The sequence below is a fragment of the Electrona antarctica genome, assembly GCF_951216825.1.
Source record: "Electrona antarctica genome assembly, chromosome: 9".
Taxonomy (NCBI): Eukaryota; Metazoa; Chordata; class Actinopteri; order Myctophiformes; family Myctophidae; genus Electrona; species Electrona antarctica.
Window position 1 is genome coordinate 38,551,496 of NC_136790.1, and position 487,065 is coordinate 39,038,560.

Here is a 487,065-nt window from a genome sequence, read left to right on the forward strand (position 1 = left end):
CTGTAATACCACCGGCCCGCCACCAGAGGGTGCAGCTGTATCACACACAAAACACACACACACACACACACACACACACACACACACAAAACTTTAAGAAAAAACTTTAAAAAAAACGTAAAGAAAACTTTTTTTTAAAACACACGCACGCACACATACACACACACTAAAAAATAACTTAAAAAAACTTAACTTAAAAATGTAAAAAAAAACACTTAAAAGAGAAAAAACCTTAAAGTACGTAATTTATTCTAATTGTTGTTATTGCAATTTACGAGCTGCGTTCGCTTCCCGCGTACGCGCGTCTTACTTGTTTATAGTTTATAGTAGAGATGGACAGGAAACTGGGGGAGAGAGATGGGGAAAGACCATCAGGAATGGGACCCGAACCCACGGTGCGCTGTCAGGCTACTTGTCTGTTCAAGAGTTATAGAACAAAACATTAAGCAGGCTGGTATAGCACAATGATGATGCCAATTTGAAAACAAATGGCGTAGTCTTGACCTACTGGCATAGTACAAACAAGAAATGTGATGCTGATTGATCCACTCGTTTACCAGATTAGCTACAAGTGTTAATTAATACTGACAAATTCTGACTGTATTAGTCTTTTGAACACACCATTTTTAGTCCTATTTAGTCATCTGAAAAAACCTAGCTTAGTTTTTTTGTCTTAGTCAACTAAATTAAAACTGATAAGCTAAGAACAGTGATATTCACTAAACCAATGCCAGGGTAATACTCCAGGTATGGTGTAAATTCCAACAGCATTATTTACTCAAGGAAGGAGAGGCATGTGACTTAAGGTTAAGAAAGCAGGTTAAGTTGACTAATGGGGATCAAGAATCCTCTCAGGCTCTCACTGACCACAGCTGACCACAGCTGACCACATACACGTACACAGAGTCACAGACTCAACAATTAGTCTCGTGCTGGAGTTAAGCAGTCTTCGTTGTCTCTTACTACTGAACAGATCACGAGTTCAAGCTCTCATTCAAGTGGACATTCATTCACAGCTGGCTGATTGATTGATTGATTGATTGATTGATTGATTGATTGATAACTTTATTAACAGTTTGCAGAATAAGCACAGGAAAGTACATGACACAATGATTGTATCCCTTGCTATGCATCCTATTTCTATGATGCATTAACATAGGCCTACTTATAATGTATTAACATCTGCTCATGTTACCCAAAATGTTGTTCAGAAATGTACTGTACAACTTGATAACTTTTATATTTGACAGGCATAAACAGTAATCAAATAGGTCTCAAGGAAACTAAAGCAAGCACATTTCTAAGCTACAGTATATTTGTTTAATGACTGCCATTACATTCAGTGGATCTCCCAAATAGATAATAGACTATTCACTACAAAATCCAAATCGGTCTTATAGTTCCTCCTCACCCTGGGCCATTTTTAGACTGTCTGCTCTGCTGCACCTAAATCATGGTTGTCCCGGAGACGAAAGGAACTGGTTCATCCTGTTTCCCTGTCCTCAGTGAGTCGGAACTAACCATGTCAACTGATCCAGGGAGAAATGTTTAGAATGTGCTGGCAGTTGCTTCTGTTGCTAACCAGGAAATCATGAGATGTGTGAGAGGCAGTATTCGACCTGTGTGTCATCATGAATTCTTTGCATTGGTGGTGATGGTAGTTTGATTACTGAGTAATGGATCTTCAGATTGAACTCATGCCCATAAATCCTGTTTAGTTCATGAACCATGCCAAGTTGCCAAATCTCTGAGCAACTTCTGCATTCTTATAAATGATATATTCGGAATTAATAATTATATGTATTCCATGGTAGCCACAAATTATATGGCGCCACTGTGCCACAAGTAAACTAGTATCAATTCAGTTCCTTTTACTGACAATGCACTAGATTCAGTGCACTACTAAAGACATAAAAGAATAACCACAGGAATGTATGACTCGAGAAATTGAGAGATTTCAACCTATACTAAAACAAAGAAATGCCATACAAATCTAAAGAAATATACAAAAGTGGCGCAGTCTCAGTCAGTGCGGTGGACATACACCATATAATGGTACAGTAACAGTAGCATAATTTGTTGCACAACATGAACTCTCATGGATTTTTATGCTTTGAGTTAAATGAAGATTTTACAGTCTGTGCCAGTCCCACTCTGATGTCCCACTTCCTCTTGGCCTCCAAGAAGGCAACATGGTTTATTTGACTCTCAGAGTCAAATTTAGATTTTTGAGGGGTGCAAGCCCCTCCTATGTCCAGCTTTGAGGGTTTGTGTAAACACAAACATTGCGTAAACACAAACATTGAAGACAAAGGTGAGGACGCAAATTGTGGTTGGCCAGAATGAGATGATGTATGATGATGTATGATGATAAGACCCACTTCACGCAGGTGTGATATTTTAGTGTGCACACAAAATGCCACTCAAGGTCGAAAGTTCAGTCCAGAGGCCTGTTTGTATTGTCTCGTTCCAGGCAGTCCACTTGTTGCCTAAATTTGGCATGGTATAGGTGAACATTTGGCAATATGTTTATAGGTTTGTTTGGGGGGGCTGAGGCAAGTGAAGAGGGGGAAAAATCACACCTGTGAGTCATGTCTGCGGCACAGAGCTTGATGCTTTCAATGACATGCAAACCATGAACCATAACAGCTGGCATAAACAGATTGTTTTATTTTGTCATCAGTTGTCATCAGATGTCATCAATTTGTCATCTGCACTTGACAGTGTCGGCACTCGCCAGCAAGAAAGTGATGACATCATTATGACATCTCAAATTGGCATGGTTACTAGTAGAAAGTCGCTAGTAACCCTGTCAAGGGGAGATGACAATATTATGTGAGGACAAAGTGATGATATCCATCCCTTTGCCATTTTCTCATGGTTTATATATACTCCAGAAAATGCATATTATACCTTGATATAGTTTTGACATTATCAAGAGCTCGATAATGGGATCCTTTCATTATCAACTCTCCAGCTAGTAAAGAACTACTAAATAATTGATTAAATAATGTTTCTTAAATGCCTTTCTTAAAGATGAATCTGTGTTTGTCAGCCAATGTGCTGTACAAATTCACGTATGCATCACGTCTCTATTATTACCTCAGTATTCAGTAACAAGCAAAGGGGATTAGAAGTTTTGAGCTTTCCTCACAGGCGCACATCTGATTGGTTGTCCTGTCTTCCTCAGCACCACCACACTACTTGTAAACATATGCTGTGTTAATCTGCTCACGTACAATGGCACCATCAACACCGTGAACGCTTGTTGTTGTTGTTTTTTTGGCATGGTTGTCACTAGTGTGGTTTTCTCTTTTTCAATTTCAAAGAACAAACATGGGAAATAACAGTGGAGTTTCTCTGGAGGACCTATGTGCATGTGAGAGTCATCATTGGTACAGAAAGTTTATGACGGAATGCCCATCTGGAATGCTGACATTCTATGAGTTCAAGAAGTTCTTTGGATTGAAAAACTTAACACCAGCTTCAAATGCCTATGTTCAGTGCATGTTTTCAACGTTCGATATGAATAACGTAAGATACTTATTTTTTACATATTTACAAAGTTATTGTATATCTATTTGGAAATAATTAGTTAACCATGGATATTGTTTCAGAAGTTGAAGGCCATATGCTCATCATCTTCACAGAAGGACACATTCTATATAATATGTGCAGCGTTTTACAATTGTATCTTTTGATACCCACAAATAGGTTATGGACAGTAGGCTACAGTTCTACATTACATTACAAAACACTGATACAAATTGACCTCCTTATGTCATTTTTTTCCCGTTCTTTTCTTTTTGCAAAAGACAAAACTGGTCTTCATGGTTAGAGTAGACTAAGACCTACATCTTGAAATTGATTTCCATCATTACTATCATTTGAACAGTATCAGACAGTGTTTTGCTACAGTGTGAGTGGCTGCTGCTTACAGTATGTATTCAGCACAGAGTCTTGTTATCTCTGTAAATCTATCTGGGGAACAACAGCCTATTATGGGCTTATCCCACCCACTCCTTTCTTACACGGCTAACCTAGTCATATGACAGATGATGACCCATATTGCTAGCCATAGCCATTTTTATTACTGAAGATTGAAATAAAAATGAAATTAATGTGATCAGTATTGAAAAGTGAGAGATTGGCTGAATGCTGTTTTAATGATATGCCCATTTCAAAGCTATTTGAATGCATGCATAGCAAGAAGTTAAGTTCTTTTTTTGGTTCTTTTTTTTGTTTCAATTTTATTTTGCTTCATTAAAGACAAGGTTTAAAGACAAACCTCTCTATTTTTTATTTTTTTTGAGATGGGGGAAGACATGCAGTAAAGGCCGTGTCGGGCTCGGGAGTCGAACCCGCGGCACACTGCGACTGGATTACCAGTCGGGTGCCCAGACGGTTACGCCACCGCCTGGGCCGACAAACCTCTCTATTGATGAAATATGTGTTCTTTTTTGTTTTGTAGGATGGATTTATTGATTTCATGGAGTATGTAGCAGCTCTCAGCCTGGTGTTGAAGGGAGAGGTAAAACAGAAGCTACGCTGGTACTTTAAATTGTATGATGTTGATGGGAGTGGATGCATCGACCGTGAGGAGCTCCTTTTAATAATTAAGGTGAGAGTTGGTCTTCTTCTGTCATGTCAAACCTTGACTAATGCACTGGTTCTCAATGTCCGGCCCTGGGACCATGGGTCCAAATGGATATTTGTATTGTTTTCTGTAAGCCAAAGCGTCTTTGAGTAGGCCTCTTCGATGTCTCCCTTTTGACTGATACCTGTCCATTCAAACTCTAGACGGTCCCAAAGTCATTCGCGCAGTTGCGCCTTGGCAGCCGGCCCCACCTGGGCCCTAACTGGGCTGGCCCGAGGCCCCAACTGGCCTTACTAATAACTAAGCACACATTTTACGCCCTACCTGGCCCGAAAACGTCAATTAAGAAGAAATAAGAAAAAAAGGTCCATATGTGGGCACTCCCAGACCTGTTTTTTAGTGCGATCTATCTATCTATCTATCTATCTATCTATCTATCTATCCATCTATCCATCTATCCATCTATCCATCTATCCATCTATCCATCCATCCATCCATCCATCCATCTATCTATCTATCTATCTATCTATCTATCTATCTATCTATCTATCTATCTATCTTATTGTTGTAAATGATATCGCAATCGTATTGAGGCTATACATACATAGTTAATATTTAGCTGACACCTACTGGTTGAAAGAGATAACACAACCAACCTCAGATCATAAGCATTCCTTGGTTTACAATGCTAGTGCTACACTGACAACACTGAATATTGACATGTTTTTAACTCCTTTCTTCCTATGTTAGTCCATTCGTTTCTAATTGACCTCCTTTCTTCCTATGTTAGTCCATTCAACTCCTTTCTTCCTATGTTAGTCCATTCTAACTCCTTTCTTCCTATGTTAGTCCATTCGTGCAATCAATGGAAAGACTGATGAAATGTCAGCCGAGGACTTTTCCAACATGGTGTTTGACAAGATTGACACCAATGGAGATGGTAAGACATATTTATACACTTTCCACAGTATGACTTCGTTCTTATTACAACACCAAAATCCCTTTCTGCTATGAGCATAATGTTTAGTGTTTATAATTCATGTTGTGATCATAATATTGATTGATTAATGTGATTTTAGCTGATCTATCTCAAAGACTAAATAGCTTTGAGACGAAACGTTTCATTGTGGTAAACCTTTTTCAGAATGACTACAATGTTCAGTAAGAATATGCTTGCTTTTCAATAAACAAAACATTGCACTTACCTGAAATGTATAAAATTTGTTATGTACAGTATCCTTAATTGGTATTACTTTCCTAGTTTTCTAGCAAATCAAAAAGTTCAAAGTTATAAATAGTAGACTACACTCTTAAGTTACTCTTTGAGAAATTAATGGAAGTTCACTTGTCACTCTTTTGTCAGAATTTTGTGTCTGAAAGGATACCGGAGAACTCACCAGTTTTACTGACTCACCGCGGTTTAGTGCATTTTAGTTGTACTTCACCTTCATTTAAATTGCATTGAATTGAGAGAGAGAAGTTGTTTAGAGTTTACACTAGATGAAGTGGGAATGCTAAAGTTTAAACACCAAAGTACCGAAACAATGTAATTCATTAGTAAACAATATCCTGAATTGGTAGGCCTACTATCATTGGTATTTCACTCAACCTTTTATCATTGAATAGCTGACCATTTAATTGCACAAATTAATTTGATCACTTTGGAAATTAACTATAACATCTGTGGGTTTGACATACAACACTGATGAAGACAGCATGTTAGCATAACGATGAAGACATTGATGAAGAATTTTTGCTGCGGCGAGTTGGTAAACTGGCGAGTTCTCCGGATACAGTCTGAAATACTATACAGAAATTATCATCAGCAAATGGCTTGTAAATTCTACAAGACACTTTGTTCTTGAAATACTTTTAGACCGCAAGTGTTCTATGAACGGATACAGGGTAGGTGGGCACTAGGCAGGGACACCTGGGAACCATATTTTTGGCAAGACTAGACACCAGAAAAGGTGGGCACTGGGAAAATTGGGCACTAGGAAGACTGGGCACCTGAATTAGGATTTGTGTCCACAAGTGCATGTTTCTTAAAACCCCAAACACAACACAACAACATAAGGTCAAAAGTACAATGTAAGAGTTTATTTGCCAAAATAGTACTGAGGTCAAAAGTACATAATAACAGAGTATCAAAGTACAATATAAGAGTGTAGGCCTATTTGCCAAAATAGTAGTAGGCCTAATGATAAAAAAATAGAACAAACTGAGAAAATGGTAAAATACCAAAAACATTTCAGGATATCAAAACACACATTTAGTATCCAGCATTAATAAAGTATTCAATCACGGCAGTGCACCAGTGCACAGTGCCCACTCTTCTTGGTGCCCACATTTCCGGATGCCCACATTTCCCTAGTGCCCACTCTTCCGGTCACCCACATTTCCCTATAGTTCCCAGTCTTCCTGGTGCCCAGATTTCCCTAGTGTCCGCACTTCTCCACCCCAAAGTACCGACTCTTCCCGGTGCCCACAAGGCCCTAGCTAGTGCCCACTCTTCCAAATTCCCAGTTTTCCATAGTGCCCAAACTGTTTTGGTGCCCACCTTTCCTGTCATTTAACTTTTGTTAATCCAGGTGTGTGTGTGTGTGTGTGTGTGTGTGTGTGTGTGTGTGTGTGTGTGTGTGTGTGTGTGTGTGTGTGTGTGTGTGTGTGTGTGTGTGTGTGTGTGTGTGTGTGTGTGTGTGTGTGTGCGACTGTGCGTGCGTGCGTGCGTGCGTGCGTGCGTGCGTGCGTGCGTGCGTGCGTGCGTGCGTGTTAGGTGAGCTGTCCTATGAAGAGTTCATGGATGGGATTCAAAATGATGAGGAATTGCTCACAACATTAACAGAGAGTATGGATCTCACACACATTGTCGAGAAGATTGAAGCAGAGCGGACAGACCAGTAGTCCAGCTTTATGGTCCCTTAAGTCTGAATGTGCCAAAACGGAAAGAGTGCTGAGCAGCATTTTGGAAAGAGTCTTCACCAGTATAACAGGATATGGATTTAACCTATTTGCCCACAAGAAGTGTCCTTGTTCATATACATTTCATAGCCATCACATCATGTCATCAAACCAACACTGAATTCTTACATATTTCTGCATGCTATCATAGTAGGTCTACATTGTGTTAGCCTGTATAAAACACTTGAGATACATTATAATGGAAAGTGTATCCCTGTGTTGACCTGTAGGCTAATAGTCTTCTGAACATTGTTATTTTGTTGACCAATTTGCCCTTCAACATCTTGTTCATGCTGGCTATAACCACAGGTTTTTGAAATGCCAGTTTGTTTCAGAACTTTCAGTGCCCGTGTGTATGATTCACTGACGTATGATTCACTAAACATTACACTCATTCAGATTCACTGTGTAACCATAGCCTATATGTTAATGATTTGTATGGATTTTCTATCAGAATAAATCAACAACTATTCCATAATGGTTTTATTTGTCATTTTCTAGATTGTATTGACATTGAGTTTTTTCTTCCCTAAAGCAATAATGTATTCTGAATTATATTTATTATTATTATTATTATTATTATTATTATTATTATTATTATTATTATTATTATTATTATTATTATTCTACAGACATTTGTTATATAATGTACAATACTGTTTACATGTCTCCTCTGTCTCCACTGCCTCCAGCATTGTTACATTGTAACAGCCCTCACTGGAATTATATGAGCAAACTGAAATTTACATTTCAGTGTTTGCTTTTACAATTTGCTATATTGAACACAGTAGCCTAGCCTACGTCACAAACACGCACGTGAATTTGAGAGAATTCTAACAGATTAGGAGGCACATAAGGCAAGCAGCACTATAGGCTAGCTAGAGAGTATCCACTATAGAATTCTATCTAGGCCTAAATTGTATCACCTCAGGCCAGGGGCATCAACCCGTCACCCTCCTAAGCGCGCCCTGTGTGCGTGTGTTGTGTGTTGTGTGTGTGTGTGTGTGTGTGTGTGTGTGTGTGTGTGTGTGTGTGTGTGTGTGTGTGTGTGTGTGTGTGTGTGTGTGTGTGTTGTGCCGAAACTAGGGGATCACAGGAAATTGTCATTGTCATTTATAGTATGACTATAATCACCGGGACAACGGCCACGCGTGCTGTCGGCCGCGAGCAGTTTCAGGGTGGGGCATTACTATTATTAGACTCTCATCATCATCATCATCATCATCATATTACATATAGGTATGCCATCAATCTGCCTCATTTTATTTAATTATTATTTAATCCTATTATAAGATACAGCAGCTATGTGTGTCCTGTTATACGCTTTAATACTTTACAATTTGTTCTTTTTCCATTCTCCATTCAAAACTTGGATGCTTGTATGAAAAATAAACCCACCCCACTCGTTAGAGGGAAATAGGCTATAACTTGATATGTGTCAAGACTCAATAAGTTGAACATAACATAGCCTAAACTTTAGGCTATGTTATTGAATTTTATTGAGTTGTTTACTTTAGGCCCTAAAGTAAACAACTCAATAAAATTCTAATAATAACCAGTGTAAATGACAGTGAGCCTTTCTTCCCCCAGTTGGTAGTAGAAATAAAGGTGTGTTGGACAGAAATGCCGGATTTATATTTCGTCATACAGGCCTGAACGGAGTCGCACGCAGACAATAGCAGACCTCTAAGCTCACAACGCGTCGCCGATGAAACGCGCTGTGAGCTTGTAGGTCTGCTATTTACAATGCGCAACACCGTCGTGCGGCGAAGTAGTTGCAATGACGTCGCCGCAATACCTGAGTTTCGGTGAGGAAAGGGGGAGGGGCCAGCAGACTGAGTGGAAAACAGCCGTGTTTCACTGTTTCTCCTTCAGATACACACAGTGACTCACACACTGTGCCGGACACACGTCGGGTGTGTGTGTGTTGTTGTTGTTTGTTGTTTTTGTTTAGTTTCATTTATTTTACCATTGGAAGGAAGACAATTATTTCCCAAACTAAGGAAAGTTTAATTCTCATGATTCCTGTCGGTCAGAACAAGCTTGTAGGCGTAGGACTACAAGGAAAGACAAGTCCCACTTCCTGGTTGACCACAGGTATGTATGTTCTCTCTCTGACATCTATTATGTTCTGTTTTTCTGCGCCTTTTCACTTTGCTACGTTCTTTTGATCATTATGTTATAGATTTTTGATTGGCAACGTTGTAGCTATCTATTTCTATCCGCTATGTGGAACTTATATTTATGCTATTTATAAATGTATGTAGGGCCTATTAAAATAAAATCCTGATTTTGGAGCAGTTTGTAATGACACGGAACACCTGCAACATTGTGCACAGCAGCACAGTAGACTTTACTTTGTTTATAGGCTCTATGACATTTTCAGTGCCCCCTGTTTTAATTTATTTTGGCCTCAATTAATAAAAAACACCCGCACACCTCAATATTATATCTACTGTACTATTACTCCCAACATCGCACTGATCAATACTGGAGTATTTATTAACAGTTTGTAGAATTACAGTACATTTCAAGCACAACTCAATACCAAAACTGTTAACTGTGAGTGGACGAGACGACCCAATAAAGCATTACACTTGTTTACAAGAGGGTCCACTTCGTTCAATTCATCAAAACATTTAGAGACATACACTTCTATTTAGCCAAAGAACAGAACAGGAATTCATCATAAAGGAGGTAAAAAGGGAAAAGAAACATATACAGTGAGGGGGGAAAAGGGGTGTGGGGGGGATTCAGATTTTAAGGGGGCCAGTTTTGAATTGCAGCCGTCAAAGGATTCGCATGTCTTAATGACTGTTGGTAGGGCGTTCCACATTTTGGTGGCATAGGAGCGAAAATAATTGAGTATTTAGACGGGTACATGGGTATCTTCTTGGTGGTGTATCTAATCCGACCAGACCCATTGCAAGATGCTGTACTCTGTCGTCAAACCTAAGCCATTCCAGCTTGTCAAAGTGGGCAGGGGTTCGGGGGGTGAGGCCCAGTAGAAGCCTGACCAGTTTGTTTTGGGAAGTCTGGAGCCTTGTTTTAAGGGCCTTTGAGGTGCTGTGGTACCATGAGGTGCATGCATAGTCGAAGAAACCTTGTACGAGTGCTCCTGTTAGGGTCTTCAAGGTGTTTTTGTTGACCAGTGAGGAGATCCTGTATAGGAATCTTGTTCTTTGGTTGACTTTTTTGATCACATTGGTGGCCATTTTATCACCGGAAAGTTTTTCCTCCAGGATGGAACCTAGGTACTAGGTAGGTAATTTCATCTTTTCGTGTGATAATATTGTCACCCACCCACTCTAACCAAGAAGCCATCTGCCTAGCTGAGATTACTATTTGATCCAAAAAGAATGGATTCAGTTTTTCCCAGGTGTAAAGATAGTTTGTTATCAGCGAGCCAGGTGCAGATTCTACCAAGTTCAGTGCTGAGGGCCTTTTCAACCTGCAGTTTGTTCCTGTCCGAGACTAGCAGTGCTGAGTCATCTGTGAACAGGAACAAGTTGCAGTCACAAGCTGATGTCATGTCGTTTACACATAGGAACAGTAAAGGCCCTAGTATGCTTCCTTGTGGAACGCCACAGCTCACTGGGAGGGGGGGGGGTCACGCTGTCAAAAGCCTTTTGGAGGTCCAGGAGGCGACGATGGAAGGCTCGTCTGAGGACGACCTAGAGAGAGCATGACCATGCCGCAGTATTTGCCAGCATCCACCTCATGTTTGATGTGGTCACTCAAATAGACTCCCGCCTTTACTGCATGTCTTCCCCCCATCTCTCTCTCCCCATTTCCTGTCAGCCTACTGTCTGTCCCTCCATACAAAAATATAAAATATAGGCGAAAGCAAAAAATAAAATAGAAATAGGGCGGTAGTTGCCGGTGTCTAATTTGCTCCCTTTCTTGTGCACGGGGGTTACTTTGGCCAGTTTGAAATCTTGGGGGACCTGACCCTGTTTGATGGAGAGGTTTATTATGTGGGTGATGATTGGAGCTATAGAGCTGGCCGAGTCTGAGGAATTTGGAGGGAATATTGTCATGGCCAGTGGCCTTGTGGTAGCCTGGTTAATAAACCAGACCGAATCAGCCGTTGGCAAAAAAAAGTTGCCTACCAGCGGATTACGGTCTGGCGAGGCTCAGTAGCACGCCTCTTTCCTACAGCAGAGAACAGGTCGGACCAATCGGGACACGGTATGCAATATAGGCGGGCTTTGGTACAGTGACGTTCAATGCTTGAGACCTTTGACTGACAGTAGCTCTGACCAATTGCGTCAAAGAGAAAATGTTCCCCGGGAAATGAAATCCAAGTGGAGCCAGCCCAGACTGATATACCGCGACAGTGTTGTGTGATATTAGTCTGGCTTATTAGCCAGGCTAGCCTTGTGGGGTTGAAGGGCACTCCGTTTTTGAGTGGTGTAAACCACTCCAACAACTGGCTTTGTACCCGTGTACCCGTGTTCGTACCAAAACAATTAGCATGGTTACTATGGTCACTGACATTACGTCAGACCACAGCTGATCAGGCTATATAAGTCCTTGCACCACTCAGTTCACACGGGTGTGATTTATTTTAAGTACCTCCTCAGTTGTTACCGTTGTCAGCTTAAAATCATCTTTACAAACACCTAGGTTTTTGTAGAAGGCTTTGATGTGCTCTACACCAAACGCCCAGAGTGGGAGGGCCACCCTCCCCTTTTTGCAAAAAAAATAAATAATAATGACGTTTAGAAGATTTAGAACACTTTCCTGGGGGGTCTAATGTGTGTAATTTGTGGTTTTAGATATTGTAGATTTTAGCAGTGAGCCCAGTGTCCATGATGGACACTGGGCTCACTTACTTCCTGGACTACAATTCCCATAATGCTTTGTTGCACTGCTCCTCCTTGTGGATAGGGGGAGGGCTGGCTTACTGAGACAACATGTAGTCCTCCTAGATGTAGTCCAGGAAGTTATTGAGCCCCAACATATCTAAAACCACATATTACACACACAAAGACCCCCAGGAAAGTGTTCTAAATCTTCTAAACGTCATTAACATATATTTTTTGCAAAAAGGGTGAAATTTCCCTTTTAATAACCAGCATTGTTGCAATGTTTAAAGAAGATGTTAAGTAGTTGCTTGTCAGTGATATGGGTCAGCTTGTCAGTGATATGGGTGTTCGATTTGATGTTTATGTTTGTAAACCTGGTTTTTAGTTTCTGACCGCAGCCTAGCTGGTTGTTTAGTAGCTCCAGAGCTCCCGAGGATTGTTTTTGTTTTCCTCAGCTTTATCATTGATAAAGTTTATTTTTGGGGATTTGGGCATGGCAGTTACAATGTTTCTGAGCTTGTTTCGTTGGGTTTTTAGGATGCCCAGTTGGGTTTGCCGTTTTTTTTACCGTTGTTCCTCATTCCCCCATACCCTTATTCTTTCTGTTCAGTCTTAAATGTTCATTTGGACCATTTGTCCTCCATTAGTTCTTCCTGCAGCCTCAGACGGTGTGTCAGTTTCTCCATGAGATGTATCTCCTGAATCAACTCCTCCCATTGTCCCTGTGTTGGATTCTCTCTGGCTTTCATTGCAGTCAGTATGTCCGAATTCATGTTGTTTAGTACTGATGTAAATTTGAAGCCAAGCCATGCTTCTTCGACTAGTGGGCTCCCGAGCTCATCAGACCAATCCAAACTCTCCAGTTCTTGGTTAAAGGCCTCACTAGAGTAGGTTTTGAGGTCCCTAGATATGACTGTTTTGTGACAGCCGGTCTTTAGTTTTAGTTTTTTGCGAGTACAGAAAATCATAAAATTATCGCTAAGTCTGCATACAATAACCCCTTTCTTGGAGATTCTGGATTTGTCCGAGGTAAGGATGAGATCAATGGTGGTTTGAGTAGAGTCACACACCCCTGCAAAATGCTTCTTGTTATTATCCATTTAAAAGTTAGGCTATAAATCACCCAAATCCATTTCAGTCCATTTGTTCACCGAGTGTCAATTATCTAATGTAATCCTGGGTGCTACACTTCCTCTGCCAACCTGGGGGGGGGCAGCGGAATGAGCAGTCCAAGCTGCTTATTTTCACCTGACATGGGAGAGTTTCCCCGACCGGACGTAGCGCGTGGAAGGAACACATTATTCCGACCAGTTCCTTTCCCCTCCATCAGGTGCCCCGGCTGGCCAGGGGGAGGTAGTTTAGAGACCAGGATTACTGCATGTTTTTGTGAGGGTACATACCCTAGGGAACACAGGGGAGAACATGCAAATTCAACACAGAAAGGCCCTTTCGCCAACCCCACCTCGGGTATGTGCACTGATGACACGGAGGAGGGAACACGCCCACAGCGTCCCCAGCGGGAATCGAACCCAGGACCTTTTAGCTGTGAGGCGACAGCACTACTGACTGTGCCACCGTGACCCCCTAACAATGCACTATGCTGATGCTTTAAGTACTGTAAAGCTGATGCTTTACAGTACAGCACAATCGGCACATGGTAACTTGTTTTATAGATAATAAAATGTGAGTGCTTGTAAGGACTGTCAATACAGCTTCGAAAAGTTATTCACCCACAATTCATGATTTATAGTCGGTGCAGAAACATGTACGAGTCAGCCTTCTATTTTTGTTTTGATAGCTGATCTATTCTTGACTCATTCCCAACTCAGGTACCTACCAGCCCCTATCCTAATATTATGTGGTCCCCTGCTGGCTCAGAGCATTCCATGCAACCCTCTTCAGTGGAGGTCTGGCCCAAAGAGGAGACAAATAAGGTCTTGCCCAAAGAGGAGAAAAATAAGGTCTGGCCCAAAGAGGAGCCAGTGGAAATGCCCATGAAGATGCAGTCGGGCCAACTACATGGTAACTTGTTCTGATGTACAGTATTCATGGTTGAGTTTAAAACAGCCCAGAGGTATGGAGGCCATTGCAGGGCTGTAGATTTCTGTGGGGGTCATCCCTATGTTCCCAGGATGTTAGTGTTAGAGGTAGGGTTGTAAGCTGGAACATAATAGAACCTGGGGAAGATGTTTGTATACGCTCCCGTTCTGTCTGTGGAGCTGTTTTTCTGAAGCTTTTTTGATAATAGAGCATTAGACCGCAGGGACTTTTTTTCCAATTACCGTATATCCTTTTAGACTAAGTGTATGACTGTACTGTTAACATTTTTTTTTTTTAATTTAATGTATTTTTATTGAGGCTCTGAGATTTCACAACTGTTCAATCACAATTCAATGTATATAGAACCACATTTTTCTTTTTTCAACATAACATAGGAAAACAACAAGAACCACAATACGGACATTACAATGCACAGACAAAAAACAAACAAACACACAAAAAAAGACAAAACGAGTACACCACAGTCTTGACATGATTACATTACAGTCTTTGTTATTCACTACCGTTCAATAAGGTACATTGAAGCACAGTCAAGAAGGGTCCACTGTATCTAAGACTGGTTCCCATACCTTTGTGAACCCTTCCATGTTATCACGGAGGAGATAAGTCAGTTTCTCCAGAGGAACCACAGTCATTACCTCCTTGTACCAATCATCCAGTGTAGGAACGTCTCTATGAATCCAAAGCTTGAGTATAGTCTTCCTCGCTATGTATAAGAGTATTCCAACCAATTTGGCGTTGTGTCTGGTCCTTGCACTGGATACCTTAGCTGCTAGTACACACTGGAGAGGTGACAAGTTCAAATTATATCCAAGCAAGGTGTCCAGCTCATTCTTCACCTCATTCCAAAACACCTGTATCTTAGTACATTTCCAAAGCATATGTGCATATGTACCAACTTCTGTGTCACATTTATTACAGTTAGGAGAGCTGAAACCAAGCTTGCTTCTCAGTAGAGGTGTATAATGGAGTCTGTGTAAAATTTTGAATTGTCTTTCTCTATCATTATTGCAACTCAAAATAGTAAGTGTATTTCCTATAATTGTTGTCCAAGTATTGTCTTCTATCTGACATTCCAAGTCAATCTGCCACTGCCTTCGAATATGATCAGTGGAGTGGTTTGAACTTATATCAAAACATTCATACAGATAGGAAATAAATCTTACTGTTAACATTTCTGACTAATAAAGTATTCAATTACCAAACAAGAACATCTTTGTACAATTGCACCCCCAGCTGAAGGCATGTCAAACACTCCACGCCGTGTGCGACTCAAGCCCTGGCTGGTGGCTCAAGTGGACAGTGGGCTATATCCAGGATTGGTGTGGATGGACCGGGAAACCATGCGCTTCAGGATCCCCTGGAAACATGCTACACGCCACACACCACAGCACGAGGAAGAAAACACCATCTTTAAGGTGATTACTGTAACTATAACAGCCTATATCCATGCAATTGTTATCTCATCTGGAGCAGAAGGAGTTCACTGACAATTGGACACCAACCCGGGGGAGCTGGTGATCGAACCGGGAAACTTCCGATCCCTAAGCAGCCAATCTATCTGAGCCACTGCTGCCCCCTCTCTAGACAATGAAGAACTTGGAGACTTGGGGAAAAATTAAAATACACAACTTAAAATAACTAACATTTGAGTAAATCACAAACCATGCAATGAGGCGAACAGTGGCTATGTTGTGAGACTGTGTACTGTCCATCAAGAACAACATATAATATAATAATTCAATTCACAGTTAGAGGTGTATATAAACAACTTAAATGCAATCGATACAACTAAGGATTAACAATCCCCCCTTTTATTCTTATTTTGGTAATTTAGTTTATTCTATTTTGTTATTTGTTTCCCTCTATTTCTTATTTGTATGAGGTCATTAATTAATCTATGAGTGAGAGAGGCTGGGTAATTGTTGGGGTTTGTTTTGTTGTACGGTACTTGCCGTTTCTTTTTTGTTTTGTTCAGGGTTTTTTTCTGTTCTGTATGTGGTTATGTATGTCTTGTAATTTGTAAAGGAAAAAAAGTATATTAAAAAAGAACAACCTAATGTATATATTTAAACGTGATGTTTATCTTCCCTTTAATCTTCAGGCATGGGCATTGGAGACAGGAAAGTTCCGAGAGGGGATTGATGAAGCCGATCCTGCCAAGTGGAAAGCGCAGCTTCGTTGTGCCCTGAACAAAAGTCGTGAATTCAACCTCATCTATGATGGTACCAAAGAGGTCCCCTTGAATCCACTGAAGATATATGATGTCTGTGACATTCCACAGCCTCTCAGTAACCCAGGTGGAAATCTACTCTCTCATAATATGAAGAAGACCAGATCAGTACTACGGACCGGAGACTTAACATTCTGTACATTCTTGTCTCATTATTCAGGATCCTCAGATCCTGGTTCTTGGACGTATGAAGTTGGTGAGGAAGATGTTCCAGGAACCCCAGAGTCTCTCCCTGCATACCCATCATCCAATGGTCAGTAAAAGGTCTTTATTCGTCCCTCTAAATAAAATGTGAGTGCTTGTAAGGACTGTCAATACAGCTTCGAAAAGTTATTCACCCACAATTCATGATTTATAGTCGGTGCAGAAACATGTACGAGTCAGCCTTCTATTTTTGTTTTGATGATCTATTCTTGACTCATTCCCAACTCAGGTACCAGCCCCTATCCTAATATTATGTGGTCCCCTGCTGGCTCAGAGCATTCCATGCAACCCTCTTCAGTGGAGGTCTGGCCCAAAGAGGAGACAAATAAGGTCTGGCCCAAAGAGGAGCCAATTAAGGTCTGGCCCAAAGAGGAGACAAATAAGGTCTGGCCCAAAGAGGAGCCACTGGAAATGCCCATGGAGATGCAGTCGGACCCACTGGTTGAAATGACCCCCGCTCCTCCCATAATGCAGCCCCCTCCCATGATTGAGGGCATGTTTGCCTCCCCAGAAATGTGGATCAGTTCTCTTCCAAGTAAGTTCTTTTAGTCCGAGTACAGAGAAAGAAAATGTTAGAATGTATTGACTACATGTTAACATAACTCTGGAGATCAATGGATTGTGTGTACAGTATGCTAATCTGACTCTGTCTCACAGTGACTGACTTGGAGGTGCAGCACTATTATCGGGGGAAGGAGGTGTGTCCCATGGTGACAGTCAGTAATCCCCATGGCTGCCGGCTGTTCTACGGTGACCTGGGCCCAATGGTTAACCAGGAGGAACTGTTTGGGCCTGTGAGCCTGGAGCAGCTACGCTTCCCCACTACAGAGAATATAACTAACGAGAAGCAGAGGATCTTCACTAGCCGCCTGCTGGATGTCATGGACAGAGGACTGATCCTGGAGGTCAGTGGCCATGATATCTATGCAATCCGCCTCTGCCAGTGCAAAGTGTATTGGTCTGGCCCCTGTGCACCCAACCCCAATGCACCCAACCTCATAGAGCGTCAGCGAAAGATCAAGCTCTTCGACCTGGAGTCTTTTCTCGGTGGTGAGTGAGCCTCTGTACTGTAACCTATTAATATTTGATTGTGCTCAATTCAGTTGAAAACACACTGAAGTGTACAATTCTAACGGGGTTCATGTGTGACCTGCAGGTCTGATTGCACATCAGCGGGGCCAGACAGCAAGCCCCCCTCAGTTTGACATAAATCTGTGTTTTGGAGAAGAGTGGCCTGACAGCAGGCCAAGGGAGCGGAAACTCATCATGGTTCAGGTGAGACTTTTTTTTTGGGAAAAGTGCAAGGACCACTTGTATAAAGCATATTAGGTAAGATTCCCCAGAAAAAAATATCTCAAGTAATTCTTTGCTTATATTCGGTATAACAATCAGATGTTTCCTTCTTCAATTTCATCATTATCCAAACTACAATAGATGTGCATCTAGTATCCAATCCGGTGTGCTGTCATACTCTGAAGAAGGCTGTGGGGCCACTAAGGATGCTTCTACACTGTGTAGAGTCACAAAGATGCTCTTCCTGGTTTTTAGACAGCTGCAGCGTCGGCCAGAAAACTGGAAACTCTTTGCCCCCGCGTCAAGTTGCAGCTTGGGTGGAGCTTAATTTCCATCCACCAGCTGTCTAAAAACCATGAAGAGACTCCTACCACTCGCGGCAAGAAGCATCTTTGTGAATCTACTGTGTGGATGCAGTCTAAGCGTGGGTTATCCCAATCACAGTTTTGAGCTCAATTCAATGATGAGATGGCCATCTCAAAGGCTTTTTAACATTTAGTTTTTTTCTCCTTTGTTGCCCGTTTTGACTTTTGAGTCCCCAACTAAAGTGCACCTTCATTATATGGTACTTTTTGGACTTCAGGGCACTCCAGACCCTTTCTTTTTTTGTGCTGTCTGCTTCAAATAACTTCATTGACATTGTCAACCAGTAGATAACACTAGTGTCTACATTTCTCAATCGAAGAGGAGGGAGACCACCTCCCAATTGCAGATGTGCTAATGGTTATATTGTACTCTGCCATACAGATTGGTGTTTTATTTAAGTCCAATAAGTCTTGGATTGTAGCTATAGGTGAAATCTTAAGCAGAAAAAGAAAAACATAACCAGCCACAGATTACAATTTTTTGGGGTTTGTTCCAAGCTCATATACTGTGATTGACAGCTCCCATCTTCCTCCTCTGCTCTGTACAGATCATTCCAGTGGTGGCTCGAATGATAAGTGAGATGTTTTCCGGAGATAACACACGATCCTTTGACAGTGGCAGTGTTCGCCTGCAGATTTCCATCCCAGACATCAAGGACAACATAGTGACTCACCTAAAGCAGCTTTACTGCCTGCTGCAAACCCACCAGGGCCACGAGAGTTGGCCTACTTTGCCCCCTGGGTCAAGGCTTAACATTACTCAGGCTTTACAGGCCTAGTGAGGCAGCTCACATGGGTCCTACAGGCCCCCGTACAACACAGCTCACTTGCGCTGGTCACTGGAATTTAACTGACACATTGCTAGCATGAGTGACACTTAACAGTAGCTAGCAAAGAGTGTGTTAATGTATACAGACATGCACAATATAGTATGTCTATTATTTAGCCTTTCACTTGTTTCATGTGTTTGTATAGGAATATGCTACTAGGATTTGTTCCCCGCATCATGTGTGCAGGGACTAGAGAAGGAATACAGGTACCGGTAGGTGTCTTTTGGGGCCAAAGTCCTGCTTGCTAAAGGCAACAGTTAATCAGTTACAGACAACCCTGTGGCCTTATTTATGTAAAACGAGTCAGTGACTTCTGTATTAGCACAGTGCATAATATTTCCCAGTGGGTATTGTTCATGAAAGGTTGCATGCATGAAATGTAAAGGTTTGTGAAGCATATATTGTTTTGCAGGTTGAACTCCACATGAATTGTTTCTTTAGCCATTCATGTATTTTTCTGTCTGCTCATATTTAAAGTTTGACATTCCATTTTTCTGTGTAGTGGACTTATCAAAATTTTACAAAACCGATTATTTTATGGTGCCTCTGGTAACTTGGTGTGCCATTTCCCCCTTTAGCTCTTTGTTTTTCCATTTATACTTAAGATATTTTTGTATGCATTCTCCTACAGTATATGATATTTTAGCCATTTAGTTTGTTCAGGGCCAAAATCTTAAAGAGAATGATATAACTGGATCTGTTATGGAATAGCTGTCACTTCACTTTGGATGCTGAACTGTTTAATGGCCAGTTGAATGTCAACACTTTAACCTATGATCAGTTTTTATTTTATCAAATAAATAAAAAAAATATCAATGAGTATTTGATCAATTCATTCAATTTTAGCTGAAGTTCCAAAAGAAACTAATAAACTTGTAATGAGTTGGTGTGAGTTAATGTGCTGTGTGCTTATGGCCTGAAGCACATCTTCCACTTGATGTTGAAATCAATGATTGTGCCTGCTGAAACGGAATGCTGGATCGTGGACAGGGATTCCGCCTGGGCTATCCTCACAATGCTTGCATATTGCCCAGTGTGTGACTGTGTGTGTGCGTGCGCTTGTGCGTGTATCTATGTATCTATCATGGCTGATGCGGTTCTGTTGTCTTGAAGCAGATCATCTGCTTCAGATGATGTCTGTTTACAGTACCAGGGATTTTCTGAGCGGCTCCTTTATTCATTCAATATTATTGTCCCATTCTGGGCAGTCTACACTGGCATCTAGTGGATGAACCAAATAATACAGATTGTATAATACGTTTTAATACAATTTGCTTTTCAACAACTTTACTAGACTATTGAGATTGTACGAGGCTAGAAAGATTGGTCAACTACAATAATTAAATTATTATGGATATTCAGATAAAATGTTAATGTCATATGTTAGATGTTAACTGGCATCCATAGCCAAAGAAAATGCATAGGCTACCAAATGTATGATTATTCATGCTTTAGTTTTTATATAAACAGCTCAAATGTATGCAGGAAAGCAAATAGCACAGTGGATCTGTTCAAAACAGCTTAAATATCCATGACTATCCATAACTGAAAAGCTTTATGTCATCAAGATGTACGTCACAATGTTAATGATTTTCTTTCCAGACCTACAGTTCTAGGAAACACAGAATGGGGGACTTTTTTTTATTATTTCCACACAACAGCTCTAAGGTATATTAATGACAGTAAAATGTTGAAAATGAGTGGAATTACGCTTTAAATGTAATCTCCCATAATGATGCATTTCAACTATCAGCCTCGGCTACAACAGTTCCAATAAATATGAACCTGTACCATAGCCACATAGAATATGTGTTGTTGCATTGCATTATTATGCCTAGAGACAAGAATTGTATTTGTTTTAGTAAAATGTTGTGTATATAATTGTCACTAGGGGGCGCATGGTGAAGGTTGAAGCTGTTCACACGCAGCAGGGCAGTCCACAGGTTATTTAATTTCATGCCAAATTGCCAATTGAGCACAGGTGTTGCTGAGAGTGCGAAGGAAGCTGTTTTTGCCTGAGCTAGTTCTTTTTTGGGCTGAAGCCTATTTGTTAATATTTTTGTATTTAAATAATATTAGGAGAAACGGACGATACATTGGTGAGAAAATAATTTAGTATTATATAAAGTACTGGGAAATACTGACATTATGATTTATGTTTCCTTTCACTTTAATCTTCAGGCATGGGCAGTGGAGTTCAAAGAGTGGGTTGATGAATATCCTGACAAGTTGAAAGTGCAGCTTTGGCCTGAACACCATGAATTCAATCTCTGACACCAAAGATGTCCTCATGAATGCACTGAAAATGTATGATATCTGTGACATCCAACAGCCTAACCCAGGTGAAAATCCACTCATTATGCGAAGACCAGATCAGAGACTAGAGACTCAAGTTCACATAGTTTTAAATAAACTTTACAGTTTTGGCCTCGGTTGACCTGCTTAAATGGTTTTTGTTTCTCATTATTCAGGGTCCTCGGATGCAGATTCTTGGGCTCCATATGCAGAAGGTGTTCTAGAGCTAGACCCTGCAGTGTTCCCCTCTGTATATCCAAACAATGGTCAGTAGGCTAAGACTTATTTATTCGCCCCGAACCCCAGCATCCATATTCTGGGATTTCTGGATTTCTAGTCAGTGAAGAGACTTGTACGGGTTGTTTTTGTTCTGTGTATAGCTGATCTGTTCTTGACTAATTTCCTAAATCAGGTACCGGCCCTACTCCTGTTATGTGGTCCCCTGCTGACTCTGATCATTCCACACAACCCTCCTCAGTGGAGCTCTGGCCTGAGTCAGTGGAAATGGCCATGGAAATGCAATCTGCTCCACTGGTTCAGATGACCCCCGCTGCTCTCTCTGATCCCACACTGCAGCCCTCTCCCATGCCTGATGTAATGTTACCCTCCCCAGATTTGTGGATCGGTTCACTTCCACGTAAGTTCTTTCAGAATTATGTGCAAAGATTAAAAAAAAACCTGTGAACATAACCTGGGAGATCAATGCATTTTTTATATGCTAATCTGACTGACAGTGACTGACTTGGAGGTGCAGTTCTATTATCGGGGGAAGGACGTGTGTCCCTTGATGATGGTCAATAATCCCCTGGGCTGCCGGCTGTTCTACGGTGAGCTAGGCCCAATGGCTAACCAGGAGGAACTGTTTGGGCCAATGAGCCTGGAGCAGCTACGCTTCCCTAGTGCAGAACATATAACCAACGATAAGCAGAGGCTCTTCACTAGCCGCCTGCTGGAATTTATGGACAGAGGACTGATCCTGGAGGTCAGTGGCGTTGAGATCTTTGCAATCCGCCTCTGCCAGTGCAAAGTGTATTGGTCTGGCCCCTGTGCACCCAACCCCAATGCACCCAACCTCATAGAGCGCCAGCGAAAGATCAAGCTCTTTGACCTGGAGACATTTCTCGGAGGTAAGTGAAGTTCCAGCTGCAGCCTCTGTATTGTAACTAGTGCTCATTACTGATTTAAGTTGGGACATTTGTTAGGGGGTTGTTGATCTGTGTGTGTGTGTGTGTGTGTGGCTTTTAGCTGAAGCATATACATGACGTACAGTTGTAACGGGAACCATGTGTAATGCAGCTATGATCGCCCATCAGCGAGGTGAGACGCCAAGCCCCCCTTCGTTTTGTATCCATCTGTGTTTTGGAGAAGACTGGCCCGACGGCAGGTCAATGGAGCGGAAACTCATCATGGTTCAGGTGCATACAAGTCCAAAGGTTAAGGGCATGCATGAAGCATCTTGGATTAAGATTTCTTTGTTATAATATTGTGCAAATCCTTCAATTAGAAACTATTGCTTATATTCAGTATAACCTTAGAACCGCAGATCTTTCTTAGATCTTGAGCAGGCAGACTAAGGTTTGTGCAACCGGCTACAAATTATTTTTAAATATGTTTCAAGCTCCTATACTGTGATAGAGGGTATGCACATGCATAGTGGCACATCACGTTTAACGTAATTGAATGTTTTAATGCAATCAGATTCTGTTTCTGTAAAAGTAGTTTTTTTGCCACTCTGCAGGCGTTCCTGCATAACCTCTGGGTATGATAATGATGTCACGCGCATACCGTCTATAGACATGTCTCATCGTCTTCCTCTGCTTTACAGGTCATTCCAGTGGTGGCTCGTATGCTCAGTGAGATGTTTTCCGGAGATAATAACACACGATCCTTTGACAGTGGTGGTGTTCGCCTGGAGATTTCCATCCCAAACCTCAAGGACAACGTTGTGTCTTACCTAAAGCAGCTCCACTGCCTGCTGAATTTTCCCCAGACTTGATATATTATGCAGGCCCAGTGTGGCAGCTCGCACGGTTCTTACCGGGCAACAACACACCGCTCACTCGCACAGGTGGCACTAGAAATTAACTTTCTTCTTCATTGCTAATTTGCTAGTATGTTGCTAGTTGGAAAAGAGTGTAGACATGCAGCACATAGGATGCTTGCGTATTACGTCTTTCACTTATTTGACCGTTTTTGTACATACTGTAGGACTATGCCACTAGCATTTGTTCCCGGTGTTCAGTCATAGTTATGCATGTAGTTCTTGTGTCTTCTCTAATTCTGTCTGTTTATCCATTCATACTTATATATTGATTTTTAATGTATTTTTCTATTGATATTTTTGAATGTATGATGCCAGTCCATTAAGTCGTTGACAATGGCATTATTTGTTTTGGAATGGATGTTGTTGCACCTTGGGGGCTGAACTGTTTAAATGGATGTTGTTGCACCTTGGGGGCTGAACTGTTTAAATGGATGTTGTTGCACCTTGGGGGCTGAACTGTTTAAATTGATGTTGTTGCACCTTGGGGGCTGAACTGTTTAAATGGATGTTGCACCTTGGGGGCTGAACTGTTTAATTGCCAGTTGAATGTCTTTTTACCCGATCAGTTTATTTTATCAAATAAAAATGGCAAAAATAGGATTGATCAATTTATTTGAGACAAATACTTCATTTGCACATACAAATACTTCACTTGTACATACGGTACATACTTCATTGGCACATATATAAATACTTCACTTGTACATAATTGGCTCATAGAAATACTTCAGTTGTACATACATACTTCATTCACACATATATAAATACTTAACTTTATTCTGCACAATTAGTACTTTTACTTTTTGTACTTTGTTGTTGCCAATACTTTCTTGTACTACATTGCCATGTTGATACTTTTATTTCATAAAACACATTGAATATTTCTGTGCTCATTTCTAAAGGCCTATTCATACTCATAGCTCATAGTGTGCTTCGCTATGATGATCTCTTTTTGAGAATTGTGAAAATGTGTGCAGTCTTGAATATAGCAGCAAACTAACTTTGGTTCAACACTGTTGTGGTAAATGTTCTCTATAAATAAAGTTAATTGGATGAGAAATGACTGTCCCAGTGAGTTCGGGAGGCAACTATCTTGTAGATCTCTAACTATCTTGTAGATCAAATTAGGTTGACTGTACTGTGATTTATTTTCTCCTCAATTCTCTGTTGAAGCCATTTGACTTGTCAGAATACTGTCAGAGCCAGAACTTGAACCTCTGCCTCTACGAGGCAGTCACTCTACCCATTGAGCTGTGGTTACCCTGTAACAATGTCAACTTTGAGACAAATATGGGCCCTGATAAGAAAGGTCTGTATTTAAAATATATATTATATATATAAATATTGTCAGGCTGGAATATGTTGACAAGTTAAGCTCAAATTCCCTTAGTATATTGCCATTCAAAGTCGTGTTGAATCACTACGGATGCGATACCTTGCTCGGCCAGTGTGTATATGTCTAATTGTCTTTGCCTATGGTAAGTCTGTGGTGCTGTGAGCTACCTCTGGGTATCTGGGTTCATGTTTTTTAAGAAAAATACTCAACCTTTTTACTTTCAAAGACCCTTACTTTGATAGGCATTAGACCACGGATCCCCATACATTTCTTTTAAACATATGTTTATTGATTTTTCTTTACAAAGCAATTGTATATATATATTTTTCCATACACTCACATGGCAGCACAAACACTAAACAAAATCTTCAAAGAAACATCAGGATATGTCCATGAATACAAAGCAAAAAAGAAGGGGAAAAAAATTACATACAGTTAAACAAACAAATAAATGCACAATGATCCCCATACATTTTAAATCTCTGCTGGACGCCTGGACCCATACTTTTTTAACTGTATATGATGATTTCCATTTTATTTGTACGTCTTTAAATGTTCTGATGAATTGAAAATTGAGGACCCTGATGTAAACAAGTCTTAGTGCTTTTTATGGTTTTATCCTCGTGGCAGTTTTTGTGTTGACTTGTGCTTTCGTTTGAAATGTACCCATTCTACAAACTGAATACAAATTTCAATCAATCAAACCCACAGGAAGGTAGGAGCGCACACCAGTAGTGGGGAGGTGCTGACCGCAGGAGATAAAACTATGACTGAGAAAGAAGAGAGGCCGCACAGCTCGTAGTCACGATGCCATCAAATTTGTATTTTCCCAACGTTTCGGCAACAAGTTGCCTTCTTCAGGGAATGAATTATACATTATAATTTGATGACTGGATAATCCAACACTGTATAAGTCTCCTTTTCAGACTCATGAAATGAAGAAATTGACCAAATGTTTTGTAAATTGTGTATATTGTACTTGAATCATTTACATAAATTGCAAGACAGGGTGAAGCATGACTGATATCACATACTACCATGATGGACAGGGATGACCCTGCTGCCCGCCACACGGTACACCTATGTGCGGCTGTCCGTTCGCGGGGCAGGATTAGATAGGAACTACGTGTAATAGCAAAGCTTTATTTATCTGTTATTGCAGTGCAATACTGACACCATTTGGTGGTCTTATACGTGCTGTGTGCTAGCCTCAAAGTGGCCCTATAAAGCTATGCTGTCTCTACTTGGCCGGATATTGATCTAGATTGCGGTTGACCAATCTATCTAGCATTAATACACAGAAGTTAACTGGCATCTCTGTTCCAAGACCAATTCAAAGAAAAGATATACGGCCTGGGCCGTGGCTCAGCGGTCCAGGCACCTTGGCCGGCAGCCCAAGTCTGGCAGTGTGCCGCAGGCTCGACTCCCGATCCCGATGGCCTTTACTGCATGTCACTCGACCATCTCTCTCCCCCATTTCCTGTCAGCCTACTGTCTGTCCCTCTATAAAAATAAATAAAAAATAAATAAAGGTGAAAGCCGCAAAAAAAAATCATCATAAAAAATAAAAATAAATAAAAGATATAGGCCTACCAGATTTGATGTTGACAATTTGTGTTAGGTCAGTTAGGTGGCTAAAGACATTTTCACAATATACAGGTAGAAAGCATGTATTATATTTGTGAGGAAACACAAGTACTGTATCGGTATAGTAGAATTGGAGAAATAGCCAGCCAGTGTTCTGCACCAAAAATAGCAGATATATACATGTGAGCCTGTCGATTATTTTTGGGGTTGGGCCCCTGAAAATGTTCATGTAAGTAATACAAATGTGGGTGGGGGGAATTTAAGCATTTTAGCTTCTTGTGGAAGGAATGGCTCACTGACTCAAGCCTGTACATCTTCACACCTTCACCAGCTGATTTAGTAGATCTCAAGGTCTAATGTGTGTGTTTGTGTGCGTGTGTGCGTGCATGCGTGCGTGCGTGTATGTATGCGTGCGTGCGTGCGTGCAAGGCCGCGTGCGTGTGAAATAAAAAAGGGAGATGTTGTTAATCTTTGCACTTGATGTCTCCAGCAGGAGGAAAAGGCCAATTTATAATTGTCAATTTTTTTTATTAACTTATTGTGTGGAACAGGAGATCATAATGAGTTGGTCAAGGCTAGGGTGATTCCTAGTTCCATCTAGTAACCTTTGATCAGAAGGGATGCCACTAAACACACCCTCCAGTTCCGGCAGCTTCGTCCCCTATAACAGTGTGCTTTGTCAGTGGACTTTGCCCATCTCTATTACGAGGAAGTCTTCAGAGTACTGTCCAGGTGTGGAACATGAGCTGGATTTGTACATAAACAGAGGATAAACATTAGTGAAAGGCAAGCAACATTCACCAACCAGACACAAAAGTAAGTGCCTTAACCTCAATACCTACTTCAATTGTTCTGAAAAATTATACGGATACCAGTACGGATTCGGTGTCAGAGCACGTGATAACTTGTTTAGGTGTTAACAACATTCGAACTCTATCTCTGTAATCTGAATCACCGAATATTTCGAAAGTACCACTTTTTCACTGTTTGTATGATGAGGTTGAATAAAGTACAATACTTATTTTTTGATAAATATATAAAGATAACATTTACATTTGCTATTATGTGTATATGATTTTGTCAAGCCATTTTCATTTGTGTTATGTATACAATTTGTGTTGATTTGAATAACAGTTTAATATATTCTGTTATTAATTTGAGCTTACATTTTTAGAACATCAGTTTTATGACATTGGCTATGTTGCTAGGTGGCAAACAAAGTCTAAGTCAACACACACACACACACACACGCACGCACGCACGCACGCACACACACACACACACACACACACACACACACACACACACACACACACACACACACACACACACACACACACACGCACACACACACACACACACACACACACACACACACTGCAATATTAGAGTTATACAGCTGCCTCCTAATAACAGATAATAATAATCCTTATTGTAGGGACATTTGTCTTCACAGTCAAGGCAATACATGAGGTCCCCACTGTACACAGAAAACCATCCTATCAACGGGACAGGTTGTTTAATGCAGCAATGGCTGAGGGGACAAAACTCGTGCTAAAATGAACCATTTCCAACTTCAAGGTTCTGTATCTTCGCCCAGATCACATAGATTGGAAGTAGCGATACAGGGGATGATCATTGTCATTTGGTATTGTAAGTGCTAAGCATGTTATGGCCTGTTGTGTGTTCATCTAAACTAAGAATTAAGTCTTAAAAAGACAACAAGAGCACACACTGATAGCCAAAGTGCCGATTATTTATTAGGATGCAGAGTAAGAACCACCGTTTCGGCAGATACAACTGCCTTCTTCAGGGTATACGTGAGCTGGCACCACTACTAAGACTGGTGTGCGTTTAGCATCCTCCTGCACAGTGTTGTGTGTTCATATCAGAAAGTGTGGGTGTGGGAAGTCCGATAAGATACAGCTAAAACAAATCATGACATTATTGTATCATATCACTGAAGATACAGGTGTGCCAGCCTGATACTGAAGATGTTCAGGAGTAACAGTCCCTATGGCTTTGAGACCAGCAGCTACACAGGATCCACCCAGTCCAAGTATGCTCTCATACATTCTGTTCCCATACCGTTTATCATTCAGTCACTGATTCATCATGAGGACGACCACTAATGGCTGTATTTTTTATTTGTGGCAGTGTCTACTCCACCCAGGACGACGTGTCATCACAGACATCAGCTTTATCCAGGCCCAGTGCAAAGTCAATTTACAGTACGTGTGAACTACCGGAATCATCATAAATTATTTACATCTGTTTCACAAATATGACAATAGGCCTGATACATCCTTCTCCCAATATACAGTACCATTCCTCTGCACATATCTAAACCATCTCAACCTCTCCTCACTTGCTTTATCTGCAAGTCCCTCTGCGGGACATCCCATTCCTGCGGTCATTCCTGATCTTGTCACTCCTAATGAGAAACTTACTTCAATCTTCAATAGAGGGGATGCACATACCCTAGCCTCTATTCTGCCACCTCCAGCTCCACCTCCTGTCTTTTCATCAGCCATCTCACTACAATACATTACAATCTTATATACCCTCGTTTCACTCTTACTGGTACCCCTTTGTCACATATCATTCCACTCTGCACTGCATGCTCTCTTCCACACTCCCTGTTATTATATGCCTACAATAGCATTACATTTATAAAATATTGTTATGAAATTTGTTCATGTCTACACATAACGCCGCAACATAATGAATCATTATATTATATTTTTATTAAATATTAAAATTAACTATAACTATAACGCGCTGATGTGTGTGTGTGTGTGTGTGTGTGTGTGTGTTGTGTGTGTGTGGTGTGTGTGTGTGTGTGTGTGTGTGTGTGTGTGTGTGTGTGTGTGTGTGTGTGTGTGTGTGTGTGTGTGTGTCCCAACAGTGCAAAGGAAGGATTATGCGGAGTCCATAACCAAGATGATGGACAAATTCCAGTACAGAGTGGAGGTATCACTTTGTAAACACACACCAAGCTGCTCTCCATCTTGTCATTATGACGATAGACTGAAATAAACTGCAGTACTGCCGCTAAAAACTGATTTGATAACAATACGTATCATTCGTCAGCACAATCCTTATGCATGCAAAACGTATATGCTAAATGTTCACTCCTACCACCTCCTCTCCTCTGCAGCACCTGCTCACGTGTGACCTGGACGGGAAGGAGGTCCAGGGTGTAGGTGACTGTGTAGAACGCCTGAAGCTGATGGACAGCATGGGACGTGTGTGGGGGCAGGACATGCTCCTGGAGGTCCGCGGTGGCAGCCTGCTGCTGACAGACATCGAGACCAAGGTCAGTGTTTTATGAGACCTATAAAGATCTGTAAACGGAGCTCCTCCAGTGGATGCGGAAGGGGTTACCGGTATGTCAATATGTGAACATCTATGCTTAATTTAGCTCTCCATCATATCTCCATCAGATCTACAAGCTCACAAGCTTGTAGATCGGTTATTTTTACATCATACGATGGAGTATAAATCGCCACCTTCTTAAAACAATGGCCAAAGTCCTTTTTTTTAATAATTGGTTTCATTTGTAATAAATATCATATAATATTCTATATTTGGTTCTCATTCCCTATTTCCTGTCTTTGTGGGGCTCAGGAGGAGCTAGAGCGCCATTCCCTGAGTAACATCCGGGATCTGCAGGCTGTGATGGACAGCGGTGTCTATAACTCCCTGCTGACTTTGTCAGTGCAAGACCGCCAGAAAAAGACCACCAGCGTCTTCATGTTCCAGTGTGAGGAGCTCAGGGTGAGGACAATAAGCCTATACTGGGATGGAAGTGCGTCAAGGCACATATTGGGATGAGATCAGTGAATGTTATTTTTTTCATTCACAGGCAGACTACCTTAAAAAGGACCTATCAAGGGCACTCGTACGCAAGTGGGACGATTCTAGCCTCAGGTGAAAGCCTTTTAGCTAATTTACTAAGTACAGTACTTGAGAGTAAAGGTGGTTGCACACTGGACACGTTTTTCGGGAAAACCGAGTTAAAACGCGTCTGGTGTGCAGGGACCTTTAATGTACTTACCGTGGTTAATTTACCTCCTCTCCCATCTTGTTAAAACAAGCCATGTGGCTGGACCCGAGCTCACTGAAGATCTACAGCATACTGTCACACCTGTGCTAGACGCTCCTCGTGAGCACACCCCACCACCTGCAGCATGGAAGCCTCCAGATGACCCTGTGGCTCCGTGGAATGCTCCCGACTATGGTGAGCAAAAGAGTTGAACTCATTAACTTCCCTTCCATTTTACACAGCAAAATCCAAAGTGTCTTAGGTCAGTGGTTCTCAAATGTTTTAATTAAAAGGACTAGACCGGTGCCCAGCTGTAGAGCACTGAGTCGGTAACGATGGAAGTTGGAGATCCATGCCCCACCCCGCTATGCAATACCCGTTGTACCCATGTCAGAGTACCCGTTCCACCCATCTGCCTGTGTCCCTTTTTATGCCCATAAATGGAGATTTCTGTATCTGTCTCTCTGTGTCCCTTAATTCCTATGTAGTTCTGTGTCAGGCATGAGTGTTGTGATGTCAGAACAGGCCAGCTCCATAGGACCCTGGGCAAGGGCCCTGTCCAGAGCCCGGGCAGAGGCCTTTTGTGGCGGTTCTGGACAACCATGTCCAGAACCATGTCCAGAACCATGTCCATGTCAACCATGTCGACCAATTCGACACCGGGCACTGTCCTCCCTGTGGGGTTGTGGAATGCGTGTTGAAGTCGGTGGGGCGAACGGTTCTCGAATTACGTGCATTACAGCCGTAATTAAATTTGGTGCTGGGAGTCTGGTGCCAGACTTCCCAGTCCCGGCAGAGTAGTTTGGGAGCGGTGGACTGTGTTAGCCTGGCTAATAAGCCAGACTAATATCACACAACACTGTCGCGGTATATCAGTCTGGGCTGGCTCCACTTGGATTTCATTTCCCGGGGGGCGGGTTCAAACATTTTCTCTTTGACGCAATTGGTCAGAGCTACTGTCAGTCAAAAGTCTCAAGCATTGAACGTCACTGTACCAAAGCCCGCCCATATTGCATACCGTGTCCCGATTGGTCCGACCTGTTCTCGATTGTAGGAAAGAGGCGTGCTACTGAGCCTCGCCAGACCGAAATCCGCTGGTAGGCAACTTTTTTTTGCCAACGGCTGATTCGGTCTGGTTTATTAACCAGGCTAGGACTGTGTGGCCCTGGTCTTTCCCTAATGGGACTGATCGTGGGTAGCTTCTGGGACGTAAGTCGGGACTTGATCACCCCACCTGGGTCACCTGAGTAAGGGGTATGATGTTGGGAGACCCGGTCGCAACCCCGATGACCTTGAGATACATCACTGAGGATACGTCCCAGGTGCATCCATGCAATGTTTTTTTTCATTCTGGGGGTCAAAGGCATTTGTAGAATCAGCCTCAGGTCTTTAATGGGTTAAGTGAACTCAGAAGAGTGTAAAGATGGTTGTTATGTCAACAGCTGATCTTATCACTCCCAAATAAGCATTTAGATGTATTTAAAGTGCCATTTTTGGTTGTATGTGCTGTATGTTTAGAAGACGACGACGACGAAGGCACTGTCACACCTGTGCTAGATACTCCACGTGAGGACACCCCACCTCCTCCCAGAAGGGAGTCCTCACCACCTCCTCCCAGAAGGGAGTCCTCACCACCACCACACTCCTCTATCACAGAAGAAGAACCTCTGCCACCTCCACGCGCATACACAGAGATTGACAGGAATGTGGTCAGTGTTCTTCATAGTTCATACACATCCATTCGCTCAACCTTTCTGTGGTGGAAGAAGTAGCCTACTTTGATTTGTTTTTACTTGAGTAAAAGTAGCAATTCCACAAAGTAGAAATACAAGTAAAAGTGACATGCATTCCATATTCTTACTACTGAAAAGGTTAAAGGCATCAGTACTCAAAGTAAATGTACTCAAACGTTTTCAAAATGTGCCCAAATATTTCGAAAATGGCAGAGCTTGTAGATCAGAAAAGAAAATAGGGCTTAATTGGTTATGTTTTGTAATAATCTAAATCTGCAGTGTAATTAATTGAAAGTACAATATTTGCCTCTGAGATGTAGTGAATTAGCAGTATAAAGTAGCCTATTCAAGAAAATAAAATAAAAGTAACTCAAAGTTGTACTTACAGTTTCTTTCCACCACTGAAACCTGCCGTGTATAACTTGATATGGTATCCTGTGCAAAAACACAAATGTATCTAATTAACTAGTAACTACTATCTAATGAATGTGCATTTCATGTATTATGACTGTAATCATTAAGGTCATCTTGGTATGTCCCTGTTACTTGTGCCAGGAATGAGTGAATATGTATTTGCTCTACAGGATATATTGAATCACATCTTCAGTGACCTTGAAATCTTTATGGGTCAAATAGCTGCAGCACTGGCCAAAAACAAGAAAAAGAAGAAAAAGAAGGGAAAGCGTAAGTTAAACCCCAAATAGAGCTACATTTTTAAGAGCTCTTTTATTTAGGCAGCTTTACGTCGAACAATTGAGAAACAGGAAACTGATGTCAGTTATATTGTCTTGATCTCTCTATAATGATGGCCTATCTTTTAGCTATAAAGGGCATGCCTGCTGTAGAAGACTTTGCGGTCTGTCTCCAGAAGATCAAATGTGGTTTCAACCTTCTGGTAGGCTATGCCTCTTAAACCACACTAGCAACAATATTGTTAGTTAAATCATTCTGTGATGTACGGTGAAGTGTTTTGATATATTTGTTGATGTACTTGTACATCACATACTGTATGAGCTTGTGTTTGTTTTGACAGGGAGAGCTCAATGGAAAGATTCATAATCCCAGCGCCCCTGAATTTGTCCATTGCCTGTTCTCCACGCTGGCCTTTGTAAGTCACTGCAAACACTATTGTCTCTAATGTTGTTACTTGTGCTTTTTTTAACTAATTTTGTTTTATGGGGGGACCCTTGTTGCTGAACAAACAATCTATAGCAATGACGATCAATGAGTGCTATTGGAATATAGAGCGCATGTGGTTTACACCCTTTTTGATAGATTATATTTTGGATATAATATGTTTCTATATTTCTATTATCTACATAGGTAGCATCCCACTGCTCCAAGGACCTGCCCCCTACCATTGTAGCCCCCCTGCTAACTCCTTTGGGTATTCGTCTTATGGGTGAAGAGGCCACTCCAGAGCAGGACCAGCTATGGCAATCTCTAGGAGACCCCTGGAATATCCCCAGGTGGGACAATGCAGTCAATGCAGTGTGCAGTAGTAGGTTTACCTATGATCTATAGATTACTGAGGCACCACACTGTCAAGAGTGATTTAGAAGGCATTTGTAGAATCCGCCTCAGGTCTTTAATGGATTAAGGGACCTGGATAGATATTGTATAAGGGGCAGTGGCCCTAAACAAGTTGAGAAACACTGATCTGGAGGGTTTAAGTGGTTAATAATGAGTTGACAATTGTGTTGGCAGCACCAGATGGCCTGAAGATGATGAAGACATCCCCATCTACACCCTGGCATTCTTTGACGGATGGCAGGCTCCTGAGCTGACTGACGCACCGCAGACCAGCCAGCATGTCAACACACAGGAGAGCCACCACACTGTCCCCAGCCAGGTAAGGCTGCAACTGTAAATTAATTCCTTAGCAATTTTGAGTGGTGTAAACCACTCCAACAACTGGCTTTGTACCTGTGTCTGTTCGTACCAAAAAAAGCGATGTACCCCCGTGTCTGTTCGTACCAAAAAAAATGCTCATTTTTGAGTGGTGTAAACCACTCCTACAACTGGCTTTGTTAGTTTACGTGTCTGTCCGTACCAAAAAAATGAGCATGGTTGCTATGGTCACCCAGTTCACACGGGTGTGATTTCATTACGTCAGACATTACGTCAGACCACAGCTGATCAGTCTATATAAGACCTTACACCACTCAGTTCACACGGGTGTGATTTTTACTGTACCGATTACTCTTTTGATGAATCAAATAATTGAAAACCGTGTTTATGTATACAGTAGGCCTATATACCGGTATATAAAATGAATCGATCAACCACTTAACGAAGTAGTTCACCCAAAATATTACTTGTTTTTTTTATCAATTACACACCCCATGAAGTGTGGAATACATGGATTTATTTTTTTATTTTTTTCCTAGAGTCCCCCCTTTATGGGACATGTGTGAAGTAATGAGAGAGAATACTATCATGCTTGTCCTTGCTTTCTTGTTTCTGATTGATTGAGTGGTGAAAGGATTTCTGGCTAACTTTCAGTTCTTAAACATAAGATAGTCAATACAGACACAGATACTGACACAGATGGGAACACATACTACTGTATAACCAACCATTGTCTTTTTCATTCCTTTATACATTTTCTGGATTGTGTTATATTTATATTTATATATTGTTTTGGTATATTTTGTGGCACAACAATGTCATGCAATAATAGTGAAAATATCAGATCTGCAGAACGCCGCGAGACGAGACGGGTCGTGAGCTTGTAGATTGGCTATATTTAGTACTTTGGAAACATTTCGCCTAAAATTACATTGTTTTATAAAGTTACACCCCCTACCAGGTAGTAAACATTCACATCCGACTCGCACAGCTAATCACCCAGTGCACATCTTGATTTTTCCAAAATGTTAATTTGTGAAAGAACATACAAGATTCCAGAGAATCGTCTTCTCCTATGCAGAGATCAGCCCAGTGGACACCGCCCCCACCATCATCACAGTGAGTATAATCATATAATAATGTAAATTAAATGTGACTGTTAATCTCTAAATCACTGTTTCCCAACAGACCTTATGTCAGGACCCATTTGTGATCGTGGGCGGTGGACCGAGTTGTGTGGGTTGCGATTAAACATCCCCTTTTCTTCTGTTTACTACATTCCAAATATTTTTTAAAGTTTAAACAAACAAAAAAATCACAACTTTTCATCCTTTTTCAAAAGTATTTCACAAATAAAACCAGAAAATTTAATAATTTCCAACAAATTAAAATTAATTCATTAATTCATTTCCATAAACTAGTGAAAATAGCAGATCTACACGCTCACAACATTGTGCAATACAACGTGCTGTAGGCTTGTAGATCTGCTATTTTCACTAGTTTCTCTTTTGGGTCTCAAACCAAAATGTTTGAGAACCACTGCTCTAAATGCTTCACGCTTGTCGTGGATAGCATAGTAGTTTCCCATTGAATGAATGCTTTTACCTTTTTCAGTACAGATGAGCCAAACCCAAATTACATGAGAGTTATATACGACTTCACTGCAAGGAACCCTAGAGAGCTCAGCATCACAAAAGGAGAGATAGTTGAGGTGAGCATGGACAAGCCTTTCTCCTTCACACGGTGGCCATTTCGAGAGAGTGGGGTGGGAAATGGTGGACAGAAACAAAGTACATTTATTTGAGTACTGTACTTAAGTATAGGCTGCTTTAATTCAGTATACATTTTTTGTATACTTAATGCAACTCCACTACATTTCAAAAACAAATTTTGTACTTTTGACTCCACATTTCAAGAAGAGAAAATGTACATAATGACATTTCAAATATACTGTAGTGAAAGCTCACAATGCTGTGGGATTGTATGTGTGCTTAATTGTTCCCCTGCAGCTGCTGGACGTGTCCAAGCAGTGGTGGAAAGTGAGAAACGGCAGAGGACAGGATGGCTTTGTCCCCAATAATGTGCTGGAGTCTCCGGAGAAGCAAGCTGCAAATGAGGTCAGAAATTCAAAAATGCTGTGATGGGTCAAGTTCATCAGTTTACACTCTACAGTACACTACTTGAATTCTAGAATGAACAAGGTTACATAATATACTGTAGTACCATTGGCCTACAGTGTAATATTAATCTGGCCATGCAAGATGAGAGCTGCCCCCTTATCTAATATGATAATGACAGAAATGGAATATTTCTGACTTTTTATAGTATAGCATTACAATCTAATCCATCCATTACAGTTTCAGCCAATTAGTGGTCCACCTGTCCTAACCAAGAAGTCCAAATCTGCAGAAGTGAAGGCATGGCTTGAGTACAAGGGCTTTAGTAAAATGTAAGTGCACTAATGTATCAGAACAATGACTTTGACACACGTGCGCACACCACGCACGCACGCACGCACGCACGCACACACACGCACACGCACACACACACACACACACACACACACACACACACACACACACACACACACACACACACACACACACACACACACACACACACACACACACACACACACACACACCTATATGTTGTGGTACACAGAATTGAGAAACTATATGCAATGCTATGGGTGTCGCTCTGGATTAAGAGCGTCTGCTAAATGCCTAAATTGTAAATTGTAATTGTAAATTGGTGTATTTGTTGTCAGCACGGTGCGTTGTTTAAGCCCACTGAGTGGCTCTATGCTTCTGGGGATGACCAGGGAGGAACTGAAGGCAGTCTGTCCAGAAGAAGGAGGGAGAGTCTTCCTCCAGCTACAGGCAGTCAAATCTGACATGGCTGTAAGTGACACACCACCACACGGCTGAGGATGTAAGAGCAGCCGCACACTCATTGCGCCAATCAAAAACAATCCAACTTCATTTCATTGATAAAAAAAACAATGATTCGACAGCATAAGAGATTTCGCATCAGAGCTCTTTTTACAAACCTCACTGCAACTCTCCGGGTTCCAGGTGAATGTTTTCACCCAGCCTTTTAAATAAAGATCCTGCATTGTCCCCACTCCATTTCTGCTTTGTTGTGTGACAATTAAAGTATGAATCATGATTTGGTCTGCAAGTTAACATTAATAATCACAATCACAGTATTTAAAGTGTATTTAAAGTGTCTCCGATTCCAGTTTCTAATCTAATGCATGTTTTGTATTTGTTTGCTTTGTTTTATAGCTTGCCAGTGAGGGGAGACCATCCCAACCCACAGAACTCTAAAGGATCATTTTACTTTAATTGTCCCACCTTTTAACAAGTGTCTCACTCAACAAAACAAACATGCATTCAACTGAAGATAGTGTCACTAAACACAAAAGATGTCAGAATTGTATTGTGTTCAGAAATGGGTGAGAGCTTAAACATATCTACTCAGATTGTTTAAAAAGGTCTCGAAAATGTGTGATTACTTTATCTGTCAGTGTTGCTTATATATTATATAATTATAATCGATTGATCTATTGTAAGAAATGTAGTCCTAGGGTAGGACCTGATACGTTTTCACAAACCTTCTTCCTACTCCTTTATAATTTAAGAATGTTAAAATAACTTTTGTTCGAAATAAATAAATTAATGTCCCACTGAAGAAATGTATAGCCTATTCTGAAAGTTGGAAGAAAAAATATTTTAATTGGAGAAATATTCCTTTTGGTCAGTGAATAACGTATGGAACTATTGTATGATGCAAGCATTTAATGAATAAACATGCTTTATTTAATTCTTCAGACATTACACATGAACTATCAGAAGCATCTCTGTAAAACATTGGCAACTAATTTCAAGCCATGAATAATGACTGCAGATCACAGGTCACAATAGAACAAAATAGGGGAAAAAAAGAAAAGAACAATATTATGTGTCCCATAATATTATGGAAGAAATACAAGTTGAACACAAATTTATCCATCATGAGCATCAGGATACTTGTAATGATTGTGAAATTAGTACATGAAAATACATCAATGTGTATATTTCAAAGAAATACAACTTTAAAAGGTACACAGTGAACCTCTGAACATATTTGAAATAATGTGTTTTTTGGTGTGGATTAACTGAGTTCTGAACAGCAACTTGGACTCTACAGTGTTAAATTATCAATTTGTAACTCAGAGTGTACAAGTGTAACCAAAAGATGGACCCTTACGGGTCTATTTGACACTACATTTGTACACTCAGAGTTCAATTACCACTGATTTGCTGTATAAATGGCTCTTTCTGTGGTGAATGACTGCATGGTGTGCCGTTATTCATTAGGATATACAACTGCACAACATCAAAGAAAGGTGTATAGGTGAGGTAGGGTGCACGAGGCTGTGCATGCTACACACAAACACAAACTTGTGATGTTGTCCATCAACAGGCAACACTAAACTGAGACTACAAAATGAACAATTCAAAAATATAAGAGATATGAGAGTTCCATATTTAGATTCTTCTATTCCGGTGGTTCTCAACCTTTTCTGGATCAGGGCTTGAAAATCTGAAAACTAATTTTACAAAGTTGCTAATCAAGAAAATACCATGACATTTTGTTTAACGGGGGCCGGGGCCCTGCAGGTTGAGAAGCACTGATCTATCTACAGCTACAGTAACCCAACCTTTGGCTTTGACAACTGATGCAGGCTTAGAGGGTGTTAACTGCTAAGCCAGTGAAATCTAAAAGATTTCCCATAATTCCCTGCAAAATGTTACAAAAATAACCTACAGGGTCTGAGCCAAAGACACGGTCTTCTTTACACATATCAAAACGTAAAAAAAAAGAAAACAACATAATAACAATAAATTAATGTAAGGGCCAGTAAATAACTTTCTAAGAAATGTCACTACATTTGTGTGTTTAGGGTCAATGTCAGACAAAATATGAAGATGTAATGACAGTCTCATTACCTATCCATCAGTTTGATAGGTATAACACTTTACTGAGCATTACAAGGAACATGAAGCAAATAAAAATGGGAAAAATAAAAAATGGGTCTGATTATTTAACACATAAGAATAGTAATAGCAGAACGCCTTTACTTCTGCTTTCATGACAAAATATCAACTCACAATGATATTTGGTTTAAAATCTAAACGTCAATAAATTGTTTGTATAAAATCGCTTATCTCTATAGCCTTACAAAAATACATTTTGTACAGGAAAACCAATGATCACACTTATGGTTAATTTATACTTTGTCGTTAAGCCCATTCAATAAGTGTCGCTTAGATCAGGGGTTCTCAACCCGTGGGTCGCGACCCCTCGGGGGGTCGCCAAATTATTTTAGGGGGTCCCCAAATTATTTTCCAAAAAAAAAAAGATTTTTTAAATTTTTTATTTTCACGATTTTTCAAAAATAGCAGACCTACAAGCTCGTAGCGCGCCACTCGGTGGCGCGCTATGAGCTTGTAGATCTGCTATTTTTCAATAGCTAAATTATAACAATGCTTAAAACACCAAAAGGGGTTCCCGCCCAAAATGGTTTAAGGTTATTGTAGCAGTCAATTTATATTGGGGGTCGGGAGGGGGCGGGGCGGGGCGGGGGTCCCGAGACATTGCCAAAGCATTTCCGGGGGTCCCCGGCCAAAAACGTTGAGAACCCCTGGCTTAGATGACAGTAGACCATTGTCTCTAGAGTTGTATGACCAAGTATAAATCAACCATTACTTCACCACACAACTCTAGTATATCATTTCAACACTGAACAGTTACTGTATACTTTCCTGTATTCTTTCCTGAAGTAAGGGTTCTAATTCATTCGCCCCACAATGCTTTTTCTCAAAATAAACATGTACATGTGTATAAACACAGTATGTTGGACAAAGATACCTTGTTATTAATACAAAGGCTGACATGTCAGGAAGAATTCCGTTTACATTTCCTACAGGACACTGTATGGCAGCCTATACTGCGTTATAATCGTACTATTTCAGACTTGTAATCTCGGCATCAAGTATCACTTTACAGTAGAAACAATATTCAAGAATGCTCACAGTTTGATGGACACTTGGAAAATGTCCATTGACACAGAAAAAGGTTGTGATAACACGGATGAGACATGGAATTGTAGAATACAAGATCCCAAGTAAGTTATGCTTTGGTGATCGCAGCTTTTTGGGTGAGATTCCCACTTCCCTCAGGAACCACACACCGAAGGGACCTTCATGGTTCACTTCCACTGGGAGGACAGAGCACCGTTTACTGCAGGACCAAAGAATGATTACAAGCATCTGTCAGATGCGACGGCTGGCCAGCAGGATTACGTTTACCGCTTCACATTACAGCCCACTGACTGTAAACAGCTTCTCCGTCTCGACTCTTACCCATCAGTTCCATGCAGGCATGCACTACATGATAAAAAGCACTTGAAAGCTAAAAAGAAATATGTTGCTCTTCACCGGAAGGTTTAGGGAGAGACAACTGTACACCAAGCATGCAGCCGGGGCGGCTTGGTGTGACTGTGAACTGTTGTCACAACTCACAGCATATAGGCCTACATGACTGAAGAAAACACATGTACTCGGTTGGTTGGTGGCCGATAAAGACAAGAAACGTTTACATGACAACGGCTTACAGAAGGGCTAACGGTGGCCAAAGCTCAAATCAAAAGGCACTAGAAAGTCTTGGCTTCGTGCATACAGTGCACTGCATGCAAATGGAAGAACAGCGATAAACAACATTTTCACAGGGCTCTTTGTTTGGGGCCCACTCTTCCACAGGGCCAGGGGAGTGGAGGGGTGGGCCCACTCTTCCACAGGGCCAGGGGAGTGGAGGGGTGGGCCTACTCTTCCACAGGGCCAGGGGAGTGGAGGGGTGGGCCCACTCTTCCACAGGGCCAGGGGAGTGGAGGGGTGGGCCCACTCTTCCACAGGGCCAGGGGAGTGGAGGGGTGGGCCCACTCTTCCACAGGGCCAGGGGAGTGGAGGGGTGGGCCCACTCTTCCACAGGGCCAGGGGAGTGGAGGGGTGGGCCCACTCTTCCACAGGGCCAGGGGAGTGGAGGGGTGGGCCCACTCTTCCACAGGGCCAGGGGAGTGGAGGGGTGGGCCTACTCTTCCACAGGGCCAGGGGAGTGTGGGGGTGGGACCAAGGCCCATGCACAACGTGGTGTACAACAGTGGTTCCCAAACATTTCAGGTCGAGACCCAAAAGGGAGATTAGACGTTTGTGATGGACCCAAACCAGTGAAAATAGCAGATCTACAAGCGCACATGCAAGCTTGTACATCTTAATTGTTTTTGAATTTTAAATTTTATGGAATTTCTTAGATTTGTGTGTTTGTTTTAAAATGTATAATAATTATATATTTTTTAATATAAAATTAAAAAAAGAAACTTTTGAAGTATATATATTATTTTTAAATGTAGGAAAAGATAATTGGTTCGTGACCCACAAATGGGTCCCGAGCCAGACCCACTGTTTGGGGAACAGTGTTGTACAAGGTCCATATGGACACACATTCACCCATCTCTATATGTGTGCTCCCATAAGCTGTGGTTAAAGCACAGCCTTCACATCACATTGCCTCTGCTACAGAAATACATCCTCAGACACATACCTATTATGGTAAAAATCTACTCTGCTCAGTTGCATAATAAAACTACTGCCATTTTCTATATTTATAGCAAAGTGTTTTGTTTGCGGCTACAAAATAACTCTCGATTAACGATTGCTTCATGGAATGTTTGCAGTTGACCACAGGAAGTCGGCTCCTCTCCTGCTATAGAGGGCACTACTGTAGGTTCTGCTGGCTTTCCCTCCCTTCTATATAGTTCACAGCAAACGTACTGTAAAACACAGACATGCTGTGTGTCGGCTCATATAGATCTGCTGCTGCTACAACAAACACTGATAGCTGGCATGGCAACATACAAATAAAGACGGTATCTCCTCTTCTCCAGTTAATCAGTCACTGTTCTGCAACTGAGCCTTTTATGACAACTCCACATTAGGAGATGATTCTATGTGAAACTGGATTTGGGGCACATGAAAACCTTTGTGTGGAACCTGCATTTTCAAGGGGCAGATTAAAAAAAATGCCTCTGGTGATAAACCTGCCCCATATTTGCATACTGGTTCCTGATTGGTCCCTCACTACTTTGGAGGGAGTGAAATCCAACTGAGTGGTGCCGGACCAAATCTGCCGAAGGCATTTTTTTGAGTGGTGTAAACCACTCCAACAACTGGCTTTGTTAGTTTACGTGTCCACGTGTTTGTTCGTACCAAAAAAATGAGCATGGTTGCTATGGTCACTCAGTTCACACGGGTGTGATTTCATTACGTCAGACATTACGTCAGACCACAGCTGATCAGGCTATATAATACCTTACACCACTCAGTTCACACGGGTGTGATTTTTCCCCCTTCGTCTGGTTTCCAGGCTAATAACTTGTTGCCATTCTGGAGATGCTGTGTGCACTAAGCTTGGCAAGGCAGCATGAATGTGAACTATAACAAAAGATAATTTCACAATGAGGTTAGTGTAAATCTAGTTTTGCACGTGTTAACGTGTGCATGTCGGTGAACTGGATGTCAGTGCTTTAATAATTTATGTCTTTGCAATACCTGTGGTGGGGGCTGCATATTACATCAGCGTGTGACACTCATTTGTTGATGGGCCAACGTGGCTTTGGTTTGGCTCTATTATAGTTCTGTCCTGTTTTAGCTCTACATGAAATAATAGCCAATCTACAAGCTTGCAACGCAACACGTTGTAAGCTTATAAATCTGCTATTTTCACAGAAGGTTTGCCCCAGAAAAGGGACGCAAGGATTGAAGTAGTTAAGTGAGAGAAAACATCTAATGGTCTCCTTTTGCTCTATTCGCACAAGCAGGCCATGCTGATTGAGACTGAACATGTCACAGTGAGCATTAGAGAGACATACAGGTGAAAGAAATAGAAACTGGGGCTACTTAGTACAAAGAAAAAGGTGTGGTGCCCCTAGAGAAGTAAAAGAGTGAATACCCTTCATTAAAACTAGAAACACACAGGGAGGCAGCTTGAGCACTGAATCCTTGACTCATTGCGACTGTAAGTGTGCAGTGTATAGAGGGGGCAGGGGGTTGATCAGGTACAACAGGAGCAGCTTTATTCTCATGCCTTAATCTCCTCTGGGGTGTCATGCTGGGATGGGTGGGGGTTTCCACGAGATGAGCAGACGACTGCGCGGCCGTGGGCTTTAGCGCGTACTAGCGATCGGGGCCATGGAGAGCGCGTCCTCCTCGTCGATGGTGTCTAGCTCCTCTGTGCGCACGGCGTGCGTGATGAGATTGAGCTCCTCAATCAGCGTCTCGCTGCGGTACGCCACGCGGATTTCGGGGACGTTGGTGCGGCGGATGTCGTTGCTCACGGGGCCCTCCTGGTCGTATTTAGGGCCCAGCCAGTAGCTCTTTGCCTGAAGGTAAAGGAGAAACCGTCGTTGAGGAGGAACCTTACACATGACTCTGGGATGTGTAACACCCCAGAAGAAAAATGGACCTCGTTTTGAAAAGTTGTGATTTCTTTTTAAAATGTTTTTCCCCTCCCAAACGAAGAAAACAAACTGGTATTTACTCGCGACCCATAACAATTGGTCCATGACCCAAACATGGGTCCTGAGTTGACTCACTGTTTGTGAAACAATGTTGTACTAGCTGATTATCAACTGGGAATGATTCCTGTATTGCTGCAGTGGGAGTGTGGGAGGTAGATGGAGAGCAGAACAGCTGCTATGTACCTTGTGTGAGAAGCCACTCATGAGGACACTGTTCCTGGCCAGCTCACACATGTCACAGGAACTCAACTTCCACACCTGTGCTGCAATGCTGTACTCCTCCATCAGAGGCTCCTGTGGCCGGACACACACACACACACACACACACACACACACACACACACACACACACACACACACACACACACACACACACACACACACACACACACACACACACACACACACACACACACACACACACACACACACACACACACACACACACACACACACACACACACACACACACACACACACACACACACACACACACACACACACACACACACACACACACACACACACACACACACACACACACACACACACAGTTCCGTGTAGTTCTTGCTTGTTAGGTTCAGTTGTAGTTTCATATTTGTATGTTTGTCAGGGTTTTGAGTTAGTGTTATCAGTCTTGTCATCCCCGCCTTTTCTTTTGTTCATTCATTCATCATCCTGTAATGTAAGTCTTTAAGTCATTCAGTGCTCACATAGCCATTCTTTGTAATTATTCGTCATGCACTTAAGCCACTTTGTATTTATTTGTTTGAGAGTATTAAAATAAATACTCTTTTATGAGCGGTGTTGTTCTTCCATACATGTTGCGGGCAGGTTGCCCCTAGACTTCAGAACAGTCCGTAACAATAGATAAAGTGCTATTCATCTCTCAAGATGTTGGTTTTGGGGGCAGTATATGGTGAGCATTCAGGGTTCTGATGGTTTGGAGGAAGAAACAGTTGCTTCATGAAGCAGAATTGAGTTAGTACGTGTTCAGGAATTTAAAACAGTCTTTCTCTGCTGTGCTCAGGCCAGGGTAATCATGTCTCTGCTGTGCTCAGGCCAGGGTAATCATGTCTCTGCTGTGCTCAGACCAGGGTAATCATGTCTCTCTGCTGTGCTCAGGCCAGGGTAATCATGTCTCTCTGCTGTGCTCAGACCAGGGTAATCATGTCTCTCTGCTGTGCTCAGACCAGGGTAATCATGTCTCTCTGCTGTGCTCAGGCCAGGGTAATCATGTCTCTCTGCTGTGCTCAGACCAGGGTAATCATGTCTCTCTGCTGTGCTCAGGCCAGGGTAATCATGTCTCTGCTGTGCTCAGACCAGGGTAATCATGTCTCTGCTGTGCTCAGACCAGGGTAATCATGTCTCTCTGCTGTGCTCAGACCAGGGTAATCATGTCTCTGCTGTGCTCAGACCAGGGTAATCATGTCTCTGCTGTGCTCAGGCCAGGGTAATCATGTCTTTAGTTCCAAAGTAAGAAAATACGCTCATTAAATCCTCTTTTTCCAGTCACGTTCCATATGCGATGCAAATGACAAAGCGAGTGTTTGTTTTGGTACAGCCTCGCTGGTGCTACACAGCATATGGTGGGATAAGCTGTCTGTTCACTCTGTGACAGAGTGTGTGTGTGTGTGTGCGTGCGTGCGTGCGTGCGTGCGTTCCTAATAATGTAGCGGTATGTCCTGCGTTGGGGGCAGACCATAGGGGCAGACAAAGCTAAACAGGCGACAACCACAATACACAAATGTATCTGCGCTAGATAGATTTGTTCTGCGCGACACATTCTGGGCTCGTGCACGTCCGCGGCTCCGCGCACACCTTACACTGGGAGCGTTGGTCTGGAGAAGCAGTGCATCGAGTACTGACCTTGGTGAAGTGGAACTGTAGGGGGTCATCGGTGGACAGGGAGATCATCAGACCTCTAGACAGGTACTCTGGCAGTGGGTTACGGTGGTAGCTCAGGAACAGGCTGTTGTTACTCAGAGGGGACATGGCGATGCCAATCTGAGCCAGGTAGTACAGATACTGCAATACAGGGGCCTGCATGAGGGACACACAGAAACAGTTAACCAACTGTTAACCACATTAAGCCTTAGCCTGGCGCAGCCACACTTCACCCGCCCCTATTGCATATGCATATGCCCCGCACGTAGCCCAGCGCAGTGGTATATTAGTATCGCAACGCGAGGCTAATTAAGCCTAGCATCCCTACTCTGGGAAATGTAGGAAACTCATAGATGATGGGTCACGAGCCACTGTTTGAGAACCAGTGCTCTAGTCTAGACACTACTGACCTTTCTGAGCAGCAGGCCATGGGAGATGTTCTCTGACAGCATGAAACCTGACACCAGGTGGTGGACAGGCCCCGCCTCCCCACAGTGAGGCCGCAGTACGAAAGTGTTGAAGCTACGCCTCCTATTAGTGGACAAACACAAGAGAAGTTGTCACAGTCTGGTGGTATATACACCAGCACACAGTCTGGTGGTATATACACCAGAACACAGTCTGGTGGTATATACACCAGCACACAGTCTGGTGGTATATACACCAGCACACAGTCTGGTGGTATATACACCAGCACACAGTCTTGTGGTATATACACCAGAACACAGTCTGGTGGTATATACACCAGCACACAGTCTGGTGGTATATACACCAGCACACAGTCTGGTGGTATATACACCAGCACACAGTCTGGTGGTATATACACCAGCACACAGTCTGGTGTGTGCTGCCTAAACCGACATACATAGAGACATGGACACACACAGAGCCACGCTGCAGCTGTCCGTACCCAAATGGACATACATACATAGGAACAGACACACAGAGCTATTCATTGGAGCGGTTCCTCATTGTACAGTATATAGCAACATATTGTTTTTGTAAATTTTGAATACATATTTGATGTTTTTCAAGGTGTTTTTAGAAGTGGCCTCAGGTCGGGGGTTAAGTCGGTTAAGTCGTTTAGAGGTTCTAAATATTGGTTTCGAAAATATTCTATGTCCATTGCGCAGCCCCACTGAGCTTTGAGAAATCAAATGATTGGGCACTTCCTCTATACCTGCGCAGGTGGTTGAGCACGGTCATGTTGGCGTAGGTGTAGTAGAGGTAGTAGGAGTAGGGAGGGTTGTGTTCCTGCGTCCAGTTGACTGGCAGTGGGCTGTCCAGGTTGAAGATGTGATGCTCGGGCTTGGACTCGTCGTCCACACTGTCAAAGCCCACTACCTAACAACACACACACAACCAGCGGTGTAAACTACGTACATGTATTCAAGTACTGTAACTTTAGCTATGAATTTGAGGATTTACTTTTCTTTCTTCAGTATTTACTTTAACTTTTACTTCCAACCCACTACACCTCATATTTTGATGCCGATACTTTTGTACTTTTACTTGTACTTGTACATTTTGAATTCGGGACTTCTAGGAACAATAGAGTACATTACATTACATAACAAAAACAGAACAGATACAAAAACAGAGGTACAAAACAGTTACAAAAGGTGAAAAGTATACCTATCTAAGGCTAATGAAGTTGTCAGATAAAGTGCAGGATTTATTATGAACGGTCACAAGATTGGTTATCAAGTAAAGTATTCTTTTAGATTGCGCTTGAAAGATGTAAAAGTGCATGTAGCAGGACAATCTCTTATGGCCAACGGGGGATTATTCCACACCAAACAACAACACTGTACTTATGTGTGGTTCGTGGTACATAACAGGTTTTAATGGTATGGTCATGACTGGGGTGTGTGGTCGAACTCACATGCTGCAGCAAGAGGTGAAGCTCTGGGTGGCTTTGGGGGTTGATGGTGGCCTCAAACAGAGGCATGAAGATGTTCTCCAGCATCTCCTGGAAGTTGGCCAGCTGTTTCTTGGTGTGGTACACGTCACTGGAATGGGGGTCAAATTTTGCAATGAGAATTGAGAAACCCACAACCACCCAGTGTGTGCAGAGACATTGAACATTTTACATATTTCAACAGTTAATCAAACTAATTGATATACTGTAACTGATTATAAAAAAAAACATAGATCAATTTTAATAAAATAATCACAATGCATCACGTTGTGAGCTTGTAGATCGCCTATTTTTTCAAAACACATTTTGTATACATTAAAAACAACTTTATTGGGGGGGAAAACCTAGTGAGAAATGGTTAAAAATGCAAGCACACAAGTTCTATGCTCACAAGAGGCGGGGGAATTGGATGAGCCAGCGCACGTTGTCGGAGTAGACACCATGGTTCACGGCCCACTGGCCCAGTTTATCCCACTCGTCACGTGATCGGCCGTATATGGACAGGCGCAACTCGGAGTTCTGGTACTTGCTCTCCTCCAGGTCACACATGACCTCCTAGAAGAGACAGCCAAACAATGGGCGGGGGCCAATGAACAAGACATGTTCATGTCATGACCTCCTAGAAGAGACAGCCAAACAATGGGTGGGAGCCAATGAACAACACATGTTCATGTCATGACCTCCTAGAAGAGACAGCCAAACAATGGGCGGGGGCCAATGAACAAGACATGTTCATGTCATGACCTCCTAGAAGAGACAGCCAAACAATGGGCGGGGGCCAATGAACAAGACATGTTCATATCAATGTGCTTTTCAATCCTTTTCATATCAAGTACCAATTATTTATTCAGCACTTGAGTCACAGACCACCATTTGATGAGATTTAGCCTCTCTGACAAAAGACAGAATATGTTCTGTTGTTGTCGTTGGATACGATTTTGTCCACAATTCCATGCTGTAATGATGTGGTGCCATGATAGAGATAACAGGCGTTGATCAAAGTAACAATTATTATTATTGTATAGACTTATTTAGATTAAGTAATGCAGATGTTTAACAATAATTGAACTCTTGAGAGCGTAAAATGAAACCAAATGGACCCGTAAGGGTCCATTAACTCTCAAAAGTTAAATATGTAATAAGGGTCCATTTGGTTACCAACTCTCCGTCATTTAGCTGGGGACCACCTGGAACCCCATCAAGGATCACTGGTGGTCCCTGGACCACTGGTTGAAAACCACTGTCATAAGAGAAGATCGGTCTTAATTAAACAACAGAAAACATTCAAAATCTTTACCATTTTTCAAAATATTTAAGAAAATGGCAGATCTACAAGCTCAAGCAACGCGTTGTGAGCTTGTGGATCGGCTATCTTCGAAAAGCCCAAGTATAAAGCAGGGTTAAATAGTTTTTTTTAATTTTTATGCTATATTAACAAATCTAGCTGGGGACACCTTAGAAAGCCCTCAATGACCCATGGGGGTTCCCAGACCCCCGTTGAGAACCACTGCTGTATATCACTCAACTGTTACACACCTTGACAATGTGTGCAAAGTATTTCCCCTCAATGTGGTTGTCAGTCTTGATAAAGATCTCTCTGAGGATGGATTCTCCGATGGGGTTGTACTTAGCGTTGAACTTGTCAAAGCGATGGAACGTGTTACGATCCTGAGAAGATGAAGGTAAGAAAAATATATAACTTTTGTTAATGAACGAAACATACATTTTAACCAATCTATATGGTAGAGAAGAAGATGTCAGGGCCTGTTAATGCAATATAACTAACACGGGAAATGTAATTTAAAAAACACAGCCCCTCACGTATTAGGACAATATCAGTCACCAGAACCAATGACAGGTGTTCAATGAATCTAACGTGTTTCAAATAGAGTTTGAAGTTACAATTGTTCTGTAGGAAAGGGGCATGTCTGATAAAATGAATATCATATAACTAAATACTGAATCAAGCAACTTTTCTGGGGGTGCTCTCAAAAGCCAGAGTAGATGTTAAAATGATCTCAAACATATTTGAAAGTGAAATATCCCTTTAAAACACAACATTTCGGCCAAAAAAGACCTGAAGATGTCTTGTTCTGTAACTGGAACGTTGCATCTCAATAACGTTCTCTCTTGTACTGCCCAAGAATGTTGGGGTCTTCAATATAAAAGTCCCAGCTGCACAGACTGAATCAATGTTGGCAATAAATGTACAGTACTTGTACAGTATTTGAATAAATGTTTAGTTACTTTACTGCTACTCATACAGGCACAAGCAGCGAGATGCCGCTTAATGTGGCACTGCCCCTGGTTCCTCACCGCGTGCATGTCCAGGGTGTCTACACTCAGGTCGAAGGCTGTCAGGTTCATGTTCTCGAACACCTCCATGAGGGTCTGTCCGCGGCCGTGCTCTATGTGGACGATCTCCTTGGGGAACTTCTTCATGGCTCTCTTGATGAAGCGGAGCAGGTGCTTCTGGTTCATGCAAGAGGATGCATGGATGTGTGTGTCCACCTGGAGGGCAAGGCAACACTGTGAGCAAGACGCCTTCTGGATCGCTCCCCACACGCAACAGCAAGGCGGTATATGCTATACAATATATGCTATACAATAAAGCACTGGTTCCCAAACAGTGGGTCGGGACTCATTTGTGGGTCACGGCCACATTGTTATGGGCTCCCTCTATTTTTTGTTTGCTACATTTTGTTTTTAATTAATATGAATTCAAAACATTATCAAAACATATTCCCAAAAAAGGGGGGGGAAATCATAGAAATTCCATAAATTAGAAAACAAATGTTTAAGTAGTCCCCGTTTAAAAAGCTTGGGAACCACTGAAATGAAGTAATATTATCTCTGATATCCTCATCTATCAGGGAGAGGAAATGATCACTTTTCCCTTACACAGGCGATCACCTCCACTTCTTTACAACCCCCTTCTTTTTCTTCCACTCATGTCATGTTTATGAGTTGACTGCATAAGGCCCGAATGGAAACAAGACCTTTTTTGGTGCTATCCCTTCTAGACCAAGTGTTTGACTGTACTCTTTTGCCGTTTTACATGTCATGTCTAATAATAAACTATTCAAATATTCTATTCAAATCATCGACTAATACAGGGGTTCTCAACGTTTTTGGCCGGGGACCCCCAGAAATGCTTTGGCAATGTCTCGGGACCCCCGCCCCGCCCCCTCCCGCCCCCCAATATAAATTGACTGCTACAATAACCTTAATAATAGAGACAATACACCATAAATAAATACTGAAACCAGATATAATCATTAGGGAAGGTGTATGCATGTACTATATGTAAACTCTTCATTTCCATTTTTTTTTAAAAATGTTTTATTTGGGGACCCCTGGACTAGTAGATGATGCTAGTGGAGCAAACAATGAACTCCTCTCCAATGAACCAGTCAAGACATTGCGTGATCCTTGCCTTGCGGATATTGTAGAAGTCTCGGTGAGGAACCTTCTTCTGGGCTGCCAGCTCCTTCATCTCATTCAACAAGACGTGCATCTGGAATTTAGAGCTGAGGTACTGTAACCGGCGGTAACAGAAAGATTTCCTGCATGTGAACACCAATGGGCAGAAAAACATGTCATGTTTCATGTCAAATTAATACTGAACTTGTGCCTGGTTGATGGGACTAATAACAGGATTGAGAGGGTGATAAAGTTGTGCTGATTGGTCAGCGGTTGTATCTTCTCTAGGGGTTATACGGCTAACCAATCAGGTCAGATAAAGTGCCACTACAATGCTGAACCTGTGTCTCAATTCGTATTGATAGTTCCCATCGTGTCATTTTTTCCAAGAAAAACTAAGAAAGGGAAGAAGAGAGAGAGAGGGGGGGCTAAGGGCTGATTCATACTCCTATTTTACTGCTGTAGTGCCGAAATGATTTCGGCTCGTCAGAAATTTTCAGTAGCACCGAAGAGCCGACTTTAGGACGGTACCCGCCCCCTCGAACCTCAAATGACGTCACATTGTAGGCTCTACAGAGCCGAACCGACTTTTATTCGGCTCTAAAATAGGAGTATGAATCGCGCCTAAGGAGACCTCACGGTCATGCAACCATGAGCCTAGGAACCAGCTCCCTTGCCCAAGAAGACTAGAGAATCCCTTGCTTGCCAGGGAAAGTTTTCATTGACATCATCTATTCAGTTAAAGTGTAGATGAAATGCTATTCTCTTAATGTCTTTGTGAATAAAAAAGGCTAATGATATGTGATGAACAAAGTATCACCCGGTATTCGTCATTCACCCCTGAATAAGCTTGAGCCACAACAAATACAAATATACAGTGTGTGTGTATAATATATCTCTGTAAACATGCACGCACGCACGCGCACACACACAGATACTCACACTGGTCCGTTGATAATGAGGGCCATCATGACATTCATGTCTGCAATGTACTCCTTCAGGTCAGGATACAGCAGGTCTATTTCCGTGCTCCTGGATATGAGAATCACATGGGGTTAGCTGCTGTTAAAACTGGTACAAAATCCAAAGATTGGACTTGGAAAAACAAGTAGGATTTTCAACAGATAAGACAGCAACGCAAATGAGCACCACTCACTTATCCATGCAGTTATTATTGGTGTAGACATGGATGACTCCGTCCACCATCTTGCAGCTGTAGCCTGTGTCAGCAGGCATCTTCTTGGGGTCCTGATTCTCATAAGGGTGTGTATCCGAAACAGGGGGGTGAACAGGGGCATCTGGGGGAGAAGACACAAACAACAATCAGTGTCACCAAAGCTTAATTCAGTCAGTCATGAGTGGACAACTCATGAATGGATAAAATAGATTTTTATTCTAATACAAAATGAGCAATATGTTTACTTTGGTTTGGCAATGATTTGGATCTGCTTTTAGATTCTCTGAGAAAGCATATTTACATCTCCCTACCAATAGCAATTCCCCAGTAAAGTAGATCCAAGACGACAGGTGTTAGCTGGTGGAGGGCGAGCAGCAGTTTTAACTTAAAGCAACAGCGAGCATCAGCAGCACAGCAATACGCAGCAGCAAAAGGCAAGCAAGGAATGAGCAATGCAACTTCCCCATTTTAATAGGTGTTCTATTATGAAGTGGGTATGTGATTGGTTGAGAATAGAACCAACGAGCTGAGACCGACCGATGATCGGCCAGCAGCAACTTCACTGAGTTCACAAGCGCGACGCTCATTTCTTGAAATCGGCAGATTGAACACATGACCCTATTCTGTGGCGAACATTCTGCAAAAATAGCCAAAATACACATCGTAAAACAATGCGTTGAGAGCTTGTAGATCGGCTATTTTTTGCGAAGAGATTTGGACAGTACAATAATTCAAATTAGATAAGGTGGCAGGTGCCTCAATATGACACTCAGCAGAGGTGTCACGGGCGCCGAGGTTGTTGTTCCAATCACAAGCAGCATACGTGTCCGTTTATGCATGTATCGGGGCACACCTGCATCCACAGGCGTCTCTGGGATCTCCTCGTAGAGGTTCAGGTCCATGGCTCTCTCCCCCAGCTCCTGCAAGGCATGAGCTGCTGTCTTGCAGAAGTTCTGCATGGATCGGCTGATGTACTTCTCCCGTATGAACAGCGCCTTCACCACACACTTGGCAGCGTCCACCAGGTCCGTGAAGGGCACCTACACGGAAAGGAAAGCAAACACGTTTATATATACCGGTATATATATATATACATACATACATACATACATACATACATACATACATACATACATACATACATACATACATACATACATACATACATACATACATAGGCCAGTGCAACAGAGCATGCTTTTGCCTTTTTTTAAACCTTACCCATTTTAACCAAATACATACATACATACACATATATATATATATATATATATATATATATATATATATATATATATATATATATATACACACCCACAGTATATATATGTATATAAATGACATCAATGGTATCAGCTCAAATTACCCAAATTAAGATTTTAACTGTCATTGGGCCGAACGCTGATCGTAAATCAAGTGGAAATAAAGTGACTAAAGGAGGGTGTATTCATTTATCTAAGCAAAAACCAATGTGCAATTCACATCAATAATAAATAAATCCCTGAAATGTGCGGATCACAGGTGTATGTCACTGACGGCTGCCAGCTGTCGTAAAATCACATCTTTTTAACTCTGCAAAGGTGAGTGAGTGAGCAATTGTTCATTAGAAACGGCTTTTATAATGAAAAGGCACCCAACTTTTAGAAAACGTTTTGAGAATCACTGGTCTAATTTATATGTTTAGTATTTTGCCGGGTGGGGTTCCTCACCCCACACTTCTCCTCTCCAGATATTGACACACGTTGATACTCCTTCTCCATCGGCAGCACCCTCTGCGTGAAGCCATCATCCACAGTCCACACGTCCTTCTCATTCATGCACCTCAAGTGCAAAACAATTGAGAGAGAGACAGATGTGGAGAGAAATGGGACAAAATGTCAAAACAAGACAGGTGGCAAGCAAAAAAAGGGAGAATCAAGACAGGAGACTGATTTATGTGTTATTGCGCTTCGGTGTTGCATAGGGAAAGTATCCGATTCACAAGCCCAATATTCATAAGACAAATAATGTGTGAAGGAACCAGATATTTAATATCAAGTATGGTTGAAGACTTCTTGTGCTATTGGTTGACAGCTAGGAGATTGTCAACATACCTGTGACTACCTATGACTGAAGTAATGGTTACCTGAGGCTACCCAGACCCATAGAGAGAGAGTTACGTCACTAGCATAGACTCCCATTGTAAGAATGGAATGCGTAAGTTCTCATTCCATTTCAATGAGGAAGTTCCAATGTTTGGAACTACAGACCATAAAGCGTGACACAACTCTCTCTTCTACGGCCTGTGTCACCTGTGTCTAGTTGTACCATGATTATATCATACTGTGACTATAGAGCATCGCAATCCCGCCCCCTACCAGGGCCCAGGAAATGATTCCCTGTTCATTTTCCTCATAGACATTTCAAAAAGTATTTATTTAAAGACCTTTTAAGCCTCGTACAAAGCCAACTCAAGTTGTGACAAATCATGACAACAAACAACATTTTTCGGGCCGAACAAATAATTAGAAAGAAGAAGAAAACGGCAAAAAAACACTTTTGTCGTTTTTCTTCTTTGTAATTATTTGTTCGGCCCAAAATGTTGTGTTTATGGTCATGATTTGTCACATCTCGAGTTGGCTTTGTCCACGGCGTAAATGTCTTTAAAAAAATACTTTTTGAAAAGCCTATGGAGAAAATGAACAGGGAATCCACTTCTGGGTCTCACCGTCATGAAAGGGGGTGGGACTGCGACGCTCTATAGGGAGGACAACAACTAATCTCTCCAATGGAAGAGGAGCGGAGAGCTACAGAGAGAGAGCAAAAGAGCATGGTTATCCGTTTCCACTACCATGTATCACCAGCAGAGGGCAAATACAGTGCATTTGAATGTAGAGAGAGAAGTGCACTTAAAACTAAGCATTCACAGTTAAACAGAAACTAAACATTGTATACATAATATGCAGACAAGTGTTAACACTCTGAAGTCAGGCAAATAGTTTGCAGGTGTACCTTTGAAAAGCAGAGTAACAGAACATATTTTACAGTAATTGAAGCGCGTCTCACTCACTCCAAGTCCGCAGTGCTGTCGATTTTCATGAAGTCCTGCTTGGCGCGGAGCAAGATCTCTGGCTCAAGCCTGGGGTGATATGCAGTGGCACAGGGCAGCATGGCAAGGCAGGAGGCAGAGTGGGGGTAATGATCCACAGACAAGACAGACAAAATAAAATACACATAGACGCAGGAGCACCCAAAGACAACACCCATGAAGCATGCAGGGTTAGACAGAGGGGTGAAAATAAAAGCGTTAGACACAAACAAGGGAGTCAGGGTGATGGAAGGATGGAGGTTGAGGGTAGGGTGACACAAACAGAAAAATGCCATTAGTTAGTGGAGGCGCGCACGGCTGATTGACAACAACGGGACCGCGCAAAGGTGCCAGATCACCACCCAAAAAGATTGTCTTAGTGCGTGGTGCAGATACCATCACCCTAGCAACTCAAGACAGAACCCCACTTCCTAGACAACAGGCTGGAACAAAAAAAACATGTGCCGACTGCCGGACGGTTAGGTCTGGTTAGCTGCTGGCTGGATTTAGTTTAGCACCGGAACTGACCTGTTGGAAACTGTCGAGTGCACACTCACATAGACATTGTTGTGTAAATGTATGGGGCAGTGGTTCTCAAAACCTTTACTTTCAAGGACCCCTTTAATTCTGAGAGTGTACAAATGGAACTAAATGGACCCATTGGAACCCCCCCAAAGAACCCTTGAGAACCACTGGTATAGGGCAATTTAAGAAGACTAATGTTGAGATGTGTGTGTGTGTGTGTGTGTGTGTGTGTGTGTGTGCGTGCGTGCGTGCGTGCGTGCGTGCGTGCGTGCGTGCGTGCGTGCGTGCGTGCGTGCGTGCGTGCGTGCGTGCGTGCGTGCGTGCGTGCGTGCATGCATGTGTTTGCATTTCTTACTTGATGTCTTGGCTGATCTGCCTCTCCAGACGGTGGCGTCTCTCCTCCAGCTGCTCTATGGGACTGTCCTCAGGGAACTCATAGGGAGCGCTGCGCATCTCACTCTCCGTCATACTGCGACTGAACAGCTCCTGGGTGGAAAAACATTCAGAATACACTATGTCATCCACACAGACTGTGAATATACATACATACATACACAGTACACACACTAACTGTATATAAAGTATATACTTAACCCATTCAAATCGGGAAAGCATCTGTGTCATTTTAGATTTTTGCGTTGGCTATTCAAAAATAGCAGATATAGGAGCCCACATCAGCGCTTTGTGCCGCGCTGGGAGCTTGTACATCTGCTATCTTTTGTCATTCTTGAAGAAGAATTAGAGAAATACACATTTAGAAGGTATTTGTAGAAGGTCTTAAAGGAGGTCTTAAAGGAGTAGTTCTCCTTGTTTTTGTCACATTCCTGGGATAATAATTTGATGACCCGGTGGAGTCTCCTAACGAGTCTCCGGTGATCAAATCATTGGCTCAGGAATGCGACAGAAAATCTCAATGAAGTCAAGGCTTCATGTGGTGTGTAATTGATTGATTGATTGAAGTAATATAATATAATTGGGTGAACTCCTCCTTTAATGGGTTAACCCAGGGGTAACTTGAGAGCTACTTTCAAAGATCTACCCGCCAAAAAAAGAATATTATGCCATTGCTGAAAATAGGTCAATGAAGCTTTGAATGGTTTAGGGTTAAAATACATTTCTGATCCTGTACGATATCATGAATCATCCAGATCAGGGGTGGGCAACTTTGACGATGGAGAGGGCCACTATATTTCCACACTCACTCCAGAGGGCCATATATTAGTCGTAGCAAAAATAGCTGATCTACAAGCTCAAAACGCGTCGCGCTGCGACGCGTTTTGAGCTTGTAGATCGGCTATTTTTGCTATATTCGAATTGAAATCTTGCATTATTTTTTGCTATTTTTTAATTGGAATCCTGAAAATTAACATTTTTATGTAATTTCAAATGCCTTTAATTATACGAGTGTTGAAGCATTGAGCTACTAATTTAGACTGAAGTAATTCAAGCGGGTCATGTTTGCATGTTGTGGAATTGTAAACAGCTGAAACCAATATTATATCAGTATATTCTGACATTAACCTGAGGGCCGCATTAAATGAAGGTGGGGGCCGCATGTGGCCCCCGGGCCGCCAGTTGCCCACCACTGATCCAGATCGTTCAGGTCATCTGGGACAGAATGGTCTGTCCGTGGGGAAGCAGCATTTAGTTTTTATGCACCAGTGCACCACGTTATCTGGAATGCGCCTCTTATTTCTTTTACCAAAGACCTTACTGCTTGCCTCGCTGCCTTTGAGTTACTTTTACTTTTTTCTTTCTCTTCTGCACTGTAACTGTATCTGTTATTTATTTTGTTTTTACTTCTTTTGTTTTATGCATCTTTGTATAATTGTGTTTCCTTTGCTTGATGTTCTGTGTGAAGCACATTGAATTGCCTCATTGTTGCAATGTGCTATGGAAATAAAACTGCCATGCCTTATGGAAACTACAAAATGATGGAGCTTGCACGAAAGAGAAAAAAAAGATTTACACCAGAATACCTGTGATGTGACAATAAAGCTACTATGTTCTCATTAAATGTTCTTGCATGAGACTTGTTGCGTCTCCACTCTCCACCTTTGTGCATTGTGTTTGAAGCAACACTCAAGTCTTACCTCAGCAATCTCCTTGTACTTTTCGTCCATAAATGATCGCACTAGGTCGGCTTCCAAGTATTGTGAGATGGGGGTCCCTGGTAGGGATCTCTGGGGCTTGAGGGGCTTGGGCGCTGTTGCACCACACAGGTCTAGAGACAGAATGAGAAAAAGGGCATATCATTATTTTGACATTACCACACTTGCTAAACTCCTGTATACTAATTTCGGGCTGCTGATTTAGGATAACTATCGATTATCAGGGTGAGACGGAGGCAGATGATTCGCTGTGGCGACCCCTGAAGGGAACAGCTGAAAGGAAAAGGAAGATGTTCATAGATAAAATTAAGAAAGGATTCAAATTGATTGTTTTGTAATTGACTAAACCTATTAGTTAGCTACTTTATCTCTATGTTATACTTGTTATGCTCAATGGTGGTGTGCAAACAAATTGGAAACATAACTGAACCACAACCGATCTTGTAGATCTGCTATTTTTGCTTTATTTACAAAACTTTTAAATAGATAATTACTAATTTATATCCTGTCTGTCTCATACGTCAGCTTGTGATAATGAGTTTTGCCAAGTTCTCCCAACATGCATTGAATAAACACTATATTCTCACTACTCTCACTACTACATTTCTATGTATGTGCAACAACAACATGATTGTAAATGCATCTCACATGATACCAGGTACAGTAGGCACAATATGGACACGATCAGAAATAGATACAGTGTACAGGTAGTCCGGTACCAGACACCTGCTGCCATGGAGACAGGAGTGGTGGATAAGACCCAAATTATATTTCGGTTAAAATGAATGAATTTTATTTATATAGCACCTTTCCAAACATATAGTTACAAAGTGCTTTACAGACAGGTTAGAAACAACAATCAAACAACATCAGAAATAAGTAACAAAGCATAGAGTCACATCAAAACACATCAAGGAAAAAATAAATATATACATATATATATATACAAACATACATACATATACAGTACATACATACACATATACATATATATATATACATACAAACACATGGGCCTACATACATATACACACATACATATAAAACTGAATTAGGAAAAGCACTTGACATACAGGTGTGTTTTTAAAAGCTGTTTAAAAGCGGGCACTGTCTCCCCTTGCCTAAGAGCCACGGTGAGTGCATTCCAGAGCGATGGTGTGCGGGCCGCAAAAGCCCAGTCACCTCGGGTGACAAGGTGAGTTATGGGTGGAACTAGAAGGGCCCTATCTGCAGATCTGAGGCTGCGCACCAGCCTGTGGGGTTTTAGCATGTCCGTGATGTAGCTGGGGGCTAGTCCATGTAGGGCTTTGAAGGTGATCAATAAAATCTTGAAGTCGATTCTGTAGCCAGGATTGGTGTGATATGCTCACGCTTTCGTGTGTTCGTGAGTAGGCGTGCCACAGAGTTCTGCACCATCTCTAAAGGGAGTTATCAGATATTGGGGGCAGTTGGTTCTCCATACCATGTGACAATGGTCTTGATTTAAATAAATGAGGATGATGATGATGACGATGAGTTTTTATTGTAATAAATGGTAAATGGTGCATTTATATAGCGCCTTTATCCAAGGCGCTTTACATAGATTGTGCATTACATTCACCCATTCACACACACATTCATCACACGCAGGCACCATCAGGCACATCAGGTGCAATTAGGGGTTCAGTGTCTTGCTCAAGGACACTTCTGGGGGAGCCCGGGTTCAAACTGGCAACCTTGTGGTTACCATCCAGCCACCGCCGCCTGTAATCACAGTCATGGGTGAGATTAAAAAAAGCTATGTAAAATAGCGAAACAGAGTCAATCTACTGTAAAGCTTGCCACGCATCACATCACGACCATAGACTGGCATGACATGATTTTTCTTTTTATAAAATATTGGCTACTAATACGGACTACAACTAGTAGTCTAAGATTTTAGTTTGCTTTAGTTTTGTAATAATAATAATAATAAGCTTTATTTATATAGCACCTTTCATACAGGGTTGCAGTTCAAAGTGCTTCACAGGCAGGACATACATCAAGTGCTTTACAGTTAGGTCATAGGTTATATCAAACACAATGCAAGACAAGACAAGACAGTGAATGTGCATAAAGTCAGACATCGAGATAAAAATAGGCATGAGAAGGTCAAGCATTTAAGGTATTTGTTAGAGAAAACACACAATAGCTCCCCACACATGCAGCTGACAACCACCCCCCCTTCCCCACCTGCTAGAAACAGATGACTTTCAGTCCACTTCAGAGGAGAGATGTTAAGATCCCACACCTTGCAACAACAAAATAAAACCAAACCTGAGTACAGGACAAGTATGTATTAAAAGAAACAAAGGACTACGGCACGATTTTGTTCACTCGCTCCAGCACCTTGTTTATGGCGTTAAAAGGAAAACAAAATCTATGTCCAATAAGGATACATCATAAATCAAAGTCGCAAGACAGAACTCTAGTTGTGTACACAGAGGGCAATCCACTAATGGATTATACAACGTGTCTCTGGATGGGTGTGCTGTGCTCATCGTCCCATATAATTGTTTCCATTATTAGTACCTGTGTCTGCCCTGTGAAAATTAGTCTTTGCCATCTGCCTCCTTCTTATAAACAAACGCCCTGGCACACCAAGCTCACTTATGACTAACTGCGACTGTGGCAACGGAACAAATCACTTTGCGATGGGACATGTCTTATGTTTGCTACAAACACTCAGATGACCAGTGGTGGGAACTGGAAAGTAACTAAGTACATTTACTTAAGTACTGTACTTAAGTACAGTTTTGAGGTATTTGTACTTTACTTGAGTATTTGCAATATCCAATACTTTTACTTCTACTCCACTACATCTCAGATCCAAATATTGTACTTTTACGCCACTACATTTATTTGACAGCTTTAGTTACTAGTTACTTTGTAGATTTGGATTATTATTACAAAACATACATTACCCACTTCAGCCCTATATACATTTTGGCCATTTGAAAATAGCAGATCTGCAAGCTCTCAATGTGTCGCATTGTGAGCTTGTAGATCTGCTATATTTGATTTTGAATTACGGACCAGGCTTTCATTTTTGAGCCATATGCGAAAATGAAAATGAAAGCCTGGGTACTGAGGCTACAACACAACATGAACAGTGGATTATGTTCCACATGTGTAGTTTGTCAACACTTTTGGCACAAAACAGCGGTAGTAGGATTGCAAAGCATTTAAGCAGCTTTACTTTAACTACCTTGTCATGCTGTTAATTAAAGAACAGAGAGTAAGCAAAGCTTCATTCTAAACCATTTAATTTAAACCTGTTGGCAATACTAGGTAGGCTTTCGGCTCACACCTTCATGTGCTCTTGTGTGTGTTGGGGCCTGATCCTGAAATCCATAGTTTAGGCATTCCATTATAATTTTGAAGATGAAGAATATTTTTTTCTCTCCGAAATTTGGAAACATTTGGAAAATAGGACGTAATTACTGCTGCAGAGTCAGAACACACAGATAAGAATAGGTCTCTGTATTGTAGCGTGGAAGAATTCAATCAATGATCCATCATAGTTAGGCATGAGGCACACAGTGAACGGAGCTTTGATGGGTTTTATTTAATATCATGCATGGAGAGAGGTACAGACAGTACAGCAAAAATAGCAGCTTTCGGGAGTCTTTATATGCCTACAAAGTTGTTGTTGCAAGATATAACCTTGAGATATTTCATTCTCACACAGCAAAAGTATACAGTAGTACTACCTTCACACTCTGGCTCACCCTGGCCAATATGGGGACTAATTCGCACATCTAAGATTCAGTCTTGGTAATAATAGTATTTAATTAAGAGTATTTAATTTCTGTGTATTTCCTAGTGAAACGGGAGCTGTCCCAGCCAATCACAGAGACAGGATGGGATAAACCGCAGCTTCAAACAAGGCATTTCTGTTACTGCATTGAATATTTATTTATCACCTCAAAGAAGAGTTAACACATCTGTACTGTTTAGCTTTAGATAAAGAGATTGCAACATGTGACATCCATGTTTGTATACAGTACATTCAAAATGCAGCACCACCTTCTAGTGTCTAGCTAGTAGTATAATGAATACTTCTATAATAATGGAAGAATGTTTGGCAGGTGCATGTCATTATCTGCTGATGTAATCATGCATGGTGTTATTTATTTACAGGAAGTAATCAAGATTGGACTCTTGATCTAAAAATAGACAAATATTTATATATATTTATATTATATATTTTTGCATAATATTGTTAACCCCATTATTAACAATAAACATATCTGCAGAAACAGATTAGAATGCACGCACACGCACACGCACACACACACGCAACTGTAAACACACGTATATGCATGCATGTGTGAATCCGTACAAAGATAGATACATATACACAAAGTCATCACCAGTATAGTATCCAGACATAATCCCCACGCGTCCCCACAACAGATGCATCCTAATCCGCCCCCTTCCCCCCACCCCCCAGCATATTTCTTTCAATGATATCATCATAGTAGGGAACACCAGTCGCCAGACCACATACACTGTAAACACCACAATAAACACTGTGAGTGACAACTGAAACTTTACCCGTGTAAAATACTCTATATGGAAAGTCAAGCTTTGCATTTGGTTGACTGACTTGGGCTCGGTCAGACCGCAAACTGGACAGGAATACTGCACCGCAAAATCTCAACACTGAGACAGTGTACACAAGTGCAAACAAGACTTCTATCGATGGCGTGTGCCCTGTCCAGAATGATACCAGAGATAGGACCCATCAGATCACACACCATTAATAAAACATGCAGAGCAGAGATACACCACAGTCAGACGATTCATATCAGAAACCTCTTATCTCCGTATTCAAACTGTTTGTGTTCTTTTGTAAATTAACTCCCTACTTCATCATACCACAGCTTCACACAAAAGCAACAAAAGTAGCAGATCCACAAGCTCAAAATGCAGCACAAAGCGACACGTTTACCGCTTAGGACATAATATGAGGTTCCCACCCGACAGAGACATCTAGAAAGGAAACACCTATACCTCATGACCCAGGGTAGGACGTCACGTTACTGACAATGGTGGGGCACCGATGGCCTAGTGGTGGCGCATATCACTCACCTACAGTTTAAGCTCTATTGCAGCATGGCAGCGAGTCTCAGGTTCGATGCCTGAATAACTAATGTAATTCATCAGCTCTCTCCTGTTTCCTGTCACTCTTCCACTGTAGTATATCCAACAAAGGCTTTTCTGCCTTTGTTGGACAACAAAATATCTTGATAATACTCCATGGATCAGAATAGAACAAAGTCTAAAAAGAACTGTCATCATCAGATGGAGATAATGACAAGTCAAACTTAGGATTCTTTCATGAAGAATGATGAAAATTAGCTGTATATGCCTGATGAGTAACCCAGCGCTGTGACAACCAAGGCATGGCGGAGTGTAACCAATAGTAACCAGTGGACAGTATTCTATTCATTTTGTGCAAGTCATTTATGAAAGGGCTCCACATGGGAAACGAAGCCTAATCGCCCATGCCCTTGTTCCCCCCGTCAGCTCTCTCTGCGTGTGCTTGAAACAAGCGCTTTGGTTGTTCATTTTCAACCGCAGTTCCTCGTCACGTGTCTTATCTTGGCACACAGGTTGCATGACTGCAAACTGTAGCTTCTCCGCAAAGATGCCCTCTGGTGTTGTACGTATGTTTGTACTGTATGTAAAGATGCCCTCGGGTGTTGTACGTATGTTTGTACTGTATGTAAAGATGCCCTCTGGTGTTGTACGTATGTTTGTACTGTATGTAAAGATGCCCTCGGGTGTTGTACGTATGTTTGTACTGTATGTAAAGATGCCCTCGGGTGTTGTACGTATGTTTGTACTGTATGTAAAGATGCCCTCTGGTGTTGTACGTATGTTTGTACTGTATAAAGATGCCCTCTGGTGTTGTACGTATGTTTGTTCTGTATGCATTTTATCACAGACGTTCTTTCTTTGTCTCTAGACCAGTCGTTCACAAACAGTGGTCAGTGGGCCAGGACCCGAGAGAGGGAGAGAGAGAGAGAGAGAGAGAGAGAGAGAGAGAGAGAGAGGTTGTAGATAGGCTATTTTCGCTATTTTTGAAATAGGGTTTAAGTGGTATGTATTTTTGTATGTTTGGGTCCCTGGGAGACACCAAATGTATTTTCTTTTGGGTCTCGAGATGAACATTTTGGGAACTACTGGTCTAGACTCTATACACGATAGGCAAATTCTTGACACCGTAGTCAGATTTACCTTCCTCTCCCTTGGATATAACTAATGACAACACATGTATACGTCTGGCCGGGGAAACTCTCCCCCCTGTCAGGTGAAAAGAAGCAGCTTGGACTCCTCATGCATAGAAGGAAGCATGAGGTCAGTCAGTTGCCCCCCCCCCCCCCCGCCCAGGTTGGCAGAGGAAGTGTAGCGCCAAGGATTACATTAGATAATTGACACTGGGTGGAAAAAATGGGTTGCAAAATCGTGGGATAAAAATTATATATAAAAAAACACATGTCCCTTCTCTGTGACGATCACTGTGAGAGCTCAGGTTATGCAGTGGGTCTCAAAGTGTTTTGGCTCAGGTAAACCCCTGTAAATAACGTTATTTATCCACGGCACCCCTGAATTACATTGTTACTTTATATCACCTTACATTTATGTCATATTACAAGTAAGTAAATATGTAAATCTTTCCCACTAAGAAAACACAAGGAAAACCTGATATTAGGACAGATTTTACGTTTAACCACTTGAACCCCAGCATCCATATTCTGGAGGGAATATTTGTGACGCATTGTGAGCTTGTAGATCTGCTATTTTTTGTAATAGTGTGTGCGCGCCGCACGTGCGTACTGTATGTCTGGTGTGACAATGCGATGTCTAACCACTAATCTCTCTGGACTATGGACTCTGTCCATTTGGTTTCCTTTTTGTACATACTATACGCTCTCAGAGTTAAATTACCACTGAGGATTTTAGAGTGTAGAGTAGATTAGGGTCAAATGGGGCAACTATCGATTATTTTATTTATTATTTTATCGATTACGTATTTGATTGATTGAATAATCAAGATGCGTGTGTGTTGCTGTTTATTGTTTTAATTGTTTACATTTGTATCAGCAGTTTGTATCAGCAGTTTTTTTTAACACTTATTAGCATTTTTAAAAGCATGTACTTTTGAATACTTAGTATTACAATATTTCCCTTGTTAGAATTAGATTTTAGAAGTACACCAGTACTTTAACTCAACTACAGATTTGACCATCTTTCACTTGACCAGGAGTAGCACTACACTTCACCCCTCCCTATTGACCAGGAGGAGCTCTACACTTCACCCCTCAATATTGACCAGGAGGAGCTCTACACTTCACCCATCCCTATTGACCAGGAGGAGCTCTACACTTCACCCCTCCCTATTGACCAGGAGCAGCTCTACACTTCACCCCTCTCTATTGACCAGGAGGAGCTCTACACTTCACCCATCCCTATTGACCAGGAGCAGCTCTACACTTCACCCCTCCCTATTGACCAGGAGCAGCTCTACACTTCACCCCTCTCTATTGACCAGGAGCAGCTCTACACTTCACCCCTCCCTATTGACCAGGAGCAGCTCTACACTTCACCCCTCTCTATTGACCAGGAGCAGCTCTACACTTCACCCCTCCCTATTGACCAGGAGGAGCTCTACACTTCACCCCTCCCTATTGACCAGGAGCAGCTCTACACTTCACCCCTCCCTATTGACCAGGAGGAGCACTACACTTCACCCCTCCCTATTGACCAGGAGGAGCACTACACTTCACCCCTCAATATTGACCAGGAGGAGCTCTACACTTCACCCCTCCCTATTGACCAGGAGGAGCTCTACACTTCACCCCTCCCTATTGACCAAGAGGAGCACTACACTTCACCCCTCCCTATTGACCAGGAGGAGCTCTACACTTCACCCCTCCCTATTGATCAGGAGGAGCTCTACACCTCACCCCTCCCTATTGACCAGGAGGAGCTCTACACTTCCCCCCTCTCTATTGACCAGGGGGAGCTCTACACTTCACCCCTCCCTATTGACCAGGAGAACTACACTTCACCCCTCCCTATTGACCAGGAGCTCTACACTTCACCCCTCCCTATTGACTAGGAGCTCTACACTTCACCCCTCCCTATTGACCAGGAGGAGCTCTACACTTCACCCCTCCCTATTGACCAGGAGGAGCTCTACACTTCACCCCTCCCTATTGACCAGGAGTAGCACTACACTTCACCCCTCCCTATTGACCAGGAGCTCTACACTTCACCCCTCCCTATTGACCAGGAGGAGCTCTACACTTCACCCCTCCCTATTGACCAGGAGGAGCTCTACACTTCACCCCTCCCTATTGACCAGGAGTAGCACTACACCTCACCCCTCCCTATTGACCAGGAGGAGCTCTACACTTCACCCCTCCCTATTGACCAGGAGGAGCTCTACACTTCACCCCTCCCTATTGACCAGGAGGAGCTCTACACTTCACCCCTCCCTATTGACCAGGAGGAGCACTACACTTCACCCCTCCCTATTGACCAGGAGGAGCTCTACACTTCACCCCTCCCTATTGACCAGGAGGAGCACTACACTTCACCCCTCTCTATTGACCAGGAGGAGCTCTACACTTCACCCCTCCCTATTGACCAGGAGGAGCACTACACTTCACCCCTCCCTATTGACCAGGAGCTCTACACTTCACCCCTCCCTATTGACCAGGAGGAGCTCTACACTTCACCCCTCCCTATTGACCAGGAGGAGCTCTACACTTCACCCCTCCCTATTGACCAGGAGCGCTACACTTCACCCCTCCCTATTGACCAGGAGCTCTACACTTCACCCCTCCCTATTGACCAGGAGGAGCTCTACACTTCACCCCTCCCTATTGACCAGGAGGAGCTCTACACTTCACCCCTCCCTATTGACCAGGAGGAGCTCTACACTTCACCCCTCCCTATTGACCAGCAGGAGCTCTACACTTCACCCCTCCCTATTGACCAGGAGCTCTACACTTCACTTCACCCCTCCCTATTGACCAGGAGCTCTACACTTCACCCCTCCCTATTGACCAGGAGGAGCTCTACACTTCACCCCTCCCTATTGACCAGGAGCTCTACACTTCACCCCTCCCTATTGACCAGGAGGAGCTCTACACTTCACCCCTCCCTATTGACCAGGAGGAGCTCTACACTTCACCCCTCCCTATTGACCAGCAGGAGCTCTACACTTCACCCCTCCCTATTGACCAGGAGCGCTACACTTCACCCCTCCCTATTGACCAGGAGCTCTACACTTCACCCCTCCCTATTGACCAGGAGGAGCTCTACACTTCACCCCTCCCTATTGACCAGGAGGAGCTCTACACTTCACCCCTCCCTATTGACCAGGAGGAGCTCTACACTTCACCCCTCCCTATTGACCAGCAGGAGCTCTACACTTCACCCCTCCCTATTGACCAGGAGCTCTACACTTCACTTCACCCCTCCCTATTGACCAGGAGCTCTACACTTCACCCCTCCCTATTGACCAGGAGCACTACACTTCACCCCTCCCTATTGACCAGGAGGAGCTCTACACTTCACCCCTCCCTATTGACCAGGAGCTCTACACTTCACCCCTCCCTATTGACCAGGAGCTCTACACTTCACCCCTCCCTATTGACCAGGAGGAGCTCTACACTTCACCCCTCCCTATTGACCAGGAGCACTACACTTCACCCATCCCTATTGACCAGGAGGAGCTCTACACTTCACCCCTCCCTATTGACCAGGAGGAGCTCTACACTTCACCCCTCTCTATTGACCAGAAGGAGCACTACACTTCACCCCTCCCTATTGACCAGGAGGAGCTCTACACTTCACCCCTCCCTATTGACCAGGAGGAGCTCTACACTTCACCCCTCCCTATTGACCAGGAGGAGCACTACACTTCACCCCTCCCTATTGACCAGGAGCTCTACACTTCACCCCTCCCTATTGACCATGCAGGAGGAGCACTACACTTCACCCCTCCCTATTGACCAGGAGCTCTACACTTCACCCCTCCCTATTGACCATGCAGGAGGAGCACTACACTTCACCCCTCCTTATTGACCAGGAGGAGCTCTACACTTCACCCCTCCCTATTGACCATGCAGAAGGAGCACTACACTTCACCCCTCCCTATTGACCAGGAGGAGGGGAGCACTACACTTCACCCCTCCCTATTGACCAGGAGGAGCTCTACACTTCACCCCTCTCTATTGACCATGCAGAAGGAGCACTACACTTCACCCCTCCCTATTGACCAGGAGGAGGGGAGCACTACACTTCACCCCTCCCTATTGACCAGGAGCAGCTCTACACTTCACCCCTCCCTATTGACCAGAAGGAGCACTACACTTCACCCCTCCCTATTGACCAGGAGGAGCTCTACACTTCACCCCTCCCTATTGACCAGGAGGAGCTCTACACTTCACCCCTCTCTATTGACCATGCAGAAGGAGCACTACACTTCACCCCTCCCTATTGACCAGGAGGAGGGGAGCACTACACTTCACCCCTCCCTATTGACCAGGAGCAGCTCTACACTTCACCCCTCCCTATTGACCAGAAGGAGCACTACACTTCACCCCTCCCTATTGACCAGGAGGAGCTCTACACTTCACCCCTCCCTATTGACCAGGAGGAGCTCTACACTTCACCCCTCTCTATTGACCATGCAGAAGGAGCTCTACACTTCACCCCTCTCTATTGACCAGGAGGAGCTCTACACTTCACCCCTCCCTATTGACCAGGAGGAGCTCTACACTTCACCCCTCTCTATTGACCATGCAGAAGGAGCACTACACTTCACCCCTCTCTATTGACCAGGAGGAGCTCTACACTTCACTCCTCTCTATTGACCAGGAGGAGCTCTACACTTCACTCCTCTCTATTGACCATGCAGAAGGAGCTCTACACTTCACTCCTCTCTATTGACCATGCAGAAGGAGCTCTACACTTCACTCCTCTCTATTGACCAGGAGGAGCTCTACACTTCACTCCTCTCTATTGACCAGGAGGAGCTCTACACTTCACTCCTCTCTATTGACCAGGAGGAGCACTACACTTCACCCCTCCCTATTGACCATGCAGAAGGAGCACTACACTTCACCCCTCCCTAATGCACCGAGCGGCAGAAGGGGATGACATACACTTTTCTAAATATTCCCTAGCAACCACATACAGTACAAGACACACAAGCAGACTTCACCCACTTAATCCATTAAGAGACCAAAGGCCCATTCTATAAATGCCCTCGTGCCAGCCAAGGACCCTTTCAAGATTTTCCTTTTTTTTTCGCAGCGTGGCACAAGCTTGTATATCTGCTTTTTTCACAGATGCTTTCCCGATTTTCTGGATTGCAAGTTGCAACTGTACTTCTTTCCTTCTACACCAAATCTACTCGCCAAAAATAGCAGTATCTATACAAGCTCACCACGCGTCCTTTTGGCGAATGTTCCCCCCAGAATACTGATGATGGGGTTCAAGTGGCTAAAACGTGCGCCGTGTAGCCTCCGCGGGGCTGCAGAATGGACGACAAAACAATGGACATGATACACACAGCAGGTTTCTGACTTGACCTGTGCTTCTACGCAGCATCACATTCACTTACACAGACCTCTGGTTAAAGGCACATTTTTACTGCAACGCAGCCTTTAAAACCAGCAATCACAAGCAATCAACAACACACTCGATATATCTCAATACTATTTTATGCAAAGTCACAAACAATATCTAGTCTCATGTCACTATCGTTATAATATTGAGTGATGCTGTGGTGGTTTAAAAAAACAAAAACATGAGCCTTCTCTGCTCTAAGGAGGCTTCAGTTTTTGGCACAGAGGTAAACCAGGTCACCGTCCTGCTACATTCCAACACATTCCAAATGGATGTCACTCAGCAGCATGATGGAGGTCGACCGTTCTATATCAGAACATGGACAGTGAAATCCCAGCTGGGCACTGGGTCAAACTGTGAGGACTGACATCAGTGACAGTGAGTGACAGACATGCATGCGACAGTGAACACTAGGCCTTTACACTACCACTGAAGATGCTACTATCACCCTGACACAGTGACATAAGCTCTGCTGCTGACCCTGAGCCAACCTACTTTGCTCCATTTTGCTTGGCACATCTGTGCACACTACAATGTCAACAGACAGGCCGCCGGCAGGCAAGCCTCCCCACAATTTCTCATTAGTCATTAGTCTAGCGATCAGATTACACTAGTGTCAGTCTACTTTATGTGGATTATGTGGTCGTCACACACTGATATTTTGCACCTACAGTAATCCCATCATGTACATTTGCTGCTATGCTCATGCACCTTTTGTGTCTTATCTCAGGTACCATGAAGATATCTAGATATTTTGTATTGTATTTTGATCTCCTTTTCCTCCCTGGATGCCAATTCTGAACCGTTGTGTGCCCAAAATCTTCCAGAACGGCCTATTATAGTGCCACTATGAGGCATTGTTTATATTACTCCTACAGATTTGATCCATACATCACGCAAATCGGTAGACACTATCTCTATAGTCATGTGACAACATAATATTCCATCCCAATAGGATTGCCTTCCGAAGTTTACAGGAGTTTGCAGGATTGGTCCGTTTTGAACAAAATGCCTCAAATCAAATCGTCTGTTAGTTATTGTCATATAACAGGAAAACAGCTGGTTTAGGCATTTGTATAATCTTTGTATAATCTGCCTGAGGCCTTAATGGGTTAACTTGTCAATTGAAATGATCAACCAAAATGTCATGATCACGACAGCCCTGTGTAGTCTCTCACATCTCCAACACCAAGCTCTGCTTTGAATGGCCAGACAGCAACAGACCTCTTCTCCCCCGCCTGTCCATCGCTCCTGCAGATTCCTTGTAAATCTCCCTGGCCTCAGCTCAACCTCATTTTTACTGCGCTATTGTTCTGAGTGGCGTTTACGTACTGTCAGCAGCAGCAGCAGCTTACTGTGTTTCACTTTGTGCATATAAACTTGCACAATATATTCTTTGGGGGGGATCACAGACACTGTTAAACTTCCAGTTAACATGGTATTCAGAAAACAGGCCCTAGAGTCTATATGACATGGCTCATCATTAACATGTTACAACAAACAATACTCTCCTAGCCTGTTCTCACAGTTCGAGTTACGATCGCGATGGCACTGCGCTGACTCTTGTGGGATGCTGGGACATGCAACTAGGCCTGGGACGGCTGCTGCAGCGTCCCTCCCCCACCGGCACAGTCAGTGGATGAGAGAGTGAAAGAGAGAGAGATAATGTGTGTGTGTGTGTGTGTGTGTGTGTGTATCAGAGGAGGAAAAGGAGAGACAGAGTGCGCTCTCACCCACACACAAGCCGTGGCAGCACCAGGATGCTTGGTCTATCTTTCCTTTCCTCTGCTATGTCGTTTCTCCTGGTGACTGTGTCCTGTCCTCCAGTGTTTTACCCAGACTCCCTCTCTCTGCCTCTGTCTCTCAGCTGCTTCCTGGATTGGGCCGGTTTTCTGAACACAAACAGGCTATAACAGCACAGCCCACAAGCTCCCCTATTTAAATGCCAGTTGGAACATACTACGTGGCAAGGAAAGGGGGGGGGGGCTGGGTTGAACCATTTTATGCTCTATTGTGTAATACAGTGGAGGAGGTTTCTTCCGGAATAGCCACTCCCCCTTCCAACCCCAACTCATGACTGTGATTGATTTCATGAATGTAAATATTCTATAATAACTGTGTTATTGGTTGTGTGTGAGGTCTCTGTGTGTGTGTGTGTGTGTGGGGGGGGGGGGGGGGGGGGAGGGGTCGGGGGGAGAACTTGCATCACTGCGCAAGGAAAGACTGTTTACGGCGTCAGAAAGGGGTCATGCGACCCTCACTAGGGAAGCTTCCTCTCCTCAGCCTGGGATGAACTGAACTCTCAACACTCCCATGGTAGCTGTATAGCAGTGGTTCTCAACCTGTGAGAACCACTGCTATGACACATTGTGAACATGTAGATCTGCTATTTTCAGAGCACAACCTTGTCTTTAGTTCTACTGGATCTCTTCTCCACTAGTAACATTTTAGTCTAGTTTTTATTTGTTGACAAAATTAGTTCTAGTCATCATAGCTTCGTTTTTATTTGGTTTTCGTCAGTGATAAAAGGTAGTCGATGAACATTTTTCGTCATAGTGTTTTGTCAACGAATTCAACACTGCTATACACCTAGCAAGACACATTGAGAGCCAGGGAAAAACACTAGACACAGACACAACAGCACACCTCCCTGTGGGAAAAAACACACACAAAGGGCAGACGCAAACCATACTGAGGTCTGGATTCTGGATAAGTCCTCATTTTGGTGAAACACCAACACATACAAATAACCGAGCTGCCTGTACGCAGACTAACCTAATTACACAGGACTCAAGAGGTTTTCACTCAGAGGAAACTAGGGCTGAAATAAGGATTTATTGTTTCATCTGCCATGCTGCCAAGTCTAAACTCCTAGTCTAGCAGGTCTAACTAGCAACATATAACCAAATTATGCTACTGTGCTGCCTGTCACCCCTATGAGTCAGTGTCTCACTTAATGCAGTCTTGTAGGGAAGAATTAACATCAAAACATACCGAGACCTACATCTGACGGAAGGTCTACCTTTGGCATTGTGCTGTAAAGTAGATCAGTGGTTCTCAACCTGTGGGTCGGGACCCCCAGGGGGCTCCCCACATGATTTAAGTAGATCAGTGGTTCTCAACCTGTGGGTCGGGACCCCCAGGGGGCTCCCCACATGATTTAAGTAGATCAGTGTTTCTCAACCTGTGGGTCGGGACCCCCAGGGGGCTCCCCACATGATTTAAGTAGATCAGTGGTTCTCAACCTGTGGGTCGGGACCCCCAGGGGGCTCCCCACATGATTTAAGTAGATCAGTGGTTCTCAACCTGTGGGTCGGGACCCCCAGGCCAGGGGGCTCCCCACATGATTTAAGTAGATCAGTGTTTCTCAACCTGTGGGTCGGGACCCCCAGGGGGCTCCCCACATGATTTATGTAGATCAGTGTTTCTCAACCTGTGGGTCGGGACCCCCAGGGGGCTCCCCACATGATTTAAGTAGATCAGTGTTTCTCAACCTGTGGGTCGGGACCCCCAGGGGGCTCCCCACATGATTTAAGTAGATCAGTGTTTCTCAACCTGTGGGTCGGGACCCCCAGGGGGCTGCCCACATGATTTAAGTAGATCAGTGTTTCTCAACCTGTGGGTCGGGACCCCCAGGGGGCTCCCCACATGATTTAAGTAGATCAGTGTTTCTCAACCTGTGGGTCGGGACCCCCAGGGGGCTCCCCACATGATTTAAGTAGATCAGTGTTTCTCAACCTGTGGGTCGGGACCCCCAGGCCAGGGGGCTGCCCACATGATTTTGGGGGATTCCCCAGATGATAGTGGTTCTCAACCTGTGGGTCGGGACCCCCAGGGTTCCCCACATGGTTTTGGGGAGTCCCCAGATGACAGTAAAGTGACAATTTAAGGACTTTTAAGACGTCTAAAAAGAAAGAAAAAAATCACACCTGTGTTAAGCGAGGGGCGCTCTCTTATCATCATACATCATCATGACGTAACATGTCGATTTGCTCAGACACATATGACATAAATGATCCATTCATTGTCAAGGGGAATTTAACAAAAATACCGATTTGCTTAGACACATAAAATGTAAATTCTTCATTCATTGTCAATGGGAATTTAGGACGAAAATAGCCGCTTTGCTCTAACATACAACGTAAATTCTCCATTCATTAACAGCCATTAATTAATGGTATTTAATGTTTGTGTTAGGACAGAAATCTACACTATAGCTGAATATAGGAGGGGCCAGCGCCCCTCAAAAAACATTGGCCAAATTGTTAAATAATATAAGAAAGAGACAAAACATTTGAAGCTCACAACGCTTTGGGCTTCTAGATTTGCTATTGTCAAATCTGTGGAACCTTACAGAGTCAAACAAAATCCTACAATCAATCCAAGTGCTTGTCAGGGTCAGTTCAAATAGGATTATTATGGGGGTCCCCAGTTCAAATAGGGTTATTTTGGGGGGTCACGGCCTGAACAAGTACATCACCAACCAACGAATGAGATATTCCCATCTCCCAGTGAGCAATGATTACTCTGAAATGAACACAGATAAAGCTGTGGAATGAGATGAACGCATAAACTGATTTGTGCTGCAAGTAAGAATATGACACAAATAAAACACAGGCATAACAGGCAGATTTTCCTTTTAGACACAAAACATCAACCACACCCAACCTCTCCAGAGACCACTTGACATTAGACAGATGTTCAAATGGAAGAGCAGAAAATGGAACTATTTACAAAATAAACTCAACGGTCCAGGAAGCAGCTAAAATATGGGGTTTGATGACAACCCACAGGCTTCCAGCTGAGCTCTGACAACAACACCAAAGCAATTTCATAATAAACATGATGATTTTGTTTTACGCAAATAACGGAACTGAGGCAATATCATGCAAGGATCAATGACAAACTATGTAGTAATTACTAGTAAAGGCCAAAGGTTTTTAAAAGCTGAATCTTTCGTTTCCAATCTGAGAAGGATGCCATAACTAATTTGTTAACAAATTAGTAAGAGAGTCACAAGTGTGTAATATTATTATTAATATAATTAATTAATTATGCATATTAGTTACAGGTGACACCGATTTGCACCAATCAACAAACAAATCTATTTTGTTTGTTCATATGACTGACTGGATGGGGAGATGATGTCACACTGAGGGACAAAACCCAGAGGAAGTAGTTTCCATTGTGGAGTGCTTCACAATTCTCTACGATCACATCAGCAGCCAACTCTACCTCAGTGAAGCTTGTCTGGAGTAAAAAGGAAGAGGAATGGAGCAAATCCCACCCAACTACGGATGCACAGATTGCACACTGACACTGTTAGGGACAAGCACTTGAGGTGGCACCAGATCTCCAACAGACTGACATATTTGGATGGAGCATTGGACCCAAATGATCGGAGAGACCATAGTGGCCAAAACAAAAGTGGCATTGTGTCAATGAGGAGGAGACTGTGAAGCAGACAGAATAGGGTCGTCAACAACAACAAATAAAACAAAAATACTTTATGCTTTCTATCCGTCAACTTCTAACAACCAAGGAAACAATCAAGAAAAGTGTGGCACAAAGTAACACAATGTGATCTTGTACATCTGCTATTTTTGAATAGCCAACACGAAAATCTAAAAATGACACAGATGCTTTCCTATTTTATTTTTTATTTTTATATAATATTTATTTTATTTGGAAAAAGCAGTACAGTATAGACAGCATTTCTATGTAAACATATGACACAAGTGCAATTCCCAGGATTGTTTTTCACCCCTCTTCCCTCCCTCCCCCCTCCAAGTGACTCCATCTCCAAAGTCTCTGTAAAATCCTTGCTTTCCTCAGAAGGACTACATATGGGATCAAGTCAACACTCAACAGGGGCAAAGGGCAATATCGCTTCAGAGCGTACATTTCAGAAGGAGAGCTTTCCTAAACTTTGTGTGTGACTTATGCTAAGTCTTTGTCCCTGCTTCCTGTCATTCTAAACTGTACTATCCGATAAACGCTGAAAAGCCCCCAAACTATCTTAAAAAAACAAAACATAACATTTTGCAAAACAAAAGAAATCATGAAATCTAGCGAAACATACAGCTGGGGTCGTGGGCAGTTTGATTTTGGCACTGCTGTGCACACAAAAACTGATAAACAACTCTTTTCCCAAAGGACAAATCAACAACATGACACTCCGTGACCCTCCATCATTTTCACTCCCATGCTCCCAGAGACAACAACAGAACTAACCTTATTGTTTGGATCTGCCCAAACAATAATCTCTAAACCATGTGTCAAGTGAATCAAATGAGACAAACATTCAAAACACAGAGAAGAAGGAAGGCATTAGAGCAAACACTGACCCCTGTTCTCACGTGTTCTCAATGTTACAAATCACACCCTGTGTCTCTCTGAGAGTCAGCCATGAACATTCACAAAACAACACTGTATCCTCTAGTATCCCAACAGTAACACACAGTTCAATTACCCACACAGCCACAATTACGAACAACACACATGTGCGTACGTACACCCCTGAAAACAAACCGTTTCCGCCTCCACCACATTTCTGATAATCAGGTTCTGTTTCCAGTCACTGCACCAGTCAACAAGCACTCCATTTAACACTGCTACTTTCACAGTATCTCAATATAGCAAAGAGGATCACCGTGCTACTTGACACTGACAGCATTTAGCATACAGTACTGTACTTAACATTGCTTGACCGCCTGGAGATACTAGAGGTTAAGTATCCTTTCCTTGAAACAGAGGCTGTATCTGGGATCAAAGACGGAGGTGGCAAAACCTGCGGGAACAGTCATACTCTGGTGTCTGCCATGTCTCTGTCCTCGAAACGTTTACAGAGGCAGGCGGGCAGGCACAAGTACAGTCAGACACGCACGTGTGCACACACAGACAAACGTGCACAATTTCAGGGTCAAGGTTGCTTGTTATCGCCCATCATCGCACAAACCAAAAGCACTGTAACAATTCCAGTAGCTCAACCCCAGAAGCATTGGCAAAGTTCTAATCTACATGGAGACAATGAAGCCTGATTTATACTTACAAAAAAGGTCACACCCGTGTGAAGTGAGGGGCACTCTTATCATCGTACAGCATCATGACGTAACATGTCGATTTGCCAGACAATATATGACGTAAATTCTCCTTTCATTGTCAATGGCAAATGTGACACGAGTTAGGTACAAAAAGCTAAAGCTGTATATAGGAGGGGCTAGTGCCACTCAAAAATACTACAAATAAATGATCTACAAACTCACAATGTGAGTTTGGATGGATGTCTTATTTGCCCTTCTAGAAATGTGCAGTTTAGTGAGTTTACCCAGGGAGCTGATGTGCAGCACCCTGCGATATCCAACTCCTTGTGATGTGTGCATGCGTGTGCTGGATTTGTGTCTTTGTGTACATAGACACAAACATGCGTGCCATGCAGGTGTTTGTAGTAGGAAAAAGAAAGTGAACAATGATCATGACAACAGGAAACTACTACTACTACTACTACTACTACTTGGCCTCACTCCCCGAACCCACCTCACCCCTGCCCACTTTGACAGGCTGGAATGGCTTAGGGTTGACGACAGAGTACAGCACCTTGCAATGGGTCTGGTCCACAAGATTCGCTACACCACCAAGATACCCATGTACCTGTCTAAATACTTCCTTAATGTCAACGAAGTCCACACCCACAACACCAGAGGGAGTTCAACAAACCATGTGCAACCCAGATTCGGCACAAACACCCTACCAACAGTCATTAAGACATGAAAATCCCTTGAGTCCTTCAAAACTGCTCTCAAAGGGCACCTACGGACGGCTGCAATTCGAAACTGGCCCCCGTAAAATCTGAATCCCCCCCCACCCCTTTTCCCCCTCATTGTATATGTTTCTTTTCCCTTTTTACCTCCTATGATGATTTCCTTTTGACTATATAGTTGTCTATATTTGTACGTCTCTAAATGTTTTGATGAATTGAACATGGTGGGCCCTATTGTAAACAAGTGTAATGCTTTATGGTGTCATCCACTCACTCTTAACAGTTTTTGTATTGAGTTGTACTTGAAATGTACTGTAATTCTGCATACAGTTAATAAATCAATCAATCAATCAATAAAAAAAAACAGGCCTTTAACCTGAAGGGGCCATATGTTGGCCTCATTGGCCTGTATGTCACAGAAGGATCACGGGGCAAGACACCAGCTGATACCGATTCAATGAAGATTGATGCTCATTATAGCAGTATGCTTTGCTGTAACTCTTAGATGAAATACAAGCCATCATAAACATCCACATAAATATATCTGTCAACCTACAAATCACCCAGTGGGATAGAGAGTGTCCTGTAGGTGGCCTTGTGTGGTTGAGCCTACGGTTACAGTGTGTGTGTGTGTGTGTGTGTGTGTGTGTGTGTGTGTGTGTGTGTGTGTGTGTGTGTGTGTGTGTGTGTGTGTGTGTGTAATTGGCAGCCGTCATATATGGCGGAGACGCTGTTACTTATACCCATAGAGTACTGTGTGACATGCCTGTTGTATCATGAAAACACATACCATGACTTTGCAGATGTAACTTTAATGCACCTATAATATTTGTGTCCTTGTATGCATATCCTTTGTGTGGACATAAATAAATGGTTAAAATGTGTGTGTGTGTGTGTGTGTGTGTGTGTGTGTGTGTGTGTGTGTGTGTGTGTGTGTGTGTGTGTGTGTGTGTGTGTGTGTGTGTGTGTGTGTGTGTGTGTGTGTGTGTGTGTGTGTGTGTGTGTGTGTGTGTGTGTGTGTGTGTGTGTGTGTGTGGGCTCTTGGCAATCTGGTTACCCCCAGCTCCACCTGCCTCAGTGTAATAGCCATAGACTTGGTTTCTGGTTCTCCAGAATCCCTTTTACAGAGCAGACAGGGTTTTTCTGTTACATCGACAGACCCTGGCTATTCTTAGAAGAAGAAAGCCCTGGAATGTTCCATCCAAGCACAGACAGAGCTTGCACTCAGTCATGTCTGACTGCAGAATAGTTGAGGACTCAGGACATGCATTAAAACACACACTCACTGTCATCCCAGAGACTCCCTCTAGTGGTGACAGGGAAAGTCTGAATATCATGATACACTGGTACTGCAAGACTAAAACAACAAACTAGAGCAAACATATTTGACAGTAAATAGTTTCATAACTTATTTTGCTTTTCAAACCTTTTTAAGTCCCAGTGGTTCTCAAAGGTTGTGTCCGGGGACCCCCGGGGTCCTTGGGTTAATGTAGCATCACTATCATTTATCCCCCAGCTGGGATTGTGAGGTGCAGTCTAGACTCTAGTGACGCACAGCCCTTGCACAAATTGTTTTACTTTGACTTGAAAAGGTTTGAGAACCACTGCTGTAACCAACTACGTTAGCAAGTTTCTGACATTTAGGCTTGTTTCAGAAAGCAGCAGAAATGTCGTACATCTATCAGGAGACCACAAGTAAAACTACCTGTAATTTTCATTTCATCTCCTTTGTATTTGTTGACATATATTATTGAGTAAATGTATTATGCTATGTATGTTGAATGAATTGAATACATAGGACCGCAATGGAAACAAGTCCCCAGGACTTTTTGGTGTTAATGTATTCAATCATATCAATCAATCAATCAACCTACCCTACTATCGCAGTGTCCCAGCAGTGAGTGAGGAGCGCTCAGTCAAACTCCAAAGAGGTATAGTAGGTATATGAATGAACTGGAGAACTGTGACAGGTTGCCAGTCGGAGTGGATAACTAACAGCTACACCCACAGCCGCATCGTTGAGGTCCACAGGGAAGATAGGGGAGAGGGGCTCAGTCCAGTCAACAGGCCAAAGTCCACAGTATGACAAACAAACTGTTAATGGAGAATTACCCTATGCTTCCTGCTGACAGCTGTGTTCCTACTGCAGCTGATATGATGCACATGATAACATTTTCAGTGAAGCTATATACCAGAAAATATAATCAGTCCATGCTGGTCGTATACACTACAGTTTCACAGAAAACCTCATAACATACCGACAGATTAGATAATGTCATGCACATGATGTTTTCTGTGAAGCCATACTGCCAGATTAACTAGCAGAGATGTGAAATTGGAACAAGTGCAGTAAAGAAAGCAGAGTAAAAAGAAAAAAGACAAATGTCACATCACATCCCACCAAGTGAATAATGCCGGAGGTGGTGTTCCCTCCTCCCCCACCAAGCACTGACTGTAACACTATATATTACGTCATACTGCTTCTGCCTGCTTTCTGTGATGCAGCAATGGCCTGGTGGAGGGAAACAGCCCGTAGGCGGAGTGAGGGACTCCTGAGAAAAACAGGCGGGATAATCAATGCTTCGGCAGCATATTAAGGGGTGTAAACACTGCTGTGTAACAGAGCTCTTTCAACCACATTGACAACATTTGGTCTAAAGTGAAATTTCTTTCATTCTTACATGCTATATTCCTGCCAGAAGGACCATCAAGGAGCAGTGATGCAGAATGGAGATAAGATAACTATTTATGTAATTATACTGTGGTTACTGGGAGGGGATCAAGGAATTTGCATGTGAATGTGAATCTCACCGCATATACTGTGCCAAGTCGTTTTGCTGTTGTGAATATCTGTGAGAAAAAGCACACAAAAAGGTCGGCCAAATATGGGTTCCTGTGACGGCCTGTGAGTGCAGTGGGCTCAGCCAAGCGGCTAATTGAGGGGTCTTAAATGACTGCGCAAGAGGAGAGACCTCTAAGTTATTTATCACTGCTGCAGAGACGAGTTGCTTTAGTACACAACATACAGTATGTGTGTGGATGCGTTTTGCTGCCTGTGTGCTGCTGCTCATGCAGCCGTCCAAACATTCACATTACTCTACTGAAGCCTAATTTTCAGTGTTACTCGCCACAAACATTTTCTTCTGAAAATCCGGTTGTACAACAATGTACAAATTGATTTTTAGAAGGTTTTAAATTAAATGAGATCCAAAACAACACATTGCCGTGTGGATTAATCCATTGAGACCTGGAACGCATCCATGTCACGTTAGCGTTTAACCACATTAACCCATTTTGGGGCGGGAACCCGTTTTGGTGTTTTAAACATTGTTATAATTTAGCTATTGAAAAATAGCAGATCTACAAGCTCATAGCGCGCCACCGAGTGGCGCGCTATGAACTTGTAGGTCTGCTATTTTTGAAAAATCGTTAAAATGTGCCTCAAATCTTTTCGAAAATTGTCATGATTTAGAAAACTTTTTTTTTTTAATTTCGACGTCAGGCCTGAATGGGTTAACTGCTTGGCTAAGCAGCAACTGTGGGTGCTTTGAACAATGGAGCAAAAACACCAATAACTTCAAAGCTAATCACAGTGGAGCATTGATGTATGCTTATGTAAGCTACAGTCTAAAAGGAAAACTACAATTCTGACACTAATCACAGTATGTATGTTTTTTTTACTTGTATTATTACAAAAACTTGTAAACGTATAATAACTTGTAAACGTATATAGTACTGGCATTCATAAACATTTTACACTTTAATGGTAATTCCCCATGACTAGCATAATTGATACATTTTTTGAGGCCTAGAGCCAACAGGCATTAGTTAGTGGTGGTTGGTGCATTTAAATGGACCATGTGGTCTATATAAGTGGGATAGCATTTCTGTGTGTGTGCGGTGCGTGTGTGCGTGCGTCACTATTGTAAGGGGTGAATCAGAAAGTACCGTATTTAGTAAACTGATCGTTATATAATATCCGACATCTGATAACCACATAATAGCAACAGGAAGGAAGGTTGCCAAGAAGTCAACACCTGCTCCACTAGCAATGTAAATACAACAACATTTGCAACAGTGGATTAAGAATGTGAAAGAGTCCAAAAGGTTACAAACATTGAGGTGGGACGAGGAGTAAAATACATTTCACAATTAGATTCTATTAGGCTTGGGCAATATACCGATATTACCGTTTACCGCGATATTTTAAATCAATACCGGTAATATCGCGGAGTATATAAATAATACAGAATACCGGTAATATCGCGGAGTATATAAATAATACCGAATACCGTCATAATACTAATATCGTAATTTTACCGTCATGTAAATATGAGAGGAGGGGAGGGGAGGGGAGGAGAGGGGAAATTTTGACTGGAGGGGAGGGGAGGGGAAATTTTGACTGGAGAGGAGAGGAGGGGAGGGGAGGGGAGGGGACATTTTGACTGGAGAGGAGAGGAGGGGAGGGGAAATTTTGACTGGAGAGGAGAGGAGAGGAGAGGAGGGGAGGGGAAATTTTGACTGGAGAGGAGAGGAGGGGAGGGGAGGGGAAATTTTGACTGGAGAGGAGAGGAGGGGAGGGGAGGGGACATTTTGACAGGAGAGGAGAGGAGGGGAGGGGAGGGGAGGGGAAATTTTGACTGGAGAGGAGAGGAGGAGAGGAGAGGAGAAATTCAGCCCGCCAGTGTGATATATTAATGTTTTATTAATAAAACCGATAATACCGATTATCGCGGTATTATTCACGTTATCAATACCGATATCAAAAAATCAATATCGCCCCAGCCTAGATTCTATGGGTGATAGTGATAGTGATAGTGATAGTGATAGTGATAGTGATAGTGATGGAATAGTTTCAGAGAAAAGCGGGGTAGGATGAAGTGGGAACCAAAAGAGAGAAAAAAAAGAAAAAAGAAAGAAAACACGTGGTTGCTTATATAGTCCCCTCCACAAAGATAACATGGCTTGACCAAACAGTTGGAGTGGCCATTGTGGAGTTGATGGCATGAGATAAAGGGGTGTCCAAACCCAGTCCACGAGGAGAGGCCACAAGTCAGAGCCTTGATAAACCGTTCTGGCTACAAAAGCAAGGCTGACGCCTGAGTTATAATTAGTTGCGTGCGGGTGTCATACACCCGCTATACTACGAGTAGGCAATCTATAAGGTCACAACATGTGAATCTACTATTCTCGATGCGTGACAGCCACACGCCACACTGCCATCTTCTCAATCCAATATCTCTTGCCTGCTGACAACAAACAGCAAAGGCTGCCCCTAGGGTTCTATACTAACTATCTTCACCGAAGCTTGTAGATCAGCAATTTCCCCAAAATATTCATCCCATCCCAGGATAGAGACACTAAGGCGGTAAAATAACGTATATGTTTTTACGGAAGACAAATAACTTTTAGCTTGAACTTACTGTTTGTTTTAACTGAGAATAATAATAGTTCAGTACATCACTCATTACGAAGCCTGTTGTTCAGTGTTCATATTAGACCACAAACAAATCTCCACAATGCTCAACTGTGTCACCTATCCACTGTTGTGTGTGTGTGTGTGTGTGTGTGTGTGTGTGTGTGAACTGTGAAGAGCTTGAATTCCTGAACATCACTGCACAGGAATCTGTGCATCTGTCTGACTCCAGAACACCACAACTTAATGTTTCTTTGAGATATACCCCCCACCTCACCCCGAACATACACACACAGTATTCCACTCACCGGGGCTGGTGGTGCTCTGCAGGCTTCCCCTCTTGCGTAAGGGGGATTTGGGCTTGGGGTTCCCTTGTCCCTTACTCGTGCAGGGGGATGACATTGTGCCGCCCGTCTTCTCGTTACGACTGGAGCGCAGTGAGTCAGAGCCGCAGAACAGCCGGCTGAGGGAGAGGCCAGCAGCTCCTGTGACGAACGTGCTCTCTCGCAGTCAACCCAGGGTGGCAGAGCAGCAGTGGTGGGGTTCATGCTGGGCCTGTAAAATCCCTCTGCAGATCTAGCTCCTCCTCCCAGCCAGCACCAGGCCAACAGCACTCTGTCAGGCCCCACAGGGGCCAGATGAAAGGCTGCCCAAGGCTTCCCTCTCGCAGACAGGGGGCCATCCTCCTTGGTTGCCCCAGCAACCGTGGGATGAGCTTCCCCATAGCTGATTTGAATGAAAACAGCGGCAGAGATAGGCATTGCAGAGACCGACGTTACGGTATGACAGCCGGGAAGGCCTGACACAAACTGCTGTACAGCACAACAGCTGAGAACCAAGGTGCGTGCAGGGAAACAATGTGTTACACTCATCTAATAGATACTAGAAACTCTAGATGTGGCAAGACTAGAGAAAGAAACCTACCACGGAGCATCTAAATTCAAGTGGACAGTGTTGTTAAAACAAACATTTTTTGTTAACAAGTTAAAGGTCGATATTTTGATACCGTAGTAATCATTGCTATAGTGTTTGTTCAGTTAACGGGTCTACCTGTCTCTCTCTTAATAAACAGAAAATACATTTTCAGGTGTGTCACCAATTTCATCCAATCAGGAGAGAGAACCCATTTATCATTCTGCTCATGTTCTTGTTTAACCACGTCCAATTTAACTTGATTATCCTGCTATTGCTATTTTTCTTTTCAAAATCATTTTTTATTTTCGTTTTATGGGTATCAAGTCACAGGTTCATAGAAAAAAATAAAAATAAAATATCAGATTTTAGTATCAGTGACTGAGGTAAACAAACGTAGCCTACTGTATGAATCACAGAGATCGTGGGCAGACATAATGAAAAGACTGTTATTGTGCAAAACATGCCCCTTCAAGACAAAAGAAAAACATTTTCTCCCCTTCAAGTCCCAATTTAGTAAAGCCAATTCCCAATTCCCCAGCCTCTCTACAAGTACTCCATCGCTGCTAACCCCCACAATCAGTCATCGGGAGGGTGAAGAAAGCCTCGGGTCTCCTCCGATACCCGGGTATTGCTATTTTTATCTCATATCCCGAGCCGAAAATGTATGTCAAAGAGCTGGAGAGATGAGATGACCCCAAAAAATGACATAAATAAAGAGGAAATCAAATAGTAAGTGTGGATCAATAAGCAGAGACCCATCTTAGTTCAGCATTATAAGCCGCAATGTGAACTGAACTTTAAATCTCTTCTGGGCCTGGGCCATGGCTCAGTGGTCCAGGCACCTTGGCTGGTAATCCAGTCTGGCAGTGTGCCGCGGGTTCGACTCCCGATCCCGACGGCCTTTACTGCATGTCTTCCCCCCCATCTCTCTCCCCATTTCCTGTCAGCCTACTGTCTGTCCCTCCATAAAATATATAAAATAAAGGCGAAAGCCACAAAAAAAAAATCTCTTCTGGAAAAATCTCTGGAGAGAATGAACAGGCAACCAAAGCACAGCACATGCATGGGAAGTGAAATCCTTTATGCCTGCCATTATGTACTATAAATAGTCAAAAAACAGATACCCAGGAAAGCCAGAAGCCAGAAGTCTGTGTCCAACTTCCTCTATTATGAAGTATGCTGAGGGCCTATTATTCACATTTATGGTCTATATGGGCTTCCAAAATGGGGTGATCCTATAATTGTTCACTTGATTTTGTTCAGAATTTGACTGCGCTCGCTGCTGCTTTTGAGATATTTATTAAGTATAAAAGTCAGTAAGGCACAGTCTTGCTTAGCTGCCCTACATGAATAAGTGGGAAAACACAAGGGCCAGGGTATGGGGATGTTGTTGATAACTTCATATAGACAGCCTTCAATAATGAATTGCATTTTTATAGTGCTTTTTCAAGTGCTCATTCATTCATACATTGGGAGGTGAAGCGGCGACCAGTCGACGCCAGCAATGCCCAGCATCCTCACTTCCCACATTCACACACCAATGGTGGCAAACTCACACCGACCAACTCATTGGAGGCAATGTAGGGTTCAGTGTCTTGCCCAAGGACATTTCGACATGTGGACAGGAGGAGTCAGAATTCGAACCGCCGACCCAGGGATCATTGGACGACCTGCTCTACCTCCTGAGCCACAGCCACCCCTATTCATATTAGTCCCATGAACTGAAGGATAAACTCAAAGTCTATGCAGAACTGTCCTAGTCTGATTTATTACTGTGAATATTGGTATTCAGATAGTTTTCATTCACAGACTCTACACTGTAGTACAGACTATGTGAGCACATTTTGCCATCTAGTGGTCTGAAAGTTGAACGCATTTGAGGGAAAATAATATTGGCCAGACTGAACACTGTCTACTCTAGAAGCTTCTATTCTGTATGGCAAATTTAAAATGTTTTTTCTTTTATTTTTGAACATCAAAGTCTTATCATATAGTAATACTGTGAGACAGAACTAAAATTACATATTCACCGAAACTACGAACCAACTGACCTAAATCATCATCAAAGCTTTTTTTTTTTTTGTACATCTTGATATAACATAGCCAGCCCCAGTCTTTGGTAGACACAGTATAAATGGTAGAATGTTTTTCCCAAAGTGCAAAAACAAATTGCCAAACTAAAACAGGTAAGAGCTGATCTAGTATTAGTAGAAAAATTAAGAAAAAAAAAAAAGTTATAGATGCTGTACAACAATTGACCCAATTTTTATGAGCAAGCCGACGATGTACCCTGTGTGAAGCAGCAACAACATGCACAGTTAGGAAAAACAGAGGCCTACAGTTGGAGGCCATCGATATTGTCCTTTTCTTTTTGCTGAGGTTTGCGTGATCTGCGCAAAAGGACAGTTAACCCATTTTGGGCGGGAACCCCTTTTGGTGTTTTAAACATTATGTTATAATTTAGCTATTGAAAAATAGCAGATCTACAAGCTCATAGCGCGCCACCGAGTGGCGCGCTACGAGCTTGTAGGTCTGCTATTTTTGAAAAATATTTCAGAAAACTGGAGGATTTAGAAGGATTTTTTTTAAATTTTGAGGTCAGGCCTAAATGGGTCAAATGATAAGGGACAATATCGGTGGCACCCAACTGTACTTTGTATTAACCCCATTAAGACCTGAGGCCGATTCTACAAGGGCCTTCTAAATCAGAGTAGTTGTTGTATTTGGCCGCAGACAGACACCCCATCTGAACATGTTTTGTGGCAAGAACCTCTGGAACAGAAGATCAAAAAAGATAAGATCAAAATGTTCTAAATCCTAAGAGCTATATAATAATAATTATACACACACACACACGCGTGCACGCGTGCACGCACGCGTGCACGCACGCACGCACGCACACACACACACACACACACACGCCCAGTTTTAATGTGTTTAAAAAAACCTTGCCCGCTTCTTTATACCTAAACCATAACACTAAAAAACTAATCATGGACCATTTAAAGACTCTTACCAAGACCGTCTTCTGTGAATCTGTGCCTCTGCTGTCTGGCAAGGCTTTCTGACTGCACACCCTTTTTCTAAAAATGAGACTAACTGTGGACACTGCTGGCTGCTTGGCTAGACTTTTTTTCATTCCCTCAGTGTGAAGCTCAGGGATTCTGCATTTTTGTTTGCAGAAGCCACACCAAAAAGCTCCTTCAAATAGCCTAATGCTAGCCAATGGGAAATGTAACCAGTACATATAAGTCCCATACATCCACAAAACACACACCTTCACTATAGACAAAAACAAATATTATAAAACACTTGACACATTAACTGCCAGGCATGAATTAATTAATTATTCCGCAACAGTGTTTTTCAGTGAAAACCCTTAATTTGAAGACCCATGGGACCAGAGACGTGAACCGGATGTAAACAAACACTGTGTGGAGTGACGGACGATCATATTTTCTTTCACCTGGAAAACACTTTTTATAAACGTGATCATAGTAGTTATGAAGTTATGTGTTGTTATGCATAGTGGCCCGGGCGGCTGGCGTAGCTGTCTGGGCACCTTGGCTGGTAATCCAGTCTGGCAGTGTGCTGCGGGCTCGACTCCCGATCCCGACGGCCTTTACTGCGTGTCACCCCCCCATCTCTCTCCCCATTTCCTGTCAGCCTACTTTCATCTATCCCTCCATCAATAAAAAGTCGAAAGCCAAAAAAATATATATATGCATAGTAGTTCTGCGTAGTTATGGGCCGTTGAATAAAGCTTTTTTGACCAAAAACGCAATCTGGGAAGAGAATCCGAGATAAATGCATTTTTGTAAATCTGTTTACATTGAGACGGATAGAGACTTGGTTCATTTCCGGTTTTATCGGTCTCCTACCAACCATTCATACATTGGCGAAGAGCGCAATCTATCATAATCAATAAAAACACGGACGGTCGGACGTTTGGGGACGCCAATGGCGGTTTAAGTGTTTTAAGAGCCTGTCCATCTGTCAGCAACACAAGTCGAATGGTAACCGGAAGGCTCACCCCAAAACACGCTCACCTTCATTTTTCCCCCGACCACATGCTGGGGCGGTTCTTGTATTCTTGTATTTGTTTTACTGAGGATAAGATAGAAATACGTTTTGGGTTTAGGCATAGTTTTGCTGAGGTTAAGTTTAGGAATAGGATTAGGTTTTGGCACCATTTTACTGAGGTTAAAGTTAGGAATAAGTTTAGGTTTAGGCATAGTTTACTCTAGGTTACGTTTAGAAATACCAAGTAGAGATCGTTCTGAGGCTGCTGGATTTGGGCACAGTTGAATCACTGAAATCTAAGAATTTCAGCTAATAAGGTATGTATGTGTGGTGCGATGGAGGGCTGCAAAAAGCAAGCTATATACAGGGGTTCTCAACCCACTCGGGGGTTAAAATGCTTTTGTTTTTTGCAACAGAATGGCTGGAAAACTGGAAATGACGAGTTTACATATAGTACACATAATGCATGCATAAACTTTCCTTAATGATTATATATCTGGTTTCAGTATTTTATACTATTTATTATAGCTGCTATAATACTGTCACATTTGGATGTTAACTTACCATCTTCTTTGCTGCTTGCCATTGCTGAGGACTATAGCTGAGTCTGTGGGTGGGGGCTTGTGGTAAAGGTAGATACCACTTTACCTGTGATGTCTGCAGAAAAGCATAAAAGTAAATTAAAGGCGATATTAATGATAATCTTTATGTATAAAACTTTTCAAAAACAAGTTTACAAACAGACATATCAAAGATTTAAAACTGCAAACTAGCAAGATGTTTACAATCAAGAAATAAGAACATGTGGAGTCCATTAGGAGTAAAAGGAATATCTGTCCATTCCTCTATAGTTAAAACCAAATATATAAAATTAGTTTTTAAAGACTGGACAGTGGACACTGTAGTGTACACTGAGGTAGCCTGTCTAATTTCTGCAAGTTTATTCGACACAAATATTCCACAATATCATCTGTCTGTAAGTAGAATATTATAGCTAAGCTATGGATGACCAAGATTTTATCGTCTGACTTTTACTTTCGTAGGCTACTATAGGTATATGCAAATGTGAAAATCGACTAAATACATAGGAGTCAAGGCTATACCTATCCTTTAATATCTGCGTTGTTTAACCACGACATTAAAATGTCGTTTTTATCTAGGCTAACTGTGTGATTCCACAGTTCACGGTCATAGAAGATAGCGCTATCTAACCCATGCAGTGTTACCAACCGTTTATATCGCAATAGGCAATACAATATATTGTATAATATTTTAACTAGAAAGAAAACAAGTGGCTAACGTGATGTCACCTTTATTCCAATTAGTTTTGCAACAGGATGTGTTTTGTCTGCTGGGCTCAGGCAGCTCCGGTGTGGTTTTATTTTGGCCAGAAGTTTTCAGTGCATTCACTGTCTGCATGGGCAGACTTGTGTGTGTGTGTGTGTGTATGCCCCCCCGCCCCGTGCGCGCGAAGGAGGGACTCGAAATAATGTGGAAGTGGAAACTTGAAGGGACCGCCCTAATGATGATGCAGGCTGAAAAGAAGACACCACGCACGGACGGACGCAGTAGAGTGAGAGTATGGGTCATAGTCCATCCTTTCTGCCAGTGACTTTTACGAGATGCATTGCATTGTGTGTGACTGCACCTATAGCCTATATACCTAGTAGTGTACATTATGAATATTGTACTAGAGCACAGGGACTTCTCCAGAATCGGTTTAAAATGTTATATCTACAAATTAACAACAATAATTATTGGGCAATAATGGTTATTTTAGCTAGGTGAGCTGTGAGGTGTACTCTGGACCTGGGATGGCCTATATTTATCTTCTACACAGCAGGCAAGCCAGGCATAATGTAGCAGTAGACTATATCCCATGCCTATGACAATGGTGCCACCTAGAGGCATGTTGACCATCTTGACCACAGAAGAAAGCAGCTTTTCTGCCAAAATGTAATTTATTTTAAGTGGGCAACCACTTCATTAAGTAGCTTTGTGTGCCTGCCTGGCTGGCTGGCTGGCTGGTTGGCTACCTGTGTCTGAGCACGAAAATAGCATTTGGTTCGTTTTCAAAACCAAGTGTCACTGTTGTGCAGCCTAACACACACATACATATTAACTGTATATATGATGATTTTGGGTGTATCAGTACAGTACAGTAGAGGGACCCCCACATGGTAACTCTGTCATGGTAACTCTGTCATTTCTCAACCGTTTGGACGCAGGACGGCTCGCCGGAACCGGTCCGGCCAGGCCCCCTGGGCGCGTTCCTGTGGGTCTGGAAGTTCCGGGGACCCCCACACGGAGTTGCACCACTTACTTAAGTTCACACGGGTGTGATTTTTCTTATTATGTAATGAATTATTTTTGGAAGTTATGACTTATGACTCGAGTATACTTTTTTGAGGGGCGCTATGCTCCAATGCATGGCTTTCCGAAATTACATCATGTGGCAGCCTGAGTGGAATAGTATGAGAGTGACGACAGTCACGACACTAACGTTAATTGACTCCCATTGTAACAATGGAATGCGGAAATGCTCATTCTTTTTTTTATAATATTTATTTTATTTGGAAAAAGCAGTACAAAAACATAAGTGTGCAGTTCCCAGGATTTCTTTTTTCACCCCTCTTCCCTCCCTCCCCCCTCCAAGTGACTCCATCTCCAGTGTCTCTGTGTCCTTGCTTTCTTCAGGACTACATATGGCATCAGGTCAACACTTAACAGGGGCAAAGGGCAATATCGCTTCAGAGTGTACATTTCAGAAGGAGAAAAAGAAGAAAGAGTGGGCAGACAAAAAAGTAAGACAGACAAAAGAAAAAGACAAAAAAAAAAACAACAATCAAGAAACGAAAGTATTTACAATATTGCTGAGGGGGACAAAAACAAAACAGCTTTGGACTTCGACCATGAGAGGAGGAAGGGTGTCTTAAACATTTTCTACTAAGATCATAAAGCAGGCTATTAGGGCCAGTGAGATCACACAAAGTCAGCTCTCAGAGGGGCAATGTGTACTATCCAGTTGTTCCAAATTTGGTAGAAATTGTCTAGTCTAGTTCTTAGCATGTATGTTAATTTTTCCATTTTGAAAATATCCAGGACTATTCCGTGCAAATCGTCCATTGTGGGTGTGATTGGGGTTAGCCATCGGAAATGCTCATTCTATCTCAATGGGATAGTTCCAATGTTTGGAACTATAGCCCATAGGCACCCGCTTTGCGGTGAGATCAAAGCATGTCGCCACTCTCTTACTATTCCACTCTGGTGGCAGCCAAGTCTACGTATACTTTAATGTTTGTTTAGGGCATTAAATGACGATGTAAGATGTCATCTGTCATCTGGCTGATATAAATACTGGCTGCCCTCGCTGCGCCCCTCACTTCATCACATCACTTCAATCACAAGCTCATAGCGCGCCACCGAGTGGCACGCTACGAGCTTGTAGGTCTGCTATTTTTGAAAAATCGTGAAAATATTTATTTCAGAAAACTGGAGGATTTAGAAGGACTTTTTTAAAATTTTGAGGTCAGGCCTAAATGGGTCAAATGATAAGGGACAATATCGGTGGCACCCAACTGTATGCATTATTATCCGTATAAGCTGTGCTGTGTGTATCAACTTTTGTGAATGTGTTACCGTATTGTTTTTCCCTGTACTTGTATACTGTGTTTTTTGATACTATGTAGTACTGTTGGAAGAATAGTCCAATAGGGCTGAGATCCAAGTAAACAATGAATCACTCAATTACCTTATGGCAATCATCAGCAGATCATCTCTGGAACAGACTCCCTGGAACAGGCTCCCTCTCGACCTCGGGGTTGCTAGTTCCCTCACAATTTTCAAAACAAAATTAAAGAAACATCTATACAGAGAGGCCTTTTTTAACCCCCAGCACTTGATACCCCCCCCCCCCCCCCCCCGCTAGTGTTGTTGCTTAATTTCGTCTTTAATTACTGTGATGTTTGTGACTTCTTGATTGTTTTATTTTCTGTTGTAACTATAGTTAAGCACTTTGGAACATTGTTCAAAAAGGTGCTATATAAATAAAGTTTATTATTATTATTATTATTATCTGTAACAGATTGCATGTTGCCGGTAGCCTATAACCCTGGTGATATTGAAAAAACAAGTGTGGGCTGCATGCACTACGGCCCCATACAGCCAGAATTGCTGAGAAGTAATGATAAGGGCATCTTTATGTGTCCCTAAAAGAACAAACCCCTCCTACCACCTACTACAACAGCATTGTGAAATGTCATTGGGTATACGTTGCCATGGGGATGGCAGAGCCTGGAGACACTGGGGGTGGGTTGACTGAGGTCCACTGCTGAGGTGTGAGGCCCTGTTGTGTTCAGCTGAAAGACAGTGTTAAACGCTGGCAGAATATAAGGCTGTTTTAAGTTAATTTAATTTTGTGCATATATAAACATTAGGGTCCAAGGTTAATATTATTACATCTTGTGCAGAGTTATATAAGAGTTACAATTATTTTGTTCTGGTTCCTCAGCTATTTCTAATAATACTGTATTATTATAAATAATAATAATACAGTATACAACAATCTATCTACTATATGTACATGGTTATATATATACCACACACACACACACACACACACACACACACACACACACACACACACACACACACATACATATATAGACACACAGAGTATACTGAATATATATAGCCTACTGAATACTCACTATACATATATACAGTAGATGTGTGTCTCTATCGGTCTGTCTGTCTGTCTGTCTGTCTGTCTACCACAGCCCTTGATGTGTTCATTTTCTTTTTTTTAAGATGAATGTCAAACCACTGCCTGTGGTTCTTGAAGTTTAAATGTCACCTTTGGGTCAAAGTGTTTGAACCGCATCTTTCAAAAGGTTTCAAAAGAGAGAGGGTATTACTAGTATGCATATTACATTAAAGAGGAAGAATGCATGCACAGATTATTCATAAAGATCTTTTAAAAAAAATGCATTTTCATAGTTTTTAATGATATATTGGTAAGTCAGCAATCTGGGAAGTGGGAACCCATCAGCCAAAAAAAAGGGAGAAAACATGTTTTCTTTGTCAGTGGTCCTACATGGCAGGGCCATAGGCAATATTATGAATGTGCGTCCAAAATGTATGGTTTACAAACATTAATTTAACCTTTATTTGAACACAAATTTCACTGAAGGTTCAAGCAAAAATATTAAAAAAATGTATTATTTACTTAAATCACAGCATCCTGATAACATCCTCGCCAGAAAGATGTCTTAACTTAGTAGTCATCAAAGTAAGCAGAAATTAGTTATGGTCAGTATATATATATATATATATATATATATATATATATATATACTAAGTTGATTAATAACATTTTACAGTGGCATCCCAACATAATGCATTTTCATTGCAGTTGTCTATTACATATTAAGATATATAGTATTAATTTGGCAAATGGCCAGCATTTTTAGTATCAAGTTTCAAGTTTGACAACATGCAACAGACAACCTAAATAAATACAAATCACTTGTTAACAAATGTCATTCAGTGTTCCTGAATGCTTAAAGTTGAACTTGCAGGTTAAAACCTACAGTACTCTGCCTGCCATAACCTGGAAATGTTCGATAAAAACACTATAACTAAATAAGAAAACATTCTCTCTTTATGAAAGTCACTTTTGGTCTTGTCATTGTTTATATTGAACATAAATACAACATGCAAGTGCCAAGTTGCACTTTAACACATTATTTGAAAGATTTGATTGTCAACCTAATTAAGTACTTTGAGTTAACTATACAGTACTATGACCTGAGTCGTTTGATTTTGAGGCAATCAGTTTCTGCATTTTTCTTAAAGTCAACTTATTACATTTTACAGTGCCATGGTATCTCTATATAAATGTTCCAAGAAATGTCAATGTGAGCAGGCTATTATTAATGTTGATATATTTAACATTACATCATTTAATATGTATTTTATCTTGCAGTTTTCCCCAATAATATCTGCAAATGATTTAAAGGGATTGTTTTCTTGAGCCTCCAGAATAGCTAATTTGTCAATGGCAACCTGTGAGTATTTGGAACGATTTTCTTTAATGAATTAACATTTTCATGAATGTCAGCCTCTACTAAAAGTGTTTAGAAAGAGTAGGCTGATGTAGGCTACTGTACTAAGCATCCATCCATCCATCTTCAACCGCTTATCCGTAGTCAGGTCGCGGGGGCAACAGCTCCACCAGAGAGCTCCAGACTTCCCTCTCCAGAGCAACATTAGTAACTTCAACTCCAACTGCGCCTTGGTCTGCCCCGGGGTCTCCTCCCAGTGGGACGTGCCTCAAAGACCTCGCTAGGGAGACGCCTGAGAGGCATCCTAACCAGATGCCCGAACCACCTAAGCTGGCTCCTTTCCAAGCGGAGAAGCAGCGACTCTACTCTGAGTCTCTCTCGCGTGACTGAACTTCTCACCCCGGCTATCTCTAAGGGACATGCCAGCCACCCGTCGAAGAAAACTCATTTCGGCCGATTGTATTCGCGACCTTATTCTTTCGGTCATGACCCACACTTCATGACCATAGGTGAGAGTAGGAAAAAAGATTGCTCGGTACAGAGAGCTTTGCCTTCTGGCTCAGCTCTCTTTTCGTCACAACAGTGCAGTAAATACCTGCAGTACTAAGTACTAAGACTGCAGTACTAAGCATATGCTTGCTAATTTGAGATTCAAAATATTCAGGAAACATTTCATGTAACATTAATTCCATTCAATTTACTTTATAGAATCAAACATATAGTATATATTTGTGTTACTTGAACTAAACAATTTGAACTAAACAAAAATGTATATTAATCCACTGAGTTATTTGGATACAGTACTGAGATTACATTAAAGACCAAAATAGCAATTCCTTATTGAACAGAAATTCCCTGTTTGATTTGCAAATACATCTCTAAATACATCTCCGACAACTACATGAAAATGTATACCGTTTTAACCACTTAAACCCTATACTTAGTTGACCGGGATCCCCAAGACACTATAGTATTTCCCTCTACACAAAATCTCAAACTATAACAGCAGATGAAAATGGCAAAATATAAAATAATCTGACTTCACCAATTAAATTATAAATATTACTGGAAAACTTTCAACATATTGAGAGAAAGAAACATACAGTACATACTGAATCAACCCCTGAAACATACTGTAGTAAATCTGAATAGGATAAAATTAGCTTAATTTATTATCATTATTTTCTTCTGAAAATAAAGACTTGGAAACCTTAACTCTGTGATTATATGATTGATTATTTGTCTTAATCTGGTCATTCTCAAGAAACTCTGATGTTTCCTCAGCAATTTGTCCAGGTATACGGAAATCAACTGGCACAGCCTGTGAGTTCGGAGGTGGTATAGGGCAACAGGCCTCCCCCTTGGGACTGGAGGTGCTGTGTGAGCCTTGAGGCTCTAGGTTGCAGCCAGTGCCCTGGAGAAACTGGAGGAAATTCTCTTCTATGGACCCTTCGCGGCTGGGCAGCCTGTCCTCCTCCTCGCCCCTTGCTCGTCGAAACAGGCAAGGGAGATGTTTTCCCAACTCCTCGCGGATCTGCCTGTTGAGGCAGCCGTAGAAGAACGGATTGGAGGTGAAGCAGAAGTAGCCGATCCAAGTGACCACCTCCTCCAGGGGCGCCAGCATGGCTGGAGGGCTGGCGGCCAGCGCCGAGTAGAGGTGGAAGGAGAAATACGGCAGCCAGCAACAGAGGAACTGCCCTCCCACTGCAGCCAGAACAGCTGCAGCCTTCCCCCCTCCGAACGGGCGCTGAGGGGTCACGCGTGCTGTCCCTGTGCCTGTCCCAGAGCTGGTTACCATGGTTGAACGGCTGCTGAGTGACTCTGAGCGCTGGCGCCGTGGTGTGTCCATCCAGGTGGGCAGCGGACCGTGGTGCATGGCTGCAACACGCGCCACCTTGAACATGTTGCAGTAGACAACCAGAATGACCAGCAGCGGGCACAGGAAGTACAACAGGGTAAAGAGGACCATGAATGTCATGCGGTTTGACCCTCCCCCTGTCCAGTGCAGCGAGCAGCGCCTGTGACCCTGTGCAGGGGGTGAGGGAACTGCACCTCCTCCGCCTCCCCCCCCTGGTCCACCTCCGCCTCCTCCATCCCCACCACCCTCCAGAAGATGAGTCCTCCCGCCCTGAAGAAACCAAGCCAACAATGGCAGAGCAGACATAGCCAAAGCCTTGACCCATATCCCCACCAGCACTGAAGCCACCAGGCCCATGGTCATCTTCACCTCATAGCGCATGGGGTGTATTATGTAGTAATAACGCTCCACGTTGATCGCAGAGATGGACAGGATGGCGGCGCTGACCAGGCACACGCTGAGGAAGAGGTAACTCCGGCAGAGGGCCTCCCCAAAGAATGCCCGGCTTGAGAGCATGCCAAGGGGCATGAGAAACAGTGCCGCCAGCAAGTCTACCACACACAGGTGGAAGACAAAGGCAAACTTATGGAGCTGCGGGGCCTTGGCGATGACTGCCATGACAGCCACATTGCCCACCACCGCCAACAGGTCCATGAGCAGCATGGCCAGCAAGGCTAAGGACTGCGACATAGCCCAACCCTCGGGCAGAAAGGATGCAGACATGTTAGACGTAGGCTGTGGAGGTGGCTGGGAGGAGTTCCACGTTGGCTCCATTGAAGGGCGGGACGACGCAGGCTAGCGGGGTCAGTCACAGGCCCATCACCCATCCTTCACAGTCAGGGGTCGCGACCAGACACGAGAGGCTAGAAGAACTGAAAACGTCCCTGTAGTCAGAAGGCCGATGGTCAACGCAAGGGTCCAACTTTGTGATCCGAGTCCCGTGTCACAAGGAATTCATCATCATAAGTGAAAGCCTGCCCTAAGACAAAAGGAGAAAGAGATGAAAGGCAAAGTGCAATATGCAGTGTGTTACTGTACCTGTGTGTGTTCATGTGAATCATGTCATAGGCATTCTCAGTGTTACCGCACCTGTGTGTGTTCATGTTATAGGCATTATTCTCAGTGATAAAACAACACAACACCCGACCTGAATATTGAAATGAGGGGAGGGGGTATATAAAGATATAAAACCGCTGCAGAGCCATATATGTATGACGGCATATATATATATATATATATATACATACACATATATATACATATACACACACACCGGAAAATCATATTTGTTTCCAGTTGCTTTTAGCTAAGCCCCTCCCCAAACTGCTATGGTCCAATCACAGCTAAGCATAACATGGGTTAGACAAACCTCTCCGCCAATAGTTTTCCTATATGATAAAACATTGTTTTAAAAAAGAAATGTCATGCACATATTTTCCCAGTGCACACGGCAGGCCTTTGGAAGAGATTTTGAAGGTCTGTTTCCAAAAATGAACCCGTATTTAAGTTCCTGATATTTACATTGGAATGAATGAGCCTGGCTGGAAAGTGTCCAACCCATGGGGATAGGGCGGGCTTAGCTAAAGGTCTAATCAGGTCAAAAGACGTAGCTGGTACTCCATATGTGTACGAGAAGAGTTTACACCAGTGGTTCTCAAACTGAAGGAGTTACAGACCTGTAGATGTAATGGAACCCCTGAAGGAACCCTGAGGTTCTCCCTAAATTGAGAACCACACCACCATAAATAGATTGTTCCTTCATCAGGCACAGCATATAAGGGTGAATAGGGTAGTGGTGGACTCCTTTCATGTACACATCCTGTCAAGTGTATTAATGCAAACTCATCCATGTATTATTAATCCGTCTATACAATTACATACTGTAAAATTGTACATTTTTGTTCTATTCTATCATGTCTGGAATGTCTGGATCTACTATGGCATCTCTGGTTGCACTGTACACTGTAACCTATGTCTGTGTTGAATATGTCTGACTATAGTTAAAAAATCACACCCGTGTGAAGTAAGTGGTGCAACTCCGTGTGGAGGTCCCCGGGGGGTCCCCGGAACTTCCAGACCCGCAGGAATGCACCCAGGGTGCCGGCCCGGTTCCGAAATGGTTGAGAAATGACAGAGTTACCATGTGGGGGTCCCCAGGGGGTCCCTGTACTGTACTGTACTGTACTGTACTGTACTGTACTGTACTGTACTGTACTGTACTGTACTGTACTGTACTGTACTGTACTGTACTGTACTGATACACCTGAAATCATATACAGTTAATATGTATGTGTGTGTTAGGCTGCACAACAGTGACACTTGGTTTTGAAAACCAACGAAATTCAATTTCCGTGCTCAGACACAGGTAGCCAACCAGCCAGCCAGGCAGCGAGCCAGGCACACTCAAAGCTACTTAAGGAAGTGGTTGCACCACTTAAAAACTATACAGAAACATCTAAACCTGGTGCCTGTGGATCCAGTATGCAATGTGTGGACATTGCCTATATGTACTGTATGCATCATAGTTAAGAGCTAGAGAACAGTATGCCAACACGTTTCAGCTAAAAAGGCCTAGCTACTTAAAGTCAGTTTACCCTGATTTTTCAATTTCAATTAACATCAGTCTAGCAGACAACAAATAGACGTGGGTGGTTATACTGGGGATTATATTAAATCGAGGTGATCTGCCTGGTTATTTCAGTAAATGCTTTCCTGCAAAGCTAACCATGGGAAAACATACAGGGTGATGGTCTTTGTGCTATCAGACTAATTCAATTCTAAGTCAAGCTACAGTTTCCCTGATTACTTGCCAATGTTTGCCCTCAATGATGAGAAATCCTTACATTTCTAAGTCACAGATTGGGTTGGGGGGTGGGTCTATCTCTCCTGCACACAGAGTACAATCATAATGTGTAGACCCAAATGGACAAGTAATGGTCTGTTTGGGTACAGTTTTACACTCTTAAGAGTTAAATTAACACTGAGGATCATACTGTGTAGATTGGCCATATCTTACGCCTCCTCATTCATCCATCGATCTATCCAGCTATCATTCATTTACTATACGCACTGTACAAGAGCTAGGCCAGTGCACTACATTATACCATATCACCACGCTGTATATTTCCCCACGAGGTCCATTAAACAAAATCAGCATAATATAGAAGGTATAGAAAGACAGTGACAGAGAAAGATAGAATGTAGACATGACCCAAGAGAAGGAGCAAATTAGAAAGCCAAACTAGAGAAGTCATTGTATCTAGACCAGACTCTCTCCTCAGCTGCTGTCATCTGCTTTGGTCCTTGAGGATCCACAACCTGCTTCACTCCCCCCATCAAGACATCATTCACTGTACCTTGTGAATGGTGCTGAGGTAACAGCCTGCTCCCTTCCCCATTCCTTTGGCTGTCTTCCGCCTTCGTCTTTCCAGGTGACTATAGCTTTGGCAGTGGTACATTTATTGAGAGAGAGATTAAGAGAGAAAATGGTGTCTCCCTAGTATTGCTGATGTAAATGCTTGCACAGACACACACATAAGCTCACTCTCTTCTCCCTTGCACTCTCACACAGTGACTGCAGAGATGGAGCAGGAGGCAGAGAGGAAAAAGGACCATGCCTGTTGACGCTGCGGGGTCCTAGTGTCCTCCCTGGGTTGTCTGATTTTGTGTTGAGAAATTAGAGATCATGTCGCATTGTAACAATTTGATCTGTATGTGGAACTCACACACGGCAACATAACATAGCTCTCCCACTGAAAGCATTAGTTACGGTATAGTAATGGGGAGAGTTAATGGTCTGGACCATTACTGCATCAAAAATAATCAAAAGAATATACTATAAAACATTCGTCAAATCGTCAAATAATCGTCAAATAAAATAAGAAAGAGGCAAAAAATGCGAAAATAGCCTCAAATTGCGAGGCGTTGTGAGCATGTAGATCTGGTATTTTCACAATATTTATCTGTGGAACCGAGTCAGGCAAAATGGCATGCCTCAACTCCTACAATCAATCCAAGTGCTTTGGGGGGGTCCCCAGTTCAAATAGGACTATTTTGGGGGGGTCCCCAGTTCAAATAGGATTGTTTTGGGGGGTCACGGGGGTCCCCAGTTCAAAGAGGATTGTTTTGAGGGTTGAGAACCACTGCTCTATCACAAGGTTTTAGTGAAACAGTGAGACATTGATGAGGCATGGTCATCAGGCTTTACAGCACCTCTCCAGCTCCTCAAACTGGGGCAAATGCAGTCTCCCTGTTGCCACGGTGATCTTTTTCATATACTGTACAGTCCTTCTCATTGCTCGGTCTGTGGAGGACAATGACTTCAAGAATATACATTATGGGTTAAGACTTAAGTCCGTTAAGACCGACAACAAATGGACTTAATGAAGCAGCAAGCATCGAGTGTCTGTAGGTCCTAGCCTAGTGACTGTAGGTCCTAGCCTAGTGACTGTAGGTCCTAGCCTAGTGACTGTAGGTCCTATAGCCTAGTGACTATAGGTCCTAGCCTAGTGACTGTAGGTCCTAGCCTAGTGACTGTAGGTCCTATAGCCTAGTGACTGTAGGTCCTATAGCCTAGTGACTGTAGGTCCTAGCCTAGTGACTGTAGGTCCTAGCCTAGTGACTATAGGTCCTAGCCTAGTGACTGTAGGTCCTAGCCTAGTGACTGTAGGTCCTATAGCCTAGTGACTATAGGTCCTAGCCTAGTGACTGTAGGTCCTAGCCTAGTGACTGTAGGTCCTAGCCTAGTGACTGTAGGTCCTAGCCTAGTGACTGTAGGTCCTATAGCCTAGTGACTGTAGGTCCTAGCCTAGTGACTGTAGGTCCTAGCCTAGTGACTGTAGGTCCTAGCCTAGTGACTGTAGGTCCTAGCCTAGTGACTATAGGTCCTAGCCTAGTGACTGTAGGTCCTAGCCTAGTGACTGTAGGTCCTAGCCTAGTGACTGTAGGTTCTAGCCTAGTGACTGTAGGTCCTATAGCCTAGTGACTGTAGGTCCTAGCCTAGTAACTGTAGGTCCTAGCCTAGTGACTGTAGGTCCTAGCCTAGTGACTGTAGGTCCTAGCCTAGTGACTGTAGGTCCTAGCCTAGTGACTGTAGGTCCAATAGCCTAGTGACTGTAGGTCCTATAGCCTAGTGACTGTAGGTCCTATAGCCTAGTGACTGTAGGTCCTAGCCTAGTGACTGTAGGTCCTAGCCTAGTGACTGTAGGTCCTATAGCCTAGTGACTGTAGGTACTATAGCCTAGTGACTGTCCTAGCCTAGTGACTGTAGGTCCTATAGCCTAGTGACTGTAGGTCCTATAGCCTAGTGACTGTAGGTCCTAGCCTAGTGACTGTAGGTCCTAGCCTAGTGACTAGGTCCTAGCCTAGTGACTGTAGGTCCTATAGCCTAGTGACTGTAGGTCCTAGCCTAGTGACTGTAGGTCCTATAGCCTAGTGACTGTAGGCCCTAGCCTAGTGACTGTAGGTCCTAGCCTAGTGACTGTAGGTCCTAGCCTAGTGACTGTAGGTCCTAGCCTAGTGACTATAGGTCCTAGCCTAGTGACTGTAGGTCCTATAGCCTAGTGACTGTAGGTCCTATAGCCTAGTGACTGTAGGTCCTATAGCCTAGTGACTGTAGGTCCTATAGCCTAGTGACTGTAGGTCCTAGCCTAGTGACTGTAGGTCCTAGCCTAGTGACTGTAGGTCCTAGCCTAGTGACTATAGGTCCTAGCCTAGTGACTGTAGGTCCTAGCCTAGTGACTGTAGGTCCTATAGCCTAGTGACTGTAGGTCCTAGCCTAGTGACTGTAGGTTCTAGCCTAGTGACTGTAGGTCCTACAGCCTAGTGACTGTAGGTCCTACAGCCTAGTGACTGTAGGTCCTAGCCTAGTGACTGTAGGTCCTAGCCTAGTGACTATAGGTCCTAGCCTAGTGACTGTAGGTCCTATAGCCTAGTGACTGTAGGTCCTAGCCTAGTGACTGTAGGTCCTAGCCTAGTGACTGTAGGTCCTAGCCTAGTGACTGTAGGTCCTATAGCCTAGTGACTGTAGGTCCTAGCCTAGTGACTGTAGGTCCTAGCCTAGTGACTGTAGGTCCTATAGCCTAGTGACTGTAGGTCCTAGCCTAGTGACTGTAGGTCCTAGCCTAGTGACTGTAGGTCCTATAGCCTAGTGACTGTAGGTCCTATAGCCTAGTGACTGTAGGTCCTATAGCCTAGTGACTGTAGGTCCTATAGCCTAGTGACTGTAGGTCCTAGCCTAGTGACTGTAGGTTCTAGCCTAGTGACTGTAGGTCCTAGCCTAGTGACTGTAGGTCCTATAGCCTAGTGACTGTAGGTTCTAGCCTAGTGACTGTAGGTCCTAGCCTAGTGACTGTAGGTCCTATAGCCTAGTGACTGTAGGTTCTAGCCTAGTGACTGTAGGTCCTAGCCTAGTGACTGTAGGTCCTATAGCCTAGTGACTGTAGGTTCTAGCCTAGTGACTGTAGGTTCTAGCCTAGTGACTGTAGGTCCTAGCCTAGTGACTGTAGGTCCTAGCCTAGTGACTGTAGGTCCTATAGCCTAGTGACTGTAGGTCCTATAGCCTAGTGACTGTAGGTCCTATAGCCTAGTGACTGTAGGTCCTATAGCCTAGTGACTGTAGGTCCTAGCCTAGTGACTGTAGGTCCTAGCCTAGTGACTGTAGGTCCTAGCCTAGTGACTGTAGGTCCTAGCCTAGTGACTGTAGGTCCTATAGCCTAGTGACTGTAGGTCCTAGCCTAGTGACTGTAGGTCCTAGCCTAGTGACTGTAGGTCCTAGCCTAGTGACTATAGGTCCTAGCCTAGTGACTGTAGGTCCTAGCCTAGTGACTGTAGGTCCTATAGCCTAGTGACTGTAGGTCCTAGCCTAGTGACTGTAGGTCCTATAGCCTAGTGACTATAGGTCCTAGCCTAGTGACTGTAGGTCCTAGCCTAGTGACTGTAGGTCCTATAGCCTAGTGACTGTAGGTCCTAGCCTAGTGACTGTAGGTCCTATAGCCTAGTGACTGTAGGTCCTATAGCCTAGTGACTGTAGGTCCTAGCCTAGTGACTGTAGGTCCTAGCCTAGTGACTGTAGGTCCTAGCCTAGGCAAATGTTCATTTGCATGTATGTATATGGTTCCACATGATTTTTCAAATATCATCTGCATTTTATGGTGTTTTGCAACTCCATTCAGATGTTGCTTTGCTGTATCCCATAATCAGCTGACTGATTGGTGAACGTCATTGATACGTAAATCATGGAGATGCAATCAGTTATACTCAACTGTGTTCTCACTCGTTTTACTCAAATGAGTCTTTTTGTTGGCATTTCCATTTTTACTGATCTAGCCTATTCAACACAGTCCGGCAAGTACAGCAGCATTTTTTTAAAGTGACAATTTACAGTCACATGGACATACATTCTCCACAAATGTACAACCGTATCTGCAGTCTAAAGAATTACACACTCCACTTTAATAACCAGATTAATCAAATCCTCATTTGTGAAGTTCAGTAAACGCATGGTCTGCATTTCTCTTTTTCTATTTTACAATGCAAATTGTACTTTGTTTGCAATCCTGGTTATATAGCCTACCTTTCAATCACAATCTCATGCCTGTTAAACTGCTAGACATTATGTCAAGGATTCAAACACAAAGTACAACAGGACAGTAGTTCTAACAGCACATGCAGCGAGCAAGACAGCCAGCCAGCCAGCCTGCAGCCAGCCAGATTGGCAGACAATAAGCTTTCATGGTAAAGTCTGGCATCACTATAATAGTTGACATATGATATATGGTATATGATAGCATGTCTCACAAATGTGTGTGAATGTGCAGTGTATATGTATTTGTCTGTATGCATGTGTGTATGTGCGTGCGCGCACGCGTGCGTGTGTGCGCGTGTGCTTTGTGCGTTTTGTGTAAGGTGTTGACTCATGCCAAAAATAGCAGATTCTTGTTCGCCCGGCAGAACCAATCACAGCCACTGCAAATACAATGGTTTCCATGGCAACCTTGAAAATAGACTACATTCTCACTCAGAAATAGCAAAGGACACTGCTGTAACCCCAGAAAACCACCACTGCCAATAATAACTACCCACACACGCGCACACACACGCGCACACACACACACACACACACACACACACACACACACACACACACACACACACACACACACACACACACACACACACACACACACACACACACACACACACACACACACACACACACACACACACACACACGCAATTACTGTAACCAAAACACAATAACACCTACACTACACTACAAAACGCACATGCAGTATGGGGGTAAATGAACACAATGACATGATACAGTTAAACTGGAGAGATTAACTACAGTATATAATATAGCATACACACATGCGCGGGCGCATTCACACACACACACACACACACACACACACACACACACACACACACACACACACACACACACACACACACACACACACACACACACACACACACACACACACACACACACACACACACACACACACACACACACACACACACAGAGAGTATGTCAGGGCCCAGACCACTCACGCCACCTCCACTTTGAGCCTTGATTGGGGTTAGGGTCTAGGAGGGTTAAGGTTCAGTTTTGAGCAGGATGTGGTTTTGGGCAGGTTTGGGGCCTCAGTGATTGCTCTCCACAGCCCGTCAAAGGACACGCTACACACCTCATCCCATTGGAATGTGACTGTCCATCCCTTGTGCTTCAGGTGACGCAGAGGGCTAGTGTCCTGGACAAAGCAATGATAGGAAGAATGAGTCACAAGTTCTGTGGAACCTGCTAGTCTCATACATTGGTCACTTTGGCTGATGACCCCATCTCTGCTGAGTACGTGACCCAGGAAATTAGGAATGCTGTCTTGCATTGGCAATTATCTGGGTGGAGATGGAGGCCTGCCTTCCGTTCTGTGGAGAAGAAGCTCATCAACGTAGCGGACTCTCATTTCCCTGTGTTTCACCGAGGTGGAAGTATTTTTGAGGTTTAGGCATAGTTTCTGTGAAGTTAGGGTTATGTTAGGTTTATATGCATTTTTGTAAAGTTAAAGGTTAGGGTTTCCCCACATCCAATATACAGTGACTGTATAGGTGATGGACAAACGACAGCTCAATGATTTAACAAAATCATAAAGTCTGCGCACTGGTTCTGAGCTCGACTAGTTTATGCTGTTCAATGTTTTGATGGTGTTAACCAGGACCCGCTCTATAACTGATCCTAAACAATCTTCATCTGATGCAGAATAAGACCCGCTCCAACTGATTATCACGAGGGCTATTTATTTTCACCGAAGAGACAACCGTGAAAAACGGCAACACAAAATAATATTTTTGAACAACATTAATTATTAACATTATTAAAGTCCTTTTTGACAGTTACGCGCTGTCTTCCTTAAATGTCCATGAATTGCCCGTAGCGATCAAGTACACAACAATATGAATATTTTAACATGGATGGGTGCACATCCTTTAGCCCACTTTTTGAATGCATAATGATATCTTCTAAATCTTGTTTTTACATACCGAGCACCAAAGAAGGTGGTCTTCCTCTCAGAGGTCCCATACTGGTGTTTGCTCATGCTGCTATTGGAGGGTTGTATGTACACTTTTACTGTAAATGAACAATGTAAACAATTAAACATGTATTACACACACACACGCACACACACACACACACACACACACACACACACACACACACACACACACACACACACACACACACACACACACACACACAATGTCTAGTTTACAGTTGATGTCCGTTTTAAAATGGCACTTAAATTAAAGCAGTTAATATGTACTATATCCTAGTATACTTTCAGTCACCCTGTGGAATGCCTGCCTGTCTGCGTGCCTGCAGAATGCCTGCCTAACGACGTCATGAATATGGCAATTAAGTTATGAGCAAAACGTCTGTTATCAAAAGGTGCACACACACATCTGACAAATCTTGTCTGGTGTTGTTTGGTGGATAGTATGATTGAAGTCTATCAGTAACAAGGAAGAAACAGGACATATTGGCAATTTTACAATGTATTAATTTAACAAACAGTCAGAGCCTCTCAGTGGCATGTGGAAGAACCATACACAGCCACAACAGCCTGGCACCTGCTCCTCATGCTGCATGAGGTGTCTGGGGAGTCAAAGTCAGAGATGGTTGTGTTGGTCACTTTACTTTAGCACCAACAACAGCACGACCAAGCGGATTGGTTGAGGTCAGGACTGGTTGGCACTTGGCAGGCCATTCCATTCTCTGTCCTCCCAAATTCTGGACCATGTTATTCCTTCTCATTGACAAAATGGGACGACAGAGACTGCGGCTCCCGGCACAATGCCTGTCCCCGTCCTGCAAGCAGATCCGGTGGCTGTCATGACGACCGTGATGGAGGCAGAGGCCATGGTGACTGCAGCCTCGGAGGAACACATGTCCCAGGTCACGTGATGGAGGCAGAGGCCATGGTGACTGCAGCCTCGGAGGAACACATGTCCCAGGTCCGTGATGGAGGCAGAGGCCATGGTGACTGCAGCCTCGGAGGAACATATGTCCCAGGTCATGGCGACCGTGATGGAGGCAGAGGCCATGGTGACTGCAGCCTCGGAGGAACACATGTCCCAGGTCCGGTGGCTGTCATGACGACCGTGATGGAGGCAGAGGACATGGTGACTGCAGCCTCGGAGGAACACATGTCCCAGGTCATGGCGACCGTGATGGAGGCAGAGGCCATGGTGACTGCAGCCTCGGAGGAACACATGTCCCAGGTAATGACGACCGTGATGGAGGCAGAGGCCATGGTGACTGCAGCCTCGGAGGAACACATGTCCCAGGTCATGACGACCGTGATGGAGGCAGAGGCCATGGTGACTGCAGCCTCGGAGGAACACATGTCCCAGGTCATGGCGACCGTGATGGAGGCAGAGGCCATGGTGACTGCAGCCTCGGAGGAACACATGTCCCAGGTCCGGTGGCTGTCATGACGACCGTGATGGAGGCAGAGGACATGGTGACTGCAGCCTCGGAGGAACACATGTCCCAGGTCATGGCGACCGTGATGGAGGCAGAGGCCATGGTGACTGCAGCCTCGGAGGAACACATGTCCCAGGTAATGACGACCGTGATGGAGGCAGAGGCCATGGTGACTGCAGCCTCGGAGGAACACATGTCCCAGGTCATGGCGACCGTGATGGAGGCAGAGGCCATGGTGACTGCAGCCTCGGAGGAACACATGTCCCAGGTAATGACGACCGTGATGGAGGCAGAGGCCATGGTGACTGCAGCCTCGGAGGAACACATGTCCCAGGTCATGACGACCGTGATGGAGGCAGAGGCCATGGTGACTGCAGCCTCGGAGGAACACATGTCCCAGGTCATGGCGACCGTGATGGAGGCAGAGGCCATGGTGACTGCAGCCTCGGAGGAACACATGTCCCAGGTCCGGTGGCTGTCATGACGACCGTGATGGAGGCAGAGGCCATGGTGACTGCAGCCTCGGAGGAACACATGTCCCAGGTCACGTGGCCATGCATCACATGCCCACGGTTAGCGCCGGTTCCCTCTGGAGAGCTCTGCCGCCGTCAAAGTCCCAGACAGTACCGAGACTGTCAAGGTAGAGCGTCCAGAGCTTCAGAAGACCTACAAGTGGAACACAAAAGAGGAAGCCAAGCAGGCCTTAAGGAGAAGGGCGTGTCATCCAACGCCTGGTGGGAGCAGGCCATGAAGATGATCATCAACGAGCCGCTACGGCGCTACAGTGCCCTGCTTAAACTGAGTGAGAAGACATCAGTCCACCAAATAACACCTCACAAGAGTGTAGTGTAACGACCCTGCAAAAGACCCGGCCGTAAGTTGCTCATCCAAGAGCAAGCTCTCTTGCGTGTGTCTTGTTGCTTGCCTGGTCTACTGAGTTGGAGATGGGGGTTTGACTCCAGCTCAGGGTGCTAAACGTTACAATAGCAACATTACAATAAGCTGTTGGGGCAGAAAAGATTTGGCAAATGTTCCACAGGCAAAACCCACACACTCAGCTGCTGCCTATCCCATAAATGTATGGTCCTTACAAATGGGGCACCATTTAAAAGGGAATTTATTTCCATTTATACGTTATTGCCAAGAAGCATTGCTACAACAGGGATAATCTATCAAATACAAATTTCCAAATCTCATTTACAGGCCCAGTTGGCTTTAAAAGTAGTCTAGTCAATTCAAAGGAGCTTTATTGGCATGCTCATTCTGCTTGTATCAGCCCGATTCAGCCACTCTCAGAGACATGATATCTCTTAACTATTTGCTGCCATGTGTGTCTCTTATTTCCACATGGGAGTGATAATGGCATTGGCATCATTAGACATTTATTGATCCCAGTGGGGAAATTCAGGTGTCAAAGCAGCACCAGCTATAAGAAGAGTACAACTAAAAATAAACATATGAATCAAGTATAACAATCACCAGTAACATGAACAGATGACTTCTGTTAATGGATAATGGATAAATCACAGTGAACATGTCAAACCGGCTTACGACAGTGCCAGTGGGTATGGATAGCTAGCAGTCTTTATCAAAGGCTCTATTACACTGAATGTAATGGACATTCAGTGTAATAGATGGATGATTATATGGATGGATGATAATAATCATTGGTATTTTACCATGTCAGTATAGCTGCCATGAATAAGGACTATTAATGGATTATGTATCTGGGATACCGGTGGCCAACATTGATGATTTGATGTGTCACTAGAATACTCCAAGGTCTGGCCTACTTTAGTTCAAGGACATAATTTGATCATTTAGACTAATTGTTTAGATATAGCATGATTCCATCAGTTCATGTGAAAGCCAAAGAAGAATTGAATATTATTCAGAATAATATTCAATTCTTCTTTGGCTTTCACATGGGAATAATTTATCCCCTTGACAATAACATCAGGTCAGTGTGCATTAACTGCATTTACCTCAAAGTAAGAAAGAGCTAAAGAAAGGAGGCCAGTAATATGAACTTAGATGGCTGGGGATGATTGAACTCCTTTCCCCCACAGCAGAGCCCTGGCCCACACAGCAGAGAATCACTTCAAGTAGTAGGCGAACCGGGATGCGTGGTAGACCCGTACGTACAGCTGTACTCCGAGTTCCGGACCCGTAGAAGTCTGATAATCAGATTAAATAAATGCAGCTGTGCAACAGTGCAGCACCTAACAGCAAACAGCACCTAGAACCCAGAACCGAGCAGTGTGTTCTTCCACATAAATAAAGTAGTTCCTGGCAAAACAGTACACACACTACAGTAAAGTTAAACAAACAGCTTCACTCGGTTTACTGAAGACATTATGTGACTGAAAGAAAAGAGAAACCGTTAACAAACAACCATGATAAAGTTAGCAGCATCTTTCTATAATAAATCAACAACATTATTTTTACGTTTACCTTGTTCATTCGTGGACGGAACAGCTAGTTTAGTTTAGTTTTCCCGCGGAGGTTCTCTGAGGCGGGACCAGGCGGAAGGAGCAGCGTGATCGGAGCGTGATCAGAGCCGGGACCAATCAGAAGACGAGGAGCATAAGCAGCGGGCCAATGGCGTTGCAGGAAGCTCTCGAGAAGCAGGTGTATACCGTGGTCCAGCCAGGTCCAGCACTGCAGACGTTTAGATGCTCTTCAGACACCGTTTGGATCAGTCGCATCACACGAGCTCCGAGAAGGAAACCCGTTAACGGCACAACACAGAGGAAGCTACCGATTGTTTTCATCCTCACGGATTTGTTTATGTCCTTTCACGTTGTTTTTGTCCTTCCATCTTCAAAACGGCTTCTGTAGTTTAAACGTTTCTTGACTTTTTCTTTCTCCTTTGGAAGTTAACTTCGAGACGGTCGAGTTAATCGGAACTCGACCAGTTTGACTGAGGTAAGTTCATTTTTTCTTGGAGGACAAGGAGAGGACACCAATAAACCAGTACTGGTAAACACACACACACACACACACACAGACAGACAGACAGACAGACAGACAGACAGACAGGAGGAATAAGGAGGTGTGACCGAGAGGAGAGGCTTCAGAGTAGAGCCATGCTGTGTCGTGCAGTCCCGTGGTCCGAGGGGGGGAGGACCTCCACCCAGGCCAAGGAACTGGAAAACGCCTCCTTCTCTGTCAACGTGGATGACAGCCTGACCAGCCTGCAGTGGCTGGTCAGGCCACTGGCCTGTGACGTCTCCGTCCCTGGTGCCAACAGCAGAGGGTCCCAGCCAGGAGGAGGGCCAGCCAGGCGGAGGGAGCCTCCGCTGTCCGCCCACCACTGCCAGCCACATCCTGTCATCAGCTGCCGCCAGCCGGTGAGTTCTTCTGGGGTGCCTTTGTCCCCTCTGGCTGTGGGCCCGGCACCCATCCAGACCATGACGGTGGCCTGCAGCCGGACGCAGAAGGGCCTCCCTGGCATCGTGTCCCACGGTGACAATGGAAAAAGGCCGCCGTTCACGTTCCCCATGATGATATGCATGGCCATGCAAGCCAGCAGGAAGAGCAACATTGCGGTCTCCTGCATTTACCAGTGGTTCATGGACAACTTCTCTTACTTCCGCCACCATGACAGTCCTGACTCCTGGAAGAGCTCCATCCGGCACAACCTGTCCACCATTAAGGAGTTCATCAGTGTCTCTCGGCAGGGAGACAACACAGGTAAGGGAGGCTTTTGGACGGTCAACCCTCAGTATGCTGAGGGCATCCTTCTCCATGCTTTCAAAAAGTGGACTTCCACCCGCCAGGATGACCCGACACTGCTGTGCCCATTCGTCCAGATCCCAACCCTGCCGAGCCCACTCCCGGCCAGCTCCCAGCAAACGGATCATCGTCCCTGTAACCCCACAGGTGGCCTGTCTGTGTCGCAGCAGCTGATCAGGGGCTTTGATGACGCCACCAGCGTGGAACAGAAACAGCCAGGCAAGGAGATTGGCAGGCTCAAGAGGAAGAAGCATTCAAACTCTACATCTACCATGGCCAAAGTCCCCCGTCGAACCAGTTCCCTGGTGCTTCAGACAGAGGAACCGAAAGAGTTGGACGACCTCCTTGATTGGGTCTTGAGCAGGGAGCTCCGTCCTATCCAGCAGCATCAGGGTCCAGAGCTCTGCAGTGTTGCTACCTCCGTAGTCTCCTGTGCGGCTCCTTCACCTCCTAGCTGTGCCTTGGGTTGGCTCCCACAGACTCCGTTCATTCACCATAAGCTCGTTGGTTCTGCCTTGAGCAGGGAGCAGAGTCTTGACAGCGGCGAGCCACTGAGCTCCAGCCCCATAGAGGACAACCTGACGGCCAACTTCGACTTGGATGTCCTTACCAGCCCCACAGAGGACGACCTGACGGTCAACTTCGACTGGGACTCGGACCTCCTCGATAAGGCCTTGAGCGGGGAGCTGGGTCTGTACAGCGAAGAGTCGTTGAGCAGCACCAGCCCCATAGAGAAGAACGTGATTGTGACCTTTGACTTTGACTGGGACGCCTTGCTTGGGTCATCTTTGAGTGAGGAGCTGAGTGTGGACAGTGGGGAGCCGCCATGCTGAGCCTCAACCGCTGAAGAGGAGCACCTGACCCGAGTTGGCAATATTAACAAATTTGAATACCCCACTGGGATGTCACTTTGTGTCTTTGTATGGATTGCCATGGAATGCATCGGCTGGTGTTAAACTGTTTTGTAAGCTATAAGCCCCACTGGCATCAAAGCAGCTTGTAGTTTTGTTTGTCATGTTAGTTTTGTTTATTTCTATATCTTGACTGCATGTCTGCTTTCTTTCTTTCTTTTCTCTGTATACTATTTGACAATCTCTGTCATGCTGGTTGCCACATTCATCTGGCTTGAAGACAGAAATAGTTGTTGGTCCACCTGCTAGTGGTCTAATTTACATGTTGGCCAAAAGGGGGCAACCTGAACCTGTACAACTGTACATCAACTGAGGAAGGTTAGTGAAGGTTAGCTGAACATAATTAATTGTATTATTCAGTATTGATCTGGTGTATTGATCTGCCCCACGATTGAAATTAAGTGATTTTAGGCAGAAACAAGCTTTCGGTTACAAGCTTTATTGTCATTCACAATACATAAAATGCATAATTGAACAAAATTCCATTTCACTGGTTTACTATAATCTAAAACTAATCCTAGTTTAAAAAAATCACACTTGTGTGAAGTGAGGGGTGCCCGCTGGCACATTCATTGCATATTTACTGCCATTATTGACATATAAATGTAGTGTGTTATTGTATAGTAATGAAATCAGTCACAAGATGTATTTATATTGGCCACATGACGTCTCACAACGTCAATGTTTGTTTAACTGTTTGCTGCCCTAAACCAAGTCCATGATGAAAGGGGAGCTGCTGCACCATCTAGTCTACGTCCTGATCTCCACCCTGGGACTGTGTGTCCCCAAGCTATTCTACAGCTCACTGGTACGCATGCACACACATGCGCACCTTATGATAAGTATTATCAGAGAATTCTTAGTTTTTGGGGGGTTTTTTTGCGTTTTCAGCTCAGAAAGTGAAAATCGATGTCAAAACTGTTGTTTTAATCAAATTATCTCAATTCAAATATGTATGTGAAATGCTAAAAATGGCCCTCCCCATTTCTCTTTCTCTCTCTCTCTTTCTTAGGGGTTGCTCCATCCTGCTGACCGCTCAATCCGTCATCTCCATGACGGATTGCCCACAGCATGTCAGCACCAGATCCAGGTATTGGCAACCCACCTGAAACTTTTAAATATTTTGTTTACTAAAAGATGGAGGGACAGGGAGACAGAGAGCATAGCCTTTTAACAAAACAAAGTCACTTACAGCAGCTTTAATGTAAACTTAATTTATCATGGAGATAACTAATTATATTTCAAGTCTATTTATACGCTGTTCTTGTTGGTTAACTTTGCCTGTTTCTGACAGCTAATTTCAATAAACATGGTTATGACATGGCGTTGTAGACACTACGTGTAAGTGTAGGTTCTGCCGTAGTAGAAAGGGCTGCGACGGCAAGCAGGTTTATGTATCGAGCACTGATCCATTTCCGGTTGACGGAGCGGACTGCCGTAGCCGTCGTTGCTTAAAGTCCCTATTGAGATTGTGTCAAAGGTCATGTCTCACCTAGACTCAGGATCTAACACAAATGTTGAGCTGATGGTCAAGATTCTATGTATTCCCAGAGCAAGCAGACCGGCTCTATTATTGGATCAATGCACTTGTCCAGGAAACCGGGTCAAATCCAGGGTAGAAGAGGAGGAGAAGTTCCATAGTGCAGCTTTAATATAACTCTAAATAAGGTTATTATAAGTCAGGTGATTGTATGTTTGTTCACTGAACACATGCACACGCACTAGGTGAACCAGTCCTATCAGGATCAGCTGGTGGGTAGTTTGTTGGTGTTATTGTAAATGGTGCATTTATAAAGCGCTTTACATTCACCCATTCATTTATACACCGATAGCGGAGGACACCCCAAAATGTATTACAAAGAAAAAACCTACATTTAAAATATTTCAGAAAATAAACATTAATGGTACATCATTATCAGACCTATGCAAAATTTACCCTTTAACTTCTTGTTTACACAAAATGTTTAAATACCCCACCTAGATTGAATAAATGCCTGCCCAGAGCCAGCTACTTCTCAAACCTTTTCATGTCAAGGAAGCCCTGCAATATCTACAATCAACCACAAGATGTCACAAGTGTGCATTATTTCACACAAATCCCATGTTTTGACTATACAGTTGATTGTCAGATGTGTTCTATTATATTCCATTGAAGGATTATTAATGTGTTAATGATATAAGTATGTTAACTCTATATCATCATAGGCCTGAATTAGAATGTCTGCCATTTGAATAACACACCCTACACACAATTCATTTTGTTATTTAAGATCTTTAGACTGGTGTTATTCCTGCACTCTTTCTAGACTTGACCTGGCTATATTCTTGTTAAATGTTACTAGATAAGAAAAAATATCAAAAGTAACTTATTAGTTACATTTTATGCTATACTGAAACATGCTTAGCTTAAGTCCAGCCTACGTTCTTTTCTTGGTGGAAAAATATGTTTGGATTTTCTACTTAATAGCGCAAGCTCTGGTCCATTAGCAATTTAGCATGAGCTCTACTCATGGAGCATGACTCATGACTAGTATGGAATGCCATTCCTGCCGTATCTAGATATAAATACATAAATAAATAAATGCATTTATAAAGCATGAAATGCTCAAATAAATAAATAATTGTGCAAAGAAATATACAATTAAATATTGAAATGTATTCATTTATGTGACCATTTATGTATTTAATTATTTATTTATATATTTATGTATTTATTTAATTATTTATTTCCTTATTTATTTACGTATTTATTTATTTAATTATTTATTTAAACATTTAATTATTTATTTAAACATTTAATTATTTATTTATGTATTTATTTCCTTATTTATTTACGTATTTATTTATTTAATTATTTATTTAAACATTTAATTATTTATTTAAACATTTAATTATTTATTTATGTATTTATTTCCTTATTTATTTACGTATTTATTTATTTAATTATTTATTTAAACATTTAATTACTTATTTAAACATTTAATTATTTATTTATGTATTTATTTCCTTATTTATTTACGTATTTATTTATTTAATTATTTATTTAAGCATTTAATTATTTATTTAAACATTTAATTATTTATTTAAACATTTAATTATTTAATTATTTAAACATTTATTTAAACATTTATTTAAACATTTATTTCATGCCGTATTTCATTGACGGTATGTTAATGAGGGGTGGTCCTTGCTGATGTCACTTAACAGCCATTGGATAATCGATGTGGGAGCTCACAGTTCGATTATACTTGTCTGTGTTTCCCCGGAAATGGCAACCGGAAATGGTTGAATTTGGCGGAAGTAACCAAGAGTGTCTGACTGCAGAGTCCGCTCAGGGGACCAGGAAGTGCTGCAAGGGGGGGGGCGGGGGGAAGTCCGCTTCAGGGAGCATCTGCCAGAGGAAAGGAAACAGAAAAGCGGAAACGGAAACAGATAAACGGAAACAGAAAAGGGGCGTTCCCTTGTTCCCTTCAGTCCGCCGTCCCGGACGCGCTCCCGGGGGTCTCGTGCCCAGGTGGGGGTCCGCGGGGGTCCGCGGGGTATCTCGGCCGTCCCTGGGCCGTTTCGTACGGGGGGAATCTCGTTCGAACCGGGCCGCCGTCCCGGACGCGCTCCCGGGGGTCTCGTGCCCAGGTGGGGGTCCGCGGGGGTCCGCGGGGGTCCGCGGGGTATCTCGGCCGTCCCTGGGCCGTTTCGTACGGGGGGAATCTCGTTCGAACCGGGCCGCCGTCCCGGACGCGCTCCCGGGGGTCTCGTGCCCAGGTGGGGGTCCGCGGGGGTCCGCGGGGTATCTCGGCCGTCCCTGGGCCGTTTCGTACGGGGGGAATCTCGTTCGAACCGGGCCGCCGCCCCGGACGCGCTCCCGGGGGTCTCGTGCCCAGGTGGGGGTCCGCGGGGGTCCGCGGGGGTCCGCGGGGTATCTCGGCCGTCCCTGGGCCGTTTCGTACGGGGGGAATCTCGTTCAAACCGGGCCGCCGTCCCGGACGCGCTCCCGGTGGTCTCGTGCCCAGGTGGGGGTCCGCGGGGGTCCGCGGGGTATGCATACACACGCACGCGCGCACGCCGCACACACACGCGTGTGTATAGAGGGAGGGCGGGGGGTCTCAAGGTTCGGGGACCCCTGTCTCGTGCCCAGGTGGGGGTCCGCGGGGGTCCGCGGGGTATGCACACACACGCACGCGCGCACGCCGCACACACACGCGTGTGTATAGAGGGAGGGCGGGGGGTCTCAAGGTTCGGGGACCCCTGTCTCGTGCCCAGGTGGGGGTCCGCGGGGGTCCGCGGGGTATCTCGGCCGTCCCTGGGCCGTTTCGTACGGGGTGAATCTCGTTCGAACCGGGCCGCCGTCCCGGACGCGCTCCCGGTGGTCTCGTGCCCAGGTGGGGGTCCGCGGGGGTCCGCGGGGTATGCACACACACGCACGCGCGCACGCCACACACACACGCGTGTGTATAGAGGGAGGGCGGGGGTCTCAAGGTTCGGGGACCCCTGTCTCGTGCCCAGGTGGGGGTCCGCGGGGGTCCGCGGGGTATGCACACACACGCACGCGCGCACGCCGCACACACACGCGTGTGTATAGAGGGAGGGCGGGGGGTCTCAAGGTTCGGGGACCCCCAGGGACCCCCCAGGGACCCCCACATGGTAACTCTCTCATTTCTCTACCATTTTGGACGGGGGTGGGTTCGTTGGAATCGTGTCACCCCCCTGGGGGAGTTTTTGGGGGTCTCAAGGTTCGGGGACCCCTAGGGACCCCCAGGGACCCCCCAGGGACCCCCACATGGTAACTCTCTCATTTCTCTACCATTTTGGACGGGGGTGGGTTCGTTGGAATCGTGTCGCCCCCCTGGGTGCGTTTTTGGGGGTCTCAAGGTTCGGGGACCCCTAGGGACCCCCAGGGACCCCCCAGGGACCCCCACATGGTAACTCTTTCATTTCACAACCGTTTTGGACGGTGGTGGGTTCGTTGGAATCGTGTCACCCCGCTGGGGGCGTTTTTGGGGGTCTCAAGGTTCGGGGACCCCTAGGGACCCCCAGGGACCCCCACATATTTTTAAATATATAAATAAATATGAACACAATTTTGCCTTGACAATTAGTCTAAATTATCTTTGAGAGGATTTGATTTTTAAAATGTTGTTAAACAAAGAAAATGCATCATGATTAAATAACTGACATTCTATGAACTTTAAAATCGTCACCTTATTAAACTAATGGCCTAAGTCATTTTTTGCCGAAAATGAGTTTTTGGCCTAAATCAACTCCTGGTGATGCTGGCCACCTCTGGTAAAATCGCCTAAGCCCTAACGTAAAAGGCCTCCCTGTTACACCCTATTAAAAAAATGGCCTATGTCAAGACTGAGACTTAGGCCATTTTATTTTGCCTAAGTCATAATCAAAACCGCCTTCTTCCACCTCAGGAATATTGCCCGCCTCCGGCCCTCTCTGTCTTTCCCTGCTGCCGAAACCCTCATCCACGCATTCATCACATCCCGGATCGACTACTGCAACAGTATACTCAATGGCACCACCTCCAAAATCCTCAACAAACTACAACACGTACAAAACTCCGCTGCCCGCCTGCTCACCAGTACACGCTCCAGAGACCACATTACACCCGTCCTCCACGACCTACACTGGCTTCCCGTCAAACAAAGAATTCACTACAAAATCCTGCTCACCACCTACAAAGCTCTCAATAACCTGGCTCCCCCCTACCTCTCCGATCTTCTCGAACCATATGTCCCCCTCCGCTCCCTCAGGTCCAGTGAAGCCAACCTCCTGAAGGTCCGCAAGGCCAAGCACCGCACCTGGGGGGACAGGGCCTTCTCTGTTTCGGCCCCCAACCTCTGGAATGAACTCCCCAACCATCTCAGAGCTGCTCCCTCTCTCCTCTCATTCAAAACCTCACTCAAAACCCACCTCTTCAGGATAGCTTTCCCCAGCTGAGGTCTGGATAGGATGTCCCCCCCTTCCCTCGTTTATCCTTTTATCTTTTTAACCCTGTACTGCTATGTTATGTTTTGCTTTGTTTTTTTTGTTTTTTTTCTTATTAAAGTCTGTTCCTAGTGTTCCTATGTAAAGCGCTTTGGGTATTTAGAAAAGCGCTATATAAATTTGAGCTATTATTATTATTATTATTATAATAAAATGTGACTTAGGCCATTTTAACACACCTTTCAAAATGGGACTGAATGGGAGTGAATGGGAGTGAATGGGAGGTACTGTTACTATGGGACTGATACTATGGGAGTGAATGGGAGGTACTGTTACTATGGGACTGATACTATGGGAGTGAATGGGAGTGAATGGGAGGTACTGTACTATGGGACTGATACTATGGGAGTGAATGGGAGGTACTGTACTATGGGACTGATACTATGGGAGTGAATGGGAGGTACTGTTACTATGGGACTGATACTATGGGAGTGAATGGGACTGAATGGGAGTGAAATGAAATGAAATGAAATGAAATCTATATTTACCCAGGGTAAGCTCAAGAACTTGTTTCCAGCCAGGCCCTGCTCATAGAACACATTTCATCGTAGTGGTTGATGCCTTGTTCAAGGGCATTTCAGCGGTGGTAATTTTAACGTGTCGGACGGCTGGTTCGAACTGGGAACCTTCCGGTATCTAGACCGCGCCGCTATCCGTTCGGCCACCGCTGCCACAATGAGAGTGAATGGGAATGAATGGGAGGTACTGTTACTATGGGACTGATAGAATGGGACTGAATGGGAGTGAATGGGAGTGAATGGGAGGTACTATACTATGGGACTGATACTATGGGAGTGAATGGGAGTGAATGGGAGGTACTGTTACTATGGGACTGATACTATGGGAGTGAATGGGAGTGAATGGGAGGTACTGTTACTATGGGACTGATACTATGGGAGTGAATGGGAGTGAATGGGAGGTACTGTTACTATGGGACTGATACTATGGGAGTGAATGGGAGTGAATGGGAGGTACTGTTACTATGGGACTGATACTGGGAGTGAATGGGACTGAATGGGAGGTAGTTACTATGGGACTGATACTATGGGAGTGAATGGGAGTGAATGGGAGGTACTGTTACTATGGGACTGATACTATGGGAGTGAATGGGACTGAATGGGAGTGAATGGGAGGTACTGTTACTATGGGACTGTTACTATGGGAGTGAATGGGAGGTACTGTTACTATGGGACTGATACTATGGGAGTGAATGGGGGGTACTGTTACTATGGGACTGATATAATGGGACTGAATGGGAGTGAATGGTAGGTACTGTACTATGGGACTGATACTATGGGAGTGAATGGGAGTGAATGGGACTGAATGGGAGTGAATGGGAATTCATGGGAGTGAATGAGAGTGAATGGGAATGAATGGGAGGTACTGTTACTATGGGACTGATACTATGGGAGTGAATAGGAGTGAATGGGAGGTACTGTACTATGGGACTGATACTATGGGAGTGAATGGGACTGAATGGGAGTGAATGGGAGGTACTGTTACTATGGGACTGATACTATGGGAGTGAATGGGAGGTACTGTTACTATGGGACTGATACTATGGGAGTGAATGGGAGTGAATGGGAGTGAATGGGAGGTACTGTACTATGGGACTGATACTATGGGAGTGAATGGGAGTGAATGGGAGGTACTGTTACTATGGGACTGTTACTATGGGAGTGAATGGGAGGTACTGTTACTATGGGACTGATACTATGGGAGTGAATGGGGGGTACTGTTACTATGGGACTGATATAATGGGACTGAATGGGAGTGAATGGTAGGTACTGTACTATGGGACTGATACTATGGGAGTGAATGGGAGTGAATGGGACTGAATGGGAGTGAATGGGAATTCATGGGAGTGAATGAGAGTGAATGGGAATGAATGGGAGGTACTGTTACTATGGGACTGATACTATGGGAGTGAATAGGAGTGAATGGGAGGTACTGTACTATGGGACTGATACTATGGGAGTGAATGGGACTGAATGGGAGTGAATGGGAGGTACTGTTACTATGGGACTGATACTATGGGAGTGAATGGGAGGTACTGTTACTATGGGACTGATACTATGGGAGTGAATGGGAGTGAATGGGAGGTACTGTACTATGGGACTGATACTATGGGAGTGAATGGGAGTGAATGGGAGGTACTGTTACTATGGGAGTGAATGGGACTGAATGGGAGTGAATGGGAGGTACTGTTACTATGGGACTGATACTATGGGAGTGAATGGGGGGTACTGTTACTATGGGACTGAATGGGAGGTACTGTTACTATGGGACTGATACTATGGGAGTGAATGGGGGGTACTGTTACTATGGGACTGAATGGGAGTGAATTGGAGGTACTGTTACTATGGGAGTGAATGGGAGTGAACTGGACTGAATGGGAGTGAATGGGAGTGAACTGGACTGAATGGGAGTGAATGGGAGTGAATGGGAGTGAATGGTAGGTACTGTTACTATGGGACTGTCACTCCCATTCATCCCATTCACTCCCATTCAGTCCCATTCACTCCCATATTATCAGTCCCATAGTAACAGTACCTCCCATTCATCCTTTTCACTCCCATTCACTCCCATTCAGTCCCATTCACTCCCATTCAGTCCAGTTCACTCCCATTCACTCCCATTCAGTCCCATTCACTCCCATAGTATCAGTCCCATAGTAACAGTACCTCCCATTCATCCCATTCACTTCCATTCACTCCCATAGTATCAGTTCCATAGTAACAGTACCTCCCATTCACTCCCATAGTATCAGTCCCATAGTAACAGTACCTCCCATTCAGTCCCATTCCCTCCCATTCACTCCCATAGTATCAGTCCCATAGTAACAGTACCTCTCATTCAGTCCCATTCACTCCCATTCAGTCTCATTCACTCCCATTCACTCCCATTCACTCCCCTTCAGTATCAAATGTCTTTGTGCTCTGATATTATTTTAAACACTCTGTGGCTGACCGTAAACTATGGTCTATTAAAAATAATTGGAATAAAAACATTTTGCCTAAGTCACTTACTGCAGTAAGTAATTTGGCCCAAATAAGGTTTATAATTGCCTAAGATAAAATGGCATGTTCAGATATTGGCCTAAGTCATTTTATCCTTACATGTTACATGATTGACATACAACTTTATTTGTCAATAGTCATATTTTTTGGAATTGAAATAATTAAGAAATATAATATATTCTACATTTGGCACAGTTTTTTGTGGTTCCTGAAAACCTTGAAAAAATGACTTAGGCAAATAGTTTAATAAGGTGACGAAATGTTGAATGTCCATCCTCAAAATACCTTGAGAACCAGTTTGACCGGTTTGTCAGATCCATCGAACTCAGTGCACTTGATTTAGGGGGGGGGGGGTAGCCAAAATCCTGGCTGTCCTAGTGCAATTCTTCTAGGACTTGTAGATCGGCTATTTTGTAAACCTTCTAGGGGCTATATCTCCATGGGGAAATGATATTAGAAGCCCATCTTTGGATATGTTATAGAGCTCGTCGAGATGAACAATCTGAGGCGAAATTGAACTGTATAATTAGCCAACTAAGGGGCAATTAAGGCACTTCTGGTTGTCGGATTGAGATATAACCTACATATTCTGATTCAGGTTTAGTGGGGGTAGAAGGAGTTTTGGAGCAAACTGACTAAAATTCGAGAAAATATGATTTTTGTTAAACTTTCAAACAGCAATTTGACCCATTTTTAAGTCTTCTAGACAGTTAAAACTAACACCATTAGATTTCCCTTACTTGACATAGGGGGGGGAAGTGTATTTAGAGGAATCCTTAAAAAATTTGATTTTTAGTGGCCTCCAACGCGTTAAAATCAATTAAAAATCCAAAATGTGTCCGTTTGTTTTGAGCAGGCAAATTTGTTCTTCTTCTCATCCAGCTGAATCCAATGAACTTGGTCCTGAGTCTCTACGACACTTCTAACTATCAATGGTCACGCCCGTGACCTTTGTATGGCGTTGAGGCCCTTTAAGGCTATAATCGACAGGGAATAACCAATTTTTCTAAAACAAAGGGTGTTTATCCATGTCTGAAGCACAGGGAATCCAATGGAATTGGTTTCAAGTCTCTACGACACTTCTAAATATTTTAGATATTTTTTTAGACACGTTTTTTGGACCCCACAAACACAAATATATATATTTTTTTTACAAAAACGACTTAGTCTGACTCACTTTTTCACGCTGGATTTAATGGAATTGGTCCCGTTGAAAAATAATGTTTTGTTATTTTTCTAGCCTCTCTAAGGCCTCTAAGTCAAAAACCATTGGATATTAGGGGCCCATCTTTTAGTATGTTATATAGCTTGTCAGGACGAACAATCTGATATGTGTTTCTCCACACACGGTCATGTGGTTCAGAAAACTAGGGTTGGGACTTTGATGCGCGATAGCTCCTCCCACAAAGGTCGAAAATGGGCGTGCTTTACATCCACGCATAGCTATCCATGAGACGAACGCGCCAATATGTGTCTCCCCGCGCACGGACGTGTGGTTCTCAAAATTAGGGTTAGCATTTTACCATTCAATACACTGTACGGTTTACCATGTCTATATGGCTTGTGGATTACAGGTCAGAGTTGGCGAACTCTTGCTACGGGTGTCGCACGAGAATGGCGGACCTATCGGAGCGTAGATCTTGGAGAGCTGTACGCGCCCATGTGAATTACTTGGCTGACAAACCTATCGTTCCCGAGCTATCGCGCGTTGAAAACTAACCCTAACGCTAGCCAATTAAGAGAACCGTAAGTCTGTGTGCTGGGAAACACATATCAGCGTGTTCAGCTTGTCGTGCTGAGTCCGAAAATGGTCTCACTTTTTCCCAGACGTGTTTCGAGGGCAAGGGACCGATAGGAGGCGTTTACACCCACTTCCTGACATCGTAGAGAGATAAGACCACCACCGTTGGAATCGGGTCGAAATATTGTGACACTTTTACAAAACCTTGGTGCCATTTTTGACCACTTTCCTGGGATCGGACAGTCTCAACATTATGATATCTGGATTCAGCGTCGAAAAGTAAGTCTAGATAAGTACATGCTCATTTTTATACTATGTGTTTCCCCTTCCGTCTGCTATTTCACCACTTTCTAGACGTCGCACAGCAACAGGATGCAGCGTCAAAAAGTGAGTCTACATAGGTACCTTGAGAACCCCAAAGACACCCCCAGGGGGCGACACGATTCCAACGAACCCACCCCCGTCCAAAATGGTAGAGAAATGAAAGAGTTACCATGTGGGGGTCCCTGGGGGGTCCCTGGGGGTCCCTAGGGGTCCCCGAACCTTGAGACCCCCAAAAACTCCCCCAGGGGGGTGACACGATTCCAACGAACCCACCCCCGTCCAAAATGGTAGAGAAATGAGAGAGTTACCATGTGGGGGTCCCTGGGGGGTCCCTGGGGGTCCCTAGGGGTCCCCGAACCTTGAGACCCCCAAAAACTCCCCCAGGGGGGTGACACGATTCCAACGAACCCACCCCCGTCCAAAATGGTAGAGAAATGAGAGAGTTACCATGTGGGGGTCCCTGGGGGGTCCCTGGGGGTCCCTAGGGGTCCCCGAACCTTGAGACCCCCAAAAACTCCCCCAGGGGGGTGACACGATTCCAACGAACCCACCCCCGTCCAAAATGGTAGAGAAATGAGAGAGTTACCATGTGGGGGTCCCTGGGGGGTCCCTGGGGGGGTCCTTGGGGGTCCCTAGGGGTCCCCGAACCTTGAGACCCCCAAAAACTCCCCCAGGGGGGTGACACGATTCCAACGAACCCACCCCCGTACAAAATGGTTGAGAAATGAAAGAGATACCCCGCGGACCCCCGCGGACCCCCACCTGGGCACGAGACCACCGGGAGCGCGTCCGGGACGGCGGCCCGGTTCGAACGAGATTCACCCCGTACGAAACGGCCCAGGGACGGCCGAGATACCCCGCGGACCCCGAGACAGGGGTCCCCGAACCTTGAGACCCCCCGCCCTCCCTCTATACACACGCGTGTGTGTGCGGCGTGCGCGCGTGCGTGTGTGTGCATACCCCGCGGACCCCCGTGGACCCCCGCGGACCCCCACCTGGGCACTCTGGGTTTGATTGCTCAAGCCTGAATGGGCAAGACACGCCCCCTCATTAACATACCGTCAGTGAAATACGGCATGAAATAAATGTTTAAATAAATGTTTAAATAAATGTTTAAATAATTAAATAATTAAATGTTTAAATAAATAATTAAATGCTTAAATAAATAATTAAATAAATAAATACGTAAATAAATAAGGAAATAAATACATAAATAAATAATTAAATGTTTAAATAAGTAATTAAATGTTTAAATAAATAATTAAATAAATAAATACGTAAATAAATAAGGAAATAAATACATAAATAAATAATTAAATGTTTAAATAAATAATTAAATGTTTAAATAAATAATTAAATAAATAAATACGTAAATAAATAAGGAAATAAATACATAAATAAATAATTAAATGTTTAAATAAATAATTAAATAATTAAATAAATAAATACGTAAATAAATAAGGAAATAAATAATTAAATAAATACATAAATATATAAATAAATAATTAAATACATAAATGGTCACATAAATGAATACATTTCAATATTTAATTGTATATTTCTTTGCACAATTATTTATTTATTTGAGCATTTCATGCTTTATAAATGCATTTATTTATTTATGTATTTATATCTAGATACGGCAGGAATGGCATTCCATAGACTAGAGCCAAATTTGGTCTGCATGCTTCACCCACGTTTCCAAAGTTGTGATTATTTTCCATACAGCCAAAGAGGTTTTGGTTTGAGTTTAAAATAGTAATTTGCTAGAAATGTATGCATTTCAGTTGTGATTCATTCTGCACAAAAAAGCATAATAATGTATACATTTTCAGTTGACTTTGCTGAATAATCTGCCAAGCAGGTAACGGAGGAGGAAAAAACATGTTGGTATTTACAACCATATTAAACAGTACACGCAGGTGCAAACACAGAGAGAGAGAGAGCTGTAAACGGAGACAATATATTACGATAAACCTTGCAAATTCATTCCCATTCAAAGGCACTCAAAAGGAACTTCCTGTATTTTTCTCATTCTGTCTACATGCAGTCTTGATTTTTAGTTTAAAGGGAGGGCAAAACGATATGGGACAACTTAAAATGTTTACATAATACTAATTTAATGATTATATGCAGAGGTTTACAAAATGTGCAGCATTCTTTTCAGAGGGCCATACTGACTTCAATAGCGATAAAGTCAGCGAAGGGCGACACATTATGGACAATTAAATTGGAACTTACAAATTATGTAGAAACTGCAATTGTTTAGACATGACAATACTTTACAGGTCCTATAGCTTCACAATACAATAATTTTCAGTTACAAAATGTTTTGTTGACAGCTGTATCACTGGACTCCAGTACTCTGGCTATGAAAAGAATTCAATTCAATTCAAACAATCCATTTCAATACAACTTTTAAATTAGCCTACAAATGTCTAATGTGCACCACTCCATAGGTCACTGATAACACATGTTCACTGTTGCATTATAAACATTTAATATACAATTTTAGTACACATGGATGTAATAAATATGTATTACTATAGAGTTACATTTTGTTTTTCTTTGAGGACTTTGTGGGCTGGCCGCTACACAATCCGCTAGCTGGATTGAGATACTCAAAGGGCCGGTTCCAGCCATCCGGCCGCATTTTGCCCATGTGTGTCCTAGATGTACGACACCAGTCGTCTATGTTTTGTGTTTTTAGCTGTGCCAGTGTTAATGTGGATTAAGTACAGACATGGTAGTGTATAGGGGTGGGTGGCTGGGCAGGGGCCCACCCTGACGTAACTTATCCATTCTGTAAATCTAATAAATCACTGTATTTAGATTTTTAAACTGGTGTTGGCTGGATGTGTTTGGGGACTGCAGGATCGAGTCAATGTTTATGTTACACATGGTGACCCCTAGGCCGGGTTGTAACAGCGTGTTTTTGCTATATTGACAATATTGACACAACTGTGGACATTGATACTCATCAGCATAACTGGCTAATATGACAACATTCAGTGTTTGCATAGCAAGGTTTTTACAGTACAGTTAGTGAATCATTGGTCAGTGAATGAGTGAGTGAATTCACATTATGAGGGCAGTATTATGCGTCTTAAGTACCAGGTCTTATTACTTAACTTAAGACCTGGAGGCGTGATCAATGCTGTTTGGCCACTCAGAATAACCAAATGGCATTGATCACGCCTCCAGGTCTTAAGTTAAGTAATAAGACCTGGTACTTAAGACACGCATATGGTGTACATGTGTCTGGCCAGGCTAAGAGAAAGTAGGAATGAGCTCATCACCCCAAAACCCCATCCCAACATACGATCTCCTCTCGACTTCTAGAACTTTCTCAGAGCTAATTGTCCTAGGGGACTGCTAATCGAGCCTGACAGCATGTTGCGGGTTCCTAGTCCCGATCCTGACGACCTTTGCTGCGTGTCACTCCCCATTTCCTGTCAGTCTACTCACTGCATACTAGTAGTCAAAGGCAGAAAAAGCCCCCAAAATATAATTAATTCCACCTAGTGAGCTTTATGCACTAATGTCATCTTTATACCCACAAATAAACCATTAAGCAATATTCCATCCGGCCTGGCATACTGTATGTTTCTCCAATCTGTGAGTATAGTGACAGTCTCACATTATGGTGAATCTTCCTTCACTGTGATCTATAGGGATCAATTAGTCACACACTCCCATCGAATCATAGTTGACTAATATTGCAAAGTCATTGTTTACAAAGGTTTGTAGGCAGCCCATTTCTGATAATCCGAGTTACAACGACATGCCTCTTGTAACTTGCGTTCCCTAAGGTTAATGAAGGTTAATAATGAGTTTTTGACCAAATGGTAAGGATCCAACCATGATCCTTTTAGGTGGTCAATGTTCAACCAGAAACAAGATCATGTCTGCAAGCTCATTCAGGCCTGAACTCCCATTGAATGTTTAATAGTTGTGGCCCAAATGGTCTTACACATCTACATAAAACAACTTCTAGGGTTTTAACATGATCCCAACTCAATTCAGCCCTCCTCCTGGGCAGGGACATTGAGCAATGAAGTGAGTGAGTGTTTACTGTAGCAGAGTTTAGTCATGTCTAGGTGGAGGAGTGTTGTGCTGCTGTTGGGTGTCTGCCTCTGGCTTCTCAGCGAGGCTCAAGGAGCTTTGGTTATCTCCCGCCACGATGCTGCCATACAAGTAACATCACTGCTTCTCTTTCTACTATTTTGTAGCTGAATTTAAATAGTATTAATAATAATAATAATAATAATGATTTGTAGTTCAGTACTCAGTTTTCAGTCAACCTGTGGTTCTTTTTTAAACTGATGGATCTCAATGCTGCTTGGAATGGGAATCAGCTAGAAACCCTAATAATTAGAAAATCATAATAGTTAATTAACTCAGAGTATCAACATTTTGCTCATTGCAAAAAATAAAAATCCTTACATTATGCAAACATCCCTTTTCATGTTATGCATGATTTAATGACATTATGAGCTGATTATTACTTATGAGCTTTTACATTTTATGAACCATTAATACATTTTGAGCCATTCATTTTCTACCCTTTTCTTCTTATCTTTCTCTCCTGTGTTTGCATGAAGATATTACTGTGTGAGTTGCATGGGCTTGTAGCCTACATTTTGTTTTTGTGTAAATTCACCTTTCTATGTGAATTCCAGGAGACACAGGATGCCACCAGGTTACTTAAGGTAGTTGAAATGAGATTATTTACACACACAACATCCTTCTTTTCCCTGCTAACATTACTTTGAAGTTCTGATTACTTTGTATAACAACCAATTTAGTTGGGATAACCTCATGATTAGAAACTCACTGCTTACACATTTTGCCATCATTATTATTAAACTGGCATAATTTCAGTTTACTCTGAAATAAAAAGTGGTTTGATACAACACCATACTTATTTTAAAGGTAGCCTACTAAATACTAAATTATTCACAATACTTGGCCTTCTCATATTGCATCCCAGTTAACACTATTATGAATGTCTCTTTTTATTGCAGAAAAGAAGTACAAGCAACATAGAGGTAAGAAACTATCCATTTTCTCTGTTAATGAAGAAATGAAAAATAGAATAGTCATTAGACTAGCTAGCCTGACTCTTCCAAATAAGTGAATCCCTGCTGTAGACAGGGAATAACTTTACTAACTAATAACTAATACTGTTTCTTTGACACCAATTAGAGGAAGCTAGCTCCCTAGTGGAGAAAGTGAGAATGAATCGTTAACTAATACTGTTTCTTTGACCAATTATAGGCAGCTAGATCCCTAGTTGAGAAAGTGAGAATGAATCGTGTTTGTGAGAAATACAAAATATATAGTGCCGTTTCATATTCCCAAGTGTCTGTCGACAGATTCTCATATGAAATGACACTTTTGAGCAGTACACCTCTTCATGTTCTTTGTCTCAGATTATTCTTATTTTTCCTCGTCTATTCCTCCGTCTATTCCTCCCATACCTCTCTGTCCGTCTGTCCGTCCGTCTGTCTGTCCGTCCGTCCGTCCGTCCGTCCGCCCGTCCGTCCGCCCATCCCCTCTGTCTGTCTGTCTGTCTGTCTGTCTGTCTGTCTGTCTGTCTGTCTGTCTGTCTGTCTGTCTGTCTGTCTGTCTGTCTGTCTGTCTGTCTGTCTGTCTGTCTGTCTGTCTGTCTGTCTGTCTCTGTCTCTCAGGTGGAGGTGGACAGTGTTACAGTGGACTGTACCGTAGCATCTCGTTTCGCTCACACTGTCATGACCTCCACTGCTCTGAACAAGGCCAGCTCCTCACAGGAAATCTTCTTTGTGGTGGAGCTGCCCAAGACCGCCTTCATCACCAACTTCAGCATGTCAGTGCCATCTCTTTGTCTTCAACGGTGGTTTAGAACAGTGCTTCTCGAAAATAGCAGATCCAAATTCACTTTTTTTTAATCATCATCACATATGTTTATATCTCCGTCGAGCACCTGGTTAGTTTTTCTTGTATATCACAATATCACTTTGGGAGTCCTTGACATGAAAAGGTTTGAGAACTACTGATTTAGAAGGCATTTGTAGAATCGGCCTCAGATCTTAATGGGTTAAAAAACAAACAAACCAAACAAACAAATACTCATGTATTATCACATATGAATGAAACCCCTGTGTGCGTTCTAAATCCAAATCGTTATATGTCCTGATGAAGATCGAATAAGATCGAAACGTTGACAAGCAATGAAACTTCCGAGGAGCCTTTTTCGGCATCACCAGTGTGCAGACTATTCTTTTTTATATTTCTGCCTGTCTTGCACCTGGGCCACGGATGTGCATGCACTACGTTCTTCATGCGTCCTAACTCTTCTCATTTGCTTTTCAGGGAAATTGATAATCAGATGTATGTTGGAGAGCTCAAAGAGAAGAAGAAAGCCAGAAAGCAGTATGAGAAAGCTGTCTCATCAGGACAGACTGCTGGACTGGTCAAGTAAGTCAGAGCAGGTCACTCCATGGGAAAGGGAAGAAATAAATATTGTTGCTGTCGGCCAGAAACCTCATATCTCCATATTCTAACTTTTTGTGTTTCTTTATGTAAATGAACACCCATGGCGTGAAGCGGCACGTTTTGAGCTTGTAGACTTTTGCTATTTTTGAATTTGAATCCTGAAAAGACATGTGTAGGCTATGAGGTTTACACCCAACAGAGACGATATACAGTATTAATAATAATGTGATAGGTTGTGCATATTCCCAATCATTCATTTGTTCATTACTTTTGGTTTGTCTGTGTTCTAGGGCCTCTGGAAGAACAATGGAGAAGTTCTCTGTGTCAGTAAACATTGCTGCCAATAGCAAAGTGAAATTCATTCTGACCTATGAGGAGCTTCTTATCAGGAAACTAGGCCAGTATGAAATTCTGACCCGGGTCAAACCCAAGCAGCCTGTCCGCAACTTTCAGGTGAATGTCCATGCATGCACTATGTTCACATCACACACTGCTTAATGAAAGACTAATCACACTGTGTGTACAGTTGGGTGCCACTGATGTTGTCCCTTATCATTTGACCCATTTAGGCCTGACCTCAAAATTTAAAAAAAATCCTTCTAAATCCTCCAGTTTTCTATTTCTATTTTCACGATTTTTCAAAAATAGCAGACCACAAGCTCGTAGCGCGCCACTCGGTGGCGCGCTATGAGCTTGTAGATCTGCTATTTTTCAATAGCTAAATTATAACACCAAAAGGGGTTCCCGCCCAAAATGGGTTAACTGTCCTTTTGCGCAGATCACGCAAACCTCAGCAAAAAGAAAAGGACAATATCGATGGCCTCCAACTGTATGTTTGTGTCTAACTTTACACAGATTGTGGCAGATATCTATGAGCCACAGGGTATTGCATATGTTGATGCCTATGGAACCTTCTTATCCAATGAGCTACTCCCTCTGGTGGAGAAAACAATCACAGACAAAAAGGTAGTGTTAAAAATGGCACTTCATCTTACATGGAATCTCTGTAAGTATGTACTGTATGTCTTTCTGTATAGTTCACGTATCTTGTGAACCGTTCATCCCACCGACTTCAAATTCAGCACTTGAGAAGAAATACTTTATTCCAGGACCAGTCCCTTGTAAATAAACTGCAGCACACTTGAACCATCCAAATAGCACCTGTATGTGCAACACACCTAGCAGCGCTTCTACCTCTTGTCTTCTATAATAGATGTAAGATGTAAGATGTAAGTACAGATGTATTGTATCCTTCTTACAGGCACACATCTCCTTCTCACCGACACCGGAGCAGCAGAGGAAGTGTCCAGACTGTGATGGAACTCTGATCGATGGAGATTTCATCATCAAGTACGATGTGAATCGAGCCACAAACCTAGGGGACATTCAGGTCAACTGTGTATTTTATCTACTTTAATCATTTTTTACTCTCTAATGTTGCTCTTAGAGCCCTGGTGTATAAAATGTGCTGTATAAATAAAGTTGCCTTGCCTGTCAACAAATACACTGGTTTAACCTTAAAATGTGTCTGCAAACCGTTCACTGAAAAGAAAGTTCTTAATGAACATGAACATTCCTAAAGCAAAGCATGTCCTGAAACTCTAATGCAGCTATTGTTTTTGTTCTACCTTTCCATCAGTGCTTTTGGAATACAGTAGATTATACACTTTTTGTCTTTTTCCCCTCAGATTGTGAATGGATACTTCGTCCACTTCTTTGCACCTCCTGACTTACCCAGAGTTCCAAAGAATGTGGTGTTTGTGATTGACATTAGTTTGTCCATGCGTGGGAATAAAATAAAGCAGGTGAGAACATGTAGAGTGTGTGAGAGAAATAAATCATGCATATATCATATGTCTACAGTATTTGATGTGGGCTATTCTATGTACCGTACATGTTTGACCTCTGATCTTATGACCCTGTGCAGACACGTGAGGCATTGCTGGCCATCCTCCAGGACCTGCATGAGGATGACTACTTTTCTATCATCCTGTTTAGTAATAGGATTTATTTATGGAAAAACTCTCTTATTAAGGCCAGCAAGGGAAATGTGGCCGAAGCCCTGACATTCGCCAGAGGGATAAGAGAAAGTGGATGTAAGCATCAGAATAGGTCATATCTAGGGTGACCAGATCCAAACTGTTCATTTGAGGGACAGAAGTATCGTTTGTGTGGGACAAGTGGGATGGAGCTTTACAACAGAAGGCCAACTATTAGGGGACTAACTATTAGGGCATTTGAACACTGATGCAATTACCTGCCAGTCACAATGTGGGACATGGTCTCAATTTGTGGGACGCCTGAAAAGTCTTGGAAATGAGGGACTATCCCACGCAAAGAGGGACATCTGGTCACCCTAGTCATATCTTGGACGCAGCACTAACAATTCCTATAGTTGGTCGGGACGGCTACTTGTTCAGTGTAGAGTGACACTATAGGAAGGATAGCACATCAACACACCTGTACATGAGTGTTATAGTGATCCTGATGAAACTTCTAATTGTCAGAAGTGAAAATGAGCGGCATTGATGTCACATGAATTGGAGGAGACATCATCACCCTATAGCACCAACTGTAGGAGTAGCAGTGACAAAGGGACTAGAATACACAGGGAATTGGGAATTGACATAACTCAATTTGGAAAAGAAACTATGAGGAATAGTGTTCCTCCACATGTCCTTGTTCACTTCCTTATGTGGATGATGGATAATGTTTGAATGCAAAGAACCAAATTAATTTAATTAATTGAATATCATTGTACGCAGTTGACTGTGTGTGTTCCCATTCCAGGGACCAATATCAATGGTGCAGCACTGGCTGCTGTAAACATGCTGGTGAAAGACAGGCAAGACAACATCCTCCCAGAAAGGAGTTTCGACATGATTATTTTCATGACCGATGGAATGCCAAACGAAGGTGAGCTCAACTCTTGAAATGTATGGCAATTAAAGCACTAATCGTGAAGCTAAAAGTAAAACATTATTTGTGTGATAGGTGCATTTTTTTCTTTTCTTTTTTGAGTGGTGCAACCACTCCAAGGAACAGCAATGTCCGTGTCCGTGTGACACCTATGTGACTCGTGTTAAGTTAACCTATGTTTGTGTGTGACTCATGTGTGACTCATGAGTACCAGTAGGGGCGCTGTCGTGCCAGAAACAGAGAGAGAGAAATAGTGCTGCACTGTTGCCTGCTAATGAGAGCGAGAGAGAGGGGGGTAAGAGGGGGAGTTGCACCACTCAGTTCACACGGGTGTGATTTTTTTTTACATTAATCACTTGAACCATAATAAAAATGTCTGGGTTTTCGAAGCTACTTGAACCATATCATACCTAAACTGTGGGGAAGATGAGCCACAAATAGTCGATCTACAAGATAAGATAAGGGTGTTTAGTGTCACTGTATGGAACATACAACATTTTGTTTAGTGCATCCTACTTAAAACAAATAGCAGCCTCAACAAAGAAGAGGCTATTATTGACTGTTGTGCTTACCTATTTTCAAGTGTGTAGGAGCTACCCTCCTGCAATGTATTCTGGGAAATGTTTGTGGTGGTGTCGGTGAAAGGATGGAAGGCGTTAAATGTACCACTACCATTGTACATATTTGTGTTACTGTTACATACAGTTGGAGGCCATCGATATTGTCCTTTTCTTTTTGCTGAGGTTTGCGTGATCTGCGCAAAAGGACAGTTAACCCATTTTGGGCGGGAACCCCTTTTGGTGTTTTAAACATTGTTATAATTTAGCTATTGAAAAATAGCAGATCTACAAGCTCATAGCGCGCCACCGAGTGGCGCGCTACGAGCTTGTAGGTCTGCTATTTTTGAAAAATCGTGAAAATATTTGTTTCAGAAAACTGGAGGATTTAGAAGGATTTTTTTTAATTTTGAGGTCAGGCCTAAATGGGTCAAATGATAAGGGACAATATCGGTGGCACCCAACTGTATGCACATACAGGAACATGTTAAGAGCAGTGGTGGAAAAGGTACCACATGTCTTTACTTAAGTAAAAGTATCAATAATGCAATGTAGAAATACTCTGTTACAAGTAGAAGTCCCGTATTCAAAATTGACGTGAGCAAAAGCACAAAAGTATCGGCATCAAAATATACTTAAAGTACCAAAAGTAAAAGTACTTATTGTGCAGAATGTCCCGTTTCACAAGTTCAAAATATATAAAGATCTTTTGAAAATAGCTGATCTACAAGGCTGAAATATAGGGCTGAAGTGGTTAGGGTGGCATGTAATAATAATCAAATTCTACAAAGTAGAAGTACTATTAACAGTTTAAGTCCAAATTTTATTCTGACCCCTCCATGAAAAGGCCTCGTTGTCCTGACCCCTTATCCATAATTTATACATTATGGATAATTAGTGTGGACTTAAACTGTTATTCTTCTATAGTACTGTATACAAAATTTGCCTCTGAGATGTAGTGGAGTAGAAGTAAAAATATTGGGGCACCCGCTGGCCTAGTGGTCCAGGCACATGCCACATGGGCAGTATTATGCGTGTCTTAAGTACCAGGTCTTATTACTTAACTTAAGACCTGGAGGCGTGGTCAATGCTGTTTGGCCACTCAGAATAGCCAAATGGCATTGATCACGGCTCCAGGTCTTAAGTTAAGTAATAAGACCTGGTACTTAAGACACGCATAATACTGCCCTAGTAGGCTCTGGCATGACAGCGCGTTGTGTGTTCGAGTCCTTTTCATGACGACCTTTGCTGCGTGTCTCTCCCCTTCTCTCTCCCTCTTTCCTCTCCGTCTTCACTGTGACTATCAATAAAGGCACAAAAAGCCAATAACATAAAGCCAAAAACTAAATATTGAAATTTGAAAATACTCCAGTCCAGTTAAGTACAGTACTTGAGTACTTATTTACTTTCCACCACTGGTTAAGAGCAGAAATGTTTAGTAAATTAATTCAGGGAATGGTTTGCAGTCTTGGACACACCACACATAAGCTCTGTTCAGAGTGGGTTGTTTGTGTATCTGGGACACTGCATATGTTCTGGGAACATACAGTAAGAGTTTGGTAAACAGGAAACCAATAGAGCACCGAAGTCCTGACGTCACTCGCTCATCCCCTGGTTCTGCCTGGTTCACGGAAGTAATTTCACTATGGAGAATACATTTTTAAAATCGTTTTATATGAGCATTGTGGTCCAAAAATAAACAAGCTGTCTCGGGCTCGGCGTTATTGTCAGTGAGGTGTCTCTGTATCGTTTGCGACAGTCAGTCACTTCACTCATATATGATACAGTCTGTTTCTAGCGAAAATGTAACTACCGTAATTCAGTAGCAGTAACAATAGCGTTTTCTCTCAGTCAGTTGATTCTTAATATCCATATGAGTGAAACGGCCCCCTATGGGGATTACAATGCAAATAAAAAGTACATGAACCTGTGGATTTGCGCCCCTCTACCGATATTGACGTCAGACTTCAGTGGTCTATACTATAATGACACCATAGTAAGTTCCACATACATGTCAGTGGCTGAGCATAAGTTTAATGCTCTTAGACAATACAATACCCCTGAGTACACATCACAAAGTACACATTTATTCCTGATAGTGTGCAACGTAACCAATAGAAAAAGTATTTCTCTACTTTATTCTTTCTATTCTGAATTTGTCTTTAAAAGCCTTTTTATGCCTCATGTAAAGCACTTTAAATTGCCTTTGTGTATAAATTGTGCTATACAAATTAATTTGCATTGCCTTGCCTAACCCTTTTATTGTATGTGTGTGCATATATACACGTAGGAGAGACCCACCTTCCAAAGATCCAAGAAAATGTGCGTGAGGCTATTAATGGACAAATATCCCTTTTCTGTCTGGGATTTGGAAATGTGGTGGATTACTCCTTTCTGGATGTGATGGCCCAACAAAACAAGGGACTGGCCCGCAGAATCTATGAGGACTCGGATGCAACTGCCCAACTCCAGGTGCAGTAAGGGAGGGTGTTCTGTGCAGCATCTGTTTACTGGCTGCCAATTTCGTGTTACGATTGTGTTTTTATTCATCAATTTTAAGGCTTGGTTGGGGTCTGGCCGCAAAACAGTGTACATTATTGACTCCCCATGAGTCAAAATGTACTTGTTTGTACTTTTTTATCACTGGAAAAATAATATGTAAATAAAGCTTATTTATTAGTGTGGTTGCCCAAAGGGCTATCAGACTATTGTTATTGCGACACTTTCTTTTTCCTCCGGAATAATCAAATAATCGAATCGAACTTCAGTTGTGATTGGCCGAGCTTTGCATAACGTTTGTAGCAGCTAATTGGCTGTTGTTGGTTACGTAACCAATCTATGTTTTACAATCGTTTATAAAGACTAGCCCTTACCCGTTGTGAAATAATTGCCGCATTGTGGCCGCGGGGGCAGGCCCGGCGCCACGAGGGGTCAACCCGACCTCCTTGACCCCTCAAAAAAACAAAACATTCGGATCAACTGAATGTATGTGTCTGACATATGATGGTCTGCTATTGGGGGGGAGGGGTGCTATTGATGCAGTGGATCAGAGCAAGTGGCAAAGTGGGCTGTGGACTATTGTGGACACGCTGAAGAATGTATTCTCTGAGCACAGACTCGTTCACTTAATGTGGTCTGCAGGTTAATATCAGAATACTGATATGTTATTGATTTCAGCTGTTACAATTCCAAACATGCAAACATGACCCACTTTAATTACTTCAGTCTATATTAGTAGCTTAATGACTAGTACTAGCCTTTTTTTATGTCCAATATTTGCATTTCAGTTCATAATCATAAAGTTAACATAACATATAAATGTATTTGAAATTAAATAAAAAATATTACTTTTCCGGATTCCAATTAAAAAATAGGTGAAAATTATTCAGGATTCCAATTTAAAAAATAGCAAAAAAGCAGATCTACAAGCTCAAAATGCATCGCACTGCAACACGTTTTGAGCTTGTAGATCAGCTACTCTTGACTATATGCATTGTGGCCCTCTGGAGTGAGTTTGAAATATAGTGGCCCTCTCCATCATCAAAGTTGCCCACCCCTGCCCTATCCAATGTTGTTTTGTAGCCTACTGTGATGTTGGCAAATGGCAATAATAGCACAGTAAAGATGATAATAATCTAATATGATGTGTGTAGTTCTTTATAGATCTAGCCTCTTCATTTTTTATCTCAAAGTGCACCAGATTGAAGCATTTTCATCGCAAATTAAAATAAATAATCTGGAGCCCAGGGGGGCATGCCCCCCCCCGACCCCCCCTGGCGGGGCAGTGCTTTCGTTCCAATATTGCATATGATCAGCTGAGTCATAGAACTGACACTGCCTGCTTGCTTTAGCAACATAATAATATTGTGTTGCTTAAAAAAAAGAAAAAAAATGATTTTTATTTTTATTTTTTTTGCCCCCTCAAAAATCTCAATTGACCCCTCAGGCATTTCATCCTGGCGCCGGGCCTGCACGGGGGGTACTGTGCCCTGTTGCCGCGGGGGGTACTGCGTCCTGGCCCCTGGGTGCGTTTTCGCATTTTTAATTCACTAATAAATTCATTATTCATTTATAATTTGTTAAATTGGAAAAAGGGCTTTGTTAAGACCTCCATATTATTATGGTCAATGCCTGTGTGAAAAATGGGAGCGATTGGTGCAGGCAGTGAGGAGCTACGGAAGTGTTCGGGACAGACAGACACACATTCAGACAGACATTGGCTTAATTATAGTATGATTATAGTATGATATGATAAGAGTTCCATTGAAGGGGCAGAAGACCAAACTATTCAAGCATTATAGAAGTTTTCAAATTAGGGAGGGGCCTATGTAAGCGACTGCGGCAACCACACTTTGCAATTTTTCAGAAATTGCGACTTATTATTATATTGTGTTTTTTACAGGGTTTCTATGATGAGGTGGCCAGTACTCTACTCTTAGACGTGGACTTTCGTTACCCTGACAACACGGTGGATTTGCTGACCAACAACCACTTCAATCAGCTGTTCAACGGCTCAGAGATTGTGGTAGCTGGACGACTGAGTGACAATGACATGGATAATAACTTCATGGTGGAAGTGTTCGCCAAGGGGGTGAGACAGAGGAGTGCAAAGCACATATCGTTCATCCATTTACTCCCATGACACCCACCGCACTCTCTTCTCTCTCTCTAGTCTTATGAGGACTTTCAGGTGCAGGGCCAGGCGACCACTGTAGATTGGAACGTTATCTACCCAGAGAAGGCGTACATATTTGGGGACTTCACAGAACGTCTGTGGGCCTACATCACCATCCAACAGCTACTGAAGCAGAGGTCTGTTTGGCTGCTCTGTCAGGACTTTTGAATTTCTTACAGTGTAGGAAGTTCTATGATGAATACTATTGAATAAAACACATTAACCTTCAAATGTGTTTATTTTTTCTTTATTTCTTTCCAGTAAGACTGGTACAGCAGAGGAAAAAGGCAATGCCACAGCTAAGGCTTTGGAAATGTCCCTGAAGTACAATTTTGTCACTCCACTGACCTCCATGGTGGTCACCAAGCCTCAAACTGAGGATGGCGAGAGTGATTCCTTCCTCGCTGACAAACTGACCGAGGGTATGGAAAATGGAATGGGAAGGAAAAAAGTGTGACACTTCATCGTGGTCTTGTCTCCATCATTACACAAGTACTGTACTATTAAAGCTGCTGTATCCATACGTTGTCATCTTCTAATATATTTTCACTATTTATTTTCTACAGAACAACGACAAATGGCAGAGAGACTACTACGTAAAACGTTACATTTCCACCCAACAAAATAAAAAAGATTTCTAATTCCAATGTCTTCATGTTTTGATCTGTATGACATTTTGTGTATAACCATAAACCAGCTATAGGTACATCATCATCTCGACAGGGATCTTCATTGCCACACTATCGACAGGGATCTTCATTGCAACACTATACTACTACTCACTATACTCCTCCCACATATTTTGGTAAATACCCAAGTGCTTTTTAGATCAGCTTCAGATATTGGCAGCTGACTTTGAGTGTCCAATGTTAAATGTGCTCTCACCTTCAATGTCTTTTCAGTGGATGGAGATCCTCATTTCATGATAGAGCTTCCAAAGAGAGATGATGCACTGTGCTTCAATATCAATGACACACCAGGCACCATCTTCAACCTGGTTAGAGACACAACCACAGGTGATTAAAATATGATTCTCTTTTCATTTTTTAAGGGGCGCTAGCCCCTTCTATTAACAGCTTTTATCCCCACACGTCTCAAGATTTGCCATTGTCAATGAACCGGGAATTCCGGTCAAATGTCAGCTAAATCTTGTCCCCGCCCGTCTCAATATTTGCCATTGACAATGAACGGAGAAATGACATCAGAATTCTGCTAAATATGACGTTTAAAACATTAAACGCCATTGACATTGAAGGGAAGATTTACGTCATATGTAAACGAGCAAATCAGCCAACCAATCACAGGCAACAGGCATTCTGATGGCCAGTATGAGATGATTCATGATGATGTATGATAATAAGAGCTGATAATTCTGCTAAATATGACGTAAATTAAACATCAAAACATTAAACACCATTGACATTGAAGGGAAAACTTAAGTCATAAATATGTAAACGAACAAATCGGCTAACCAATCACATGTTGGTGGGAGCCGCTTGGCCAATAAGGGACCACCTTATGTACCTTATGTAGCAATGTCAAATGTCCGCTAACATAAATTGATGTACAATGACAAGAGTGCCCCTCATTTCACACGGGTGTGATTTTTGAGGGGCGCTAGCCCCTCCTATATACAGGTTTAATGTTTTTAGTTCAATGTTTGTTTTAAAAACGCCATTGACAATGAAGGGAAAATGTACGTCATCTTGTCCCTAACACAAACATTAAATGCCATTAATAATAAAGATAATTTATTGTTTGTTTTGTCACTATTTGTCACCATTACATCACCTAATCAACATGAGTTAGACTTTAATATATTAGCGCCCCTCACTTCACACAGGTGTGATTTGTTATTATTCACATTGTCAGAGCCAAAGATACTGTAGTGGACAACTTCTGATTCTTATTCTGACATCCATTTCAGTTTTAGGCTTTTAGGATTTGAATAATTGCTAGATGATTTGAATGGTGTTGTATGTTATTACTTAACTTAGTTGGGGAATGTAAGTTGACTCTTTAATTGTATAGGTATATGTGTAATGCCCGGGATTCGAAATCCGGGTCTCCAGTGTGGAAAGCCAACATCTTAACCACTAAGCCAAAGGGACTTCCCTCTAGCTCACGGGAGATATTCGAGAATTAGACTTTTTGGTCATCAGGGTGAGGTTGTGAGCCACTCTGCTTCGTATGTAATAGTTTTAATCTGTGTTTTGTGAGTGACTGAATCCATTTTTACGTGTAGGAATTTTAGTCAACGGTCAGACTATTGGTGATAAGAAAGTTTCCCCTGGTGGTAAAATCAACACTTACTTTGGACGTTTCGGCATCATTCACAAGACCCTTGGGGTGAGACTGGAGGTGACCACTGAAGACATCTCTGTGTTACAAGATGGAAAACGTGTCAAGTTACTGTGGTCTGATAAAGCTGCCCTCAAAGGACCCAAGTAAGTTACAGCTTTTGAGAGTACCTTCTCACTCATTGACAAGATCATTTATATTTAAAGTTAAGTCTGAAATTGTCCCTGCTGCCCACCCTTCCAGTGTACACCTTTCACTAATGCCTTCTCCCCTGCTGCCTCGTCCCTCTCCCCTTTCTCCTCTCTCTCTCCTCACTACCTTTGTTCTCTCTGCCCTGGCACCTCCTTTCCACCACCAGCATGGATCTTCTGTTGACCAAAAACGGCACCCTGATGGTCATTCTAAAAGATTCAGTGACGTTTGTGGTCCTGCTACACCGGGTCTGGAAAAGCCACCCATACCACCAAGACTACCTGGGCTTCTACACCCTGGACAGCCATCTTCTCTCCCCATCTGTTCATGGACTGCTAGGTACAGAACGGTCAGAACCACACACTAGAGGGCAGCACTAAGACAGACCAGAATCACACATGTATAATGAAACATCTATTCTAGCCGCCCCCCTCCCGAATCACTTTTCGATCCTTATTGATGTTGAAATACGGCAGTATATTAGGCATTTAGGCCTACTATATATTATCACACTAATGGTTAAAACCTATGGAATCAAGTAAACATTCCAAAAATGCTTTCAGATCCTTAAATCTGAGGGTTAGGATTAACCGGACGATGTATTTTCAGTACAGTCTATAATAGAGAATAAATAAACCAGTAGTCCAGAATGATTCCCTTTTAGAAGATAAAATAAATAAATAAATTGCAATGGTGGGCTGTCCTCCAGGTCAGTTTTACCATGGGGTTGAGTTTGAGGTGGGAGATCTGCGTCCAGGAGAGGTCCCTGAAAAACCTGATGCCACCATGTATGTGAAGGGACAGGAGCTCAATGTGACCAGGTACAAATGATAGTCTCATCCTATAGGCTGAATGAATATTTCTAGATCTGATACAGATAAAAGTGTGTGTTTGTCTGTGTTTCAATGTACTGTACTAACTGGCTTTGTTAGTTTACGTGTCTGTCTGTCTGTCTGTTTGTCTGTCTGTCTGTTCGTACCAAAAAATTAGCATGGTTGCTATGGTCACCCAGTTCACACGGGTGTGATTTCATTACGTCAGACATTACGTCAGACCACAGCTGATCAGTCTATATAAGACCTTACACCACTCAGTTCACACGGGTGTGATTTTTTTGTATACAATTGAGTCAAAATGTCTCTCTCATTGGTCCACAGAGGCTGGCAGAAGGACTATAGGAATGATGTGAAGAATGGAGTCAATATTCCCTGCTGGTTCATTCATAGTAATGGAACAGGCCTCATCGATGGAGATGCCTCAGATTACATTGTGTCTGGCCTGTTTAAGATTTACTGATAATAGGTAATAGTGGCAATTACTCACCAGGTTGATATTAGATCTCTACTATCAACTAAATTAGTTTGAAGGAATAAATTTGCTTAGATAGATTTTGAGGGGCGATCTATGTCCAGCTTTTGGTGTGTGTAAAATGTGTCCTAACACAAACATTAAATGCCATTGACAATGAATGGACAATTTTGAGTGTTTGTGTAAAATTGATGACGAAGGTGAGGACGCAAATTGTGATTGGCCGGAATGAGATAATGTATGATGATGTACGATGATAAGAGCACCCCTCACTTCACACGGGTGTGATTTTTCTTTTACCAAATGGGTTCCCAGATTTCTTTGTTGGTAATATGAAAGAGAGCATGACAAAGGCTGGTCTCATTAGCCGACTACTGAACCAATGACCTTCCTGTAACCTGACACTGAAGGCCCAACAAACCCTACAAAGATCTATTGCATCAATCCCTGACCACTAATTACCAAAGCAATTCTACCAATGTTGGGGTGCTAAGGAAATGTACACACTACACTACAGTATGGAAAATAGTAATTTAGCATGTGAGTATTGGGCTGAAATGCAATGCAATTTCTAGTTAGTTTAGGCGCAATCATAAATAACACTCCATTCATTCATTCACACCTTTATTTATGCTCGAGAGAGAGAGAGGCTCATTGAAGTTACGCTCACATTGATTACGAAGGTGAGGACACAAATTGTGATTGGCCGGAATGAGATGATGTATGATAAGAGTGCCCCTCACTTCACACAGGTGTGATTTTAAAATAATAGCTATAACTGTAAACTGTGCCCCTAAAAAAAACCTTGTTATCATTCAATAACAGTCAAACAAGCATGGATTGCCAGGCTTGCTAAAATGCTTTAATCCATTTATTTCTCTGTTTGAACTACCACAGCAACTCCTCTTGAGAGGAAACGACAGATCTCGTTTGTCTGATGGAGCACAGCAGGCCTGGATGGATATTACCCTCACCTTCTGTCTGTCGCTGAGCCAGTGTTGCACCTCATTTATAATTCACCAGAGGACCATAAATCACTTTTAGCACATGGCTCCATCCACCAGACTGCTGCCTAAATATGGAATGCCATTCCTGCCGTATCTAGATATAAATACATAAATAAATAAATGCATTTATAAAGCATGAAATGCTCAAATAAATAAATAATTGTGCAAAGAAATATACAATTAAATATTGAAATGTATTCATTTATGTGACCATTTATGTATTTAATTATTTATTTATATATTTATGTATTTATTTAATTATTTATTTCCTTATTTATTTACGTATTTATTTATTTAATTATTTAATTATTTATTTAAACATTTAATTATTTATTTATGTATTTATTTCCTTATTTATTTACGTATTTATTTATTTAATTATTTATTTAAACATTTAATTATTTATTTAAACATTTAATTATTTATTTATGTATTTATTTCCTTATTTATTTACGTATTTATTTATTTAATTATTTATTTAAACATTTAATTACTTATTTAAACATTTAATTATTTATTTATGTATTTATTTCCTTATTTATTTACGTATTTATTTATTTAATTATTTATTTAAGCATTTAATTATTTATTTAAACATTTAATTATTTAATTATTTAAACATTTATTTAAACATTTATTTAAACATTTATTTCATGCCGTATTTCACTGACGGTATGTTAATGAGGGGGCGTGTCTTGCCCATTCAGGCTTGAGCAATCAAACCCAGAGTGCCCAGGTGGGGGTCCGCGGGGGTCCACGGGGGTCCGCGGGGTATGCACACACACGCACGCGCGCACGCCGCACACACACGCGTGTGTATAGAGGGAGGGCGGGGGGTCTCAAGGTTCGGGGACCCCTGTCTCGGGGTCCGCGGGGTATCTCGGCCGTCCCTGGGCCGTTTCGTACGGGGTGAATCTCGTTCGAACCGGGCCGCCGTCCCGGACGCGCTCCCGGTGGTCTCGTGCCCAGGTGGGGGTCCGCGGGGGTCCGCGGGGTATCTCTTTCATTTCTCAACCATTTTGTACGGGGGTGGGTTCGTTGGAATCGTGTCACCCCCCTGGGGGAGTTTTTGGGGGTCTCAAGGTTCGGGGACCCCTAGGGACCCCCAAGGACCCCCCCAGGGACCCCCCAGGGACCCCCACATGGTAACTCTCTCATTTCTCTACCATTTTGGACGGGGGTGGGTTCGTTGGAATCGTGTCACCCCCCTGGGGGAGTTTTTGGGGGTCTCAAGGTTCGGGGACCCCTAGGGACCCCCAGGGACCCCCCAGGGACCCCCACATGGTAACTCTCTCATTTCTCTACCATTTTGGACGGGGGTGGGTTCGTTGGAATCGTGTCACCCCCCTGGGGGAGTTTTTGGGGGTCTCAAGGTTCGGGGACCCCTAGGGACCCCCAGGGACCCCCCAGGGACCCCCACATGGTAACTCTCTCATTTCTCTACCATTTTGGACGGGGGTGGGTTCGTTGGAATCGTGTCACCCCCCTGGGGGAGTTTTTGGGGGTCTCAAGGTTCGGGGACCCCTAGGGACCCCCAGGGACCCCCCAGGGACCCCCACATGGTAACTCTTTCATTTCTCTACCATTTTGGACGGGGGTGGGTTCGTTGGAATCGTGTCGCCCCCTGGGGGTGTCTTTGGGGTTCTCAAGGTACCTATGTAGACTCACTTTTTGACGCTGCATCCTGTTGCTGTGCGACGTCTAGAAAGTGGTGAAATAGCAGACGGAAGGGGAAACACATAGTATAAAAATGAGCATGTACTTATCTAGACTTACTTTTCGACGCTGAATCCAGATATCATAATGTTGAGACTGTCCGATCCCAGGAAAGTGGTCAAAAATGGCACCAAGGTTTTGTAAAAGTGTCACAATATTTCGACCCGATTCCAACGGTGGTGGTCTTATCTCTCTACGATGTCAGGAAGTGGGTGTAAACGCCTCCTATCGGTCCCTTGCCCTCGAAACACGTCTGGGAAAAAGTGAGACCATTTTCGGACTCAGCACGACAAGCTGAACACGCTGATATGTGTTTCCCAGCACACAGACTTACGGTTCTCTTAATTGGCTAGCGTTAGGGTTAGTTTTCAACGCGCGATAGCTCGGGAACGATAGGTTTGTCAGCCAAGTAATTCACATGGGCGCGTACAGCTCTCCAAGATCTACGCTCCGATAGGTCCGCCATTCTCGTGCGACACCCGTAGCAAGAGTTCGCCAACTCTGACCTGTAATCCACAAGCCATATAGACATGGTAAACCGTACAGTGTATTGAATGGTAAAATGCTAACCCTAATTTTGAGAACCACACGTCCGTGCGCGGGGAGACACATATTGGCGCGTTCGTCTCATGGATAGCTATGCGTGGATGTAAAGCACGCCCATTTTCGACCTTTGTGGGAGGAGCTATCGCGCATCAAAGTCCCAACCCTAGTTTTCTGAACCACATGACCGTGTGTGGAGAAACACATATCAGATTGTTCGTCCTGACAAGCTATATAACATACTAAAAGATGGGCCCCTAATATCCAATGGTTTTTGACTTAGAGGCCTTAGAGAGGCTAGAAAAATAACAAAACATTATTTTTCAACGGGACCAATTCCATTAAATCCAGCGTGAAAAAGTGAGTCAGACTAAGTCGTTTTTGTAAAAAAAATATATATATTTGTGTTTGTGGGGTCCAAAAAACGTGTCTAAAAAAATATCTAAAATATTTAGAAGTGTCGTAGAGACTTGAAACCAATTCCATTGGATTCCCTGTGCTTCAGACATGGATAAACACCCTTTGTTTTAGAAAAATTGGTTATTCCCTGTCGATTATAGCCTTAAAGGGCCTCAACGCCATACAAAGGTCACGGGCGTGACCATTGATAGTTAGAAGTGTCGTAGAGACTCAGGACCAAGTTCATTGGATTCAGCTGGATGAGAAGAAGAACAAATTTGCCTGCTCAAAACAAACGGACACATTTTGGATTTTTAATTGATTTTAACGCGTTGGAGGCCACTAAAAATCAAATTTTTTAAGGATTCCTCTAAATACACTTCCCCCCCCTATGTCAAGTAAGGGAAATCTAATGGTGTTAGTTTTAACTGTCTAGAAGACTTAAAAATGGGTCAAATTGCTGTTTGAAAGTTTAACAAAAATCATATTTTCTCGAATTTTAGTCAGTTTGCTCCAAAACTCCTTCTACCCCCACTAAACCTGAATCAGAATATGTAGGTTATATCTCAATCCGACAACCAGAAGTGCCTTAATTGCCCCTTAGTTGGCTAATTATACAGTTCAATTTCGCCTCAGATTGTTCATCTCGACGAGCTCTATAACATATCCAAAGATGGGCTTCTAATATCATTTCCCCATGGAGATATAGCCCCTAGAAGGTTTACAAAATAGCCGATCTACAAGTCCTAGAAGAATTGCACTAGGACAGCCAGGATTTTGGCTACCCCCCCCCCCCTAAATCAAGTGCACTGAGTTCGATGGATCTGACAAACCGGTCAAACTGGTTCTCAAGGTATTTTGAGGATGGACATTCAACATTTCGTCACCTTATTAAACTATTTGCCTAAGTCATTTTTTCAAGGTTTTCAGGAACCACAAAAAACTGTGCCAAATGTAGAATATATTATATTTCTTAATTATTTCAATTCCAAAAAATATGACTATTGACAAATAAAGTTGTATGTCAATCATGTAACATGTAAGGATAAAATGACTTAGGCCAATATCTGAACATGCCATTTTATCTTAGGCAATTATAAACCTTATTTGGGCCAAATTACTTACTGCAGTAAGTGACTTAGGCAAAATGTTTTTATTCCAATTATTTTTAATAGACCATAGTTTACGGTCAGCCACAGAGTGTTTAAAATAATATCAGAGCACAAAGACATTTGATACTGAAGGGGAGTGAATGGGAGTGAATGGGAGTGAATGAGACTGAATGGGAGTGAATGGGACTGAATGAGAGGTACTGTTACTATGGGACTGATACTATGGGAGTGAATGGGAGGGAATGGGACTGAATGGGAGGTACTGTTACTATGGGACTGATACTATGGGAGTGAATGGGAGGTACTGTTACTATGGAACTGATACTATGGGAGTGAATGGAAGTGAATGGGATGAATGGGAGGTACTGTTACTATGGGACTGATACTATGGGAGTGAATGGGACTGAATGGGAGTGAATGGGAGTGAACTGGACTGAATGGGAGTGAATGGGACTGAATGGGAGTGAATGGGAGTGAAAAGGATGAATGGGAGGTACTGTTACTATGGGACTGATAATATGGGAGTGAATGGGACTGAATGGGAGTGAATGGGATGAATGGGAGTGACAGTCCCATAGTAACAGTACCTACCATTCACTCCCATTCACTCCCATTCACTCCCATTCAGTCCAGTTCACTCCCATTCACTCCCATTCAGTCCAGTTCACTCCCATTCACTCCCATAGTAACAGTACCTCCAATTCACTCCCATTCAGTCCCATAGTAACAGTACCCCCCATTCACTCCCATAGTATCAGTCCCATAGTAACAGTACCTCCCATTCAGTCCCATAGTAACAGTACCCCCCATTCACTCCCATAGTATCAGTCCCATAGTAACAGTACCTCCCATTCACTCCCATTCAGTCCCATTCACTCCCATAGTAACAGTACCTCCCATTCACTCCCATTCACTCCCATAGTATCAGTCCCATAGTACAGTACCTCCCATTCACTCCCATTCACTCCCATAGTATCAGTCCCATAGTAACAGTACCTCCCATTCACTCCCATAGTATCAGTCCCATAGTAACAGTACCTCCCATTCACTCCCATTCAGTCCCATTCACTCCCATAGTATCAGTCCCATAGTACAGTACCTCCCATTCACTCCTATTCACTCCCATAGTATCAGTCCCATAGTAACAGTACCTCCCATTCATTCCCATTCACTCTCATTCACTCCCATGAATTCCCATTCACTCCCATTCAGTCCCATTCACTCCCATTCACTCCCATAGTATCAGTCCCATAGTACAGTACCTACCATTCACTCCCATTCAGTCCCATTATATCAGTCCCATAGTAACAGTACCCCCCATTCACTCCCATAGTATCAGTCCCATAGTAACAGTACCTCCCATTCACTCCCATAGTAACAGTCCCATAGTAACAGTACCTCCCATTCACTCCCATTCACTCCCATAGTATCAGTCCCATAGTACAGTACCTCCCATTCACTCCCATTCACTCCCATTCACTCCCATAGTATCAGTCCCATAGTAACAGTACCTCCCATTCACTCCCATAGTATCAGTCCCATAGTAACAGTACCTCCCATTCACTCCCATTCAGTCCCATTCACTCCCATAGTATCAGTCCCATAGTACAGTACCTCCCATTCACTCCTATTCACTCCCATAGTATCAGTCCCATAGTAACAGTACCTCCCATTCATTCCCATTCACTCTCATTCACTCCCATGAATTCCCATTCACTCCCATTCAGTCCCATTCACTCCCATTCACTCCCATAGTATCAGTCCCATAGTACAGTACCTACCATTCACTCCCATTCAGTCCCATTATATCAGTCCCATAGTAACAGTACCCCCCATTCACTCCCATAGTATCAGTCCCATAGTAACAGTACCTCCCATTCACTCCCATAGTAACAGTCCCATAGTAACAGTACCTCCCATTCACTCCCATTCAGTCCCATTCACTCCCATAGTATCAGTCCCATAGTAACAGTACCTCCCATTCACTCCCATTCACTCCCATAGTATCAGTCCCATAGTAACTACCTCCCATTCAGTCCCATTCACTCCCAGTATCAGTCCCATAGTAACAGTACCTCCCATTCACTCCCATTCACTCCCATAGTATCAGTCCCATAGTAACAGTACCTCCCATTCACTCCCATTCACTCCCATAGTATCAGTCCCATAGTAACAGTACCTCCCATTCACTCCCATTCACTCCCATAGTATCAGTCCCATAGTAACAGTACCTCCCATTCACTCCCATTCACTCCCATAGTATCAGTCCCATAGTATAGTACCTCCCATTCACTCCCATTCACTCCCATTCAGTCCCATTCTATCAGTCCCATAGTAACAGTACCTCCCATTCATTCCCATTCACTCTCATTGTGGCAGCGGTGGCCGAACGGATAGCGGCGCGGTCTAGATACCGGAAGGTTCCCAGTTCGAACCAGCCGTCCGACACGTTAAAATTACCACCGCTGAAATGCCCTTGAACAAGGCATCAACCACTACGATGAAATGTGTTCTATGAGCAGGGCCTGGCTGGAAACAAGTTCTTGAGCTTACCCTGGGTAAATATAGATTTCATTTCATTTCATTTCATTTCACTCCCATTCAGTCCCATTCACTCCCATAGTATCAGTCCCATAGTAACAGTACCTCCCATTCACTCCCATAGTATCAGTCCCATAGTACAGTACCTCCCATTCACTCCCATAGTATCAGTCCCATAGTACAGTACCTCCCATTCACTCCCATTCACTCCCATAGTATCAGTCCCATAGTAACAGTACCTCCCATTCACTCCCATAGTATCAGTCCCATAGTAACAGTACCTCCCATTCACTCCCATTCACTCCCATTCAGTCCCATTTTGAAAGGTGTGTTAAAATGGCCTAAGTCACATTTTATTATAATAATAATAATAATAATAGCTCAAATTTATATAGCGCTTTTCTAAATACCCAAAGCGCTTTACATAGGAACACTAGGAACAGACTTTAATAAGAAAAAAAACAAAAAAAACAAAGCAAAACATAACATAGCAGTACAGGGTTAAAAAGATAAAAGGATAAACGAGGGAAGGGGGGGACATCCTATCCAGACCTCAGCTGGGGAAAGCTATCCTGAAGAGGTGGGTTTTGAGTGAGGTTTTGAATGAGAGGAGAGAGGGAGCAGCTCTGAGATGGTTGGGGAGTTCATTCCAGAGGTTGGGGGCCGAAACAGAGAAGGCCCTGTCCCCCCAGGTGCGGTGCTTGGCCTTGCGGACCTTCAGGAGGTTGGCTTCACTGGACCTGAGGGAGCGGAGGGGGACATATGGTTCGAGAAGATCGGAGAGGTAGGGGGGAGCCAGGTTATTGAGAGCTTTGTAGGTGGTGAGCAGGATTTTGTAGTGAATTCTTTGTTTGACGGGAAGCCAGTGTAGGTCGTGGAGGACGGGTGTAATGTGGTCTCTGGAGCGTGTACTGGTGAGCAGGCGGGCAGCGGAGTTTTGTACGTGTTGTAGTTTGTTGAGGATTTTGGAGGTGGTGCCATTGAGTATACTGTTGCAGTAGTCGATCCGGGATGTGATGAATGCGTGGATGAGGGTTTCGGCAGCAGGGAAAGACAGAGAGGGCCGGAGGCGGGCAATATTCCTGAGGTGGAAGAAGGCGGTTTTGATTATGACTTAGGCAAAATAAAATGGCCTAAGTCTCAGTCTTGACATAGGCCATTTTTTTAATAGGGTGTAACAGGGAGGCCTTTTACGTTAGGGCTTAGGCGATTTTACCAGAGGTGGCCAGCATCACCAGGAGTTGATTTAGGCCAAAAACTCATTTTCGGCAAAAAATGACTTAGGCCATTAGTTTAATAAGGTGACGATTTTAAAGTTCATAGAATGTCAGTTATTTAATCATGATGCATTTTCTTTGTTTAACAACATTTTAAAAATCAAATCCTCTCAAAGATAATTTAGACTAATTGTCAAGGCAAAATTGTGTTCATATTTATTTATATATTTAAAAATATGTGGGGGTCCCTGGGGGTCCCTAGGGGTCCCCGAACCTTGAGACCCCCAAAAACGCCCCCAGCGGGGTGACACGATTCCAACGAACCCACCACCGTCCAAAACGGTTGTGAAATGAAAGAGTTACCATGTGGGGGTCCCTGGGGGGTCCCTGGGGGTCCCTAGGGGTCCCCGAACCTTGAGACCCCCAAAAACGCACCCAGGGGGGCGACACGATTCCAACGAACCCACCCCCGTCCAAAATGGTAGAGAAATGAGAGAGTTACCATGTGGGGGTCCCTGGGGGGTCCCTGGGGGTCCCTAGGGGTCCCCGAACCTTGAGACCCCCAAAAACTCCCCCAGGGGGGTGACACGATTCCAACGAACCCACCCCCGTCCAAAATGGTAGAGAAATGAGAGAGTTACCATGTGGGGGTCCCTGGGGGGTCCCTGGGGGTCCCCGAACCTTGAGACCCCCCGCCCTCCCTCTATACACACGCGTGTGTGTGCGGCGTGCGCGCGTGCGTGTGTGTGCATACCCCGCGGACCCCCGCGGACCCCCACCTGGGCACGAGACAGGGGTCCCCGAACCTTGAGACCCCCGCCCTCCCTCTATACACACGCGTGTGTGTGTGGCGTGCGCGCGTGCGTGTGTGTGCATACCCCGCGGACCCCCGCGGACCCCCACCTGGGCACGAGACCACCGGGAGCGCGTCCGGGACGGCGGCCCGGTTCGAACGAGATTCACCCCGTACGAAACGGCCCAGGGACGGCCGAGATACCCCGCGGACCCCCGCGGACCCCCACCTGGGCACGAGACAGGGGTCCCCGAACCTTGAGACCCCCCGCCCTCCCTCTATACACACGCGTGTGTGTGCGGCGTGCGCGCGTGCGTGTGTGTGCATACCCCGCGGACCCCCGCGGACCCCCACCTGGGCACGAGACAGGGGTCCCCGAACCTTGAGACCCCCCGCCCTCCCTCTATACACACGCGTGTGTGTGCGGCGTGCGCGCGTGCGTGTGTATGCATACCCCGCGGACCCCCGCGGACCCCCACCTGGGCACGAGACCACCGGGAGCGCGTCCGGGACGGCGGCCCGGTTTGAACGAGATTCCCCCCGTACGAAACGGCCCAGGGACGGCCGAGATACCCCGCGGACCCCCGCGGACCCCCGCGGACCCCCACCTGGGCACGAGACCCCCGGGAGCGCGTCCGGGGCGGCGGCCCGGTTCGAACGAGATTCCCCCCGTACGAAACGGCCCAGGGACGGCCGAGATACCCCGCGGACCCCCGCGGACCCCCACCTGGGCACGAGACCCCCGGGAGCGCGTCCGGGACGGCGGCCCGGTTCGAACGAGATTCCCCCCGTACGAAACGGCCCAGGGACGGCCGAGATACCCCGCGGACCCCCGCGGACCCCCGCGGACCCCCACCTGGGCACGAGACCCCCGGGAGCGCGTCCGGGACGGCGGCCCGGTTCGAACGAGATTCCCCCCGTACGAAACGGCCCAGGGACGGCCGAGATACCCCGCGGACCCCCGCGGACCCCCACCTGGGCACGAGACCCCCGGGAGCGCGTCCGGGACGGCGGACTGAAGGGAACAAGGGAACGCCCCTTTTCTGTTTCCGTTTATCTGTTTCCGTTTCCGCTTTTCTGTTTCCTTTCCTCTGGCAGATGCTCCCTGAAGCGGACTTCCCCCCGCCCCCCCCCTTGCAGCACTTCCTGGTCCCCTGAGCGGACTCTGCAGTCAGACACTCTTGGTTACTTCCGCCAAATTCAACCATTTCCGGTTGCCATTTCCGGGGAAACACAGACAAGTATAATCGAACTGTGAGCTCCCACATCGATTATCCAATGGCTGTTAAGTGACATCAGCAAGGACCACCCCTCATTAACATACCGTCAATGAAATACGGCATGAAATAAATGTTTAAATAAATGTTTAAATAAATGTTTAAATAATTAAATAATTAAATGTTTAAATAAATAATTAAATGTTTAAATAAATAATTAAATGCTTAAATAAATAATTAAATAAATAAATACGTAAATAAATAAGGAAATAAATACATAAATAAATAATTAAATGTTTAAATAAGTAATTAAATGTTTAAATAAATAATTAAATAAATAAATACGTAAATAAATAAGGAAATAAATACATAAATAAATAATTAAATGTTTAAATAAATAATTAAATGTTTAAATAAATAATTAAATAAATAAATACGTAAATAAATAAGGAAATAAATACATAAATAAATAATTAAATGTTTAAATAAATAATTAAATGTTTAAATAAATAATTAAATAAATAAATACGTAAATAAATAAGGAAATAAATAATTAAATAAATACATAAATATATAAATAAATAATTAAATACATAAATGGTCACATAAATGAATACATTTCAATATTTAATTGTATATTTCTTTGCACAATTATTTATTTATTTGAGCATTTCATGCTTTATAAATGCATTTATTTATTTATGTATTTATATCTAGATACGGCAGGAATGGCATTCCATACCTAAAACAGACATGCAATTTGATACCTTTCCAAATGAAGGCACCCCCATTATGAGTCAGTTTTATGAACAGGTTGTTGTGATTTCAAACAGAGAATTTCATCCACTGTGGTTGAAATCACAACTATGATAGTCACAGCGGATGATAGTAGGCAATTTGACATTTTAGACTAGAATAAATTTGTCACTTTGATGATTAACCAGTTAAACCCTAAATAATTTGTTGTATGTCAAGTAGCGACAACAGATAATAATAATAATACATTTTATTTATAAGGCGCCTTTCAGGGCACTCAAGGTCACCGTACAACAGGTTAAAACAGTAATTTATGCCGGTGGATCTGCTATATTCACCAAATGTTTGCCTGTTAACACAATAAAGTTCTAAAACGTATTTCCATTGTGGTCCTCTCACAAGCAAAAATACATTACAATACAAAACAAATGACAGTAACATATACAATACATACCCGTATTTTGCCAAATATAAGATGACTGATTATAAGACGACCCCCATTTTTCAAGACTCGTGGAAAAAGAACATTGAATGTCAAATAGTCTAGTCCGGTCTATATTCAGACCAATACGGTACTCGCCATATGATTATGAACCATGGTCAACCTGGCCATAGTAAATTCTTCTGTATTCTACTGGGAGCCAGTTGAGCTCTCTAAACTGGTTCCTACTTATATGGGCTCTAGGGCCCAACCCTACTATGACGAAGATCAATCTATTCTGAGCTGACTGTAGCTTTGTTTTGAGGGATTTGTTTAGGCCCTCGAACCAAGATGAACATGCAAAATCAAAATGGCACAAAATAACAGCCGTAAACGTCATGTGATGTCATGTGAGTACAATGTTTGTTTAAAGGAGTGTGATTTTTATTTACAAAGATCAGACAGAGAGCAGGAAACCTTGATATTTACTTGCGCAAGCAGAGCGTGCAAGTACTGCGATCGGCTGGGTATGTCTGTTTGTCTGTCTGTGTCCTCCAACAGCCAATAAGGGACCACTCTTTGTGACGCAACTAAGGTACGTTTCAAGGTTGGTATAAGGTCAATAACGGGTCTAAAGGATTTAGAATAGCAGATAGCTCTAGGACTCAGAGCAGCAGTCGTACCCAGACAGCAGAGAGCTCTAGGACTCAGAGCAGCAGTTGTACCCAGACAGCAGAGAGCTCTCTAGGACTCAGAGCAGCAGTCGTACCCAGACAGCAGAGAGCTCTAGGACTCAGAGCAGCAGTCGTACCCAGACAGCAGAGAGCTCTAGGACTCAGAGCAGCAGTCGTACCCAGACAGCAGAGAGCTCTAGGACTCAGAGCAGCAGTCGTACCAGCAGTGGTGAGCGCACCGCATGGCACACTCTGCTGCTCTGCTTGCGCATTTGTGGATCAGAGAGAGAGAGAGATAGAGAGTGTGTGTGTGTGTGTCACAGTGTGTTTGTGTGTGTGTGTGTGTGTGTGACGACCCTCTCCTACCCTGCCTAACTGGCTGATTGGCAGGGTGGAGTTGGATCGTCAGTGAGATTGGACCACACCTGAGTCTGGTGTGTCCCACGCCTATATAAGTGTCAATCTGCCTTCACTCCTGAGTCTTTCCTCCTCTCTACTGGTTTGTTTGTTTGTGTTCCTTGGTTTACACCTTACAACATTCCCACTGCACATACACTCGCACACCCATTGCTTACACACTGATGATCATTCATATTTACTGAATTTATCTTATACTTGTGATTTAGTTAGTTAACCTTTAAATAAATATATTTGTATACACTTTTAACTGTGCCTGTGTCCCTTTTGTTGCAATCATGAGTCAGATTGTAACATGGGGGCTCACGTCTAAATTGGTAGGACAAAATGGATTCCTAGAATGTTTGAAAATTGGTTGTTAGCACTTTGGTTTGGTCATCTTTCAGTCCAGGAATTTGGGCCTTGCAGGGGTAGTGTTCTCCAGTGGTGAGTACCAGTACTACCTGTTAAGTGCTAAAATAATGGGAGATACAGATGCAGTTTAGACATATTCAGTGTGTAACTGGTTTGGTTATTGGTTGATATTCTAATTTTGAGAATTAGTTTTTCTAGTTTCATGAAGAGGGAGGGGTGATATTGACACGTGCTTGTCTCCCTGGTGGTGCAAGGAAGTGTGGAGCTTTTCCCTGATAGGTTAAAGAAATGGGGCCTCAGGGGGACTCATTTGTTTATTATTTTTGCTAAACTGTTTGTTGTTTTTGTGTGTCTTCCGTGTGGCCCTGGGGGCACATCCATGGCTTTGAGAGGGTTGCCATTTCATGGTTGCCCAATCTACCCATCGGGCTCAAATGCATAAATACCTCCCGCCAGTAGGACACATGAAGACTAGGGTGAGTTATCTAGGTGGGGGAAAGCTCTGTCTCTGTATTTGAGTCTTTATCCTTGTATCCACCAGGGAGGGAGCATTTTGCAATGGTTGCTACAGTACTTGTATGGGGAGGAAGTGTGTGTGTACTCACTGTGTACCGCCTGTCTCTGCCTAATGCTTTAAAACTCCCTGATGGCTAATTACAGCTATTAAGACCCATCTCACATTCAGTAGAGGTTGCAGCTGCACATTGAAAGCAAAGCAGTGAGGAAGATCATTCTGGTGTTGGTTTACAGTACACACAATATGAAACAGAGGCTCATACCTTTCCTCTGGGCATAAAAGGGATAGACCACTGAGACCAGATACAGAAAGTGTACAATAATTGTATCAATTGAATTTGAAATATATTTCAAAAAAAGGATTATTATTATTTTCATTTTTCACTCCTATAGCCTTAGGACACAATTTGCCTGATAGCCTGCTGCTTGTAGGCTAATAGGTGCTCTGATTTGTTCAAGTGCATATTGTATGCACTTTTCATGGTTCAGTTGTTGAGCGCTATAGCTAGGCTACAATTTGAATGTGTAAGTTACCTAAGAAGAGAGAGAAGAGGAGGAGGGAGTGAGTCGCTATATTTTACAGTATATGGGGGGGGGGGGGAGAGAAGAGGGGGAGGGAGTGAGTCGCTATATTTTGCAGTATATGGGAGAGAGAGAGAGACAGAGAGAGGGGGGGGAGGGAGTCGCTATATTTTACAGTATATGGGAGAGAGAGAGGGAGAGAGAGACACCTGAGCCCAGTGTGGCTCAATCGGCTGTATATCGCTGCTCTGTACCGCAGGCTTTATTTTCCGGTCATTTGGTTCACAGTGCACAGAGAGACGGTCAGAGACCTGTTCTGTTCGATGGGCTAAACAAATTCAATAGATGTTCTGGTTGATCCCATCGATGGCTGCTTTGAAGAAACGCTTTCGCCCCGTGTTTCAAGAAGACAACTAAAAAGGTAAGCAAGCATTACGGCTACAACAATACATAGCCTATAGATTTAGCGATCTATGTACCGGTATGCTAAAATAAATGTTTATGTTGTGGTGAGTAAATTGCCTGAGAAAACAGATGCTGGGATGGGCCAATAACAACAGCATAATATCCTTATAGCTGTAGTCTACGTCTACGATCGTATCATCGTAGTAGCCAGCCAGCCAGCCTACAGAGATTTGTTGTTGTTTCCATGTACATTTTGATAGCGAGAGCAATCAAGATAATTAACTGGTGGTAATTATGGTTGTTTTTTTACTGAAACCTCGACCTAACAACTTTTTGACGGGTGGCTGTCTGGTGGTGCAATGCACCCGTGTGTGCAGCAGTCCGCGAAGAGCGCATCTGTGACGAGTGATGCTGCTGCTGCGGTCATTTTCATGTCATGCATCATCGATAACCGTGAATTCATATTAAATAACATCGTCAATTTTTTTTACCCTGAGTCTAAATTGTCTACTCGCTGACATGTATTATTATGTCCTTGCAGGTCCATGATTGACCCTCGATTGTGAAGACTATCTATCCTGATTTGTGGACATTCTACCCCAGCCTAACCTTGGCATGATGGAGAGGCAGCACGGTGCCATGGGAGTAGTGTCTAGAAGAGCGTTCTTGACAATTTTACCTCTGGCTTTGCTGTTGCCAGCCATGAGTATCAATGGGCAGTTCTTAAGCAGTCCGCTCAACTGCCACAAGACCTGCGTCTGTGCCAGCAACATCGTCAGCTGCTCTAAGATGAACCTGACCACCGTGCCCCTGCATCTCCCGCACTACACCGCATTTCTGGACCTCAGCTACAACACCATCGCCCGGCTTCAAGCTGATTGGACCCCCGTCAAGCTCAGCAGGTTACACAACCTTCTTCTCAGCCACAATGGCCTCAACTTCCTCTCGTCGGAGGCGTTTGTTTATGTGACCAAGCTGCGCTACCTGGACCTGTCTTCCAATGGCCTCCGCATCCTAGAGGAGCTCATCTTTGAGCCTCTGGAACACCTGGAGGTGCTGCTGCTCTATAACAATCACATCTCCCAGATTGACCGCACTGCCTTCACAGGCCTCCACAAAATACAGAAGATCTATCTGAGCCAGAATCAAATCTCCCGCTTCCCGCTGGAGCTGGTGAAGGAGAGAAACCGCCACGGGACACTAGCCCTCCTCGATGTGTCGTCCAACCGGATTAAAAACCTGCCCCTCCAGGAGCTTAATGCACTACCTGCATGGCTGAGGAACGGCTTGTTCTTCCAGAACAACCCTCTGCCATGTAGCTGTGAGCTGTATGAGATGGTGGGACGGTGGAACCTCCAACGGCTCGGCTCGGCTGTTGACTTTCGAGACGACCATACATGTCTATTGCCAGGGCCGCAGAAAGAACGGCTGGTCACGCTGGATCTAAACCGGTTGTATCTGAACTGCAGTGAGGTCAATGTCCTGGATAGAGAGGTCTATCTGGACCAGTTCCTCATCCTGGACTGTGACGTCAGGCAGAAGGGTATGCTGAAGAGTTGGGTTCTGCCTGCTAACGTTCCAGGCAATAATACGGCCAAGGTTCTCAATGACGGAAGCCTCCAGATCGGTCCCCTCAAGGCGGAAGACTCGGGGGTGTACACCTGCTATGCGACCAGCGAATCCCTGAACGAGACCGTGTATGTGACTGTGGCAGTGCATAACTTCACCAAGACGGGTGGACTAGAGAGCATGAAGACGGCCTACACCACCCTGGTGGGGTGTCTGGTCAGTGTTATTCTGATTCTGCTCTACCTTTATCTCACGCCCTGCAATTGCATTTGTTGCCCGGGCCCGGGCCTGAGCAAGGGTGACCCAGGGGACAGCCTTCACTCTTCTACGGTCAGCATCTCTCAAATGCATGACAACCTAGGCCACGAAGACAGTTCAGGGGCTGCCAAGGCCTTTCTCAGCAGGCGCGTTTCCTTCATGGATCCCAAGGACCAGCTGGAGCAGAACGGGAGGTTGAACCCAATAGGAGAGGAAGAAGAGGAATGGCAGGGGGACAGTCGGGAGAGAAGGAAGTCGGATGCCGAGTCTGTTAGCTCGGTTTCCTCTGATACCCCAATGGTTGTGTAAGAGTGAGTCTTCAGGTCAGGACTTTGCTAGTGAGGTGAGATGGCCGCCTCACTGCACTTCATACAGTACCCACGTGTTGAAGGAACTTGTGGGCTGTCGACATTTACCACATTATAATTTAAATAGTGCAATTAGCTTTATTTTTATTTGACATATATAAGAACTAGTAACCAAATGAGAATGTGGGTGGTTGACACGATAATAGCAATTTATTTATTTACTCTTTTATTTTTATAGTGATGTTAATATCTGATCCAACATACAAAAAAGGATGAGCTTTAAAATAACATGTATTTAACTGCTAAAATATTCAAAAATCAACTTAGCTCTACTTGATCTGGCATTGTATAGCAGTATAGGACAGTGATTTTGATCGATAATGAATAACTAGTACAATACTAATAGTACAATACTAAACAAAAGTGGTCAAAATATGGATTCATTGTCGGATTTGACTGTATGGATTTATATCAGTGATAAAGATGAATTAAAAATCATACAAGATAAAAAATATCAATGTTTTACTCCAATGTTTAGAAACATTACCAACGTAATTATAATTATCTGTTGTCTATAGTGTCATTCTATCAAGAGCTGAGTCAATCACATATACATTGATTAAAAACATATCGCCACTGCATTTAGATTTGTTTTAGTGGTAGGGCTAATTAAGAATGTACACAGTGAAATCCTCTTATCCATTTGTATACTCCACAAGTGTACAAATGTTGGTTTTTGCACACCTGCGACTCTTAGAGTTAAATTAACACTGTACAATCCCAAATGCAAAAACAAGTATTGGAGTTTGTGCAATATAGTATAAGACCACTCACTCAAATAAAACGTAATAACATTACAATGGCTATAATTAAGCACTGTCACACACTGAAACTGGTGGGGGAGCTACCCATTTGTTTGTTTTATCATGGATTGTGCAAAAAAAAAGAAGTCCAGTTCACCTGACCAATATATGCAGACTAAACCAATGTCTAAATCACTACTGGCTTCCTGTCAAATACACCCATCTGTTCTCTATACATCCTAGTGTCACAGTCACACAGAGAAAAATACATACGTATATGTATATTCTTGGAATTGTCATTTGCTAGCTAACAGGCTACAGTGACGTGTTGTAGAAATGTTGACTTTAACCTATTCTACACAGTGTCTGTGTTTCCTTTTGTATTATTTTAATTATTTACAGTTAAATTATCTTAATTGTATGCACACATTTGGAGAGATTTATTTTTATTTAATGGCAATTTCAGGTGACAAGGCAAAGTATATATATTTTTTAATATTGTTAAAAGATACTTGCCTGGCTAAAATAATAATGTTTTAATTGTCAACTACCCATTTATTCTCACCATTGAATGTAGCATTATACTGTATGTTATTAAATCCTTTCTTGGACAGTCTATATATTTTTGTGGACATGAACAACTAATTATTCATGTTGATGTAAAAACACAAATCCTGGAACTGTGGCTCTAACAATGAATTAGACTGTAACTGTGAATCCAGATCCAGTGTGATTTTACAAAACCAATGACCATTACTGTTTCTGGTTCCAAACACACTACAAGTTAAAAAAATCATTTGAAAAAAAATTCATTCTTCATTGTAAATTGATCATTTTCACCTGTCTTGATGGCATCCTAGAAGAGAACCATGGTTCTCTAGTTTGTATCTTTGGGAATCGTTCGTGTACACAAATATTTTCATCTGCCTAACATTCTGTTTTAATTTGTAACTAGCTGTGTGAATGTACCAAATAACCAGCCACATTGGTGTTCTATTGCTTTGGACATTATACTTGCAACAGTATTCCTTCTTGCTTTGAGGTACAGGCTAAGAATAATGTCTGTCACTTAATCCATTGAGACCTGGAACGCATCCATGTCACGTTAGCGTTTAACCACATTAACCATTAATATCTGCAGTATAAGAGTCTGTATTATGCAGCTGTGCTTGAATTCTCTGTGGGATCACATGCCATGGGCATAAAGGATGCTTGGAGGCAGACAGGACAGCACGGACCAGCTAAAGCAAATGAAAATTGTTGCCATCTATCTACTGAATACTTATAAATAGTTCCAACAACACTATGCAAACTGACAAATACCGACTGGGCAATACTCTCATAAACACAGACAAAAATAGCAGCCACTAATTCAGCTAAAATGTAAGCCTCAGCTGAAATGTAAACACATTTCCCCCTAGCATTTTTTCTTTTCTTTACTTATCTTGCTAAAATTAGGATCTTGGATGACACTGTATACTGTAGACTGTAACAAATGTATTTTTACCCTACAGTATACATCTAACTACAGTATACATCTAAGCTTCTTATCAAAATCTGTTCAACACTGATTTTACACATGTAAATTATGTATCACAAATTTTAAAGATTGAAATTGATTCTATACAGCTCTTTTAATGATTGAAAGCCCTCCCAGAGATTAATCTCAGATAACAACCTCCAGTAGCCTACTTGACTAATAGCTTCTCCACTTCAGTTGAGTGCAACCAGCCTCCTTTGTAATTACATTAATGTACCTGGAGGCCCGCCACCGCCCTCCTCTTATGACCATATACTTATACACAGGTCAGAAGGCAATCAAATTATATAAACATGTACAGTATGTCATGTAAGTTGACAGCAAAATGGACCAATATTTTAGTTCAATCACATGAATATGAAGATCAATTTAAGAGACCTTTAGGATCTGTGCTAATGTACTGTACATCGATTGGCTCTATTGAAGCACTTATATTTCTGCAGTTTTATGTAATCTCCATTCTCCAGCTAATTAATGCATCTGTTCAAGCATACATTCTGATATGAATGAGTGTAACACATTTCACCTATACATTTGGTACACATAGAAGCAAGGTTGTTATAAATGGTGTCTAGAATAAGTGTCTGCAGTGTGTCACAACAAATTTACATTTGAATTGTTTAATTATGTAGGCCTACAATGACTTAGGCTATTGTATGTTCTCCACTATATACTGTATGGCCTATAAACTGTCCTCTTGTCTATTCTTGTATTCTGACTATATTTCCACTTCCTAAAGTTGCAGAAATACATGACAGAAAAGTGAGTTTTGTCCACTACATTCCATCAAGTAATCATTGGATAAGATGTGTGGTTAACATTTATCATATTGATCTGTGCAGGTATATGTTTGTGTGGGAGAAAGACTAGTGTGTTCGTGATTTGAATGAGTCAAGCTTGGTCTGTGCCAGACGTCCACAGATCAGGCTTCACTTCAGTGCGCAAAGTGGCACGGAACTCCATTGGCTTCTGTTTCTGTATTACTAATGGAATACCCACAGTTACTTGAGGGCGAAACACTCTCTCAGGGAGAGGTACTTACTTCACTTGTCCCGTTCCATTTACTTTCCTTTGGCACTTTGCTGTGCATATCTTGCAATTACTCCAGTGGTTCTCAAACTTTTTCACCCCCAATGAAAATAGCAGACCTACAAGCTCGTAGCGCGCCACTCGGTGGCGCGCTATGAGCTTGTAGATCTGCTATTTTTCATGTTTTTGGCCGCGGGCTCCCCATCTGAAAGTATTTTGTGCCAGAAGAGAAGAGTTGTGTTAAAACGTATAAATTATTCAAACTTGTCCAAGCACTTTCAAGATTCTTTCAAAAATAGCAGAAGTAAAGAATGTGATGCGCTGTGAGTTTGTACTTCTGCTATTTTGGAATAACCAAAGTATGCATATGCTATACAATACTAACTCATTTATCTCTTTTCTATACAGTATATATGGGTATGTTGGGTATATATGTTTTTTTTTTTTTTTTTTTTTATCCCACGATTTTGTAACCCATTTTTTCACCCCTGTGTCAATTATCTAATGTGATCCTGGGCTCTACACACCCTCCGCCAACCAAGTCCCCATATATGGGAGACATGGGGAGAGCAACGGACTTGAACTCGTGCTTCCTTCATGCCTGAGTGTCCAAGTTGCTCCTTTACACCTGACAGGGGGGGAGTTTCCCTGGTTGGACGTAGCGCGTGGAAGGAACACGTTATTCCAACCAGTTCCTTTCCCCTCCATCAGGCGTCCCGGCTGGCCAGGGGGAGGCAGTTTAGAGACCAGGATTACTGCATGTTTTTTGTGAGGGTACCTACCCTAGGGGACACGGGGAGAACATGCAAACTCCACACAGAAAGGCCCTTTCGCCAACCCCGCCTCGGGTATGGGCACTGATGACGCGGAGGAGGAAACACGCCGCCAGCACCCACAGCGTCCCGAGCGGGAATCGAACCCAGGACCTTCTAGCTGTGAGGCGACAGCACTACCAACTGTGCCACCATGCCCCCCCTTGGTATATATGTTTGATCTCAGTAGCTTACTCAAGAGCCCTCTCCTTCATATTTTGTGCTTCCATTTGTATCGGCTCACAATGAATGAGAAGAATTCTAGGTTTAATGCAAAACTTGTTTATTTGAAAGTTGAAACTGAAGAAAACTTCAATTATACTTATGTGGGGTGTGAATAGTCAATAGTTGTATCAGTGGTGTAGTGCATGTATACATGTCTGAGAAAGTGAAAATGTAGTGTATGTATTTGCTAGTGCAGAAACAAGGTCAGAACTCAAATCAAAGGAACCAAAAGCAAACTAGAAAAAGTGCCCCTCGGGGCACAGGTCTCCACCAGGGCAGGTTAAGTTGTTGCCTCCTGGTGGTGCTATAATAAGCCAATGTGAAAAGGGTGCCATTTCTTCTTATGCCTTGGATGGCAATTTGATGATTTGAGGCATTTTGTTCCAAACATGTTTTGCAAAAGTCCATCTGTTGCTGGCGCTATAACAGGCCAATGTGAAAAGGGTGGGATATATTCCTCAGCCTAGTAGGTCTGTGAAAGATTTGACGTAAATTGCACGCTGTGTTCATAATTTGAGGCTTTTTGTTCAAAACGGGCAAATCCTGTAAACTTTGAAAGCCAATGTTAGCCAATCAGGATGGAATATGAAATATCACAGATCTGTGTTGAGCACATGACTATAGAGATACTGTGTAACGATTTGCAGCTAGGATTTTTGGACAAAATATGGAGGAGTAATATCAAAAAATCTTGATCATCTTGGCATCTAGGGAGTGTGTGTGTGCAAAGTTTGGCATCGACCGGGTTAACGGGTTAACGGTGCCGGAGATTAGCTGTACACAGACGGACGGACGGACGGACGGAAACACACACACACACACACACACACACACACACACACACACACACCATGCAGCCTGCTTAAATACTCCTGAGTCAGATTGGAGTCAGGCACACGCCTTGAACAGAGAACACTATTAGAATCACAGCAAACACCACACACAAGTAGGATGGGTCATCTCAAGACTCATCACATATTATAGGCCTACTGTATACAGGCCAGGGTATGTACCAAAGTACCAAACTTGTGCACTTGTTTCTTCCTCTTCTGACATCTGTCCGTCCATCTGATGCAACCCAGAGCCATCTCAATGTAACCTAACCTCACCTGCCCTGCAATTACACAGATGTCTCCCACTAAATGAATGATTGAAGACGAACCAGTAACTCCAGCCGCTGTCTCATGTTACCATGTTTACTCACAGTACATACTCTACCAACCAGGCAGTCCTGTTGTAACACAGACTAATTACACTTTAAAGATAACAAATTAAGATTATATAGAAAATACAGTAGGCGACTGTAGGCCTATGCTATTTTGAATATGTTACCCTTATATAAATCAATAGGTTCAAATAGGGGCAAACATTCGGCAAAAATATATAAGCTCACAAGCATCACAATGCACTGTTGATTTGGTGTAGAGCAGAAAATGACAGGATGACTAGTAGGCTATAAACCCCGGGCCCTGGGGCATTCCAGTCAACTCAGTAAATAAGGTTTATGCTGTTAACACAAACCTATTTTATCCCACAAATACAATTGACCTGTTTTGTTTTTTCTGTTTTTTTGTGCTTGTCAATTTGTGAATTCTATCAACCAGCAACATAAGTTGTAGGCTATCATTGATTAGACCTTGAAGTAGCCTATATAAAATGTAAAGCACCTCCCCCGTGAGCCCGCCTCTTAATCAATCACAGGTTAAATTTTGTCCAAACCAGCCAGTAAATCTTAGATGACATGAATGCAATACAGTGACTGATTGACAGTTCTCGTCCGATGACTCATCCCTTCTTTAACCCCCCAACCACCCCCAGACAACCAAATGAATGGATGTGAATAGGATGTGTGAGTCTTCTGCCATCTAGTGGTCATCAGATTCAAAATTGAAATCCGGAACCAATACTGGATCCTTTACATTAAGTGCAGTATTGTATAAAATAAAGCTATATATTCAGTACCACTGATTGTAGTTTAAGCAACTGAGAGAAGTAAGCGAAGAAAGGTAAGCCAGTCATTTCTTTTTTCTTTTATAAACATGACATTTTGTATGCTTTATTTCAGACAGGAGTCAGGACAGTATATAGGTAACAGGTAACCAAGGGCAGAGAGAGAGGAGAGACCTGCAGGACAAGACGAGGGTCGGAACTAGGAGTATGGTCTCAGTTGGTCTGTATGGTGCACTAGGCCAGTGAGGATCTATAAAGAGTATGGTCTGTATGGTGCACTAGGCCAGTGGTTCTGAAGCTTTTCAGGCTGCGACCCCCCAAAATAATCCTATTTAAACTGGAGAACCCCCATAATAATCATAACTGGGGACCCAGCAAAAGCAAGTTTAAGAATTACATTTGACTCAGTTCTCACAGAATAAATATTGTGGAAAATAGTAGCAATGCATTGTGAGCGTGTAGATCGGCTATTTTCACAATAATTCTTGCCTCTTTTTTATTTGACACTTTGGCCAATGTTTGACAAATTTGTATAGTATAGTTTGTTGACTACCGTTGTTGCAGTAATTATGGTCTTAATGGTATGAAAAAGGTTAGACTTAGACTTATTAGTCCTTAAATTGTCAATTTACTGTCATAAAAAAAGAAAAATAATCATTTAATTTCATCACCCACATCACTAGGCACCCACATATCATTTTGCCCAATGGAAGATTTCCAAAGAATTGCAGCTATTTAAAGATTTAAACAATTCTCTGAATAATTGCTCTGAATCCGAGTCTACTAAAATATCCAAATAAATGTTTTAACTGGCACACTTCTCAAGGGCCCATTCACACAGCCGGAGCAAAGCCCACCCTGTTGTTGCCAACATCAAAGACAGTGTAGAACTGACGCATGAAAACTTCACCAAGGATCCAACTTTCAGTTCCAACTTGACCTTCAAACCCTGTCATGCATTTAGCGCCATACTAAATGAAAGAAAAGACACAGAAGAAACATTTCAAAATTCTTGCTGTGAATATGAACACAATTTGATTATAACAGATCTGCATGTTTGATCTCAATGATTCTGTCCGTGATTCTTGTTCTCTCACTCTCTCTCTCTCTCTCTCTCTCTCTCTCTCTCTCTCTCCACTCTCTAGTAGTCTATATTCTATAGTATGACAATTAGAGTCTAACTGTTTAATAATAATGTAATAATAATTTAATATTAATAGTTAATAATTGCCAGATTATTAATCATGTATACAGTGTGTGTGATATTTATTTATTTTGGTGTCAGCAATGTTGGCATGTTCTTTAAATTGTATCTGAATAACCCCATAAGGGATGGGCTGTGATAGGCAGCCAGACACGAAAATAAAACTCACATACACGCACGCACGCACGCACGCACGCACGCACGCACGCACGCACGCACGCACACACGCACGCACACACACACACACCACATATGTTTGTTTGTTTGTTCATTCATTCATTCGTTCATTCTGTACAAAGTCAAACCTGGAGCACATAGGTGGATGCAGGAATGGGGAAGCTGAAGCCATTTATGATGAAGACGATGTCAGACATGATGTCTCTATTACTGCAACTCACAACGACCTGGTGAACAGAGCCATATGTTGTTTTTGGTTCCACAGTTTATACATTTATAAACTATACTACTATAGCCTACGCATAATCAGTGGCGTAAACTAAGTACTCCAGTACTGTAGGCTACTTAAGTACAATTATGAGGATTTTTAACTTTACTTGAGTATTTGGAACCCCCTTCTGTTTAGTTACTAGTTACTTTGTAGATTTTGGTGATGATTACAGTACAAAACAAGCCACTTCAGCCATATATATTTCGTCCATTTAAAAAAAGCTGATCTACGAGCTCACAATGCGTCACAATGTGACACATTGTGAGCTTGTATCTGCTGTTATGTGTAAAATAACTGGGCATAAATGGGACATTCTGCCCAATGAGAACTTTTTACTTTTGGTACTTAAGTATATTTTGACTCTGATACTTTTGTACTTTGACTCAGGTACATTTTGAATATGGGACTTCTAATAGAGTTTATCTACATAACAGCTACATAACAGTATTGATACTTTTACTTAAGTTTACTTCAGTAAAGTACTTCTTAAATCACTGCCGTCACTAATAAAAACCAAGTTACCTCATTTGTCTCATCTCTGTAGGTGTAGGCTCCCACCCACTTATTGATGTTGGCGATGTCTTTGCCAGGCCCTACAATAAGAGAAGTGCCAGAATCCACTATTCCCTTACATGCCCCTGCGCATGCAATAGTGTTCCCATTGATAGTAATGCTGTAACAAAACAGAGCACACATTAAGAGTGTATGGTAATTACATAATCAGCAACACAACTTAAGTAAGAGCAGATCTCTATTAGTGTGAACACTTTCAATCACATCTCCATATTGGTCCTCTAATGCTAGTTATACAGTACTGTACCATTTCTGTTTACTCAGCTCAGCTGTGGTGAGCTTGAAAACTGTACCTGCCAATGACATAATTGGCAGAGATTTCAAGCTAGAGAGATTTCAGCCTAACCTGACTATGCCAGATTGCGGAAGTATTCAGCCTGTATCTTTCTGGAACATTGGCATGCAAAATAGTTTGTTGCATCAAAGTATTCCTGTGACTAAGTGGCTATAATCTGTACAATATGACACTGGTGTGAGAGTAAAATACAACTTGGTTATCCAAATCAGTAGTCAAGAAAGTTCAGAAAACATTCATTGACAGACATAATCAGGACACACCAGAAGTCAGCTATAGACGAATCCTCGTAGTGGTGCCCTGGGCGCAGCTATATTACTAAGGTTTACAGCCCAACAGAGCACTGCATGGAGCAGTGCCCTGTTGGCCAGGCGTAGCTAACAGGGCATGAACTATATTGCTCAAGAAAACAGAGGTTTTCCGAAGAAAATAAAAATCAATATGCTGGTATTTTGGAATTTGGATTACACTGTGCTGAGAGGAAACCCCCTATTCATATTTAATGTCCTTGCTCATCCCAGTCCAATTACCTGTCTATGGTGATGGTCCAATAGTCAGAACTAATCAAAGGGACCCAGAGAATGGAACCGGTAAAGTATGATGTGTCTTTCCCTCCAAAGATTATCATACTGCCCTCCAATCTGGGGGTGAGAAAGGCCTGTGTTATTAGGAAATGAACATTATATGACATGAGAAATACATCTAATAAATATACAGTTCAATGCGTGAGTTTGTTGATCTGCTATTTTTGAAAACAAAAAAAGAATACATACGTCATGTAGATGGAGAAAATATACTCAGGGATTTTATCCTGATTCCACATGTTGTCGAACACAGTGGTGCCTCCTTCGTCGGAAATGCCAGGAAATGCCAAACCCAAGATTCCATCAAAGGGCACCATCTCCATGACGGCTTCCTCAGTGAGACTGAGGCCAAAGATTTGATCCTCCACGTATAGATCACTGATCTACAAATACCAAATGCATTTCCATTGCTTAGGCAATTCCATAATGTGCAGTAACTAGCAAGTGTAAGAGACAGTGTCTTTGTAACCTGTTTTTCTAGTTTGTGTCACTTTTTGTCAATCATTTGATATTGTCTTAATTGTCTCACCTTTACAGTATCATATGCTGTCACCCCACTTATACCACCGGTATCATATGAGATGTAGAAAGATTTCGTGCCAGTCTGAAAAGTGGCGGATGCTTTGCTGTTGAACTTTGAATGAGAGTCTACTACCAACCAAGACAGACAGACAGACAGACAGACAGGGATGCAGGGAGGGAGGTAGGGATGCAGGGAGGGAGGGAGGGATGCAGGGAGAGAGAGAGAGAGAGAGAGAGAGAGAGATAGAGAATGCAGGGCAGGGGAGAAATTAGCAAGAGGAATGGTAGACTTGGTAAACATAATAACAAATCACTATTTTGAGTTCTCAAAACAAAGAGTCTCAGTCAGTACAACGCGTACTTCATAGTAAATTCTTTGAACATACATGAACATTTGTCATTGTAGGCCTTCTTACCGCAAGCATAGCTGGTGCAGTTTAAGGAGGGAACCCAGAGGTCAGATGAGCCAGTGTCAAAGAGAACCTTGAATAACTGAGGTGGGGTTCCAATGCCAATCACCCCATAATATGTTACCTTAGACCAAAGGCAGATATAAGTCATTGATTTTCAAGTGACCAACATAATTGGTTAGTGACACAGTTGTATACAAAGTACAGTACCGCTACAGTATTTGTCATTGAACGTATTTATTGTTTTGCCCAAGGTATTATAATTGGTGTTACTTGGTGTTACTGGTGTAACTTACATATGGATCTAAGGTCAGGGGCACCGCACTCTGGTCAACCCTGGGGAGAAACTTTGCAGCAGGATTGTATGGATACTTCCTCCTGTACTCTTCAAACTGGCCTCTCTCCTCTAGAAGCTGCCTGGCGGACTTCCCTTTGAACAGAGGAATTCTGTACAGACAGGTCATGAAATTAAGTGTGTACCCTCCTAGACGATAAACCCATCATTCTTCATGGCTATGATCATTGGTTGGCCATTCTAGGCCTGTGGAACATGGAATACCCTGGCGTAGTTAAGGAATCAAATTTTAAACAGATCTTTGCTCATATCTAACACACATCACTATAATTGTGATCATTAACCACTTAAGCCCAATGTTATACTTTGGCTATTTGAAAACAGCCGATCTATAAGCTCTATGATCTATGATCTATAAGCTCACTGTATGTTGTGATACGATGCGTTGCTGGTACATCTACCATTTCTGGTTAATGTTTGATTATTACTTTATTTTTTTCTTCTTGAAAAAAAAGGTTCAAAACATTTTTTATTCATTATAATCTAAATAATAATAATAATAAACTTTATTTATAAAGCACTTTTTAAAACAATGTTACAAAGTGCTTTCCAATACAGGTTAAAATACAGTAGTAGAATAAAACAACAACAATAAGCAATATTAATACAAGTAAACAGGTGAACACAAAATAAAACGATCAATAATTTAAGTAAAAGCCATCGTGAACAAGTGGGTTTTTAGCTGTGATTTAAAAGAGCTCAATAGGGTGATTTGTCTTAGGGCCTCTGGTAGGGCATTCCACAGCTTAGGTGCACGGGCCGAGAAAGCCCGGTCACCCATGGTGACACGCTGGGTAGCCGGAACTACCAGGAGAGCCTTGCTTGCCGATCTAAGGCTACGTGTTGGCCTATGGGGCTCCAGCATATCTTGTATGTAGATGGGGGCCAAGCCATTTAGTGCCTTAAAAGTGGTAATTCAAATTTTAAAATCAATCCTAAAATGAACAGGCAGCCAGTGGAGGGAGGCGAGGACAGGGGTAATGTGGTCACAAATGTGCAAAGTAACTAGGTAAAGCTGTCAAATCATTGAGGTTTGCCTCATAGAGAAGTATAAAGTATCAAGAAATAAAAGTAAAGTAAAATATCTTGAAATTGTACTTTAAGCACACTTGAGTAAATATATTTACTTTAAATGAATGCTTCCAATGTTATTAAGTACTTACTTGAGAAGGCCCTCTGAGGCAGCCAGGCAGATGAGGAACACAACTACACACTTCATCTCTGCAGGTACTCGGCAGAGAGAAAGGGAAGCTGGGAACCTTATATATCGTCAATGTCGGGTGGAAACCTCATACAGTATGTCCAAAACTGTTACATTTCAGGAAATGGAAGTGTCCCAAATGGATCCAATGTAGTTATTATTTAGTCACAAGCTTTTGTTAAAGCTGTTCTTTGGTCTACCCGACAGCAACTATATAGTCATGGGTTGGATAGGAATTCAAAATTAATCTCAACACCTCCGTCACTGGGGCTAACTAACACATACTGTACTGATAAGAAACCACTTAAAAGCGATAACGGCATTAACTTAATGAGTGAAAACAGATAAAGAAAACGCTACCGGAAAATGTAAAGCTAAATGTCAAACAACAAAATGTAGCAAACAAAAAAAACAAAGGGACCCATACAATTCTTAAGTGTTTTTGCAGTACTGTATGACCTTCCCCAGGTGCTGTATCAGCATTCTGTTGACTCTTCTCAAATACAAACTGGCTTATCGCTGCTGTCGGGTAGAAACCGTTCTTTTATTATTATTAAAATAAATAAAATTGCATGTGAAAATAACCCATCTACAAGCTTGCGATGTGTCGTGAGTGTAGATCTAATTCACTACTTGCAAAACTTGTGTATTATGAAAAAAAGGCAAGTTTGGCAACTACGATTAACTACTATAAGGGAGTGTACGTATATGAGCCATAATATAAGGGCTCATTTGGTTACAATTGTGCACAAGGTTCACTGAGGATTTTATTGTGTGGCATTTTTTAAGTTTATTTCCTTGCATTCAACTCACTCTCAAATCAACTCAGCTGGTGACAATATATGAGGTAACATATCATAATATGAGAGCTAAATGTGCGTTTTAAAAGGTAGGTTAAGTGATTAAATATCTCTATATTCTGATAGTGCTCATTACTTGCGCAAGCAGAGCGGGCAAGTCATGTTTTCAGTCAGGTGCTACGATGCGCGTGTTTGGGGCCAGCACATGTTATGACGTCATATTCTGGCCCCAAGCTGACCGTGCAGGTGTGTTTTTGTCATGCTACGAAGCATATGTCTCATGACGTGATGAAGATATGTACCAATGTCCCTTAGAATGCACGTGATATGATGTCATACGGACACACGGAAGCTGACCGTGCAGGTATGTTTTCCGTACGTTTCAGTGTCAAGTACATACGCATCAAACCACCCAGCCGATCACATTATACCACCAACCACTCAGAAAACTACATATACATACATATAGACATGTACACATATATGGACATATGAGCATATGACGTGATGAATATATGTACCAATGCCAGGGTATAGTTGACGGTGACGTAACGATGATTTTACCATACTTAAAAATACTACTTTTTTTCCTTCAGAAGCAAGGTACGTAGCAAATAGGTAAATCTAATAATTCAATATGTGAGACTAAGATTTTAAAGTTTATAGCGGTCTACAGCACTTGCACGCTCTGCTTGCGCACTTGTGTGCAACAAGCAAGTAGGCACTCGACAGAGTGCAGTTCTAGTTGCTATATATATTCAGTATAAGGGCCGATTCATACTCCTATTTTAGAGCCGAATAAAAGTCGGTTCGGCTCTGTAGAGCCTACAATGTGACGTCATTTGAGGTTCGGGGGGGGGGGGGGGGGGGCGGGTACCGTCCTAAAGTCGGCTCTTCGGTCCCGAACCTCAAATGACGTCACATTGTAGGCTCTATAGAGCCGAACCGACTTTTATTCGGCTCTAAAATAGGAGTATGAATCGCCCCTAAGTCTCCATGTCTCTCAGCTCTTTATAAAACAGAAAATACATGTTCAGGTCGGGATACCAATTTTATCCAATCTATCAGGATTGAGAAGTCTGATAAAACTGATTAAATAACTAAAATTGGAAGTGAGGACACAAAAAAATTAGCAGAGAAAATTGGAACTAGAACATTATAAAAATTAAGCACTCTCTCCTGCTTGGCTGAAATTTTGCAACCGACCTGAATATTTATTTTCTGTTTATTGAAGAGCTGTAGAGATGGTGAGACCCCTAGCTGTTATTGAACAAACACTATATAGCAGAAAATAGTGTTTTTTCCCGGAACAGGGCTCTATCCATTAATCCTTTGGTGTCTAGCATTTTGTTTTATAATACCATGGGTGGGTGGGATGGCTGACTTGGAAGTATTTTTAATGGCCTTCCCATGTGCTATAAAGACTCTAGATTGTATATACATTAAAATGTAATAATATCTCATGAGTAGGCCTACTTACTTAGCATTAACCATATACCAGCAAGATAAGGTTATTGCCATACTTAAGAAGAATTATAACGTTAAGGCACCAGTAAATTAGTACTTCCCTTTAATATGGATGAATGAATCACCTTAAAGAGCATGGAAATATATCACATCCAACTTCTATACTTGACATGTCCCACACAACTCTGCCCCCTACAGGAATAATGGTGTAAAGTTCAGAACTCAGATCCTGTCTTGTGATTTCCAAAAAATACACGTTGTGCAATAATGAAACAAAAGTCAACAAGGATCCCACAAAAAATTGAATGCTTTATTAAATATAAATTTGATACAATTTTAAAATATAATACAAATATTAGTGCAAATAAAAAGTTGTACTCACCCAAGGCCTAGTTTCCCCTCATCTGATGCAGCTGTATGTGGAGCTATTCAATGACCATTCATAACTTCAAAGTTCATACTATGTCTATTAGAAGTCCTTCTCTTTCCTCAGACTTTTGTTGGCTTTTTTAAACTGGATGGAATAGAGTACTGTTCTTGTCTTCCCTCCTGAGGTATTATTCATTCACAGCCTCTGAAAAATGGAACATTTTCACAACAACTTTTCATAGTAGATTACACTGAATTTGGTTTTACCATTCTACATCAAACTTTCGAAGGGTTTAGCAAATAAGCAATCCACATAGCATTAAGCATGTTTTATGTCTGGATGCTGATTTATACAAACATGTGTTTTATCTGCAAGATGAGGCTCATTCTAAGCAGTTGTCTCTCATCAGTCAAGACTGTATGGAATTTAACTTTGCTATTCTAAATCTAAACTCAACACAGCCATACTATGGATGATGGAATTGTAAAAGTTCAGGACTTATCTTACATCCTTTAATATCACTTGTTACTGACTTATTGGTCAAAGAATGATATTGAATAAAGGTCTGAAGGGTCTTTTTTTTTCCTCCTAAAAGCTGTGATATGGATCTCTCCAATTGTGATTAACAATGGACAGATCCTAGATTGATTGTTTTTTTAAAGAAAAAAAGAACTTGATACCTGATGACAACCTTCATTAGCAGAACAGAGCCAAAGACGTTATTAAGAGGAGATCTAAGAACAAAGAACCATCTAAGTCCATAATAATTATCTATAATGTATAAATTATAGATAAGGGGTCAGGACAGATAGGACTTTTTGGGGATGGGTTCAGAATAAATTATGGACTTAAATGGTTCTTTGTCTCAACTACAGTATGGCCAATATGTAATTTCTGATTCATTGTATGAGAAGGCAAAAAAAATGAATCCTGCACACCATCTTCACTTAGAGCCAAAAGAAAAGTGTATTAGATACGTTTGTCACTCATATCTTCATCAGGTATATCCATATATATACACCTGTTGAAGGTCAGAGAGACCGAAACGTATAATAAACTCTAATAAACCTTTTCATTAGACAGGGCAGGCCGGATTCCTTTTCCCCCATCTCATGTTGACTGCCCCCTCTGACACATCTGTCCATTGTGCAATAGCACTTTTTGACTGATTTATAATCTAGCAATTTAGAAAGTCTTAATAAGTAATATAACTAGATGTGAAGTCATTTTAGGGCACTATAGAGCTCTGTTTATGAAGCCAAAAATCATATTTTGGCCAGAACACTTTAGAATAGGAAGAATAGATGTTAATGTGGTTAGAGGACTCAAACCTGTTTCATTTACATTTCCAGGAAACCTTGTGTTGGTGTCCAGGTCGTGCCACCAGTGTAGGAGGGTAAGACTTGTTGTACATCAGGCTTGGAGCAGTGATGATCAGGAAAGGGGTGATGCAGAGGGGATACATCCTGTGGATTTGGACTCATGAGTGGGATACACTTGCCTTTGATTTCTTAGCTTTCGAGGAAACTCTAAAGAGCTCATGTCAAGTTATAAGAAAAATTGAGGATCCCTGTACAGGATATAGGCGAAGAATTCTCTTCCATTGCACTTCCTTTCCAGTTAATGGCAATAGGAAAAACAAAGCTTCTGTGGCACTGTCTCAACCTGATCGTATGAAACCAAACTTCCACATGACTCCCAAAAGCAAGGAAGACAAAACGACAGGCAATTACAGAAAAGTGAATCATTCTCATCACTACTCCTTTTTAAAGGTGAAGCAGGTGTTGGGATGTTGATACTTTCTGCACCAGCCAGCTACTGGAGTCAGGTGAGAGAAGGCTGGGTATCTGATGAGTTTGCATCCTGTCAGATGCAGTCGACCACAGCAACGAAGCCTGGTGTGGTCGAAACAAGCCGATCAGCTGCATCGAGGCAACCCAGGCTGATTATGTTGACCTGGAGAGCTCTGTGGTCACCTTCAGCCACACTCCAATAACTCCCAAGCATTGGGTTGGCGGTGACTGCAGTATAAAGCCCCATCTGTCAGGGGGCACAGTGACTGTAGGCTTGCCTTGGCAAAAGCAATTAAATAAAAAGCTTGTAAGAAGCCCAAATTTCAATTTCAACAAAGGGTGTATCAGAAACTCTTCGAAAAGGGGTTTCGAACGAATGACTGGTGATGGACCACCAATGTCAAAATACAGAATTGAGAAGCTGGTTTGGCTTGATCTCTTACTTTCCTCTCCTTTCTGGCAGAGTGGGGATCCATTTTCAAATTGATAAGCCTTTGCATGATAGAGAAAATTCCAAGAATTGAAAAGGTCACAAAAGTTGTCTTCCGAGGCCAATATTTGTTTCCCACGAAAGAGAAAATTTATTAAAACTGAGACAAGTTGCACTTTGTGTTTTCTGACAAGTAGGCCTACTTGTTAGGCACATGAGCACTGATCTGATGGTCTCCATTGTTTTCTCCAGATATCCCGAGTATACAATGTACAGCAAAAATCAAAATCTCCATTTAAAACATGGTAATGAAATCACAGAGGATTAAAACAAATCAAGAACAGTTCTTTCAAGGTAATGCCATTGCAGAAGAGCCCATATACTATGATGCATTCTGGGGGATTTTCTCGGTCCTCCAAAGATAAAGATGCTTTTGACTACTGGCTTCATTGTTCAGTTATGGGGAAGGTCCACAGCATACATAAACATACTGTACATCGGATGTTGTTACACTTACATAAGCATTTTAACTACAGTATGTGAAGTTTGGGGTAGGTAAATATTTATGATGAGTTATGTTAACGTAACGGATCGAGCTGGAGCCTGGATGTGATTTTATATATGTATATATAATTTTTGACATGTATGCATTGCAGAGGGATTGTAAAGGGCCACATTAAGAGTGTTGCGACATTAATATTATTTGGTTCTTAGCTAGTCAACCATGAGTTATGAATTTTCAGTTTGAAATACATGGAAAGAAAGAGATGCAAATACAAAGGGAAATGGCACCAACAACAAAACAGAATGGCCTACAAAGCAAGAAGAAACTAAACCCATTATTTAAGTACTTAGTATCCAGTTACCTAATCAGCATTTTGGCTGCTAAATGTATTTTCGGTTAGTAGTTTGCAGATAATACCACCTAGTTTGGTCATTTCCTGTATTGCTTCTTTTTCACTCTTTCACAAGCAAATACCAAAGTATGGCTTCACCTACGGTCAGAATTTAACATTTATCTTTAAAAAAAAAACACACACACACGATTACTGAGACCATGTAAGCCTTCAATAAAAATAAAAAAATAAAAAACAATATACACAATATGGAACAGCTCAGTCAGTGATGAAATTGATTGAAAAGACACTTCCCAAAATTGACAGTTATCAGTCACTGCTGACTGATAAGATAACAGTGTCAATTTTGGGAAATGTCTTGTCAATTTAGCAACACAAAGGGTTTCTGGAAAAACTAAGAGCTATGGGGAAAAAGTAAGCAAACCACACACTTTGCCCTTTGAGCGTCAAATTAACAAAACAAAAAAGTTACCAACATAAAAAATGTTACACATAAATCCAACCTTTTCACAGACTACAATTTAATGTGTGTTCAAAAATTAGGGAAGCCAAAAGATACATACCATAAACTGGTAGTAGTAATGTTAAGACCTATTATATACCGTGTATGTATGCGGTTGGTGCCACCAATGATGAAAGATAAACAATGTGCCTGTTTTTGTCCTACAATACAAAACAAACCTCAAATGTGGCTCAGAAAGCTGATACGTTATGGGCGTTATTGTAGTATGCTGTAGTATGTCAGTAGCCTGTACCAATTTAAAAGAATAAATAATTCAGGGAATTAAATTAGGCATCAAGCATCAGTGAAGGCAAGACACCATTACCTAAACACAAAGGAATTTGTCAAAAGAATTTAAAAAGTTTGTACAAAGATACCACCAAATTCTTCACAACTTTCACTAGATTCAAGTAATATGGCTGATACAAACACATTGATTTTCTAAATGAAGTCAGGTACTCAAAATAAACTCTGTCAGCAAAGAAATCCACATGTTCAAACCTTTATCTTAAATTGGTAAAGCTTTAGAGAAAATTTGTATAGTTACATCAATGGAAATTAATATTTACATGAGACTGACTGAGATTTTCCAGCAGATATGGTTCTTCAAAAGCCTTCCTAGTATTTGATAATCTGTTGAGAATGATAAACCAAAACTAGGTAACGCAAGAGTTTTAAAAAAATGAAGGCAAGCTATTCTGTTTTGATGTCAATATATCTTTATAGATTTATCTGTGATTTGAAACAATAGCAATGTATGTAAATTAATTAGGCTTTTTTTTTTTTTTTTACAACTGCTATAAGGCAACAAGTATATGATCAGTGATTTATGAAAATGTTGACTACATTTGATTTCTTTAAGTGCAGTACTCTTCAGTTCATGTGTGATTTCATAATCAAATATCAGAGGTTCATGTTTCCTGCATTTATTAAACAACCAAATTATGAACTCAATATAAAATGTATCCATGTGACTTTCCCTTCCCGTACAAATATACCCTGAAAAAAACAAAACAAAACAAATGCAGGCTACTCATGCAGGTTAGCAAACTTAAAATCAGACAATTTTCTTTCATATTATGCTCTATTATTTGACTGACCCTGAAAGCTTAGTCACACCTCCGCAACTCCACCTCCCTGTTTATTCAACTAATGCCTAATTTATGCAGCATCGCGCACCGGAAATAGCAGACCTGCTTGTATGCTGACCATGTTCGGCACACAACACAATATGAATTGGGCTTAATAATCAACCCGTGTGCAAGTGTGAATACAGACATTTCATTGCTAGTACATTTGTCTTCATTTTACGATGCTCCCCTGATTATGACCATCACTAAATAGTCCTCCTCTGATTTGGCAAAGGCTTTAGAGGAGGCATCCAAGAACTGCAGGGAGAAATCACACGGGGGAAAAGCATGAAGGACTCCTGCATGCTCCTTGTCGCGGGTGCCTTTCACAGGGAGACTGATGACACCGGCGGCCTCCTTCTGCTTCAGGTAGGAGACCAGGTTTTTGAGCGGCCTCTCAGTAGAGCTGCCCACACCCTGGGACCCGTCCTCCGCTTTCCCAGGTACGGCGATGAGGATGGAGTAGCCACCGGGCCCGGCGGCTTTAAGGCGACGAGTCACCTCGTCCAACTTGGGCCGGTCCATGCGCAGGCGCTGTGTGATCTTCAACTGGGACACCTTGCTGCCCACGGAGCTGTCCGCCAGCAGACGGGCAGCCATGGCCATGTCTCCCTGCAGCAGGTGCATTGATGTGGGAAAGCTGCTGTTCTTCAGCAGGAGAACCCCCTGCCAGGCCTGGCCCAGTTTCTGTCCCCCAACCTCCTGCTTGAACTGCTGGTTGGACTTGGAGGAAGAGGAGGACGGGTGTTCTGAACGTTCCTCCTTCCTCGCAGGGCTCTTAACAGAGTCACTGGCTTTGCGTTTGGAAGTGGAGCCCAGCTCCACCGGGCTGAGTGTCCTCCGCCTCTTTTCTGGAGGCCCGTTGTCAAGACTGTTCTGGTGCCCTCTGGCAGGGGAATTCCTGCCAGAGCGCAGCAGCCGCTCAGGGTCACTGTAGCGCCCCCCGTCTCGACTGCTCCCTCCGGGGCTGCGGTCCAGTGCGTTAACAGGGCGGCGCCGAGCGTACTCGCTGCTGTCAGGGGAGCGGTCCAATCGCCGGCCATCGTCCAGTCTTCTTTTGCGACCCTGATCTCGGCTTTGTAACTCACGTTGCTGTTCCACTGACCAGGTTTCACGCCTATCCAGATGGTCTAGGGGCTCAAATCCTGCACCCCGCACCCGGTCGTGGACACCCAGGCCAGGCCAGTCTGCAGAAGAATAAGGGTCCCTTTCTCTGTAGCGAAGGTGGCCTGGAGGAGACCTCTCTCTCAGCCGTATAGACTCTGGAGTGAGGCGGCGAGCGAAGGGCTCAGGGACAAGGTCATAGCGTGCTGGAGGGAGAAGTTGCATGTAAGGCGGCTGCTGCGGCGGCTGCTGCTGCTGCTGGTAGCGGTGCTCTACTTCTGCAAAGTCCACTCTGAGCCTTCTGTCAGGACCTCCGAGAGGGAAGCCCCGCATGTTGGTACAGGCAGCCTGGGCTGCGTCCAGGCTCTCATACTGTACGTAGGCCCATGCATCTCCTTTCCTGTAGTCCACAGATCTGATTGTGCCAAACCGATCAAACTCTCTAGCCAGTGCAGCAAGGGGAACCCAGGGTCCCAGCCCACCCACCCACAGTCTTGTCGTGGGGGTGGGCTTGCCATAGCCAATCTTTATTGGATTGCGGCCCACTAGTTTGCCAGACATGGATAATTTTGCACGGTGAGCCATGTCAAGATTTTCAAACTTTAGAAATCCATAGGTACAGTTCTGGCCGTGCGTTGTACGTTTGATATCCACCTCTGTTATGACTCCAAACCTGTCAAACGCCCTCCTCAGATCACTGTCTGTCACATTGATATCGAGATTACCGAGGAACAACGTCCTGTTTGCCCCCCTGTCATCTTCGGGGTAAATGAGGTCTTCCTCACGGTAAACTGCACGTTCAGGGATGAAAGGAGGTCGAGTTCTGGCATCATAGAGAGAAAATTCTCTCTCTCTCTCCAGGTCTCTTAGGTGGGGTGGCGGGGGAGGTGGGGGCAGGCGACCCAGCGCTAGTTGCTGTAACCTGTAGTCTCTGTAGCCCAAACCAGTGGGCGAGAGGGCTCTTTGGGGCTGTAAATGTCTTTGTCCTGCAGCGAACGCGTCTTTGGAACTAGGAGAGCGGCTCCGCCGTTTGTTCATGTAAATGGCCTCAATCCTCAGAGGCCGATCGTACAGAACTAACTTCCCCCGGGCGTGCTTGGCCGCTCTGGCGTCGTCGGGCCTCCTGAAATTCACGAACGCCACTCGCTCGTCGTTGAATCGACTCATCTTCACGCTCACGTCGCCGAACTTCTTAAACTCGTGAAACAGCCCATCCTCGATTTCCTCGTCGTTCAACTGAGTGCCCAGCTCACTTATTTTGAGAGTCTTGTACTCACTTTCCACGTTGATCGGGGGCCGCGGGTGATCGCCGCGTGCGTTGGCCCTGGAGGTGGCAGCCGCGTCCATGTCAACGCCGCCGCTGTGCACTTTGCTGCTGCTGGAGCCGGCGCCGTTACCCCCGTACTCGTAGTGAGTCCCGGCTCGGCTCGATGTGTTGGGTCCCTCCGGGTCCCTCGTGTCTCTTTTGTCACCGGGTAGAGATCTCCTGGAAGAAGCTCCGCTCTTGGCAGAACTATTGCCGTTGTTGCTGCCTCCCGCTGCCGACAGGGCGCCCACCTTCTTACTTGTTGGGTGGCTTCCTCGTTCTCGGATATCCTCCAATACCCGCGAGCGCTTTTTCACCGGCGATCGCTCCTTGCCCTTCATTGTTGAACGGCGACTTGAAAACACGGATTATATGTAAATGCAACTGGTTTCGTTTCTTTAACGGTTGTACTTTTCGAATCGCTGTTGCGGTGTGTCTGTTAACCGAGCGACACGTCCGCCATGTTGGAGAAGTCACTAGTCAGTAGCGTGTATAGACACCCCCGCCTACTCTCCACTTTTGAAAAAGCCCATTGGTTCTCACGGGTGCCACTCACGCTACTCGGCTACTGACAAAAAAGGGTGCGGCGTTGGGGCCAAAGTACAGTTGATGTTGTTGTAGATTAAAGTGCAGTTGTAAAAGCAGCCAGAAGTTTTTTTTTGTTTTTTTAAAGATGATCTGCCATGTCTCATTCCTTAGACGGAATATGAAACTATAATTTTAATTGAAATGTAAAATAATACAACATGGTATAAATCGACCTATTAGGCTCTAGTCCAGGGGTGTCAAAAGTGATCCGCGGGCATTTTGCGGCCTGCGAAGAGGTCCAATGCGGCCGGCGACATGATTTCAAAAAAAGTTAATCAACACTACCTAGTCTAGTCTATCTATCAACAATAATTAAATAAATTTAAAAAACGATATATTGGCCGGTACAAAGGACAAATTGAGTTTCACGTGGTTATCTAGATGTTCAAAGATAATTCAGAGTACTGAGAGTAGGCGACAACTTTATACACCTGGATTTGTAGTCATACCTTGTGGAAGTTGTGGCAATGTTTGTTGAACATTTTCACAGCCGATGACGTGTCTGCCATTTACCACTAGAGGGCAGAATAATTCCTAGTACAGAGTACAGACCAGTGTGTCATAATTTTAACATAATAGATAGACGATAACATCTTTCTGTATGCAGGGCCCAAAGCATGAACTGCTTGCTCCAAAACTATGGAATGCACTTCCCATTGCAGTCAGAACTGCAGCCTCACTCCCAATCTTCCGCCGTAGTCTGAAAACCCACCTCTTCAGACTCCACCATGGCCCGTAGCACTTGCCCTAGCCTAGCCCCTTAGATAGCACATTATGTAGACTTAGATAGTATTTTAAACAGACTCAACAGACTTATAGCTTGTTATGTAGACAGCTCTAGAATTGCACTTTATGTAGTCATAGCACTTTATAGTACACATGTATAATATATTATATAGTATAGTATGTATAGTTTACATAGATACTCCACTGTTACGTTCTTAGTTTACGCATGATTCATGATAACTACTTTTTATACATGTGATGTATGCCATGCTTTTTGTTATTGCTTAATGTAAATCGCTCTGGATTAAGAGCGTCTGCTAAATGCCTAAATTGTAAATTGTCTTTAAAAACAACAGCAACAACAATAGGCCTAATAATAATAATAATAGATATAATGAAAAGTTAATGGCTTTTAGTTTACAAATGATTGAACCTGAATGGATTTCAATCACTGTGCAAAGGTGTGGATTATACTTTTAATAGTGTTAATTACAGGATGATTTCATATACCAGACAAATCTACACCCACTCTGTTGGATACATCTTCTGTGATTTGAAGGGGGAAGTCTTTACAACTTCCATATTATTTTTTAATTACAGCACACAGGAGTAGGCTATGAATGAGGCACTCCCATGCCAAGATCCATGCCTACAACAGAAGAAAGAGTGACAGCGTTTCTAACTAAAGAAATGTGCACGGTTTTATCCAATGCAGATTGGTATTGTATTTTTCTTTACTATCTTCTCGTATCTGTCAAAATTCATATCTATCTATTTACCTACTATTTAAGACGATATCCAGTACTGTTGTTTCAGTTGTTACTGTCACTCTCTCTTCAAATATAATATGAAGCAAATTAAACAGACCTGGCCACAATAATGTTGTCACTGCATGCGGTCATGTTTCTTTTCTATCTTAATTACAACTCTGCACTAGTTGTACCAGCCTAAATACATTTGAATCCTATGATTTCATCATTTGGCTTGCATGTGTGTATGTATTTAGACTACATTTAAATTACAATGAGTCAGCGGGTGGGGACTTCAACTTATTGAAGTCCCTACCCGCTGAGGATCATTACTCTCAACAATGAACTGGACTGGCACCTGACCGGAGAGACCATCTGGCCGACCTCTTCCATATAGGCTGTCACAAACAGGCAGAGCTAAACCAGCTAAACAAAACCAGCTAACTCCAAAATGCATTTGTCAGGAAATGAAAAATATATTTTATGAAGAAAACCGTATATATTAAAAAATAAAATAAGAAGAAAGAAACGGCCTCATGTCACTTTATATATTGTATTTGACAGTTTGAGGGTCCAATAGAGTTAGCTGGTTTTGTCAGAAGCACTTTGAAATACTTTTCATTGGTTCAATATTTGTTTTAACCAACACAGAGACGTAAAGTGTGTTCAATAGCATTGATTTATTATAGAAAAACAAAAACCTGAAAAATGGAAATACCTGTAGCCATGGTTTTCTGCCGGACAGCGACGACATAAGTGACAAATAAAATCTTTAAATATGAATTAAAACATCAGAATGGAGGCAAACGTGATCTGTAAAAATTTGCTTATATAGTTTGATGATACTTTCTCTATTGTGAATGTTGCTGTATACTTGTATGTGTATACTGAGATGCATCTATTCAATTTTCCAAGTGTCTTTTGACAAATAAATCCTGGCTGACTGTATTATTCCTTGTTGACCATCATTGCAGAGAGGATTTCAACATGACAATATTAGAATAACAGATAAATCATGCTCCATCTATGAATAATCTTCAACATCTGTGTGACAGTCACAGGGTTTTTATGAGCCATCAAAGCAGAGTGGAATCTATAAAGGATTAGTGAGAAACTGGTTATAATAGAGTTTCTATTTTTTGTCAGAGGCAATACAATGAACAGCATACTTGACCTGTTGCACACTTACACAGCTGCCCAGTGTGTATGTCTCTTGTCAATAAACCAAAATGTAAACACTCAGATTTAAAAAGGGAGAAGACACTTTATTAAACCAACATGTTTTGTCCTATAACGGTCAGGGCTGATGACCATAGGTCGAATAAAGTGTCTTCTCCCTTTTTACCTCTGAGTACCCGGGTCTCCTCCTTTTTATCTGATGTTTTATCCAGACTGATCCAGGAGCAGTTTTTTACTATTATAACATTATTGACTTATACAGTACGTCTCCGGTGAGCACCTGGTTGTCTCCTTGTCTCTGCCATATTATATGACTGATATCCCACCACGCCGTCTTTTCTATAGCCTACTATGTAGAATTAATTTCCATGTCTTGCAAGATTGTATTACACTAGCACTACAAACACAAAAATGCATTATTTATGGTTTATCTTCTGTAACTCCGTTCTTTAAACATGATTACGTACACAGAAAATTGTAGCCTACTGTGTACATCATCTAAGTTTGGTGTATGGCATGTACTGCAGCATGACCCACTTTCTCCTGTGTCTAAGCACCTGCACAGCACCCTTGGTCACTGATGCATTCTGGGAAAATACAGGGGATGAAATTAGTATGGTATTCTAAGTTTACCATTGGTGTCAAAATGTAATTTCTTCAGTCCTTATTCGTTCATATTCCAGCTATTCCTTGATTCCTCCATGCTCATATACATCTTATATTACTTCAAAGTTAGGGATAGGTGAATAATAGATTCAGTATGCTTCTTTTTGTGTAAAACGTGCAATATTGTGACATTAAAATGAGTGCATTACCTCCGTTTGTATGGTGGGTTATCAAACATCAACAATCCCTCATCATCTTGGCAAGAGAAGCCAAAACAAACATCAATGCATTGAATGCGATCAACAATATAATGTAAGCTAACATCACATGATAGATTCTAATAATAATCTTTATTGTCCCGAAGGATCTTTGTCTTCGCAGTCTGTTCAAACACATAAAAAACAACACATAGTGAGGGTTTTCTTTCTCTTTTGTCCTTGTATTTCTTCTTTCTTTTTTTTTTCTATAAAGAAAAATGTAATTCATATCATAATGTTTGTGTAACAATTTATAATCTGTTCTCAATAAAAACCTATTTGACAAAAAAAAAAACACATAGCACATAACACCATATAACAATACATAGCGCATAGCACATAACACCAAACACCATATAACATCTAATGCAGTGAGTGCTCTGTGCTGATGGCATACTGTATATTTTTACTGAAAAAGTCACGTGAAAAAGTATTATTTGCTTGTTCAAACAAATACTTTATGTAACTTATCTACGTGAGAAATTGTGCATGAAGACCTGTACAGAACAGACCTATGCTTTAGGAGCTGTGAGTGACCCAGACAACACAACACAAGAGGGTAACAGGAGGGAGGGAGGAATATAAATGAGACTGGAGTGAAGGAAAAGTACTGGACGGGCATAATAGTGCGGACGCAGAATGTGTGCGTGCAGTGCACGTGAGTGGAAGTGGATGATGGGGGAACATGAAGGAAAGAAGGCTAAACTGAGAATCGGGGTTGCAAAGGAGGGGGAAGGAAAACAATCTGCAGGAAGAGACGAGTGAAGGTGAACAGTTTGTGGAGAGAGAGAGAGACAGAGACAGAGACAGAGACAGAGACAGAGACAGAGACAGAGACAGAGACAGCGACAGCGACAGAGACAGAGACAGAGACAGAGACAGACAGAGAGACAGAGAGACAGACACAGAGAGGGGGTATAGTCGTGGTGCGTGCTGTCTCAGGAGTATGGGTACTGACGTCAGAAAGAAGCTTTAGATCAGTAGTTATCAACATATGGTCCGTCGACTCTCACAGGTCCTTGAGAGGGGTTCCAGGGGGTCCCAGTGAAATGATAGATTACAGCAAACCTAACCATTTTGCATTTACAAATAGGTCGTCGTTGTCCACACGTTATAGGAATCGTTGCGTGTTACTTAATTTCTTTACAATTAAACAATTTGATTCAATGTCATGCAGGTGCAGAAAAACACAACAAGAGAAGCAGAAAATAAATAGTGGCCACGTGGGAATGGAGGACAAAATAAATCCATAAGGTCGGGATGAAAAATGGCCTCAAGGCAGTATCTTCCTCTCCTATCTATGAGGCATGAAAGAATAGTCTGCTGGAAGCTGTCTGATTTATGGTCCTCTGGCTGATGCTGTCTCCTCGAGCCATATCACGTGTCCAATGTCTCAATATAGGAAATTGCCACCCACTTTGTGAGTTGAGCAGATAAGTGCATGTAATTTATATTGGTGTAGAAGGGCTATGCTATGCCATTCAAAGACAGAATTATGAGCATTCAGTTGCAATGTGAAGAGAGATATTTAAGTAACTAACTATAGTCTACTAGCTGTTACAATGTTATAGGCTATGCTAGAATCATGATTTAATTTAAGTTACCTGCCTTGCGAGCTAGACACTAACAGAGCTGAATGGCAACTTTGTTTTCTTCTTCAATTTTCATCAATTGAATGCACTCCGTGTAACGACACCCACGTCACACTCACTTCCCTATGGAGTGGATAACCTTGACGAAAGCTATACTGTAGTGTCACTGTTGTAGGCGCATATACGCTTTACATTTCCAATGATCTATAAATTATTCTAGCCTATATCTTCTTTAGATTAATGTAAAATATAAAAAGTGATGATTAAGACACTGATATGGTGAGTAGTAGTAGCCTACTTTTGCGTCACGGCACGCTCTGCATGTCGACCGTCACTGCCAGCAGCATGTGATCCAACAGCCTGCATGCGTCCTCCAGCATCATCCACTGCTGCTGCTGCTGCTGGGTACCACGTTACTACACTTAGCGGCGGATGGAATTGTCTCCATCAGATATGTTAGACATTTTTCAGTATAGGCCTGTTGGATATTCTTGATCGTGACACAATATTTACGGTAAGCGAAATGAACATGCATGCATCTGCAGTGTTGGTCAGTCAGGTATCACCTCGTGCCCTTTGTGTCCAGTCTATGATGTTCTTTTCAATAGAACTTGCCTAACTTAACTTTAGACGAATACCAGTTAACTCGTTCGTTACATTTTGTGTTCAAATCAGCTGCGTTCAACTCGCAACCAAACAACCGTTTGCCTATTTATAAATTGCTCAATTCTACTGTAATTGTATTTGTTAAATAGACTTAGGGTCGGTTTTTAAGTTTTCGCAGATGACTTGAAAATGTAGCCTATTCATGAATCACGTGTCTAGTTGACCTTGAGTTGGTGTATTTAAAAGTCGTCACATCATTAATAATGGAGCATTTAAAAAGACAGGCACGCTGTTTGCACACACGGGTTAGGGGGTTATTCCAGGCAAAGCAGAGCAGACTGATTGTATTGTCACTCAGACATGTCATCGCTGTCTATGACATGTAGGCTATTGTGTTCATCAATCAATCTTTTTCTTTTTTTTCTCTCTTTTTTTTTTTACATTGTCAGGCTATTATATAAGATCACAACTCTGACAAAAACAACTTTGATGTTTTTTGTGTGAAATTTCTAATTTCAGTTTGTATCATTAAATTCATATCATGACTTTATTAAATTATTGTTCAATGTATTTCGAAATGATTAGGCTATTATAAAGACTTGCCATTCATAATAAGCTTAATTGCAATATTGTTTTAATGCTGAAATGTGGAAAATACATGTTTTACACATAGCTTTGCAGTATTATTTGTATTGTTGTGAAGTATTTATTAGAGATTAATTTCATGGATTTATTGGTAGGCCACTCAAGCAATTGTACAGTATGTTACTTTGCTTCAATATGTTACTTTCAGATAGTTAGAGATATTACAGAATCATCTGTGCTGTGCTGTTGGATTTCACAAGTAACAGAAGAGTTATTGATTATTTGGATCAGTATAGGCTTTAACTCATTGATGAACAATTGACACTAGAACATGATTGATTATTTAAGTGTCTCTTTCTTATTCATAGCTTTAAGGCTTTTTACATTTGAGCTAAAGCAGGATATTATATCTGCTTTATACTAATTCAGCAATACCCAGCAAACATATTGCATGTAAATACAGTGTTTGAAAGTATTGAGACATTTCTAATTCTGGTGAATATACATACATAATTTGTTTTTTGTACATTAAACTACCACACATTGTTATATGTTGAAAAGTTACAGTGGTGACTCTGGTGCAGCATTCTACTATCATGCTATATTAGATTATGACTGGCCAATGCACAGTGTCAGTATGGATATTCAAATTGAGTGTCCAGTTTCTGCTTTCCTCTGAGTCTAAACCAATTCCATTAACCACATATATACTCTGCATGGGTGAACAATATGGAGGATGAGAGTAGCCATCAGGATTGTTAGTATTGTATGTCATACGATGACATGTTACATGCTACATGAAAGTATGCTACTATTCTCTATATTCAAATCAAAACTATAGCCTCACTACAAGCTCACAATGCGTCGCAACACGACGCATTGTGAGCTTGTCGATCGGCTATTTTCATGGCTCAATGGTCCAGGCACCTTGGCTGGTAACCCAGTCTGGCAGTGTGCCGCGGGTTCGACTCCCGATCCCGACGGCCTTTACTGCATGTCTTCCCCCCATCTCTCTCCCCATTTCCTGGCGAAAGCCACAAAAAAACATTAAAAAAATATATATATATATATTCATCTTTGCAATACAATATTGTCTTTCTTGCACTACTAGGTGGTATCATTATTTTAGGCCTACTCAATGATAAATCCCCCTGAAGAGATTAGAATAAACAGCTAAATTATACACATCCCAGACACGATAATGTGCACTTAATTTGTGTTGGTGATTGGTTGTGAAATCATCTGGTTCTCAAATGAAATTTCATTCGTAACTGCTGTATTGCCATCCAAGCACATCCAAGCACAAGCTATTGGCTGGCTCTGCTTTTCCTATAGGAGCTATTCTGCAACTTTGTGCCTCTGTCTTTTCGGCTGGTTAGACCACATTAAAGCCATTGCAAGAGAGCCTTTACTGATTGCCTGTGGTGAAAGCTTTTGTGTTTTGTTTTGAACAGCAGGATTATTGGTTGGTACAGTATGTTCTCATTCGTCAGTTTGTCTGAGAGCTGGATGATGCAGCTGTTGATTAATATTAGGTACAGTATAGGATTGAATGACACGACAGAAGCAGAAGTGGAGGCTTTAGAGTTAATGCACATGGGAGGGATTATGAAGAGGTTGTGAATGGGTGGGATTATTGCATCATCATGCTATGCACAGAGAAAATCTGATGTCAAAACATCAACCTTTTTAAGTCAGTGCATGTACTGTACTATAAACTACCGGTAAATTGCCCTTTACAGAGAGTCACTGGAAAAGCCACTTGCATGTTGATTGAGGCTTTTAGATGGTCCTGGCTAGGGTTTCTGAAAGTCTGACTTAAGTTATTAATGAAGAATCATATCGATTTCGATATGGCTGTCATTACTAGTGAAAGTACTGTAGGCCTGTCACAATCATCACATCATCATCACCTAATTGCAATTATTTGAGATAATCTCAATCATTTGAGATAATCTCAAGTATTTTGTAGAATCGTCATAATTATCACATTCATGTTGAAAAATGTTAATCCATTTCCATCCAATCAAACATTTATATAAAACATCATATTAATTATATGTGTTGTGTGCCTGAGCACTTACCGTAGCACTTGCCATATAGGCTCGAAGACCCTGCAGGCTTATGCAAAGGCTAAAATGTAATTTAGATAGCAATTTAGTAATTTAGTTATGTAGACAGATGACAGGTCATTGTTCACCTGGCATCCTACAGGGTGTATAGTTTTAATGTACACATTCTACTGTTCTACTGTTTGATGATACATTCTTTTTAGCTATGATCCTTTACTATTACTATTTCTATGCATTTTATGTATTATCTTGTGATGTCCTTGCTTACTGTAAGTAACTCTATATTAAGAGTGTCTGCTAAATGCCTAAATTGTAATTGCAATGTTCAAGATGCTATCCTTGCTTTAACTACTTGCTTTGTGCCCTATGATGTGACCTCTGTATTAAAATCAGTTCAATTTTCTATCACCAAAGAAAAGCTGATGTTTTCCCCTTTACTGCAACTGGATTTTGGTACCATCTCATTGTGTAATATGAAGCAGACTGTAACTGCTTTTTACTCACACACGCACGCACGCACGCACGCACGCACGCACGCATGCGTGTGTGCGCACGCACGCACGCACACATGCACGCACGCACGCACGCACGCACGCACGCACGCACGCACGCACGCACGCACGCACGCACGCACGCACGCACACACACACACACACACACACACACACACCACATACCTCCCATGGGATGTTTGGTTGGTTCGGTTGTATTTGAGTTTAAATAACAGTGAAAAGTCTCACTCAATGAGACCACACCAGCCTTGCAGTGGTGTATCAAGTACTGTGATTTCAAAATTACAGTACTTTCTTCATTACAATTTCAATACTTTTACTTCTACTCCACTACATCTCAGAAGAAACTATTGTACTTTTACTCCATTACAATTACGACTTTGAAAACTTTAGATACTAGTTAGTTTGTAGTTTTAGATTATTATTACAAAACATACATTCTGAATTATCTATATTGTCACATCACAAGTTTACAGAAGTAAAGAAGTGCAGTGAAATGTGTTTTGTGCATTGTTCCCGTCTTACACTATCCACTTCAGCTCTCTATACATTTCGGCCATGTGAAAAAAGCTGATCTAAAAGCGACGCAGTGTGAGCTTGTAGACCTGATATTTTCAAAAGATGTTTATACATTTTATTTTATACATTTGAAAACTTGGGACATTCTGCATAATGACTACTTTCTACTTTTGGAAGTTTACATTTTTATACCAATATCTTTATACTTTTACTCAAGTAAATTTTGAATTCACAACTTTTACTTATTGCGACCGTATGGTAGGTCACAGATTAATGAAAACCTGCAAAAGCTGTGCGTTGCTCCGTCACATATGAAGAGATCACGACGATGTCAATCTGACATCATCAAACCCTCTACACTCAAGACACGATATATATGGACATGAACCCTGGCCATACCTGTTTTTCATTGTGCATTTTTTGGTCAATGAAAAACACTGACCTCATCAAACCCTGGATAGCCATACATGGTTTGACATAGGCCTACTGTAGATCTGATCTGCATATATGGATCCGGCCAGCAACTCTACATCTGACCTCACTGACCCCAGATTAATAGTTGCCTGCTTCTTCTTGTTTCTGTTGTTTCAGCGAGAAGCTTCTCGCCCTCAGGGCTGCAATGTATTTCTACATTGCAGTATTGTTTAAGTAATAAATGTGAGTACTGCAGGCACCACTGCAGGCTTGTGATGTGTGGATCAGGAGAACACATGACTTTGGTCGACTGTCCGGAAACTCACATGGCCCTCTTGTCTGTGTTAATTGAACTTTGAGAGCATAAAATGGACCCAAATTGACCCATAAGAATCTATCTCAGTCCATTTTCACACCCTTAGTGTTTGGTGAGAGTTAAGCCAAATTAGGTCAAATGTTATACTCTCTGGCTGAAGTTAACACTGTGGATTTTACTGTGTATGTTGGGGTTGAGTTAGGATATGTTGTTTAAGTGTGTCAGACTGTCAGTGGATTAGAGGATTTGCAGGGGATAGCTTCCCTAAAGTTAAGCTTGCAGAGAACAGAGAAATTAAGTAGAACAATTTGCACGATTGCAAATCTTTTGAATCCAAAAACCTGTGATGGAAGCCAAGGGTGTGTCCCTGTTCCCTGATTACAATAGGAAATATATTACAGAGAAAAGGGGCTCGATAGGCAAAATATTTCTGATTTCCTTAGGAGGCCAGCTTATGAAGACCACATGGGCCAAGACGGGGTATCAGGAGAGAGGAGATCTACTATCTATTATAGATCTATGTAGGATTTGATAGGTTAACATAAGGCTTCTTTAAATCTTCTCAGGTGTGAATTGGATGCCAATGAAGGAAGGAAAGAATAAGCTTATCTTTTAGTGCTAGTTAGATTCTACCAGCAACATTTTGCACAATACCAATTTGTATTTGATTCTTAGGTTTTGTTTTGTTTTTGTTTGTTTTTCAGGACTGTGGCCTGGACTTATGACCTGGAGTCCAGCAACTGCAGCAACTGACCAGCCACCACCGACCAGCCACCACCAACCGACGAGCAACTCACCTCAGCATCTCTATTCAACCCCTCTTTCGCTTTCTGTTTCTACCAGTCTTGCTCTCTCTCTCTCTCTCTCTCTCTCTCTCTCTCTCTCTCTCTCTCTCTCTCTCTCTCCACCCCCACCCCCACCCCCCACCCCAGCTCCCAACCCCGTCAGCGTCCCCGATGCCTAAGACCAGTAAAGTGATACAGCGCGTGCAAAGCCATGAGCACGTCACAGAGTCCGTGGCTGATCTGCTCGCGCACGAGGAGCTGGACTACAAGAACAGCATCCTGAATGTGGGAGGGGCTGCGGGGAAGAAAATCCCTCAGATTGAGGTGCCCGAAAACGATGGCCGCCCAGCCTGGAACAGCAAGCTGCAGTACATCCTGGCCCAGGTGGGCTTCTCTGTGGGGCTTGGAAACGTGTGGCGCTTCCCCTACCTCTGTCAGAAGAATGGAGGAGGTGAGTTTGGACCTTGCTCTCCATAGTTAATAGTTACGATCCCAAACAAGTGTTGAAAGTCATCATAAAACACAGACACAAGATACTGTGATTTGTTGCTACATGACATTTCCACTGGTCTGTCTTTCACAGAGGAGCTGGCTATAATTAGTATAGACGCATTATCGATTACTACTGCCAGTAGGGCAGGAAAAATGATACTCTGGTATAAAACTGGAAAGAGATAGTACTCATGAATTAAAAATGAATGATTTATATATAGTCATGATGCTTTATTTTTGTTCCTAGAGAGGAGGTGTAGGTTGTGTAACCTGTCATAGTAGGCAAGAATTACCAGGACAAATCTATGAACATAATGTTTACATTGCTGAAGTCCTGAATGTGCCCAGCCAAACGCATCCCTTGCTTATCTTCTCTTCCATGGAATGATTTAGTGCATACAAGCAGCATTATTTACTGATGGCAGACGCCTAAACGACAGGTAATGTCGTCAGGTAATGTGAGCAGGGGAGCTGCCATCATTCACTCTATAATTTGCCTCTCGACAGTGGAGCATTTATTGCTCTTTGGACGGCTCTCTGTTGTCCTTTCTTCTCGTGCCTTTTTCTTTCTCGCTCTTTCTCCCATGCATGTCTATGTCAGTCCCTCCCTCATGCGTGTCAGTCCCTCCCTTGCCAAGTCTTAATGCCAGAAAATATATCATATCACACTTTGAGCTGACCCCAGTTCAGGTAGCTGCAATCGATGGGTTCTGGCTGAGCAGTCACAGCATTTGTCATTTTATTTACACACTGGCAGAGACCCAAAACAACAATGTACAAACGTATACTGTGTAAGCTTTTGACTTTTTCTCTATTCAGCCTTTAGTCCGTTTCTTGATGTAGCTGTAGCAATGTAATTACTACTTTTGATTTACGTATAGTATAATCTTGCCTGTCAAACAGTAAACATACTGTAATTGATGCAATGCATCACATTCTTGATTTGAAAATCACATTACTTTCAGCAAGGGATGTAGTTGTACCACAAAGTATAAATGTGCCATACATGTTCATATCCTGGTGATAACTGACCCTGGATTAGACCAGAAAGGACAGCATTTAGACACACTTTATGTGCACTTTTTTATTAAATATACACATAACACCTATATGTGTTTTTGTCTCAGGAGCGTACCTGGTCCCATATTTTATCCTCCTCATCCTCATTGGAGTCCCACTATTCTTCCTGGAACTGGCAGTGGGACAGAAAATCCGACGTGGGAGCATTGGGGTGTGGAACTATGTCTGTCCCCGTCTGGGGGGTATAGGGGTGTCCAGTTTGATGGTAAGCGAGTGAAACAATGTAATTTTCTTTCAATTTACTGCTGGGCGATAATAATCATAAAACACACAGTTGTCATCCCAACTGTTATAAGATGATGGACAATGTTAATAGTATTGAATGTTGCAAATCTGCCTGCTATGTATTGTATTGAGATGTTTAGACATGGTCTCTGTATTGAACAACAGATTGACATTACATTAGTGTAGTGTGAGTCCCCTGATAAAGATCGAAGACAATACATCAGTGTCTCACACAAGCCCTGCAGGGATATGTGCTTTGCAGAAAAATATATTCACTCACTGTGTGTTTTCTTCAAGTGATGTTTTTTCTGCACAGGCAAACACCTTAAAACCGCCACCAATGCCATGATCATCTTGCACCACACAGCATAAATAAATCCCTTACTTTACTTGACAGCTACTGTAACTGAAATAGACCACACTATGAAATATAATATATAGGCAAATGACAAAACAGTTTATTGTGTTTTTAATTGCTTACCAATATTCAGTATCCAGTATTCTACCGATCCTAATTGCTCCTGTGTTTGGAGCACTGAAACTTAGTAGAATGAATCTTATCCTCACAGTTGCAAGGCTGGTTCTAAAGTTCCTATAAATACATCTTTAAGCGATTACTGTGGAAACCTCTGAAAGAAAGCACTTCAATTATTTGTGAATCTCCCATCCATATTTAGCTCGGCCTCCTCTGTGTCCTTGCTGTCATACTACAAAGCATGGTGCCTTATTTGAATACTCATTTCCACTCAATATTCTGATATTATTCTGCTTTGCTACAGTATGACAAAGTAGACATCATTTACTTATAATTTTTGGACCGGTGCTAACCGCTCCAACATGTGACTTTGTGTGTATGGCTGTGTGTTAGTTAGTCGGTAGCAGCACGGTTATGGTTACTGCGTCATCATCATCATCATACTACATGATCATCATCATCATCATCATCATCATCATCATCATCATCACTTCCATCTCTAATAGTGTGCATACTGTCATACGTCTCTGCAGGTGTGTGGCTTTGTAGGCCTCTACTACAACGTGATCATTGGCTGGAGCATCTTCTACTTTTTCCAGTCCTTCCAAGACCCTCTTCCATGGAGTGACTGTCCCATCAGAAGGAATGGGTCACTAGCTAGTAAGTGTACACAAGTAAGACGCGCGAACGCGGGAAGCGAACGCAGCTCGTAAATTGCAATAACAACAATTAGAATAAATTACGTACTTTTTTTTAAAAGTTTTCTTTTTTTAAGTTCTATTTTTAGTGTGTATGTGTGCGTGCGTGTGTGTGTGTGTGTGTGTGTGTGTGTGTGTGTGTGTGTGTGTGTGTGTGTGTGTGTGTGTGTGTGGGTGTGTGTGTGTGTGTGTTGTGTGTGATACAGCTGCGCCCTCTGGTGGCAGGCGGGTGGTGTTACAGCGTGACACACACAGACAGACAGACAGACAGACATGTTCTGCTAGGTTAGTGCTCACTGCGTTCGCAATCACTGCGTTCGCAAACACATACAGTATACGAGTCACCAATAATATCTTTTCATGGAACCACCAACAATATCCCGTGATTGAAACAACTGTGGTCAATATTCCTCATGACAGGTATTTGTGTTCCAACAGTAAACAGCATTTCCACGTGTTTTAACCTCGGCTGACTGCATCTAAATCACACAGCAAAGTAGATTGGCTGATAGTGTTAACTACTTTGCAAGGTGTCTTAAAACTAGATTGACATAAATCCAGATTAAACTCCTCTGAGTTTCCATTAGATTAGTGGTGATAATATTCCGAGCAGAGCCAAGAAACACTCAGCACATACTATCTATGACTCAGCAACAATGGATCTGCCAGCACATGGAAGAGGGGGGTGCAGTCAGCATCCTCAGACAGAAGGATGGGCATCTGTTAAAAGAAAATCTCCTGAAGAACAATGAATTGTATCCTACAATTTACAAAACTGACACAGGACAGGAATGGATCACTGCTGTTTTTTCCACACTGGATCCCACATTAAGATCACAATACAACCCCAATGCAACATTGAGGTGCACCGTTCTGAAGCCAGTGTGTGTAGAGAGAGATTTCCTCATGATGGTCTGTGGGCTGGTAAACAATAAGCCAGAGTCACTGCAAACAGTTTGCAAACTGATCTCTAAAAGGGTAGACGGGAAATGATTGATGGAATTATGTCAGAATGTTGATTCAGCTACAATATACTGTACACTGTCATGCCACCCACTTGAGCTTGCCAAGCTTGTGTGTGTGTGTGCGTGCGTGCGTGCGTGCGTGCGTGCGTGCGTGCGTGCGTGCGTGCGTGCGTGCGTGCGTGCGTGTCCACAATGATTAAAGCACTATAAAACAGTTTTACCAACCATGTGTCACCTCCCCTCCCAAGGTTCCCAAGGTTGAACAACAACAATATATGTACACAGAAAAATGTCAGGTGTTGTGAATGACTGCACGTGCTCTGCATACTAAACACAGAGTTGACCTTGTTTAGATCAGGGAGCCAAACCACAGAAAATAGAGATGTCGACTCCCTGCGTCATCTTTCCCATCTAACTCTCAAATCCAGTCTTTCTCTCTCTCTCTCCCTGCGTCATCTTTCACCTGCACCTTCACTGTTTGCTGAGACTCACCCATGTGTGGTCCCACCCATGTTTCCGTATCACTGTGACTGTCCCCACATATGGCACACACTGACTGACCTCCCTGTCTTATCATGACCAGTTGTGGAGCCAGAGTGTGAGAAGAGCTCAGCCACCACTTACTTCTGGTACCGGCAGACCCTTAACATCACCAGCACCATCGCAGAGAGCGGCGGACTCAATGTGAAGATGACCATATCTCTGCTGGTGGCCTGGATTATCGTCTGCCTCGCTGTCATTAGAGGCATCGCCTCCTCCGGGAAGGTTAGAATGTTTGCTATCAAAGACCTGAATCAGAATCTGTTTATTGGCCCAACATCACACAACAAATGTTACGTGATGCTTTGCTCTCAGGCACATAGGAAACATTATATATAGCAGATATAAAACATCAGAGTAAGATATGGCACCTGGGTATATTTCTGACCTCTTGTCCCCGCACATACCTTCCCGTAACCTTAGATCAGCAGACAAAGTTTTACTTGACCCCCCCAACACAAAGCTGGTGACGCAAGGTGGCAGAGCCTTTGCTGCTAGGGATCCACTGCTGTGGAACCAACTACCACTGGAAATTAGACAGACCACTTCAGTGTCCACTTTTAAAAGACTCACTATTATAGAAAGGCTTTTAATGAGTTTGAATGAACACCCAGTTTCAGCTTTCTCTTGTCTTTCATAAGTTTCATTATTTTTGTATTTTGTATTTTATTAATTTCCATTGTTGATTTGAATTGCCTGTTTTTGTATTGTATGTGAAGCACTTTGTAAACTTGTTTTTGAAAAGTGCTATACAAATAAAGTTAGTATTATTAAAGTTATTATTATATGAAACATTAATAAAAGGAATATATGCAGTAAGGAGGATTGTGTGAGAACTGGTGAGAGCATTATGCAGTGTGAAGTTCTGTGAACACTATTGGAGGTGTATAGGTATAGGTATGTTGTGATGAGTCGAAGCATGTACAGTATCTAGTATAGCACAGGTAGATATAGCAATAGGTAGACATTGCACTTGGTAGTTGCATGACAAAAAAAAAGCATGAGCAAGATTTGATTTGTGCGGCGCAGGATCAAAGTGGACTGATTCTGTTACATAGATAGATAGACCTTTTTAGATACAGTTGGGTGCCACCGATATTGTCCCTTATCATTTGACCCATTTAGGCCTGACCTCAACATTTTAAAAAATCCTTCTAAATCCTCCAGTTTTCTGAAATAAATATTTTCACGATTTTTCAAAAATAGCAGACCTACAAGCTCGTAGCGCGCCACTCGGTGGCGCGCTATGAGCTTGTAGATCTGCTATTTTTCAATAGCTAAATAATAACAATGTTTAAAACACCAAAAGGGGTTCCCCCCAAAATGGGTTAACTGTCCTTTTGCGCAGATCACGCAAACCTCAGCAAAAAGAAAAGGACAATATCGATGGCCTCCAACTGTAGATAGACCAAATGCAGTAGCAAGATGGATTTGGATGTGTCATAAAAGTGAAGGCATACAAATGTAGTCTGAAAATATATTTCTCCTCTCTTCCCTCACAGGTGATGTACTTCAGCTCTCTGTTCCCCTATGTGGTGCTTTTCTGTTTCCTGGTTCGGGTTTTGATGCTAAAGGGATCAGTGGATGGCATTGCTCATATGTTCACCCCCAAGGTAAGACTGGGGGAACCCCTCTCTCTCCTCCCCTAAGTATTGATTCATCATCATTACCTGAAAATTATCGTTTACTGTACAGTACACATACATGTTTCCCCCAATATTTATCAACAGCTGGAGAAGATGCTGGAGCCCCAGGTATGGAGGGAGGCAGCCACCCAGGTCTTCTTCGCCCTGGGCCTGGGATTCGGAGGAGTCATCGCCTTCTCCAGTTATAACAAGATAGACAACAACTGTCACTTTGACGCTGTGCTCGTATCCTTCATCAACTTCTTTACCTCCATCCTGGCAACACTGGTGGTGTTTGCTGTGCTGGGCTTCAAGGCAAACATCATGAACGAAAAGTGTATTGTGGAGTAAGTTTCCCACCCACTCCTCCACATGCCATTCCTGTTAAAGCAATTTTAGTTTGGTGGAACCGTGGGTTTGTATACCACCTGGTTATTTTATAAAGTCCAAATATTGTCATTATCCTTCGCTTCTGTGCTCCATTCACTATCATTGCACGGTGAAACATTGCATTTGAAACCATGTTTTAGTTTAGCACATACAGTAAATGACAGGCAAAGCATATTCCAATATTGTTCAAAAAGCTACTCCTCGTATGAAGTTAAATGGCTAATTTCATGTTTATTTTACTCTTGATGGAAGTCCTGTAGCACGACAAAAACAACAATGATACTAGGCACAATAGCTGGGAAACAACATGTACTTTTTTTCCTTCAGCTTTGTCTGTGTGTATGTGCTAAAAGTGAGATTTTGAGACCTGCATACAGTGTGAGAGTGAATGGAATCACTATTGTTCCGGTTTCTCAAACATAGACGCAACAGATTTTTATGTGATGGCCAGGTAGATAACCCACGGTTCTACCAAGCGCTAGAACGTGCTATTTATTATTTTGGAAATATTTTTCAATAATTATATTATGTTAATGAAATATGTTTCAGTAATACCCTGGTTATTGCTTCTAATTGTCTGCACAGCAATGCAGAGAAGATTCTTGGATATCTCAACTCAGACGTCCTGAGTTATGACCTAATCCCACCCCATATGAACTTCTCCCACCTGAGCCCATCAGACTATGCTGAGATGTACAGTGTCATCAAGACAGTGAAAGAGGGCAGCTTCTCTCAGATGGGTTTGGATCCCTGCCTTCTGGAGGATGAGCTCAACAAGGTCTGTCTTGCTGATGTTCAAACTCATCATTCTGTGAACTTAACCACTTTTTAGCCCAGTGTCCATATTTTGTCATGGGGCATGTCATTTGGGCATGTCATTATATTAAAGGATTGTGAAAATAGCAGATCTTCAAGTTCACAATGTGTCGCTATTTAAAAAATTGCTGGCTATTTTCACTACATGACACCATTGTACGACAAAGTATGTAATAGTGGGCGTGGGCAACTTTGGTGATGGAGAGGGCCAGTATATTTCCACATTAACTCCAGAGGGCCACATTGCATATACTGTTGGGCAGACATCTCTTATCTCCATATTTTAACTTTGAGGGGTGCTAGCTATTAGTGTAGATTTTCATCTTACATTAAATTACCATTGACAATGAATGGAGAAATTATGTCATATGTGGACGAGCAAATCTGTATTTTTGTCCTACACAAAGATTAAATTCCCATTGACAATGAATGGAGAATTTACATCATATGTGTCTGAGCAAATAGACATGTTATGTCATGATGATATACGATGATAAGAGCGCCCCTCACTTCACACGGCTGTGATTTTGAGATAATGTTTGGGATTTTTTCTGTTTTAATTGATAGAGATAGAAGAGAAGATTGTGTTCTACCTTCTGCATTAAATTATTCTCCATGACCCCCCCCCCCCTCCTCTCTCACTGCAGTCTGTACAAGGCACAGGCTTGGCTTTTATCGCGTTCACAGAGGCCATGACCCATTTCCCAGCCTCCCCCTTCTGGTCCGTCATGTTTTTCTTCATGCTGATCAACTTGGGTCTAGGCAGCATGATCGGCACCATGACTGGCATCACCACGCCAATCCTGGACACCTACAAGGTCAAAAAGGAGTACCTCACAGGTGAGCCCTGCTGAACACTATTTGTGACACATTGGTCCATGTGTACAGAATACAAAATACATACTGGGGGGAAACAAATAAAAATAATATAAAGCCTCCAAGCTTATGGCATTTGCATAGTGTCTGAAAGTGTTTGTTTTCCTCTTGTTTAACAATAGTCATTTCTTCTTCTTCCTCTTCTTCTTCTGCTTCTGCTTTAGTGGGCTGCTGCATCATAGCCTTCTTCTGTGGCCTGCTGTTTGTTCAGCGCTCTGGCAACTACTTTGTCACCATGTTTGATGATTACTCGGCTGGTCTGCCCCTCACTATAGTGGTCATTCTGGAAAACGTGTCTGTTGCCTGGATTTACGGCACCCAGAGGTGATGCCAGACGTACCACAGATAACTCTCTCTGTCTCTAGGTGTGTGTGTGTGTGTGTGTGTGTGTGTGTGTGTGTGTGTGTGTGTGTGTGTGTGTGTGTGTGTGTGTGTGTGTGTGTGTGTGTGTGTGTGTGTGTGTGTGTGTGTGTGTGATGTCTGGGTGGGTGGGTGTATTTTGTGTCTGCATGTCTGTTCACTGTTCAGTGTGTATGGTTGTGTTTTTGTATGTGTGGCTTTGTGTGTCTGCATTCAGACTCCACTCCATACCGCAGCACTCCTCTCTCCTTGTATCCCTACTTTATTGTCTCCACCAGGCCGAAGGCATTCGGCATGGGGAGAGAGTATGTTTTGCACTCCGTCCGTCCGTCCGTGTGTCCGTCCGTCCGTGTGTCCGTGTGTCCGTCCGTCCGTCTGTGAACAGCTAATCTCCGGCACCGTTAACCTGGTCAATGCCAACTTTTGCACACACACTCCCTGGATGCCAACGATGAACCTCTGCCCCAAAATTTCCAGAACGGCCTGTTATAGCGCCACCAGGAGGCCGCTTTGTGCAAAACAAGTTTTTGGACAGTACACCTACAGATTTTGTCCAAACATCACACAAATTGGTACACAGTCTCTCTAGAGCCAATCAACAAAACAGGTCTCTCAGATTTCTCAGACTCCATCCTGATTGGCTAAGATTGGCTTCCAAAGTTCGCAGGAGTGCTCAGTTTCAAACAAAATGCTGCAAATCATGAACACATTGTGTGATTTCCGTGAAATTGCGCACGCACATTCCCACTAGGCGAGGAAGAAATGCCACATGAACATTTTCAACTCAGCCTCATGGTGGCGCTATAACTGGCCGAATAGTGTTTTTACCTCCAACTGCACGGATTTGTGGATAACTTTGTATGCCAACTCCCTAGAGGCCAAGGAAAAACCTTTGCCTGGAATTTTTCACATCTGCTCTTTATAGCGCCACCAGGAGGCCGACATATGTAAAACACATTTTCTAATATTACTCCTTCAGATGTTATCCAAATTTCACGCAAATCGGTACAAATGCTCTCCATAGTCATGTGATCAAGACGGGTTTGTTTGATTTCTCATAATCCACCTTCATTACCTACATTTGGCTTCTAAACTTTTCACGAGTAGCCCGCTTTGTACCCGTTTTGTACAAATCGCCACAACTACTCAACGCAGCATCCGATTGCGGTGAAACTGTGCATGCATATTCCCACTAGGCTGAGGAAGAAATGCCACTTGACAGTTTTCAAATCAGCCTCATGGTGGCACTACAACAGGCCAAGCCGTGTCACACACACACACACACACACACACACACACACACACACACACACACACACACACACACACACACACACACACACACACACACACACACACACACACACACACACACACACACACACACACACACACACACACACACACACACACACACACACACACACACACACACACACACACACACACACACACACACACACACACACGATTATATTACTCCTAAACATTTTGCCAAACATCACACACACTCCTATCCTCCTGGTGGAGACCTGTGCCCAGTAGGGCACTTTTTCTAGTTCCTTTTTGTTTTTACTTTTTTGATAGCTGCTTCGGGGTTTTTTTTTTTTTTGAGTGGTGTAAACCACTCCTACAACTGGCTTTGTTGTGCAGAAACAATGAGCATGGTTGCTATGTTCACCCTGTTCACCCGGGTGTGATTTCATACAACTGGCTTTGTTTGTGCAGAAAAAATGAGCATGGTTGCTATGTTCACCCTGTTCACCCGGGTGTGATTTCATTACGTCAGACATGATTTCATTACGTCATACAGGCTAAGACCTTACACCACTCAGTTCACACGGGTGTGATTTTTGAGTGGTGTAAACCACTCCTACAACTGGCTTTGTTAGTCTGTGCAGAAAAAATGAGCATGGTTGCTATGTTCACCCTGTTCACCCGGGTGTGATTTCATTACGTCAGACATGATTTCATTACGTCAGACGGGCTATCCTATATAAGACCTTACACCACTCAGTTCACACGGGTGTGATTTTTTCTGTACAGAAGACTTTGATAATATTTGGAATTCATCAATGTCACCACTTAGACCCTCTATACTTAGTAAAACGGACCAATGTCACCACTTAGACCCTCTATACTTAGTAAAACGGACCAATGTCACCACTTAGAGTCTTAGACCCTCTATACTTAGTAAAACGGACCAGAGTTAAACTGTACAACTGTTCTTTTTCAGCCTGCAGTACACAAAGTCTCTTTATAGGTGCTATAAAGTAACAGCCACGTCATTTAGGGGTGCAGTGGATGAAAATATTATAATATTTAGAAGCTCTGGCTTACACTGATCTCACCCTTGTATGTCAGACACTCTGGAGCGTCTGAATTGTGCATTGTAAATTGATTGTAGTTGAGAGACACAGCAACAGAAATATACTACCTATACGAAATGAACTACCTCCATTAAACACATGCACTTGTCTTTGGGTGGCAGGTTCATGGAGGATCTGGAGGACATGTTGGGTTTCCGGCCATATTCCTTCTATTTCTACATGTGGAAGTACGTTTCTCCTCTGTGCCTCATCGTTCTCATCTCTGCCACAGTCATAGAGATGGTCATCAGCCCACCAGGGTACAATGCCTGGATCGAAGAACTGGTCAGTGTGTGTGTGTTCCTGGCATAAGCAACATTTTGGACCTCAAACCAGTTGATTGGGGATGCATGTCAGATTAGAGACGTCAATCGAGACCCAAAAGGTCTCCCCCGGACTAGTGAAAATAGCAGATCTACAACCTCACAAAACGTGTTGCTAGCTTGTAGGTCTGCTATTTATTACTTCTTAAAAGTATTTTCCCCCTCTAATGAATGTATTGTTAATGGAATTTAAGGGCATTGACAGGGACTATATAATAAGGAGGAACTGAATTGGGAGAAAATGAGAAATGTACATTTATTTAACCGTTTGACCGCTACCATTATTCAATCCCTCCGCCGCGTCCTGTCAGGGTTTTATCGCGCGTGACACTTACTTTGAAGAGCCAAATATCCGTAATCGCATTTTACTATGAAACCATTCCGTGTGTGTTGACGAAGCTGGTGCTTGTTCTCTCGGTCGGTGGTGGAAAAAGTGGACCGCGAGTATCACAGCGCCTGCTACAGGCCGTTGAAAACGCTTGTCTGGGACAAAGCGACCCCTGCAATGTCGCTTCTGGAGATAAAGCCGTCTGAAAACAGAGCAGGCAATGTAAGTGGATGCGCATTGGCCAAAATGGCCGCGGCCATTGGCTCAGAAGCATGACAGAGCTAACGAACGGTAGCTTTTAATACGATCGTATTAAAACATGCATTAAATAATACATCGCTGTTAAAACGGCTTTTCCGGGTGTGGCACCGTACGCTATTCTACGTGTCTATGTTCCTGGCAGGCCTCGTGTTAAGTAGTTAGAGCAAATGTTTCCTACAAAAACCTGGCAGGGAAACTAAACTGCCATCACAAACTGTGGAATTAATCATGTGGCCATGCTCTGGTGTGGCCCAGGGTGGCCATGCAGCAGCCTCCCATCCTTGATTGCCAGTTGCCACCACTCTCCAACCAGGGTCCATCACACTGACAGACAGATTACTATAACTATTAGTAAAGCACACACCCTGACGTCACATTATTGTCTCCAAAAGTCACTCTCTCTCTCTCACTCACTCTAGGCTCAGGAGCGCTTCCAGAGCTACCCTACCTGGGCACTGATCATGTGCTTCGCACTCATCGTTGCGGCCATGCTTCCTCTCCCCATCGTCTTCATCGCACGGCACTTCAACCTCGTATCGGACGGCTCCAACAAGCTGTCCGTTGGCTACCGTAAGACCATGATGAAGGACATGTCCAACCTGGAGGAACAGGAACAGGACGAGACGCGGTTCATCCTCGGCGCCAAGCCTGGCGGAGTGCCTGTCCCAACCGGGCCTGTGAGCAGACCCTACCTGGGGCCCAAGCCCATCGACCCCAACTCTCTTTCTCCAAGCAGCTGCTATGGAACAGGCTACCAGAACGAAGCCATCAGCCCCGTCACCCCAACCACACCCGTCGCCCCAGAGTTAGGCCCCTGACCTATAGCAATTCTTATCTCTTAATGTTTTCCTTTGCCTACTTTGCCTTTTCAACAAATAGAATCTTCACCAGGGGGCGCTGCAAGTGCTCCCTAAAATCCCTACCACTCAGAGTAAGCTCAAAGCAATAATGTAATTCCTCCACTTACTGTAGCAAACATTGCTGGAAGTAACCACAACCTGTGAAAACGCCTGAAATAAGGAGTATGCATGTACTGGCAGAACAAATGGATCTAAGAGAAAAGTCAGTATTTCCATCAGATTGTGTCCCACAGTCGATAATTGCAAGACAGTGTGAGGACAGTGAGATACAGCTGTATCCAGTGCTGCTCTGTATCTGTATGTGACATACTTTAATATCACCATTTCAATATGCTTTTGATCGGCCTGCTTTTCTTTGCCTTAGCACTGCAGTATAAGGAAGCCCTGCAGTGCAGGGGGCACAGTATCACTGGCACAGATCCTGTAGTGCTCACCCTGTTTTGTAGTACTCTTAAAGGGACACTTCACCCTTTTTGCAAAAAAAAAAGATGTGTTAATGACGTTTAGAAGATTTAGAACACTTTCCTGGGGATTTTATGTGTGTAATATATGTGGTTTTAGTTTTAGGTATTTTAGATTTTTAGCAGTGTCCATGATGTCGTGGACACTGGGCTCACTTCCTTCCTGGACTACAATTCCCATAATGCTTTGGTGCACTGCTCCTCCTTGTGGATAGGGGGAAGGCTGTCTTACTTTGTGAGTGACTAATTCCCGTGCCAGTTGCTGTGGGCTCCCCCCAGCCCACGCGCCTCCCCGCTCTTCAGGCCGCGACCACGCGACAGACTATATGAATGACTATTGACTGACTATCGTAAACGACACAGACAGACCTCCCCAACAATATCACTGAGACGGTTTGTTTATTTGTGGACCATTGGACGATTTAAGATGACCCCATGTTATGTTATTCTCCATAGAGAAAAACCTCCGTGAACCAGGGGATGAGCGATTGCGTCAGGACTTTGGCGCTATACTAATAGTATATAACGCTTTACAAACACAACAACTAGCACTGGACCTATAACTATAATATTATTATTATCATCATCTATATTATTTAGCGCTTGTTGTGCCGCTTCAGCATTGCCTGTCATGCTGCGGATTCATTTTCTTCTCTCTCCGCTCGCGCTGTCATCCTGTTGAGAACGGGGAGGCAGGTGGGCGCGGGCGATTGCACGGCAACTGGTACGAGAATTAGTCACTCGCGTCTTACTGAGACAACATGTAGTCCAGGAAGTAAGTGTAAGTGAGCCCAGTAAAATATCTAAAACCACATATTACACACATAAAGACCCCAAGAAAGTGTTCTAAATCTTCTAAACGTCATTAACATATATTTGTTTGCAAAAAGGGGTGAAGTGTCCCTTTAAGGCCTATTCATACTCCAGTTTTAGGTGATAAGGTGGTTAGTATAGTAAAAATCACACCCGTGTGAACTGAGTGGTGTAAGGTATTATATAGCCTGATCAGCTCTGACGTAATGAAATCAGCTCTGACGTAATGAAATCACACCCGGGTGAACTGGGTGACCGTAGCAACCATGCTCATTTTTTGCGCACAGACTAACAAAGCCAGTTGTAGGAGTGGTTTACACCACTCAAAAACAGAGAGAGGTGTTTGGGTGAGCGGTGAAGCGCTTACCACCATAGCGTGATGTCATTTTGTAGTTTTCGGTGGTCACCTTATCAAATAAAACTGAGTATGAATAGGCCTTTAGTCCTACCTAGAGGAATGTAGAAGAGGAACCACTGTGTTCTAGTTTGTTGGTACTGCGTGGTACTTGAAGCCAATTTGAATGTGAGTTTAGTTTAGTTTTTAAGGTTTGAAGAAGCCTAGTATTGTTGGCTTTGCTGCACTCCAGCAGCCCCGAGTCAAAGCCATAGTCTCATACAAAAATGAGTCATATTTTGTATTATTCCTGTATAATAGTGATTCCAGTGAGTGTGTACGTGTGAAATAGTATGCAGTTTTATTCTATTTAAAAGTCAGCTAAAAAATAGAAAACAATCTATAATAATTGTTTTGCGTTGTTTTTAGAGCTCATGGGGCTCTGCATGAAAAATAACTATGCTTAATGCTGCTGCAAAGACACCCATTCATGTGATAGCACACATTCTGTACAATGCACAGTAAATCTGCCCTGTTTATGAGTGTACACATGTAACCAGGTGGACATGTAAGGGTCCATTTATTTACATGTGTATATCTGTATAGGCTATATACAGTAGCCTATATCTCAGAGTTAAATTAACACTGGGGATTTTAATGTGTAGGTGAACATCCTCATCAAAGTGTCAGTCTCCAATATTGTGTGTAGTTGGTATTGTATTTATTTGTTGTGTAGGAGTGATGTGATGTCATTATGGATATCTAAATGTCAACATTCTCTCCATGTCACACACACTTGTAGTTGCAGAGACTGTATAATTCCATTACTTCCACCAAAGAGATAATGCAGATATTAATACTTGAAAACAGCACATTTGTATTACTGAATAATAGGACACTTCCCATTTCTTAGATATGAATGAATGTTATTTCATGTACAGTAAGGTTAATCCGTGGGTGACTACATCATGTGCTCAATGAGCTTCTTTGAAACTTTTACGTCTGTGAAATAGAAAGACTAGATTCCCTCACTGACAAAATCATAGCTTGTTCGTCAGCGGATCTGAATGGTTGAAAAGTGTTTTGTCAGCTGGTTTTGATACAATCAAGACTTTCATCTCACAAAATTTTAAATGCTGCAAAAGCACAAATAAGATTTGATTGCCACAAGATTAATATTTTTAACTAAAATTGAATCGGACACATTATTATTTACTTTATATGCCTAAATGAAATGCACAAACCATGTTCAGTGTAAATGCAAGCCAATACACAGTGAACATAGCCTAATACAGCCAATTTAAGCACAGAGGAATCAGTTATGGATTATGGAATCAGTGAATTGACAATTACTGCAGGAGCACATGTCCATAATCTGGTTGCTTTAAAAGCAATTCATAAGAATTAATATTTCCATCAGCACACATGTATGAACTTTTCATACTTGACAATAGTATCAGGAAATTATGCACATATAACTAATGTAAACTGTAGCTAGTATTTTGTTATTTTTGCACACGCATGCACAAAAAGATACATGAACAAACAGTATTACAGAACAGACAGGTCTGTTTTGTTACCAATTGAACTGAGGTTGGAACAGCACATAATTAAATTGGACAAAGCACAGAAGAATTCTCACAAAAACATCTTCCACTTTTGTACACATTTGTAGTTCTTGCTGTCATTAGTCATACTATTCATTTACATGTCAGCTTCCGTTAAGGGAATCCTTTTTTCTTTTTCAATCAAAATATTCAAAGCCATAGTGTTATCAATTAAAGGGACTATATTTATATTACTGTATATTAGCTGTTGGTGTATATTCTACTGATGAATAGTCGAGATTTATCTTCAAAGTTGAGGATATATATATTTTCATCTTGTGTGATGCATATTTGGATTGTATTTACAGACTTATCTATTTTGTAGTTTGTGAACCTCCATGACATGTGAAAATGACTGTGGGAAGATGGAATTTAGTGTTCAGATGTGCCCATCCTCAGAGTAGCCTTGTGTTTTAATAGCAGAACTGATTTACTGGATTTGGGGTCCTTCTTTCACTACTTTCTAAGGAGCTCTGTATCTTCAGTCAGTTTTAGACTTGCTTGTCCAGTTTGGTTATGTTTTCAGTCTTATGTTATAATATAGTGGGTGGAAAGACTGGAAACCAGACATTTCCTCTTGTGATTGTACCATGTAAATAGCTCTTTGACTTTAAAGTCTGTCAAGTAAATATTGTGTCCACAGATTACACAGCAAATAATCGAACTTGGAAAAAGGATGGAGCTGGTCCCACCCCCCCTCCCTTTGCTACGATAACATGCTCTATTCGTCTGGGATGTCCTTTGGTTGGAACAATGCAGCAGCAATTTGCTGTAATTTAGCCACAAGATCATTACTGAGGTTGCACTTCTTGTTGAGGACCTGGCTCGCATATGGTATTCCAATTCATTCCAAATGTATTTGATAGGGTTAAGGTCATGGCTCTTCGCAGGCAATTAAAGTTCTTTCTCACTCAGCTAAACAAAGCATTTCTGCATGGGGGAGTGTAGGCGGTATTGTCAATCTTTAACAGACACCAGCCTTCCTTCCACACACCGTTGCCACAAAATTGAAAACACACAATTTTGAATGTCAGTGTAGTCAACAGTTCTCCAGTCACTGGAACAAAGGGCACTAATAGAAAATTAGAGGTCCATAGACTATCGGTCATATAGTGTATAAAATATGACAAGTAATACTGAATGTGAATATGAATGCACTTTTTCGCTTTGCCTCCAAAAAGAATATTATTTCTTTCTATTTTCCTTTCTTTTTTAGTAATCTTAATGTTAGGCTCAATGTTTGCTCTTGACTGGATACAGTCTGGGGGGGAAAAGCAATGTTTTGTTATAGTGTAACTGTATAGCTGAACGATAAAACTTAAAGCCCTAGAGAAAAAATATTAATAACAATGGGTCCAAACGGAGTGTATGTGTATAATATGTGTATGTGTGTATGTATGTGTATATGTATTAGATTGTAGATTCCTTCTGATGTACTGTGGATGCAGGGCCTTACTGAGCACAATAATGACACAGTTCTTTCTCTTCAATCCTCATGATTGTACGACACAGACACATTGTAAAATATATATATATGTATTTGAATGATAATATCACTGAAAATATCAATAAATTGTAAACAACCTGTCCTGGTATTACTTACTGTCGATGAACACACACTACAATACATTAATCTAACTGTTAAGAGTCAACCTGTCAATTAAGACCAGTTTCATTGTACCATTGCAAGTTACATTTAATTTATTTTTCTCTCAATTCCTGCCTCTGTGTCTTGTCTATAGTCTGTCACTGCCAAACCCTCCTCAGGGAAGAGTGTAGACAACCATGCCTCCCCGGCTACGGAGTGTCACCGGGACACATCGACATACTATACTAGCGCAACGACAGATTGCCATTCCCTACCGGCTTCCCACCCGCAAATACAGCCAATTGTGATCACTGGAGTGTCTGGACGGAGTCATAAGAACATGATTTATTCTCGGGTATTAGTCTAATTTAATATAGCACAAATTCAGAATTTACCTTCAAGAATCAAATGAGATTTGTCACTTACTCATACACGTACAAAGCAGCAAAGACTACGCTAACGCAACAATACAAGATATAAAAAAAAGTAATACATGACATAATTAAGTAAAAAACTAAAACATTTGAAACGTATATATGCATAACATAAAACAAATGAAGTATAGGCTAGGTAGAATATTACGTCAGGTGTAATAAATCTCTAAAGGCATACATTTAGCAGCGGTGTCAAATGTGCAAGAAGCAGAAGAATACTATAAATATAATATATATTCATCAATTTCACTTGTCGATGTAGGCTACATTGTGTAAGTATTTTTCAATTGTGCGCTTTGCTTGGAGTAGTGACATATCTATAAGGATTTGTTTATTCCTTGGTATAACCAGGGTTACCGGGTACAATCCCAATATGCAGAGTTTTGGATCCAATGGTATCCTTACATCTAGCATTCTATGAAGTATTTGTAAGATCTCACTCCAAAATGCCACAATCTCTCTGCATTCCCACATACAGTGAAAAAGTGTGCCCTTTGACTGCTCACATTTTAGTGTCTGGAATATTTTCGTTGAACTGATGTAATTTAGCTGGTGTAAGTGTTATATAAGTGCGCATCAACCAGTTATATTGTAGCAATCTTAATCTAGTACTTGCAGTTTGTCTGTGTACTTTCGCACATATGGCACCCCAGTCAACTAAGGCTATATCATCTTGTACATCTTCCTTCCAAGCCCTTAGTCTATCGTTAGAGCTTTCAGATTAATTGGAAACCAGCATGTCATATATCACAGAGATACGCCCTTTACTATTACAATGGTCAGATATAAGTTTCTCCATTCTCGAAGGGAATGGAGTAATCAATGCTTGGTTACCAGATGCTCTTATAAAGTCTCTTAGGTGTAAATATATAAAAAATGGCTATTTGAAAGATCAAATTTTGTACGAATTTGTTCAAATGTCATCAGTTTTCCGTCTTGGAACATATCTCCTATTTTAGTTAGACCTTTATTAACCCAAAGGCGGAACCCCTGGTTTAAATAGATAATTTCCCCATATTGGGCTAAACTGTGACAATGACACACTGGTTTCCCCCATCATTTCTCTAGTATTGTGCCACACATTGACCATTTAGTACAAAAGGGTTGCTTGTTTGTTTCCTTAACTTTTTAATATTTGCAGAATATATATTTAGAGCCATTTTAGGTTTAATTGATAGTGATTCGATATCAACCCATGCTGGACTTGGCTCTGTGGAAAAATAATACATTATAGTACGTAGTTGCGCAGTCCAATAATACCACTGAAAATGTGGAAGTTTAAGTCCCCCTCTATCATATGGTAAATATAATAAAGTCAAACGTAATCTGTGTCGTCTATTGCCACAAATGAAATTAGAACATGCTTTCTTTAGCTTAGTAAAATAATGTAACGGCAAGGGTAAAGGTATATTTTGAAACAAGTATAGTAGTTTTGGAAGAACATAAATTTTGATTGTTTATTCGGCCTATTAGAGAGATTGGCATATTAGTCCATTTGAGCAGCTGCTCAAGATTCTTACAGTGGTTTGATTTATTTGACCTTTTACCTTGGTTAGGATCGCAGATGAAAACAACTTCTTGTGTACCAATCTCTGTCAGATCACCTAGTTGGCACGTTCTGCTGCCTTAAATCACAGAGCCGGATACAGCACTTGTCTCCGAGCCAGAATCCTGGATACAGTGGTTCTGTGAACGTGGCTTCAACCCTGTAGAGAAATGTCATGTTTTCTGAGACTTCATAGAATGTCAGTGCTCCCTCTTTATAATTCAGATAAACTCCTACTCTGTGGTGACTGGGGGATGTTGACAGTTGGATGGCATCACCATTGTGGCTTACAGAATATACTTTGGAGCGGTCCAGACTCCAAGACTTGTTATTGCCCCCAAAGGCTGACAATTTTGTTTTTGACCTTCTGTCCATTTCTCTGTAGGCCAGTGCAATCTCTGCCTTGTCTCCATACACCTCCACCTCGTAGTAGCAACGCTCGTGCAGGCCCTGCACACAGAGCAACTGGCGACGGTGCGTGAATCTCTCAGCGTGGGGTTCAGATTGTTGCTGGCACTTGTCTTGGCTCACATTTACTTCTTTATCATTCTTTGAAAGAATGAGGTCCTTGTGGGCTGTGTTGGGGTCAAAGGTGACTTCACATGCAACTGGACAAGACGGATGATAACATTCAGAATGTGAAATGTGGTCGCTTGATTCTGATCATGAAGATATTAATAATTATAATGTAATAATAATAATAGTTTCATAATAAGTAAAACTCACATGCCAGGAACTCTGCTCTCGTTTTTGGATTGGAGTTCTGTCCAGTATGCATGCTGTTAGCTGTTGACTGGCCTATGAGATAACAACAACAACAACAACTGACATCATTGCTAATCACCACTGAAAACATGCATGAAATGAATCCCTTTTCAAACAGAATTTCCCTTTTAAAACAGAAAATTTCACACTCAGTTCGGAATCATTCTATAACATTACTGTGTGGGTTACTGTACTCTCACTGCTACAATCATTCATTCTGTGTTGAAACAGACAGCAGAAATTATAAAAAATAAATAAAAATACCCTCTCTGACATACCACTTTGGGAGATTGCAATGATTTCTTTGTCACAAAACACCTCCAGTTGCCTCCCAAACTCTTGGACTGCTATCTTTACACCCTCAAAAGGGAGGAGCGGGTCTTCAAAATCCCTGGGTAAACCATCAGGTTCACACAGGGTCAATAGAGAGTGCCATGTCTGTCAGGGGGAAAATGTATTAAAAGAGACAGATTGATTAACCCATTAAGGTTGATTCTAGAAATGAATCAGTAGTTCTCACCCATTCAAGATTTCTCAAAAATAGAAGATGTACAAGCTCGCATCTTGTATATCTGCTATTATTTTTTATAGCAAACAGTACAAATCTAAAATGGCACAGATGCCTTTCCCGGATTTAATGGCTGAAAGAAAAGATCTGCCAGCATTTTGGGCAAATTTTCAAAAACATTCAAGATCTTAATTTTCTTATCTGCAAGTTTGAAGATCAGCTACTGTATTTTGTATTTGTCATACACAGTTTAGGGCTTAAGATGTTAAACAGATCAAGCTTCTGCATCATGTTATGTACTGTAAGAAGGGTACCTGCAGGAAGGCGACATCGTCGTCAGTTTGCGCCTGCTGATCAAGCACAATTTCCTTCCCCTTTATTTCATCAATCTTTCTCTCCAGGCTCTGCAGGGAGCTCTGAACCTTAGCCACCGCTGCCCTCTCTTGAGCCTCAATGAGCTCCTGCACGGTGCCATAACGTCTCTGGAGGTAATCGATCAGCTTGGCAATGATGCTCTCACAGTAACCCTCTGCCTCCCTGGCACCCTCCTGTTTTATACACAAACACGGTTCAGAAGTGGTGGAAACGTCATGACTCACATTGTTGTGTATTAGCCCATCTGACACACGCCCATCTTGATCGAGTTGAGACTAATAGCAACTTCAGTTACTGCACATATACATGCAAATACATGACTATTGTGCAGCAAAATGGAAACAGTGCTAGACCATGGCATGCACCAGCACCGGTGAGGAATAACAAATAAATAGACCAGGCATCCTCAAATAATGCGGGGACATTCAGACCAACCCTCCGGCACCGATGGTGTGTGTGCGCGCGCATGAGTGAGTCAGTGCGTGTGTGTGTGTATGCGAGTGTATACTCTACATCTACAACATCAAGTACTGAAGCCGCCAAAATCCCCTATTGCCCCTCCCCCATACTAAACAGAAGTGTGCCAGTTTCGTTTCTCACCAAAAGCCATTGGATGGGATGGAAGACAGGCAGTGATATTAACTATAAACAGGATGTTTATGGCAAGCTCACATTTCATTCACCATTTGCACTCCTGTAACATTCACAAGCAAAAAAGAAACACCCAAACAATTAAAACACCCCTACTAATGGCCGATTTATACTTCATCTGACAGATTTTCCAGTGTAATATCTTCGCTTAAAAGCACAACACCAAACATTTACCACTGAACATCTGAAGATGAAAATGCTTTTAGTCCTGTTATTTACGTGTTTCTCAGGTAAAGCCTCCTTCCCCTCACCTGAATCTGCAGGAGATTCTTGTTCAGTTTCTTCCATTCCTTTTCATGCAACTGAAGTCTCTCCTTGGATGCCTTCTTAATGTTATTCAGGTCCACCTTTGTATTAATGCAATATAAAAATATTGTTCAAAACATTTCATGCTTGTTTTACGAGAAATTTTAGATTAACTTATTTTGTATTTACTCTTTCGTTCTACTCACCTGTTTCCTCCTACGTTCTTCACTAACCGACTTTTTTCTGTGTCCTTTGTGGTCAACCAAAGCACATATTGAGCACAGGACTTGCTCATCAGCACAGCAGTAAACGTTCAATGGGGCATTGTGAATCTGGCATACATGTCGTGCTGATGGCTCTGTTCCTACAGAGGCATGGGGTCTCTTTAGTCTAAGGGTTGTTGTCGTCCAAGGCTCTGCCATGATCAGTGTCGAGGATGGCGGGCTGACAACAGTTCCTCTATACGAGACATTTCCGGATTCCAGAGGCAAGGGGAGTGTCAGATAAGATTGTTTACAAATGTAGGGAGGGACTAAGCAGCTGCCACTGAGAACAGCCAAAAGAAACTAATGCCATACCAGAGAACCATTACTGCCACTGTAAAGAAAATACCCTTTAAGATCATAGAAATGTTTAATTGTTATGCAGATGGTTAAACATACCGTCGAGGTGACGGTGAGAAATAAAAAGAACAGGAAGTGCCCTTTTATTACAGTATTTAAGTTACACAATGAAAAACAAATTCATGATAAATAACTGTTCAACCTCTCACATTATTCATATATTTTATTTTGCCACTTCAAGGCATTTTCTGAGCTTTTATAATAAGACAAAACAACTTTAAGTTGCAAAATAGTAAAAATACAAGACAAATGTAGAACTATTCTTTAACGGAGGATTTCTGTTTTGTTTTGTTTCAGCTGGGCTAAATGAATCCCTTGAGTACAAAATCTTGTTTGGCTAGTTACATTTGGGAATCACAGGATTTACAACTTTGACGCCAAAGTTTAAAAAAAATAAACATCGACTATCAACGCTCCTCTTTCATTTAACACAATTAAGTTATGTACACAAACAAAAGTATACTTACAAAGAGCAAATTAAGATCTGTTTCTGTCAGTCAATTTAGACAGATTATTTTCCATTAAAGTTGGGCCCAATATTTATAAGTGTAAATCTCACACTCCATGGTCCCATCATGGTACAGACAGGCATGTGATGATTATGAAATGCTCCAAAATGTCTCAATGCAAATTATTCAGTGGAAATCCACAAACAATGACCAACAGCATCCATCAAGATGAGCCTGATCGACAGTAGAAACAGGATGTGGCACTCACATCCTCATCTAGTCTTTTTACTTAAAAATGCATTAGAATTTCCTTTAAATCAAGAGTATATATAAATATATATATATCAAACTGTAATGTTGCGCTTGAGGAGCAATGTTACTGCCCTAGCTTTTGAGTTTTATTTGTTTTTGAGCAAAAAACAAATATGTATGATAGAGGCTGGACTGAAGTTTTCTAACAGACCAAGACTAATCACTAGTCATTTTAGATTACATTACATCTCTGAGTGATGTCACTAATGCTGGAACAGTCTCAGGAAAATACCAACGTTACTTGAATGGGATGAATTAATAATTAAATAGGCTATGAATAATGCTGATTTCATAAAGGCAACATAAAGCATTTGGTTTTTCACCAATATATCGATCACAAATCGGTATCAGCTGATATTTGCCGGTGTCTGTAAATATCAGTATGGGCAAATAAAGTTAACATTCACAGATGGCAGTAGCCGATATTCATCTGTTGTTTGGAAGCATAATGTTGCAGTGACTATGTTGGCCTGTTGGATATCTGCAGACTACCAAGCTGAAGATTCTGAACAGTTATTTTTTTTTATAATTTTGTTTAACTGACACAAAATGGGGACATAACAACCAAAATTAAATTAACAAATATCGGTATCGGCTAAATTTAAACATTGGTATTGGCCAAGAATTTCCATATTGGTGAATCTCTATTTTGGTTTATGCCATGATCAAACTGCAAAAAAACAGATTGATCCAAAGATGACAGGACAGTAAGTCCAGCCCAAACCTGGGTGCGTTTGGGCATGAAAGCCCTCTGTCACACTTTCTTGTGTATCGATCAGTGGTTCTCAAAGCGGGGTCCCAGGATCCCCAGGGTTCCTGGAGGGGCTAATGCTATAACCTATACTCTAAGGCTATAACAAGCAGTGTACAAATGTAAACTAATGGACCCATTTGTACACTCTCAGGGTTATGTTGGTCCTTGAAATTAACATTTTAGAACTACCGGTACAGTATACTGTAGATGTTTCCACCCACTTGGTCAATATCACACGGGTCATGGTTCACCTTAAGTCTTACGTTTGCATTGCATTGCATTTGTGGATTGGGGCAGTTTCTGCTGCTCACTGCAGCAGTTCCTCCCAGGAAATAGGCTTGGAGAAAACTTCACGCTCCAGCCAAAGGTCATAGTTCATTTGGAAGTCCTCTGGCAGGTCCACTCGTTGCCCCAGAACACTCTGCAGACAGTTGTCAACGGGCAGGAAGTCAGGATTGGTCTGGTTCTGGTCGTAGCGCCGACTATTGAAGCGTTCTATGTTGGCGCGCAGGGCACACTCCTCTGCCTGGAAGTCCCATGGCCGTGCATCCAGATCTGCAAACAGTTTATTGATGTCAGAGACGCAGCACAGATAGTTTCCAATGACATTTTCTTTTTTTCTAAGATATTTTTGGGGCGTTTTATGCTTTTATTGATAGGTACAGTTGGGTGCCACCGATATTGTCCCTTATCATTTGACCCATTTAGGCCTGACCTCAATTTTAAAAAATCCTTATAAATCCTCCAGTTTTCTGAAATAAATATTTTCACGTTTTAAAAAAAATACCAGACCTACAAGCTCGTAGCGCGCCACTCGGTGGCGCGCTATGAGCTTGTAGATCTGCTATTTTTCAATAGCTAAATTATAACATAATGTTTAAAACACCAAAAGGGGTTCCCGCCCAAAATGGGTTAACTGTCCTTTTGCGCAGATCACGCAAACCTCAGCAAAAAGAAAAGGACAATATCGATGGCCTCCAACTGTATACAGTAGATTGACAGGAAATGGGAGAGAGATGGGGAGTGACACGCAGCAAAGGTCGTCAGGATCGGGAGTCGAACCCACGACACGCTGTCAGGTGCCCGGACGTCTACGCTAGCCGTCTGGGCCACCAATGCCATTTTCAAATCAAAGCAAATCCTCTTTTTGTTAAATAAAATAAGGCTTAAAAGGTATATTCAGTGATTTGACTTAATCTAAATATCACCTTATTTTTTCTTTTTTTCTGGATAATCCCCCCTACTATAGAGTGTGCTGACCATATAAGGAGCTCCTCCCTGTCCCCAGCGAGCCCCTGGGGTCAAAAAACCCTAGTTTCAGTTTTGGTGGCGGGTGGCAAAGCCTTCATCCAATCAGGATGAGAGGGGCCTTCCTCCGATCATGATCGAGTGGGGCATTCCTTGGTGCACATGCTGTTGGCCTGTTGCACTTCCCCCCACTGTAGAGTGTGCATGTGCACATTTTGTTACCGGGGCGGACTGGGTGGTTTTCCAAATCACTCAAATCACTGAATGCTCCTTTAAATGATTAAAACCAGGAAAAGACAATACTCAGAAGATATTTATTATCATTTAATGACATGGCTATATTATCATGATATTACCCAGTATTAACTTACCATTCCCATAGGCCCAGTCATCATTGAGGCGTATTAACTTACCATTCCCATAGGCCCAGTCATCATTGAGGCGGTGGCGGACCTTCTGGTAGATAGCAGACATAGTCTTCATGTTGCTCTTCCTCCACTGACGCCCCAGGTATTTGGTTTGGACTTTGAGCAGCTTCAGCACATAGAGCTGCATCATGGCCTGCTTGACCTTCAGCGCCCTCTTCAGGATGGGAGCAGACTTGAACACAACCAGCATCTGCAGTAGGAAAGAAAACATGGAGACGCAGGACAAGTTGCAAAGCTTATTTTATTTAGAAGGAAAAATGTATATAACCCGGAGGACACCTGTCATGAAATACAAAGGGTTTAAGTGGTTAAAAGTGATGCAAGTGATATATTTGGCTAAAATAAGTGTTAATTGGCTCTATATTCCAATGGTAATGATTGCTATACTGTGTTTGTTCAGTAACAGAGTCTCTCCACATTTTTAGTAAACATAAAATAAATGTTCAGATCAGGATACCAATTAATTTCATCCATCACCAAAGCCTCGTGAGTGGAATATACAGCGCTTTAACTTCAGCAATAAACATTTATTTTCAACCAAAACATATAACTTACACCATTTAGTTAACTTACACCACTTTAAACCCTTTAGTGAACTAGTACTGACTTGATTGTGGTTCAATGTGTACTAACTTGGTCCGCTCTTTTTTTGGCAGTACATCCAAACGCTTTGCCGAACACAGCCAATCTACAAGCTCACACGCTGAGTGTTGCGAGCTTGTAGATCGGCTGTTTTCTAATGTGAATGTTCTCTCCAGAATAGGGATGCTAAGGTTGTTTAAGTGGTTAAACAATGACTTTCTTCACGGAGGATGATGTTAAATGCTTCTCTCACCATCGTTCTGGAGTGTTTCCACTTGGTGAGCTTGTTCAGGATCCTCAGCAGGTTAATACACGAGAAAAGGTTCCTCCAGCAGAACTGGTTGTTATCGCCCGCTTCCTGTACAAAACAAACATCATCTCTATGGGGTGCAGCAGTTCATCAAAGTAAGCAATTTAATTGATTTAAATAAATTCATCAATCCCTATTTTGGGCAATTTAAAAGTAAAAAAAAAAAAAAAGATATATATATATATATATATATATATATATATATATATATATATATATATATATATATATATATAGTACAACATGTGGTGAAAATAGCCAATATTAAATCTAACAAGTCATCGCAATGCTTGTATATTTGCTATTTTCTATTTCAATTTTTGCACAACATCATTATTAACTATTAAGTATAAAATAGTGCAATCAATTTGTCAATATACACACACACACACACACACACACACACACAAGTATGTAAAAAGGTATACAAAAACACAATTTTCTATCGAAAATCATCGATAGTTACAGCCCAAATCGACATTTTGTGGACTTCAATCAACACACAAGGAAATCAATGTTTTCAGAGCTGCGTGTCCAAAAGGGAAACTCACCAGACTCTCTGCAGTGAGCTCAGGGAGCTCGTGCACGACGCAGTAAGGGAAGTCGAGCACTGAAATGCTAAAAGTGAGACAATATGCAAAGTGTGAAAAGAAGGCATCATAAGAACAGTATATGAGCAACATTCTCAATCAGAAAACCTTTATAAAGTACAGTACCTATTCTAAAGTACAGTACCTATTCTAAAACCTTTATAAAGTACAGTACCTATTCTATAAACCTTTATAAAGTACAGTACCTATTCTATAAACCTTTATAAGTACAGTACCTATTCTAAAACCTTTATAAAGTACAGTACCTATTCTATAAACCTTTATAAAGTACAGTACCTATTCTATAAACCTTTATAAAGTACAGTACCTATTCTAAAACCTTTATAAAGTACAGTACCTATTCTATAAACCTTTATAAAGTACAGTACCTATTCTAAAACCTTTATAAAGTACAGTACCTATTCTAAAACCTTTATAAAGTACAGTACCTATTCTATAAACCTTTATAAAGTGCAGTACCTATTCTAAAACCTTTATAAAGTACAGTACCTATTCTATAAACCTTTATAAAGTGCAGTACCTATTCTATAAACCTTTATAAAGTGCAGTACCTATTCTAAAACCTTTATAAAGTACAGTACCTATTCTAAAACCTTTATAAAGTACAGTACCTATTCTATAAACCTTTATAAAGTGCAGTACCTATTCTAAAACCTTTATAAAGTACAGTACCTATTCTATAAACCTTTATAAAGTGCAGTACCTATTCTAAAACCTTTATAAAGTACAGTACCTATTCTATAAACCTTTATAAAGTACAGTACCTATTCTTGGCTGTGATGTAAGACATGATATTCTGATTGAAGAACTTCAGAATGAGGGGGATGCAGTTTGCAAACACCAGGTGTTGGGCCATGTACTCAAACTATGAAAAACATACAGAGGACAGATTAAGTAGAAGAACAACTACTAATTGTATAGCACTTTGTCAAAGGAATTGAGTGAGTATTCCACTCAAACTTAGTCATAGAAAATAAAATCACAAAGGAAATGATTCAAAACAATCCAAATTTGCATCAAAACGCAATACTCCACTGTCAAACTTGTGAATAATGAGTAAAGTTGTGACATTAACTATGTTGATCGTATAACATTTTGATTACATGTCTGAGTAAACAATTTGTATGTTCTATTCATTGCCCCTGGTGGCCCCTAGTGGTAGACGGGGAAACGGCTGTAGGTTTTAATGCTACTATAATTGCATTGATTACCATGTTGTTGTTGATTGGCAATTTGGCATTAATACAGAGTATTGATGGACTGAGAAGCATGTATTGCTCATTACTCCAATAGACAAAATGTGGAGATGGAGTATTTAGTTCAGCAGTGTGTGTTGTGCGTGTACCTGGTAGATGTGGTTGAGTTTGAAGTGCTTGAGAAGCAGCAGTAGGATGGCAGAGATGGCCTTTACAATGATCTCTTTGTGGCGATTGACATCAACACCAAGTTTCATGCTCTGCAACACTGTGGTTCTGCAGTCACAAATAAATGATCAATGAGTTCTACCGTTTCACTGGGATTGTCCCATTATCAACAGACACATTATCAACCATTTCAGGACCTAAAAATGCTGGTTTAAGACAGAGGAATAGTTTGTCTAAGTTCTGACAATCAGAATATTAGTTTGTTTTGTTTTGTTCCTGTAGCAGCTCAGGAGACAGATACGCCACATGGGAATCAAACAGTTCCTGTTTCGGTCCCTGGCTCCCCTCTGTCAATGTGTGCTTGAGCAATACTTAAAACCCTACATGGAACTGCTCCTGATGAGCAAGTTGGTTGGTTCCTTGCATGGTTTCCTCTGCTGTCGGTGTGAATAGGTGAATTGTGAATATCATACACAATGTAAAGCATTTCATATGAAGGCGCTATATAAATAAATGCACAATGTATTTAGTTTGTAACTAATGTGTACTGTATAAGCTTGGACTGGTCTCTACCAGCCTAGATAGTGACTAGTGTGATTACTTCTCTAGTGAGGTCATGTAATAAACTTTATAAAATATAAAGAAATATGCAAATGCCTCGACTCCATTTAACCAGAACATCCTGATTGCTCCTGAACTGTTAAAGACAGTTATACTACTCAGCACTCACGGCATCTCCTCTGGAAGCACATCTGCCAGGATGTTGATGGAGTCAGTCTTGGCCTTGGAGGTCGGCGCTGCAGCAAGGAGGATTTTCAACAAGGCAATCTGACAGGCAGAAAGGGCAGACAATACGATCAGTTTACAATTTTTTTAGATGTATGTATTACATATGTCCGGCTGCTCTACTAGCCACTAGCTACTAGCCTGAGCCACTGCCTCCCCATAATGTTAAACACATGACACATGTAGAGAGTAGAGACTGGTGTGTGCACATCATGTAACAACAATCTGTACATTTTACATTATTAGGATGATAAATGAAAGCTAATCAGGACACTAACTATACTGTATACTGAGGTATGATAGATGTAATGCAATCAGGACACTAACCATACTATATACTGAGGTATGACAGATGTAATGCAATCAGGACACTAACCATACTATATACTGAGGTATGATAGATGTAATGCAATCAGGACACTAACCATATACTGAGGCAAACTGGGAAGAATACCCTGATAAAGGAGCTCAGTGGCACACATCTCCACATCCTCTTCACCCTGTCATACAAAACAAACCAGTTTGAAAACACATTTATTAGAAACGTACACGCAAATTTGTGTTTACATATTCAGATATTTGTTGAGCTATGAAGGATTTAAGTTATAACAAATTATTGAATTACTACTACGAAGCGCTTTGCTTCACGTTGTTTCAACAACACACAAAACCATGTCTTGAATGCCATGGCCTCCTACAGTATGTGTATAATTATTACATTTCAAGGAGACTGCTGGAACTGTTGCCACCTCGACATGACTCTGGATAAGATGGGCGGCTGGGTATTACATTGCAGGACAATTTTTTTACCACTTACCCCAGATAGTGGAGTTTTTTGGTACTCGTCTTCCTTTGAGATCTGAATTTCTGCTATAGACACATATTTGTGCTGAAACAAAACCAAAAACAAAACATGAATTCATAACCAAATAACAGAACATTTCGGGAAACTGTCAAGCATATAATCCATTTTAAGAATGAGACAGCATTAATGCTGCAACAATACCTGCTTCAACGTCTTGATGCTCTCATGAATTGGTCGGGGCAAGCCAACTACTGTATCTGTATCACTGAAAGATACACACATAAATATCCATGTTTTAAAATCTTATTTCAGCTGAATAACCAGTTATTTTTTTTGCCCAACTTCAATGAATTACTTACTTTCCGAGAGTGTATCCAATGAATTTACTTCTACTTGATTCCAAGAAATTTTCAATGTCCTTTTCCCTGTTGGAGCAGAGACGTTGTTAAAAGAATGACGATCTACTATGAAAAATATCCATATTCCATTCATATGGTCTTGGATACAAGATTATTGTAGAATTGTAAACACGAGTACATGTCCATTTCATAAAGAATGGAGACATAGACAGTTTATGTTACAGAACTGTTACAAAGTTTAATGTTATTGCGGTGGGTGTGAAATGAACATTGGGGGTCTTGCTTAGTTTTCTGTATTATAGCTGAAGGAAAGAATTTAGGAATACATTTGCAGTGGATTTTCCTACCGAGAGTTTTTGGTCCAACTCTTTCAGACCCACAGTCAGTGTATTTCTGTTTGCTTCCAGTGACCATAAGGTCACCTGTTGAAGGCCAACCATGGCCGAAATGTTGTGTCTGATACCAATGCCAGTGTTTTTAAAATAAGTTAAGCACTGTGGAGCAGAGCGGACTTCTCTCTTTTAAATTGCTTCCAGGACCATCTCACCTGACTTTAGGAGCCCAGGGCAGCCCCTTGGGGAAGGACACCCTCTCTGATGGAGGGTGTGGGATGGGTGGAGGCATGACCTCATCCCTCTCCAGGGGGAACGGTTCTGCCTCTATGGAGTTGTCATTGTCGTCGTTGTCATCCTCGTCCTCGCGGGGGTCCTTCTCGTTGAACGCGTCCAAGTTGTCTTGTTTTATCAGGGACTGTATTCCAGAGGACAACAAGGTGGTGACGACCACTGAAAACAGGCCAAGTCGGTATATATATAATCAAAACGGTACTTGCCGTTCTCTTACGGTTCTTTTTCTGAGATGCAGGAGTGGCACTTACTTTATGCTCACGGCGTGCCCGTTTCTGCTGCTGTTCTATGAGGTCTGAAGCAGACGCAGGCGGAGACGCGGCTCTCATGCTCCTCACCACCCTGATGCTGTCCTCTGGCAGCGGAGGCAAACCCAGCTCCTGGCGCTTACGCACCTTTATGCCCTGGAGCTGCTCAAATCCTCCGAGCGTGAACTGCAAGAGCAATGAGAAGTTTCGACTACATGAGGGTGTCTCAGTCTCTACAACACCAACCAAATCATTAATTAAACGTGAGCAAAATAATAGTAGCGTAAACTATAGATGAATGTAACAGATGCTTGTCAATGGCATCTCTCACCAGTATACTTTTCCAAAGCAACAATAAGACCTTCTTCATTGGGAAGTGTGGGGCGTGACCACTGCAGAACTTGGTGACCATCCCAAAAAGCATGACAGACATGGGCTCGTTGTTGTACAGCGGAGACCCTAGATGAGTGTGGTAAAGGTCAAATTGGAATCAGAGTGGACAACATTACACATACAGTACTACATAATATACATATTGTCACACATGTGCATCCACAGCATTCTGTACGAATACTGCACTGCTCACTATTACAGCAGACAATTATCTGATACGCGCAATTTGTTTTATTTGATTTAAATTACTTGTTACATATATGGTAGCTATAGCGAATGTATAGTATACAAACTTATACTAAGAGAGGTTGCATCTTATTAGTTTTCCACAATGTTTCTCACACACACACACACACACACACACACACACACACACACACACACACACACACACACACACACACACACACACACACACACACACACACACACACACACACACACACACACACACACACACACACACACACACACACACACACAGGGAGGGGAGGGGGGGGGGCTTTGTCTACCTTTATTTGATAGTGTAAAATAGTCTGACAGGAAATGGGGAGAGACACGCAGCAAAGGTGGTCGGGATCGGGACTCGCACCCATGAACACACTCTCAGGCTACACCTGCCATCTGAGGGCCTTTTTATCTTTTATTTTTAAGAATGTCACTGCTTCCAATGTTGCAACATCTGTACTGGAAATATGTGACAATCTTCTTGAAAATAAATTATTATATAGAACACACACCGAGTTCAGCTTTGAAGGTTTCTCTGGTGGACCTCCACTCAGGTCTATCTGCTGGGTCATCCTGCTGAATAGTTTCCACCATCAGGTACATGATGTTGAGCAGAACCCTGAGGTCTGTGCTGTCTGCCAGGGAGATGGCTGGCTTCCTGACTGCACTGCTGCAGGCAGCGCTGTTACTGAAAAACAAAGTGGTGATGCAGACCACTGTCTTTCGTGCTTTTTAGGACTACTACAACAACAATTACTGTATAAGGGAATGATTTTCATTTTCCGCGTAAATGCACAAGAACCGAAAGAACACTTACTCGATCTCCATGTTGAGCAGCTCTACCAGAGCGGTGAACGTCCCCACGTCCAGCAGTAGGAAAACATTGTACCTCATCCAGTGCTGCACCTCAGCCTCAGAGGTGCACTCGGCAAACGTTCCTGGATGGAAACAGTCACAGTATGGTAATGTGAGTGAGAAGAACATAGCCCAAAATGTCAAAATCTGGGCATGATGCAACACAGGTAGGGTTGGGATAGGATTTTAACGATTCTGGTTCCTTAACAATAAGCCTATCTCACAGAATTTCCCCGCCCCCCTTAATACGCCCCCTTTTGGGGTTAGTGGTGATAGCGTGACGTCACTCCATAGACGCTACATGTTAACAGGGGTAATTTAAGAAGTCTACAACTTTTGTTTTCTCAAGGTAAGGTTTGTTCTATCTGTTCGAGCTGATTTACCATCTTGTTTGCTTCATAATAATATTGGTCTGTCACATTTTTACATTAGAAAATGTACTTAGATTCTCCAGAGAAAAAAACGTGTAAATGCTAATGGTAAAGACACCACTATTTACCGGAAGTGGGCGTGAAAAGCGGGCTGTGAGATAGGCCTATTCCCTCTTAATGGTCCGTTTATTTAACGGTTCCCTTTAACGATTCCTAGGGGGTTCCAAATGGATGGACCCCAACTGTACCCGCTGAGAGTGTACAAATGGACAACGTCTGAGAACAACCGCTGTTTTGTAACAGTATAGCAGACGTGAAGTCCACATACCAGCTCAGACAGAAATGGTTTCCTCAATGTTGGATCCGGTTCCCAAAACTAGACACAGGTACTATTGAACGATAGATCAAGCCAAAGTGAGCTTTACCCTGAGCCATGTAGAGGATGGCCCTGGCAACCTTCAGCCGCCTCTCCCTGGCAATCACCTCCAGACCATCCAACAGCCGCATGGCATGAGCTCTGTGCTGCGCTGCATCCAGCTCTGTCCATTTCTTATCAGACACTGTGAGTGTGAGATAGTAAGGTGAAATAAACGTGAGTCTTACATGCTTGTGCATAATTATAATATAATAAATAGTAGTTGGAATTGACTGTGTGTATGTCTGTTTTTAGTTGCATACCATGAGTTCTGAATTCCTCCTCAAAACACTTCCTATTCAGAGAAAACTCTGGTCCTTCCGTATAACTGTATAGCTCTAGAAGAGAAAATGGAGAAAAGACATTCAATTGGAAATGAACTGACAGCATCCTTGTTCATGAAGCAAGAATACTAAAGGAGGGGACTACATAAAACAGGAGATGCACCCACCTGACAGTTCTGCTGTCCACTTGTCTGTATCTGAATATGCAAACTCAAGGTCGGGACATTCAGAAAACCCCTGTGGAAAAAGACATGTTTAGTTGTTTACATGTCGTTAAAAACAGAACATTTTAAAGGCTTTTAAGTCATGCCTTAAAACAGCTGCACTCTTTGGCTTAGTTATACATTAGTGTATGAAGACATATGTATTTTTAGTAGATGGTTGAAGTTTAACAAACTGCGTCTTCAACAGGCATTCACTGAGAATGTATTACAAGTGACGTCAGGGCGAGCCTGCCTGGCTGGATAGCTAGCCTTAACTTGCTAATATTAGCTGCTACAGCGGATAGCCAACAGCAGGGGTTAATTTTAACGTAGTACTATTGTTAATGTTTACGATCACCGACAGCAATACTTGATATTGGTAGCTCATGTTAGCGAGCTATCATGCAAGAGTTTACGTACAACAAATCTGAGCCAGGTTAGCACTTGCAGTACTCTTGTGTTTTGTACACTTGTATTCCAACACTTCACAGTCCCAAAAAACTGCGAGTAGGTAGGCCTTTGATATATTGTTTGGACGTAACAATCCATGATCATATAAACTTACCTCTGAATCTTTTCTTTGATTGCGCACAAATTCGCCTCTGCTTTTGTTAGGCAGCATACCGGTAGTTCTCTGTTTATTATTGACAGCTAATCCACCACCGTTTCCACCGACATCCATCTTTTTTTTCCTTTACGCTTTAGTGCAATATACTCTCGCGAGACGTGGCGAAGTTTCTTCTCGAAATGGCTATTTTAATTTACTTTTCTTTAACCTTTTACAGAGTATGGTTAGAGGCTACCAGAGAGAAGCCTCATTCAAATATTTTAATTGCAAAACTTGATGTGAGAACTGAATGTCCACTAAATTGTTATCTAGATTAAAACAAGAATTGGTGACATCAATTAATTACCAGCTGCATTATATACCATGGCTGAGAGGTAGAGGCTAAACGTGTGTTGTTGCCTAGAGACGAGGCAGCCAATCTGGACGATAGGTTGTCAGTACAGCCAATGAGAAACATAGGTCTCTCAACTACAGCAAGTGGGCGTGAAAGCACCGCAGACAGTGCAGGCACACTGTAGCCAGTGGTGTCATGTTCGTAGAACGCAGTACCACGCCGTGGTACCAGTAATTTTTGACGTGCACGTGCAGAGATGGAACGGAACGGTAGATGTGCGTGCACGCTAGAACGCGTCCCCCTAGATTCAAGAGAAGACGCACCTAATCAACCTCGATCGCGTCACCAGACTTTCCAAGACGCACCAAGTACCCCCCCCCCCCCCCCCCTATTTTCACGCCGTGTCAAGTACCGTGCCGAATCAAATGGCTACTACTTAATTTGCATAACAACAGGACAGGACAGCTTTAACTGTTTATACCTGAGCGTGCACGCGTGCATGTGACGTCATTAAAACGCTGTGGTACCAGTAAAAAAACACCATGACACCACTGACTGTAGCGTCACGAAGATGCCAAAAGCTGCTCGTGTCAGGCGTCTCTTCCTGGTTTTTAGACAGCTGGTGGATGGAAATGAAGCTCCACCCACGTGGCAGAATGCCACGGGGACAAGCGTTTCCGGGAATCTGGCCGACGCGGCATTCTGCTGTGTGGGTGGAGCTTCATTTCCATCCACCAGCGGTCTAAAAACCAGGAAGAGACGCCTGCCACAAGTGGCTTTTTTCCACGCCTTGACACCCAAGTGTGCTTACACCCATGAGAACATTGACCAGCTGTGCTTACACAGCAGCTGGTAAAAAATAGGCCTAACCATGTAGGCCTACTATTTTTTTATTCATTTAATTTTTGACAACTCAGTTAAGGCTCATTCATAGTCTGGATTTTCGGTGGTGAGGTGACCACCGGAGCTGAAATAACGTTGAGAGGTGGTGAGTAAAAATAGAGAGAAGGGCTGGGGCGGTGGCGGTGGTTTGCTCCGCAGCTCGTGACGTCATGTTGTAGTTCGGTGGTCACCCCACCACCGAAAATCCAGACTATGAATGAGCCTTTACAACCTTTCAAATCTGTCAATGCAGCCAACTTCACAAAATGTGACAGAATCTGAGCCTTAACTTTTGCACACACAACAGTAGGTGGTGCTGAGACAGTGCTGACTGAGCCTCAGCAGTTGAGGTGAGTCAGTTGGTCTACTCAGAGGTAGATGAATCCCAATAAATGTGACATGTGCCAGTTTCAAATTAAATCATTTTTTGTTTATTAAAATAGGATCTACGCACATGAATTGAAAAGCTTATACAAAAAAAGACACACCCATGAAAACAGATACTTCATTTGTAAGTGTTAGTCGTGTTCAATGAAATAAAATTGACATTGATTGTGTTCACACGTTCACGTGGTTATATATTATTGTACATAAACATTTTTTATGTTTCTGTTCATAACTAACTTCATAATGAAAAGTAAAGTAATTCAATTTAAAAACTGAAACAAATTGGGTGCACCTGTCACAGTGGTATATACTGTATATTCACCTCAGATAATAGCCAAACTGTCTCCTTCAACATTCAGAAGTCATTAAAATAAACACATCTAGAATAAACTATTTGTTGTTCTTTAAAAAAAAAAAGTAATGAAATTCAAGCCATTTTGCCAGTCCATGTACAGTATATTTTTTAAAAAATAAAATAATGTGAGTACATATCTCAGAAAATACAGATGCAGATAAAAAAATACAGATAAACAAGATGCATTACACAATTATGCAAAATAACAATAATCCAATTATATTAAAACCAAGGTTTAAATGTTTCAAAGAAATAATGTCTAAAAGTACTTTCTTGTAAATTATTTTACTGTAATACATACTTAACTTGTGTACATCTAAAAGCCATAGACAGAACACAGAAGATAAATTAAAAGACACTGCTGCATAGCAATTCCAGGATATTGCAAAATAAGTAGTACTACATTGGGCAATTCTCTAAGCTCTCTCTCCAGTTTCTAGTACTACATTGAGCACATCTCTCTTCTCTCTCTCTCTCTCTCTCTCTCTCTCTCTCTCTCTCTCATAATGTGTCACCTACCTGAAAATGTATTTTCTGTTTATTAAAGAGCTGGAGAGACATGAAGACCCCTGCTACTGAACAAACATTCTATAGCAATGATTACTATCAGGATATAGTGATTTAACAACATTTTAACCTTTTCTCAGTTTCTCCACGACAGCAACGATAATGATATATTAAAACAAGGTAAAGGAATTTAAGAAATTGACCCCTACCCCACTTAGACGCCCCTCCAATTTCTAAACTGGTACAGAAATTGAATATAGAGTAGGTACAAACAAGTATAGCCAATATGTGCCAAGATGCATGCAATTTCTGAGAAACCCTTGCACAATCACTATAAAATGTGCCAAAATACAAGTCACCCAATGTGGACACTAACTTAGTACAAAAGAAAAGTCTAACATTTGTGTCTAAAAGTAGTACCATGAATGTTTTTTATAATAAGGTGAGAAACTGAGAATGGATGGTTATGAATACACAAAACAGAAAACACAATAGCAAACTACAGTAGCTAGCCATGCACAATGGCATTATCAAACGTTTTGATGGAAAATAACACATTTCTCATCTTGAGTCTATTTCTATTTGGTTTAAAACTTAATAAAGAAGATTTGATTTGCATGCTTAATCTGATGTTGAAGATAATCTCAAGCGTTCTGTATCTACCAGAACTGGGCAATCTGTAATTGCCAATTACTGACACCAGACATTGCCTGTCATTCAAGTACACAGAAAACATAGCAGCCACGATCAACTTGCTCTGGGCAGAAAATCACTAGACTAGTACAAATTATTATAATACTACAAATGTCGACCTGACCCCATGGTGTGACTGGTTAAAACGAAAGACCTGGATATTAGTTCAGCAAATTAGATTTAGGGCAAAATAATATTGTCATAGTTAAAATAAAAAATGAATAAAAAAAGAAAAGAAAAAACAAACAAACAAAAAACCCAATAACATCAGGATCATATTGTGAATTAAACTAAATTTAGTTTTACCACTGTAGTCTCTCTTTGCTGGAATGTAATTCAAATAATGATTGTATTGACATTGAAGTGTCAATTTCAAAATAACCTTTTCCCCACAATCAATTTGGCACAATTCAATATTAATCATATTATCTCTAAAATATACAGTATAGTAGTGGTATATGAAAACAGACAATGAACAGAAAATAAAACCTCAAACAGGCAGCAGTGTATCTGTATAGTATACTCTATACGCAAGTGGTGCTGGTCATTCATCATGTGTCAAGGCAAAGTTGCTGTGTCTAATGAAATACAGCTAAATAAACACTTGTGTCTTCACTGTCTTGTGAGTCAATAAAATACTAAATATAAAACTTCCATTTATCTTCTGGTGTGGTATTGACCACGCTGTGCTTTGCTGGGACCTGGTTCGCCCATGCAAACTAATACCTATGAAAACAAATGGAAAAAGTTAGTAAAGACTAAAGATATACTCTATTTTAAGTATTGTTAGGTCGTTTTTAAAGTATGTATAAATGCAAGGATATCTGTGTACCGTATACGTGAGACCCGTTTCACTGCGCAATGCAAGTAAAAGGGGAGACTATTATTAAAGTACCTGTAGTAGTTGGGTTTAAAAGGGCCATTCTTGTTCAGACCCAAGTACTTGGCTTGTTCATCAGAGAGCTCTGTAAGGTGGGCGTCAAAAGTAGCCAGATGCAAGCTGGCAACATACTCATCTGAAATACACAACACGATTATGGAGGAAGGTATAATATTATATTAATCCATTTAAAAAGTGCTTTATCCATACTGTCACTTGGCGTTATTTGTACAAAACCATCAAAGTATGACTTGCATTATCACATACACTAAAGGGAATTAGCTGGTTTAATGTTAAAGGAAATTGTAAGATATCAAAGTAAAAAAAGTGCAGCACAGCATGTAATTGAAGCCAAATATCAATGATAACTTAGTTTGAAGATAACATTTCCAACCCAAGGTAGTTAAGTATTCTTGATCCTTTTGGGCCAATCGTTTCTCAGTTGGAACAGTGTGGAGAGCGGCTGAAAAATTGTGCAAGATTGATTTGAAATGGAATTTGTTTCCCCCAGTGTTCAACAATGATGGTTTGCTTTTGGATGAACGTCCTATTCGTTTTCCCAGATGGAGTTCCAAGGGGATTCATACTTTGGGTGATTTATTTGATGACAATGGTTTACGTTCTTTTCAGAATTTATGTGATATTTTTAACTTGCCTGGTAACTCTTTTTTTCTATTTACAACTGAGAACTGCCATGAGGACTTATGGGGTTCCATGGCAGGCCCCCCTTGCAATGCACCCTTTGCATAGACTTATCTGTGATGTTTGATCAAGAGGTTTTGTTTCCATATTGTATGCTTTTTTATTAGAAACTAGTTATGGGACCTTGCCTGTTGATACTGTATGGAGGAATTATTCAGATTGGAGCTGGGATACAATGTGGTCTAATGTTATGCTGTCTTCTAGGAATCCTGAATTAATCTAAATTTTGTTCATCGGACGTACTTGACCCCCCGTAGATTGTGTGCTATGAGGATTTTAAATAATCCCAACTGCACTTTCTGCACTTGGAACACCATAGGTACATTCTTTCATATGCTTTGGGAGTGTCCGAGTGTTCTCACATTTTGGAATTTGGTTGCTGCTAATCTTTCGATTATTTTACAAATTAATATTACACCCTCCCCATCTCTATTCATATTAAACGATGTATCCCAATTGCCATTAAATAACACCCGTATCCGTGTCTTCTTTGCTGGGGTAACGGCTGCAAAGAAGATGGTTGCTTCGCACTGGAAACCGCCTCATACATTGACATTTCGCCAATGAGCTTTGACCTTTCTAGATATCATCTATCTGGAAATGTCAACCGCAAGATTACACAGAGCGAAAGAGGAAAACATTAATATTTGGTCTGGTATTGCAGATTTGGTGAAGGACATGATTTAGTCTTATTATTTTTATTTTCTTCCCATTGCACAGTGGTAGGAGTCTTGACGCAGGTGTGCATTTTGTGGCATCTTTGGTCCCGGGGGGAGGGGTGGGTGGGATTGTTTGTTGTTTGTTTTTGTGTTCCTTTCTTTTGCTGTTGTACGTGTTACTTGTTTTGTTTTCTTTATTCATTCATGGTGTTAACATGTTTTATTGTGCTATTTTGTCTTAAATAAAAAACATTTGATAACAAAACAAGTATTCTTGATCCTCACCCATCTTCTTAGGCAGCAGGTAAACATCCTGTTTGTAGCGTCCTTCTGGGGCATTGTACAACTCAATGAGGGCAAGTGCCTGCAAACATACAGCGCATCAGTGTCATCAATATTCTTTTGCATTATTATGTTATACCCTCAAATTCACTTATTATTTTCTAACAAAGCATTCAAAGGCAATTCAGCTCAGCTCAAGATACCATGGTGGCTTAATTTATTTAGTTGAATGTAGAGATAGGAAACCGAGGGCAGAGGGGAGACATGGGAGACATGAAAGGAGTTGGACTCGAACTCAAGTCCTCACATTTCACCAGGAGCATATTTACTCGGTAACCCTTCATTTTACGGTACGGTAATTACCAGGTAACTACCAGGTAATTACCTGGTAATAATAGGTAAGTACCTGGTATTACCTGGTAACAACCAGGTATAGTAGTTATAAGTATTTACCCATTGATTACCTGGTAATTACATGGTAACTTCCAGATACATTACTCAGTAATTACTATGTAATTACCAAGTATTACCCAGTATGTATAACTATTTACTGTATAATCTCCTGGTAATTATATGGAACTTACCATGGTAAATGAAACACTGGTTGCCAGGTAATTACCAAGTATGTTCCTGACAATTACCAGGTATTTATACGTTTTTACTATGTAATTACCAGCTAACTACCCGGTATTTATAAGTATTTACTCTGCAACCAGGCACGATACCCTGGTTGCAGGTACTATAGGTACTATAGGTATACCAAGTATTTTCAACAACTACCAGGTATTTACTCTGCTACCAGGCAAGTTACCCAGTAGGTACTAGGTCATTACCAAGTATTTTCCTGACAACTACCAGGTAGGTAACTGTATTCACTGTGTTTACATGGGTACTACCCATGAAACACGTGGGCAGTAGCCTACCAGGGAATTACCAGTTGTTACTAGGTAATTTCCTGACAACTACCATGTAATTACCTGATAAGTACCCAGTAAGGAACAGTACAGTTCCTCCTTTCTTACTGGATACCTATCAGGTAATTACATGGTAGTTGTCAGGAAATTACCTAGTAACAACTGGTCATTTCCTGGTAGGCTACCCATGCGTTTACAGTGATTACAGTTACCATGTAATTACCTGGTAGTTGTCAGGAGAATTACCAGTTGTTACTAGGTAATTTCCTGACAACTACCATGTAATTACCTGATAGGTATCCAGTAAGAAAGGAGGAACTGTACTGTGAAAGGAAGTGTGCTCTATTTCCATGATATTACCATGTACCTACCTGGTAATTGTAGATTATAATCCTCCCCACTACCCATCAGGGTGTATTTTGAACTTTGAACTTTGAACTTTGAATTTTGAACTGGCAATAACTGTTAATTACCAGGTATTTACTGTGTAAATTAACAGGTAAAACCAAGCAAGTTACCGTGTAAGAAAGGTGGAATTGTACTGTGAAAGGAAGCGTGGTTTGTTACAGTGAAAGTACAGGGTAATATTATGGAAACAAACCACGCTTCCTTTCACAGTACAGTTCCACCTTTCTTACACGGTAACTTGCAAGGTTTTACCTGTTAATTTACACAGTAAATACCTGGTAATTAACAGTTATTGCCATGGGTAGTACCCATGTAAACGTATTTTTTGTATTTTGAACTTTGAACTTTGAACTTTGAATTTTGAACTGGCAATAACTGTTAATTACCAATTATTTACTGTGTAAATGAACAGGTAAAACCAAGCAAGTTACCGTGTAAGAAAGGTGGAACTGCACCTTTCTTACACGGTAACTTGCTTGGTTTTACCTGTTAATTTACACAGTAAATACCTGGTAATTAACAGTTATTGCCAGTTCAAAATTCAAAGTTCAAAGTTCAAAATACACCCTGATGGGTAATGGGGAGGATTATAATCTACAATTACCAGGTAGGTACATGGTAATATCATGGAAATAGAGCACACTTCCTTTCACAGTACAGTTCCTCCTTTCTTACTGGATACCTATCAGGTAATTACATGGTAGTTGTCAGGAAAGTACCTAGTAACAACTGGTAATTTTCCTGACAACTACCAGGTAATTACATGGTAACTGTAATCACTGTGTTTACATGGGTACTACCCATGTAAACGCATGGGTAGCCTACCAGGAAATGACCAGTTGTTACTAGGTAATTTCCTGACAACTACCATGTAAATACCTGATAGGTATCCAGTAAGAAAGGAGGAACTGTACTGTTCCTTACTGGGTACTTATCAGGTAATTACATGGTAGTTGTCAGGAAATTACCTAGTAACAACTGGTTATTTCCTGGTAGGCTACTACCCACGTGTTTCATGGGTAGTTCCCATGTAAACACAGTGAATACAGTTACCATGTTATTACCTGGTAGTTGTCAGGAAACTACTTGGTAATGACCTAGTACCTACTGGGTAACTTGCCTGGTAGCAGAGTAAATACCTGGTAGTTGTTGAAAATACTTGGTATACCTATAGTACCTACATACCTATAGTACCTGCAACCAGGGTATCGTGCCTGGTTGCAGAGTAAATACTTATAAATACCGGGTAGTTAGCTGGTAATTACATAGTAAAAACGTATAAATACCTGGTAATTGTCAGGAACATACTTGGTAATTACCTGGCAACCAGTGTGTCATTTGGCATGGTAAGTTCCATATAATTACCAGGAGATTATACAGTAAATAGTTATACATACTGGGTAATACTTGGTAATTACATAGTAATTACTGAGTAATGTATCTGGAAGTTACCATGTAATTACCAGGTAATTAATGGGTAAATACTTATAACTACTACCTGGTTGTTACCAGGTAATACCAGGTACTTACCTATTACTACCAGGTAATTACCTGGTAGTTACTTGGTAATTACCGTACCGTAAAATGAAGGGTTACCATTTACGCTTTGTTGAATGACCACGTCACTCACCAAATATGAGTGTTCTAGGGCCACGATGAAGTAGCCTATACATTTCTACTAATTATTACAGCAAATGAGGGGGCTGAGCTTCTATTGATTTGTTACTGTACGGCTTACTGTGTAGTAGGCAGTAGGTAGAGATGCCATGGTACAGTTTATAAAGTGACTGTGTTACCTGAGTGGTGGCTGTGATGGACAAGACAAAGGTGGGGACAGTGGAGCAGCTGAGGTTCAGTAGACGACCCTAAATACATTGAGCAAAAGTTGCCATGAGGTGATATCTTTCAAATAGGATTACATATATATATATACTAGAATTTTGCGGGCCTTTGGCCCGCTCATCCCAGAGTTGCGTTGCCCCGCGTTGCGATACAGAAGTCCACAGTGACACGCGTTGTATGCAGCTGTTTTGTGTTGCAGCGCGTGCGCGCACACGCGTGTAGTGTTAGTGTTGTTGTTCTTATCCATATATGCGCCTCGGTTCGTCCCGTTTGTTCCACGCCAGGTGTCGACGCAGTCGTTCGCGCAATTGTCGCGTTTGCATTATTGTCTCCACCAGGCCGAAGGCATGGGGAGAGAGTATGTTTTGCACTCCGTCCGTGTGTCCGTCCGTCCGTGTGTGTGTCCGTCCGTCCTTCCTTCCGTCCGTCTGTGTACAGCTAATCTCCGGCACCGTTAACCCGGCCGATGCCAAACTTTGCACACATACTCCCTGGATGCCAACGATGAACCTCTGCCCCACATTTTCCAGAACGGCCTGTTATAGCGCCACCATGAGGCAGCTTTTCACATGTTTTACCTAAAACTGCACCGATCTGCTTGAAACGTTGCATGCACACTCCCTAGAGGCCAAGGACAAACCTTTGACCTGCATTTTCCGCATCTGCCTTTTATAGCGCCACCAGGAGGCCGACTTTTGTAAAACACATTTTTGGATATTACTCCTCCAGATTCTGTCCAAAAATCTCACAAATCGTTACACAGTATCTCTATGGTCATGTGCTCAAGTCGGATCTGTCTGATATTTCATATTCCATCCTAATTGCCTATAATTGGCTTTCACAGTTTGCAAGATTGCCCCGTTTTGAACAATAGCCTCAAATCATGAACGCAGCATGCAATTTACGTGAAATCTTTCACACATTTTCTTACTAGGCTGAGGAATATATCCCACCCTTTTCACATTGGCCTGTTATAGCGCCACCAACAGGTTGATTTTTGCAAAACACATTTTTGGAACAAAATGCCTCAAATCATCCAATTGCCATCAAAGGCGTATGAAGAAATGGCAATCGGTACACATGATCTCTGTAGTCATGTGATCAAGACGAGTCTGTTGGATTTCTCAGATTGTACACTGATTGGCTAAGATTGCCTTCCAAATTTTTCAGGAGTGGCCCGTTTTGTACAAAATGCTGCACATGTCCTGCTCATCCAGAATTCTATCCTCAGAGATGCTATGAGTGATCTGGCTCTGCATTTCCTCAACAAAATGAAGAAAATTGTTGCAAAAACAAATTAAAAAAAACATCTCCTAAACATTTTGCCAAACATCACACACACTCCTATCCTCCTGGTGGAGACCTGTGCCCGGAAGGGCACTTTTTCTAGTTTTAACTGTGTATGTAATCGCGGCGCTCTCCATCCAAGTTAGAATCAGTGTGTGCGGTGTGTTGTTGTTCTTCTTCGTCTACTTTTGTTTTCCGGCAGGCTGTACAGTGTGTGTGTGTGTGTGTGTGTGTGGCTGGCAAGCGTGTGTGTGTGTGTGTGTGTGTGTGTGTGTGTGTGTGTGTGTGTGTGGCTGGCAAGCGTGTGTGTGTGTGTGTGTGTGTGGCTGGCAAGCGTTCGTCTTGTTGTTATCCTAATGTGTGTGTGTGTAGTGTGTAACGTCCGGTGGTGCATCCGGATGTGAGATACGTAACATAAAAGCTCGTGGGCTTTGAGCAAATGGGAGAGGGAATATAGTGTTGCCAGGTCCGCGTATTGTAAGCGAGTGGTAGTGTGTGTAAGTAGCGTGTTGAATGGCATTTTTTCTGTGCTTGTTTTCATAGACGTGGCAACAAATTAGCAACAGTAGCCCAAAAAAAAGGATGGAGTGTTGCCAGGTCCGCGAGTTTTAAGCGTGTTGTAGTAGTGTGTGTGAGTAGCGTGTTGTATGGCATTTTTTCTGGGCTTGTTTGCATAGACCTGGCAACAGTGTTCCGTGGCCCGTGTGTGCGTGCGGGGGTGTCGGTGCTTGTGGCGTATATATATATATATATATATGTGTGTGTGTGTGTGTGTGTGTGTGCGTGTGTGTGTGTGTGTATATTTATTTATTTTTATCGGTTGCATCTCTAGTTTTGAAACAACAGAGGTAAAACAGGAGTTTCACCTCAGCGAGTAGGATGACTCTCTTGCCATCGGGCCAGATAACATGATCCACCTGAGAACGCACTCTCTCCCAGGTCAATTCAGGGGTCCGAAGGCTTGCCTAGAGAAACAATATCAGTCGTCAAGAGGCAACTGTAAAATACTATTCATAATTTGTGAGATTGAGAACTTTTGTCTAGTGGTGTTGTAATTGCTGTTAAGCCCTAACTACACCAAAAGGGTGAAGACGGTTTTAGCATTGTCCCTGCGGTGTGATGTCTTGTTGCACGTTGACCCACGTTGACCCTAGTGATTCAACACATGGAATTCAATGGCCCAAACCACACCAAAGGGTCGAGACGGTTTTAGCGTTAACTCCTTGCAACCGTTTGGACCGAAGGAGTTGCATGGTGACCTTTTGGTGTGGTTAGGGCTTTAGAGGGTGCAGCTACCTGCACACATTCCATTTCTGAATTATGAATCTCTGGATTATGAATGTGAAAAGTACACTATGCTGCAAAGCCAATTCAAAATAAAAGCTCAGATTGATTCAACTTTAAAAGATAACTTGAATGAATGCTTTAGATACACATTTCTTCATAGCTTTTACATTCTGAATGTCATAGTCCATCCGAGAATACAAATGTTGCTCACCACATCAATCTCAGTATTAGAGTGGCCCATGTTGCACACAATGGTCCCATTCTTCATCCTATCCAGCTGGTCTCTGGTCACAACATTTTTATTGCCTACACCATAACATACCTCAGATTAATGAAGAAAAACAATACTTGTACCTTTATTATTGATTTACCAAAGCAGACAGAATGAAAGCAGCTATGAATGTCAACCCAAATCTGAACAAGTGGTTGCATACACAGTAAAGCTGGATTTGTGCTTAATCGTGTGAAAATTGGTGAAAATAGCAGAACTACAAGCTCACAATGTAACACGTCATGAGCTTGTAGATATGCTGTTTGCTGACGGTCACTGTTGTATGAATAAATTAACTGCATAATATAAGTCTTGTATTGAAACATAGTTACCAGTGCATGTGATGATCACGTCTACTTGGCGGATAATTTCATTGAGCTTGAGCACCCGGAAACCGTCCATACTGCTCAAACAGAACAAGAGAAAAGCACAAGCATATTTGCTTAGCTTGATGCATGAGTTCCCCTGGAACAGCATATCTCTTAATTGGAATGCATCTGAATAACTGTGCATATCAAGATATGGACAGACACTGATATACAGTTGGAGGCCATCGATATTGTCCTTTTCTTTTTGCTGAGGTTTGCGTGATCTGCGCAAAACCCCTTTTGGTGTTTTTTTTTTTTTAACTTTGTTTTTATTTCAGTTTAGGCAACTTCACAGAATTAAAAGCATACATTTTTCTTACAACTGCTTTTTTTTCTTTTTTTTACACAACCTCAGCTGTTTCATACCTTCACAAAATATATATATATATTATACACTCATACACACAAACAACTTCACCCTTTTGGTGTTTTAAACATTATGTTATAATTTACCTATTGAAAAATAGCAGATCTACAAGCTCATAGCGCGCCACCGAGTGGCGCGCTATGAGCTTGTAGGTCTGCTATTTTTGAAAAATCGTGAAAATATTTATTTCAGAAAACTGGAGGATTTAGAAGGATTTTTTTTAATTTTGAGGTCAGGCCTAAATGGGTCAAATGATAAGGGACAATATCGGTGGCACCCAACTGTAGTACTGTATGTATCACTGTCTTAAGGTCCTTTCAAACGGGCAGCGATGAACACAGACGTCGTCGCCTGGATCAACGACAGGTCTGCTCATGAGGGGTCCGACAACACAAGCGTAAAAAAAAAGCTAAGCAGAATTCAGGTCTGGTCAGTCGCAGACGTGTGCACGAAACGAGCACGCGCGCGTCAATTTCACGGGACCGCGCTCACGTAAACACACTTGAGTTGTCTCCCCTCGACTTCTCCACGCATCCACGGTCTCATTGAAAATGAATTACTAGGCGCATTAATCGCTGCCCATCTGAAATGACCTTTATTCATTGTATATATCAGTTCACCAGGCTTGCAGGGCACAGATGGGATCAATCTCCGTTACGTAGACAATGCCTCCCAGAGCTTTCAGAGCAGCAGAGCAACCTTTCCCGACCTGCAAAGACAGGGAGGGCACAATGGACAGGGCACAAAGACAGGGTACAATGGACAGGGCACAAAGACAGGGTACAATGGACAGGGCACAATGGACAGGGCACAAAGACAGGGTACAATGGACAGGGCACAAAGACAGGGTACAATGGACAGGGCACAATGGACAGGGCACAAAGACAGGGTACAATGGAACAGGTTCAGATGGCCCTCATCCAGAGATAACACACGTGAGAGAGAACGTCTCAGTGAGAATCCTTCAAAGCCTTTTAAGATAAGTGCACTAAATCTGAATGCCATGTTGATGTCGTCATCAGTCATGTAGATAAACTGATGAAGCCATACTGTGTCATTGTTTTGCAGAATTGTAACAACCTGTAGGAGTCTACGGTCTACTGTAACTGTACAAACCAATCTACTGTACCATCAACCTGCACTGGCAGTAGGGCCAGGTTAGTCACCTTGGTATTCTCTTTCCTGTTGACAGTACAATATTTACAGTAGTGGCACAAGTCAGAAGGTAAATGGTAAATGGTAAATGGTGCATTTATATAGCGCCTTTATCCAAGGCGCTTTACATAGATTGTGCATTACATTCACCCAGAAGGCATTTTGTTGCCGAAACGTTCGTATAATACAAGTTTTTTTGCATCGTGATTCGTGACTACGAGCTATGCAACCTTTTTTTCCGTCCTTTTTACAAGTCAGATTTTAGACATCAGAGTCTGTTGTGCAGAGTATAAGTCCAACTGTAAGAAAGTACTCTTACCTCTCCATATCCACAAACAACCACCTGTTTTCCTCCAAACATGACATCGGTGGTTCTTTTCAAACTACAGGAATGAGAGACAGAAGGTCAATAACAACAACCGTAGAGACATCATTCCAATCCTTAGCAACAGAAAAGCCTATATAAGCCCTTAATTGTGTTTTGATTCCAGTCATCACTCTATTATGTTTTGTTGGTGTGTACCAGCTTCCAACTTTAAAGGAGCATTCAGTGATTTGGGTGATTTGGAAAACCACCCAGTCCGCCCCGGTAACAAAATGTGCACATGCACGCTCTACAGTGGGGGGAAGTGCAACAGGCCAACAGCATGTGCACCAAGGCCCGCCCCCACTCGATCATGATTGGAGGAAGGCCCCTCTCATCCTGATTGGATGAAGGCTTTGCCACCCGCCACCAAAACTGAAACTAGGGTTTTTTGACCCCAGGGGCTCACTGGGGACAGGGAGGAACTCCTTATATGGTCAGCACACTCTATAGTAGGGAGGATTATCCAGAAAAAAAGTCAAATCACTGAATATACCTTTAAGGGATCCCAGGATGACAGTGAAAAAAGCAAAAAACCTTTGCCTAGCCTAGAAGATCTTTTTTTTTGATCAGTGAGGTCCAAATGTCTCATCTACAATCCAGGTATGAAGCTGCGGGCCGTATGAAATTTGTCCCAGGGCCGCATTTGGTCCACGGGCTGCACTTTGGACACCCCTGATCTATTCTATCTATTGGCGGCGCCCAATAGAATGTGGATAACAGTATGTTTGCCCATTTGGTCCCACAAAGGTTGCACTTCTTTGTTTACATTCCCAACTATAGACGTTGTAACAGGAGCTGCCAACAGATTCTGCTCTGCTCTGAATCTGTCTTGAGAGTTTACGATTGCCCCATAAGAAATGTATGTTCCATTGGCTACACTCAGTCTCCTAAAAGTGTAATGGACATAGCATGACGGCATTGACGCCACTTACCCATCCAGGATTGACTCTCTGCAGCAGTACAGGTTGTCAAACTTTTGCTTTGTCACAGAGTCGTTCACATTCATGGCTGGCACACACAATTTGCCAGCTTTAGACAGCTGGTACAATCTAGGAAGAAGATATAGTAAGTCTTTTCACCTCCTGTAAGTTAAGTCTTTCAGTCTATGTGTGTAAGGGTGCAAGTAGATAAATCACCTGTGAACCCCAGTGACACTCTCCTCTACAATGCCCCTGATTTTCTTGAATACGTTTGGGTATTTCTTATACACCCAGTGGGTCAAATCCCCCCCATCATCAAGTATCTAACATAGACGGAAGGAGGAAATAACATAACATAACATAACATAACATAACATAACATAACATAACATAACATAACATAACATAACATAACATAACATAACATAACATAACATAACATAACATAAATTTTGTTACATAAATCAACAGAGGTATAGTGGATACTATTGCACATTGATTGACTAGGTTTAAATCCCATCTTATCATAAGCCACAGCATCTCCCACTATTCCATTTCCTGATGGATATCATTGTATACCGTTATCCAAACTAACTTGGATAAGTTTGTATAGGTACCATGTTAGGCTCCCAGCCATCTGCGCTGACACAGCGATCAATGCACCACCAAAAGTCATCCTCGGATTCACCCTTCCAAGCAAAAACGGCCACACCTAGAAACATAACGGGCATAATATCTTAAAACAAAAGGTCCAGCCCATCCAATTCAAAACACTGGTGACATTCACAAGGGAGCCAAAGGGTATGCATACAGTCCTAGTCAGTAATATACAGTCCTATTCACAGAATAAACATAGTATACATGGATAACCACAGACAAAAACTAATTGCAAGAGAAAATCAAGTGAATGAACTGGTGTCCTTTCCTTGCCCAGCAGAAAAACCTTTCCCATGAGTAAGTCATGTTGTGAGCCTCTGTGTCTGTCAGTCAATGAAAGAATTACTTGGTAATGCATATGCAAGCAGCACCTAGCAACCACAGATAAAAGGCTTTTAGTAGCTTTATTCCTTTACAAAGGTCAAATGTTTCATTGTCTCTGCAGGGGTGATCTGCTGGGACTTTATTAAAACATTTCCACACAATGTCTCCTGGGTTTTAATGGGCACAGTACAAGACGGTCACAAGACAAATCACAGCTCTACCCTAAAGGAAACAATACACCGATCATCTCATCTACTGTATATAAAAGAAAGAATCAAAAAGTTAAATTCATTCCATTGCCTTAACTCAGAGACACTAAACAGTATCTACTGTAAGGAATGTATGACCTCATGGCTCCCATAGCGAAAGTCACCCACCGTCACACAGTGTTGCTTACCAATCTGTTACTGTCAGACATTGTTGCTTACCAATTTCAGAAAGGGCAGCAGCCACCTCATTCTGTGTAGAGTATATGTTGCAGGCCGTCCATCTGCACTGAGCCCCCAGGGCAACCAAAGTCTCAATCAGCACCTTAAGACATAAAGTGCATTAAGAAAATAACCACAGTAAAATACACACACACACACACACACACACACACACACACACACACACACACACACACACACACACACACACACACACACACACACACACACACACACACACACACACACACACACACACACACACACACACGCGTTAACGTTCGTTAGGGCGGGAACCCCTTTTGATGTTTTAAGCATTGTTATAATTTAGCTATTGAAAAATAGCAGATCTACAAGCTCATAGCGCGCCACCGAGTGGCGCGCTATGAACTTGTAGGTCTGCTATTTTTGAAAAATCGTGAAAATAAAATTTAAAAAATAATCTTTTTTTTTTATTTTTTAAATGTTTTGGGGACCCCCCAAAATAATTTGGCGACCCCCCGAGGGGTCGCGACCCACGGGTTGAGAACCCCTGTTGTAACTTACTGCAGTCTGAGCAGTGATGTGAGTGCAGCCCACGATTTTGGCCCCTGCCAGTGGTTTCTCGCCTTGTGCTCTCTTCCTGAGTGAAATCAGAGCTGACATATCTGATAATGGGACAATATAAAAGTGGGAGGTTGTCAAAGAGTGTATACAATAATAAATAAATACAATAATAAGATACAAATACATTACTTCTTTCATTATGTAATATAGAGACTTAGCCATACTAAATACGGTAATTGCTAATAGGCTAATAGTGTATTTTATTGTGTATGTCACATTATCCATAGGCAAACTTCCCTATTGAATAGTAAATGTAATAAAATGTTTGACCTCATTGTACCATACCTTGTTCTGCTATTTCAATCTCACGTCTTCCAAATTCTGCCTGTTTGATGTTCTTGATACAGAAGTCAATACAGCCCTTGGAGTTGACCTGAGTTTTGTCTCGTGGTGTGGTCTCATCATCAGAGCTATCTGTGTATGATGCCGCTGTAGGAGGGGGTTGGTAAAAGGATAGATAGTATTAGGTAAGATAAGATTACATACTGTTAAACACAAGTGTGTTGAAATAACTTGTGGACAGCCTGTGATGTTAAATCAAGTGACTAATGGACATTCAGTTTGCGGTTGACATGATACCATACCATACTTTTGGCCAGCAACTCTACATCTGACTTCAAACCTCAAACCCTTAGATCTCCATATATGGAGCTGACCTGTTCTGACATTCCATATGTTGCTCCTTCCCCATCCATCCTTCCTCTTCGATGTCTCCCTTTTGACTGATACCTGTCCATTTCAACTCTAGACGGGCCTGGCCCAAAGTTATTAGTGCAGCCCCTGCTGCCACCCTTAGATCTCCATATATGGAGCTGACCTGTTCTGACATTCCATATGTTGATCTGACCTCATCAAACCCTGTACACTCAAGACACACTCCATATATGGCCAGTACAGAATAAATGTAATATGTCGATCTGAGCCCTAATGCCAAAGCGCCAGCGCTCGCCCAGCAGTCTGCTGTCACCCAGGTGGATGCGTGCACGCACACGGGTGAGAAGCGACCTCGCCCCACCCGTAGGCGTCTTACTGGTTTCAGAAGAAGTGCCACATTATAATTTCCTGAAGAAAAAAATAAATAAAACATATTCCACGACTAAAGCCTGCTGTTGGCAAACTATCCGTGAAAAGTCAGTAAAGCATCTGACTCTTTGACTTTGAATGACCAACAATTCTCTGCCAACATCACATTAGTGGTGGGGGCAGTAATGGAAGTATACTGGGGATATGAAAATTCTGGATTTGAAAATGTTCTGAAATTTTTATTTTGGCCAAAAAAAATATTATAATCAATTTGAAACGTACAAATGCATGCAGTTTAATTACAGCGTGCATCAATGCTTTGTTAGGTTTTATACTTATATTGCCTGTTTAGTTTCCGATGATCACCTCATAGTTATTAGTTATGCATTTCACATGTCTACAAATTCAATAATACATACATTACCTAAATGTACCTAGAAATGAACAAAGATTTAATTCAAAAGGCACAAATTAGATCAACACAGATGTGAAAATGCCAGATTTTCTTACCAGAGCCATAGCTGTCTGTGGATGACTGAGAAATGGAGCGAGAGAGGGAGCGACGTCCAGACTTAGTAGGGTACCTACTGAAGTCCTGCTTGTCATCCACAAACTGGATATGCTGATGGAAAGGGAAGGAATACCCAGATGTTATTGAATTGAAACAATAGTTTTTTATGGGAAGACACTGAGTCTAGTTGTAAAGGGTAGGGTATGAAACAAATATTATTGCAGTCCACATTTAGTGCCCAGTGGGAGGTTTCCCCACTAAGCTTAGAGCTCAGTCAGAATAGAGACCAGTTCAATTGAGCAGTATTGTGTTTATACTGGTATAGTTTATTGCATTGTTTATTACTCCTGCCAAGGAGGTTATGTGAAGAAGTACAACACATTTCAAAACGTAATGGCTGGATTGCCATATTTGCTGTGCACATTAATGTGCTCAAGAAAAGCACATTATCACCTGGTGGAGAACCTGGCAGACACAATGGAGGAGGGCATCCTTGCCCTCAATGTCAACAAGACCAAAGAGCTAATCGTTGACTACAGGAAGCAGTCGCGACTTGTGAGAACCCCTGTTCAAATCCAAATTCCATCATGTCTTGTACAATTCCCCTGTCTTTCCTGCCTCTCGCAACGCCCCAATCTTCAAAACATAATTCATCAACAACATAAATCAACAGTCAAATATATCAATACCTTTGAAAAAAAAGAAACTATGCTATGCTGCCACATTATTGTTGTAATCTAAATACTGGACCCTCGTCTGGTTCTGACAGACAGGTAGTGTGTGCAGGCTGGGTGGTGTGTGACAATCCTGTTGAAGTATTCCTTTGGTACGGCGACTGCGGCGGCGGCCGGCGGGTACCCGGGAGAACAAATTAACGAGACACGAGACAGTATCACGCTAAGGTTCACAAAGTTTATTACACAAACAGGAAACATATATAGTGCTGGATCATAATGACGTAACAATAAGATATGAGACAGAAGAACGTGCCTACTGCAGCAAGGCTGACCTTGCTGTCGCCTAGATGTCTCTCGTAGCCTATCTATAAAGTATGCTACAGTACCGGCAGTACACAATACATATCACGTACACTGTATCTCAAGTTCAAGTACATAGACTAAGATGTACTGTGCATGGGCTAATATCACAACAATTATCACAACCAAATTCTTTGGTTGCCCACAAATAGACCAATAAGTGGATTAACTCTAGACTTGTGCCACAGAAACCTGCATAGTCAAGACAAAAGACATGCTGCACAGCTTGCACTGACCCACACTGCACAACACATGGTTATAGGGATAGGGAATAATCTTTCAAGCATTCAAAGAATCTAGTAAGTACACACACATTGCATGTACATGCAAACACTGGGTTTTCATAAGTAAACAACAGCATAAAGACTTATTTTATGCTTTAAGCTTTTCACATAGACAAAGTGACAATTGTGCCCGGGTGTTTTCCATGACAGATTTTGGTTATTCAGCCCTTTATCAGAATATAAAGCAATTTAACACTTATTTTAACAATAAATATCACTTACGCTACATTTAATATCTTTTGAATAAACGTAAACAACAAAACAAGAGACATTAAAATGGGTCTGTGACCCACAAATGGACCCAGACCCGTTGTTTGGGAAACACTAGCACACGCCTGAAAGTGAATTTGTCCAGTGCAGGCAAAATATGTTTTGGGTACATCTAGCTTCATGCATAGTCAGCTTATTATTGCTCCAGTATCAACAATACATTCAGACACATCTTTGCTTATGTTATAAAGGTTGTATAAAAGGTTCAAATCCAAGCAACTTGAGATGTTGAGATAACTTCAGACTGGACCAGGAATGTTTTGTCCTCTTTCTATTTTCCATTCACTCAGTACTTCTGCCATGACGCAAATGACCCTTAGATGGAAAGAATCATTGCAGAGGGAGATTTCATTACTACGGAATAAATCAGCGTATACAGACATTCACTCTGTCTGTGTGTGTGTGTGTGTGTGTGTGTGTGTGTGTGTGTGTGTGTGTGTGTGTGTGTGTGTGTGTGTGTGTGTGTGTGTGTGTGTGTGTGTGTGTGTGTGTGTGTGAGACACAGAGAGAGAGAGTGAGAGAGAGAGAGAGAGCGAGAGAGAGAGAGAGAGAGAGAGAGAGAGAGAGAGATAGATTGGAGTTTCTCCATTCTACTGCATTAGGGGGATCAAATCCTTGAGTGGATCTAGGTCTAAAATCCAGTCATGTTGAGTATGCATGCAACAAACAATAACACACAACAATGATAAAACTAACATTTAAGTCATATATTGTTTTCACATGTTTCCCCAAGTATAGCCTAGGCACACATTCTAGCACCTTCTCACAAGTTCTCAGTCAGCCAGAGCTGTGTGTGTGTGTGTGTGTGTGTGTGTGTGTGTGTGTGTGCGTGTGCGTGTGTGTGTGTGTGTGTGTGTGTGTGTGTGTGTGCGTGCGTGCGCCACTGCAGCCAAGATAAACCCTGACGAATCACAAGAAAATAGTGACTACTAGTCTTTTTTTTTGTTTTGCATTATTTAACTCTAGCAGAACGAAAATACATCGCATGGATGCAACTGGGACGTATCCTCAGTGATGCATCCCAAGGTCATCAGGGTTTCGGGTCTCGCGAACATCATACCCCTCACTCGGGTGACCCAGCCGGGGTGATCAACTCCCGACTTACATCCCAGTAGAGGTACAATTCTGGTATGTGGAGGGACTAGGCTCTGTGGGTTGACTCCTATCCGGGCCCCTCCTACGTCTCACCAGGTCCACTCCTGCTCTCACCAGGAGTACAGTGAGGACCTGTGCGTTGCACCAGACTCCCAGCACCAGACACTTCATTCAGGAGTGGTGGATTCTTGAGCCGCAATGGTTCTGCAGGCTCCACCTGGGCAATGGTAGTACTGCAGGCTCCACTTGCGGCTCGAATGGCCCTCCTAAAGGCCTCACCGAAGGTTTTTTGGGCTTCCTCCTCACGGAGGATGCAGGCTGGGGCGCTAACCCATACTGCTCCCGGGGTGCCGTCTACATTTCGGCTGTCAGCCGTCTCTGCGGTGGTCACCAGACTATACCTGGTTGTCACATAGTCTATTCCTATGAGTCACTATAAATAGAATACCTCAGAACGAAAATACATCGCATGGATGCAACTGGGACGTATCCTCAGTGATGTATCCACATTTAGTGATGTAGCACATTTATGATATGGAAACTGAAATGTTCAGTGATGTGTATTGCCTCATATTAATACAAATACATTAGAACTAGGCCAGTAAAATGTCAGGATCATGGCAGCTTTAGAGATAACCTTTCTCAAAAACAAGTTCACTGCAGGTGAATGATGGAATTAGCTTTGCACTGTATTTAGCCCTGGTCAAAGGACTCCAATGGATCATCCAAGGTCATGTCTGGGTGATCTCCTAACCATTTACACCACCAAACTGAGTTGACAGATTTCAGCTTCTAATCAGCAATGAGATCAACATGTTGCCGTTTTCCATGACTGCAGGATTCATCTCCCCATCAGACTTGTGTTGGCGTTTCTGCACTCACTGCTGCTGTCAGTACTGCTTATCTTGTACACAACATCAAGCATTATATAACAACCCTTTGTGGGGGAGGTTTTTTCACTGGCTGAGAATGTGCAAAAGGAAGACTATTTGCTTTACAGCGTCACACACTGTAAAACCCAACTCTTCCTTCTTCCTTGAGAGAATTATTGAGTCTTCTTTTTGAAAACCCTTCATTTGGAACAAGCTATTCAGCCATTTCCTGGTTAGCTAATAGTTTAACAATTCAGGTACATTTTGCATATACGGTTTATGAATTCAAAAGTATTGTATAAGTAAGTAACTTTAAATGGTGGTGTGTTGGATTTTCGGGAGGAACTTATGCAGGACTATGGCATTTTATTTTGCCATCACCTCTTATTTCAATAATACTACATTTCATTCAGTTTTTGTTTGATTTATTAGCACATAAGAGTTAAAAACAGAAGTAAAAATATATATAGCCTAATCCACAATCTAAATGCTATAACCTTAATTGTGATCAACTTAATATTTTACAAAAACCATGCCAAAAACTGAATTAGTAACACACAATAGGTCAGAATAGAATATACAGTACATTTTCAGGTCTACTTATACACTGTAATAATAAATCTCGTGAATCATTAGGAGCAAATTTTTAAATTTTTGTCACAAAGGTTTTACATAATGAATTGTCGATTGTGTGTGACGTTAATTTGAGCTTGGCCCTGCTGCTACCCATTTTGGGCGGGAACCCCTTTTGGTGTTAGCATTATGTTATGCTTTAGCTATTGAAAAATAGCAGATCTACAAGCTCATAGCGCGGCACCAAGTGCCGCGCTACGAGCTTGTAGGTCTGCTATTTTTGAAAAATCGACTGTCAGGATTTAGGAGACATTTTTAGAATCTGATCTCAGGTCAAAATGGGTTATGGGCAGATTCACACTATGGTCCCGGATGCACACTCAGGACCACTTGGCAGATGTTGTGGTAGTGTTAATGCTGCGTGGGAGCAGATCACCCAACCGTTCCCGGGACCGCATCGGGACCGATTGAAGTGTACTCGGATACGGATTGCTGCAATGTGAAAGCCACCATTACATTTGAATGAAGTGTGCACTGCTCGGGTGCGGAAGAAGCAAGGCCAAGGTGAATCATGGCCAGCAGGGACCAGGCCGTATTCGTGAACAGTTCGAATAAATCGGACTCAGTGTGAATCTGCTAGTAGCCTGATTCGCTGCGTTCCGTGATTTGTTTTGTCCCTTTGAGTAGAGAAGTGACAAAACAAATCACGGAACGGCACACAGCGAATCAGGCTATAGAAACCAGGCTAGCTTAAAATGTAGGGTAATTGATTTCCCTTGGTTAAAATAAGTGTTAAATAGCTCTATAATATATTATAGAGTGTTTGTTGCATGAACTTTCAGGTTGGGATACCAATTTTCTCCAATCAGGAGTCTTTCAGGACAGAGAATACAGATTAAACATTAAACAAGTGAAATTGGAAGCTGATAAATGGCTACTCTCTCCTGATTGGCTGATATTTTGTTACCTACCTGAAAATGAATTTTCTGTTAATTAAAGAGCTGGAGAGACCCTTGTCACCTACAGCCACAGGGTGTTTGTTCAGTAACATGGGTCTTTGCTATAGGGCCTATGATGATTATCAGAATAGTGCCATTTAACAAAAAGTGAAAAATATATCACTTACTCTACCTTTAAACTAGTAAACTTGCAGATATTCAGTAATGAGATTTCCCTGGCTGTATTTCATTCCATGCATTCATAGAAATGCTGCTTCCTTTTTCATCTGAGGAAATTAGAAAACTTGAACAAAAAATATACATCATTTTCACACATTAATATTTTGTTATTGTGCCATTATGGGACCCTAAGTCCAGTAGCATAACAACATAGTCATAAACCATTTGTGATTCATTTTGCAAGTGTTTTTTTGTTTTGTTTTTCAGACAGAACTTGACGCAATCTGCCTTTAATAATTCTAGACTGTAACCGCCCACAGAAGTGACAGGTTGCAATCATAATCAAATCAGGTGCTCTAGTCTCCATAAAACAAGTCAAGTACCATAAAAAAGTTGAATGTTTCACTCTAACTTCCCCATGGCCGTTGGGTGTCATTATTGTGTCAGTATACGTCATTTACCTTTTTAACCGGTTTGTGGGTCGGGACAGCAGCACTGAAGGCAGACGACACCGTCATAGCAGAGTATTTTTCGGCCACGTTCTCGCTCTCCTTCACCTCCTTGCTGGCCTGTTTAGACTCCAGCAGCCTCGGGTCTCCCGTAGGGTCTGACATGACTCCTGGTGTTGTCTGTATCCGCAGGTCTCTCAATCTTGTCAGTTTTTTGTGTGTTTGATAGGCAATGTAAGAAGCTAACGCTAAGCTTGCACTGCTAAAGCTGGTCGTCGTTCTGTTCGGTGGCAGCAAAATATGTTTCACTTTTCAGTTGATGGACCTGAGATAAATTGCAAAAAGAAAGTAACCCAATGTTTGGTGTGTTGAGTGGTCGACCGTCGATATAGGCCGAGCTGCCGTTGGGGTATACCGTAGTAATAGTGCTTACTGCGTTGGTGGCTCAGCTGTCACCTGGCTGAGTAGTGGGCGGTGCGCAGTCCAGTCTCTAACTAATGTAACACGCCCCCAAAGTGACGCAAGGGAGCGCATATGACAACCAATGGTTATTACATAAGCATAAATTATTGTGTAGAAAATAAGACAAACAATATGGAAAGCATTTTTGCATTTATTGTCTTGACTTTCATTTACAAAAAAATGAAAACAGGCACTTGTGTACTACTATAAGTGAAATTAGATGAATATGATACATTTGTTTTAACCTTCTCCATCGGTCATTGACTAGACTAGACTGATGACCTGTTGTCTTAAATGCAAAGAATAAACCCAATACCTGAATTTGTAGTCACACACATACACAGTCGCCTGCAGTTAGCAGCAGAGACCAAAAGTAAGAAATATATTTTTGGTGGTTATTGTACAAGACGTTTTCCTACACTACAGCACACATCGCCTCTCTTGACTAACATTAACTTTAGACCAGCCCAAGAGTCAGCTGTTACTTTGATGGTACCTGGGTTTCTCCTTTCCTGTATGGCAAATCCTTTAGAAATGATTCACTAAATAAATAGTTTAAAAGTATATTATTCTCAAAATGAAGGAGTCCTGTTCACTCCAAATAGGTACGCTCTTGCACGCGCTCTCACACACACACACACACACACACACACACACACACACACACACACACACACACACACACAGCTGAAGCTAGGATGCATAACAGCTTAAGTCTCATGAACTCTGTGCCTGTGGGGTGGTAAACAGATATACTTTTAATTTATAGTTTTAGAATATCACTGTAGCTAATGTTGTGATTCTATAATTGTCTCAAGAGGAGAGGACTCTTGGAAATGTCTGAGCTTCTCTGGAACATAGTCCATTCTATATCAACATATGTGACTTGCAAAACAGAAGAGATTCTTATTCATATGTACTGTACATTCTGACAGCGTAAACATTTTAATGTCTTTTGTTACTGCTTTGCAATAAGACATTTGTCCATAGCATTGTTTTCTTTCCTACCATACAGAATAGTGTCAATTTGTACAAAATAAAAAAAGTTAACAAGTTTATCAAAGAGGAATTTGTTCAAGCATGCGCATAACATCCAATCCTCAACTAAAAAAAATAAACTTAAAAATAAACAAAAACATTTGGATATCACCCACATTCAATAGTACATAGGATTACATTTTGAACAGGGACTGTCATCACTGGGTTTTACAATAAGTAAACTCAATTCAAAATATGCCAAAAGCTTTAAAATACACATGCAATTGTCAGACAAACTAAATTCAAAGTATTACAAAAGATACAAAAATATTGATCTTGAATACATTTATGATGAGGTAGCATAGAGTATGTATAAAACTCCAGGAAACGGATGGGGTTATTTTATACATGATTCATGCAGGATTCCACTGAGACGAAACAAGTTCAAATTCACTCAGTTCTTGCTTTGTTGGGGGCACCATTACCGGCATGCCCACTGACATTGTCCCATCTTCATTTGGCGTTAAAAAACGTCCACCTTCCCCTCTCTTTCTCTTCATGGCATGGCGGTGCCTGGACTCATGAAGGTATTTCTGAGGGATGACACATGCACAAGTTTATTCTCACACGTGTGTGTATGTATATATACACACACACAAGTCATATACTATTACTCCAATGCAATTTGTGACCATTAATCATGCAGAGTGATTTAATCTGTAGTGCAATGCGTAGGCGGTGTCTGCACAGTGCACACCTATCAACACTTTTTATGCCGGGGAATTTTTCAGAATAAAGGCGCTAGTGTTAATCAGATAAGGGAGACTTTACTCTGAAAAGCCCCACCTTCCATTTCCCCCCAAAACCGGGAGGTGGAATCTTCCATTACTACCTCACGCTAATAAGTCTGATCTCTCTTTAGAAGTGTTAACATTCCAAACGAGATGCATGATGAAGTCAGACATTAGGTCAGACATTAGGACAGTCCGTGATCAAAACCGGATCAAACCACTGACAGCGGCATAGATTCAGAGAAAACAGCTAGATTTGTCAGGCCGTAAACCAGGAAGTGAATGGTTGCGTGCACAACCAAATAGGTCCTGGAGGCGTCTATCTATTCTATGTCCGAGCATCGACATGGTAACGCCGTGCCTGCCTCTGATTGGCCTACCGACACTACAGAATACCGCTGGTCTCACCAGACTGTCCTCCGTCCGAGGTGGGAAATAATACAAGCGAATGACAGCTTGGCACGCGCGACAGTAACTTGTAACTTTTATTTTTGTAGAAGAGGCAAACTAATATTGTTTATGCCGTTTGCTTTGATTGAATGATTGATTGATTGAACACGTATTTGTATGATTTGATTTGGGTGTGTTCTAAATTAAAGTGTTAGTGCTGATTATCGTGTATTAATCTAATTATAGTAAACTAATACTAAAAAATATAAAGATCAAGGGAAAAGAGACCTTTTTAAAGTACAATAATGTTTCAAGTGTACACATGTAAAATAAACGGCATAAAACAATATATTAGTTTGCCTCTTCTACAAAACATAAAAGTTACTGTTGCGTGTGCCAAGCTGTCATTCTCTTGTATTATATCGTACTTGCATTATTTATTTATTTCCCACCACGGAGTAACCTCTTGGCAGACTATAGCTATCCACCTTGGAGGAAAGTCTGGTAAGGCCGGCAGTGTCGGTAGGCCAATCAGAGGCAGGCGGGGCGTTACCATGTCTATGCTCGAACGTAGACTAGATATACGTGTCCTGGAGGCGAGTTTTTTATTCCTAGGATGGGAGGGAATTTGGAGCGCTGTGATTGGTTGTCAGTGGAGTAGGAAGCGCTGGGCTGTGTTTTGGACCGCACACAAGTGTTTATGCCTACTAGTACTACTAGACTAGTACTAACCAAATCTCTAACTCTAACCTAAACATAACCGCAAGCAGGGGAGCAACGCATCCCTCACCAACCTTAATCCAATCTTTTTAATGCATCCCTCACCAACCTTAATCCAATCTTTTTAATGCACCCCTCACCAACCTTAATCCAAAAACTACTAACCCTATCTCTAACTCTAACCTAAACATAACCGCAAGCAGGGGAGTAACGCATCCCTCACAAACCTTAATCCAAAAACTATTAACGTACCCCTCACCAACCTTAATCCAAAAACTATTAAAAAATCCGCGGTAGTAAAAGAGGTGGCGGCAGTGGGGCACGAACAGGTGAAGCGTGAAGCATGGTATTACAAGTCGGCGTAGTAATCCACTAGGCTAGCAAGGCAGCTGGAAGAATGGGGTTTTGTGTTTGTATTAGAAGGTGAGGTTCCGCCCGCACGGGCGGCGCTTTCCTTGGTTACTAACAGTAGGGCGGGGCGAAGCCGGAGTGGTAAAACGAGCGCTCCTAACCTGAGCTATCCTAGGAATAAAAAACTAGCGTCCTGGAGGCCTGTGCAAGGCGTTGCCAAGCAATGGCCACTGTCAAAAAATTGATTTTAGCGATCGCTTTTTATATAATTAAAAAGGACCTGAAAACATGTCCACAGCCTCGTACGGGTTATGAAGACGTGTGGACACGTCTTTAGCATCATAAGTGTTAAACCCTTGATAGTAGAACTCCCCGCCCCATTTTCTCTGTAAATATACATTATGATTCTACTGAGTTGTACATTTTGTATATATTACTGATGAATTGAGTAGTACAATGCACCGCAAAGAAAACAAGCCCCCTGGGGCTTTTTGTGTTATCCTTTCAGCATAACCTTTGAATGTACTACCTGTACTGTTAAAAATCTTGTTTTAATAATGTATTCAATCAATCAATGTAGTACAAATCACACAGTCATCACACTCGTTTGTTCACTCACTCTTCTTTCTTTGGGGATTTTCCCCTCTGCCTCTAGCTTGGCACGGGCCTGTCGTCTCTTGAGGATGCGATTATACTGCTTCGCATTGACATATAAAGGCTCTTCCTCCATCGTCTCAGATACGGTCCCAGGCAAAGGTACTCGCTGCATGGTGTTTCCACCTGGAACCATCTTATTCAGAAACATTCAGGTATCAGACAAACGCATTACTCCGCGTGCATGCATATACTGTAAACATGTGCGTGCATACTGAAATAGTGTTTGACTGATCTCACTTACCATAACCATACCACCACTACCATTAACCATGTCTCCAGGGAGTGTGACAGTCATTGCCTGTCCATTGATCGTGTCAGGGCCAGCTTGAATTATTTGACCACCTGTCAGACTGGAGGCAGGGAGGGTTATCATGCCTACAACATTAGGAAAATAATATTTATTTTAGTCAGCACAGGCCAACTAGAAACTGGGAATTTCAATGCCAGATGGTTAACCGTTTCATAACATGCCAGGATATCACGCCGTTCAACCCTTATTTTGAAGATCCAAAACACTGCGACCGGATGTTGTGTCAGCTTAATGGTGTGTGTGTCGACGGGATCTTATTGTCTGCCTGGATGATGATCAGTACTGGCCGTCGCCATTACTGCAAACACTAGGCTCCGTGCAATAAGCGCTGTTTTGACCAGAAATACCGCCTGGGAGGAGGATTTGGAGACTAAAGCGACTGAAAGCGTGTGTGCACAGCATGCACAACGAAGATGGCTGAAGCTAATGTGAGTAGGAAAGACTAGATCGAATCAAACACATTTATACAACTGAATAAACTTAGCTACGTATTTTGGCAGCGTCGCTTCCCAACAAATAACGCAGACTAGGTTTTTTTGCGGGGAAAAGGTTACCTTGTGGCAGAACAGTGCCAGCGTTGACTTGCTGGTAAACTATGGTTTGTCCATCTGCAGTCTGAGCAGTCTGCAATTGATTCCCCTGTAGTTGTATAGTCTGCTGCTGTTGACCCTGAAAGGAAACAGTATCCATAAACAGTCAAAACTACACAGCAGTGTTTACCAAATAATGGATAACAGGCTGGGATGAGGTGAGAGAATGAAATGCTCAGCACTTTTTCTCAGCACTAAATATTAGTGCTGCAAGAATTGGCCAAAAATAACAGTCGAATATTCCTTTTAAAACACCACATGGATTCGACTGATTCGATACTTAAAATATTGCAGCATAATATGCAGTAAAACGTTCTCTTTCTTTCTCTATATGTGCCGGCCGCGGTTGGTGCTGACTGAGATCAAACGAATGATTCATAATTATCTTAATAGCCTAATTTTTGCAATGGTTTAGTTTAGATACAAGCCCGGGACTTATCTGGGGAACAGAGACGCATCACTCCAACGATGTGCACATCGTGCTGAGCCTGCTGTGATTTAGTTTACTGTAATTTAGTTCTTACCTCGACATGAAACGGGATATAATTTTAATAATCAAAACAATGCGTTTTTGGTTTAAATCAAATTAAGGTAGGCTACAAGATAAATGTGTCACTGAGGGAGCTTTAATGTGAGAGACAAGAATCCATGCATTGTTTTTACATCAAGTTTTCGGTCGTCGAGTCTCACTGTAAACTGTCTGCCTTGAGTGCCTTCACGACCAAATTAATCACAGTTTCAGCTTGAGCATTTATTTAATTATTATTTTTTATTTTAAAGTCGATTATTCTTTATATTTTTATATTTGAATATTCTTTTGAATATGGAATATTCGTTTGAAGCACTACTAAAATGGCAAGAGATAATTACATGCTGTGTAAGATGAATCAAGCTTTACCACCAATAAGGAGAAGCATTTCTAAATCAGAACTCAGAAGAGACCGTCATAAGGGAAAGCCAGTAATAGCTTATTCACAAGCTGCCAAAAATAGCTAATCTCAATTTTTTTGTACACAAAAAAAAAGTGCCTTTCCATTGTACCTGGTTCGGTCCTGCCGTCACAGCAGTCTGGGGCTGGTGAATGATAAACTGTTGTATCTGGCCCTGCTGACCCTGGATGGATTGAAGTGTTTGTCCTCCTTGTATCTGTATCTGGCCCGGCTGCACTAGCTGGAACTAGAACACAGTGGAGGCAGTTGTTAACACTTAACTGACGCACAAAATATTCTTATGTGAAAGTCTATTTGAGGGCAGATTCACAGTATGGTCCCAGATGCGCACTCGTGACCACTTGGCATATGTTGTGGTAGTGTGAATGCTGCGTACCGTTTCTCAGAGCAGATCACCCAACCATTCCCGGAACCGCATGGAGGTAGTTCCGGGACCGATTGAAGTGTACTCGGATACGGATCGATGCAATGTGAAAGCACTGAATACAGTTGAATGAAGTGTACTCAAGGCCAATGTGAATCATGGCCAGCGGGGACCAGGCAATCGTATTCGGGAACAGTTTGAATAAAACGAACTCAGTGTGAATCTGCCCGTAGAGTTCAGTGGTCTTCTTTTACCCAAGTTTAATTATTAACATTAACATTTTGTTTAAAAAAAAACACGTACCCCACAATCCAGACCCTTCTTGTTCTCACATTTAACTATTCCATATTGCAGCCCTTTTATTCTAAACATAATTTACCATGCACACAACCACATTTCATCTGTACAGTGAAAGGTTAGCCACTGCAACGTTGAGTGGTAAGGTTCTATGGTTAAAATGATTTATCTTACTTGTTGGAGACCCTGAGCTCCTGACATCGGTAACTGCATGATGGTCTGCCCTTGGCCCCCCATAGCTTGCACTATTATGGGCTGCCCTGAAGAAGTGATGAGTTGCCCCCCGCTCACCTGCACCATCAGAGGCTGACCCTGTAACATTCAAAAACAGGGTTAGTTAGAGATAAAGGTCGATAGAGGTAAAGGTTGTTTGTGTGTAACATGTAACTTACAGAACATAGATAAAATATAGTGCTTACTGTATATGTATTAAACTAGACCCTTTGGTCGCCAACTTAAAACTTACCAGGAGTCATGCATGTCAGGAACTAGCCGCAATTTCCAACACTACATTTTTTTTTATAATGGGGTGAATCTAGAGTTGCAATACCCTAAACAGCACATTGATCCAAATAGAAAATTCTGATCTGCTTGTATTAAACAACGTTAAACTCAACTCAGCAACATTGAACTTGAATTATCCTTCTATCTGCAAAGCGTTTGTTTCATAAAAATCCCCCGTAGACATCATGATATGAGCAACGTTTTGCTAAGAAATGATGTGCTGTGATAATTTTTTCAAAGTGTTGGAGTTTGGGAGGGCTCGTCGAAAATCACTAAACGGCCCTGTACCACCTGTTGTGAATTTGCACATAATGCAGGAGACAGCAGCACGATGCGTTAATAAAAACGAGTGCTTCCAAACTCCAACACTTAGAAAAAGAATCACCTGCACAGAATTCCTCGACAGTAGCTCATAACATGAGATAGAAACTTCCTTAATAAACTCTTACCTGTTGGAGCTGCCCCTCTGCGTTTGTAACAGTTGTATTGTACTGCTCCATGGTTTGTGGTCTGCTCTGCAGCCCTGCCAAGTAGAGTACACGTTGGCAGTTTAACTTTCAGGTTAAAGATGCCATGACAGCACTGAAGGGCTCGATTTCCCAGCATTATTAACCATTAAATATCACAAAACCTTGCCTTTCAGATCAGCATCTCAGCAGTGCACCTCTCTCTCACTCACACACACACACACCGAGCCGAGCAGTAGAAGCTGCTATGTTCTAATTTCTACCACTTTTATTTTACGTGGAGTTTTCTTTATTCAGGCACAGCGAAAGCCAAATTTAGACTGGGTGACGAAAGCTCTCGATAGGTTGTCAAAATGTAAAAAAACACGTTTTAAGATGGTATTTAAGTGATCTGTTTCAAATGTTACCAAATGGTACAATGTATTCGTTCTTTTTACTTAGTTATCTTAAAAAAATTAAATAAAAAAAAAACAGATCCACTTAGAGGCGGAGTGTTGTCTTCTTTGTCTCGACCATTGTTTATTACCGCTGTTTATTCAAGACAAAAAAATGACATTGATCAAATAGTCCTATTCCTTTTAGTGGGTTTAATTACTGCCGTATTAATGTCCCAGGTATTTTGTTAAAGTAGCAGCGGGCATATCAATACATTTGTATTGTAAACGTACAATCAAGTGTGAATCGCTAGCTAACATTAGCTGCTAGCATGCCTGCTTTTGCCTGGCGGCCTGGGAGGAACAAAACAATAAGCTAACCCGTTACACTGGCTTAGGTTTGGATTGAAATACATTTACGGAGAGAAACCCCCATTATTGTTTCGTGAGTTTTAAAGCCACCGCATGCAGCTTTGTTTTGGCCTGGTCGCTAGTTTGCTCACCGTTCCGTTTGTGTTTGTGCGGCCCCGGTTCTGATTGGCTCCAATAAGCTTCGACAAGTCCAATCACCAAGGGCTGGTCGTCGGGTCCACACAGGAGAGGAGACTGGGCCAACGAATGGCCAGAAGATCCAATGGCACACACACAGGAAGAAACCATTGGAAGACACTGCATCCCGCGTAGTCTCGCGAGACGTAAAACAACTGATCTACAAGCTCCTCAGCCAGTGTTGCCATGTCTGCTTATTATAAGCGACTTTGGGCTTGTTTTTCTCCAAAGTTGCTTGTAAATTGGTGGTTGTGTTTGTTTGTTTTTTTTCGCGGGTGGGGGGGCATTTTCATGTCAAGGATCCACAGATTATGTATTTTCCATTTTGCCTGCATAGTACAGCAGATAATAGGAACGATCTATCACTTGGTGATACAAGCGTGAGTCATCTCACAGGTCATCTCTTTAACTTTTTAAACCGAGCCGACCAAAAATCCAATATGGCAGTCATTTTTCAAGATGGCCACCAAATGAAAAAAGCCTTTTGTGGCGGTTCTGGACAACCGTGGGTCCGACCGACTCGACACCGGGCACTCCCTGGGTGTGGAACGCGTGTGTCGAATTTGAAGTCGGTGGGGCAAACGGTTCTCGAGTTATGTGGATTACAGACGTAGGCTACAGACACACACACAGACTTCGTGCATTTATAGTTAGATGTTGCCATCTTGTTGTAGCCCAGGTCTCCCTTCTAAAAGAGATTATTAACCGTCAATGGGCAATGCCATGAGTTTCAGAGGGGTACTTTTTAGACTGTTCTAGGGGTGGACTAGAGGAGAAATGGGGTAGGTATTTGTGTCATTTGCATCCGGGTAGCTCAGTTGGTAGAGCTCTCGCCTTTGTACGACAAGGTCATGGGTTCAAACCCGGGCACCGTGAACTCGCCGAATAGCCTCATGGCTTGAGTCCTGTGGCAATTGGTGGGAGCTGATGTTAGGTGTGTTGACGGAGAAAAAGATGAAGAAAGAACAATGCTGTGTGGAATTCAGGAAGGAGATAAGAAAGGCAGCCACAGTCATGAAGGAAGTAAGCAGGAGTAAAGGGAGATGATGGGTAAAGCGAAGAGAGAGGTGATGGCTAGACAGTAGTGTAACAGGTTAAGGTGAGTATAGAGATGGAAATGTTCTAGCAAGCGAAGCCAGTGTATTGAGAATATGGAACATATGTGTCAGGAGTTATTTGTGACAGAAGGGTACCAGCGAGAGGGAAGATGTACTGTATAAGATGGTAGTGAGACCAGCCATGCTGCTTGGAAACGGTGGCACTGATGAAAAGGAGGCGCAGCTGGAGGTGGCAGAATTGAGGATGCTATGGTTCTCATTAGGAGTGAAAACGAAGGACATTATCAGAAATTACTAAATTAGAGGATCAGCCCAGGTTAGAAGGTTTGAAAGCAAGAGAGGTGAGGTTGAGATGGTTTGGACCTAAGGTTTGGACATGTGAAAAGGAGGGACGAAGGGTACATTGGGAGGAAGCTGCCAGGTAAGAGGAAGGCCAAAGAGGAGGTTTAGGGATTCTGCTGTGAGAGATGATATGAAGGTGGCAGGTCACAGAGGAAGATGCAGAAAACAGAACCAAATGTGTGGTCCAGCCCTATGGAATGTAAAATGCATGCATGTGCTGATGAAAAGTATTTAAAATATTGTTTTGATGCTCATCCTATCCTACTACTATAATGGAAAGGTGGTAGGGTGCAAAGCAATATGCCTGTTTATCCGTCCGCCTACTCCTACCAAACCACTCCGTTAGCACACATCTCTCCATGCACAAAAAATGATGCGTCCATCTGCATGGATCCATGCAACTGTCATATTTACTGTACAAATATAGCTTTTGTATGACATACTGTTATTGCGCAACAATTCGCTGTGATGCAAATTTCATCACAATTTCCACATTCACCGACCCCTCCCCTTTTCACTGCACAAACACACACACACACACACACACAGTACAGTACAGTACAGTACAGTACAGTACAGTACAGTACAGTACAGTACAGTAATAATGTACAGTACAGTACAGTGTGGTACAGTACAGTGTGGTACGGTACAGTATGGTATGGTACAGTACAGTACAGTGTTGTACAGTACAGTACAGTACAGTACAGTACAGTACAGTACAGTACAGTACAGTACAGTACAAAGGTATATTATAGCTAAAGATATGCTGAAATGCAAAATCAGTCAAATTTTGGTGGCCATCTTGAAATGAATGGTTTTCATTTCAATGAATGATTTTCAAGTGACTTGACAATATAGAGCAACACCAAACCTCATGTGGTTTTTTTTTTTCATAAAAATGTTAACTTCCTGTTGATTTGTCCATTTTTATTCAGAAGAAAACCCGGACTGGATCCATGGATCCGGATCCAGATCTTCATATAGTAAAATCAACAGGAAGTTAACATTTTTATGAAAAAAAAAAACCACATGAGGTTTGGTGTTGCTCTATATTGTCTGAAACAACTTTGTTTGTGTTTGTTTACGAACTAAAAGAGTGATTTTGAGAGCTGTTTCAGTGTACAATGTAAGTCAATGGGCTGGTATTTTTATAACGCTATTTTCTGTAAAACTGCACTATGGAGCGAAATAACTCCTGGACTGGACTAGTTTGACCATAATAAGGTAAGAAAACAACCCAAACCTCTAAAAAAGTGGTCTTACCCTTTAAGTCGAAGAGTGACCTTCAAAGATGATTTGTACTAGCCTGGATCCAGCCCAAAGACCCCGCCCACTCTCTGAGTGGAGCTACAGTCTGATAATCAGGCTAGATTTGTACCAAATGTCACGCTTGTATCACCTTGTGAACGATTCTCTCACAATATACTGAAAATATTTCGTGGACCCCTATACAAATATTGTTATTTTTAATATATCGTTGCTGTCGGGAGGACGTTTTTTTCCATTCTTTTTTCTTTTCTTTTTGCATAAAAACTATCTGCTAAAGTCAATATAAAAGACAATATATGAAGTCACAACATCAACTTTGATGAGGAAGTATTGTTTTGTTTTAAAAATATAAGGTTTTCTTAATTTCCTGAAAAATGAACATGTTTATATAATTATACAACATAGTTTATAAAGTGCTTTTATGTGTGACTTCTTTTTTGGGACTTGTTTTCATAGACCTGGTTGCTTATTTCTCTCACAGCATCTGGCAAGTGGCAACAACACTGCTCCTAAACTCATGTTGTGAGTTTGTAGGTCGGGTCATTTTCGTCGCGCCACTCCGCTGTGCTGTCGTGCGTATTTAGGACGAAGTGTATGGTATATGCGCTCGTTTATAGTTATGGTCCTCCCGGTTTTGGATGTCCTTGTCAGTGTTTCGTCTGGAAAATCATATAAATCCACCAATGTTCATGGGGTTCATCTCAAATAATTAGCGCTGCTGCAATAAAGTCATTAAAAATGTACAAACATTTCTGCCCCAAAGTTTAAACGTAGCCCTTATTTTTGATCCGCCCTCCCAGAATCACCAAGCACGTGACAATTCACCCACTGATTTAAAACGAACCACCCAGACTCCATTATTCGTGACGCCATTTGTCAGGTCGACCGACGAGAAAGGAAGACATTTTCACAGCTTCTGCATAATTCGGAGTGAACTGCAACAAATCGGTAATTACGCAGTCTCTCACGTGCATCTATGTTTTAACGTAACGTGTGTTTTTGCAATGTTTGTGTGTAGTTCAGCACGCATCAGGTTTTAAAGGGGGTGAAGTATCGCTTATGCCAAGAACAGGCGACAGCCATTTTAGCTACTAGCGGGTTAGCTCTGGGAAGTGGTTACGTTAACCCGCTAGCTAAAACTCAAAATAGACCACCAGCTGTCGCCAATGGCAACAGTTTTGATTGAATGTATAACCTGCAATAGTTGCTCTTCCTTATTTTTGCAAAACCATGCAAATTGGGGAGGAAACAAATCTGTAATTTGTCTTTTTTTTGTTTTCACCAAAGATCGATCTCGAAAGCAGGGCTGCAGCCATTACCGACGACTGAACAGATACATTTAACTGTACTTGTGATGCCAACCAATACAGGTACAAACAAAAAGATGTCTAATCCTGGTTTATAATGTCATAATATTATTTTTTATTGGGAATTAGAAATGGGAGTGTGAACTAGCCTGGATCCAGCCCAAAGACCCCGCCCACTCTCTGAGTGGACTGTGTCTAAGAAAGCTACAGTCTGATAATCAGGCTAAGTGAACATAAACCTGCCCACAGCAGCTCAATTCCTTATCTGTTAAGATCTGGATGTGAAATACAGCCTACTAAATGTTTATGATGTCGGTTTTATGAACGTCATCCTGGTCCTATTAAGCGTGTTTGTTTTGTCATCTCTAGACTCCGCGATGCACAGAGACTGCCCCCTTGACTGCAAAGTCTATGTTGGGAACCTGGGGAATAATGGAAACAAGACCGATTTGGAGAGATCCTTCGGTTACTATGGACCACTCCGGAGCGTTTGGGTTGCCAGGAATCCACCAGGTTTTGCTTTTGTAGAATTTGAAGACCCCAGAGATGCCACAGATGCAGTGAGAGAGCTTGACGGAAGGTAGGCAGCAATATTGCAATGTAAGGAAAACAGGTAAAACAGGAAATGTCTTTCTAGCTGACTGCAACTGCGTCCTTTGTTGATAATTTTGTCTTCAATCATGATTCCCAGGACGCTGTGTGGATGCCGTGTTCGAGTGGAGCTGTCCAATGGTGAAAAGCGCAGTCGTAACCGTGGTCCTCCACCATCATGGGGCAGACGTCCTCGAGATGATCACAGCGGCAGGCGCCGTAGTCCACCAGCAAGACGCAGGTAACAATCGGTTTTGTATGACAAAGTTGCCCAATATAATTCACTAATCTTTCTGCTCCAATTCTAGTTGCCCTACCCTTAGTTCTCATTCCTCGTTATGCCCTGCAGTGTATCTTGTGGTATTGCACATGTTTGCAGTCAAGACCTGCCTAGTGCTTGCCTTTTCCTTTTTTCCATTTTTTTACTATGGTAGTATACATTTGTGAGTTGTGATGCCTATGGCGTGCAGTTTTCATCTTCATTACCATTTCTGGTCATTATAAATACCAGGCAACACTCATTTGTGATTACAGTAACATTTGCTATAATAATGGGTGCAGTATTTAATATTTCAACTTAAGTATTTATATCTTAAATTAGATTTCAATCTGTCTCGCAAGACCTTATATTGTTGCTTCAAGCGCCAGTGAAGTGTACTCTTTCCTGTGCACTCAGTTTTGAGGCTTTAGAAACTCTCTGAAAACTTGACATGTAAAAAAAGAAAAACAGGACTAAGATGTTCCTGTGTCAAATCAGTACCATTTTGCATAAATGTGGGGGAAATTAAAGTGCCAGTTGTGATGATTTTATATTTTTCCTTTTTTCTTTTTATTCATTTGAGGTTGCATTTTATTTACCATCTATATTAATAAGAATGAAACCCGTTGCAGAGTCACCACCATGCCTCTTCTCACCACCCTCTGAGTCAATCAACTAGTCCTCTTTCAGCATCATGTGCCCGCTGACCAGCGTGCCCCCAATCAGCTTGGCTGATGTCGTGTCACATGACCCCAGGCATGGCCGGTCGTCAGGTTGCACCAGCCCTTTGGTTCCTGAGCATGCCGTTCTCAACCTCCTCCTCCTCCTCCTCAACCTTAACCCAAACGGCAGCGGCCCTCCTCACATACCCGACCAATCAGCGTTTTACGTTCCAAAATGTCTACACTACAACCTACCAGCAGCAGCCTTCAGCTAACCAATAAAAGCAGGAAAAAAGCCTCAGCCAGCCCCCATCCGCAGCCAGCCCCCATCCGCCAGCCAACTAATCACCTTGCAGCATCTGGCCAGTCCTATTCAGCCAATTCTGCCTACCCGGCCGACAGTCTGCCTCCCTTTCGTCATATCTAGCTTGTTGAAAACCAAAATACTAGTAAGTTTTTCCTGCTTCATACAGTACACTGCTGATTACAGTTTTGAAAGTGAAGAGACACCTGGTTTAAAAAAAATATATCCATTTTAGTTTGAATTGTAATGGGCAGAGTTTCTCCTCACTCATTACTGTAATAAATTGTTTCAAAGGGGAATGGCTCGAAATTCCATATCTAGAACCATCACATTGCCAGAGATGTGGATGATAGATAATCTTGTTGGTGTGTCTTGGGGCTCAGAGCAGATTTATGAAATCACTGAGTCAAAACTCCTCCTCAACCTCAACATGAAAATCAAAAGTCCGATTCTTGTGCGCTTTGCGGTTGATAGCCTGTTCTGAAGTCTTATGTAGTCTCAAATCCCTATATTTTCATTGGTTTTGTTGCAATCCTCCATTTACACTTGTCATTCAAGTATAATGGACCAGGTACATAAAGATGGTGTTTGTGATCATTTCTTTTTCTCAAGCCATCGCACAGTGCGATGTGACAACCCTCCCAACTGTAGAGTGAGATCACTAATTCAAACATGGAGGTTCTCATCACCTCAAACATAATAGGCTCATGTGCATTTTATTTTGGAGTAGGCCCAGTCTGCAGATGTCCAATAATTATTCACAACACAAGAGTTATTGTGGGCATTCTCAGTAAAAGTCCTATTTCATGTTAGTCGATTGGACAGAGCGGTCAAAGTGTTGGGTGCACATAGTGCTATGAGATAGGCCAGGAGGCCCAAATTATGCCCATCTAAGCAGCCACTATCTTTATGCACCTGGTCCGTTTCTTATGAGTTGTCTGTATTACCAAATGATATTAGTTGTTCTCTTGAGAAATATCTCAAGACTTCTATTCCTGCTTCTTCAGTTGCAGAGCTAGAAAGCTGTGTTAGTGGGGGGAGGGGGCAGAGACAAGTGTGGCGTACAGTAAGGGTCATCGTTGAACATTACAACCTCCTTTGTGTTTAACATTCTTGTCCTCCCCCTCTCAGATCCCCACGCAGGAGGAGCCTCAGCCGCAGTCGAAGCAGGTATGTTGGCTGTCAACATACACATTTTAGTCACTTGAAATGTTTTAGTCTTAGTCTAGTTTTAGTTGCCTAAATATCATAAGATTTTAGTCGACTAAATCTATAGTTGATTTAGTCTACTAAAATGTATTTTGGCGTACCTTAATGGCGTCATAATTCCTGATAATACACTTAAAATCATAGCTTAGTTTTTATTTAGTTTCAATTTAGTCTGTCAGTAAAAGATAGTCGAACATTTTTAGTCCTAGTTTTAGTCGACAAAATCAACACTACCTCAGAGTGCTAAGCATTATATTTGCGATTGAAAACTATTTGAACAGCTCCGTCTTGCACAAGGGGATTACTTGGCTACATTATAACCGTGTGTTTTGTCTGTGGTAGTGTGCATAATTTCTCAACAAAATTGCATCATTTGAATGGAACACTGCATCAAAGGATCTGCACAAAATTGGCTCTTCAGAATAATCCTGTTTTGGTCTTTGTCATTAAAAGAAACCACAGTTACCGGTCTAACACGTCCTCTGTTGGTGTGTTGCAGGTCGCTCTCCAGAGACAGGAGGAGGGAGAGGTCCCTCTCCCGGGACAGGAATCACAAACCTTCAAGATCTTTCTCTCGATCAAGGAGGTATTGCTGACTTTTTCTCTTCATTAATATTGTTGGTAAACAAAAATCCAAAATAATGCAGGCTATTAAGGTGTATCCATTGAAGATTTTAATTGGCTTGCTTATTTCTCTCCCACTATGTATTGCACATGGCAGAGTTCTCCATTAGTTGGAGCTTATGTATTGAGTGTTTTTTGATTGGGGCTACATGTGGAAACTGCAGATAAACTGATTCAGTGTTGATCCAAATTAAGTCAAAAACTTGACACTGCCACACTGACTATTGCCGTTTTATTTTGAATGACTGACATGTCATGGCCACAGTTAAAGGTCAAAAGGTGGTTTATAATTTATTCATATCATGCTATCTGGTAAAGGGGGGTACATGGCTTCAGGAATCGGGTGAAGCTATAAAAGTGAGAACCACTGCTTTAGGCGAAGCAGTACTTAGTGTTGTGAATAAATCGGTGGTTCCCAAACTTTTCAGCTAGAGACCAAAAGACAAATTAGACGTTTGCCCTGGACCCAGACTAGTGAAAATAGCTGATCTACAAGCCACCAACGTGACTTCAGAATTTTTATTTATGGAATTTCTTAGATTTGTTTGTTTTAAAATGTATAAAAGGTCTTTTGAAATGTATATTTAATGTAGGAAAAGAAAAAAAAAAAAAATTCTCAAGTTGTGATCCATAAAAATTAGTCTGTGACCCCCAAATGGGTCCCACAGTTTGGCTAACAAATGACTGACTACCTCAATGTGCCTTGTGTCGGAAATGACAAATCACGTTTTACATCACTAATCTTGTTGTTATTATTTTTTCACAGCCGCTCCAGGTCCAATGAGAGAAAGTAAGAGGATCCATGGCTGTCAAGTATGAAGGGTGAAGCCAAAAGCTGAATGAACGGTTGTAATGCATCATGCCGTTTCATGTTAGGGAAATGAGGCCTTTTGGTCTCGTTTTTGTTAGGGTTATTTTTTCTTTTTTTTCCTTTTTTTTTTAAACAGTCAGTTATTTTAGCTGTTTAGGAATTTTGTTTGCTTATGTAATGTTATGTACCTTTATTCCTCTTAATTTGTAAATACAGTAAGTGGGTGTATGCCGCCGTTATGGTTGACTGAAATCTGTACAATGTTTGTGCTGAAAAATTGTTGTACCATGCAGCATTCCATTGCACTTATTTTTTTGTTTTGTTTTCCAGTGAATGTACCGTGTACTTTGGCATAGTGTAATAGTTCTCCATTGTCAATAATAATTACCAGCTGGATATTCATGTCAGGAAGGATGGAAGATGTGAAGAGATTCCTCTATTCTGTCTATAACTGTTTTTTTTTCTTCTCATGCTCCTTGTTAAAGGTTATTCAATTGGAATAAAGGCATCCAGATTGAAGTTATTCTAACTTTGTATTAATCAGATCTATGTAATGACAACAAGTGTCTCCATTTTTGGGATTCCACTGGTTTTCTTTGGTATTTGTATTTGGACTTTCAATTAAAATATTGGTTATAGAATTTCCAGCACTTGTTCATTTATTTTTACCCATAGAAAAACATACAGCCTAAGATTTTGTTTCTCCACAAGATGGCACTGTTTCCGCATCTTCAGGTTACTAGTCTTGAGTAGTCTTGTCCCTTGGTGTTGTCCTGGACAGTCAGCGTTCAAAACGCACATCACAGCTGTCACTCAATCCTGTAGGTTCACACTCTACAACATACGACAAATTAGACCGTTCCTCACCCAGGAGTCAGCCCAGCTCCTAATCCAGACATTGTCAAAACTTGACTATTGTAACTCCCTCCTTACTGGCCTACCGGTATCTGCACTTAAGCCTCACCAACTGATCCAAAATGCTGCAGCTCGCTTGGTCCTCAACCATCCAAAATTGTCACATATCTCCCCCCTTCTCCGTTCCCGGTCGCTGCCCGCACAGAATACAAAACTCTGATGCTGGCATTCAAAGCAACCAAAGGTATGGCTCCCCCATATCTTGTAAGTATGATCGAACCCTACAAACCCTCCCGTGCACTCCGATCAGCCAACGCAGTGAAGCTGGAAAAACGCCAGGACAATGCTCCAAAACTATGGAATGCACTTCCCATTACAATCAGAACTGCAGCCTCACTCCCAATCTTCCGCTGTAGTCTGACAACCCACCTTTTCAGACGCCATCATGGCACTTAACCCTAGCCCCTTAGATAGCACTTTTGTAGACTTAAGATGGCATTTTATACAGACTTATAGCATATGATGTAGACAGCACTAGAATTGCATTGTATGTAGTCGTAGCACTTTAGTTTCATTATATAAAGATTCCACTGTTACGTTCTTAGCTTACTCATGTTTCATGAAAACTACTTTTTATATTTTTATGCCATGCTTTTTTGTTCTTGCTTAATGTAAATCGCTCTGGATTAAGAGCGTCTGCTAAATGCCTAAATTGTGTTAAAGGTGGCTACAGGATGTATACAAAAGAACACTAAACTTATGTACTACGTAGTTTACTTGTTGGAACGCAATATTCTAGTCATCGATACCATCGTTTGGCTGGAATATTGACCACCATAATTGATCTGTATTTTGAAATATGAAATTACATATCAAGCAAAATGTAGCTGTGATGTTGGGTCCTCACATGCTGGAGGACATGAGTTCTCTAATTCATATGCATTCAAGTCTTAGGCCCAAAGTCCCAAACCACACCAGCTGCAACAAACTCCTTGCAACAAAGCAAACCACCTCACTGACTCCTTGCAACATGCCATTGGGAATAATGGTTGCAAGTAGTTGCATGGCGACCCTCTGGTGTGGTCGGGCTTTAGAAGCCTGCAAATTCAATAGACCTGTATGTTAATTTGATGGCCCATTATGTGTAGTACTGTAGACCTAACCCTCACTGCAAGGTAGTCGACCATATAGGACTTTCACTGTACACTGTATACTCTTAAGCTTACAACGACTTTGTAAGCTTGTAGATCAGCTATTTTCAAAATGTATGTAACTAAACTCAAACTCAAATTAGAAATGCTTGTCAAGATGGGGTCCTCAGTTCAAACATCATTACTTTGGGGGTCACGGCCTGAAAAAGTTTAAGAACCAGAGTCAAGGTCATATAGAGGTCAGACATTCTATGCTCGGAATTGGATATTTTGATGGGACTACGTTGTTACCTAATCTACCCACAAAGCTCTCTGCCCAATTGTTTGTTTTGTTTTCAGTCACACCCTTCCAAACCCACCGCTTTCACATGTTCAGTGTGCGTGAGCACACTGAACATGTGAACCTGCAAGAAAGGTGTATTCCTCACACAGCGTTATGTAGGAGTAAAGACTTTGTCCTAGCTGTCTAGAAATGTAATGTGTATGGCAATCCCGCCCACAAAATCCAGTCCCTCCTGTAGTTACAGTGTAATTTGCATTTGTTTGTGTAGGCTAACTGTTAAACAAATGCCTTTTCAGTTTGTGTTATGGTGGTTTTTGTTTTTATTCTATTCATTTCAGTACAATTCTCTATGAACCCAATTTCTATTTCCAGTGGTGGCCTTTTTCATTATCTTAGGCAGGGTCACCACAATTTGACAAATGAATACATAAAAGGATCATCTGGAATCAGGTTCACTATACACTGGTAGAGGTGAAATGTATAGGCTACATTACCTCTGGGGTGGCACTGGCAACCAGCAGGACCTCAGAAAGGAGGACACTTTTGTGGGGAATGCTGTGCCTCACTACCTGGAAAAAGGCACAGCAAGGAAGGAACCCCAAAATGTATTTAGCCGCTGACCCCTTCTCAAAATATTCACTCACTCATTCACTCACTCACTCACTCGTCTCACACATCTATGTAAGTTCTACTCTTTATTTACAATATTATTTGACATGTAATTAAGTAATTAAGTTATTACACACAGGCCCCTGGGATGGCTGGAACATTCTAAGGATGGAGCAAGACCACATCGCAAAGGTCGCCTTAAGCCTTAAAGCCCAACCGCACCAATGCAACTCCTTGCAACTGCCATTGGGCTCATGCAACTACTCGCAACCGTTTGTTTGCAAGGAGTTGCATGGCAAATCATTGGTGCGGTTTGTGCCTAAGATGGACACCACCAAGCAATAGAAAACCTGGGAGGCCCAAAACCACCTGGCTCAGAACTGTGACACAAGAGCTGGAACAGATGAACCTGTCTTGGGGAGAGGCACAACATGCTGCCAGGGATCGGATGCAATGGAGAGAGCTCATTGAAGCTTTATGTCCCATAGGGCAGGGATGGGACAGGGGCTCAAGCCCCCCTAGCCCTGGCCCTAGCCTCTGCACGTGCCTGAATTTATTGAAGATTGTATTGTATTGTTCCACTTTTTGCTATGCTCTTTTAATTGAGAGAGAGAGAGAGAGAGATAGTGAGTGAGTGAGAGAGAGACTCCTCTTGCTAATCAGACTTCCTTCACATACCGTACCTACACAACATATGGCCCAAAACTGGAATTTCCTCTGTGGTGGACGGGGTGGGGACGTGGGGTCGGGTCATGGGTGTTCTGGGATCTGGGTCAACCCTATCTAGGTCAACCGGCCCTGAACCCTATAATAACGGGGCCAAGGCAACCCGCCAAGTAGGCTAGTAAGGCTACACTGAAGTCTCCGCCTTTTTTTCTTTCACGCACACTCGAAGTTCATAAAAGTCCAACTCCAGGATTCTTTTGAGATACACTTGGAGAAATCATCAGGCAAAGTAGCACACTGTTTGATTGACTTGGATATTGTTATATTTTTGTCATATTTAGACTTTTGACTTTGTTTGGCTTTTTATTTTTCTAATCTACAACAACGTTAAAAAAAAAAAAACATCAGTTTTCAGTAGTCAGTCACTCAGGAGAACACAGGAGTGTTTTAATTCACAGGACTCAACTTCAATTGGACTGCTGTGTAAGTAAAAAACAATATGAACAAACGATTTTAAAGGCATTTTCCCACCGTTTTGAATTGCCTTGCCCTTATTGTAGCCTATGTCTGTGTATAGTTTACATTTATACCCTACTGTATAACAACAGGGTAGTCAGGTGTATGAGTTATAGACTGACATAAAATGACTGTAACACAAATGATTAATCAAACTAACCGTTTGATGATTATAGCTCTCAGTGTGGTTTTGACTCATACTAACAATAATAATAATACATTTTATTTACAAACTAACTATATATAATATTTTACAGTTTTACAAATCACAAAGTCACAAAGTGCTACAGGGCTTAAAAACAAAAGGCACAAAAAAGGTAGTAGGCTCATTGGCTACTGAGTTTATGAGGCGTAAAAGTAGTCATTTATCACCCAAAAATTATGACAATGCTTGATGAATTCTGGTCAGGTTTTTGTGTTTTTGTACCAGTCAAGGAGGTGAGGTGTGTAATAATAGGTGTAATAGGTGTAATAGCTAATAGTAATATATGGCAGACCTGAGACCTGCAGTGACAGGCTGACAGACTGTTTACCATTAGGCTGGATGCCCTACACACAATGTGTTGTAGTAAATGGGAGTGGTCTTGACTCATTCAAATGTGGTGTCTCCCGCCATATGCTTGAATTTCACCTGCTTTGCCTGCTTCTATGACGTAGACAGACTCTGACAGGACTTCATTCAAAATAATGTGATCATTAAATGCATATCTCTATGATAAAGGCTACTCAAAGTTAATCTTTTTTTCACTCATCACCAAATCTGTAAGTAAATCAGTAGTCCCTTATTTTTAATATATGAAGTCTAAAATATAGGGAATACAGATGTTTCACAATTAAACATTTGCCCTAAACTAAAATAGTATAATAGTATATTACACATTTAGATATTATATGGGGCACATGTTTTTGTGGTTATTCATTTGAACTTTTGTCTGTTTTTTGTGGCAGTCTACAAGGTCAAGGATACATCACCATTTTGGTAAAGGTTGCACTTGGCAGCCCATTTTGCGTCTACTCTAGTTTCCACGAGTTCCACACTCACGTGGACTGCAGTAATAAATGGGCATACACTCACTTGAACCGTGGTGTCTCCCGCCATATGTTTGAATGTCTCCTTTCCCTCCCCTGTTCTATGATGTAGCTAGACTAGACTCTGAGAAGACCTCCTCAAGGCATGGCATTGATAATGTGATATTAAAGTTCTTTCAAAATTGCATTTTTTTTCTTGCGATGCCTCAAAACAATAACATATATTTAATGCTAATCAATGTTTTGCTACACAAGTCACCAAATACTAAATAATGAACGACTTCAGTACCTTGCTTTTAAAGTTTAGAATTGGGAATATTCACTGTTTCTTTCTTTTTTTTAAACAAATTTTATTCAAAGAGTATGACATCATATTATGCAAGTTTCACAGAAAGAAAATACAACTCTTTGTTTTTATTTTCTCCCACAACTCCTTTCCCAATCACCCACCATCTTTCCCCACGAGGCCAGACATACAAACAACATAAATTATATACAGGTATAGAACCAATAAGTTGAGTACATAACTAAGATACACACAACATCAACATATATACAGGTATAAAACCAATAGGTTGAGTACATAACTAAGATACAAAGAAAGGGATCACGTTCACAGAAATAATTAATAAACAACTTAAAAGGGGGTAAAATAAAACATAAAATTTATAAAAAAAACAAAAATAACAGTAAATAAAAATAAAAATAATTCAAATACTTATATATAAAGAGATAAAGCTTGTAAGAGCTTAATTGGCTCATTTCTTGACCCTCATGTGTAATGATTTCCAATATATTAGGCTATATATATATCTTGCACCAAGTAGAGATCTGCACCACCAGAGCACACCAACACCACGTGTCTTCAGTCAGGTGAAAGTGATTCCAAACTGCTTACATACGATATTAAAGGTTGCCAATGGTTATACAATTTATCAGAGGACCCTCGAATTGTGAATTTGATTTTTTCAAGTTTCAGAAAGGACATAACGTCAATCAACCATGATTTGGCCGAGGGGGGGGACTCTGCCTTCCACTGTAAAAGTATCCTCCTGCGGGCGATTAATGAGGCGAAGGCAATAACATTAAGCTGCGAATATTCACTGTTTAACAATAAAATACGCTAATCCTCTAAACTAAACATTATAAATGTAAAAACTCGCTTGTCACTTTGACTAGAAAATTTGTTTTAATTGTCCACAAACTTTGCATTGTCTATACTCTCAGACTACTATAGCCTATACACTGAATAAATGTAAAACGTGTAAAACACCTTAGTCATCATGGGTGTAGGCCAGCCCAGAGCTCTGCATGGGCCAGCCAGACATGATTTTTGAAATTAGTATATTCATTCCTCAAGGGATAGAGGTGGAAATAGTTTTGAAAGGAACTTATTTAGATCATATCTTAGTTTTTTCTTCTACTAAGATATTTAATGAGACAAATAGGTACAAATGTATAATGTATTTAAAAATATATACTTTTTGTTATTCCATTATTTGCCTGACAAATTAGACTAGATATCAGAATGAAATAAACCACACTAAAATGTGACACTTTTTAAAATTCCTTTCAGTTTCAGTTGGCTTGTAATCCGCTTTAGAATTAAACTAATTTTTCGATGTGTGTGTTTAAGTGTGTTAAAAACATGTATGGACATGACAAATAGTTTGACACTGTCTCCTAGTGGTCATAATTATGTGCAAACATCCTGTAATGTCCAGGAGATCAGGACTTGTCTTTACTTGTCCTGTTAGGCTAGTAGAGATTATGTCCAGACATGTACCAGTGAATGGGCGTGCCCAGGCTTTAAAAAGAGCTGCCTGGCCATGTCACTATTCACTATGCTGTCTAATTTTGTCAGACCAGTGTGAGATATACTAGTATTGAGGAAAGGTTAGACTTGGACAATGGTAATTAAGTTTGACTTTGTTTTGTATTTTGACAACTTAACTGGGAAATTTTCATTTCAAAATGATATGACTGTGTTTGTGATTATGTTCAACAAAATGTTATATGTCCATCTTTACTGTACTCAGACTGTTAGGAACATCTGTTTGACTCTGACAACTAACCTGTGTACTTGGATCTCCTTTTGTCTCATATAGTGTAAGACGATGGCTTCTCACAAGCAAATCCTATGGTCACTGGGGAACAACGGCCCTACCAAAAGGAACCTGTTTGGCCCAGTGGATCGAGAGCAACTCCAACTGGATTACCAGGAGGCCTTGAGCGAAGACCTAGAGGATGCCTCAAGGCGCTGGGGCTTTGACTTTTTCTCAGAGAAGCCCCTTGATGGGGGTGACTTCCAGTGGGAGGGCATTTCAGGCACTAAAGTGCCACTCCTCTACCGAGGAGCTTGTAGGCTCGACCAGGGAGATCTGAAAGGACAGATGGTTGTAGAAGTAGCAGTGAAATCTCCCTCACAAAGGCAGAAGGAGAATATCCCACATACGCCTAAATGTGTCTTCAACCATCAGAATCTGAAGAAAACCACAGAGAAAAAGAATGGCAAGCTCAAGAGGAAGCAGGCCGATATTACAGGTTAGTGTTTAGATAATAGTTAGTGATGGAAATTGCAGGTATATTTGCTTTGAGTTGAAGATTGTATATTTGCATTCTAGTGCTAACTTCTGCCCTTCATGTTCTTTATCTCAACAGATTTCTATCAGGCCAAGAAAAGAGCGGTTTCGATGCCACTGGAACGCAAGTCAGGGCAGTACTACTAGTTTTGCTACAATTTGATACTACAGTAAAATGCCTAGAGTCCAAGTGAACCACAACAAACGCTACTACACTCGAGGAAACGACAAGATCCTGCAAAGAGTGCCTATTCGCTCATAAGGAGATCTTGAACATAATGAATTACTATTACATATCATTGTAGTGGTATCAGTGGGTTTTCTCCGTATATATTAAGGACCAACAGGGGCACGAACAAGTGTGGGCCACATCCCATAAACAATCTAATTTCTGCCTCTTTGTCTTCATAGAAACTTGAATACCAAAATGAAGCAGCAGGCTACTTCTTATTGAGCTCTGTTGGACTTGCACATCTACTATACCAAACCATTGAATTCAAAGTAAAAGTCATACGATTTGTCACACACGTTACCGCAGTGAAATTTGTTCTCCGCATTTGACCCATCTCTTGGAGCGGTGAGCCGCAGCGTGCGCCGCGCTCGGGAATCATTTGATTAGTAGATTTGACCCCCAATCCATTCCCTTTGATGCTGAGTGTCAAGCAGGGAGGCATTGGGTCCCATTTTTTACAGTCTTTGGTATGACCCGGCCGGGGATCGAACCCCGACCTCACAGTTTCAGGGCGGACACTCTAACCACAAGGCCACTGAGCTGGTGGCATGGAATTGTTAGTACATAAGTACATAACAGCTGAAATGGTAAAGAGGGTGCAAGACCTATTTCTTTATTTTGTATTTTTTCCATTATGTTTATCATGAGGGTATGGAATAATTTTGTCACTTCCTTTGTTTTTTACAGTTTGTGTCCAAAGTGTGTTCTTTCCTAAACTGAATTGTGTGCCATATATGAACACATACTCGGAAACTATGTAAAGAGTACTGAAATACATGCAGTTGCTTTGTGTGAATATAAATGACAGAAGTGCCTCCACTTCATCCCCACTTCCTGTGGCAGACTGCCACAATGCTAGTCTATAGCATGAGAGAGATTTGTGTACAAGGTGTTGTGAACTCTTCAAAGCAATATTCAACCTTTTTTTTATACAAAGATTTATCTATAGAGTTTAATGCAGCACTGTTTAATGCAGCACTTAAAGAACAACCGGATGAAACCGTATTTGTTTGAGCTATAAGCTGAATACTTTCTTTTTCTATTGGAGGAGTGGTGCAATTGAACACAGAAGTGTCCTCGTATCTGCCTCAAAAACAAAATAGGATATTGTTGATATGTTTTATGGCAAAATATTGAAAATAAAATAAAAGATATGTTATTTATTGTGAAATATGTCTTGTGGTTATTTAGTTGTGTTTAATTGCCAAGATACTTCAAATTCAATGAAAGTTCACAAATGTCTGCTGTCAAATTGGTGATTGCTAATCCGCTTTCTCTGCTTTACTTAATTTATATACAAAGATATTGTGCTATTTAGTAAATTTCAATAATTGCATGCAATTACCTTGCAATTTTGCAGCTGAGGCATGTCACTTTCCACACTTGCTGCAGCAGCTCTGTAAGTATGCACGGGCCTGTGTGTATTCAAGGTTTAGATTCAGAGGATAGAGGGGGCCACAATAGGCTGTGACACAACCCCCTCCCGCCCCCCTCCACCTCATCCCTCTCCTCCTCTCATCCCCCTCCCTTCTTCCCTGGCTTCAGCACAGAGGCACCTGCACGCGTGCGCTAAACTCCACTGCTCCCCCTCCCCTTCCCCTCCATCATCTGTCCCTCATCCATTATAGGGCAGGACGGATAGCATTTGGGTAGAAAGAGAGAGACAGAGAGGAGAGAGAGAGAGAGAAAGAGTAAAAAGGAGAGAGAGAGAGAGACAGAGACAGAGAAAGGGTGTGAGCAAGTGATCTCACCGAGACGGAGAGCACATGCAAAGAGAAAAATGAGAAATAGATCGGAGGGAAAAAGGCACGGCGAGGCTGCAGACATCTTTGCCATCAACAATGGAGCATGAGGACCCAGTGAAGCGTTAGGGAGGGGAAATAGGGAGGGGGGTGGGTCTCCGCTGTGAGCACAGGGCAGAGGAGGGGAGGGGTACATAACAGGCAGAGGATGAAAAAAAGGATGGGCCTCAAACACAGACATGCAATGGCACTGCCAATCTTGGATTAAACAGTATGGTAACGTTTCTAATTTAATCTATCTGGTTTTGTGTCTATCCATCTTGTGTCTCACCTCCATGCTTGTTGACACCCATCACCCATTTTTTATGTCGCAGTGTGTGCCTCCTCCATGTGAAGTCTTTTTTATGTCCTGGACATCTGCTATCTTCATCATCACCACAGACCTGCTTCCAGACCAGGCCTCCCATTCCCAAATCACCATGGACAAATTCTCAAATCACCATATGTTTTTCACATCAACCACTCAATTTGAGCATCGGCCATTGCTGTCTGTCTCCTTTATGTTGTTTTTGTTGTGTCTTTTTAACCCTACATGATGCTGAGCATTCTCTTCCTTCAACAGAAACAGTTGTTTACTGCGTAAAAGATCTCACTTTCACTGATGAGAGATCAGTAGATGATTAACTGCTAGGGACTGCAGTCATCTGCTTCTCCATTACTTCCATTCATTTGTGATTGTAACCTACTTTGTAAAAACAAAACAAAGATTGCCTGCTTTCTCTGTGATGTATTTATAAAATGGTACATTTGACACTGTCTCTCTCAAAAATAAATTGCTTGTAAAACCCTGCAGTGTCATGTCTAGAGAAATTAGAGCATGCTGAGAGATGTGTCTGTGGTGTCATGTATACACTCAGGCTCCTGTTTTCTGGGTCCGATTACAGTATTTTGATGTCTGTCTAGGCAGGCAACAGAGGGGGATAATTAATAAATCACCCTATAGCATTATATACACACATGTCAGCCAACCGAACAGGGTTGTTTATAGACCAATGTCAGCAAAGAGCTCATTCTTTAAAGGGATTACTACATCATGTTACATCATGCTACTGTATATCAGTACCCTACTTTGCAGATCCTGCTGGCTACCACACAACACACTATTATGAGTGAATAGGATAAATGGACATTTTACAGATATTGTCAACCTAATTATCCTCATGGAAACATATAACATTGTGGGATCTGTGAATATTTTTTGTCTCCCAGCTCTATCTAGCCAATGCATCATAATACAATGATGCTGCATTGTATGCATCTTGTATTTAGGCTAAATTACCAGGCCTGGGATGCGCAGTGAAATTTTCACCTGATCAGCTAATATGCCAACAGATTTATTTGTGACATCTAAGTCTGAAATGAGACTTGTAGACTGTCAAATAATGTGTGTGAGAATGTACCTGGCTGTAAGGGTCTCACTCTCATATCAATCATGTCCATTACCATTCTCTCCTCTCTCATCCCTCAGCTGGATAAGAGTGAGGTGACCACTCTAGGCCTGCCCCCTACCACAAGCCACGGAGGCTCCGACAGTAACATCAGTGTTGACGGAGGAGGGGCAGCAGCCGGGGTTGTGGCAGGGGGGGGCGAGGGGTCAGGGGTCGTTGAGCCCCAGCGGAGGCAACGAGTTGCTCTGGATCACCTTCAGCAGAAGATCCTAAAGATCACAGAGCAAATTCGAGTGGAGCAGGAGGCCCGTGATGACAATGTTGCAGAGTACCTCAAGTTAGCCCATAACGCAGACAAGCAACAGGCCTCAAGGATCAAACAAGTGTTTGAGAAGAAGAACCAAAAATCAGCACAGAGCATTGCCCACTTGCACAAGAAGCTAGAGCACTATCATAAAAAGTTGAAAGAGATAGAACAGGTATGTATGTGATGGCATGTGTGTGTGTGTGTGTGTGTGTGTGTGTGTGTGTGTGTGTGTGTGTGTGTGTGTGTGTGTGTGTGTGTATGTGTGTGTGTGTGTGTGTGTGTGTGTGTGTGTGTGTGTGTGTGTGTGTGTGTGTGTGTGTGTGTGTGTGTGTGTGTTTGTGAAAGTTAAACTACTTTGTCTTCCCTAATATGATATAGATCCTGTATGATATCATTCAACACCAATCACCATTTATAGGGGTATAAATTTGTATTGTATTTATGCTGTAGGGTGTAGGCCTACATGACTTTTCACACATTTGACTCCTATGCTGAGTCCAATTTCTTTTTTTTTAAAGATTTGTTTTGTGCTTTTTCTGCCTTTATTGATAGGATGAAAGTAGTCTGACAGGAAATAGGGAGAGAGATGGGGGGAAAACACGCGGCAAAGGCCGTCGGGATCGGGAGTCGAGCCCGCGGCACGCCGTCAGGCTGGTTCAGCAGCCTAGGTGCCCAGACGGTTGAGCTAACCGTCTGGGCTCTGTGAGTCCAATTTACACAAAACATGCTATACAATTCATCTATCGTCACTACACATTTGTCACATTTGGCCAAGTGGTTAAGCCACAGCCGCATAGGCTCTAATGCTGACAGCGAGTTGTGGCTTCGGTTCGATTCTCAACTCCCCGTCTCTCTTCCCGTCCATTGTACTATCCAAATAATGACCCAAAAATATCTTTAAAAGTTTCCAACACATTGATAACTGTCAAAATACCCTTTGACGCTTTTAACGTAGAACAATCCATGCTGGCTTGAACCCCCTAATCACTGCTTTGTGATTGACTTTGTAATTTCCTACTCCTCTGTACATTCCTTCCTACTCTTCAGAATGGACCAGCCAGACAGCCAAAGGATGTCCTCCGGGACATGCAGCAGGGAATAAAGGATGCTGCACGGCGTGCTGGAATAAGTAGCTTTGGTGGCGGAGTGGTAGATGGGGTCAAAGGTGGTGTGTCTGCCCTCACTCACACAGGCTCAGCTGTGGCGTCTAAGCCGAGGGAATTCGCCAGTCTTATCCGCAACAAATTTGGTAGTGCAGATAACATTGCACACCTGAAGGACACATTCGAGGACGGGGTTGTAGGACACTCTGAGGACACACCCACGCCCCGTGCACTGAGCGGCAGCGCCACATTAGTCTCAAGCCCAAAGTACGGTAGTGACGACGAGTGTTCTAGTGCCACTTCCGGCTCGGCGGCGGGCAGTAATTCTGGTGGGGCAGGGGGAGGAGGGGGCATGTCAGGGCTAGGGCCGACGATGGGGAGTCCCAGACTGGATGGGCATCACCACCACCACCATCACAGCTCCTGGGATGTTCTTCTGGAGAGCTTGCAGGATATCAAAGCCAGTCAGGTGCACATGGAGGATGCCATCGAGGATATGAAGGGTCAGCTCCAGAGTGACTACTCCTACATGACCCAGTGCCTGCAAGAGGAGAGATATAGGTAGGTAGAGATGCCCAAACCCTGGAAACTACATGAAACTGCAGGGTGCATACTTAGTTTAGACTAGTCATTGGTTAGACATGGGTTAAGGTTAGGTTTAGGTGTGCGGCCCCGTGGGAGGTTAGGTTTAGGGTGAGGGTTTGAGATAGGTTGTAGTTGTAGGACTAATGACTGGTCTAACCAATGACTAGTCTAAACCAAAAACTGTCTAAACTAAGTCCACATGTCAGAAGTTTGGGCCATTACTTTTAATATTGCCAAATAATAATCACCAAGATGTTTTACATGTATTTCTTTTTTTTTTGTTATCATTCTTGTTTTGCATATTCAGGTATGAGCGACTTGAAGAGCAGCTGAATGACTTAACAGAACTGCACCAGAATGAGATGACTAACTTGAAACAGGAGCTGGCCAGCATGGAGGAGAAAGTCGCCTATCAGTCTTATGAAAGGGCCAGAGATATTCAGGTAAAACAAGATAGGTTGTATGTCTGGTCACAAGGCACAATTATAAACTGAAAAATATCTTGTTTTTTCTTATGCTAATTGTGGGTGTAACAGTTAATCAAACCGATAATTTGATAACACATAATGTCCTCTCCCCTGGCCCCCCACACATTTTAAAGTGTCTTTGAGTACTTAGAAAAGTGACACATAAATTCCAGCTATTATTATTATAATTTGTATTATTGTGGGCTTGAGTAGTGAGCCCACTATTGTTATTTCCACTCTTTATTCCTGCCTATTTTAATTGGCTACTAGGCTGTGAGGTCATGTGAGTCAATACATCATCATCAAGTAGTGAGCTACTCCAGCCCACACAGTTTCTTCAGGAACAGTATTTTCTGGTTATTATTATAATTGATTAATAATCAATCAATATTTTGGGGGGGAAATCATTACAGTCGAAAAGGTTGAAGACATTTCAAATATGTGTTAAAATAGCCCATGTACAAGATTTATATCTCTATTATTACTTGATTAATCAAAAAAAGTAATAGATAATCGCTATGAGAAAATATGCTAATATTGTCACTCTGTGCTGGATGTGCCTATGCAGGAGGCTGTGGAATCATGTCTTACCCGTATCACCAAGTTAGAACTGCAGCAGCAACAGCAGCAGGTGGTGCAGCTGGAGGGTGTGGAGAACGCCAATGCCAGAGCTCTGCTGGGCAAACTCATAAATATCATCTTGGCACTCATGGCTGTGCTGCTGGTTTTTGTCTCCACTCTCGCCAATTTCATAACCCCTCTCATGAAGACCCGGGCGCGTGTAGGTTCCACCGTTCTCCTGACCCTGCTGCTGTTTGTCCTATGGAAGAACTGGGACTTCTTGGAGTTGTGGCTGTTGCCCAGCTGAGCATCTCACAACTAAGGGAACCATAGGCCTGAGAGACCAAAGTACGCAGAAAACTACAGGCTAACATGCTCCACAATACTCAATCACTATAGACTTAATGACAGAAATAGAATGAGAGCCAGAGCAAACGTTTCCCCTTGATGGTTAAGATGGTGTGACAGTGCTAATAAGAGCTGCCAGATACCCGTTCTAGGATGTACGACAAGCAATGTAACGAGTTTCTGCCTGTTCATCTGAGCAACAATCATCTTTTCTCATGTCCAATCTGTCATTGTTGATAATTTATTGCCATTGCCAAATTTGAGGGTCATGCAGGAAAAAGTTGTTTTACTAATAATAATACACACATTACAAGGACTGAAACAGAAACTTTATGACTAATATTCATGTTTTCTGTAACCTTCATGTTGAAGATATAGTATAGTCCTTGAAGCGCATAAGGGAACAAAGGCTTTTCCCCCTCTAAATATGAATGTTGAGTAGCCCATGTGCTCGTGCATGTTGTCAAATGTGCATTGAGATGCATTCAGCTTGCATGAGTTAACATTTCATTGCAAACTATGCTTTGCTCTTCTTTCTACATGCCATTCTGTTGTATGTATCTCAGTTCACTTTCATCCTTATCTACATCTCTGGTCTGGTGTTATTTTTGTCTTTTCATCTGTGGTAAAAGAAACACATTTCAAAAGTGAAATATATATCTGGTAAGAATTTGTCAGCTACAAACTGCTCAATGCTATTTCAGCCACTAGTTTAGCACTGCAAATATGTTAGTATCCAGTTTCCAGTACACTGGAATGTCAAATCATTGTCTCCATGTTTATATACAGTTTTCAAAGTTCATTACAACTGTTTTATTAATAAATGATTTATTATATTAGACAGAACTAAAATTCCATATTATGTTCTATTAACTTTTTCTTTTTTAATTGACTGGTTTGATCAAATGTTGGAAATTGCAGGAAAGTGACTCCTACTATTGGCCATAATCTCTATTATTTTTAATTTGTTTGAATTATTTAAAATGTACTAGGCAGTGTCAAACAGGGAACTAAGAAATACAGAAACTAATATCATCAAGCTTGACTGATTGCTGGGTTGAGCTCACTGCCATCATAGCCACAGCCACCCATCTCATCTATTTTAAAGGTTTTATAGTATTTGTCAATCGTATGTGTTAAAGAAGATTTATGGTCCCATTTGAGTTTTAAGAGACAGTATGTCGTTTTATCTCTATAAAAATCTGTAGCCTAATTTTGTGGTTCATCCCACCTATAGCATATGGGCAAGTGGCATTTGACTGGAAATGGTTATAATTATAGGAATGATGCTGCATTTAGACACCACGATCTTGAAATAACAGTTTCTGAGTTATATGTAAATAGTGTGCTGTCTGTTATTTGATACTTTACTTTAGCAATAAGATTTGCATCTGCACACTTGGTATAAACAAATATCTTTCTGGTCCTCATTCCAATCCAAGTCAACCATTCAGCCACCATAACAGAGAAAGAAGACGTAAGTAAGTATAAGATGAAGGTTGAAATGTACTTTTAGTACCAAGAAAAGTAAATGGTGTTTATATAGCACTTTAATCCAAAGCACTTTACATAGATTGTGCATTACATTCACACACCGATGGGCACCTGCAATGATGCTAGTGACCAGCAGGGAAATTATCCAGTAAGGCTTTAAGGATCAATTTAGGTTACTAATATATACTTTATATATAATTTAACAGATGTTGAAGTCTAGTAGAAGCTTATGCATACTACACAATAAAATCCTGAGTTGTAATTTAATTGTTAAATTAACACTCAGTGCTCTGGGTTTGACTGTTACCCAATATCCTCCATTTCCTGTCACCCTCCACTGCATATTCTAATAAAACCTACGGTAATGGGGGAAATACATGTCATTAGAAGATGTTGTTTTATTCAGCCTACCAATTACTAGCTTGATACAGATTAAGAAAAAAATTCCATTAATATATTGCCCAGAGAAGCTACTGTAGTGCCCTAAAAGAGGTATACACAGGAACGCAAAACATTGAATTGTTTTGTCTTTTTAATCAGTATTGTCAGGCAAAACCCATAGGACCGTTACATTTATGACGGGTATTCTTACAGTACAAGACAAAACTCATGGAGATCAGAGCCAGTGGTAAGGCCAAACCTGACCACTAAAAAGTAAGACATTCAGCGTCATTAGATTGTTCCAACTTACATACAGGTCACACATGAATCTTGCATTTGACTCATCAAACACAGCAACATTTTGAGTCTTGATTACCTAGCAAATTCTAAAGACCTTGATAGAAACAGCAGAGTAGAAAATAAAACATTGTATAACAAGCTGAAGATTTCCTGATTTTATCATATTTCCTGTCAAGATGTAAGACGTACAATATATTGCTTTCAGGTGCTAAACTCAAATCAAATGGGTCTCCCAAAACACATTCTTCAATATTTCAGTCTTTCCTTTGACACACGTTTGATCCCCCGGGCATTAACAGAGACGTGGCTAGTACAACCAGAGCCTAGACTTGTGTAACATTAAAAAAAAGGGTGTGTGTGTGTGACTGTGTGTAGGAGAAGGGGGGGGGGGGGGGGGGGCAGCTGCCATTGAACGAGGATAAAGGAGCTAATAAATGACAATCACTAATAGGACCAGCCAGCAATGTTAGCCCTCCTCAAAAGTGCAGCTTTCCGCCTGGTAACCGTTTGACACTGAAAACGTTTCGCATTGTTTTCATGAAAAAAGGAAACACACATACAGTATATTGTCTACATCAAATCTATTCCTGTTCATCATGGTAACCCAGACCAAGGCCTCAAGACTAAGACACAGTATCCAGTCACAGCAGTACAACTGAGGAGAGGGAAAGGTTGAAATACAAATGACACGGGATGAATACTAAAATGCCATTGGCTGACATTTCACAATGATTAAACATATCCAACAGAAGGCAACATTGGTTCTGGAGTGTAGTCTGTAATAAAGACCAAGAATAATGACGATCCTACACAAGTAATAGCTATATTAATAGCTATAGCTAAATCTAACAAGTCAGACAAATGGTAATTGGTTGGTTTAATCCACAAGGAAGCTATTCAACAATACTGAATTATGTTATGTGCACACAGGCTAGTTTAAATGTAGAACTTTGGGATCAAAATATACAACTGAGCATAATATACACTCATTCATTTAGACATAACATTGAATGGCTTTGGAGGCTGAAGTATACTAAACTACAGAATCAATATTGCCTTACAGTGCTCTTAAGAAAGAGTATCTGGATATTTCCAGACTCGACAGATATGAGCCTGATTGTTTAAACACTGTATACACATCACGGTGACACAGGCCAAGACAAAAGTTGGCCTTCACAGTCTTCTGGCCAAAGACCATCTAATAAATCAATATCCCACAGGCCTTGGCTGAGAAACCTGCGACCTCATTTAAGGAAGGTTCTTTAACACATGTTTTGTGCTTCCAAGCAAATCTAAGCCAAAGTTGTAATTTGTGAAAATTAAGATTTAATTTTAAAATGGCATGTTTTCCTCAGTGTAATTAAAATATCAGTAATATAAAAAGTACAAATGTTTTTTCTCACTACCAATGGGTATGTACAGTTGGAGGCCATCGATATTGTCCTTTTCTTTTTGCTGAGGTTTGCGTGATCTGCGCAAAAGGACAGTTAACCCATTTTGGGCGGGAACCCCTTTTGGTGTTTTAAACATTATGTTATAATTTAGCTATTGAAAAATAGCAGATCTACAAGCTCATAGCGCGCCACCGAGTGGCGCGCTACGAGCTTGTAGGTCTGCTATTTTTGAAAAATCGTGAAAATATTTATTTCAGAAAACTGGAGGATTTAGAAGGATTTTTTTAAATTTTGAGGTCAGGCCTAAATGGGTCAAATGATAAGGGACAATATCGGTGGCACCCAACTGTATACTTCTGATCTAAGTCTCATTACTTTTCCCATCCAAATGTGATGAACTAGACTACTAGTTTTATATGTTTAGATAGCCAACCTTCATTATTGTATTTTGGATTTTCTTCAGAATTACTGTATAAAATAATCTCTGACAGAGTCAAAGAATACTTTCGTTAAATGCAGCCCACGGTTCTGATGTTATGGTTGACACCACAAATAGAGAGGCCTAGGCAGACCTCTGGGTATAGAAGAGAATATAGGCCTGAGTGTTGCAGACTTCCTCCACACTGCAAACGTTCATCTCAGAGTCATTACAGTGGACCCAGAAACCTGAGGACATAGTCACGTGTTACTCATGTCAGATACACACACAGCGTAGTTGGTAGTACAATACTAATATATATATTTATTTTTTTCTCCTGTTCTTAATTCACTCCTTTATCTTACATTGATTTAGTTTACTACACAACTTTCTTCTATATTAACAAATACAGTATGAATATCCAATAGTATCCGCAGTGCTTCCAAAACACTGCATTTTAACTCAAACTTTACAATCAACAACACACATGCACTCACCCAGGTGCAGTGCTTTGAAATAACAAACAAGTGGACCAAGTACAGAGCAGACCCCAGCCAACTAAGAATTTGTTTACTAAGTATAGCTGGTTTAAATGGTTAATAGAATCAAATCATCAACAAAAGTAGCTTCTTTCTCACCTCCTTCTGTATTGTAGCAGTATGCGGTGTAGTGCCCTGAGCCAAAGCCTTTACCATGATGCATAACCACAGCAGACAAGTCATAGGTGTAGCCCCCTCTGTGGACAGAGTGACCCGAGCCAGTACAGCAGTAGGGTTTGATGTGCAGAACCTGGTCAAAGGCCACATGGACACCAATCTTCTCCCTGTGGTTCCGCCCAGACCATCTGTCATAGGACAGGGACTGGTTAATGTTACTCATTGGTTCTCAAACATTTTCAATTCCAAGCACAAGGACCCCATAACTATAGTGTACAAATGGAACCAAACAGAACCATGTCCATTTGGTTAAACTAACTCTCAGAGTTACTGACCTGTACGGGTCCGTTTGGAATCTCCTCAATTAACCCTGAGGGTTCCTGGACCACATTTTGAGAAACAAAAATAACCCAACTGCATTTCTATTTCGAGGACATACAGGATAATAGGTGGGCACTAGGTACATCTGGGCACTAATGTGAAATTGTAGTGCACTGCTAAACTAAAGTTCTGAACAATGTGAAATTGTAGTGCCCTTAAATCCACTTTAATATTACCAATATTGGTATTGTATTTTGTATCATTGTAATTCTTGATTAGTCACCTTTACAACGAGGTATAGATTGTAAGGATCAGGCGTTCGTGGAATGAGCAACACAGCTAAACGTGTGGGTAGTGCCTCCAAAAAGTTTGCCAAAATGGCAAGGAACCCTCAGGGTTAATTGAGGAGATTCCAAAAAGGTTGGTATTCACCTTTGCTTTAAAAGTTTAAAAAAACACACATATTGGCCACTTTTACAACGTATTAATTTTACACTCAGTGTTAGGGAACTCAGTAGCAGGTGGAAGATCAAAAAGCAGCTGCAACAGCTTGGCACCATGCTGGTCAACCAACCTAGCCACATTTTGCTGTGGGATGGCATCCCATTCCTCAACCATTCAATTGGGTTGAGGTCTGGACTCACGGCAGGCCATTCCATCCTCTCCATTCCCAAATTCTGGAGGTAGGCTACTCTGTGATGACTATGTGGGGGGTGAGCGTTGTCATCCTGGAGGATGGTGTTAGGTCCCAGAATCTGAAGATATGGGATTGCCACTGGCTCCAGAATCTCATCCCAGAATCTCAGTTCTGTCTTGCCTGTGAGACAGATACTGCCCCATACCATACCAAGTGTTGTGGCTGCGTATGGATCTACTGAGTTCCCTAACACTGAGTGTAAAATTAATTAAGCATAAAAATATGTGTATTTTTTTTCCATATTACTGTGGGAGGATGCAATCATCCAATCCACTAAGCAACCCAAAGCAAAGGTGAATACCAACCACTTGCCATTTTGGCAAACTTTTTGGAGGCGCTACCCACACGTTTAGCTGTGTTGCTCATTCCACGAAAGCCTGATCCTTACAATCTATACCTCGTTGTAAAGGTGACTAATCAAGGTCAATGATATAAAATACAATACCAATTGGTATTATTAAAGTGGAGAAATAATGGACCAACGGTAAGTTTCCAAACTTCTGTTGCTGAGTGTATGTATAGATTAAAAATACATTATATATATATATATATATATATATATATATATATATATTTCTTTTTTTTTTAGACAAATAATTGACATTGAGGTGCCCACTGTTACCCATTGTATATTTTCATTGCTTGATAATCTAGAAAATTGTTGAGGTGCTTGCCTGAAGCGTTTGAGGTGCAACCGTAGAACCTGAGGTAAACGGTAGATCAGAAGCTGCTTACACGCCTCTGACAGAACTAAGGGTTTGTGGGAAGATTTCCGTCTTCTTCCTGTGGCATTAGAAAACAATGAGTTATTATTCTGTAGATGAGTAAATCAGAGAAGAAGTTGTTGTACTTGTATAAATACTGTACAGAGGAAATCATACCAGAAAGTGATTGGAAGAAAAAAAAAACCTCTGATAATTAACAATAAGTGGACATTTTACAATTACATACACACATACTTGAGTGGGAAGAAACCTTGTAAGGTGAAAAATGGCTGCTGTGTGAATAAGGCCAACACTGGTTTGTCCCCAGTTTAGTGCTTGTTTGCTATGTAAGGCAAGTTAGGCAACCTTTGAGAACGGTCACTCAAATGCTGCATTTAACCGAATACAAGCCTTAAATCAGTTATTAATTTAATACCTTCTGTTATGTATTTGGATCAATAACACATTTCAGTAATAATAGATGTGTTGGCACTGCTGTTATCTTGACAGTGCATTGTTAATTTAAGACAGGTCATTACGTCATCACAGAGAGATCGATGTATGTTGTTTGAATCGTTATTTTGCTGTCTATGTAAGTGGACAAACATAACTCAAATACTCAAATTAGTCACAAGAAATCTGGAAAACCCTCCTAACTAACAACAACAGCATTGACTAAAAGTCAATACTAAAGGATGAAATAGGTAAATTCTGATATATATATATTTGCTTTGATTTTAGCTTCATACTTACTGTTGCAGTGATTGCAGGCATAGATGCTGCCTTCAAGGGCCTCTGTCTCAGTAAACTTGGCCAGCATCTCAGTGAGGGTGCAGCTGCGCTGGTAAGCAGTGGAGCCTGAGCCTTTTTCCATGCTGTGGTAACGCTCTGGAAACTCCAATGAGAGATCCCAGAATGGCTCAACTGTATTAGACTTGTGCTTACAGGACAGACATGTTACCTACAAAATGGGAAGAGAAAATCAGTCAGTGACCACATCCCTCCAAAATAATACAGTACTGATGGCTAGTTCTGATGGTTCCATCTCGCAACAGTTCAGCTTACCAATCTTTATGGTTTATAACTTTATATACATGCTACTACCTATTTGAAATTGAAAATCAGCTCGAAGATTATAATACTATTAATCAATCTACAATAATTCTGTAACATAATACTTGCTTGACAATACTGTCTCTGATTCCAACCTTGTTCTGAAAACTGAATTGTTACCATTACACAGGACTCGATAAGTTCCATGATTTAACAAAGTTAGACTGAGACACTCTTGTTATCCCTGACCAAATGTACATCGAGGGGCCTCACTGTGTATTTGAGAGGTAATGTTATGTTTGTGTTTCATTTCGTCCTGTTGCAAATGGTGCTACTGATGATGAACAACAGATTTCAGTGAACTCTGACAACAAAGTATCATCAATAAACACATTTAACGCTCACCTGACTGAGTAGTTGTCCATGAAAGATGGTGTTGAGAACCTTTAGCACCTGCTTGGAAAGCTTCCGCTGTGTGATGGGGATGACTATCCTGCGTTTAGAGCCCTCAGACTCCAGCTCCTGCTGCACCTTGTCCAGCAGCTCACAAAGGAACTCCTGCGCGTCCTGCTGGTCATAGCCACGGAAGGCAGGTATCAGGTTCCAGACAGAGTGCAGCATGGCAAAGGGAGACACCAAAGACCACCGGCCTGACCACATGACCCTGAAAAGTGTGTGCAACTCATGGCACAGAGACATCTGCTGGCGAGCAGAGGAGCGTGGCTCTTGGGGCTGGACCAGCTCTGCAGCATGTAATGAGGGCGGTGCACTTTCTCTGCTGCCCTCGGGCATGTCCACACACCCTGTCTTTCCCACGCGTCCAAGTGGGCAACCTGACAGAGCTGCACTACCACCACTGACCACACCCCCCGGCACACCCTTCACTCCCTGGGAGCAATTGGTCTTGGCCAGCAGCTCTTCTGTCTCACACAGGTCCAATGTGAGGAAGCACTCCCTGAATTTCTGCAGGTGGCTCAGCACCTGTAATATAGAGTTCATGTAGCATGTGTTCCCCAAGTTGCGCAAACCGGTGACACCTGGGGCAAGTCTCCGGCGCGTGGCTGCGTGGCTAAACCTCTTCAGTCTACCTGCCCTGCCATTCTGTGAGGCCTTGCGTGACAGTGTGAGAAGGGGTGGCTTCTTGAGAGGAGGTAGCCGTTCTGGAGGGTCACGAAACTTGCAGGGAATGAGCATTGTGGTCAATCGAGGCCCCTGGATAAGGAGCCTGGCACTCTTCCTGGGAGGGACATTGTTGAGCTCTTCCATGAGTCTCTTCTTCACCTCTTTCTTTTGACGCCGGACTTCTTCTTTCTCCTCCTCCGTTTTCTGTGTGCGCTGGTTCTGCAAGTCCTGGTGTTTGCTCACCCACCGCTGAAGCATCTTCCCCAGAAGTGCCCTCCTCCTGTGCCGCAAGGCCATCTGCATGGCAGGCTGGGGCCCGCCCTCCCCGACCCAGGGAGTGCAGTCTCCCCCAACAGAGGAACGCAGCGAGCGTCTCCCTGGACTGCGGACGGTAGAGAGCGCCCCTCTGAGGAGTTTGAGGTCGCCCTCTGCATTGTCATTCAGCACATAGTCTCCACAGGCAAAACAGAAGACATCCAGCTCACGCACCTCCATAGCTAGTGGGTGGTGGGACTCCTGGAAGTGTTTCAGGGAGTGCTCCTCCATGAAACGGCCACAGGCCACATGGGAGCACTTGAGGCAGGCCCACACAGAATCGGTGGTGCTGCAGTCTACGCAGCGCCATTTTTGTGGATTGAGGATGGAGTGGTCTTGGCCCAGACGCAGGCGCCCCACGTGCTTACAGCGATCCATCTCTCCAGATAAACATGTGGCCTCAGTGATAGGACACACGTCCCAAAGCCAAACAGCAACTCATTCTAATGGACGTTGTATTGGAAAAGAAGAGGAAAAACACTTTTTTTAGATTTAACACTAAGAAAAACAGACCACAAAGCCTCCTCATATTGTATAGTAAAGATGTACTTACTCTATGAATTCTTTGCTTGATCAAATTTAAGACGATGTATTTTTAATCCCGGTTTTCAATGTGATCGTCCACAGTCACTACAGGCATTCACAGAATCATTCTAAGAGAAAGGGATGAAAATAAGTGAACATTTAACATTAAGTAATTTGCTCATCACTTTAGTTTCATACATCATCAGTTGATTGGGATGCTGGTTTCGTGTGCAAGTTTCAAGGTGCAGCTCAATTTGAGAACTCAAACTTTTTTCCACCCACTCACAATTTCTCCATTGCACATTCAACATATCCAATTGCCGGTTGTTAATCAATGATTCAGGTTGTGAAAACATTCAATGGTGACTATAGGCCTATGCATTATCTTTACTCAAGTCAGAGGACCATATGGCACACCAGCAGGAATTCTGCATCGGCTTCCCAGTTCCTGCCAGACTCTTATTAGGACTGTATTAGAATTCTATCCAAGATACAGTTTGCTTTTGTGAATCTTATTTACATGCCTATTCAGAAATGGTCAATAGTCATTCTCATATTGACACAATTTAAGATTTCATAAACCCACAAACAGGTAGGCTACACGTCATGTACACACTTTAAACTGGATATGTGATTGAACAGAGGACATTTCATATATTTGAAAACTAAGTACTGCTTGTGAAACGAGAAAACAAAAGGCTTGATTGTACCTTGCCTCCTATGGTGCTAAGCTGGCTAAATAATGAGGACTCTTGTGATGGCATGGAACAAAACTTTATACATTATACACAATCAATGCTTATGAAGCGCCAAGGTAGGTTGAACAGGCTGCTGGATTTCAGTGGCAACTTGTTTACAATTAAAAAGATTTTACCTAAAATCAAAAGTCCATTTATTTGTTTAGTGACTAAAGTTGGCAACGGGGCCATTTCGGTGAGAGGAACTGTTGATCCCACGGAGTGAGACAAAAAGACGATTGGGACATAATCAAGACTCCGTATGGGGTGGACTATTGATGTTTATAAAAGTTGTCACTTTTTTGATGGTTGTCATAATACCACAGGTGTTGTGTATGCCGTATGCGTGTTGTATGCCTAATCATTTCCACGAAAACATCATTCAAATAAGTTGTTACGTTCGAATGACCAGTGACCACACGGTGTGCATTTTCAAACTGGACTGGCCTTGCACGCACGGACAGCGTGGAGGTCTAAAACGTTACAGAATGCACCACTTGCAGGGTCCCCGGCCAGTGCTCTCTTTGATCTTGTGTTTGCAAAACATGTTCTACAACATGCACAACTTTAAAGTCTAGATTAAAATGCCACAGGCAGTTAATTTGAGACGTGCACCCATGTTGTCATTGTTTATCTGACGCTACCTCGCGCACAACACTGTGCCATTCGTGTTGCAGCCAGTGTTAAGTGTTGTCTTATTAGACGCTATTGTTTAATGTCAGCATTACCGTTATGTTTTCTTAACCTTTCCATCTCTTTCCGTACCATTGTGGTGTCTGAGTGGTCATGCGACGCTATGCTCCCCCACCATCACCATTTTCAGTCAGAACAAAGAACAGCCACTCGAGGAACACTTAACAACTTTGCTGCTTCGAGGCAGACCTGCAAAGCGTTAAGTTAGCTTACGTGGCTAACAGAACGCCTGCAACAACACACATTCTTGCTGCATTAAGGAAAGGTAGTGTCATTAACGCGCGTGTTAATGGCAATGCACTTTGTCCAAAATACAGAGCCCTAATGTCAGCAAAGAGGTTGGTGTTCATGTTATCAGTCTTGCCACAGAACAGCAGCATGCTAGCTATGATGCTAACGCGCTAGCTGGGGACAATCGAAGTTAACATCACTGTTGTTAGTAGCTCACTGTTGTCGCTTAGCTAGCTGGCTAATTACGCCGTTTAGGCTAACAAGAGAAAATGTAATAAAAAAAACTCCGTGACATTCAATGCAAGCAAGCTGGGTAATGGAATTACACAAAGATCCGAGCATCATAGGCGGCCATACAGTGTAGAACATGTGAGATACAAAACATAGCTACCGTTACCAGCTTTAACATCTCCACTGAGGCTGAGCAGGACAGGAGAACTGCTTGCTGTCCTCACTCACTCAGATTGAACAACCGAACTCTCTCACTCGGACCCACAACCATTCTCATTGGACTGGGAACCATGCAGCAGGGGGTGAGCAGCACACGGTCATTGAGGAATGGCGAATCACGCATGCTGGGGTTTCAGTAAAAAGCAACAACCCCACGGAATATTATTTTTGTTCAGTTTTTAATGAAATTACGACACAGGATCACCAAGTGATAAGACAAGGAAATAGTATTTTTTTTATTTTTTATTATTCAATGAATAGGCTATTCGCCATTGTCTTATTCAAACACGTTCATTTTGTAAACTACAAAAACTTAATTTCAAGTTACAGACCCACTCTCCCAAAATAACAAAACGCCCAAATATGTTTGATTGATTGAAGTCCAACAAAGATAAGATTAAGCATCGATATACTCTTTAATGAGTTTAATCATCATGTCAGGAACTTCCATTCTGCTATTAGGATTTTTGTTCAATCTCTTGTTTACACCACATGGCATGCTGTATGGGCAGAGGGCTCATCTAGGAGGCACTGCAGTGTTCACTCTTCAAGAAGTCTCATCAGCTGTGATTAATACTTGGAAAACACATTGACCCATAACAAATAAACAATATGAGCAAAGTTATCTGTTGCCAGTGTGACCTCAACGCACAATGCTTCCTGGCATCTGTTGTTTACGAAGTTTATTAAACAACTCCAGGTACTGAGTCATGGTGTCAACACAGTCTGATGGTGCATAGAGGCCCTCGGGTTTGGTAGCAAACACAGATGGAAGTTCGGGGACACTTGGACCAAGGAAGCTTTGCATGAACTCTTTCATTAGGTTCCAGCAGTCACCCGGAACCACACAAGGACAGTATTCCACCTGTGAAAACGGAAACACAGTTACACCACATAATTTTACACCACCCACAATGTGCAATGCATGTTTATTATTTGACCATGTACACACCTCTACCGATATTCCCCTTGCGCTGGAGCTCATTGTTACAGTGCCAACCTTTACTAGGAAGTCACAGTAGCGATATCTGGAGCCCCGGCACTCCACCTTGTGCCCCTTGGCATTCTGAAAGTGACTTTTAAGTTTCACCATGAGGACATCAAAGTTTCCGTCTGCTGTGAGGCATGGCCCACCTTCAAATAGGGCAAGGCAGCTGAGAGGTGTCTCAGAGTTGTGCATCACATAAAGGAGTTTGGTAGGTTGACCTGTTCAGGATAATTAAGTTAAGTATCTAACACAAATTTGCATGCCTGGCAACAAACTTCACAGATAGTGACTTTAATATCAATCACTTATATTATTAAATATGTATATAGTGCAGATTACTTCTGAAATATATATGCATTACCGCTGACATTTCCAGTGGCATGGTATGTCTCACAATCTACAAAAAAGGTTCCCTGCTTCAGAGCACCCAGTTGTTCCAGTTTCTTGTGCAGTATGTCCACCGTCTGCTGGACACTCTTTCCCTCTGCAACAGGGACTTGGCACACACTGGAGACAGAACACACAAAAACAGCACAATGTGCATAGATAGCACGAGACACAAGCTCTGCAGTCTTCACACTTCATTTGAGTTATTCTTGTAGTAAGTAACTACCGGTATTCGTGATGGTAAAGATTAAATTATACAGGAGATTCATTCATGCACAATGCACATCCATTTCAGTTGTAATAAGTCTGCAGTACACAATGAATGCCCCAGTTTGTTTATGCACATTCAACGTTTTTTCGATCAAGATCATAGTGATCGAAACGGCGAAATAAAAACGTCTGGGTTTCCGAGGCTAGATTAAAGTGACACAGTGACTAAATAAGTTGTTAAATGTTTTAGGTGAGCACCGCTATTCTAAAGCAAGAAACAAAGTAATTCAACACTCACCATGTAACCCCCATTTCGCTCTACCGCCAGATGTAAATAAATTCCTATTAGCATGCGCATGCGCGAGCGTGTAGCGAACATTAACAGATCTACAAGTGAACATGCCGCTAGCAACGCGTAGTGAGGCGAGGCGTTGTTAGCTTGTAGATCTGTTCCTTTTCAAGCGGCCATACAAGACTTCCGGTTAGTATAATTATTTTCCGGTCTTTCGGTGGACACTTGGACCTGGACACACTCTATGACCTGGACACACACAACTCGGTGTAAACACTTTAATGATTAAAACGGCATTTCGCATAGTTTAATACAGTGATTTCAGTACACTCATGTGTACAATACATCATTGTGACGTAATTTACGCCACTTCCTGTACACGGAAGTGACTACACCGAGCCACGTGTTGACAACTTAGAGTATATATTAAAGGTTGACAAGCAGAAATCGGCCACTGCGGTCTGTTGGAGTAAATAATATACATCGACTCACTGATTATTGGAACTATTTACATTTTATCCACTGTTCAAAATTGCGAATAATATGCCAAAAGTGAAGAAATCAAAAGGCGGAGGTGGGGAGAAGAGTGTTGGAGCGGTGGCGATGCCACTGTCTGATCAGATCCTACAAGGAGACATGGTTCGAGCCCACGGCCGAGTGAAGAGCAGGGACAAAAAGGGACAAAACGAGGACGAATATGTGGACGAACGTCTGTCACGAAAGATCTTGGAACAGGCACGAATCCAACAAGAGGAGCTGCAGACAGAGTATGGACTGGGGGGACCTGACAACAAGAAAACAAAGACTACAGTTCTCGGTAAACTTAGTTAATCAGTACTGTATCCCCAATATGTTCCCTCAGTCCTAGCTCTGGTCCATATCTCAACGCATTAGAGCTATGGACCAGAGCTAGGGACTGAGGGAACATATTGGGGCTAGTTAATCAGCTGCTCCCACATACATGTACACGATACACACACACAGAAGTATATAATATTATATATCAGATACACAACTGACTGGTTGAGCTTAGCCCAGATACCCTGGGTAAATATAGTAATCATTTAATTTCATAGTGGTCCTTGTTTTTTCCTTTAGTGTTGTAGGCTATCAACTTCTTTGTTGTTGTTTTGAACAAGTCGAACACTGTCCCTACCTTTAGAGTATATATACTCTAAGAGTATATACTCTAAGGTCCCTACTCGTACACAAGTACACTAACTAGACGATTAAAATGTTGAAAAAAGTGTATTCAAGTAATTGTATTGCTTAATTTGATAGTTCCATCACTTTTACCTGTAAAGGGCTAGCCTGGGCCTTGCATAATACCAGTGTCTAAGATTTAGACCCTCGTAGATGTATGTATCGATTCTAATGACGTCAGAATCGATAAATACATCTATGAGAGTCTAAATCTTAGGCTATCTAAACATAACGAGGGATATCAAAGGAAAGTACCCTAGGGTCCCTGATCACTTATTCCACTCTCCATAGGATGCAGATTTACCCACTCTCTGTTCACGGAGAGCCGCGCCGCCGCTTGAGTGTTGGTGAGATGTTTCAAAGATGCATAACACAGTTATAGGAGACAACGGAAATGTGCGAAACGGCATTAACCGCAGATGCCGTTAAATATTTGTAATCTTTTTTTGAAATTTTGCTTCTCTGAACTTCTCTCTCTTCCTTGACTTCCTTATTGACTTCCCCTTGTACCGCCTCCCGCACCAGGGCAGGGTGGTTGGTGCGAGGCAGTAATGTATGGACGTGCAGCTAGCCAGTCGCCGTTCGGGAGGCGGTACAATGGGAAGTCAATAAGGAAGTCAAGGAAGAGAGAGGAGAGAGAAGTTCAGCGAAGCAACATTTTTTAAAAAAAAGTTTAAAAATACTTAACGGCATCGGCGGTTAATGCCGTTTCGCACACGTTTCCGTTGTCTCCTATAGCTGTGTTATGCATCTTTGAAACATCTCACCAACACTCAAGCGGCGGCGCGGCTCTCTGTGAACAGAGAGTGGGTAAATCTGCGTCCTATGGAGAGTGGAATAAGCAATCAGGGACCCTAGGCCCTAGGGTCCCTGAAGTTTGGATGCTAGGGTACCAACGTCCAAACTTCAGAAAAGGTAACCGAGGGTTCCGAAAAGGGCTAAGTGATGCTATACTATAAAACCGATCAAACATTGTAGCAGGTGAACAACCTCAAATCACACAAATAATAGATTTATTTTTGCATGTTGGCATAGCCATAGATAGACGATTGACATTGTTCGTTTTTGTACTTATGCTCCAGTCCTCTGTAACTGTAATTTTAGGGCCTGATACTCAGGATGCAGACTCTGATGAGGAGTGGCCAGCCCTGGGCGATGCTGGTGCAGGTGATGGTGATGGTGATGATGGCTTCGGAACTGAAGTGGCAGTTGACCCGGAAGATGAGAAGGCCATTGAGATGTTTATGAATAAGAACCCACCAATGAGGCAAGATGTAGCACAATTGTCTTTAACCCCCAGCTCTAAGCCAATCAGCATTGGTTACATGCTACTTTGTTTTGTGAAACTTATTGCTCTTTTTCTTGTAGACGCACCTTGGCAGACATTATTATGGAGAAGATTACAGAGAAGAAGACTGAAGTGGGCACAGTGATGTCAGAGGTGTCAGGGTTACCCATGCCTCAGTTAGACCCTAGGATCATTGAAGTCTACAAAGGTGTTGGCAAGGTGAGATATTAGCCCCTTTCATGACCCTCGGTTACCTTTCTGTATTTTGGACGGCAGTACCCTAGGGTCCCTTCCTAGTTATTCCACTCTCCATAGGACACAGCTTTACCACTATCTGTTCACAGAGACCCTCGTGGTCGTTTGAGTGTTGATGTTTCAACGATGCATACAGCAGCAGTAGGAGACCGGAAACGTGTGCGAAGCGGCCTTAATCGGCGTTGCCGTTATGTATACTTTTTTTTTTTTTTTTAAGTTTTGGCTTCTCTGAAATTCTCACTTCCCATGTCCTGCCTCCCGCACCGCGACTGGCTAGCTACACGTCCTAGTTACTGCCTCTGATTGGCCAACCGCATACACATGCAGGGTGTTTTTTTTCTCCTTTTTTTTCAAGATTAGTTTTTGGCCTTTTGCCTTTATTGATAGTTATTAGTGAAGATAGACAGGAAAGTGGGAGAGAGAGAAGGGGAGAGACATGCAGCAAAGGTCCTCATGAACGGGACTTGAACACGCGACAGGCCAGAGCCTATATGTGGCATTCGCCTGGACCACTAGGCCAGCAGGCGCCCCATGCAGGATGTTTTTAATGCTGTTGTGTCGTGGGTCTATTTAATAACTCCTGATCTTAGCTTTGGTTAATTTCAAAATCAGAAGAGGACATGTTTCCTCTTTAAAACTGTGTTTTTAAAATGGCTGAGCCTCAGACATTCTGAGCCCAGGTACAGCAACGTGCAGCTAGCCAGTCGCCGCTCGGGAGGCGGGACATGGGAAGTGAGGAAGACAGAATTTCAGAGAAGACAAAACTTAAAAAAAGGATTAAAAATACTTAACGTCAACGCCGATTCGCAGACGTTTCCGCGGTCTCCTACTGCTGCAGTATGCATCGTTGAAACATCTCATCAACACTTAAGCGACCATGGTAAAGCTGTGTCCTATGGAGAGTGGAATAACTAGGAAGGGACCCTAGGGTACCGCCGTCCAAAATACAGAAACGGTAACCGAGGGTCCCGAAAGGGGCTAGGTGAGATACTGTATATACTTTGCCTATATTGTCCCTTACTGGCAGGCAAATCCAGTCAAATCCGATTTATTTCTCAAATCTGATCACACAGTTATTTGTAAGATCAGATCAGATCTGTGTGTGCAGACTGATTTAAACAACTTCAACCCCGACCAATCTTCTTTGGTTGCTGTTACAACGACATAACGCCATGACGTAGGCGATAGTTGCACGATTACGTACATTCCTGCAAGAAAGAAGAAATGCAACATAACAGACAAACAACAGACAACTCCTGAAAAATAATACTGCTATTGTTTTGTTTTCATTATGATTACCCCAGGCCCTCACACTCATATAAAAATCTAAAATAACGCTTTGGTCCTGCAAGTGACATTTTCAAACAGTTACATGCGACTTGGGTGGTTAGAGCAGGTTGGAGCGTTCAAACTGAAACACATCTTTAGAAATCAGATTTGAAATCACCTCTGATTCTGAATGTGGCTTACGTTGGATTTGTAAAAATCGGATTCCATGCGACTGTTCTGTAATCTGGATATGGCACAGATCTGATTTAGGCTGGATTTGTCTGCCAGTCTAAACAGGGCCCTAGTGTCTTGAAATGAAGGACTGGTATTGGAGGAATTAATTTAAATTGGCACATTTTCAGTAAGGGGAACATTATGGTTAATTAGAGCCCATAAAGATATCCACAAGAGCAATGATGCATTACTTATAGTAATTTGTTTTTCTGTTGTGTCAGGTTCTGTCAAAATATCGCAGTGGCAAGCTACCAAAAGCTTTCAAAGTTATCCCAGCACTATCAAACTGGGAGCAGGTTCTTTATTTGACTGAGCCTGAGACCTGGACTGCAGCTGCCATGTACCAGGCAACAAGGTCAGTTAACTATTATTTTAGGTGCGGTTGTACAGATAATTCATACATTTATTGATAATGGATATTTTAAATTCTCACAAAATATTTCTCTTGTGTAGAATCTTCTCATCCAATCTGAAAGAGAGAATGGCCCAGCGGTTTTACAACCTGGTGCTACTGCCCCGAATAAGGGATGATATCGCAGAGTACAAAAAACTCAACTTTCACCTGTACAGTGCCCTCAAGAAGGCCCTGTTCAAACCAGGGGCATGGTTTAAAGGTAAGAAAAATATTATTGTCTCCACCAGGCCGAAGGCATGGGGAGAGAGTATGTTTTGCACTCTGTCCGTGTGTCCGTCCGTCCGTCCGTCCTTCCGTCCGTCCGTTATCAGCTAATCTCCGGCACCGTTGGCCCGATCCATGCCAAACTGTGCACACACACTCCCTGGATGCCAACGACGAACCTCTGCCCCAAATATTCCTCAACGGCCTGTTATAGCGCCACCATGAGGCCGATTTAGGCAAAACACATTTCTGTAGATAACTCGTACACATTTTATCCATACATCACACAATTCGGTATACACTATCTCCATAGTCATGTGATCAACAGTGGATCTGCACCATTTCCCATCTTCCATCCTGATTGGCTAAGATTGGCTTCCAAAGCTCACATGATTGGTCCGTTTCGAACAAAATGCCACAAATCACAAACAGTGTCCAATTTCCATGAAATTATACACACACATTTCCACTAGGCCGAGGAGGACATGCCACTATGTTTTTCCCCAAATCAGCCTCACGGTGGCGCTATAACAGGCCAATTCCTGTTTTTACCTATAACTGCATCGATCTGTATACAACTTATGTATGCACACTCCCTAGAGGCCATGGAAAAACATTTTCCCTGCATCCCTCCACATCTGCCGGTTATAGCGCCACCATGAGGCCGATTTCTGCAAAACACATTGTTTATGTTAGTCCACAGATTTCATCCAAATCTCACGCAAATCGGTACACATGATCTCTGTAGTCATGAGATCAAGACGAGCCTGTTGGATTTCTCAGATTCTACACTGATTATCTAAGATTGCCTTCCAAAGTTTTCAGGAGTAGCCCGTTTTGTACAAAATGCTGCACATGTCCTGCTCATCCAGAATTCTATCCTCAGAGATGCTATGAGTGATCTGGCTCTGCATTTCCTCAACAAAATGAAGAAAATTGTTGCAAGAAACAAAGAAACAAACAAAATAACATGTTTATATTACTCCTAAACATTTTTCCAAACATCACACACTCCTGGTGGAGACCTGTGCCCAGAAGGGCACTTTTTCTAGTTATTATTATCATTATTATTTATTTTTTTTCCATTATTTGTGGAAGAAATAATTGATGGCACTGGTGTTATATTGAGATGCCTTCTGTATCATATCTGAAAATAATATCAGACTTGAGTCATATTTACAATATGACTCCTTACGCCATCTAAATATGTATGGTGCTATAGCAACATCTAAAATGGCACAGATGATGTGCCAGTTTGAAGGGGTTAATAAAGTAAACCGAAATCATAAAAATTGTAACAATTAATCTGAATATTTACACATTTGCAATTTTGCACTACAAATCTGTACCTAAGAGTCACTGCTAATTCCAGAGAAGATTTGGATGAATAGATCCCATCCCAAGAACCTTTTTGAATCTTGATTAATTTAAATTATATCTTACACAAGGATTGAGACCATGCATTATGTTAAATTCATTTATCGTGACTTGTTCACTATTCCTCCATACTTTGAGGGGGCTGTTTTGGCCTTTGACTGACCAGTCTGCCCCCTGGAACTACAGTATTAGTGGCTAATAATTCAAAACCACTAGGTGGCAGTGTTTCTCTACCAGGGACAGATATGAATGGTCTTTTTCGCAGTCTGTGACTGGTTGCCACTGGGAGTTACTGTTATTCCGTTTAATATTTTCTTCTGAAAATAATTGACTCATATAATTCACCCAGTATTTAGAATTGTGTGTTACCTATTATCAATTTTATTATTAAGCTGTTATTAACAAATATTTCTCTGCAATACACTAAAAACATGTAGAAAAGTTTTGTAAAAGACAATGCAGTCAATCCCAGCCTAAACATCAAATTAATAATTTGAATAACCAATTGTTGTGTTAACGGTTGAGTATATCATTTGTATTTATTTATTTTAAATATAAAAATTGTAGTGTAGGTGGCAACTTACTTAAGACTTTGCTTTAAACTTGCACTCCTGTTCTTGTTTAGGTATACTTATCCCACTCTGTGAATCTGGAACATGCACCCTTAGAGAGGCCATCATCATTGGCAGCATACTCACAAAGTGCTCAGTTCCTGTGCTCCACTCTAGGTAAGTGATGTGATGGATTTATCATGAACAGATTTCTGTTTTCCAAGGCAAAAAAAACCAAGTATTTGTATTATGTTTACAGAATGTGTGTTAATATTTATAATTAAAGTTTTAGGCTCTACATCAAATGATATGTTTTTCCATTCCTTCCAGTGCTGCAATGCTTAAATTAGCTGAGATGGAGTACAACGGCGCCAACAGTATCTTCCTGCGCCTCATACTAGACAAGAAATATGCTGTGCCATTCCGTGTCCTGGATGCCTTGGTAGGCCATTTCCTGTCCTTCCGCAGCGAGAAGCGCGTCCTTCCTGTACTATGGCATCAGAGTCTACTCACCCTGGCGCAACGGTACAAGGCCGACCTCGCCTCCGAACAGAAGACGGCACTGCTAGACCTGCTCAAAGTGCAGACGCACCCTCAAATCTCTGCAGAGATCCGCCGGGAGCTCCAAAACTCTGAGTCACGTGATATTGAAACCGCCATACCCGTTACAATGGTCATGGACTGAGCGTTTGGCACACTATCCTTCTCATACCAGCATCTCTAGCAGATCTAAGGCTTTGTTTGTTTCTTTTAACACCAGCCTTATTTATTTAGATGCTTTGTGTCCTGTTAAAGATAAAAGGACAAGATAACTATTACCAACGCCCATCATTTTCATCAAGTGGACGATGAAATGGTAGACTTCAAGCCGTTGTAATCCCGCTATTGGAATACATTGTTTTCGAGTTGACAATACTCTACCACAATCTATTTGATATAGGCTACATTTTGTTAAATTATGTTTTGAGACAACAGACTAAGTGATTGGTCATTCAAATGTATTGGGTAGAGTATAACATAACAGTTGAATCGTATATATGTAAATTGTTCTGTTCTTTATGATTCAATACAATCCACACAAAAAAAGATGTAATTAAAAGAATAACCAGATTTGTATGCACAGTTTATTAGGCAGTGGTTGTCATAGTGTGCATGTGTGTTGGGGGGTACCAGGGGGTCCCGAGCTAAATTTCTGTCTACACTGACAATACAGTTTCTGTCTCAGATCTTGGTAAAAGCAACACTTCATTTATAATTTGTGGTGGATGTCATAACACAAGGCCTGATCAACTAACAATTAAGGAAGGCTACAGTGCTGTGAAAATACTAAGTGATCATTTACTGTTACAATAATACTGTTGTATAATAAATAACTGTACAAATGGCAGAAAATCACATTTACAGTACAGATAAGTACAGACAAAGTCCAGTCAGAAATAGGTTAGGATCAGCATACAACTCTGGCCTCAGTCAATGTCAGGCCAACAACGTTTTGATCCTGGGATCGAAACGTGAGACAAATATGTTTTTGTACATATTATGGTGTACACTGCAGGCTCTACCCTTTGTAACTCAGCACCCACCAGTTGATGAGTGTTACCTATGATCCCTTTAAACTTTTTAAAGTGCATGAGCCAACCACTTTTAAGAGACTGACCAAATTTGATCAAAAGTGGTTCAGGAAGGAAGAATCCACTTGCCAGACAAAACTTGGTCTGTAGTGTTAACTTTGCAGTTAGCTGTTACCTGTTTTCCTGACAAATACAAACCATTACTGATTAATCAACTGAATAATTATCAACTACATAGAACAGACATCATCTTCCTTAGAGGCAGAAACACTTTTCCATCAGCATCTGACATCTGTCAGGAGGCTAAATCAGTTCTGATTGATGAACTAGAAATGATTGGCCAGCAGTCAGTGAAATACAGTAATAGTTGCCTTATATTTCTGCCTGGAACACCTGCCCACAAATCAACAACCTGGGCAGAAAATGCAATGTAGGCTACTTGTGGAATGTCAAAGTCCAATAGAAACGTGGGGAAACTTGAAGTTGGCAGTAATTAGTTACATGCAAGAGGGGCACCAATGGCTCAGGAGTAGAGTGAATGTGAGGTTCCCAGTTCAATTCCTATCCCCAGAGTTGGTGAAGTGTCCTTGAGCAAGACTGAACCCCTAATTTCTCCTGATATGCAGGTTGGTGCCTTGCATGGTTTCCTCTGCCTTTGGTGTGTGTGAATGTAATGCACAATCTACTATTTAAAGTGCTTTGGATAAAAGCGCTATATAGATGCACCATTTACCAAGAAAGCTCAAATATTACACAGTTGAAGAGAGTTCTGTACTGAAGAGTGGGCAAATATTCCTCTCAGTCGATGAATACAATAAGTTCTGTCAACCAAATGGGGCATCATCACCAGCTAATATTGATGCCATGTGGGTATACTTTTCAGCATGAGAAATTTATGTGGAATAATTATAAAAAGTAGGCGTTTTCCACTGTCAGTTGTTAAATGATCTAGTTATTAGTGTTGAAATAAGGACTTAAAGAATAAGTTTATATTGAAATGGCACTGTATGGTTCCCCAAATGTAGAAATCGTAGTACTCCACACAAGAAACCCTAAGCAGATCCCTTTAATATGGATCCACTGTATAGCATATACAGTAGGCCCATTTCAGTTCACTGAAATATGCTTAAGGTTAGGCTATGTTTGCCTATGCAATCGTGCATTTTAGAATTAGACTATTATTGGAGACTGTTTCCACAAAACTAGTGTATTATGGGTGATATTAATGAGAGGTTTTCATGACTTGAAATATATGAAATATGGTGTTGATTGATGGTCCCAATGTATTTGCTAGAATGTGTTGTGTATCCGTTCCAGGAATGTGAGTTGGCAGTGGTCTCAAGGTTAGACTGGTGCCTGGCTTCTGTGGTACCCTCTGACTTCATGCAGCCAGTACAAAGTGCCATAGCATTTGTTCATCCCTGTCACCTCCACACTATACCGGCATTTTCACCTGGCAGCCACAGGTAAGTAGGCTGTTAATCTCCCAAGAACATATTCCAAGCTGCGCTACTGAATCTGTCGGCAATAGCATTGAGAACGTGTGTACATTGTTGTTTGTGGAAATGAAAACATAGGCGGGCTGAGGGCAGACCAAACGGGCCAACAGGCGAGCCCCAGAGGCAAATTCAAAGGAAAGAAACAGCAGAGGAAAAGTATTCCGATGTGTTCCCAGATTCGTAGGCTGTAAACATGGTCTTTAGTCATGTGTCTGAGAAACAATTGAGCACTAAGAGAGGACACATTGTATATATCATCTCTTGTGTCAAGATTCGTTTTTACATTATATCAGTGACAATTAAAAATGTTATCAAGCGACATTGTCTTTAGAGAACAATGGGCACAAAGCAGCCATAACTTTGATTACGATGTGTCAGCGGTTCATTTGGGAGACTGGGAGCTGAGTTTGTGTAATCCTTTATTGTGTGGTGTGAAAGACCCATGTCTGTCTATTCAGCTGGCTGGTTTCCCACGAAACTCCATGATGTTGCCTGAGGCAACATGACTTTGAGATACAGTCAGTTAGACAGACTGGGATGTAAACCAGCTAAAATCTTCTCTGGCTGTTCAAATCTGAGAAAGGACTTGTTTGCTTAGTTCTTTGTTTTATCATATTTCCTGCCAGAAATAAAGCTACCTTATAGGATTATCAAGTTGTGGGAACCTGCTTATAAATGTTTTTGTCTTTCAGGGTGTGTTACATGTGTCTACATTTGTAGTCTTTCTTCAGGGGTGGTCTGGGTTGTACTGATGCTCTGCTTAAGAGCTTACTTGAAAATGGTCATTTAAATCCTACAACTATGCATATGCATTTGTTCTTCCCCCCTTCTGTTCTCAGAGTACATGTTTTTAGTTTACCTGCACTATTGCATGCAATAGTGCAAGTGCCAGGGATGTTATGGCATAATTTATGGGGAAACTGAAGCTCCTGGTTGATAAGGTGATCAGTGATACACTGATGCAGTATTTGGCCAACCTTTTGGTTATCTATCTGGTAAGGGTCATTTTTATAACTCTTGTCATTTGGACATATCCAGTATCGATTTTTATTTGTTTGTTTTGAACATTAGTGGAAATACACAAGTTTCTCAAAGTCCCAGGTAGGATTTCACTAGCAAAAGGGAAAAATAACATTCAATATTTTCTTGGGTCATAATCCAGGATGCCTTGTTTGGTCTGTTACATGTTTGTTTAGCTTCGCCCCGAAAGTCAAACAAGTCATGCGATGCACCAGTGGGAGGACAAGGGTTAACTTAGACATGTTATGACATGAGTAAAAGAAACATCCGTCTATGCAAAGCTAGTTTTCTGCCAATAACCATGTACATGTTTTGGTTCCAAACAGGACTCTCTCCATCTCTGCTATGAGCAACTGCAGAAAGCCTTAGGGGCGACTCACACCTTTACATCTAGCATACAACATTGATGCATGCTAGATGTAAGCAAGATGTAAGTGTCATGGCCGCCCCAATGCATTTCCAATGGAAGTCACATGGTTTGATACAACATTTTGGACTACAAGCTGTTATATGGCTTTCGGCTGTGTTTCGACTGCCCCCCTCCCCCTCATACAACACAAACGTTGTGTCAAACCATGTGACTCCCATTGGAAATGCATTGCGAGCTTGCATCAGCTATAAATCTCATACGACAAGCATACATCAATCTGTTGTGCACATGTGAGTCGCCCCTTAGAGCTCAGCTTTCCTCCTTATTTACCAGGCTGCAAGTATTTCCAGCTCAGGACATCTGAGAAATCGACTATGCACCCAGTGACTGACATTCAGATGTTACCTCAGGCTACCAAGCCCTCAACATCCTCCCGACCAGCAATGACTAGGGGTTATCATGAATTACCCTGTGAGATGGGAACCATAAATACCAGGGAGAACTATTTATGATACTTATCCATCCACTGAACACAATGATAAAATGACTGAATGCCAGGTCAATTGGCCCTTTCTCCACATGAATTCTGACTATCCCTCAATGACATTTGAAGTATCCTTATGCAAGTTTTTGCACTTTGTAAACTTAAATATTCAAGCTAATGGATAATTAATGTATTTAATACTAATAAAAAAGGGGTTTTAAAATTTCAGACAGCTCGACATTTATGGGAATATGTATGAAACAGATCTGCTCTGGTTTCAATATTGTATTACATTCTTCTAAAAGGATAATACATACAACTGCAATCATAAATCATTTAGAACTGGGTCAAAGACAGGTTAAACCGTTAAAGCCACACTCAGACAATTATTTTATTCATTTCCTCAACCAGGTCAGATCAATGGGACAGATCAAGATAACAAATTAAGTCAGTTACTTTGGCAAGCATGCTTCTGTTTCAGTAAAAAGAACAAAACATCTTAGAAGCTATATACCTAATCGGTCTGAGGAAATTACATTTTTATGTACAAGTGTGTGATGTCAAATACAATGGTCTAAAACTGGCATGAACAACACTCAAAAGAGGGGGGGGAAAACAGATTAAAAAAATGCACAATACATTGGGTTAAAAATGTAATGTCGCCTTAGATTTGTGTTCTCTTAAGCTGGGCATGTTGCTTTTTCCTACCACATCAAAGCAAACATGAATGTCATTACATATGCCAACAATTACACGGGGATAACTCAGGCCTCGCGCCCAAGTACAAGAATTTCCAGTTGAAATTAGGCCATTTCCTGTCATTTGAACACACACAGGTTCCTTATTTTATATATCTGAATATAGTCTTACTGTCTAACTAATTTTAATGACTCCAATAACCCAATGAAGCCTGATAGATTATATGGTCTGATCTGATAAAGTGCTTTTCCGGGCACCGGTTTGGGAATATTCAAATGTACTGCCAAGGCACCAATCTAATTGCACCATGATGATAAGCATGGAATGTCTAGAATGTACAACGTAGCATAACCTGATACAACATCTGTCTAGTTTACACAATTCAAATACCAACAGTTAAATGCATACATAAGGACCCATTTAACACTTCACAAATTGGGTTCCACGTTTTTCCAGTTTGTTTGAAAGGTTACACATTAAGTAGGACATCCGATGATACTGGGTTTAACTGGCAGCAGGTCGTAGTTCACTTTTAGACAATAGTCGTTTTGTTTCTAATGTCCTGTAACCTCTTAAAACTAGATGTTGTTCTTGTCAGCCTCAAAATAGCCATCTACAAAGAAATGGGGCTGTGCCTTCAATTTGGCTAGGCTGGAGAGTAAGGCAGGTTTTACAGGTTACTGGATGAAAGTCAGTGCATAGTAAACACCATTCAAGTCATATCCTCAACTTGTTATTGCAAATAATTTCACATGGAAAAGAAACAAACTCTAAGTAAACAGTTCATAGACAAATGAGGTCCCTGTTGCACACAAACAACTTGGCACCTTTTGGTGGTTCTTTAAATAAAATAGTGACATTCAACCGGTAAATATTGCAATCTTTGGTATTGATCAAATATATATTCTTCAAATACCACAAAAGGCTATAAAATAGAATACTCTCTAAAACAGAATTATTCTCTCATTTGTAGTTAAAACAAATAATCGTTACATTTGCAATCCCATCCAAAAGCTGAAATCCCTAGAAGAGTTTTAGCTGCTTTCACCAACAATGAGATGAATGAGAGGGGGTGACGTAGTGGAGTCAGGAATGATTTAGCTTTTGAAATGGTAGTTTAATTTCATAGTGGTGCTTACAGCTCTAGGCCAGATCGGGGAAATACAGCGACTTATATTTTCTTTACCCTGGGCATTGTTACCATGTGACGAGAATCTGTCCATTACCTATGGTCAACTGAACCAATGCCTAGCTGCAGGGGCAGGTGTTTTGGCCTTGGGGTCGCTTTCTAATTGTACGAGGAAGGTTTACAATTTCAAAACAATATTTTTCACCTGCCTCCCAAGAATCTCTGAAATGGATGAATGTGGTTACATATGGCAGTCAATCATTCAACACTTGAAAAATAATCCCTTTTTGGTACTGTACAATGTTTATCTGACACCGCATATTTCACTTTGGCTATGTATAGGTCAATTGAGGTCTTTTCTATTAAGAATCAATGTCTATTTGCTGGTCTTCAGCTTGCTCCAACACCTCTTATTTCCATGGCCTGTTTGTAAGCCGTTGTTACATTCTCACAGTGTGTGAGAGAAAAAGCACTATCAGACACTCCAGAATGGTAGCAGTTCCAGGGTCTTTGCAATAACAGGCTATCCCCAAGACTCCGGTCTTCTTTGATGTCCATGAGGTTGTCAGCTGACACGCATCCCCTCATGTTGCCCTTGACAGACAGTTCCATCGGAACTGGAAGCTCCACACGGTCAGGAAGATCCAGCTGATCAAAGGATTCTGAAGAGAGAATGCTGTCTTCACTTATAGCCCCGCTTGGCCTTGCCCTGATGATCCCATGTGGCAGAGATGTTGCCAACTGGTCAAGAGACCCAAACGCCTGCAGGCCACCTGAGGAGAACTTCCCATTGCGTTTCAGAATGCCTTTTCTATAGGTTGGTGCAGAGGGAAAATCATGAGCATGCGATATCTGGGCAGAGTTACTTTCGTTTTGAGAGGAGTAGCCCGACTCCTTTTCTGCTGGCTTCTTTAGGATACCCTTGCGAGGCAACAACACAGCTGAAGGGGGATCCATTGGTGCAGACACAGCAAATATGCTCGGTGGCTCCGCTACGACCATAGGAGCTTCACTGATTGCTTTCTGTTTCAGACTGCCACGTCTCTTCAGTATACCCTTAGAGGGCCTAGCGTCGCTGCCTCCTTCCTGCACAGTCTGGGAGACATTGTTCTCCTTTCGGGACCGTCGCAGAGAACGCTGCCGAATGACATCCCCTCCACCTCCCTGTGAGCGCAGTAAGCAGCGCATTTTGGAACCATTCTCCAGCAAAGGCCTGGATGTTCGGCGCAACCATCCAGCAATGCTGGCAAGTCCACCAGGCTGTTGCACCGTTGAAGAGGTTGTACTGGTCTGATCTACAGCCATGGTCGTACCCTCAGCTAGCAAGGACTGCTCATAGCCCCAGTTGAGCCACCAATGTCCTGCTATCTCCTCCACTGTAGCTCTGCGTTCCGGATTCACCATCAGCATCCAGCGAATGAGTCCACATGCATCTAAGAAAGAACAGGTTAAAACATTGAATCATTGACAAAGAAGGGGGGGAACTAAATATCCTTCAACTAAAACAACAATTATTCCACTACAGCCAGAACCAAGAAATGGTAAATGGTCTGCATTTCAACAGAATCTTTTACAAAATGCTTTACAATAAATATGGGTTACTGTACATGAACCCTTTCATAAACAAACCAATGGCAGAGGAAACCATGCAAGGCACCAACCTGCTCATTGGAAGCAGTTAGGGGTTCAATGTCTTGCTAAAGTACATTTCAACACAAAGCCTGAGAGCTAGGGCTCGAACCAGGAACCGCCTAGTTCCCAGGTGGCCACTCTACCTCCTGAGCCACTTCTGTTCACTAGACTCACCTGAAGGGTGGGTAGGTTTGCGGTAATTTCCAGTGCTAATCTGCTGGACCAAGGTTTTGTGGTTATTCCCATCGAATGGCATGGCACCATGAACAAGGCTGTACAGTAGTACACCAAGGGACCAAGTGTCCACCTCTGGCCCTCGGTAAGGCCGTCCATTGACAATCTCTGGAGAAGCATACAGCGGACTGCCACAGAAGGTTTGAAGGTACTCATCGCAATGGAAAAGATTAGACAAGCCAAAATCTGCAATCTGTTGGGAACAAAAGTATATTTACTGCCAAACATTGTTTATTTCATATACAACATTTCAATCGAAATCAAATAGATTTATACACCAAAAATAAACTATTTCTGGGTGCAAAATAAATTCAACTTCTGCGCTTCAGTTTGGCTCAGCACCAAAGCAAAGGGGATGTGTGTATCAAACGTAACGTACAAGTTAGCCATGCGGTGTCTTCTCTATACCACTGTGTCTATCTGTGCCACATTCTTGGGAACTAATTGGATCTAAAAATCACAAACATAGCGTAAACGTGTTTGTGCCATGAAATTATGTCTGCTGCCGGTCTCTTTCCTGTAATGTTCTATATTAACAAAATTACTAATTAAATCTGCCATGATGAACATAAAGAAAAATGTATTTAAAAATGAATAGCAGTGAAAGACATTTGTGTGAATGGTGTATTGTAGGTATATAAATTCCATGTCCAATATAAGTGCCCTTTATCCATACCTTTATATTTCCATTAGCGTCCAATAAAATGTTCTCCAGCTTCAAGTCCCGATGCGCTATCCCATTCTAAGAGAAATAAATATGGAGGATATTCGCTGTTATTTTTTTATCATTTACATTTTCACTAAGCCCATATCACCTTGCATGATAATATAGCAGTAGAGCAAAACACAGAGGAAAGTTAGCCATTCATGGTTGGATTAAATTCTGCTCCAACAGAATAATTTGCTGGCATGTCAGATATGCTCCATTGTCCTCTACTCCGCAGGGGGGCATGCCTTTGACAGGAACAGGAATTTGAATTAAGTTCAACTTCCAAAAATGCAGGTCAACCACTTTCGGCCGTTGCCAACAGTTCTGGTAGCAACTGGCACTTCTTTGTATGTCATGTTAACTCCGTTTTCATTCTTTAATTTACAACCCATTCATTGTGCAATCAGTGTTTGAATACACACACACACACAAAGGAAAATTGAAATGCATTTTCAATATAATTTACCAAAGTTGTAGTTAGAAAATGAAATAACATAGCAGTCTTTGACAGGGCATTTCGGTCTGTAAAACACGTTTATACCGTTTATGTAGCTTGGCCAACTCAACAGCTACCTTTATAATATTACACTGTGTACTGTAGACCTGATGTGTGTGTGTGTGTGTGTGTGTGTGTGTGTGTGTGTGTGTGTGTGTGTGTGTGTGTGTGTGTGTGTGTGTGTGTGTGTGTGTCTTGGCCAGACTGTTCCCTTGTACCCTCATTAGAGTTTGAGTGTGTGTTTGTGAGAGATGAGAGCATTGGCCTTTAGCCCAGACGCTGGCTCTTCATAAATAAACGGTTCATTTCACTCTGCATAGTTCTTACAGCCACCCTGTTTCACAATAGCAGGATGATAATGAATAATACCCATTATGTAACTCTGGGGGTGCCAGTGTCCCTGTTCAAATCAGATGAGCAGACGTTTGCGTCAAGCTCTGCATCACGTTTGACTTTGATGTCATGACCACAAGTGGAACATTTGATAATTATTTAAACTAGAACAATGCAATTCTGGAAAAATGGCAAAGTGTGGTTGCCGCAATCGCTAATATAGACCCCTCCCAGTAATTTTGCTAGCCAATTACAATGTTAAGTCACCCCTGTGATCATGTGTAAGTAATTTGGTTATATTTTTCGCATTTGCGGTGCCCCCTATGGATGAAAATGGAATTGCTGTGTTGATGCCATCACCCATGACATGTGATTCGAATTTGGGGTGGATGGGACGTTTGGTTCATAATTTGTGCCATTTTTTGTAAAATAACTTCGGAAGCCGATTAAGGTTGAACGATACGCAGTAGGCACTATCAAGATTCTGCCTGTGGTGTTTTAATCGGATAGGTTGTGTTGTCTGTGAGATTTGGACAAAATCTGTGGGTGGAGGATCAAAAAGTGTGTTATTGAAGAAAATTCAAAATGGCGGAAAATCTATCCTGACGCAAATTTTTGATTTGATGACTTACGGTTCAAGAGTTATAGCGCAAAGGGTAAAGTGGACTGTTATAGCGCCATGTAATTATTCATTCAATTAATTGTAATAATTATTATGAACCTCCCCTCCAAATGTAACTTGAGCCATTACGGTTTTTGAGAGAAAGATACTTGAATGTGAGTTTTACGCATTTACGCAAGTCGATGGGGAAATTTAATGCACGAATAAATTAATATGAATTAATATCCAATATATCTCTTAGCAAAATGCAGACAGGGACACACATATAGGAGTGGTTGCACGGCACCACTCAAAAAAGGTTAAGAATCACTGCTTTACCTGATGGCAGTAATGCACAGCTGAAACCATTTGTCTGAAGTAGTGTCTGGCCTCACGTTCAGATATCTTCTGCTTGTCACAGATGTAGTCGTACAGGTCTCCCCGGCAGGCATATTCCATCACAATCACAATCTTATCTTTGTTCTCAAACACTGTAACAACACATATTGTACCAGTTAACTTCCAAATCAAACCAGTCTACATATGGTTATAGTGAACAATAACTGGACATGAATGAACAAAATAAAAAACATATCCCGTTTTATATGGTGTACTTTCAAATAGATCCCAGTGATCTAATGGTCCCTTCTATTCCCTTGGGCAGAGGATCAACTAAATTCTTGTTTACACACACACACACACACACAGAGGTCACACAGAGGTACAGAATGCAAGAAGATGACCTAGTAGGCATGCATGTGAGGCACTGAAAGGCACGGGACATACATTATCCTGCAGTACTAGTGAGAGGGTATGGCAGGGTATCGCTGATTATGTAACCTCCTCAAAACAAAGACTTGCGTGACCAAGCTCTGAAAGACCCACCAGCCACCAAGCAGTGATCAAGTCAGTCACGTTCCCCTTCACTTGTGCTCTTCCTGAAACCGAAGCAGTGCACTGAAGCACCACTGCATGTAAGATTTTTAATGCTGTACCTTCGTATATGGAGATGATGTATGGGTGGCTGAGTGATGACATGATCTCGATTTCTCTGCGGATATGCACAAGGTCCTGCTCATCCTTTATCTTGTCTTTTCTGATGGACTTAATTGCAACCTAAGAGAGAGAGAGAGAAGGAAACAAAAAAACATACTTAAGAAACATGTATATACTTGTGAAATATAAATAAAGTGAAATATTTGAGACATGGGTTACAGACAGGCCTAATCAATAGTTTCCCAGCTAAATATTGAATGTAGTAAGTTCACCAGCCATTTGACGATCAACAGAAAAGGGGTTCATAATATGAAATGGTTTCATGGTAACTTCTCTACTCTATCTAAACTCCAGTTTGTCCTGTAGCAAGAGGGACAATTGGCAGGGAACTTCAGTTACTCATAATTAGTGTGCACACGTGTGTGGGGGGACGTCATTGAGGCTCACAGTTCCCACAGCCCACAGACAGTGTCAATTTCAATACTAATTACACAAAATGTTGCTTACTTTTTTATGTGTAGAGATGGTTCCATAATGTGATATCTACACTACAGTATGAAATCGTTTTCAGTTTGAATATTGTATGTTTCCATGTTTTGGAAACATGGATGTTCTTGTCTGTTCCCTGTGTGCGTCAACTTCCCCAAGGTTGAGGTGTCATGAGGATACAGATGGCAAAAGTGTGGTGTTTCTCACAATCAGGACCCTCACTCTACCACTACTACAGACGTGGTAAGAGATAACAAGTTATGTACAGCCTTGTCAGACTAGATTTGTCTCGACCCAAGTGACCTCCCATGAGTCATAGTCTAAGCGTGCAGGGTGCATATCTCCTGTCTGCACACTATACCATGAATGCCCTGCTCCTGTCCCGATTCTGGGAAATAAGGACTTTTCCTCAAAAGGTTCTCATTGTTGTCTGACTACTGGCTTGCTCATGATGAGTTAACACCACCACTGTGGGTGTGTCACTCTGCATAGGCAGTGTTTCTTGTAGTACTGTAGCAGTGTAGGTAGGTCTGTTAGAGTCAAGTTTTTTTTACAGGGTGGAATCTTTATAATATCCCCTAGAAATCTAGTCACTCCAATTAAAGGGATGTTTTCTTACATTGAGAATATCTAATGCTTGCGAGTAGTACTAGTCAAACAATTGGATTACTCTAGCCTAGCCAGATTGTCTTTGCTTCTGTTCTTGAGACATGCTAAGGAACATTATGCAACTAATCAGGATGTCTGGACTGATCAATGAACTAAGACACAAACACTGTATCAGATGGCATGAGTTCAAGGCAAGACAGACTTAAAAGTATGTCAAATTTTACCTGCCACCCTCAAGGCAGACGTTGTGTAATCAAACTCATAAAAGACAAAGGGTTCAACAGAACTTGTAGTGTTATATAGGTGCTATAAGACGAAGCTCTCCTTTGTGCTATGGGTCACTCAGTTTCAAATTGCACACATTCACCCCGTTATGTTGAGAGGAATGAGGCAGATCGATTACAGAGAACAAAAGCATTTTAATACTGTATGTCTCCATTCTATATGCAGGGTTCCCACTCCCTTTTAATGATGAAAATTTTCCATAACTTTTTCCTTCCTGAAGCTTTTTGTTCTACACACCTTCCATATAAAAAAAATGTTTCCTCCCACAAGTTTCTCATTAAATGTTGTGGATTTCTTTCATGGACATGCTTTGATTTGACTGCTCCAACATGAAACTGTAGGTAAAAAATAACGACTGTTCCCATTCAAGTCAAGTCACGTTTAACTATTTTCTAAATAGCTAACCTAAGATTTCCCAAAACCTTTCCAAGCTTGGAAAATGCAATTTCCAAAACTTTTTGAGTGGTGCAGTCACTCCAAGGAACAGCAATGTCCATCCCTACCTATGTCTGTCTAGAGTACCAACAGGTGCTCAAGTGGTGCTGTTGACCTAGAAACAGAGAGTGTTGCACTGTTACCTGCTAAGCAATACAGACAACCACTAGTCAGACACATAGGAGGCCTTTGCTATGTTTCACCAGTTTCAATTGAAACAGTGGGGGAGAGAGAGAGAGAAAGAGAGGTGGTGGTGTTGCTGAGTAATGGCTGCGCGCGATATTGAACAGTCAAAACTATTTGTATCAATACGCCTGTATCAGCAGAATAATTATGTCATATATTGGGGGCCTCATATTTGGTCTTGAAACGGCCTCCAGATTCCTAAGGCCACCCCTGCTCAGACACCCACTAGTCAGACACCCCAACAGCACCACTCAGTTCAGACGGGTCTGATTTCCAGTATTTTCATGAACATTGGGACCCTAATATCAGCCATGTTCTATTTAACATTAAATCTGCCATCTATCGACATAATCAAATGAGACGTTTATTTTAGACCCAGGCTTGAACCAAAGAGAATACAGGTTTTGCGATTGTGAAATTGTACACTTCAGACCAACTTAAGAAAGCATGCCATGTCACAGATGATCTCATTCCAGTGAGAGGCATGTAGACAAGACAGAACATGTATTAATGCTTGTTGTCAGACATTTCATAAGGGGAACTCAAAACTGCTACTTCCTTGAGCGTGTTAATCCATTATATTACCAGCATCACCTAATACCAAAAATTTGAAGGAAGGATGAAACGAATAATTTGGCATCTACCAAGTACCAAACCCCCAAAAAAAGTTATTTATGAGTATGCTTTACGTTTTGTCCCTATATTTTTAAGGATAATATGTAGGCCAATAGCCTAACTCTTTATCGATTTCCATTTGATATATAGGCCTATTTTTATGTGCAACAACATAATGAACAAACTCATTGTTTAATTGATTTCTGAGCAGAGGGCCAAGAAAAAAATAAAAGCAGTAGATATGTTTATTGTCTCCACTAAGCGGAAGGCATGGGGAGAGAATATGTTTTGTACTCCGTCCATGCGTGTGCCCGTGTCCGTCCGTCCGTCTGTTAACAGCTAATCTCCGGCACCGTTAACCCGGTCGATACCTTTGCACACACACTCCCTGGATGCCAACGATGAACCTCTGCCCCAAATTTTCCAGAACGGCCTGTTATAGCGCCACCAGGAGGCCGACTTTTGTAAAACACATTTTTTAATATTACTCCTCCAGATTCTGTCCAAATCATTACACCATATCTCTATTTTCGCTGAGATAATCTAACCCAATGTTTAAACTTTGAGAACAGCCCTTTGAAGAAGCAGGTTATCCATTAATTGGTAATAAACAGTCAGCCACATTGTTTACCACCTCCTGGCTTCTAGGCAGTCTCAATGACCTCCTTGCCATTGTTCACTCTATTTTGAGTACCTCCCTTAACCCTTAGGGCTTAGGGCATAAGGGCCGGGAATGCACCTAAAAAAAGTTGCCATTTCCTCCACTTCCCAGTGGCAAACATTCCATCATCTGGGTCACATATCACTATCAGACGTCATTGTCATGCCTACTGTGGCAGGAAACCGTTTATAGACTTTCACTTTGCTTAAGATAGTGTAAAAAAAATCTATCAATTTATTTTCAATTGTCCATATTATGACAGACCACATTTAAATTATTACATACACATCAAATCTCCATCTAAAGCATAATTACAACTTAAAAAGACAGAATATGACTCTACCCATTTAAATAACCATTGTTGCTTAATATGCATGGGCCCAGAAAATGTGCACATCTCAGAGACCCAGTTTTATTTTAACCTTAACAACCAATGTATAGTGTCACACTTAAAACAAAGATAAACAAACAACCCTGAACCCACAAACAATCAAATAATAAATATTAGTTGCCAACTTGCCATAACAGGCAATGTTGCCGTGTGTTACTGTTGTAGCCGGCTGTTGTAGTCTATGGTCCTGTCTTCCTATATTAGCCCCTCTTGGAACCCTCGTAAAAGGTTTCTGACATTTGGATGTTCCGTAAAAGGTAAACATCCAAATGTCAGAAACCTTTTACGAGGGTTCCAAGAGGGGCTATTCCTATATGTGAGATGGATATACGGTACCATAGGCTATTCCTATATGTGAGATGGATATACGGTACCATAGGCTACTTCTATGAAACTACTATATTTTCATAATTATCTTGTACTTTGTCCCTACAAAACGAATGTAGGTTATCATTACAAAACGAATATGCCTAAGTTAAACTGTAAATAAGCACAACAGATGACACAGATCAAAAGGCCTTCACATATGCATTATTGAGAACCGCCTATAGGCTACACATTACTATATGGGATAAAATGAAAAATGATTCAAAGTAATAAAAAAATGTAGGGCTTACCATTCTACCAGACCTTTCCTTTGCCTTCTTCACTTTTCCATAAGTTCCTTTTCCGAGCGTCTCAAGAAATTCGTACCTGTGTTTTATATTGTGTTTATGGTGATGTCTTTTCACGGCTTGCTTTTTTACAGGCATCATATTATGATGTTTTGTCAGGTGATCATTTTCCGCAGGTATAACCATAGGCTTACAACTTGAATCATCCATTCTATTCTAGTATCACTTTTTCTTTGAACGAAAGCAACTGGTGGTCAATCCACATTCCTCGTTGAGTCCTCTTATGTTTGGTCCAGATGGCTAGAATAACATTTAGAGCGCCTCTCGTTGTTGTACCGACAAAATGTGCGATCGTAGCCTAAATAAAAAACAACTTAGTACAAAATAAGCTACCAGACGACGTTTGGAGTCCTTTTGTTTGGCGTGGCACACTTCCACAAATCCACAGCCGTTGACAACTACCCTCTCAACTAGTCGGTGAGCGTCCCGTGCAACACCAATAGTACTCGCGAAAATAGTAGAGGGGCGTCATTTAAGCCTGGGTCATACTTCGTCGTTTGACTGTGTCGCGCGTCGAAAAAAGCCGAGCAACGCGGTGTGAGCTAGATCGCCGGCTATTTTCAGTATTACACCGAGAACGTTGCTAGGTGCACCATGATTTATGACTGCTTTTCGATGCGACGTAGCCTACGTGGGACAAAAAAAGAGAACACGAAAAGCAAGGTTTGTCCCAGTCAGATCGGGACATGTTTGTACTTTGTCCACGACTCCCACCGAAACACAACACCGCCTAAAATAGGCACATAATAACTAAACCATTTGCGCTGTGTGTGTGTACTGCGGGCTTTTGCAGCATTTACTTGTCCAATACAAGTTTAATATACAAATATCAGTTTATAATAACCTTTATGTAGGTTACGACAGCATAAGAAACCATTATGGCTTATTTATTACACGGCTTGGCGCTTGGTTGAATGTTTCTGAGTTCTGATTGGTCATCGTCGAATTCAGCGGTGTGTTATTTCTTGCTAACATTTAATTTCCGAGACGACCTGTTGCGCCCTGAACGCACTGGTGTGCTCTCGGTGCGTTGTCGTTCGAAAATCCAGTGCGCTGCGCACCGGGTGTGCCGAGTGCCCGCACTGAGCGACCCTATTCCCCTGAAGCTGGGGTCGTCCGGTGTGAACAGCTGTGGTCGTTCGTAAATAAAGGCACACTGAACGCACTCTGTTCCCGGTGCGCATTTCCGAACGCACCCTATGGCCCAATCCCAATCCACTCCCTTGCTGACTCAATGAGCCCTCACTGACTTAGCTGCGCGTTCATGTGAAGTCTGCGAGGGCTTGAGGGATGTCCCATTTGAAATCGGTAAGTCAGTGAGGGCTCAGCCCCGCCCCTTTATGTGCCCTTTGCCAAAGTCAGCATCGATGCTGACTTTAGCTGACTTTGGCAAAGAAATTACCCACAGTTCATAGCGTTACCAGGGGAATGAGGGGGATCCTCCGAACGTCAATCATTTAAGTATGCAAATTAGTTATGTATCGCGGTTAGAATGTCAACAAACACAATAGTGCTTTCTCACTGTTCTCAAAGGGAGACGGAATGGAAGGATAGGCTATATATTTAATAACAATAATAATAATAAGGGAAATATGACTAATGAGCAAAGTAAAATAATATGGAAATTCAATGTATAATGAATATTATTATATATGAATATTACAACCCCTATCACACAGGAAAGTGTATTTATGAAACTAATAATAAAACGATCAGTTTAAATACTAAAATAGACATGATAGACATGTCATGTAGGCACTGGCTGTGAATAAGGACAGTTTTTATAAAGTGATGCAAAGTAATGGCGGACTCATCTACAAAGTGCTGTCCCATTCCTTTCACAACAATTTGGAGCCCTTGCAACCTCTCACCCTCAAGCACTTACAGCTGACGTCACTAAAGTCAATGAGGGTTCAGGGCTCAGGGATTGAGGGAGGCAATTGGGATTGGGCCTATGTTCTCATGAATTGAAAATGGTGGACCCTATTTTAAACAAGTGTAATGCTTTATGGTGTCGTCCACAGTTAACAGTTTTTGTATTGAGTTGTGCCTGAAATACATATTCTACATACTGTTAATAAATACTTCAATCAATCAAACAATCAAGCACTGAGCAAAAATCTTGCATTCTGCTTTTTGCAATACTAGCACTAGGCAGGCATGATGGATGGATTGTATTTGTATGCAGTCCACCATCTACTTCTACATGCTGCCTAATGCATTCATGTTTGAAGGCTTTGGTTCACACAAAACAAGGTAAACTAAACTTTAGTTTAGTAACTTTAGTAGTTACTAAAGACGTTGGTTGAGTTTAGTAAATTGGAGACATTGGACCATTAATTTCAGTCATTGAATGTCATGACAAATTAACGCCACTAGAGTCCAGTATGTAGTCAACAATTGCTAAAGCTGTGTTTCAATCTGGGCGGGCCCCCAAATGTTCATAGATTGCAGTGCAATTACTCTTAACAATAATAGCACTACCGATTTAATAATAATGCTGCTGCTGCTGCGGATATGTAAATTAATATATTTGTTGTTGTTTAAATTCTGTTCTGTTAAGTTCTGTTACAAATTGTTTAGGCTCATTGATTGTAATGTTAAAATTGAAAAGATGAAAATAAACCTTGTTTAAAAGAAAAAAAGGAAACGTCAGTAGAATTTCTTTAATCAAGGACAGTCCACATAGACAAAGGGGAGACATGGAACAAAATGTCATCTGGGTTCCAGCCCAGCCCACGACATTAGCATTATCAATGCATTGTAAAGGCTAAGCCAACAGACTGCTTCAATATTTGCATGTTGATTTAAGGGAACTGAGAGTGAATTAGCCTATGTGTATGTGGCTGTGCAGTGCATGTGTCATCCACATGCAGTGAGTTTATGTAGTGAGTGTGTCTGTAAATAGCTAGGCTTGGCTTGTGTGATTGCAGAGAGAGAGACACCAAAGGAGTAAGACACGTGTGTGTGTGTGTGTGTGTGTGTGTGCGTGCGCGCCCGCTTTGGCAATGTTTTCCCCCAGCCAATTGACATGAGAAAACATTGCCAAAGAAAAAGTGGAACAATAATCAAAATAAAATAATATAGGCCTATATGTACGTATTCAAAGGGGATTTATTAAAAAATTGAATTGATATTGAAAAAGTAAGACTTTTTCTACCTATTTTCTAGACAGATTGCATATCATGATATTACTGTATTTTGGCCTGCGGCGTGGTATGCTACTGTTTTATGTTATTTATTTTAGATAGATTGAACTGGTTAACCTCGTGTCACCAGACTTTCCACCTACTAAGGAGGAAACTGCCTGCAGCTAGGTTATACAGAACTGGCATCGCCCGCTGCATGGAGCAACAATATACTTGATCAATGATCTGCGTGTTGGACTCTCTAATGCCGTTGCAATGCCGTTATCAACGGAATTAGAGCTATGTGTTGGACTCTGCTCCATACTCTAAGCTCTGCTCACGGTGCTCAGTGCTGCGCTTGATACTTTCAGCCTTTCATAAATCCACCAGTTTCTCGTCGATTGTGTCTTCACAGTCTCACTGTGTGTGTGTGTGATAACAACTACAAGACATACGCCACCACCCATGTGCAGTGTACAAAAACATAGATATATGTCTATGTACAAAAATACAAAATAAAACGTACAAATATGATACCTCTCGATTGGCCTACATGTCCCAGATTGCTTTGCGCTACACTGACCCAGCCCAGCCCAGCCCAGCCCAGCCCACTCCCCTCCCAACTATTCTCTTGTCGACTTAACTTTTTGCACTGATTTGATAGCTTGACTGTTTGGGGCTTGAAACTGTTACACTTCAGCCTGTGTCATCGCCGTTAGCCGTAGTCTTCATCCTGCTAACCATCATATTTTAAAAATAAAACACAACGTCCGATGATGATTCATTGACGCTGAAGATGTCTCCTAGCTTCCTTGGACCAGAGACGGCTTGGGAAGATCGCTTTACCACGGAGGAGGATACTAACGTTTCAGACGAGTTGTTGTGACTAGGCCGCTGCTTATGTTCCGCTATGGCCCCTGCAGGGTTGCAAACAGGGAGTGGATGGGCATGTCGATGAGCCAGACCGAGACACACCGGGAGATGAGAGCCTGCTGGATAGGAAAAATAATTAGCTTATTAGCAATAAATACAACGCTGGCACCTGACTTTGCTGACATGACGTCTTTTTCAAACCACTCCTCGGTTTAATGTATGTTAACCGAGACACGACCAGTCTTACATGAAGTTGCAGCAAAGTAACGTTACATCTTAATAATAAAGAGTTAACACTATATATAGTTTTATTGGCCCTCGAGGCTAACCGTGAAGCTAGCCGTGCTAGCTTCACATTAACATTGTATTAATCGCGCCAATGTCTTGCTTTTATTCACTCACATTTAGGGAGATTTGGAGGAATTTGGTTGTCGAACACTAACATTAATGACATCGCTGCTTGGACTACTACGTGCTTTTTTGTCTTCCACTTGATTTGTCATCGAGACAGATTGTGATCAATGGCAATTTGATTTGCTGAGCATGATAGACTGAAGAAGCCTTTACTTGTGTGTTCTAAGACGCTTCATTTGGGGGGCTATAGCACGTCTTGGCACCTGCCTTCTTGGAGGAACGTTACCTTGTACAAATCTAACAAACCAAACTAGTTGCCATGGAGGGAAATACACAGAAAACCACCGCCTTAGCCCGAGAATTATCACGGACCTTTAGCAGCTACAACAAGCACTCCATCCAACTGAAAAAGAACCTGAAAGAGACTAATGCATTCTTTCGGGAAATCCGACAGAATTACAGCAACGCTTGTGCATCAGCCATCAGCTCGGAGGGCGCTTCTCTGGAGGCAGGTGAGTTGAGTTCCTGCACCTGCTACAGAACAGTCGGCATCTGTCAGCAACACACACACACTCTCTCTCTATTAACATTTAATACTTTGTTTTAGCAAAACGTGAAGATGTATCCCTTTCTATCGCCATTGTGAGAAAAAATTGGTAGAAAGAGCAGCATTCTTCTGCTGTCAAATTATTTGTATGCGTCCAATGGAAAATAGATATTACAGGGTTAGGTAAAATGAAAGTGATTAAGGCTCCTTATCAAAAGCATGTTTAGGTCAGGCCGTGTGTGTGTGGGGGGGATTGTGTGTGTGTGTATGGGGGGGGGGGGGTGGTTGGGTAATAGGGTATATGAGAGAGAGCGAGTGTAGTGAGCTGGTTCACATTTCATGGGAGCAATTTATCACACAGAGAGCTTATCTGTGTCCAAACAGATTCCACACATTGGACCTGAAGCCCTGAACTCTTACTGTTTTTGTATGCTGATTCACATCTACAGAGTTAGGTATTGCTGTTAAGGTTTGTGGCATGTTTGTAGCCAATTCTTGTTTTGTGGTTTCTCTTTTCATGGTGAGGGAAGTGAAATGGACCAAGTCTTCAGTTTCGCAGGTATCCACCATATCAGGGCTGTTATAGGACCACTATGCGTGCAAACTTTCATGGCAATTGGATGCTGAATTCATGATTTGTGGCATTTAGTGCAAAACAGGCCCCTCCTGCAAACTTTGGAAGACAATCGTAGTCGGAATGGAATCTGACAAATCTGACCGATACATCTTGATCATGTGACCGACCACACTACAGAGATAATGTGTACCTTTTGTTTGAGTTAGTAGAAGTAGTAGCAAGAAGTGTTTGGAATAAAACAAAAAATGGCAGAAACCTTTGACAGGCGGAACTGGGCGTTGCCCATGTGCAGAGTTGCGCTTTGATCCAAGGAATCCAGGGAAAACCTTAGTTATTGGCTAAAAGGTGAAGCAATTAGAAAAATCCTAATTGGTCCAAGGTTGCTGGAGAATAGCTGTTCATAGACTGACGGGCAAGACAGACAGGAATGAAAACATCGTCTCCGGCCTGGTGGAAACAATAACAGTGTTGAAAACCCTTTCTAACTTGGAGTATCTATAGTTCACAGCAGGGACGAATTATTTTCATAATCTTCATGGGGGCCCGTTCCCCCCATTTCCAGTTAAACTTCTAATCAATAATCTTTCAGAAGGTGATCAGTAAAGCAAAATGTGGTAGGATAGTGTTGCCAATTGCTTGCCAAAAATCGCTGATTAAATCTTTTTGGTTAATACCACAAACTATGAACTTGGCTTCAACCTTTAACTTGCCCTGATTGTGGAAACTTTTGGTGTAGCCCATAGCTATTTGTATTCCCCTCCAATAACTGGTATTTTCTCCTGTGTCTTAGGGCAGCTGAGCTGCATCTCTTTCCCCAGTCATGAGGAAGAGTTCCTGCGCAACACAGTGGGAGCTGCCCCTTACATCCTGGTGCTGGGCCAGGACTGTGCTGCCCGTTATCAGCTGCTCAATTGCCTCCTGGGCGAGAGACTGTTGCCACTGGGCCCAGAGGCTGGGGAGGCTTGTGAAGGGGTGCAAGGCTCCGTCTGCAAGAGAAGAAAGTTGTGCTTTACCCACGGGAGACAGACACGGCTCAGCCTGGCACTGCCAGGCCAGTATGAGCTGGTGCACAGTGTGCAGCTGGCAGCCAACTGTGGCCGCTGGGACACGGTTCCCCGGGAGGACCTGGAGATCCATGAGGAGTGTGAAGACCCTGCCCATAGACTCGCTGAGCTGGAGATCACTCTGCACCACCCACTGCTGCAGGTAGGCCTGTCACATGATCGCAATTGTTTTTGATGCAACGCTGACGAAGGCCGTAGGCCGAACTGCGTTCGTTGTTGAGCTGTCTGCTTGCAGCATACCATACCTATTTAAGATGAAACAATAAAGTGCCTTAAAGGACTGTTCCGTGAGTGCTGGTATTCTCCTTCTTCAAACGCAATTATTTTTGCTCATGGTCGTCATAATGGTTTCCATGTTGAGAAAGGTTCAAACATTTTTGAAACATTTTCAGAAATAGTGGAAATAGAAGATCTACAAGCTCACAACGTGCCATGCGGTGTGAGCTTGCCATTATACATTATTTATCTTTGTGTATTTAAGTTTGTCATATCTGCCCTATGCTGTCCAACTCTTTGTTTACATGGCCTAAACGCCACGCAATTAGATTGTCAATCACGATTATTTGTGTGACATTGGCAATTAATTGTCAAGTAATATGTTATAATCGTGACAGCCCTAGCTGCAGGTAGGCTTCAGCTTGTAGCCCAGGCAAAAGAACATCACTGTTAGAAAAATATAATATTGATGGATGCAGCCATTATAATTCTTTTTTTTTTTTTTTAAGATATTTTTTTGCGGCTTACGCCTTTTATTGGTTTTTGAAGGGACAGACAGTAGGCTGACAGGAAACGGGAGAGAGATGGGGGAAGACATGCAGTAAAGGCCGTGTCGGGCTCGGGAGTCGAACCCGCGGCACACTGCGACTGGATTACCAGTCGGGTGCCCAGACGGTTACGCCACCGCCTGGGCGCCATTATAATTCTAACTAGAAAAAGTTCCCCTCGGGGCACAGGTTTCCACCAGGTCAGGTTGTGGCCTCCTGGTGGTGCTATAATAGGCCAATGTGAAAAGGGTGACATTTCTTCTTACGCCTTGGATGGCAATTGGATGATTTGAGGCATTTTGTTCCAAAAATGGGTTTTGCAAAAATCCACCTGTTGGTGGCGCTATAACGCCACCAACTACAGATTTCACGTAAATTGCACGCTCCGTTCATGATTTGAGGTTTTTTGTTAAAAACCGGGCAATCCTGCAAACTTTGAAAGCCAATGTTAGCCAATTAGGTTGGAATATGAAATATCGGACAGATCCGTCTTGAACACATACACTATAGAGATAGTGTGTAACGATTTGTGGGATATTTGGACAGAATCTGGAAGAGTAATATTTTATTTTTCAAAAGTCGGCCTCCTGGTGCTATAACAGGCCGTTCTGGCATCGACCAGGTTAACAGTGCCGGAGATTAGCTGTTAACAAACAGAAGGACGGACACACACACACACACGGACGGAGTGCAAAACATACTCTCTCCCCATGCCTTCGGCCTGGTGGAGACAATAAAGTGCTTTACATATTCAAACAATCAGTCTTATTTGGGTCATCAAATTTGTTTTTGACTCACGTCAAAATGTAGTTAAACTTGGCGTTAATGGCTCCGCTTTTTCCCTATATTTTGCTAAGCAGCATGCTAAGCAAAATCAGGGAACGCTATGCAAAATCCCTCGCAGGTATACAAGAGCGGGACCATAGCAAGACAGTTAATCTGATTTAATTTGAGTCATGCAAACTTGAATGCATTTTACCATTAAAGTCATAGAACATTGAATTCAGTTTAGAGCCATGCAAACATTTAAATGTTAATGCAATGTAAGACTTTGAACTATAAGGTGGAGGCTAGGGTGGTGGAGGCAAGCTTTTCCAGCAGCAGCAGTGAGTGGCAGTAATTGAAAAGCAGAGATCCAGAGTGGGAGGACGCTGTACAGACCACCTTGATGAGGTGTGATATGCCGCTTTTCCTCCCTGAAATTTCACCAGGGAGGGGAGGGTGGGGGGTGGGGTGTGACAAGGCAAGAGGCGGCAGAGTCGGATAATCCCCACATACAACAAAACACCAAGAGAGTAGGCCTAAAAGAGAACAGAACAGAAAAGTTTCAGTCATATAGTCCGAATTCACTGTAGCAGTCTTTTCATAAATTATATTTGTACTTAGACTGTCGTGAAAGTTTATAATATTTAGAGAAATTAAACGTTTCAAACACCAAAGTAGTAGTAGTTGTGAATTAGCAAACCCGACATTTGGACTGAATGTTTCCTTTATCCTCACTATTTTCGCCAAAGTTTTTATATTTGTTGTTTCTCATAAGCGTGCGTCCGTTCTCCTTCAACAACACAGGTGTCTGTCTGTGCCTTGACTTCTGTCCACTCGCCCGGTATTGCCACTGCGGCTTCCCAGCCCCTCCCACCCCTCACTAGATCACGTTTATGACTCCGGTGCCCTGCATGAACTAACGCAATGCTTCATTAGCACAGGTTCCTTCAGTATATCTGGGATTATTTATAGCCACACCAACCTTTATACATAATACTATTGCTAATTTGTCACTGGTTATATATTTCCTTAGTGTCATGTTTATGATATATATAATATAATATAAACCAGTTGTGGCTGATTGGCTTAGCTGGAAGTGAACTCAGATTACTGATTAGAGCTGATTATTCAGTGTTATTCTGCCTTTCCTTTTACTTGATCTAGGCTAGTAAAGGCTACAGTTTAGGAATTCAGGGATGTAGAGGCTGATTGAATTCTTCCGTTTATGTTTTCAAGCATCTTTTGAAGGACACACAATCCACAGGTTCGTGCTCAGGGTCACCACATGCTTGCATGTTGTGGAGTAAGGAAGTAGTGCTTAACCTTAGTGGTACAGCCATGCGGCTCTCCGCCTGTGGGACCTGATGATCAGAGCATCTGGGGTTAACTGATTTGTCGTGGTCAGTGGATTGTAGTCATTCCTTATCACGTGTGGTGTGTGGAAAATGTTGTTTAATCCTTTAGACAAAGGCCTCTCGGCAGGTCCCAGTGGAAGCTTTGCCTCAGACAGCCCCAGCCAGCATTGCTTTCTAGGCTGCCACCCGCCCCCCCCTTACGTAATGGCCCTGGTCTGGTGCGATTCACATGACCAGGCCACATAAAAAAAATCCCCCAACTCCATTGCTGTGATGGGGTTACCATGGTTATGGCTGAATCCCAGGTCACTGTTATACAGTTAATCATCATGGATGATGGATCATTCATGTTTTTCTTTCTGTTGTTTACTTACCTCGGGTCACCATCCCAAATTGAGTACAGTATCAGCTGTTGTAAGTAAGAGCTGTTGAATCATGATCTAATAGAGAAACAATGTATTGATTCACTCCTTTAACACACAATTCAATCTACAGTCATTTGCTTCATGTAATACTAATGTAAACAAATATTATAATTCATTTCAGTTTCTGTCAGCCCCCTGTATCTCTCCAGTCTGTTCTGACTTTCTGTGGCAGAAAGTCAGTCCTTTATGTTTACATTTGGACATAAACAGATGAGTTATTGTTTGGAACAGCTGAGTCATTGTCTGGAAGACGTGCACTTCATGTGAGAGAGATGCAGTGCAGAATGAATCTCTTATTTATGCTGGACTTGATCGTTTCAGTGTGAGTTACATTGTGTTACATTCACTTGCATTTTGTTTTTAGGAAATAACTTATTCCAAAATGGCTTTCAGTTTAGTGTTGTGCAGTCGACTACAGTGTTCTTTTAGTTGGGTTAATGGTGTAATAATTGGGGATTTAGTTTACTTGTTTACCTAGAGGTACTGTATGTGAAGGCACAGAACTTCTCAGCTCACTGTGATATTCACACAACCCTGACAGAATCACAACACCCTGTTTCAGAGAGGCCAAGAGATGAGAGAGCCAACTTGCTAATTATCACCCCCTTCCATCGCAGTGTTTCCTTGTGCATCTTACCGCCACCTAGACACACAGTAACACACGGGACATAAATGTTGCCAGCCTATTGCCACATTTCTCAAAATGCTTTTGAGCTCCATAGGCCATTATGAATGATCACTGTGAGCCTGCCACAAGTTCATACAGCCTACAGCCTAAAACGCCCCACTTATTAGCAAAGGGCTGAGACATTAGCATACTCTCTCGAAGTGTGCTATTAAAAGAAATTGGTGAATTTGGATACAGCAATTTATCTGTTTGTATTTTAATGTATATAACTGGGTCAGACAGAAAACATGGGTCTGCTCTGTAAGCGTGCAAGGCGTAAAGCACTTTAAGATGAATGTGAGGACTGACAGAGTGGAGAAAAATGGCTTTGTGAAACCCAATGATTTTATCATCACTGCTGCTGTTGGAAATACACTGCATGAAGGCCATTGAAAGATTCTGCTTATTTTGATTAGTTGTGGGCAAATGTTTGCAGGCTATCTTTGTTCCAGAGAGACTGCTCAGTTGGTATCGGCTCTTGTTTCTTGGAGACAGGACTGACTGTCTCTTTTGTGTGGCTGCGTTAGTCATTTCTGCCTCTCTTTCACCCCATTTCTCTCTTCACCCCCCACCACATTCACTGACTCCATCTCACGCTCTCTCCGATTCTATTTTTGTTTATGTTGTAATTTATCAAAAGCTGTGCACATCTCTGCACATCTTTAACCTTTGGCCTTTGTATTGCCCTGCCATAACCTTTCCCATGACCACCATAGATGGGGTTATGTTCAGAAATGGAAGTAGCATGTGAAATAGAAATTATGATGAATTTCCTTTTTAAAATCAGGAGGTCAGACGAATTGGAGACATGTGTGTGTTGAACAGTAGGCCTGTTATGAGTATGACATAATTGCCTAATCCCAATTATTTGAGACGATCACAATTATTTTGCATAACCGACATAATCATATCGTGTTAAATTATTTTCCAAAAAATTGTGGAATTAGCAGATCTACAAGTTTGCAATTTAATTTTGATTTATATGTTCAACACAATTGTATAATTAATTGCAATATTGAATATTTTTATGACAATGAATCGTCAAGCCCTATATGAACAGTTGATCTGATGGAAGAAACACTGTTCATTTTCAGGAAGCAAAGATCATGGTGGCACCGTGTTCAAGCATCCAGCCCATAGAAGAGGCCCTGGACGATTGCACTCGCAGTATTACCCCCATCATACTCTACGCCCTCAACCAGGACTCCCTCAGTACGGAGCAGGTCGCCGACCTTCGAAAGGTCAAAGAGATGCTCCCTTTCCCCATCTGCTTCATTCGCATCCCTGCGACGCTGCCAGAGGCATCCCCCGAGCCTGGCCGCCGAGCAGAGAAGGAAAAAGAAAGAGACAGGGAGAGAGAGAAGAGCCCGCTATATAAGCACCTACTCTCCTTAGGCTTCCTCAGCACCCAGGCGGGGAACTGCTCCTGCGGCGCCCCCACGCAGACGCCCAGCACGGGCACCAAGCCGCAGAGCGTGCTGGGGGAGGCTTTTGAAAGACTGCATCGGCTCCTGGTGCCGTTTGCCCGCCAGGTGCTTCAGAACCAGCAGGTGGAGGCCGCCAACATTCTCAATGGGGTGCATTCTCGGTGTCTGGATCTGTTCATCAACCAGGTTAGTGTCTGTATGGGAGAGAGAGTACCATCTCCATCTGTTAGTACAGGAATTCTATAGAAAATACAGGATCAACCTCAATCTAATTGCAAAAAAACCAAACTCAGCTGATTTTGTATCTTCAATATATCCTGAATAACAGAAAAAAAGTTGCCTGGAATTGTCTGAGGGGAAAGTGTTAAATGGCCTGTACAGTATGGCCACCATATACATCCAGTATAAGGCAAATATTTTCTAAATTTCCTTTTGCTTTAAGTAGCATGTGACATGTCAAACCCATTGTGTGTGAATGGGTGAATGTAATGCACAATCTATGTAAAGCGCCTTGGATAAAGGCGCTATATAAATGTTATTAACCAGTCCAATTCTTTATTGATGGTTATTAATTATTGACTAGACTTAGGGTCCAGCCTGCAGCCTCGGTTGCAATGTTTCTGATGCACTGCTTCTGACTTGCTACTATATGCTCTTATTGCAGGCGTTCGATATGCAGAGGGACCTGCAGATAACGCCGCGCAGGCTAGAATACACACGGGAGAAAGAAGGCGAACTGTTCACCTCCCTCATGGCCATCGCCAACCGTAAGCAGGAGGAGATGAAGGAGATGATTGTGGAGACGCTCGGCAGCATGAAAGAACAGCTGCTCGAGGACGCTGCTAACCTGGAGTTCACAGGTCAGCGCTGCAGTTACCTGCTAAACTATGTTTGAAATATTATAAACAAGATCTACAATGTAACGAAGGTTTTCATATAGTTGTAGACAGTGGAGTAAAATGTAACGAACGTTTTCATATAGTTATAGTGGAGTAAAATAATATTTGTCTGAGATGTCGTGGAGTAGAAGTAAAAGTATTGAAATTTGGTAAGTAAAAATACCTCAAAATGGTACTTAAGTACAGTACTTGAGTAAATGTACTTAGTTATTTTCCACCACTGGTTTTGTAGCAGACTTCTCTGAAGAGTGGTTTGGTTGTTTTGAATCATTTTCAAGATGGTGTACTGTATATCTATGACCGTCAGTGACATCTGCTTCAAATAACATAATTGACTTTGTCAACCATTCAATGTCCGTACAGTAGTAATTATAATAAATTATAATTTTTAGTAGGGAGACAACCTTCAACCACTGCTTCACCCTGTCCTAGTATAGTATTAAATACCATACAGATTGGTTAAAAATAATAAGTCCCAGATTGTAGCTTTAATGTACCCTAACGGCCGGGCTACACCAGGCTTTTCGTGCACAAAACGTGCACGTTTACCCTAAATTTAGGTCCAGTCCTATTTTAAAAAACGCACGTGCGGGCCGCGTGTTTAGGGTAAACGCGCGAGAAAAGCCTGGTGTAGCTTGGCCGTTAGTCTTGCTACGAGTGTGAAGGTGTTTTTGTTTGCGTCTGTCTCTCAGCTAGATAAGTTGCATCAGGATTAATCTGCAAACATGTGAATTGATGACAGAGGTAGTAAGTTATAAAAAATAAAAAAAAAGACAATTGTAACTTTTTAGTTTTTCTTTTGTTGGTTTATTTACACTAGGCAGAACAGAGAGCTAGGATTGTCTTGTATTTCACCACCAATTGACATAATGTTCTTTCAGTTATGTTAGTTAGGGTGTTTCTTTTTTCATTGCGTACCATTTCCCTGTTGAAGTTCCATTGAGATACAGAATCTATTTTTTAGGGTAGCAGCAATACAAAAACAAAACATTTCACTACTTGGCAAATGTTTCAGTATAAAACTATTATACTGTTTCCTACAATGTGTATATATATATTACAGCAAATGTAATTTATTTGACTGTAAAACAACAGTTTACCTTCTGAGGTTGTCGGTGGCAAAACAAGCAGTGATTGTTTCATTAACCCATGAAGACCTGATGCTCATTCTACAAATCCCTTCTACAAATGCCTTCTAAAACGTTCTCAAACGATTTTTCTATCAAGAACCTTGGCTGCGGACCACCATCTGAAGGCTAAAATTGAACATCTTCAACATTTATTTACTATCCTTTGACTGATGCAATTAAGATTCTGTTCCAAATGTACACAAAATGTGTATGTTTATCCTTAAAGGTACATTTCACTGCTGGAAGAAACTGCAGTCACTCAATGTTAATAGTATTTGTATATTACACACATAAAAACCCCAGGAAAGCATTTTTTGTGTCCTAAACATCATTAAAATAAGCTCTGGTTCCAAAAGGGGTGAAGTGGCCCTTTAAGTCATGTTCATTGTATTTTTGGTTGGAGATCAACAGTGGGGCCAGTCCTATAATAGCACTATAAATGCAAACACATGTAACAGACTGAGTGAGTCACTCATGAATTTACACCATTGGTGGTCTGGCCGAATGTTGGAGTATCTTCATAGGCCATTGCAATTTTAAAATGATTTGGCGGGAACAGTGGTTCCACAGTCTTTATGCCCACAAGGATTATCCCTGCAGGGTTAGTATGCTGCGAATTTACAGTGCTAATTCATACAGTACGGTATATACATAACATGTGGTAGACTGCACAGGATTTCACAATTTCCTGACACACTCTCTCCACAGACATCATTGTGACAACCAATGGAGACCCTGTCACATCAAAGGAGATAAAATCCTGCATCCACCAGATCCAGGAACTGATCGTGGTTCGGTTGAACCAGGCAGTTGCCAACAAGCTGATCAGTTCCGTGGACTACTTGAGGGAGAGCTTTGTAGGAACGTTGGAACGTTGTCTCAGCAGCCTAGAGAAATCCCACATTGATTCCTCTGTCCACAATGTCACTTCCAACCACAATGTCACTTCCAATCACCTCAAACAGGTCAGCTGGGATCCATCCAGATTAAAGCTTTATATAATAAATAATATCATAAAGTTAAACTAGCACAAGTGCAGTACAGAAAGAAAACAATTTTGAATATCAATCAATATCAACGTACTGTTAGGGTTAATTTCCCAGCCCCTAAATGGCAAAAGCCTGCATGTTAAATGTGTTGGAATCATGGGGTATATTTTTCCCTCATCTGCCATGCCTTCTCTCCTCTGCCTTAGATATTAAATGCTGCCTATCACGTGGAAGTGACCTTTCACTCTGGATCCTCTGTTACACGTCTGGTGTGGGAGCAGATCAAACAGGTAGGTGCTACTGTAACACACACATCTATCAAAATAATTGGGTGATTTATATGGTGGGAATGAGCAATTAGCCATTTTGTTCAAATTGTAGTTTGTTTTACTCTCTCTCCTGTAGATAATCCAAAGGATAACGTTTGTGAACCCACCTGCCATCAGCCCAGAGTGGAAGCGGAAGGTGGCCCAGGATGCCATAGAAAGCCTCAGTGCTGCCAAGCTGGCGAGGAGCATTTGCTCTCAGTTCAGAACACGCCTCAACAGCTCCCATGATGCTTTTGCTGCTTCTCTGCGCCAGGTGAGCTTCCTCTGTTGTTGACTGTCGCTGATTTTTGGCCTGTCACAATTATTACATAATCGTTTAATTTCAATTATTTCAGATAATCTGAATTATTTTTGCGTAATTGTTTCCATGTTGAAAAATAGTAAAAAAAAATATTCGCACGGGACTAGTATTACTCCAGGACCCCAGAGAGAGATGTGCGATATCCACAGCACAGCATAGGGACATTACATTCTCCTCAGACATATTCATATATCTTGCTAAAGAGTGTATAAATTAATCAAAACTGAGTAGCCTACATTTCCATCTACAAGGCTCAAATCTCATGTGAAAAAATACAATTACGTGTATGGCAGCAATTTAATTAATTTAAAATGTGCATAGCCTATATTGTTGGATTAATTGCATCATTCCAGCTGTGCAAAAGTAGCCTATAGGTCAGATCAATTAGGCGGTCACGCAGCGCAAGGTCTGATTTAAGCTGACCAACTTCCCTTAAAGGTTTAAACCACAACATGACATGGCTCTTCAGCAAAACCAGATTGAAAACATAGGCATTCTTCATGTCCTCACTCCAAAACTGGATTATTTCTTCAATAGACTGGAGGATCAATCAGGTGGGCTAATACTTTATTGGCATGTAACACTGGTTGGTACAAATATATGTTCTCATCAGAGCACGACTGTGTGTGTATATCTGCGCACCAACTTTATTTAAGAAGCTAGTGTTTTCTGTCATGAGACCTTTGATTCATTAGAGAGAGAGAATTCGCTCTCCGTCTCTCTCTCTCTCTCTCTCTCTCTCTCTCTCTCTCAAAAGCCGTAGTGAGAGCGAGAGAAAAGTGAAACATGAATGTATATATGCACGCACGCACGCTACATTTAAAGTTGTACAATTGGATTATTGGTAGCCTATATACTGGCAGATGATAATGGCACAAGGGGAACTTAATAATCAGACTTTGAACATTATAAGATAGAGTTTGCATGACAGAATTCCGTGTGGTAGCCTATAGCAAAGCAATGTAACCAGAGTGGGTGCTTGTTGTCTCAGTATTTATTAAAAAAGAAAAAAAGACAAGAAAGAAACTCAATTCTACCCCAAATCACAGACATGGTCGATTCGCACGGGATTAGTATTACCCCGGGACCCTGGTATTTGCTGAATTATGGTAGGTCATTTGGCCTGTAATTATTACAGCCCAAATCACCGACATGGGCGATTCGCACGTGATATTATTGTTGTTAGTATTATTTATGATTATTATTTTTCAAATGTGTTATGTATGTTGCTGCTGTCCTCTGTGATTATTCCATATATTACCTGAGGTCCTGGGGTAATACTAATCCTGTGTTAATAGGGCTTTTTATAACGATAAACTCTGAGACTGTCCAAATTGACTGTTATGGGTCCATTTGGTTGTAGCCTACCCGCCGAGAAGTCACTGGGCAGTAGGCAGTGTATCTTTTTGTCTCTTTCACTTTCGCTCTTTCTTAATTTGTGTCCTTCCTTCTTTCCTTTCTTTCTCTTCCTCCTTATCTAAATCTGGTGGTTGTGCTTACTTGTAATTTTTGTTGTAATTTTTGCTTTGTTGTAATTTTCTTTCTTTCCTATTTTTTGGCCGTTGAGGTATGCACCCTAACCACTTTATCGGGTCTATTAGGGTGTTCCAGTTAAATCCATTTCAGAAGACAATAATGATGGTCCTTAATAATTGTCATAATTTAATTTATCTGTAAGGTGTCTGTCCATACACACACACTGCCTGACGCTTCAGCCATCCATAATTGCAGCATATATTGCAGTATATATCAGTATGTCTCCTGTGTATGGATGGATACTAATGCATAGTAATAATTCTTTATATTAAATAATAAATATGTTTCCTCCCGTCATTACAATTGAGGAAATACCACAAAATTGTCCATTTGACTTGCAGCCCCTGCTCAACATAAGAATACATTCACCATAATGCGTTGTCACAGTCCATCCAATATCAAGGAATTAATTAGGGATTCATCTGTAGCATAATCGGAATTGGCCATATCGGCCATAAAAATGCCATATCGGAATGGTCTCAAAATAATACAGATTATTTAATCGGTTTTCACCGGCAATACAATTTAAAAAAATCTACATTTAATTTGTGTACTTCTCATTCAGTAGTCATTCAGTTGTGAAAACAGACACTAGGAAAAGTATTATGCTATTATATGCTATTATTATATTGATTGATTGAATACTTTATTAACAGGCTTTGGGCCAAGCCCCTAGGGCCTAGGCTTGTTTCCATTGTGGTCCTCGGTATCAGCGGATATGACCCTGCAAATTTCACAATCCCCTAGAATTAATATCACTAGATTTAACAGGAGGGAATTCTGACGACTATTACAAAGCTGTATAATATGAACTGAACATGCACAAGTTAACAATTTAATGAAATTGCCCTAATAATCAGAGTAAAGCCTATGACAGGCATTCGAATGGCTTTTTCAGTCACTTCAAAGCCTCTCTTTGATTAGCTTCCAAATGACAGTAGGCCTTGAACAGGCCAGTCATGTGATTCTGGTGGAAGGTAGTGCTCTGATCAGCAGGCTCATACGCCATGCACTGGAACACATTGATTAGCAGTTGATGCTAATTGATTATTTCTGTCGCGCTGCTTGTTTCCACCCGTCCATGCAGAGGCATCATTTCAGAAAAATGTGTTTTGTGCTTGCGTGCATGTTTGCAGTTGGAGGAAGGCCATACAGGACGCCTGGAGCGTACCGAAGACCTGTGGTTGCGTGTTAGAAAAGACCACGCCCCTCGTTTGGCACGTCTATCTCTGGAGAGCCGGTCCCTCAGAGATGTTCTGCTGCATGGTGAGTCATTGTGACAAAACGCACAGTCAAATCCTCCGTGTTCATTTAACTCAGAGAGGGTCGCATTCATACACTCACGGAGTTATGTTAACACTGAGGATCAAATGGTCTTTAATTTATCGAACAATACTCTACTGTTGATCTCTGAATTGTTATGTCAGAGAAAATGAATTCCCTCACAGTTACAAATTTAGAGCTGTCGAAACTAACCCATTAGATGTACAATTAAAATGTATAGCATGGTGCAATAAATGTTACGTAGCTTGCGGAGTGAGTTCAGTCAGATATACTGGATGGGTTTCATTTCTTGCATACATATACTCAAGGGGTTAATATGCTGCATTTCTATGTGTATTCAGTGTGTGCAAGACCCAGATGTAATTCGCTGATGTGGCAGTCAGCTGCACAATTGGGCGGGGTATTTAAGCTCACTTAGGCCTGACTCACAGCTTCGCAACAGATTGATGTATAGCTGATGCATGAGACTTATTGACTGATGCAAGCTCATATGGTTTGACACAACATTTGTGTTGTATGAGCTATGAGGGGGTGGGGGGCAGTCGTAACACAGACGAAAGCCGTACAACACAAATGTTGTGTCAAACCATGTGACTTCCATTGGAAATGCATTGGGGCAAGATTGTAAACGAACCCTTTCATACATCTAGCATGCATCAATGTTGTATGCTAGATGCGAAGGTGTGAGCTGGGCCCTAGACTGCATGCTTCTTCCTGCCTTCCTTCTGCATATGGTTCCTGGTTGTTATGTGATGTTTGCTCCCACCACCACCCCAGCATCACCAATGGGCTCTGCTATTTCTGTTCCCCATGGGGGGTTGTTATTGTGTATCTATCTCTCTGCTCTTAATGTTTAATGATGGTGTTTAATTGTGCCGAGTAGGGAGAAAAATGTAGCGGAGCCGAACGCCAAGATAAAATAATATATGCACACTTCTGACTGAAACATGGTCATCATGTTTTGTTAACTAAATGCTTTCTGAGTCAACTGCATTGCTTTGTGAATGCTTTCTGACTCAACTGCATTGCTTTGTGTTCTAACAGGCAAGCCGAAGCTTGGGCGCGAGTTGGGCCGTGGCCAGTATGGAGTGGTGTACCTGTGTGACAACTGGGGTGGTCGCTACCCATGTGCCTTGAAATCTGTGGTACCACCCGATGATAAACACTGGAATGATCTGGCTCTTGAATTTCATTACACAAGGTGAGTCAGTGGAGGGTGAAATTGCAGAATTAGAGGCAGCACGCATAGAGATAAACTTGATAAATGGTGCTTTCCTATTGCATGGAACCGACTCAGCTTGACTAGACTTGACCCGACTAGCTTTGTTTTCCACCCTCAATGAAACCTGTTGGTTTGGTGTGTCCAACCACCACACCCTGCTTATTTAATACGTGCTGATATGTTGACATACTGTTACATACATCATTAACTTTTTGAGGCACAGAAGTCACTTGTTCCGGAGCACGAGCAGTCGAGCACACAAATACATTTTAAATCGGCTAACTTTAAGTTGGTTTTGGTGAATTCATGTTTGAATATTAGTTTATTTACAAGTTTAATAGCCTAACTCTTAGGAATTCATTATTGGGTGAGTGCACACGCCGTGCTGAGCAGATTTAGGCAGCACATGTTGGTCTGCTAACCACGAGCGGATGGGACCAATCTATGGCTGTGTATTTGGAATACATGAAATGTATGCAAGATCACAGACATTCTAGGGCTAACAAGTTAACAGAAGTCCATCGATCGGTATGCTTTGTCAATAGACCGGGTCGTCTATTTGCTGAATAGCGTATAGTTTTTTAATTCATGTTCTTGATTTGATTTTCAAACATGTTTTAAATGTTTCATGTAATCATCGAGTCACTCGTTTAGCACAAAGAAAGTAGTGATAATGGCCAGTTGCCGTATAAAATAAATGACGTAGGGTAGTGCTTCCATTTGAAAGTAAAGAAAGAAGCCACAGAATTATTTTGTGGTTCGGTTTGCCACAAAATAATGTCAGACTATATTGTACATTTTTAATGCACTTGTCCAGAAAGATGTATTACTTGTCCCGGACAACAGGACAAGCCTTAATGTCAAGAACCTGCATAAAATGTTGTTTTTTATTTTTTTATGTGAGCATATTGTGTTGGGAAGTGGCATAATCTTAAAATTTATTTTTTTGTTCAATTTAAAAGAAATAGCAGACTGCAGAAAGAGTCACTATGTGATGTATTGTGAGCTTATAAATTGGCTAAGTATATATAGTAGGGCTTAACGGTAAGTGGTTAATGCTGATTGAAGTATTTATTAACAGTTTGGAGAATTACAGTACATTTCAAGCACAACTCGATACAAAACTATTAACTGTGGACGACACCATAAAGCATTACACTTGTTTACAATAGGGTCCACAATTTTCAATTCATCATAACATCGAGACGTACAAATATACACTTCTATATAGCCAAAAACAGGAAATCATCATAGAGGAGCTAAGAAGGGAAAAGAGACGTACAGTGAGCAAACAAAGGGGTGGGTGGGGGATTCAGGTGCCCTTTGAGAGCGTTTTTTACGGAGTCAAGGGATTTGCATGTCTTCAGGCTGTTGGTAGGGCGTTCCACATTTTTGTGGCATAGGAGCGAAATTAATTTAGTCCCTTGTTAGTGCTGAATCTGGGTTGCACATGGTTTGTTGAACTCCCTCTGTTGTTGTGGGTGTGGACTTCGTTGACATTAATAGTATTTAGAAGGAACACGTTATTCCGACCAGTTCCTTTCCCCTCCATCAGGCGCCCCGGCTGGCCAGGGGAAGGTAGTTTAGAGACCAGGATTACTGCATGTTTTTGTGAGGGTACCTACCCTGGTCCATGTTATTGGTCAAACTCACACAGTGGCCATTTTTCACTTAGTCAGTACAGTACAACATGAGAGCAAAATGTTACTAGTAACTTGGAGAGAGAATCATGGATGACATAGAAGGCTATGATGGGTTTGCCCCCCTGTGGACATCTCAAGAAGAGTTTCACAGTGTGTGTCTGTCTGGAGTGGGCGCGGCCTGACTCTGAGACTGTCGAGGTCTCTGAGGACATAATAACTGACCCTCTCACCTCTGTTAGAGCAACAGTGACCTACAGCGGACACACCCACCTGTTGACACCTAAGGGTGCCCGGCGGACCGTGTTGGATATGTTCCAACATCGGCAACAACAACACTGGACTGGTCTCAAACTCCAGGGGAAACTGGCTTGCCTTCCCCATACTGACCATTCTGTTTCCCATTCATTTATAAGGAACACTGCTCTCAATGAGGACATTATCACCTTTACAGTAAAAGCCAGGCTACAGATCCTTCCCACCAAACTCAACCTTTCCCTCTGGTTTCCCTCCACCCATGCACCTCATTGCTTGCATCACACCACAGGGCTTGTTACAGAAACCATGTCACACATTCTGAATGGCTGTTATGCCTATAAAGGGCTTTACATAGCACGCCACGACAGAATAGTTGATCTCATAACAAAGGACATACAGTATCTAAACATTTCATAGTCTGTGAGAATGTACAAACATTCCTGTGTCAAACCTTCCATGTTTCAACTGTACTGAAAATACTGATATTTTTGCACATCTCTCTGCTAACACACCAGATGTTGTTGTGGTCAATGAAGAAAACGGATCAGTTTTCATTCTTGAAATGGCCTGCACCTGATTCTAGCTTTAAGGAAGGACCAAAGTCATTAAGTACCAGCCGCTCCTCCAGACCATCATTGAACTAGGCTATAGGTGCAATCTACTTGTGTTTATCTTCGGCAGCCAAGGACACGTACACAGTTTGGTTGTAAGAGGCTTCCAACAACTTGGGATGCCAAAAAAGCAGACAAACGGCTTGCGAAATTCTGTGCAATCTCTTCCACTATCGGTAGCCGCCAAATATGGCGAAGACGCTGTTACTTGTACCCCTGAAGGGTGTGTGGGTATTTGTCCGGGATTTGCTGATTGCACTCTGTACAGCACCTTGTAAATATTTGTGTCCTTTTATTGTATCTCTTATGTGACATAAATGTGTGTGTGTGTGTGTGTGTGTGTGTGTGTGTGTGTGTGTGTCCTTTTTAGATCCCTGCCAAAGCATGAGCGCCTGGTGGACTTGCATGGCTCTGTCATTGATCACACCTACGGAGGTGGTTCCAGCATTGCTGTTCTACTTATTATGGAGCGACTACACAGGGACCTCTATACAGGCTTAAAGGTGACTTGTTACTGCAGTAGTAGGCAACCTTAGGCACGGCTGCCAACATTGGCATAGGGGAGAGTGATCACTGGCATAAATAAAATACAAAAAAAGACAAAAGTATCATTAAATCCTGCACATAATTCTACATGCATTCAAACTTTGAACTCTGACTGGGCCGTCTGGGAGATAGGTGGGTCATTTGCTCTGAGACAATGTCCTGATGTTAAAGAAAATATTTCAATATTTTCAAATCTGTTGAATATTGTCTTTTGATGTGGTGTTATTAATAAAAAATAATGTTTATGGCACACTGACTAGCAAGAAAATCAAAGCATGGCACTTCATGTCAAAATGGTTGCCGACCCCTGCTGCACTGTATAGAAAAGAACAGAGGGGCTGTACTCTGATATATAGTTGGTGCAATGTTCACAACTATCCATATTCACCAACGGTCATGTTGGTTTGTGTGTTCCAGGCTGGTCTTCCACTAAGGGAGAGACTTATGATTGCTCTGGATGTGGTGGAAGGGATTCGCTTTTTGCACGGCCAGGGTCTCTTGCATAGAGACATAAAGCTGAAGAATGTTTTGGTGAGTATGGAGCCTTTGACAGTGGGGTTGAAAGGAGGACTATGGAAAGGCAGTGGCATAGATCAGTTAAATTGGAATCGATGAGCATAAATTGACGTGACATTTTGAGATGGTTAGTGTTTATGTATTGTTGTTGGTACAGCACAATAAATACCTCATCGCCTTCAATTCACACATACCACTGTGTCAACTTTTAAAGAGGCCATATTTTTAGAACATTTTTCCTCCAAGTTGGATTTAACACTATTTATAATATGGGTGCTGGTACTTTAACAAATGGCACATCAAAGTAGCTCTATTTCTGTGACCAAATTCTTCATTATGTCTTGATGTCCGGTGTTCCTTGTCCCTCCCACAGCTGGACAAACAGAATCGAGCGAAGATCACAGATTTGGGCTTCTGCAAACCGGAAGCCATGATGTCCGGCAGTGTCGTTGGAACTCCCATCCACATGGCCCCTGAGCTGTTCACAGGTAAGATTACCAAGCAGTCATGTTTGCTATGACATCAACCAATGAATCCATAAATGTGCATCACTTGTTTACATCATTCCCAGCCTATAAATAATGAATATATAAACATACATTGTCGTCATTTTAAATTAAATTATACACTTTAGCTGATGTGTCACAGTATTATATAATATTACATCTTTCCCTACAGGAAAATATGATAACTCTGTAGATGTCTATGCCTTTGGGATCCTTTTTTGGTACCTCTGTACTGGTTCAGTAAAACTCCCAGAATCCTTCGAGAAATGCTCTACGAAGGACCAGCTCTGGAACAATGTTAAAAAAGGTGAAATACATTAGAACTGCTTTCTCAAAGAATTATGCCCCAATTCACAACAACCCGACAACATGATCCCTGTATGACATTTGAGTCCTTTGAGTTTATCCTTTTGCTCTTACACACTTTGATCATGGCTACCTTGTGTATGACAATCAAACTAGAAAGAATAAGCACAACACAGTCACAACAAGTAAAACTATTTTATATAACTGATATATTTTGTACAACTGATATGTAAGTCTTCTGAGCTCGGCTCAGAAGACTTACATATCAGCAAAAGAATGGCATCACTCACAGTAGTGTCCTTCAGGTTAAAGTAAGTGCTTTTATTCAGATATGAGGGCTGGCATTTTTTAGCTGTCTTGAGTATGACCCCATGCGGCAAGTTTGACACGCAAGAACAAAATGTCTATCGTGTCAATTATATTCAGCTCTGGTCTGTCAGCAGATTTTGTGTCTCTAAACTCTGTTGTCTTTTCTCTCCAGGTGCCAGGCCAGAGCGCTTGGCCAGTTTTGATGCAGAATGCTGGCAGCTGATGGAGGCTTGCTGGAATGGAGACCCTTCCCTGAGGCCTCTGCTTGGCATCGTAGAGCCCAGTCTGCAAAGTATCATGGCGCGACTCTGTAACTGCATCTCAGATCAGAAAAGCAGTAGCCTCGAGGACTCAAACTGAAACACTCCAGATGAAATTAAATACAAACACTTGTAAAAATACATTCCCTAAAATATTATCAGTGAAAAGTATTTTTGTTGTATTTATGACAAAAGCTCTCGGCACAGTATTTCTGAAGGACATGACGCAGACAACCAAATAATGTTATGTCCAAGATGTCTTCCTTACTTCCCAAGATTTACATTATTTATGAGTTGATACAAGACAGATGTGTTCCCAAAATGTGTTTTATTTGTTTGTGTTCTGTGTATTTGTATACAAATGTAAGCCTACACTATGCTTTTCTATTAGCTGCCATGCTAATTGCTGCTTGATCATACGATTGTTTGTTACTAGATGAGAAATGTTTTAAAAGTAGTCCGTTCCCAGTATTATAAAGTTATATAAAAAATATTAATTTTAGATTGTATTTAAACTGAACATATTGCATCTATACAAATACTTTTTTTAAATAAAATGTTGAAAATCTGTTAATATATTGTCATTGCTTTATGTATTTTAGCTGGAAGATATGTCAGCAAATTAGTATGTCTACTATTACTATTCTTGGGACAGAATAAATATTGCTTCCATGTTAAATTGTGATTTCAATGATCTTATTGAGCTGAGGATAAGTACATTGAAGACAAGTAAAATTATCTGTATAATGTATTGCGACAAGTAGTGAGCTATTTGAAAACGTTTAATGGGACTTTCTGTATAATGAGTACTTGGTACTTTATATTTTGTTGCCCATACTTTTACTCTACTGTAAAATTGTATTGCAGGACTTTTACATGTAGGATTACGTGAAGTGACAAATATCACCCTCCAAACACTCGACAAGGCCAGATACACATTGGAACCCACAACCTCTGCGGTGGTGGTGGTGCACTTTCCCAGTGCACCGCACAAGGAGGCTTTAGTGAACCCATGTAAAAATATACAGAACTATACATCGTTAATTAATGCACATTGTCAATGCTCAAATCCAGCTCTTTATTTAGTGATTAAAACAGCCCTCATAGTAGTATAAACTACTGTGCCAATTAAATAATAGTACCTGAAGGAGATTTCTGTGAGTGCTAGTAATCCCTCTTGACTGTAAACCTTTCTAGACAATGCACCCTGTAAAAAACGACTAGAATTTTGAATGGTGCTTTCATCCTCTTAAGTTATATAATTATCAGTGCCTCGAACAGCTTCAGAGAGTACAGTACATACAGTAACTTCTGAAAGGCTACTATGAGTGTGTTCATACAAATCACGTAAGAGTAGGAAGGCTGGCAAGTAGAAGTGACCACTAAGGCAAATCCCATAGGAAAAACAAAAAAGTATTTAAAAGCAAATATTATGCGGAGCCAGACTATGAGATGAAAGTGTTCAGAGGAAGCTGCAGAGATCTGGAGAGGCCCTGATCTCTATTAATACTTGGCTTGAGATGAAGTTTCAAGATTTATATATCATTTTCAGAGCATGTTCATTTGAATGATAATCGATTGTGTTTCGGCTTGGATCAATGGAACTAACGTAGTATAGCCCACTTTATTTTTATCGTTATAAAATGAAAACACTTAAAGGTTTTAATGACAAAATACCATGTCCTTTTAAAATCTTTTTGTTTTTTACATCATTAATAGATTCAAGTACACAGTTGTTCCTTACTTAGATTAACTTTTTGTTTTCAAATATGATGCTTTGTATGGTTCTTTGTCAATTATTTGGGGGCCCACTCACAACCTCGTGTCCCACAGGTTGGATATCGCTGATGTAATGTTTGCATTCTGTGCGCATGTCATTATTTATTCTGATAACTGTCTAAGTAATTTTTAAGTGATCTTTTGTATGTTAGCCTTCAATTAGTAAAGTTGAAACAGTCCTGCAATAAGATATATAGACTAGGCGTGATTTCAGTAATATCTCACACACACACACACACACACACACACACACACACACACACACACACACACAGAGCTTATAACTCTAGATAACACTGGACATCAACTTTGACCTTATTTACCTTATACTTACTGTGTAAAAATGAAACTAATAAAACTGCTTTTCATTGATGTGATTAAAATTATAAAACAATATATAGATAAGGTTTCACCCTGCTATCCGTTCAGAGTGATACAGAGAGAGGTGGGAGGTCAGGAGACTCAGGACACATCATCATGAAACTGAAAGTGTTTGTTATCTTTTATGAAGTAATAACAGGTAGACACAGCAATGCTGCTGAAGACCTTTCTGTCTGCCATTAACCTTTATTGAGTTTTATTGGAGGTTCAATCAAAGGTTTATGATTTCCATGAAACCATGTGGTTTCAAGAGAATAACCGTCTGATACACAGCTCAGCATATTTCCTGTCAGTAGGCTGGGGTGCAAAACCCAAACTCAACTGTACTACACCATGCCATACATATTAGGGATATGACACTACCGAACTCATAGCTAGTGGCAAACACATGCTAATATACTTAAATTAGCTTCAATGAGCTTCAATTCATTTTATAAGATTTAAGATACATTCATGACCTTTGGGTATTAACCATGTTCTACCAGTTACTTAACTGCCAAAAGGCCAAATCTATTTTCTATACATCGGCAGACATCCCGGACCAAATTGGTTACCACTCTGTCAGACACATTTTTTGATGCTGCATTAAAAAACAATTAACTCAACCTCTTCCTGTGTGAGACTTGGTCTCAGCCTATTCTAGTACTTCAGGATACACTATAGCGATAGTTTTCAACCAGTTGTCCACCAGTGGTCCTTGAGGGGGTTCCAGGTGGTCCCCAGCTAAATGATGGAGAGTAACCAAATGGACCCTTATAGATCTTTAACTGAGTCCTGAATGGTCAGTTGGTGCCACGGCTGCTTTCCCTGCCACCAATGCCAAAAGCATGCAGGGAGATCACGCCATGCAGTTGCACAAATGGGTGTCTCAGTCAACGCTGCGGCTGCAGGAAAGGACACATGGAGTGCATTGAAGCGTGCAGTTGCAAGAAACTTGGCAACACCTGCCCCATATATGAAAACATAAAAAATGACATTTCAGTCTATTTTCTACCTTATTTAGTCAAACATATATAGTTTTATTAGGTGGCCGCCATCTTTAAATGGTCAATTTTGAGGGCTTAGCGGCCATTTTTTAGTTATACATACAGCAGATTTGGATTCAGCAGACCTTAATACCCCTAGAAAACATGTATGTATTAAATTAACACTATTTGCCTTCGCGGTTCATATTTTTGGGAAACGGACCCAGTCTTAATAGGAGGACTGGGATTACAACATGTAATCTGTTGAGTCTGATCATTATACCCCTGCACCATCACTCAAACACTCTCAAGCAAGTTCTCTTGGAAATTTTGAAGTGATCTTTTGTATGTTAGCAACGTTGAAACACTCCAGCATTAAACTATAGGACGACTGGGATTTAAACATGGAATCTCTGTGTTGAGATCTGATCATTAGACCTCTACACCATCACTCAGACACTCACCCATGATCTCTTGATAATTATTTAGTGATCTTTTGTATATTTGCCTTCTGTAAAGTTGAAACACTCCAGCATTGAACTCAGATCTGTGCAGTTATAATTATGTAAAAAGTTAAAAACATAAATCAGCCAGTTAAGCACCACCATGAGGCTGATTGGAAAGTTTTCAAGTGCCATTTCTTCCTCTGCCTAGATGAGAATGTGCGTGCAAAATTTCACAGAAATCACACGCTGTGTTCATGATTTGAAGCATTTTGTTAAAAAATAAAACACTCCTGCAAACTTTGGAAGCCAATCAGGATGAAAAATCAGGTATGACAAATCTGAAAGACCCGTTTCATCGAGTTTGGCTGCCAACAGTGCCAGAGATTAGCTGTCCACAGACGGACAGACGGATGGACGACAGAGTGCAAAACATACTCTCTCCATTCCTTCGGCCTGGTGGAGACAACTGTAGGCATATCCCTATTTTGTATTTGGGCCATTTTCAAAAAGATTTCAGACAATCTTTATACTTTTACTCTGGTAGTTAACTTTACTTTAACCTTTCACTTGTTTGTTGGACAAGAGTATTTCTATATTGTGGTATTGCTACTTTTACTGAGAAAGGAGAGAGGCCGCACAGCTCGTAGTCACGATGCCATCAAATTTTAATTTTTCCAAAGGAAATAGGAAATAGGAAAAATAGAAATGTGATGGCATCGTGACTACGAGCTGTGCGGCCTCTCCTTTCTCAGTCATAGTTTTATCTCCTGCGGTCAGCACCTCCCCACTACTGGTGTGCGCTCCTACCTTCCTGTTTGTTCGATTGCTACTTTTACTTTAATTCATGGAGATTTTGTCGCATTCATAAGCCCATAATTTGATGACAGGCAGAGGAGACTGTCCTATTGAGTCTCTTCTGACCGATGACCCGGTCATCAAATTATTGGCTCAGGAATGCGACAAAAACTAAAAAAATGTGTGTAATTGATTTAAGTAATTTTTAGGGTGAACTACTCCTTTACAAAATCTGAATAATTCTTCCATCACTGAATTCTCCAATATGAGCACAGGCACAGTAATACCACCATTAAAACCACAACATTTGACCCTTATGTACTCCTACATGCAAAAAATAAATCTTGAATCTTGAATTTTGAAATGTCTGTCTGTTTTACTCGTTGAATTTAGGTGAAATCCATTAAAAAGCAATTCCATATAGAAAAATACCAGCCATTTTCTATTGTCTACCCTGTTAACTCTAAAGCTTTGACATCAGTCACCTATAACAGGTCTTGGTTCTGAAGCACTTGATTGTTTGGCGCTATAATGATGAATGTTTTTTTACAGGCCAGCTAAGAACAGTAAACCAATTTAGAAATGTTGAATCATGCTTAATTCATACATATGTCATTTGATAAAGTATAAATTAGGCTTAAAACAGCAAAGGACGGTAAGCGCCATATGTCCAGTACGCCTCATCTGTGTAACAACAGATTGATTTTAAATCAATCAGGGTATAAATGAATAGGGTTCAATATATCTAATGATCATTTGTAGTCTATAGTAGTCTCTTGAAGTTGAGTTGACCACTCAACTTGTATGTACAGTAGCAGTATGCACCTTGATATCAGCAAATGGCAGATTAACAAATGCAAAATACATTGTACAGATTAAAAAAAACAACAGTGTTGTTACATGACTTGGCACAAATATTGAGGTAACATGGGTAATGCTATGTAACAGTTTCTCAACAAAAAAATGGGCACAATAGTAAAGAAACAATCGTGTCTTAGTTGTGTCAGTTGTCAGTGTCCGTTTCCACTTTTCAAGATTGGAAAGAGCTGTTGGTGCTTGTGGCAGTGGAGGAATAGATTTGTACTTCAACAAAAATAAAATATCCACAAAGATTGCAAAAATATACAGAAATTAGCAACAAGTAGGCTATTTATGATACAGCTTATTTTCTTTCCATATTTCAATTTTCCCAAGTGAGCCCTGTATGTGGGACTGACTGTGAAGTAAATAGACATTTATGCAATGATTAATTTCAAGATATGTTCCACGAAAACGTTTCTTTTCTTTTCAACTCAACTGTACAGTAAAATTGGAATACAGCTCAAATTTTATAGCACAGGTATTACATTAAGTATTTTACAAAATGACAATTGCTTCATAACTAATCTATAAAACACAGTTGTTTAGTCACTGATGTCATATGAATGCATTTCAACATTGGACAAAGATATTGAAAAGCGAGAGCATGTGAAATCCGTACAAAAATTGGCTCCCGATGATTTACAAAAGTTTATGTATCAAAAGTCCTGGTGAGTCCTTTACGAGATCTCCACATACAAGTCCAACGCCCTTGTCCTTGTTCTGACACAATGCAGGCTGGGTACTGTTGAAGGCAGTCACTCTCTCAAGTTCAAATCTGTACACGGTAGCTCACCAGCGCTTGATTAGCATGTTGCCACAGGAAATATCCTTCATTAATGAGAAATAGCTTATGGAACGTCCGTCCGTTCCGGGCAGATACAGTATATATAATACAGTGATTCTCTGTCTTCCCGTTTGTCCGAGTCCAGTTCACAAAGCACAGATTAGAGCTTTCAGTATATCACAGTATGATGGTACACTGTAAACTCCTGAGTGTTGAAGCAACAGGGCACTTGGTAGATGTTTGGGTTTGTAGTTTTCTTGTCATGATGTAACTATTGGTAACGACAATTGGCGAGATATAGGAAGTTAGATGTTTCCTTTAAAACAAACACCGCACAGATAGTACTATATTGCCAAAATCATCTGTGTTTGCATGACTGACTTTGGGTGCTGTTTCACGGTAGAATTGAAGTCAATGAGGAACATTTTTATTTCTTTTTAAATTATGAATCAACTGCGCAACGGAGCAATATATCTCACCAATTTGTGTAGTGTAGTCACATAATGACAAGACACAATACAAACCTCTAACAAAGGGTCCTATATTGCATTCATTCAACTGTGAGTGTACACCTCAGAGTTAAAATACAAATCAGGATTTTACAGTTTAAGTCACAGCTGGATGGAAATGTTCTGAAAGTCTCTCAGAGAGCGGAGACAACGTGTTGCTCTCCTCTGTCTGTGGACATGGTCCACTCTTTTCTTTTGCGCCCGTAGGGCAATCCATGCGCAAGAAGCAACTTTCAGTCAAAACACAGATAATGAACCTGAGACTCAACTCCACCCTGGAGCAAACCTCAGACTGGCGTCTTCCCTTAAACACAAATACTAATGTTTCTAAAAAGCAACATTAAGTTAACAACATTAACCATAATTCATGATTAAAGACAAACCTTTATGACATTACAAACTAGTTATGGATGAAGAGGAAATTCCCTGAATGTTTGAAATCCTACAACTCCGCCAGAAGGATGGACTGTTCCAAATATTACATATCCCAGAATAAAAAAAAGTTAACTGCCAGATCTTGCCAGGCAGTGTGAATAACAAAAAAGTGCATTGCTTCAAGTATGTAAACAAAACAATGATTTCTTTAAAAGGAGAATGAGACGATTAGTGTGCTTGAGCCTGCGCCAGTGCAGTGACACTGACTCCTGAGGTTTGGCACACACATCCATGAACAAAACACGCACGCACGCACGCACTCACGCACGCACGCACGCACGCACGCACGCACGCACGCACGCACGCACGCACGCACGCACACACACACACACACGCATGTACACGCATATACACACACACACACACACACACACACACACACACACACACACGTCACACACACACACACACACACACGCCTGCATACTCCTTTAGAGTATGGTGGTATGGTGGTGAGAAAGGGGAGTTCGTTCCACTGTCCTTCAGGTTATGGGAAGTTTCTCGGCACATGTCCTGTTAAATAGTTTGTCATCACACGGCTCGGCGTTGAGGAGCGAGGCTCTATGACCTGCAAAGACACACCCCTCCGTCAGCTGGGTCACATGGATGTGTTGCGGTGGCTGCTGGGAAAACGGAGGTTGGACGGAGGAGGAAGACAGGGATGTGGTGGATGGAGACAGATGTGACGAACGCAGGGGTGGAGGAAAGAACAGAAAGGAACGAGAGAAACAGAAATGAGTGGCAATGATTGATACACACATACGCGCACGCACGCACAGACAGACACACAAACACTTCCACACCCATTTATGAGTGAGAGATGCTAAATGATGAGTCAATCTGAAGACAATGATCCTGTTGTTTTTTCATGGGGATCAGTGTTTCAGTAAAGGAAATTAAAGAATAAAAATCTATGATTTTTGGAAAAGAGAGGGGGCAAAGAGGGGTAGTTAGTGGCCTGCAACTGCAAGATATATATTTTTTGCAGTACGTACGTGTATGCAAATTCCAACACAGTTCCGACCATGCTGAACGCCCTCTCCAGATCTTAACTCTAACTATACAGTACCAAACACATGCTTAAACTTAAATGTGCTTAAAAGTCCCAATGCAATTAAAATCCATCTATATTCTGAGAGTAATCATTCATATAGAATGTTTATTCAATTTCAGTTTGAGTCTCCCTGTCTCTAAAGCTCTTTAGTAAACAGAAAATGCATTTTCAGACAGGATACGAATTTGATCCAAAACCAGGAGAGAGAACTCATACAGTATAAACAAGTGAAATTGCCAAAATTGGAAGTGATGACAAAGAAATGAGCAGACAAAACTGGAACACGAACACTATACAATTAAAGCTGATAAATGGGTATTCTCCTGATTGGCTGAAATTAGCAACACACTTGAAAATATATTTTCTGTTTACTAAAGAGTTGGAGAGACGGGGGAGACCAATGTTGAAAAACACTTTGTTACAATGATTACTATCAGAAAATAAAGCTTTAACAGTTATGTCATTTTAGATTTTAGCGGTGGCTGTTCAAAAATAGCAGATATGTTTGTTTGTTTTTTGTCTGTGCATTGTAATGTCCATATTGTGGTACTTGTTTTCCTATGTTATGTTGAAAAAAGAAAAATGTGTGGTTCTATATACATTGAATTGTGATTGAACAGTTGTGAAATTTCAGAGCCTCAATAAAATACATTGGATTTTTTTTTGCAGATATACAAGCTCACAGCTTGTCTTGTTCTATGTTGAACAGAGTAACGTTATAGGTTGCACACGTGCCTCACATAATACAGGTAGTGCATGTATGTATAATGCCTGTCCCCAGAGTGCTGGGTCAGCTGTTTGCAGTTGCACTGGGAATAGGGCGGGCTTCTATTTGGGTAATGACATGTGACAGACTACACAACAATGAGGACGAGGGGATATCACACTTAGGACAGCAGCACCAAAACATATTCAAAACACATTACGTATACAAAACAAATCACACACATTACAGTTCAATATCTAACCATTTAAACACACAGAATCAACGAAAAGCCGCATTGGGAACCCCCCCAATACCCGGGCATTTTAATATGACTTAAGGTCCTTACACACAGGGCCGTTTTTTGTGTGCGATTAATTCACTCGAAGATATATAATTTGTAACCGTTTGTGTCCGGATTACTTGCCGATAAAGCAATGTAACTTGTATTTGGAACAAGATTTCCGCACCGCAAATAAAGGCATCAACCTATATTAATGAGGCATCATTATAGTATTGATGCAGAAGATTTGCTGGTGAGTTTGTCCACATTTTGTTGTTTAGGCCTTTGCATAAAAAACTATAACCTAAATGTAATCTCTGACACTGGACAGTAAAGACCAGATCCTGAATTAATTTAACTCCATTTGAACTCTCTCATTCACTCATTAACGTTCACAGATCTCACTGTGTGTGTGGGCTTAAGCTGATATACTCACTCTGATCCTGACGAGTCCCCATCAACGGTGCCCGCCTTGATGCTCATGGCGACGCCATTGAGCTGGTCGGGGACGGCGGGTTTGTGCGTGCCCTGCACTCTAGTGTCACTGGAGGTGGAGCTGTGGGGCGAGGTGGGGCCGGGGACGCTCTCACAGAGTTCATTGTGGATACGGTTGATGCCGTTCCTCTCTGCGATTGGAGAAAGCTGCTTCTTCTTCAGGATACCTGAATTTAAATATTTATTCATACGTTATACATATATCAATGCCGTGTAACTACACCAGATTTAGCAAGAATGCTAGTTTCCATCCGTAGTCGCCATACAGAATACAAGCAACAATACAAAAAGAGCACATGTATATAAACATTACTAAAAGGGTACAAAAAAATCACTGTCGGGCATAAACCTCGAATCGCCAAAGCGGTTACTTGTTAGGAAATGCTAATGCCTGTGTTCCTAATGCATCCAAAGTAGTCACAAGCTCCTGTTAATACTTTTCATTGGTTAAATATTTCTAAAACCCACATGCACACCTTCGAAAACGTGTTGCATCGCAACGCTTTGTGAGCTTGTAGTGTACAAATCATTTACAAAAAAAAAACCCATACAATGTTGAATTATGGCGATATGAGGTTTATATATATATATATATATATATATATATATATATATATATATGGAAAAAGGTCAGTTTTAGTGGGAGTTTTGTTCCCTCTGCCATCGCGGCATTAAACAAACTGCCCCGCCAATAGGATGGTTCTGTATACAGTGGGGACCTCATGTTTTTGTATTGTCTTGGTGTTATGTGTTGTTTTTGATGTGGATGTTTGAACAGACTGTGATGACGAATATCCTTCAGGACAATAAAGATTATTATTATCTACCTTTCTGAGGGTGTGAATGCAGGCTTGGCAGACTGGGAAGGAGCATCATTGTGTTTTCTGTGTCGTCCGGCTGGGTTCTGTTATCCCGGCCTGGACCCAGGTCAGCGTTGGCCAGAGTCTCCACCTTCAGCCTGTCTCCCAGTGCCAGGCTGTCAATGTCCTCCTCCACCACTGTGGCGTACTCTCCAGGCCAGTACAGCTTGCCCAGGTTGTTATCTGCACCACAAGACCGTCATTTTATAAAAACACAAGCGGCCAAATTTTGTTCAATGAAGTGGGAATCTGACTCTGTGTCTGTGTTGAGTTCATAGAGTACTAGGAGTCTAGCACTTGAAAATCTCAAAAGTGAATATAATCATTAATTTATTTTATAAAATACAATCAGCTGTGGCAGTCGGTATAGACTTCATATATGTGTGGTTTAGGTGAGATCATAATACCGTGTGGGTGTGGTCTCGTGGCCACATTGGAGGCCAGATTTTCCCAGCATTCCTCTGGGTGGTAAGGCCCCTCCTCCTCATCACTGTCAGAGGAGTGTGTGGAGGCATAGGAGCCACTTTGGTCATCTTCCAGAGACAGGTCACTGTCAGAGTCACTGTCACGACCTACACACACACGCGCGCACATGCACGCACGCGCACACGCACACAGACACACACACACACACACACACACACACACACACACACACACACACACACACACACACACACACACACACACACACACACACACACACACACACACACACACACACAGCATCATTAGTAAATTGCTCTGTTTTCCCCAAACTCAGCATCCATCTCTATAAAACAAAAAAACTAAACAACGTCATTACTTTTAAGTCTGAGACACAGAAAAAGAAACATACCGTCCTCATGCTCTTTAATTTCATGGAAAAGTGATCCATGGTCATTCAGTGCAATATGAGGTTGACTGGCATTAAGTCCATCATCCCTGGGAAACGCAGAAGGATTATGTTTACGTTACATACAATCATTAGAAACATTTAACCCATTTTGAGCGGGAACCCCTTTTGGTGTTACATACATTATGTTATAATTTAGCTATTGAAAAATAGCAGATCTACAAGCTCATAGCACGCCACCGAGTGGCGCGCTATGAACTTGTAGGTCTGCTATTTTTAAAAAATCGTTAAAATGTGCCTCAAATCTTTCAGAAAATTGTCATGATTTAGAAACCATTTTTTTTTAATTTCGAGGTCAGGCCTGAATGGGTTAAGATGTTAGCCTATAATGACATGCCCAAAAGGGGGACATCAGGTACATGATGGTGCCTGTCGTGTCTCGTTGTGGGCTCTCCTCACCTGAGGACAAACGGAACGTAGCTCTGCTGGCTCTTGCCACTCTGCATGGTGCCATTCAGGGAGACACTGGAGTCTCCAAATGGAAGGTGGTACATCCGGCCATCCATGTAGTTGGCAGAGCATTTGTAGGCCTGGCAAAAAGACAAATGAAGAAGAAAGCAACATAGAAGTATGATTATCTTCACTAGTGCCAGGTGGAGACCTTGTATAATTATCCAAAACGGTTACTTTTCAGGAAATGGGGAAAAAAAGAACCTGCATTCCAATGGATTCAATGTAGTTATTAGTTAGTAGTTATTTAGTTACAAGCTCTTGATAATACTTTTCATTGGTTCAATATTTATACAATCCAGACACTCTTAACCACTTTCACTTTCATAAAAAAATGCTATTTATATATGGCATATTTTCCTGCTATTTCACTTTAGCCAACTGACTGTGGATCTCTGTTCATGAACAAACCTTTTGATTAAAACGTTCTCAAGGGAGTCAAAACGAATCAAGTGACAATGAATATATACTCTACTCAATATTTGTGAACTGAAAGACTTACAGTAGAGTCTACTGTAAGCCTTTCAGTTCACAAATATTGTATTTTTCAGAGCTTGTGATGGATATAACGGGTTGGTTGGTTCCCTGTACAGGCAGAATTTGTTCTTTACATTGAAATGTGTCAAACCCTCAGCTCTACATTCCAGAGGTGTTAAGAAATGCAAGCTTTACACACAAAGGTATTTGTAGTTAAGAGACTCACAGAGGCCTTGGATTTGATCATATGATCGGGCCGCTTGCGGCTGCAGCAGTATTTCATGGCATTCCTGGCCTCCTTGTTGAAGACTATGCGGAAGAAGAAAATGAATGGACCCTGGGAGAGATAGGCAGGAAAACAAGACAGTCAGGCACAAGACACAGGTATGCAGCTGGATGCTCTGGGTTCTTAATGTCTGGTCTGGGGGTCCACCAGGGGTCCAAATGGACATTTATGGGTCTGTAACTCTAAGAGTGTACAAATGGATGTTTTTTGGGGGGCGAAACCCCACTCTACAGTGTAACATTCTCAGTGTTCATTTAACTCTGAGAGTGTAGAAATATACACTCACAGTACACTCCACATTTGTACACTCTAGTCTAGAGTTACAGTCTCGTAAGTGTCCATGTGGACCCCCCGGTGGTCCCCGGACCCGGCGTTGAGAACCAGTGTGCACACAGCGACATCTTGAATGTTAAAGTAACTCTCAGTGTACATCTCAGAGTTACAAATGGATAAATTAACACTTGAGGATTTGACTGTTCAGCTGTGTGTGTGTGCAGCCAGGCTCTGGAACACTCTCCCCCAGTTCAGTCGCATTCCATTACAGCGTTCAGATCACGGCTCTAAGCCCATCTGTTTAAGCTGGCCTGCTCACTGTGGCCCCTTTTCCACCGGTTGGGAACCGGTTCAGTTCTTTTTGGTTCTTTGGTCCATGAGCCAGAGCTCCAAAATTGGAACGTTAATTATTAATGTGTGGGCAAAGCCATGCCTATAATAAATTGTTTATAGGGTCAATATAAGTACATTAATATGATAACCCTTCCAGGAGTAGCCTTTTCATATTTATCACACATTTTGTAATTTTCTGCTACAGTAGGCCTACGTGATAGGTGAATAGGTAAAAATTGTATTAATAGTTATCACCATGAAACTTCCCCAGTTGATTACTTATGAGAGGGCTCACCTGTACACAGTTGAAGCCAGCAAAGAGATAGTGGAAGATGATCATGTCGCTGTTAACAGAGAGGAGGGCCAGCAGGCATGTGACTGTAACCAGGAGAAGCACGCCCCCTGCTGTCCTCAGTCCAGAGCTGCAGACATGCAAGGCAGGGATTTTGTTATTGGAGGTTGCTTTGTTATGATGAGTAAAACAACTTAAGAATTAAAAAAAAAAAAGTTAGTCTTTTGTACAGCTTATATTATTCCCTGTCTTCATTGTGAATATAAATATCTCTGAAACGATTATGCCTTTTTGGGTGGTTGATAGTCTACTTCAATCTTTTTAATCTTATCTGTTTGGAGGTTCAAAGATCATTTCGATCTCTCATTGTGTCTTCAATAATAAAGTGGGGTCAGTGAGTGTAGTTTAGTGTGTTTGTACAGCATGGCCACTCACACAGGGGGCTGCTTCTTCTCAAAGCCATGGTGTTTCATTGAGCAGGAGGCTCTGGAAGCCAGGACGTACAGGAAAACGTTCATCTGTGGAAACCAATTAAACACCAATCAGTCTACATAACACACATCATTCTCACTAATAAAAAAAAAAGGTAGGAGGAGAGGAGCTGAATGGACTCACCGACACAACCATGGCTATAGGGCCGGCAAAGCTCCAGATGAGAGTGTCATACATAGACAGCCAGCAGAAGTCTGGGTTGCCATAACCCTCTGGGTCCAGTCCCACCGCCAGGCCTGGAAACACACCAACACATAGCACTGCATCAAACCTTCCATCTCATTTAACATCCTCTCATACCACTCATGGGTTCTGATTACCCCACCTCACCCCCCAAACAAACATTCATTCTAATTACAGTGAGTGAATAGAAAAAACACTTAAAGCCAAAAGTTCAATACTTTCCTGAGTTTTCTAATTCTGCATTTCCTTGGATTTCACTTATGCCACATTTCAACATCTACAAATTCACATAGCTAGCTATAATGGCATAGCCAAAATAGTAATGGCGGGGTTAAAGTGGTTAAAGGGCCACTTCATCCCTTTTGCAACCAGAGCTTATTTTAATGATGTTTAGCACACAAGAAACACTTTCCTGGGGTTTTTATGTATGTAATATGTTTTTTTTTAAATATATTTAGATATTTTAGCCATGACGCCATGTTCATGACCAAAAACCTGTCATGTTCTTAACAAAAAACCTGTCACTTCCTTCCTGGACTACAAAGTCACACCTCCATGCAGCGGAGGGGGAAGTGGACTAAGGCAAGGAGGGGAAGTGGACTAAAGCATTATGGGCATTGTAGGAATTCAGCAATCCTAGTCAAACCCTAGTCAAACACACAGACTTTAATTAACATTGAGTTTCTTTCAGCTGTGAAATGTCCCTTTAATCGAAGATTCAGACCTGTGATGAAGGCAGGCACTCCCCAGCCTATCAGGTAGTAGAACCGCATGGGTCCATAGTTGATGTCTCGCACTTCGCTGAGCATGCGGTAGACGTGCAGCCCCTCCAGGAAGAGCCAGGCGAACGTGCACAGGTAGAAGAAGTGCAGGAGGATCGCCATGACCGTGCACACAAACTAAAGAAGACACAGTGATGGAGATCAGGACATAGTTATTCCTGATTTATACTTGGCTGAGAATAGCCAATGTACAGGCTCCCAACGCGAGCTTGCAGATTGGCTATTTTTGACACCGGCGCAACAAAGAATGGTAGTTCAATCTACAGCAAACTACAATAACGATAACCTTGAGCTAAGTTTAACTTCCTGTGCTTTAATCAAGTGTTCTCTTTGAGACTCTCCTCATTCCAAATATAGATGTTAAAGACAGATGGTATAATGGTAAGACGAGCCATGCTGGGCTGAGCTGGATGGGGACTAGTTAAATAAAGATCAGAGGAGTGAGCTGGATGGGGACTAGTTAAATAAAGATCAGAGGAGTGAGCTGGATGGGGACTAGTTAAATAAAGATCAGAGGAGTTCAGATCAGAGATCAGAGAGATCAGAGGACCAGGGTGATTTATAGTTAACTACAACTAACAGAATACCAAAAGAAAATTGAAGAAAAAAAGCCCTAAACATTTTAGTTAAAGCCCAAACCACACCAATGATTTGCCATGCAACTCCTTGGAACCAAACGGATGCGAGTAGTTGCATGAAGTTGCAAGAAACCACACTGCCGGCCCGCCGTATACGCGACTGCCTAGGGCCCCGGGAGTTGCTAGAGCCCCCCCGAACATGTTCTCAAAGTCATGCATCCAACAAGCTTTTAACTGAGCAGATTGGACTTTCCGTTCCAGAGATAATGGCCAAAACATCTTGAAAACGTCCACTCTTGTCGATTTGGCCATTATCGCCCGTTTTTCTTCAATAACACGGGTTAGGAAGGTCGGACGGTGACAAACTAGATACCCCCCCACCCCCGCTTAGGGCCCCCACATGGACAGTGCTGGGCCTGTGCAACCATTATCCCCAATGGCAGTTGCAAGGAGTTGCATTGGTGTGGTTTGGGCCTAACTAAATGTAAATGTAAAAAAATAAAAAAATAAAAAAGGTTTTACAAAAAATAATATAAGTGAAACTATACTGTGTATCATATTCATAGAGAAAATGCCCTTCGTTTTTGGAAATATTTCATAGATAAGCCTAGTATTTTTGGATGGAGATCCCAATATTTTGGCTTAAAATAATAGTGAAAATACCTGATCTACAAGCTTGTAGATCTGCTATTTTCGCTTCAACTACTTCAACTATATGCTAACCTGGGCGTAGACAGAACAACAGATCTCATGTCTTACCGGGTTGTCGGCCTGGTTGATTCCCAGGATGAAGATGAGCTGGGAGCAGAAGAGAGCCACGGCTCCGTTGTTGATGATGCTGGTCTTGTTGCACTGCATGGCTCTGAGGCCCAGCAGGAACACCGTGGTGAGGAAGAGGAAGCCCAGCGTCACTCCCACGCTGCACCACGACACCAGCTTGATTGGCAGGATCTCGCCGTTCTGATAGTGATAAATAAAGTTATTATTATTAATAATGCAGCCGTTCGGGGACAACGGAGAGGACAGAGTTGAAGGAGGACAGATATAGGATGTACAGTAGAGGGATGCAACAGTTTGATTGAAGATCAATAATCGATTTGTATTAAAATAACCGACTGGGGGGATTAGAAACACGCAATTCATTGCAATGTGGGCGTCGCATTGTGAGCTTGTAGATCAGTTATTTTAGCTTTTTTCTCATTTCTGTAAGACAAACTACTAAATATAGTGTGGATGTATATGGTGGTTAATGGTTATATAGTGGTTAATCAGACTTATCGATTTAGATTTCATTGATTTTGTCTGTATGAAGTACAATTTCATCACTTGAAGCACATGCATGGGTTACTTTATGTCTATACTCAGGTTAAAAAATGTCATCCATTAGAGGGCTGGTTAAATAACCCTATTTAACCAGCGCAGAGGCGCAGAGGCTCTGTGCCAGCCAACTTATGAAATGAGTACTTTGCTGTGCTGAATAGCCAATCTACTAGCTCACAACACGTTGCATCACTTGTAGATCACTTTTTGAACATTTCTACCTATGGTCTCCGTTTGGTAGAAACCTCATAAGCCCAAAACTGATTCAAATTAAAAGAAAATAGCAAAGGTCTGCAAGCTCAAGTCAAAACTGATACATTTGTGTGATGCTGTAGCATGATCAACTGTAACTGTACCTCTCTCCTGGAGATGTCCATGAGCACAGCAAAGCTGGTCATGTGGTAACACTGGCAGCTGATGTGAGTGCTGTTCCTAAACACCACCTCACAACCCTTGGCTGACCAGCCTCCGTTCCCATCTCTGAAAATCAACGGTGAAAACAAGTGATTAATTGACCGACGTTTCAAATGAATTATTTTTGCAATAAAATAATCGCTTTAATTGATGATGTAAATATTTCTAACATGTGCTATTTATTCACAACTTTGCCAAAATATGAAACCCCTTCTCGAGTCTTTGTTCAGTGTTATAATGAAAAAGAACAAACACCTGCACACTGTCTTCAAATGCAGTGAAAAAACTTTCGGCCTATGCGGCCTTCATCAGGATATCTTTAAGATATCATAAAGATAGCCTGATGAAGGCCGCATAGGCCGAAAGTTTAGTTTTTTCACTGCATTTGAAGACAATATAAGTGTGCGGTGTGCAGACAGTGTGCAGTGTTCTTTTTCATTGTCAGGCACCGTACCCTCTCCTACGCACCTGTCGCCTGTAGGTGTGCAAAAGCCTTGCTTTTTATTCAGTGTTATAATAAAACATATAAAGACATTCAAAGATGTTGGGGCGGCAGTCCCTCAGGGGTAGAGTGGTTCCCAGTTCGATCCCGGGCTCCCCCTGAGTTAGTGTTGAGTCCTTGAGCAAGACCCTAATTGCTCCTGATGTGCAGGTTGGTGCCTTGCATGGTTTCTCCCGTCATCAGTGTATGAATGGGTGAATGTAATGCACCTATGCAACCTATTAAGCGCTTTAGATAAAAGCTCTATATAAATGTATCATTTATGCCTGTTTGGGTTCAGATCATTTACCATAATTCTCTACCATTCTACCTTATTTACTGGCATTTTATGGTCTCAACAAATGAGACACCATAAGCCTAGACAGATGTTAACTCAGCTCAAGGGTGAACCTTTCACTTGTGTTCAGTTGTGTGCGTGTGTACGTGCACTCACAGTATGGTGTGATTCCAGAACACACAAATGGGTTTGGAGCGCTCCTCGGTGGACACCAGACGGAACTGCACGGTGATGGGTTTGTCCAGCACGTGCTGCAGCAGCTCGTCATTGTCGTGCACTGTGATGCTGACCACTGGCGTGTTGATGACCGGCCGCTTCGGCACCCTGTGGGTCACAGTCACATGATACACATGTGAGGTGTGAGCAACACTGACAACAAGGCATTTGTCTTTACAGCTCAGTGTCATACAGTACATTAACCAAACACTGATAACATATGGAGGCATGTGGGAAAAAGATAACAAATTAACAATAAAATAACAACAAAATAAGTGATGAGTGCGACCCTTCACTTTATGATTTGTTGTCATGAGTACAGAAAATAAGGTGATTTTACACTTGGTTGCTGAAAATAGCCGACACAACACGTCGCAGCACGACGAGTTGTGATCTTATAGATCTGCCATTTTCAGAACCAAACATAAAATGACTTGTCTTTTAGTTCTACTGGATCTCTTCTCCATTAGTCCCTCCCTAACATTCTTGTTGACGAAATTGTAAAATACATTTAGACGGTAGTCTGCGAACATTTCATCGGCACGAAATGAACAGTGCTTACCGGAGACTTCTCTTATCCGGGTCATAGTTCTGGGGCAGCAGAGAGGCCAGGCTGTGGAAGATGATCACACTGGCGACGGCGTCTTGTTGTCTGTCCTCCGGGTGTCGCCTCTTCCTGCTGGCCGAGCGGTTCCCCGGGGAGGGTTCTGGGAAGACGTCCAGGTGCCTGTGGCCTTTGGTCTCCACTGGCGGATCAAAGACGGAGTCGGGGAGGGTGACGGCTGTCTCCTGGTCCGCGGGACGGGGGCCCCTCAGGGACTGGTAGCGTGGAAGCTTGGCTCCAGCGAAATTCATCTTTTTCAGACGGTCCACGGAGATTACTATAGACAAGACAATACACACAAGCAAGGTCAGACAGTAATGAAAACACATCTGCATAAATTAACTTATATTGGTCTTCACTAGTATGCCTTCTTACATCTGACAAAAGCTTAGACCCCCCACGCATTCATGCATGCCCTGAGACCTGTTAAATATTTAAGCTGTATTAGCTTCTGAGAAGCAAAGATAGCTGATCTATAACCTCACGAGCCGCGAGTATCACAGCGCCTGCTACAAAACGCTTGTCTGGGCCAGAAACTGCCCCTCAATGTCATTTCTGAGATACAGGGCTTTGAATGCAGGGCTTAGAATGGAAGTGGATGCATGCGCATCTTCAAAATGGTGTTGATGTGCTAACGATCGGTGGCTAACGATACAATCGGATCAAAACATGGATTAAAGAATGTAAACCCTGGAACACTGAGAAGCTGCGTTTGGCAGGCTAGGGTACTAATTTAACCCTCCGTGTTCGCCGGTTTTGGCGTACTCCGTGTTAAGTTGGACTGATATCACATTGAGAACATACAGGCAGACAGTGGATGGAAGCAATGAAAGCAATGATTTTGTGCAACATGTTTCAAATTTTGGACTGCTCCAAACAGACAAGGCGAATTAAAAGGTTTTGAGACCATTGGGCCAAGCGCTCACCTATATGTGGGGTGACAATGGTGAAGGGGCTGAGGTAGGTCTTCCTCATGTTCTGTGCCAGCGCGTTGGCGTACTCCTCGTAGTGGCGCAGCAGGGCGGCCGTGCCCCCCTCCGTGTGCTGGATCAGCTCCCAGTGTGGTCGGGTTTCCGGGGCCAGGATGGCACTGCCCACGCGCACCAGGTTCTGTCAGGCAGAGAGCAGCATGGATTCAGTATGACAGGAGGAAGAAGGACCAACGGGGAGCAAGAATAACCTTCTTCTGACCCATTCCTATTAATAATGCAGCAAGACCTTAGCGAAGGCCTGTCACAATTATTTATTTTGCATAATCGTCATAATCATTTCCATGTCAAAACATTTTCATGTATTTTCAAAAAATAGTGGAAAATCTATAAGCTCAAAACATATCACTGTGACGTTTTTTGAGCTTGTCGGCTATTTCCATTATTCATGATTTTTTTTAGTATAAAGTAAAATGTCTGCAATATGTGCACCTTTTGTTTATGAAGTCTAAAAGCCAAACAAAAATGTGTTAATCGCAATTCTTTGAGTGACAATTAATCATTAAGTAAAATGTCATAATCGTGACAGCCCTTGCCGACACAGCATGAGACACTGACATGTCCCATGTGGAAACACTGGATTGATTATCTATCTATAATGCAAGATATTAGAATTTAATTACACAAATATATAATTACATTGTTCAATGCATGCAAAGAGATCAATTACTATAAACACTTAAACCCTCTATACATAGTAAAACAGAACTGCATTGGCTCTGTACTTGGTCTGCTCAGTTCATCCTACACCAAATCTCTGCACCAGAAATAACAGATGTACAGCCTTAGAAATGTGTCGCAAGACAACCCGTTATGACATAACTCAACTGGTCGCAGCTCTCATCAAGTCAGATTTTGAGCCAATGTGGCCCTCACTCTAAAATTAGTTTGACACCCCTGCGTTACGTAGATTGTTCCCCCAGAATAGGGTGCTATTGCTCCAGTGGTTAAGCAGTTTGTTGTTGTGATTATACGTGTTTTACACTGTTAAACCTGAGACATACTGAACTTAGTGTTGCACAACGTTTGGCTGAATCAGGCTTTATTGGTTCACCTCTGTGAAGTGCACGTCCTGCGTGGCAGTGAGGTTGAAGCCCTGCTGGTTGCTCTCGTGCTGCAGCAGGCTCTCAGTGAGCCGGTACGCCACCTTCACGTCACTGCCGTAGTACCGCGCTGTGTGCATCGTGGCGTTGGCCAGCATGGCCGCCGTCTTCTGGGCGTAACTGGCGTCCAGGAGTGTCGCGTTTCGGGACAGCTTTTCTGACTAGTGGGGGAAGGAAGGGGATTTATCGAAGCAAAACACTGAGTCATTTGTCCTCGTCAGATGGGTCACCTTGAACAGTTTTTCTTTTGTTTTTAATGTAGTTTGTAAACACAAATCAGCCCTTGGATAACATTGAGAAGGAAATAGAGGTGTGTGCATAATTGAGTAACTTAAGCGCCCTCTGGTGGACAAATTTGCAGACATGTGTAACATAATACAAAATACATAGGCAGACAGCCTCATAACGTGAGCATACAACATACAACATACAGTAGTTTAGAAGGGAAAGGAACATAAAAGTGGAAATGACGTTCTGTGCTGTTGGTGGTTCTCAAAGTGAGTTTGCGGACCCCCAGGGGTCCTAGAGTGGGTGCAGGGGGTCCGCAGCTAAATGACTGCCCCTAGCTGGTCTGTAACTCCAAGAGTGTACAAATGGAACCAAACGGACTGTTCTATTTGTACACTATCAGAGTTATGAGGGGGTCTGTGGCCTAATTACTTAACAAACAGTGTTAGAGACAGAGAGAGCAGCAGTGGATCAACGCTACACACCAGGGCCTTGAGCTTGGTGAAGGTGATGGAGGTGCAGTTGAAGAGATTGGGAGGCAGCCACCCCTTGTGCTCATCACAGTGGCGAATGGCTGTGCCTGCGAAGGGGAAGATGTGGAGAGAGCGAGAGACACAGGAAGCCAGGGGTTTGAGAGAAGGGCTCGAGGCAACGTTCACATCATTTCGTATTATCATATGGTAATTGGGGTAAAGGCAAAACTGCCTGAGAGGCATCCTTACCTATGGAACCCCTGGGACAGGGAACCGCAGCAGGAAGACCAAACTTAGTCCTGGGCCACCAGATCCCAGCTTCAATGGCCTGAGGACAGCTGTCATAGATAACTGGAAGAGACCCACAGTGGAATAGGAAGGGATGAGAAAAAGTGACAGGATGGGAGAAGCAGGTAAAAAAAAACAATACATCACCACATCACCACTGTCGAGTGAAAACCTTGTATCTCCATATTTTAACTTGCGCTTTTTCGTAAACTAATGCCATGATTCGTTGTGCAAAAGTAGTGAAAAAAACATATGAGTGATCTACAAGCTTGTGCGCTTATAGATATTTAAATGTATTTAAAGTGGGTGTGTGTCTGTGGGTTTTATAAATATTGTATCAATGAAAAAGTGCTTTGACTAAATAATTAGTACAATGGATCCATTGGAACACAGTTTCTTTTTGTCCATTTCCTGAAAAGTAATTTTTGGACATGCAAGGTTTCCACCAGACAGCCATGATATGCCTACCTGGAGAAAATGGGTTATTTTTATAACCCAGCAATGAGAAGATGTCAAAAAAATGTAAATGCATGGGAACATGTTGCATAATCCTCACCCTCGCAGCCATTAGGAGAGACCTCGGCGAAGGGATTGTCACAGCGGTCACACTGGCGTCCGATGACGCCAGGCTTGCACTGGCACTGCCCGCTCTCTCTGTCACAGGCCCGGGAGAAGGAGCCAATCGGGTAGCAGTCACAAAGCAGGCAGACGTCGCTGCCGCCGGGCCGGTAGTGGTTGTCCTGGAGCACAGAGCATATTACATTACATTACATTACATTACATTACATTAGAATTGGTTTGGCCGAAATATCAGCCATTATGTGACTTTTGTTGACGACACCGGTATAAAATAATCAGCACAAGATATTGTGTAGAGTGGAAAAAGGAGAGGACCTAATATAGACCCCTGGAGGACCACTTTCAACCTGGCATCGTTATTTTGGGCGTGTTATTATAGGAGAAAATGATAACCTATGATAATGATAACGGTTTCAAAACTACATACAAATAGTAAGTCTACAAGCTCAGAACGTACATCAGATAGTTTTTTAATAGGGTTTAAGTGGTTAAATAAAACATAATCTGTGGGGTTTTTTCACATTTTGTTAAATGTTAAATGTTCTCAAATAGAAACTTTAATATCATCATTGGTAATCATTGGTCTAGGACTCTGGCATGGTAAGACTCATTACAGCTATCTGCTAATGAGGTGTAATGAGAGGTACGTGCAGTGGGCAACATGCTCACCTTGCAGCGACACTCCCCACTGGTCTTGTTACAGTCAGAGTCAAAGCCCTTGCCTGTCTGACAGTCACACGGGCCGCATGTCTTATGACCCCACCAGCCTCTGGGACAAGGCAAGTCAGTCCTTATGGGGGCGTAATAGACACAATTTAATATATTGGCAACACAGAGAGGGACAGTCAGGAAAAACAATAACAACACTCACGCAGAAGGAACAGCGAATTATATAAATAGAGCAAATTTAAATGAAGCACTTACTTTTTCTCACAGTACTGGCCAAAGTAGTGGCTGGGACAGTCACACGTGTAGCCCCGAGGAGACATGGGCTTCCTGACGCACGACGACTCGTGCTCGCACGGGTTTAATGCACACGCGTCAGTGCAGTTGGTTCCATAGTAACCTGCCAGTGTCAGGGAGAAACGCACAGCACGGTCACTAGGTATGTTCTACTATAGCACTGTTTAAAAGCGAAGAGAACTACTGATTAAGAAGACATTTTGTAGAATCAACCATTGGTGTTAATGGGAAGACATGTGATGAATGAGACTGACCAGTGAGGCAGGTACAGGAGTGGCTGTCCCAGTCGTCGCTACAGTAGCTGTGTACAGGACAGGGGCTGGAGCCACACGGGTCAGGCACACTGCAGCCCTGCTGCACGTTCACCTTCCTGGCCTGAGACAGACTGAGGCCCTCGCCCACACGAAGACCCTGGAGAGAGACACACACACACATTCTAAACCAGGGCTTCCCAAACTTTTTCAGCCAACACCCAAAAAGATCATTCTGTTGTCTCGCCGGGAACCGAACTTACAATAATACACTGTGAATTCATAACTTAATAGCCCTATTTCAACAATAGTAAAAACAGCCAATCTACAAGCGCACAATGTGGTGAGCTTATGAATCTGCTATTTTCACAATTTCTTCTAAGATTGTTATTCTTTTGAATGTTTTCTTTCTTTTTTTTTTACTTTAGAGCCATAAAAACACCTGGGAACAGGTGAAAAAGGTGTGTGTGTGTTTGTGTGTTTGTGTGTATGTATGTATGTATGCGTGCGTGCGTGCGTGCGTGCGTGCGTGCGTGCGTGCGTGCGTGCGTGCGTGCGTGCGTGCGTGGTTGCGTGCGTGCGTGTCTGACCCACCTGTATGCAGCCATGGAAGCCGAGCAGTATCTTCCCATCAGCCCTGCTCACACCTCCAACACTGACACTCTTTAGTTTGGATTCCTTTAGCTTCCCATCCACCTCCATAGTGGCCTGAAAGTAAAACAAAGTAAAGCCTTTTACAAAGTGCTTCATACAACAGAAAAGTAAAAAAGTAGTCATGATGCAACGCGTTTTAAGAACACATATCTTGTATGGGAGTCCCTGGCACAAAATATTTTCTGATGGTTCTGTGGCCAAATACATCAACCTGGGGGTCCTTGACATGAAAATGGTTGAGAACCAGTGGCCTAAGGCAGTGGTTCTCAACCTTTGAACCACTGGCCTAAGGCAGTGGTTCTCAACCTTTTCGGACCGCGACCGCCCAAAATAAACATATTTGAACTGGGGACCCCCCAACCTGACAAGCACTTGGAATTGTAGGAGTTGAGGCATTACATTTAGTTTGACTCTGTTCCACAGATAAATAATGTGAAAATAGCAGATCTACAAGCTTAGTTTTTGCCTCTTTCTTATATTAATTGACAATATGGCCAATGCGTAATCAGGGATTTTGTATAGTTTGTTGATTAATTTAGATGCAGTAATGGTCTCATTTTGTTTGGAAGCATTGAAGAGTATTAAACGTTCTTAAATTGTCACATTACTGTCAAGTGGGGACTCATGTAGGGGTCCCGGCCCACAGGTTGAGAAGCAGTGGCCCTAAGTGGTAATGCTGACAACTCACCAAGTAGAGGCCATGGTCCAGAGACAGCACAGCCTTGTGCCGCGCCGCTGGGCCAGTGGACCCCATGATGTCCAGCTGAAGGTGGTGCCAGTCCCCATCGTTCACCAGCACCTCCTCCACCCGCGACAAGGTGGAGTCCTCCCCCCTCTGGAGGCCCATAACCACACTGCCCCCACGCAGCTAAACACAGGACGGGACGGGACCGAGGGCAGGGACATGGTAGCAGAGAGAAAGAGCAGGGAGAAAGAGAAGGGTGGTGGGAGGATGAAAGAGATAAGACGGGGAGACAAAAGAGAAAGGATGAGTGAGCCACAGGGCAGAAATGTTTCTGTTCGCAGCGTTCGTGGAGGTTGAAAGGTCACATCCCTGCATATCATACAGTAGGTACGCTAATAACGCTATAGCTGAAAATAGACGGTTGTTATGTAACATCAAAGAGGCGTCAGTCCAGAGTGGCTAGTACAGACAAATGCAGCAGCAGCTGCTCGGGCATGAATATCCAAAATGCTTAGGTGTTGGGACGGGCGGCTTAGTTATTGTGATCTGCCTCACGTTGTTTCAAGATCATCAAATATTTACTCACATGCTGCTACTCAGACAGCCAACAGGTGGAGCCTCATTCCTAAAAAGAAATCTAATCCAACACCTACTATGAGAAATGCTTTCACTCTCTGCGACAATATATATTCTGATAAAAATCAGTACTGATACTGGACCACTCATCAGTTCAAATGTCGGAGGAAACTTTGCCAGCGTTCACTCACAAGATCACTAATCACACTGTCTTGGTAAGACTTACGAGGGTTTCCGGAAGATCAAACCCAGAAGGATCCGGTTCAATCCCCGGCTCGAAGTGGCCTTAAGCAAGACACTTACCTGCTCACAATGAGCAGGTTGGTGCCTTGCATGATGTCGGTGTCGTCCTCCGTTGGTGTGTGAATGGGTGAATGTAATGCACATTGTAAAGCACTTTAAATAAAGGCACTATATACCGTAAATGCACCATTTTAACTTCTAGAATGAATAGATATGCTGGCTCACTCTCCTAGTGATGTTGCCAGAGTGCATGTCTAATTAAATATACAGTAGCAAGTAACTAATATACCATTTCTTACTACTGTTCTGCCCTTACACATGAATTGACATCGCTGTGCATTGTAGCGGGGTTGCTGTCATCTGTCGAGCGAAATAATATATGATGCAACTTGTCTCTGCCTAAAGCAGGGTGAGGCCATATGCACACCACATTTTGCAGTGTCAATTTAACTCAGAGAGTGTAAAGATGAACACTTAGGGGTCCATTTTCAAACGTGTTGAAATGTTGAATTTGTTTTGGAAAGATTGTGGGGAAACATGTTCAAAAGTCTTGTCTATAATGACATGCCCCAAATAGGGGCAACTGGATAACTCTACAGCTATCACTGACTGGAATGATCTGCTATGTGCGTGCATGCGTGCGTGCGAGCGTGCGAGCGTGCGTGCGTGCGTGCGTGCGTGCGTGCGTGCGTGCGTGCGTGCGTGTAAGTTACAGCATCATGTACGTGCACTGGGCTCTCACCTGCAGGGTGAGGTTGTGCTGCTGACCAGCTGCGATGTGCAGCAGCATGGCAGTGCGCTGGCGCGTGCGGAACACCAGCTCCACGTGCCAGGGCACCGAGAACACCGCCGCCACGTTGGTCCACTGCAGCAGGCTGTCGCCCAGGAAACGCTGTGGGCTGGCCATCACTGCAACAACACGGACAGAGCAATGATGAACATCATAGAACAACTAATGAGAAGACTTTTCAGCCCGTGACCCAAAACAGAAATTAGATATTTGCCAGGGACCCACACTAGTGAAAATAGCAGATCTACAAGCTCAACGTTATGACATTACTGAAAAAATCTTTGGATTTTGTTATTAATTCATGAAAAGTGTAGCTTTTTGGAGATTTAAAAAAAAAAGTTAAATGTTTATTAATAATTAAAAACCAAATGTAGGAAATAAAAACTAAGGGGACCTATAACAATGTGTCTGCGACCCAAAAATGGGTCCCAACCCAGTGTTTGGGAACCAGTGCAAGACGAGAAGGAATACTGTTGGTGTGTCACAGCAGGTGGTCTGCGACAGACAGTGAGTCATCATGGATCAGCTTGTTTGTTGGCACTGCAGTAATCTTTCATCTCTCAACTGCAATATGCTCTCTGATCTGCCGAAGTTGTCACAACGGAATCATTCTCGTGTTGGGTTATATACACCCATCTAGTATGAAGATTAACAGAGCATAACGGACACAAGGACAAAAGCACAAGGTCAAGTTATACTTGAGGCCTAGCGTCCCTATTCTGGGACAGAGGGTTCGATCAACTAAGGCAGCGGATAGAACAGAAATAACTGTAATTTATTCTAATGTATTCCTGCTACATCCTGGAAGAAGGTGCTAAATATGATCATGGGATCAAGCGTGAAGAATCTCAGTCATACAGTATATCGTTGCTGTCGGGCAGAAACCTTGTATCTCCAAAATTTTGTAAATTCTCCAATTTTGTCACACTGCAGTGTATCACAAAAGTAGCAAAAATAGCCGATCTACAGTGAAAGAGGTTAAGTCTGTCTGTGGGTTTCACTAATATTGAGACAATGAAAAGCATTAACAAGAGCTTGTGACTAAATAACTACTACATTGGATCCATTGAGCAACAAGTTCTTTCCATTTTCTGAAAAGTAACGGTTTTGGACGAGGTTTCCAAGGTTTCCAGTGACCCGACAGCGACAATATGATCATGCATGTATGTGTAGGTGTGTGGGCTTGGGTGCATTAAGCACCTGTGTGCACTGTGCACTTTAAACATGACTTGGTATGCAGCCAGTGCAAGCTTTTTGTCTCTTTATTTCACATCAAGGAGACACATACACATGAAAGAACGCTTGCTGGATGCTCTGCTATTTCTCTTTGATTAGGCAGTTCCCTCTTCATGCTGATGGAAACCACCCTGAACCACCAGTGGCGGTGATGATTGATTATTAACAACAAATCACGCTGATGCACCGTGACATGCGTCACTGTCAGAGAGCAGAGAGGAGACAGCCCAAAGGCAAAAGCTCTCGTGGTGGTGCAGTTTAGCAATATAATGTTTGATCGTATCAACGTCCCTGGCGGAGGCCTGAAAGGAAAAGCTCAGCTAAAAATTCGCTCCTTGCAGCACAAGCTAAATGAATCTTACTGTGTAAATAGGTTGAAACGTGTTAAGAGCTTAACCTCACCCAGTGACATGGAATAAATAGGTTGCTGCTCTGCCCAGAAGGCCCAGACAGAACAATGTCTATGAACATAATGTTCTACTGTATACATATGCCCTTCCTATCAATGTTTAATTAACACAGATTAAATACTTTTAACAGTTGTATTGTAGAAGATGTATTTAGGGGCTGTGAGTCATTGTTCAGTATCTCTTCACTTTATTATGTTAACACCGCTAACTGAAGTACTGACAGCTCCACGCATTCCCTCCTTCAGTTACCCGCTGTGCCAGCAGATAGTGGACATGAAATGATAATGAACACTTTCACTATTAGCATATCTCTATTACTGAGAAAGGGGTTCCCAAATGAGACAGGTGATGACTCACTCAGACCCAGTGGACACGGTGAAATGAAAGATCACAGCCTTGACTTTATCTTAACCACAAAAATCACATTTTGTGGATTTTGGGATCCACATGGGAGAGGCGTGGCTCCAATGTGGATCTTAGACATACTGTCATATGACCATGATTACAAAACAATGTATAAGTTAAATTTCGTGCATACAAAGTTTGGTGCTAATGGGTTCAGTGGTTTGCGCCAGACACACGAATAGCCAAGCCACAAGCACTGTGACGGGAAAAAGTGATCCAAGTGCAGTTGTAACTCAGGTCCGTCTTACTAAGAATAGACAGATGGTAAATACACACTGGAGATGTTCCAGCCTGACGCCCTGTGTCTTATTTAATTGAACTGACTCACCTCTCTCACAGTGTTGACCTCCATATCCTAGAGGGCAATCACAACTGAAGGAGCCCCATAGGTTGACACACGTCCCCCCGTTCAGGCACGGACTGTGGTTGCAGAAATGTCTCTTGGCGGCACATCCTGTGGAAGATGTGGAAATGAAATGCCTGGTAAGTGTGTTTGCTCTGAGCCTACCTCATTATTCTGTCGCAGTGGCAGAGCAGAGAGATGGAAGCGAATCAATGTTCCTATCAGGTAAAAGGGTCATTTCACAGCATCTTCTCTTCCCCACTGCGCTCGCTGCTTTACTGCTGTGTTAAACTAGGCAGTTGTGGAAAGTAATTGTATTGTATTGATTGTACTTAAGTACAATTTTGGGATACTATTTTTTTAATTTCCTTTTTCTACTGCACTACATTCCAGAGGCACATTTTCACTTATTTGACAGCTTTAGTTACAAGTTACTTTGCAGATTTATATTATTATTATTATTACAAAACATACATTAACCCCTTAAGCCCCATTTTATACTTAGTCTATTAAAAAAGATCTCATCTACAGTACAATCTCACAACATATTGCATTGTGTTGTGAGCTTGAATTATTTTTAAAATATCTTACTTATACTTTGGTAATTTACGGTACTTTACTCAAGTAAAACCTTTAATGCAGGACTTTTACTTGTAACTATTTCTATATTGCTGTATTGCTACTTTTACACAAGTAAAAAACCTACGAAAGAAACTAGGCTATTCCGGTAATGCACTGTACAATGTTCACAGCTGTAGTAGATAAAAGTAACGGGGCAATCGTGAACTTTAAAAGCATGCAGATGGCAGATGGCAAACAGCAGGCCGTCGATGTCACATACTGTACCTGGCAAAGTTCCATTGTTGGCAATGAAGCTGGCCATGTCTATCTGGCGATTGTCAATGAGCAAGTTCTTCATGCAGCCGACAAACTGGCGGTTCTGAACGGGGAAGTCTTCAGGGAGCTTGGGCACGCCTCCCAGGAGCAGAGGGCCCGTTAGGTCCAGAGATCTGATGAACAAAGAACCAGTGGTGTAAAGTAACTAAGTACACTTATTGAAGTACTGTACTTAAGTATAATTCTGAGGTACAGTATTTGTACTTTACAATTTCCAATACTTTTACTTCTATACATGGTATTCTACTCCACTACATCTCGGATCAAAATGTTGTGCTTTTACTCCACTACATTTATTTGAAAACTTTAGTTACTAGTTGCTTTTTAGATTTTTATTATTATTACAAAACATACAGTAAACACTTCAGTCCTATATACATTTCGGCCATGGATAGCCGGCCTACAAGCTCACAATGTGTCGCATTGCGACGCATTGTGAGCTTGTAGATCTGCTATTTTCAAAAGATGTTCATACATTTGAAAACTTGAAATGGCACATTCTGCATAATGAGTACTTTTACTTTTAGTACTTTAAGTACATTTTGATGCCAATACCTTTGCCAATTCCGGACTTTTATTTGTAGCATACTTTTACTTAAGTAAAAACTTAACAGCTCAGGCTTTGCTCTGCATCCAGCATAACAAACTGACCACTAATTGCCAAATAGCTCATCTACAAGCCCATAACGTGAGTGTGTGAGTTTGTAGATGTTTTGAAAATGTTCACCTATAGTGAGAGCATAAAATAGGGGCAGTCTGTAACAACACTGGAACAGTAGACGTTAAAAAGGTCACACGAACAGTTATTATCATTTTCCCTGTCGGAGACTACAGAATAATGATGATGAAGAATACTTGACTTGATTTATCGTCACCGCAGAACTACTAACTTGGAATGAGAGCTTTAAATACAAAGCAAATAATCTCCAGTTCAATTACAACTCCTATATTATAGCCAATGTCTATCTTGCATACTTACTTTTTAGATCCTGATTGGCTGCCCTGGGCAGAGCAGGTGTAGTTTCCAATCATGTGACCAAATCTGAGGGCCACTGAGGTGTCACAGTTATCCACGTTCACAACAACAACCTTCTGGTCTGAGGGTCCCTGAGGCAGTCCGGCCTGGTTTAGGATTGGCTGCGTGGTGACAGACAAAGTCATGAATATCATCCCGTTATGAAACCCATGAGACTCCTCTCAAAAGGCACACAATAAAACACTGACTTCTGCTTGGCCATGTGCTCAACAATACTTCTGCGATGACAATATGATGAGATTAATAAAGGATTCTGCATGAGTATAATGAACAAAACGCATTTGAAATGAAAACAAATGTTTTAATTTCTTTGTCGTTATGAGTTTAATTTTACTTAACAGTTGTTGAACAATGAAATGCAAGCATGTGCATATAAAATACTGTTATGTTATTTATTTCAATTACATCACTGTGTTACTACAGTATGTTGTACACTGATCGTTTTGGTTGTCTCTATGTATGAAAATAACCTAAAAGACATGTTTCAAAATTACTTAGAAAACATAGCTTGGTTGTCTCAATTAAGCTAGTCCACTTCTTTAATAACACACACCAAAACAGCTACAGCTAAAAGCAGTGGCTGCTAAACACACGCGTACACACGCACACGCACACGCGCACACACACACACACACACACACACACGAAAGGGGCCTGCTCTTCTCAGGCCAGAGGTCCCGACAAAGGATCTTTTTCATTGTCAGTGAAATCAATGGTGGGAGCAACAAGAGGAGGCGGCGTTTGGGGGGAGAGAATAATGATCCTGTCAATAAAGGTCACAACCTTTTTTCAAACAGGGCCGTTGCTCTGAGGTCATTTAGAGCTCATATCATCTATAAGTATAGGTTCAAGCTGGTGTCGTGAGCTGCTGCCACCGTGATTAGAGGAGTAACCTCCCTCCCACAGAGTCTGCAGGAAGGACGCATGAATTCATACAGCAACAGACTTATACCAAGACCCGCCCCTGCCTACCTCTGATTGCCCCCCTGCTACTACTAGTAAGAAGTATTAATTAGTATTAGGCGCCCGCGGGGGGGGGGGGGGGGGGGGGGGCATTCTCACATTCAATACAGCTAGAAAACACCACACTTTTCATTAGTCAATAGACAGTATTAGACACACCTCCCGGGTTCAAATCCCGCTGCCACCAATATTTTTCCAACAACCGTGGACTACTTTAAAGTATAGTTTTAGACCACGACGGAGGGGCGCAGTCTCTAGCGACACCATCGAGTGCGCTAAAGCGTGCGAGTTGCCGTGACGAACGATGCGAAGCCCCGTTCGAGTGGAAACCCGCTATGGACAGAATAGTAAATCCTCGTCCCCCAGAGTTCCGCAAATAGGGAAAGTTGCGAAGGGGCAGTCACCATTTACTGGTACTGAGACACCGGCACCATTTCCATGTTCACGAATGTGACACAGGACTAGAGGCGAAGCAGTTCCACGCATGTCACAGAAGGGGACGTTCGGTAGGCCAATCAGAGGCAGCTTGGCAATAGTCCGTTGCTGTATGTATACATGCAGGAAGGACAGTTCCAGTGACCTGTCCACTGGTCCAACAGGATTTAACAGGAATTAAGACTGGTCTGGGGTCAAGTAATGATAAGAGGCCTTGGGTGGGGTGAGCGCAATGCTGATAGGTTAAGAATATGCACAGGCTTTTATTATTGGTTATCTTTAAGTGCAATTTATGCGTTGTGGAACAATCCGATATTCTCAGCAAAAGACATGGTTGTAATACAATCAAATTATCCCCTCAATCCTCCTACATATTATAATTTCCTGAACGTTCTACAAAGGGGCAGCCCTTTGTGACTGTCTGATCCCTTACTTTAAAGTTGCTAAGATAAGTTCCCAGTGGATTGGACAGAATTATGTTGTCACCCAAGCAGACATCGCAGGCGTCACTTTAGGTCAACGTTTGCACTGGAATGTTGTAGTGAAGCCACATCGCCCCAATGCAATATAGAAGGCACTACTACTTGGCTAAATTGCTCTCACATGGCTCTTCAGCTGCACCCACTGAGGAGATTAGATGATATCTCTGTGAGCCATGAATACTGCCGTCTAATTGAGAAGCTGCCAGTAATTCTGTGCCTTTCATGGTGGGTGTTCTTGCAATCAATGATGGAATGAATCGCAGAGAACACTACTCCTTAACTTGGAAAGAACAAGAGCACAAGGGAGCCACAGCACCTTATGTCCACTTATGAATGAAGATGAAACAGCAACATCAACTTTGGAGTATTTAGTAACCTATTCAACAAATGTATGTGTTGTATTGCATTAGTGATTTGATGCCATTTGTGCATAGAGGCACATTGACTATTCAAAAGCATTCTGGAAAGTGACAAGACAGCAAAGAGCAAACATGTGCACAGGACAATTATAATGCACCACAGTCACACTGCAAAGCCTGAGCATCGCGAAATCAAAGTTTCTTTTCAGTTCACCCCTGTTGAGTCAAAGATCAGCGCATTTGTGGCAAATTTGTCAACGATGGAGCGAGCAAGAAAGCAAGCGTTGTGAAATAGCCTGTTGGGATTGTCATAGTTTCAAATCATCCGATACGCTCTTTTCCACGGTTTCCTTCTGCTATGCGAGGTCCAAAACAGACTCTGGGCCAGCTCCGCTGGTCCTTTCACTGACCTATCCTCTGTGCCATGGCACCCAGGGGCCCCTGGCTTACTAAACTACAGCCACCATCAGTCACGGCTGTTGACTCTCCTATAATGACTGTCTGCTAATGCCTTTTCTGCAGAACAAAGCCCAGTCCTGTCAACGCTGATTGGAAGGTACATATTTACTCACAGGACTACATTAAACAGTGTTCTCACATGCCACGACAGGGGATTGTGGGGATATGAGTATCCCGTCACCCGTCTATGACAGGGACGCGCACATTCGCACAAGGAGGTTCATGGGCGACAAACTACGCAAATATGGCATCTGAGATTGACTGGAAAGCCATAGCAACCAGAGGGGTGGCCCTGAAGCGCTGTGTCCCCCGTTCAAAACCCAGAGTCAATACTCCTCTCTGCTTTTCTTCTTCTCCATCCATTTGGTCCTCTCCTGCCTCGCTTTTCTGTCCTTGCTGGAGAACAGAGAGTGAGAGAGGCACCTTCCCCGGGGCTGCATCATTCACTGCCCGTGGTCCCAATGGAAGCAGAGCGGAGCACAAAGGCAGCGGTCATTGCCATTCTCCACAGTCCCCACTCCTCTGAAAGGCACATTTCAATCTAAAATGCTCCCCCCCACCCTCCCGCCTCATCCTGCCCCACCCCCTGCGGACAGGGACAGGCCAGTCTAGGCCACCGTGGGATACCTCAAGAGGGAGGAGCTGTCTTTCTACCTCGGTGACTTGCAGGACCTGGACTACATGAGCTCACCGCTGTAGAGGCTGAGGACTTTGATTGGAGGGATTAGTTCAACTAGTGCAGGGTTGTGGGGTTCAGTTTCTCTCCTCTTACGGGGCCTATTTTTATAATGTCCCATATTAACTTGATGCATTGCAGCCAAGGGGACAAAGAGGCTGGTGTTATAAATGACATATAAACCCGGGGAATTCAAATGTTGCAGAAACAAAAGAAACAAACAACATGTCTCGTGGGTTCCAGTCCAGAGCTGCTGCATTACCAACGTTAACAGCAAACAGGTCTATAAATCAATGCTAAATATGTAAAACATTTACATGTAAAAGTACTAGGTCAACCTAAAGAGCCAATGATTCAGAGATTCATTGGACTTTGGGGTTTGTACTAAAGTGATTAATGGAGTGTAATGTCTTTCCTGGAATGGAACCAAGGCGTTTTTCGTCCAATGAGCCACAAGATGTTGTTGTGCCCTCCCTGCATTACTTCTGCTGGCTGGAATCTGACACGGCCATGTTATCATAGACATTGAATAGAATATCCACGCTGGGGGAGTTGCCTGGCAACATCTTTATGATGCAAAGTGACTTCCTGAATAGGCGAAAATGTAACATCCTGTGTGCTGGTCGGGGGTGGGGGGGGGGCTATTAGAAGGATAGGGCGGGGAAAGTTACATACATTCTCCACTGATTTATTTCAAAAGTTGCCCCTGTTGAACCATATTTGTCAAAACATAGATAAGCGTCTGTCAACTGAAACAGTCGTTTTCAAAGTGTACCTCAGGGTACCTTGAGGGAGTTCCAAATAGACCCTTAAAGGTGGAACAGATGGAAACAAAAGGACCCTGTAAGGGTCAGAGTTAAGGGACTCGTATTAACCACTGGGCTAAGGCATAAACACATCTCTTGCTCCCAGTTCAGCTCACCAATTTATGTCTGTCTCACTTTTGTCTCTCTTTCTCTCCTCCCTCATTCCAATGTGTCTAGCTGGCACACTGGCACTGTTCCAGATCATCCACTGTGTCTAGCTGGCACACTGGCACCCTTCCAGATCATCGGCCTGTCACCGATAACTCTTTGGAGTGACACAGCAGCAGCTCTAAACAAGCGACACAAAGATCTGGCCACGGTGTGCAAAACCCAGGGTGTTAATTTAATTCAGAGGGTAAAATGGACCACAGTTGTGCTGCACGCTCAGTGCTGCTTTGCATTTATGGAAGTCCAGGTGGCCAAAATTTGATAGTGATAATATGCGAAGGGCGACGGTTATCAACAGGGCAATTATTGTGCATACAAACTAAACCTGTTATGTCTGCTAATCCATTAAAACTGGGAAAGCATCCGTGTCATATTAGATTTTTGCATCGGCTAGTAAAAATAGCAGATATACAAGTTCACAGTGCGTCGCTTTGTGCCGCGCTGCGAGCTTGTACATCTGTTATAAAAAAACTGATTTATAAGACTTTTGTAGAGTCTGGCTCAGGTCTTAATGGGTTAAACTGCAATTAAGTATGTATGTGTGCTGATTTCAGTCCAAATGCAACAATGATGAGTGGTATTCCTGCTGTCACGACTCACGGGCTGGTTAGACCAAATAGTCCTGCTCTCCCACTATCCTGCCATCCTCTGGCTACTGTGGACGGACAGGTAACATCCATTACCAGTAAATGGGTTGCGTGGCATCTTAACCTAGTTTGAAACTAACCAATCACAAACCGCCTTCTATAAATGCATCTCTCCAGTACTATGATAGGGGACCACATTGTCCTATATATTCTGTTGCTTCTGGTGTACCTTGTTGTAATAGTGGACTTGGACCACATTGTCCTATATTCTGTTGCTTCTGGTGTACCTTGTTGTAATAGTGGACTTGGACCACATTGTCCTATATTCTGTTGCTTCTGGTGTACCTTGTTGTAATAGTGGACTTGGACCACATTGTCCTATATTCTGTTGCTTCTGGTGTACATTGTTGTAATAGTTGACTTGGACCACTATGATAGGGGACCACATTGTCCTATATTCTGTTGCTTCTGGTGTACATTGTTGTAATAGTTGACTTGGACCACTATGATAGGGGACCACATTGTCCTATATATTCTGTTGCTTCTGGTGTACCTTGTTGTAATAGTGGACTTGGACCACATGCCACTGTCCGTCACTGACTCCTCCGAGGATGTACGGTGACACTGTAGTCTTGGTTTCACCTGAAATCAAATGACAGAGATGGCACTGTATCTTAGGTATGTGTGTCCTGAAAAAGGAACGTTTTCGCACAAAATAGCAGATCTACAAGCTTACAAGGTGTTGCGGTGCGTTCTGTTCTGAGCTTGTAGATCTGCTATTGTTGCTGCACGACACCAATATAAGAGGAAGAATAAAATATGTTTTTTATTTTTTATTTAAACCATTATTTCTCCTACCTGCAGAGAATGTGAGCTGGATCTGCTCGTTGATGATTTCCATGGCAATGAAGTCGTGCTTTTCATTAAAACGACCGTTGTAGAGTAATAAACCGTTGGGCTCTTTGGTGGCAAATCTGGAAAACAGAAGAAATGCAGATATTCTTGACTGTCAAAATATGCATATACATAAACAGCGTTACATTTACAGTATAAAAAACGAATTGTTGTGAGTAGGTTGACTGTGTAAATGGTGCACATGGACATACAAGGATAGGCATCGAAAAAAACTCCTAGAACTGTCTGTACCTTGTACCAATTTCTAGGTCCTTGCCCTCAATCCCATTCTTTAACACTGAGTGCCACACAGAGTAGATTAGATTGTATTCATCTTTAGGTTACAATTACAATTAAGGCACTTAGCAGATGCTCTCATGCAGAGCCTAAACTAAAACATGAACCCTGTGTTGACATTTTCACGGTCATTAGGTAGAAGCAGCATAAGTATATATATTACATTAGGACACCTTGCTTAGAGGCACTTTACCTGGCAGTTTATGTGCAGGTGATTTCATTCAATAGTCTATGTTTGCCTCTCTCAACTCAAGACCCCATTGCCTCTTCAACTATTTCACATAACTGATATTCTGCACCATTTTGTCTCAATTTTAACAAACAGATTGAGGCCGGAGATCTTCAACTGTATTCAGTTATGTCCCTTATTAAGAGAACATTTACAGTACATTCAGCCATGTCCTATTACCAAAAAATGTCTGCATTATATGTAAATGTCTGATGCATTTAAGATTGTTTTCCTTTACTTCTACTAAGTAAGCAGTGTGCCATGTGATTTGCCAAGAAGAAAAGAGGGCAATTTTAACAATGCTAAAATATTACACAGTTCGCTGAACAGCTACCCGGGTTAGGGGTTAACCATGAGACAGACTGAGACCAAGGGAAGCACCGCACGCACGCACGCACGCACGCACGCACGCACGCACGCACGCACGCACGCACACACGCACACACACACACACAATCACACATGCAGTGTAATCATGGCTAAAAGCACACTACAGAAACACAGAAACTGCATGCCCTGATTGAATAAGTACTGTTATACAGTGTGAGATGAAAAAAAGAAAAAGAAAAAAACACTTCATAGAGACGGAAAACTGGGGCAATGTCAATGCTAGGGGGGTGCAGGAAAGCACTGGAAGTAACTGGAAGCAAGCAGATGCATTAAACATAGACCAGGAAACAACTAGAGCTTCAAAAGACATTTAGTTTTCTTCTAACAGAGGAAAATAAAGGCAGCTGCTGAAACCACCATCTGAATTTCACCTTTCTGTTTACGTGGAAGGTGAGACCAAAGAAGCGTGGGCTTGCATGCATGTTGCTTGTTTTCATACTAATGCTATACATTAGAACATTTGAACACAACATCACATATCTGCACCTTCCTAACAAGGGATCACTCTGCCTTCTCTGACCTCTGTGGGTTTAAATGTAATTTACCTCATGTATACATGACCACCAATATAGGATGTACCCTGAACCATCTTGGTGGGGACCACACAGTGAAGAAACCAAGAGAGTCCTCTCTGACAACTGCTAACAAACCTGACATTCCTGCGGTTTTCTGGCATTCTTACTTGCTGCCAGGCCCAACCCAGCCTGTTCAGACAGTCAATGGCTCCACTGGCATGTGATCCAATAATCCAGTAATAGGTCGAATTCACTCTTATTACAAACAGTCTGAGTGAGAACCTCAGCTTGATACGAGCAATCAAATGTGTTCAGATCCAATCAAAACTAGTGTGGTTTTGCACAGTTATTAATCAAATGCACATTTTCAACTACTTTTCAGACAGATTGGGTTGATAATTGAGTTGCAGCCAGCATGTAAACATCATCACTGTCAAGATGGCTGCAATAATTTGTTTTCAGAAGGAAGGTGTAATTCACACACCCACTGAATATTCCCCCCTGTCCTTTGGGGGTGGGGGTATCTCTTGTGTGCACTGCTGTTTGTGCATTTATTCTTAATCTAGGAGTATGGCCATGGGACATGGCATGCTGACTAGCCTGACTAGCTAACAAAAAATATAATCATGAGTTCAGCATAGGATAGCAAAGGGGACATACTGATGTATAATATCACAGACAAAATACTAAGAATGTTGTGATTTTAGCTTATTTTCCTTTAGTATAAATGAGGCTTTAGCCTTCAAGTATCTGACGTATCGATTTAAAAGGCTTATCCGCATTGCCCCCCGAGCCCTCTGAACTATAAGAGTAATCAGCCGGAACTAAACACGGACTCCATTGGCATCATTACACGTCACATTAGGCAGCCGTCAGTAGAAATAACAACCAGTCCACCATAGAAATCGTGTCATGGCACGCGACATGGTGCAATAACACACATAAGATGTATACAGGGGTGAAAATAACTCCTATGACTGAAAGCAACATGGCTGTTGTAGGCTGATGCTTGTACAAATGCTTTGATGATAGCCAACGAGAGAAATAAAGAATAAATGCACAGCATCATCGAGGTAGTTCCTGAGTCAAGCTGCACTGCATCATAATACTGGCAGGGAAAGTCTTGTCTAATGCAAACAATAGTTTTTTTTTGGTGACTATACAGAGCAGAATTCATTATTAGATAATGAGAAGTTCTTAGAGTTTTTCTTTTTTTATTCCTTTTTCTTTTGAGCGGCGCTCCTATGCATCTTTGTGTCTGTATAACACAGAATGTGCTCAGTTGATTGGCTGAGCACGGAATGTGATCTTCACACGAGTGACTTATTTTTACTATGATCATCTGAAATCATCATTTCTTGTTTTTGTGAAAATGAAAAACAAACAAATAAATAAATACAATAGAGCTACAAGATATATTGCGATGAAGTTGAAAACTTGTAATTAACATAATCAATTCAATTCAATTAATATCATCAACGTACTATTATCCCTGAAATTCTATAATTTTTGTGCAATTCCCTTCAAGCCTCGGCCAGTGTGCCGGCGTTTTCTTGGGCCATGGTGTTGTTGTTACAACAAATCCCAGAACAAGCACCGCCTGTGCAGGTTTACAGTAAACAGGACCTAGATCTCTTAGCTGCTCTTTATGGCCGAAACCTGATCAATGGCATCTCAGGTGACGGGGGCTACACGTTGAGCTCGCCTGCCTCAAAGCCCCTAGACATTGGCAGCTTTTACGCACCGACTGCTTTACATCTCTCTGAGCAGCCAGTGAAATGTAGACAGGCTTTTGAAAAACAAAGCAAAACAAAAAAACAAACTGGTCCGAGCGGTTCTTCATCAATTACACTGCCATCTGAGCCTCACACGGAGAAAGCCCAAATCCATAAAACTCACAAAAGGCATATCGCTTTCACCAACACCCATTATTAGCGTCAACCTCTGAGCAGCGTGTCTACAGTGACAAGTATCTCAATAACTAAAGCAGTATGCCGGGACACATTTCCTCTGATAGCTTCCCAGAGGTGGCGGCTTTGTTATGACGCGTATCAAACAGAATTAAGTGCTCACCATTGTTGCTTATATTTCATCGCATGGCAGCTCACGACAGATTCTCATTAACACGGAGATCCTGCTGTGTTTGCATGCGTTCAGTATTCACAGGTCATCTGTTTCTTCCAGAGCACTACTCCCCCCCTCCCTCCCCCCACCACACATCAACCACCAACAACTGGCAAAGCACATCACGAAAGGCTCTTTTACCGCGTGTCAGACGCATGCACGCACGCACGCACGCACGCACGCACGCACGCAACACACACACACACACACACACACACACACACACACACACACACACACACACACACACACACACACACACACACACACACACACACACACACACACACACACACACACACACACACACACACACACACACACACACAGAGAGGAGGAATAATGTATGCAACCACATGTGCAAACACAGACAAACAGACAAAAGGAAGCGTATATCAGCTTCACCTTGATTAGTGAGACAAGGGCTGACTCTATCATAGCTCAGCGTGACCACACTGGCATTGACTGTAATAATATAAGAACAGTCTTGCATCTGGGATTGTTACACAAGGCCCATCTCCCAAAAAAAACACAGTCTTCCTCGGACATCGGGGATGACCATTCATCTTCCTTAAGCTTTCACACCACATTGCATTTTGCAGCACACTGGGTTTTTAAATACATTTCGCACTGTCTGGTACTCTGTATTCCTAAACACAGATAACACACTCCCGTGCCAGAGGTCCTCTATAAAAGTGTCCCGTTAAGTGATTTCATTATTGTTATAAAACACCATTATGGTTACATAAAGTGTGGGGTCAGAGGGTTTAGGGGGCTATTTAGGCAAATGCTTTACACTGCTGACTGAGCATGCAGGCGAAAGTGAGATGTCGGGGGCGGACGATTAGTGTGGAGAATGTGGAGGGGAACACTGGAACATGAGTGGGAGTGAATGAGGGGGTACCGAATTGCGTGGGGGGATTGTCTCACACACACGTTTGCCCGGAACCCAAACTGGTGAAAATAGCAGATCTACAAGCTCACAACGTGTTGCTTCGCGCTGAGCTTGTAGATCAGCTATTTTCACTACTTCACTTCTTTTCTAATTTATGGAATTCCGTAGATGTTTCCTTTTATTTCTTAATGAAAATACTGGAACAATCATTGAATTTGTTTTGAATTCATGAAAAATTTGGGAATGGTACCGGTGGAACCACGCGGCCGATTGCGTGGGTTGGGGGGTGGGGGGGGGGGGGGGGGGGGGCGGATGTAGTGTCACAGTGGGTTGGGGGGGGTGTAGTGTCAGTGACAGTACTCACGTGAGGGAGAGGGTGAAGTGGAAGCGCTGACGAAGGCCCTTGAAGGTCAAGAAGGACTGTGGAGGAAAGTTGCGCGTGGTCATCTCGCAGTACGGCTTCTCATGGCCGCCCGGCGGACACTCGCACCTGAACCCGCCCACCAGCAGGTTGATGCACGTGCCTCCATTCCTGCACACTCCTGGGGCACAGCGGCCTGAACGGGACGACAGCTCACACCGCTCACCTGAAGTAATAGTAAGACAGAGAGAGATTGAGAGAGAGAGAGGGGTAGACAGACAACGATGGATGTGTATTAATATTGTGTGTGTGTGTGTGTGTGTGTGTGTGTGTGTGTGTGTGTGTGTGTGTGTGTGTGTGTGTGTGTGTGTGTGTGTGTGTGTGTGTGTGTGCGTGCGCGTGTGCGTGCGTGTGCATACGTGTGTGACAAATAGGTTTGCTACAGCTGTCAATGTGGCTGCATCCTCAGGGACACACACACACACACACACACACACACACACACACACAGCCATCGTTCTCCCTTACAGTTTGTCACACGGAACGGTGTCTTTATTCACTCTACACTGCAGCCAGACAGCACAGCGAGGGCCGGGCCGCGTCCCACCGTCTAACATCCATCACATGACTCTCTGCTGTGAGCCAGAGACAGTGGTTGGATATCAGACGGAGCTTCAGATTAGGGCTGGGTAATTAACCGAAAATATATCTAAACCGAGAACTGACTCATGTAGGTTAATCGAATAATCATATACATATGTATGTGTGTGTGTGTGTGTGTGTGTGTGTGTGTTTTATTTCTAGTGAATGAATCAACACATTAAACATTTAAATAGATTTTTCATAATCGACTTACATCGATTACCGTCTAATTAACCAGTTAATTCCTGTATTAAGGACCTTGCTGCGTTTTTTTCAGGAAAAGGGCGACAAAACGCAGCAAAGAAGGTCTGTAAGGACCTCTACACTTGGTGGTGGTGTGTGAAAATAGTCTATCTGCCAGCCCTACTTCGGGTCCAATCAGGCTGACAGTGACAGAATCTGAGGGTGTGTTTGAGATAATACAGCAGTAGTGGTATATACAGTACAGAGTACAGCAGTAGTGGTATATACAGTACAGAGTACAGTAGTAGTGGTATATACAGTACAGAGTACAGTAGTAGTGGTATATACAGTACAGAGTACAGCAGTAATGGTATACTGTAGCATACAAGAAGTGCTTTTATAGAATACAGTAGAGAGGTGTTGGAATACAGTATCTGTGGTAAAGTAATGGTTTGGAATACTGTATCATAGTAATTAGGGATGTCCCGATACACTTTTTTCGCTTCCGATCCGATCCCGATAGCCGATACCGAATACCGATACCAGTGTTGTGATCTCATGTTGTGTTTATAGCTATATCTCGTGTTGTGTTTATAGCAGATTCCTCACTCAAATGTGCACTTGCAGTTTGGGCAACTCCAAAGCAAACTCCACATGTCCCAAAATTTAATTTACCTGCCATAGTGTCAACCGGTACCCCTTACCCCTGTGTCGGATCTGTGGTTAGACTGGCATATTCGCTGATACCGATATGACCCGATATGACAAATAAGGGCCGATCCGATACTTTTCCCGATACCGATACACTATCGGGATCATCTCTAATAGTATACGACACATACAGTAATAGTGGTATAATGAGGCAGTGAGAGAGAAGAGGGGGAAACTGTGTCACAGTGAGTGGAGCGGACTGCCTTACTCCACATCCCCACATGTGCCATTTGTCTCCCGTCTCCGGATGGGAGGCTGCTGGCACAGTTGCTAGGTTGAGACTGGATGCTTCCATGCATGAACCGAGAATCTGTGTCAGAGCCACTCAGTCAGCAGCCGCAGTGTGGAACACTTCCGCTGTGCGCGTAGTTAGTACTTAGTACTGACTGGCACACATAGGGTGCAGACAAAGATGCATAGACCATTGACAAGCATGCCTGTTGTTTACTCCAATACCATAAATCACTATCACTATGTCAATGGGGAATACACAGGTTATTATCATTGTAGGGCCATTGCCCATTCATTCAGATGAAATCCCAAGGATGCTGCAGATTGCAGACTGGTTATAAAACTGGAAATGTATCAATTTGATTTGCAAATATAAATTTGATTTCAACGGCAGTGATTAACCCATTTTGGGCGGGAACCCCTTTTGGTGTTAGCATTATGTTATGCTTTAGCTATTGAAAAATCGCAGATCTACAAGCTCATCTGCTATTTTTGAAAGATCGAAGAACGACTGACATAGAAACATAGCTTTTTCAGAAAACTGTCAGGATGTAGAAGACATTTTTAGAATCTGATCTCAGGTCAAAATGGGTTAAAAGGCTGCATTACACTACAAACCAACAATATGCAGCTTCTAATCAGCCACTGTACTCCAGCAAACCATGACAATGTGTTAGCACTTTCTTTCCAATGTTGAGCGTTCACAAGCAATAACTTCCAGTAAGCCAGAAAACAAACAAGCTTGCAGTTTTCTGGTTAATAATTGAGCCACTTCATGCTCTCAGCAACAAGCTCATTGTGTCTCTTTAAGGAGTGTACTACAGGTGAATAGGCACAAAACTATTCCTGTCCTATCAATCAGAATGAAAGCAACAGATGAATATACACAAAGAGTTTTTTGTATTGTTAGTTTTAGTGCCCCCCCCCCCCATTAATCTACACAAATTATGTATTATCTCATTACATGTGCACTAATTTGCATATTATGTAAAACATAATATTGACTTAGTAGATGAGGTCAGAACATTATGTTTTTTTAAATGTGATCGGTAACTTATTGGTTGGAAATCTACGGAAGCTCTTGTCAAATATTGGTATTTTAGTTAAATTATGTAAAAAAAACAACAACAACAACAAAACAATAATAATAATAAAACTGAAAGTTTGAATCTGAGTGGTTAAACATTGATTCACCATGTAGGGTTGTTGCTTTTAAGAAGCAAGAATGGATGGCTTCCATGAATGTGTAATGCGTCACTAAAATAAAATGCTCCAATTCAAATGACCTGTGGTTTCTACTCTGGAATATAAACCGTATTGCATAAAAGCAGTATTTCTGGTTTCGATATAATGCATAGAAACTAACAGAAGTTAAGTATCTGGTCTGCTCCCTGTTGACACCCTAACAAAGCACTGTTGTCTTGACTGTAAACTGGGAGAAGCAGTGTGTGTTTTTCTCAGTTGGAGATTCCTCTGGGAGAGCCCCTCCTGCCACAGGTGCATGGCTGTGGAACAGCAGCTCTGGGTTGCTAGGTGAGCAGCACCGCAAGGTGGGGAGGAGCTCATGTCAGCTTATAGTCACAACTCCACTGAACGGCCAATCAATTATTTAAGCAGCATTTCCTCTGCTCTACTTGCAGCCCTTCCGAGTCTGTCCCAACACTGTTTATTGTCAGCATTAATCATTAAGGCTATACAAATGTACAGGGATAGATCTTCAAGAGATCACATTGGTTTGGACCAGCATGTCCTCTGTGGTTCCTTAAGGTCATCTGTATTGATTTACTTAACAGGATTCTCCAAATATTATGCCATTGAATCAAGAATTTTGCTCCCACAAACTGCATAATTGATGAGGGACTGATTGAGAATTTCAATTGCAAAATTATTTAAGTATTAATTTAAATAATAGGGACATGATTGCTGGATAAAGGAAAATATAAAGCTATACTGCAGGGGGAAATATTTCAGTATTAACAACATATAAATGCCATCTATAGAGGAATCCACAGAGGGCTGCCCTGGGCTCTGGGCTCGGCCATTACTGAGGTGTACCATTAAGTGATTAGCTCCATGGATTAGTGCCCTGTAGGCCAGGTGTAGCTAATCAGTTAATGGTACACCTCAGTAATGGTCGCGCCAGGGAATCCACTGTGGATTCGTCTATGTTGACAAAATAATCCCTGTCACATTGAAATTAAAGTTGTTCCAATAACCGATACCAATATGGTATGGGTATCGGCCAGTATGCCAATCTATGCCAATCCAATATTTTACAGTAATAATTTGAATGCTTCAGTTGTTGTTGCACGACTGTTTTATAATCAATATACTGTACTATTTAGAGCTGTATTTAAACTATTATTTATGGAATTTTAATGTATTCTTAGATCAGTGGTTCTCCAACGTCAGAGTTACAGGCCTGTAAGGGTCCATTTGGAACCCCCATCGGCACCTGGTACTCGTTATCGACCGATACACAAGTTGTAGGTATCGGTATCGGGATTGTATCGGTAAATGTCTAAGTGAAGATAGTAAGTAATTAAGCCTAAAGATTATTACCAATGATTGGTATGACTGTTGTCTATTACACTGTGTACAGTTCACCCCACAGTGAACTAGGAGAAGCACATGTTTCTGGGCTGCTAAGTAACAGAAAAGCATCATCTTCTCTCCACAGTGTAGTGGCAGAACCCCTGAGGGCAATGTGACAACACTGAGCTCTGGGAACCTGAGACTGGGTTCGCACTCGCACTATAACAGACAGGGCTTTTCCTACTATAACCCCAGCACCTTTTCTGTTGTGAGGACACATGTAGTGTATAGGAGACCAGCTGGGTGCACGTCACAGCTGACCAGGTCCGATGTGCTCACGCCACATTTCACTCACAGCACACCCGCTACGGCAGTGGTTCCCAAACGTTTTAGCTCAACACCAAAAAGAGAAAATAGACATTTCCCCGGGACCCAAACGTCCATTCACGCCATATTATGGGCTTGTAGATCTGCTATTTTCACAATTTTATTTATGAAATACTTTTGAGAATTGTTGGAATTGTATTTAATTGATGAAAAGTTGTGATTTTTTTAATTTAAACTATCTTTTGAAATAATTAAAATATATATGAAGGAAGAGATGTGATAGGTGAGGGGGTTAAATTAAAGGTCAACATTAAAATTGAACATTTTCAACATGCATTGCTCACAACATATCACGATGCAAGATGTTGTTAGTTTGTAGGTCAACTATTACCGTACATACATATATAATTTGGGCTTGAGTGGTTAAAGTATCACTCTGCCAGTGTTAAGCTTACAGTATGTTTAGTTCAGTTTTTCAAAAGGTGTGGTGCACACTGCACACTGACTGCACACTGCCATTCCATAATGCGATATACATTCCTAGAGTAAGCTAGAAGTGCATTCATGAATATTTTTCACTTAATAATACATAACCAGAGGCCATTAAGACATGGCCACGTAGAAGTTGGCGGTACGCTGATGAAATATTTCTACGGGCATATGCAATATGATAACAGTCACAGTCAGAATAATTTAATCTACCAGCCTTGGATATGTCGAGAAAAACAGCTACTATACAGTGTAAGACCAAAATGTAGGTTAGCGAAAGGGTTATTCAGTCTGGGTCGTCTGTCTCTCTGCAGACTGACTCAGACATGTTAGATCATTCACTATATCCTTATGAACATTGCTCCTTCTCTGATAGATTTTCCTCGCATTTCTACACAACCCAACCGCCATCTGGCAACGCCTACGGGCCAACAGTTCTGCCTCACGTACATGCGCACGCACGCACGCACGCACGCACGCTCGCACGCACGCACGCACGCACGCACGCACGCACGCACGCACGCACGCACGCACGCACGCACGCACGCACGCACACACACACAGACACACACACACTACACAAGTACACAACACAACATCCTATGCACATATGATCACAGCTATTCAGCACTTACTTACCTACCCTCCCACATGGAGTGAGCAATTTAACATACGCAGTCACACACGCCCACGTACAAGGCATGCGCACCACACACACACACACACACACACATCGAGTAATTGAGTCCAACATACTTAGGCACTGAGCACAGTGGGGAGAACGGTGAATTCAACGCTCACTGAGGCAGAACAGTGGGAGATGTAGATTACAGAGGAAAATCCATCAAATAAAAGCGGTCGTTTTCAACCTGACTGAATGACCTTGTTCGAACAAATAGAAAGAAGCAGACAGGATTATATATGATCCTAAATCATCAACTGAGAAAAAGGCATGTGCAACTGACTGGTAATCACAGCACGTTGAAAATAAGTTCCAATCTAATGGATGTTCATTAAGATAATTATTCTGTATTGGCGTGGCGTCAAGACCATTTTGGAAAAAATCTACATAAATCTGCTTCTACTTTGAAACATTAGGCCTATTAAAGTAAAAAAATAATTCTGATAAAATTTTGCTGATAACGGAAATAGCTGATTTACATTGTGATGCAATGCGTTGTGAGCTTGTAGATTGGCCCTTTTCGCTGCCCCATTGTACAGCGGCAGGGCTTAAGTGGTTAACAGCGAGTACACAGTGAAGTTACAATCGCACTAAAGTAGCGGTGTACTGCTACTTTACAAGATCACATTTAGACTAATCACAACACTAGATGTAATAAAACCACTACACAGCTTCAAAGAAGACTAATAAGAAAGAAGGAATAGAATCTGTGTTGACCTACATAACCCCTCAACAAAGAGCGGGGAAAATATGCTGATATTCATACATATTAACATAACGGAATATAAATTCCCTCCTCCATAACCAGAGTGAAAGTAGACAATCTTCAATACCTTGAGGTGCATAATAGTATGTAGACAAAAGGCCACACGACATACCCAGTTAAAGCACTCTCAGTTAACAAAAGTGTGTGTACGCAGTTGTAACTCAGCAATACATCACATCACATCAAAGTGCCTTGTTCTTTTCTAAATATGGAGCCTCAGAACATTCTCCAGCAGCATCAACCTTTACTCCTTTTATCTGTTGTTTTTTTGTACTTTTTATCCAAGGCAATTTTGCTTTTACTAGTGCATGTGTGCGTGCGTGCGTGCGTGCGTGCGTGCGTGCGTGTGTGTGTGTGCGTTTCATGCTTTGGGGGTCGGTGGATACAGGAGAGACTCTCCATCTGTAGCCATCCATAATTAATAATTTCCTTATTGCTGTCAGAAATTCTCCTCTGCACAGATAAATTGCTATTGGTTTTGTCGCATCCATGTCTAGCACACAATACAAAAACACTGCTCCCTCTGCAGGGGTCTGACATTTAGTAAAGATTGCTGGAAGGAATGAGCGCACTGCTATAGTACATTATCACGCTGCAATGACAAATCAGCCCTCTACTCTGAGACACTCTTTTAGAGGTCTGATCATATCAGCTGTTTTCTAGGGAGGTTGGGTAAATATATGTATGTATGCGTGCAGAAAGATTACCAAATAATAACTTGACAGGTGCAAATAGATATCTTGGAGCTTTCAGATGCATTGGTAACCCCGAGAAAATAGGCAATAGGCAATTTGTTTCAAAATAAATCTGAATATAAATTCAATCCAGGAAAGTATCCTTGTCATTTTAGTTGTTATATATTGTGCTGTCCCGGCGAGAAGCCTTGTATCTCCAAGTTTTAATAAATTCATGCTTTTTCTGCATCATACAAGAGTGTCACATAAAAGTAGTGACAATAGCAGATCTAGAAGATGTTTGCGGCCAGAGGTCTAAGTGAGTTAAGGGGTCAGTAACACATGTTTTCCATGGTACTAACCAATACCATGTGTAGGAAACATTTAGAGGCGTGTTTGTGTTTAACTCCGTCCGATATGGCTGACTGGAACCAGGATTATAAAATCAATAGTCTTGACTAGAATGGCGGCGAGCACAGTCGCTAACAAACCTACACCCACTGCTCTGGAAGCCAATCATGTCACCGTGCCATTATGAAGGCCCCATTATTGTTCCCACCCAGAGTTTCTGTCCACTGTCTCTCTAGTTGAGCAAAGTGTTTACTGACTTGTGTGAGTCTACAAAATCAATAACTCCTCACTCCGCATCTGTCTGCACAGTGCACAACTGGGGTCATCATTGTGTCAAATGCTTTACAGTCTGTAAATGGACACATTCAATAAACAAGTGAGAGGTGACAGTGAGTGGAGCAGATGTAGGCGGTCAAGATCCCATAGGGCCGTGGTCAAAACCAACCTCTGAGCAGGAGTACAGCTTATTGTGTTCAACCAGTTTATCTTATCACATTTCATAACAATGGTCCATTTCAATGGCATCTGGATTCTGAAATCAGTCAAGCCACCATGAGATCCCACTGAGCATAAAACCCACCATCAGTTAAGGCATGAAACCAATTGAGTGTTCTCACCTGTGTAGTCGTCGAAGCACTCGCACGTGTAGCCTCCCTCTCTGCTGCGGCACACACCGTGAGCTCCACAGGGTTTAGAGTAGCACAGGTCGATCTCCGTCTCACAGTAGTCCCCCGTGAAGCCGGTGGGGCAGCGGCACCGCAGTCCGGCGATCGGGTGGATGGGTCGGAACAGAATGGTGTCGGACGAAACGAACGGCGCCAGGCTGTCGAACTTCAGCACCGACACGCACTTCATGTAATTCTCACAGGGCTCGCGCAGGCAGATGTTGTCGTCGAAGGGCAGCACCTGCTGGGAGGAGATGCGTGCCAGCAGGCTGCGGTTCAAATAGAGCCTCTCCTGAAGCTCCTCGGAGCCAAAGAACTCTGCCTCCGCAGCACCGCCTTCGACCCCTCTCCCGGCCCGCTCGCCCCCTCGGCTAACGCCTCCGGGCCGGTGGGCGTCTCCGGCGGTGGGCATGGCCACAGACAGGCTGACGTTGAGGATGCGCGCGCTGACGTCGGTGTCGTCTTGGACGTTGAACACAACCACGTCCTCGCGGTCGGCAGAGAGGACGCAGGCTACCCCGTCCAGGAACTGGGCGAGCAGCAGGGACAGGAAGTGCTCCTGGGAGGTGTTGGCGAGCCGCAGCGTTATGCTGTTGGACAGCATTTCATCTGTGATGATGGTCACCTGGAGGAGACACTGGGCCGACACTGAATGGACTCCATCTGAAATGGAAGGAAGGAAGGAACAGGAAATGTGAAATTGATACTTTTCAGCCGATGAACTTCAATTTTATCTTTAACAAAGAAAACCTTGGACGATTCTAGCACCTAAATCAAAGAAATCCTCCATGAACATTGAACAACGTATCTATGAATCTTTGATATAAGAAAAGCTTAGAAATCCCATCTTTCCTCAGAGCTCATTTATACTTGAAACAAATGAAAATCAAGGTCACTGATTCTCTGCACTAGCTTACTGTTTTGCTACTGTAGGAGACATCAATGGCTTCCACTGTATCACCACACTTTATGCATCCTTATGTAAAACACTGGGTTGTTACGAAGACAAGGTCAAATTTGAGACCTAATTTAAATTCAGAGCGTGCAATTTCAGTCAGACAACTCTTAGAATTAATTTAGAATATATATTTAATGAGCATAATTGAGCATAGATATATGAAGCATAGATTGGCGTCAGGGCTCCGTCCCCATTCATTCCCTGTAACATTAACATTTTAGTTGAGTTATAAGCCAAATAGAATTACAGGGATTGCAGGGGGATCTAGAAACAGAGCCTACAGGTGGATGCTGGGGAGGTGGTGGGATTTGCAAAAAACTTCATGAGCAGCAGCTTAGCAGCAAGTAAGTCAGGGAGGCAGCAGCAGCAGCAGCGACGCACATCCGCACAGCAGGAGAGAAGCCAGGAATGAGCAGGTATGGCAGATAGGTTTAAATAGCCGCTCTGATCAGGTAAAGAGTGCATGAGACTAGTCACCAGATCAGGTAGGTGCGTTCACGAGTTGTCTGCCTGAACTAGCTGCGCACGCTTCGCATCATGTAATGGAGTGGCAAAAAAGGGACATAGACCTATGAATTTTGGTTGCAGACTATAATAGTGTTTAGCGCACGCACGCACGCACGCACGCACGCACGCACACACGCACACACGCACACACGCACACACACACACACACACACACACACAGTGAAAGATCATATGCTCATCCAATGCGAAGTACACAGGAGTTACACAAAACTGAACCTCCAACTGGTCATAACTATTTGCAATGTTGCACAATATCAAACAGTCTTAAACCCCAGAAGAACGTTCACTCAAATGACAACATATGAACGTATGGTGCGTCATGTGCAAGCAGCAATAGAAAGCAATGTATATTAAACACAATGATCTGAAAATACCATGCATGAATAAACATACATGATACATGGTGCTTTGAGTCTATTGGAACCAAGAAATGTATGATATTTTAGAGCTCAGGTGCACTATTAATCATTATAGTCTGATTAAAATGCAAAACGGTGGACAAAACATGCAGATTTGTTTTAATTTTAGGTTAAGTGCGAACTCTAAGGGGTGGCAATTGCCATCCTCTGAGACCCCTAATCACGCCCCTGTGCAAAACCAGTTTTAAAACATCTACACAAAATACTGTTTACTCAATGTCAAACACGTCGGTTTGCACATAAACCCCAAAACAATGGGATGGTTTTTTCCCCCCAGTTTGTTGTTACAAGCCAAGACGGCTAACTACCAAATGCCAAGATTGAGACAGAGCACAATACGCTACATTGCGAGTTTCCAAACAGTAATTTCACACCCTTCACAGACATTCTTGCCTTAACCGGAAACCCCAGGAAGTGAAGTGAAATTATGTTTTCTCACTAAATACACAATTGCCTTGTTTTGTTTAATTGTCTATTTTGATACATTTCTATTATTATACAATTTACAATTTAGGAATATATATTATTACAGTATATCTACATCATCATTACCTTGATGACAAAGCATATCTCAGCCATCAGTTATACAATGCCCACAATTTCATGGAGCAGTGACTTTGTTAAGCCGATATTCTGTCCTGCTCTCTGCATTATAAATCAAGGCAGTACAACGAAAAACTGCTTATCAGCAAGTATCAGCCATGTCTTTTTCCTGGAGCACTCAGGCGATTGCTTACTGAAGAATAAAATTATAATGAAGACCTGAATCCCAGACTGCCTCATCTAAATAAAAACTAACAGAAAGAAAAGTTTTGTTTGTAGCTAACAAACACAAATCATTGTTAGAAACAACTTACAGACTGCTCCAGTCAAGAGTCTTATGCCACGATAGACCTGTTTCACTCAGGTCATATTCGTTTTCCGTCCAGTGAAGCGTAATAATATTTGTTCCAAACTTGCAATTATAATAAATATTTAAAAAGGAAATTGGAGTTCAACACCAATTGACCTTACTTCCTTTTCATTTCAAGGCATACCTTTCTTTGCCACATTTGAAAAACCACTAGCCTACAAATTGAGCCTGTTTCAGAGTCACCTTGGGGTTTACAACTTAGCTAATGATCAGATCATGCTGCAGTGGTTCTCAAAGTGGGGTCCAGGCAATGACCCTCAGGGTTTGTTGAGGTGGTTCTAAAATGTAGAATCTAAATGGACCTTACAGATCTGTGACTCTGAGAGTTGTGGGGGTCCTGGTCCTGGAAATGTAAAAGTTTGAGAACCACTGCTCTAGTGGCCAAAAACAAATCTTAAGATGCCAAAGATTTTTCCATGACACATTTGGCAAAACTAGTGTGTAATGAGTGAGGTCAAAGAGTGACACAAAACGCATCTAATCAAATCAAACCTGTCACGAAAACAAGCCTCAACCTCCACCCCCCCCACCAAAGATAATCAATAGGACGCTTTGTTTGGGGGATTCTGGAAGCCGGCCAGGGAACAGAACCCGTAAGCCCTGGTGGAACACAGAACCCACACAAACAAACAGCATTGCCCAAAGTTACCGGATCTCTGTCTGGCGCTGGGCAAGTTTAAACACTGAGTGCCAAAGGGGGAAAGGAGAGGGATAGAGCAAGACGAGCAGAGCGGACCCATGTCTGACACAGCTTTAATCCTGCTGCTCTCAGTCAAGCCACTCCAGCACCAGAGCGCTACAGGGCCTAAGCAGATGAAACAGGGCAATCAAAGGACAGACTGAGGGAGTCACTTCACTCACTCACACATGAATGCAAACAAACAAACAAACAAACAGAGAGATGTGTGTTCGTGCTCACACACTCACACACACGTCACACACACACCTGCGCGTGCGCGCACACACACACACACACACACACACACACACACACACACACACACACACACACACACACACACACACACACACACACACACACACACACACACACACACACACACACACACACACACACACACACACACACACACACACACACCTGTATATACGAAAATAACTTTATAATCCTATACTTGAGCTACGTTACAGCTGTGAATGATTGTTTAAATATTTCATAGTTGTAAAATAAAAACAGTTATTTACAATAATAATGTAATGTACGGTATATAATGCATTTAGTAGACTTGTAGGCCATCACCAGTGTTTTGTAATGGATGCAGGCAGCAGCCAGAAGCAAGTGAGGGGGACTCAAAAAGGGGAGACGTGTACATTTTGGAGGTTGAAGACCAGGCATGCTGGATTGTTACATGTTTCATTTATTCTAAGCTGCATATATATACTGGCCCATCTAGTATTCATTTAAATCGTCAATGTTAAATGCTAAATCAGAAATATTGCAGAAGATTTCACTAAACATAAAGCCAATAAGCAACTATAAAATCCATATTGAGACTGGACAAGCTGGAAATTAAAAATAGTAGAAATAGTAATACTGACATTAATTACGCAGTATGCTATACTAAACCAAGGAGAGCTCCGAGGGCAATTAAATCTGTCCTTGTCCAATTATTGGTCTGACATATCCTAATCAAATTAAATGTCACATGTCAAGCTGAGTTTCATGGGAGACAGTCAGTGACAGCGCCTACACTGTAGTACTCTGTAGGCCCTACAGAGTACAGACCATTGAGACCAATGGGCACAACTAAAGCAGGTCTTTTGCAACCTTAAAGTCTTCACATAAATTACCCCATTTATTTTGGCCAAAATAAAAACATATATATTAGAGTCTTTTCATTCTAAATCGATGCAGTTGAATAATTACACCCCTACCTCACATGCAACACAGGTGAACTGATGAAGCATTTCTTAACCCATTTAGACCTGAGGACGCATGTGTGTCATATTATAGCTTTAAACCCATTCTGGGCGGGAACCCCTTTTGGTGTTTTAACTAAGCATTATGTTATACTTTAGCTATTGAAAAATAGCAGATCTACAAGCTCATAGCGCGCCACCGAGTGGCGCGCTATGAACTTGTAGGTCTGCTATTTTTGAAAAATCGTAAAAATGCGGCACAAATCTTTGAATATATATTCTTTCAGAGCGAACGTTTTTTTTATTTCGACGTCAGGCCTGAATGGGTTAAAGTCACACAAAGCAACAAAATATTTATGCCCAATTAATATTCTGAGACTTCCCTTTGTTCATGCAAATCACAAGACCATAGATTCTCCGGCGGCAGTATTAGCGGAAACACCGCCATCGGAACACGCAACTTTGTTAAAGGTTAGGCTCTCAATGTATGAGGACAGACATTGCCTTAGTCCTCCGCCAATTCACATTCTTTCCTCCTAGCATTGAGCTGGGCTTAATGTGAGATGGTGCTGGGAAATTGAGTGCGAGGAGAATCTCCTCTAAAAAGAAAACCGGGCTATCCTTCAAACAGTTGTCCTTCCATGGGGAAGGAGCCTCTGCCTAGGGATAGATAGTGTATGGGGATTGATGGGCAAATTGAAAGAGTAAAGGAAGGATGGTTATTTGGTTACAAGACAACATGCCAGCAATGGAGTGTGACACTCCTTTAAGCTGGGTTGTTTGACCCATTCTGGGCCTCCGGCTGCCAAAAACGCTCTGTCGCTAACAAGTAGAGCCAGGAAAGGATTAAACTCACACTGAGACTGTGGAAGTGCCAGGACAGAATTGTGTGTGAGGACCGTAGGTGAGCCAGGCATGGCAGGCATCATTGGCAGAGCAGCCACATAATTACAAATATATACATATAGAAGATGCAGAGCCTATAGTCTATACCTTCATTTTGGGGCCCAGAAATCAGAAAATAGGAGAATATTAAAGATAAGCATTTAAGAATTATGTTGAAGTTAAAGGAAAGCAGATGTTGCCTCGGGAAATTATTGAATGATTTAAATTTGTACTTAATTTGTCCTTTTTCCGCAGCTGAAATCATCTTCAGCTGAATAGGAAACATATTCTGACATTTATTACTCACACAGGCCATGGTACCAAAAGGAAAGGACTAAACACCAGGCCTGTTAGGCCTGCCAAACAATCACTGGTCTGTCAAATAATGTTTGTCATCCTAGAACATAAGAGCACACACATATAATGTACCTATATAGGAATAAATATTTTTGCTGTGTATTTCCCTTTCTTAATACAAAATATTAGCCAGAAGGTTACGAGACTTAAGACTCAGCTTTCAAACTGTAAAATATTGATGAAATCCAGTTCCAACCATCAAGCGTTTATAAATTATGAATGGCATGTCGTAAAATCCTACAAAAAAATGGGAATGATTCAGTGCAAAGATCTAACAGGGAGTGACGTGAATATTCTGTATGTAAATGCTGAAGGTGACAAAGGAAGAAATGACATGGCGCCATTGGCGTGTGACATTACGCTTCTGTGTGTATATACTGTATATTCATGTTGAATGTGACAAAGGACGAAAACTCATGGTGTTGCATGAAGTTTCTGTATGTAAATGCGGAAGGTGATGAAGGGAGAAAGTGAGCAGTTGATCACTGCCAGAGAACACAAGAAAGAGAGCTGAAACGGGCTGAGGCATGTGAAAGCATTAAATATACAGTCATTATTACAGCCTCATTATGGTCCATATATGGTCCATGGGCCATAAATGCTGCCCATCTCTTATTTGAGCCCAGAAAAATGTCAACAAAGTCATGTCGGACACAGAGATAACATGGCTGACAGAGAAAGAAACATCAACAGCCCTCCTACCACTCACTCTATCCCTCGGACTGACCTTGCCTGCAGCTGAGAGAGCCGGGAAGGCTGTCCAGCATTATTGTATTGAAGTCTTTCATGCTTTATTCAGAGATTGCATTCATGGAATGTGTGCCTCATTGATTTCTGTACACTGGACAGTCAGTGACAGGACACACGGGGGAGAAAGATAAGACTGGGTAACGACATGAGACAAAGGTCATTAAAACTAGGACGGTGGCTATATGTGCCACATACATTTGCTTCTCTTATATTAAGTCACTTCTTAAAACGCGCTGGTATCCAAAGCTCTTTCAACAGTGTTTTATTTATTTATTATGATTTATTTATTTTACGATTTATTCAGAGCGACTTGCTGTAAGCGAGGTAAACACATACAAAGACATACATTTTATATGTACTGGGTTAATGCCCTATGAATGCTTGATTTTTTTCATGGTGCTTTTCCATAAATTTAGATATTGTAATTTTGTTTGATTGTCTAAAATAACAAATTTTCATACTATTCATATATATTTTTTGCACACTATCAGCTTTTTGTTTTTTCTTCAGTTTTATGTAAAGCATTATGTATTTAACATTACTTCAACATGTCTATAAATAATAAATATTATTGCGACCACAGGTCGCATTTACTACGAAAAATCACATGACATCCGATGCCCTAATAATACAATCCCTGTTACGCCCATATATGGAGATCCCTGATGTCATCAATATTAAGCCCATATATAATAATAATAATAATAATATGGGAATGTCAATATATGACCATATTGTGTCTCATGATAACCACTGTTGTTGCCGCGACGTGACTCAGACTTGCAAATTAACCAAGTTGGTACAACACATGGATCTCCATACGTGGAGCTGACTATCATCACCTGTATCATAAATATGAAGATCACGACACTGACCTCATCAAACCCTGAGGATAGCCATACATGGAGAAGACTGGATCATCACCTACACCTGGATCTCCATATATGAAGATCACGACACTGACCTCATCAAACCCTGGATAGCCATACATGGTTTGACATACTAGATCTGCATATATGGAGCAGGCCAGCAACTCTACATCTGACCTCACTGACACCAGATTAATAGTTTAACTCCTGCTTCTCAACTGTGCTGTATTTACAAGCTCTGGGGTTTTTTTGGGGGGGTTTTTTAGGTTTATTTTTGGCGTTTCTGCCTTTATTGATAGTATCAACTAAGTGAAGAGAGACAGTAAAGAGGGAGTGAGAGAAGGGGAGAGACATGCAGCAAAGGTCGTCATGAACGGGACTTGAACACGCGACGCGCTGTCAGGCCAAAGCCCAAAGCCCCCCTTTTCAAAAAGGCACTGGGAAACAGCAGCATTTAAATTCTATAATCAATACACCTTGACTATTTAAAAACTAACATGCAGTCCATGACGTATATTCCAAAACGTGCGGGTGAGAGTGACAAAGAACAACATCTGGTCTAGTGTGGCGAGGGAACAGCCATTATAAAGACAACTATGAAAAATACCATTCATCACCTGATGGTAGACAGATAAATAATCATCATCAAGCAGGTCTCCTAGCAGCCATACATCAGACCCATGATGATGATGACACCACAGATAGAAGATAAAAATATGAACAAGGCATATTCGTTGCGATATGGGGCACACAGAAGCTCCATCAAAGGCAGTTGTGCGTTGCATACTTGCATAATGCTGGCACACTTTGGAGTAGGGAACATGGTTTAGCAGCAGCCCATGTGTCGGTTCTACACAGGAACACTACAGTATGTGCAGCACGCACTAAGTACCTAGTGGATCAAAGGGTAGTGAAGCCAGGGTCCCATTCCTAACATCAGTGGAGACTCAGAGGTCATAAATTAAATATCACTTCAGAGGGAAATTAAAGGCTGTTGGTCCACTTTGCATTCTTTCTACCTAGCAAGCCGTGCAGAAATGTTTGCTTGCTGCAAGTTATTTTTTTGATTGAGGTGATAATTCAAAATAAGCATGCTGAACATTTCTTAGCATCAAGATATTGATATAATTATAAAACGGCAACCGTTGCCTATTAAACCAGAACTGCCTCAACCGTCACGCACTGCCAGGTCAACACATGGAGGTTTACAAAAGAATGGCAAATGGTAAACAAACAATTGTACTAGTGCGACTCCCCTAGCAGACACTGTCGTGTTTACATGCTGCTGACAAACGCTCAAGTGTTGAGTCTTTGAACTTGTTCACGCAAGGATCCCTCAGACACTCACAGGAACACCACATCTGTCTACACAATGATCAGAACAAATCACACAGCTCGACCTAGGAGCGCACTCCCATTGGGGATGACAATAAGACAGTGTGATTCAATTAAAGTGAATTTCTGTGCCCTTGGTATAGCATAAATGAATTACTGGGATTGTGCTTGCCCTTAGATGACCCTGCCTAATATATTACACTTTGGGGTTGTGCTTTCTGTAGCGTTGGTGTAGCAAAGTCAGAGAATAGCTTTGTTCTGCCATCACCTTGACGGGATTACTGCCTCTTGCGCAGTTCCTATTCATTACGGCATTCAAGTAAACCACACTGTGGTCTGAGACACATCAACACTGGAACCTTTGATGGTAGGTAAGCTGCAGTCCATAAAGCAGGACAACACTCCCTGCACAGTTCTCTGTTCCCTAAATTAGACAAGACATTGGTGTGTGTGACAGGATAATTTGTTTAAACAAGTGATCTTGTATACCGGTATACATACCACAAATGTGACAACATTGTATGCAACATATTTACTGTATGTACATATATGTACCTCCAGTGTATACAGTACACACACACACACACACACACACACACACACACACACACACACACACACACACACACACACACACACACACACACACACACACACACACACACACACACACACACACACACACACACACACTTTCTGCAGCACACGCTGTTGTCTGGGTCATTACTATGGTCACATGGACCACATTTGTACACTCTCAGAGTTATTATGGGGGTCTTTGAATTTGGAACTAGGAGTTCTGTTCTACCTGCGTCTGTGTGTTGCAGAACACCCCACCCCGCTTACTGGGCTGCAACTCAATGAGCACTCCATCAAAAGAAGTAGGAGTCGTCTACAGAAGTTAATGAGGGTCGATTTGGGTTAAAGCATGAAAGAGCAGAACTTATTTTCCCCCCTTTTTCATCAAGGCTGTAAGCTGTAATGATCAGGGATCGTGAGAAAAAAATACTATTTACTAGATGATGCTTATCAGAGTTCTCGTTCATTAAATCAGTCATGTGTGCCCTGTTTGGTGTTCTTTTAATTAAAAAAAGATTTTTGAATTCCCGATGATCAAAAAGAAAAGCGGCCCTTGAGAACATATTAAAATGTCATTGGGGAATGCATTGCAGTGCTTGAATTAACTAAGGATGAAACATGAAACAGGCTGAACGCACTGTAGTCTGAATGGAGAGGAGAATGATGCTAAAGTTGTTGAGGAAATGAATAAGCTTCATAGAAGAACCCCCACCCCCTCTCTCCCTTTCATTCCTCCCCCTGCCAACTCCCCCCTTCTTGACCCCCCACAGAACAAGCAACGGTTAAAGCTGATGGCCCCTCCTCCTACATAAAATACAACCAATGCCCCCTGCTAGGTGTCCACCTCCTTACAATGGCTCTCATCACCATATCACCGTTTGTAGTGCATTGTTTTTTATCTAACCTGGGTACAATCTGATCGCCTAATGGCCTGAAGCTACAACATAGCATGCTCACATGGAGCAACATGTTGAGAGCTTGTAGATTGGCTATTTTTGTCCGTTAAATAAAGATGAGCAGATTGAGGCTGATTCCAGATTTGGGTTTAGATAATGCAACTGGTGTCAAGGGGTTAACATGCTAGTTAAGTCCCATTGTTGGAATATAGCTGCACTATGAAACTAAGAACAAATGAATACAAGCAGTTAATATATCACAGCAAAGCCCACTTACAGATTTCACTCTCCGATAAAAAGGTGCGAATAGAGAGCTTCAAACTCCTACGCAGCAGATTTGCTGTTATCCATATCTGAGCAATATTAGTGCCATTTAGATCAAAATAAAGTGCTTTGAGCATCATAATGTTCCATTATCATATCTGTAGCGGAGTTCTGTGTTTGTGCGGCCTCTTCATTAATAGGCAGAGTGGAATAAATATTCATAGACAGAATAGATAGAAAAATAATACAGGCATACTTTTTTGCACCTCAATCAAACCTTATTAATACTAAAGTGTGCAAAACAAACTAGATTCCATTGTGATATTCAGTATTTTAATCCAGTAAAGGAAATGTGTCACCATTAATTCAGAAGATTTATAGAGCAGATTCACAAGCCAGTTTCACCACTCGCGTACAGCTGACAATCGTGGAAGAAAATGTATTTGTAATATTTTGTGGCCACTGGCCAGTATAACTGAAAACAGACACCAATCCTCAGTCAAACGTTAACTTTTCTATCTAGCCATAAGAACACGGCATTCCAGAGATTCTTTGGTTATCATGAAGGGGCTTCGAGCCAAAGAGAAGGATCTGCACATTCAAATCAATACATTTACATATCAAAGGAAAACTGCTGTCAGCGCAATAGTAAAGAGTCATTAGCATGCAGAGAAGTGACCAAGCATGAGATTGTTATTCAACCATACCAATACTCATTCGGTATAGAAAACATACTGAGCATGTCGTTTCTTGTTTTAGTACCTATGTCGTACCTTAAATAAAAAACACGCGCGTGTGAGTGAAGTGAGGGGCGCCCAGATTTTGAGGGGCTCCCAGATTTTGGGGGGCATGTTGGTGTTCTCATGTCTGTGAAAAATGAAATGACGTAATTTTGGTAAAACGTACTTTTTCTATCAAAATGTTTTTCGTTTGTTTTTTTAAGTATGTTGACTCAATTAATTTTACATAAGGGCAGTAATATTCTTGAGCAATAACAATCCATGCCCAGCACCGGATAACAGCTCTTATTCATGTTACCACAATGGCTTACTGTTCGCTGCAGACTCCTTTTTAATGTAGATAGATTTGAGTTCAGCATTCGATTAACGCCTGGGAAACTGTTGGCATTAAGGACTTTGCTCTTGCAAGTTTCATTCTTCTTATCCCTAGCCGCCCTCTCGTGTAGTATTCCCTAGGGGTCAATTATTGGTCCTATTATTTTCTATTTATATACCTCCCTTGGGTCAGATGATCTGACTGTAATTATAATATCAATTTAAATTGTTATGAGGACAACACCCAACTTTATATTCCGCTTACTGTTAATGACAGTCAAATTATCTCATGTTATGGCATGTGACATGTCTCTCTGATATAAAATGATGGGTGTCACAAAACTTGAAACTAACCTAACGGGTGCTTGGGAAAGAAACTTGCATGGGAACCTGTCCTCCAACGTTAAGCACTCCACCCACAATTTGTATTGACATACAAATCACCCAAATGTAGTACTCATTCTTTCTCTGAATTAGGAATATTGTATGTAACAGATTTATCTCAGGCGGACCTTGAAAAAGTAATGTAATTCCCTGTATTCTGGGATCAGCCAAAAGGCCATCTCCAGGCCAGTAGCATCACTGCAATGCTACACTGGCTACCTGTTAAGTATAGAATTGATTTTAAACTTTAAAGCCATACATGGCCTTGCTCCTACCTATATCATCATAGATATAATTGCGCTGTTCCCACAGCCCGCCTCATGGGTAACCAAGCATTATAGAGCCTCACAGCTGTGGAACTCCCTACCTGAGAAACTGAGGCTAGCAAACCCCAGCTCAAAATAAAGTACTTCTGAAAATAACTTCTCAAAACTTGCTTTTACAGGGAGGTATTTTTATAGTAAATCTGTTCTATGGTAAATGCTATTCCTCATTTAGCACTTAATTGGTTTTTATTGGGCTACTGTATTATGGGGTCTTATGCTCTATATTTTAATTGATTGTGTTTATTCTAATGGTTTGTGCTATTGTGTCTTTTTCTGTAAAGCACTTTGAAACAGCCTTTTGAAAAGTGAAAACAAAATAATAATTATGATTATTATCAAATGTAATCATATGATGCAGTTATGTTTGAATCCCTTAAGAAAAAAATATTGTGGGAAGACAAACATGGGAATTATGTCAAACTTTAGTGTGGGATTATGAATTTAAAATGTCAAAGCCATCTAGATCACTAAATTGCCTCAAGTTGGCTCAGTCGGTGGAAAACTCGGTCAGTGTGAAACAAAACAGTGTAAAAGAAAACAGAAACAATCTGTTCAGAGAAGTTAGAACTCACAGGCATCCTATGATTATCCATAACCAGTTTGCAATACATGTAGCCACTTCCTGTACACTGAGGTTCACTGTCTCATTGGTCACACCTCTTACCACAATGACTACCATCAAACCAAACCACTGACTGGAGTACAATACAAACCCAGTACAGTTCATTCACAGGTCACTGTGAATCATCACAACATTACGCTTACAAGGCAGCTATGTGTTAAAAGTTAACACAGAACATATGTGTCAGAACATAGAACATATATGTGTTGGTCACAGTGTAAGAACATAAACACAATGATTTCTTTACTATTATTCAGGGATTTATCTATCTATCCTTTTAAATTCTTTGGGGCCTCTATCTATTGATTATCTTCTTAAATTCTATCGTTTACTTTTTCGATTAATCAAATAACCGAGAAGCGTCTTACCCCGTTTTGGGCGGGAACCCCTTTTGGTGTTTCAAGCATTATGTTATACTTTAGCTATAGAAAAATAGCAGCTCTACAAGCTCATAGCTATGAACTTGTAGGTCTGCTATTTTTGAAAAATCGTAAAAATGTGGTGCAAATCTTTTAATATATATTCTTTCAAAGTGAATGTTTTTAACTGTTTTTAACTAAATGGATTAATAGATGAACCACTTAAGAGTCATGTTATACTTCGTCTCACAATGGTGAGACGAAGGCAGGCTATATTTTCACTATATTTTATTATTATTTTACTTTTTAAACTTTTCACTTATGCTTACCCCAAATAGGGATAGATTATGAATTGATTATTTAGTAAACTTATTTTTTAATAATCTGTTAAATTAGTTTTATTAATTATTGCAATTATTACACAGGAAGACAACATGTAATTTGTACTAAGGGTTTTCATACTCAAGAAATGTTTCACTGCAGTGCAGATTAGTTCACAAAACAAAGCACATCAGACGATACAATAAACAGGATACTTCATGGCTGACTAATAAGACCACAGTGAAACTCCTTAAGACAGCATCAGGGCAAATGAGTTGTTACAAAGAAAGTGGGGTGTGATCCCAGACAGAGCCCGCTAAATTCCCCGTCCCCATTGTCTGCTGTGATAGTGGGGACAATACAGGACAACCATGAGATTATTTGCAAACGCCAGCATCAGAGGCCTCAACCCCAGCGATGCACCAATGCTAATACCAAACATGACCCCCCCCCCCCCCCCATCCCCACCACCCAGCAATGATGTCATACCACTCCCACCCCCCACCTGCCAGCCCCCAAAACTGATCCGGACCTTCAATGCAACCAAGCAAGAAACAAGGCCCACAAAGGGATGTTCTCCTTTTGAGAAACAAGCCGACGGCGGGGAATCAGATAACCTTGTGGAGGTGTCCATGTCACAAATCAAAGACCATATAGGACAACACTGTCATATCACTTTTTTGTTGGCTAGAAACCTCGTATCTATGTCCAAAACTGTTACTTTTCAGGAAATGGAAAAAATAAACCTGTGTTCCAATGGATCCAGTAGTTATTATTTAGTCACACTCACAAGCTGTTGTTAAAATACTTAAATATTATACTTAATATTGGTTATACTATGTATAAAACCAACACAGACTTTATCATTATTTCTGCTACATTTGTATGACACTGACTGTAGTGTAACGAAGTAAGGCATTATATCACAGAATAAACATAAAAACGTTATGCCCAACAGCAATGACATCAAAAATAATACAAGGCTGGATTTTCAGCTTTCACCTAAAAAGTCACTGGTGGAATTATAAACTGCACAGTGAAAGAACGGCCAGGAGGACAGGTCACTGTGACTCCAAGCATTATAGTTTTCCTGGTCCAAAGAAAGACCACATACTTCACCAGAAAGAGGCAGAGGGGGACAGTTGCACTTTAGAACTTTATGTGCTACCCCTCCCCCAATCTTCATTTCACAAAAGGGACCTTACCCCTTGTCCCCACCCACAAGGAATTTCTCAAGCATTGCTGGGTTCACCATGACAACTGGGTGCTTAACAAAGCATTTCTCTAAGCATTCTTCCTTTCACTAGGGAGGGGGGGCATCACTCAAAGGAGAGAGGGGGAGAAAAGAAAGAGGGTGGAGGAGCTTGAAATGATGGGAGGGAACAGCGGAGGTTGCAGGGGTGAGAACCATGGACACAGGAAGATAGGAGAAAAGTAGGAATGGATGACAGGCCAATAAAAAGAGGGGACAGAGAAACAGGATCAAGGTGATAGGTGATGTTAAAGGGAGAAAAAGAGAAACTGTGATACAAACATTCCATGCAAGCCTGCAAGGGTGACTAACGCCATCGTGGGAGGTGAGTAAAGCGCAGAGAATAAAATGCAGGCAGCTGATTACAGATGGCACAAGTCAAACAAAAACACACAACACGCACACAAACAGAACATGTGTGTACGCAAGCGGCTATGCCACTACAAACCTACGGCTATGCCACTACAAACCTACGGCTATGCCACTACAAACCTACGGCTATGCCACTACAAACCTACGGCTATGCCACTACAAACCTACGGCTATGCCACTACAAACCTACGACTATGCCACTACAAACCTATCAACCACAAGGGGGTGATTAATTAAGGTGTAGCATAAACAACAGAAAGGTGTACTGGAGGTGAGTAATAATAATAGAACAGCGAGGAAGTTTGAAAGGCGAACAGTCCCGCTGTTGGAGGCCCCACAGCACCAGTTCTCTGCAGCTATCATCCAACAGCTAATATTACACCCAGCTTAGTCATGAAGTCAAAAACCCTTGAATAACTCTATCTACATTCTACACAGAGCTTAAAGTCTTAATAGACTGTAATGAAATTGCACCGACTGGGACAGGCTGGGCTCTCTTTTAGAAGATATGGGGGAGAGGAGCTTCCTCAATTAAAATTCCACTCTTGTAGCATTATCTTCATGCGAGGATAATGCCAATCAAGAGGCGGAAAAGAGAAAACATTCAACAGCACTACAGAGCCTTTGTGAATTGAGAAAAAGGTATGTTCTGTTGTGTTTTGCACTAAAAGATTGTAAGAGAAATTATAATAAAATGGAGATTGTCTTCAGAAGCTTCAGCTGTCAACAGAAGAAAGATAACTAATTACTTTGTCGGGATAAAACATACACACCACCTGTGAACTATAATACTTTCCATATAACACTTAATGCTACTTATGAGTTAATACTTATAGGCTATGTGGGCAACATGAAATCTGATGTTGTGAGTGTTTTTGCAGCTTTCAATAAAATATTGAAAACAGGAGGCAACTGCTAAGCCAGAAATCAACAGGTCTGGAGAGGTTTTGAACACAATTGTAGAACTTTAGAGATTCCTTAGCTTCTGCTGACATGACATTTGTGTTTTCTGGTATACAACTGCAGTGCAATGTGAACAGAATAAGCCTGCCTTCATTAGTCAAGGGTATAATTGACTGCTCAATCTCACTTCTGGTGGCTTGGGCTGTACATTTTCTCTATCCAAACAAAGGACAGGATGTTATGGTGGGATAAGGTGCATACTGTACCATGGATTTGATGCCATGGGTTTCAAATTCATCTCACAGACTGACCATATACATCCACTCTGACTGCATTTCCTGTCATACTATATAATACCATACGCAAAGCATACAATTCATCTTAAAAAGAAAAAACACAAAGGACTATTGCAAGGATGAAAGAGACAAAATCCTTCCCCATCAAATGCAAACACCTATTTATGCAAGCTCATGCTTGCCTCGGAACAGTATTCCACTTCCCTAGTATGTCAACAGAGAACAGACAGATCCCAGGATTCAGATGCACTCAAACTAATCCTAGAGCCTATAGCGCTTCCCAACCAGCGCCGTGAGCAGAATTCTCATCATAACTCCCTGGATTGGTGTGACTTTGACTATCCTCTATCGCTCTCCGCTACCTTTAACTCAGGGAGAAAAATTAGAACCCAACATACAGCCATTTAAAGCAAAGCATGTGATTACTGATTACCAGTAGTACATCGTCTCTATTGTCTTCCTCCCCCTCTCTCATACACATTCATTGTCTACTTCTCACCATCTTTCTCTGTGTCTGGGCCTGGGGGGCATGTGATGATAATGTATTGGGCTGTGCACGAGTATGTAAATTACACGGGGTAATGTAATAAAGGATTCTGATAATTACTTTTACATTTGAAATGTGGCAGGTTTGGCTGGCCTACACTTCATTTGCCTGTCCTTTACGAGAGGAAGTATGGGACTAGTCCAGCAAATAGGGCAAATTATAAAACATACTGTTAATGTAGTTGACGAACATAACTGCCAAAATGTTTACATGCCGTTATGATTACTCATGCAGCAGCATACATTTGGCTAGTGCCGGTCCATAGACGGACGGGATGATTGCACTGCAACAATACATATAAAATGATATGGTTGTTGTTATCTGTCTGAATTGAGGTCCATGGCCTGTGAGGAAGAAATATGATGCTGATTGGCCATAGTATTATGCAAGATTAGCTATGGACAAAAACACACTCATAAAGACACCCAAAGCCAAATGCATGATCACCTGGCAGCGATAGCAATCACATACGCTGTCTAATCGAGTCCATTAGTCAGGTGTTACCCTCTTTGTGGCTGTTTTGAATTATTGGAACCATCAATGTTAAGAGAGCTAAAAGTGCTAGTAAATAGATAAGGCTCTGTAAATTAACACTGCTATTTTTTATTTATTTAGAATAATTTGAATGCAGCTAATTCAGTAAATACAAATGCTACATTTGACATTCTACATTGTGTCCTCCTAGTTGACCATGGTGCATTTATTACCATCTTGTAATTCATGGTTTATTTCCTCAATGTTTTGACCACAACATTTAGATTTATTTTTTATCAATACAACACAGTGGTGTTGTGGGTGTCTGGGTAACATCGTTAACTAATTCAATATAAATAATTGAGACATTACAATGCATCTTTTTGTCGAGATAAATATCTGGGGATTGTAAAGATCAAAATAAAACATCTGTTCAATACTTAGTGTGGTATTCTAATCTAAAACTATGTTAATAACAGTCTAACAAGACATAACGGACCCTGTCAACAATCATCCATCATAAGTGGCCTCCTAAACGGCATAAAGCAAAAGGATAATAGGGATACTCCAGAGGTCCCTTGAGGGAGAAGCTTTTTTATAAATTGTGGTCAGCAGTATTCAAATCTGCTCATCTTTATACCCCAATCTCCCTCTACAGTAGTGCCTCACTAATGATCAACCCTGCATATTGCAGTTCTCTGTGCATCCTCCAATACATGCCACTTAATGCTATCACTTTATGGCCTCACTTCTCTCTCTCTCTCTCCCTGCCCTCTATCCCTCCCATCCACCTCCCTCTCTCCCCAGCAGGGGTGCTGACACATATACCCCAGCAGGTGCTGGACGCGCGCGGAGAAACAAGGCCTCTAATTGGTCCTTGGAAGAGTCACAGCTGTTGCCCCCAACCAGAAGCTCATATGTGCTCTAGCACTTGCCTCTGAAAATCGACAGCTCACTATTGTCCTCCAGAGAAACAGGCAGAAATCTCATCTGTCATTTGGGGCTCCTCTTTTAAGGAGACTCAAGGGAGGCCAGATAGTTAAAACAAAGCAGGCATCCAATCCATTATTGTACCCAGACTAAACAATATAGTTTCTGGCATTAGGAGTATGAGTGTCCTTAACACGAACATAGCACTTAATTAGCCAGTAGAATAATTCCATGTCAACAATCAACAATCAAAGCCTGTATCGTAATAAACATGTGGTTACTATGCAACATTTTCCTTTTCCTTTTTTTTTTTAAATCTTTGACCACTTAAATCCTACATAGAATACATACTTAATTGACCAGTGTCCCCAGGGCTCAATTATAGGTCCCCTCCTTTAGTTTTTCCTTCTACACCATATCTATTTGCCAAAAATATTCTACAAGACCCTCACAATGTGTCGCATTGCGATGCATTGTGAGCATGTAGATCAGCCATTTTTGCCAAATGTTGGCCCCAGGCTGCTGATCTCATAACACCCCCCACCCCCCACGATAGAGTCAAGGTCAAGGATAAGCAAGTGGCACGCACAAGATCCCAGCACAAAACATTCTCTCTCCCAGATGAAATTCAGTCATCCAGTCTGGCAGTGTGCTGCGGGTTCGACTCCCGATCCCGACGGCCTTTGCATGTCTAACCCCCATCTCTCTCCCCATTTCCTGTCAGCCTACTGTCTGTCCCTCCATAAAAAATATAAAATAAAGGCGAAAGCCACAAAAAAACATAAAAAAAAAAGAAATTCACATCAGTCACATCATAGCCAATAAAGTGTTCATTTGTGCAAAATGTGTAGGGGGGGGGGGGGTTAAGTGGGTTAAGTGATGACTGAAAACATGCTTGAGTATTACATAATTATGGTCTTCTTATGAACAGTGTTCAGTAACTGTTTCACAAGTCATTCAAACAGATGACACCAGTGTTTCCCAACCTGTCATCTCTAAATATCGTAAGACAAACTCATTAGAAGCAGACTGTAATTTAATGAAACCTTTCATGGTATAACGTATGATGAGTAATTAAGGGAGCAGGAGGAGGGGGTTGGGTGATCAGTGGCGTGTGGATCCCACACAAGCATTTGGCTACAGACATGCTCAGATGAACAGCTATTTAAATGATAAAATCTGGGTTGTATAAACAAGTCTTCTCTTTAATAAGATGACAAAAGTGGCCACCTAATAACCAAATGCAACAATTTACCTTGAATAAGTATGTCACTGCCTGACAGGCTCAGTGAATTGCTGAAAAGATCTGAGGGGGCTTGTCACAGATGGGAATATGTTTTGATACAGTGGCCTTACATAAAAGGCCATGCACTGAATGGTAATCCTTCCTCATGAATGATTCATTCTAAAGGAAATTAGGAAAGAATACTGGAATAATAGAGCTAAGGAAACCCACTTACCCACATTTAAATACTCATCACTTGTAGTATCCAGAGAATTTCATTTAAATTTCAAATGACGAGATGGAGCATAGTACAGTAGAGTACAGGAATAAATCTCTCTAACATGTAGCCTACTTAACTCTCTACTCTTCTTTTATATTCAGAAAATACATGGGGTTGAAAGCACGCAATTAAAGGTAATAATGGCCTCACCTGACACAGATATCCTCATGGATGCCTCCAGGGGCCTGTTGTTATCCAGAGCCCGGCTCAGCTGAATCTCCCCTGTGGTTTGGTTCAGGATGACTAGGTTTAGCTCATTCCCCATCTCAAAACTGTAGTGGAGCTGGTCGGAGACATCTGGGTCGTAGGCAGGAATGCGTCCGATCACTCCAGTGGGAAAACTGCTCGACTTATCAGTTACATAGTTGTTGAAGATGATCTGGAAGTTTTTGAGCACGGGCACATTGTCGTTCTTGTCAACAAGTTTCATGTGAATTGTGGCACGGCTGACAAGAGGGGCTGAGGTAGCCTGAACTACAATCACATACTCAGACTTTGTCTCGTAGTCCAAATCTATCAAGGAGGTGAGTTCTCCAGAGAAAATGTCCAACTGGAAAATCTCTGGAATATTCCCCTCGACTATCTGGTACATAATCTGGGCATTGCTCCCTTCATCTGGATCTGAGGCTGATATGTGTGCCACTACCATGCCTATGGCGCTGTTCTCATCCACCATAATGTCGAACTCTTCTTCCTCAAACATAGGGGGATTGTCATTCACGTCTAGGATGGTCACTTGGATGTTCACAGATGTTCTCAGTGCAGGCACACCTTTATCCACAGCAAAGGCCTGCAGGCTGTAAATCGGCACATTTTCCCTGTCCAAACGCCGCTGTGTGCGGACAATTCCGGAAGTGGACTCAATTATGAAATCTCCATCACCGTCATCTCCTCCCTGGAAGGTATAAAAGACACGTCCGTTGAGTCCCGAGTCTTGGTCAGTGGCAGAGACCTGGACCACACTGGTAAACTTCGGCACATCCTCCATAACTGAGCCCATGTAATGGTCTCTCAGGAACCGGGGGGAGTTGTCATTGACATCATTCACCAGTATCTCCAGGTAGGTGGTGTCAGATTTCTGAGGGATGCCGTTGTCCCGGGCTGTGATGGCTAACGTATAGGAAACCTGGTCTTCGTAATCCAGCTCCATCTGAGTGGTGACAGCGCCCGTGTCCGAGTCGATGTTGAACTGAGGGATGCTGTCATCCATGAAGTAGGTGATGCGTGCATTCTCACCTGTGTCTTCATCGGTGGCGCTTATCACAACCACAGTGGTGCCCATGGGCCTGTCCTCATTGATGTTGACTGTGTAATGAGAGCTCTGGAACACAGGCCGATGCGTGTTAGCGTCTGTGACATTCACGAACACCTTGGTGGTGTCAAGCCTTGTTCCGTCACTTGCAGTCACACTCAGGACATACTGCCGCTCCATCTTATAGTCTAAGGGCAGCGCCAATGTGATAAGACCTCCTCCACTCTGACTAGTAATGGAGAATCTGTTCCTGGTGTTTCCACTAGATATCTGATAAGTCACCACACTGTTGATGTCCTGGTCCACGGCAGACACTGTTACCACACTGGTTCCCACCGCAGCATCCTCATTCAGCCTCATGTAATAGGCCTTCTGAGTGAACTCTGGGTTGTTATCATTGACATCTAGGATGGTCATACTAATGCTAGCCGATGAGGACATGACCGGGTGGCCATGGTCGCGGGCCTCCACCCCAAAGTTGTAATAATCCACACTCTCCCTGTCCAGCTCAGCAGCCACAACAATCCACCCGGTGCTGTTGTTGATCATGAAGGGGAAGTTGGGTGTGGTTTCTGTGAGGTGATACTCCAACCGGGAGTTATCTCCGGAATCCGCATCGACCGCCTGGATGTGAATGATGGAGTAGCCCAGTGGCACGTTCTCCAGCACTGTGGCCTGGAAGGGGGTGCTGACGAAAATGGGAGCATTGTCATTGACATCCTGCACCTGCACCGTGACGAGGCCGCTGATGTTGGACAGTGGTGGGCGTCCTCCATCCTGAGCTCGGATGCGCAGGGTGTACTCTTTGTTGGCCTCATAGTCCAGGTGACTCACCAGGTCCATCTGCCCTGTCTGAGCATCAATGTAAAACTGGCCCCTGGTGTTTCCGCTCATGATGCTGAAGTGAACGACCGCGTTGCTCCCCCTGTCACGGTCAGTGGCTGTAACTTGCAGGATCTGTGTGTTGGGGGCCATGTCCTCCGCCACCTGCACCACATAGCGCTTTTCGCTGAATTGCGGAGCATTATCGTTGTCATCCTCCACCACGATGTGAACTGTGGCTGTGGTACTGCGGGGACCAGGGTCACGACCTTGGTCATTTGCTTCGACCAAAAGCATGTAGGCCTCCACCACCTCTCTGTCTACTGGCCCTTTGGTGCGGATCACCCCGGATCTTGAGTCAATCTCAAACACATCATTAGAACCATTGCTGTTAAGGACACGATACAGTATGTTACCATTAACCGGGGCATCTCCGTCGGTGGCCCTGACTGTCAAGACCTCATAACCTATCTCTAGGTTCTCCCGGACACTTTCCTTATAGTCCTCCTGCTCAAACACTGGGTCATGATCATTCGTGTCACTAACTGTTATGGTAAGGGTGGCCATGGCTGTACGGCGGGGTGTGCCGTGGTCAACTGCGGTCACACGGAACACATGCGTGTCCTTTGTCTCCCTGTCAAGCACATCCACGGTAGAGACAGCTCCACTCGCTGGGTCAACAGCAAAGAGGTTGTTTGAGCGGCTGTCAAACAGAGCTTCAATGAAGTAATCTAGCCTGCCCGCCTCACCCTCATCCATGTCCACCGCTTTCAAAACAACAACAGGGGTACCAGCTGGCTTATTCTCTGGCACAGACACTTGGTACATCGGTGGTTGGAACTGGGGGCCACTGTTGACGCTTCTCTTCCCCCTCCTGCTCACAATGCCTGAATCAGACTGGGCAGCCTTTTCCAATAACTTCCCCAGGTGGACCTGCCTGAAAGGGCCCTGACCTACACGCCAGTGGACTGAGATGTTGTGAACTTTGGACCCTAGTGCATTTCCGTTGAGCTGGTTACAATGCAAGTCAAGTTCATGAAGCGTGTCATGCCGCCAGCACAGCGTCTCAGACGCAAACAATGTCCCCTCGGAAAAGTAAAACTTGGAGCTCTCGGTGACTTTGCAGTGGACATGACTGTGGGTCAAGGGGGCAGGTAACAGATCCCATACATGGAATAAAGCTGAGCCTGCCTCACAGCACTCTAGATGAGGGCTATGGGGATTCAATAGACTAATAACCTCCATATCGTATTTAGATTTTCCTTTATGTTTGTTTGAACAGTTCCTACCATGAACATGCACATCGTACTGGCTGGTGATGAGATGCCTGGAGCCAGAGCCATTGTCCTTACAGTCCACTACAGTGTAGACGGAGAAGGGGTTCGAGCGGAGCGAGGGACACTTTATTGTGTCCGAGACGAACACAACACCCGCCGCTGCGTCCGTCTTAATGAAGCTGTGTGTGAATCTTGGAACGATTACCTGATCCAAAGTGCACAGTGCGCTCTTCTCCACACTTGCTACGACTGTCCTCAGCTCCGCATCCTCACTGATGTGAACAATGTAAGAATTCGAGAACGTAGTGATGAGTTGTAACCACCCGAACATGAAGAACAAATCCAACTTAATTACGCGCATCGCTCCTGAGAAGTGGTCACCCGGTTTCAGAGTCGTAATTCCTGCCGCCTTTCCTTTAAACTTTCCGTCTGTGCGTCGTCCTTTGTTGTAGTGTATCCATGCTCTCCTCGCCGCACTTCAGATGATAATCCAGTGAAATTTATGAGACAAACCACAGTAACCTTCTTCATCTAAACAAGGCGACACCTCCACTCTGTCCGCGGGACTCCGTATGAATGAGAAAAATGGCTCCTGCTACCCCTGCGCCGTGCGCCCTGAGGCTTCTCATTATCATAAACCTGTTTCTGTCTCTCTCTCTCTGTGTGTGTGTGTGTGTGCGCGTGTGTGTGTGTGTGTGTGTGTGTGTGTGTGTGTGTGTGTGTGTGTGTGTGTGTGTGTGTGTGTGTGTGTGTGTGTGTGTGTGTGTGTGTGTGTGTGTGTGTGTGTGTGTGTGTGTGTGTGTGTGTGTGTGTGTGTGTGTGTGTGTGTGTGTGTGTGTGTGTGTGTGTGCGCGCGCGCGCGCGCGAGAGAGAGAGAGATACAATTTAATGTATCATGTGGACTGGAGTAATAACATCCTTATCACTGGGCATTCTGCCATCATGAGCATTTTGAAAAGTCTCCTTTGCTTTGTTTACAATAAGTAGCCGACTTTTGACAAGCACAATCTAAAAGCAAGTATTTTGTTAGCTCTGGTCCAAAGGGCATTAGGGCTATGGACCAGAGCTAGTATTTTGTTATGTTTTAAGGTTCAGTATCTTCACATTTAAAGTGCAATGTAAACAGTGTGTAACATTTATAGTTCCCTCGATTTAGCTCTTTCAAATTGGCAAGAGACAGATCACAGAAGTAAAGAAATGCTTGTAGAAATGTTGCAGCGACATGGATGTTGGATTGATATGCTGAGTTTTACTGACACCTAGTGCTGTAAATGTATTAGTGCAGCTAAGGCCATGCTCCAGTCAAATGTTGATGGGACATATTCCATGCGGATACACTGCAGGGAGAACCAATTACAATATTTATGTGATTAGTTGTGGCCTGGCATCTAGCTCCCGACAGATTATTTTCATAATTGGGTAGCTATATAGAAGCATAATTTATTGGTTTTGATATAATTACGAGTAGGCAATTTAAATATCTGACTCAATAGCAGTTAGGGGGTGGGTAACTGTTGACGATATTCATATCTTGGTGAGAAACTAAATATGAATATGATGATATAACAGGTAGACATTCTTTGTTCATTAAAGCTAGAGAAGTAAAAAATACATGGCATCACTTTATGCAGCCACGGCCATGAAAAAGCCAAGACCATGAAAACTTGTCCTGGTCTTAATGGGCAGAAAAGTACAATGTAAGCTACATTTCAGTGTATAATTTAAGTTCCTTGTACCAAAATCCCATACACACTCGTGGATTATGGAACAAAAATACAAAATCTTGAGTAAAGCCTGCCACTCCAAATAGCATTTTTTATTAAGTGTGGTAAGTTGAGTGTGATTTGGATGTGTTAAAAGATATTTTTGAGAGGCATCAGACTTCAGTAGTAACAATCATGAATAGACCCACATGTCAAGACTGTTCAAGGTGGCTTCATTGGAATCAAGTATCAGTCAGTGACCAATTTCACATCGACATCACATTGAGATGATCTACTGTACCTCCGTCTAGTATGGCATTAACCCCTTTATGCCCGAGGCCTGAAGTGTTCTGAAAAACTTCAAATTGGTATTAAAAAATAAATAAAATAGTAATACATATATACCAACAACTAATGTGACAGACACAGATTGTAAGGTATATAACGTTAGGTGTAACAGGTCTAAATAGGTTAAATCTTTTTAGTTTTTACCTATGCAGCCACTTCGAGAAAGCAGGAAACAAACATTGCCTCACTAATGGCACATCTGAAGCAGTTGTGAAAACACTTCCAACAAATGCAAGATGAGAAATAGATGAAAACAACAACTATAGCTTTTTACTCTTTTTATTGTTGCTGGAGGCTCTAATACAATATGAATCATAAGCTTTACAAAATAAAAACAAAATACAACATAAGATTCCCCTCCAAAACAGAAACGATCAAGGTTTTCTGTTAAGACGCGAAGACAAACTGTGACCCCCAACAAAGACATAGGTGAGAGGAGAGAGTTGGACAGCGGAAACAGAGGGGAGGCAAATTGTCATGTTATACACAGTGTAAGGGAGGGAGAGGGGGGGGGGCAAAATGACATGGGTATACACAGTGAATTTAACAGTCCTTCCCCATGTTTTATTAGTCTACCTTTCCCACTGACTGCAGCCTCATGCTCCCACAGACTCACACACACCTGCGGACAGAATGGAACGAAGAGTAAAGGCCGACTTATACTGGGTTGCTCATCTTGTCTCACACCGAAAATACGTATGAAAAATATTTTCGGAGAGAGACACCGGTGCACAACCAAGTATAAATCAGGCGTAAACCGCTGACTAATCCTTTCTAACACAAACTTTGGGACATCCTCTCCCATTCTCGCTATTCAAATCACCCAGAAGAATGACAGTTACATTGACAGTTAGAATTTAATAGATAAACCAGGAAGTGGCTTAAGCCCAATTTATAATTAGTCGCGCGGTAGTGTACAACTGATTTCTGCTCTTTTCGGTGAGCAACACCGTCGTGCAACGTAGTATAAATAAGGCTTTTGACATGCGTGTGTGATGAAATGGGTGTAAGAAATCAAGTTGATGTTAACAATGACTATTTGATAGCCCTGCCAATCCTGCCCCCATGTACAGAAGATAATGTGTCCCCACCCTGCAGTTCCCCAATCATAGATGAGAGCAGAGCCGATGTCATTCATTTCAAACTGACCAGGGACACATCAACTGTGAGAGCATAAGGGATCATAAACATTGCCCTCACACTGCAAGATTATCATCATAACCGTCATAATACTATCATTATATTCATAGCATGAGAGAGAGAGAGAGAGAGAGAGAGAGAGAGATTGAGAGAGAGAGAGAGACCGAGAGAGAGCGAGTGCGAGTGAATGGCTTCATGGCATATGAGATGCATGGAAGAAAAAAATACCCAAAACAAATAAAAAGCTAAGCATTTTCTCCTTTTTTTGTTTTCCACAAATGAACAAGAGTGCAGCACTGAAACAGGCATGGAGGGAGAGACGTGAAGAAACAGAGAAAAGATGACAAAGACGTGGTGGAAAATAGAAGAGAGAGAGAGGAGAGAGAGAGAGAGAGAGAGAGAGAGAGAGAGAGACAAACAAACAGACAGAGAGACAGACAGACAGACAGAACAGTAGCATTTCTAGCTTTGCTGTTTGCGTTTGAGCGCCTCCATCAGGTCGTTCTTCAGAGCCTCTTGCTTCGACTTGTCGCCCAGAGTCTGAACACTCCTGTGGGGGAGAGACCAACAGAGTGTGCATCAGTGTATGCAACGTGAAACACCAGCCTCTCAGAGTTGAACAGAAGCAGCCGTTTCAGAGGACCGTTGTCAGCGAGACAATATCTGTAGAATTGAAGCCTGAAGCTGATTTTACAAGGCTGGTTAATACGTTGTTGTACAACAGAGCATAAATAAAGCATTAGACCCATGGTACGACGGAGTTGCATGCCGAAAAGATCGAATTAAATCGTTCTTGTCAGCAAGCGACTCACGTCTTACTACGTATTATTAGATTTATTAATAGTATAAATGTGGCTTCATTCATACTCTGGTGCACAAAGAGTATGAATTAAGCTTGAGGCAAGGCAATTAGTAGAAAAAAAAGTTAATTATGTAGAGTTGTAGACCATCCCAACTCGCCTTACCTGCAAAGATAAGAAAGTTGTCTTGATGTTCATTAAACCACAGCACCCAGGTGAAAAGTTAATGTCTCTTATTTTCATGCAGTTATAATCATATGCTCTTCTGTGGCATGAAGACCCTCTAAAACTAAAAATCTGCACAACAAGAGCACACACTTGCTCAATCTCAAGTGCATGATTGCATGCAAATGTACACTATATATTATGTACGCACAAGTAAACACCTTCACACAAACGCACAGCATGCACACACACTCCTGAGTTGAGTGAAGTGCAATTAGAGTGAGGCATAATTTAACTTGAGTGAGCAGAATAAAAAAAATCAAGTTTGTAATGTCTATTTTAGTCAAATTCACTCATGGCGACCTGCTTAGGTAAGATCTTAGCATAACAAGGGCCAAATAAGTATATTGTGTTTTTTAAAGGAAACGCCATATCATTTCACTGGGCATGTTTTTTGCATTTTTCTTCTATTAAATCATCGTTCATTACTTCATTAGCATTCAGGCTAATTACAGTAACATAAGGTTACTTCTTATGGATAACAGATGTATAATGTGTTGTTTTATTACTGAGCTAATGTATGAGTTCAGTGGGTACTCTCTGGAGCCAAATACTGAATGACATCCAAGTGGTTTGAAAACAGAAATGTTATAAGGCTTACAGAACATTGCAGTCTAATTAACATTAGACAGACATGGTTAATCAAGAGAATAACATTACCATTGTCTTATAAGTGGCAATAATTACCACAGCTGAAGAAGCCTTAATTGGAACAGAGTATTATAAGATATTTTCAGTACTGCATTTTATATGTTTAATATTTAATACTACAGAATGCTAAACACTTTAAAGACCCTGTGTTGTTACAATTATGAAATAAGTCATATGAAAGAAGACAGGAGACAGTTTTAGCCCAGAGTCTGTTTTGCATTGAAAGTCATCAAGAAATTCAGAAGGTGAGCCAAAATGCTGTTTCTGTTGAAAAGTGAAACATATATGACTGAATGTTGTCCAGCAGGGTCTTCAATGGTAATTTAGATTTAACAAATTATTGAAGCCCAGCCTTTATTTGAATATAAACAATATTATTACCATTACTTGCTTGTAAAACTAAAAGTCCTTCATAATAAGGCCACTTCATAATGGGCGTCAGTGGCTCAGGAGGTAGAGCAGCCACTAGGTTCCCAGTTCAATCCCGGGCTCCCCCAGAGTTAGTGTTGAAGTATCACTGAACCCCTAATTGCTCCCGATGAGCAGGTTGGTGCCTTTCATGGTTTCCTCCGCCATCGGTGTATGTAATGTGTGTGTATGCGTGAATGTAATGCACAATCTATGTAAAGCGCCTTGGATAAAGGCGCTATATAAATGCACATTTATTTAATAACTTCTCTGAAATACGTTTGATATGAGGACAATTTTCTGAGTGATCTTGAAGGTCTTTAGGATTTTCTCAGATTTGCCCTTTTTCCTGCTTGAAAATGCAGCTGGATTCTTTCTTGGCTTGAAACTTGGCAAAATAACTTCAGCTAGATAGTTGAGAAAACACAGACTTTTCTAGGTCTGGCACGCAATGGAGTATAGATTTTCATTCTATGATTATTTGGTGGAGCTTTTGTACCTTGTGTAAAGTATCTAGTGGTGCTGTGTTCAAGGTTTCTGGAAGGGGGTAGATCTGCATTTTTTTCACGATGAGTGATACAATCTTCACAAATTCAAACTGAATTGTGAATGTATGTTGTGAATTGTCAGAGTGCAAACAGATGGTAGGTTCAGATATGTCTAAGTCCGTCACTGTTTAAACTTTGACACACTTTGAATGTGTGTCACTAGGCATAACCATTGTGATTGCTCACCGGTCAAGGACACAGGTGCCGCTGCTGCATGTAAAGTACAGGTATTAACCAGTCAACCACATATTGCCGACGTGACCGCCATGTTTTAAACTGGCTTTTGTGCACATGTATGACAGCACGGTTCATCAAATGTTTTAACATTATTGTCCTATACATTTTTACGATCTTTGATTACTTTGCTGCATTCACACTTGGTTGGCAATGGAAGTCGGTTTTGCATTTAGAATCAGGTATAGCCATATTTTAGCATGCACGAGACAAATGGGCATTGATTATCTTTCAGTGCCACTGAGTCAAAGAAATTGTCACAAATGTTAGAGAACATTTGTTTCGCTCTGCTTACAAAGAAAGCACTGGCACACACAATGTGTCAAGTGTGCAGGCGGACACACACACACAAAAACACACCCCATGCCAATATACCTCTGACCCTAGTCAATGAAGATCTGGCGCTGGGTGAGGACCTGCGACAGCTCCTTCTGGAGCTGTCGATACTTTTGGTTATCAGGCAGAGAGTCAATAGATCTGCAGCCCAGAGGACAACCACCAGGGCAGGAAGACCACAGAGGTGGAAAATAAAGAGAATGAAAGAAAAGGAAATGAAGAGGAGCAAGGAGAGGATGGATATAGAATTGAGGAAGAAAACAAGAAGAGGGTAGGAAAGTTCAAAAGGACAGTAATAGCAAGTATGAATAAAGGATCAAAATTAACATGAATGAAGGCAGGAATGATCATCAACGGGTAAGACAAAGTGGAGACAAGTGTAACGCGAAAAACTGGAAAAACCCTTTCTGCAGGCACAGTGGCCGGCTGCTTTGCTGTGAAGAAAGAACAAATGATTGAGACAAAAAATGTCCACATGGAAGTACCTTAGTCCATTGACAATGTCCTTGGTTTTCCCAAAGTAGATTTCATTCAGAGTGGAACGAATCTTGTTCTCCATATCCTGGGGTGAGGGGGAATAGAGAGGTTCAACTTCTTATACATTTCAATAGTCCAGGCCAGTTGTATGCTTCATCGACAAAGTACACACACACACACACACACACACACACACATATATATACACATATATATATATATATATATATATATATATATATATAGCTTTCCCCCCCAAAAAGCGGTGCTTCCCCCCCCCAAAAAAGCAGTGTTTTTTTTCCCTCAAAAAGCGCACACAAGTGTGTGTGTGTGTGCAGTAATTTTACAGTGTTTTAATAGAATACATGATGAGCTGGATGCAGGCAGAATTATTAGTTGACCAAGCAGTGCAGCAGTTCTACTCACTTCCACAAGGCGGCCAATGTTGGCAATGTGTGGGGAAGACTCTCCAACTGTCTCATCTTTTTCCATCTGCAGAAAAAAGAAGTGTGAAGAAATGGGATGGATGGATGGATGGTTAATAAACAAGTCACAGTTGAGTAAGATGATTGGCAAGAGTTGTAGGTTGTCCAATAATGTGTACACAAACAAAGACAAACAGATTCTTCTTATTTTAATTCTGTGACTCTCACCTGTCTTGTAAGGCTGCCACCCAAGTTCATGGTACCGGAGCCCGTCTTGGTTGTCTGGAGCCACAGCATCACAGTGGAGGTGAGTTTGTAGTGAGCCGTTCGTCCACTGGACTTTTCCTGCACACAAAACAGACAGATACTAAGAGCAATTACTGACTAATCAAATTGTATTGCTCTCCCTTTCCTGGCAAAGGAATGTTAGTTTCATAAGGACTGAACCCCCACCTGCACCTCCACCACGTGGATGGAGTCCCAGCAGCCTTTGATCTTCTTGGATCCGTCCCCTGCCTTTTTAATGAGGATGACCCCGGCGAAGCCATGGTCCAAGTCCCAGAGGTACACAGAGGATACGCCGCCCTCAAAGTACCTGACAACCACACATCAGGAAACATATGAAGGTGAGCCTGGCTATTCTCATGGAAACACAGATGTGGAGCTTCAAGGAAATCCTTGCTGCACTCCCTGCGACTGAGACGTTATTATAAGAAATAAACTGTACTTCTATAGCAACTTAGCAAGAGACTGTATCTGCAGGTATTGGATTTCCACTATGGGTGGACATTTTAAAACAATTGCAAATCAAAATGAATCATTAAACGTTATCAGCAATGTCAGTTATAGCAATGCAAGTTTGCCAACTTTCAGTGAAAGGTTGGAGTAGGTTATGGCTGCACAGATCTGTACTGTTACAGTATGTGTAGACATAATAGTAATAGCTCAGATTTATATAGCGCTTTCCTAAGTACCCAAAATCACTTTACATAAAGGATGAAACCAACTTTATTATGGCACGGTAATTACCAGGTCTTTTTTACCAGTTTGTTTTTATTCTGGATTAAGGCTGCGTTTTAAATACATAGTAAACCCCCCGAGCTGTTCATCATCATTAGACGTTTTACTGAAGATATTACATATTATATGAGAGTCACAAATGTGTTGATTTGAGATATGCATCCATCTTTTTTTATATTAGATGCTATACAAATGAAGCGGTGGCATTTATCTGCTTCATAAACGCGTTCCACAGTGTCGAGTCGGTTGGACCCACGGTTGTCCAGAACCGCCCAAAGGTCCAAAGACCTCTGCCTTGGCTCTGGACCGGACCACTGCCCAGGGTCCACTCCATATATGGAGCTGGCCTATTCTGACCTCACAACACTCCATATTTGGGCATGGCTGACACAGAACTCCATATATAGGAATAAAGGGACACAGAGACACATACAGAAATCTGACATCATTCTGATGTCAGGCATAAAAGGGACACAGGGAATGAGGCTGGCGTACCATTCATTAGTCACCATGAGTAAATGCTCTGGCAGCGGTGCATGTTGTTTCTTTCTGAAGTAATGAGGTAGCTAAACAACGCTTACCCTAAACCCTGCCTCATTCTGTCAACGCCCTAATCCACTCCACTGGCAGTGGTCGAACCCATCCAGTATAGTTGACTTTATCAAAGCAACCAATTAGCCATATTCATTTAAAAATGCACAAAATAAATCAAGTGAATATGAGGCAGTGACAAATCTGAATGTTCCAATAACACGGTCTCAGCTATAATTGAAAAGCAAACAATTTATTTCCACTGAATGTATACAAAGTGTATTTTACACTTATGTGTAAGGTATTAATGTTGGAAACATTTATTTAATACTTTCTAAGATTTTAATAACCCACTGAAACCCTATATAGTACCGTTCAGCAACAGACCTACAAAGTGCTTTTAGACCTAAGCAAAAACATAATGTAATACTAAATTTAAAACGATGTATGAAAAAGAAAAAGAAAAAAAAAGAGTAATAAAGCAATAGAAATAATAACAGCATCAATTATACCAATTGTGCTACCCTAATGTGCTCAGGTAGGTCGTTCCAAAATCCAGAAGCCCAGGCAAATTCACTATTTAAATGTAAGGTTTGTGGACAATATTCTACTTGATAGCATGATATCACAGATGATAGGATGCATACCTGTTGAAAAGAAAGATCAACACCCATTGTGCGGATTACATTTTTGGAATTATACAATAGTATTTAGAACTATTGGTCAACCACTGGCAAGTGTTAGTCCCGCATTCTTCTTCTTATGTCACATCTAAGCACACCTCAAATTCCAAATCGACTGCAAGTTAGTTTTGGCAATAAATGATTGAATATTGTATGACCACCCTTTGTTTATAATCTGTGGGAGTGTAGGTAGATAGATATACGGTGTATACGCGCACGTATGTGCTACTACAGTGCAAGTAGTACAGTACTGTACAGTATGAGTAGTACAGAACAGTACGATTAGTACCAGTAGTACAGTACATATAGTTGCACCGCTCACTTCACACGGGTGTGATTTTTAAACATGGTTGCTGTTGCCAAATATGTAGCCTACCTCACATTGCATTTGCTGCTACTACCTGGATGCATGGTGACAAATGACCTTCATATTCAACATCTTTGCCATTGCCTATGCTTTGTACCGTTCCCCTGATGCAACATACTGATGCTCCTCATTAGTGCTTCACTGTTAATGTTCATACTACTACTGTCATATTCTGGATGTAATTTCATTTTACTACCATTCAGCCTTTCTTACATTTTTTTTTACATTACAACATGACAATAAACCATGTCGGACTCGTTAAACAACAAATCTTATTTCCAACTAATTCCTATTTGCATTTACACCCTATTCACCATGTGCATCAATCACACTCACTACTCAACACCTTCTTTGCTCACTACAATTAGCAGTGAAACATTGCAAGGGTGACAACGTCGCCAGGGAGCCAACGACACACGTTTCTAGTTTTGCAAATTAACCATGAAGCCGATACGCATATTTTTTTAGTGAGCGCCTTAGCCGTTGGTATCCCTAATCCAGACGGCAGATTCATCACACCATGGGAGCCAAACTGCCCCCGGACGTTTGGTGGAATGCATTGGAGTCAATGAGAGCCTGGTGACCAAACACTATTTCTGAATGACAGACCTTTGTAAAGTAATCGCTTTTGGAAAATAAAAGACATTACACATTGCTGCGTTGCTTGTGCGTTACAGGAGGTATCTAAAGAGCACAAAGTACGTTTCTGAATGTGCCAAGTATCGTAAGACGTTTCCTTGCTGGCAACCACATCCCACAATACCTCTTAGACGGAAACAAGACCTGCACCACTGTTTAGATCCTTAATAAAATGATGTACTGTGCACATTGAAAAGAAAGTGATTAGAAAACAACATGTGATATGTCTTCTTTTATATTCCTAAACCGATTATATGACAAAGGTCTCAATAGTTCATAAATAGTGTTTGTTCATGAGCTGGTCCAGCCGGCTCCATCCACTGCCCTGTATTTCATCAAACTTCCAGTGCGAGGTTTGCCACCCATGAAAGCATCATGGCGTATCCATGTCGTCCATGGCTTCCTCGGTTACTTTGCCCAGGCTTTTTTTTGTTTTTGTTTTTTTAAACCATAACGCCGTGTCCCAGAGGCTAGTGGGAGTGTGGCAACCAGTGTTGTCCCTGAACGCGTTCAATGAACGATCGTTCATGAACACGTTCATATTTTGGGTGAACTGAACACAATGTGATGATGTGACATGGTGCTGATCCACACAGACAGCAGATACAGAACATGTCCCGACCAAACACTAGAGGTATACTTGTTGTTTGATTAAACATAATGTGCCATCGAAAAATAGCTTCCAATAGCTTGTTATTTTTGCGCCGAGGAGCACAGTCTGTACATACATTGCCTCAGCCAACAAAACACATCTCCAACAGTGAAACCTGATTTATTCTGCATGCTGAAAATAGCTGATCTACAAGCTCACCCACGTTGTCACAGAAATATGCAGGCCGAGACGTTCAGAAACTTTTGCCTTCACAATAAAAGCATGTCAGCTTTCACAAGTTGGGGCTTCATTTTTACATGGCCCATATAAAGACAGAAGCAAAGTGGAAAAGCATTACGGATTTGGTGGCATTTCACATCGCAAAAGGGTGCAGGAAGAGTGGGCACCTAAACTTTGTGGGCACCTCAGTGTTAAAATGGCATTTTGTTTTAATTTGGAATTAATTTGGAAATGAATTCATTTGGACAATGGTAATGGACATATTGTAAAAAATGTCACTTTATTAATCCCAAGGGGATTTTTTTTAAGGTTTGGATTTACGGTAATTCCCAATAGGAATAAAGTCTGTGGTTCTATATGGGCTGTGGCAATAATTTTGATAATAGCTCACAGCAACGTTGAACTGAACTAGTTCATTTTTAAATTTGTGAACTGTGGACTGAACTAGTTCATATAGAAAGTGAACTTTCCCAACACTATTGGCAACTCTCTCATTAGCTCTGGTGTGATGGTACTCACAGGTCTCTGTACTGGTCAACTCTCTCATTAGCTCTGGTGTGATGGTACTCACAGGTCTCTGTACTGGTCTCATTAGCTCTGGTGTGATGGTACTCACAGGTCTCTGTACTGGTCAACTCTCTCATTAGCTCTGGTGTGATGGTACTCACAGGTCTCTGTACTGGTCAACTCTCTCATTAGCTCTGGTGTGATGGTACTCACAGGTCTCTGTACTGGTCAACTCTCTCATTAGCTCTGGTGTGATGGTACTCACAGGTCTCTGTACTGGTCAACTCTCTCATTAGCTCTGGTGTGATGGTACTCACAGGTCTCTGTACTGGTCAACTCTCTCATTAGCTCTGGTGTGATGGTACTCACAGGTCTCTGTACTGGTCAACTCTCTCATTAGCTCTGGTGTGATGGTAGTCACAGGTCTCTGTACTGGTCAACTCTCTCATTAGCTCTGGTGTGATGGTACTCACAGGTCTCTGTACTGGTCAACTCTCTCATTAGCTCTGGTGTGATGGTACTCACAGGTCTCTGTACTGGTCAACTCTCTCATTAGCTCTGGTGTGATGGTACTCACAGGTCTCTGTACTGGTCAACTCTCTCATTAGCTCTGGTGTGATGGTACTCACAGGTCTCTGTACTGGTCAACTCTCTCATTAGCTCTGGTGTGATGGTACTCACAGGTCTCTGTACTGGTCAACTCTCTCATTAGCTCTGGTGTGATGGTACTCACAGGTCTCTGTACTGGTCAACTCTCTCATTAGCTCTGGTGTGATGGTACTCACAGGTCTCTGTACTGGTCAACTCTCTCATTAGCTCTGGTGTGATGGTACTCACAGGTCTCTGTACTGGTCAACTCTCTCATTAGCTCTGGTGTGATGGTACTCACAGGTCTCTGTACTGGTCAACTCTCTCATTAGCTCTGGTGTGATGGTACTCACAGGTCTCTGTACTGGTCAACTCTCTCATTAGCTCTGGTGTGATGGTACTCACAGGTCTCTGTACTGGTCAACTCTCTCATTAGCTCTGGTGTGATGGTACTCACAGGTCTCTGTACTGGTCAACTCTCTCATTAGCTCTGGTGTGATGGTACTCACAGGTCTCTGTACTGGTCAACTCTCTCATTAGCTCTGGTGTGATGGTACTCACAGGTCTCTGTACTGGTCAACTCTCTCATTAGCTCTGGTGTGATGGTACTCACAGGTCTCTGTACTGGTCAACTCTCTCATTAGCTCTGGTGTGATGGTACTCACAGGTCTCTGTACTGGTCAACTCTCTCATTAGCTCTGGTGTGATGGTACTCACAGGTCTCTGTACTGGTCAACTCTCTCATTAGCTCTGGTGTGATGGTACTCACAGGTCTCTGTACTGGTCAACTCTCTCATTAGCTCTGGTGTGATGGTACTCACAGGTCTCTGTACTGGTCAACTCTCTCATTAGCTCTGGTGTGATGGTACTCACAGGTCTCTGTACTGGTCAACTCTCTCATTAGCTCTGGTGTGATGGTACTCACAGGTCTCTGTACTGGTCAACTCTCTCATTAGCTCTGGTGTGATGGTACTCACAGGTCTCTGTACTGGTCAACTCTCTCATTAGCTCTGGTGTGATGGTACTCACAGGTCTCTGTACTGGTCAACTCTCTCATTAGCTCTGGTGTGATGGTACTCACAGGTCTCTGTACTGGTCAAAGGCATTGTTGGCTTCCACCTCAAGCTTCCTCAGGCGGGCTGAAGGCATTGCGCCGTCATCAATGGGGGGTTCATACTTATTACTCCAAGGGGACCTGATGCATCACAGGATGGAAAACAGAACCAGAAATGTATATTTCTCACTTTACTCTACTAAAACTATAATCATATACAGTACCATATTTCACAATATTCCTATACATACAGGACTTTAACAATTTACATAATGATAGGCCTGTCACAATTATTACATAATCGTCTAATTGCAATTATTTGAGATTGTCGCAATTATTTTGCCTAATCATCATGTTGAAAAATGTTCATACATTTTCAAACATTTTCCAAAGATAGCGGAAATAGCAGATCTACAGGTGTAAGCTTGTAGATCAGCTATTTCCACTATAAAAAGTGAGGGTGGCTAATATATTAACGTCTAACTCATGTTGATTAGGTGATAATGGTGAAAAACAAACATTAAATTCTCTTTATTGTTAATGGCATTTAATGTTTGTGTTAGGGACAAGATGACATAAATGTTCCCTTCATTGTCAATGGCGTTTAAAAAAAAACATCAAACCTGTATATAGGTTTAATGTTTGCTCAAAAAATATATTATAAATGTGTAAGTAATTTATTTGTGTAATTAAGTTATTTGTCAGATATGTCCCTATGCAATTTGAGATTATGATGCAATTGTTTTTTAAATTAAATTTGTATTCATTCACAATGTTCCGATTCTCAATGCCCAAAACACAATTAAATCGTTAATCGCAATTATGTATGTGTCAATTAATCATCAACTTAAATTCTTGTAGTCGTTTTGTAGCCCTAGATACACAAAGCATAACGATTGTGGTAAAAATGCAGCTGTGCATGCAGACCTGTAGGAGTCGCCGTCTCGGTTGTAATCGCAGAGCAGGTAGTCTTTTCCCACCACCTTGTCCCGGGCAATCTTCAAGGGCTGGTCCACAGACGAGAGGAGGTCCTCGCACAAAGATGGCACCTGCACACACAGAGAGAGAGAGAGAACACTCACCACATCAAAACAGCTGTTTCCACTCGGCCTCCCAAAAGCGCCTTGCAGTAGTTTACTTCCCAGCATGCCTGAACTCTGATCATCCACAACCTGTATTTTCACACAGGGATTTTCAAGCCCAAATTTTAAGAGGGCAAAATGAGTAAAATGAAAGAAGCTGTCTTTGTCAATTCAGTCCACCTGTGCATGGATGGCAGCACTTCAGGAAAAAAGAAAGGGGAGAAAAGGGGGAAAAACATTGGCTGTAATGGGAAACACACCAGCCAACGAAGACAGTGGAGTCTCGACATGTGATATCCTTCAGTCATTTTAAGTTGGGAATGAGTAAGGCCTTCTCTTTTTCACATTCCTGTTCTTCTCAGTTGGCTAAAATGGTTTGGGGGAAATGGTAGGACCTGGCAGAGGGGGGGGCACATTCGAAGGCATATAAGGGGGAAACATAATATCAAGAGGATAAGGGGGTACAAATTACCTCTCAAAGACTGACATGGACCCCCTCCCCTGAATCTCCCTCCATCAGAACACAGACACAAAGGAGGCCCTGTTCCCCCCCAACACAGTCCCCCACACCTGGCAACCCAGACTGTGTAAGACAGGGAGGTGTGTGTGTGTGTGTGTGTGTGTGTGTGTGTGTGTGTGTGTGTGTGTGTGTGTGTGTGTGTGTGTGTGTGTGTGTGTGTGTAAAAAAATAAAAAAGTAAAGAACAGAGACTTGGAAACGGTAAAGTAGGAGATGTGTGAGGGAGACGTGAACAGAAACAATGAGGAGGCAAAACCCAGGTGATTCCGATCACCGAGGGTGAGAGTGTGTACGGAGGCAGGACGGGAGCTAAATGTGCCCGGCATTCGCAGTGACTGACAGCTGCACTAATAATCACTAACAACCAGACACAACAAAGTAGGCCAGGAGAGACCTAATGCCCAAGGGAGGGAGGTTAAAGGTGAACCAAGAGGAAGGTGAGCAGGTAGGGGGTCTTTTGGGAGGACCGGATATACCCAGGAAATAAGGTGCGGTGCAAACACCGATCAGAGTGTGATTTGATTTGTGTCTGACTCAGCTTAATTTGTCAGATTTGATCTGCACTCCCGTATAAAAATGCACAACAAAAGTTATATTTTTGATGTAGAAAAAAACGATAATGTGTACGTTACAGTACGATTGAAAAAGCAGTCAGATTGAAAAAGGAATGCTCGTTTTCCTCGAGTTCACATACGCGCTCCCCCGCTGCAGCGCGCGTCAAACTAAGAAATGGCGTCTGAGGTACCAAGACTAGGGGGGGTGATGATTCACGATTCTGTCCCTTTCGGTACATAACTCAGACAGCACTGAGTCGACTGAAGGTGACTTCACGGCGGCGCCTCACGTGGCTCAAGTCACCTTCAGGCGGTGCACATCCGACGGTGAAACTGACCCGTTTCACAGGCAACAGTGTATTTTTCTTTTGTCCGTTTTTTCATTACTTCCCTGTGAAAGGAAGACATACAGTAGCATACAGTGAGTGGGTTGGTTGTTTTGTTCCGCCAGACAGTAACTCACCAAATCAATGAGGTCACTAAGGTTCTTCTCGATCTGCTGGGGAGGCAGACGCCTCATCAAATCCAGGGCACAGTCTAGCTGCTGGTCATTCTGAAAGACAACATAAATGCAGCAGCCAGTCAGGTAATTATCACTCTACTTAGTATCAGAATGTGACTGATGAGACAGTCAAAAAGGCTTAGGAATGTAAATTCTCTTCTCTTTTAAAATGGATTTAATGCTGGATGTGGGCTAATGATAACAAGATTTGCATTTCATTTCTCTTTTACTTTATTTCAGTCATCTTGAGATACATTGTTTGTTTTTTTCCAATGAGGCATGGAAAAGTAGAAATGTCCATTTTCAATTTAGGGCCGAGTACCATGGTAGGTACCATATTTTTCTACCCCAGCTGTATCTCAGAGAATGGCTATGGACACTTCAGAAACCCACCTACCAGGCAGTGACAATTTTATTTATTATTTTTATTTACGTGAGAACAGTGGCTTCCATTATAGCATGCCAAATTTCCAGAAATAAAAAGCCTGCGGTTTCTATTAGCTTGATTTCCCCATCGATTATGTCGCTGGTAGGCAGGTTCCTGAACTGTCCACAGCCATCCTCTGAGACACAGACTAAGTAGACAAAAATGGTAACATATTATAATGAGCATTAGTGAGGACCAAAAGACAATAGGTTGAAAATGGGTGAAGTCGTTCTTTAAACTCAAATTAAACCAATTGTGGTTCATGTAATTTGTACTGTATTCAGGGCAGGAATTTCGTGGACTTATAAATCATTGTTTGATGTGATGGCCTTCCTGCTCTGGCATTTGCTCCCTCAAAAGATTTACAATACCAAAGCAAAGTGGCCTTGCCCCTAAAAAGATGAGATTCCGGGCCTGCTTTTCTGGATGATAAAAAAAAAAAAGTCAAAAGTTACGGTACAAAGTGAAAAAAAGTGAGCAACGTCAAATGATAGTCTGCCTATTCTTTCTGCCCTGTGTGGACTGAAACACAACAAGTACATCATGCTGTATTAATAAAGAGAGCGTTGGGTAATTAATTATGTTTTACCATATCTTTCATTCATAATCAAATGTCCTTGTGGATGGATGGTGAGCAAGAGTGAAGGGTGGATGGGCAACACAAACATTACCTAGATGAATTGCCCCTCGGGGCACAGGTCTCCACCAGGAAAACTTTGGAAGGAAATCTTAGCCAATCAGTGTAGAATCTGAGAAACCAAGACTCAACTTGATCACATGACTACAGAGTTCATGTGTACCGATTTGCGTGGGATTTGGATGAAATCTGTGCGACTAAATAATAGGGATGTGTAAATGTGTCCAAAATGAAAATCGATTTGTATAATTCAATATTAACGATTCATCGCTTCATCGTTCTTTTTTTTTGGGGGGGGCACTTTTTGTTTAAGATGATGATTAACAATAATTTTAACTCTTGAGAGTTAATAAGGGTCCATTTGGTTACTAACTCCATCTTTTAAATGAGGACCACTGGTGGTCCCTGGACCAGTGTTGAGCCAATTGATCACCATAGCAACACCAGCCTAGGCCTAATTAGGTAAATTCCAAACACCTGCTAAATCCTCCAAACCTGTATCTTGATTGGAAACAATCTTCACTCACACTCAGTCACTCACACACACTCCTCTCAGTCATGCAGCTACACAGACACATCCCAGGCACACTTTGGTAGGCCTATAGCCCTGTCCTGTTTGGATGACAATATTGCCTTTCCAACAGATTTTCATTTAAAAATATATATATATATATCGATTATCGATTATTCATTTTCATAATCGTTTTCGGGTCCTATTAACGAAAATCAATTAATCGGACCCATCCCTACTAAATAAACAAATGTGTTTCACAGAAATCGGCCTCATGGTGGCGATGTGGAAAATGCAGGGAAAATGTTTTGCCATGGCCTCTAGGGAGTGCGCATACAAAGATCGATGCAGTTATAGGTAAAAACAGTAATTGCCTTGTTATAGCACCACCATGAGGCTGATTTGGAAAAAATTAAGTGGCATGTCGTCCTAGTGGAAATGTGCGTGAATAATTTCACGGAAATCTCTCAGAAATCACACACACACACACACACACACACACACACACACACACACACACACACACACAGTACCATTAAACCAAATGCCAAAGTAGTACGGTAAAAAAAGTGAATGGAGCAATCAACAACGCATAGTTCGAGCTGGCAAGAGTGATATTTGTGCATTGCAAAGTGCAAAAACATACACATACTACATACTAAACATACTACATTCACTGCAATAACACGTGAATTAATATTTACTGGGCGGGGTATGGTCACTAACCCTCTGTAGAGGAGGTCATAAAGAAGTAATTAAATTAAAATTAATTTAAGTAAGTAAGGCATTTATTCAAGTTTAGTGAGCGCCCACCGCCCAGTTGGCTCTTCTACGTATCAACCGTATGAAGAACATATACTGTAATGTATACAATTATAATATATTAGATATAATATCCGAACCAACAATTTAATTTAAAACAAATTATGTTATGTATACACACAATGACAATACACACAATGATGTTGGAAAACAGCAGGTTTAGTAAAGTTTAATTATCCCACTGACCCTAATCATTCTCTTTTTTAAAGCACCATACACAAATTGTGTAAACAATAAACTTATTTATTGTTAAAAGAAGGGTGGCTTCTGGAGAGATGGAAAGATCAAACCAAGCTCTCACATTTCACCACAAGGTAATGTGGAAAGGTAATGATGGGGACATGAACATTTTGTACAAGGTTATGAAAGGATCAACCTCTAAGAGGAACATTCAAGATCACACCCATAAGCCATAACATTTCAATTTAACTGGACCCAAAAAGCAGACGTGAAGCAGACAGTTGTCAACAGTAAAAGCAATGAAAAAATGGCACGGAAGAGGAAGTTTCGATAGTGCCTCCGTATAACCATTAGGCATAAGTGATGCCATTATAGCCACCGTCTACAACTTCATACCAATCCCTTAATTGGAGCGAGAAATATTTGATGTGTTTGCTGGTGAAATAGTGGCAACATGCACATTGCACAAGTTTAGCTTACCAATAAGCTACTGTTGGTGATGCGTGTATGGAAAACATTTTGACTCTTGAGGAACAAATACATTTCTGTCCCTAATTTCCAACCTTAGGCTAAGAGGGTTTTGTCATGTCTATGCTATTCTTTAACCACTTGCGCCCTAGATAAGCCCCCTATACTTGTCGTACACCACATTGTGAATGTGAGGTGAGGTTGTATATTTAGTTATTTCTGCCATTTCAGAAGTTTTGTGAAGACATGTTGAAAAGCTGACCAAAATAGAGACACCATGGTTAATGTGGTTAACTAATTAAGTGTACTAATAACAAAGTCTTATAAGACAGCCTGGGAAGAAGAACAGACAAGGCCACATAGCAGAGCCTTCCCCCAGGGGTTTCTCTGACATAAAAAAATGCAGTGAGTACTGTAGCAGGAAAGGACAGGCCAGCCACAACATGAAACCCCAGAGAAATGTTCAGGAAGATGAAGGAACATGAAATACCAGGGAGGGTCCAAAATATTTTTCAAATACCATCACAATGAAATGGCTATGCTATCATCTACCATCACTCTGGGCTTTACAAGGCATTAACAGTACGGTAAATGATAGGAAACAATAACAGTGTATTAACTTTAATAATAAACAGTTGCTTTTCCGCATATACACCATTTTGCACTAAAAAAAAACACTTGTGTGAAGTGAGGGGCGCCTTTGGGGGTACGCACAAAGTCCATATTTGGCTGCCACATGTCACGGGGAGGCATGATTAAGACAAACATAAAATCCATAGACTTGGCTGCCACATGACATCACGGGGGGCATGCTGAAGCAAACATTACAAAGTCCATAGACTTGTCTGCCACGACATGACACAATAAAATCACACCCACTGAGTGGTCAGTGTAATATAGCCTGTCTGACGTAATGAAATCATGTCTGACGTAATGAAATCACACCCGGGTGAACATAGCAACCATGCTCATTTTTTCTGCACTAACAAAGCCAGTTGTAGGAGTGGTTTACACCACTCAAAAAAAGTCATGTGCTGGACCCCCACAAATATAATAGCATGTGACAATGACAAAAGGCTTGCCTTCTCTACAAAATACTGTAACTTAAGTAACACAGACGTGATATATGCACCGCTGTGAGTCAAAAGAAAATGAAGCCCATTCTTGTTCCGTAAACACTTTTATCTTAAGGGATACCCTGCACTTAACATGCGTTTCCAAACTTGTATCTTGTGTGGCTTGTTCTCCCTCTTTCAAGACGTTTTTTTTTTTGCCCGTCCTAAACTCTCTCTCAGCAGATTAATCAGTCTGCTCCATCAGACACCTGCACTCTCTGACAGTGTGTTTACCAATGGTCCTGTCTCCGTGTAAACACGCTCAGACCAACAGCCTTTGGGGTCGAGGAAAAGCATAGAGCCTGAGCCAGCAGGATGGATGAGGTGAGGCCCGAGGAAGAGAGAGGGGCTGGGGGAGTAAAGCCACCTGGTCTTCCAAATAGATTAAGAATCTATGTAAATAGTATACTTTAGAGCAGGGGTTCTCTCAACTCTGGTTTCGCAGCCCAATTTTGACTACAAGTCAGGACACCATTCCTCTAATTTAGTCTTTGTCTGAGACCCTGTCAAAACAATGAAACACACTGGTTATGAATCATTGCTGAACAGATCTAAACAAACAGAACATGTCGGATGAGGTTCCATCATAATCCATTAGTGAACAAAAGCTTTGTCAAACAGCAATAAGACCAATCATCTTGTAAAATATTAAAGAGATTAATCTTAAAGAGAGTAAGAGACCAACAATAATTGCATAATAGCCTGTCAAAGTACAACAGAACAAATGTGAGAGCAATAACAATACTTATTATTTGCACTCCACTGACTGTGAATGAATGTTAAATGCAACCATGGGGCAAACTAAACAGTTCACCCCCTGAGTTAGTAAAACTTTGAAGGAGGAAGGGGTAGCCGCTCGCCATGGTAAGGAATAGGAGGAGCAAGCAGGCTTATTATAGCGACAGGCAACCCGGCGCTTGTCTATTTTAACCGTGTGTGCGTGTGGGAGTGCACGGGCAGTGGGCTGAGTGTATATGCGTGTGTTGGAGATGTCCACGTCCGCTATTCATAAACTTGTTTCAAATCCAAAACATCCTGTGCTAACTTTGTGCTGCTGCAGCCCACTGGGCATCCAGCTAGCAGAAGGTAGATGGTCAGCTAGTCAGCTAACAGGCTGTCAGATCAGATACGGGGCTATAAACTCTTTGCGGATCCATCCCAGAGGTACTTTTACAAACCCAGTGTGTAGATGCAGTAGAGGCGATTCATAGATATCTCGAGTTACCACCCCGGCGCTTCCTATAAAGGACCGCTAACGCTAGCATAGCTTAGCCTGCTAGCCTAGTTAGCACATAGCTAGTACCAGAGTAGCCCCACCAAAAACCCAACCACTGCCCCGTTCCTCTCCAGCCCCGAGGCCCTTACCATGTCTGCGGCGTCCTGTGGCGAGCTCAGTGGGGCACTAGAATGTCACCGGTGACTTTATACGTTGGCTTGTGTTGTGCTTGTATGGGTTGGCTCCTCTCTGGACTATTGTTGTTTTTGTCTCCCCCACCGAACGGATAGATGTTTCTTTTCGCCTCCCTCACAGAACCCAACCCTGTCAGCGAATTCACTACTTCCTCAACCGGGGTACAGGAAGGAGACGAGCCGCCTGGAGGAGAAAAACACTGACAGATGCACGTCCGGGTCACTGTGGTCGCTCTCCGCGGCAGCCAATCGCGGAGGAGTAAGTAACGCATTGCCAAGTATGGAAGGAGAGCAGCGGTGCACTCGACAATGGTCGTACGACGGTGTCCCGCGCCGAAAATAGCCGATCTACAAGCTCACAATGTGCAGCGGATGCGATGCGCTGTGAGATAATGAAATTGTAGATCTGCGGACTAGACTGGACTAACTGGACTTTACCTTGTAACACAATGTGAGAATTCAAGATCATTTTACTCTAATCATCTTAAAACAAGATGGGGGTTACTGGCTCCCATGTTGATCTCTGACATCATATTGATGATGAAGTCAGCTAGCCTTAGTAATGTTGTATGCAAAACTTAACTCTGAGCAATAAAGGCGCCATGCACTCAACTTTTATAATTTATTTAATTTTTAGGGGTCAAGCCAAGCCCGAAGGGACGAATTCCCCTTATTGTTTTTGTAAAAAAAAAAAAAATCTTCTGACTTTTCGCAGTTTTGGCAGTTCTGTGCTGTCGTTTTCCACAAAATTCGGCAATATGGTAAAAAAAGAAAGGTAGATCGTGATCTACCAGTAGATCACAAAAGGGTGTGCAGGTAGATCACCACATGGCCCTAAAAATATAATTTAAAAAAATCACACCTGTGTGAAGTGAGGGGCACTATAATCATCTTACATCATCATCAAGAATGGTGATCCCTTATTGGCCAAGGGTTCCCACCATCATACATGTGTAGATTTGCTCAGACACATATGAACAAGTAGGCTATAGCTTGAAAAAAACGGCCCACCTTCTTCAGCAAGGGCTACAGTGATTCCAGATGGAAGTCGGTTATGAAACATGGCATCTTCCATCTGGCGGAGTCAGGTAAGTCGTATATTTACAAAAAAAAATCTATTTTAGCAGTTTTGGCAGTTCTGACTAAGCTATCGTTCTTCACGAAATTCGGCAATATGGTAGAGGGCCGTGAGGATCCCCCAGGAGGAATAAACCTCTCCATCAAACAGGGACAGGTCCCCCAGGTCCCCCAAGACTTCAAGCTGGCCAAAGTAACCCCGGCAACTACCGCCCTGTTTCTATTCTAAGCCCCATCTCGAAAATGATGGAAAAAATAATCTATGAACAGGTTGAAAAGTATCTTGCCACAAAAAAATGAATGTACGAATTCCAATCTGGCTTCAGAACATCCCACTCCACTGACACATGCGTACTCTATTTGAGCGACCACATCAAACAAGAGGTGGATGCTGGCAAATACTGCGGCATGGTCATGCTGGACCTCCAAAAGGCTTTTGACACTGTGAACCACTCCATACTGGTAAACAAGCAGAAAGCAATTGGTTGATAGCACATCAGTGAGCTGGGTGCAATCCTACCTGGAGGGGAGAGAACAGATGGTGGAGGTGAACGGAACACTCCCCCCCCCCCCCCCCCCTCCCCCCTCCCAGTGAGCTGTGGCGTTCCACAAGGAAGCATACTAGGGCCTTTACTGTTCCTAATATATGTTAATGACATGACATCAGCTTGTGACTGCAACTTGTTCCTGTTCGCAGATGACTCTGCACTGCTGGTCTCGGACAGGAACAAGCTGCAGGTTGAAAAGGCCCTCAGCTCTGAGCTCGGTAGAATCTGCACCTGGCTCGCTGATAACAAACTATCGTTACACCTGGGAAAAACTGAATCCATTCTCTTTGGTTCAAATAGTAATCTCAGCAAGGCTGATGAGTTCTTGATTAGAGTGGGTGACAATATTATCACACGAAAAGATGAAATCAAATTACCTACCTAGGTTCCATCCTGGAGGCAAATCTTTCCGGTGATAAAATGGCCACCCAACGTAATCAAAAAAGTCAACCAAAGAACAAGATTCCTATACAGGATCTCCTCACTGGTCAACAAAAACACCTTGAAGACCCTAACAGGAGCCCTAGTACAAGCCAAGGTTTCTATGACTATGCATGCACCTCTTGGTACCACAGCACCTCAAAGGCCCTTAAAACAAGGCTCCAGACTTCCCAAAACAAACTGGTCAGGTTACTACTTGGCCTCACTCCTCAAACCCACCTCACCCCTGCCCATTTTGACAGACTGGAATGGCTTAGAGTTGACAACAGAGTACAGCATCTTGCAATGGGTCTGGTCCACAAGATTCTATATAGCACCAAGATACCCACCCATGTACCTGTCTAAATACTTCCTTAATGTCAACGAAGTCCACACCCAGATTCGGCACAAACAAGGGACTAAATTGTTTTCTCTCCTATGCCACCAAAATGTGGAACGCCCTACCAACAGTCATTAAAGACATGTGAATCCCTTGACTCCTTCAAAACTGCTCTCAAAGGGCACCTACGGACAGCTGCAATTCGAAACTGGCCCCCATAAAACCTGAATCCCCCACCCACCCCTTTTCCCCCTCACTGTACCTATGTTTGTTTTTTTCCCTTTTTACCTCCTCTATGATGATTTCCTGTTTTTAGCTATATAGAATATTTGTACGTCTCTAATTGTTATGATGAATTGACCATGGTGGGCCCTATTGTAAACAAGTGTAATACTTTATGGTGTCGTCCACCGTTAACAGTTTTGTATTGAGTTGTGCTTGAAACGTACTGTAATTCTCCAATCTGTTAATAAATTCATCAATCAATCAATCAAACTGAAGCTCACACTTATTCGTCAAAAGACCTGTGATTTTTATTTATTGTCAAATCATTTCAGTCATCAATGTTTATATAGGACTAGCTCATAATTTGTGTATATTGCATATAGCTTTTTTCTTTTTGGCCTTGACCCCATTTTATGCTGCTTGCAGCTATAGGCTATATAGTATTGATGGGCGCTAGGCCGCTAGCCCCTCCTATGTCCAGCTTTGAGGGTTTGTGTAAACCCTTTTTTTGAGTGGTGCAACCACTCCAAGGAACAGCTTTGTCCCTATGTCCCAACCTATGTCCTAACCTATGTGACTATGTCCCTATGTTTCGAGTACCAATAGGGGGTGCTGTTGCACCACTCGCTTCAGACTGGTCTGATTGTTTGGGTAATTTCTGGCACATCGATGATGTCATATTGATGATATCAGTCATCTCCAAATTTGAACATGTTTCAGCACGATCTGAGCACAATTGACTTGAATGATGAAGTTAAAGTTATATATTTCAAATAAAAATTAAAATATAAAACATTTGAATAAATAAATAAAAATCATAAGTTGGCCTACTCCTTCTGACCATGTACACATTTGGTGCTGATCAGTCCAGTGGTTTGTGAGATTACCGATTACCTTTGGACAAACTAAACAGACAGATAGACCCCTGTTACGGTCTAGCCTCCTTCAGAGCCATGTCATAAAAAGGCATTGAAAGCTATTTACTTTCAATGCCTTGATTCATCTATCGGTTTTAATGTTCTAAATTCCTTAATTCCCTTCTTAGAGGTTCACCGGCTGCTGTTGTTATCAGTAATTTAGAATATAATTGTATTATTAATATGCCATGGTTCTTTTGTTAACTTTGTTTTGATGATCAGCGGCTGCTGTTTTTATAGATTGCAAGTTGACCATACATTGAATGAACCGTCAGGTCAAAATAAGTGTCAGATCCTGTCTAGGTGAGACACGATCTAAATGTCTCAATAGAATAGCAGGGAGACAAAATATAACAACCCCAATTGTATAAGTTATATTCTATTAACATACTCTACCATATAGATTGGACAGAATTACATTTTATTTGTTAAAAAAGTTACATGGTGCCACTTTAATTTCCATTATAAAATAAAAGTTCAAGTATTTCAAAACATATAAAATGTGTCCTAAACTGGCCTCCTGGCAGTGTACACAAGAGATTTGGCAAGGATCAGTCCAGTGGTTTGTGAGATTAGCTCCGGACAAACACACAGATGGACAGGCACAGACCGCACCCCTCCTGCAGAGCCACGCTTTAAAAACATTTAAAACACATTTCTTCCAGATGCAGTGTCCCCAGTAGCCTACATCTGAATGTAGTCTCTGTGTTTAGCTCTGATTCCTTTAACCTGACTGTGACCTGCAGCAGCCAGGACTCTTCTGTCACAAAAACTTTTACAACCAAAGCTGCTCCTAGGAGGGAGAAGAAAGTTCAGAGATCATGATCTTGGCCTCCTCTCTGAGGGGTCAGTAGTCTGTAACCATGGCAACCTGGTCAGCTGGAGCAAGACACAAAGGAGATTAAACCATGTGCTGTGCTGTATTCAGAAAAAACCTGTTTCACTTTTCTTTTTCTTTTCTTTTCTCTCTTTTTTTCAACCAAGCTTTCCTAACATTCATCAATGACTTTGACTATTTTCATATAAAAAAACATGTCTTCATTGTTTTGTGTTTTATCATGGTTTTAGATTTTACTGAACATGCCCTCCACATAGTGTTGCATGTTGTGAGACTCTAGGTTTTGTTATCTTCCTGATGTTTGCTTAAATGCTTTTGGGGTTCTTCTTGGGTCAGAGAGTTTCAGTACCTCTTTGTGCTTGGTGAAGACTGTCCTATTCTCCTTTGGTCTAAAATCAGGACTAAAACGACAACTCTCAGTCAAGTTTTTAACTAATGTTCAGATTGACAAAGTTACAGTATTTACAGTTTATAATGTGCTCATCTGTTTATTATTTAATTCATACAAAATAAAACTTGAACTCATATACAGTACATAGGCATACATTAAGATAACATTTTACAATATCAATTCATGTTGGATAGACAGTATTATTATATTATTACCTTTTGGTTCATAATATTTCACTCACTTATATAGTGACACGTTGGGTTGTTAGACGTCCAGTGGGTTTCTTAGTGGGTTTATGCTGGCATTTGTAGCTTGGGCACCTGCCCTTTTGCCTCACTCAAAGTGCCCTTTTCCTGCCCAACATCCATGGCCCTTTAATGACATGGGCCAAGTTATTGTGGAACATCTTTCTCCATTAGCATAAGACATCCAATGTAATACATTTCTGTTGTGAAATGGCACGACCCCTGTAAAAAGACCACGCTTTTGTTGTCTCCACCAGGCCGAAGGCATGGGGAGAGAGTATGTTTTGCACTCCGTCCGTGTGTCCGTCCTTCCGTCCGTCCTTCCGTCCTTCCGTCCGTCTGTGAACAGCTAATCTCCGGCACCGTTAACCCGGTCGATGCCAAACTTTGCACACACACTCCCTGGATGCCAACGATGAACCTCTGCCCCACATTTTCCAGAACGGCCTGTTATAGCGCCACCATGAGGCAGCTTTTCACATTTTCTACCTAAAACTACACCGATCTGCGTGAAACGTTGCATGCACACTCCCTAGAGGCCAAGGACAAACCTTTTACCTGCCTTTTCCGCATCTGCCTTTTATAGCGCCACCAGGAGGCCGACTTTTGTAAAACACATTTTTTGATATTACTCCTCCAGATTCTGTCCAAAAATCTCAAAAATCGTTACACAGTATCTCTATGGTCATGTGCTCAAGTCGGATCTGTCTGATATTTCATATTCCATCCTAATTGCCTATAATTGGCTTTCACAGTTTGCAAGATTGCCCCGTTTTGAACAATAGCCTCAAATCATGAACGCAGCATGCAATTTACGTGAAATCTTTCACACATTTTCTTACTAGGCTGAGGAATATATCCCACCCTTTTCACATTGGCCTGTTATAGCGCCACCAACAGGTTGATTTTTGCAAAACACATTTTTGGAACAAAATGCCTCAAATCGGTACACATGATCTCTGTAGTCATGTGATCAAGACGAGTCTGTTGGATTTCTCAGATTGTACACTGATTGGCTAAGATTGCCTTCCAAAGTTTTCAGGAGAGGCCCGTTTTGTACAAAATGCTGCACATGTCCTGCTCATCCAGAATTCTATCCTCAGAGATGCTATGAGTGATCTGGCTCTGCATTTCCTCAACAAAATGAAGGAAAAAAAAATTCTCCTAAACATTTTGCCAAACATCACACACACTCCTATCCTCCTGGTGGAGACCTGTGCCCGGAAGGGCACTTTTTCTAGTTTTACACTATTATTTAACTCAATTTACAGAGTTATAATTGTCATTACTAGGTCGCACTAGCCTATGGACTTCATGAAGCCAAAGTATAATGTCAGTCATCTATGTATTATGTCAGGTGTTTATTATTATGACAATCTCTGTGTAGACTGCCCCCCACATAACTCGAGAACCGTCCGACCAATTTACTTCAAACTTGGCATGTCTATCGCCAAATATGACCCAAGGGTCTGTTGTGTCAAGTGGCAACACACTCTGTTGGACTGGCGGTTATCCAGAAAAGAAACTCCACAAATCTCAGTTTGCGTGTCTGTCTATGCCCATGCCCATAGCCTATATGAAGATCCCTGATGTAAACATAAAAACAGGACAGTTAGCTAATGTAAATGAGTATTTACTAAAAATACAGTATAGCCATGAAGACTTCATTTTTTTGTATCAACTCTATTTAAGTCACAGTTTAGAGTAATCTTTTAAATGAAAACGAATCATCTAGTCATCTATTCTAAATGATATCTTGTCTGTATGAATTTCTACTAATTGGTCTACATTTATATAGCGGCTTTGTCCAAATCTCCTGTATTTATATGTACTATAAAAAGCATAGCCTAATATTAATGATAATAATCACCACCATTATCACAATATTCATATTCATATTCATATTCATATTAATAATAAATAATGAATAATATAATAATCATAATACAACGGGGTTGGGTTGGGTCAAGTCTAGTCACATGACTAAATGTACATATCGCGAGGTCCAGCGCAGCAGCGTTTCCTGGATCCTGACAACTGAAAACATGGCAGCAGTGGAGCACGGGAAAAAATGGGACCGGTGTCTTGCTGATACTGTGGTGAAAACGGGTAACTTATCATTACATTTACATGAACATTTGCACATTTTGCGAATAGGCGTACTAATCTATATGCTCTGTCTCGGGCTCTCGGCTATCGTAGAACTGGGGTGAGGATCGGGCTAATCCATTTGCTACGTTGTGCACTGAGGTCAACTGCATAGAGGTTGAATATAATGTGATTGATAAATGATAATGTAGCCTACTGTTGTCTAATTGTGGTCACTGATTATATAAAGGCCTAATGGAATATAACATAATTTCCCTACACAGTCACCTGGATTGCAGCCTTTCGGTTTTTCTGCTTGTGTCTCTTATTATTGCTAGCCGCATATATAATATGACGCATACTAACGGTAGCCTATGAGAAAACCACAATGCAATATTTGATGCATCTTTTTACTGTTGCATCATCCCTGAAGTCCACGTTCCTTTGCTTAATTTCTGAACATAACCAGAAAATATAACTCACTATAAACAAAATAAACGATAGCCACACTCAAAGGATGATCTTCAGGAACACCACAAACTAGCACAATGCAAATGCAAACCATCGTCAATTTTGTTTTTTGTAGTTTGTCACTCTATTTATGGTTTGTCTGTATGTTCTGTATATCTATGCCTGTTCCTTCAAAACTACACCAATCATGTCACTATACGTGCAGGACAGGACACCACAAAATAGAATAGAATCTTAGAAACATTAACATTTTTATTTCTGAAGTACTTTGTGTATGGGTGAAGCATTTATAAACATTGCTATTTCCATTTGGCCAATCGACATGGCCACAAGCACAATCCTCTATAGAGGGTATACACGTGACATCATCATCACTCGGAACTTATGCGGGAATGCCTTCTGAGTGGCAAAAAACTACTTTCTGGCCTTGACAGCCCATACATCCAAACAGAGAAGTCCTATCTGATTGCATTAAACAACGTTAAACTCACTTTGCCACTCAATTTGCCACTCGATTTGCTACTCACTTTATGCATGCTCTATAGTGCATCTGCAGCACCACTGGATGTTTGCAACCTCACCCTCCGTCCACTGTTGGCTCTGAGAAGAAGTTCCGTGGCAAGATATCCCTGCATAGGGCGAAATGGGCCGAGCCCGCCAAAAGCAGTGGCGAAAACCCTTTTCGCAGTATCGTATCCAAAAAGTAACGGTATTTCTGCAGAGCTATATTTGCCGAAGTCCTGACGTCACTCGCTCATCCCCTGGTTCACGGAAGTAATTTCTCTATGGAGAATAACATGGGGTCATCTTAAAATCATCTCATATAAGCATTGTGGTCCAAAAATAAACAAAGTGTCTCGGCGAAATTGTCAGGGAGGTGGCTCTGTGTCATTTATGACCGTCAGTCACTCATATTTGATACCGTCTGTTTCTAGCGAAAATGTAACTAATTCAGCAGCAGTAACATTAGCGTTTTCTCTCAGTCAGTTGATTCTTCACATCCATATGAGTCAAACACAGTTATATGAGGCGATCTAAAATCCTCCAATGGGGATTACAATGCAAATAAAAAGTACATGAACCCGTGGACTTGCGCCCTCTACCGATATTGACGTCAGACTTCGGTGCTCTATAGATGATTAACGTAGGAGTGGAAAGTAAAATTTTAGAGCGAACTGAAACAACTGCTTACAAGTTACAAAGCTTATGAAGTCAGCCAGTACCATGTTTTCCCAATGCAATCTTATGGAAGCAGTACTGTGCATGTGGACTGGCAATTTAAGCGGTTGTTTCACCCACTCTAAAATGTTTACTTGCCACTACTAAGTTTATCATCTGTTGCTCTGCAGAAATACATTTTCTTTTTGGATACGACTGCTTTGTAGATCTCGCCCCATTTCGCCCTATACAGGGATACCTTGCAGTTGCATAGAACCTCTTCTCGGAGCTAAGAGCGGAGGCTGAGGTTCCAAACGGGGCTACACTGAATATTGAAATTGGACATGCAGGCCACGCTGTTATGAAACTCATATGTCTTGTTATATTGACTCATGCAGCATATCCTGCTGAGCCAGCCTGTTGGTGCACATACCACATATACTACATGTTTAGTATAATACATTTCCTAGGACAATATTTACACTCTAATTAAATTACACAAAAATTAAAACACAGATTTTGCATGTGGTTTTTACTCCCGGCTCATGTTATGTGATTGCAGTTCATTGCTTGCTTGCTTACTTTCGTATCTGGACTGCTGAATCCCCATTACAGTTAAAACAAAATCAACCCGCTGTGTAAGCTGTAGGCCAAAACATTGTGAATTCCACATTGTCCCCACAAGGGTGCATTTGATAGTTGGGCTAAGCGGAGACGTATCAGACTGAGCACAGCAAGATAGGAACAACAGAGCAGGGTGATGTACTGACAGAAGGGGAGGAGAGGGTGGAGGCTGGCGCAAAATAAAAGGGGGAGTCAAACTGTGAGGATGTCCTAATAAGTTCATTACTGCAAAAACTGCTGCAGATTTGCACAGTGCACACATATTTGTCCATCTCTCCTACTGCTGGGCAAAAATCACTGGGAAAGGGGGGGGGGGGGTGCAAAGGGCGGAGGATGGTAAAAGAGAAAAAGGGAGAGTGTTTACAGAAGTAAAATGTTAAACTTGTAAAAACAAAAAAGTAGAGTACACGCTAACTTGGAAAGAAACGAAAGAAAATGGAGAGAGAGAGAGGAATGGTTTGTCAGTGCCAGTAACAAAGATGTGTGGGATGTTTTTGCTGTACTTGTGGTCTTGTTTAACATTTGTAAGTTGTGTAATAGAGAGCAGTCTGACTGTTCTGGCCGTGGCAAGTCGGTCACGCTGCATAGCTCTCTGAATCCAATTAAGAGTTAGAGGGGCCCAAATGGTTGTTTTTTATGTGTTTCTGTGCTGGCTGGCCTGAAGTTGGGTGTGGTGTGGCCCGCAGCGAGGTGAAAACTAAGCACAAAAACACATTCCTCTTCATGTTCCCCTCTAGTCTGCACAGTTCTGTATCTAAATACTCAACACTGGTGACTTTAATGTCATCAACTGACTTTGAGCTCAACCACAATCTACATCCAAGCCAAACTACAGTCCTACAGCACTTACCTTTCTGTACACCACTATTCCTTCTGTCTGTACCTCTGTGCCTTTTGGTGTCTCTTGTCTGCTGTCATAGCTCCTCCCACCCAAAGCCCCCTGCCCCCTCTCTTCCATACACTTTTTTCCTTTCTTTCTTGAATATCATGTTCTTACCTCTCAGTCTCAATGTGTCACCTCTATTTCTAATGAAGAATGTCTGGCTAACAGGTGTTGCATACCAACTCGAGGGTCAAAGATCACAGTAGCTCCTACTCACTTCATTACAACAGATTTACTTCTCTGCAAACCGTGTCCTACCATATCTGAAATGCTCCCTTTTCTTTAATCATGTGCATCCTTATTGTCTATGGATGATTACAATTGTGCGTTTTCTCTCCCCTTGTCTCCCACTGTGTAGCAACTGGCGTTGGTGTTGGCATCGTCTTCTCTGTGCTTTTCTTCAAACGTAAGTATTGTTTGAGGGAACGGGGCAAACATGCAGTTCTGTCATCAACACATCGATTTGTGAGCTAATGTACCTCCTCTACAGGACGCACATGGCCTGTGGCGCTGGGCTCAGGAATGGGACTGGGCATGGGATACTCCAACTGCCAGCATGATTTCAGGTCACCTTACCTGCTTCATGGACAGATGGTAAAGGTGAGTTCACAATTTGGGCTGCAGCTATTGATTATTTTCTGGACAAGCATATTATTTTTATAACTTAAAAAAAAGTGTGTATATCAATCAATCAACGAGGGGGGGGGGGTCTTCGTCTGCTTGACGACTTAAGCACCATTTTATATTTGACGTACAATGATGTAGCGCAAAATGCCAGAAAATAACTTATCTGCAAGCTCACAATGACTTAAATGCTTTTATCTGCTATTTTCAGTATTTTGATTCTTGATTATAATCAATTAAATCAATTGGTTTAACTGTTGCAACCCTATTCACTGAATTATATTGCTCATGACCTGGAGGTTGATGGCATCTTATTGTACGAAAACATTTGTGAAAGCATCACTTAACTTTTCTTGTTCTTTTTTTTAGGACCAATAGAGAAAGGCGGATGCGGATTTGCTCGTCTTGAAGGAAGTTGCTTGTCCATGTTGTCGTCCTGCTGCTCATTTAATTTTTGTCCTGCCACTACCGCCCAGTGTAATTATTGTGTGTATATTCATTTGGCAGTCGGTATATATTGAATAAAGTGATTATGACATACTGCGAAATCTTCTGTGTACTTGTGCAAGAGAGAGAATTAAAAGGGGTCTGAGGCTGGGAGGTAATTTTGTGTGTTAATGAGTTGGGGGACTTGAACTCCTGCTGGCTTTGAATGGGAGCCAGGTTTAGCATCTGCAGCCCTGGAAGGGGCAGGGGGGTTGCTGAAAAGGAGTGTTGCACAGAATTATGGTGTGAAGAAATACATTGACGAAAGAACATCTAGCCTGACATGTAGAATTTAACAAAGTGCATTTTAAAGTAGTGTGGGGTAAATTGGAGGCAGCACACAAACTTTGTTGTGTGAGGTTATAGAAATGTATGTTCCTGTTTATCAAACTAATTTAATATACAGTAAATATCAGGAATTGCAAGCAAATGTGAATAAGGTTTTAGAAGATAAAATGGGAGGCTCCTGCACACTGTACACTCAGTCATGAATATGATTAGACTACCAAGATGGTAACGTGTACAGTATGATTGATTGTATATCTGTAAATAAAGCTATGCCATGTTCTGCAATTCTGTTTATATGCGTGTCGAACAGGAGTGTGTCTGGGGTTAAGACCAGGTTAAGCTTGCACCTGTATTGGATGTAAATCTTACATACCGTCGTCATTGACAGTGTAGTGTTTGGTAAAATTGTTCAAGTCTTTGATCACTTCTGTGTGTTTGTCAGTCAGTTTGTTTTTCTGTGTGTGTTTGTATGCATGCATGCTCGCATGTTTGTCCAGCCCCCTGGTGCAGCAGAATTTGTGGAATGTAATGGAATGCCATTTCTGGACTGGAACTCAGTCTTATTACTAACAGGTGAGTTCTGCACTGTGCACGTCTGAACATAACACACATCATGCACTTTCACATCAAAGACTATATTGCTATAAGACATTCTCTTTGACTCTCATTTTTTCCTTTCCTTTCCTGTCCTCCCTCCCTTTTTACTCTAGAGCTCTCATTTCAGCTTGAGCTCACTTCCAGACCTGCAGGTTGCATATAGCCTCCAGATATCCATAACACAGTGTCATCCTCCATCATATAGTAACAGTCCATTCTTTGTCCGTAATGTAAACATGTACATTCTTGCGTACGAGAATTGAATAAATAATTCCATGTCTGCATGCAGAAATGCCAATGGCTTAAACACTCATGTTCTACAGTACATTAGTCATGAAGTAACCTTGTCAAAAATTAAGCCCCATCACTCGTCCCGTGGCCATTAAAATATGTGTTTGCAAGTGAAGCGCATAACACTGATAGGGGTGCTTATGGAGACAATTGAGGCTGCACACCTGCAAGTAAGGTCACATTATACTGGTAGGGAAAGAAATGTGGGGGAGCATCAGGGATATTAGTGTGGCATGGTTATACAAACACCAGAATGGAAAGATATAACATTGTTTTCTGATTGTAAGTCTGAACTTTTTCCTGCATGTCTTACAACAGCCCAAGTAGTCATAGCCTATATAAACGTTAACAATTCTGTCTGAAATGTAATAACAAATTGGGTGGCTCACTTAATAATAATTAGCCTAATGATAAATGTTATATTTTTTATTTTGTTTGTTAGAGCTTTTGCAGTTGAATGAACAATTCACTTCCTATGGAGATAATGTTTATATGGCTGCATGTAAAGTGAAACATTCGGCTAAATTACATGCCCACGGTAGCCATATGTCCATGGTCACCCTAACAAATCTGTTTTAAATTAATTATTCACTTTGGAATTATACAAAACGTTTCTCATTTTCATTTACTTCATGTAATAAATAGCATTAAGTCAAAGGGTATCACTCATGTTGTTTAATTCCTGAAAGGTAATTTAAAATAATCAGGGCTATGGTCTAGCTAGTTTCTAGGCTTCACAAATCACAATCAAGAGTTGCGATAAAGCATCAAGGCTGATTGTAGCTTGATGCAAAGATCTTTTCTTCTTCACTTGGAGAAACATTTGAAACCTGCCAAACCAATTTTCCCTCCCCGTTTTCTTTCCAACAACGGCACAGCGGGACCCCTGTCTGGGGGCTCAACCGCGCCTAAACCCTGCCCAAATAAAGCTTTCAAAGCTCGTGTGAGAGTTAAAGAACTTGGGAAAGTACAGCACTAAACTGTTTTAGTGAAGTTTTGCGGAATTTAACACTGGACGGAAAGAGAACAAAGGGGAGGGACAGTCTGGGTTGATGGACTTGGGAGATAGATAGCGCGCATAAACCCTATCTTCCCATCCCTCTCCATCGGACCCTCTCTCTCCTTTCCGGATGATGTAACTGCTTTACTAGGAGTCAGGAGACACTGGGATTCATCCGTACGGCTGACAAAGTGGTCATATTTTCCATTAATTATCAGCGTACGTACGGTAATATTTCACAACTTCCCGAATCCCGCATCCCCTTCCTTTCGCCGGACGGGCGGCAATCGGGACTGCTGCCGCTGCCTGCATCGTGTAATCTTTGGTGAGAGGTCTCAGCGGGACGTTGCGCACTGGTCCATTGGCATACGGTTAGTTCTCAGTGGTAAGTTTACTACGACACCAGGGTCAACGGTTTACCTCAAAAGGACAGTGGTCTGTCAGTAGGTAGGCCTGGCTGCAGAGTTACTGTAGGCTACTTTTTTATCGTTCTTTTCATTTTTAGGAATGACAATGAGAATATTTTATGCAGGGCTTATAATTTACCTGGTGGTGACAGTGTTTGGGCTTTTTTTGATGTAATGTGGAAAAAACATCTCGAGGCCTATTCAAACATCTCACTGATGACGGAGTAGCTGCTATAGTTGTGTTGATAAATCGTTTAAATCAATTTCCTAATATAAGCGCTTATTAATGACTATGCTATATTGAAACAGATGGAGTTTAGAGTCTCCTACTGTAAATATTAGTGTGCTGTAAAGTGCTGCAGACTTGGACAGCCAAGCTAAAGTCTTGTTCACATGTTGCTCATCGTCGCGCAGCCCCTTAACTTAAGATTGGTGTTTAACAGCTGGGGCTTTTTCTGGAGAACTTTGATGGGCCTATTGAAAGTTTTTGGAATGTTATTTGCGCGTAGAGTCATGGAATGGGAAGTGTGTAAACTGTAAAGTAGACAACGTGGGTGACCAGTTCGTTTTATAAGCAGCACGAGAAAACACTTTTGTAGATTGTAAATGGCGTGACTGACTGGTCAAAGCATGTTAAAGAAAAGAACGAAAGAGGACGTGCAGAGTTTATTAGAGTCAGGTGGTATCAAGCAAACCGATTTCTCTCCCTCCCCCATGTGCTTTCTGGCCTGAGACGGTAGGCCTATAAATCCTGCATAATGTTTCTCCACAGTCAGCGAGGATGCATTTGGTTGTGAACAGTAACACGAAGATGAATTGCCAATTTGCCATGCAGTCAAATGAGCTTGAAGCTGATGATAAGACAGACATTGCATAATAGCCTGCACTGCAGGTTAAAAAAAGCACAACCTGATAACCATCCACATATAGGCGGTATGCAAACTATAAGGTAGAATTCGGGTGCTTTGAACTAAAAAGAGAACATTATCCAGGTGTCTATATACCACTCTGCAGCTGTAGCCTACTGTCTACACACAGGTAACTTTTGCATTCAGGTACTGTAGCTAAATACAATGCATTTTTTATGCTACTTTAGGTGCAGTCATGTGGGAAAGAATTCTGGTTTGCTGCGCACTGCTTGCACTGTATTCAGCGGCACCACCGGCACACATCAACCGCCTGGCGCTGTTCCCCGACAAGAGCGCTTGGTGTGAAGCCAAGAACATCACACAGATAGTTGGGCATACGGGATGCCAGCCTCAGTCTATTCAAAACAGGTCAGTCTGCCCCTCTCTCCCTTTCTCTATCATAACTCACCAGCAGCCTACTGCATAAATACAGGATATAGTCTACTTATATATTTCAGTAATGTGAATATAGGATTTCCTCAGACTTAGTTGGAAATAATTTAAATTATTAATGCGTAAACTAAATCTATACTATGATTAATTCCCGTTCTGTTCTGTTCTTTGGCTATATAGAAGTGTATATTTGTACGTCTCTACATGTTTTGATGAATTGAACAAGGTGGACCCTCTTGTAAACAATTGTAATGCTTTATTGGGTCGTCCACTCATAGTTAACAGTCTTTGTATTGAGTTGTGCTTGATTTGTACTATTCTGCAAACTGTTAATAAATATTTCAATCAATCAATCAAACCAAATGTACCCATCTTCAGAGCTCTCTAATCCTTTCTCACTGTCTCAGAGCTTGTCTAGGGCAGTGCTTCAGTTACAGCGTTCCCAACACCTTTCCACAGTCAACCGAGTCCCTGGTACACTGTGATTCCTGCATGCCTGCACAGACGCAGTGGGAAGTGGTAAGTCTAATAATCACACTAAAAACATTAGTTCTTGTAGAAAACACACATTGAGACATGAGACTGACAAATAAACATACCGTGCCCCCCCCCCCCCCCCCCCCCCCCCCTGTTTCAAACGTTGTGGTTCTTCTCGTGCAATGTAGGCCTACATTTTATATTATTCTGGAGTTCATTGTCTCTTTTAGCCAAAGGGATTCCAGAGTCCTTGGACAACAAAGGCTTTGTGGTAAAGTGTATGTAGTTTGGAACATTGCCAGGTTGGATAAGAGGGTGGGACCACAGGTGAGGTCACCTCATGTTTCATCTCTTCATCTGTTCAGCTGTTTTATTGGAAATGCCTCAGAAGTTTCAACACAGAGCTTCTCATACATTTGTATTTAATTGTAATTGGACAAGTTTGTCTGTATGGGTATAATGTTTTTTGTAAGAAAACACAACAATACATTCTCTAATGAAACAAGATACTGCTAGGAAATTGTTTTAAGTTGTGTGGGGTGGGGCAGGGAGTCAGGGTTATTGTGGGGGTCCATTTGGGGGTTTCTGGGCCGTGTGTGTGTGTGTGTGTGTGTGTGTGTGTGTGTGTGTGTGGTAATGGTAAATGGTGCATTTATATAGCGCCTTTATCCAAGGTGCTTTACAGAGATTGTGCATTACATTCATGGTTCACACATTCACACATGCACTGATGCCGGAGGAAACCATGCAAGGCACCAACCTGTGTGTGTGTGTGTGTGTGTGTGTGTGTGTGTGTGTGTGTGTGTGTGTGTGTGTGTGCGTGTGCGTGTGCGTGTGCGTGCGTGCGCATGCGCGCGTGTGCATACATGATTATAGGTGACTTTGGAGTGCCCGGGAAATGAAGAGACTCCTCATGTGGATAAACTTGTGGAGAGGATCTTCCACTGTAGCTGCCAGTCCTGTAGTAAGGATGGTGGCCAGGAGGGGGCAGTGATGCAGCTCTACCCTTCTGAGAGTGGCCTGGATACACCTTCCCTATCTGAAGCCCTCAGTGGAGCTCAGTCGCACACTCAGCCCCACAAAGACATACATTCTCAGCATGTTCACTCACACACAGAGCACCATGCACTACCACACACATCTGATGGAGGATAGGTCCTTTATAATACTTTCCATTCTGTCATTCTGATCGATCACCTCCCTCCCCCAACACCTCATGCCATCATCTTTACCAACCTGTAGAATCGCAAAGGCACTTTGATAACATGATTTAACATTACATTAAACATTCCCTTTAAAGGGATAGTTCAGTTTAAATTTATATATATATATCTATATCCCACACAATGCTCTTGCTCAGCAGCATCAAATATTTTCAACACTTAAACACTGATTGTTTCATCAATGTAAATGTGATGCTGCTGAGCAAGAGCAGGATATGGGATCCTTCTTCATTAATGGCCATTTGATACTGTCCAACGCAGCTGCTTCTGAGCTAGCAGTGGATGTGTGAATATTTCCTTTGAAAAGACAAATTTAGAGTAGCCATTTATTCTTTACAATTTCCCCCCTCACAGTTTCGTCATTATGCCAATTAATCAGCACATTTCCGTGTTGCCAGTGCTGCTGTACACCATTGGCTAACCTGCCAGAACCCTCCACGAGTCCTCCTGTTCAACATCCCTCCTGCTGACAGGCCCCACCCTAGCCCACAGGAGTTGCTGGTACAGCAATAAAGAGAGCCCTCCATGCCCTGCTTTCTACCCCTGAACATGGCCAGTTGTATTCGTATATAGATGCTCAGTCAAGGTGGTTGCACCAGAGTGGATATTCAAGACTCCACTGTGCTTAAAGGGCCACTTCACCCCCTTTGCAACCAGATCTTATTTTAATGTTGTTTGGGAGACAAGAAACACTTTCCTGGGGGTTTTTATGTGGGTAATATGCGTTTTTAGATATTTTAGTATTTCAAAGTGTCCATGGGCTCCATGATGTCATGGACACTGGGCTCACTTACGTCCTGGACTACAATTCCCATAATGCTTTGGTCCACTGCTCCTCCTTGTGGATAGGGGGAGGGCTGTCTTACTGAGACAACATGTAGTCCAGGAAATCAGTGAGTCCAGTGTCCATGACATCATGGAGCCCATGGACACATACTGAAATATCTAAAAACACATATTGCCCACATAAAAACCCCAGGAAAGTGTTTCTTGTCTCTCAAACATCATTAAAATAAGATCTGGTTGCAAAAGGGGTGAAGTGGCCCTTTAACAGGCTGAAAACAGCTTTTCACCAATACGGTTACTGCTGAGAAATGTCCACTGGACACTTGTACACATTTTGTAGCAATGCTAATGGAAAGGAATAATGTCATCTATGTGCAGTATCAAACATATGACCTATTCCTTTAAACACACACACACACACACACACACACACACACACACACACACACACACACACACACACACACACACACACACACACACACACACAGTACATCACGGTTTATACAAAGTAAACTCATACAGACCCACCATCCTACATTTTCTTCTTGTTTGCAGATATAGTGATGTGTATAAAGGCACTTGTACACCCAAACAAACTACAGATTGTTATGGCTGTAGGGTCTTTTGGCTTTTCAATGCAATAAATTCTATCTCTGAATTCTGTCTAAATGGCTCAATTCTCTATTAGTCAATATATATGAAAATAGTGAAATGGTGTTGGGTAAAGGAATACAAATGGAATGCAAGTTATAAACAAAGCTCTGTTTTTATTGTCATGTGATACAGTTTCTTTGTGACATTGACCAACAACCCATTTCTAGTCGGATAACCAATTTAAAGATGTTGCTGCCCCTTACTGATGCAATAGTAGTACTGCACGAGGAGGGCACTAATAGTTTGTATTGGCTTGAATATTAATGTTAAATGAAGATAGATATTGTTTTCATAATCCCAAATATGTAATAGAAACTATGGACACATTTTAAACTAAAGAAGAGAATAACAGTTTTTTTACACTGGATCTTGCTGTGCATCACCAGATGTTTTCCCTTCATATTTCTTTACACATCAGTACGTGTTACACATTTAGCTGTGTATCTATGCCTAGAATGTTTTACATATAATCTGATGTTGCCATAACTCAAAAAAGTCCTGCAAAAAGGGGCAACCTTTGGCACAGCCTGGCTTCTTTCCATTAATGACATACCATCAGCCACATCCATATTACAAATTTGTGCCCAAGACGTCTCCAAACGTCTTTTTTTTTTTTTTTTTTATCGGATGGGCACCCCACGTCGCTATTTTGAAAGAATACAAGGGCACACAAACTGAAACTTAACATTCAGTTTAACCCTAGAACACTAAACATGGGTGATTTTCACCCAGACGATTATATTTTTGCAATTTTCATAATGTTGCTGATGTCTGTACCTTCATGATGCTCAGTGACATCATAGAAGGTAGGTTTGTTTCCCTGCCCACATCCCTTTTTCCTACAGGCAGGTGTTCGGGTGAATTTCACCCGTGTTTAGTGATAGTGTGAATGTGTGATAGAGAAAAATCCAGAAAAATCCAATACACCCACAATGGATATTTTTTTATTATTTTATTTCTTTCTTCACTGGACCAATCTCACATGTTTTAGGAATGGGTGGACCAAAGGAGAAGTTCCCAACTTCCTTTCTCTTTTTTTAGAAATATTAAAAAAATAATATGCACGTTTTTCACCGATTTTGCCCCCCCATGAAATCTTTGTTTTGTTTTTTTGTGAAAAGTCATTATGAAATATTAAAGAAGAGTACCTCAAGTTGCCATGTATTGCTGTACTGCAATATATTTTGATGAGAAATATCTTTTATGGAATATTTTATATTGGGTAAAATATACCCGTGTTTAGTGATGGTGTAACAATAAATCTGTTTTAAGTTAAGTCATTGTTAACAAACTTAACATTCTAGTCTAGTGTAATGCACAGTGAATTGCAAAATAAAGCAAACAGATGTAGCCTATTGTGAAAGGGGGAAAAAAGCGGAGTAACTGAAAAAAAAGAAGAACAAAAATATATAGCCTATATATATTAATGTAGGCTATATCCCCTCCCAACTAAAATATTATAGTTGCTTTCCGGAAGAAATTTATTTTTGCATAAATCAATGCTATTGAACACCCTTTAAGTATTAAAGTGCTTCGGCGAAAACCACCTAACTCCATTGGATCCTCAAACTCTGCCAAACCAGCTAACTCCACCCGTTTAGCCATATATATATATATATATATATATATATATCCATCCATCCATCCATCCATCCATCCATCCATCTTCAACCGCTTATCTGTAGTCGAGTCGCGGGGGTCTTATCTGTAGGGGGGCTTATCTGTAGTCGAGTGCTCCAGACTTCCCTCTCCAGAGCAACATTAGTGACTTCCTCCTGGGGGATTCCGAGACGTCCCAAGGCCAGTGAGTCGATGTTTTTCCTCCAACTGCGCCTTGGTCTGCCCCGGGGTCTCCTCCCAGTGGGACGTGCGTCGAGGACCTCCCTATGAGACGCCTGAGAGGCATCCTAACCAGATGCCCGAACCACCTAAGCTGGCTCCTTTCAAGGTGAAGGAGCAGCGGTTCTACTCCGAGTCTCTCTCTCTCTCTACGTCGTCCTCAGACGAGCCCTCCATCGGCGTCTCCAGTCATCTCGGTTCTCCATACATCTGGCCAGCTCATTTGTGCTTTCTGCACCAGCATCTTTCTTTAGTACGTCCACATAGGTAGGTGTGGGGCGTCCTCTCGATCGATGCCCGTGTGTTGGTTCCCACAGTACAAGCTTTTTGGCCGGGAGTTCTTGGTGTCGGTGGCAGTGGCCAGCTAGTCTCATCCTCCTTACTGCTATCTTCTCTGATACACTTGGTAATGCTCCATACAGACGCTTGTTGGTGATGTGCTCGTCCTGGTTGATGTTCTCTCGTGTGACTGAACTTCTCACCCTATCTCTAAGGGAGATGCCAGCCACCTATCGAAGAAAACTCATTTCGGCCACTTGTATTCGCGACCTTATTCTTTCGGTCATGACCCACACTTCATGACCATAGGTGAGTGTAGGAACGAAGATTGCTTGGTAGTGTGATGGGATTATTAATACTCATAAACAGAGACTTTAAGAAATAATCGAGGTAGAGAGTGGACTGAAACAATGTACACGTTTATTACAAGGAGTGGTCTGTACCAGCCCAGGGAGGTGCATGGATGCAAGCCTCCAGACCTGTTCAAATGAGTCTCTCTTATACAAAATGAAGAAGCACAAATACATTGGAGGTGTGGTCAGTGGACAAGACTAAACATGGGTCTTGAGTAAGAATAGGTCATCTTGACAGACAATCAACAGGTGGAAGCCTTGCTCCAGGCAGTGTAGTATTTTCTGCCACTACATTCCACCATTTCAAATATGTAAATTAAATGTCTCATATTAATTTATACCAAGGAACATGAGATACTATACTGTCTGCAAATTTACTACAAAAAGATGACTTATATATGGACTATCTCCTAGAGTAAGAAAGGTTTACATTTAAGTGTATTCAATGTCCACCCACATGATAATTTTCTTTTTATTACACACAACTTCTGATGGCTGGTAGGGGCGAAAACCCTTTTCCTTCTTATTGGGAAATTCCAACCTACGACCCTCGATTTGTCTTGAGCGATCACTCATAAGCCAGCATCAGGTGTAGTCTTTTTTCGTGGTTTTCTCCTCCACGCAAATGTTCTCCTCTCCTTATGTTTCTGTCACAAGTTGTGGCATGGCATTTTAGTCTTTTTTCCCCATGGTGGGCCCAGTATTTCGTCTTTATCCGGCTCCCATCGCTGTCACTGGGGGGTGACTGCGGGGATGGAATGCGTGTGGGCCTTGTAGGGACGTCTGGAGTCTCTGGACGGACATGATGATGTGGCTTGTCTCTCATTGGTGTCACTGGCCCATGTGACATATTTATATGTCTGTCAGGTTTTCTTAGAGGGAGAACAACTTGCAGGTAATTTTGTTCACTTGAATTATTTCCACCGTGGTTAAAAAGGTGGTTATACAAAATTCATTTCAATATTATTATTATTATTATTATTATTTTACATTAATTGTCTTCAGCTTCAGCTTGTTATGTAGACAGCTCTAGAATTGCACTTTATGTAGTCATAGCACTTTATAGTACACATGTATAATATATTATATAGTATAGTATGTATAGTTTACATAGATACTCCAATGTTACGTTCTTAGTTTACGCATGATTCATGATAACTACTTTTTATACATGTGATGTATGCCATGCTTTTTGTTATTGCTTAATGTAAGTCGCTCTGGATTAAGAGCGTCTGCTAAATGCCTAAATTGTACTTCATATAACACTAGACTGACGTCACTGTATGTGTGTACATTTACCCATCATACAAACCCAAATCCTTTCAGTGCTTTCTCTGGTTGTCTTCATTTGTTTGTTTGTTTTTCCCTTGTTCAAACACATCTCCTGATATGTTTCTCTTAATTTATTGGATTTCAGAGCTGGAAAAAAAAACAAAACAACACACTACCCCTATTCTAAAACATTTGTTCTATACTTTTCCCCAGATGATAATACATAATTAGGAATTTATTAAGATCTATCTTGATCACAGTTGATCACAATCTTTCACAGTCTGATTTATGGTTAACTCCCTCTCTTATGGTTATTAGCTACATTGACAGGTTACACATTATTGCATCTTTACACTGTATTTCATCACTACTAGTATCCTCCTGTCAATATAAATATTTCAATAATGTATGAGATCGTGTGGGAGTTCTTACCTTGTCGATGCAATGTCTATAGATACTCATTTTTCCCTTTGTCCTTCCTCCTGTAATTGCATTGTATCACAACACTCTTCCTAGACGAGTTATTCTAAGTTTTTAGTGAGTTAGTCAATATCGCCATATTAACCATGCCATGCACACTGGGAAAGGAAGATATTCATTAAATTGTCAACACATTTAGACCATCTCATTTATTCACCATCCAGTCCTGGAAAGTAGGAAAGAACAATTTTCATTAGAATTACTTCACCTAAAAATAACACTGTTGTACACAGTGATACCTTAAAACATTTTACTTACTTATAGGCCTACTCGATAAACATCACATTCCACACATACCCGGGCCATTCATTCTCCACACTTGCCACTGCGTAGGTCTTCATTCTACTTCGCTCCATATCACACCAAATCTGTGTAGTGGCCTAACCCATAGGTCGCCACTTGACCCCCGGCTGGGCCCCACCTGTCTGCGCTTTTAACAAGTCATTGAAAGCGGGGTTGTCTAGTGGCACACCACAGTGCTCCTGAAAGCAGTTCTCCAGTCTATTCCTGTAGGTGTCACAGGTTTCATCAGGCCATTGCTTAGTGCTGTGAATTTTTTGCCAATCAGTGGGTACTGGAAATGCTGCTTTGATGCTGTCAAAAAGACCACCGTGATTCAGCAACTGTCCAGTGACAATGTGATTTTGTGCTCCATTCACATCAAAATGTTCCCTGAGATGTAGCCATTTTAATCCAAAGACTTTGCGAAATACAGATTCGAGCATTCTTGCCGATGGCTCATACATCTCAATCAAGTCTAACACAGCTGCACACCAGCGCTCCATGTTGACTTTGTGGTCTGGAAGGTCCTTCATGATGTCTTTCAGTTCATCAGGTGTCCAGCGTCGCTGCACATGTACTGTTGAAGAATATGTGTCTATTTCTGAGTGCTGTGCCCCAGTCCCCCGATGAGGATGAGGTTCTGGATATGGAATGAATGGAAATAGCTTCCTTGGACAAAGTCTCTGTGACAACTGCTCCCCCCTGTCCTTGATTGTTTTTGAGGGGTTCAGGTTGTTCATGGTTGTTGCTGTTGTCTGCGGGCTGTTCCTTGGATATATTTACAGAGCAAAGGTTGAAGATGAGGTTAACGGTTCCATCCGGAACGTGTATGACGAGTACAGTGGCAACAACAGTGATGCCCCGAGCCGTGCCATCGACTATGTGCAGAGACAGCTTCAGTGCTGCGGAATCCACAATTACTCGGATTAGATGAACACTCGCTGGTTTAATGAAACTAAAAACAACAGCGTCCCCATTAGCTGCTGCAAAAATAATACAGAAGCCTGCACTGGATCTCTTGCTCATACTGAAGACCTCTACCCGGAGGGATGTGAAGTTCTAGTTGTGAAGAAACTAAAAAAGATCATGATGTATGTCATCTGGGCTGCACTAACATTTGCTGCAATTCAGATGCTGGGGATGCTGTGTGCATGTGTGGTACTCTGCAGGTGGAGCCGAGACCCCGCCTACGAACTACTCATCACTGGGGGAACCTACGCATAAAGTTTCCTTCTAACAATAATACGTTCACAGACGTGCACTAAGAGTGACTTAAACCGGTTTTGACCGAGAACATGAAAACAAACTATTTTACATACACTAACATCTTACCTTGGCGACATGAGGCCAGGTCCTTTGAAATAACATTAATTTACTCATCAGATCTTTCCGACAAATGTGGGCCCGCAATTCTACTCGGTACATCTACAATTTGACATGCAATCTAAAATGCCGTAGAGGTTTTGTTTGTTTATTGTTTCAGCAGCCTACTGAATGTAGTTTTAGAGGTTTGACAATATGTCGCCATAGACTCAAGAATAAATTATGTTCCAATGCTTAAAATGAATTTGAATTAAATTATGTTCAACTTAAACTATACTTCATAAACTATACACTTCTTAAACTATACATGTCCCCCCTCTGAGCACTTCTGTCGGACATAGATAGAATTTATCCATAGAATTGCTCATAATTGCTAGAACCATCGCTTTACTTTAAACATTTTTAATATTACCTAAGCTATTTAACAGCATCAACATCCTATTAACACTAAGCTATTTTACCCTATTCGTCACTTCCTCCTGCCAGTCTATCTATAATTGAAACAACGTGCTAGGTATGTTTTGTGCACGCAGATCTGCTATTTTTAAAATCCTTTTCTATCTTTCGGTACTCTTTTTTTTCCTAACTTCAAATAAAATGATCTCACATCTATAAAGAAATAAACTAAGGAAGGAAGGCCGACTTGGTTAAATGGTTTTTAACTGTTAAATCTTGTTCATTGAAAATAGCTGATCCACGGGTTCACTCAACTGATTTCTTAAAATAAAATGCTAGTATTTACATGACTCGTAACTTAAAATAGTATTTAGTATGTACATGACTCTGCTGTATATGGTTTACACTATTATTGATATATTTATTGATATATAAATGAACACCATGATCAACTAGACATTCAAATTGAACCTCATAGCTTATCATACAAATGTGTATGCGTCTTAATTAATTGACCAGTATGCTTGCTGCTTGATTGTTTGATGGAAAGTCCAGATAATAAAAATCCTTCCTTCTAAGTCCTCCTCTGACTACAATGCAACAGCAGCTGTAACCATGCACCCTCAGTGACAGTGCATGTGTGTATTACTGAACTGTGGAGTATGCTGCACTTTGTAAAAATGGCAAAATATAACTCCTAACGTTATTTACATGGGACTGATAGATCCCCCTGACTTATTTACAAAATCATTCCTGCATCCCAGGACTCATTACATTGATAATCTATTTACATCACTGCTTGGAATCAAGAATATAGTTAAGTGAAATGCCTGACCACGATCTCTAGCTGAATAAAGTGAGGTAGGAGAGGTATTAGGTAAATGTTGACTACAAAAATGAGCCAACAGGGCATTTGCCATGAGTGTGAATTATCCAACTATTAGGGGACCTTCTCTTGCCCCCCCCCCCCCAAACACTGATGCCTGTCAATCACACTGCTACTCTGAAGTGAGGGGTGCAAATGGACACCTGGTTGGCGTAAGTGACATGTCATGCTGTGAAACTCTCCTTAAATTAGAAAAACTAAACTGAACGGAAACTGAACAATATGAGCCCCCACTGTTATTTTAACAGCTGTGATCGGGCTATTTCTGCGGACAAGTTTACATTTTGCGTGTCCCACACATTACTTATGTCACTGAAAATATCTTGCCTTAGGCGTTGGGGGGGCTGGTGAACTAGTCAAGCCCAATGATTTAGGTACCCCTTGATATGTGAGTCTTACTTACAATATGAGATACTCAGTAGTATACGGTATCTATCTGCCTGTGTTATATATATTTTTCAGTGCTCCTGGGCACGCATGGGAGGGAGACATGACGTCATGCCCTCCACCGTTGGTGACAACAACTTATTTCTTACTTTACTTGTTCATTAATATTACGTTTGAATCAAGACCAATTTACTACAAGATTTGTGAGTCCTAAAACTCCCTTAATTCAGTTGTCTGATAGACTATTGACTATAGGAAAGTTGTATGATCATATTGACAAGCCAAAAAAGTCTCTCATCAAGCTTGACGATTCCCCCCGCTTAAAGGACAGTGTCTTGTTACCCCCATCGTAAAACTGCTTAATTTAGGCATGTAGCAGGGGTCGCTGCTCAACACGTAAAATGTCTTGAGACACTGTAGTAAAGTTGAATCAGATTGACCCCAAAAAGCAGTACTCTCTACTCACCCACTCACTATGACATCACCAATGGCCCACCATCGCAATCGCACGTACCTCGCCACAGAGTGGACGCACAGTGTTCCATCACATGAAAGGAAAAAGACAGTCATTAGTTCATCCCTGGAATGTTCCCTTTCCTCACATATAGTCCTCCATTGTTCATGCCTCTGTCCAAGTGCCTGCATGTCCATGTTCCCAAAATGTAATTCGGGAAATAGTCAATTCCCGCCTGTGTTGGGCCCCAAACCAACACACGCATACTGTTCAGACATCGAAGTGCGGAAACAGTCTGACTGTACATGTGACTTGCCGTGCGATGCGATAGGCGATCCATCTGATGGTCCCATAGTAATCAGGTTCCGTAAAACACAGTACTACTGATTTCTATGTCTGGTGAATCAACTTTACCAATAATACCCTTTACATATCTAATTGCACGTCACTCACACTAACGTATGAGTTCTGTGTCTCACTTTTTAGGTTCACACAATACTATTACTCAAATGCTCCTACGCGGTAATGCAAGTTCTCTCATGAGGGAATTGCGCTTGTCCATATGATCAACTCAACACAACTCCAAACCATGTCTTCCCTACTGGATGACCTGTCCGTATATACGCATGTAGTTGAATACTGTAATTACTGGTCACTGTGTAGATTATGGTTATTACAAATCATACATTAACCACTCCAGCCCTATATACATTTTTTCCATGTTGCAAATAACTAATGTACAAGAACAACACATTGTGAGCTCGTAGATCTGCTTATTTTACAGTTATTTTATAATTAAAAATGAGACATTCTGCTAAATTGTTTTAGTTTCTTAAATACAGCCACAGCTAACACTAATTTACTATTAAGCCTACATTTGAATTCTAGACATTTACTTGCTACAGAGTATTCCTATATCGTGTATGTATAAGTAACATTACACTCACCAGACTTCCCAGCTCGACCCGTCCCAAGTGTGTCCACTCAGAGCAGCTGCTGTCAATGGTACAGTTACAAATATTGCCTATTGTAAGGAGTTACTTACTACCTATACATTTCATGCTTTGAGTATAATTTTGCCTATCTATTTAGTCCAAATATAGAGAGTGACAAAGCCCAATTACACTCAACTTGCCGTGACTCTGGGAAATTGTTATATTGTGCCAACAAGACAGCACTTACTGGGTAGACCTGCTATTTTGAGTCTGCCGCTGACAACTGCTAACTGCTGTCCTACTAACCATGGGTGGTGACACTTAACTAAAATACCAGGACTACATTCTTCATACTTACTTGTTCACAACGCCACATTTATACTAGGAAATCACCATTTGACTTTTTACAAAAATAGTATTTTCCGTTCATCCACACGTACGACACACTTCCATTCCATACTCAACATTCCACATTCCACATTCCACATTCATACCTGCTGCTCGAGTCTTACGCGTTATACAAGTTGCTGTTTCACCATTCTCTTTTAATCTTCCCTGTGGGCTGTTTGGTCCCAACAGGAGAGAAAAGAAAGAAAATAACGGTGGACGCTGTCTGTATGATTTCCTATGCTATTCCCTATCCTACTGATATAGGCTATAGTTTCTCTATATAAATGTCTATGAAAGACTGTTACCACTCGGCAACGATGAAATACGATGAGGAGGGACTGTCACCAGCTCCTTTAAATACTATATAAATGTCTATGAAAGACTGTTACCACTCGGCAACGATGAAATACGATGAGGAGGGACTGTCACCAGCTCCTTTTAAATACGATGAATACGATGAGGAGGGACTTTAACCAGCTCCTTTTAAATACGATGAACACGATGAGGAGGGACTTTAACCAGCTCCTTTTAAATACGATGAACTAGTACTTTGTACGGCTGCATCTCTAACAACACAGCCTCAAAATACAAAATGTTGTACATTGAGTCAAAACACTCTTACCCCAAAGTTCGTTTAGGTGTTGTCCCTGTCGGACCAGCATCTCAGATCCATATGCACAGCGCTATCATCTGAAAAAGAGAATGCTGACGGACAGTAGAAACACGCTGCTCACTGCGCCATAATTGTGATGGGATTATTAATACTCATAAACAGAGACTTTAAGAAATAATCGAGGTAGAGAGTGGACTGAAACAATGTACACGTTTATTACAAGGAGTGGTCTGTACCAGCCCAGGGAGGTGCATGGATGCAAGCCTCCAGACCTGTTCAAATGAGTCTCTCTTATACAAAATGAAGAAGCACAAATACATTGGAGGTGTGGTCAGTGGACAAGACTAAACATGGGTCTTGAGTAAGAATAGGTCATCTTGACAGACAATCAACAGGTGGAAGCCTTGCTCCAGGCAGTGTAGTATTTTCTGCCACTACAGTAGACAGAGAGCTTTGCCTTCTGGCTCAACTCTCTTTTCGTCACAACAGTGCGGTACAGCGACTGCAATACCGCCCCTGCCGCTCCGATTCTCCGGCTGATCTCCTTCTCCGTATATATATATATATATATATATATATATAAACACACACACACACACACACACACACACACACACACGCACACACACACACACACACACACACACACAGTATATATATTATTTTTTTATATATATTATTTTTCTTCTCATAAATCAGTACTGCTATTGAACACCTTTTATGTCTGTGTGTTGGTTAAAAAAATATTGAACTAAAATTGAGAAGTATTAAAAAGCGCTTTGACAAAAATGTAACTCCACTTGAGCTGGATGTTTTTTCATTTCCTGAACAATGAACATTTTGGAGTTAGGTGGTTTCTTCCAGCAGAGAATCCCTCCCTCTCTTTCTCTCGCTCTCATCCCATCTTTATAGGCCTATATCATATCTTCTCTTTATCGTTCTCTTTCAGTCTTTCTCAAAAACACACACACACACACACACACACACACACACACACACACACACACACACACACACACACACACACACACACACACACACACACACACACACACACACACACACACACACACACACACACACACACACACACACACACACACACACACACACACACACACACACACACACACACACAGCGGTGGCAGCGGTGGCCGAACGGATAGCGGCGCGGTCTAGATACCGGAAGGTTCCCAGTTCGAATCAGCCGTCCGACACGTTAAAATTACCACCGCTGAAATGCCCTTGAACAAGGCATCAACCACTACGATGAAATGTGTTCTATGAGCAGGGCCTGGCTGGAAACAAGTTCTTGAGCTTAGCCCAGATACCCTGGGTAAATATAGATTTCATTTCATTTCATTACACACACACACACTTCTCCATTGTTGTCACATTTGCTGAAATGTGTTCATAGTTTGTGTCCATGTGCTTTTTCTTCTTAAAGGTTAACAACCACCCAGTCTGTGAAGTAATGTGCTTCTGATGTCAAACAAAAACATTTATGGATATTTGCCATAGCAACCCATGGAATGGCATTCTGTAATTATGACGAGAGAGAGAAATGGGTAATGTTGGGTAAGGAGATTCAGATGAAATACTGGAAGATATTAGTGAGTAACATGACTTTAAATGGCTACAAACAATATCAATACCATATGTTTTGTATATACTTGCGAGTGTGTGTGTGTTGTGCTGACTTGGTTGCTTTTACCAATGTATTAAAAATATATCCAATATCACCAACATAGACATACCCTGCCTTTGTAAATCATGATACTTAGATAGCTGGTCGTCTCACACCGCATACATAAACTTCCTTTTTGGCCTTCCTCTTCTCCTCTTACTTGGTTTCATTTTTTTGAGCCGTAGCAAACGAAAATAAAAGCCTGGGTACCGAGGCTACTTACCTGGCAGTTCCATATTCAGCATCCTTCTCTGAATGTACCCCTCATCACTACTTTTCACATACCCTCATGCCCAAACCATCGAGGTATTTCCACCTCCATCCTTTATCACCATAATATGTTGCAGATCCTTCTCATCTCGGTCCCTCTGGCCAATCTGGTCCTATTCTCCCTGCTTGGTGTCTAACCTCTCATAAAATTCCTCATACCCTTTTTCCTTGGCCATCGCCACCTCTCTTTTTAGTAGGCAGATGTGTTTCTTAACAAAAAAAAGTGAGACAAGACAGAAAGAGAGCATTCTACCTCCATGTTCCCCATCCTGCCTACAGCATACAGCCATGAGCCATACTATGGTATGGAGTATAAATTAGACAGGCCTTTCATAGGAAAAAAGACAACATTTGCTAGATTGTGCTCTTCTTTTCCTTTCGGCTTTTCCCTTCAGGGGTCGCCAGTCACTGATCTTCTTCAGATTACATCGTCGATACAAGATGTAGTCTAGCTGTGTGCTCCTACCTCCGCTCTTGTAACCCTGTGTTCCTGCTTCTTCTGGAAGAAAGTATTCAATACAGCAAATTCCATCCTCTTTGCAAAGTCTACCACCATCTGTCCTTCTGCGCTCCTATCCTGGATACCAAACTTGCCCACCACTTCCTCATCACCTCTATTGCCTTCACCAACATGTCCATTGAAGTCTGCACCAATCACCATTCACCACTCTCTCACTTCTGACTATACCCTGTATCACTTCATCTAACTCACTCCAGAATTTCTCCTTCTCTGTTCTAACTCACACCCTGTGGTGCATATCCACTAACGACATTGAACATTACACCTTCAATTCTTTACTTCAAGCTCATCACTCTTTTTACCTCCAGGACATTCCTAGCACACTCCTACTCCATTTTTCTTCCCGTCTACACCATGATAAAACAGCTTGAACGCCACTCCTATAAGCTTCTGGCCTTGCTACCTTTCCACCTGGTCTCCTGGACACACAGTACAGTACATCCACCTTTCTCCTTTGTATCATGTCAGCTAACTTTTCCTGTCATAGTCCCAACATTCAACATATCCAGGCCCACAGGAATTAACGCACCCAGACCCAGGGTGGCGGCCCGATTCCGGCGAGCTGCCCCGCGTCCGAAACGGTTGAGAAATGACAGAGTTACCGTGTGGCGGTCCCTCTACTGTACTGTCACTGTACTGTACTGGTACACCCGAAATCCCTCACCATATATACAGTTAATATGTGCGTGTATGTTTGTGTGTGTGTTAGGTTGCGCACAGGTGGTGAGAAACAACCATGCTATTTTCGTGCTCATACCCAACCACCCAGCCAGCCAGCCAGCCAGCCACCCACCCACACACACACATAGTGGGCCCTATTAAGCAAGTGGAATCTAATTACATATAATTTTACAGTTTTTAAGACGTGGGGGCGGGTGCAATGTCATATTACAATTATGGGCCAGGTAAGAAGCGCTTTCGACACCCCGTGGTGTGAGCAAAACGGCCTTGAATTAGTCATGGGAGTGTTTAAGGGAGTTTTGAGGCTTACCCAATGAACATGTCCGTACTATTCTCTTTACGACACCAGCTGATGATGCGCCCTTTTCGGCAAGTGGTATTACATTTCTGCAGACTGGCACCATAGACATGACATGACTTTGTCACATTTGGGTTAATTATTCATATTGCACTGCATGCTGTCACCTTTATGCCTCAAAAGAACAGATCCACAAGCTGTCACAGCCATGATGTGCATAGCTTGTAGGCCTATGTCTCTATTTTGTTAAGTAACTTGCAGTGTTCATTGGAAAGTCATTACAGCGGCGCAGCCATATGCTAAGGGCGGGAGATATACGCACATCATCACTTCATTTGTTTCTGTTCTAAGCATGAAAAACAGCTGTAAAAATCTTTATTCTAGTTCATTTGATTCATAAATGAATAACTAAGCCTTTGAAATGGCACCTACCTATACCTTTCAGATCGGAATGGAACTGCGAGTAGATACGCAGCATTGGCTGGCAAATTGGCAATCCATGCGTAATGTTCCCAGAATCGTCTAACCCCCGAACATACAAGTTCGTTTGATATTGTTTAATTCGATAAAAATAGAACCATATACCATACAGCGAATGAAAGCAAGATTCCTAAGGAATGTGGGGATTTTTACATTTTAAAAAACGGCTGAGAAATGAGAGAACCATGAGTGTTTATAATATCAAATATTATAAGAATAATATGAAAGACAAACGGGCTGTGAAGAGCTCAGCTCACCATCCCGACAAGGAGGAAATATAGCCTATAGTGCATGCACGTATATGCACTGACTGTTGCACACACGCTCTTTATTTGTTTCTATTGAAAAACACCAGTAAAATAACGTTTATTTTATTTTATTTTATTTCATTCGAGTCACGACGAAGGAATGAGTTGAAATGCCATACGTGCGCCATGCGTATTGCTGCGGCCCCAATGTTATGGTCTTCGCTCGTAGCATTTTATTGAAGAAGAATTGAGTCGGGTGTGATACAGCGTATGAAAGCAAACTTCCCAGTGATTATGGAGATGTTTTAATTTTTAAAAAAGGTTTAGAAATGAGCGATATATGACCCTTTATTATCTCAACGAGAAAGCCAGACAGCTCGCTGTTGCCATGTCTCATAGAAACAAGTAAATAGGTCTATAAACATACTCCCAAAAGAATCGCATATAACAGGGGTCTACAACCTATTTTAAATGAAGTGCCATGTTTTTATTTTCTAGATAGTGAGTCTGCCATATCAAGATTCCTTTTAATGACACCACATTAAAATTTCCAGCATATTTTGATTGTCCACAAATATAAAGTTCTTCCTTCTTTTTACATATTTTCTTGCACATTGTTATAATGATCATTATAAATATATATCCCCCTGCAGTCAGAGTTCATTGTTTTAATGAATGAATGTGATGCATTGTGAGCTGGTAGATCTGCTATTTTCAAAAGTAATCTTTGAAAAAAGTGACAATAAGAATATTTTTGAAAAATGTTATTGAAACATTTAAAAACACAAATCTGTCATGGGGGTCACTGGCTTAGTTGGGCAAATGCATTCATCTGGGGGTCCTTGACATGGGAATGTCGCTGTGTGAGGATCACTGGTTTAAACAACATTAGGAGAAAAGCCCAAATAAGCACTTTAGAAACAAGAAAAGCAACCACAACTACCAATATTTACAAGCAACTTTGCAGAAAAAGAAGCCGCTTATAATAAACAGACATGGCAACACTCCAGCAGCACTCCAGAGCCGCTCAAGTGTAAAATCAAACAGTGCTTTTTGCTTTTAAGACGTGGTCAGACCCAGGCGGAATCGGTATGCGCTGAGTGTTTTTAGGTCAAGGGGCTTATTAGCAACTAGCGCAAAGCGAAAATAATTAACATATGGACACTCCCCCAATGCTAAATTATGCAGGAACGTGGTATTCCATATGAGTGAGCGCTCACCACGGCTTCCATAATACGAAAAGGCGCAGAGCGAGGGCGAAATCTGTATTACCGCATGGGTTTTTCGTCTTGCTTAATAGGGCATAGTCACTTAAGGAAGTGGTTGCACCACTTAAAAAAAGGAAACATTCCCTAACGGTGACGGAGATGCAACGGGTGTGTGTGTGTGTGTGTGTGTGTGTGTGTGTGTGTGTGTGTGTGTGTGTGTGCGTGCGTGCGTGCGTGCGTGCGTGCGTGCGCGTATGTGCGTATGTGCGCGTGTGTGCTGTAACTTCAGAACCAACACACCAGGCTATACAGTACATTTGTTTGCATGTAGTACAGTGATAGTCCAGCAGATGTCAGTATGACTTTACAACAGGGTTTCAATAATAACTGTTGCTTAATAGCTATTTTGTCTCAATGTAGATCTGTTCATTTACAGTAGCCTACTGCTGTCCTTACCTTCTCTCGTCCATCGATCATCTCTGAATTTCTACTGCGTCCACTCCATTTTATTGACTACTATTTGACGTTTTCTCTGTTATTTATCTTCTTATCCTCTGTGTGATTACTTTTGATCTGTGAAAGACTGACTACCTGCCTGCTTCTGCAGCAAAACAAATCGATCAAGCCCTTATCACACAAGAACAGAGCTGCGAATGGGGAGAAGGGTGTGAGCAAGAGATGGGCTGCAAAAGGATGTAGGCCTACTCATTGGACGTTATCATAGATGTATGCAGACGAGGCTATCATATAGATTTGTTCTATCTATGATCTATTCACGCACGCACGCACGCACACACACACACACACACACACACACACACACACACACACACACACACACACACACACACACACACACACACTGACACACACACACACACACACACACACACACACACACACACACACACACACACACACACACACAGTGACACACACAAACTACAGGTTAGAACAAGCACTATTATTAAATAAAACTCAATCAGGGAACCCATTTCTGTATTATAACCTGTGTGTGTGTGTGTGTGTGTGTGTGTGTGTGTGTGTGTGTGTGTGTGTGTGTGTGTGTGTGTGTGTGTGTGTGTGTGTGCGCGCGCGCGTGCGTGCGTGCGTGCGAAGACACTGACGCCACAAAGTTATGTGCGCGGTGTGCGATAAAACAATACTTATGATCCATCCATGCTCATTTGAATATTAGGTAGCCTATAAACAGGTTACATAAAAACATACATTCATTATAGGTCAGGCTAGTACAAAGTAGCCTAATTTAAGCTAAATCATGAGGTCTGTAAAAATGAATCTGTAATTATTTGCATTTATTTGGCTATGTATCTCTAATTTGCATGCGCGTGGCGGAGCAGCCTATAGTGCGCGCTGGTCACCGCTGGACTCTCTGTCACATCACTCCAGCAGGGCAAGGCAAGGTGCGCTTCCCTTCACAGTTCACTCACACTGTTAGAAAACGGCTCCAGAAATTTGGAAACATTTTGGAGTTTAAGGTCTATCGAGTCTCAACAGGTTAACCAATTCCATCCGAGAGATAAAGAAAACTGCGAGGTAAGCACTCGAATTGCTTGTTGGTTGAATAAGAATTAGTCTATTTTTCTATGCATATTTGGCAGCGTTCTTTTTTTCTTTTTTACCCCCTCTTTCTTTTTTCTCCTTTGTTTTAACCATAGTTTTCAGCAACATATAGGCTAAATGTAAAAGAGGAGTTCATCAACAGTGGTGGGGGAAAAAATCACACAAACGCACCTAGGCTATTTATTTCTAAATAGACTATCAAATGTACAAGAGAGCTAGGCAGCTAGCTTGTCTAATATGCAACGAAACAATTAAAGTAGCTAATTAAACCATAATAATATTTAAATCCGAGTTTAGCTGTAACACTGATGAGAGCAGCCTAGGCTATACCCTAGTACCCACGTCGCGTGTATAGCTATAGCCTACAGCGCTGTTGGATTTGACAGCAGTGGGTCGGTAAAGGTGGCTGATTGATTCAATTTACGATTGCAGGCAGATCAATCAAGCGACAAGCATGCTCGTCTGAGTGGCAGCAGAGCCTTAATCGATGTGATCGACCGAGAGGTAGAAACTAGAAAGAGAGGCAGGCAACCTACAGTATTTACATAATGATATTGGTCGGTGCTTTAATTAATAGGCTATACATGAAATTATGCCACGCATGAGGGGACAGCTTTGTCTCAGCCCCTCATTCCACCTGATCTAGGCCTATTACTTAATAACTTAATTCATTTATAGCATTCTAGCCTACTAAGTTTATAAAGCTTCATGACACATGGCAAAGCCAGGCTTATATAGCTAGGCCTACACTAACACAATATGAACTCCTTTAAGGTATATGAATTAACTTCTCCTCCATTGCTTTTGTCTACTCTTCTAGATGTGTGGCATTGACGTAGACCTGGATGATGGGGGTTCGGGCGAAGAGGAGAAGGAGGATGAGTATTATTGGGGCGAAGGCATGAAGATGCTGCCCCCGCCTCCGGTGGCCCACAGCCAAGGCAGTGCCTGGGGCAGCCGCAGGGGCAGGTGTGGCTGCATAGCCTGCGGGGTGGCCCTGATAGTGTGGAACCTATGTGTTGTGCTGGTGAGCGTTCTACTGCTGGCTGTGGTGTTCTTCCTCGTTCTACTGCCTGCTTCACTGCTGCTCTATGCTGGCTTTCTCTGCCATTCAAGGGTGAGTATAGTGTACTGGCCACATGAGGCTTTATTGTGCATGGTCATGGTGTCAGTCTTTTCAGAAACAAGCATGAAGACTTCAGTCCCTTCCAGTCAAACATTTGACGTTTGGTCAAATTTGTCCCAAGAAGTCACAATATGTTTATTTTGGGGAGTGAGAGTGTGGTTTTTTTACTATGTAAAGTCCTGATTTAATGTAGCCTAACTCTGAGAGTGTTTATACAGTCACCACTTTGGTTTGGTTGGGTCAGGTGTAAGGAGCAGTAGTTATACATCGTATTCCTATGGGCCATAGAGATTTTAGACTTGTTCTCTTACGGTTTATATATACCTGTAGTTCACTTCTTGCTTTTTATAACCTATAACCCGTTAGAAAAGGTCAAGAATCAAGAGGGTTTATTTGTCACACTGACTATACAGTGTACAAGATGTGAAATATTAATATGGTGTGTTCTGCAAAACTGTGATAATAACAGAAATTCCAGTAACCAGTATAGTGAAATAGAAATAACAATACAAATAAGATGCTATTAGTAAGTACAGGCAGGACACACACTCTAACATTCAACATCAATGGGGGATGTGTAAAAAAGGGATCATTTTGGGATATATGTTAATACAAGTATCTATTCACCCAGAGCTATAGTTGCACCACCGCACACTTAGTTCAAACTTAGCCATAGCTTAAATGGCTTACAGTGTGAATATGCATAGCCACTTAAGCTATAACTAGGCTAAGTTTGAACTTACTGTAGTGTGAGGTGGTGCAACTGGGTCCAAGTAACAGTGAGCAAAAAGAAGCATGATTTAAAGATTTGGGCTTTTTATGCCTTTATCGATAGTGAACAGTAGCCAGACAGGCAGACACGCTGCCCGGCCAATTTGGCAGGCCAGGTGCCCAGACAATCTGGGCCAGTTTGTTTTATTACTTGCGCTAGCAGAGCGGCGCAAGTACTGTTTTCGGCCGCGTATGTCGGTGACACCCTCGGCCAATCAGGGATTGTGATTTTTTGGTGGTACTCTCGGCCAATCAGGGATTGTGTATTTTTGGTGGCGTCGCTGATCGGCCAATACAATCAGGGATTGGGTTTGGGCCTAGTGGCCCTGGGATTTTTCCCACTGACCTAGGCCCTCTGCAGCCTTATGTGAAACCGGTTGTCTCAAACCTTGGCGTCAAATTTCGCTCGGCCAATCAGGGATTGGCTGATGACTGAATTATGTATGTATGTATGTTTACATAAAATATGTAAAATATTTAAAACCATTGTAATGGACATGCGCGAAGAGGCAGTGGCCACTTCTGAATTACTTTGGCAAATTACTTTGCCTTGAAAAAGTCTGTAGGGCATAGTATGGGCTATATCCATTTTGTTTTTTGCTGTCTTCCAAAACAAACCAGCGCACGCTACCGTTTGCTACAAAGCGACTGGAAGTACGAGGTTTACAGACATACCAAGTAGTCCAATCATATCATATGCTGATTAGGCGGTTGCTGTATTATTAGCCTACCCGATCAGCGATCACCAGGGGGCAGCGACAACACACACACCCTGCGACAGTTTATCAGAGCAAGGTGATTGAGTCTTGCTTTCCCCATTGTGGATCGCAATAGGTTTATAGTCTACCTGGCAGCAGTGAAACAAAGGCCACCATATTAGCATTTGAATACCTGTTCTGTGAACAGGGAACAGGCACCCCCCGTAAAGGTGCAGAGTTGTGTGCCTACGTGACAAAATGACCAGGGGGTGGGGAGCTTCAGCCTTCAGTCAGTGGGTGCTATTTGGGTTACTATTGTGTCAGTGGGTGCTTCAGCCCTCAAGCACCCCGGAGTGGTAGGCCATTCACCATGCACCTACTTGTGTGCAAAGCGCAAGTTGACAGCTTGACAGAGTGCATTTCTAGTTTTGTTTGTCTTCTTTTGTTGTTGTTTTGCTTTTCATTTCTGTCCTTCTCCTAGTTCAGGACTTTGGGTTCAGGTTCTATAAATAAAGATTATGATTATGATTTTGACTACGATTATTATGATGATTATTATGATTTTTGTGAGGATGATGAATATATAGTGAGATGAGCACAAATTCACTATCATGAGAAGCTTTTTTTTTAAATGTTTTTTTTGTGGCTTTCGCCTTTATTTAATATTTTTTATGGAGGGACAGACAGTAGGCTGACAGGAAATCGGAGAGAGATGGGGGGGATGACATGGAGTAAAGGCCGTCGGGATCGGGAGTCGAACCCGCGGCACACTGCCAGACTGGGTTACCAGCCAAGGTGCCTGGACCGCTGAGCCACGGCCCAGGCCATCATGAGAAGCATTAACGACATGTTATAATATGATACTTAGCTGACCTATGTTTTGATATTGAGGTCGCTGGGCATCAATACTATATTATGCTGAAACATTGATTTTGCTAAGTATCTGGTATACACAAATTAAATGACAATATGCTAAGACTAAGTGGTGTAAACTTTGTAGAGTAACTAAGCCCCTTTAATCAGGAAAAAACTAAAGAATCCAGAGGCTGTGTGTGTGTGTGTGTGTGCGTGCGTGCGTGCGTGCGTGCGTGCGTGCGTGCGTGCGTGCGTGCGCACATGTAAGACTGTGCGATGTTGAGACACGCCATGCTGTATAAAAGCCCTGTGGACTGGGCTGTTGGGTGAAATCAGATTACTTGTAAACACTTGCCATGTACAGTGTTAACATGCAAAGAATGTCTTACCTTTAGAAATTGTTTTATGATTCTAGGCCTGCAGCAAACCATTTCAATTATTTCCAAAATGTCAAACATGCTGGAACATCCACAAATCAGATTTGATCAATTCTGAAATAGTGACGTAAAACTATATAACCTTTGTGAACATTTGTCAAGAACCTCAGAGGAGACGTCTGAACATGAAAGTTTTATAACAAGAATTTTGCATAAAGCAATTTTCAACACCCATCTCCATATTACTCCTCCATTCGTCAAGCCTCTGACATTTCTAGACAATGGCAGGGTTTGTTCTTGTTAAGAATGGCATACTGTAGATACATGGAACATTTGACCTCTATTAGAGACTAAACAGATAAACACACCCAGTCGCCACAGGGATACAATGTTCTTGCCAACATGAGTCATACTCATCATACCTCATACCTTTTCCTGGTACTTATACCCATTATTTTATATAAGCACTGAACAGCATGCTTGTCCAAAAACTTTGCAGCTACACTGAGTGTCAGTTGGGGAGAATGGGAAAATGATTGCAGAGCTGAATTGATACTCAGGCTTAACAGATCCTATAGCGCTGCTGCAGCTCTAAGGTATATAATGGAAAAGGAATGGTATCTTCATCATCTATATTCTGTTGGTGGTCTTTGCAAATTGATGGAGCTGACTCATCAGTGCACCTTGTAATCATGTCAGATTGTAAAGATCTACAGCTGTTGTCCTTGGCGTGCAGTATAGGTTTCAGATTCACCTTGTGACAGGGCAGGATCTATGTCCTTGCCTCCTCAACTCATAAAGTTGGTGCTTTGCGACAGACCTTGGCTGTCTTGCCCTGAACAGTCCAGTAAAATGTTGCACCAAGGGCTCCACTCTGTATTGATTTTGTGTTGTAGTTAACATAAACCTTCTATGAACCACATATCCATGCAGTAGGTACAAACATACTTATAATACATATATATAATATAATCTAAGCACTCATACATATTCACAATTCTTTATAACAGTAATCAACAAATTATAAAGCATTTTATAATGACCAAGTATCATAATATACCTCATAATTTATGGACACACAGATATGTGTTGCAAGGATTGTAATAGGCCTAATTGTAATACATGAGCTTGTATATTTGCTATTTTCAAATTATTTAGAAACATTGTGAAAAATGCAGAATATTTCTGAAACATTTTAACAAAACACATTTTGTATGGGGGTCAATTGTGGCACAATATATTTTCTATAAGGGGTCCGCGACAAAATACATATTAATTTGGTGGTTCTTGACATCATGTCTGAGAGCCACAGTTATGTTATATAGTATATATACACATGGGTTTCCTAGAAAGTGTTACTGATAAGGGTATGGCTGTGGTAAAATACACTTTACTAAATACAGTGGAGCATGTCAGTCAACAGTTGTGTTGTACTGATCACATGCCTGAATCTGTGTACAGGTCAGGAACACTGACAGCATGCTGAGGAGGAAGTGAGAAACATGCATGTATACTCTGTGAAAGCATGGTGTGCGCGTGCGTCCGTGCGTGCGTGCGTGCGTGTGTGTAGTGTATGCAAATGTATGTTAATCTGCATGAGTATGTTTAAGTATGTTCATGGTGTGTGTGCATTTGTCTGCAATTAATTCGCATTAAATAATGTGGTTGCTAAATAGGGTGCGCTATAGGGTGCTATAGGGTATGTGGGTGGTGAAGTTGTTCCTGAAATATCTTCTGATGAAGAATGCTATGCAGAATTAATTAATGCGTGTGTGTGTGTGTGTGTGTGTGTGTGTGTGTGTGTGTGTGTGTGTGTGTGTGTGTGTGTGTGTGTGTGTGTGTTTGTTTGTTTGCGTGTCTAGTGTACATGTACCTCCCTTTCAGTCATCCTTAGTCTTACGTACACTCTGATCCCTCGCCTGTCTGTCTCACTGTCTGTCTGTCTGTGTTCCACTTTATCCATCCACCCTCCCCTCTCTCCTTTTGCCAAGCGCCACAGATGATTGACAGCTCAGTGGTTTAATGACTGTTCTGAGCGGTTTCTTATCTCAGTGAGAGGCCTGTCACACCCCACTAGCCACCCAATTCCACTGTTAAACTAAATTCGGATATCCATGTGATGTACAGTATATATGTACACGCATGCACGCATGCACGCAGGCGCGCGCACGCACGCACACGCACACGCAACGCACACACACACACACACACACACACACACACACACACACACACACACACACACACACACACACACACACACACACACACACACACACACACACACACATATACACACACACACACACACACACACACACACACACACACACACACACACACACACACACACACACACACACACACACACACACACACACACACACACACACTTTCTGTTGAAAATATATGATATGCATAATCAATTATCGTACTGTCAAATACACACGTTATGAGACGTCTCATTTATTCATAAACATAGTTGCATAGTTGCAAACATTGCAGCAAATGATAAAACATCAACAATCAACATTGCTTTAGTTCTACAGTATGACAAAACCTATGCATTTTATGCCTATAGCCATACAGCATGATTATAGTGGCTGTCTCTTATTCGGTTTCAGTCTATCTTACGATTCCCTTTCTTTGTTTTCCTCTTAGGTCCTAGACTCTACCTCAGCCATCTGCCGTTACCTTGATGATAACAGTTGCTCCGCCCTAATTATCCTGGGGTTTGTGATGATGTCACCACTGGTGGTTGTGGCAGCTGCTATCTTCTGTGGGCTTCTTCGAAAGTTGCAACTCTTAGTGCTTATTCAGCCGATCACACGGGCCTGGTACCGTGGACGGATCTTGGACTGGGCAGGCAATGTCCGCGCCTGGGTCTGAAGGTGTCAGGAGGAGGTCAACAGTCAGGGATAAGTTCCATTCTTGTTAATTACATTAATTAATTTGTTCATTGCGCACAGGTGCATTGTGGCAATTTTAAGGTCTGGCGTTTTGCTTAGTTTTAGAACCTTAAAGAACTTATTTATGATATACTTGAAGCCTTACACAGCAGCTCTTAGAGCAGCTACACCACTTTACTGTATATTTAGATTAGACAAAATATAACCATAAAACCTTTTTGGGTTGTTTAAAAGAAACCATTTGAGGGGGGGTTCATGTTGATTATTTCATATTAAACTAGCAGTACGCATTATCAGCTTGCCTGATATTGCCATGGTTATTGCACTGACAACGTGTCGCTTTGCGACACTTCGATTAGCGTATTCAGGTTTCAGTACCAAGCACTGGCAAGGTTAATACTAATGTGGGTGAAATGTGCTTTTTTCCTGCATGTTCTTTTCCTATCTGTCCCTCTCTCTATCTCTCTTCCCATCTTCCCAATATCAAAAATATAATGCAATTCTTTGGAAGTAATGGAAGCTCACACAAAAGCGGTCAAGTAAACAGGTAAACATCAAACCTATCTCACATACACTGTGAGATGTCAGTCAGGCATGTGCTGCTCTGTGTGTGTGACAGAATTAGAAGTGTGTGTCATCTGTGCCGCTGCGATAGGAGAACTTGTGGGCAGAGGTGACAAAAGGAGGAGGCCTTGTACTAATCCATTTGGGGAAAGATGGTCCCAAACCACTTCAGTGCTGTTGCTGAGATACTAAGGTCAGAAAATGAGGATGACCGTCATCCTCCTATGATGACGTTTGTTGAGTGGGAGGCAGCATGGAATATCTGTGCAAGGAGTGCTGAATTAGTACAATGGGCAAGTTTGAATCCTGACTGGTTAGGATCCAAACATTTATTCTGTTAGTGATAAAGAGGAAGTTGCTTAGAAACTATTTGTTTGAGAGATTAGAAAGGCGTTTTCTTGACTTCGGTGGGGGTCAAGCGTTGGTGTCTTGAGGAACCCGTCCACCAGTGACATCATCGATGGGGAATCCAAGCTAATAGAAACTGCAGGCTTTTTAGTCCTGAAAAGTTGCAATGCGAAAGTGGAAGCCATCGTTCTCACGATAATACAAATCTAAATATTTTTGTAAAAAAAATATTGTTTAAAAAAAAATCTGCCTAACGATGATGTCACTGGTGGACGGGTTTCTGAACTGCCCACAGCCCTCCTATGAGACACAGACTGAGTAGAAAAAATGGTGCCATTTTATCATGATTATTAGTGAGGACCTATTATATGAAGATAGGTTGAAAAGTGGTGAAGTGGTCCTTTAAGCCATCAGAAGCGGACTTGATCTCTGTGAGGCACGACCAAGCAATGTGCTAGCTGAACGAGTGCCTGTGCCGAGCGGTGTGATGTCTGCTTCTGCCAACTCAATGCTGTTTGACTTGCAAACCGATAGGCTTGGAATCATAAACCATTTTGTCCTTGTCAATATGCCGTCGTGTCAAATGTCAGATGTTGTCAAATTTGTCACCGTAGTACGACCTGGGTGTGAGAATGCGTTGATTGATGATGTTGGAAATGCAAATGAATGAGAGTAAATCGGCAGCAATGGTCTGGAGGAAGTACGAGTTGAAATGACCTTGTAAAAAAAGAGAGTGTAGAGAGACAGGAAACCAAGGGCAGATAGAGTAGAGACATGCAAGACAAAATGTATGTTGGATTTGAACTCTGAGCACCAGAGACCCTGTGCACCTGCTGAGCTACCAGGCAAACCTGGTACACACATAAAACCTGTATGTGTGTAAACTGTCATATCTGGCTAGATAATAAATTCATGAATGGTTATTCTTACTTTTTGTTTTGTGCTTCCATTACTTTTAATGAGTTTAATCTGTAGCAGAAAATCTAATAGATATATATCTGATGATTTTCTGATCTGCTCAGGCCTTCCTTTTGTTCAAGTGGTGAATCTTACATTAAAAGCATAATGCAATATGCGAATGAAAATGTCTTACTGAACATACTGGCTTAAATGTAGACACAGTAAGAAGTCTTATAATCATATTAATACGATGAAAACAATGATATTTTAAGGCCTCCTATTATTAGACAGTAGGGGAGCAACGAAATAACAAAATGTTTGATAGGTGAGGTGATAAACTGTGGAAAGTACAGTATATTTATGGCAGGACACATGTACAGTAGGTGTATTGTAAGTTATCTTCTGTGATTGTTATTTATTAATTGTGTGAGTCATTGTAAAGGTTTCTCAATATATTGTTGTGACATTAGTTGTGAAGGTACATTCTAATGCTATAGGACAATAAATAATACAAATTAAAACATTATTGCAGTGTTACAAACAGTAGTCCTAGTGATCTGTTCCTGAGCCCACTTTGACACCTAAATAAAATCATGTGTCAAAACTAGTTGCATGATGATGATGATGATGATGATGCATGGGATCAAAAGCAGCATGGAGGAACTTTGGACATCTTGCACCAAAGCATGGTGCCAATGACCAATACCACATTTGGGAGAAAGCCTTTCTGGTTACTTCCAAATGATGTGCACCTCCATCCATCTTCAACCACTTATCCGTAGTCGGGTCGCAAGGGCAACAGCTCCAAACTTCCATAACTAGTTGATGTAAACGTGTTATTAATATGATTATATTGTGTCACAAATATCACCCTTAGTGCAAATAAAGTGATCAGTATACAGAATAGTCTGTAGTATTCCTTCAACGATTTTCAGTAAACAATGACAGTTGCATTCTAACATTTGCCATCACCCGTAAACCACTTTCAGAGTCGAGTTAATCTGAATGACGAGCTATACTCTGTGTGAAAGGCGATTCATCAGTGACAGCTCTTCCTTTGCTTGTGTCTTTCACTTCTGACGTTAATACATTGCGCAGTCCTCTATTTACTGTATATTGTTTTTGGTCTGAGGATATCCGTCCTCGGGATGCCAGCTTCCGGTTGGCTTTGGCTAGATAGATGTTGGTCAGTTTCCTGACCAACATCTATCCCCCTCCCAGCATTTGGTTCGTTGGCTAAGATTTCTGTAGCAAAATGTTTTTTATGTTGCAGGGTAGCTGGCCCTGCGCACAACCCTTGGGCCATTTCTGGTCTTTGGGGGGTGGGTGGAGTTGGTTTGTTAGTCCTCTCCCTCAATCCTATAGTCTTCCCGGCGATAGATGATTAGATTAGATTAGATGTCTTTATTATCCACAAGGGAAAATTGTTTTGCTCAGGTCAATGCATACATTCAGGACAATACATACAGGACAATACAATAAAACACCCAGCAAAGTACAGTACTAGTACATTTTTTAAAACTATTTAAAAGAAAGCAAAGTCTCTCTCCACACCATGAAACACACACACACACACACACAATAATGTGTGTGTGTGTGTGCGTGCGCGCGTGCGTGCACGCATGTCCATTATCAGCGCTCAGTCCAGTTCATCTGCCTTTGTGTGTGTGTGTGTGTGTGTGTGTGTGTGCATGCGTGCGTCGGGGCCACTGGCAAGCAGGTCCAGTTGAGGTGAATCAGGTATTGGGGGTTTGTGTTTGTGTTGTGTGTAGATTACAGACTCACACCACATGAGACCAGACAGGATAGAGGTTGTGTACAAGCTGCCCCGGCACGTCAAGCCCAACCAACTCCTGTTGCCATGTAGGGGGGAACTCTGCTCCCAAGGGGGGAACTCTGCTCCCATGTAGGGGGGAACTCTGCTCCCAAGGGGGGAACTCTGCTCCCATGTAGGGGGGAACTCTGCTCCCATGTAGGGGGGAACTCTGCTCCCAAGTAGGGGGGAACTCTGCTCCCATGTAGGGGGGAACTCTGCTCCCAAGTAGGGGGGAACTCTGCTCCCATGTAGGGGGGAACTCTGCTCCCATGTAGGGGGGAACTCTGCTCCCATGTAGGGGGGAACTCTGCTCCCATGTAGGGGGGAACTCTGCTCCCATGTAGGGGGGAACTCTGCTCCCATGTAGGGGGGAACTCTGCTCCCAAGTAGGGGGGAACTCTGCTCCCATGTAGGGGGGAACTCTGCTCCCATGTAGGGGGGAACTCTGCTCCCATGTAGGGGGGAACTCTGCTCCCATGTAGGGGGGAACTCAGCTCCTAGGGTAGGGGGGAACTCTGCTCCCAAGTTTGGTGCAGAATTCCCACTACTGGCAACGCGAGGCAGGCATATTTACTGTATGCCACCAGGTATTTTTGTTTGTTTGTGTATTCTTAACTCATAATTATTTAATCACACAGAAATAAATAAGGATGGTTGTCTTTTCATCTATATTGACATGCATTCTAATATTAACCACATAAGCACCTATAAGTATACATACTGTACATATAGGGCCTTAATTCTCGGGCCTGTTGAATGGACAGGTATCAGTCAAAAGGGAGACATCGAAGAGGAAGGACGGGTGGGGAAGGATCAACATATGGAATGTCAGAACATGTCAGCTCTTTGAGCTCTATATATAGAGATCTAAGGGGTTGGGGTTTACGCTCAGTTGTAGAGTTGCTGGCCGGCTCCATATATGCAGATCTAGGTGATAATCCAGTCTTCTCCATGTTTGGCTATCCAGGGTTTGATGAGGTCAGTGTTGTGATCTTCATGTATGGAGAAGGCCATATATGGAAACGTGATGTCACAAGGCGTGATGTCATGAGGCGTGATGTCACAAGATCCCTGGTGTCATCAATATTAAGCCCATATATGGGAATGCCCATATATGGAGATCCCTGATGTCATCAATATTGGCCAACAACTCTACACTGACCTCAAACCTCAAATCCTTAGATCTCCATATGGAGCTGACCTGTTCTGACATTCCATATGTTGATCCTTCCTCATCCGTCCTTCCTCTTCGATGTCTCCATTTTGACTGATACCTCATGTCCATTCAAACGCTAGACGGGCCCGCCCCAAAGTTATTAGTGCAGCCGCGCCCGGCAGCCGGCGAAATCTAGAGTTCTCCCTACCTGGGCCCTCATCAATCCCTGTACACTCAAGACGCTGCCCCCACTGCCACCCTTAGATCTCCATATATGGAGCTGACTTGTTCTGACATTCCATATTGGTCTGACCTCATCAAACCCTGTACACTCAAGACGCTGCCCCCACTGCCACCCTTAGATCTCCATATATGGAGCTGACTTGTTCTGACATTCCATATTGGTCTGACCTCATCAAACCCTGTACACTCAAGACACGCTTGCCAAAGCACCAGCGCTCGCCCAGCAGTCTGCCGTCTGCCATCACCCAGGTGGATGCGTGCATGCGACCTCGCCCTTTAGGGTGAGATCGCTTCTCGCCCTCAGGGCGTCTTACTGGTTATGCCTATCAGCTTATTGAAACCTTTTGCATTAGAGGACATTGTTCATTTTGTTAACTTCCTCTGCAGTATTAACACTTTCACACAAGATGTTACAGCTTGTATTTAGGCCTATACCGCTTACAAAATACTACTTGACTCTACCAGTATTGATACTACAGCTTTACATAAAAACGTCTGGGTTTCCGAGGCTACATAAAGACTGGATAGACAGATGTGCTGTGCTGTATAGGCTTCACTTGTCAATTCTGCATTACATTTTCAGGAGAAGACAGATGAAAAAAGAAAAAATGCAACAGAGAGTGAATAAAGTCAAATTTAGAATAATAAGAATCAGAATCATCTTCATTGTCACATCACAGTTGTGACAACTGTAAGTAAAAAGGTGTGTGAAATTCGTTTTTGTGAATAGTTCCCATCTATGCACAAAAACGAATTTCACTATCCCTTGCTCAAAATAACAGACAATTACCACGCATCTCTGCCTTTCTCCCTCCCTCCCATCATTTTCCTGCTAGTTGCCTCAGCCTAACGATGCGATGAGTGCACATCAACACCACTTTCACTAAATCCTTAATCAGCCGAGCGCCTGAAAAATGTATTTTTCTATATAGGGAGTGGGACTATACTGTAGGCAGCCATAAACCTTGCTTAGAGATTGTATACAGTCTCTCTGACAGCAACTGGCTTTCTGCATTCTACAGCAGCATGTGTGCTTGAGTTGATAGTGGGTTTGTGTGTTTGTTTTTTAGCTTACCTACCGTACTTTGCGTGCGTGCGTGTGTGCGTGCGTGCGTGCGTGCGTGCGTGCGTGCGGCGTGCGTGCGGGCGTGCGCGTTTGTGTGTTTTGGAACTGCTTTGATTTTTGTGTGTTTCCTTTTTGTGTTCACTGTACTGGGCTCATTGACAACAGTGCCCAAAGGAAAAGCCTCTGCGTCAATAATGCACAGATGTTCATTGTTCACACAAACACAGATCAAATCTCACCTCCACTGCATGTTGCCGTGCTAATTACCTAGGTAGTCATACCGGCAGTGGCATCTTTTGGTAGGAAGGGGAGGGTTGATGAGGACACCCCATTTGGAACAAGTCATCGTAATTTGTTGGATTGTTAATCCAATTAACTGCTTGTGTCATGCAAGAGTACTCTGGAGAAATACCATTAGGGGTGTTGTCATCGATCTGGCGCCCAAGCTCACCAGCCACTATCTGCACTGCATCAAACAGATCATAACACAGACATTGTCAGCTGACCACATTCACAGGGTGGCTATTCGATTCAGTGATCCAGAAACAGCCTTTAAAACCTTTACCGCAGAGATTCTGTTAAATGTTCACCTAATCACACCAGAAGACAGTGTGTGCGATTTTGTAGGGTGACTTTTCTTTTTGGTTTATTTAGTTTATGCATTCTCTTTATATTCTACACACAAAATGCAAACACATTGAAATAACTACACACAAGACACAACCAGTTAAAATGACAGTTTATTGTTTAGTTGTTTTCTCTGAGTTTTCTTTGAGTTTCTAGTTCTGTGGGAGAATGCAGAAACCATGCAAGGCACTAACATGCAGATCGGGAGAAATTTGGGGTTTAGAGCAGGGCTGGGCAACTTAGACGATGGCGAGGGCCAATATATTTCCACACTCACTCCAGAGGGGCCACATTGCATATTACTGTCGTAGCAAAAATAGCTGATCTACAAGCTCAGAACGCGTCGCGCTGCTTGTAGATCAGCTATTTTTGCTGTTATTTGAATTGAAAACCTGAATAATCTTTTGCTATTTTTGAATTAGAATCCTCAAAAGTAACCTTTTTTATTGAATTTCAAATGCATTTAGTTATAGTTATGTTAACTTTATGAACTGTTAATATAACTACATTGGACACAAAAAGACAAGTAACATTTTAATACTAGTCATTAAGTAATTAAAGCTGGTTTGGAATTGTAACAGCTGAAATCAATACTATATCAGTATTCTGATATTAACATGCGGGCCGCATTAAGTGAAGGTGGGGGCCGCATGTGGCCCCCGGGCCGCCAGTTGCCCACCCCTGGTTTAGAGTCTTGCTCAAGGACACTGGACACTATAACTCTGGGGGAGCCCAGGCATTTTGTTTCAAAAATAGATTTAGCAAACATCAACCTGCTGGTGGCGCTATAGGCCTGTGATATAACAGGCCTATAACAGGCCTATAACAGGCCTGTGATATAACAGGCCTATAACAGGCCTATAACAGGCCTGTGAAAGGGGTGGCATTTCTTCTTTTTTAACTACATTTTTTATCCCACAATATTTGTAACACTTTTTGTTTTTTCACCCAGTGTCAATTGTCTAGTCTTATCCTGGGCGCTACACTCCCTCTGCCAACTTGGGGAGAGCAACGGACTGACCTCATGTTCCCTTCAATGCATGAGGAGTCAAAGCCACTTCTTTTCAACTGACGGGGGGGAGTTTCCCCAGTTGAACGTAAAGTATTTCTTCCTCGGCTTAGTGGGAATGTGGGTGAAAGAATTCACAGAAATCGCACTATTTTGTACAGTATTTAAGTATGCCTGGTTTGACTGTGTGTGGTGATGGGTGTTGATCCACCTGAACTGAAGCCACACCCACAGCTGTTG

General features: G+C 42.1%; 28 protein-coding genes across 40 annotated transcripts; 15 read left to right on the plus strand and 13 right to left on the minus strand.

Annotated features, from left to right (window-relative positions):
* The first annotated feature begins 3,274 nt into the window (after positions 1-3,274).
* On the plus strand, positions 3,275-7,964 carry LOC306929095 (guanylyl cyclase-activating protein 1-like). Its single transcript, XM_079509486.1, has 4 exons — positions 3,275-3,534; positions 4,472-4,621; positions 5,447-5,537; positions 7,374-7,964. The coding sequence occupies exons 1-4, from the start codon at positions 3,337-3,339 to the stop codon at positions 7,499-7,501; spliced, it is 567 nt and encodes a 188-aa protein (XP_079365612.1). The 5' UTR covers positions 3,275-3,336; the 3' UTR covers positions 7,502-7,964.
* A 1,419-nt stretch (positions 7,965-9,383) lies between these two features.
* LOC306929003 (interferon regulatory factor 6-like) lies at positions 9,384-20,175 on the plus strand. 2 transcript variants are annotated; one of them, XM_079509330.1, is made up of 9 exons: positions 9,384-9,655; positions 14,199-14,391; positions 15,667-15,848; positions 16,535-16,730; positions 16,824-16,916; positions 17,097-17,402; positions 17,525-17,917; positions 18,024-18,142; positions 19,074-20,175. In XM_079509330.1, the coding sequence occupies exons 2-9, from the start codon at positions 14,226-14,228 to the stop codon at positions 19,302-19,304; spliced, it is 1,686 nt and encodes a 561-aa protein (XP_079365456.1). In that variant the 5' UTR covers positions 9,384-9,655; positions 14,199-14,225; the 3' UTR covers positions 19,305-20,175. The 2 variants fall into 2 exon arrangements, with proteins under 2 accessions (XP_079365456.1, XP_079365457.1); XM_079509331.1 differs by lacking the exon at positions 14,199-14,391.
* Positions 20,176-21,281: 1,106 nt separating this feature from the next.
* Positions 21,282-24,291, plus strand: LOC306929668 (interferon regulatory factor 6-like). The gene is made up of 7 exons (XM_079510292.1): positions 21,282-21,454; positions 21,537-21,697; positions 21,827-21,916; positions 22,063-22,287; positions 22,385-22,777; positions 22,947-23,065; positions 23,476-24,291. Exons 2-7 carry the CDS (start codon positions 21,613-21,615, stop codon positions 23,644-23,646), a joined length of 1,083 nt encoding a protein of 360 aa, XP_079366418.1. The 5' UTR covers positions 21,282-21,454; positions 21,537-21,612; the 3' UTR covers positions 23,647-24,291.
* A 5,231-nt stretch (positions 24,292-29,522) lies between these two features.
* On the plus strand, positions 29,523-38,518 carry eps8l3a (EPS8 signaling adaptor L3a). Its single transcript, XM_079509289.1, has 17 exons — positions 29,523-29,590; positions 29,778-29,936; positions 30,248-30,397; positions 30,486-30,550; positions 30,718-30,860; positions 32,184-32,374; positions 32,983-33,082; positions 33,220-33,293; positions 33,432-33,506; positions 33,722-33,867; positions 34,106-34,250; positions 35,292-35,368; positions 35,864-35,960; positions 36,259-36,366; positions 36,607-36,698; positions 37,020-37,152; positions 37,540-38,518. The coding sequence occupies exons 1-17, from the start codon at positions 29,561-29,563 to the stop codon at positions 37,579-37,581; spliced, it is 1,827 nt and encodes a 608-aa protein (XP_079365415.1). The 5' UTR covers positions 29,523-29,560; the 3' UTR covers positions 37,582-38,518.
* Positions 38,519-43,405: 4,887 nt separating this feature from the next.
* Positions 43,406-88,401, minus strand: ampd2a (adenosine monophosphate deaminase 2a; the record flags this gene model as incomplete). Of its 4 annotated transcripts, none has more annotated exons than XM_079509501.1 (18): positions 43,406-43,733; positions 44,055-44,165; positions 45,741-45,914; positions 46,169-46,289; positions 46,939-47,102; positions 47,644-47,770; positions 48,071-48,234; positions 49,216-49,347; positions 49,996-50,190; positions 51,116-51,245; positions 52,045-52,134; positions 52,259-52,400; positions 53,133-53,319; positions 53,989-54,100; positions 55,329-55,397; positions 56,227-56,357; positions 57,965-58,095; positions 88,336-88,401. In XM_079509501.1, 18 exons carry the CDS (start codon positions 88,355-88,357, stop codon positions 43,518-43,520), a joined length of 2,418 nt encoding a protein of 805 aa, XP_079365627.1. In that variant the 3' UTR covers positions 43,406-43,517. The 4 variants fall into 4 exon arrangements, with proteins under 4 accessions (XP_079365627.1, XP_079365626.1, XP_079365629.1 ...); XM_079509500.1 differs by lacking the exon at positions 88,336-88,401 and adding an exon at positions 83,142-83,235; XM_079509503.1 differs by lacking the exon at positions 88,336-88,401 and adding an exon at positions 71,392-71,537.
* Positions 88,402-94,995: 6,594 nt separating this feature from the next.
* LOC306929978 (G-protein coupled receptor 61-like) lies at positions 94,996-96,468 on the minus strand (the record flags this gene model as incomplete). The annotated part of the gene is made up of 1 exon (XM_079510713.1): positions 94,996-96,468. The coding sequence occupies one exon, from the start codon at positions 96,466-96,468 to the stop codon at positions 94,996-94,998; it is 1,473 nt and encodes a 490-aa protein (XP_079366839.1).
* Positions 96,469-112,051: 15,583 nt separating this feature from the next.
* On the plus strand, positions 112,052-140,826 carry LOC306929979 (inter-alpha-trypsin inhibitor heavy chain H3-like; the record flags this gene model as incomplete). Its single annotated transcript, XM_079510714.1, has 18 exons — positions 112,052-112,138; positions 128,103-128,257; positions 128,764-128,868; positions 129,177-129,339; positions 129,742-129,852; positions 130,148-130,276; positions 130,575-130,691; positions 130,814-130,982; positions 131,677-131,802; positions 134,653-134,834; positions 136,765-136,953; positions 137,035-137,174; positions 137,299-137,459; positions 137,940-138,053; positions 139,283-139,484; positions 139,697-139,869; positions 140,240-140,351; positions 140,688-140,826. The coding sequence occupies 18 exons, from the start codon at positions 112,052-112,054 to the stop codon at positions 140,824-140,826; spliced, it is 2,574 nt and encodes an 857-aa protein (XP_079366840.1).
* Positions 140,827-153,950: 13,124 nt separating this feature from the next.
* LOC306929083 (amphoterin-induced protein 1-like) lies at positions 153,951-159,905 on the plus strand. Its single transcript, XM_079509473.1, has 3 exons — positions 153,951-154,077; positions 155,332-155,464; positions 155,990-159,905. Exon 3 carries the CDS (start codon positions 156,064-156,066, stop codon positions 157,582-157,584), a length of 1,521 nt encoding a protein of 506 aa, XP_079365599.1. The 5' UTR covers positions 153,951-154,077; positions 155,332-155,464; positions 155,990-156,063; the 3' UTR covers positions 157,585-159,905.
* A 4,870-nt stretch (positions 159,906-164,775) lies between these two features.
* On the minus strand, positions 164,776-169,552 carry LOC306929980 (pepsin A-like; the record flags this gene model as incomplete). The annotated part of the gene is made up of 9 exons (XM_079510715.1): positions 164,776-164,913; positions 165,452-165,550; positions 166,117-166,267; positions 166,993-167,103; positions 167,236-167,429; positions 167,576-167,697; positions 167,985-168,102; positions 168,275-168,425; positions 169,497-169,552. The coding sequence occupies 9 exons, from the start codon at positions 169,550-169,552 to the stop codon at positions 164,776-164,778; spliced, it is 1,140 nt and encodes a 379-aa protein (XP_079366841.1).
* Positions 169,553-172,090: 2,538 nt separating this feature from the next.
* LOC306929575 (RNA-binding protein 15-like) lies at positions 172,091-179,845 on the minus strand. Of its 2 annotated transcripts, none has more exons than XM_079510160.1 (2): positions 173,516-179,845; positions 172,091-172,375 (listed from the first exon to the last, which is right to left on the minus strand). In XM_079510160.1, the coding sequence occupies exon 1, from the start codon at positions 179,632-179,634 to the stop codon at positions 177,061-177,063; it is 2,574 nt and encodes an 857-aa protein (XP_079366286.1). In that variant the 5' UTR covers positions 179,635-179,845; the 3' UTR covers positions 172,091-172,375; positions 173,516-177,060. The 2 variants fall into 2 exon arrangements, with proteins under 2 accessions (XP_079366286.1, XP_079366285.1); XM_079510159.1 differs by having other exon boundaries at positions 173,503-179,845.
* Positions 179,846-190,970: 11,125 nt separating this feature from the next.
* LOC306929982 (sodium-dependent neutral amino acid transporter SLC6A17-like) lies at positions 190,971-203,440 on the plus strand (the record flags this gene model as incomplete). The annotated part of the gene is made up of 11 exons (XM_079510719.1): positions 190,971-191,250; positions 192,419-192,576; positions 193,605-193,731; positions 195,318-195,499; positions 196,777-196,887; positions 197,005-197,246; positions 197,875-198,067; positions 198,753-198,945; positions 199,146-199,305; positions 201,833-201,995; positions 203,042-203,440. The coding sequence occupies 11 exons, from the start codon at positions 190,971-190,973 to the stop codon at positions 203,438-203,440; spliced, it is 2,208 nt and encodes a 735-aa protein (XP_079366845.1).
* A 5,959-nt stretch (positions 203,441-209,399) lies between these two features.
* Positions 209,400-213,232, minus strand: LOC306929983 (tripartite motif-containing protein 16-like; the record flags this gene model as incomplete). The annotated part of the gene is made up of 6 exons (XM_079510720.1): positions 209,400-210,873; positions 210,992-211,063; positions 211,309-211,468; positions 211,853-212,086; positions 212,816-212,911; positions 213,017-213,232. The coding sequence occupies 6 exons, from the start codon at positions 213,230-213,232 to the stop codon at positions 210,320-210,322; spliced, it is 1,332 nt and encodes a 443-aa protein (XP_079366846.1). The 3' UTR covers positions 209,400-210,319.
* Positions 213,233-213,500: 268 nt separating this feature from the next.
* Positions 213,501-225,750, minus strand: strip1 (striatin interacting protein 1). The gene is made up of 20 exons (XM_079510445.1): positions 225,630-225,750; positions 225,029-225,098; positions 224,841-224,915; positions 224,588-224,722; positions 223,754-223,874; positions 223,449-223,624; positions 222,647-222,774; positions 222,319-222,501; positions 221,989-222,191; positions 221,442-221,507; positions 221,284-221,347; positions 221,095-221,166; positions 220,703-220,777; positions 220,222-220,319; positions 219,473-219,599; positions 218,892-218,992; positions 218,068-218,134; positions 217,460-217,564; positions 216,610-216,814; positions 213,501-215,503 (listed from the first exon to the last, which is right to left on the minus strand). Exons 1-20 carry the CDS (start codon positions 225,744-225,746, stop codon positions 215,256-215,258), a joined length of 2,436 nt encoding a protein of 811 aa, XP_079366571.1. The 5' UTR covers positions 225,747-225,750; the 3' UTR covers positions 213,501-215,255.
* A 1,506-nt stretch (positions 225,751-227,256) lies between these two features.
* Positions 227,257-250,182, minus strand: LOC306928944 (S-adenosylhomocysteine hydrolase-like protein 1). 2 transcript variants are annotated; one of them, XM_079509265.1, is made up of 17 exons: positions 249,759-250,182; positions 244,048-244,159; positions 242,800-242,943; positions 242,455-242,555; positions 241,909-242,011; positions 241,117-241,211; positions 240,716-240,822; positions 240,512-240,628; positions 239,532-239,595; positions 238,678-238,766; positions 237,655-237,725; positions 237,263-237,357; positions 236,631-236,729; positions 234,432-234,500; positions 231,317-231,395; positions 229,686-229,806; positions 227,257-229,516 (listed from the first exon to the last, which is right to left on the minus strand). In XM_079509265.1, exons 1-17 carry the CDS (start codon positions 249,909-249,911, stop codon positions 229,510-229,512), a joined length of 1,626 nt encoding a protein of 541 aa, XP_079365391.1. In that variant the 5' UTR covers positions 249,912-250,182; the 3' UTR covers positions 227,257-229,509. The 2 variants fall into 2 exon arrangements, with proteins under 2 accessions (XP_079365391.1, XP_079365392.1); XM_079509266.1 differs by lacking the exon at positions 249,759-250,182 and adding an exon at positions 244,738-244,874.
* A 159-nt stretch (positions 250,183-250,341) lies between these two features.
* LOC306930399 (nuclear transcription factor Y subunit alpha-like) lies at positions 250,342-258,619 on the minus strand. Of its 3 annotated transcripts, none has more exons than XM_079511348.1 (8): positions 258,455-258,619; positions 257,560-257,633; positions 256,781-256,918; positions 256,037-256,171; positions 254,960-255,074; positions 254,337-254,470; positions 254,058-254,228; positions 250,342-251,779 (listed from the first exon to the last, which is right to left on the minus strand). In XM_079511348.1, exons 1-8 carry the CDS (start codon positions 258,609-258,611, stop codon positions 251,600-251,602), a joined length of 1,104 nt encoding a protein of 367 aa, XP_079367474.1. In that variant the 5' UTR covers positions 258,612-258,619; the 3' UTR covers positions 250,342-251,599. The 3 variants fall into 3 exon arrangements, with proteins under 3 accessions (XP_079367474.1, XP_079367476.1, XP_079367475.1); XM_079511350.1 differs by having other exon boundaries at positions 257,560-257,620; positions 258,455-258,515; XM_079511349.1 differs by lacking the exon at positions 258,455-258,619 and adding an exon at positions 257,742-257,881 and having other exon boundaries at positions 257,560-257,623.
* Positions 258,620-262,031: 3,412 nt separating this feature from the next.
* On the plus strand, positions 262,032-267,577 carry srsf3b (serine and arginine rich splicing factor 3b). Its single transcript, XM_079511498.1, has 7 exons — positions 262,032-262,117; positions 262,457-262,539; positions 262,846-263,056; positions 263,168-263,308; positions 265,424-265,462; positions 266,001-266,087; positions 266,892-267,577. The coding sequence occupies exons 2-7, from the start codon at positions 262,524-262,526 to the stop codon at positions 266,917-266,919; spliced, it is 522 nt and encodes a 173-aa protein (XP_079367624.1). The 5' UTR covers positions 262,032-262,117; positions 262,457-262,523; the 3' UTR covers positions 266,920-267,577.
* A 3,346-nt stretch (positions 267,578-270,923) lies between these two features.
* cdkn1a (cyclin dependent kinase inhibitor 1A) lies at positions 270,924-274,909 on the plus strand. 2 transcript variants are annotated; one of them, XM_079510200.1, is made up of 3 exons: positions 270,924-270,983; positions 274,154-274,589; positions 274,707-274,909. In XM_079510200.1, exons 2-3 carry the CDS (start codon positions 274,163-274,165, stop codon positions 274,772-274,774), a joined length of 495 nt encoding a protein of 164 aa, XP_079366326.1. In that variant the 5' UTR covers positions 270,924-270,983; positions 274,154-274,162; the 3' UTR covers positions 274,775-274,909. The 2 variants fall into 2 exon arrangements, with proteins under 2 accessions (XP_079366326.1, XP_079366325.1); XM_079510199.1 differs by lacking the exon at positions 270,924-270,983 and adding an exon at positions 273,900-273,958.
* Positions 274,910-278,093: 3,184 nt separating this feature from the next.
* On the plus strand, positions 278,094-281,462 carry tmcc2 (transmembrane and coiled-coil domain family 2; the record flags this gene model as incomplete). The annotated part of the gene is made up of 4 exons (XM_079510721.1): positions 278,094-278,528; positions 279,404-280,020; positions 280,352-280,487; positions 281,080-281,462. 4 exons carry the CDS (start codon positions 278,094-278,096, stop codon positions 281,377-281,379), a joined length of 1,488 nt encoding a protein of 495 aa, XP_079366847.1. The 3' UTR covers positions 281,380-281,462.
* Positions 281,463-283,424: 1,962 nt separating this feature from the next.
* On the minus strand, positions 283,425-293,024 carry usp49 (ubiquitin specific peptidase 49). 2 transcript variants are annotated; one of them, XM_079509929.1, is made up of 7 exons: positions 292,859-293,024; positions 290,829-290,928; positions 289,244-290,718; positions 288,539-288,746; positions 287,756-287,864; positions 286,046-286,251; positions 283,425-285,655 (listed from the first exon to the last, which is right to left on the minus strand). In XM_079509929.1, the coding sequence occupies exons 3-7, from the start codon at positions 290,651-290,653 to the stop codon at positions 285,552-285,554; spliced, it is 2,037 nt and encodes a 678-aa protein (XP_079366055.1). In that variant the 5' UTR covers positions 290,654-290,718; positions 290,829-290,928; positions 292,859-293,024; the 3' UTR covers positions 283,425-285,551. The 2 variants fall into 2 exon arrangements, with proteins under 2 accessions (XP_079366055.1, XP_079366054.1); XM_079509928.1 differs by having other exon boundaries at positions 292,853-293,024.
* Positions 293,025-293,292: 268 nt separating this feature from the next.
* Positions 293,293-294,935, minus strand: med20 (mediator complex subunit 20). Its single transcript, XM_079509287.1, has 4 exons — positions 294,795-294,935; positions 294,261-294,406; positions 293,864-294,117; positions 293,293-293,776 (listed from the first exon to the last, which is right to left on the minus strand). Exons 1-4 carry the CDS (start codon positions 294,806-294,808, stop codon positions 293,555-293,557), a joined length of 636 nt encoding a protein of 211 aa, XP_079365413.1. The 5' UTR covers positions 294,809-294,935; the 3' UTR covers positions 293,293-293,554.
* A 90-nt stretch (positions 294,936-295,025) lies between these two features.
* On the plus strand, positions 295,026-302,694 carry bysl (bystin-like). Its single transcript, XM_079509286.1, has 7 exons — positions 295,026-295,605; positions 297,096-297,258; positions 297,360-297,498; positions 299,259-299,392; positions 299,491-299,651; positions 301,659-301,761; positions 301,915-302,694. Exons 1-7 carry the CDS (start codon positions 295,332-295,334, stop codon positions 302,267-302,269), a joined length of 1,329 nt encoding a protein of 442 aa, XP_079365412.1. The 5' UTR covers positions 295,026-295,331; the 3' UTR covers positions 302,270-302,694.
* A 4,207-nt stretch (positions 302,695-306,901) lies between these two features.
* nuak2 (NUAK family, SNF1-like kinase, 2) lies at positions 306,902-318,183 on the minus strand. The gene is made up of 6 exons (XM_079509288.1): positions 317,646-318,183; positions 313,357-313,477; positions 312,701-312,852; positions 310,899-310,964; positions 310,163-310,415; positions 306,902-309,789 (listed from the first exon to the last, which is right to left on the minus strand). Exons 1-6 carry the CDS (start codon positions 317,850-317,852, stop codon positions 308,747-308,749), a joined length of 1,842 nt encoding a protein of 613 aa, XP_079365414.1. The 5' UTR covers positions 317,853-318,183; the 3' UTR covers positions 306,902-308,746.
* A 3,239-nt stretch (positions 318,184-321,422) lies between these two features.
* On the plus strand, positions 321,423-342,866 carry dstyk (dual serine/threonine and tyrosine protein kinase). Its single transcript, XM_079511285.1, has 14 exons — positions 321,423-322,569; positions 323,972-324,387; positions 329,316-329,834; positions 330,313-330,508; positions 332,386-332,642; positions 332,873-332,956; positions 333,072-333,248; positions 335,969-336,098; positions 337,161-337,317; positions 340,218-340,350; positions 340,811-340,924; positions 341,283-341,397; positions 341,588-341,722; positions 342,203-342,866. The coding sequence occupies exons 1-14, from the start codon at positions 322,377-322,379 to the stop codon at positions 342,388-342,390; spliced, it is 2,814 nt and encodes a 937-aa protein (XP_079367411.1). The 5' UTR covers positions 321,423-322,376; the 3' UTR covers positions 342,391-342,866.
* Positions 342,867-349,806: 6,940 nt separating this feature from the next.
* On the minus strand, positions 349,807-415,751 carry celsr2 (cadherin, EGF LAG seven-pass G-type receptor 2; the record flags this gene model as incomplete). Its single annotated transcript, XM_079510722.1, is given in 35 exon segments — positions 349,807-349,852; positions 349,854-349,868; positions 351,722-351,947; positions 352,608-352,823; positions 353,048-353,212; positions 353,479-353,564; positions 353,935-354,065; positions 354,689-354,799; positions 355,650-355,776; positions 356,082-356,164; positions 356,262-356,374; positions 357,046-357,220; positions 358,441-358,641; positions 359,358-359,481; positions 360,351-360,518; positions 360,973-361,291; positions 361,941-362,124; positions 363,058-363,267; positions 363,820-363,914; positions 364,057-364,158; positions 364,652-364,835; positions 365,344-365,464; positions 365,599-365,740; positions 365,892-366,048; positions 366,483-366,596; positions 367,231-367,410; positions 368,789-368,955; positions 371,216-371,341; positions 372,077-372,240; positions 373,107-373,264; positions 378,652-378,740; positions 378,957-379,072; positions 383,807-384,029; positions 392,012-392,722; positions 412,190-415,751. Coding segments are annotated over 35 exon segments (9,111 nt in total).
* A 1,953-nt stretch (positions 415,752-417,704) lies between these two features.
* On the minus strand, positions 417,705-437,339 carry capzb (capping actin protein of muscle Z-line subunit beta). Of its 3 annotated transcripts, XM_079509607.1 has the most exons (11): positions 437,089-437,339; positions 431,525-431,614; positions 429,834-429,955; positions 428,934-429,047; positions 423,139-423,280; positions 422,914-423,030; positions 422,687-422,752; positions 422,269-422,345; positions 421,823-421,924; positions 421,165-421,202; positions 417,705-419,131 (listed from the first exon to the last, which is right to left on the minus strand). In XM_079509607.1, exons 1-9 carry the CDS (start codon positions 437,089-437,091, stop codon positions 421,831-421,833), a joined length of 825 nt encoding a protein of 274 aa, XP_079365733.1. In that variant the 5' UTR covers positions 437,092-437,339; the 3' UTR covers positions 417,705-419,131; positions 421,165-421,202; positions 421,823-421,830. The 3 variants fall into 3 exon arrangements, with proteins under 3 accessions (XP_079365733.1, XP_079365732.1, XP_079365734.1); XM_079509606.1 differs by lacking the exon at positions 421,165-421,202; XM_079509608.1 differs by lacking the exons at positions 421,165-421,202; positions 421,823-421,924 and having other exon boundaries at positions 437,089-437,337.
* Positions 437,340-444,115: 6,776 nt separating this feature from the next.
* Positions 444,116-448,530, plus strand: LOC306929009 (MICOS complex subunit MIC10-like). Its single transcript, XM_079509340.1, has 4 exons — positions 444,116-444,243; positions 447,717-447,764; positions 447,849-447,958; positions 448,352-448,530. Exons 1-4 carry the CDS (start codon positions 444,180-444,182, stop codon positions 448,358-448,360), a joined length of 231 nt encoding a protein of 76 aa, XP_079365466.1. The 5' UTR covers positions 444,116-444,179; the 3' UTR covers positions 448,361-448,530.
* Positions 448,531-450,903: 2,373 nt separating this feature from the next.
* On the plus strand, positions 450,904-455,499 carry nbl1 (NBL1, DAN family BMP antagonist). Its single transcript, XM_079511467.1, has 4 exons — positions 450,904-451,029; positions 452,148-452,328; positions 452,760-452,871; positions 453,706-455,499. The coding sequence occupies exons 2-4, from the start codon at positions 452,156-452,158 to the stop codon at positions 453,982-453,984; spliced, it is 564 nt and encodes a 187-aa protein (XP_079367593.1). The 5' UTR covers positions 450,904-451,029; positions 452,148-452,155; the 3' UTR covers positions 453,985-455,499.
* A 17,681-nt stretch (positions 455,500-473,180) lies between these two features.
* Positions 473,181-479,076, plus strand: tmem88bl (transmembrane protein 88b-like; the record flags this gene model as incomplete). Its single annotated transcript, XM_079511471.1, has 2 exons — positions 473,181-473,477; positions 478,849-479,076. The coding sequence occupies 2 exons, from the start codon at positions 473,181-473,183 to the stop codon at positions 479,074-479,076; spliced, it is 525 nt and encodes a 174-aa protein (XP_079367597.1).
* Positions 479,077-487,065: the final 7,989 nt, after the last annotated feature.

What these genes read in the sequence shown, in the direction of transcription:
- LOC306929095 (XM_079509486.1), top strand. Translation starts at nt 3,337, where the DNA reads ATGGGAAATAACAGTGGAGTTTCTCTGGAGGACCTATGTGCATGTGAG. An exon ending in AGCTCCTTTTAATAATTAAG is followed by an intron (nt 4,622 to 5,446) that starts GTGAGAGTTGGT and finishes TTCCTATGTTAG; the next exon opens with TCCATTCGTGCAATCAATGG. An exon ending in GATTGACACCAATGGAGATG is followed by an intron (nt 5,538 to 7,373) that starts GTAAGACATATT and finishes CGTGCGTGTTAG; the next exon opens with GTGAGCTGTCCTATGAAGAG.
- LOC306929003 (XM_079509330.1), top strand. Translation starts at nt 14,226, where the DNA reads ATGTGGTCCCCTGCTGGCTCAGAGCATTCCATGCAACCCTCTTCAGTG. An exon ending in AAGAAAACACCATCTTTAAG is followed by an intron (nt 15,849 to 16,534) that starts GTGATTACTGTA and finishes TTTAATCTTCAG; the next exon opens with GCATGGGCATTGGAGACAGG. An exon ending in GGAAACTCATCATGGTTCAG is followed by an intron (nt 18,143 to 19,073) that starts GTGAGACTTTTT and finishes TGCTCTGTACAG; the next exon opens with ATCATTCCAGTGGTGGCTCG.
- LOC306929668 (XM_079510292.1), top strand. Translation starts at nt 21,613, where the DNA reads ATGAATTCAATCTCTGACACCAAAGATGTCCTCATGAATGCACTGAAA. An exon ending in GTGGATCGGTTCACTTCCAC is followed by an intron (nt 22,288 to 22,384) that starts GTAAGTTCTTTC and finishes TCTGACTGACAG; the next exon opens with TGACTGACTTGGAGGTGCAG. An exon ending in GGAAACTCATCATGGTTCAG is followed by an intron (nt 23,066 to 23,475) that starts GTGCATACAAGT and finishes TCTGCTTTACAG; the next exon opens with GTCATTCCAGTGGTGGCTCG.
- eps8l3a (XM_079509289.1), top strand. Translation starts at nt 29,561, where the DNA reads ATGATGGACAAATTCCAGTACAGAGTGGAG. An exon ending in GTGGAATGCTCCCGACTATG is followed by an intron (nt 30,861 to 32,183) that starts GTGAGCAAAAGA and finishes CTGTATGTTTAG; the next exon opens with AAGACGACGACGACGAAGGC. An exon ending in AATGTGGTTTCAACCTTCTG is followed by an intron (nt 33,294 to 33,431) that starts GTAGGCTATGCC and finishes TTGTTTTGACAG; the next exon opens with GGAGAGCTCAATGGAAAGAT.
- LOC306929083 (XM_079509473.1), top strand. Translation starts at nt 156,064, where the DNA reads ATGATGGAGAGGCAGCACGGTGCCATGGGAGTAGTGTCTAGAAGAGCG.
- LOC306929575 (XM_079510160.1), bottom strand. Translation starts at nt 179,634, where the DNA reads ATGAAGGGCAAGGAGCGATCGCCGGTGAAAAAGCGCTCGCGGGTATTG.
- strip1 (XM_079510445.1), bottom strand. Translation starts at nt 225,746, where the DNA reads ATGGATGTCGGTGGAAACGGTGGTGGATTAGCTGTCAATAATAAACAG. An exon ending in CCCTGGGCTCCTAAAGTCAG is followed by an intron (nt 221,508 to 221,988) that starts GTGAGATGGTCC and finishes CTGCTCCAACAG; the next exon opens with GGAAAAGGACATTGAAAATT. An exon ending in AAAAAACTCCACTATCTGGG is followed by an intron (nt 220,778 to 221,094) that starts GTAAGTGGTAAA and finishes TTTGTATGACAG; the next exon opens with GGTGAAGAGGATGTGGAGAT.
- LOC306928944 (XM_079509265.1), bottom strand. Translation starts at nt 249,911, where the DNA reads ATGTCAGACCCTACGGGAGACCCGAGGCTGCTGGAGTCTAAACAGGCC. An exon ending in AGTGTCACTGGGGTTCACAG is followed by an intron (nt 240,629 to 240,715) that starts GTGATTTATCTA and finishes TCTTCTTCCTAG; the next exon opens with ATTGTACCAGCTGTCTAAAG. An exon ending in ATCTGTGCCCTGCAAGCCTG is followed by an intron (nt 237,726 to 238,677) that starts GTGAACTGATAT and finishes CTGTTTGAGCAG; the next exon opens with TATGGACGGTTTCCGGGTGC.
- LOC306930399 (XM_079511348.1), bottom strand. Translation starts at nt 258,611, where the DNA reads ATGGTTTCTTCCTGTGTGTGTGCCATTGGATCTTCTGGCCATTCGTTG. An exon ending in GTAGTGGTGGTATGGTTATG is followed by an intron (nt 254,229 to 254,336) that starts GTAAGTGAGATC and finishes TTTCTGAATAAG; the next exon opens with ATGGTTCCAGGTGGAAACAC. An exon ending in AAATCCCCAAAGAAAGAAGA is followed by an intron (nt 251,780 to 254,057) that starts GTGAGTGAACAA and finishes GTCATCCCTCAG; the next exon opens with AAATACCTTCATGAGTCCAG.
- srsf3b (XM_079511498.1), top strand. An exon ending in GTGAGAGAGCTTGACGGAAG is followed by an intron (nt 263,057 to 263,167) that starts GTAGGCAGCAAT and finishes CATGATTCCCAG; the next exon opens with GACGCTGTGTGGATGCCGTG. An exon ending in CTCAGCCGCAGTCGAAGCAG is followed by an intron (nt 265,463 to 266,000) that starts GTATGTTGGCTG and finishes GGTGTGTTGCAG; the next exon opens with GTCGCTCTCCAGAGACAGGA.
- cdkn1a (XM_079510199.1), top strand. An exon ending in GAAGCAGGCCGATATTACAG is followed by an intron (nt 274,590 to 274,706) that starts GTTAGTGTTTAG and finishes TTATCTCAACAG; the next exon opens with ATTTCTATCAGGCCAAGAAA.
- usp49 (XM_079509929.1), bottom strand. Translation starts at nt 290,653, where the DNA reads ATGGATCGCTGTAAGCACGTGGGGCGCCTGCGTCTGGGCCAAGACCAC. An exon ending in TTGCACCTCAAACGCTTCAG is followed by an intron (nt 286,252 to 287,755) that starts GCAAGCACCTCA and finishes GTCCTATGACAG; the next exon opens with ATGGTCTGGGCGGAACCACA. An exon ending in CTGCTACAATACAGAAGGAG is followed by an intron (nt 285,656 to 286,045) that starts GTGAGAAAGAAG and finishes CTATGTCCTCAG; the next exon opens with GTTTCTGGGTCCACTGTAAT.
- med20 (XM_079509287.1), bottom strand. An exon ending in TGCCACTGGAAATGTCAGCG is followed by an intron (nt 294,118 to 294,260) that starts GTAATGCATATA and finishes TATCCTGAACAG; the next exon opens with GTCAACCTACCAAACTCCTT. An exon ending in CAAGGGGAATATCGGTAGAG is followed by an intron (nt 293,777 to 293,863) that starts GTGTGTACATGG and finishes CCGTTTTCACAG; the next exon opens with GTGGAATACTGTCCTTGTGT.
- bysl (XM_079509286.1), top strand. Translation starts at nt 295,332, where the DNA reads ATGCCAAAAGTGAAGAAATCAAAAGGCGGAGGTGGGGAGAAGAGTGTT. An exon ending in AATAAGAACCCACCAATGAG is followed by an intron (nt 297,259 to 297,359) that starts GCAAGATGTAGC and finishes TTTTTCTTGTAG; the next exon opens with ACGCACCTTGGCAGACATTA. An exon ending in GTTCCTGTGCTCCACTCTAG is followed by an intron (nt 301,762 to 301,914) that starts GTAAGTGATGTG and finishes CATTCCTTCCAG; the next exon opens with TGCTGCAATGCTTAAATTAG.
- nuak2 (XM_079509288.1), bottom strand. Translation starts at nt 317,852, where the DNA reads ATGGATGATTCAAGTTGTAAGCCTATGGTTATACCTGCGGAAAATGAT. An exon ending in AGGAAAGGTCTGGTAGAATG is followed by an intron (nt 313,478 to 317,645) that starts GTAAGCCCTACA and finishes TCTCTCTCTTAG; the next exon opens with GTTGCAATTAAGTCCATCAG. An exon ending in CAAACCTACCCACCCTTCAG is followed by an intron (nt 309,790 to 310,162) that starts GTGAGTCTAGTG and finishes GTTCTTTCTTAG; the next exon opens with ATGCATGTGGACTCATTCGC.
- dstyk (XM_079511285.1), top strand. Translation starts at nt 322,377, where the DNA reads ATGGAGGGAAATACACAGAAAACCACCGCCTTAGCCCGAGAATTATCA. An exon ending in GGGCGCTTCTCTGGAGGCAG is followed by an intron (nt 322,570 to 323,971) that starts GTGAGTTGAGTT and finishes CCTGTGTCTTAG; the next exon opens with GGCAGCTGAGCTGCATCTCT. An exon ending in CTTCCAATCACCTCAAACAG is followed by an intron (nt 332,643 to 332,872) that starts GTCAGCTGGGAT and finishes CCTCTGCCTTAG; the next exon opens with ATATTAAATGCTGCCTATCA.
- capzb (XM_079509606.1), bottom strand. An exon ending in TCCACGTGGTGGAGGTGCAG is followed by an intron (nt 423,031 to 423,138) that starts GTGGGGGTTCAG and finishes TTTTGTGTGCAG; the next exon opens with GAAAAGTCCAGTGGACGAAC. An exon ending in GACATTGTCAATGGACTAAG is followed by an intron (nt 421,925 to 422,268) that starts GTACTTCCATGT and finishes TCTGGGCTGCAG; the next exon opens with ATCTATTGACTCTCTGCCTG.
- LOC306929009 (XM_079509340.1), top strand. Translation starts at nt 444,180, where the DNA reads ATGGCAGCAGTGGAGCACGGGAAAAAATGGGACCGGTGTCTTGCTGAT. An exon ending in TGATACTGTGGTGAAAACGG is followed by an intron (nt 444,244 to 447,716) that starts GTAACTTATCAT and finishes CCCACTGTGTAG; the next exon opens with CAACTGGCGTTGGTGTTGGC. An exon ending in CTCTGTGCTTTTCTTCAAAC is followed by an intron (nt 447,765 to 447,848) that starts GTAAGTATTGTT and finishes CCTCCTCTACAG; the next exon opens with GACGCACATGGCCTGTGGCG.
- nbl1 (XM_079511467.1), top strand. Translation starts at nt 452,156, where the DNA reads ATGTGGGAAAGAATTCTGGTTTGCTGCGCACTGCTTGCACTGTATTCA. An exon ending in CCTCAGTCTATTCAAAACAG is followed by an intron (nt 452,329 to 452,759) that starts GTCAGTCTGCCC and finishes TCACTGTCTCAG; the next exon opens with AGCTTGTCTAGGGCAGTGCT. An exon ending in CACAGACGCAGTGGGAAGTG is followed by an intron (nt 452,872 to 453,705) that starts GTAAGTCTAATA and finishes ACATGATTATAG; the next exon opens with GTGACTTTGGAGTGCCCGGG.